The 543,596-nt window shown below is 39.8% G+C and overlaps 25 protein-coding genes, 3 long non-coding RNA genes and 1 pseudogene across 42 annotated transcripts; 10 read left to right on the top strand and 19 right to left on the bottom strand.

Annotated features, from left to right (window-relative positions):
- Positions 1 to 14,305: 14,305 nt before the first annotated feature.
- CLCF1 (cardiotrophin like cytokine factor 1) lies at positions 14,306 to 66,218 on the top strand. 4 transcript variants are annotated; one of them, XM_087881605.1, is made up of 3 exons: positions 14,306 to 14,898; positions 58,887 to 59,023; positions 64,652 to 66,218. In XM_087881605.1, the coding sequence occupies exons 1-3, from the start codon at positions 14,871 to 14,873 to the stop codon at positions 65,132 to 65,134; spliced, it is 648 nt and encodes a 215-aa protein (XP_087737731.1). In that variant the 5' UTR covers positions 14,306 to 14,870; the 3' UTR covers positions 65,135 to 66,218. The 4 variants fall into 4 exon arrangements, with proteins under 4 accessions (XP_087737731.1, XP_034289770.1, XP_087737730.1 ...); XM_034433879.3 differs by having other exon boundaries at positions 14,316 to 14,898; positions 58,912 to 59,078; XM_087881604.1 differs by lacking the exon at positions 14,306 to 14,898 and adding an exon at positions 41,253 to 41,596 and having other exon boundaries at positions 58,912 to 59,023.
- Positions 66,219 to 109,079: 42,861 nt separating this feature from the next.
- On the bottom strand, positions 109,080 to 122,624 carry LOC117656712 (glycine N-acyltransferase-like protein 3). 2 transcript variants are annotated; one of them, XM_087881586.1, is made up of 6 exons: positions 122,512 to 122,624; positions 113,454 to 113,731; positions 112,779 to 112,886; positions 112,410 to 112,536; positions 111,112 to 111,232; positions 109,080 to 110,430 (listed from the first exon to the last, which is right to left on the bottom strand). In XM_087881586.1, the coding sequence occupies exons 2-6, from the start codon at positions 113,529 to 113,531 to the stop codon at positions 109,971 to 109,973; spliced, it is 894 nt and encodes a 297-aa protein (XP_087737712.1). In that variant the 5' UTR covers positions 113,532 to 113,731; positions 122,512 to 122,624; the 3' UTR covers positions 109,080 to 109,970. The 2 variants fall into 2 exon arrangements, with proteins under 2 accessions (XP_087737712.1, XP_087737711.1); XM_087881585.1 differs by lacking the exon at positions 122,512 to 122,624 and adding an exon at positions 113,732 to 113,782 and having other exon boundaries at positions 113,454 to 113,592.
- LOC148116548 (glycine N-acyltransferase-like protein 3) lies at positions 117,046 to 129,067 on the bottom strand. Of its 2 annotated transcripts, none has more exons than XM_087881587.1 (6): positions 128,583 to 129,067; positions 122,237 to 122,373; positions 121,542 to 121,649; positions 121,173 to 121,299; positions 119,817 to 119,937; positions 117,046 to 119,129 (listed from the first exon to the last, which is right to left on the bottom strand). In XM_087881587.1, the coding sequence occupies exons 2-6, from the start codon at positions 122,312 to 122,314 to the stop codon at positions 118,715 to 118,717; spliced, it is 849 nt and encodes a 282-aa protein (XP_087737713.1). In that variant the 5' UTR covers positions 122,315 to 122,373; positions 128,583 to 129,067; the 3' UTR covers positions 117,046 to 118,714. The 2 variants fall into 2 exon arrangements, with proteins under 2 accessions (XP_087737713.1, XP_087737714.1); XM_087881588.1 differs by lacking the exon at positions 128,583 to 129,067 and adding an exon at positions 122,512 to 122,632.
- A 4,316-nt stretch (positions 129,068 to 133,383) lies between these two features.
- Positions 133,384 to 136,310, bottom strand: LOC148116547 (glycine N-acyltransferase-like protein 3). The gene is made up of 5 exons (XM_087881601.1): positions 136,174 to 136,310; positions 135,522 to 135,629; positions 135,154 to 135,280; positions 134,766 to 134,886; positions 133,384 to 133,981 (listed from the first exon to the last, which is right to left on the bottom strand). Exons 1-5 carry the CDS (start codon positions 136,249 to 136,251, stop codon positions 133,567 to 133,569), a joined length of 849 nt encoding a protein of 282 aa, XP_087737727.1. The 5' UTR covers positions 136,252 to 136,310; the 3' UTR covers positions 133,384 to 133,566.
- Positions 136,311 to 139,677: 3,367 nt separating this feature from the next.
- On the bottom strand, positions 139,678 to 147,991 carry LOC117675346 (glycine N-acyltransferase-like protein 3). Of its 2 annotated transcripts, none has more exons than XM_034433880.3 (6): positions 144,254 to 147,991; positions 143,896 to 143,990; positions 143,293 to 143,400; positions 142,250 to 142,376; positions 141,517 to 141,637; positions 139,678 to 140,466 (listed from the first exon to the last, which is right to left on the bottom strand). In XM_034433880.3, the coding sequence occupies exons 2-6, from the start codon at positions 143,971 to 143,973 to the stop codon at positions 140,070 to 140,072; spliced, it is 831 nt and encodes a 276-aa protein (XP_034289771.2). In that variant the 5' UTR covers positions 143,974 to 143,990; positions 144,254 to 147,991; the 3' UTR covers positions 139,678 to 140,069. The 2 variants fall into 2 exon arrangements, with proteins under 2 accessions (XP_034289771.2, XP_087737728.1); XM_087881602.1 differs by having other exon boundaries at positions 141,521 to 141,637.
- A 490-nt stretch (positions 147,992 to 148,481) lies between these two features.
- POLD4 (DNA polymerase delta 4, accessory subunit) lies at positions 148,482 to 164,400 on the top strand. Of its 4 annotated transcripts, none has more exons than XM_060687832.2 (6): positions 148,482 to 148,559; positions 149,495 to 149,622; positions 151,229 to 151,330; positions 152,227 to 152,338; positions 161,264 to 161,308; positions 164,025 to 164,400. In XM_060687832.2, the coding sequence occupies exons 2-6, from the start codon at positions 149,529 to 149,531 to the stop codon at positions 164,176 to 164,178; spliced, it is 507 nt and encodes a 168-aa protein (XP_060543815.2). In that variant the 5' UTR covers positions 148,482 to 148,559; positions 149,495 to 149,528; the 3' UTR covers positions 164,179 to 164,400. The 4 variants fall into 4 exon arrangements, with proteins under 4 accessions (XP_060543815.2, XP_060543816.2, XP_060543818.2 ...); XM_060687833.2 differs by having other exon boundaries at positions 164,078 to 164,274; XM_060687835.2 differs by lacking the exons at positions 161,264 to 161,308; positions 164,025 to 164,400 and adding an exon at positions 153,677 to 154,420.
- Positions 154,717 to 171,628, bottom strand: LOC117667178 (MLX-interacting protein-like). The gene is made up of 17 exons (XM_034420394.3): positions 171,008 to 171,628; positions 168,490 to 168,596; positions 168,127 to 168,209; positions 167,825 to 167,914; positions 167,147 to 167,188; positions 166,829 to 166,982; positions 165,295 to 165,390; positions 163,202 to 163,239; positions 161,750 to 162,179; positions 159,866 to 159,909; positions 159,583 to 159,688; positions 159,370 to 159,446; positions 158,929 to 159,045; positions 158,684 to 158,811; positions 158,465 to 158,588; positions 158,190 to 158,319; positions 154,717 to 157,533 (listed from the first exon to the last, which is right to left on the bottom strand). Exons 1-17 carry the CDS (start codon positions 171,361 to 171,363, stop codon positions 157,415 to 157,417), a joined length of 2,241 nt encoding a protein of 746 aa, XP_034276285.2. The 5' UTR covers positions 171,364 to 171,628; the 3' UTR covers positions 154,717 to 157,414.
- LOC148116546 (uncharacterized) lies at positions 171,041 to 176,344 on the top strand. The gene is made up of 2 exons (XR_015731086.1): positions 171,041 to 171,949; positions 172,739 to 176,344. It is a non-coding gene; the product is annotated as an uncharacterized LOC148116546 (long non-coding RNA).
- Positions 173,578 to 197,516, bottom strand: SSH3 (slingshot protein phosphatase 3). 2 transcript variants are annotated; one of them, XM_034420392.3, is made up of 14 exons: positions 197,230 to 197,516; positions 193,526 to 193,563; positions 190,663 to 190,852; positions 187,611 to 187,729; positions 185,794 to 185,865; positions 183,477 to 183,542; positions 182,859 to 183,053; positions 182,342 to 182,435; positions 181,959 to 182,087; positions 179,125 to 179,171; positions 178,229 to 178,375; positions 177,356 to 177,556; positions 176,438 to 176,873; positions 173,578 to 174,639 (listed from the first exon to the last, which is right to left on the bottom strand). In XM_034420392.3, exons 1-14 carry the CDS (start codon positions 197,293 to 197,295, stop codon positions 174,190 to 174,192), a joined length of 2,250 nt encoding a protein of 749 aa, XP_034276283.1. In that variant the 5' UTR covers positions 197,296 to 197,516; the 3' UTR covers positions 173,578 to 174,189. The 2 variants fall into 2 exon arrangements, with proteins under 2 accessions (XP_034276283.1, XP_034276284.1); XM_034420393.3 differs by having other exon boundaries at positions 173,578 to 174,636; positions 197,230 to 197,513.
- On the top strand, positions 197,382 to 199,973 carry LOC148116545 (uncharacterized). The gene is made up of 2 exons (XR_015731085.1): positions 197,382 to 197,518; positions 198,328 to 199,973. It is a non-coding gene; the product is annotated as an uncharacterized LOC148116545 (long non-coding RNA).
- ANKRD13D (ankyrin repeat domain 13D) lies at positions 198,742 to 223,606 on the bottom strand. The gene is made up of 15 exons (XM_034420396.3): positions 222,776 to 223,606; positions 219,640 to 219,775; positions 218,510 to 218,634; positions 217,345 to 217,390; positions 216,646 to 216,789; positions 216,336 to 216,525; positions 214,626 to 214,692; positions 214,418 to 214,499; positions 211,432 to 211,493; positions 211,092 to 211,222; positions 210,744 to 210,901; positions 210,133 to 210,291; positions 208,359 to 208,522; positions 207,855 to 207,934; positions 198,742 to 201,951 (listed from the first exon to the last, which is right to left on the bottom strand). The coding sequence occupies exons 1-15, from the start codon at positions 222,863 to 222,865 to the stop codon at positions 201,675 to 201,677; spliced, it is 1,911 nt and encodes a 636-aa protein (XP_034276287.2). The 5' UTR covers positions 222,866 to 223,606; the 3' UTR covers positions 198,742 to 201,674.
- A 5,087-nt stretch (positions 223,607 to 228,693) lies between these two features.
- GRK2 (G protein-coupled receptor kinase 2) lies at positions 228,694 to 269,085 on the bottom strand. 2 transcript variants are annotated; one of them, XM_034420391.3, is made up of 21 exons: positions 268,213 to 269,085; positions 258,061 to 258,137; positions 253,765 to 253,838; positions 252,503 to 252,604; positions 250,991 to 251,065; positions 250,138 to 250,199; positions 247,156 to 247,207; positions 246,433 to 246,524; positions 243,814 to 243,913; positions 242,932 to 243,010; positions 242,673 to 242,803; positions 241,608 to 241,702; positions 240,737 to 240,844; positions 240,519 to 240,585; positions 236,691 to 236,791; positions 234,568 to 234,634; positions 234,320 to 234,415; positions 232,662 to 232,824; positions 232,329 to 232,465; positions 231,937 to 232,050; positions 228,694 to 230,659 (listed from the first exon to the last, which is right to left on the bottom strand). In XM_034420391.3, the coding sequence occupies exons 1-21, from the start codon at positions 268,323 to 268,325 to the stop codon at positions 230,489 to 230,491; spliced, it is 2,076 nt and encodes a 691-aa protein (XP_034276282.1). In that variant the 5' UTR covers positions 268,326 to 269,085; the 3' UTR covers positions 228,694 to 230,488. The 2 variants fall into 2 exon arrangements, with proteins under 2 accessions (XP_034276282.1, XP_087737726.1); XM_087881600.1 differs by having other exon boundaries at positions 252,398 to 252,604; positions 268,213 to 269,074.
- A 20,488-nt stretch (positions 269,086 to 289,573) lies between these two features.
- Positions 289,574 to 358,810, bottom strand: KDM2A (lysine demethylase 2A). Of its 3 annotated transcripts, none has more exons than XM_034420390.3 (22): positions 358,324 to 358,810; positions 357,858 to 357,885; positions 355,416 to 355,520; positions 335,183 to 335,321; positions 330,457 to 330,535; positions 323,696 to 323,742; positions 323,235 to 323,413; positions 316,556 to 316,662; positions 315,957 to 316,050; positions 312,996 to 313,149; positions 312,105 to 312,220; positions 310,451 to 310,577; positions 309,636 to 310,033; positions 303,091 to 303,174; positions 302,362 to 302,628; positions 302,050 to 302,181; positions 301,854 to 301,943; positions 295,547 to 296,256; positions 294,034 to 294,197; positions 293,439 to 293,597; positions 293,064 to 293,279; positions 289,574 to 292,094 (listed from the first exon to the last, which is right to left on the bottom strand). In XM_034420390.3, the coding sequence occupies exons 3-22, from the start codon at positions 355,455 to 355,457 to the stop codon at positions 291,913 to 291,915; spliced, it is 3,486 nt and encodes a 1,161-aa protein (XP_034276281.1). In that variant the 5' UTR covers positions 355,458 to 355,520; positions 357,858 to 357,885; positions 358,324 to 358,810; the 3' UTR covers positions 289,574 to 291,912. The 3 variants fall into 3 exon arrangements, with proteins under 3 accessions (XP_034276281.1, XP_034276279.1, XP_087737710.1); XM_034420388.3 differs by having other exon boundaries at positions 358,694 to 358,810; XM_087881584.1 differs by having other exon boundaries at positions 358,743 to 358,778.
- Positions 358,811 to 365,244: 6,434 nt separating this feature from the next.
- On the bottom strand, positions 365,245 to 375,926 carry LOC117667171 (rho-related GTP-binding protein RhoF). Its single transcript, XM_034420386.2, has 5 exons — positions 375,641 to 375,926; positions 370,487 to 370,574; positions 367,812 to 367,921; positions 366,950 to 367,084; positions 365,245 to 365,925 (listed from the first exon to the last, which is right to left on the bottom strand). The coding sequence occupies exons 1-5, from the start codon at positions 375,785 to 375,787 to the stop codon at positions 365,758 to 365,760; spliced, it is 648 nt and encodes a 215-aa protein (XP_034276277.2). The 5' UTR covers positions 375,788 to 375,926; the 3' UTR covers positions 365,245 to 365,757.
- A 10,105-nt stretch (positions 375,927 to 386,031) lies between these two features.
- Positions 386,032 to 511,870, top strand: LOC117667173 (uncharacterized). 2 transcript variants are annotated; one of them, XR_015731084.1, is made up of 4 exons: positions 386,032 to 386,164; positions 416,258 to 416,332; positions 458,160 to 458,261; positions 511,472 to 511,870. It is a non-coding gene; the product is annotated as an uncharacterized LOC117667173 (long non-coding RNA). The 2 variants fall into 2 exon arrangements; XR_004591984.3 differs by lacking the exon at positions 458,160 to 458,261 and having other exon boundaries at positions 386,036 to 386,164.
- Positions 407,353 to 411,080, top strand: LOC117667167 (olfactory receptor 4S2-like). The gene has a single exon (XM_034420383.3). It carries the CDS (start codon positions 409,278 to 409,280, stop codon positions 410,394 to 410,396), a length of 1,119 nt encoding a protein of 372 aa, XP_034276274.2. The 5' UTR covers positions 407,353 to 409,277; the 3' UTR covers positions 410,397 to 411,080.
- Positions 416,434 to 417,496, top strand: LOC117667172 (olfactory receptor 4S2-like). The gene has a single exon (XM_034420387.3). It carries the CDS (start codon positions 416,434 to 416,436, stop codon positions 417,382 to 417,384), a length of 951 nt encoding a protein of 316 aa, XP_034276278.1. The 3' UTR covers positions 417,385 to 417,496.
- LOC117667215 (olfactory receptor-like protein OLF1) lies at positions 424,032 to 424,970 on the top strand. The gene has a single exon (XM_034420425.2). It carries the CDS (start codon positions 424,032 to 424,034, stop codon positions 424,968 to 424,970), a length of 939 nt encoding a protein of 312 aa, XP_034276316.1.
- LOC117667214 (olfactory receptor 5AR1-like) lies at positions 431,419 to 433,960 on the bottom strand. Its single transcript, XM_087892791.1, has one exon. It carries the CDS (start codon positions 432,463 to 432,465, stop codon positions 431,419 to 431,421), a length of 1,047 nt encoding a protein of 348 aa, XP_087748917.1. The 5' UTR covers positions 432,466 to 433,960.
- LOC132710756 (olfactory receptor 5AR1-like) lies at positions 457,130 to 458,152 on the bottom strand. The gene has a single exon (XM_060687831.2). The coding sequence runs from the start codon at positions 458,087 to 458,089 to the stop codon at positions 457,130 to 457,132; it is 960 nt and encodes a 319-aa protein (XP_060543814.2). The 5' UTR covers positions 458,090 to 458,152.
- Positions 482,238 to 484,584, bottom strand: LOC148116544 (olfactory receptor 5AR1-like). The gene has a single exon (XM_087892776.1). It carries the CDS (start codon positions 483,282 to 483,284, stop codon positions 482,238 to 482,240), a length of 1,047 nt encoding a protein of 348 aa, XP_087748902.1. The 5' UTR covers positions 483,285 to 484,584.
- On the bottom strand, positions 487,344 to 488,423 carry LOC117667213 (olfactory receptor 5AR1-like). Its single transcript, XM_060687230.2, has one exon. It carries the CDS (start codon positions 488,352 to 488,354, stop codon positions 487,395 to 487,397), a length of 960 nt encoding a protein of 319 aa, XP_060543213.2. The 5' UTR covers positions 488,355 to 488,423; the 3' UTR covers positions 487,344 to 487,394.
- On the bottom strand, positions 492,362 to 493,758 carry LOC117656729 (olfactory receptor 5AR1-like). The gene is made up of 2 exons (XM_087892773.1): positions 492,662 to 493,758; positions 492,362 to 492,411 (listed from the first exon to the last, which is right to left on the bottom strand). The coding sequence occupies exons 1-2, from the start codon at positions 493,578 to 493,580 to the stop codon at positions 492,362 to 492,364; spliced, it is 969 nt and encodes a 322-aa protein (XP_087748899.1). The 5' UTR covers positions 493,581 to 493,758.
- LOC117667212 (olfactory receptor 5AR1-like) lies at positions 495,033 to 499,148 on the bottom strand (annotated as a pseudogene).
- Positions 499,737 to 501,000, bottom strand: LOC117667211 (olfactory receptor 5AR1-like). The gene has a single exon (XM_034420422.3). The coding sequence runs from the start codon at positions 500,998 to 501,000 to the stop codon at positions 500,041 to 500,043; it is 960 nt and encodes a 319-aa protein (XP_034276313.3). The 3' UTR covers positions 499,737 to 500,040.
- On the bottom strand, positions 507,094 to 508,824 carry LOC117667168 (olfactory receptor 5AR1-like). The gene has a single exon (XM_034420384.2). The coding sequence runs from the start codon at positions 508,764 to 508,766 to the stop codon at positions 507,813 to 507,815; it is 954 nt and encodes a 317-aa protein (XP_034276275.1). The 5' UTR covers positions 508,767 to 508,824; the 3' UTR covers positions 507,094 to 507,812.
- A 9,139-nt stretch (positions 511,871 to 521,009) lies between the features above and the next one.
- On the top strand, positions 521,010 to 522,056 carry LOC117667170 (olfactory receptor 8U9-like). The gene has a single exon (XM_034420385.2). It carries the CDS (start codon positions 521,010 to 521,012, stop codon positions 521,943 to 521,945), a length of 936 nt encoding a protein of 311 aa, XP_034276276.1. The 3' UTR covers positions 521,946 to 522,056.
- A 6,736-nt stretch (positions 522,057 to 528,792) lies between these two features.
- LOC117667210 (olfactory receptor 5AR1-like) lies at positions 528,793 to 529,749 on the bottom strand. Its single transcript, XM_034420421.3, has one exon. It carries the CDS (start codon positions 529,747 to 529,749, stop codon positions 528,793 to 528,795), a length of 957 nt encoding a protein of 318 aa, XP_034276312.3.
- Positions 529,750 to 536,503: 6,754 nt separating this feature from the next.
- On the top strand, positions 536,504 to 537,460 carry LOC117667209 (olfactory receptor 5AR1-like). The gene has a single exon (XM_034420420.2). It carries the CDS (start codon positions 536,504 to 536,506, stop codon positions 537,458 to 537,460), a length of 957 nt encoding a protein of 318 aa, XP_034276311.2.
- Positions 537,461 to 543,596: the final 6,136 nt, after the last annotated feature.

Genomic DNA, 543,596 nt, shown 5'->3' with positions numbered 1-543,596 from the left:
GCAATAAGAAGGTACAAGGCAGGCAGGCAGGCAGATAGAGCTGCTCACCGATGAGCTTGATCGCAGGCAGGGAGATTCAGTTGCTTGCTGATACAATGGATTGCAGGTATTACAGCAAGCGAAGCAAGGCAGGCGTTGCGACCAGCAGCTAAGGTAAGCAAGCTGGAGGCCGGGGGGAGGGGGGAGAGGGATTTTTGCTAGTTAGCAGGCAACTCAGCTGGGATCGTCAGAGCTTGAATCATCAGAGCCATTTAAAGAGGAAAAAAGGTTCTGATGATCGCGCGGCTCAGCTGGGCATAGGGGGGCGGGGGCAGGGATTTTTGCTACCGGTTCTCCGAACTGCCTGCCGCCATTGCTACCTACTCGCCCGAGCTGGTCCGAACCGGGAGCATTTCACCCCTGGTAGAAATTCTGTGCATCTTATACAGCGAATGTTGTCGAAGCCCTGCTCACCTGCCAGCCCCCATCTTTTGGCCATTTTTGGCCTCCGCACGTTGCATTTTTGGCCTCCACATGCCCCGTTCACAGAGGCCAATAACACAATGCATGGAGGCGGCGATCCCTGCAGCCTGGAACAGCTGATTGGCAGTTTTCCGGAAGGCTGATCCAACTGCCAATCAGCTGCTTGTGTTGAATCAGGCTCCGATAACGTGCTGAAGCTGACCAGGCTGTTTGCTGTTTGCTGTTTGCTGCAAGGACGCTAGCCAAATGAATACTGATGGATGCTGGTAGGCAGAGGCAGATTTTTTTCTTGTTTTCCTCCCCAAAAACTAATGTGCGTCTTATACTCCGGAGCGTCTTATACTCTGAAAAATATGGTAATTAGAATGGGCTAAAGATCAAGATTGTTACAAGTAAAAAGAAAGAATATCAAGTTGCTTTCTTTCATCAAGTTTTCAACAGATATGTTTCTAACACTGGTAACCTTTAATTGACTTTTGCTGACATCAGGATTGAAATTACAAAGTTTTATGTACTTGTTTATAGATAAGAGGGGATATGGGAAGAAGAGATCATTTGTTGTATTGTAAGAGAAAAATTGTTTATACTTCTTGTACTGAAGAGGGAAGTCACTTCTTTATATATTTCTTTTTCTTTACTAAATTCTTATTTTTTTTTATTTTCTATTTTTCTTTTTCTTTGTTTTTTCTTTTCTGTACCTTTCTTTTCTTTTCTTTTTGAGTTTGTATTAGTTTTTAATGTTCCAAATCTTTCATAAAGTTATTATTAAAAAAAAAAAGAACAAGAGATTGGGTTTAATGGCCTCAGTACTGCCATCATCTATGATTTTATTCAACTCAATGTCTGAGAATCTCTGAAATTTATCAGATAGTGCCAACTTACACCTGAAATTTGAATAGCTGGTATGTAAAACAGATATGTCTGTGCAGACTGATCCCATCAATTTGCCCAATAGGGATGTGCATAGCCGTGTTTCCAATTTCACCATACTGATCCAGAGAGGCAATTTGGCAGCAAATGAAATACAACCGTTATGTTACAACCCTGTCGCTTCCATCAGCCAATTGCCTTAGGGCTCCAACTGCATCAGCTCCTTTGACACAATGGGTTCTAAGGGCATTGGTTGCCAGGTGTTCTTGTATACATTCATTGAAGACTGTCTCCAACAACTTTAATCACTACTTCAAGTGAGATCCAAGAAAAGTTGAATCACAGGCAAATGTTAACGAAACGAGAATAAAGGCATTGCTTTATTTCTTTAAGAGTAAAAGCAGGTACTACACATATTTCTATCATCATAAGAATTTCTATCATAAGAAAAGATGAGTCCTTGAAGTAATCTATGAGCTACCTCTCCCTATCTTTAGAACTGGATATGCCGAGCTTATTGGCCGATAGGCTGATAGATGGTTTGAAACTGCTGGAGAATTACTTGCTTCCACTTTAGTCCTTGTCTCTAGAATTGTCAGTCTTTGCCATATATTTTCCATGTCATTATTTCCTTCAGGTTTTCTATGTTGCTTTCCATTTTTTTTTGTTTTTTTTTTGTTGGTTTAGATACGGCTAACTGATTTCTATGAGCATGTTTATTTTCCAGTGGGCTTGGGGAACAAGAGACAAATTATTTTTTTCAAGATGCTTTATTAGAAATAGATAACGGGGACAGCAGCAGCACACATTCTGTGTTTTTGTCCTTACTATTTAATAGGACATTTTTATTTTTGTGATAAAAATTAAATGAAAATCGGCAAAAGGAAACCGTTAAAGTTTCTTATTTCTCTGAGCAACATAAATCAACATCCAACACTCGGGAGTAGTTGTTGAAAGGAAAATCTCTGGACACACATACTTCTTGCTGTGAGTCCTGAGCAAGCAAGAACTACAAAGAGGAAACTTAGGCAGCAATCCCATGGCCATTTACCTAGAATTAATTCACAGTGGGACTTTGCCTGTGCTCAGACATGTATAGTGCTGCACTGTCTATTAACATTGATAGGCACCTTTTCTTAATGTACTTGTAAGCACATGTACAGCAGGCCAAATAGATTGACATTGCTGCAGAGCGGAATGCCAATACTAAGGGTTTATATAGAACGCATACAGTACTTTATCTCTGCTTCCAGCCAACTGTGAAAAATAAAACCTCAGTAGTACTGAAAAACTCAAAGTTGGGAGTTCCTTTGGCCTTCCCAAATCTGTAAAGGAAGTCTTGACTGAACCGTTCCTATATAGGAAGTTAATTCATCACTAAATCTGCATGATTAATTTGGCTTTTATATTGATTAAGTGAATTCATGTACTAGTCAGAATTACTTTAGGGGCCAAGCAGTGAGTTCAACATCCAGTTTCCTCAGTTTTTGTCCCGTTGTTGTGCCACATGAAGCACTTTGTGGTGGCATAGTAATTATGGGGGTATTTCAAGCTATGTGCTTTTTGAAGAACCCCACAAATGCTTCATCACAGCCAGGGGTGAAATGCTCCCGGTTCGGACCGGATTGCCCGATCCGGTAGCAATGGAGGCGGGTGGTTCGGAGAACCGGTAGCAAAAATCCCTGCTCCCCCCACATTGCTCAGCTGAGTTGCACAATCATCAGAGGCTTTTTTTTTACTTTTAAAAGGATTTTTTCTACAACCTCTTTGGCCGAAAAATGCTTTTAAAAGTAAAAAAAAAAAAAGCCTCTGATGATCACGCGGCTCAGCTGGGATTGTCAAAGGCTTTTAAAATAACAAAACCCTTTTTTTCTTTTAAATGCCTCTGACGATCCAAGCTGAGTTGCCTGATCGACAGAGTCTTTTTAAAAAACCCTCTGCCGATCAGGCAACTCAGATTGGATCGTTAGAGGCATTTAAAAGCATTTTTTTACAAGCTCTTTGCTGAAGAGGTTGTAGAAAAAATGGTTTTAAAAGTTAAAAAAAAATGGCCACGCCCACCCAGTCACATTACCCCCTAACCAAGCCACGCCCAAAGAACTGGTAATAACAAATTTTAGATTTCACCACTGATCAATCACAGCTGTCATTCTTAGCATAGCTGTTTGAATGTGTGAACTGGCTCATTCCAATGTTGTCAGAGAGGTTGTTTGCTTTATATTAGGTGAGACGATGTGTTCAAATAACTCACCCTGAGGTAGCACCAAAGATATCTTAGAAAGGACTCCACTGAGAATTATTTTAAAGGCCAGGAAAAGACCTGGAGTATCTATAGATACAGGTTTACAGTGTTGGAAAGGACCTTGTAGGTCATCTAGTCCAACCCCCCGCCCAACAGATTTTACATCATTTTTGGCAGATGGCAATCCAGTCCAGAGGTGGGCTTCACATAATTTAACAACCAGTTTGCCTAGTGCAGAACCGAAAATATGAGCGCGTGCGCAGCTCCAAACACACAGTGATTTCATGTGCACGGTTTCCAGCACACCTTCTCAGGCAGCCGCCGTGAGTAGAGCGGCGAGGCATAGAAATCAGCTGGGCTGCATGGGCTGGGCAAGTGAGCCAGAGAGTGAAATATATAGGACAGGATAGCACCGGAGTGGGTAGGTGGGCCCAGCCGGTGATCGGAACTACTGATACGGGCGAACCGGTCTGAACCGGCAGCAGCCCACTTCTGCTCCAGTCTCTTCCTGAAAGCTTCCAGTGATCTGAGATGGATCTTGCCTCTGAGCATCGGTCTCTTTCTGGGAATGAATCTGTCTACCTGGAGTGAAAAATTAAAACTCACTACGTTCACCAATCATGTAATCGATTTGTTAGTTTTTGACTCAATATATTGTGTGAACCTAACCATTGTGATCAGTAAACTGTGGTTTGTTATTTAGCACACAGTGTGAATCTAGTTGGTTCTGTTTTATTGGATGAACTCTGGCTTTACATAGTGTTTCTACCAACATTATTACTTGTGAAAGTAAAAATTCTATAAAATGCCAAGTACATAGAACCCCTCAAGTCTCCCCCACAGAACTAGATGCAGCGACACGAAAATTCTGTTGTGAGCTGCCTGATTTTAAACAGGAGCATTCATCTCCCCTTATCCAGGGATAAAATCCAGGAAGTTCTGACAGGTTCTGGAGAACCAGGAGCGGAAATTTTGAGCAGTTCGGAGAACCGGCAAATACCACCTTTGGCTGGTCCCAAAGTGGGGTGGGAATGGGGATTTTGCAGTATTTTTGCCCTGGAGTGGGGTGGGAATGGAGATTTTGCAGTATCCTTCCCCTGCCATGCCCACCAAGCCACACCACGCCCACCAAGCCACGTCCACAGAACCGGTAGTAAAAAAAATTGGATTTCACCACTGCTCTTATCCCATTCCCAGCCATTAGCCCACACAATCTAGCTTGGAAAGTAATGAGGACTTGCCTGGACTGAAGTTAATTCCAGGCAAATCTTTCTTACCCTCCTTCATCTTCTCACAAGAGGCATGTCCTCCAGTCTGATACCTGGACTAGAGCAGTGGTGTGCTTTCAAAAGATCTCTACAGGCAGGCAGCTGAGACGCCAGAATATTCTTCTGCCACGAGCCTAGTAGGTGAAAAGAAGGCAAAGTGTAATATTATTGGGGGGGGGGAGGAGAGAGAGAGAGACACACACACACACACACAGAGAGAGAGAGAGAGAGGTAGGCAGGCAGGCAGAGGGAGAGAGAGAGAGGGAGAGACAGAACAGAGAGAGAGAGGCAGGCAGACATGCAGACAGAGGGAGAGAGATAGAGGGAGAGTCAGAGAGAGAGAGACAGAGAGAGAGACAAACAGACAGACAGAGACAGAGAGAGACAGAGAGAGAGAGAATGAATTATGGTAGTATCTACTGCCTACAGCAAAGGCTAGAAGAGATCCCCACTTTGATCACATAAATGTTAAGGAAGCTATCCCAAATTAAGTAGATACTTTCTCCATTATAAGTGCCTAATCAAGATGCTGTGAAGATAAAGGAGCTACAAGGAGGCGTTAAATGGGACACCCTAAAGGAAGATGAGTAATTCTTTAGTCAGGGCAGCATTTAATGTTTGCAGTAAACAAAGCTCAAGGCTATACAATGAAGATGAATATAAAGCTGGTAAAGTAGGGAACTTATCAGAATGGAATGAAGTCTTTCAAACAAACCTTTTCTCTCCTCAAATAGCCTTTGGTTAGAAATGAAGCAACCCAGGAGGCAAAGATGGGGGGGGGGGAGATAGATTTTCCTAAACCCATTTGCTTCAGGTGGAACGTAAGTGGATAAACACACTGGAAAATTAAGGCTTTTTTATGCATGTGCTATAAAAAGCAACTCGCATCCAAATTATTATTTGTTTGATTTCTTTTTTTTTTCATTTTCATAATTTGCTTTACCTTTTCAGCTTCTTTAAGCAGCTATTAAAATACAATCTTCTATCTTAAAAGCTTTAATCTTTGGAGATAGAAAAAGTTCACAAATACACAGGGTTTGCTTGTTTGTTTTAGCACCCACCCATAAATAACTGAAAATTTTTTTAATAATCCAAGCAGATATGCTGCATGATCTCAAGGAAGTCAATAAAACTTGAGTTCAGGAAGATGCCAAATGTTTCACTAAAAAAACAAAAAACGGAAACAAACTTGCCACTATGTATGTATACATATGTGTGCATGTATGCTTGTATGTATACATATCCTGCATGGTGTCCCTAACTCTGCTTAGGCCAATAGACAATCTAAAGGCTACCATCACATTAGAATGTGCAAAGATCAATGTTACTGTACTTAGGAATGTTTGAAGGTCATGTATCAAATAAGTATGAAAGAAGAAAGAAATGGCAGCCAATTGGAACATTCAGTTGTAATTTCTATGATTGTCTATGGAGCCTGACTTTGGGTACACATACCCTCTGTGTGTGTGTGTGTGTGTGTGTGTGCTGTATATATTGTATATACCAGTGTGTTGTATATACCGAGTGCTGATATGGGAGCGAGTGCTAGTGCATGCACGTGGGGGAATGCAAAAAACCGGAAGAGCAGCTCGCTTTCAGGCATGTGCGGGAGGAGCGCAGGAAACCAGAAGAGCAGTTCCCTGGCACGCATGCGCACATTGGGAAGCTGACCTTCAAGTTTCCAGCGTGCGCATGGTCTTTCGCAAAGACCAGCTGGCCAGTGCACATGTGTGCACTGGAAACTGGAAGCTCAGCTTCCTGGCGAGCGCATGTGTGCCAGGGAGCTGCTTTCCCAGTTTCCAGTGCTCCCGTGCGCACGAAGACCAGCTGGCCGGCGCACATTTGCGTGCTGGAACCTAGAAGAGCAACGGGCAATGGCTGGCGTGCCCGGAGAGATGGTTCTGTGTGCCACTTCTGGTACGTGTGCCATGGGTTCGCCATCACGGGTATATACTGTATATACATACTTACACAGAATATGTAAACTAAGCACACATATATTATGGAAGGTGGGTGGCTACAAATATAAATGGGTAAGTAAATAAATGAGAGCATATCTGCAACTTGAAGAGCAAGTATAATTGCTCTCCAGGGTCACTGCAATATTATTCTGGCTTGATTTTTAGACACAGACAACCGGTTAAAGGAAAAAGGCTGCAGAATGGTAGAGCAAGCCTGTTCATTGCAAGTCTCTTGAGAACCTGGACCAAGCACCCAAGGATGTTCTCGATTGTTCAGTGGAATGTGCCATATAAAGATGCTGCTCAAGGAGCAGAAATTGGCAGCAATTCTGCCATGTGGGCAGGAGATGTAGAAGTACCTACCGCTGCAGACGCCACAGAAGTAAAAGCAGATGTAACATGAAGTAAAAACGCATATGTAGATGTAACTTTGGTTTTTTCTTTTGTATTTGCACTGCATGGATTTTCCTCTTGTGGTTGCAGAGTGCTCCACAAGTGCCACTATTACGGAGACATCTGGCCTAAGATCAGCCGTGACTCTTCATTGCACAGCGCATCGATCCCCACTACAATAAAAGTTCAGCTTTAAAAACCCAACAATCATTTCCCTTTCACAGAATTCCCTGACTTGCCACTCCCTCGGTGGATGATGAAGAAGAAGTAGTAAAAAGGGAATCTTGGCATGAGGGTTTCGAACTTGAAAAGAGCAGCTGTGGGAATGTCAGCAAGAAGAGAACCTTCGCATGTGGTGCAGGGGGAGGAAGAGATGAGAGACGAAGGAAGATCTGAGCGGAGGGCAGGGAACACTATCTTTCAGTGACAGCAAGCATAAAATTATATCACTGAGAACAGTGTAATCAGACATCTCTCTGGTTTATAGTAACTGATGGCTAGGATTTCAGACCCACTGTCTGTGGGATTCTCCCTGGTGATATCACTGCAGACCGAAAGCAGAGCCAGACCTCTATGTGATTCTCATATCCCACTGCCTTGCCTGCCAGAAGAAGAAAAAAAGAAGAAGAAGGCATCACATGTTGGCAAAGAAGAGGCTGGGAAGAAGCTCTATCAAAGGTCGGAAGTGGGAGGGTTGGCTGGGGCTGGCGCCACTGGAGGGCAAAGGAGCGACTCACCCTTCTCTGGTGAGGTCAGCCACCCACAGCACTTCCTGTGTGCAGAAGGGGAAGGGGGGAGGAAGTGAGAAAGGCAAGGCTGGGGATGGCAGAACTAGGCAGTCAGCCAAGGCTAGGAAGGCCAGCTGGTGACCCATCCAACCATGTATGGAATGGCTCAGCTTTGTACTGGGTTGAAAGTCAAACCAGGACTAACTCTCAGTGAGAAAACCAAAAAGTGCTTGAGTTATAAAGGGAATCTTCAGCCTGCCTAGATATCTGACATTCCATAGCAAAACCGTCTTATTTTCCACGATCAAAAGGTTGGCTGAGGGATTATGGTCATAATGAACCAATACTTTGGAAGAATGTAGCTGGAAGTCAGCTAGAAAAAAAGCAACAGAAATCAAGAAGATGTTATGGTTTCATCTAGAAGCAGAAACTTGATGGTTGACATTTAAAATTTGACAAGGGGAAAAGGCCATTGTTTGCTGTCTGGCTTAAAGACAGATCATGATTCTCTTTTCTTATATATATATATAGACAATTAAAAAAACTTTTATACAAGAAGATTAAAAACTAATGCAAAGTAAGAAAGAAAGAAGCAAGCAAAGAAAAAGCAAAAAGTGCAAGAAAAAGAAAAACGTTAAAAATGGAAAAGAAAAAAAAAGATACAAAGTGGTTTCTGATATTCTTATAACAGCAGGTATAATTAAAAATATAAGTGCAATTATATTTTAACCTCTCTCTCTAAAGCTGCTGCCCAATATACTGCATAGCATGGGAGGATCTAATGCTCTCTAAAATTATATTATAATACAGGTAGTCTTCGATTTCGTTCATTCAGTGATCGTTCAAAGTTACAGCGGCACCGAAAAAAGTGACCTGACTGTTTTTCACACTTACGACCATTGCGGCATCCTCATGATCACATGATTGAAATTCAGACACTTGGCAACAGACTCATATTAATGACGGTTGCAGTGTCCCAGAGTCATGTGATCACCATTTGAGACCTTCTGACAAGCAAAGTCAATGGGGAAGCCAGATTCACTTAACAACCGTGTTACTAACTTAAGAATTGCTGTGATTCACTTAACCACTGTGGCAAGAAAAATCGTAAAATGGGGTAAAGTTCACTTAACAAATGTCTTGCTTAACAACAGAAATTTTGGGCTCAATTGTGGTCGTAAATCAAGGACTGTATCTTCTTTTTTATAATCTGCCTTTCTAATCATCAAAGCCATAAATCAAAAGTTCATTTTGACACAAATGTCCATAAGAGATTTTCAGTCACAAATAAACCAGGGGTAGGTTTCAAAACCCGTCGCTGCCGGTTTGCTCATGGGCCCATGCACGCCCCACACTTGGGGTGGGCGTGGCCTGTGCGTGACGCATCCAGGCTGCAGGCCGCCAGTTTGGCACCCCTGGTGTAGACAGTCTACACTTTTCTCTAATTAAAGAAGTTAGTTTATTTATCTCAGCAAGATCTGTCAATTTCACTAATCATTCCTCCTATTGGGTAGTATCAAATCTTTCCATCCCTGTGCAAGACCAGCCATGATTCTCCTCATTATAAAGAAGGTCTGGGCAAATATACTAGAAATTACTACTTTGATGCTGTGAGGACTGAAAATGGTTCCAATACACAATATATATAACATTAAACACTTCTGGTGGAGATCCTGAGATATATATGCCTTGTTTTTTGACATCTCACACCCATCATAAACGCTACACGTAGATCAGTGTTTCTCAACCTTGGCCGCTGGATGATGTGTGGACTTCAACTCCCAGAATTCCCCAGCCAGCTCTGCTTGAAGAGTTGAAGTCCACACATTGTCCAGTGGCCAAGGTTGAGAAACACTGAGGGAGATGGTAGTAGTGTATAAAATATGTCCGATTCCAAATGATGGAAGATTATCATTTTTGGAGGCAAAAGATCAGCTGTTTGTGTCACAAATATAATCTTGGTTGTCTGTTGTTAGTTGTGGAGCCCATTTCTGCAATAAGTGAACTTAAAACTAAAGTTGAAAAACTAAAAAAAAAACAACAACCCACATGTTAATAAATTACTGACCCACAATTCCAAAAATCTGTCATCACTGGTTATACTGACTGGGATTTTGGAGAATTATAGTTCGGCAATATCTAGAGCAGTGGTTCTCAACCTTCCTAATGCTGCGACCCTTTAATACAGTTCCTCATGTTGTGGTGACCCCCAACAATAAAATTATTCCTAAAACCTTTGAAAATATGTGTTTTCCGATAGTCTTAGGCGACCCCTGTGAAAGGGTCATTCGACCCCCAAAGGGGTCCCGACCCACAGGTTGAGAACCACTGATCTAGAGGTTCCTCACTCATAGCCTAAAGGAAATGAGTCAAGTCGTTTTATGGCAGGGGTCTCCAAACTTTGCAACTTTAAAACTTGTGGACTTCAGCTCCCAGAATTCCCCAGCCAGCATGGGGAAGTCCACAAATCTTAACGTTACCAAGTTTGGAGACCCCTGTTTTAGGGCAAGATAACATGGCCTTTGGGGAGGAGGAGGAGAGCATATTTGTTGCAGTTACCAAAGAGGCCAAGTTATCCTATGGAATTTAAACTCCTTCAGCATTTTCTCTGTCCTAAACATCTTGATATATGTTGGATCAGGATGCACGTAACAAATAGTTTGTTTGAAATAATTATGTTCTTTCACTTTGTACTGTAGTTCCTAAAGCCTAGAAATGCCCTCATATCCACCATCTTTTCAAGAATAAGAAACTATGAATTGGGATCTAGATCCAAGCTTCTAGTTTACCAAGGATTGCCAAAAATCTGTGCTCTAAAGGAATATATAATTTTTGTACCCAGTGCAAAATAAGTGTACTATTGGGAATAGCACTGTTATTTTTGAAATTGTGTGAATTTTTCTGACAGCTTATACATACAGACCATACAAAATCAGTTTTTGCTGTTTGTCACCATACGTATTTTTGCAGATACTCTTTATTTCAAAGATAGTTTCTTGCTCTACAATTTCACAGTCCTCCAGGACAAAACATACATTACACATTTTTCATGTAATAATGTATTTTTAAAAAATCCAGATCTGTCTTTGGTGCTTTCCTCCTAGGAAAGCAAACTTGGGACATTTACAAATAAAAGTATCCATTCTTTAGGTAAAGACTAAAAACTCACAATTGAGGTTTTAGATTAATCCCTATTGACCCCTAATAATCCATTTTAGTTTATTTTATATTTTTGGTGTAATGGGCTGAAAAACAAAGGAGTAGCAAGTGTATTGTTCGAAAATCTCTATATATTTATGAATACATAAAATTGTTTCATGACCAAATAAATAAATAAATAATTAAATAAGCAAAGCTTTGTGCAGCACTCCATTAAGTAGATACATTGAGCAACCACTACTTACCATAAATATATTTTTCTGTGCTTACATCAGCCAAATCAGAGATACATAAATCTTCATGTGATGATGGAACTGTTATTTCAAATAAAAACTAGACTACGGTGAATTTGGGGCACAAAACTTTTTTAAAATCTGAGGACTTTAAGCACAGACTGTATTTGAGATTCATTCTGAATTTTACCTTTTGGAGGCGCAAAATACTTTTTGGGAAAGAAAAAGAAAAAAGAAAAAAAAAGCATTACAATTAGTTGTGTCTGTGAGTTCCTTTGTTTTTACACAAAGCATTACGCAAAAGCCTGCAAGGAGAAAAAAGGAATAGGTTTCCATCCCCCTCCTCCTTAAAGTTCAAAGCCTCATAATAGTTTTTCCATGTAAATAGCGAGACAGGTTTTAACAATGAAAAAACGTATATATTCACAAATGCAATTAATTCTGGATGAAGTGATTGGATTTCCTCAAACAACACAAAACTTTTAAACTTTTTTTTGGCTTGGTAAATATGTAAATATTTAGTAATGAGAATAAACAGAGTTTTGGTATTTTTCCACTTTTGCCATATACCTGGCATGCCAGCTTTAATAACATGTGACAGTTTATTTTAAATATAAAGTTTACTTCTAAAGTCCTCATCTAGTTAGAAAGCTTCCCATCAGCAAAGTCGGTCCTAATCAAAGGAGGGTAATTGAAAACAAACAATTGCTTGACTATTGAAATTCAGAGAAAGGGTTAGAGTAGGCTTTTTTTTTGTTTTTTTGGTCAAATAACTTTTTAGACATAATTAAAGAAAACAAACAAACCATTTCAATGCTGCTCAAAATCCTTGCAAAAAGGAATTCTACTAAAATCTCAAAGTTCAACACTTGAAGATATTTTACTTGGAGAGCATTATGGAAGGAAGAAAACAACGCAGCAAAAGCTTGATGGATCCCAACCACCTATGCTTCTAATTTGTTAATGGAGATGCTGTGAGTGCAAGAACTACAGAATTGGGGACTCTGCAAAACGTTTTGTTTCCACTCAGTTGACAGTATACAAATCCTGTTGAATTCGGCAGGGCTACCTTTTGCTAAAATGGCCATACCCATATAGTGCACATTTTCAAGAATTCAGGGAAGCGCTGTGTATCACCTCAGCAGAGATTGCTATCTCTTTTGTACAGGTTATACTTGCAAGGTAGGGTTTTTGAAGGGGTCCTTCTTTAACATCCATCCATCCATCTATCCATCCATCCGAGTTTCCCTCCCCCCACTTTTCCCCTTCCTATAATTGTCCAAACCTTTAGGCAGCCTCCCCAGATTCCTCCTTCCACCCTTTTCCAAGAAACCCATCCAGTCAGGGAGGTCATCCCCAACGTTGAAGAGCTGAGTCACCCATTGTGAAAGAGGCCTGGAAAAACTTTTGCTGAGTAATGAATTAGTGTTGGATCCCACAGATATGAGACATACCATGAGCGGATGAGAAGAACAACCATGGGTTTGAATGAGAGGGAAGTGGGTACAAAATGCTGTGTGTGTGTGTTGTGTTATTTTGTTTTGTTCTGCCTGGAGGGAGGGGAGGTCACCTCTTGCTCCCAATATTCCTGCAGTCAGAAAGTAGAGGCACACCCTCCTTTCCACAGGATGGGGGGTGTGGAGTTTAGTCACCTGCCAATGACTAAAGGCCACTCAGTTTATGGGAATGGGGCAAGCCCTTGAGGGCAACCCACCAACACGCGATTGTGCTTTGTTTCCTACACAAGGGCAGTAGGGCATCAGGAGGAAGCCCAGTGCCTGGCACTCAGACTGGCATGTGACGGAAGATCCTTTCACAGTCCAGGCCAAAGGTCTGGTCCAAGGGAATCATGGACAGGCAACTCTAGGGCAGAGACTGAGAAGTGCATGGGAGGGAGGGAGGGAGGGTGAAAGAAATGGAGAACAAGAATGGGTCAGTTTCTTTCCTCTATCCCCACCCCTTTTCTCCCTCCATCCCCCTTCCCAAATCTGGCATTTCAGTTTGAGACAGGGTGGGTTCGTACACTCACCTCGCCTTGTCTCTTTGTAGGGGAGAGGAGGCAATCTGCAGGACCTCTCCTCCCCCTATGCCCCCCACATACACTCCCCCCCACCCTCAGGGACTGGGCTTAGCTTTGTGGTTAAAGCTTTACACGTCAGAAAGGAGGGGGGGTTTAGAAGAAAGGTTGCACGAATTATCTTCCCCAAATTAAAACATACACATGCTTACACACACGCACACATCTACGTTTCAAAAAAAAACCCACAACCAAACCCCAGTGAGTGGGATTGGCAAATGGGATTATTAATCCTGGCCCAGAATAAAGGAGGCAGCAGACTCCATGCAGACCCTTCGGCGAAAGGAAGCATCCAGTCACACACCTACCTTCAAGGGCCGCACCGGACTGGGGCTTTAACCAGATGGCGTGGAGAGCAGGTAGGAACCTGTGGTCACTTTTTTCAACCCCCATCCAGAGGGCAACTTGCCCATTCTCTCCTCAACTCAGAAGCTAAAGGAATACCTTGCAACACATTGGATTTTCCAATATTTGCTGGAAATCCCCCCCCACCTTTATTTTTTATTTTTTTTTAAAAAAATACCACTAGCAAAACTTGGCAGCATCCAAAGAGCTAGAGAACAGGGTGGGGAGGAGTATGGTGGGCTGGCATTTCCTCTGGATAGATTTTAGAAAAACAACCCAAGAAAAGTTCCTTCCTTCTTTCCTTTCAGAAGAGTCCTATTGCTAGTAGGACTTTTACCTTTCTCCTGTACCCCTCCTCACTCCAAAGTTTGAAGAGCTAGAAGTGGGGCACCTCAGGCTGAACAGCAAGCAGGAGGGGGAAGAAAATGAATGGGTGCTTGTAGACAGTGGTACCAAATGCATTCTTGAAAGCAACCTGGTTCTGTTTAACACTTTTAAGTTTTTAAAAAGGCAGCTACTTTAAGAAGATTATGCCTTTCTTTCTTTCTTTCTTTCTTTCTTTCTTTCTTTCTTTCTTTCTTTCTTTCTTTCTTCTTTCTTTCTTTCTTTCTTTCTTTCTTTTTCTTTCTTTCTTTTGCTTTTTCCTTCCTTCCTTCCTTTCTCTCTCTTTTCTTTCTTTCTTTCTTTCTTTCTTTCTTTCTTTCTTTCTTTCTTTCTTTCTTTCTTTCTTTCTTTCTTTCTTTCTTTCTCCTACATTCCTGGACACCAATCAAAGAACAAATCACAGGAGGTGGAAGAGGAGAGCGAGAGAGAAAGAGAGAGAGAGTGAGTGAGTGAGTGAGAGAGAGAGAGAGAGAGAGAGAGAGAGAGAGCGTGGTGAAAACTTTGCATACATACAAAACAAAGTACAGACAGCTATTCCCACCTAACACCCAGCAAACAAAAACCAAAACAAATAGGGAAGAGGGGGGAAAAAAGGAAGGAAGAAAGGAAGGAACGGAACCCGGGGCAGAGCCAGCCAGAGAGAAAGGGAAATTTTCACTCCGCGCTGGGATCTGCAGGGATCATTCGGAGCACAACCGTTGGTCTGCTAACCCGCCGTGTCGCCCCCAGCCCACACTCTGAGTCTACTATGCTATGCGTTGCTGGGGAGGGTTCAGGTAAGGGCTCGCATCTCGCTCCGTTTTGAGAAGGGGGGTGGGGTGGGGGTCCTGCCTTGCGCCTTGTCTTTTTTTCCAACCGCTGCTGATTCTAATTTGATTTGATTAAAACGTCTGTCTGGCTTTGGGACTGATTTAAGACTTTCCCTCTACCCCCCTTCTCTCTTTTTCATGTATGTTTGTGATTACCGGGGGTCGGTGGGGGGGGGTGAGAGAGGAGAAGGCAGCTTAGCAAGGAAATATCATCCCAAATTGACAGAGGAAAATCAAAGTCACCAACATTTTAGACAACAGCTAAAAAGCATTTCTCCCCACCCACCCCACTCCTCCGTGGCTTGAGTTTAATGCTTTCCCAAAACAGAAAGAAAGTATGTTTGGTTATTAAAATAAAAAGATAGTTTATTCGTATAGTTTTAAACAAAGGACGGGACAAGAGGAAGAAAAGCCACCCCAAAACACTTTTTTTCCCCCAAAACGAGGAAATGTCCTTTTCTGGGAGGGGATAGAAATGGAGAGGGAGGGGGGGGGAGATCGCAACTTTAGGAAGTGTCTGAATGTTTTCGGAGTGATTTCTGTGAGTGGTTTGGAGTGTTGTTTTTGTTACTTGGGAAAAGTTTTAACATTTTAGCCCGGTTAGCAAAACTTTTCTCACTGTTAACTTTGAGAAGGTTGAAAAGCTGGAAGGGGAGGGGGGGTGGGAGATTACTTAGAAGGAAAGTACTTTTTTCCGGCAGGGTGTAATTTTTATAAGCAATAGGGTTTTTGTGTTTTGCAGACAACACCCCAGGCTTTCTGGGAGAAGGCTCATGTTTAAATAAAATAGAAATGTAAAAAGAAACCTTAAAAGGTCAAAAGTGGTTTGTTTCCCCAACTGACTCTTTTGACAATCTAATCATGCCATTTAGCAACAGGCGACTCTTTTGCTCCCACAGAATTAGTTATTTAAAAAGAGCAAACAAAGCTTTATTTTTTTTAAAGAACACAAAACAAAAATCTTTGGGATATCTCTCCCCCCCTCCTCATTCTGGATGTTGGAAAAGGCTGAGTAAGGAAACTGAAAGGGAAGATGCCGGAAAACGTGAGGCCGGGAGGCCAGCTTTGATTCATTCCTCCAGGAGCAGTCAGGCAAAGAGAGAGACCCAACTCTTACAGCTAGGTGTAGTGGAAATGATGCTGCCCATTGCCTCTTGGGACTCTCTTCAGCCAGAAGGTTCTGATCCTTGGCTGAGCTAGCTAGCAAAATTAAAGAAGGAGAGAAGAAGAGACATCCAACTGATAAACTTTTATTTACGGCTCTAACACTCCCATCCGGCAGCTGCAGAAAGCAACCTGGAGCCAGTTTTCTTGTTTTTTTTTCCCCTCGTAGGATAGAGAAAATTAGGGGGCAATGTTCCTCAACAACATGCCGGCATGGTTAGCCTCTGAGTTACCTAAGCTTTAACCCAGCTTTATACCAACTTGATAGTAATGGAGTAGCAGAACAAAGAGTAAGTGGATCATACTATACGTTGGAGAAACTGCTACAAGGAAAGTTTCATGGAGGATATAGGTGAAAGTCAACCAGGGACGACTCCCACCCTGGTCACCACTTCTTTACCCTCCTACCATCAGGAAGGAGATATAGAAGTATAGCCAGCCGCACAAACAGGCTGAAGAACAGTTTTTATCCGTGGGCTGTCAGATTCCTGACTGAGAAATAACACCATAACTACGTAGTATGATGGACTGCAGGGCCGCCGCAATGTGTAACATGTTCACACTGGTGCAATAGGACTGGGTGTTTTGTTAATACGATTTATTGGGCTAGGGATTTTCTGTCTTCATTGTGACTTGTATTGTGTTGGTGGGGGGGGGGCACTGAGGGAGCTCAGCCAATCTCATGGTACATATGTTGTGCACTGACAATAAAGATTTGAATTGAATTGAATTGAAAGGGACTAGGTCCTAGGAAAGGGCATAATTTTTCATAAGCAACGCTTTCTCTTTACCTGCTTGCAAACATACGTGCAAGATTATTCCAGTGTGCGTGCAGCTATGGTCAGTCAGACAAAAAGACGCCTCTTATTCCTGAAGTCTTCACTTTTTGGCAAGTAGTTTTCCACCCTGTGCGTTAGCACCATAATGTAGCCAACACAAGCTGTTGAGTCCTATATAGAATGTGGAAGAAAAAGTGGGAGCCCTTTGTCCAAAGAGAGAACCTGTAGTTCCATCTAAACCCAAGAGTTTCCCCACAGAGAAATACTATGGTTAGAAATCCAGTGTCCTAACAGAAAGCCAATTCTGTGATACAGGCAGGAATACGAAGGTATCTAGGAAGCAGACACCTAAGCTAAAAGCCTAACTATCTAGCCAAATACTCAGCTTTATATATATGAACATCCTCATCAAGAAAGCTCATATACATGTTCCAAACATGTATATACCACATCAGCATCTCCTTTCTATGCAGCAGTATTTATCTTGCTGATGAGAGATGACAGGGCAAGGAGGTTCCCACCATTGGTTCACGATGATGATGATGATGATGATGATGATGATATCGATGATGATATCCATTCAGTCTTGTCTGACTGTCAGCTGCCACTTTACTTAGAGGTTCAAGCTGACGCAGGTCTGACACTGACTTTTGATGATTCTATGGACCAGGTCTCTTCACATCTTTTGATCTTGCACTATTTCTTTGAGTTTTTCTATGTTCTGGCTGGTGTCAGCTTTGATGGTGACCACCATTAATTTGGCAAACTGAGGACATATCAACACTTTGAATGGATTTGAAGTATAGAGAGAGCTGTTTTAGTGTAAAATACATTTGATGCTATTATCCAATGGTTTGGAGAGATACTGGCATATCTGGACTTCAAAATGAACATGAATGTCATATGTATAAGGAATGGGAATGGTAGCACCAGGCCCTGCTCCAAAGCGAAATGGGGAAAATATCTAAAATGCATGCAGGAATCTGCATAAGATCAGACCTTGTTCATTTCACAGGCATCTCTCTCACCCAGCCTATCTGAGTCTCCACATGACTATTTAAAATGAGTAAAGAGACAGAATGTAAACAATCAGTGTCAGGACAATCAGATACATGACAGGAAGCAGACTAATTCATACAGTCTGTCCTATACAGGGATCTCTGTACAGTTCTTCCAATACTCTGACCCAGATATTGCTTCATATCCCCAAATGAAGGCTGCCAGGACTTAACTGTCTGGAAATTATAGATTTAGCTCTGTGGAGAAGGTATTCCTGCAGGTATTTGTGGGATTCTTTTTCTAACTTGACAACAGGTGTTATGGCATCAAAAAGTCAACTTCAGCTCAGAATATCAAATCTGGTGTGCTGGTGCACCATTAAATATTCATTAATGCCTCTTATTAGAATAAGAGTTAAATCTTGATTTTGGAGCAGTGAGGGTTCAGAGCAAAACTCTGTAAGTAAATTCCCTGTCCCCTTTTCTTACTGCCTTCCATCTCACAAACAGATATATTGAAAGCAGCTGTTCAGATCTGAGAAGTAGATCAACCTCTCCTATACACTCGTATTTTTGCATGCACACATAGATGCACACGCACAGAGGTACACACTTTTTATACACACATTTTTTTTCTAAGGTGTTTTTCACTACTTGCTGATCCAGGTTTGCTGATCCTAAACCCGCAGTCAGGAAATTAAAAAGAAGAAAAGTTGTAGAAACTGTCTTGACAGCTTTGTATTATTGTGCACCTGAACAAGAAAAACAAAATAACCGAGGCTCCATCAAGACATTTCTAATGAGACTTCAGTTTTAAGGGTGCATATTCTCAGGGGCTTCCCACCTGCCTGGTCAAGTACTAAGCTCTTGGGGATCGCTCAATTTCAATATTTTTAATGTTTATATTTCTGCTTTTATCATGTAAGTAATCCAGAGTTGCTTTGGATAGTGAGATGGGCATGTATAAATTTTATAATCAATAAATAAAATAAATAGAAAAATCTATCCTTCAAGCAGCGGTGGAGAAACCATAAGTATAGTCTGATCCATAACCTAGGTGGCCAGGCTTAAGAACAGTATCTCTGCATACCCATCAGCAGGGCATCACAATGAATTGCAAACAAATGTCTAAAAGTGTCTATACTTTGGTATCTCCCAACCTTTGAAAACAAATTTCCTTTGCTTAGATATAAAAATTGGGGCAAAATGTATACCACATGGTTAAAACAGATGAGACTGCCAAAACTTAATAAACTGTTTCATGGGCCAGGTCTGACACATAATTAGGCATGCTCTGGGAAGAGGCCAATGCTTTTTCTATGAAGTACCTCCTGTGCTTTTTATTAATTCCATCAATGGGGTGACTAGCATGAACAGGAATGATGCCATGGCATTTACACAGAGAAAGCCGCTCACCTAGTCTTCAGATTTAGAGATGTCCAGATGTTCTCCTTATACCAGTATTTTCTGGTGCATGTAGGGATTCTGAAGAAATTCTTGACAAAGTCCAATTTGTAAAACCAATCTAGGAAAAATTAAGTTCCCCTTCCAAGACCACAAGAAATGTAACATGTCTACACAATAATTCTGTGGTCACAATTACTTTAGCTTCTTACAACCAAGATCAGGTTAAAGCTTCACTTTTGCTGAAACCCCCTGTATAGCCCAGGCACCTGCTAAATTTGTGAGCAAAGGTCCAGTATAAAAATCCTGATGACTAGTATAACTACTCCCATCAAGCTCACTGTCAGTTTTCTTAATGATAGCCAGAAGAAGCCAGGATTATAAAAAGGCAGTTTCTTACAAGAAGATACTCCCTGGATCCTGAAAGATAAATAATAGTTTGTTCATTCTTGGACAAATGTCAATTGCAACATGTTAGGCCACCTGTGATCTACTTTTGTAGGTGAAATGTGATCCCTAAGATGTCATCAAGGGGAGAAAAAAGATGGATGTCAGGAAGACAAACAGCCTCAGGATGACAACATTGTTAAACCAACACGGGAAAGCTTTTAAAATGCAGAGAGCAGTTCTGGCAAAGCAAGGGAGTCCAAATGATAGGCGTTGCCTAAGTAGGCAAGGATGGGTGGCAGAGACAGAGGGAAGCCCATATCACAGGTAGGAACAGCAAATCTATATTAAGCTGGGTCATAGGCAAGAGGCTGCTTGGATGATAGCCCAGAAGATGTGGAACAATTAGTCATTGGAACTTAGTCAGAGAGAGATGTCTGAGGTCTTGAACAAAAGGCAACATGGTACTTATCCTGACTATATATGGGAAAATCAAGCTCTTTTTTGACCGCATTGAATTGCAGGCAACCGAGGAGGACAATCTCACGAGGCCTTGAGGAGCAGCCAAGAGAACAGAACACAAAGGTGCGGGCAGGGGTGGGGGGAGGACACACAATTGTCTGAATGTAGTAATAGTGACACAGGAGAACAGACAGGGGAGAGGAGATTTCCATAAAAAGGAGATCAATGGGGAACCAAAGGGAGATGAAGGCAGGGAGTTGCTGGTGAGTTTGATATCCAAAAGGAGGATTGAAGGGGTACAATTAGCTGTTTGGAGGAGTACTCTGGAAAGGGGCTGGAACTTCTGCAGGACATCTGCAGAAAAAAGAAAAGCTTAAATGGTTAAATGAGTTTGGGATGCAGAGAAGGAATCAACACAACAGTAGAAGGTAAAGACTCCCTTGCTTTAGACTTTAGTCCTAGTGACTACATAGATAGACCGTGTTGTTTTCCAGGTTGCAATACAATGAGGGTGGTCATTGCTTTCTTTCCATAAGTTTTTCCCCCTCCCCAGACTAGTCTACCGCCTTGAGATTTCCTAGTGGTCTCCATTGAAGAACTAACCAGGTTGGTTTTGGTTAGCTTTTCTGAGATTGGCGATGGTTAGCTAAGTGCTACCACCTGTTGGAATCTACTCTAGTACAGCAAGGGCATTAAAACAACTCATTTTCTTGTGGAAGCAGTCTCAACTCTGTACAGGTAGTCCTCCACTTACAACATTTCATTTAGTGACTGTTCAAAGTTACAATATCACTGAAAAAAGTGACTTACGACCATTTTTCACACCTACAACATCCTCATGGTCACGTGATTTACATTCGGATGCTTGGCAACTGACTCACATTTATGACAATTGCAGTGTCCAGGAGTCATGTGACAAGCAAAGTCAATGGGGAAACCAGATTCACTTAACAATCAGGTTATTAATTTAACAACTGCAGTGATTCACTTAATAAATATGGCAAGAAGTCATAAAATTGGGCAAAACTCACTTAACAAATTTCTCACTCAACAACATAAATTTTGGGCTCAATTGTGGTTGTAAATTGAGGACTACCTGTACTTCCAACTTACAGCAAGGCAATTTCCTGTTTTTTAAAATGCAGTGAAATAAGCGTGTGAAGCTTCCATTGGCATGCTGCACCTATTAAGAAACCCACAGATTTTTAAAAGCAAATCAGAATGAGGTAGAATCCTTAACTGGATGTTACCTCCTCACTTAAAAAAAAAAGAAAAAAAGCCACCTCCCTCAATCTATAGCCTCTTCATCCCATCTGGAAGGACAGTTGCTTTCTATAGAAACTAGAACACAAGATATTTTCACCCCAGTCTAATGTCTAATCCACAGTGTTGGTTTTATTCTTGATATATAACCAGTGTTTCTCATCCTTTAAGGTGTATAGTCTTCGACTTCCGGAATTCGTCAGCCACCATGGGTCACTGGGGAATTCTGGGAGTTGAAGTCCACATCTTAAAGTTGCTAAGGTTGAGAAACAGTGATATAGACAGATCATGAAAAGGCTAGCAATTTCTCATTTAGCTTGTAATAATTGGAGGGTCTATTTATTGCAAGCATGCCTTGTGCATTCTTGTGCTCTGGCATACAACTACTTAGGTCAAGAGATGGTTATGATTTAGAATACAATAGAATAAAAGAGTTGGAAGGGATCTTGGAGGTCTTCTAGTCCAACCCCGATTGGGCAGGAAACCCTACACCACTTCAGACAAATGATTATCCGACATCTTCTTAAAAGCTTCCAGTGTTGGAGCATTCACAACTACTGGAGGCAAGTTGCTCCACTGATTAATTGTTCTGACTGTCAGGAAATTTATCCTTAGTTCTAAGTTGCTTCTCTCCTTGATTAGTTTCCACCCATTGCTTATACCTGTTGGTTCATCTGTTTGTCTGTAATATCTTCTGTGGATCTTCAGAGTTAATCTACAAATCCAGCTCTGAATCCCTGTAAAAGCACTTAGAATACCAGATTTTCTGTGAATGCACTATGCTAGATAGAAAGACCTCTAATGAAGATTTCCCCCAGCATTCTTTGAACAAGGTGATCACAAATTACCCTGCCATTCTTTTCACAAGTACTTTGAAATTCCATGGGAAGTGGCTTCTCATGTGCTCCTGCCAACAGCTTAGTTTCTTTCTCCCAAGGAATTTGCAATAAAGAGAAAGGTCCACAAGCTGAAAGGGGATCAATTTGCCTTAATCTTCCAACTCTTGGAAAGTTTTCAGTCAGAAAAATCCAAAAAGCACCACTGACGTTTCCATGTCAAAGAATCTGCTGCATCCCAAAAGGAAAACATCCAGAGATGCCTTCAGCTCCTTGTATTGACTGCCTGCTTCATAGGCAGATATTTCAACTGGTTAAGTTCATCTGTGCTTGATCTAAGAGAGGCCATTACAGACTCTTGTTTGCACATGTCTCAAGTAACCAAACGGGCAGTAGTATTTAAATGTAGTAATTTCTCTTCTGCTTTGGATTAATAAATAGTGGGTTTGTATCAAATCATATTGTACAAAGGGGCTTCTCCTCAGTGTGGCTTCTGTCCCTCCCCCCCTCCCTCCTGGCTTTGAGAAATTTGGATTTTCCTCTTGCCCCGCCTTCTAGCCTTGATACTCTTGGAAGCTCACATCACCCTGTGGTTTTAGACTAAGCTGGTCAGATTTAGTTTCAGCAGAACTCAGCTCAGTGTTTACTTCAGCTCCGCTGGCTTCTGCATTAAACTATAGAGAAAGGCACTTATGGAGCCTTCCTGCAAGAAAGCCTCTGCAGTCAACTAAACAGGGCCTCAATTTGTTACTGGGGCCGAGGACAGTTTTGAGGCTGTGCAGGCCTCTTCTACTCTGAGTTTACGCAAAGTAAATCCCACTGAGATCAAGAAAGCTTACCTCCAAGCAAGCATGGGAATGAGTTTTATATAAAGCAAAAGCAGCCATCAGAGAAGGCTTCAAAGAAACATCACTGTACTCCCAATTGCTTCCCAATCCCTGAACTGCTCTCTGTCCTTTGTTATCAGTCCGTGCTTCCAATCAATACTTCATTCCTAAGAATGCCTTACTATAAAATCTGGTGCCAAAATCTGGTAACCCTTCACCACATGCAGCAATTGAAATAAAGTGTTTCCTTGCAGCGTTTCAACACATGGCTTGTTCTCTGCATGCTTGAGGTCTTTCATCCAGAACAGTTGCTTTCCTTCAATGGAAATCCATCATATGTCACACTGCAGGAAGCCTCTTGTTATACACAGAATGAGATGCTAAGCACACTGAGTAGAAGTAGGGCTGCAACCCTAGGCTCATTCTTCCCAGATTTAAGTCCCTACGGGGAGACTAACACTCAATAAAATGCAAAACCTTGCAAGATACGTTCCACCGAACTTAGCATAATTTACCACTGAGTAAACACACAATAGGAATAGCCTACAATTTCATGCCCAGTCTTTGGACCATGTGCAAAATGCCTCTTCATGTTCTGCAGGCCTACCATGATGTTCTTATAGTCTCAGCATTTAGTATCTCAAGTGTCCTTTCAGCATGGATCTGGAAGATGCAGAGGGAGTGGGAAAGGTGTTTGGCATTTTGTTTATATTGTAGAACTGGAACTGCCAATCTTTGTGATCCGCATCCATATCTAAAATTATATTTACATTATATAGCAATAGCAATAGCACTTAGACTTATATACCGCTTCACAGTGCTTCACAGCCCTCTCTAAGTGGTTTACAGAGTCAGCCTACTGCTCCCAACAATCTGGGTCCTCATTTTACCGACCTCAGAAGGATGGAAGGCTGAGTCAACCTTGAGCCAGTCAGGATCGAACTGGGAGTTGACAGAATTAGCTTGCAATACTGCATTGTAACCAATGCGCTACCACAGCTCCTATATACTGGTGGTCTAGACATGACCTTGTCAACTGTAATCCAGGGGTACTGAGCACATTTGGTGGCCCTGCTTCACAAGTTTGAAGCTAAGAAATGCTTAGTTTCTTTGCTTTCAGTTGCAGATATGAGTCTAGTCCAAAACAATCTCTTCACAATCTTGTCTAACGTAACTTGTTTTTCACTGTCAAGGAACTATAATGTAGTATCCATGTATTCTGAGGCATGGCACAATATTAAGAGCACACTTGTATAGCTTTAGTGCATCTTGCTTCCCTATTCTTTTCTGCCATTGTCTTTTGCATATTGCTCTGCAAGTAAATTGGTGACGCTCAGCACATAGCTAAACAACTTCAATTTGTATATTCAACTTTGGTGTTATGTCACTTGGATTTGGTCCCTCAGCCTTCCAAGCCTTAGTGCAGTGTTTCTCAACCTTGGCAGCTTGAAGATATGTTGACTGGCTGGGGAATTCTGAGAGTTAAAATACACAACTTTGAGTTGCCAAAGTTGAGAAGCATTGCCTTAGCTTGCAATCTTTTCAGCACCCTTTATTCCTAAGAATGGCTGGCTCGGGAATTCTGGGAGTTGAGGTTCACAGGTTGTAAAGGGCCATAGTTGCCCACCCCTGCTTTTTTCTGACCTTGTTTGTTTTCACATCCTTTGCAACATTTCTCTATTTTGGGCACATTTTCCCTTCCCTGCAGCTGCTGATGTAGGTGGTTATTGATGGTCCTCCATTTGTTCATTGGCTGTAAATATAATATATTCACTAAAGTTGCAACCTTAGACATATTTATCGGGTAGCAGTTACCCTGGAATCAATAACCCTTCATCCCTTATGTGATTAGAAAATCCTAAATTTGATATAGAAGTTTAAAATCTGCTGGAAGATCTAATAAAGTCTTTCTTATTCCTAGCAGCATCCTGGCATATCTTCAATATGTTGTTGTTACATAAACAGTTGGAAATACCTCAGTAGACCATATTAATCTACAGAAATCTTCTGTTCATCTAGGAATTTCCGGACACCTCATTCAGTTTCACACTTTTTCTGTTCCTTGTCACTATCCACTTTACCCACCTCTCCTGGAGGAAAACATCTTACCTCAGAATGGAAAAATCCTTACAAAGCACAGCCTCCGTCTGGTTAATTTCACTGTTTTTTTCTTTCTTCGTATAGCCTTGATTCTGTCACTGATGCAAACAAGCCTGTTGGCTGCTTGGGGCTCCCCAGTATCATCTGCAAACCCCTCATTTGCTCAGCCTGCCACAACTTTGTGGGAACAAAACAGATGTAAGGACAATATGCATCTAACAATAAACCACCTCATTCCAGACCAATAGTTCTTTTTTGGGTTGGCCAAAAATTCACCAAATGAGCGGACAAGTATTTTCTCAGTCTAGGGTCTGCAAAATGAGAATAAATATAGACCATAGTGAAATATAGACCATGGTTGGTTTTGAAAGTGAAACTGGTAATAAAAGTATTTGGCCAAGGCTGCTAATTCCGTGTAAGGGTCCAGATGCTAAAAACAGATGCCATATCATTTGCAGTGTACCATAGACAGATAGGAGACCCCCAAAAGATCCATTAGTAACAATCCATCATAATTTACATATATCTAAGAACATGGCTCATTGGTAAAAGTTTTGGGCACTCCGAGGACTGTGCATGTAACACCTCTGCTGCATGAGATGCATTGGATGATGTTTTGTTTGAAGGACCAATGCAAGGTCGTCTTGGTTATCACCTTTAAAGCCCTTCATGGCATGGAACCAGAGGAACCGTCTTTTCTCAATTATATCAACCCATCCAACCCAGTGGTGGAATTTAAATTTTTTTACTACCGGTTCTATGGCCATGGCTTGGTGGGCGTGGCTTGGTGGGCGTGGCAGGGGAAGGATACTGCAAAATCACCATTCCCTCCCCATTCCTGGGGGGGAAGGATATTGCAAAACCTCCATTCCCTCCCCACTCCTGGGGGAAGGATATTGCAAAATCTCCATTCCCACCCCACTCTGGGGCCATTCAGAGGTGGTGTTTGCCGGTTCTCAGAACTACTGAAAATTTCCGCTACCGGTTCTCCGGAACCTGTCAGAACCTGCTGAATAGCACCCCTGATCCAACCCAATCAGGCAGGGAGGATATATTACAGACTGCATCAGTTATAGAATTTCACCTGGTAATATCTAGGAAAAGAGCCTTCTCAGTTGTTGCCCCGCACTATGGAATATCATATGCCCAGAGGTGAGTTTGGCCCCCCACTCTTTTGGCCTTGTAAGTGTTAAAACCAGAGAGTTTTAAAGACTATCTCTGCCACCTGGCATGGGGGTTGAAGAAGACACAACCCTAGGGCTGGCTGGTGGCTTGAGAGCGCTCCCTCTGAATTTTTAACTTTTTAACTTTTCTTTTAACTTTGCTCTTTTTTCATTCTTTACTCTGTTTTAATTCTGTTTTTATTTCTTTTATATGGTTTTATCGCCTATATCAGAAATTGCCCCAGAATTGCTTGGATAGTGAGATGTGTAGTGTCTACATTTGATAAACAAATAAAAGATTATTCATTACACATATTATAATGATCCTTGATGGCATATTGATCTTTATTCCATCTTCATGAGCTTTTTTAAAGTAACACCAAAATGTTTGCAGAGCTGGCAGCTGAATTTAAGATATGCAGGACAGAATTATTCCCCAACTGGCCAAGGGACATCGGACATTTTATACTACTAGGCTCCTTTTGGCTCTTAGAGAAATCCCTGCATTATACTCTGTACAAACAAGCATATTTCTGAGGTTTCTTTGCAACCACTATATATTAAAAACACACTTTGAATCAAGCAGAGAAGGATAAGGATAAATGACATTGATGAAGTATGTTTTTATTGCTAGCCCTTTGTAAATGAATCTTTTTCTCACCTAAGATTATCCTGGAAACTGGAAAAGTGATAACCTTTCTTTCAGTGTGCCACGCTTGTAGCACATCCTAAATTTTCCAAAATAATCTTTGACCTATTTGGAAAGCTTCAGGCTGGGAAAGGATGTACTGTGTTCTAAATTGGAAGCCTTCTTTATTAAGACATCAGGCCTTCAACGCACAATGCTACAGAAAATAGGATTAGAAAGAAAACTTTTAGCATGTTGTAATGATTTTGTTCAATGAAGATTAAAGAGTGCTAGTAATTTGTCTTGCATCAGTAGAATTTGTTCCAAGAAGTACAATTTCCTTCTAAAAGTTCAGTTCCTGTTATGTCTCTATCTCATATATACTTAGTCCTCACTTAATGACTGGCTGTATTTAGTGGTGGAATTCAATTTTTTTACTACCAGTTCTGTGGGCGTGACTTGGTGGGCGTGGTGTGGCTTGGTGGGCATGGCAGGGGAAGGATACTGCAAAATCCCCATTCCCTCCCCACTCCTGGGGGAAGGATATTGCAAAATCCCCATTCCCTCCCCACTCCTGAGGGAAGGATATTGCAAAATCTCCATTCCCACCCCACTCTGGGGCCAGCCAGAGGTGGTATTTGCTGGTTCTCTGAACTACTCAAAATTTCCGCTACTGGTTCTCCAGAACCTGTCAGAACCTGCTGGATTTCACCCCTGGTTGTATTACAGCAGTTCTAATTTATGACGCCTGCAGGACGGGTGCTTTACAGTCTGTAAAGCCATCCATCATAAACGGTCGTGTCATCCCCCCTCCCCCTGTGGTCATATGACCAAATATTGGGCAGGTCAACTTTATCACCCATTGCAGCAGAATTCCACAGTAATGTGATTGTGAGCCGCAATTGTTTTTTTTCCTGGTTTCTGATCATTTTTGCTGGTTTCTGACAAAAGGGCTCATTCAGATGAACGGGTTTGCTTAATGAGCCTGTGAAAAAGGCCAGAAGTTACTTCTAGTTACATGGGTGCCCTGATTTACAACCATAATGACTTACAACCATAATGCTGGGCTCAAATATGGTACAAAGTCAAGGTCTACCTGCATGAATTGATTGACCCCCCCTCCATTTTAACCTTGCCTCTCCCTTTTCCTTTCCAACTATCTATCTGCAACTGAAACATCCTTCTGATCACTCTGATTATTCTCCAATAAATTTATGTACCCCACTTATGGAACAGGGCTAAACATTTTGAAGGTATGATGTGTCACTTCTCCTTTATAGAAAAATATGTTCCGTTTTGTGGATTATATAACTTCCATATACTGTAACTTTATATATTTTATACAACTTGGTTATATATATTCTTATACACTTTATATAACCCAGTTTTCAATAACTGTGGTTTTATGTTCCCAACATATTGAATGTACCTGCTTTTTACAAAAGACCTTAGGTAAATGTGGTGACTATCAGCTTTAGCCTTGATCAAGTTCAAGCAAGTCAGACTTAATTGATAAATGTTTTGAGGAGCAAGCCGGAGTCAGAGGACAACATGTGAATCCTAGTTCTACCTCTTACTCTCATATTTTATACCCTCTGCATAATGAATTAAATCCATCTCTGCTGAATGGAAAAAGTGCTTAATTGCTATTAATCAGAGTGTGGCAGTTGCCCACTGAATTCGGTCATAGTTCAGGCACAATCTTCTCAGACTAGGCCAACTTTCTCCAACTTGGATATATTTATTCAGTTATGTCACTCTTTACCAACTACAATTCTAACCAGCAAGGCCTGGCTGGTGTAGGTGAACAATCCAATCACAACACCTGTGTCTCATTTTCCCTTGCGTTCTTATTTGACAAACACTTTGTGCAGATGCAAAAATCTTTTTCATTTGGCTACGGAAGGGGGGGAGCATTATCTTCTTGTAGGAGGGTAAAAACATAAACCTGTATCAATGCACTACTGTAAGTGCTCTCTCCAACCTTAATAACACTTCTGTCAGAACATGTAGAGTCGGAGTGGCTAAGATTACACACATGTAGATCCACTCGCTCTTTCTTTCTTTCTTTTTTTTTTTTTACTAGAGCCACCAAATGGAGCCAGGTGCAAAAAACGTTGAATAAAAGGGATTAAATGAACTCCATAAAGCTCCTAGTGCTTCTGTCTATAAATACCCATTCCCAGTTTCCCCAAGCTTTCTTTATTTCAAGGGAAGGGATTTTGCGATTGAAATTGTACAAGAATCAGAAATGCTGCTCATCTACGGTAAAGCTCTCAGATCCAGCTGCACCTTTAGTCTACTGAGACGTAAGATTAAGCTGCTAGCTGTCATCCTAAAAATGGAAAACAACTTACAAAAGAAAATACAAATTTTCTTCTAACTATCCATGCATAGAGTTACATTGTAGAATATTTTTTTCTGTCTCATATATCCATGGACAACCAACACAAACTAAAAACATGCACGTATGTTTAAAGATAATTCCCCTTTGCCTTCCAGCCAACATTAACAGCATCCGCATAAGCAGACAAAGAGTTTGAGAGGCAGCACTGTCCGGTGTATAAGTACTTAGGCTGAAGTCCTATCCATGAAGCGTCTTACATCATAACTGTCATGCAGGCTAGGATTCTGTATTTATGGCAAAGAGGCAGGTAGCATAGTGACATAAGGTTAGGAAAATCAGCAGGAGGAACCACACAAAATGAATCATGCTGCAATTCCTTTGCTTTTGCTATGCTAGAACAGAAAGCAACAATATGTACTCCAGTGGTGGGTTTCAAATTTTTTTACTACCGGTTCTGTGGGTGTAGCTTTTTGGGCATGGCATAGCTTAATGGGCGTGGCTTGGTGGGTGTGGCATGGGAAATATACTGTAAAATCTCCATTCCCTCCCCAATCCAGGGGAATGTTACTGCAAAATCCCAATTTCCTCCCAATCAGCTGGGACTCAGGAGGCAGAGAACAGATGGGGGGCGGGGCCAGTCAAAATTTTTACTACCGGTTCTCCAAACTACTCAACATTTCTGCAACCAGTTCTCCAGAACTGGTCAGAACCTGCTGAAACCCACCTCTTTTTTTTTTTTTATAAATTTTATTTCTTTAAAAAAGTACAAACAGACGATTTATTGACAAACAGATCACGGTGAGAACATTACACAATACATAACATTCAATCTAAATAAACAGATAAAAAATAAAAGCCTAATCTAACATTGTCCTTCTGGACCTGGCTAGTCCAAAGTTGATTGGCCAGTTAATTCTGAGAATTTCATTTAAGCAGAATTGACTAATATAATTGGCATAATTAAATTCGAAAGTGTTGGACGTAACCTTACTGAAACCCACCTCTGATGTACTCCCATACCATTAAACTAAAGTTGTGGGCATGACGTTGACAATTGCTTTCAGTTGATAGTAAGTGTGTTTGAATTCTGTTGGAATGGCTTTACAGTAAACATGTAGAAGATTGGTCTGTAGATTTTACAGAAGAGGCTTGATTTGTTATTCCAAGTGATGTGTTGTTTTCATCCTGCTCGAGTTGCTTGTTTCTTTTCTCATGGAGTTTATTATTTTAAAATCTTTTGGAAGAAGACGCTGGGTTTTCATTCAAGGAGGAGATGCTTTTTGGAACATAGCTAATCTCAGCAAATAATGCAGAGAGTTGAGCAAGTAATGTAAAGTAAAAGTAAAATACTAAACCACCAGTAATTTCAATAGATATATCTGGAAATTTCTTGGCAACAAAATAGAAATGGCTTTCTACTGCTTAGTCATGGAAAGGCCAAGGGGTTTCCTAAGTCTAACCCTGAGATTTCCTAATGGTCTTCAATCCAGGGATTAACTTGGCCCAACCGTGGTTAATATTGTTGAGATTTGATAGCATCACTGGTATTATCAGTTCTGTAGAAAGCCATAACCAGAAATGAAAACTGGTTCTTTCTCAGTCTCATAAATTTCATGCCTGAATCCATTGTTTCTTATTGTCAGTAAAGTAGGTGATATTCAAAAAGACAATGACAAATAGCTGCCAACTAAGGTAACAGTAAACAGCCCAACCCAAGAACCTCCAGGACCACTCGCTGATGGGGCAAGGCACTAGAATATAAACTGAGAGTGAACTCCTCTCTTCACTAGCACTGATGATGTTGCCTAGTTTGTGTAATGAAAATCTGCAAGAAAACTAAGCACTTTTCAAAGGACAACTCATCAGCCACTTTAGAATTGTATCAGCCAGTCCTGCATGCTTGCTTTTCAGGAAGGGAGTCTACAGGCAGGCGATCTTTGCTAGTTAGTCACAATTCTTGTGCAGGTGGCTAATAAACTGTTAATGGGCAAGCTTTAGTGTAGGCAAGAAGCACAAATGGTAAACTCAGGAAAAAGCCCTGGAGATGCATCCTGGCTTAAACCAAGAGTTCAAAAGGTGAAAAACACTGTAGACAGGTTCTCAACTGTAATGCCTCAAATATGTTTTTCACAGCTATTACTGCATGTTGCACTGATACAGGTAGTCCTCATCCATACAACAGCTGATTTAGTGACCGTTCAAAGTTACAACGGCACCGAAAAAAAGCAATTTATGACCATTTTTCACATTGCGACATCCTCATGGTCACATGATCATAATTTGGACACTTGGCCACTGGCTCATATTTATGATGGTTGCAGTATCCCAGGGACATGCAATCACCTTTTGCTACCTTCGGACAAGCAAAGTCAATAGGTAAGCCAGATTCACTGGCTTACTAACTTAACAAATGCACTTAATAACTGTGGCAAGAAATGGGGCAAAACTCACTTAACAACTGTCTCGCTTAGCAGCAGAAATGTTGGGCTCAATTGTGGTCATATATTGAGGACTACCTTTTTAACCTCTTATGTTAAACTCCCTTAAGTGCAAAATGTATATGCCATCGGCTCACATGAAAAACACACTACTAACAGGAAGAGGCAACCACACAGAATGTAATCCCCGTCAAACTTTCTCTCCACCCAGCTCTGCTCTAAAGTGGGTAAGATTATGCATATATTGGAGTGGGATTAGATTGGAATGTAAGGCTTAGAATTTATAAAATGGTATGTGGTTTCAAAGATTGCTAATTGCTATCTTGTGCATTAAATCTTTATTTGATTTTCTTGGGAGTATTTAGGATTCTTTTTGTTGAATTCTCACTAAAAAGGAAGGAACATTCTTCCTAAACTTTGTCTTGCCTTTAATCTATATGAGATCATCTATTGCATACACTGAAGCAAATGGAAACCAAATCTCATCAAGTCCTCAGAGTCAGTTTTTGCCCTGAACTTATCATGACTTTTCCACAGAGCACCCTGAACCCTCAGTAATCACTGCAGGTGGGGACTGAGAAGAAAGGTATTGTTAGACCTTAATCTGACATTACTATCTACCGATAATTCCAAATTTAATGAGTGCCCAATTCTATCCTGTTTGTCCAGTCTGCCCTTCTCTTTCAGCCCCAAATGGTTTTATTTGAGAATGGAAATTTATAACTACTTTTCACTCACTTGGGACCAAGCCAAGCAAAAAAAGGTACACTTTCTTTAGGATAATCATGGTGTGGAACCACAGAATCATGATGATTTTGAAGGCTATTTAATGTAACCTGATTCTCAAACTAGAGCACCTTCATGACTAGTTGCTCTAGCACAAGGGTGTCAAACCCATGACATGTTGTCACGTGACGTATCACAGCTTTCCTCCCCTTCGCTAAAATGGGTGGGTGTGGCCAGCACGTGATGCATCCATCCCATGGGCCACAAGTTTGACACCCCTGCTCTAACATCAGTAGAAGTCTGTCCAGCTTCTGCTTGAAGGGAAAACCTTCTTGTGTATCCTTGTGGAATTGGCTTTGTGTATAGCATTCCCTTGATCTATTAAACCAGGAACTCTGTCAAAAAAATAGATGTGGTTAATTTGGCATAATTTGTTAGTGACAGACCTTGCTGGCTCCTGTTAATTGTAGCATGCTTATCCAAGTGTTGATGAACATGCAGTGCTATTAAAAAAATTTTTGAGGACTTTGCGCAATATACTGTAGGTGTGAAGTCTGTACTTTCCCAAGTCCTCCTTCTTCCCCTTCTTGAAGATGCAGATATTTGCTCTCTTTCATGGGGGACCTTACCAGGATGTCAGGAATTCTCAAAAAATACTGAGAGTGGTTCTGCATTACTTCTGCCAGTTCCTTTGGTACCCTGGGATGTAATCCATCTGGCCCAGGAGTCTTGAATTCATTTAAATTAGGTAAACCTGTTTTACCACTCCAAGTCTATGCTAAGCTGCAATTTCCTTCTCTTCCCCATCTCTTCTCACAGAAGAGTGATCAGCTAGGTGTCCATTTAAAAATCAAACTTGACTTTTTGCTTATTAATGTGAAGGAGTTTCTAAGAATGGATATTGACAAACAGGGAGTTGATGATGATGGTTAGAAGTACAGTAGTGGCCAAAATTGTGGAAACCTTTTGAGAAAACTGTATTTTTGAGGTTTGATGGCTAATAACATCACTTTTTTTTGGAGTTTCAAGATAATCATATTCCACTGCTGGAATGGCCTGGGAATAGTCCAGAACTTAACCCAGTTGAAAATCTATGGAGCTGACTAAAGAAACTTGTTAGTCAGAAGCGACCCAGCAATAAAACCCAGTTAACAGAAGCAATTATTCAACCTTGGTTTCACATTATAACAGCTGCAGAACTAAAAGACTTGGTTCACTCCATGGGAAGACGTTGTAAGGCCATGATTCATGCTAAAGGTTACCCAACTAAGTATTAACTGACGTGATAATTTTTGTATATCTCATTTTTTCTATGTGTTTCATTTTTCTTCTTTATACTGTAACTGCTATTCTAATAGCAAATCCTTCATAAAAATTATTGCATTACATTCTTGATTAAACTATCTTTCCATTGATATATAATTTTATGGTACTACTCCCCCCAGAAAGTGGTGTTATTAGCTAGTTTTAGAAAATACACTTTTCCCAAAAGGTTTCCACAATTTTGGCCACTACTATATGTAGAAGTCCTATGAGGAAAGATTCAAGGAACTAAATATGCTTAACTCAAAGAAGATAAGATGAAGGAAGGGCACAATAATACACAGAATACATGAATGGCCATCACACAGAAGTGGCCAAAATTCCATTTTCAGGAATGGCCCTGCTGTATTGTACAAAAGATCTATATGAGCATTTTGTTTCCATTACCATCCATGTTTACATTTTTGGAAAGTCCAAAGGTCCCAGTGCCTCTGTCAAACTGTGGTCTAGTTCACACAACGTTACCAATTTGATTTAATCATTGTGTACAGTAAATTGTAGACTACATCTTAGTGGATTGTGCACATCCAGCTAATTGTGGAATATTAAAAAAAAAAAACGTTGATTAACCATGACTGTACATGTGAACCTAGTTGTTGATTTCAGCAACCAGCAGTTAGAGACTACATTCAAGATTGGCAACCGGTTTGGAGCAGGGAATGCTTTGAAGGCAAACTGCTGACAGGCCTACTCTGGAGGGTTGAACAGAGCCAAAATGGATAGTGTATAAATATAAAAGTAAATGCAAATAAAGCGAAGGAATGTTTTCCTTCCTTCCAAAACTTCAAATGCAATTTTGCAAAAATGGACGTGAGCAAATTAACTTCGTTTGCTTCTAGGCTTTGTATGTGTAGAGGAATGTTAAGACACTGGTGGTCCAAAACTACATCCTGACCTTGAATTGAGGATTGAAATGCTTCCATGGATCTGGATTAGTGAATTAGGATGACAGACAGTTGCTGGCAGGAACCAGGATCCTGGGAAATCTTAGCTCTGGGAAATGATGGGAATTCCTTCACCATCCCATTCTAGTCCACCCCATTCACATGCATGCGCAGGCCAAAACTTTCCAAGAAATATGTCTGCCAAATCAGAATGTTCTGCCACCAGACATGACCTTTCATAAAAGTTTTGACGTCAGGAACATCCATAGATTTTTTTTGAGTCCAAATAGACCATTATTTTTGCCTGGCTTCCTCTCATTCCCACAAGGAATTAACTCCAGTCAGCCTCTCACTTGAGTCATGATGCCTTCTGCCCATTCCTCAGGACATCTCTTACCCCCAAACTCAGCACTTAAGAGCCCACTCCTCAAGAGCAACTTGAACTTGGAAACATTCTGGAACATAATAACTGGGTGGGCAACGGTGGGTATTTTTTCCCACAAGCTCCCAATTTCACCCAGGTGGCTTCTGCCCTGTCATGGAACCTGGGCCCATATTTTGGAAATGTCATCTCCCTCTCCTCTTTTCAGATATAGATTTGGTAGAACTGGGGGGGGCGGTTATCACTCCCTCCCTGTATGAAGATGTTTAGTCTGCGGCTCTGTAATAACCCTCCTCCTTCAGCACCACTGTAAACATCTGTCAGGGTCAATCTATCCCAGGGCTTAACCAGACACAATCTCTGTTGCCTTCCCCCTCCCCCTCTTCTTCCCGCTATTCCTGTTTATGCAGAGGCTCACCCAAGAAGTTGCAAGAAGTGGGGGGGGGGCTTCACCCACTTGGGGTACAAGTCTTTTTCCTTCTTTTGTTTCCAGGTTGCCCGAACGCACCTTCCAACAATTGGAAAAGTCGCATCAGTAGACTCTTGTTATGCAAACCAGTGACTCATGATGCAGTAATGAGAAATCAAAGCCCTTGAGTGAATGATCCATGCTCCCCCCCACACACTCCCCAGTTAGTTGAAATGCTGGCTGTAGAACATTTTGGCATAGATATACCTTTCCATTGTGCTAATGGCAAATTCTGTATAGCTTAACTCTTGCAAACTCCTCCATTGGCAGAAAAAGATATCACTTTTCTTGCTTTATAATGACAAACTATGTAATTTCCTGCAATCAAAGAGAGCAGATGTTTACACTCAGATATCACTGATCCCTGGCCCCTTCTTTACTATCTCATATCTCTCCTTCAGATACTAATTTTTAAAAACAGATAGACATTAATAAATGTGTTTTAGGTACTTATAAAAAGAGCAGGTGCTACTATCAAGTCAGTAGGAGTGATCCATGTTGTGGCATGGAATGCATACCTTTGTTTTGTAGTCAGGCTGTGGTGGACTAGCAGAGTGGGAAAAGAGAATCGTATTTCACAGAAATATGAAAACACAGAGAATCATATTTCAATACCTTTCTTTTATTCCTGGGAACTGGACAACGTGTGCATTAACAAAGTGAGATTTATAAGCAGGATTTCTTCAAGAAAGAAGAAAGCAATTCTTTCTGACAGATTTCATTTTTGAAATAATAAAGCACTGACATCTCCAAGGCCAGGTTGCAAATTTTTAAATTACGTGAATCTTGCTTGTTCACGGTACTTAAAATCAAACAGAAAATAGGAAGCTGCGGAACATGTCATGGAAAACATTGGCAGAATTCTAGAATCTAGAAAGAGCAGGTTTGCCGTTGTTAAAATACTGGAGCTGTGGGCAGTGCTGTTCTGGGATATTAGAACTGGCATTGTTGGTTGCTGGCCTATACATGAGAAACAGGGGGTGAAGCTGAGTTATTTGCATCTGTAATCCCAGGGACAGGTTTGCAGGAATCATGGGCATAAGCAGAGCTATTTACAGAGAGCTGAGGATTAGAATAGCAGGATGAGGGTGGAATCACAGAATGGAGTCAGAACTATTTTTATGGGGAGCCCTGAACTGGAAAAGGTCAGCAAATTGGGGTGAGGCTGATTTACAGGGAGGTGGTAGAGGATAGAAGCCTTTCACAATGCTAAAGGCAGTCCATTTTCTTTATCACAGAACAACATTATTGGGCGATTACTTAAAGCAGCCATTAACCCTATACTGCCCAATAAGACAGCAAATTGCAGATCACATACTGTAGTTTCCCAACTTGCCTCAAAGCACAGAAGAGCTGTTTTAGACTGAACTTGATGCTGCCCAGCAGGATCAAGTCACAATGCCTGCTGTGCTGGGGAAACCAGCTCAGGCTGGGGAATGTGTGAAAAGAGTTCTGAATGTAAGGTCCCAGAGAACCAAGAACACTGGGGGCTCCCAAAAAAAGTGCTCAGTGCCATTTCAGACCTTCACGCGTAAAGGATGAATCTACAAATTTCTCCCAATTGCATTAAAATTCAGAAATAAGGTGGATGTATCCAGTGGATACATTAGTTATTCTTTGGGAGATGAAATGAAAGATTTTACTGATAGAAATCTTGGCTTTATCCATCATTGTTTTCTTAGAAAATTCTTATGCCACATGCCTTACTGACTTTATCTCACATTCCCTTTTGGCCTGAAGGCCTTTTGTTTAGAATTTAGATTGTAAAATATCTGTAATATTCTCAAGTCTTCTCCATCCTCAAAGTTTAAAAGTGTCAATACTGTTTCTATCCTGATTCTTCAAAATCTAAATTTTACTTCAATAGAGTATAACAGGGAAAACCATTGCTTGCATGATTCTGATCTTAGTAGTTATAAACATATCATGAGATCTTAAGTATTTTTTCCAAGGCCTTTATTACTATTCTACCAATTACTATTCTGTGGTGTATTTCTGGACTATTACTTCCTTTACTGTTGATAGGATTTAAACAGGCAGATACTAAAAAGAAATATGAGGGAAGAGGACAAAGGCATATCAATTTTTAAAATTCATAATACTTAGAATGTCTGGGGCCTGATCAAGCAATACCTCTGTGCGTAAACCTCAGTCTGAGAGAAATAGTGAGGGATTCTGCCACTCTCTAATTCCTGCTATTTCTGTCACTGAAAGATCTTCCTCTACCATTGCTTTCAGACAGGAGTTTTGGGGTACATTAGAAGATTTTTTTTCCATGAGCTGAAGCCCTCATGGTGGGAGGTGCCAGTCACATAGAAGAATTTGTATGGACACAGAGGCTCTGAGATGGAGACCATTGTGTTGCCATAGACGATCAAGTGTTAAGACACCACTGCATATCTGAGAAAGGGAAAGGATTGTTCATTGCTTCACACGTTAAGATTTATGTATTGAACATATTACCTGAGCTGGGTTTGAAATGGAAGCAGAGGAAGAAACTCCATGGTGCTGCAGCAGAACCAACAGGGTACCTCTGTTTTCTATCCCCTCAGTGAGGCTTTCTTCTCTTAATCTTTACTGCTGTTCATTCTCCCTCTGTTTTAATAGTTCACTGTGCAGGGGATCTTCATTCTTAACCCTTTTCAGTGACCTCCCAGTAAGTTTATAACATAATAGGGAATTTGCAGACAGTGAGTGTTTCCAGACAACTTGAACATGCCATTTTCCTGCTTTATTCTCATAATTTTATGGAAGTCTTTCATTTGTAACTCTTTTTTCCACTGCTTCTTCCAAAATTATTTTTGATGGAAAGAATTGCTGCATAATGTCTTCTGACTCTTGCTGTTCATCTGAAATTGTCCCATGCCATCTTTCATTCATCCTTTAAAATCCCATACCTTCCAAGTAGCTAACATCAACCAGAATCACAATCATTTATGTTCCAATAGAAGAGAGGAATATCTGTAGCTCAGGGTGGAACTATGAGATTCTGCTACTCTCCGAGCTTGTTATTTGCTTGCAGATATTTCTCTATCCGGTTAGATAACATCTTCACTGCAAATAAGTGTAGGGTTTGCTGGCTGTTTATATGCCATTGTTTGTCTTGTCAGTTTTGGTAGAGGTGTAGTTTCCTCCTTGTATATACAGGCAGCCATCCCCACTCTAATTCACACTGATGATGTTACCTTGGTGATGACCAATCACCAAGCAAACAACCAAGCTTAGAGAGCACCAAAAACTCTACAGATGTGTTATATACTACACACTACTGTAAAATCAGCATATACCAAAACTAATAAAATCAGCAGAAGAAAATAGAAACTCTGCCAAGATAAAACAAATCAAATAAACTTTCCCCCCCTTGGGACCAAAGGAAGAAATGAATGAATGACCATAGTAGATACATGTCTTTCTAAACATTGGGTCTCCATCAGAAAGTTAGCCATATAATACAATATACTGGTTACAGTGCTTAGCTGAAAATTTTCATACATTAGGATCAGAGTGTGTTGAGACAATAGACTCTTTAGATGCCTTATTTACTTTGGGCTCCAAGTTTTAAAAATCAAAATTGTCATTTCGAATTGAGTTTGGAAATGGGATTTAGTGTTATATTCTGCTCAGAAAGAAATGTATTAATGGCGTGGTTGAAGAAAATAGCTTTGATGTTTACATTCCCAGCTTGAATCTTGTGTTCTGTTGTCTCCTGTGGCATGTTCTTTTCATAGCTATATTTTACAATGACTTGGCTCTTTTATTTCAGGAGGGATAATTCTAAAATGATTCAAATATCCATCCATCAAATTATTGCAGTCCCTTTATTTCTGTAGTAATCTGGGAAAGTGATGATCACATCAGCAGCAATTAAAAAAACAAAACACCCCCCCTCAAATCCCCCCCCCGAGTAATTTCTTATGGGGCAAAATAGATGGGAAGCCATCCCAGTAACTGGCATGGTTTCCCTTCATTTTTGCAAGGAAAATATTTTCTAAAATTAGCAGGAAGCATAAGGATAGTATTGAGACATCTTCATTCTGCCTTTTTGGGGGGGGGGCGGCTTAGGAAGGTTTTTTTTTTTTTTTGAGTTTGAAAGCAGCCACTCCAAACTAGGGGCTGTTTCTGCAATCATACAGAATCTTTCTAAAGAATTCCATTCTGGATATTTCCACAGGCTACCAGGTGAAGCATTCTCCACGAGTATTTTTATAAGTAACATTAATTCTTTCATTTTGGAATCTTCCAGTGTTAGATATTGGTCATGGCATACAAGCATTTTTTATGAATGTCCATATTAGCCAATTCTGATATGGCACATTCATTTTGGCTGCACAGTTGTTCCTCTTAGCACCTGAGCTGTTGTATGATTCACAACTCCCACTTGTAGTTTTATTGATGCTTTTTTTATGTGCTAATTGCCAGCTTGTAGTGTGTTGAAATGTTCAGTGGGACATGTACTCTTGCCAGTGTTCTGAGAATGTGCAGCTTTTGGCCTGCCAATTTGATGGAGGTGAAATCAGGCATCCTGCTGCTTTGCAAATGCTAAGGGAGGAGTGCCCCCCCCTCCGCTTCCAAATTGAGTTTGTTCATAACTTTCACATTGATTCCAACTTCTTGTGCTATAGTGTAAGTCCTGGCAGGCTGATGACTTCCTAAAAATGTTCCACCCCCGAACACCTTGTGACCCAGCATGTGGGAATTGCCATGACTTCAACAATTATTCTGTGTAGGGATCCATCCAAAGCAGCCCATTTTGGCTGGGGATTTTGATTTGCTCATTCCAATGACTCATGCCTTTCTTGTTGGTTTGGCATCTGCAGCCCCTTTCAGTTTTGCAGGTTTGATTTTCAGGTCAGAAGCTGTATGGCTGGGGAACAATACTTGTAGATGATTATAATGTGCGTATAGGGGGAGAGGGGGTTGGGGAAAAAACCCACAAGTGTCTGCACAAGTCTATTACGTTGCTATATGGTGGAAAAAGGTGGGTGGGAAATATAAAAAAATCCCCACATGTTAGACTTACTTGGGCCCCTCAATGTGTGTGTGTGTGTATGTGTGTGTATTTATGTGCGGGGGGGGGGGAATCCAGAAATGCGATGGGAACCGCAACTCACTACTCTCCTTGGCCTCTCCAAGTTAGGCTCTTAAAGGGAAACTCTGCAGTCTCCACATGCCAAGTGACCCAGGTGAAGAAACATGTGACACCTGCTTTAATGGGTTGCCGGTTTCCTCCGCTGAACCGGGGCCAGCTTCACTCCGGCCCCCAGCCAAGCCCGGCAGGAAGGCTCGGCGCGTGGGGCGGGAACAGGCCAGCAGAGCCGCGGCGGGGAAGTTAAGAGGAAGATGGCCGGATAGGAGAAGAGCGTCGGGAAACGATTTAATGGCGAGAAGAAGGGAGACAAAAGCAAACCCCGCCGTCCCGATCCTTGTCCCTCGCCTGCTTCCGACCCAGCCCCGGCAGCTGGACGCGCTCGCTTCCTGAGACGGCAGCTGGCAGGACGAGCTGAGCTCCGCTGCGAAGAGAAGAAAGGCGAGCTCTTTCCCTCGCGCCTTCCTCTCCTGCCGCTCGCGGAACCGATAAATCCCCGCCCGGCCTTTCCACCCTTCCAGATCTCCTATTTAAGGCCCAGGAGTTGGTGACCTCGGCCCTTTCTGAGCTCTCAACGTTGCCGTGTTTTTTTGGGGGGGTGGGGTGGGGGTGGGTGTCCTGGCTGCCTGGCAGAAATTGGCACAAGCGGCCGTTCTGTTGGAAACCCAAGAAAGAAAGAAAGCCAGAGGGAAGATTAGTGTGTAGATAATGCTGCCCATCCTAAAACCTCGATCAAGATTATTTCAGGGAACGTAGCTGCCTAACAAGGAAATCTGCACGTATTCTTGTGATACCCAGTGTGGCTGTACTTGGAGGGGTACCCCACATAAACATATCTTTGCAACAACAGCCACAAGCCTTTCTTCACAGTTGAACAGGGAAGGGCTTGTCCGCCATTCTGGAGTCTGCAAAAAGGCACGCAGCCATGAAGTTGGCGGGTGCCTGCCTCTGTTGCTTCTCTCTCTCCAGTCAGTGCCAAGCACCTGATTTCCCTTCAAGGTAAGGCGTGAGGAAGCTAAGCAGGGTCTGCACACCTTGAGGCTGCCTTAACAAGCAGTGAAATAAGGAAATACTACTTGGGGGGTGAGATTAAGGCAACTTCCTAGGGATACAGCACAAGAGGAATATTACTGTTAATATTATTAAGGTGTGTTACTGCCTTGGTTAAATGTAGGCCTAGAAGGGTTTATAGAACGTTGCACAGGCCTATGGGCACATCCTCATTGACTGGCTTGTCTAACACCAGGGTCAAGATGGGGTTGCCCCAGGGGTGGGTTCTACTTACCTTTACTACCGGTTCGCAACAGGAGCGCGCATGCGCGAGCTTTGCTCACGCTTGCACTTGCGCTTCTGCACATGCGCAGATCGTCAATTATGACGTCTGGGCGGGTAGGTGGAGCCTCCCACCACTTTTACTACCGGTTCTAAAGAACCGGACAGAACCGGGAGCAACCCAGCACTGGGTTGCACAATACTTGCAGGCATAGAATAGATTGATCAAAGCTTCGACAGGAAGTATTGCGTGACTGAGGCTGTTTCTATTTCAGGAATTTATAGTGGTCCTCAACTATTGATTGGTCATTTAGCAACCATTCAAAGTTGGCAATGGATCTCCCCAACTCAGATTCAAAGATAAGACTGCTTCTCCCTGTTACATGATTGCATTTGGGACACTCGGCAACTGACCCACATTTAGGGCTATTTGAAACATGTGGTCACGTGACCATAGCTTATGATTTTTTTGGGTGGAAACTGGTATTCCACTTCCTAGCAAAAAAACCCTCCATTACGAACAATGGATTCACTTAACAACCACTGCATTTGCATAATGACTATGGTGTTGTTTAATGACAGTCCTGTTTGTTTAACAATACTACAAAAAAGTAGTAAAAACAGTCCGGGTCATGTGGTGACCCACTTAACAACCAGCATAATTTATGACCATAGTTGTGGGCCAGTGGTGAAATCCAAATTTTTTTACTACCGGTTCTGTGGGTGTGGCTTGGTGGGCGTGGTGTGATTTGGTGGGTGTGGCTTGGGTATGGCAGGGGAAGGATACTGCAAAATCTCCATTCCCTCCTCACTCCTGAGGGAAGGATATTGCGAAATCTCCATTCCCATCCACTCAGGGGCCAGCCAGAGATAGTATTTGCCGGTTCTCCGAACTACTCAAAATTTCCGCTACCGGTTCTCTAGAATCTGTCAGAACCTGCTGGATTTCACCCCTGTTCTGGGCTCAGTTACAGTTGTAAGTCGAGGACTATCCTGTAATCTCTTACTGTCATTCACCACTGCGTTGCTGTATTACAATTGAAGGCAGGCTTTATTCTGCCATAGCAATGACTATGGCTTAGTGGTGTTTTCAGTTCCTGGGATGAAAATTTATCCTATTAGGATCTTATGCCAATCTATTCTGGCATAAATAGTACTTCGTACTTAACGTGTGACGGCCTTAAATCACAACAGCAAGGACTCCTGTGATTTTAGACAGTCAAATGAAGAGGTGAAGTCTTTCCTGGCAGAGATTCAAATGATGGGGAAGGAGCAGAGAAATAGTTATTCCTGTCAAATCTCTTTATGCCAAAATCATGTTGAAAAATGAAAGTTTTTGTCAGGAAAGATATGTGTACTTATTTTATATGAAGCTAAAATGCTTTCTCTACATAAGCACATTTTAATAGAATGTTAGGGTTGGAAGATTCCATTTTGATGTCAAATCCAACTCCCTGTTCAGTTTAGCAATGCAAATTTGTGCAACCCTGATAGATAGCTCTATTGCTGCTATCTGGCAAAGGGCAGCTGAGTAACACTGTAGGGAAATAGTTTCACTGTTAAAATGTTCTTACTATTAGGAATTTTTCCTAATACCCAATCAAAATTTGCCTTTCTATAACTCAGACTATTATCCTGTGCCCCACACCATGGAGTGATAGAGGTCATAATCACCTTGTATGTAACATCCTTGATAACTGCTATCATATTTCCCCTTCAGTTTCTTTTCTGAAGACAAAATTTGCCCCTTTCTTGCAGTCTCTCCCCACAGGGTAGTCTCCTGTCTCTGATCATCTTCTTTGCCCTTGTTTTTTTCTTTGTCTTTCATTTAGTTTTATCTAAATGCTTCTTAAAGTGCAATGCCCAGAATAGAATCTGACCATTGCAGAATAGAGAGGAAGAATTATTTTTGATTTAGAAGACTTCTTTTTGATCTATCTGGCGCCTTGCAGTGAGGTACTTGGTGGGGGAGGTATATAAAGTTGGTGCATATATATTTCACTGTGATTTATACAGTGGACTTATGGTTTGATTCTGTGTAAATGGACATGCATATGGTTAGTGGTAACAACAAAACAATATAAAATCTGTTCATATAGTGGGCCAGTCAGCTTTGCAACAGATTGTGCAGTAAATCTTTTTGCAATCTCTTTCCAGTATCCTTGCATTGGTAGTTTACTGACCATTAGTTCCCAAAATAAAAAAAAGCACAGTAAAGGTTCAGATGGAAATGGCAATTATTCATGCTAAACCATTAGGGGAAAGATCCTCTTGATATTAACAATAGAGCAGGGGTCAGCAATTATATTTCCCAAGGGGCCACATGGGAGACTGAGACTGTTGTGTGGAGGGCTTCTCTGCCATGGCCACCACCACAGGTTGGACAGGGACAGCCAAAGGGCCAGGTGGGCCATAAAATGCCCAGGTCTGCAATAGAGCATTATCTTGATTAGATCTGTCTAAAATAATCCCATGGTCATGACCAAACATTGTTTTCACTGGGACTTTCTTACAGGCTGAATCTTGAACAAAGCAAGAAAAAAGGGGGAGAAAATACTATATGTTGCCTGTGCAGTATAGTTTGAATGTTAAATAGGGCCTAATTAATATATATATATAAAGTGCAAAGATTTCAGTTTAATTCCAAAAGATAGTAGGGCAAAGGAATAAATTGCTGCTTTTTCCCCAGGAAAAAAAAAACAATCAGTAATAAAAGTCACATTAAAGATGCCCATTTGCTTACCCTGTTATTCCTCACTAATCACAACCTGAAAGCAAGAAGCTTCAGATGTAGGATTCCTGTCCTTTGGCTTTTACCGTGTTTCCCCGAAAATGAGACCCTGACTTATATTTTTTTGAAACCTGAAATAAGCGCTTGGCCTTATTGCCATGCGGTCAAAAGCTTGATTGGGGAAAACAGGGTACCAGAATTGCCACTTCTTCTGGACTTTAATTAAAATTGAAATTAAAATGAAATTAAAATGAAATTAAACCCTATTTGTGAGCTGCATATGCAATTTTATTTACAACAAAACAATTCTGCACCAGTTGCCAATTGCCTGACACATAAGTTAATTTTAATAAATAAATTAAAATACTTGTTATAAAATAATACAATTATGGTTTAATAAATATATAAAATAAATAAATTGAGGAAAAGCAAGACTAAAACATAGTGACATCTCAGAAATCTCCAAATGTTACACTGAATTATAACCTTAGTCCTGGGTATGTAAATAAGATTTTGGGAATTTCATGTTGGTTCTCTGTAAGTGTTTCTGCTTTCCCACTCTGTAGCAAAAGGGTAATGAGAATGGAAGTGGTACAAAAGAAATAAAATAGAAATTGCAGTCTAAATGTTTAGAGCCTGCTGAACAATTAGAGTAAGGAGTATTGGACTATTTTTCAGAGTTGATGAGTATTTAATCATATTTATATAGCACTGAACATAGCAGTGTAGTTGTTTATAGATTTGGGATTATTGCTCTGTATATTACTTATCTCTCATTCCCACCCGCTACTAAGAAGTGGTTTCTTCTGCAGTTCAGTGCCAGGGGCTAAATTTTAGAGAAGAGAGATTGAGTTTGATCATGGCTGCCACTGTGATGGGTACCAGATGTTCAATTTATGAACATATATGCAGAAGTCACTTCCATACCAGTACTGCTCAGGCTGCTATAGACAGGCACGATCAGATAAGGAGCCCTCCTCCCATTTACCATGAGATGATAAAAAGTAGGGAAAATGATCTGGAATACAGGCTTCAACCTTATTTGAGCACAACACCTCTGCTATTTATTAAAGCAGGATGACTTTTTTTAGCCTTTTTCAGAAGTCTGAAAAAAGATGCCACCGTTTTAAGAGTCGCTTGAATTTAAAGCAGTGGTCTCCTTAAAGTGGTGGGATCTTATTTTCAGGTTTGTATAAAAACCTGAAAAAGCCCATTAGCAGGTAGATGCTGTGCAGTGTCTGAAACACTGAAACATACACAGCTCTAGTAAAATCTAATAAATACACTGAACTCTTCTGGACCAGCAGCTAATACATCTATGGTCATCCAGATGTCCTTAAACTTCTATTCCTAACATTTCCCAATACTAGCAATTATTATTATTATTATTATTTATTGAATTTCTATACCGCCCTACTCCCGAAGGACTCAGGGCGGTGCACAGCCATGAAATAAAACACATAAATATACAAAATTTAAAATCGAATAAAATGAATTAAATAAATTTGGCTGAATTAATATCCAATTTAAAATACCCATATTTTAAAATCCATTAAAAATTTAGAATTTACACTTAAAAGGGGGAAGATTTAGGCGAGGCCAGCTTGATGAAACAAAAGCGTCTTCAACTCGCGGCGGAAGGTGCGCAGATCCGGAATCCTCCGTATCTCTGGGGGGAGCTCATTCCAGATCGTCGGTGCCCCCACAGAGAAGGCTCTCCCCCTAGGGGCCGACAGCCGACATTGTTTGGCCGATGGCACCTGGAGGAGCCCCTCTCTGTGGGAGCGTACTGGTCGGTGGGAGGCTGTTGATGGTAGTAGGCGGTCCCGTAAGTAACCAGGTCCCAAGCCATGGAGCGCTTTAAAGGTGGTAACCAGAACCTTGAAGCGCACCCGGAAGACCACCGGGAGCCAGTGCAGCTCGCGCAGGAGAGGTGTTACATGGGAGCTCCATGTTGCTCCCATAACCACCCGCGCGGCCAATTGTTCTCCATATGCTCTACCCCGTACATGTAGAAGTTAAGGCTATTGTGCTTCTTCCCTAATTGTTTCTTCCTACCATCCATTGAAGAATTCCAAGTGACTTTCCATGTAGCTCTTTCTGTTCTTCCAAAGAGATGCTTGAGGACCATTTTAAAAGCCCAGAGAGTAGAAAGGAAATTTCTACTCCCTTCAGTACAGAGGCACATGGATGAGGAATGCAGAGTCATTCTCCCACTTATAGAGCATCTATAAAATAAGACAGTTCCAGGTGCGAATGAAGTACCTCCTACGTAGTTTAAAACTGAAGAAGGTGGAACAATTAAAATGCTAACTGTTTTATGTCAACAAATATCAAACACGACTGGATGACTGAAAAATATATGTGTGTGTGTATACTGAAGTAGAGCAATGCAAAAACATGCAGAATACTGAACAACTTCACTAACTTCTACTTGCAAACAAAATTTTACTTAACATCTTCCTCACAGAGGAAAGAGATGAATAGGCAACTTTCAGAAAAGGCATTTCAGAGAGATATGGGCTATCAGTCACTAACATACAATAGATATTGGAGCAAGCAAATTAAGAAAGAAGTTTATCTTTGCTTTATTTGTATTTGCTTTGCAATACATATGTTTAGATCTACAACATATGGAACATTCTGAGGTTAATTGGGCATGCCAAAATTAACCTGATTATTCTTTATAGTACTCTTTACAATGAAGAAGAAGCAATTGTAGAAACTGAATCTTAGGAAATGGAATTCAAAATAGAGAAGAAAGCAAGATAAAGATGCATGTTAAGCCCATATCTGTTTGTTTGAAACAACAAACATGTTAGTGAATGTCAATATTGGCAGAGTTGACAGCTGGAATCAGATCAGTGGTGAAATCCAAATTTTTTTATTACCGGTTCTGTGGGCATGGCTTGGTGGGCGTGGTGTGGTTTGGTGGTTGTGGCTTGGTGGGCATGGCACGGGAAGGATACTGCAAAATCTCAATTCCCACCCCACTCCTGGGGCCAGCCAGGGGTGGTATTTGCCGGTTCTCCAAACTACTCAAAATTTCCGCTACCGGTTTTCCAGAACCTGTCAGAACCTGTTGGATTTCACCCTTGAATCAGATGGGAGGAGGGTTGAAGCACTAACAGTTGACATATTTGGATGGTACAAATACTATTACTGCTATTTTTTTACAGCTGAAAGACAAGTAGCAAAATACAAATACAATTAAAATTTGATAGAATTTGATAGAAAGTTGAATAGATATATTCTGTGGGAGCCCCAACCCTGTGGAATGAACTGCCCCCGGAAATAAGTAAGATCTCCGACCTCCGGGCGTTCCGCTGCGCACTGAAGACCCTGTTGTTCCGCCAGGCAGGGCTGTCAATATAATAATTTTAAATTGGGGTATTTTAATTTTTGGGGTTTTAAATCGGCCAAATCTATTTAATTATTTTAATTTTTAATTATTGTTGTGTCTTGTGTTTTTAAATTGGCTGTACACCGCCCTGAGTCCTTCGGGAGAAGGGCGGTATAGAAATAAAATTATTATTATTATTATTATTATTATTATTATTATTATTATTATTATTATTATTATTATTATTATTATTATTATTATTATTATTATTATTATATAGAAACTATGTAATACATTTAAAAACATAAACATTAATTTATTAGAAAATACCTTGTTTTTATAGTCACAGTTCAAAATTTGGCTGTTGCCACTATCTACTGTAAATAATACTACTGATTAGCTAAACTCATACTGTAGAAGATTTTAAAAATCTCATTAGAAAATCCAATTGTGGCCAATGGTTAATTTTAAGAAGATAAGGTAGTGCTAGTCAGTATGCTTAGTGAATTTACAATTGACTATGGAAAAGTAGAGGTGGTAGACAATACTGTTTTTTGGGGCTCAAGAATAATGAAAGATGGAGCAGAGTTTAATCCTACGAAGAAACAATGGCAAACTTAATCAAGATGACAGATTCTGGATTTTACCAGTACATACATACTATAGAAATATATACTATATTTCTGCATTCATGAATTTGGTTCAGCTAACATGGATTTGGACTTTTAGTTAGTTCTGCGTTTTATGTAATCTTCATATCTAATTCAGAGAAAACAAATTTGTGAGGGGTAAAATAAAAATATAGTCCACATGTTTTGATTGATGATAAAATGGTATGGGATTATATATAATCTTCTGGGTTACAGATTGATAAATATAAATAAACATAAATATAACTAATGGGTTCCCTGCCTATGGCATCTTCTCGAAGATAAAGCTGCATGTCTACTTCTTGACAGGAAATCATACCAATTCTTTTAAAAAAATTACAATCATTCTATTTCTCATTAAGTCCCATAGCTCAGCAGATGTTGCTTTTGATACCAGCTCTGTAGATGCAGCTTTTAATTAAAGTGTGAGCAGATACAGTCATGCGAGTCTCTGAACTGCCAAATTGACAGAGATTCAATGTGGGCTTCCCTGGCAAATCTTACTGATAATCACAAACAGTTACTGTTGTTTGATGGTTTGTGATTTCAGGTTGCTAAGCAAACCCAAACACACCTTTCCTGCTTTATTACAGATGCAATGGCATTCTCAGGGGTGTAGCATTTCCTACAGAGGATTGGTATGTTTGAGGAAACAGTTTTCCTTCTGCAACATGTTTGCAAAGGGGTGTGTTGCTTCTTAAAAGCTCTATGCAATGGCTCATTTCTCAGCAGCAACAACAACAAAAAAAGAAAAATGCCAGAAAAATCAAGTGCACATTTTTTTCCCTTGCAAAACACACCTAACATGAGTTGCAATGTAGTCTTTGGCATTTGTCCTTTGCCAGTGTAGAACAGACTAGGAAATCTGCAGCTCAGGTTGATTCAACATCTGCCTCACAGTTATGGGCCTTGTGAATCAAGACTTCCAATCTTTATTGCTAATTGTTCCCACCTTCAGTCTCAGGAGGTTGTTGTGAAAGCCAAGAAGATGTTAAAGTGAGGGAAAAGGAAAGATCAAGCAAGTTTAACATATTTTACAGGGTGGGTAGGGAGTGGGTTATACAAAACAATTTCTATACTAATTTCATTTAACTTTCAACTGCTTTCTATTAACCCTTCCTTTTGCTCCTCATGGGCTAGGCCTCTTCCACTTCCTCCCTCTTTTTAAAATTTGACTTTGGAATCTGTTTATCTAAAACAGACCTGGGCTAGCTAATGAATACAGGTAGCGATGTAGCACACCACATACGTTTACCAAATGTATCACGGCATCTGTGTGGAGCCTGACCTCTCTATTTCTTGGCACCTTATAGCTCAGGGGAAGGGAGAAAACTTTAGTGCTCTAAAATTTATTTTATCTGGATGGCTAAAAAATTAAGTTGATTCCAAAAAACTTAATAAGTTACTTAAATGCAACGGTTATACTTTTTGCAGTTACCATACAAAAATGGCTCAGTAATTCATACCATTAGCACATATGTTACAAAACACTGAAATGAACAGTTTTCCAACATTTAAAAACAAGATAAGGCATGAATGAAATTCTGGGAAAATTTGCTTGGAAATTTCGGATATTTTAGAACATCTGAAATACGTTAGAAATCTTGTTAGCCATTTAAACATTAGTTTAAATTTCTTACTGAAGTATTAACAAAAAGAAAAGGAAATTACAGAACAAATGCACTTCCAATTTGGAAGTTTTGATATAGTACATTATGATAAACAATAAGCAAAAGATCTTGAAATGTTCATATAAATTATTTGACTATAAAAATATGGTTATAAAATTCTATGCATTCTGTAACAGATCATAATATGGAAATGGTCAGTTAAATGCAGGAAAAAATTATGTTGCAAGATTACTTATACTTCAAGATCATGGGATTTTTAGGGGAGAAAAGGTCAATGAACCTGTTATTATGAACAAAAATGGAGTACTTTTTAAAGGGCCTCCATGGAAAAATACCTACTGGAAATATTTTTTGTAAGTTGCAGAAATTAATGACCGGTATATAAAATCAGACTTTGTGGTTTTGTTCCTGCAATTACATATATTTAGATTTCTTCTTACTGCTGAGTATACGTTCTGTATTGGGATTCCTTGAACTTCTACTTCAGGACTAAAGAACTTGCCCATTCCAGTTCTCAGATTTTTCAGTCAACTGGAGGATAGGTGGAAAGCACTTTAACTCAGCAATGGTGGGGGTGGCCCAAAGACAGGCTCTCATTTCCTCAGCCCCAGCCACATCCTACCTTAAAGGAGATTGGTGATGGCTTTTCCCTTTGGATTAGGATTGATCTTTTGTGGGAGAGAAAGCAGGAGGGGGGGATCTGTCAGCTACTTTCCTTGCTTGTCCTGCATTAATCTCTAAAGCAGCACCCCTCCCTGCCTTGGTTACTGAAGCAGAACAGGGCTAAGCAATAAGGACCGTGAAGTGCATGCCAACCATCATCTTTTTTTGACACTCCCAGGCCTGGAGGAAAGCCCTTTAATGTGGGTGGCCAGGAGGAAGAGCTCATACATGCTTGTAAATCAAATAGTGATTGAGCTATCATTGTTGCTCCACCCCGTATGATTCAGGTGACTGCTTCCTCAATTATTATTATTCAGGCTGGTCACGCAATCACCCAGATGTTTAGATTCAATTAAGCATTTTTGTCCACCTATTGAATCCTTCCCAAGGATATGGAAAAGGCAGATGTTTAATAATATTAAAATATTTCATCTCAGGATGATGATACATTATTATTGTTAGTCGCCTAGTTAGTTAGATATTTAAGCTAAGTTTGGTGTTTTTATCCACTTATTGAGTCTTTCCCAAGTATCTAGGATAGGCAGATATGGTTGTTTAACAATATTAAAGGTATTGTTGCAGGATATAAGCTGTTTCAAGTAAAGCTGCCTTTTGCAATCGACTGATGTTGATTTTGTCAATGCTGATGGTGCTCAAGTGGTATTCCAGACTTGAACAACTTTTGGAATTTAACACCCAAGACTATTACTATTATTGTTCATTTTACCCCCTCCTTCTCCTCTTGCTGAATCTTCTTGCATTGAACATCACCATCTTTTTAGAAAACATTTTTTTTTAAAGCTGCAAAAATGTTCCAGGCATCAGAGGAAGAAGTTTTCTGGTGACTCATCAGTAGCAGCAAGTCAATATCAGACACTGATGTTGATTCACCCCCTTTCCCCCCTTTCAGCCCCTTTCCACCCCACCCAAAGTTATCCTTCAACAGAAAAGGAATATTTGGACTGAAAACCCACCTGGGCATTTTCACAGCCTTGTGATGTACCAATAAGTTCGCCTTTGCTTAAGGCAGATTTTGATATTCAATGTCTGATGCTGAGGAAGGCTGGAGAAACCTCTGGTTTTTCACAAGCTGTATTTCTTCCTTGTGGCTGTTCTCTGTAAAACCTTGAATCTGCTTTTCTACTGTACATAAGTGTGTACGTGCACACAGACACAAATGTGTATCGATTTCCTTCAAATAAATTCCATATATTTTCCCCAAAGAAATCAAGTCTTAGTTCATAGTCAATTTTTAGAGACTAATTTTATAAGAAAAAAATGGACTTGTGCTTTCTGTCAGAATGGATATAAACTAAATAAAGTAGTTATCGAGTTCTTCCTAAACTGGAGGTGTGAAAAATACATGCAGTTCATTTTGGGAGGGGGGGAGAGTGGGGGAGAAGGGTTAACTTAATAAGAGCCTGGTGGAGCAGTGGAGTAAAGCACTGTTAAATAGCACTTAGCTGCCAGTTGCCTGCAATTACTGCAAGTTTGAATTTCATCAGGCTCAAGGTTGACTCAGCCTTCCATCCTTCTGAGGTAGGTAAAATGAGGACCCGGATTGTGGGGGCAGTAAGCTGACTTTGTATAAAAAAGAACACTGCTTAGGGGGGGGGGGCAAAAGCCCTACTAAGCAGGTATATACAAAAATATGAAGGCTATTGCTTAACGCATTGTAAGCCGCCCTGAGTCTCCGGAGAAGGGCAGCATATAAATCAAACCAATAAATAAATACATAAATAACTATTGATTTTGGTAAATTCTAACAAGCATCTTCATTTTTCAACAAATACTCAAAACTGATTGTGTGAATTCAGTTACTGCAGGGTTTAAAAAGATGTCGAGATCTAAAGTAGGAGAAATGTTTTGAACTTAAACAGGTCTAGTCAACACAATCAGTATCAATGGACTGGGGGAATTATATCCCAAACATCAGGAAGGCCCAGATCTCTAACCTGATTCTAGAAAATGAACCTGAAATGTTGTACAACTTGCTAATGAATTTTGAGAGAGAATGGAATTTTGTTTCCAATTTCTCACATGCTGTCTTGTTGATAATTGTGTGTATGTTTTTGCGTTGATTAAAGCTCACATTGTACTTAAAGTGCTGGATTTGAACTAGTGGTCTTATTCCTGCTTCCTATAAGGGATTATTGTTGCAATGACAAATTGTGGTACAATTATGTGTTAATGTGAAAAAGCTACTATAATCTTTATTTAAACAATGAGATACAGTGTCAGCTTGCTAATGCATTCTGTTTGGGAAAAATAGGAAAAATAGTTTCTCCATTACGTTAAGAATTTGGAGACGGCATCTGATGATCTATATGAAATGTTTCACTATGTCACATTGCATTGCAGAAATACCATTTCACAATGTTCTACATTCAATTGGCTTATTAGGTCAGCCCAAGTATCATGTGTTCACTGCAGCTTCCTACGGATGTTAGCAATTAAACCAATAACCATGAGAAACCCATAAGGCTGTACTTGGTCCCCATATTATTTGAAAGACTCTTCCTCATGGCCATGAAGTGCATGCCTCCAGTTCCTCAGTTGGTTGCAACTAGCATTGTCCTAATCATTTAGAAGCCAGGAGACTGTGAGTTCCAGTTCCAGTCAGTCTCTCTCAACCGAACTCACCTCACACTCACAGGGTTGTTGTGGGGAAAATAGGAGGAGGAAGGAGCATTATGTATGTTTGCCAGTTTAAATTATTTATAAAAATAATAAGGGCAGGATAAAAATCTAATAAATACACAAAAATAAATAAACACTCTGATGTCAGAATCGGGAACGTACATCTGGCAAAACCAGGCTCTTTTTCTTGGTTTAAATTGACTTCCTGCATAGCATAAGACTATCATACTTTCAAAAGAGCAGTGAAGTTATTTTTTTAGCAAGGAAAAAAAATCCAAGTCTAGTGTTCTTTTTAAAAAGCACCTTCACATTAAGACCCAGCAAACACTTTGACAAGTGCTAGTCAGCATTACATGGGCAGAGGACTCTATGAAACCAGATGACCAGCCTCCCTTGTAGCCCAAGCCAAAATCTTTTGGCAGACAGAGACCCCTGAACAAAGTGGAGGGAGCCGGAGAAGCAGAAACCAAAGCCTCAATTGAAGCTGGGCAGATCTGAGCGAGGCCATGTCTTCGGCCCCATCCCTGATGAAATGTTCTAGAACAGGGGTCTCCAACCTTGGCAACTTGCTGGCTGAGGAACTCTGGGCGTTGAAGTCCACAAGTCTTAAAGTTGTCAAGGTTGGAGACCCCTGTTCTAGATTGTGTCCATGACCAAAGTTGTGTCAGAAGATGGGAGGAAACTCTTCTAAATCTGTAACACCTAATATTCCCTTCCACTAAAAGTGTGTTTTGGGAAATGTAAGGAGTGAAAAAGAAAGAGTAATGATTAATAGTATGGCCGGTCTTAGTCATGGGTAGTGGTAGAAATAGTCGATATCATGGGGTTATTTGAGAAAAAAAATACTCTGTCTAAAAAGGAAAAGCAGGAGACAATCTGAGGCTGAATAACTACACTCAATCAAAAGCTGTCAGAAAAGCTATAAGAATAAAGCAGATGAATCATCCATACAGTGCCTGCCAGTTTCTAGTTTGCTGTAGACCACTGGTAATCAGCATGGTGATTAGGATAGCGCTAATTTGGTTTGCAGGTACTAAGTGTTCTGATTCAGAATGGATGGCGCCTACAGTTGAAACTGCCCTTAGAATAGGGATGAGCAAACTTCTAGTGGCTGGTATCCAGGCTGAACACTTTGCAAAACCATATGATGAAGCAAGAGGTGGAAAGCAGTGCATCATGTACAAATGGGCAGGACAAAGTTTTTCTGTTTGGGGCCTGTGAGATTTACTTTCTTTTGAATAGTGCTAAACTTACCTTAGCCTATTTTACATGTTATGCTGCAGTATTTAATTCCTGTCTCAAAAAGATGAGAAACTGCTGAAAACCTTCAGCAAGGCAGATTTTACAAGAGAGGCAAAGAAGTGGTTATTCATCCATCTATTAAATACAGGGGAAACTTTTATCTGGAAAGCAACAAACCTAACAGGAGAACTAAACCAGGTACAACTTTATTTCACAGTGAGCTTCCAGTGAGCTATGGCTCATAATGCTAATGTGAATTGTAGTCACATTCAAACCAAGAGACCTGGCAGGAAATACTGTTCTTTTCCGCTAGTAAAGGCCATTTTTGAATGCTGTCTTTTCTGAGACATCCCATCCCAGAAAAGCAAAATTTGGAAGACAAATAGAGTGGACAGTCAGATTTCAGTGGAATGTAAAATAATGCATTTATTTGTGACAGAATCTATTTTACCTTCACTAATCTAAAAACTACAGCAACATTGTAAGTCCTGGATATTATTTTGATGGGAGACCACAAGCAATGCCAGACTTCAGTATTATTACAAGAAAACAACCTACGTATGTCAAACTCAATTTGAGGGAGACTTCGTTCTTATCTGTTTGGCTTATATAACAGGATATTAAAAAGTAATGTGAATGTGAAGTTTTTTTTACAATGATTAACAATCTCTGTGTGCTGTCAGAAGCACATTGAAATCACTGTTGTAAGATGTAAGTAGATTGAACATCAATTTAGATATATTTCAGAATTCAAGTATTATAAAATATTTTTAATTTTTGTTGGCTTTGTGGGGAAAAATATAGACAAGACATGTCCATCATAGTTTATAGGATAAGTTTTGTATTTTCCCCCTTTATTCATTTAAATATTAAATATTGATTTTGACACTTCTCCTTTTACATCACTAGCATTTTCCAAAAAAACATTGAAGGTCACCAATGTTTATAGGGACTAGTGGTATTTCTCCCCCAGTTCACTACAACAGAAAGTCTCATTGTTATCAGCACATTGAGAATGTTTCCATATGCAGGATTAGTATAATCCTATATAGTTCTCAGCCTTTGTGACCACACAAATTTGCTTCCCTTTTTCTAGGCATCCAATTAACTTCCAGTTCCATCAGTGGTGAAATGTAAAATTTGTTACTACTGGTTCTGTGGGCGTGGCTTAGTGGGGGGGGGTAATGTGACTGGGTGGGCGTGGCCAACTTTTTTTTTTTTTTTACTTTTAAAACCATCTTTTTACAACCTCTTCAGCCGAAGAGGTTATAGAAAAAATGCTTTTAAAAGCCTCTGACGATCCCAGCTGAGTCACACGATCATCAGAGGCTTTTTTTTTTTTTTTACTTTTAAAAGCATTTTTCGGCCGAAGATGTAGAAAAAATGCTTTTAAAAATAAAAAAAAGAGCCTCTGATGATTGTGCGGGTCAGCTGGGCATGGGGTGGAGGGCAGGGATTTTTGCTACCGGTTCTCCGAATCACCCGCCGCCATCGCTACTGGATTGGGTGATCCGGTCCGAACCGGGAGCATTTCACCCCTGAGTTCCATCATGGCACAAAGTGAATGGCAATGAATGCATTTGAGCAATTGAAGGGAGAAACCATGGGGGTGGGCCATCTGGGAACTCCCAATGGTCCGTTACTATTCTCCACCTACCTTATAGAGGCAGGATGCTGGTTGTTGGCCATTGCCATTTCTTGAGCAGTAGTGATGAATACAATCAGTAAGGATGAGGACAATTGTTTTGACAATGTATCTGAGGGCCTAGCAGCTATGTGGAACTTCCCAGAATGAGGACAAGGGTGGGGCACTGAATATTTCCTTGGCAAATGTAATTAGTGATGAAGCAGAATTTCTCATGCTACAGCAAGGGCCTTCCAAAGCCTCCCTCATTCTCTTTAGAAAGAATGATCAAGATCAGGCAAGAGCTACTCTATACCTAACATCCATTTGGAACTAACAATATCCTTTAAACTCCTTTTGTTAAGACACCACCCCTGCCCCGTTCAAAATTACAAAAGGATAGTGATACAGATTCGTATAGAATTTATATAAAAGGCAAGGAAATCTCTGGGTTGCGTGGGAGGGAGAATGGGTGGGCGCTGTCCCTGGTGGACAGAAGAACAGTGGAAGCAGTGAAGTAAGATGGAATCAGTGAGGCTGGGCTGGGCTTGGGTGTGGCATACCCTGAAAAATGTCACGGGATAGTCTTTAATGAAGCGCGAGTGGCTGGGGCGGGCTGCGTACTTCGTAGGTGAATCACCCAAGTGGGAGGCATTGGCATGAGTAATGCGCTAGATTTTTATGGCAGCTTTACAGGCATAACCATATTTCTATCCTTGGTCTGGAAATAAAGATATATTGTAGATATTTCTGTCTCCAACAGAGGAAAACGGAAACACCAAACAAGCTAAATGAAGAATAATTTTTGTGGCATTCCTAACAATGCAGGAATGTGCCTTGGTCTTCCATATAATGTTTCATATTACTTAGAGCTTTTTGGCTGTGTTTATCTTTTCTATTAGCATCCAAAATTTTACTCTCAAAATGCTAAGTTTTATTTTTTTAGAATTACATCATTTATAGTGTGCTAATAAACTTAGGAAATAGGGTTTCTCTTTTGGGCTAAGAGTATTATTTCAGCCAAATAGTTAAATATTTGACAGAAAAACTGTAGTTTAAGGCAGCTGCCCCCAACCTTTTGGGACTCAGGGGCCGGTTCCATGGAGAGCGGGTTTTCTGCGGATGGAGTATGTGTGTTTTGTGTGTGTGTGTGTGATGATTTCTCACACTGCAGGCATCCTGCACACGTGTGGATGGGACTTCTGTGGCTTGTGTGGCCTGGTTCCTGCTGGGCCGTGGACTGGTGCTGGTCCTTGGCCCTGGGATTGGGGTTGGGGTTGGGGACCCATGGTTTATGATGAATGTATTTCAAAAATTCATTATCTATAAAACATACAATGTTTAATGTACATTAATGAACACAAATCACTAACACACAATCTCTGACTAGTCTATTGTATCCTGTCAAGTATTAGATCACTTAAAATTAGTATGCCTTGCTGAAAATAAACCTTTGCCTCAGCTTTGAACATTCACTGGGAATTCAGATGGGATCCCTAAGGAGACATTGTTCTCCTTAACAATAAGAGGGCCAATTTGGTATAATGGCTAAGGCACCAGGCTAGAAACCGGGAGAGTATGAATTCTAATTCTGCTTTAGGCATGCAACCAGCTAGGTGGTTTTATGCCAGTCTCTCTCTGTATACCCCATGAATGAGGCCATGGCAAACCATTTCCAAAAAAGTGTTGCCAAGAAAACTGCAGGGACTAGTCCAGGAAATTGCCAGGAGTCAAAATTGACATACATATTTCCAGAGAGACCTGGAAAACTCCAGAATCTACTAGCACTATATGGGCAAGGAAACAAGAATAGGAGTTTCCAAAAGAGAAAAAGGAAAAAAAAACATTATGTAAGAATCTTTTCATCCTAGAACAATCTTGGTAACCTTTAGGCTACGCTGGATTGGACTTGAGGTGAATCCAAGTAACATGTTTTATAATGAAAACACCTATCTTGGTTTCAGGCAAATAGTACTAGGGATTTTTCTTCTCCCGTCCCTACTGAAACCTACACATGCAGGCACACATCTTCTAAAGTTGCTATTTGCATCTGGGGAAGTCTTAATTGGCCTTGATTGCTTTTAATTGTTGCTATGGGAAACCTTTCCTGTGGGAAAAAAAAAACAGAAAAAATTCTGCTGACATGTCAGATTAGTACAAGAATACATGCAGCCATTTTGCTTGTTTGAAAGAAGGATGGGACAAATAGGGTTGATGGCATTGCTTGACAAAAGGGTTTTCTGGTGAACTCTTCCCCCAGCATCAGAATATCCTGAATCACTCCAAGCTAAAAGAGCTATCTGTTCCCAGGGTCTGAGCCATGCATGTAGATTTGATTTGTGCAATGGGTTTGGGGGAAATATATTCAATGGGAGTGAACAAGACAAGTCCTTTTCTCCTATGGTTTCTCTAGGGAGTGGTGGGGTGTGGAGGAAGGAGGGATGGGGAATGTAGGCTTTGCTCCCCCGGTCACAGTGCTCCCTTTGCCCACAGCTCCTTACAAGTGTGCTCCCTGCAGGAGATTCGTGGGGGATCCTTGCCTTCCTGTGTGCCACGCTTTGGAACCTGCCTGGGGTGCCTGCACTGAACCGCACGGACCAAGTGACCACCAGACAGTCCATCCAGCAGATGTACGACCTTACTCGCTATCTGGAACACCAGCTGCACGCGCTTGCGGCCACTTATGTGAGTGTAGATGCTTTGGGAGAATGGAAGCAGCAGCTGAGCTGAGCAACGGCCTAGAAATTCTTTTCTTGCTTCTTTCCCCTTTCCTCGAACCATCTCCATTTTTTTCCTGCCCAACTGGCCTCCTTGGAAAATTCTGCCTCTGTGTTTCTCTCCATTTGGATATCTCTGCAGCAAAGGAAGGCCAGGTTTCTCTCTGTGTATTCTGGCATGTGGGTTTAATGCACCTCATGGAGGATTCCTCTTGTCACCTTTCCATAGGACTAAGGCAGTTAGTCCTTTTTTTTTTTTTTTTTTTCATTCTGGAAATTAAAATGATGCAAGAAGTGGTAGGGAAAGATATAAGTGCTGTAAACAGAAAACAGTGTCATTTGGAGCTTCATAAAACTGGTGCATATGAAGGGAAAGATTATATAAGCAGATATTGAATCCTGAAAGCCCATTGCAAGAGAAGGATGTTAAAAGGCAACAGACTGATTCGTCACATTATTTGAAAAGGGATTTAGGGATATGGAAATTTTGTGCCTGTGACACTTTGTGCCAGCACCTAAAATTTCCTCCTACCTGGTGAATAGCTGAAATACTGTTCTCTCTCCACAGCTATGGCTCTCACTTGGCAGAATATCTGACATCTTTTCTCCTCCCTGCCTTCAGGCACCGGTGGAGTCTCCCTGTTTACAATCTGTTGTGGATCTCCCGCTGGGGTGAGGTGAGGCCTCGTCTGTCAGAACTTGCCAGGGAAACGCCCGACTGTGCAGAAAGTGGGGGTAGCCCCTCATCAGCTTACATGGCATCCCTGCTCTCTGGCCTACCTGGCATTTCAGGCCCTACCCTTTGGCAGCTTTCCCTGACACTGAGCATCAAATGCTATCAAATCAGGAATTTGCTTGGTTTGGACCATGGAAAATGCAGGAGCCATGTTTTCTAGTATATCAACATTCCAGAAATATTTTTTTAAGGAGGCGGATCAAGAAGGTCAGATTTTCACAGTCTAGAAAACTAAAGAATTGTGCCATTATACATCAGCTAGTGTCCATTCACTGAGTTTGCATGATGTGCACATTTAATGAGAACTTCTGTCCCAGAAATGAACAGATATATATATATATATTAATTTGATTTATATGCCGCCCTTCTCCGGAGACTCAGGGCGGCTTACAATGCGTTAAGCAATAGCCTTCATACTTTTGTATATTTATACAAAGCTTATTGCCACCACAAACTGGGTCCTCAATTTACCTACTTTAGAAAGGATGGAAGGCTGAGTCAACCTTGAGCCTGGTGAGATTCGAACTTAATTGCAGACAGCTGGATGTTAATTACAATGCATTAGTCTGCTGAGCTATCCAGCTTATTATTTTCGTAATAATAAGCTGGAAGAGGCTGATCAACAAAGCAATTTAGCCTAAAGCCAACTCTCTGCACATATTCAGCTTGTGCTGGTTTCCAACACACACACACACACACATATATATATATGCAGAGGTAAAGATAAAGATAGATAGCTGATAGATAGATAGGTAGGTAGGTAGGTAGGTAGGTAGATAGATAGATAGATAGATAGATAGATAGATAGATAGATAGATAGATAGATAGCGCACGAGAGATGTCAAAATGATGATCATGATCTTTTCCTCTTTCTCTGTCAGTGTAGGGATTGAAAAACTACATTCTGGGATGATATGTGCCATTTGTTGATAAAACTGTCCCTAATTAAATATTGATACTATAATACTTATCAAATTACAGTTATTTATCATTATAGCAACTAGAAGGAAGAAAGATACCATACATTGGATTAGTATTTGTATACTGATCCTATATTATAGGCATACTGATGATCAGTATTGGAATTTACTTTGCCAATCCCAGTTAATGGTGCATTCCCATGTTCACATGGAACACAGAAGATTTGAATGTCTTCAAAATATATAGCTGTGTATACAGAGATACACAATTTTCCAAATTCACATGAAAACAGGTATGAAACCTGTTACATTAGATTCACAGAAAGCCAGGTTTCAGTTAACACTTATTTCCAGTGAGTGAAATTATATAAATAAAGATATGGTAATAACAGTTGGTCTCTCAAACTTGTTGTCTATTTATATATATATATATTTTTAAAAATGTATTAGCTAAATTTGTATGGCCTGTCATGCCACAGAAAGTGACTCTGGGTAGCATACAATAATCTGTATAAACTTGTAAATAAATAATAATTATATAATAATTATTAAAATAATTAAAACTTATAAAAGCAAAACTAAAATAGGAAAAGAGAATAATAGATGGAAGAATGTTAATAATAAGGGACCCACCTCATTAGTTCATCTTGAGGGACCTTCAGAAGTTGAGAAGTGATGAAATCCACAATATGGGTGCTACAGCAAAAAAAAGACCCACCGTCTAGGGCCTGCCAAATGTGGGTCTCAAGATATTAGAACCTGTAACGTACTTATTTTATGAGATCTAATGGGACTGGTAAATGAAATTGGAGAAAGGTATTCCCTCAAATAAGCCAGTCCCATGCCGTTAGAGTATTAAAGGTCAATATCATAATGGACTATCTCCCATCCATCGTAATTGTCAAGAAATCAGATCATGATCCAGGCCTCTAGAAATAACCTAGGACAAACAGATTAAGATTTTAGTAAAGCAAACTAAAAATTGTTTCCTGCAACCTGGTAATTTCCAAACCTTTGGGACTGTGATTCTAAGCATCAGACACATAAGTGAATCGATGGCAATATAAACATAATAATAAATAAATATCCCCTCATAACTCATCTAGGGGCTAATGGGACTTACATTCAAACCATCTGGAAAGTGTCAGGTTGGGAAAGGATGTTTAATAAGAAACCAACCTGAAAATGAAACAGGAGAGGTAAGGATAAATGAAATGAAGATAAGGAAAGGCACTGTAGCAATATGAAGGAGATTGCTGAGGCCAATAAGTGTAGCAACTGGGAAATCCGATCCTATAGAAAGGCTATATTGCTCATTGGAAAAACCTAGCACTATTTTTCCTGAGCTTTCCTGTGGAAATGGGGAACACGAGCCAATGCTTACAGCCCATCTACTGAAATGACCTGAACTTGACTTGTGCTAGTACTACCATTCCTCTCATTATGAAAGAAAGAAATTACTGAGAGAGAAAATTCAGGAGATTAACACAAGTGAGGAGGAATTCGGAGAGTGGCGAAGAGATGAGCCTGATGGTCAAGGAAGTTGGGTTGCTGCCTTAGGGTGGGGGGGGGGGTAAGGGGAACCGCCCACAGGCGATCTTAAGTAGGTCAGCATTTACAACGCTTAATGGTTGGCAACCAAACAGAAGGGGAAAACAAAGCAAAACAACACAAAGATAGCTAGGCAAAGTGCCCCATGGTCACCAGAGCTTTGCTCTGAACCTGTCAGGGAAGGAAAACAATTGGGCAGGCCATCCCGCTGGCAGCTTTTGGAGGGATGTTACACACTTTTTCCTAAGTGATTTCCGTAGAAGCAAAACTACTTCCAAAGGCTGCCATAGAAGGTATGGATAGAGAAAGCTTATCAGGCAGCCAGAAGAAATGCAAGGATGTTGACTGGTAACACAAGAATCTTTACTGCATAAGCCTTTTAGAGGCTGTGAAAGTGTTGTTTAAGTGCACCAGATCTCTACTATGGCTTTTCCTTGGTCTTCTGGACTTGTGGGATACGCAAGGAATGGAGTCCGTGGTAAGCATGGGCTTCATTAAGTGTTAAAAGGTAACTGCCTTTCCCTGAGACTTGCTGAAGAAAATTTTTGTCTAGCTAGTTCTCTTTGCAACATCCTTCCAAACACTAAATACTAAATGAGGACTACCTGAATAGCTATCAAAACTAGTGGCCACTGTTTGGCTGATCCTCCAAAACCTATCCAGATCCCTTCTACATGAAATTAGGTCTAATTGCATCTATGCACAGATGTTTTCTTCAGTGTTCTAGATAGAGTTTGGATCCTCCCCATTAAATAAATCCCAAATAAATGATGAAATGTAAAGCAGAGTTTTAATTTTTAAGATTCATACACATTTTCAATCTGAGCATTTTTGTGTGTTCGCAACACACCTTTCTCCCTCTGCCTGAGCCCACAGCCTTGCAGGGAATGAGACAAAAGTTGAGATCAGTGAATGAGGTTAATAGTAGTTGGCTCATTGTCCACTTGTGAAAACTGAAATTATTAGGAAAAGGAAAGCCCCTGACAGATACAGGTTTATATCACTTCATATCTTAAACAAACAATGTATCTTCCAAAAACCTTCCAAGTGCACCATGTTCTCTTCTTTATTCTTTCCCCCCCATGAAGCCCCTATTCTTAAATATAACAGAATTCCTCTTTCTCCTTTCCCTCTTTTCTCCTGCTGGTCTCATGGTGATGGCCACGTCCCAGCCTGCCTGTTAGCTGATCTCTGCTACTGCTATAAAATTGTTTGGGGAGCCTCTACTTGCCCTCGGGCAACAGAGAGGAAATTAATTTGTCTTCTGAGCTTGTCAGGTTCTTCACACAGCCGCAGGGTTTGACACACCTCCCTTCCGCTTGGTGCTTCACCCACCCCACTGCCTGGGCAATCCTGCTGCCTGCGGGACACCACTGTTGGCAGGGGGTGGGGAATCCCAGGAACGCAGCCCAGCAGGGCGGGCAGGCAGGCAGGTGTGAATAAAGCCAGCATGTGCCTGTGTTTGTAGCAGAATGATCAGCCGGGAAGCAAGGATCTTTCAATGATAGAAACTTACTAACTGCAATAGCAGCATAGAAGTGCAAGAAGTGCAACAGATAACAGCGAGGTCTTTGCAAGTCAGTGGACATAGGGACACTTTGCCCAAGCCCAGGGATGGATTGGTCAGCAGGCATAATTGGGCAACAGCGTACAGAAATATGTCCTCTTCCATGTAGCACTGTGTACAGGTAGTTCTTGACGTATAATCATAAACTGTAGCAAAAAGATTATAAAATTGTGCATAAATCACTTAACAATTGTCATGCTTAGCCACAGAAATTCTGGTCCCAATTGTGGTTATCAGGGCTACTTGTACTGCAATTGATCTTTCCCACAACCAAGCTAAGGTCTTATCCGTCCTTCCATCAGCAGAAACTCTACCAGTTGCTCCCACCGCTGTTCTATATTCTGTTTCTCTTATCTATATTCCTGGGCACTACCAAGTCACCTGTTTTCCTTCCAACTCGTGGGTGACAAGACATGACAGCTTTTGCACAGCTTAAGGCTGTTGGAATAAGCAGGACCATTTTAACACAAGAACAGCTTAAAAAATGGCAGCTTTTCCACTGGTGGACTGGAGATCAATGAAGCAACATCAGGGATGGGGGTGGGGGAAAGGAATTAACAACCGAAAAAGAGATTGTTTGTTTTATAGTTAAGTGCAAGTGGACTCATGTCCTGTGATCCCATAAACTTACATCTCCTTGTCTTGCCTGTAAGAGAGAGAGAGAGAGAGAGGACGGAGGCATTCATAGAGGCGGTGGGTGGAAAGCACTGGGAAAGTAGGTATTCCTGTTCAAGTGAGTTTAACACTTTCTTGTCTTTTCTCCTCAGCTCAACTACCTGGGGCCACCTTTCAATGAGCCGGACTTTGACCCTCCCCGGATAATTGGGGTAGAAGCTGTGCCAAGTGCCACTGTAGACATTCAGGAATGGCACAGTTTGAATGACAATGCCCGGCTAGCAGCTAATTACCAGGCCTACAGCCACCTGCTCTGCTATCTGAGGACCATGGATGGCACGGCTCCAACTGCAGTGCCAAGTCTGCACCACAGCCTCGCCCACTTCCGGGCTAGCCTGCAAGGGCTGCTGGGCTCGATCGCAGGCATCATGGCTTCCCTGGGTTATTCACTCCCAACTACAGGGCCCCCTCTAGAGATTACCCCACCCAGCCACTTCCTGCGCAAGATGGACGACTTCTGGCTGCTCAAAGAGCTACAGACCTGGCTGTGGCGCTCAGCCAAAGACTTCAACCGACTGCGCAAAAGGGTGCCTCCTTCCGCTGTTATGCTGCATCTGGAAACCAGAGGCTTTTGATTCCTGCCGTCGCCATTGTCTCTGCCTTCACCTCATTCACTGACATCATTCAGACCTGCCACTCAAGGACTAGCACTTCTGAAAGACTCCAAATCCAATGCCTTCTCCCAGCCCCTTCTCAAAATTGCCCTCTTCCTCTTCCTTGTCCCTTGCTTTTTTGGTGCTGCATTGCTCTCTGCTACTAAGCTGTGCCTCTGGGTGAACAGATACACATCTATACAACCTGTTTCTTTGCATCTCTTCCTTCTCCACCTTGTGTAAAATTAATATCTCCTCCTCCTCCCTCTCCCTCCCTCCCTCTCTTTCTCTCTTCCTCTTCTAGAGGGGCCATTCATTTTCCAGAAGGAGAGGAAGAGTGTTTCCCTTCCCATCTCTAGGATGAACAATTAAGCCCTAGCTGCAGGGCAGCCAACAGCTGCAGCCTCCACCGCTGATGCTCCTGTTGCCTTAAACTTCACTCCCTCCGTAGCTGGATTTCTCTGTATTCTCCCCATTCTGTTTAAGGGGCTGTGCCAATTAGAAGCTTATCAAGGACATTCTATGATCAGGCACTTACATGGGAAGCATCTCTCCAGTCAGGTTGTAAAATATGCCCAAACTGAAAACAGAGATGAGATACTCAGTTTAGCACAAACACGTGTAGGTTTTCAGCTTTCTTTCCCCTCCCTGGTTAGGTAAGATCATTCATTCAATGGTTTTTTCATTCATTCATTCATTCATTCATTCATTCATTCATTCATTCATTCATTCATTCATCCATCATATGTGCAGGCCTACCCTTAGTAGGATAATTGTCTAAGCCAGCTGTAGTGGCCACCGCTTGTCTACACCGTTCACTCCATAAAACAGGATGGATGAAGCTCTGCGGTTTTACACTGTCACCAGCAAAGGAGAAATTTCCCACATGTGGCCCCATCCACCATTCTTTCTCTCCATCTTTGCCCACCCCTCCCTCCCTCCTGTCAGGTTGTTATTCTAAGTTTGTTTATATTAATATTTATTTATTTTCAGATGTTATTTATTAGATTGTATTTATTGCAGAATTTCTATTCTTGTATTAATAAATAAAATGCTTTCTCCAGGAGTGGCATTGGTTTTATTTTCTCTCAACCCAGCATGCTCTGGACTAGTCACTGTCACATTTAGTCTCAAACCTATAATTTGTGTGTATGTGGGTGCTGTATGAAAATGGGGTAATTATGTTGTTTCCTTGCACTAGAGGTTTACAATATTTTTATAATGATTTAAGTTTTTATCAACTAAAACCTAAACCATCCTGATGTTTTCAAAATATTTTGGAGCTATAACTCTAGAATTAAAATATATAAACCCACAATAGTATAAATCAGGCCAAGCTCCAACTTAATCTGGAATTTTGTTTCTCACACAACTGCTTGAGCAGGGCGTTGCACTAGAATACCCCTAAGGCCCCTTCCAACTCTGTCATCCCTCTCTTGCCATGGTTTCTGTAAGTGGTACGTGAAGCAATCTGCCTCCAGTCTGAAGATAGCCAAGAATCTCAAGGCTAATAACTGTCAATAGACCTGACTGCCATGATTTTTTCCAATTCTTTTTTAAAAACTCTCCAAGGTGGGAGCTCTCAACGTACTTTATAGTAATGAATTCCATAGTTCATGAACAGTGTGAAGAAGTGCTTAGTTTTGTCTATAACTTCTTTTCATTCAGCTTTATTAGATGACCCATGTTCCCAAGGTTTTGAGAGAGGGAGAATAATGTTTCCATGTCTATTTTCTCCATATAATGCATTGTTTTCTATATCTCAGTTCTTTCTCCCTTCTTCTTCTTCTTCTTCTTCTTCTTCTTCTTCTTCTTCTTCTTCTTCTTCTTCTTCTTCTTCTTCTTCTTCTTCTTCTTCTTCTTCTTCTTCTTCTTCTTCTTCTCCCCCTCCTCCTCCTCCTCCTCCTCCTCCTCCTCCTCCTCCTCCTCCTCCTCCTCCTCCTCCTTCCTGTTCTAGCACTTTTCCCCATCTCCTTGATTGCCCTTGCATCTTTTCTCCAATGTTGTAAGAACTGAATGCAGTAGTCCAGGTGTGGACATACCATAGATTTTTTTTATGCAGGCATGACAGTGTTGACCATTGTCAATCCCCTTTCCAATGATCCCAAAAAAGAATTTCTTTTTTTCACAGCTGCCACACTTTGAGTTTTCATTCGGTGATTGACATGGCAGAGATTGCCCCTGACCAATTCCTATTAGCCATTTTATACCACTTGGGGCTCACCCTATTCCCTCCAGTCACTGCAAACCTCCCTCTGTGGCCATTTGGAGTTGGACTACAGGAAGGGCTGAACAACTGCCCTTAACAAAGGTATCTCATCTGCCCGCACCATCAGCACTTTCCAAAGCCTTTGTTAGATTTGTACGCTAGCTCTTTTGCACAAGTTTACCATTCATTTCAAAGAGTGCTAGAAAGTTGATTTAAAGCTAGAAAAACAGCCAGATTCTTCCACATGCTTGTAGTTAATTTTGTCACAATTGTGTGCATTGTGCCAATGGGTTTTTTTCATAGCCGTATTTGTTATTTCTTTTAATTATTTCTGAGGATCCAGTGGTAATGAGCTTCTGATTTGATTATCTGGTATCCATGATGTTCATTCATTCAGCAATTTATATAGCTGTCCATCTCTCACCACAGTGACTCTAGTTGGCTTACAAAAAAATTAAAACCAAAAGAACAGAGTATAAACTGTATATAGAGAAACCCTAATATCCCACATGCCTGGAGCCAAAAGAAAAACTATTTCATTTCAGTCACTGAGACAACAACTGACCCAGCCAAAATGCTTGTGGGAACATCCAGGCCTTCAATGGCGTATGGTTTGATGCCAACCAAATCTGAGAGGGAATGCTGTCTCACAGAACAGGCAGAGTGACAGAGAAGCCACAACTCCTAGATCTCATAAGATAGATCTGAAGCATGCAAAGTTTGCAAACTTTGCTAGTCCTGGTAGGGTGAGCAGAAATACCTGGCCCTGTGTCATGGAGAATTATATAGCTGATAGCCCTTGTATTGCATCTAGAAACCTGGTAGGAACTAGCACAGCTTACAGACCAGAGGTTGCACAATCATGTTGTGGATTGTCCCAAACTGTCCTTGATACCATATTCTGGACAAGCCAGGGGTGAAATGCCTGAACCGGTAGCGATAAAAACTACCGGTTCGTCCAAACTGGTATTTCTGACAATCAGCTATGCCGCACGGTTTATATTCGCTAGAAAGCAGGAAATCCTGCTTTCTAGAGAAGCAAAATCACGCAGCACAACTGTTTCCCTCCTCACTGTTCTACTTATCTTCCCAGGCATCCTTTTTCCGTGCAAAATGCGCATTTGGCACGCATCGCACATACACAGGCAGTGAACTGGTGGTAATCCGCGGAGGATTTCACCACTGGGACAAGCCCCAGCTTCCAAATGTTCTTCAAGGGCAGCCCATGTAGTGTGTGTTACAGTAATCCAACCTGGAGTTAACTACAGCATAGATTGCTATGAGTAAGGCCTCCTGGGCCAGAAATGGTGCAATTGGTACACATGGTAAATTTGTGCAAAGGCCCTCCTAGCCATGGTGAGAACACCTTCTCCTTGAGATGTTGAATTAAGCTTTGCTAGTTCATGGACAATCTTGTTTTTGTTCATTTCCTTTGCATGTTTATATCCAATCCCTACTGTTAATATTTATAAACAAGAATATGCACAATTGCACTGGGGAACAAAATATAATCTCAAGATATGCTATGGTAAGACAGTATGGTGTTGTACTGTTTTAATTTTCCACTACCATCTTTTTGTTCGTCCATAAGTGTTCGTTTTTTAGTGTGCAGCAGGGGTGGGTTCTAAAACTTTTTACTACTGGTTCTGTGGGCGTGGCTTATTTTGTGGGCATGGCTTGGTGGGGGGTAATGTGACTGGGCGGGCGTGGCCAACTTTTTTTTTTTTTACTTTTAAAAGCATTTTTTCTAGGTTGCAGAAAACAATGCTTTGAAAAGCCTCTGCCGATCAGGCAACTCAGCTGGGATCATCAGAGGCTTTTCAAAGCATTTTTTTTACCACTTCTTTGGCTGAAGAGGTTGTAGAAAAAATGCTTTGAAAAGCCTCTGACGTTCCCAGCTGAGCCGTGGGATCCTCAGAGGCTTTTTTTTTTTAATTTTTAAAAGCATTTTTTGGCCGAAGAGGTTGTAGAAAAATTGCTTTTAAAAGTTTTTTTTTTAAAAAAAGCCTCTGATGAGGTGAGCGGGGTAAGTGAGTGGCAACTGGGCCAGGGACCAGTTCGGGGGCGTGGCCAGCTAATGTTATTACCGGTTCTCGGAACTACTACAAATTTTTACTACCGGTTCTTATGAACCAGTGCGAATCGGGAGCAACCCACCACTGCTGTGCAGATTATCTTTTCTGCAAGGCCTCTATCTTAAGGAGAATGATGATTGGATGTAGATGCAGATGACAAAAACCCATTTCTTAGTAAGCTAGATGAATTCCAGGGAAGAAAACCAAAACAGTTTATTACTAATAACTTCAGTGTAGAATATTTAGAAACATTCTAAGGAACTCCATGATCTGAAAATTCTCTTTTAGGGCAAAAACCCTTAATATACTATAAAAGAAAAATTCAGGATACAAAGTGTTGCAATATTGTATATGGTAAACTATAACTGTTAGGGATATATTGGAATCCCAGCTAAAATATCGCTGCCAATTTCCTCATATGCTGTCAAGGATCTGAGTGAGAATATAAGGACACAGGCCTCTGCCCTGGATTATATTTTAATCATACTGAATATATTATCAACATATTGGAATATTAGGGTTTGAAGAGATTATTTTATTTAGATCATTAAATCCAACCAGTACGGAAATCGAAATTAAAGCTTCCTTGAGAGATGGCTGCCCAGCTCTTTCTTGAACACCCCCTTCCATATGGGAGCCCATTGACTTTCTTTAGTTTAGTTTAACATCAACTCGCTTAGTAACTGGTTTCACAATCAAAACTTCCCTTATCATTAGGACGTTTTTGTAATACTTCAGTTGGCGCCTGTCTTTTTGTGGCTTAAAACTATTATTCCATGTCCTACATTTTGAGATGATAGAAAATGCTTTGACCTTTTGCATGACATCTCTTCAGTTATTTGGACAGTCTGATCACAGCACTCCCCTTCTCAAGGCAAAGTATTCTCAATTCCTTCAATCTGTTTTCATGAGATTTCATTCTGGGTTCCCTGATCATGCTTGTCATCCTTTGTTGTGGTCCGCCAGCAGCCTGCGGAACTGGCAGCAGAGTCAGACTGTAAGGAGGCTGGGGAGGAACATGGGCCAGTCCTGGAGCCTGAGGAAGGCTCAGACGAGGGCTCTGTGTTAGAGGCAGAGATGAGGCCAGGGCCATCTGGGAGTTATGTGCTACCTCTGCAGCCTCCAGAGTCTGACGTCAGAGAGACAGAGGAACAGGGGGAGTCTGTTCCCAGTGCGCACATGCGCAGAGCTGCCAGAAGGCAAGAACAGTTAAGACAAAAGGGGCGACTCAGGAGTAAGGCTTGGAGATGATTGGCCCCTCCCATAAGACATAAAGGAGGAGCAAAGGAACGTGAGCCTTTGCAGGAAGCAACGTTGTTGATGTTGGTTGGTTTGTATACTGAAGCTCCATTATGACTCTGTGCTCCGTGTGGCCTTGCAAAGCTAATTGCCAATTAGGTCTTTGGCAGCTTGTCAAGGGAGATAAAGGTGGGTGCTTATCAGCCTTATCCTGAAGGACTGTGGCAGACTTCTATCAGACTCTTTACAAACTCTTGGTGATTCAGCACAGGCTGTGAATAAACAGAATTCACAGCCGTTGAAATAAAAAAGGGGGTTTTGGGACTAACTGTGTGCTTCTTACTGTATCAGAAAGCCTAGATCAGAACATTCTTCCCTGTGCATCTTTGAGTCCTTGTGGTGCAGAATTAAGACACACTACTCAAGGTGGAAATTGATCAATGCTGAATTAAGTAAAATTCTTCCTTCCAAGGATATGGAAGTCCAAGTCTCAGATTATCTTGTGGGAAAAACTTTTAAGCACTACAATGTGTGATTCTTTGATGTAAGAATCCCATAGTGCCCAACAATTTCACTTGCTTTTACTATGCCTGGATTTTCAAATGTCTCATTGTTTTCTGGTAAGAAATACTTTTCAAATTTTGTCATCGCAGCATTCATGAAATATTAATATTTCATTGAATTGACATGATGGCTTTGATGATTAGACAGGTTAGATAATAGAAAGAAGAGCACTATTATGTAACTTTGGAGTTAGAGATTAAAATATAATTGTAATATACCTTACAATTATAACTTAGAAATGCTGTGAAGAATATCGGAAGCCACTTTTTGGGATCTTTTTTCTATTTTTTTCCCCTTTCCACCCCTTTCTTGCACTTTTAGCTTTCTCTTTGATTTTTTCTTTTTCTTTTTTTCTTACTTTATAGTAAATTGTATTCGTTTTCATTTTCTTTTTTAAAAATTTCAGCATAAATCATATAAAACATTTCACAATTTGTATATTGACAACTTCTCTAAATCTCAAGTGCATCTTCTCCAGCAACATGTAATAGGAGAGATAATTTCTAACCACATTTGTCCTTGGCCCATACAGCATCAAGTTACACGTCTGCATTTCCTCCAGGAATCTGTAGGAGCCTAAGATTTTGAAGAGAAGGGGGAGTTTCAAAAACTCCTCATTTAACTTGTTCTGTAAAGAAGTGACAGCTCTTATAAACAAGATTTGGGCTTTCCTGTGTAATCCTGGAGCCTTTTCTACTGAATGTGCTGCATTAGGAGGAAGAAGATATATTTTTATCATGCCTCTCCTGCTCTGTGCTGGGACAATATGTATTTGTCCAAGTTTCAGACAATGAAAATCTCAGGAAGGACAAATAAGGGACAGAACATGCCTTTATTTTAAAGGGAATATTTTTCAACAGAGTAAATATACAACCTCCTGCCTTTCCAGAGCTAATCTACAGTATTTCTATTGCTTCTTTCAAGGAAACATCATGAATCATTTATACACTAAGATCTGTTTTAACAGACTAATTGGGAGGGTGGGAGAGCCATTATTCATCAATAGCCATTGAATCAGAAAGTATGTCACAGGGATGGTTTGTTATGCAAATGATGTCATTGTGCCCATTGTGCCATGTCTTCTTTAGGTAAATAACAGAAATGTAATTGACATTTTGTAAAAGACAGAAAGCTGTTGTGTGCATATGTCCGTGCAAAGCCTGTTGCATAGAAGTCGGGTAAATCAAGGTTTCATTGGTTGATTTTTTTATTTTTATTTTTTATTTTACTTCAAATTTATATACCGCCCTTCTCCCTAGGGACTCAGGGCGGTGTACAGCCAAATAAAAACACATAATAAATACATTAAGAACAGATTAAAAGGAAATATCTCAATTTGGCCCAAAATTTAAAAAGACAAACAAATTTAAAATCATTTAAAAAATTTGTTAGGCCAGCCCAGCTTGTTGGAAAAGGTAAGTTTTAAGGGCACGGCGGAAGGCACAGAGGTCTCGGATTCTCCTTATCTCTGGGGGCAGCTGATTCCAGAGGATGGGAGCCCCCACAGAGAAGGCCCTCCCCCTGGGGGTCACCAGCCTGCATTGCTTGGCTGATGGCACCCCAAGGAGGCCCTCTCTGTGGGAGCGCACGGGTCGATGGGAGGTCGTCGGTGGCAGAAGGCGGTCTCGAAGATAACTAGGTCCTATGCCATGGAGCGCTTTAAAGGTGGTAACCAACACCTTGAAGCGCACCCGGAAGACCACTGGGAGCCAGTGCAGCTCGCGCAGGAGCGGTGTTATGCGGGAGCGCCATGCAGCTCCCATAATTACCCGCGCAGCCGCATTCTGGACCAGTTGGAGCCTCCGGGTGCTCCTCAAGGGGAGCCCCATGTAGAGAGCATTGCAGTAGTCCAGGCGAGAGGTGACGAGGGCATGAGTGACTGTGCGCACGGAATACTGATCAAGAAAGGGGCGCAACTGGCGGATCAGGCGAACCTGACAAAAGGTCCCCCTGGCAACAGCCGTCAGATGTTCCTCCAAGGACAGCTGCGTATCCAGGAGGACACCCAGATTGCGCGCCCTCTCCATGGGGGCCAAAGACTTGCCCCCGATAGTCAGCGATGGAGTCAGCTGACTATATCGGGATGCCGGGAACCACAGCCACTCAGTCTTGGAAGGGTTGAGCTTGAGCTTGTTCCTCCCCATCCAGATCCGTACAGCCTCCAGGCACTGGGCCATCACTTCAAGGGCATCGCTGGGGTGGCCTGGGGTGGAGATGTACAGCTGGGTGTCATCAGCGTACTGGTGGTATCTCACCCCAAAGTCACGGATGATCTCGCCCAGCGGCTTCACATAAATGTTGAACAGAAGGGGCGAGAGGACCGACCCTTGTGGCACTCCACAAATGAGAGATCTCGAGGTCGACCTCTGCCCCCCTGTCAACACAAACTGCGACCGGTTGGAGAGAAAGGAGGAGAACCACCGTAACACGGTGCCCCCCATTCCCAACTCTTCCAACCGGTGCAGCATGATACCATGGTCGATGGTATCAAAAGCCGCTGAGAGACCTAATAGGACCAGAACAGCAACCCCTGTCCCGAGTCCTCCAGAGATCATCAACCAACACGACCAATGCCGTTTCCGTGCTGTGCCCAGGCCTGAAACCCAACTGAAATGGATCCAGATAGGACGTTTCCTCCAGGAATTGTGGGAACTGTCGTGCAACCACACTCTCAACAACCTTTGCCATGAAGCGAAGGTTGGAGACAGGACGATAGTTAGCCAATACTGCCGGGTCCAGGGAGGGCTTCTTGAGGAGAGGCCTCACCATCGCCTCTTTCAAGATAAATCCTAATATTAAGAACCATACTGAATGTCCATATGAAATTGCCTTAATATTCGACCATAGACATATCCTGAAACAGTAAATGGATAAATAAAAGGCTGATTGGTTGGCTGGCTCATAGATAGGATCAGTGGTGGGATTCAGCCGGTTCGCACCACTTCGGGAGAACCGGTTGTTAACTTTCTGAGCAGTTTGGCAAACTGGTGGTTGGCAGAAATCATTAGGGCAGAGAACCGGTTGTTAAATTACTTGAATCCCACCACTGGGTAGGATTATAGATTTGCCACTTAGGTGCTCTCCATATTCATTACAAGGATATCATTATACTTTTTCACTTGTTATCAGGACCTTTTCTGATTCCCTCTTTCAGTGTGTACATGCTTGGGAAATGAGATTTCAGAGAAATGAGATATAGAGATCTCGTGGAAATCCTCTTTGTTTCAGAGGATCTGTGACTCCCTCTCTTCATTGCCCAGAGAATGGACTTCCCTCCACTGAGCCTCTTCCCCATTGCTACACACTCGTTGGGACAGATGTAGGGCTCAGTCTGGCTCCTAGAGCACATCTAGCTCTCTTCTCTTAAAAACCTCTAATTAGAATTCTTCATTGGCCAAGTATGATTGGACACACAAGGAATTTGTCTTTGGTGCATAAGCTCTCAGTGTACATATAAGCAATAAGTGATAAATCATGATCATAGTCATCATAAAATACCTTCATCATAAATCATAAGATACAACATTTAGTGATAGTCATAGGATACTAAATAAGCAATCAACATAAATCATACTAGGAAACTAAATAAAACAATGTAAATCATCAAGATACATTATTATATCTAAATAATAATATATTATATTGTTATTAATATATTATTATAATATAGAAATATATATTATTATATATATATATTAGGTATGATTAAATCATAATCACTTTGTATTAAAAAAAAATGTGAGCCTCACTCTTTTTGCAATTCAACCCAAGATAAATTGTTGCATTTTTATTTCAAAGAAAAAGGACTGGAATCTTTTGCATTCATATCTCACACACACACACATATATATATATATTCATATTTCTTGCAACCACTATTCAGTTTCATTTCATACACAATACTAGCCCATTGTACTTTGTTTTTAATTAGTATGTTTCATGAACTCAATCATAATGCTATGTAGACTATAGGCTTAGAATATTATGTAAATTTCACCAATTGTGATTTATTCAAGAAACCACAGTTAAATCATTGCTTGGAACAATGAACATTGCACAGGTAACTTTTTATAGCCGTGATGGCGAACCTATGGCACGCGTGCCAGAGGTGGCACGCAGAGCCATCTCTGTGAGCATGCGCACTGTCACCAGCTGCTCTTCCAGATTCCGTGGTGCACATGCGGGACGGCCAGCGGTTTTCGCTACTTCTCATTCAATTAATAGGCCCCTTTCATTTCCTTACACTGGCCATAATGTGGAGGGCATTTTAGGGCATTATGTGCACAAGACAATGTGTCTGAATATAATTTAGACTTCAGTATTAATCAGCTTTCTAACTGACCAATACTATAAGCTCTGAAATAACAGGCCTTAGCGCGGCAGCCAGCTGCTCTTCCGGGTTCTGGCGTGCACATGTGCGCCGGAACCCAGAAGAAAGCAGCTGGTCGGTGCGCATGCTCATGACAGAACTCAGAAGAGCAGCTGGCCGCCGCACGCATGTGTACCAGCAAGCTGCTTTTTTCCAGGTTCCGGCGCTCCAGCACTCTGGCGCACGCACACACGCTCCAGTTACGGCACTCGGTGCTGAAAAGTTTAGCCATCACTGCTTTATAGCATACTGAGCTGGCTAGAAGTGCAGTACACTGGAGGAATAATCTGTGCTCTGTGGCAGTTTGAGGAAGGTTAATAATACGGAGGAGACATTGTGCACAAAACTGAGGCTTTGTTTTTACTTCCTATTTACTCTGTTTCCAAAGGATTGTTGTGGAATGATGAGACCAAAGCAACATTCCTAGGTCAACCAGAGACAGTTTATTGCGCAATAGGTTCAGAGCCAGTTTTGTACATGAAGCTTTGAACAAGGAGAGAACTCTGTTACAACGGTTTTATACTTCTAAGACAAAGGATTCTGTTAACTCAGCAGTTTATATGGTCATATACATTTGTTATATTTAATTGACATTTCCTAATTACTAAGTTTTATATTATCCTTGCCAAACAATCATAATTCTTCTGTAAATTACTGGAGCATAGATTCAAATTATCTTCTGTTGATAGATGACTTCTAGCTCATGTGAAAACCCTTGACCTAACCAACCTTTAAGCTGTATGTCATTAGAATGTTCCTTTCTTCTGACAACTTAGAGGCCTCCTAAAAGTATCAAAAGGATTTTGGCTGAGTTTGTAATTTTTCCAACCGGATGCATTTTCTGCTTTTTAGAATCGAGTGAATAGAAAGTTATCCAGTGGTCATCTATCAGATCCCTTCATTTACATTAGGATCTTTCAAATTTCTTGAAGACAACAAGTAACCCTGCCAGAAATCTGTAGACTAACATTTCAATTTGCCTATTTCCACATCAACACCCACCCCAAATGTACATACCTCTAATACTAGTAGAACTTAAAGCAAAGCTTGGTTTTTCAACATAATACTTAAAAGAAAGCTAAGATTCACAGGTCCCATACCTGAACACTTGACCTTTGCCTTTTCGTGAATATGATATTCATTACCAAAAGTTAAAAATCTTGAAATGTAAAGCTAAAGTGAAATTTTGCATTTCGACGTAACAGAATCATTGAAGAGAAACTACTGCCAGATACACTAACGATTCTCCTGATAAACGGAATGAAAATATTCATATTTGTTTGCCTCTATTTTTATTCAATGAAATACATTTCCTTTCCTTTCCTGGGCTGCTTCTGTAATTAAAAAAGAACCTAGGCGGTTTTTAAAAATAATTATAAATGTAAAAAAAAAAATCAATAAAATTAAAAAGCCAGCAGGGAGAAAAAGAAATAATTAGAAAAGTTTCACTATAGTTAAATATTCTCAACCTAGAAGTAAGAGTGTGTTTGTGTGTGGGGGGGTGGGGGTGGGGTAATTGTGTTTTGGCAACTTCTGAAGAGAAGTACAATTTCTGGAAGTTTATTCCAGAATGAAGAAGCCTTCTTGTACAAACTGGAAGTGGGAATAATTTAGAAATTGGTTGGCAGATCCCTTTCAAGAAGGTAATGGCTATTTGGGATAGGCTGCCAATGAGATTAAGCCTCCTAATGCTAGTCTGCGGTAGCTCTGGATACACTGGTTTTACCAAATGTTTCATCCTTCGGCTGACCTCTAAGGAAACTAGGAACCAATGACTTGTAGCTCTTGCAGCCCAAAAGCCCAGAAACAGGACTTAACAAACTTCATGCCCTTCTGGACACTCAATAGGTGGATATATATAGTACAGGTAGTCCTCGATTTACCACCACAATTGAGACCAAAATTTCTGTCAAGCGAGACATTTGTTAATTGAATTGAATTATGACCTTTCTTGCCACAGTTGTTAAGTGAATCACTGCAGTTGATAAGTTAGTTACCGGGTTGTTAAGTGAATCTGGCTTCCCCATTGACTTGGCTTATCAGAAGGTGGCAAAAGGGGATCACATGACCTTGGGACAAAGCAAAGGTCATAAATATGAACCAGTTGCCAAGCATCTGAATTTTGATCACATAATCATCGGGATGCTTCACTGGTTATAAGTGTGGAAGATGGTCATAGGTCACCTTTTTCAGTGCCATTGTAACTTTGAATGGTCACTAAAAGAACTGATGTAAGCCGAGGACTACCTGTATTTTACATCAATAAAATTCCTTTCTAAATGCTTAAATGTAAAAAAAAAAAAAATGTTTAAAGGGAAATTAGAAATATGGGGTGGGAGGGGGTGGGAAGGAATAAAAGCAGCAACACCAGACAGAGAATTCTAAATAAAACCAATACATTGTACTTCATGAACTGCTTGCTAAGATGTTGAATTTCAGAATATGTTTGCAAAACATTGCAGAGAAGGTAGTAAGAGAGAATGTATCTGTCCCTTCTGCCTGAATGTTGACAAACAACAAGCCCTCCATGCTGGGTCTAATGCTAGTTTAGAGAAGATTCTCAGCTTTAAGTTCTAAAAAAAATGATATGGATAATTGAAAGCCAGCTTCTTTGGGAAGAGAGGCTATTACTTTTCCCAGTTATGAATAATGATTGATCCCTGGTGTCCTGGGTCTAAAGAGCAAATCAGGAATTATTGACTTAGTTAAGACCTGTCTGGTTTTCATCAGTTGTGCTATTGTATAAATGAAATCACATTGGATAAGTTGTTCTGGTAATCAAAAGATGAGCTCTGTTTATTTGACTGCTCCAGTGCGGCGTGAATTTATCAGATTGTCACCCAAATCTAGGAGTTTTTGCTCCACTTTATTTTCAATTACCAACCATCTCACGAAGGGCCTCAAAAACTATTCATGTTGGAATGACTCATGGGATCTGGTGTTTAGTATGCAATAAAGGATTTTAACGAACTCAAATTTTCCTTACCAGTGAAAGGATATTATAATCAGATGACAAAAAAACTATGCATGCAAATCGGTGATGTTCACATTTACTATGGTTGTGTGAGTTTGAATGGGAAAGAACCGTCTCCGATTCAATCCTACCAACATTAAATGGCTGTGGTTGTTAGGGCTACTTACTTCCTCTTTAATCTTGGATGGGATAACATTTCTGTTGCAATATTTTCAGGATCAGACTCAATAAAGATAATAGGAGTTAGAGCTTTAAATATATTTCTTTTTAATTATGATAGGCATTCTATATTCACTGAATATTCAAGGTAGAAGCAACGAGAATGGTGAGGGTGGCTCCTTATATATACAAGGGGTGGAGCTAGGAATGGGAGTGGTAAGTTATGAATACATTAAAGTCCAAAGAATAAGTTAACCTCTGATGTTCCATATATACATTATTTACACATTGGAGAATAAGGCATTTACATCTGACAAATCCCCCTCTAAATGCCGGTTCGTTACACAACACCAATTACATTCTGATTCAGGACAATATAATACATATAATTTAGAAGTTAAATATTTGTGTTGTTTAGAAGGTAAGGGTTTTGTTAATATGTCAGCTAATTGTTCAGAAGTATCGCAATGTATTGCTTTAATGAATCCGTCTTGAGACAGTTGTCTCACATGCTTAAACTTTATATCAATATGCCTGGACCTTTGTCCAATTGCATCGGATCTGGATATTTCAATGGCCGCTTTATTGTCTTCATGCATAATAAATGGTAAAGTGGGTTTCTTCCAAACATCAGTGATCAGATCATTGAACCATACAAGGTTATTTGCAGCCTTGGACAAACAAACATATTCCGCTTCTGTAGTAGAAGTGGCTACTAGTTCTTGTTTACCAGTATACCAGTAAACTGGACAATCATTCAATAGAAAAACATAACCAGAAGTACTCTTTCTGCATGATGTATCACCAGCCCAATCTGCATCAGCATAACAAGTAATTTTTGGTTCTCTGTCATTATTGGGTTCCAACATTAAACAAAAATCTAATGTACCCTTCAGATATCTTAGAATTCTTTTGACAGCTTCCCAATGATACAAGGTTGGTTTACTAACATATCTTGACAATAGATTGAGAGGTAATGCAATATCTGGCCTAGTCCAATTAGATATATAAAGGAGTGAACCTATAACTGATCTGTAAAATGTGTTGTCTTTAAACTCAGGGGAAGATTCATCAGTGTTTCTAAGAAAATCAGTTTGCATAGGGGTGTCACAGGTTTTGGCATTATTTAAGTTACATTTGTTTAGGAGTTCGATGATTTTATCTTTCTGTGTAAGTTTGAATCCCCTTTTAGTTTTGTTAATTTGCACACCAAGGTATTTATTCACTTTACCCAGAGATTTCAGTGAGAAGTGTTCATTTAACTTATTTACAAAGATTTCCCTGCTCCCTTTATGCTTTCCAATGTATAAAATATCGTCCACGTAAATTAATACAAATTCAATATGATCATTACTCTTTTTTACAAAGAAACAATTATCAGCAGTGGTGGCGTTGAAATCCATGGTCTTAAGTACTTTTACCAAGCAATCGTACCATCTTTTGCCGGATTGCTTTAATCCGTACAGACTCTTATTTAATAACCAAATTTCGTTCTTATTAGTGTATTGACTGTGTGGTGCTCTTACATATATTTCCTTATCTAATTTTGCATGTAAGTATGCGGTCTGTATGTCATATTGGAATACGTCCAGATTGAGTGCAGATGCTACTACAAGGGCTGTTTTGACACTCTCTGTTCTCACTGTGGGTGAATATGTATCAGTATAGTCTTCTGGATATTTTTGTGCATAGCCTTGTGCAACTAGTCTAGCCTTGTATAAGGTATTGCCTCCTTCTAAGTTCTTAATTTTATAAATCCACCTGGTACCTATAATTGTTTTATCCTTAGGTGCGATCGCAGGTGTGAATACATTTAATCCTTGTAAACTTTCCATCTCCTTTTCCATAGCTAGTTCCCATTTTTCTCTTTCTTCATGTGGAAGTTTCAATACTTCTTCATATGTATTAGGTGTTATTTGTTCTCCATTCATATGCATTATGTAATCTTTGTATTTATTTGGTATTTGGTTTCTATTGTTTCTAATAGTTCTTTCAGGCTTGCTATGGTTATCATGCAAATATCTAGCTTCCTTTTTTGTTAATGTGTCTGTCTTTATTTTATGCTGACTATTAGTCCAAGTTTTGGTTTTGTTCTTACTTTTGTTAATATTTTGATTTTCTGTTGTTCCTTCCTCGCAAGATATCGTATCTTTACATTTATTAGGAAATATTTCATTAAGGTGCAATTTTGACCAATTGGCCTGTTCATGGAACACAGCTGTTCTGGATACTATAAATTTGTTATTACTATCAATAAATCTGTACCCTTTGGTTCCAGTTTCGTATCCCATGAATCTTAATCTCCTGGATACGTTTTCTCCCTTTCTCCTCAATTGTTTAGGTATGTGTACGTCTGCAGTGACTCCAAATATGTGCATGTGTGATAATTTGGGTTTTCTATTGTACATCACCTCATATGGTGTCTTATTCACAATACTGGACCAGGTTCTATTTTGAGTGTAATTCGAATAATGTAATGCCTCTGACCAAAATTGTTTGCCTAAACCAGCATCCTCTAATGTGCACCTAATCATGGTTTGTAGTGTGTAATTTTTCCTCTCTGCAACTCCATTTTGAAATGCAGAAAAAGGATTGGACGTGAAATGTAACATTCCTCTATCCTTTAACCATTGGGAGAATTCTTTAGACATGAACTCACATCCCCTATCTGTCATAATTTGCTTTATTCTGATATTATGTTGTGTTTCTATACGTTTGTAGAATTCCTTAAATTTCTGAAATGTTTCATCCTTGTGCTTTAATGTGTAAACAAAACCATATCGGCTGTAGTCATCCACTATTGTTAGGAAGTAACGTTTTCTATAGGTAATTGAGGGACTTAATGGACCAACTAAGTCCATATGTACCAAATCAAAAATATTGTTAGTTGATCTGTTAGATTTTTTTGGTCTGGGACTGGTTTTTAGTTTGGTGGATTTACATACTGAGCATTCCAAATAATTTTCACAATTTTTTATTTTGACACCTTCTGCGTGTTCAGTCATTTTTTGTACTACAGGAAAGCTTGCATGTCCTAACTTCCTGTGTAAGATGTGAGCACACTCATCATGAATTGGTTTACCTATTTTTGGTTTCTTTTCCTTGTATGTATTTTTGTGATCATGAGTTATTCTACACTCATCATTGTCACTGTTACTGACATTTTCATCATCTGCTTCAATACAATCTTCCATATTTGAATCAATGTTATGTAAACATCTTTCTTTAGTTATCAGATAGGGTAGACCTCCTTTTATCATTACAGTACCTACATTTGTTTTGTTCTTTTCTATAGTTGCTTTCCCTTTTGAGAAAACTATATTGATATCAGATTCTCTGCTTAATTTTATGGCACTTAGTATGTTGTGAGGTATTTCTGGGATTAATAATACCCCCTCTATTTTCCCTAGACCAGGCAAGGTCACATTTCCTTTGCCTAGTACTTGAACCTTTTCTTGATTAGCTACCTTTATCACAAACTTATCTTCTATAAATGAAGATAATATACTTTTGTTGTTGGTGGTGTGATTTGTTGCACCAGAATCAATAAGCCAATTGTTATTCTCATCCTGCTGTGTTCTGGTGCTGTCTTGTTTATTTAGCCCATTCAGTGACCCAGATTTCCTCTCTTTTGAATTTTCTCTACCCCCTCTACCTTCTTTGTAATTTGGTGGACTTCTATATTTGTGTCTATCTGTGGAAGATTGTCTGTAATTATATTTGCTCCTATATTCTGGCCTATGTCTCTCTCTTGAGACTTTGGGACAGTCTCTTCTACTATGTTCCCTGGATCCACAATTGTAGCATCTAAAGGCCTCATTATGTTTATCTTGAAAGACTACTTTCCTAAAAGGTTTGTGTTCTGTTTGGTTACTGGATCGATTTTTTCTTGAATTGTCTTCTGCTATCAATTTGTTAGATAGACTTTCTATGGATAAATATCCCAAATTAATGGTATCTAAGTGTGACATAAAGCTATCCCATGATGGATCAAGTGAATTGATAATAACACTTTTCATTGTTTGATCTGAAATCACTTCCCCCCTCAATTGTAGCTCAGCTCTTATTTTGTTTAGATTTATCAAATGCTCACTTATAGAAATCCCTGGTTTTACTCTAGAGGAAAAGAAATCCTTAGACATTCTTGTGGTTGTAGCTACGCTATCGCTGTGAAATAGATTAAACATGCATTGAATTATTTCTGATACAGTTAGGTTTGGTTTGATGCTATGATACATTGCAGGAGACACGCTAGATATTATTATGAAAAATGCTCTATGATGTAAACAATCTATTTTTAAAGTCCAAGGTCTTCTTGGAGGGCTAGTTATAAAGAATAGTAAATTTTCTTTCATGAAAATAACCTGAAGCTGTTGATACCACTCTTGTAAATTAATGCCATCAATTCTAAGTTTTGGGAAGTCACTGGGTAAGTTACCTACATTATTCTGTCCATTACTTACAACCTGGGGCAGTCCGTGATCTCTCAAGTGCAGGAAATTACAGAACGGCATTGGGATGCTTGCAATGAGTCTGCGCGGTTCTCTGGCCAGTTCAAGTCCTTCTGGGTCGTCTACGTAGTTTCGCACATGCGCGTTGCTCATTTCTTCTTTGGTGGCGTCGTGGAAGGTTCTCTCCCTTTCAGCTCTCTCGATCCGCTCCTCCTCAGATGAGTCGGTCTCTGGCTCGGTTTTTGGGGTTCTGGTGGTGGCGACGGTTCTTTTCTTCTTTTTGTGTGCGTTGGTATTCGATCTTGTCTGTGGTGTAGGGCGAAATCGGCATGGCTCTCTGGGCTCGGGCGTCGTCGCTTTCGAAGTCAGGATGGGAGCGTGCAGGTCTTGAGTCGCCGGTTTGATTTCTTGCTTCTTCGTAGATGTCTTGGTAATTTTCAGTCTTGGCCCAAAAGCAGCAAAAAGTGTTTTCATTGCTGATTTTACTTGAGATTTTGTTAAATCGTCTTCACTTTCTGATTTTGGATCATCTGAAGAGTTTGAGACTTCTTTCTCACTTTCTTCGTCTGATAGTGTTTTTCGCGCCAGAAATTTTGAACTGAGCGTTTTGATTGGCTCTGCTCCATTCTCTTTTGAAGTTCGTTGAAACCAAGATGGCTGCCATTCAAAATTTCGCGCGGGATCACATCTTTTCTTTTTAACAACTATTTTCTCAGTAGTCATCTCACTTACGGTTTTTTGATCTTTGGGTTTTTCTTTAATGACGTTTTTCTCTCTCGCTGCTCCGCTGTTCTTCAGCATCTCCTGGAGGTCCGCGATGAGACTTTCATCATTCTTTTGGCTTTTTAGTATCTTTAATATCTCTGACCTGAGTTCGTTATTTTCTATTTCGATTTCTTTCTGGTCATTATTTTCACTCATTAGTTCTTCTTCTTCAGTGGTGTATTCTTCGGATTCTCTCGAAATCGCATTGGTGGATTCGTTGATCATCTCTTGATCAGTTTCTATTTCTTTGCTGTAGGCCCTGGTGTTGGGCCTATCTTTCTTGGACATTTTTAATTACTTATTGAGTCAATTAACCATCCTCTGCTACCATATTGTTGCAATATTTTCAGGATCAGACTCAATAAAGATAATAGGAGTTAGAGCTTTAAATATATTTCTTTTTAATTATGATAGGCATTCTATATTCACTGAATATTCAAGGTAGAAGCAACGAGAATGGTGAGGGTGGCTCCTTATATATACAAGGGGTGGAGCTAGGAATGGGAGTGGTAAGTTATGAATACATTAAAGTCCAAAGAATAAGTTAACCTCTGATGTTCCATATATACATTATTTACACATTGGAGAATAAGGCATTTACATCTGACAATTTCCTCATTCAAATGTATAATTTGGGGTTTTTTTGTGGAATTGGGATCGTAGAAACACCCAGGAGCATAGAAGAGTTCAGAGGCAGATGCATAAATAAATGTCTTAAATGTATTTATTCATATGATAAATCATATTAACTATGTACAACAGAGATCAAGTCTCATGAGGAACAAACATGAAAAGAGAGAGATGGAGAGAGCAAGGTGGAAAAGGTTGGAGGGGGTTTTATACTCAGGGTAAGTCCCTCCTTTCCACATAGGGGTGGAGACACTCTCTGCCTCTGCTGGTGTCTATATGACACACGTGCCAATGGCTTGCAAATACTTGACATTTTTCCTGGAAGATTCCTGTTCAGTAAGCAGGTAGCAACTATGGCCAGTAATAATTTTTGTATAAATTCTTCTGATATACCACTTGCCCCCCTTTCTCAGATCATTAGGTGCTTCAGGCAGTCACTCATGTTCTGATCTCCTTACACTTGACCTCTGCAACACACACTACATGAGGCTGCCCTTAAAAATCAACAGGAACTTCCACTTGGTACAATGTACACTTGGTACAATGGCATGGGTAGTACACTTTGTACAATGTACACTTTGGTATGCCCATGTAAACATTCCTGCTTCATGAGATTCACTGGTTGCCAGATTCAAGGCACTGGTCATTACCTATAAAGCTCTAGGGCCTGGTTATTTGAGGGACCATCTATCTCCCATAGCATCTGCCTGCCAGCTGATTCAATATGGAGGGTTGGCAAACTCTGGGCTTCTTCAATTAAACAATGCCACCTATTGAGTCCTTGGAATTCTCTGTAGCAGCATATTCCCTCTGGAATGAGGTTTTCCCCGGAGAGCCAGATGGCTCCTATTCTGTCATTGTTTAAAATGGCAGTGAAGACCTAGCTCTTCACCAGGTCTTTGGTGAGGGTGAGTGAAGCCCCTTTTAAAATTGTGTGGGCTGGTTTTTGCTCCTGGATAGTTTTGCTATATTGATATCTATTATTCTTATTCATCATTATGTTGTATTGTTTTTAAAATGTTTTTTATTTTGAATCAATCAGAGTCATTGGGAAAGGAAGAGGAGGAGGAGGAGGGAGGAGGAGGAGGAAAAGGAGGAGGAGGAAGAGGTTCCCATCCAAAGTGCTCCTGTAATTGATCTGTAATGCTACATCTGTAAAGTAGATCTTGTCCATCTACTATTATCAAGAGAAGAAGGCTAATTTCTATCAGCTTAAGCCAGAAACTGCTTTTCTATATGAAATATAGACTGAAAACATTACAGCATGCAGTACAAAGAGCCCATAAATAAGGAATTATTATGCCCTCTTTCTTGGATATGAATTGCCTGTTAAAAGAGTCATGACTTCGACTAAGAAGTGGACTGGTTCAAAAAGCTGAAGAATGTGAACAAATATTAGAAACAGTAATTGCAGTTCTGTTTTTCTGAGTCAAGCGCTAAGGATGTGGACTTGGCTTAGTAAAGTGGCTCAGACCCACACTGCTGCTCCATAAAACAAGGCTGAAGCTCAGTCTCATAAAACACATTAGTCACTGTTACGGGGCTAAGAATAAAGGGCAGACGGGAGAAACTGAGGGTGAAATAGGGGTTGAGAGGGCAGTAAGGCTGGTATGCAGAAGAAACATTGAATGTTGTCCAACTTGTTCCATGCTTCTTTCTCTTGGGCCCTGCTTGCTCTTTGTGGGTTGGGGGGAAGAGAATGAGGGGGTGGTGACTCATGTTGCATTGGATTCCTGATCGCAAAGTTCAGTCTGGAGCAGGGTCTGAGGTTGGCGCCTCCTGCCATCTGCCTTTGTCTCATGGACTGTCTTATCCTGGAAACCAGCTGACTTGGTTCTGATTCCCAGCAGGGGACAAGGCCTAGGATGGGGCCATGGCCAAGAATGGGAGGAGAGTATAAAGCAGGCCAGGAAACAACCTTGAATTAACCACTATTGTTTCATCACCACCCTTCATCCTCCGCCATCTGCCCTCTTATTGTTCATAGGCTGGCACACAGCAATGCCAAATCACGGCCATTTAGAGGGCAATTTTCACAGCAGATCTAATGAGACACATTCTGTGTAAGCGTGTCTGTAGGAACGGAAGACTGAGAGAGATTGCTGCATTTGGCTCTCAACCTTTCATTTTCAAAGCCTGAAGAAAAAGAAAAACGCCTGATCTTATTAAGTGGTATGATCTGATAAATCACCCGGCTTCACTTTGGCTTAGAATAAAGGTGAACAATCTGAGGAGGTACACATAACCCTTGATAACCTTGAACAAGGCATTCCAAAATGCCTCATCAAATTGCAGTTTTTGATGGGACAGAAGGAGTAAAGTGCCAAAAACATGCCTGGAGAATTCATCATATCATTGCATTTAATTTTAATTACATTTTTTTTAAAAAAATGAATAAAATGTAGTTTATATCCTCCTGGAATTATCCATCTACCATTGTGGCCTAGAAAGATTGTGCATCCTGCCCTAGAATCAGAACATGGTTTGGGGAGAAGCATTAACATACCGTATTTTTCAGAGTATAAGACACAGCTTAGTTTTTGGGGAGGGAAATAGGGGGAAAAATCTGCCTACCAGGTATTCATCTGGCTAGCATCCTTAGTCTGGTCAGCTTCAGCACATTAGTTCACTGGTTTTGAGTGTGGGTGCTTTTTATCCCCTGCTTGGGGATAAAAAACAGCTTCTAAAGCACAGCTGAGAGGGAGCAGCAATGAGAAAAGCAGGCAAAGCACGGAGATTGCTTCACTCGGCTAGCGCCTTGTTAGGGCTGAAAAAAAGCTTTGAAAAAGCTACATTTGGAATATAAGACACACTCAAATTTTCAGCCTCTTTTAGGCGGGGGGAAAGTGTGTCTTATACTCTGAAAAATATGGTACATCCCTATAGTGTTATGATCCCAACTGGAAACAAGTAAATTTGTCATTTTAAAGTATGAGTTCATAGGTTATTGCTCCAAATCGTATTACACTGTCCTTGAAAGGAGAACAAATATGCACATGGTGTGAGAATTAAAACTGACAAGCTCAAAAGTCAGCAAACCGACCACTAGACTGGATCACTGCAGTAATAAGGAAGAGGTCAAAATCTTTCTTCCCACATACAAGTGGGACACCTTGAATGCATGGCCCTATGAGAGAAAGAGATGCAAAGACTGAATTTTGAATTCACTAGAAAAATGGCTTGCATTTTCTAGTTTGCAGTCATTTCTTAGTGGCTTTCTGAATTTTTGTAATAAAATTATTCGTAGAGGTCTGCACTTTATGACTTCTAAATCTGAAATCAACCAAAAGATGTCTGAGAGACAAATTAGCCATTAATAGCCACATTAACATAGACAATACCTATAGACTATGGAAAAGAGACAATCAACACAGCTGCCTGCAATTTACTGCTGGTTCGAATCTCTCCAAGGCTCAAGGTTGACTCAGCCTTCCATCCTTTCTAAGGTAGGTGAAATGAGGACCCAGTTTGTGGGGGCAATAAGCTGACTTTGTATAAATATACAAAAGTATAAAGGCTATTGCTTAACGCATTGTAAGCCGCCCTGAGTCTCCAGAGAAGGACGGCATATAAATCAAATTAAAAAAAAAAAACAAGCCAAAAAAGGGAAGAAAGAAACCCAAGTACCTCTCCACCAGCAATCAGCACCCAGATCAGCATAGAATAACTCCAAGATTAACATCAGACCAACAATCAAGTAAACAATACTTCAATCAAGAAACTGCCAAAGAAGCTTAACAGCAAACAGCCCAAAGAATCTCTAAGACTACCCCCATCAACACTGACAGGCAAGTCACCAGAATATAAACTGACAGTAAACAGCACTCCTTACTACAAACTGATGATGTTACCTAGTTTGCATAATGAAACATCTGCAAGAAAACAACCAAGGTCAGAGAGCATCAAGTACCCCTGTATTTACAACAGCTGGAATGTCCAGGGTCATGTGTACAACAGAGATGGTATTCACTTACCTTTGCTACCAGTTCGCAAATGTGAGGGTGCGCACGAGTGAGCGTAGCAAGCCTGCACCTCCTCCACGCATGCGCAGAGGGTCAAAAACAGGACATGATGATGTCCGGGAAGGTGGGCAGAGCCTCCTGCCGCCAGCACTACTGGATCGCGTGATCTGGATAGAACGGGCTGAATTTCACCACTAGTGTACACTATTCGTGACCTTCCTAGCCAATTTCCCAAGCAAAGTCAATGGGAGAAGCCAGATTTGCTTAACGACCATGTGATTTATTTAACAACTGCAGTGATTTCCTCAGCAACTGTGGCAAAAAAGGTTGTACAATTGAGCACAACTTAGTTATTGACCGCTTTGCTTAGCAACAGAAGTCCCACTCCCAGTTGTAATCATAAGTTGAGGACTATATCTATGCAACACCAACACATACTGTATATATAAAAAGCAGGACTTGCCTTAAAATGTCCCATTTGCTATCTTCCTGATTTTGACCTCCTCTTCTGGAATACCCCTGGTTATGCTTCATGTGAGTCAGCCCCACTATGTAGACCATACCAAGAAATTAACTCCACATGGTTAAAACTAATGTTATTGATGTTGGCTATAATAACAGAATCTTGCAAGTCTTTACATCACTCCCTAACCCCCTGCCCTTATGTGAATTAGAAGCTGTCTGCCTGAATCTTTCGCAAATGTCTCCTTGTTTTCAATTCAAGCCAAACACTTCCCATGATTCGTATATACTCAGGACACCTTTGCCCTGCAAAACCTGACTTCATTTATTTATTTAATTTATATTCCACCCATCTTACTGTTTTAGTGACTCTGGGCAGCTTACAATATGATTTCATGAGTTGCCTTTCCTCCTTTTGACAATTTGTCACTATCACCCATTTCTACTTTCTGTTTTTATTTGGACTCAGCCCAACAATTATTCCAGATAAGTGAAGTCATTCAGATGAAAATATAATCTATGGCTTTGCATATGGCATATATAATGAATAATTCTATCAGTCAATCAATCAATCAATCAATCAAAGAAAAGAAACTTTAAAGATGAGGGTATCAATACAATCTTTGGTCCACTTAGAGTAGGATTGATTTAGAACTCAATCCTACAGAGTTCAATAAGACTTATTTCAATGAAAGCATCGGTAGGTCTGTATACCTATATTTCTTTATCTCCAACAAGAAGTTATTAAACTGCATCAATTATAAATAATTTGCAATGATTTTATGAACTGTTTCCATGAGTATGTTGATGCAGACAAATTATAGGGTTAACTTCTAACTTTTATAATTTTCAGAATTTCTTCAATAAAGCCAGTCACTAAGTTTTAATGGGAGTAAATGTGACATCTGGTGGTGAGAGGCAGTAGGACTGATATCCTGTGAACGAAAATATTCTTCCTCCTCTTATGATGATTTTGACATTCCTTAAAAGTTCTCTTGACCAATTTCTCTACTTAGTAAAGCTTTTTTAGGATTTTTCAGTCTCTAGTAAACTTACTCAAACTATTTGTCTTGTTGTTACTGGATTGATACTCTTCCTCTTATGGGCTAGCAACTTCTTATTTATAGCGACATTTGTAGTAATATTATAGTAATATTGACTACATTGTGAAGTTTTAAAATGAAATTTCCAGTTTGGACTGAGAGTTGTTGACGCTATACCCAAAAAGGAAGCCATCCATAGAAGGCCACATGGTCACCCATACTGGGAACAGTCAAGATTTTAAATTGTGTAGGTCATGAAGAGTTGTGCAATTGAAAAATCAACGTATGTACCCAAATAGAAACCTAATCCATTTAAAAGACCATTCTTCCTGGGGTTTTTTAAAAAGATGTTTTAATAGTTCTTTTCATGCAGTGGGAATTGCTGTGCTCTAACAATGAAATCTCTTTGCTAATACCTTTTTTGCAGGAGTGATCTGTCACTCTTTCTTTATGGGAAACAGAATGAGTAAGATTTCTTCATTGGTCCAAGTGCTACAGTTTCTCAAGGAACAAAGCAAGTGGAAACAAACCTAGAGAAAGCAGATTTCTGGAAAGAGAGGTCTGCTCTACAAATGCAGCAGAATTAAGCTGTAGAGACTGTGTTACTTCCGAGGACAGTGGGAACAATCACATTTAAAATATGCTCCTAGGTTACCAAGAGCAATAATAGTTCCTCTTGAGGTTTAGTCATACAAAAAAGAAAAGAACAGGATGAGCCTGCTTAATTCTGAATATGTGCTATTTTTCTAATCATAAAGATTTGGCTTTGCATACTACCAGATGTGACAGCATCTAGTTCACCTTGGCTGACCTTAAAAAAAAGCTATGCAAGTCAGGTCAGGTTACTAATACTTAGGTGACTACTAAGAAACCACAGGGCTGTAGGCTAACCCAGAAAATAAAACAATTAAAAATGGAAGAAGGAAATAGCAAGTCACGTCCATGTTGCTACCAAGCAAGTCCCACGGATGTGGATAGGTAGTCTCCAAGAGACAAACTTGAGTTGAGGACACCTTTATGTGTTACTTTTATTTATGACATAGAGAAACTGCCTACCAACGCTCACACTAGCCCAGGGTTTCTCAACCTTGGCAATTTTAAGATCAGTGGTGGGTTGCCCCCAGTTTGGACTGGTTTGCAAGAACTGGTAGTAAAACTGGTGGGAGGCTCCGCCCACTGACCCGGACGTCATCATAGGTGATCTGCGCATGCGGGCGCGATGCGAACCGGTAGTAAAAGTAAGTAGAACCCACCCCTGTTTAAGATGTGTGGGCTTCAACTCCCAGAATTTCCTGGCCACCAACATCCCGGGCTATCTGCCATAAAAGACCATTCCTTCTCTTCCATAGTAGAAGTAGTAGTAGTAGTAGTAAAATGCCTACTTTGAGTTTCTGATTGTTTAAAAACATATGCAGCAGAGAAAGAATATAATATTGACCATTGATTTAAAGTCTTTTTCTTTTAACTGGGAAACTCGTTGAGAATTCTACCAAATTTCCCCTTCTTCTAACCCAAATATAAAACAGTTATTCTACTAGTCCTCAAAAGACCTGCCCATAGAAGGGGAAGCAATTGAGATTGTGGATGAAAAGAAGCAGCCAAATTTTCCAATTGGGGACCAGGTTAACTGCAGTCTGTACAGCACTGGGTTGGGGCCACAGTGGAGGAAGAGGTTGACATCCCAAAAAAGATTTCTTAAACCAGTTTCATTTCCAACTGGTTTACAATGGGAAACAAGCATCTCCTTTCCATGATTGGCACCTGCTCTTGGATCAGGGGGTAGTATTCTAAGGCTTTTTCTGTACTGCAGGCTTTAAACTGCTTGGCTCCTATAGGTATAAACTGCAAACGAAGCCTGCTTGAGAAGTCTCTTTCTCGATTTCAACCCATCCTTCACTTTTTCTATAGTGATGGCCTGATATTCTCTCTGACCCATGATTACCACAGTCCATGACTGGTAGATTTCCCTGGCAACCATGAGAATGTAGGTTTTCAACTAGCTTTTGTAACAGTATAGCTATGCATAGCCATGCCCTCAGGATGGAGGAAGATGAGTTCCATATGTCATACAACTAAGTGAATTGCTAAGCATCCAGGAAACTGGTTGGTCTTCCTTATCCAGGAAGCAAATTTTAGGGTAGTTGTTGATGAGACTGTCAAGAAATCAATGGCTGAAATTGTTTTTTCACTGCTGAAAAATCTCAATTTTCATTTAGAAGAGCAGCATGAGGTGACTTGTGGGTGCCAATTGGTAAGACATCACATTTTATTCTGAAATACAAGAACAAGTAAAGAGAGATGAATAAATGGAAAATCCTGAAAGAAACTTTGGGGTTTGCAGGCATAATTTGGGGGGTGTGACCCACTAGAACCAGAAAGCAGGGTGGTTTTTTTCTTAAAGAGGAAGAAGGGGAAGGAGTTCTGACTTTAAATTACTTCCAGATCTCTCTGGAGAAAATTGTGCAGAAAATGAAGTCATTATTTTATCACACAGCTTGATTGTACAGGGAAATAACTTGTAGTCAAAATATTTGGAAAGGATCCATTTTACCACTTAATTTCCTGATTAATTTTGCAGGTGGAGCAAATCAGGAATAAATCTGACTTATATAAATGACCTATCAAGCTATTACTTACATCACAAGTGGACTCATGATTTGGAACCAGACTTCAGCAAGTCTTCTGCCAGACAGAGGACTCCAAGCATGGACCAGGCATTGCTTCTTTGTTGTCATCTACAAGCAACTGACTTTCCACAGTCTAACTATGCATATATCCAGTACAGTTCTGACCCCAGCACTGAGTGGGTAACTGGGCAAGATCATAATAGATATACTCCAGTAGTGGGTTTAAAAATTTTTTACTACTGGTTCTGTGGGTATGGCTTGATGGGCGTGGCTTGGTGGGCATGGCAGGGGAAGGATACTGTAAAATCTCCATTCCCACCCCACTCCAGGGGAAGGATACTGTAAAATCTCCATTCCCTCGCCACTCCAGGGGAAGGTTACTGCAAAATCCCCATTTCCTCCCAATCAGCTGGGACTTGGGAGGCAGAGAATAGATGGGGATGGGGCCAGTCAGAGGTGGTATTTACTGGTTCTCTGAACTATTCAAAATTTCCGCTACTGGTTCTCCCGAACTGGTCAGAACCTGCTGAAACCCACCTCTGATATACTCTCATTATATCCTTTGTCGTAGATGTTCTTCTATGACTTAATTTTTGTTTTTTTTTAATTCATCATTGAATAATTGCTGAAATAGTTTTTCCCCAGAAAAACATTGTTTCAAATGCTTGAGTTTGTCATATTATTATTTAAAAAGCAGAAATGAAATGTCTATTTCATTGCCACAAGGATGATAAATAAAAAAGCTTTTAAAACCACTCTTACTGTACATTATGATATTGCAGCCTTTCTCACTTTCCATGAAAGAGAAACATCGTAACACCATCATTCTTTTGAGTTAAATTTAATATTTGTATTTTATCTGCATGTAGATTTGCATCTCTACTTTTACTGTATACATATTCTCTTTCATTTAAAGCAGGGATCTCCAATCTTGGCAACTTTAAGCCTGGAGGACTTCAACTCCCAGAATTCTCCAGCCAGCTGGCTGGGGAATTCTGGGAGTTGAAGTTGCCAAGGTTGGAGAACTTTGATCTAAAGAGTTGCCAACTATCACCCATTTACCCATCTGTTGGCCCACTATTGATGTCCAGTAGTATTTTAAAGAATGTATTTTAACTGCACTTTTGATGGGGGCAAGATTGTACCCTTCATAATACCCATGGATAATGACCGCTCACCTGAAATTCAGATTAGGCAAAAGAAGAAGAGAGCAGCCTGCCATGTCACGGAAGTCAGCTTTTAAGGGAGCTACCTTAAGAGACATCTCTGCTGTGTGGCAAAACAGCCTTTTATTTTTGATGAAATGAACCATTAACTGTGTCTTAACTTGGCTTGATTCCCAGAAACTCTGGGAGTTGAAATATGCTTTAAACCTGATGTGACCTGACACCTGGTCATAAGAGCAGAGGTGCAATGTTCACTCAACAAGTCTGGGTTTTTTTCCCCTGCACCCTACAGTTTTAATTTGAATTTGAAGAAATTCCATGAACAAGTCAAAGTGGAAGAAGCAGCCAGTGGAACCAGTTGGATGTCGATAACACCATCTTGCTAAATCACTTCTGCCTGAGGGAACTAATCTTAGGTGACTTTTCAAAACATTTTCCACAGAGAAGGCTGCCAAAGGGCCCAAGGCATTTTTTAAGCCTGGGAAAAGTGAGCATCTATAGCTACCCATATCTTATCAAAATGACTATGAGCAGATTTACATTTAGGCGGGAAAAATCAAAGGTATGTACAGATTAGGTGAGACCTGGCTCAAAAACAGTAACTCTGAGAGGGACTTTGGAGTCCTAGTGGATGATCACTTGAATATGAGCCAGCAGTGCGCAACAGCAACCAAAAAAGCTAATACAATCCTGCGTTGTATAAACAGAGGCATAGAATCAAGATCACGGGAAGTATTTGTACCGTTTTATAAAACCCTAATAAGACCATACCTGGAATACTGTAACCAATGGTCACCATACTACAAAAAAAGATGATCAAAGGTATGGAGACTAAAACATATGAAGAACGGCTGCAGGATTTGGGTTTGGCTAGTCTAAAGAAAAGAAAATTAGGGGTGACATGATAACAGTATTCCAGTATTTGAGAGGGATCAAATTATTCTCCAAAGCACCAGAGGGCAACAAGAAACAATGGTTGGAAAATAATCAAAGAGAGAAGCAACCGGGAATTAAGGAGAAACCTCCTAACAGCAGGTTTCTCCTTAATTCCCTGTTGCTTCTCTCTTTGATTTGTCCTCCAGTGAGGACAAATCTCACTGGAGATTTTTAAGAAGAGACTAGATAGTCACTTATCTAAAACGGTATAAGTTCTGATTGAGCAGGGGGCTGGACTGGAAGACTTCCAAAATCCGTTCCAGCTCTATTCTATTTTAACAGAAGATCAGTTTTAAAATAGGCTGTATCTCTTCATTTCCAAAAACTCCGAACTGGGGAAGTCTTGGTGGACAATCACTTAACTATAAGCCAGCAATGTGCTGCAGCTGCCAAAAAGAGCCAACACAGTCCTGGGCTGTACTAACAGAGAGATAGAAACAAGGTCATGTAAAGTATTAGTATCACTTTATAATGCCTTGGTAAGACCACACTTGGAATACTGCATCCAGTTTTGGTTGCCATGATATAAAAAAGATATTGAAACTTTAGAAAGAGTGCAGAGAAAAGCAACAAAGACAATTAGGGGACTGGAGCCTAAAATATGTGAAGAATGGTTGCAGGCATTGGGTATGTCTAGTTTAATGAAAAGAAGGACTAGGGTGACATGATAGCAGTGTTCCAAAATCTAAGGTGCTGCCACAAAGAAAAGGGGATCAACCTATTTTGCAAAGCACCTGAAGGCAGAACAAGAAACAATGGCTGAAAATTAATCAAGGAGTGAAGCAACATAGAACTAAGGAGAAATATCCTGACAGCGAAAATAATCACTGAATTATTTTCACTGTCAGGATATTTCTCCTTAGTTCTATGTTGCTTCTCTCCTTGATTAATTTTCAGCCATTGCTTCTTGTTCTGCCTTCAGGTGTTTTGCAAAATATGTTGACCCCCATTTCTTTCAATGACCTGTTTGAACTCAGAACCTAAGATCACGGTGTAAAGTTTAATGTACTTTATACTGCTTGTATAATTAAGGGAATCCAAGCTTAACTTTTTTCCAAGATTATGAAACAGACTAAAAGGATTGATAACAGTTCACTATTATAGTTGATTACACAGTTACAAATAGATTTCAAAGTTCCAAAATCACATGACCAAATGACAACAGCAAATGGGGGAAATAGCCTATTCAAACCCCCGTAGAGCTTCAGCTTTGCAAGTTGCCAAACTGAGACTTTTTGACTGCTATAACAGTGGATAAATTCTGGAGGAAAATGGATCCAGTAATTTGAAGGACTTCTGGAAGCAAAAGGCTGGGTATGAAAAGTAGCTTTGGAGAGCTTGGTGTTTGGCCTGGAGTGAAAGCTTTCAGGGTGCTGAGTACCATGGACCTTTGTGAACATCTGTTCTTGGAAAAAACACAGGGTCTTTTCTTTATTGGTTGTTAGGAGATCATTAAAGGAAGTGTTTTTCTGGCATTCTTTTGTCTTTAAAAAAATAAACTCTTTTTTCCAGTAGATTTCTGTTCTTTCAAAACTAAAACATACATTTTAGGAATATGCAAATAAATTCCTTTTTCTTTGCCTTTCTGGAAACAGAATTTTAAACTTAAACATGTCCATTTTACTGTGTAAACTGTAAACTCTTTAGGCAATCATATTAATGGTCCACATGAGTTTTTCCATGTAGAGGCCTCTTCTATTCTTGCCACTATAATCAAATTAGGCACAATTTCCTGTTTTGCCTGTACATCCAAGAAGTAATCTTAATGGTACATTAGGGACAAAGTAGCATGCTGTGATTTTTTTTTTACACTGTCAAGCACCTCCTTCCAATATGCTTGGTTTTTTTTTCACCCACCCATCACATCTGACAATCATCTATTCTTATCCCTATATATTACAAATGGAATTATTTTTTTCTCCTCATGGAGGTATCAAAGATTCCTTGGCTCTCTTACATTCAGTTTGATATCGAACCCATTGGCCTGACTTAGGGGGTAAATGTGGGACCATCTAAGCTTAAAAGGGATGTGAAAACAGATTGTTGTTATACGTCTTTGTTTTTATCAGTATCACAAATGCTTTAAACCCACATTTACTGATGTGGTGCAGGGGTGAAATCCAGCAGGTTCTGACAGGTTCTGGAGAACCGGTAGCGGAAATTTTGAGCAGTTTGAAGAATTGGTAGCGGAACTTTTGAGTAGTTTGGAGAACCAGCAAATACCACCTCTGGCTGGCCCAAGAGTGGGGAGGGAATGGAGATTTTGCAGTATCCTTCCCCTGGAGTGGGGTGGGAATGGAGATTTTGCAGTATCCTTCCCCTGCCATGCCCACCAAACCACGTGCATGCCCACCATGCCACGCCCACAGAACCGGTAGTAAAAAAAATTGAATTTCACCACTGATGTGGTGCAATAACTTCATGAATTGTTAGTTACCCAATCAATTGGAGTAAGTCTTATATACTTCATATAAACCAGCGATTTCAAACTTGGCAACTTTCAGATGTGCTAATTTCAACTCCAGGAATTCCTCAGCCAACATGGTGGCTGGGGAATTCTGGGAGTTGAAGTCTACATATCTTAAAGTAGCCAAGAATGAATAACAATGTCATAAGTTAATGTATTTGGTGTTTGAATTCTTGCAAGCATCTTGGAATATTAAAGCAAGAAAAAATTAGTTATAGCTGTAAATATTTTAAATTGTTTATTCCAAATTTATGTTTGTGTTTGTGCGTGTATGTGTATGTGTATGTGTGCCATCAAGGCAGTCTTTACGCCTTGTGACTACATTAACAAGTCCTTGTAGTTTTCTTGGCATGATTTCAGAAGTGGTTTGCTATTGCTTGCTTCTTAGACTGAGACAGAGTGTCTGGCCTAAGGTCACAAAACTGGCTTCATGCCTAAAACTGGACTAGAACTCATGCTTTTCAGGAGAAAGATAAATGTTATAAAAGTAAATACCACATCAAAGGGCATGTATATATAAGCATACACACTAACATAAATACATATATTCTGGACAGCTGTAAATATCTTTAAAGTATGTATATATGTGTCAATTCTGCCATTCTCGGCTTGATGCCTTGCTGGCATCTTGCCATCAAAGCCTGGGGGGTGAGGGGCACAGAGTGGCAAATGGGCAATAAATATGTATGGGGATGTGATGGGAAATAGGGAGGGAGAATGACAGCTTGATGAAGATCAGGGAAGAGGGAAGCACGGAACCATTTTGTGCCAATACCCATGTATGGAATGTGGATTGCCCCAAACATTTCAGTGATTCCCAAAACACCTATGTGTCTCTTCATTGGCTGAAGATGAACTGGTCATGTGGGGAGAGCTGGAATGAGGGGAAAAATTTGTAACCTTTCATGCAGGAAACTTAATTCTGGCCTGACTTTACAGCAACCTTTAGTAAAAGAACCTATAACTTCACACAAATGGAGTTGAGGGTCTTTCTTTCCTAAGGGACCTGACTGGAACAGGTCTGGCAATATGTATGAATGCATATATTTATTTATTTAACAATTTATACCCCATCTTTGAGCAGCGTGGTAGCCTAGAGGTAGAGCTCTCATCTCAGAAACAGGAGGCTGTGAGTTCAATCTTAGACAGATATTTCTCTCTCTGGGCGCAAAGAGAAAATATCTGCTGCAAACTCCACGTAGGTGTCAGGAAGGGCATCCGGCCAGTAAATGCTCAGGTCCATTCAGTTGCCTTGACTCCACCCCGATGCAAGGGATACAGGGTTGTTAAAAGAAAAAAAAAATACCATCTTGCCTTCATGGTATCATACATAGTGTTCCCTCCTCCTTCTATTTTCTCCACAAGAACAATCTTGTGATTGGGCTGAGAGAGTGATAAGTCCTCAGACTTCCATGCTGAGAATAGAGTTGAACTGGATCTCTTCACAGTACATGGATTGATAAAATGAAGAAATGTTTCAGGACAAGAACAAACTCTTAACTGTCTTGATCTAAATTACAGCTGTCATATGATAATTAGAATTTTAACTTTTCTGAATTTTGGTTTTATTACTTGGCATATATTTTGATTTCTATTTCTCTGTGGAATTCAAACGATCAAATCCAAAACCATGAGGGATACTATATAAAATATATTATGTGATCCCTCTAACATTGTGGCAGAAGTTCTTTTTTTTAGTTATTACATTAGTTTTAATTAGTTTATTACATTAGTATTTCTAGCTTTATGCGTTGTGAAATAATTGCAACATACTCTGAAATAAGTACTATATTGATTCTTATTCTTATTCACAATATGAATAAACCTCCTATAGGCAAATAGCCAGTAAATCATTTTTTTAATTCATAATCTCATAAGTATGTTAATATTTTAGAACATCTTATTTCATTAAAATTTTAAACTACAGTATTTGAATTCTTGCTAAAACCATTTGAATTATCTAAAACTGTAGAAAGGCAATATACGGTATTTAGTTATTTTGATTTCAATCCTAAATCAACACTGTTTTTCTATAGATGATTAAACAATATCATCTATTTGTAAGAATTTTGGAACAAAGAATTGGAATATCCCACAGCAACATACCAATGCTTGAAGATCTTAAAGCATATTAGTGTGTTTGTTATGATTTTAAGATGAACATAACTGAACAGCAAAAATATGTTTATTGGACACTTCTCTGAGCAGTTAAAAAGGCTGACAGTGAACTTCATGATGCTGCAAGCATTAAATAATGGGGGGTTGGAGGATAACTATGTACATTATATGAGAAATGCTTGCACCACAGCAATCTGAATTTTGTTTACGTTTTCTAGTACTGATTTGGGAAGAGATACAGTTTAGAGATGTTAATGATTTTGAATCACTTACCAATTACATAAATGAAGAACTATGAGTTTACTGAGAATGGGTGAACCAGAAGAGATGGAAAGACAATGCAGATCAGGATATATAATCTTAGGTTGATTTTTTGCACTTGTGCCAGAAGCACCAAGACACTTCCAGGTTGAAAGGATAGCCAGTGACATCATCCTTGCCCAATTGGAGGCTCCTTTCATGTCCCTGGCAGGAGCTGGAGGGAAGGATGAGAGCTCATCCCCGTCCCATGACAGATCTTGGGTCTCGAATGCAGACTTGCTAACCTCCAGTCCAATGGTCCCAACCACAAGTTATCACACTCCTCTTGGCTTGGTGACATATATTTACTGTCTACTTACAAACTGGCCCTTATTATCAAGAAGGAAAGATGGATCAATCACCACTACTTTTTGGTCAATATTTAATGCTTGGCTTTAAAAATGTTTAAATATACTTTGTCTCTTTTTTCTTTTCTTTGTTTTCTTTTATTCTGCGTAGCAAGAATCATGATAATAACAACGACAACAAATACTACTACTATTATACTACAACCACCAGATCTGGACTGTAAAATAAAGGCAGTCACTAAGTGACAGGAAAGAGTTAGGTCCTTTGGTATCTGGCTACCACCTAATGTTCACCCTGATTTGTGCAGCTTAGCTTTGGTAGTTGTAAATATTTTTTTTTTGTAATGATGGGGGAGGGTAGGAGAGTTAAGGCTTTATTTATAAAATTATAGGGAAAAAATAGCAAATGGAATAAGAAAGAAAAGGGGAGAAAAGGCTGAACAACACATATATACTAGTGTGTTTCTCATATACATACATACGTACGTACGTATGTACGTACATACATACATACACACTCTATAATTAATTGAGTATAATTGGCTAGAAAAGTCCTTCATCTGGAGCTGGCTGCATCAAAGCAAAACCAATAAAAACTTAACACAATATCATAAAGCTAAGCTATATTTTCATTGCCATTGACAACATTTTCACTAATATTATTGATGAGTGGGCAACTACAGATTTTATCTGGGTTTTTTTTTTCTGCAAATGTTTCAGGGTGTTCTGAAATTGGTTGTTTCTTTAATGAATACAGCATGGGTTGAACAGAGAGAAATATGTTGTACTCCAGTCAAGGATCCATTATGACCAGTGGGGTTTCTATAGTTCATGTTAATTACTGCCCCATGGACTGATCAAGTACTTGGTAGAAACTTATGTATGTTGGCTTTCTGTATATGTATCTGTTTTCTTTGCTTGAAGAATGGTATATAAAGTAGTTTATTATTGGCAAACAATTTCAAAACAATTTCCATAGTGATGGTGTTCAGTGATATTTAGCAGTTGTATTCCCAAAGTCAGGCATGTGTCTTTAATTCACAAAAGCACAGCACAAGACAATCAGATACAGAAGAATTTAACAAAGTGTTATATATGCTATAGATTACATTTCTCGATCCTGAAATCCTGGATCATAACAGCTCTTTGAACCAGAATAATGTTTTAGATATCACTAAAAAAAACATTTGCCTATATGGCATAATGCCTAACATTGACATTTTAATTAGTTTTTCATTGTTCACATTATGGCAGCATGCAAATTGATTGACAGGCAATGCAGATGAGATTATTTCAAGGAGATATATACTGCAACAAGTAAATAAATTTCAGAAGTTGCGGGGATCAGTGAAAGCAGAGAATATGTAACTCTCAACCATATTTCTGGCCAGCAACTTCCATCACTTTAGCAGGAAAATAATGCCCTAATTGACAGGTGCACATAAGAGCAGAGGCAATTCTCAGGCAGACAGTGGGCAAGAAAAGGTGTAGTTTATATTTCTTACATCAGCCATCTACCCATCCCAGTGGCACTCCAGTCATAAGGACAACCACTTTTCCAGACAATGCCCATTTAAACACATCCACTAGAGATTATATAGCAGCTTCTTAGGAATCCAAGTTTGAGAGGAGGATGAGGATGGGATATGCATGGGACCTGCATGCTGGGGCAGTTACCTGTGCCTGTTATAATCTGGTTCTTCACCTTCAGTGAGCTTGGCCATTTCTCTCCAAGTGCTCTAAGAAGCATTGATCCTTCTCTGTTTGCCTTGTTCCACTTATGTAGAATTGTTCTAGCTGGGTTATTAAATCTGGGTGACAAATAGACAGTAGCCTAGAGATACAGAAAACTCTCCAATTCTTTGCTACCATCTCATAAATTTTGCAGCTCAGATGTGGCTACATTATAAACATGGCTGCTCAGCCCATACCTATAACAAATACAGCATTCAAATGTTCTAAGTAGAGAGTACTGGACAGCCATAGCAATGACAATCTTAGAGGATGTATTACAATTAACCCACTAAAGTGAATGCCTGCCCTGTTGTGTTAATGCCTGCAAAATGTCATAAGCTGTTTTCAAATTCTGGACTTTTAACTTTGTTCACCCTACTCGGCCCCGTCTTTATGCATTTGTGCAGATACAGCACATTGGGTACTTATGTGTCTGCTCTACTATGATCTACCTCCTTTAATTCTGCATCATTTTAATTGCAACTCTGTCGTAAGACTTGAAGGTCCCACACCAGCCAGCCCAACATTTAAGGAAGTAAAGGACTGTAAAAGTTCAAATAGAAATGTAAATAAATTCAACAATGGCTAGTCCGAGGCATTGTCTCACAATACACACACATACAAACTCCCTACTGTGTTTATTTCACTCCTCATCTCCTCCTTCCCTATGGCCAGGAACTCACTGGCTTGAAAGCTGAGAGCCGTGGGACAGTCTGGCTCCAGATGGATCATTTGCTTAAGTTGACCATAAAATTGTCTGTTTCAAAGGACGCCATTGTGTCTCTGGAGGCAGCCGAGCCCATTCCAGCTGTTTGGCAAGGGGATGGAAAGGCCATGTGAGATGCCAAGGCAGGCCTCCCCAGAGAGTAACCATGCTTCAAATTCCTCCTTGAAGCCTGTGGCATGGATATGTCCTCTGAAAAGAACAATTGGTATTACCACAGGCTGAGAAAGAGCCCTTACTGCTTTGATAGGATAATCATTTGAATAGTTCCTTCATTCCTGTAGCCAGCTTTGCTCTGCAACGAAGGCTCTGGAAAGATGCCGAGGCCTCCCAGCTTCCTCGGTTGGTGGTTTGGGGCTCAGTCTGTCTGCAGCCAGCCCAGGGCTCTGACCAGAAATGGCTTCCGCCATTTGAAGAGAAGGATAAAGGATTATTATAGTCAGCACTGAGGTGGTCTAGGCTAAATAAGGTAGTGGATGATTCTGCCAATTTGCTCTACTAAGAGAAAGCAAGCAAACCAAGGCAGAGTTCCTGCACAAAAGTTGCTGCGGTCTTGTATACTTCTTTTTATTTTCATCTTTTTATGTTCTTAGAGAACTTGGCTTTGCTTTCATAATGAGTTTGGAAATGATAGGCTTATCACATCTTTAGAGACGTTGTTGTGGTTTCCTGTTACTCTGGTCCTGTCCTGCCTCCCAAGTAGATCCTGTCCTAGTAAAGTGACCCCCTTGTTCACACAGCTACTCTTTTTCTTGGTTACCTAGCATTTCACAACTTTTTTCCTGTCAAAAGTAACTCAGAAGTATTTTTTAGGAACAGTACAGAAATCTTCCTTGATAGGATGCTGCTATCTGTTTTCATTATGAAAGTGAACCAAGGTGAACCAGAAAATATTAATTTTTTTATTGTATCCTTTTGAGTTTGTAGCTTATGGGGGCAATATATTTTATTCTCATCTGGTATCCAGGGATTAAGCCTAAACAGCAGATTAGCCCATATTTTAATTTCAAATATAATTTAGCACTGCTCATGAACCTAGATTTTTTTCTAGATGACTGAGAACTCTGCTACAATGGGTTGTACTATTAAAATATCTTGCAGTTCAGAGCTTTATTAACCCTCACACATACCTTCCACCAAATAAAAAATAAAGAATAGGTTATTTCAATGTATCTCACTCAGCAAACATGTCGTCTCCCCATCCTGCCTTTCTAGGCACCTTTACTGTTTAACAAACCAAAATAGTGTTTTCCAATCTGCCAACTTCTAGCTATGTGAACGTCAATTTTCGGAATTCCCCTGCCAGAAGAACCTTTGCTGAGCATTCTGGGAGTTGGAAGTCCATAATTTGGTCGTTGCTAGAGTTTGGAAAGACGGCCCTAGAGAGGTAGTCTTATATAGGTCCAAACCAAATCAGAAAGCTACATGATGATTTTTGTTCAGCTCATTTTATTTATATAAAAAAAGTAAAGAATGATTTACACCCCATTTCCATGAAAGGCTTCAAAGCCACTTTACAATTTTGATGCAGTCAAAATCATTATCATCACAACACTTCCAAAAAAAGCAAGGCATCAGTTGCATTGACCTATCCTAGCATGGGCAGCAATTGAAAAATGACGTTGCTGATGTGACAGTCTCAACTGAAGCAGTCGGTGTGGTTTATGCCTAGTTTGCACATCTAATATTGCGAACTCTTTAAAGAGAATTAAATAATAAAAGTTTCCCCACAAAAAAACACAACATATTTAAAACTCTTCAGAGTTAAATTGCCATTTGCACAATGCAGTCCTACATTTTGTAGCATTCTTAAACAGAAGTAACACAAGCAGAAGCAGTTTTACAATAGCAACATTTTGCCCATACCCTTAACCATTCCCTAATCATATAATCAAACTCTGATCAGGAAAATCATATTTATAATTTGCATCTAGTGTTGCATCTAGTGACCAAAGATCTAAATTTGCATATAAGTAAATGATTTTTTAAAAAATAAACGGTCACTCAAAATTGTTCCAGGAATAAATCTGGGCTGCAAAGTCCAGGAGGCAAAGAGGTGATTTGGCCATAAACTACAATTAGCCATAAACTGCAATTAACCATGACCAGCTTATCTTTGCTCTTAATTGGCTGCAAGAAGGAGCTGGCTCCTGGCCATAATACAACCATGACCCAAACATAGTACCCAGAAGAAGCCCTCTAGAGGAGACAACCAAGCAAAGTTAAAGGAAAAAGAATATGGAGCTCTTCAAATACAGCACAATTATGATTTTCAGTTGTTTGGGAGTTGAGATTTGCTTTGAGGGCAGGGTTCTCTTGTGGGACTATGATACAAAAATGTGCGGTAGTCTTGGGAAATTTGTAATATTTGGTAGATATGCCAATGCTATCATCTTCCACATCCACCAACCTCTTCCCTTTTCCTTCCTGGCAAGGACAGAAAATTTTAATTCCTGCCCCCACCTCCTTGGAGCAGAGTCAGTGGTAAAATCCAATTTTTTTTACTATCGGTTCTGTGGGTGTGGTGTTGCTTGGTGGGCGTGGCTTGGTGGGCATGGCAGGGGAAGTATACTGCAAAATCTTCATTCCCGCCCCACTCCTGGGGGAAGGATATTGCAAAATCTCCATTCCCACCCCACTCTGGGGCCAGCCAGAGGTGGTATTTGCTGGTTCTCTGAACTACTCAAAATTCCCTCTACCGGTTCTCCAGAACTTGTCAGAACCTGCTGGATTTCACCCTTGGCACTGGTTCTTAATTCAGCTCTTCAGTCAAATCTGTGAAGTTACCTGCAGGGGCAAGAAGATGCTGATCTGGAAATCTTGCTACATCTAAAGCAGTGGTGCATTCAGCAGAGCTATTGGGAATGTTAGATCTAAGTGTACAATTCTAAAAGAAGTCCTCCTCCAGTGTTTCTTCAAACACAACAGAAACATTGATTATTCAGCAACAGGGTTGATTACAGATGTATTTATTTACCAGTACTGCCTTAGTTAAGGAGCTTATGTTGGTGGTTATATATTAATAAAGCAGCAGGCACTTAAACTGAATATATTCCTAGTATTGTGGGCACCCCCTTACCTGGCAGAAAAGACAAGTTAATGTGCATTCAATGGCAATTTGCAGTGGTTTTGCTGCATTTACTCTAATAGTAAGCCATTCCTTCTAGTGTCCATATTTAAGGCTAACAGCTAGGTTACAACAATTCTGACAACCATTAGATAATGCCACAAAGTTATTTTTTATATGTCTTTCCTCTCATCGAGTGGCTCTCTGGATTCTAATAGCCCAGGTTTTGATAGTCCTATCTAAAAGAATCAAAGGGATATCTGACTAATATAAACAGATGTTGAAATTGCGTGAGATTCTTGTATGGTTTGAATAAAATTATGTGAAATGTTTATGTAGTTTTAAGGATCAGGTGCTAATTAGTAATGCCATGTAGGATGTACAAACTTGGCCACCTCCAGAAAAAAAAAAAAAAGATCCAAGGAAGACTGCTCAGGAGGTCCTTGACTTGAAATCAAATCAGAGTACATAAATGGGCAGAAGCATTTTAAAAAAATGATTATCTTTTATGCTCCATCACTAGATGGCAGCAAGAGTACCACTTTCTGAAATAAAAATCATTCTGAGATACTAAAAGTGGATTTGCCTGGTTTTCTTAGTGTATGATGCAGTGGAGAAATCCAAATTTCTCCGGTTCTCCACAAGAACTACTGCAAAAGGTTCTGTGGGTGTGGCTTGGTGGACGTGGCTTGATGGGCGTGGCAGGGAAAGGATACTGCAAAATCTCCATTCCCACTCCACCCCAGGGGAAGGATACAGCAAAATCTCCATTCCCTCCCCACTCCAGGGGAAGGATACTGCAAAATCCCCATTCCCATCCCACTCTGGGGCCAGCCAGAGCTGGTATTTGCCAGTTCTCTGAACTACTCAAAATTTCCACTACCGGTTAGCCAGAACCTGTCAGAACCTGATGGATTTCACCCCTGATATGATGTGATTATGACTGAAGATGGTGAATGTAGCAAACAGATGCATTTTGTCTACTCTTCCAAAAGTTGTTTGGTTTGTCGTGTATTGAACAAATTTTATTGATTTGGTACATTGACAGTTGATTGTAGAGAAAAATTACTAATGAACAATTAACGGCTTGTATTCCCAAATCATGAAAACCAAAATATTCTTGCTACCTTCCTCCCCATCTGTTCAAATGTAATGTTTTAGTGTTATTGTGAGTATTTATTGCTGCAATGTTTTATGGCTTTTAATGTTTGTAGCAGTGGTGGGTTGCTCATGGTTCGGTCCGGTTTTTGTGAACTGGTAATAATGGCGGTGGGAGGCTCTGCCCACCTGCCCAGACGTCATCATGGATGTTCTGAGCATGCGCAGAAGCTTCTGTGCATATGCAGAAGCGTGCACGCTCCCATTGCAAACTGGTAGTAAAGGTAAGTGGAACCCACCCCTGGTTTGTAAGCTGCCAGAGATGCCTCGAGATGAGATGGATAGCAAATAAATCTAATGAATAAATAAATGAAAACTTTACAGATAAAAGTCTGTCTATAGATCCATCTACAACTATTTACTTTCCCTATTTCTGGAGTCAACCATTCCGTTTTTCATGAACTCCACAGTCCTTGACTTTTCTCTACATAATGATGGCCTGCTGAAGCTGGCCTTGCAAGTAATACACTAGAGTTGAGGATTATTTTTCAACTCTGTGACTCTTGAATAAAACTGAGAGGCATCAGCTCCTGGAGTTCAAATGTACCTGGACTTGGTGGTTCTGTTTTTCTTTTATCAATAGATGTTCAACTTCTATTGCCATTTGTCTGGAGAAAGTAAATTTTGCAAGAGGGGAACTCAATATCACTAGCTATTATATTCTTCCTTACTCTCTTTCATGGTATAGGACAGTGATGGCTAACCTTTTTGCCATCGCGTGCCAAAAGCAGGGGGAGTGCGGGGGTCGACGGCGCACGTGCCCACACTCATAATTCACTGTGCCCCACTCCCTGTGCATGCACGTGCGACCCCCCCTGCGCTCCTCCCGCTTTTGGCACGCGATGGCACGGCGGGCCTGGTAGGCCTCTTTTTTGCCCTCCCCACACTCCAGAGGCTTTCTAGGAACCTGGGGAGGGCAAAAATGGCCTTCTCCCCCCCCCACCCACCCCCCAGAGGCCAGAAATGGCCCGTTTCCGATTTCTGGTGGGCCCAAAAGACCCGAAAATCAGCTGGCTGGCATACACAAGCACGCTGGAGCTGAGCTAGGGCAACACTCGCATGCCCACAGATATGGCTCCGCGTGCCACCTGTGGCACATGTGCCATAGGTTCTTTTTTTTAAAAAAATTTTTATTGTATTTTTATTGTTAAAGAATAACAGAAAAAAAAATACAAAAATCAATAGTAAAGAAAGAAAAATTTTCCCCCCACAACGTGCTATACAAATGGAAAGGAAGTTTTAGGAAATGAAAGTCTTCAATTCTTCCAGAAATCTCTTTGATAAGGTACTGGCACTGATTCATCCAATCTCCCAAGTGCAAAGTCCACAAATGGTTGCCAAGTGTTCCAAAAAACATTCTCTTTGTATATACCACTTCTAATTTTAATATCACAAGTCAATTTATCATTTAATGCAATTTTCCATGTTTCATTATACCATTCTTCTAATTTTAAGTCAACATTTAATTTCCAATATCTAGCAATTATAATTCTCCCCATTATAACCAAAATCCTCACCAATTCTCTTTCTCCAGTTGTTAATGTTGTTTCATTCAATATTAATAATAATATTATTAATTATTATCAATAATTTAATTAATTATTATTAATTAAAGACCCAAAAATCAGCTGGCTGGCATACACATGCACGCTGGAGCTGAGCTAGGGCAACACTCGCGTGCCCACAGATATGGCTCCGCGTGCCACCTGTGGCACACGGGCCATAGGTTCGCCATCACAGGTATAGAAGACCTCTTATGATATCTAGCGTGCTTATCCTAATTTGTTGCTGCTTCAGGTTGAACATGGACTACGGCAGGTGTTGTAGATATTTGTGGTAAATTGCTCTTGTTTTGTATGGCTTTGTTCAGTCACCAGAAGTACACGCAACTCATCAGCCTAGTTGACTTTTAAAGTGATAAGCAAATTCTGAGTTGGTACAATATTTCCTGTTTGTGTAAGAATGAAGCTTATCATTAACCAGCTTAAAGAGACAACATCCAACAACATCCACCCACAGAATACAGTAGACAGAAATTCTGATGCCCTATATTGAAAACCAAATTCCCTTTAGGAATAAGAGTGCCTATACTAACGCACTTGTAGATTCCTGTCAAACATTCATTGTTGCATTTTCAGGTGTTGTGCAAGACACTGGTTCCAACAGCAGCACTGAAATAAAAATTCAGAGAAGCACATTACTTCCCAGATGTTTCCCTATGATAACTAGCAAAAACCAAGTATTATTGTCCCAATTTATGTTGAATTAGTCCAGTTTCTTGAAGCTTTCAGAGACATTTCCCAGTTAACAAGACTTGTACCTGGTTTTGTTTTTAATAAGTTGGTCATAATGTAGAAAGAAAGCCCAAATATATAGACATGTTTTACATATGATTCTTAGACATTGAGAACGACAGCACAATTTATTTATTTATTTATTTGTATGCTGCCTCTTTTATTCTTCTACAAATAACTCAAGGTGGTGAACATATCCACCCCTTCCTCTTCTTATTTTCCACACAACAATAATCCTGTGAGGTGGATTAACTTGAGAGACACTGACTGGCCCAAAGTCACCCTGCTGACTTTCATGGCTAAAATGGAACTTGAACTCACAATCTCCCACTTTCTAGCCTGGTACCTTAACCAAGAGACCAAACTGGCTCTCACAATAATTCTCACTAGCAGTCTTCTTTCTTCCTCTAAGAGTGGCAGAATCCTAAAAGATGTTGCTTGGCATATGGAACTAATTGAAGGACATACTTTATACTATCCTATTAGTTAGTTGTCGGAGCAGTAATTGCCGCAGGGACTCATTGGTCTATTCTCAGCCTTTTGAAATTGGCAGAAGTGAAGATGATCACAGGACGGGAGACTCAAAGCAGTGGTGGGGTGGAAGAGCTCTCTTTAAAATAAAAAGGGTGTCATTTAGGGCCAAAGTACTGGATCCAGATTAGTGGTGGGTTGCTCTTGGTTCTGTCCGGTTCTTGAGAACCAGTAGTAAAAGTGGTGGGAGGCTCCGCCTACCTGCCCTGACATCATATTTGGCGAACTGTGAATGCGCAGAAGCGCGAGTGTGTGCACTCCCGTTGCGAACCGGTAATAAAGGTAAGTAGAACTCACCCCTGATCCAGATATGGTGCAAAATGAAAGCCAAGAGATATTTATGGGCTATGCACCATTTAAAGGCCGCAAGGATTTTATTTTAGAATGCACAGTTATTTATTCATAGCTATTCCTGGTTTTTGTAATCCTTTTCCGTCTTAAACTTGAATATATCCAGACACAGTCCCTTACATCTCTGTGTGAACGTTACTTCCAATCTCCCCAACTAATGAAATCTGAATGCTGTCCCTGCAATTTCATGTGATTTGGAATGAAAAAAAGAATATACTTTGTCCAAGGCAAGAGATGAAAACCCTGGCCCCTTAAATATTGCTTGGAGATCTTGTTCTCTGGCCGAACTCTAGTATACAAGGCAAAATCTTTAGCATGCAATTTTCTGGCTAGTGCCTGCATCACTGTTTTCATATGACCCTTTCCCCGGTACTCAGGAAGAGCATAGCCATGAGTCAGACACCCAAGGGCATCACTTAGGCTCCAGACAACCAGCTGCCCTTTCTGATCTAGGAGGCATGCATTTGGGAAGTCCTCAATCAGGTTCCTGAGATAGCGCAGGCTGTGATCATTGCCTCCAAATTCATAAGTGTCATTGAGTAGGGCTGCATGGGATGGGTTGAGCGTCCCCAAGTGGAGGGGGTCACTTCTGAGCCTGAAAGGAAAGAGCAGATGATAGTGAAGGTGGAACAAAAAGAGAGCATCCCACCATGTTGGAAAAAAGCCTGGTAAGATATATCAAGGGAAACCATGATCTCAGAGTTACCCAGTAATGGGAAAACACAAATCCCACTTATTCTGAAATATCTCCTTACAGTCTTTTGAAACTGCAGTAATCAGCTTTAGGGTCTTTTTTGCGTTTTGCTTTATTTTAAAATCTCCTCTAATATTCCCAAAGCCATTTTCTTTTGGAAAAGCCAATGAAGCAGTTACGTTCAGGGAATTCTTCCTACTCTCTATTAACTGTTGTTCATCCCACATCTTCCAAGTTGGCAGTAAAACTGGGACCTTATTTGTAAACCTGTCTCATTTTTACCAATAGGAGAAACAACTTATTCCTAGTTTTCTACAGAGGATAGGATTAGTTATAGAACAGGGGTCTCCAACCTTGGCAACTTTAAGACTTGTGGACTTCAACTCCCAGACTTGTGGACTTCGCTGGCTGAAGAATTCTGGGAGTTGAAGTCCACAAGTCTTAAAGTTGCCAAGGTTGGAGACCCCTGTTATAGAAGAACCAGAGGCCCTTGATTTCATTACTGAATTCCAGATAATTGCATGGGATCAAATTAATAGACCCCCAAAACATTTGCCTTAGAAAGAGAGTACGATCACTCACTGGTTCTGACATAACTTGGCTGCATCTGGGTTCAGCAATGCCTGGTAAAAATGGGGCTCCATGTGGACACTTCTAGTCTCTGCCATAACTTTCACAGTCTGATAAAGCCCATCTTGGAGACCTACATAGAATGGACATGACACAAGAAACAAGCCTGAGGTTCAGAGTGAAATCTTATCTTCTGTCTACTCCTAATACTCTGCAACTGGGTGGCCCAGAGACATTCACCAGCCACAGGGAAATGGTGGTAATGGCTAGAATGGAGTTTTGCATAAGCTTATAGATTTCTCCTCCTTGGCTAGAGATGTATATAATAGAATGGCCACTGCTCTAGTACACCAGGCCAAATGTCATCCATCATAACAAACTCTGGATTGAATTATCTGACAAGAACATAAAATAACAGAGCACAAGGATTTTTCATGATACCAACTTCTTCTGAGTTTAAAGACCAAATGGCAGTCTAATTATATGTGGAAGTTAAAAGGAATATGACATATCCAGGGTTACTAATTCTATGCATCATTTGATTTTCTCCTATGTTGTGCAGTTAGAAAAATAAGATATTGGCCTAAAGAACACCAAGAATAGGGTTTGTATTTCTCATAAGGCAATGTGACTGATGCTTTGATCGGTAATTTCACTTAAATGGTAAAATAGAATGCCTTTTTGCATTGATTTTTGCAAAAATTAAGAAATTAGACATATTTCTAAATGATTTAATCTGTTCAAGTTCTCAACTATTAGCTGAGAAGATTATCTAAAAATTCTGCTTGCACTGACACCATTAAACTCGTTGGACCCCAAAATTCCAGTAGGCAGCTTCAAGGTTCGGTAGCATATAAGCCAAAATGTAAAGAAGTCTGAACATTTTCCTTGTGTGATTCTCCCCATTTACACATTTATTGCAAAGTCAATCTCAATTTAGGATTTTTTGAAATAATAACAGAGGATATTTCCTAAGCCATATATTTAATTGTTCATACTGTGTGTTTATCTATGTGTGCGTGTATATGAATGAGGAGAGAGGGGGTGGAGGGGAGAGATTTGTAGATATTTATTTATTTAATACAGTTTTAAGATTGCCCAATTTCTTCACAAATCTGTGTGGCTTACAAATAAATAAAGAGAAATACCTGACCAGAAAAACAAACACTCTGTGTTAAAATCAAAGTCAACAAAACTAAGCTAACCTATACAGGGCTCCACAATTTAAGAGTTGGGGGAACAACCAGGTTTTTGGCACTTTCCAAAATCTCCTAAGGGTGGAAAAGAAATTGCCAGAGTCCGGGCCTTGCCTTGCAGCTGGAAGGCTTTGTCCCAGTCTACCGCATCTTTGTTTTCCAAGAGGGTTCTGCAGGCATCTTCCTCCCGATAGAAAGCAGCATGCAGGTTGGCATAATAATCCCTCTTGTCCTTCAGCACCTGCAGGAAGTGGCAGCGGGAATAGAACAGATGGCAGAGACCATATGGAGGAGCTGATGAGGCCAGGCTCTCTTGGAAGAGGGATATAGAAAAAGGAGGCAAGGAGAACTGCTATAGCACCCCCGAGGGCCTCCTGAATGGCTTTTGGGCCCCAGATACAGATGTGTCTTGTGTTTTTCCCTCTCCTTTTTCGCCAGGGGGCTGTGGGAAAAACCCATCAACTTTCTGCTGAAATTTCCTACCTCCTTCCGTGGTCGGGTAAGAACAGCTTTAAATTCTGGCCAAGAGTCCACCACGACTTCGTGTTGAGCTGGGTTTCCACGGTTGATGTGCATCACCGCCCCACAGACCTTAAATTAAAAAGAGGTTCAGGAAGACCCAGTGAAGGATTAATTCTGCTTTTACCTCTCTAATTAATCAAAAGGTTGGGGGGTGTATCTCGGTGCAGAAGTGAGTCATCTATGATTGGCTGATTCAGAACCACCCAAGGTCTTTTGAGGGCGAAATGCTACAATGGGTGCAATGTTGGAATTTGCTCTGTCGGTGAAAGCCATCATGGATTGGCTGATTCATTCTGTTGAGAGCCAAATTCTATTGATGGGTGACTTGGAAGAATTCACTGTCTCACTGAAAGGCCAGATGGTTTTTGGATTTTCTGTAGAAGAAGAAATCAGCAAAGATAGGTTCTCTTGTTTGCGCTACTTCAGGTATACCTATATTTTGGACATTATTGGCTTTGCATTTCCAGATGTGATGAAAGGAAAAGTGGATTTGAATGTGAAATGATTCCAAGGCTGCCATCAAACATTATTATACATTTAGAAATTTAACAGGGACAGTTTTCTCCAAATTCTCAGTAAATGGAGAAACATCAGCCCTTATATTTACACCGAGAGGAGCACTAAACAGGTGATTACCAGCAGTGTTTCAGGGAAGCCCTTTCGCAACACACTCTCCAGCAGCTGCAGCTTGGAAGAGCAGGTCAGGATCAGCATGGCTGGCCAGGTCGAGGGTGCCCCCCGCAGGTCCCACGAAGGCGTCTTTTGGCGAGCAAACCTGAAGGGGGCAAAAGAGGTAGAATTTCATCAATTCTTTATGAATCACCTTCCCTGGCTGCTGGAGACCAAGTGGAGATGAAATGGTCTCTGTCAGTGATGCAGATTCTGAACTCTCAAAAAAAGTCTTCCTGATCAACCTTAGATCGAATGGATCCTGAGTCATAGAATTGTACAGTGTGTCAGCTGGAAAGGACTCTGCCCAATCTTCAATCAGAGTATGTGAGAGCCTTGGAGATATTTATAGCTTAGCTCCCTTAATCATTCCCTATAGGAAATGGTTTCAGATCCCTCCCCAGCCTAGGAGCTCTCTTCTGAACCTGGTTCTCCCTCCTCCTTTTCAAAAGCAAGGCCCAGAATCTCTCATGGAACTTCAGTGAAGGATATAACGGGACAACTTCCCTCCTCTGGATTGGGCACATTGGTTCCTTTTTAGGCAGCCCAATCCCCTATTGGCTTTTTTGGATGCTGCATCTCAATTTTTGCTCAGATCCAGCCAGTTTTCTCGTTGGACTCCTAGATGCTTCTCACGAGCTCTGCTGTCATGCCAGGCTTCCCCAATCCTCTTTTCACACCAGAGATAAGACCTTACATTTATCTCTGATGATAACCATCTTCTCAGATTTGGTTAGAATTAGATTGAGAAAAGAGAGGGAGGGAGTGGGGAGGGAGAATAGATAGATATCATAGATAGATATAGATAGACAGGATATTAATAAATTACCAAGTAATACAAATTAATATAAAGAAAGAAAAAAGAAAAAGACATCAAAGAGAAAACTAAAAGTGCAAGAAAGGGAAAAATAAAAGAAAATAGGAAAAGAAAAGAAAAGAAAGGAAAGGAAAGGAAAGGAAAGGAAAGGAAAGGAAAGGAAAGGAAAGGAAAGGAAAGGAAAGGAAATACAAACAAGTAGCTTCCAATTAATGTACTGTAATTTCCCTATTCAATGCAGTCAATTTGGCCATCTCAACAAATTCCATCAGTTTCACCATCCATTTCTCCATTGTGGGTAAAATTGAATCTTTTCAGCTTTGTACATATAACAGTCTTAACACATTTGTATATAAGTACAAAGTTCGATTTTTTTTTCTAGCTGCGTATCCATCAATTTCAAAAGAAATGTCTCTGGTTTCAGTTGTAAATGAGTTTTTAAAATCGTCTATATTATTGTACAATATATAATTGAGTCCAAGTCCAAAATATTTTGGCTTTTTTACATAACCATCAAACATGATAAAATGTCTCTTTGTTGTTTACATTTCCAGCGTACATTTGAAGAACCTTTATACATACCAGCCAATTTTTCTGGTGACATGTACAAAAAAAATACAATATGATACATCATTTTAATAAAAAATTCTCTTTAAGATTATGGAAATCATAAATTTCAATCATTCATTCATTCATTCATTCATTTATTTATAAAATTTATTGGCCATCCATCTTACCATAGGGTAATTCTGGGCAGCTTACACTCATAAAAATATATCTATACATACACATTAAAACATAAATAAACTAAAACCAAACATTAAAATCTAAGGACATGTACGGAAGACAGGGGCAGAGTAGGGGGAGGTGGAATTGTGGTCACTCAATCAACCTCCTCCACCGTGCTGTTCCCCCACTGGGATCCCAAGCGGACTTTCAGAGCCACATCTTTAGACTCTTATGAAAAGATAGGAGGGTTGGGGCCAACCTCACATTCGGGGGGGAGGGAGGGGCACGATGTTCCAAAGAGTAGGAGCGACAGCAGAGCAGGCCCTCCTCCTGGACTCCACCAGCTGGAATAATTGGCCTGACAGGATTATTTCAATCCTTTCAACCCCATATTCCCCCACTGATCCATGTATATATGGATCAGTGGTGAAATCTAAAATTTGTTACTAACGGTTCTGTGGGCGTGGCTTGGTGGGGGGGGTAATGTGACTGGATGGGCATGGCCAATTTTTTTTTTTACTTTTAAAACCATTTTTTCTACAACCTCTTCGGCGAAGAGGTTATAAAAAAATGCTTTCAAAAGGCTCTTTTGGAAAAAAAGGATTTTTTTCTTTTAAATGCCTCTGATGATCCAAGCTGAGTTGCCTGATCGTTAGAGGCATTTAAAAGAAAAAGTCTCTGCCGATCAAGCAACTCATCTTAGATCGTCAGAGGCATTTAAAAGAAAAAAAAGGGGTTTTTTTCTTTTAAAAGCCTTTGATGATCCCAGCTGAGCTGTGTGATCATCAAAGGCTTTTTCTTTTACTTTTAAAAGCATTTTTTCGGCCGAAAAGGTTGTACAAAAAATGCTTTTAAAAGTAAAAAAAAAAAAAAGCCTCTGATGATTGTGCGGCTCAGCTGGGCTTGTGGGGGCAGGGATTTTTGCTACCGGTTCTCCGAACCACCCGCCTCCATCGCTACCGGTTTGGCCGATCCGGTCCGAACCGGAAGCATTTCATCCCTGATATGGATCAATGTTTTTAGCCTATTTTATCATACATTCTTTCACTTATTCTTCTTCTATTTCCTACTCCAGTAAAAATTTATATATTTTAGCAATAACTTGACAGTCATTTGTACATTTTTTTTCCCTTGCCATACAAATTTAGATAAGTGTTTCTGCCATTTTAAAAGGTACATCAGATGTCAGAAGTGATATTATCTGAAATAAAAAATAACATTCCAAGCAAGACGTGTTGAAATCTGAACCAACAATCTCTTCATTAGGAGTCTGTACCCATTTTGCAAAAACTGCGAGAAAGCCCCCATCAGCTTCAGATATGTTTAGGGGGGAAAAAGTAAAATCCCTTTTAGTGAACAAACGATGGGGAGGAAGACGTTGGAACCAGAACTTCTGAATAGACTTAGGCTTGTGTTTTGTTGATCTGCATCTGTATTGCTGCCTTGGCCTGGTGTATCCATTCCCCCCCGCCCCAGTTGATGGAGAATAAGATAGATGACAGAGATTGGGTGTTCGGTACACTGGAATTTCTATGCACAAACTGGGTGTCCGTCAGTTTTTTGTCATTTTGTATGTGTTATATTTCCCCCTTTTCCCTTCCAAATTACTCAGGGATAAAACCTAAGAGCTTTGTTGGACTATTGGCTGCATCTAAGGACTGATCTAGGTATCTGTAGAAGTTGCTAGCTTCATCTAAGAGACAAATTGTTGTGGAGAAAAAATTATGCTAACATTTTTCCTATCAGCCATTTTTAGAAGCATTTGGGGAATGAATAGATATTAGAATTCTGTGCAAGTAAAATAAATAATTAAATTAGAATGTCATGTTGTTTCCCTTGCAATAAAATTACCAGTATTTACTCTCTGCTAACTCAACTTTTTTCCCCGTAGCACTCCAAAAGGCAGATGAAATATTTCAGTTTAAATGTCTTTGAGACAGGGGATCTTTTAATTTTTGTTTTTATTTTCAGAAGGAGTTTCACAAAATGATATCATAGTGATTCTAAGAGCAGTTCGATTTTTAAAAATATTTTAATGATAATTTTTCAATACAGTAACATAGTTAATACTGTGTTTGTTTTCCCCCCTTCACAATGTTTTGTATTTCATCTCCCAGAATTCAAGAATTCTTGCATGCTCATTCAACCCGAGTAAGATTTAAAGTGATGGGCAAATTTATGCAAAATTCCAAACAATTAGTAAAAATTCATTCAATGGGAATAAAACTTGCTATGAATCAGTTTGTAGATATAGTAATTGCATCCTGCAGTATCCACACCACCTGAGGAGAGACTGGATAATCAAATATTTCTTTAACGTGAGATAAGATGCTACTACAGTTGTAGATTTTGATCAAACATTGATAATTGTATTTTCAGATGGTGTGCAAGAAGCCGGTGGGAGCAGTAATTGCTTTAGAGAGTCACTGGTGCATTTTATTCTCTGTCTTTGAAGCAGGCAGAAGTGAAGACGGTTGTAGGATAGGAGACTCAAAGCAGTGGTGAGGTGGAGGAATTCTCTCGCATATAAAAGAGATGCAAGTGCAAAGTGCTGGAGCCTGATATGATGTAAAATGTATGCTAAGGTAAAGCAATGGGAAATGTATCGTTTAAAGAAGTGATGGCAAATCTATGACACACTGTTTTGAGTGGCATGCATTCACCAACACCTGACAACTATTCTTGAAAGCACGATCCCATTTTTATGCAATTTTTGGAAGCTGCAGATGCACCATGAGAATGGGATATGCTCTTGTGAGGTCTCCAAAAATTGAGTGAGAATGGGGCATATACTTTTACATGGTTTGCAGAGGCAGCAGAAGCCATGGAAGTCTATTCTCTGAACCTTCTTCAAGAACGAATGCCTTGTATGACCCACAGCAGCCTCAGATCAGCTGCAAGGGCCTGACAATAGAAAGAGAGCATCGCCTGAAGGTAAAGAGCTGCAGTGGTGCAGAGGTTAGAATGCAGTACTGCAAGCTACTTCTCCTGACTGCCAGCTGCCTGCAATTTGGCAGATTGAATCCCACCAGGCTCAAGGTTGACTCAGCCTTCCATCCTGGATAAAATGAGAACCCAGATTGTTGGAGGCAATAGGCCAACTCTGTAAACTGCTTAGAGATGGCTGTAAAAAGCACTGTGAAGTGGTATATAAGTCTATTGCTATTGCTAAAGGCATATGGCAGATCCAGGAAAGTCCTGGGCCACTAGGGCCTTTGTGCCATTCCCTAAGGCTTGTGAATTGTGGGGAATGATGTAAGGTGACCATTTTCACTGGCAGCAGTGATGCTAGGGTTGAGGTTCAGGCTCAGACTTCTATTTCTTGCCAGCGGCACTGCCACTGAGTGCTGCTGCTCAGGGCCGCCTAGATGGAGGAGAGAATAGAGAATTATTCCTCTTTTGTTTGTGGGGTGGTGACGCACCAGCAGATTTAAGTTAGGCACTTTCTAAATGTTTGACATACTCAGATCAAAAGGTTCGCCATCACTGTTTCCAAGAGTTCCATTTTAGAATGCTCATTTATTGAGAACTATCCTTGGTCCTTGTGATTCTTTTCAGACTTAATCTTGAATATATCCAAAGAGACAGTCCCTTAAATCTAAGGTTCAAATTTATTCCCAACCACTCAGTCTAATGAAGCCAGTAGTGGTGCCACTGATTCTAGGAGGAAAAATCCAGTAGGCTATTTCAGGTGATTTGGAGTGAATAAAAGAACATATTTTATTAAAGGCAAGAGATGAAAGCCCTGACTAATTAAAAATTTCTTGGAGTTCTGGTTCTCTGACAGAACTGACCCATATAAGGCAAAATCTTTAGCCTGCAACTTCCTGCCTAGTGCCCAAAATACTGTTTTCATATAACTCTTTTCCCGGTATTTGGGAAGGGTATAGGCATGTGTCATACACCCAGTGGCATCACTTAGGCACCAGGCAACAGGCTGGTTTTCCTCATCTAAGATACAAGCATTTGGGAAGTCCTCAATCAGGCTCCTGAGGTAGCGCAGGCTCCGATCATTGCTTGCAAAAGCCCAGGTGTCATTGACCAGAGCTGCATCAGATGGGCTGAGTGTCCCCAGGTGGAGGGGCTCACTTCTGAGCCTGAAAGGAAAGAGAAGGCAATAGTGAAGGTTGGTGGAACAAAAAGAGAGCATCCCACCATACTGGGGGGGGGGAATATTTGCTCACACCCAGCAAAACAAAAAGTCTAACTAAATATTTCAAGAGAAACCATAGTCTCAGAGTTATCCAGTATTTGAAATACACACGTCTCAGTTGTTCTGAAATATCAATAAACTTAACATTCTCTTGAAAGGGCAGCAATCTAGTTGGGATTCTTTTTTTGTTTGTTTGTTTAAATCATCGTATCTTTTATGTAATTGCTTTTGGAGAAACCAATGGAGCCATTGTATTCAGTGAATTCTTCCAAGTCTAATCCTGGCTCTTTATTAAACATTGTCATTCCACATCTTCCAAGTTGGCTGTATATGTAAACCTGTTTTTAACATTTTTAACTGGTTTTATTCTTTTTATTGTTTTAAAATGTTTTTTTACATTTTTAATTGTAATATATTTTATAAACTCTAAGCCGCCTAAATTAATTGACTAAGATGGGCTGCCACAGAAATTTAACAAATAAATGAAATAAAACATACTCCTAGATTTCTACAGAGGATATGATTAGTTATCAAACTTTCAGAAGTCCTTAGTTTCATTATTGAATTCCAAATAATTGCATGGAATTGAACCCCAAAACAGTTCCCTCAGAAAGAGAGAACGATCACTCACTGGTTCTGACATAATGTGGCTGCATCTGGGTGCAGCACTGCCTGGTAGAAATAGGGCTCCATGTTGACACGTCTAACTTCTGCCATGACTTTCACAGCCTGATAGAGCCCATCTTGGAGACCTGCGTAGAATGGAAAAATCACAGGAAACCAATCTGAATTTCAGAGTGAAACCTTATTTTGTTTCTGTGCCTAATATTCTGCAGTTGATGCCACGGAGAAATTCTCAGTCATGGGGAAATGGTGTTGATGGCTCGAATTATTTCTCTTCTTTGCCTAGAGGTATAGGGAATGAATGACCACTGCTCTAGCACACCATGACAAATGGCACCCATCAGGAGGAACTGTGGATTGAATTATCTAGCATGAATATAAAATAACAGAGTGTAAGGATTTTTTAAGATATAGAACTTCTCCTGAGTTTAAAGGCTGAATGGCAGTCTTAGAGGTTCCTCTGATGATTTCATGTATCACTTCAGTTTTTTCCTTTGTTCTCCAATGACAAAAAAAAAAAGACCAATAGCTTAGGGTTCAATTGTGGGATCCTTGGTGCTTTCTGAGCTTGGTACTTTTCTTGCAAAGGTTGCATTGTGCACTGATAATATTTCTTAGCTTGGTAATGAAATGTCTGCAAGAAAATCACCAAGCTCAGAGCTCACCAAAGACACCCTCCCCGCCAAAACAGACATCAATTCAAACGTTGGATCTGTCATAAAGCAATGTGATTGATTCTTTGATTAGTACTTGAATGATTGTTCCATAGAAATAGAGTGCCTTTGTATTGATTTTTGCAAAAATAGTGATAAACTAATTAGAGAATTTGATTACTTTCTTAATGATTTAATCTGTTCATGAACTATTAGTTGACAAGAATTATATACTGCACGATTCTGAATTTTATAGTGTTATACTTTATAATTTTATATTGTTATAATTTTATACTGTTAAGCACTATAAGGAACTTTGAACTTCTTCCTTTTGTGATTCTCCTGTTTTAAACATTAATTGCAAAGTTAATCTCAATTTATGGTTATTGTAAATGACGATACAGGGCTATTTCTTAATGCATATTTATTTTTGTATGGTTTTTTTGTGTGTATCTCTCTCTGTGTATTTATTTATTTATCAAATATATATAGCCAACTGCAAAGAGCACTCTGGACAGAGCTCAACTTCCATAAACACCCTATACAAATAAAAAAGAGAAAGAAAGAACAAACACTCGTCTTAAACTCAATAAAACTAAGCTAAGTTATACAGGGCTCCACAACTTAAGAGTTGGGGGAACAACCAGGTTTTTGGCACTTTCCAAAATCTCCTAAGGGTGGAAAAGAAATTGCCAGAGTCCGGGCCTTGCCTTGCAGCTGGAAGGCTTTGTCCCAGTCTATGGCATCTTTGTGTTCTAGGAGGGTTCTGCAGGCATCTTCCTCCCGATAGAAAGCAGCATGCAGGTTGGCATAATAATCCCTGTTGTCCTTCAGCACCTGCAGGAAGTGGCAGCAGGAATAGAACAGATGGCAGAGACCATGTGGAGGAGCTGATGAGGTCAGGCTCTCTTGGAAGAGGGATATAGAAAAAGGAGGCAAGGAGAACTGCTATAGCACCCCCAAGGGCCTCCTGAATGGCTTTTGGGCCCCAGATACAGATGTGTCTTGTGTTTTTCCCTCCCCTTTTTCGCCAGGGGGCTGTGGGAAAAACCCATCAACTTTCTGCTGTAATTTCCTACCTCCTTCCGTGGTCGGGTAAGAACAGCTTTAAATTCTGGCCAAGAGTCCACCACGACTTCGTGTTGAGCTGGGTTTCCACGGTTGATGTGCATCACTGCCCCACAGACCTTAAATTAAAAAGAGGGTCAGGAAGACCTAGTGGAAATAAAATTCTGCTTTTCCTCTCTAATTAATCAAAAGGTTTTGTGTGTGTGTGTGTGTGTGTGTGTGTGTGTGTGTGTGTGTGTGTGTTTATCTGGGTGAAGAAGTGAGCCATCTATGATTGGCTGATTCAGAACCACCCAAGGTCTTTTGAGGGCCAAATGCTACAATGGGTGCAATGTAGGAATTTGCTTGGTCGGTGAAAGGCCAGATGGTTTTGGGATTTTCTGTAGCAGAAGAAATCAGCAAAAGGAGGTCTCACATTCTTTTGCTCCATTCTACTACTGTGTCACCCTTTTCAAATTTTACGCTTCTTTTTTAGAATAGTATGGGCCAAGATACCCCTGTGTTTTGAATTTCATTGGCTTTGCATTTGCAAATGTGGCTAAAGGAAAAGTAGACTTGAATATGAAAAGACTGCATGAATGGCATCAGATTTAATTACTCATTTAGAAATTAAACAGGTGCAGTTTTCTCCAAATTCTCAGTAAATGGGGAAACATCAGCTCTTATATTTACACCGAGAGAAGAGGAGCACTAAACAGGTAATTACCAGCACTGTTTCGGGGAGCCCCTTTCGCAACACACTCTCCAGCAGCTGCAGCTTGGAAGAGCAGGTCAGGATCAGCATGGCTGACCAGGTTGAGGGTGCCCTGCAGGTCCCACGAAGGCGTCTTTTGGCAAGCAAATCTGAAGGGGGCAAAGAGATAGAATTTCCTCAATTCTTTATGAATCACCTTCCCTGCTGCTGGAGACCAAGTGGAGATGAAATGGTCTCTGTCAGTGATGCAAATTCTGAACTCTCAAAAAAAAGTCTTCCTGATCAACCTTAGATCGAATGGATCCTGAGTCATAGTGTCGCAGGAAACTCTTGTTACTGATTCAGGAGACAAGACCACGAAGGTTGGAGAACACAGGTTTATTTGCGCAAAGGTTCAGAGCATTAGCATGGCAGATTCTGAACCCCGGGCTGCTCCCAGGGTTTGTCTTTTATACAGTTTGCAACCCTAGCTTCTCTGAGGCGTTACACTTTGTCACACTTATCTGGATACAGCAGTTCAAAACAGGTTACATCAAAAAGGAGAAATTATCTTGCTATACTTTCTATTTAGGGTATTATCTTACACCATCTGTTACTTACGGTGCCCCATCCTTTACCAGATATTCTGTTACAAAATAAAGTAGTACATAGGTCATCGTTACATTTAGCAAGTTCCTTGTTCCTTCCTAAAGCTTGCAACATATAAGCAACATAACTTCTAATAAAACTTAATGCATCCCTGAATACATTTATTAATATTTTAAGGTATTTTTCCATACTGCCTCATTCCCCCCTTTGAAACTTCACCTAAATCATATGATTACTGTGGAGTTTCATATATCAGGGTGTTGTCTTCCATTGTGCTTAGCTTCTCATACTCCCATAAGGCTGTGGCTCTCTTTTCCACAAAAATAAAGGTATCTTGGAGCCTACCACATTCTGTATGTTATGGATTCCCCCTTTGCGTACTTGAAGGGGCGTCTGGGTTCCTATATTCCCTATTCATTACCTCTGTGTAATTTACAGGGCAATTACTGGGCAATTGACTATCAAGTGCAGCTTGACACCAATCCCTAATGTCATCTTCATTAGGGGTTACTCCCTCATTCCCCCCTACTCCTGAGTCTCCGTCCTCTCCTACAAGGCCTAAAATACATATAGCTACACAGATTCTGTTAAGTTGTTCGGTTGTGGGATCGCAGTTTCCAAGGTAAGTTCCTTTCGTCGCCCGTGCGTTGGGTGTTAGCCTCCGGAGTAACACTTGCAGGGGTTTTCTTCACTTCTCCCGTTCATAGAGGGACAGCTCCCAGAGTGTCACCAGAAAGGGAGAGGTTCCCTCTTGTGCTTTGAAGAGTTAGTTTCAGTGGTTGAGCCGAGTTGCCTCTGACTTTCCACTGGGTAGGGGCAGCCACTTTAACTCGGGACCAATGGATCCATGATTTGATTTCAGCAACCTGTTTGGTTGTTGCAGGCCCCTGTAATATTGTCCTTCCTTTGTTGTGGAAAATAGGGTGGCTTCAGCTTCTTAATGGCCCATTGATAAAGGTGGGGCTGAAACTCTGCCTGAGTTTCTGCTTATTTTCTTTTAGGGGAATTTCCCTGCACTTTTAATATTTTTTTGAGTTTCTTTTCCTTTTTCTAGGAGAGGAGTGAATCATATCTTCCAACAGTGGTAAGGCTAGTCAGTCAGGCTTGGGAAGGTCTGATCCACTCTGGTTGCTGTGATGACCTTTTTTGTGACTGAATCCAAACCCAATTCTCTGGCTCATCAGTATTGCAGTTAAGTGAACTTAAAATGTTTCCTCATAAACTTGGGCTTTTTCTTAAAAGCACAGAGAGGGAAAGAAAAGTTGAACTCTATTCTTCATCCTGTCTAGATGGCCAGACCAGACTGGGCAAAGTAATTTTCCTTCCTCTCAGTGGTTTCAACTCTTTTCTAACAATTTAAAATTCTTATCTCTAGAGATCAGGCATTTAACAATTGCAGTTACCTTGTACACAAGGTACACAAAGACTTAGACATACACACTTGTCATGCTAGGTGCACATCAACAAATAATTTTTAACAGAAATCACATCAAATTAATCAATTCAAATTAACTGAGTCTTCCCATTTGGACATTTTTATTTTTATTACCTGATAAACCCCAGGTGGGAAGAACAATAAACAATTTTCTTCTCTATTCCTAGTTCTTTCAGAGTTCTCTGGCTCTTTTAAGAATGGTCACTGCAGTATTTCTTTTCTCTACTCTGGGGTCCTCCTACCACACATAACAGCATAAACTAACCATATCTTCTTTGGTCAGCCCCAATGTCTGAATCATCTTACTGTATGGTGGGGCTTCCCATCTTCTAAATATTTTTCTCTAAAGGACTAGTCGGGACTTTTTACAGTTTGGGATTCTTCCTAATCATTTTAGTGAACTTCTCACTTTTACTCAAAGTTACATCCATTGTTCTATCTCCTCAAGCACTAGATTGTCTCTGCCCTAGGGATGTTCTGTCTAGCTCTTTCTAGCTTGGATCTCCCAGCCGATGCTGGCCTATTTTTAAAGATCCAAACTCTTCTCCATCTATTTTAGATCTCCCAGCAGGCGCTGGCCTATTTTTAAAGATCCAAAATGTATAGAGACTTTTGTTCACACATCATTTGCACCTTGCCAGGGCTCTCATGAGCAAGTTTGAACTCCACTTTTTCTTTTAAGGACCTTTATTTAGCCAAATTGGTTTTCCTGTGTCATCCCTACTAAAATCTTTCTTGGTCCTTGTTGGTATGCACTCAGGCCATCCAGCGTAGGTGCATATTATAACTAGCATTGCTCTAAATGGACCTGATCGTGGCATATCTGTAAAGTCAATCATCAGGGAATCAAATGGATAATTTCCTCTAGGTTGATGTCCTTGAGGCGGTTGGGGTCCAGATCTCACATATCGCACAGACATTTGCAGCGATACTGTATACTTTGTTGATGTAGACTTCCCTGAGGAGGACATTGACCAATGCAGTCTTTCCCAGGTGTAGTTGCTTGTGGACCTGTTGCACTGCATCCCATGCCATGTGCCCCGGGACAAAAACGCGTTGGTCAGGAAGGATCCACCACCCATCTTCCTGCCTCGCCTCAAGTTCTATTGCTTGTTTCACTTCTTCTTGGGAGTACGTGGGTCTAATCTGTTCTTGGGGGACCCACAAGGTTAGGCAGGTTGCCTTTATGGTTAATGGCTTCTGCGCTGCCCATCGAGCTTCCTGGTCTGCCTTATTATTGCCTTGTTGGGTGTCGGAAATTCCTTTCTGATGCCCTTTACAGTGCATGATGGCTACTTTTCGGGGAGCCCAAACACTGTCCAACAGATGTAATATCTGAGGCCCATACTTAATGTCCTTTCCCCCTGCCGTTATAAGGCCTCTCTCCTTATATAAGGCTCCATGTACCTGCACAGTCAGAAAGGCATATTTTGAATCTGTATCAATATTTACACATTTGCCTTTAGCGAGTTCCAGAGCTCGGGTCAATGCATGTAATTCCGCCAGCTGAGCACTGGTGCCTGGGGGGAGGGGCTCAGCTTCACATACTTCTTCCAGAGTCACTACAGCATATCCAGCTTTCCGTATTCCATCTTGTACAAAACTAGTGCTGTCTGTGTACAATGTGAAGTCGGGGTGGGAGAGTGGAACATCAGTCATGTCTGGGCAGCTGGCATATGTTTCCTCAATAGTCTGAATACATATATCATGTGTGGCTTGCAGGTCTGGTTCAGGCAACAATGTGGCTGGATTTAATGCGGTTGATTATATTAACTTGATCATCGGGTTGTATGTGATCAGACTTTGGTATTTTAACATGCACGGATTGGTCAGCCACAAAGAAAAATGTCCTTTTGTTTCTAAGACAGCTTTGAGGGCATGGGGTATGTGAATATCCAATTCCTGGCCGAAAGTCAATTTACTAGCTTCCTGTGTTAACAATATCGTGCCTGCGAGGGCTTTTAGACAGGCAGGCCAGCCTCTTGCTACATTGTCCAGCTGCTTAGAGAGATAAGCAACAGGGCGATGCCATGTCCCCAGTTTCTGAGTAAGGACCCCCACTGCTACGTTCTGCTTTGTATCTACAAACAGCTGAAATGGCTTCTCTAAGTCAGGCAGTCCTTGACTGGGAGCTTGCATTAAAGCATTTTTTAGGGCTTTGAAACTTTTCTCTTCCTCTTTTTCCCCTCGCAGAGGTTCTTTATCACTTCCTCTCGTCGCCTCATAGAAAGGCTTAGCAGTTAGGCTGAAGTTAGGAATCCAGATACGACAGAAGCCCGCGACCCCTAGAAATCCCCTCAAGTCTTTCCGGTTCGTCGGTGCAGGGAGCTGACAAATGGCCTTCTTTCGCTCGTGACCCAGAGTTCTCTTCCCGTGTTCAACATCAGATCCTAAATATCTCACTTTCGTTAAGACCAATTGTGCCTTTTGTCTGGATGCCTTGTAACCAAGCTCTTGTAGGAGATGGACCAATTCATTAGTATTATGCCAACAATCGCCTTCCGTCTGGCCTGTGACTAATAAATCATCCACATACTGCAACATGACATCTGGGTAGGGGATTTCCAGGGCCATCAAATCTTCTCCCAGTGCAGCCTCGAAAAGAGTTGGGGAGTTCTTGAATCCTTGGGGTACCTGTGTCCAGGCATACTGTTGTTTTCTTCCTGTCACTGGATTTTCCCATTCAAATGCAAATAAGTGCTGACCCTTCTCATGTATAGGTATTACAAATTAAGGGTTCCAGAAATGGTCGCTGTAATATCTTCCCCATCGCTCCTTGGATATTGATGGAGTAGGGGGAGGCTTGGCTCAGAGGCTGTGTTAGGACTGAACGAGTGGCCCCAGTATCCACAAGGAAGGGGATAGGTTTGCCTCCTATTGTTAAACTGACCACAGGTTCCAGGAGGCAGGCTGAATCCGGTCGGTCTCAGTCCCATTACTCCACTTCTGCCAGGCCTATGAGGGGGCTTTTGAAAGTCCTTCTCTTCGTCTTCTTGTCCTTCCTCCTTATCCTTTTCCAAGCATTCACCCTTCCAGTGCCCTTCTTTCTTACATATGGCGCACTGGTTATGTCCTAAACCCATTCCATACCCTTTACCTCTGCCACCTCCCCTTCCTCTTGGTACCCCCATCATAACGACGGCCAGCAATTCAGCTTTCTTTAGCATTTTCTGGTCCTGCTTCCTCTCCTCCACCTTGTCCCTATTTACAAAGGTTTTTCGAGCCACTTCCATCAGTTCATTCATAGGCTTTCCCACGGCTCCTTCCAGTCTTTGTAACTTTTTACGTATATCTGGGGCACTTTGTGATATAAAGATCATGGCAAGCATTCGAGCATTTTCAGGCGCTGTTGGATCAATAGGAGTATACATTTGGTATGCCTCCAGCAACCGAGTATAAAAAGCTTCCAGATTCTCAGTGGCTTCTTGCATCACCAGGGAAGGCTTAGACATGTTAACAGCTGGTTTTCCTGCTGCACGGACTGCCCGCACCACCAATGTTGATAGTCCTGAATTGCCCATAGTTGGCCATATGGACTTTACAAGGGATCCTTTGTAGGGAGGCGTTCCTCGACATATGCTTCAAGAGTGCGACCTTGAGGTAGATCGGGCTTCACTATCTTTGATACTGCAATCCTATTCTATTCCCTTTTGGGGTGGCATGGTGCATGAGACTAGGAACCTACATTGTTCAATTTTGCACTTCTGGATCCAAAGTGGGGTCTTTGGAGTAAGCCTAGCCACACATCAATATAGGGTGCTTGGTCTGGGTGTCCTAATGTGGGGTGGAACACTAACTGGAGTACCTTTAAAGCTATAGAGGGGTCTAATGTTCCCTTACCAGGCCAGGCCATGTTAAAGTCTGGCCAGTCCACCTCACAGAAGACCTGCAACCTCTGCTTGCTCCACTTAATACCATAGTCCTGAGTCATATAGGCGGTGTTAAAATGCTTCAACGTACACTCTAATGGAGTGAGGGGCACACTTCCACCCCTCCCATTATCCTCCCAGGGCACCAGACAAGACAAATGAGGGAAAGGGTATGAGAGGAAGGTAAGGGGTCCGTTCCTCTTGGGATGACATGAAGGACTTTGTTTCACACTTTCACGTCCGACCCAGGGAGCCGGATGAGCACGGTCTCCGATGGGAACTGCGAACGCCACTCACTTTCTACTGGCCCAGGGTGCTGGACACTCACAGTCACCTGTGGGAATCGCAGTAGCCTTTTACACCACACACTTTCAACACTCCTCCCACCTTTTTCCAAAGAGAGGGTGATCAATCCTCTCCTCCATCCCTGTTTACAGGGAGGGATTATTCCACTCCCAATACTTGCCTGCAGGCGTATCCTACGTCCTCCGGCCAGTTGGAGAATTTCCTGGTCTCCTTTCCCTTTATTGGTGGTTCTTGGAGGTGCCGCTGCCGGAGCCTTGCATCACTGGGAAGTCCCTCGGATCGAAGTGTCCGATGGCGCCTGGGATGTTCCCTCTAACTCAACACGGCCCCCGGCAGAGGGGCAACCCTCCAGAGAGTCCCCAGACCTGTTGCCTCCTGGCTGGTTCACCAGAAAATGGTGCAGGAAACTTGTTACCGATTCAGGAGACAAGACCACGAAGGTTGGAGAACACAGGTTTATTTGCGCAAAGGTTCAGAGCATTAGCATGGCAGATTCTGAACCCCGGGCTGCTCCCAGGGTTTGTCTTTTATACAGTTTGCAACCCTAGCTTCTCTGAGGCGTTACACTTTGTCACACTTATCTGGATACAGCAGTTCAAAACAGGTTACATCAAAAAGGAGAAATTATCTTGCTATACTTTCTATTTAGGGTATTATCTTACACCATCTGTTACTTACGGTGCCCTATCCTATACCAGATATTCTGTTACAAAATAAAGTAGTACACAGGTCATTAAGTTCATCGTTACATTTACCAAGTTCCTTGTTCCTTCCTAAAGCTTGCAACATAACTTCTAATAAAACTTAATGCATCTCTGAATACATTTATTAATATTTTAAGGTATTTTTCCATACTGCCTCAATAGAATTATGTCAGCTGGAAAGGACTCTGCCCAGTCTTCAATCAGAGTATGTGAGAGCCTTGGAGATATTTATAGCTTAGCTCCCTTAATCATTCCTCATAGGAAATGGTTTCAGAGCCCTCCCCAGCCTAGGAGCTCTCTTTTGAACCTGGTTCTCCCTCCTCCTTTTCAAAAGCAAGGCCCAGAATCTGTCATGGAACTTCAGTGAAGGATATAATGAGACAATTTCCCTCCTCTGGATTGGGCACATTGGTCCCTTTTTAGGCAGCCCAATCCTGTATTGGCTTTTTTTTTTTTTTGGAGGGTGCTGCATCTCAATCTTGGCTCAGATCTAGCCAGTTTTCTCTTTGGACTCCTAAATGCTCCTCACCAGCTCTGCTGTCATGCTAGGCTTCCATAATCCTCTCCCAATTTATTTCATTTTTTCCTGCCAGAGATAGGACCTTACATTTGTCACTGATGGTAACCATCTTGTTAGATTTGGCAAGGTTAGATGAGAAAGAGTGAGGATGGGATGAGATGGGATGGAATGAAAGGGAGGGGGGAGTGGAGAGGGAGAGAAAGAGACGGACAGACAGGATATTAAGGAAATACAAATTAATATGAGGTAAGAAAAAAAGAAGGAAAAAGAGAAAGGGAAAATGCAAGAAAGGGAAAAATAAAAGAAAGTAGTAAAGAAAAAAGACACAAACAAGTAGCTTCTGATTAATGCTGTTTTCTAATTAATGTGGTCAATTTGGCTATCTCAGAAATTCCAACAGCTTCACCATCCATTCCTCCATTGTGGATAAAGTTGAAACTTTTCACCTTTGTGCAAATAATAGTCTTAATGCAGTCATATGTAAAAACAAAGCTCCATAATTTTTTTGGTAGCTCCATATCCATCAATTTCAAAAGAAAAGCCTCTGGTTTCAATTGTAGATGAATTTTTAAAATCTTCTGTATTATTATATGTAATTGAGTCCATTTTTTTTTGGCTTTTTTACATGATAAATGTCTCTTGTTGTTTACATTTCCAGTGTATGTTTAGCCAATTTTTCTAGTGACATATACCAAAAAATATAAAATGATACATCATTAAGACTATATAAATCATAAATTTCAATACTTTCAACCCATATTCTCCCAGTGATCCATATGTATATTATAACCAACATTTTTAATCCATTTTATTGTACATTCATTCACTTATTTTTCTTCTGTTTCCTACATTTAAAGTTCATACATTTTATCAATAACTTGACTGGCGTCATTTGTACATTTTTCCTTTGCCATTCAAATTTAAGTATGTCTTTCTGCCATTATTTAATTGGTACATCAGATGTCAGAAGTGATATTTTCTGAAATAAAAAATAACATTCCAAGCAAGACGTGCTGAAATCTGAACCAGCAATCTCTTCATTAGGGGTGTGTGCCTATTTTGCAAAAACTGGAGAAAGCTCCCATCAGCTTTGGCTGTGTTTAGGTGGGAAAAGAAAAGTATCCTTTCGTGAACGAAGGGGAAAAGGGAAGACATTGGAATCAGAGCTTTTGAACAGAAGTGTGCTTGTCTTTTGCTGATCCGCATGTTGTACTGCAGCCTTGGTCTGGTGTATCTTTTTTTTTTCTATGTTGAAAGTATATAGAGAATAGGTTAGATGACCTTGACAGATATCAGATATTTGGGAGACTGGAATTTCTATGCACAAACAAAGCATGTTTGTTGGTTTTTTGTCATTTTGTATGTGTTGCATTTTTCCCTTTTCCCTTCAAAGTTAGTTGGGCATAAAATCTAAGAGCTTTTGTTGAACTATTGGCTGATCTAAGGACTTGTCTAGGTATCTGCAGGCACTGCTACCTTCATCTAAGAGACAAGTGGTTGTGTGTGTGTGTTTGGGGGGGGATAGTGCTAACACATACATTTGTCCTACCAGCCACTTTTGGAAGAATTTGGGAATGAATAAATATTAGAATTATGTGTAAGTGAAATGAATAATTAAATTAGAATGTGATGTTGCTTCCCTGCAATAATAATCAATGTTTACTCACCACTAATTCAACTTTTTTAAAAACACTCAGAAAGGCAGGTGAAACTTTTCAGTTTAAATGCCCATGTTCAAAGAATGATTTTTTTAAAAAACAAATGCAGTAGATTCACAAAATGAGATCATAGCGATTCTAGGAAGAGTATTATTTTTTTTTTACTAAAGTGACTTGAAAAAATATTTTAATGGTCATTTTTCAATAAAGCAAAATTGTTATACCATTTTTGGGTTTTTTTGCCTTCATAATATTTTGTATCTGATCTCCCAGAATTCAAGAATTCCTTTAGGTTTATTCAACCTGAGTAACGTTTAAAATGATGGGCAAATTTATGCAAAATTCCAAACAATTGGTTGAATTTGATTCAACTTACTTTCACCATCTTGTAGATACAGTAATTGCATCCTGCACCATGAGATGAGGCATGATAATAAAATCTTTACAGTATTTAACATGACACAATGTCCTAGTAGAATTGTAGATTTCGATCAACACTGATAGTTGTGTTTTCAGAAGCCGGTAGGAATACTAATTGCTTTAGAACTAAATTTTCCAACCTTTCCACCTTTGCAGACTGGCCGGGTAGGGGGGAGGGAAGAAGGGATGATTTTGTGAAAGCGGTGGGCAAGTGTGTGTGGTGGGGTGCAGCTCCATTTGAGTGAGCGGCACTGAAGGTATGCCTGCCACTCGCACAAATGGAGGGCGCACACATGCATTCACCTGCTGCACGCGAAAATGGAAATCTATGCGCACTTGGCCACCACTTCAGTTCCAAACAGCTCAAGGCCCTGTAGTGGGCCATGGCTCGGGAGTTGAGGACCCCTGCTTTAGGAAGTCACTGGCTTATTTTATTCTCTGTCTTTGAAGCAGGCAGAAGTGAAGACGTATTGTAGAATGGGAGGCACAAAACAATGATGGGCTGGAGGAGTTCTCTCACCTATAAAAGAGATTCATGACCAAGGTGCTGGATCCTGATATGGTGTAAAATGTATGCTAAGGCGAAGCTGTGGGAAATGTATCGTTTAAAGAGTGATGGCAAATGTATTACACACAGTTTTGGGTGACATGTATACACAAACACCTGACTACTATTCTTGAATTCACACCATTCTTGTGTAGACACCACATGAGAATGTGGTGAGCTCTTGCAAGGCCTCCAAAAATAGAATGAGAACAGAGTGCACTTTCGTATTATTTTCTGAGGTGGAAGAAGCCATGGAGTGAATTCTCTGAAGTCTCTTCAAGAATGAAGGCCTTGTATAACCCAGAGCAGTCACAGGCCAGCTGCAGGGGCCTGTCAACAGAAAGATAAATGGCTTTTTTTTTTATTTATATGCCGCCCTTCTCCGGAGACTCAGGGTGGCTTACAATGCGTTAAGCAATAGCCTTCATACTTTTGTATATTTATACAAAGTCAGCTTATTGCCCCCACAATCCGGGTCCTCATTTTACCTACCTAAGAAAGGATGGAAGGCTGAGTCAACCTTGAGCCTGGGGAGATTTGAACTTGCAGTAATTGTAGGCAGCTGATGTTAATAACAGTGCTTTAGTCTGCTGCGCCACCAGGGCTCTTTGGCATTGCCATTGAAAATGGTCGCCTCGCACCATTCCCCGAAGTGTGCAAGCCTTAGGGAATGGATAAGATTGCCCCAGTGGGCAATCGTATCCATTCCCTAAGGCTTGCACACTTCGGGGAATGGTGCGAGGCGACCATTTTCAATGGCAGCAGCTGTGCTCGGGTTGAGGTTGAGGCTCATGCCTCTAATCTCTGGCTAGCATCGACACTGCCAGTGAGTTCTGCTTCAGAGTAGTCTGCATGGAGGATGGAATAGAGAATTCCTCCTCTTTTGTTCATGGGGAAATGACCCACCAACAACCTCAAGTTAGGCCAGATGTGGCCCACGGGCCAGATGCATCACGTGCTGGCCACGCCCACCCCTGGGTTAGCAAAGGGGAAAAATGTCCACATATGTCATGTGAAGACGTGACAACATGAATTTGACACCCCTGAGTTAGGCACTTTCTAAATGTTTGACATACTCAGATCAAAAGGTTCGCCATCACTGTTTCCAAGAGTTCTATTTTAGAATGCTCATTTATTGAGAACTATCCTTGGTCCTTGTGATTCTTTTCAGACTTAATCTTGAATATATCCAAAGAGACAGTCCCTTAAATCTAAGGTTCAAATTTATTCCCAACCACTCAGTCTAATGAAGCCAGTAGTGGTGCCACTGATTCTAGGAGGAAAAATCCAGTAGGCTATTTCAGGTGATTTGGAGTGAACAAAAACACATAGTTTGTCAAAGACAAGAGATGAAAGCCTTGACTAATTAAAAGTTTCTTGGAGTTCTGGTTCTCTGGCAGAACTGACCCATATAAGGGAAAATCTTTAGCCTGCAACTTCCTGCCTAGGGCCTGAAATACTGTTTTCATATAACCCTTTTTCTGGTATTTTGGAAGGGTATAGGCATGTGTCATACACCCAATGGCATCACTTAGGCACCAGGCAACAGGCTGGCTTTCCTCATCTAAGATACAAGCATTTGGGAAGTCCTCAATCAGGCTCCTGAGGTAGCGCAGGCTCCGATCATTGCTTGCAAAAGCCCAGGTGTCATTGACCAGAGCTGCATCAGATGGGCTGAGTGTCCCCAGGTGGAGGGGCTCACTTCTGAGCCTGAAAGGAAAGAGAAGGCAATAGTGAAGGTTGGTGGAACAAAAAGAGAGCATCCCACCATACTGGGGGGGGGGGAATATTTGCTCACACCCAGCAAAACAAAAAGTCTAACTAGATATTTCAAGAGAAACCATAGTCTCAGAATTATCCAGTATTTGAAATACACACGTCTCAGTTGTTCTGAAATATCAATAAACTTAATTCTAAACTAAATTCTTAAACTAAATTCTCTTGAAAGGGCAGCAATCTATTTGGGATCCTTTTGTTATTGTTGTTGTTTAAATCATCGTATCTTTTACGTAATTGCTTTTGGACAAACCAATGGAGCCATTGCATTCAGTGAATTCTTCCAAGCCTAATCCTGGCTCCCTATTAAACATTGTCATTCCACATCTTCCAAGTTGGCAGAGAATAAGAAATTCTCCACTATAACCACCGGGGCTGTATATGTAAACCTGTTTTTAACATTTTAACTGGTTTTATTCTTTTTATTGTTTTAAAATGGTTTTTAAAAACATTTTTAATGGTATTATATTTTATAAACGGTAAGCCACTCGGAATCAATGACTGAGATGGGCTGACATAGAAATTGAATAAATTAAAAAAATGAATAAAATAAAAAATACTCCTAGTTTTCTACAGAGGATATGATTGGTTATAAAACTGCCAGAAATCCTTAGTTTCATTATTGAATTCAATATATATTGCATGGAATCAAATCCTCTTAATAAACAGTTAATCCCCCCAAAAACAGTTCCCTCAGAAAGAGAGTACAATCACTCACTGGTTTTGACATAACATGGCTGCATTTGGGTGCAGCACTGCCTGGTAGAAATAGGGCTCCATGTGGACACTTCTAGCTTCTGCCATGACTTTCACAGCCTGATAGAGCCCATCCTGGAGACCTGCGTAGAAAGGAAATATCACAGGAAACCAATCTGAAGTTCAGAGTGAAACCTTATCTTCTCTCTGCTCCTAATTCTCTGCAACTGGGTGGCACAGATACATTTCCCAGCCACATGTGGGATCATAGGTGGTGATGTGTAGAATGGAGAGTGGCATAAGCTTATAGATTTCTCCTCTTTGGCTAGATTTGAGGGAAAAAGCAGGTTTTTGGCATTTTCCAAAATCTCCTAAGGGTGGAAAAGAAATTGCCAGAGCTCAGGCCTTGCCTTGCAGCTGGAAGGCTTTGTCCCAGTCTACTGCATCTTTGTTTTCCAGGAGGGTTCTGCAGGCATCTTCCTCCCGATAGAAAGCAGCATGCAGGTTGGCATAATAATCCCTGTTGTCCTTCACCACCTACAGGAAGTGGTACAAAGACACTCAGAGCAGCAGAAATAGAGCACATGGCAGAGACCAGGTGGAGGAGTTCGTGAGTTGGTGAGGTCAGGCTAATTTGGAAGAGGGATATAAAAAAATAAGGCAAAGTGCTACAGCACCCCTGAATGTATTTTTGTGCCCTAGATATCTATGTTTCATGTGGGTTTTCTTTTTTTTCAAGGGAGCTGTGAGAAAAGCCCATTCTGCTGTAATTTCCTACCTCCTTCCGTGGTCGGGTAAGAACAGCTTTAAATTCTGGCCAAGAGTCCACAACGACTTCGTATTGAGCTGGGTTTCCACGGTTGATGTGCATCACTGCTCCACAGACCTTAAATTAAAAAGAGGGTCAGGAAGACCTACTGCAGGAGAGAGTCTGCTTTTCCTCTCATGTAATTCTTCAAAAGGTTGTTGGCAGGGGGGTGATGGATCTGGGTGCAGAAGTGAGCCATCTCTGATTGGCTGATTCAGAACCACCCAAAGTCTTTTGAGGGCCAAATGCTACAATGGGTGTGATGTAGGAATTTGCTCTGTCGGGTGAAAGCCATCTCTGATTGGCTGATTCAGTCTGTGGAGAGCCAAATGCTATGATGGGTGAGTTGTAGGAAATCTGTAGAAGAAGAAATCAGCAAAGATAGGTTCTCTTGTTTGCAGTATTTCAGGTACACCTATATTTTGGACTTTTCGCTTTGCATTTGCAGATATGGCTAAAGGAAAAGTAGACTTGAATGTGAAATGACTGCATGGCAGGCACCAGATATTATTATGCATTTAGAAATTTAACAGGTGCAGTTTTCTCCAAATTCTCAGTAAATGGGGAAACATCAGCTCTTATATTTACACCGAGAGAAGAGGAGCACTAAACAGGTAATTACCAGCACTGTTTCGGGGAGCCCCTTTCGCAACACACTCTCCAGCAGCTGCAGCTTGGAAGAGCAGGTCAGGATCAGCATGGCTGGCCAGGTCGAGGGTGCCCTGCAGGTCCCACGAAGGCGTCTTTTGGCGAGCAAACCTGAAGGGGGCAAAAGAGGTAGAATTTCATCAATTCTTTATGAATCACCTTCCCTGCCTGCTGGAGACCAAGTGGAGATGAAATGGTCTCTGTCAGTGATGCAGATTCTCAGAAAAAGTCTTTCTGATCAACTATGGATTGAATGGATCCTAAGTCACAGAATTATATAACGTATGAATTGGAGAGGATGCTGTCCTAGCTTTGATCAAAAAAAGATCATACTGTATGTGAAAGCCTTGCAATATTTATAGCTTAGTTCCTTTAATCATTCCTCATAGGTAATGTTTTCTAGACTTCTCACCAGCCTAAGAGTTGTCCTCTGAACTGTCTCCCATTTCTCTCTCCTCCTTTCAAAAAACATTGATCAGAATCTCAAGTGCAGCCTTGTGACTGCAGAATATATGGGATGATTTCCTTCTCTGGGTTGGGCACCTTGGTTCCTTTTTTAGGCAGCTTAATCTTCTATTGGCTTTTCTGGGTGTTGCATCCCAGTGTTTGCTCGTGTCCAGCCAGTTGTCTGTTTGGTACCCTAGATCCTTCTCACGAGCTCTGCTGTCATGCCAGGCTTCGTCAATCCTCGGCTTATGTATTTCATTTTTCCCATTAGAGATACCGTAGGACAATGATGGCGAACCTTTTAGAGACCGAGTGCCCAAACCTCAACCCAAAACCCACTTATTTATCGCAAAGTGCCAACACGGCAATTTAACCTGAATACTGAGGTTTTACTACCTAAAACAATGATAAACAAGGCAGAGTTCAGCTTCAGCTCATTGTTCTAAGAAAAATGTGATAAATGGACTTTTATGCCATTTTGTTTTTTTTTCTGCTTTTGAAATAATTTATTGTTTAGCAACAATAAAAAAGAAAAAAATGTGTAATATCATTTCTTTCCCTCTCTCTCTTTTCCCCCTTTCCCTTTCCCTCCCTCTCTTTATCTGTTTCTTTCTCTTTCCCTCCCTCTCTCTCTTTTCCTCCCTCTTTATGTTTCTCTCCCTCTCTCTCTTTCCCTCCCTCTCTCTCTTTCCCTCTCTTTCCCTGGAGAAACCCAATGGAGCTGGGCTGGGGCGACGGCATGCGTGTCCACAGAGAGGGCTCTGCGTGCCACCTCTGGCACACATGGCATAGGTTCGCCACCAGGGCTGTAGGACGTTACATTTGTCACTGATGAATAACAATCCCCTTAGATTTGACAGGGTTTCAGTTTTTTACTATGTAATATTGAATCATGATGTTTGTCCTATGATTAACTATTGAACCACCTCCTTGTTCATGTCCTTAAAAAAAATCTGACCAACATCTCCCCCTTGCACCCTCTCGATTGTTGATCAATTTGTTAACTAGGGCTGGCTCTGTGAATCCACTTGAAATTTCCTTCAAAGTTAATGCAGATCTTGGGCTGTAATTGCTGTAGCGGTTGCAGATCAAAAATAAAGGAGTTACTCTGGCACTCCTTGTTTTTGACCAATCTATGGTGGTCTGTAAATTTCCTGACTCCTCTGTCTTTTGCTCCTTCAACACTAATTTTGCTGTTTAGCATCTTCCAAGTTTTCTTGTTTGCAGTTATGGGTTTTCTTTGGCCAGCCCCTTTCAACCCTGGGATAATTCACCTGCACTTAGAGATTTAGTTTCAGGTAGCATTTGTGGATCATATTATAGTTTTATCAGCCCTGAACTATATTACCCATGTTTCTTCAATCAGGTTAGGAAGAGCATTATTCTAGCTGAGAAGGCAGGTCAATACTTCTCCTTTCTCCTTCTCCCCTTCCCACCACTATTCTTCCATTTTCTATAGGCAACACCCACAAACTTGCCTTGACTCTGTCTTTTTAATATCAGTGCACCAAATAACACTCTTTCATTGCAGGTGGCATTTCTTCATCAGACTCATCTTATTCTGATTGTAGTTTTCTGATTCTACTCATAGAGATGCAATCTACCACGTTCTATTCACTGTTCTGTTTCTTTTTTTCTGGGTATCTCCTTTTCACTTCTCACTCTATGGGCACACAGTTCAGCCATAGTGATATTGAATGCTTCCCATTTTTAAGGTTTGTGGCTTTCCTTCCAGATTTTGTTTTTCATACCCAAGGCAATCTCTTTGGAGCTTGTTTATTCTTTAGAATTTCAATTCATGGTATGCTGTCCATTTTTAAAAGACTCCATTAACATTTATTTTCCTAAGCTCTAACATTGGTTCCTGGTCACTTATAAGGCAATTTGATTACATTATCTATATGTTTTCATGTATTTTGTACCAGTACTAAAGAATTGGTGCAACAGTAGCTAAGAAGGTTTTGTCTTATCAATATATGAATTTTCTGAAGGAAAGTCTGCAATGAAACATCAATGAAACCTGTAATGCGTACTTGCAAAAGGACACATCTGGCTGAGAGGAGGAAGAAGAGGGGGGCAGAGGAGAAGGCAGACTTGAATTATGAAGGGATTTGGAGGGCACATGACACCATCCTTGCTTCGTTATTCAGTCAATCAACCTTTTATTCCTGAAAAATGAACCATTAACAGGACGGTACCTTTGTCCTCTGTGCTGGAGGCCCAGAAAAAAATAGGCATAATTGAGCTAGCAAATAGTTTTGCCTTGATTCAATCTGGTTATAAACCAAAGAAAAATAGAGCTCAAACACTGTAGCTTATTTTTCGATGACTGACATTCACCACCCATCTTTTCAACTTAGCTTCTACAGGTAGTCCTCAACTTACGACCACAATTGAGCCCAAAATTTATGTTGCTAAGTAAGACGTTTGTTAAGTGAGTTTTGTCCTATTTTACCACCTTTTTTGCCACAGTTGTTAAGCAAATCACTGCAGTTACTAAGTTAGTAACATGGTTGTTAAGTGAATCTGGCTTCCCCATTGGCTTTGCTTGGGAGAAGGTCGCAAAAGGTGATCACATAATCCTGGCACACTGCAACTGTCATAAATATGAGTCAGTTGCCAAGCATCTTAATTTTAATCCATGACCGTGGGATGCTGCAACAGTTGTAAGTGTGAAAAACAGTCATAAGTCACTTTTTTCTGTGCCGTTGTAACTTTGAACGGTCACTAAATGAACTGTGGTAAGTCAAGGACTAATTGTATTCGGTTTTTTTACTATGTTTTTCACAAGTGAGAGTGGCTGGGACTAATTAGTAATTCAGAAAGACGGAAAGGTATTTTGAATAGCAATGTTTAATCATATCTGCTAATGAATTTGGCCCCAATCACTTCTTAGAATATGAGGCATCCAAGATCCATTCCTTGATTCTCAGATACTCTTTTTATACAGAATATATTATGTTTAGATTATAGGTGATTTGACCATTCCTTTCACCATATTTTGGGGATGAGGAAAACCTCTTGGACCAGGTTTCAAGGTAAAAAAATAACACCTTTATTTAGAACAAATGTGATTGAGTGGATCATTCCTTGTGATGTCAATTTTTCAACTAGAGTAGGGTGACTTAAGCATAGTCCCTCAATGCATGTACATTGCCTGGTATAGCAGGGGATTTCGGTCTAGGGTTATAAAATTTAGTATTTTCTCCATTCATAGTGTAACAAAGAAATGTTATATTTGTTGAATTTGTAAACTGCAGAGGAAGCAATTCAAAAGCAACAACTCTTGTCATCATTCTGGCCATTGTCTAGCCATTGCAGGACGAAGGCCTCTTCCTCATGTTTCCAACCAATACGGTCTTGAGCTTTCCTTTATCAGTTGGTTAAATCAAGGAAAATAGCTTCTTTCCTCATTCTGTTCTACTAACTGTGAAAGCACAAGTAGCTCAGCTCAGATAATTTCTGATACCCTCCTTTTTCCAATGCCCTCTGCATATTGTTATTGTTTAGCACAACAAAGCCATATAAAGGATATCCAGCTTTATAGGCCTGCATACCAAGTGCCTTAGCTGTTATAGCTAAATATCCCTTCCCACGGAATGATGGAAGGGTATACCCATGTGCTTGGGCACCAAAAAGATCCATCAACCCCCAGCTGATAAGGTGTCCCTCCTGGTTCAGGATGCCACTACTAGGGAAATGCTGTATCATTTTGGCCAGATACCTGCGGCTTTGTTCATTGCGCCCGTAGGGCCAGGTTTCATTTAGTAGATCAACGTTGGAACTATTCAAGGAGGAAAGTCTGAAGCCGGGCTCTAGCCTGGAAAAGATGAAAGGCAAAAAGAATAAAATCAAAGAGATGAGAACAGAAAATTAAACGGTTAGTTTATCTATTTAGTCTATTTAGGGTTCTGGGAATTGAAGTCCACAAGTCATAAAGTGGCCATTATTTCCCATCTCTGATTTAATCCAACACTGGCCAGTCAGATAAGTGTGAGCTGTTTCCAGAAAGGGCAGCTGCGTATCCAAGGCATGATTTATGATCATTTTGTTTCTGTAAAAGTGCAGAAATGAGGAATCATGAATTGATTCCATTTTTCTTCATCAAAGTACAGAATTCTATTTATTTTTTTTTTGTTACCATGTTGCCTTTTTAAAAAAATGCTATCCATGATGATGGGCACACATTTCCAGTGTCTCATGTATTATAAAGCGATAAAGAATAAAATGCAAATATTCCATTTTTATGAGATGGGAGTTTCAGATAGTCTTTCCTTCCCAGGCCAGACTAACTGAGCTTTGGACAGGCAAAAAATAAATAAATAAAAATGAAATGAAATGAGGAGATGTCATCCCGTATCACGGTCTTTGCTAATGGATAATCTTTCACTTTGTGAAATTTGCAATCAGTCTACAAAACCTACTGATGTTGAATTACAATGCTTGAAACTGCTAATCAGATTTGTTTTAGCATTACTGTATTCCACATCCCATTTTCTCTAATATCCTGCCTTTGGAAAAGCAAGCATTCAGGAAAACCTCAAAGCTTACACTTTTAACAATTAATCATTTTTTCCAAGGACCATCATGCCTATTACTGTTTTCCCCCCTATCTTTTCTAGGCATGCTTTCTGTTACACCTCTCCTCTTGTGTGACTCTGTCTCTCTGTCCCTGGAGGAATCAATGTATCCTATAGCAATACTGTTGTTTTTGGCCGACTGACCCATAAGCAATGTGAATGCAGATTTCAAAGACAGCAGCCATTACTGTGGGAGCCTGATTGTAACAAAATCTTCAGAATGCCTTAAGAGTTCTGCCTCAGGCCTCAACAGTAGAACAGTGGTGATGGCGAACAGGATAGTCACTCACCTACCAGTATGCCATTTATTTGGATCAGAAAGCACATAGAGGGAGTGAGGAGTTACAGTTAAGTTTGTTTGTTTAGCAGCTGCTGCATCCTGGGTAGCTTCAGGTATCCCTTCTTGAGTCCCTGGAAAAAATAATAACATAAACATTCATTTACCAAGAAAAGGCTATATGCACAAGTTGGAAGTACAAAAAGGCAAGACATCTGAGATGTACATGACCCCCGGACACTGCAACTGTCATAAATACGAGTCAGTTGCCAAGCATTTGAATTTTGATCCCGTGACCACAGGGATTCAGCAACGCTTGTAAGTGTGAAAAGTGCACTTAGATTTTCACATATGGCTTCTCCATTTTGGCTTTCTTTTTGTAAAGTAAATGGTGGCATGTTTTAATATCTTACGTGTTGTTGTTCATCTCAGGTTGTACTTACCTACTTTTAAGAACTGCTAAGGACCAGATTATTTTTACTATGCTCTGATATGTAAAACCACACGACTCTAAGAGGGTGTACTTTCTTTTTCACGTGACTTTAGTCTGGATCAATTCAAATTACCATTCCTGCAGTTTAATCTAGATATGGGTCATGTTTAATTTGATAGTCATACAATCTGCTGAGATGGATTCAGTTCACATTGGGAGAGGAATAGGCAAAGAATTAAAATGACATACAGAAAATATTGCCAGAAGCTGACAACATCACTGTACAGGTCACTCCTTCAAAAAAGACCATTACCAAAGAGATGGAAGGTGTGGTCCCAGTTCACAGCATCTGTATCCTTTACAAGCCTCCGATACGCATCCAGATCCTGATAAAATGCTGCATACACATTGGTATACATGTCTGAGGGATCTGTGACAATCTAGAAGAAAGGCATGGAGCTCATATATAACCTCCTGATTCACCTCCTCCTCATATATCTCACATCAACCATTTGCCAAGCATTTTTTTTTCTAATGTGGAGATGAAATTATAGAAATAATCATCATGCACTCATCAGTGCAATGCCTTCCTTTTTTGGAAAGGCCAAAGGCGGCCTCTTCCCAAAAAGCAGCAGTACCTTAGATTAGCAATTGTTAGGATATGGTATAAGTCTAACAAGTTGTCCAGGCAATATATGTGTTTTATCACTTTAAATGTATTCTGTAACTTTAAATGTAATGCAGAGTAATTGTACTGCTGAGTCATTGTAATGACTAATGACTGCTGACTGAATGCTGACTGCAATTATCATAATTGTACTGTTGAGACACTGCACTTATCTTAAGTGGATAATTACTAGTGTAAACTGTATATAAGAAGGAAGCCGAGCTATAGTCATTGTTGGACCTGCTCTCATCATTGCTTGACTTGCTGCTTGACTGGAACTGTTGATTGGAACTGTTACTATCGTGTATGAAGGAGTTCTCATTGTGGATGGATCTGCTACCATCGTGATTTGTTACCAGCGTTGAATTGCTGTTTATTACCAACTGCTGTAAGTAAGAAGATATCTGTAACTTCGGACTGATTTGAATGGCTAAAGACTTGGATTGATTAAAAGACTCTGCAACTGTTTTTCACTACAAAGTAAAAGCTTTGTTAAACCAGTTTGTATGTATTGTATTCATTGCTCTCTGTACCATTTCTCTGTGCACTTACTCTGCTGGTTGGTAACACAACAATATCCTTAACAGCAATACCTTAGATTTCCCTCAGTTTGGCTAAGAACTCCTAGATATTCCTCCCTTCCTTCTTCTCTCCCTCCCTCTCTCAGAATCACCAAGACTGTTTATTACCTCTTTGCATGGTCTGGTAAGGACAACTTTGAACTCTGGCCATGAATCCACAATAACCTCGTGACCAACTGGGTTCCCCCGATTTATGTTCATGACTGCTCCATGCACCTGTCAAGAGTCAAGTGTTAGTGCAGTTACAGGTATCAGCCTGAGATCAATGTGTGGAGAAAAGGAGAGTGGCATTAATTTAGATTTGCTGCGATAACTTTTACCTAATGTTCTATCACTCCCCCTTCCCCACGTGTTGAAGATGTTCCAGAAATACGTCTTTCTGTTGCTGAATAAGATGAAAGAATTTCATCTGTTATGCAGAAAATTGCAGATCTGCCCTTCAACTTCCCATTCACCACGGATCTATGCCCATTAGATGCATCTGGCTGAATGTACTTTTATATCTTTATGATTCTACAGTACGTGTTATGTTACATGGATCATATTTTAGATATAGATACAATTTTCAAGGAATTGTTTCTTGCAATTTTTGGTAAATGTAAGCAAAAAAGGTAATACTTTATTTATCCTGAGTACCAAATGTTACGTTCTAGAAAATGAAGTAATTGTCAAGATTCTACCTCAATGTTCTAGTAAATGTTTCAAAATTACCACAATTGTCTGAGGGAGACTCTTCCTCAGAATTCCCTCCAATAAGCGCAGTTTGTAAGGACAGGAGAGGACCAGCATAGTTTTGGAGCTTGAAGCTGATGGGTAGAACAAAGACATAAAAATACCTGAATGAGAGTTCACTTCTCCATACCTTCCTGTCACTCCCAAACTGGATAGATGCCCTCTATCTCATAAAAACAACAAATTTATTCAAGATCCCTACCAAGGTAAGGCACAAACCAATGCAGCTTCTCTGCTTCCCACTGTAACTTTCCTTCCCTTTCAACTCACATTTGAACATAACCCAGGATTTTCCTTTAGGAATCACCAATATTCTGTCGCAGTGTCTCCTACTCACCTTCAGCAAACCAGTTCTTTGTCAGGGCAGCTCCACAATTTCTCCTCCCTTCTTATGTCAGTCTTCTGTCCAGTCCAATCTCTTTAATGCTTGCTTTGCTATGGAGATCAGTTTTATATTACAGCAGATTAACTATTAACAGATACTGTGTGGATGTAGAGATTCCTTGATGAAGAGGGTGTTAAAAGGTTTTTGGTAATAATTGGCCAAGTCCCTGAACCCCAGGACAGGTTTCTTCATAAATGGGACAATTATGGTATTGAAAGAACAGAAGCTTCTCTCAGGTTACAAATTCAGGTTGCATGAACAGACTAAGCTAGCAGATTTGCTCAAGCTGGAACAGAAAATACAGGCAAAATACTTTGTGTTCAAGTTTCCAGAAATATGCATGTCTCAACATTCATATGAGAAACAGCTACAATGATTCTTCAATAAAAATAAGAAAAAGGACAAGTTATTTTAGAACCTAGGATCATCCATTAAAGATCAACAGAGGGACATGTAGGTTAGATAAAAAGAAGATTGTTTTTTCTGGTTGTCACAGAGGATGTGCTATTGTATAAAGTGATTAGTTAATTGCATTCAAGTGATTTTTATTGTCTAGATATGCATTTATTTGGATACATTTTAGGGTTGTGCAAATCCTTAGAAAGAGGTGCTTTGGAACAAGCAGGAGGCCCAAAGCATTCCTTTTTTATTATAAAAGCTTATTTCTTTCAAGCTTACCTGTCAATGCTGCTCCCAATGCAGCTGTGGTAGTGTATTTGATCACTGCATGCATATGCAAAGACAACAGGGAGCAGCTTCCGAAGCAGCCAAATGAAGCACACCATGACAACAAAGTTCCATGCATTATTTCCCTCAATGAGGGTTCTCCTGGGCATCAGATTTTATTTCTCTTCTCTTCTGTACCTCTGGAATAAGCACAATCTTGAATGTTATAATGCCTTTCTAGAAAGTGACCTGCTTTGAGATGAAGTTAAAGGGGAACAGGAATGTGAAAAATGGATTCTGGTAGAGATCTAGTTCATCTGGAAAGCTCTAATAAGAAGAATTTTGCCATAGAAAACCTGAAAGGGAAACATCCCTTTCAGAGATATTTCCTTAATAAAGAAGTAGAATGACCAGAGGAGAGGGAAAAAGCAGTGGGAACGGGAGCAACTTCTGACTTCCTGCCAGCTTCCCCATTGACTTTGTGGGAAGCTGTCAGGGAGTGTCGGAAATCATGATCATAATTCAGTCATAAGTCAGACCATGGCTGACTGGTGCAAAGCTGCAACAGCCACAGCTTTGCGAATACAACTGGTATGAAAATCCTTGACATTTTAATTACATGAGAGTAATGGATCCCAGATTTTATATGCATTTTGTAGTTTAGCAGATTTGAGGTATCTTAATTCAAAAAGATGAGGTCAAGAAATGGAATTTGGGAGGAAATATTGGACATATGAATTATGTTCTACCATAATGGTTTCGAGGCAGTAAAAACCTATCACTGCCAAGATGAAGCAGCAAACAATTGTAGAGTGCACATTTTTGGAAGTTATAAAAATCTAGGCATTTATTCAAATCTAACTCCATCCTTAGGCATATTTTTACCACACAGCTTTGTGGAGAACAGAACCAGTCATTTTTCATATTAACAAAGCAAAATGTAATTTAGTTTTGTATATTAGGAGTCAAGTAAAAGCCAAAAATAACAATTTATTTAACGACAAAGAGATAACCCCCAGGAAAAGAAGCTGCAACATCAGGAGGTATCAAATCTTATCCATGAGGAATGCCAAAATACTGGGCTCCCTTTGCATTTTAGGAGGAACAAACAAGAGACCACGACTGAAAAGCAGTTCAGTGCTGGAGGTAAGGCAGAAAAGTCAGAAAGTCATTCAAAAGAAGGAAGTGTGATATGGATGGATAATTTTCAGTAATTTTCACATAGTCTGCATACCTAACAAGGACATCATGTTATTTCACCCAGTACATGTGGAGATGGTCTAGTACCATGATGGCGAACCTATGGCATGCGTGCCAGAGGTGGCATGCAGAGCCTTTTCTGCTGGCACATGCGCCATCATCTCAGGTCAGATCTCCGTGGCGTTTCTTTCGTGAGCTTGTTTCCCTGCAAACAATGAAACAGAAGCTCATGAAAGGAAAAGATCTTACTTCTTGCCATGCTACCAGTGTTGGGATGTCCTGCCTCCCGCCGGCCAGCTGGTCTTTGGGTCTCTGCTGCACATGTGCGTGCGCATGTCTGCGCATCCACCACGCATGTGTGTGTTCACGCATGTCCGTGCATGCATGCATTAGTGCATGTCCGCGTGTTGGCACGCATCTTTCCATTTGGGCATGCGCATATGCGCAGTTTGGGCACTCGGTGTCTAAAAGGTTTGCCATCACTGGTCTAATGGGAAAAACTCTAAAACTAAGCATGACTGGGTCTGTTCAGAAAACTCCAGGAGATGTTAATGGTGCCAGGAAGGCAGATGACATGAGTTTACCAGGCTTGAATTTGTACCTTTGAGCTTGGATTATAAAACCTTCAGGGTGTAGGCTTGGTACAGCTAGTTTTAGCCAGAGAAACCCCATTTTGTTGAAAAACCTTCATTTTGCTCCTAGATGTTTTTCTTTTGGGGCCTCTCATTCTTGGGCCTCATATCCTTTCCTAAAATTCCTGGAAAGCTAGTGATATCCTTGATCAAGAAACTGGAAGAAGGCCAACAGCTTATTCAGGGTTAACTTCCCCTTTCCTGTTGCAGATACAACTAAAAAAGTTTGCACACTTAATTACCCACCTTATCAAGTAGGGACAGGGCTGTAACATTTTAGCAATGAACCCAATTTATGGAAAAGTCACTCTCTACGAGGGTTAAGAATACTTTGTCACTTGTTGCTAATGATCATGTGCCTTTGTCTTCCAAAAGTATATAAAAACTATGCTAATTTGGATATAGGAGCTTTTTCCTTTGTGATGTAGTCCCAAGAGCACATCCTTTTACCCTGTACACAATAAACAAAGTCCAGCCTTGTGTGACAATTAGCTACTTCACACCAGGGAAAATACAAATCCGTATTTAGTTGGGCCAATCTATGGTTTGGACAACATTTTTGGAAGTAGCAATATCAAATCAACCTCGGGCCATGAGAGAGTGACTGGCCCAGTGGTGAAATACGATTTTTTTTACTACCGGTTCTGTGGGCATGGCTTGGTGGGCATGGTGTGGCTTGGTGGGCGAGGCAGCGGAAGGATACTGCAAAATCGCCATTCCCATCCCACTCTGGGGCCAGCCGGAAGTGGTATTTGCCAGTTTTCTGAACTACTCAAAATTTCCGCTACTGGAGAAGATACCCACGGATGACGACATTATCAAGAAAATTTTGGAGTGTGCTGAAATGAGTAAATTGACATTTGAAATTAGGGAACAAGAAGATAAACAATATTATTTGATATGGGGTTTATTTTATCAATGGTTGGACAAGAAAGAATGGAAATGAAATATGAAATATGAAATGGATAAGATAATAAAACATATAAAGGGGATTTTTTTTCCCCTTATAGAGGACAATTTACTGTTAAATAATTGGTAAATGAGAATAATAATGTAATAAACTGTTAAATAAGAAAATGTTGGATAGAGGATTAAGCACTAAAGATTTGTAACCGATCAATACACTTTCTGTGATTGTAATGGATGATAATTGTTTTATGTTTTAAGTTTTGTTTAAAAATAAAAAAAAAAATCCCCCCCCCCCCAAAAAAATCCACTACTGGTTCTCCAGAACCTGCTGGATTTCACCCCTGGACTGGCCCATGATCATGGCTTTGCCCCTGAGGCGAAACTAGAATTTACATTTCCCTGTAGCTTGGTGCCTTAACCACTACACCAAAACTGGCTCGGACTAATCATTCTTAATAAAGTTAATTATGGGCGTAAACTTTCAGCGATTCTTGAATTTAATGCCTGAAAGACCGCTAATCTCGCGCAGTAAGTATCCCTTCCCACAGATCTCAGCAGAGCAACGAGTGCCTTTTATAAAAGGATGCTGCGCGAAGGCTCCAGTCGGGACATTTCCCAGCCATCAGCATAGGCCTTCCTTCCCCTTCCCTCCAAGGCAAAACGAAAGCAGCTCCGCCATTGGCTAAGCCAATGCGACAACAACTACACTCCACACGGGCTATTCCGGGTTGTTGGGAAACGAGCTTCGCAGCAGGCCCACCCTCTCCGCTCCTGCGTTCGCACGAGACGTTCCGCGCACTGCTTGGACCCGTGGCGATTCGCGAGGACGGCGCCCGCCGCATTTCTCCTAGGTTGGCTTCTCTTTCTTCAATAGGAGAAAGCGAGGGAGGGGGAAGCTTCTTTCTTCTCGACGTTGCTAAATGTCTATGGAGGTTCTCAGTCATCCAGGTCAAGGTTGTCCCCAAAGGGGCTTTTTTTCAAGAGGCAACTGGACTTTCTGGTTGTTGTTGTTTTTTCTTTGAAGAAGACGTTTCGCTTCTCATCCAAGAAGCTTCTTCAGCTCTGACTGGATGGTGGGGGAATGAAACCCACTCAGAGCTGAAGAAGCTTCTTGGATGAGAAGCGAAACGTCTTCTTCAAAGAAAAAAACAGAAAGTCCAGTTGCCTCTTGAAAAAAGCCCCTTTGGGTTCTCGACGTTGCTTCTCTCTCCCTCGAGGAAGGGAGCGAGCGAGAGGTTGGAACTTGGATGGATCCGTGTCTCTTGGGAATAAAATTTAGACGCGGGTGTTGGCGAAGGAAAGCCTTACTCGGGGCTGGGGGGGGGGGGAGAGCAGCTGATGGGGAGCGAAGACGCGGATGAAGGTCGGGAGGATCGGCCCCTCTGTTTTTTTCCATCCTTCGCGAGGGATTATTAGTATGCTTGGGAATTGAGAGGCGTCCCGTTGGAGAAAATCAACGGGTTGATTTTCTCCCCCGCCCAAGGGAGAAGAGGACTGGGTGCTGTCTACGTCTCCCAGCCTTAATCGGGCAGTGCCAGGGCTTCCTTAAGGTGGTTATAAGGCGAGGGGGGAATGGAGGAGCACAGAAGGTTTTCTTCTTCCCCGCTGAAGAGGTGGGGAGTCGCTCTCGCAGGTGGGAAGGAGACCGAAACCCTCTGCTCGAAAGCGGGCAGCTGAGGGGGTGAATCGCAGCGGCTTCTCGCCTCTACCGGAGCTTCAGGAACTGGAGCCGGAGCCGCTGGTCTAAGCCTCTCTGCTTCTCCTTCTTCCCCTTCACTGGGAGCAGCCTGGAGAGACGCTCGGGGACTTCGCATGGAGCTATGAACAGGAAAGGACTCATCACCGATTCTTTCCAAGTGGTGAAAAAGGAAGGAGGCGGGAAAGAAAGAAAAGAGGCTCAGAGCCCACCTCAGGGTAAGCACCTCTATGGGCTTCCCGCCCCCCCCCCAATCTCACCTTTGTGGGTTCCATCTCCTTCCTCTGTTTTGGCCATTGGAATGGCTTAGTATTGTGGGTGGATTCCTCTGTTTGGTTACTCTTTCCAGAAACAAACACTAGTCGCCTTCTCAGGTGGTTTTGCAAGCAGGGCTATTGCTCACAGAGCTGGAAAGTACTCTAGAGTCAACAATCAAGTCGACCCTTGCTCATAGTAAGCATTTCAATGGTTAGTAGGACTCCTCCATGATCCCACTCCCCAGTTCTTTCTACTTTCTTGATCTCACTGGAGGCAAAAGGGAAAACTAGCAACGCTTCTAACCTCAGCCTTTGCTGAGCTCAAAGAGATGTCTTCTCCTAGCATTCGGCTCTGCCAACCCCATTAGGAGAGCTTCAACAAGTCAGCAATGTTGCAATCCCAAAGTGGGAAGCCTCTGTTCTCTGGTCTATTTTTCTTTTCTTTTGTGCCTGACATCCTGGCAGATGCCTCACCTGGCTAGATTTATTCAATTTCTATAGCTGCCTACCTCAAAAAATAGACTCTGCACAGCAAACGATAATAATTAAAAGCACTCATATAGTACAAAATTAAATGTATATGGCAGCTGAGAAAATGTCAATAAAGTCAGAAAATAGGGCCCTTCACACATTTGGGGGTCTCAGGTACAAAGCCCAGTCTTTGGAGCCTTACTACAGACCAACTGTCAGGGTCATCCTCAATTGTTAAGGAGAGACTATTACAAAGGGCAGGGACTTTGGTAGAGAAGATATGTCTCTTGGTCCCCACCAACTGACATTCCTTGGCTGATAAGGCTCTTAGCAAATTACAACTCCAAGCTACTTCCATTATTAAAAATAGAACTTCAGAACAATGAAAAAGGGAGGAGATGGTGAGAGAGAAAAAGCATTCTTTTCACTAGAAAAGGAGAGCAATGATCTTCTCCTGCAATCACGCCCACATTCCCAGCAGCTTCTGTGGAAACCTAAATTTTTCTAGACTGTAAAGAAAATTGGGTTCTCAGCCACTTCTTGGATAGCTCCCCCCCCCAAAAAAAGTTGCCACAGGTACGTAGTGGGGCAAAAAGAGTTCATGCAGTTTTTGAGGCCATATTTACCTGATTCTTTGTTCTTGGTGGCCTGAAAAATGTCTTGGATGGTGCTTTGAGGGAAGTTTTTGCAAACCAGTTTGTACAATAGAAATGGATACATAAATAAAACCGGAAAGTTATGAAATTCCATCTCCCCATTCTGCTTTACGCAGGCATAATAGGGAGTTCCCATGATTAGCAATAGTTTAATAATACTAATGCAATTCAAATCTTATTTGGGAATTCTCCTTTTGCCCTATGTGAAAGTTGGTGAATTATGAGAATTTACAACCATACATCTTAAAGTTGCCAAATTTGAGAAACACTGGTATAGCTGGAGAGATGCAAACAGCATGGCTGTGGCCATTTAGATTTTGGAATTGGCTAAAGAGGAGGTGGTAACACAATTAATTGGTTAAGTGCCACCCTAAGCCCTTTATGCAAGGAAAAATGCCAGCGCTCCACCTATTAACACTAATGGGTTGATTGCTTCTCAGTTTTAGTTCAAGCAGAATCTGACCTACAAGATACCGCACAACCTGATCAGTTGGAAATACTGAAGCAGTTTGATCTCAGCTGGCAATATGGTCCCTGCACTGGTAAGAATGTCTAGTTATCTATTGAAACAAAGTCCCAAGTATGGTACATATCATGAAAGAAGTAAATGTTTGCCTTTTCTTTGCTGTTGTTTGCTTCCTGCCAAATTTTGAAATATAACCTCATTTTAACAGAAACTTACACGCTGTAAAGAAATGGTTCATAAATGGTGTATCATATTATGTTGCAGATGCATTGAATGTTTGCAGTAGATCAGCAATTATTATTCCCAGTTATTTATTGACACAGTACATCATTAATACTTATTGAAGGAGGAGATAAGTTCACTAAAACTAAATAGCCATTCAATCCAAATTTACATACTTTGCTATCATCCCCAAACCAAATAATTTTATTAATAGTTATTATGCAAATGTACTTAAATTGATGCAATGTCTTTATGTCAGTTGTCCAGACTGCTATAGAAACAACAGTCTAATATTAGGAGGTGAAGAGCAAGTAGAATGCTGTTGTATCCAAAATTTGCTGAATGGTGTTTTGTAAAATTGAGGGTTTAATGTAGCAGCAACAAAAATAACTACCTTACCTACTAAATTTACACTGTATAATTTAAGACCAGTTGGACAAAAAATGATTGGATATTTATCAGAAAGAATTCCATATTCCATTGTGGCCCAGAAAACAAGTTAAAGTCTTCTGTACTTAGCTTTGAATGATGGATCCAAGTACTAAATAGAGCTTGCAAGTCTGAAGTATATACACTTGTACTGTAAAATACCATGCACGATGATAATGCCAGACAAACAACAATAGTAACGTAGAAAAAAGGAACTCATAAATCATCCTCAAGCTCTCATAACCACAGTTGTCTCAGATAAACTGATTAGGAAGCTTCCTGCAGATATTATATTCTTGAATCACTTTCTTCTGCTGACAGGAATCACCCGTATGCAGCGCTGGGAACGAGCCAAATTCTTAGGACTCAATCCCCCTACAACTGTGCAGGATTTGCTTCTGAAATATAATAAGGACCCTTTTGTTATATATAGGTCAGTATATTATGTGTCTACATTTTTCACTCTCTTGTTTGTTTTAAAAAAACTATCCATCAGAAAGGACAAAATTATGAAAAATAGCATGGATTATTGGGTTAAATTCTGGTATTACATTTGTGTGAATAGGCTGTAACTACCTCTTTAAAGAAAAGACACAGATTATAGAACAAGTGAGATATAAGGTAAACCAGAAGAAAATTTCCAGCCATTCACATTCAGAATATAGAATTTATGCAGAAACACAGCCACCATTCTTTCCTTAAAGCTCAAGTATCCGTGGCTTGTATCATAGTAGAATTGTTAGTAACGAAGACGTATGACGACTTTATGAGAAAAATATCACTTAGGATCAGCAAGAAGTCAGAACAAAGGCGGCATGTCAGATATGTCTTTTCTTCAAGACGTCTACCACAAGCAATGTGAAATGTAGTCAAGCAAGGAAGCTTAATTCCTTCTGTATTTATAGCCTTAACATTTATAGTCATGTATTTAGAACAGTGAAGGCAAACCTCTGACACACATGTCAAAGGTGATATGTCACATTTTGGCTGACAAACCAGCATCACCAACAACTGTTCTTGAAAGGATGCCCCATTCTGATACAATTTTTGGAGCTTGTTGAGGCTGCATGAGAATGGATGTGTTCTCACACAGCTGCCGAACTTTTCAAAAATGAGTTCGTTTTAATTGTACCAGTATTTCATTTTTGTAATTAGGGAGTGTTTCTTTGTATAATATATAGCGCCACATGGACTATATTTTTTAAAAATAAATAAATATATAAAGAATTGTTTCTCTTTTGCTTGAGGAGGAGCAATGACAAAGTTATTTTCCAAATTTGTGATACACCAAGCCCAAAACATTCACCATCGCTGCTTTAGAGCTATATGTAACCTTTACAAAGCTAAAGAGAGAGTAATACCGGAGCCTTCCATCCAAATACTGATTGGCGCCTAATTTTTTTAGCTGCTTCAGTGTTATAGGAGTAAGTGCACTGTGAGGACCCAACATTAAGGAGATGATGAGAATTTCAAGAGGTCCCAGATATGGTCTCCCTTTGCCTCCCTTCCATGAATTCATTCCCCTCCTCCTCCGCTTTGGCCAAGAACATGCTAGCTTTGAAAGTTGAGAGCTGTGGGACAAGAACTGACTCCAGATGGAAAATTTGCTTAAGTTGACCATAAAATTGTGTCTGCCACAAAGGATGTTGTTGTGTCACAGAAGACAGCCAAGCCCATTCCAGCTGCTTGGCAAGGAGATGGAGTGGCCATGTGAAAAGTCAACCCAGGCCGCCTCTTGACAGTAACCATGCTCCAAATTTCTTTCTTGTAGCTTGTGGCATGAATATACTCTCTGAAAAGAGCAACTGTTGTTACCTGAGGCTGAGAAAGAGCCCTTGCCATTATATTACCATAATCATATGGATGTTTCCATCATTCCTGAGAATGCTGCTTTGCAGTGGTGGTAAGGTTCTTATAAGGGAGAGAAGGCCTTCTAGTTGATCTCCACTTGGGACTTTGGCCTCAGCTTTTAAAAATCATTAATAAGAACTAGATCAAGAACTGATTTATACCAATAATCACAGCAAGCCAAATTCAATATGGAATTGCAATCTTCTTTGTATTTTTAATGTTTCATTCAATTTTGAACCTGGTTTGATTTTGATAAGTGCTTGTGTACTTTAAGAGGTGCTGAAACAATTGTCATCAGCATTTTTGTCTATGCATTATGAACCACTTTTCTAAAAGAATTTCATGCTGTCTTTAGTAAAAAGTAAAAGCTATTGTATTGGTTCCATAGTTTTAGGGTGTGGAGGACATATTCAGTAAGCATGTGCTGTAGTTAAAGCTAGAGCTACTGAACTAAAGCTACAGAGAACTGAAGGTTCAGCTGGATCAGCATTGCCAAAAAAGGCTAAGATCTGATTATTTGCTCAGATTTCTTAATTATTAATAATTATTCTGCTTTTGGTTTAATGTTGCCTTTTATCATATTGATTGGTTTTATTGATTGTGCATATTGTGATATTTATATATGTATAGAAAACTTTGAAAAATAATAAAATGCACTTTCTTGTACAATTTTTCACTCTTTTTCCTGGGAGTGAGGAGGAGAAACAACAGCTTCAACCTTCCACAGATATTACAATGAGCTGGAATTTCAGCACCACAGCTTTGGGCAAATGTTAAATGCTGAATAGCCTGTAGCATAAGATGTCAAACAGCACTTAATCTGTATCTGCAGAAGCAACAATGGTCTGATACGTTAAAATCAATTTCCCAAAGTACTCTATTCCATCTAAATGTATAAAAAAAACGATTAAAGTAATGGAAGGCACATCTGGTAAGATAAATGAAGACAGGAGCTGAAAATTACAGAAATTACCATGTTTGATAAAATCATGATAAGACATTCGTTTAAAACCTGTAATACAAGTGATAATTTAAAAATGCCTTTAATAATATATAACAATTTGATGCTGATTGTATAGGTATGTATATGTATTTATCGGTATATGGAAACAACAGTAGCAAAATATCAGGAAAATAACAAAAGGAAAAAGGAAAAAACTAAAAATATAAGCTCAGCATCAAAGAAAAATAAATTGCATCCAAGATGTAACTGAGATAAACAAAGATAGCCTCTGAAATTACAAAATAAAATGCAATCATAAGACATCTGTAGTTGTTCATTAAAACTTTGTAAAATTGAATAAATCTTCAACTAGGGAACTCTCAGGGCACTGGAAAAAAATTAAAACCTTGTTTGTAGCCAAGGTAGGCAACAATCTGCCTGCCTGCCTATTTATCATTTGGCAAGAGTTCAGAAGTGGTTTGCCACTTCCTGCTTCCTAGGGCTGAGAGAGAGTGGACTGGCCCAAGGTCAGCCAATTGGTTTTAGACTTAATGCAGAACTAGAACTCGGTCTCCCAGTTTCAAGCCTGATGCCTTAGCCACTACACCAAACTGGCTCTCTGCTAATACGTATTAGCATTTTATTAACATAATTTGTTGGCGGTAACTTTAGATAAAAAAATCCTCCTCCGTACATGAATGAAGGAGGACACAAAAGGATTACAGATTAAATGACAACATGTATTAAAAGAATAAAGGATATTCCAATTTGTAATGAATTTTGCATATTCCTATCTTCCAAGAAAATGTTGGACAATGGAATGTTATATTTTCACTAAATCTCTAAACCAATGGCTGTCTTTTTAAAATCAGTTTTCATTTATTTTAGACCTGCCGTGATCATCACTTTGAGGTGGTGGTAGATGTCCTAATGCCTATAAGCACCACATTGCCAATCCCTGCCCCATGCAATTATGAAATATAGATAGAGAGGGTCCATTTATTGTTCACAGTTTTCACTCTTTATCAGTATCAGAATGTTTGCTTAAAGGCAAGAACAATTATAAGGACATAAGACTAATGTTCATGCTATCAGATAGAATAAATGCCAACAGAATCTGAATACTTTGCTATGCTTGCTCTCTACAAAACCTTTAGACTAAGATATAACTCCCGAGTGAGAAATACTTTAATTAAATGAGTACATTCCTTAAAGAAAATTGTCTCCCATTTGATAATTTCACACAGAGGCAGCAGTATTGTGAAAAGTTGTCCCTGGTAAAAAGTTGTCTCACTATGAATTGGATAGCCAATGTTCGAGAACATTTATTATAGAAGCATTTATAAAAAGAAGCTGTGTTACAAGACGGTATTTTAGAAAAGTTCCCTATGCTTCCAGTGCACTTGAACTGCTTTATGGAAAGCATTAGTTGTATGTAAAAATAATTAGGCAGCACTTGTATTCTCAGAACTAAGCAAAACACTCCTTTGAACAGAGGACATAGGATTGCACTGAAAATAACTCGATCAAATCACTGCTTTATAAGAACCTGCCCATGTTCTTCAGAGTTTAGATATTTAGTTTTTCTCTAAATATCAAGATACAATCTTTAAACATCTGTGCTGGAAACCAGGTTACACCCTCTTGTAGAAATTCAGGACATGTCCAGAAAATGGGCAGCTCTGCATAAGATCTCCAATCAGGAATGTAAGAGAGAATTAAGGCAAAAGTGTGCGTCTATAACCATCCACATGTGAAGCCTGCAATCAGCCTGTAGGACACGCAGTTTTTCAAGGCATGAGCAGACTGATATGCAGTACAGGTAATCCTCGACTTACAACCACAATTGAGTCCATTGCTAAGTGAGACAATTGTTAAGTGAGTTTTGCCCACTTTTATGGCCTTTCTTGGCACAGTTAAGTGAATCACTGCATTGTTAAATTGGCAACATGGTTATTAAGTGAAGCTGACTTCCCCATTAACTTTGCTTGTCAGTAGGTTGCAAAAGGTGATCACATGACCCTGGGACACTGCAACTGCCATAAATACGAGCCAGTTGCCAAGTGGCTGAATTTTGATCACGTGACCATGGGGATGCTGCAATGGCTGGCCATGTGAAAAATGATAATAAATTTCACTATCATTGCAACTTCGTGGGATCACTAAATGAACGGTTGTAAATCAAGGATTACGTGTAATTATGTACTCACACCAGGGACTGCTAGCCATATTTTTTCACCTTCTGTGAGAAACTGAATCATGCTAAGTATCTTTATTGCCCTCTAGTGGGAAAACTCTGGAAATGAAGACTCATACTCTTCCCAGTTCTATAAAAATCTAAAGCATGGGTATCAAACTCGTGTCACGTTGCCGTTTCATGATGTTTTTCCCCTTCGCAGAGCTGGGCATGGCCTGCACGTGACGTATCCGGCCTGCGGGCCCCCAGTTTGACACCCCTGATTTAAAGCCATGCCTGATGACTCCTTTCTACAATTTAAGAGGTACTCCAACTCCGTACCTTGTCCTGTTCCTTCTACTCTTCCACTGTTCTTCCATGATGACCAGCACCAAATGTAGCCCCCAGATTCCCTGCTGTGGAATACCTAGCACCAATATTGTTACAATGTCCTTATTTGCATGATGAAGGGATTTCCTGAGTTAGAAGTTCTTATGGATTCCCAGCAATGTCTGGGGGAAGGAAGACTGATCTTCATCCTAGTTGTTGCTCTTGCACTGCGGAGAAGATACTGCCCGTAGAGCTTGGCCAGGCAGATGGCTTGGTTGAGTCAATATTGATGTGATTTTGCTCAGCTGCAGAAGAGAGCCAGAGATAGCTACAAAAAGAAAAAATAAACAAAATTCCCTATTAATAACAAATTAAGCTATATGCCTCTTCCTGATCTCTAGAAATGATTGAGATAGAACAAAAGCCATAAGTATATACACTATATTTTCCTTGCATAGCCAATATCTTGTGATAATTCTTGCCTTTCCTCTGCTCCAAATCTAGACATGGTTGTGCAGTTTTCATTCTATTTCACACTTAAATTTTGAGTTACATATGCTAGCAAAATCACAATAGGCAAATTATAGAATTAAGATAATTCTTCCAATTCCTCCTTTCATTTTTCTCATATAGAACTTATATAGTTGCCTATCTCACACAATGACCCTAGGTGATCATAACCACCAATAAAAACAATTGGCTGAAATAAAAGCAGAACAAACTTCCCACTAGGGGCCAGAACAAGCAAATATTTGACTGCCTGACTCAACTCCACCCTAGTCCAATGCTTGGGGAAAGAACCACGTCTTCATAGTCTTCTGAAGGCTAAAAGGGCAGGGGTAGTTTCCCAGCACTTAAGATGCTATGTTTATTTCATGATCTGATAGGACCCTGGAATACTTCCAAGGTATTTGAAAAAATCTGCCTGGAAGTTTCAGATTTCTTCACAATTGTAATTTGTCCGACCAAAGTGCCAAACCATACCAGGCCGCAAGATGGGTAATGTGCAGTGCTGCTCCAACCAGTTCATCACCGATTGGCAGAAATCCTTGACGTTGCCCGTGTTCACCATTCTGGTATAGCTCTCAAACAGTGGCTTAATTATAACACTGAACTGCAAGTTGAAAAGAGTTAAGGATTCATTACAATCAACTTTTTCCATTTAAAATTTTGCTGTGGCAATTACAATAAATCAGACTTTATGCCCCCAATTTTAATCCTCTGCAGTAACCAAATAAATCCCAGTTCCTGATGGATACAATCCAAAAACGCCAGTCCTCTAATGTGCGCTGACGTACATATTCTTCATAGAGTTCAGAAGCCTGATTTGATTGTGGAGGTAATACAGGAGCTCCATTAGGTGGAAGTTGGCGCTGGAATTTACTGCAGGAAAAAAAAAAGGTACAACTCAACCATGTAAACTTCCTTTACTCAGATCAAGTGACAGCTCGACCATTCAAACCTACTATTCAACTTACTCAATGGCATTGCTCAACTCTTCAATTTCTCCACGCAGTCTTTCTGCCATTTCCTGATTTTGTCGGCGTTCTTGCTGAAGTCTTCCTACATATGCTACACTCTTCTGCAAGAGCAGTGCTTTACTGAGCTGAGAGCATACAAGATGGAACAGAGGAAGGAAAGACAAACAGTTCCAAGAGGATCAGAGGAGAAATGGGAAAGACAAGATAAATACTAACCTTTCTTACAGGGAAAAGATATGTACCTTAGTGCTGGTTTGGTCAGATCCTGACAGTACTAGACTGGCAAGAGTGTTAAAGCCCGAGCTGATGATCATACGACGGGCACAGTCAGCAGAAGTAAAACTTGATCGGCAGCTTCCCTGCAAGGGACAATTGCATTCTGACAATTCTCAGCTTTGTAGTTCATTCAATTGGGCTACACAAGATAAGGCATTGTTTTTGATCTGCAGAAGACACATGGCATGAGAGGGTGGGGTACATGGGTGGAGTCAGGTGAGATTAATATATTTATTTAATCAAAAAGAAGATGACTCTGAATTTAAGACAATTATCCTCAGCCCAGGTGATTATAAACATAAATAATATTGCCACCTCTACTATCGTATTCTAACTGATTCTGATACTTTTTAGATTTAAAAACAATTTAGGAGAAACATGATCTTCCTTTCAAATAGTGATCTCACCTGAATAGGATTATGTTTGTATTTTTCCTGGTGACTACACAGATTCTTCTCCTTGGCTATCTTCTGAGCTGAGGAACCTGGAACAATTCCCAAAATATAGGGATAAATGGGCTTATATCCTGTTTTCACCTAAATGTGATATATAGACTAAAGTAAAGGAATAGATGAGACAGGATATGTGAAACGACTCCAAACCATGCCTAGCATGTTTACCAGTATCAAGCAAGGCAGCAGCTGAGACAGGAACTGGTGAAAGCTCCTTTGTAATGGAGACTGATCTCAGTAGGACATCAGCAGGGAACTTTGAGGTGCCACAGATCTGTAGGAGATAATAAAAAGAGTTGTCAGATAGGGATTATGAAGAATAAATTGTGCATATCAATCCAAGAAGTCATAAATAAATCTATTTATTGAAAGGCCTCCAGCACAGAAGGTGGCAAAATCAGAGCTGCTCATCTTACCCTTTTCAGAAGATGACAAAAGAGAACATCTTTACCTGTGCAGATTTTGTAGCTGGAGTGAGGGGCAGTGGGACAGGACCTAGAAATGAAAGAAAGAGGTGGGGTTTTTTTACCCATTTCTGTTTTCAGTCTCTATGAACCCCCAGTCATTAGAAATCTTGGTTGGCTAATGAGCCCTACCAGGAAAAGAACACTAAATTTGGCAATTCACCAGTAAACTACATTAGTTAGAGAGCCAGTCTTCTGAAATAAATCCACCTTACCTTATCTAGAAACAAGCCACCAGTTGTTACTTAAAATAATGGGCATCTCACTCAGCACGGCATCTAATATCAAAAATCCAAGTAAACCTGGCCACCTCACAACCATTGTTTTCATCTAAAATTTTGGCTTGTATTACTCAGTTTGAAAACTACTCCTCAGAGTCTATTTATAGCTGTACATTTAAAGTTGCATATGCAAAGAGTAGAAAAAGGAATTCCGGAGTTAAATTTTTGCCTTTGTTATTTTTTTTGATTAGAATATGCACTCTGAATATGAGTATGAGCTTTGCATTTCAATTAGTGCCTTTCAATATTATTTCAATTTGGGAATTAAGGAAATCTTTTAATAAAGTGATTGTGTAGATTTTAAAATTTGTACATGGACTTTAAATGGTTCGTATAAAAATACATTGGAAAAATATAACCAAGAAAAGCAAGTGTTGGACAGCCTGCAGCTGTCATGCTTTTACATAAGTAACTTCTAAAACTGTAATCAAAAACAATAATCTGTTATTTCCTATATAAATTTATATGTATACTGTGTTCTTAAATTTACATTTAAACCAAAATAGAAAAATCAGTAAAGAGCTCTTAACACCCATTACTTATGCCTACAGGCTAACATCCTAAATCTACTGAAGCCACTGCCACCTGAGCTGCAGATTATTAAACAATTTTCAAGAAGTGCAAATACAAAATAACATTTATATACTTCTAAAGTTCTTGTGTCTGTAACATTAACTGGATGAAATGGTGCATCATAGGACAAAACATTTTCAACCAAGGTACCTCAAAAAAGGGCTAACATAGAATGCATTCAAAATCTGGGACCCATGACTCCTGAGAAATTGAAGTTTGGCAAATGTTATGACATAAAAATATTATAAAGTAGTTTTATGACATATTACAAAATATAATAAAATATTTCATGTGGTCAATTGCAAAGGAAATGTTTGCCGTGCTATACAGTTCAACATGGGCTACTTTTGAGGCAGATACATCTCTGAATATCTCCCTGAATTTTTAAGAACTTTTCCAGTACATTAGAAACTCTGCCATTGTTGAAAGCATTGATGAATCTGGTAAGGAAATATTTCTGAAACAATGACCCAAAGGTCATGGATTGTCTACAATTCTATAAATCTATGTTTCATTTTCCTTTTGTTTCAGGTACTTGACAAGAACAAAGCTAACTTCCATAGTTATGGAAATGAGGTACCCAAAATATATAGCTAGAAAGATCTTTTAAAATGTAAACCTTTTTCAAGCTTCACCAATGTTAGCAAAGATGAAGAAGTTCAACTGATAACAGTCTGAAAATCAAATGTCTACCCAGGGGTGTTCACATGTATGTCAAAAAAGGCAAGAATGGCCCTTGTGTCCTTGTGATTGAAGCCCTGCTAGTATTTTACATGCATTGCACTTTGATCTGTTTAAAAGGAGCTAGGGCACCAACTGAATGGTTGCGGCCACTTTTTTGTAGTTGTTGGCTATTTCCCCCCTATACCTGGTGACGGTTGTAAAATTAACTACCATAGGATAAGTGCACAAATCCCTAGTATTACTTAAAAACCAAAAAGCAAAAGTCCAAAGAAAGCTTAACTAGTGCTAAGCCCCATTTCTCCTCTCTATGGAGCCCTGCTTAGCAGTACGTACCAGCTGTAGGTAGTGGAGTGAAGGAGGGCTGGGGCGTTGCTGGCTGATGATGAGTAGAAGGTGCTGGAGCAATCCACTGAAGCTGCCTGACTCCCCCACCCTTGGTTGTGGAACCACAGTTTGGCATAACAAAAGATCCCCCAGGAGGGGATGGCAAGGTCTTTTCCAATCCAGTGTTAGTGACGACAGAAAAGACAAATGTGGTTTGTGGCTGAAGATGCAAGATGGGAGGGGCAGGTGGAGGGCTGATCCTTGGTGGAGAGGTAGGGAAGAATGGCAAGAAGATCTGCTGTCCAGTCAGAGGTGTAGGCAGCTCCACATCCAGAAGTGGGTCTCCCAATGGTGGGAGTTCCTTAGCATGAGGGGCAACCGGAGGCAAATTTGAGGCGTCTTGGTCTAAGGCAGTAGCATCTGGCAGAGGTGCAGGAACCTAGGGAAGGCTAAGGAAATGTCAGCTCTTATACAGATTTTTTTTTAATTCTGTCAGCACTTTCTTACTGTTGCATAAGGAAGGGTGGGAGGGAAAGACTAATTACAGATGGACCTTGCTTAATGACCATTCAAATTAACAACGGCCTTGGAAAAAGTGCTTTACAGCCTGTAAAGCACTTCTGAACTCCCCCCCTCCCCATAGTCATGTGATGACATTATGGGTGCTTGGCAACTTATTCATACTTATCACTGGTTACCCAGTGTCAGCAATCAGAAAATCAATGGGAGAGCCAGCAGGGAAAGTTGGAAGCTGTTGTTGCTACCTGATGAAAGGACTTAAGTGGAATGTTACATGATTGCTTTGCTCAATGAACATGATCCCAATATTGCTTTGCTCAATGAACATGATCCCAATATTGCTTTGCTCAATGAACATGATCCCAATATTCCCAGTTGCAATGGTTAAGTGATCTACTAAGGGAGAGGCAGGGAGACAAGGATTTTAGTACATAAAAGCTCCCTGCCTCCTCTCCCTTAGGAGATCATTTATGATTGCAACTGGGAGTATTGGGATCATGGTCATTGAGCAAAGTAGTCACGTGACATCTCATTTAATGATCTCTTCGCTCAATGTCTGAGTTTCCTTTCCCAATTGTCCTCATTAAGCAACCACTGCCTTTAATTTCTGATTTAAATTCATAACCAGGCACAGCACACTATTTGCAGTAAATGTAAACTAATAGTAAACTAATAGTAAATTATATAGTTCTTTATGTATGATTTAATTCACCTTATATAGGAATATACCAGGGAAATATAATCCAGAAAATCAAATAATGGATTGAAACAATTATCTGAGTATTGGGGTGAGCTGGGCTACACTTTTCAAACTGCAGGTTTCATTCCCTGTAACATAACTTCTAACAGAAAATAATAATCCTCATTTTATATATATGAAACTAAGTACTAGCCTTATTGTGGCTAATGTAATAAATGACTGGACATACTGCTTCTCCTTACCTGGAATATAGGCTGAGAACGACAAGAAGTAATAAATTCTGTGAAAAGAAAAAGGTAGGATAGATGACTTGGAGGAATCAATGAGTAATAAAAATGAGGATTGGCTAATAAACTCTATCAATTAAGCAAATAACCATTAGGATTTTTCTCTGTTAGTGGCATTTAAAAAAAACCATAAACAGGAAGGACAATATGGGACTGGAACCTGAGGAAAGAAAAAGCACCTTATAAATTTTGCCAGACTACATCATATAATAGTTGTCATGGATGGAGAGTATATTTGACAATAACCATATTAGTATTAGTTGCAATCTTTAAATTTTAATAGGAAGAATGGACCAATGTTCATAACTGAAGTTTTATATCGTAATCTGACTCTTTCCAAATCTCCATAAAATACACAATAGTGATTTGCATTAGATTTTAAATTATTGGCAAAAGGTTCTGAATTGTAGATGGAAACAACTCTATTCAGATTTAGGTTTAGGAGATAGGTTCTCCTACTTGAGCAAGGGGCTGGACTAGAAGACCTCCAAGGTCCCTTCCAGCTCTATTCTATTCTATTCTATTCTATTCTATTCTATTCTATTCTATTCTATTCTATTCTATTCTATTCTATTCTATTCTATTCTATTCTATTCTATTCTCTATTCTCTATTCTCTATTCTGTTCTATTCTATTCATTTCAGTCCTCGTGTTAAATCAGAAATCAGACGATCTTTTCTGATACTGTTTGATGAAATAGATAAAAAGTAAAGTCATCCTCATGTTGAGCTTGATTCCGGATGACTACACAGACAGGTCTTTCTTGTTTATTTGGTAGCAATATGGAAATGGTTTCCAGGATGTTTTTCAACCTTCCAGTCTTCTCTACAGCTCCAATATTCCCTGGTGGTCTCCCATCCAAGTACCAATCAAAGAACCAGAACAGAAATGGAGGAAAAAGCATGACTGAATTGACTACAGATCATGAATAATGAAAGGAGATGATGGCCAGGCAACCTTTTAAACAGTCTTGACAAAGATAAGGAAACAAATGAAAGATAAAGAAAGATGGAATGAAAGACCACTTTAGGTTCCAGGACCATCGTACTGGAATACTGTATAGCACATTCACCAGAGAAACAGTGTTGATCAATGGTTAGAATAAGATGGAACATGTATATTAACTAAATAAAAAGGTATAATCCAGGATTCAACTAATGAATATCCAGTGCCTCTTTCTTTTGTGTTTTTTTTTACTTTTCAGTCTGAGTTGACTGATTGAATCATTTTGGTGAATTACAGAAATTACTACTTAATTCCTCTAGTGATTTATTAAGCCTGCTATGAAATAGATGGATCAAGTGGGATTAGATTCAAGTGCTACAATATAAAATATACTAACCTGGGATTCAAACTAGACAATGGTGCTGTTTTCTAGCACAACCCTTTCCATTTCTATTCTCCCTGCTTTCTGCCTATCCACTCAGTCAAGAAACTGATTTTCCTCCACCTTTTATTTATTCTGCAAAACAGTGTTTTGTCATGTCTGTTGATCGTTTAGCCTTGAGCATAAATGCTACATTAATGCTACGTTACTGATTTGCACACTTGTAGACTTGTAGAATCTTAGCAGGTGAGAAGATTTTGCCAGAGCAAAACTATGCTCTTCTTTCTTGTGACTTAGGCTGTCTTGACTTAGGCTGTCTTTGTTCACTAGCTATATCTCTGAGCCAATGTAAGTAATCAAGGACTCAATACTATTTACTGTTGAGGTCAGAAACCAACCTTTCATAATCTGGGGATTAATTTGAGCAGCAATCTCATTTTCTCCCAGATACTTTGCATTTTGAGATTGTGAAAACATTTTCCCACTGAAACATACCGGTACATTAAATAATGGAAACAGATCTAAAGAATCCAGCAACACATTCCCATGCTGTACACTTTCTGGAATTTTCTGGAATGTGAAATTTTTAAAAACACAGCCTTGAATTGACCCTAAGAAACTAGGCAAAGCTCATTTAAAAATATAAATATTTTGTCTATGGAATGCTCCACCAGATCACATAATCCAATTTAGTTATATAAAATTGGGGAATTTTTGTTACCATGAATAGGGTCCAAAGTGTTCACAAATTCTTCTCCAAAATTGGGGTGAAGTTGGGTCAGAGTAGGCTGGATCATGTCAGCATTACCCTGGTGAGCTGAAGACATAAAATAAGGAGTGATATAATTCACTATTCATTTTATTTATTAAATTTATATCACCACCCAACTCACACCATGGTGACGCTGGGTAGCTTACAGCATTAAAAATCCACAATGTAAAACTCTTAAAATGCCACCTTCTCCGCCATACCGACTACCAATGCAATTACTCTAGCCCAGTGATGGTGAACCTTTTAGACACCGAGTGCCCAAACTGTGCACACACATGCATGGACATGCACACACATATGCACAGACATGCACGCATGCTCAGCAGAGACCCGAAGACCAGCTGGCTGGCGGGAGGCAGGGTATCTCAACACCGGCAGCACGGGAAGAGGTAAGATCTTTTTCTTTTGTGAGCTTCTGTTTCGTCGTTTGCAGGGAAACAGAAGCTCACAAAAGAAACGCCACAGAGATCTGATCTGGGGCAACGGCGCGCATGCCAGCAGAGAAGGCTCTGCGTGCCACCTCTGGCACACGTGCCATAAGTTCACCATCATGGCTCTAGCCGCTTGACAATAAAAAGCAAATTGGCAACCAATGCAGATCCTACAAAGGATATGATGCATGAATGAATCTAGGCTTGTGTAAAACTGTATGAGCTGCTACATTTTGAACCAATTGAAGCTTCTGGATACTTTTCAAGAGCAGCTTGAAAGTCCAAACAGGGCTTGGATGACTCTGAGAAAGGCATGTTGGTCCCAGAATGGGTGTAACTGGTGCACAACAAGGAGCAGGCCCTCCTGGCCACGACTGCCACCTCCTCCTTAAGCAGGGATCGTAAATCCAGGAGAACTCCAGATTATGCACCAGGTCTGTTTGGGGCAGTGCCAACTCCATCCTTGACCACAGATAATTCTCCCAAACCCAAGGAGACCCAAACCCATACCATCTTGCCAAGGTTCAATTTTGGCCTGTTGCCTCAATAGCCTCCATGGACCAGGAAAAGGCAGTTGCAGCATTGCTTACTTAACTCAACAGAGATGTATAACTGAGTATTATCATCACATTGATGATATATTTCCCCATGGTGAGGGATGGTCTTCCTCAATAGTTTCATGTAGATGTTAAACAGGAGCAGATGGACTACTCCATCTGCTCTCGCCAGATAACCGATCACATTTGTGTCCCATATCTGGGGCTGAATCTTTATTGAAGAGGTTCCAGATACTGTCTCATTCTGGATCCTCCGGAGATGCCACTTGATCACCTTCTCAACAACTTTCCCCCAAAAGGGAAGGCTGGAGATAGGACAAAAATTCATAGCTAAATTTACAGCTTTCATAGCTAAATAGCATGTGTCATACACAGTCTTTACAAGTCAGCAACTAACTCCTATATGGAAGCCCTTGGAAAGCTGTCTGCACTTGGGCATAAGGAAGAAGTTTCACTACAAAACTATTGTGTAATGGGCATAAAGTGACTTCTCACCAAGACCACGTAAATTGGGACCACCATAAGGGTTGCGGCTGGAGACCATGGTATCCAGAAGTGCATCCAGATCATGTAAGGGATCAAGCTCCATTGGACCTCCACTTGCTGTTTCAATGTTGAGTTCTACCTCTGAAATTGCATCAGACACCTCCTGCACAAAATAGGGTGGGGGGAAACCCATATGTTCCAGCAAAGGAATGGGGAAGTGAGAGCCTGGAATGCTCAATGGTTGTTATTCTAAGTATTCCAGCTTTAGAACTCTGCCACAGAGGGAAGGAAATAGGGAAAGGGAACGTTTGAATATTAAAATAGTACCTGACTAGGATCACAGATCGGTTTGTCAAACTTCTTCTGCTCCTAAATCAAAAAGACAGGTTGGTTTGAATTAGAATACATTTCTAAGAGAATCATTAGCAAAGGAAATTTTAATCTATTCAATTAACAAAACCACAAAGCAGTAGAGAACCCTTATAAGCAACTGTAAATATTAATAAATGATTAGTGGCAAAAAGTCAAAATTATGAATTAACTACGGGTGGAGAAAAGGTCTTTGGTCTGAGGTACCTGATAGACAAAAGGGCCCTTCTCTGAGGAAGATGGATAGCTTAGAAATATGAAATATAAATAAAAATAAAAAGGATAATCATCTGGTAAATCTAATACTAGGTCCCATGATTGGGAACCACAATAATAAAATTTCTCAGTTATAAAAGACTACAAAAATGCTAGCCAAACAGAGGTACTTGCATACAGCCCTTTTTATCTTCATCATGTTTTAAATCTTGTACATGCAGGCTGAATATGTACAGAGGGTTAAATTGTTTTAGGATAGAATTAGACTCTTGGCTACCATTGCAACAACACAGAGGACAACAAGATAAAGAATATCATCTGGCGATGGAAAAACGCAATATAGTGCTATATTCCAGCTATTTTATCACACTGATATCATATGTTATCCAAAAAGCTTTACTTGTTTGAGAAGAAACTTACCCGAATATGGAAGAATGTCCTCCATTTATGATATTCCCTAATAACAACCCCAACCTGGCGTTTCCAATATTTTCCTTCCATAATGACAGCCTAACAAATAAATAAAGATACAGAAGTTAAATAAAGGCAAAGATATAGAATCTGGTATTTATGGAAGAGATGTTGGAATGTAGGGTCTTTGGTGATCTCTGAGCTTGGTGGTTTTCTTGCAGATGTCTCATTACCAAACTAGGTAACATCATCATTGCACTCAGAGAGCATCACACTCTGGTAACTCTTTGTGCCACAAAATCCTTGCTCACCTCAGGTTTGCGATGCTGCTCTATGTCACTACATTCTAGGGGAGTCACAAAACTGCACACAGGATTCTGCCTCTTCTCCACATCTGCATCCAAAATGAAACAAACAGAACTCTAAATGCCATTGCCACTTTCAGAGACAGACAAATGTACTTTTTTACTGACTGAAAGTTCCCCCAAATTGTACATTTACAAACCAAAGAGAACAGACTATTTGATGTTCAGAAGTATATGCTATTGCTTGCAGCTCATTATAATGCACAGAAAATAGTCCTTGGCTACAGAATTCATCAAGAACATGGACTCCTTATGGAAAGGAAGTGCCTTGGGAATAAACTTCTGAATTTACCCTGTTCCAGTACTTACACTGTAGATACCATGCCCTCCAAATAGCATTATTGAGTCGAATCTTGTCACGCTGCAGCAATTTCAGCCCCTTGAAGGTTTTCCATTTGGGAGATACAATTTTCCCACTAAAAATAAAAAAGAATCCAAAGAAACTTCTGTAATATCTGGTATATCTGGATTAAGGAATCAGTAAGTCAAGCCAAAAATCATTAAGAAAGCAAAATGAATAGGAATATTACCTCAAAGACTTGACAATATAGATACAAATATTCTTACACTGTCCCAATAAAAGAAGAAAATAGGTGAATTCAAAATAGAGTAATAAAATGCATGCAATTATTTATCTTTTTGAAAGACTGAGTAATGTGCAAGGTTTCTTTGAAAGTTAGTATCTCATCTCGTTTGCCTTCCCCATTGGATTTTATGGCAAACTGAAGGAGATGAATGAACAGGCACACAACAGCAGATTAACTGATGCAGAAAACATCTGGAGACTATTATAAGTAATACGCTGGTCTCAAGATCGACTTTGTGACTACTGAATTAGAATGATTTGTGATGTGTCATCAGTGTTTTCAAATGAAAAAAAAAGTATTTCCAATAGAAAAAATTCTTAAAGAATAATACGTTGAAAACTTTTCAGCAGTTGGATACTGTAGACTACATTCTGTTTAATCTAATACAATTATGCCATCCAAAAGAATTACTGTTGGAAGGTAATTACAAGTCAATTTTCCCTCAAGAACTGAAAATTTAGCCAGTGGTCTGAATACCATTGACACCACTGACGTATCACGAGCAACAAGACTTGATAGCCTATCTTTCTGAAAGTCATGGGAAGGAACATAAACAACATGGAGATTCATGTAGCCAATGCAACATAGCCTGACCAAAACCACTTCAAGTCTGGCAACTGATTTACTGAGTAATTGTTCCAAAAGCAAAGGACAGATTGCTGTCTTGAGCATTTCCAAATTGAGTTTATGGATGGTTCTTGCCAAAAATCTTCTAAAATTGGTAATCAAAAGATATGTGATAATAACAGAAATGTATTTTTGTTTTTCAACATTTTTTGGTAACAAGTATGAAATGTCAGAGAGACGGGAGATTTAAAAGTGGAAGAGGCTACTGCCTCTCCTTTCCCTATAAAACATTATGAAAGGGATAAAAATGAATGCACAATAGAGGCCTTGTGCTGACGCATTCAGAATTCCCTTTTCTCCTTTGTTCCCCAACAGCTCTTTGAACCAAGTCTACTCTAAGAATGGAGAACTCTGGTCTAAGGCTCAGCTGGCAGATTAATCATGAATAGCTTTCTAATAAATAATACTCTGTTACTACCTGTAACTGTTATAACAGTTACAGGTAGTCTTTGACTTAACCACAGTTCATTTAGTGACATTTCAAATTACAACGGCACTGAAAACAGTGATTTATGACCATTTTTCACATTTATGACCATTGCAACATCCCCATGATCACGTGATTTACATTCGGATGTTTGACAACTGGTTCACTTTTATGACGGTTGCAGTGTCCCAGAGTCATGTGATTACCTTTTGCAACCTTCTGACAAGCAAAATCAATGGGAAAGCAAGATTCACTTAACAACCATGTTACTAACTTAACAACTGCAGTGGTTCATTTAACAAATGTGTAAGAAAAGGCGATCTCATGATCCTGGGAAATCGCAAAGGTCAATAAATATGAATAGAACAGAATAACTTTGTCACCTCGAATGTACAGCAATCGGCATAACATTAAAAATGAAATTTTGTGGCCTACAGCTCTCAAAGTTGAACCAGTTGCCACACATCGAAATGTTCGGCACATGACCATAGGGATGCTTGCAAAGGTTTGTAACTGTGAAAATTGGTCCCAAGTCACTTTTTTCCCCACTGCCGTTGTAACTTTGAATGGTCACTAAATGAGCTGTTGTAAGTCAAGGACCACCTGTACAACGTCAAAGGAAGACTGATTGCTGGAAGCTCTGGAGCAGGGGCAGTGGGGAAATCCAATTTTTTTTACTACCAGTTCTGCGGGTTTGCCTTGGTGGGCATGGTGTGGCTTGGTGGGCGTGGCAGGGGAAGGATACTGCAAAATCCCCATTCCCACCCCACTCCAGGGGAAGGATATTGCAAAATCTCCATTCCCACCCCACTCTGGGGCCAGCCAGAGGTGGTATTTGCCGGTTCTCTGAACTGCTCAAAATTTCCGCTACCGGTTGTCCAGAACCTGTCAGAACCTGCTGGATTTCACCCCTGAGCAGGGGTCTTCAAACTTGGCGGCTTTAAGACTTGTGGACTTCAACTCCCAGAATTCTCCAGCCAGCATAGCTGGCTGGAGACTTCTGGGAGTTGAAGTCCACAAGTCTTAAAGCCGCCAAGTTTGGTGACTCCTGCTCTCGAGCCATCCTCATTGGTTGGCCCGGTCTTCTTGGCCCTTCTCCCTCCTGCGGGTCTTTTATGCGCCAAGAAGCACCAAGCGGGGCCCGCCTCCCTTCGTCCTTTCCTCGCCATCCGGGCGACTTCCTCACCTGTAGGCCAGGGTCATGCATTCGAAGAGCTTCGTGAGGGAGGCGTCGATATTGAGCGCGCCGCTGCTGCGCGGCCCGTAGCGGTAGATCTGACAGGTGCCTTGGTTCACCGTGTCGAAGTCGTAAGGAGCCCCGAAACCCGGCCGGGCCGCACTTTCAGCCTTCCCAGCCGCAGCTTTCCCTAACGCTCCGGCCCCTCTGACTCGCTCGGTCGCGCAGCTTTGCAGGCCTAAACGAACGGCTCGCTCGGCCGAGTTTATGGCCTCTTCGGAACCGAGATCCGGATCGGGGTCCGACTCGGCGTGGGGTTCCGAGACCATGAAGTGGCCACTGTGGATGATTTGGGAACGGGACATCGCTGCTGCTCTGGCTGTCCGTCTCCGTCTCCACTGAGAACATCGCTAGCAAGGGCAAAATAACGGTGCTACCGTCACCATGACAACAAAGGATCTCTCTCTCTCTCTCTCTCTCCCCCCCCCCGAACTGGAACCTGTAATTTCGGCTGCCAGGACGCGGGGGAAGGAAAGGAGAGGGGACCCTACCGGAGGATCGCCCGAAGTCCGGCCCTACCGCAGGCTCCCATAGCAACAAGGAAAAGGCGTTCTGCGCATGTATCCCTCCTCCGTCGCAGAGCATGACGGTTGTTGTAGTTGTTTCAACTTTCCTCCAGAGGGCGTTACCTCGCGGCACGAACGCGAGGTATTCGCGAGGGGGATCAAGCGCTAACTTTAAATTTTTAAAACCCTGATTAAACTTGTTATGCCTCGATTATCAAAATCTCTCCGCATTTGGATAATTGGATTTTTAAAAAATGCATTTATTAATAGAGCCTTGGTAGAACAGTGGTTTAATGCACCGTGTTATTAACACAGCTGCCTGCAATTTCTGCAGGTTCGAATCTCACCAGGCTCAAGATTGACTCAGCCTTCCATCCTTTCTAAGGTAGGTTAAATGAGGACCCAGTTTGTGGGGGCAATAAGCTGACTTTGTATAAATATACAAAAGAATGAAGGCTATTGCTTAACGCATTGTAAGCCGCCCTGAGTCTCCGGAGAAGGGCGGCATATAAATTAAAAAAAAAAAAAAAGTGGATTTAATAATGCAACACTCGTACCCAAAATGAATAAAACACAGAAAACCGGCTGGATAACTTTGACCCAGTCAGTTTCAACCCAATCCACCTCACAGGGCTGTTGTAGGGGAAATAGGTGTATTAAATATGTTAGCTGCCTAAATTCACACATAAACACACACACAATCAATAACTGACTACTGCATCTAGGCAAACAGTGGGATAATCGAAATAGCCTTAATATTTCATCAGGTCAATCATTGGAATTGAAAATTGCCTCTATCCCACTGTAATATGACTGGCAAATTACACCATTAACCACAGGCTGTTAAATGCAAACCCTTTCCCTAAGGGTTTCCAATGATGTGACTATGGAATATATCAACTGATGCTTCTTTTTGCCTCAGAATAAATGCCCTGCCACCATGCCTCCCCTGCTTTCTGTGGGCAGCTAATGTTTTTACTTGGGAGAGTTTTGCTTCTGACTTCTACCAGGAAGTTCCCACTCCAGCAATCAAGTAGATTATTGTACAAATATGTCTGTACTTATCAGTAAGCGTAAAGGCACAACCCAACAATGAACCCAGGACTACAGATTCCAAAGAAAATTGCAACAATGGAACACAGGTATTAACGTATTTACTTTTTTTCCTCCACAGATGTTTTATGTTCATGTTCATTATGGATACAATGAAACCAGTTCTTGAACTCCTCACAACTGATAATGAGGTAAATGGTATTAACAGGTCCAGTTATTGTTAACTGATCACATAATGAACCAAATCTGGACAGCTTTGCTTCATTAATAAACCTGGGCAAGCTTAATCTCATAAACTGCTGTGAAGAACCTATTAGTTGCTTCACAGTATGTTAATTGTGGGTTGCTTTTGTTGCTGTTTGTCCCATGGGTTGTGTTTCTACTTACAGGCTGAATTTTTGCAACATGCCCACCCATGGTGGTTTTAATCATGTGTTCTTGAACAAAGCATAGTTGTGGAATAGTTGGAGGTCACATAGCAAGTGAAGCCAAACCAGACAAAGTGTGGTCTAGCATAGAGTATGAATCCAGTCCCGGCAGGAAAAAAAATGAGAGCAACCCAGTTTTTGTCAATTCGCAGAGCCTTGGGAGTGGAAAGCATTACGTTGAGGCAGTGGTGAAATCCAAATTTTTTTACTACCAGTTCTGTGGGCGTGGTGTTGCTTGGTGGGTGTGGCTTGGTAGCGTGGCAGGGGAAGGGTACTGCAAAATCTCCATTCCCACTCCTGGGGGAAGGATATTGCAAAATCTCCATTCCCACCCCACTCTGGGGCCAGTCAGAGGTGGTATTTGCCGGTTCGCCAAACTACTCAAAATTTCCACTACCAGTTCTCCAGAACCTGTCAGAACCTGCTGGATTTCACCCCTGCCTTGAGGAAGAAAAGCTATTCTCTTTCCCTGTTACTTTGGTTAGGATTAGTAAACAGATGTATGCTTCAAAAGAAGACATAAAACCTGAGATTACCAAGTGGAAAACGAATGAACTTTATTTTCAGGCTGTGTGAAGCTGGCAATGGCACAGTAACTGTAGGTACACAAAAATAAAATGAGTAGTTCATTCCCCACTTGGATCACAGTGAGAGGATTCAATCTTAAACCTTCTCTGTAAAACAACCTTTGGCCCATTTGGAGGCCTCACGTCTGACTACAATTTTCACTATTGTGCTGGGTAAGGATGACCAGAATTCTATTCCCTGGATCTGGCAAATATCAGACTGGGGCAGAACAGAATATGAAGGCAGTCAAAGCAAATTAAAGGACAAACAGCCCTGCCATATGAAACTTAAAACCGTGACATCTTCAGGGCCCTTAGAAGGTCAGTAACACATAAATGGACTAAACCCAAAAGCAACACTGGTGTTTTCCACACCCATGCTGCCATTCCCCATAGAAAGGAGAAAAATGCACTTGGAAAGCAGTTGTGGTCTCTTTTAGGAGTAGAGAAGTTCTCTCCTCCTAGGCAGTGTACAGAAAATGTATTTCCAAATATCACAAATGTGTCTTCAGTCTTGGGATTCCATGAAATCTTTTGCTTACTGACAGTAGAAAGGGGGAAAGGCAGAGAAAAGGTCTTCAGACTGAACTGGGGTCCATGTCAACACTGGCCTGGCGCACAACCCGTCGAGACCTGGAACATGGCAAGGAAGATGGCAATTGGTGCTTCTTGGAAATTTCAGGATTCATCTGTCCCTCAAATTCCTTGGTCCGACTCACCACCAGGGCAGCATCAGCCAGCTGAGCCACTGAGAGGCGATGCTGCAAAGGGGCCCTGCGCCCACACGAGCCAGACCCTTCCATGTGCCGAACAGCTTTATGCACCTTGCCTGGTGCCGGGTGGTATGAGAGCTGTTTGCAAGGCTGAGCATGGACTCTGGAACCTTTGCTCCGTCCCCTACGCCCTGGCCTCCGTCCATATGCCTGCTGGTCTCCTGGAAGAGACAATTTTGCTGTAACTGGCTTTTCATTTTCTTCACTTTGGGATGATAGTTCACAGGTCTTCCTTTCAGCATGAAGAAATACCTGCTGAGAGAGGAAGAACTCATTGAGTTGCACATCACCAACTACATTGGATTCTCTTTGATTTACCTTGGCTTTACTTTGGCCATGTCATGCATGCACATTCATTGGAGAAGTCAATGCTAGGAATGGTTAGTGGATCAAGAAGAAGGGGCAAGCCAGAAACATACTGGTGTGACCCCATCAAAGCTGATACAAAGATGAACATCCAACAACTGAAAGAAGCTATGCATGACAGGAGAGCACTTGCCTATAGTTGTCAAGAGTTGGACATGATTAAATGGTTAAAACCAGCAGTCCACCACCTTTGTGGCTTGGTGGCCTGGCTGGAGGGAGGGGGGAGAGGGGAACTGGGCAACATGGTGCACATGCAGCCCTTGCATGAGTAGCAGGCCGGTGTGCATGTGCAAGTGCCTGCCAGCCCGCTGCTCACACAAGTTGAGCTGCGTGCGCATCTGTGCTCCAGCAACCACTCACATGGCCCAATTCCGAATAGGCCACGGCCCAGTAGTAGCGTATGGCCTGGGGGTTGGGCACCCTTGGTTAAAATTAGTACTTCCTCCGTCACTTTAGTTTCCATATTCCACTGCTCTTGGTTAATATTTCTATGCAACTGGCTTGGAACACCTTCATTTTAGAAACAAAACATTGGGCAGCTACTGCTAAGGCTTGTATGCTTTTATTCTCTCTTAGAAGCATCTAGTTGAATAATTTTACATTAAACTTTTTTAGGTCTGGCTGCTCCATCTCCATTCATTTTACTTTCTCTGACCTGACTTATTAGACTAATACAACTCTCCGTCCCAGAAATGTCACCTATCTTCATTTATGTAATAATTTGGGACTTTTGGGAATCTGGTACAGCAAATCATCATGCACAACCCTTAGTAAGAGAGAGGGTCTTAGAGCCTTCTAGGGTACAATCAATCAAATTCATTATTCAGATTCTAGTTCTAGTTCTGACAGTCCAATCTGTAGCAGAACCTAGGTCCTTCATTTCAGATTTTGGAAGATGAATTTAATTTTAACTCTTGATAAGGTGCTTGCTCAGGTGAGGTCATGTTCATGTTTGCTTTGTTAAAATTGTGTCTCACATTTTACTAGTTTTAATACAAGAGATTACATATTCTTTTTTTAGGAGGAGACTATAGGGTTACTACTCTTGAAAAAAAAACAGACCCAGAAGATCTGTATTTCAATATCAGTACCAACATTACAGGTAGTCCTTGGTTAATGATAGTAATTAGGAATGGAAACTCAGTTATTTTGCAACATTGTCTTAAAGTGCGACATCATGTAACCATGCTGACTTACGACAGCTATTCCGGAAATTCCAGCTGCCATAGTTAGGCAAATCTTCCACGATTGTTAGGCACAATGTCATGGGATTGCCATTTGAAATCTCCAGCCAGCTTCCCTATTAACTTTTGTTTGTTGGAAGCTGGCAGTGAAGGGCGCAAATGGCAATCACAGGCCTCTAGGGATGCTGTGATGGCCACAGCTTTGACGATCAGCTGTAAATCAGCGTTGTAACTTAGAATGGTTGCTGAACAAATGGTCATTAACTAAAGAACATAATCTTAATAGTATGCTTTTATTTATGGGTTTACCCTGCTATTTTTTGATATAATTGTATTTCTAATTGTAAACCACTTCAATATTTCTTTAATTGGAAACCATTACGTTTTAAATAAATAAATATCCGATGTCAGTTTTACTCCCTTCTTGTATTCTAGATTGTAAACAGTCTCTCTTTTCTGCTCCCCATTCACTCCTGCTCAGTTACCTTTACACGATTCCATACCTCTTCCTCAGGTGTGCCCTCCGTCACAGAGATGTGTTCTGGGCTATCCATCTCACTGATGCTGCGCATAATTGCATAGAGATTAATGCGTTCCCGTCGGAGTACGGGTGGCTTCTCAGGTACTTTCATGGTAGCCAGGTGTCTCCGCACCTCCTCAGCTCCTGAATCATCTGATGCCCCAGGTTCTTCTGCTGCCTGAAGACTGAGCCGGGGGCTGCCTATGGGGGGCAGGGGATAACTGGGATTCTCAGAAGGCTCATGTAAAGGACGAAAATAATACTGGGGAGTTGTTACTGGCACTTCTGGTTCTTCATCTGAGCTGCTCAGAGTCTCGTACTCCAGGCTTCCAGAATGATCACTGCTGGCATCGCTTATATCGGAAGAGCCTCCTGAGGGGGGATCTCCCACCTTTTGTTCCCACAGGCTGCTGTGACGGCTGCATAGAAACATGAGAGGGGTATGACATTCTGGGATTTAAAGAGTAACAGGGTTTCTTCCTTTGCTTAGGAGATTGACAATGGCAGGTGAGTAAGGAATTCCTTACTATCTTTCATAAAGAGCTAAATAATTTATGGACCTATAATGAAGTCACAGGAGATAACTATAAAATAAATTTGCCACCGCTTGATTGCTCCTTCCAAAAGTACCTTTTTTAGCTGCTCCCCACTGAAATTTCCACAAAATCCATACAAATTGGAAGGAACAGAATAATTAGCACCCTATTTGTATAGCCCTATTCAGGCAAATTTTCCATTTTCAAAGGCTACCATTGTGCAGATTTGCCTATAAAATGATATAGGACAGGAGAACCGATTTTAGAAGAAAAGATTGGCTCAGGCAACTGGATATCGTTCCACATCCTTTGTCCTTTACATATGTATCAGCCCCATCAATAGTGTCCTCTTCCCTTCCAATTACCTGGCATCCAGCATGCCCTGGTAAAGTTCCAGCTGTCTCATGAAGCCTGGATTGGGGTGAACAATTGGTCGCCGTTCTCGCACGTGACCGAGAGCCCGTTCCAGCGACCAACCATACTCCTTCATGGCATAGGCAATCACTGTGGAGCCAGAACGGCTCACTCCCATTTTGCAGTGCACCAAGACGCGAGAGCCTTGAGTTCTGTGAGGGAGAATCATGGTCATAAACAGGGCTACCGCAATACCCAGAACAGAATTTCCAGGTTCTTGATTGGCTTCTTTAGGCACAGACTGTTATGTTATGATAATGTTCTCAGAAGTGAGCAATGCTTAGAACAGCTTTGGAAAGGAATCTGTTTATTCCAGAATATTGTTTCCACCAAGGATGGTGATCCTGAGTCAGGGATATCCTTCTTGTTTTTTTAAACGAGTGGCTCTGACAAATGAGGCAAGGATAATCTCTCTCTTGTTCCCATACATAATTCCTTGTGGTTTGTGTCAAAAACTGTTTCTGCAAAACTGGGCTCAGAGATTCACAACTAGCTCTTTGCCCGCATCAGTTCTGAATAACACGCGGAGATATGCTCAGCCGCTGCTGAAAAGAAAAGTGAATAAAGAGGCAAAAGAAGAAATTCTTCCCAGTTTTGCAGATCCTCTGCATGTATGCAATATATGCATACATAACATTTCACAGGAAATGATGCTTCTTATAAAACTCTTTCTTAATTGAATCATTCCATACAAACACTAAAACTTGCCGCTGTGGACAGAGTGCTATTAACTGGATTAGGGGAAAATTAAATTAAACTCTTTACAATACATGCCAGTTCAACCATGTTTGTGTATGACAATCATCTTGATGCTCAATTCTCACCGAACATCTGAAATGAAGTTGTGGGTCTCCTTCCAGTATGGCAGTAATTGTGAGGCCTCTTCATCATAAATACGCACATTCATGTAAGTGAAATGCTCTGGGAAGAAGTTGTCAATCTCACGAGTCACATTGAGGATATGGCTGACTCTAAAGATAGGCAAGAAATCAAGCAAGTTTTCCCAATCCACTCTCATAAAAAGACTGTTAACCACTGCTATCTACCTAATTTTAGCAGTTTCTTCTATCCCCATTTACCTAGCCTTTCCCTGTCGCCTAAATTTTCCTCCTACAATTACTTGGCATCTCAGGATGGAACTTAAACCAAGGGTTGAAAATACTTCCAACAAGTCTGACCTGAGAGCAGTGGTGAAATCCAAATTTTTGTACTACCAGTTCTGTGGGCGTGGCTTGGTGGGCGTGGCAGGGGAAGGATACTGCAAAATCCCCATTCCCTCCCCACTCCTGGAGGAAGGATACTGCAAAATCCCCATTCCCACCCCACTCTAGGGGAAAGGATACTGCAAAATCCCCATTCCCGCCCCACTCTAGGGGGAAGGATACTGCAAAATCTCCATTCCCACCCCACTCCAGGGGAAAGGATACTGCAAAATCCACATTCCCACCCCTCTCCAGGAGAAGGGTACTGCAAAATCCCCATTCCCTCCCCACTGCTGGGGGAAGGATACTGCAAAATCTCCATTCCCACCCCACTCTGGGGCCAGCCAGAGGTGGTATTTGCCGGTTCTCCAAACTGCTCAAAATTTCCACTACTGGTTCTCCAGAACTTGTCAGAACCTGCTGGATTTCACCCCTGCCTAAGAGGCATGGTAAATAGCTATCTCAAAGTCCAAGGATGAACGTCTAGCATTCTGAGCAACATCTTAAAGATTACAAACCTGTTCTTTTCGAGCTCCTCAAGGTTGGCTGCATTCCATTCAGAGCCCTGGAGGAACAATACCAGGTACACAACTCACTCTCATGATGTGTAAGCTATTAACAAATTTATGTGCATTATGGATTTCTTATAGCAGTATATTCAGAACCTAACTATACTTTAAGCAAAGTCAGTGGTACAAGCCCTTCTGCTCTGTACATTTCAGAGTAGAAGAAGGTAGAAAGTACTTTTTCATGCTATCCCATGAGAAAATATAGGTTAAAAAAATGTCACAAAGCCCCCTTAAGTTCTATTTAAAGAAAATGTGCAGGGAGTATAAACACTGCATTTTGGAGATCACTTATTCATCAATCATTCACCTAAAATGTGTGAATGCCATTTGTAATGGTAATTTTGCTGAGAATGTGTTTGTGTGTGTGTGCATGCGTGCGCATTTGAAAATGATTTGGAAAACACTTTTTTAAAGCAGAGATAACTTTTTTCAGATTCCGTACAAGCCTGAAAACTTGTTATTTCTTAAAAAAAAAAACACTAAAGGTGCAGTTGTTTTAATACATCAACTTTTATGTGTATTTTGTATTTTTTTCAAGTTAATGTAGAAATCTGAAAGACACAACTGCTTTAAAATGATTCTGCACTCTACTCCCAATGTTCCAAAATAACTCTACTGGTCATTTCTGAAGCATGCACAGGCCTCAACAACATGTAATGAAATAATTATTGCATCTCCCAATGCAATCCTAGGTATATATTCTCAGAAGTGAGCTCCATTGAGTTCATTGAGATGCATACCCAGGGAATGCAAAGTAAGATAATCATACCCAGCTTTTTCCTAAATGAAGCAGTTTCCAATTTCCCCAGAGGCAGCTCCATTGTAGATCAGACAGATCCCAATTATTTTCCCTTTCACTGTCAAATCTTTGGCAGCCCACTCAGCATTATATCTGAGCTTCATTTAATGACATTTATTAAAGAAAATAGGACAAAGTTACAGAAGTTTCAGAAATAGTATAGTGTTCATTTTTAGAACCCAGCTGATCCCTCAGTTAATTAAGGTAGAGATATGTTCAGACTTTTGCTAAGAGTCTTTGTGGAATTGTTGAGGAGGCTATTTAGGGGGCGAGGATCTGAATCTCTTTCAAGATCAGAAATGATTTTCTTGCCATGTACATGTATACATCCGGACTAGACTCTATTGTTTCTCCGTTTCATATAATACATGTGGATAAATGCATAATTTTGTACTTATTTATTTTAGTCATGTTTATATAGTATATATTGGAGGTGGTGACCTTTTGAGAGCTGTATGCAATGAAATTTTATTTTAATGTATGCCGATTAGTATACATTTTAAAGTGACAATAAAGTTATTCTAAGTCTAAGTCTACTACAGCATTCATGTTATTAAAATCCAACTGTCTTCTTCTGTTTCCCAACTTAATACAGTCTTCAGTTTTGCTACAGCAAATAGCAGAGAACAGAACATGCAGAGTTCGGCTGCATACGATGGGGCAGAGGGAAGCTTATTATTTCAAGGCTCAGGGCAGACATAAGATTTGCCTCAATTTCACACCAAAATGGCAGTAAACCTCAGGAAGAAGAAATTGTGCTACTTACACTAACACAAATTTCTACATCGCCACTGAACTAAATGTTAGCAATAGTGAATATAATATCAAATTAGACCTATCTGCAGAAAGTAAATAAAGGAAGCTATAAGTCAAAAATGATTAGGCCAGACTATAGTGAGAGGCATTATTTGGCAAGTCAATAACTCTCATTGACTTTATTGCAGGCTGTTGAATTAAACAGATCATAGGCAGTCTATTTTGTATTCTGTACTTGAGGAACCACTGTCCCTAAAGCAATGTTATTAGCAAAGAGGATGCTATTGCTCCCTTGGAGAAATACCTGAATTTTTATATGCTGTATGGTTTTCATTTGTAAATCACCCTGAGTCATTCAGGTGAGATGAGTGGTATATAAATTTGATTAATTAATTAATTTCCTGGTAGAAAGCTCACTACAGAATCAGATTTTTTCCAGGAAAATTCAACTGTATGTGATAAACTCTCCAATGAGGCCCATTCCAAAATACTAGATTTCCACTTTCAGAATTCCAAATCAAACATTAGCCATGTTAATTAGAATTCCAGGAACTGGAATTCAGTTGGAATGGCTGATTTCTATGATACTACTTTTAACAGAGGCCTGTGAGATACAATAGGGGTCCCCAACCCCCACCCCCTGGGCCACGGACTGACACTGGCCCATGGTAAGCCAGAAATTGGGCCATGCAAACAAGAAAAGTCCTATCTGCACACATGCGAGATGTAGGCAGCACACGAAAGCATGCCCCCTCCAGTCCATGGAAAAACCTCACTCCATGGAACCGGTCCCTGGAGCTCAAAAGGTTGGGGCCACTGGGATAGAAGATACTACTTCTTTGGGGAGTAAGGCTATTAGATGGCAGCAAAATACCTTTCAGTCCTGTAAGGTAGACCAGACTAAGAAATCAATGCCATATGTCTAAAGCTACTTTTATTGGAACAGCTATGGTAACAGAATCTTAAAAATCTGAATGTGCTCCCGTCTTCCCTCACTTTATCTTAATGTGAATTAGGGAAGGGCCTGAGACATTTACTCAGATTAGTTTCTCAGAATGGAGTTAAGATGCACTTGTCTGATCATTACCCTGTAGCTGATTTTCCTCCACTCCTTCAAGGCTGTTCCCTAGTCTCTCTACATCACCAATCAAGAGGCACCAATTGTAATCCTTGGGATCCTTAACCACTGGAAAGCTGACATCAGGGGTCCCCTCTTGTATTTTCTTACCAAGTAGAGGTAGTCAAAGATCTTAGAAGGCCGATCCATCTGTGCCATGATAAGCAACATTTCGTTGTCAATAAACTCCTTGTAATCTTTCAGACTACAGCCAACCCGCCGCTCCAGTTCTGTACGAATCTACGGAAAAAGATGACTGATGTTATCTTCTGCTTGGGCTTTTTCCTAATCACACACATCCTATTCGCTATTCTGCCATATAGATTCTGACTTCCCAGATATTTGCCAATCCTCCCCAATCCTTTTTCTTCCTATTAAGAACTGTCATGTTTCTTGTGCTCATAGTCCCATCTATTCACACACTTTGCCATTCCCGTTTTCCCCCACACTCCCATCACCTCCTATTCCAAGGTCCTCTGGTCCCAACATCCCACCTCCTTGGAGGTGATGCTCTCCAGGTCAGTGGTGCCCATCACCTCACGCAGCTTGGCCCGGATCGTCCGCTCTGTCACGTCCTGTGCTGTCCGCCTGAGGCACAGAGATAAAGGGTCGGCAAAGCTCTCGGCCCACCAGACTCTGTCCCTAACACCATCACCTCAGGTTTCCCACACACCCATCCCCATTCCCCCCAGCTGCAGGGGTATAAATCTAATATTATTCTGAGCCTTAACATTTCCTTACAATAATTTATTCCTTTAGGCCTAAAAAATGCCACAGGATTAATAATGGGATTTGAATAGCATCTCCCATCCCCCATTGCAATTTTTCAGTCTAGGTTATTGGTCTGGACTTCAGAGGCAAGACTCAAGAAGAGGGCATGGTATGCACTAGACTGACTGGGATGGTTGTCCGAAGTTTGCCTGGGTTTGGGATTACTACACTGTGTAAAATCCTTCTAGGAACCCTCACAGGCCTACAATTAGCTCCAGAGGGAAAGGGGGCATCACTGACTGGTCTGAGAAGATGGAGGGAGACGTGGGCCGCACAGATTCCAGGTCAGACATGGCTAGCCACTCATTAATGCAGCTCTGGTCAGAATTCACAGCCTTCTGATACCACTCGGTCCAGTTCAATGCACCCCCTCCAGGAAAATAGTTGTTGGAGACTGCTTCGTTGCATGCTTTGTGCAGCACTTGCAGTGCTGACCTGAGAGCAGAGAGAACAATTAGATCCTGAGAATATGAAGTCATAATTAAAAGTGTTCAGAGCAGGAGAAATCACATCCAAGAGTGATCATAAACTGTAGTGGTTAATCCCATTCTTTCATTTTTCAGATACAGTTAATGAGTACAGGACAACTGAATATATTTGTAATACTTTCTAAGCATCATAAAATTTAAACTTTTTTTTAAAAAATAAATATGATTGACAGCTAAAGAACTCCAAATTTTCCTTTTCCATTTTAAACCCTTTGGAAGATACTGCTATCATTAGAAAAAAGCAAAAAAAAAATTTTTCCTTCACAGCATGAGGGGCAGCAATAATAGTTTCAGTATCTTTCCTGATATTCATTTATTGCCTTCTATGGATATCTTAAATATTGTTCATCCAATCAAGAGCCTTGCTCACCACATTGTCTGGACAGAGATGGGCTTAAAGATCCGTGTTTGTCCCCCAGATGTCACACTGAAGCCCCTAAAAAAGAATAGGAGAGTCAACTCTTAAGTAACTTTGTACTCCAGGAAGATGGCAGATATCTGGAATGTTGTAAAGAAAAATGTAACAGTATGGAGAGTTGTGAAAGATCCCAAAATACTAGATCCCATTGTTAGCTGAAAGAAAAGGACATTCTCCTCAAACACACAAAAAATTAAACTAGGCTGTGTCTGCCTTTTGGAATGACATCAGAATTAATCCACAATTTCTAAAAATAGATTCTACCAGTTAAAGTTATTGTGTCAATCCTACCTCCCTTGCTCTCTAAATCGTGTAGTTGTTTGAAGGGCCAGCCTGGGAAAATCTGGTTTTGAAGAGTGGCACATGAATGCTAAGGATAAATAAATCAATAATAATCCTAGAGAATCTTGGTTTTTATATATAAAAACTTTTTTTTATTGTAAAGGATTTTATAGACGTAAGCAACCAAGAGTAAATTAATGGAATTATATTGGGATGTGGCAAGAATGGGCGGATATATAATTTCATTTTGGGGCATAAAGGGAGAGGGCTCAGTCACAAAGCAACTCCAATGAGGAAGGAAAATATTTAAAGCATCATCTCCACAAAGTGCCTTTACTGTATATTAGCAGCAAGGCTGCTTCCTGGACACAGCTGAATGTGGGAAAGTTTTGGGAAAGCAATTGATGGATTCCCTGCTGTTCTGTTCTCCCCCTTCTTTGCATTGCCACCAATCACTTCTCTGAATGTGGAGCAGCTTTCTAAAAAGTTCTGAACAGGTCAATATTTCTGGACCTAGAATTTTAAAAAGGACATTCTAGGATTTCAAGCTGTCCTACCTACAGCATGAGTGGTGGGACCATTTCTCCCAGTTGTATCAACCTGGCAAGAGAAGCATGTCCTATCCATTAGAAAGTGGACCCTGGAAGTGTAATAGTATGAGCGAATGACCTTGGGAGACAGGAGAGGGAGCCACAGACTGAGCAACCAGCATGTAAAAGATATGTCAGTTCACAGAAGGATTGGAGGGGGCATAGGAAACATTTCAGGAGGGACCCTCCCTAGTTTTCTGGAGAGTAAACGAAAAAGAGGAGAGAAATACTTTCAGTTTTGCAAGGTTCTGTTAATGAAACCTTACAATGAAGATAGAGCTAGTAGTTCTGATTGTATTTCTTGTCTACCTTGCAAGACTTACAAAATGAGAGCCTTTTCTGTTGTGGGGCCCGACTGCTAGAACATCATCCCCCTACAAACCAGATTCACCCAACCCTGCTAGCCTTTTGCAAGGACATAAAGGCTTGATTTTGCCATTGAACCTGGAACTCTGACAGCGTGGGTGAGTCATTTCTTGGTTGGGTTAATTGTTATAATTATTAGTGCTGGTGTGAGTTGTTTTTTTCTTGATTGCCACTTATGTTATTTATGTGATTATATCATTTTTATAGTTTTTAGATATTGTTAGCAGCCCAGAATCAGGTATTGAGCTGAGTGGCCATGTAAAACAATTAAAGAAAACTGCTGCTTTTTATCCTGCCACACTAACACGTATTCTACCTCCACTTATGCTTATTGAGATTTATATACAGGGGTTACTACTGTACTGGATTTTAAACTGTAAATCCATTTGGGGATTTTTTTTAAAATTTATTTTTGAAAGAGCCATGCAAACTGATTTGTGATATATTAGTATTTTGAGAATAGCAACAAATGTAATACAATGCAGGTATAGCAGAAGTAGCTTCTGGAAAGATACAGATATTGGGGGGGGGGAGACAAAATGAGATAACTTGTACTGTAATATTAAAATACAAGCTATGTAACTTATATACTTGCTTCCAGTGTTCTTGATGTAAGAACAAAAGGCCATTGTATTATAACATCACATTTCATCAGTTTTTTTGGAGGGGGGTGTTACTGTGACTTGCAGCAGAAGGGAAGGGTCTTTTAAAAAAAGGAACAGATGGAAAAGAACACAGTACAGAAATGGTCGGTTCCATAAAATAAAAAGGGAAGGATCTAACCCAAAAACAATTGAAATCTCTTAGTGGTTTAGAATATACTTTATGCCACTTCTATTTGTGGAACAGAAGTAGAGAAGGCATCACCTGTTTATTCCACACTTGTAACATAAAAAAAAAATCAGATACACTTTGTATGACCTTTCATTATCCCAGTCTATTTATGTATGCAAAGCAAGCTCCTGATAGAAACTTAAAAGAAACAAAAAACTGCAATTATATGGAATAATATAAAGGAATAGTTGTCTTACCCATCGCCATCAAGGAAAACCTGTGTGTCACTCCAAAGTGGAAGCACCATACCCAGTGTGCAGGTAGCCAAACTATTTGAGAAAGAGAAAAAGAAGGAATTAGAGAGCCTCTGAAACAAGCATTATACTGCATGTTTGCTTTGGAGACTGGTTTCTTTGGCCTTTATCTGGATCCTTTCCTAAACTTGCAATCATTTGATAAATACTATGAAAATAAATATATTATCAGCAAGTTTTCAGTGAAACAGATGTTTCATAGCAGAAAGACGATATTATGCAGGCAGGAAATATTTGTGGTGGCTAAGAAGAAAACACAAAACATTTTTATTTTGCTTCTTGATTTGCAATTCTGCTGTAGCAAAGTTTACTTGCTTCCAGCTGAACTCATAAATGAAAGAACTCACTTTGGGAAAACAGTAGAGAGAAAGAGAAAAAAATCCTCTACGAACTGCCAAACTGGTTTGACCAGGGAATAAAATACATATAGCAGGCTACAAATGCATGAGGCAAGGAACAACTGCAAAACTAAGGTAGTTCTAATGAAGATTTTTCTATGTAACTATTTTTATGAAGAGAACAAACGGATTATGAACAGGAGCACAGATGCATTTGTTTACTTCTAATAATAGCACCAAATTCCAAGTATGACTCCTAGTTGTTTACCCAAAACAGTAAAACACAAAATGAATAAAAGAATTAAACTGCATTACAATAATTATCCCCGGCACCCCTTCACAATCGTGATAATTACAATTACCTATTGAAGTCTCTGTGGAATGGTAATGTTCCTAAATTACATCAGGTGGCTGCCAATTGAACCCCTAGGGGAGGGTACTCCAGAAGGAAAGGTCTGCAACAGAGAAACTTTACCTCCAGGTTTCCCCTCAACAACCTCCTGTACACAGGGGGCCTTGAATATCCTTCCTTGGGATGTGCAATCAGGCTAGGTCAGTTGTAGATTGAAGACCTGATTCTAGAGATATCTAGAAGTCAAGCCACGTAGACCTTTAGAAAAGTCCCCCCCCCCCCAAGATTAGAACGAATGAATAAGGAGAAATCCTCAATATGCTGGAAGTGTGGAGAGACTGTTGGGAATTACTACCACATGTGGTGGGAATGCCCAAAGGTGCAAAAATTTTGGAATTTATTAAACTGGCTGGAACAAATTTTGTCAATAAATATAGAAGTCAAACCAGAATTTTTCTTACTGGGAATTATAGAAAGAAAATATAAAATTTGGCTCTTGCATATGATTTAAAGTAAACACTGAAGAATATTCTCTCTTTTTCTTCCATTTCCCCACAAATCATTATTTAGAAAATGGAATTATGTGGCATGACAGGCTAACAGGTTAAATTGGAATCAATGGGTTGATTTGCAGTACAGGCAAGGGCATCTGGCTCCCAGCTCAATCAAAAAGTTAAGCTCCAGGGTAATTTAGGTATGCAGGTATGGTTAATAGGGTCAAACATATTTTGCTTTCCAGAATATTTTCTTTCATTTCCAGCCATTACTGAAAAACTTATAAAAGGACCTGAGATTAGTGAGAGAACAACCAATGGATTCTCAGGGCAGATAAAACTGCAGCCTCAGTTGTAGGTAGAGCCAAGTTAATCCACTGCATTAGCCAAAGTTCACTGAGAAAACCAGAATGGATGAAAGCCCAGAATGAAGGTTTATAAACCAAGGCTCATCCACATGCTGAGAAAAACTAAAGTAAAGTGTGTTAGTGTGATGTGTGAAACCCGGTCATTCTATCTATTTCTCAGTATAATACCTCTCGGTTTCCTGATGTCACCGCACCCTTGCCATCTCACCTTTCATCAGGGAAGTCCACCCCCAAAAGCACCATCTCGCTCTTGCTCTCCCTCTCCATTGCTGAGACCACCAACAAGTATCGGATTCTATAAACTCGTGCTGACTCCAGTCTCACAGCCTGCAAGGAAGAAAACATACTGCATGTTTGCCTTCTGGTGCCACTTACATCAATACAATCTCCACCATGAAAATGTGTGGTGCTGCCCACAGATCCAGAAGGATTTTGTTCAGAAGCAAATGGAAGCTGTTAGGAGCCATGAATCTTGACCACACTTCATATTTATGCTTACATTAAAACTAATGTGATTTATACTAAATCATGGTTAGCAACACATATGTACAGAATCTAACTAGTCCTAGAAGAAAAGAACGTCATTCCTTCTTGGCAGAAGTGGAACAGTGGAACAAGTTCCAACAGTGGAACTTGAGCAGTGGTTTGAGAACTTTTTTAAAAAAATATTTATCTAGAAAAAGACACATTTGCAAGTAAGCTGAAGTGTGCTTTGCATTGCATTGCATTTGGTGTTTATAAACTAATTTCCAAAAAGTATGAATCTTATCTGTAAAATCATGGTGTATCAAGATTTAAATTTAAAAAGTCAGACTATGGTATAGAACTATAGAAGTTTGTAATTCATCTTAGTTTTCATCCTTAGGAACTTTTGTTGTTTTTTCCTAAGTTAAGATGCCTGAAATTTTAAAGTACATTCACACAATGTACTACACTGATTGTGTATTCACAAGCTAGTTTTTACATTTTACCCCCATTTTGAGTGATTCCTTAACAGCCTTCTGTGGCTAAGCTTCTAAAATGATGAATATCTGCAAGACATTTAATAGTATTAGTACTGCAATAGCTTATTTTAATTGTTAATTGCAGATAGACAAGGAAAGGTGAATTCTTCTATCAACTCCTTAGAGATATTATTTAATTTTTAAATAATATTTATTACTGTATTTTATACTTTTCTCTCCAGTCTGGCTACTGATATCTTGTGCAAATATTGATAATCCGGCAAAAATAACATTCTGCAGTTCTTCCTGGCTACACTTCAAAAATGAATAGGGCCAAGGTCTGCTTGGGCATGGTATCAGAAATCTTAGGGGATGAAATGGGCCCCTTAAGTATCTGCATCTTCAGAAAACAAACACAAAATGAATGTTTTAAAGTCCCCTTTGGGGAATCACTACCAGCGTAATATGAAGTGTGATTCCAGCCTAGATTTTACAAATCCTTTGGTGATGGATTCCACACTAGCAGCTGACATGGAAAACCAGCAGCTTTGCAAAGATTCTTAAGCAAGATGTGGAGGTGTGGACAAAATCCTTGGGGCTCCTGAACTGAGAGGACCCACAATGGATGTTCATTCATATTTGATTCACTTTTCACTAGGCAAGGAGTAGATCGACAATAGAGAACCAACTGATGTTCAGAGTAGTAATGTGTCCGCTATAATTTTTTTCCCTAACTGAACAACCCCTGGCAAGCTTCCAAAAGGAGTTAGGGTCTATCAGAACACAACTTGATAGCCATGGCCTGAAATAAATTGTTCCTGATGCTTGGAGACTGCTATGACTCACTCTCTAGGAAGAAGAAGAAAAAAGGAAAACAAAAGTTATTTAAGCCCATCTGGAAATCTCCCAGCAGAGGCCTCAGAGACAAAATTTGGATCAGGCTCAGCAGAGACGCCAGCTTTGGCTGCTCGCCCAAGAGACGAAGAGCCCCACAGGCCATAAATGGGGAAGTGGCTGAGCTCCTGGCTGAATGTCTAAAATCCAAATTCCAAAAGGGAAAAATTCTTCCCCACCCCACCCGAAGGACAATGAGCGCCCGAAGAGAGAGTCCCAGAAGGTGGACAGGGCTGAGTTCATTTCTCACAAGACTGCCAAGTAGCATCAGTTCTGGTTTTGCTTCACAACAGGAGATAGGAAAAAGCAGGCTATTTCAGGTCATGAACAAGTAGTAATATGAAGAAGGAAGCCACTTGGAAAGTCTGAATCAGCCTGGGAAGCAATCTGGGTTTTCCAGAATTTCTTTTGAGGGAATAAACTTGTGTCTCCTGCAATCTGCAGGAGGCAACTTGCACGATGGACTGGGGGGATTGGCGGGGGGGGGGGGGAGAATACAACAGAGAACATGAGAACAAAACTCTTCTGTATTTTCTAGAGTTAATTTCAGCCACCCCGGAGGTGCATTTAGCTACAGTGTATGAAACCTCACCTGCAATTTGAGTGATATGGTTCAGATCAGTGGTGGGTTTCAAATTTTTTTACTACCAGTTCTGTGGCTGTGGCTTGGTGGGCGTGGCATGGCATGGCTTGGTGGGCATGGCAGGAGAAGGATACTGTAAAATCTCCATTCCCTCCCCACTCCAGGGGAAGGTTACGGCAAAATCCCCATTTCCTCCCAATCAGTTGTGACTCGGGAGGCAGAGAATAGATGGGGATGGGGCCAGTCAGAATTTTTACTACCGGTTCTCCGAATTACTCAAAATTTCCACTACCGGTTGTCCAGAACTGGTCAGAACCTGCTGAAACCCACCTCTGGTTCAGATGCAGGTTTTATTGCATTACGGAAAAGCAGGTAACCACTAGTCTCTTATAAAAAACAAAAAAATGTGTCTGCAGAACAAAGTTGCTCCTTTCACTACTAATAACTAATTGCTGTATTAGCCAGCATGTTGAGGATCAGGGAAATGTTTCTTGCTATGTCATAGAGAAAAGCAGAGCATCCTGGATATTGAAGGGGGCTCAGCAGGAAAGGAACCTTTTTGTTCCTTAAACAAGATAGGTCAGGGCTTATTGGGTTCCTAGTTTAGTCTGATTGGCAAAGTTCTCTGGTCTGCCAGGAATGCCACATCTTAAGAAATCAGACAGCAAATGGGGAATTGGAATCAGAAACATCATTGGAGTATGACGTTGCAGAAAGAAATGTGGGAAGACATTACTGCCTAGACTTCAGGCTTCCTGAGACTCAAGTAGCAATGCCTTTCCAGTCTCTACGTTTTCTCTGTTGTTTGCATCCCTTCTTCCTGTCATTAACAATCTTACCAGCTGGATGGTGTCTTCTGGCCGCAGCAGCTCCACCATTTGCTGTAAGTGCAGTTCTTGCTGCCCAGCAACAGCATCTTCACTTTTAGGTGTTAGGTCTAGGGGAGTTGCTGGACCCTCCTGGACCGCCTCCAACTTGTCTTCTTCTGGCAGGAGTAGAGCAGCTCCCTTGACCATGACAAAGCTGTGGCTGAAGAAGAAGAGGTAATAAAAAAAGAGTTGAAAAACCTGCTTAGGCCGTGCGCTAGTTGGAGAATGGCTGCTTTCAGGGAGAGGGGAAGTTTAGAAATGTGAAAAAATGTAAGGGGAGGGGAGGGGAGGCAGGCAGGCAGGAAGGAAAAAAGAAGGCCTGACATAGCCAACAGCTAATTTGCAAAGGACCAAGCTGGGCATGCCTTTTCAGCAGTGGGATGAACAAAATAGTGAAGGTCAGCTGGCATGGCAGAGTGCAGGACAATAAGGGCGGCTGAAATGGGGCTTTCTGAGACTTCTGGGGTGGGGGGGGACGGGGGCAGCAACTTTGCACCATGTTATTAGAACTTCTTGGGTGTTTGGTGCTTCCCTAGCATGTTTCCCTGTTTTGCTGCACTGTGAAGGCTTCCCAGGCATTGGTGCTACAGTGGGCAGGAGGCTGCTTTTTAGGTGTTCAACGCTTCCTGGGGTGTGGCACCTTTTCACTGCGCTGCTGGGCCAGGCTACAGCAGCTGAGGCTTCCAGAGGTGGCTGTGGCTTCTTTCCCTGCCCTCTTGCACAACACTGCAGCACCCCCAATTCATGCACGGCCTGTGCTTGACCTCCCAGGGCCTCCCACACACACCCCTGAGACACCCCTGTGTTCCTTACCTGGGACTTCATCTGCTTAACAACCTGCAATTCTTACTTAACAATGGCAGCCAGGAATGCCAGGATTTTGGTCACTAAACAAAGTAATGACATGATGCCTCATTTAATGACTGCTTCATTTAGCAACCAAAATGTTTGTGCCAATTATAATCATAAATCAAGGGCTGCTTCTAATCAGCCAGCTATTGTGTACAGAGAGAAATGAATAAAAACTCTGCTGGCTTGAAGCGTTAACCTCCATCACCGAGAATTTAAAAGAACAGTTGGTTTTGAAATTAAAATAAAGCCAAAACAAAATCAATTAGTTTTCCTTCTAAAAAAATATATTAAAAAGTCCAAACATAATTAATAATGAAGACTGAAGGAACCATATTAAATACCTAAGCATTGTTTAGTTTTAGGTTTTATTGTTTCACATTTCTTAAAGTTATCCAAGGGGTTATGGTACAAACCACCCTCACTTTGGGGCACTTATATTTCTATAAAAGTGTGTGGGGAAAGACAAATAAAGAAAAAGGACTAAAGGGCTTCCTACAGTGACACACAGGAACGTGGGCAATTATGCCTTTACATCTTTTAAAAAGCAGAGCTATTTGGAAACAAAATTTAGAATAAAGAAGCAACATTTGGAAACATAAATGGTTTCATTTTTTCACTGATCAACTCCTACAAGAAAAATAGTCTATTTGAAAAATAGTAAATATTGCTTCAGAGGGGGAGAGATAATTTCATTCCATTTTGATTAGGGACCTTTCTGATACTATTAGAAATTAAATATAAATATATTTCCATATCTATAAATTGGGAGGATAACATCCTATTTTCTATACTTGTCTCTAAGAATTTTCTTTCATAGTATATGTTTAAGTAATCAGTATGAAATTATCATACTTCTGCTGTGCAGAGTGAGGAATTTTCCCTCTGAGAAAGATCTTTAGTATGGATCTTATGAAAATCAACCTTCCTAAAAAACCCTTTCTTGGCCACACCTTGTATATAATTCTTTTAAGACCTATTTTTATTACAAAGAAGAAAGGCAAGGGAGCAAGCATATTACATTCAAGGCATTAATCTCCAGTATTATCTTTACATCCAAAAGTTTCTTGGCTCCATTAATACTTTAGAAAAATGTGGGTGAGTGGTGCCCAGTCTCTCTTTGGCAGTGTATTATCTACCCTGAAAAAGAGACAGCTAGTGTGGAAAGGTATAGAATATTAGGAGAGTAAGTTGTACAGATGGCACAGAGTTTTGATAAATGAGTGCTTGTTCATTTGATCAACCAACCAACCAACCAATCAATAAATATGGTTTATGGTTATGTACTCATGGCAGCCATTTTATGAATAGGCAAGCATGTCCCTAGCAGCCATTTTGTCACGGTATCCATTATATGCTCTCAAATATTCAACTGATCATCAATCCAAAAAAGAAAGGGGAGGCCTGTTATAATATTGCATTCCTGATTGGAAAAAAAATATATGATTCTGGCTCCAGTATGCTTATGATCAGAATTTGGACTTTTAATTCCCTAAATGCTATTTGTCTTTAGCAAATTGGATATACCCTTTCCACAGCAATTTGAAACAATCTGTTCTATTTTTTAAAAAATCTCAGATGGTTGCACATTCTTCCAATCTTGCTTTTTTTAGTGCTGGTATATTCCTGACAAAGAATAGCAAAATTACTGAGTTCCTAAACAAGCATTTCAGGAACATTCATACAGTATGTGCATATTTCTTCATCTCTTCACCATGCAACTCATTTCTTCACCATGCAACTTAAGAATTGAAATCATTTCTTTAAAGTTTCAAAAAGAATCCATCTATCTCCATCCTCTGAGGGTATGTGTGTGTTTTGTTTTTTAATACCAAATTCAACTGTTGCTCATTGGAGGCATCACAGTTAAATTTTTATGATTAAAAAAAAGTGTGAAAATTTTCAAGGCCTGGAAAACCTATAACTAACCTACAACCTTTTAAAAATGATTATTTAAAGAATATTAGGAACAATCACTACATACCGTCGCTGCAACTGTCTTCTTCTAGGAATATCTTCATCCTGCAAGGGATTTCCATATTGATTAGCATTTCTCTCCAGATTACAATGCTTAAGGCTGCTTTTTAGGTGATTACAATGTTAAAAGAAGTGGTCACTTATCACATCTACCATAAATATCCCACACTTAGTCCCTTCTCCCAAAACTTTTCAGAGGCTGTGGCAGATCCTCCCAGTTAAGCAGAAGCTCTGAATTCTAATTCAACAATCACAGGAATCGCAAGAGGTTGCCTTTCACTTAAAACTTTAGTAAGTGCTCTTGATCTGGAATGTGGGACATGACTTAAACCCTAACATAAGCTAACACGCAACAAATAAACATGGCTCATTAAACAATTAACTATGCAGTCTCATAAGTTAAACAAGTCATTCCTCATACATAATTGGAATGGTAAGCTCACATGAATCAAAGGCTATTCAACACTGTTGTTAGGTGCTTAAATCAAGGGTCAACACTGAACAGGCATAACTGATAGGATCTATCCCTAGTAGTGGTCTGACAGAATTTTCTTTGTACCAAGAAAACAATGTCCAATCCAAATATGTGGAGTCATCAAGCAACTATTTCTGCCATTGGCCTTGGCATGAGAAAACTTGGCATGACATAATGTTCTTATCTCTAATACCTCTGCGGCAAAAACAGATACTTTTGGGGACTTCTTTTTTCAATTAGAATCCTGAACATTCACAGGACTTCCATTGCAGAACTCTGGCCCCACAATCTATATAGCTGTCTCTTAGATCATTCGCTCTGCTTGTTCAGCTAGACATGGCGGAAGGAGGGAGGGAGGCATGTTGGCTATGGCAGCAACAAATGCCAATCCCTGGGAAATCTTGCTAAGCACCTCTCTCTCTACTATTTCACAGCAACATTAGTATATTCCCAATTTATGCTGACATGAAAAGAGCTAGAAATTTTAAAAAAAACAACAAACCTTAAACCCAACATATCACTTTCCAGTCAGTTCTACACTTTCATGATACAAGGACAGATCCATGGGATATTTCCAAGCTTTCTTAATTAAAGAAATACTGAGCATTTGAAGTAGCTATTTGTATATGGAATGCTTCAAATCCAGCTCATTTTATGGTAAACCAATATGAAAAAAACAACTATGCATTGGAAGCAAGAAACATTGGAAGCAATTGCTGAGCACATTGTAAGCCGCCCTGAGTCTTCGGAGAAGGGCGGCATATAAATCAAATTAAAAAAAAAAACAAAAACCATTTCTTTGAAGGACAGCACACATTTTTAAAGTAAATCTAATAAGACATTTCAAAGGATTGTTTTCCTATCTTGAAATTCTGTCTCCATCTTTAAAAGGAAGGAAGGAAGGATGATTAAATTTCAGTTCAGAGCACAAGACTGCTGTATTCATTTTTGCTTTTGGATCCAAATAAGGGCTCATTTTACAGAAAAGTTACTGTCTTATAATTGTGGCCTTCATAGCTTTGCTAATTCTTAATCTGTATCAATGGCTGGAACACATGCTCTTTTATGAAGTCGCAGGCCAAGGTGCCCGATTCCAGTAATGAGACCTATTTGTTAAGTTGCATGATGTAACAAGACAGAAGTTACCCTTTAGAATTCTAGTAACACTTTCTTCAAATCTAAAGTATTGCATATTTATTATTTTTGCAATTACTACAACAGCCCTATATACAATTATTGCAGATGGTGAGGTTGAGGCTGAATGTCTTGCCCATTTTAAATGCCCAAGGCTAGGCAATAAGATTCCAGCTATGTGACATTACTGGTACAAAAAAACTTTCTGGCTCGTGCTCCTAATGCTATTCTAGTTCTCATTATTCTCTACCAGTCAAATATGTTGTTGCTCTGTGAAGTCAAATACTTCCAATTAGACAGTGTTAGATTTGCATTTAACAACCTTCTTGATTTGTAAGTAGCAAAAACAAATCAAGCACCAGATATGCCCCAATGTCTGGCTAATGCTCTATAACTGCCCTGGCAAGCCCCATGTTGTATACATTTTCTTTCTGTGCCATAGCTTCACAAAAGCAGGAATTCTTCCAAAGACTTGGAAACAGATATGCAGAGGCCAGCTGGGCACTGTTCCCTTGCTTGTCTCTCATCCCTTTTTAGGATTCCTAGATTGGCCTTGAATTCCAGCTCTTGCATAATCTTATCCATGTGCTTCCTATTTTGTTGGCAATTTCCTGTGACATTTCTAAGCACCAGGGAAAAACAGCAAACGAACAGCATTTGTGCCACTTCTTAATTGCCAGTTCTTTGTGCAATGTCTAATTACACTTGAAACTCAAGATCATCCCACAGGCTTGAGAAGTGAGCTCAGGCACAGGTGTTCTGGTACAAGAAGCCCAAGGCTCTATCCCAACATTGGTGTAATGGACTGGAAAGTCTTCCTCTTTAAGGACATTATGCAAGAGATAGTTCTGCAGTACTCCTTGGTCTCTGACGTTGCAATCTGTCAGGAGCTGACAGGAAGTAGTATGTTGTGAAATTTACTGACAAGCAGCTCTTATTGCCTACTTCTCCCACAGAAACTTGGGCTGTTGAAAACTGATTAGAGAAAATAGTATATTAATGGGAATGCAAGGAAAGGCCACAATTTGACAAGTTTCCCAAACTGCTTCCATACAAGGACAGGATAGAAATGCAGCGGTCTAGGAAGAGAAGGGAAGCACCTTTCAACAAACCACTATAATCTGTTGGAAAAGAGATCGATAGACATGTTATAAATTGTATTTTTGCAGCTAAATCACTTCCTTGTTTTTGTTTTGACCCCTGCAATCAAGAGGACTGAAGTGCAAATCAACTGGCTTCCAGCAGCCGGACTGCTCAGGAGGCCTCTCATCTTCTGAGCACCCAGCACAAGGCAGAAGCCAAGGCTACTCCTCCAGCACATGTCCAGACAGTGCCCCTGTGCATCTGATCACCCAGAATAACTTCCAGCCCTCTATTCTGTATTCTATACTATAGACACGGATGGCACAGATCTTTTCCAATGTTATTTTTAACATTTTAAGATGGCATTTTAATGTTAAAGAAACTGAAGCTGTAGCCAAAAATTTATTATAATAATAATTACCCTTTTGCCACTTTTTGGCAATTGTAAAGCAAATGGATGATTGCATCTATCTTCCATACTGTAAGTGGGAGTGTGGATCCACAGGGATCCAGGAGGAAAGACTTTGCCTAGAGTGTGGCAAAGCTCCCCCTCTCCCCATCCACCCAGCACAGCTGCTTCTCTACATGCACATTACCAGAGGGAAAAAAAAGAGAGAGGCCTGCTAAAATCGGATACTCTCTCCCCTGAGCCTTCAAGGTTTTGTTTTCCCTGCCCTTAAGGAAACTGCAAGTACACGGGTTTTTTTTTTCCACGAACAAGATGGTGAACTCTGAGGCCACTCTCTGCAAAACCCTGCTCACAGTTTGCAGTGACCGATAAGACAGATGGAAGCCAAATGCACTCAGGGAAGGGGGCCCCAGGTAGGACAGGCGTCCAAACATCCTCGGTCCCCCATCCCAGAAAGGAGAGACCGCGAATGTCCTCCGAGGAAAGAGCGTCTGAAAGGAGGGTCGGCGGCGGGATCAGAACGGAATGTAGGACTGTATCATCTTCGACAGTCCTGTCCAGCGTGAAAGGCACAGGGCGGGTTTGTTTTTTTGGGGGGGGGGGGGCTCACCTTGCAGCCGGTGGGGGTCGAGTGGCCACTCCCCGATGGGGATCGACAGACGGTAACCAGCGCCATGCGCGGACGAACTCCTGCGCTTTTCCTCCGCTCCGGGGGAGACTGAGACGGCGCCACTCGGAGCCAGCGCAACGCCGCCGCAAACCGTCTGCAGGAGGCGGGAGTAGCGGGCCACTCATTCACTCATCCCAGGGTGGGAGCCTGCCAACCGTAAACTTTCTGCTCCTTCGTCCAGCCACTCCGACGAACAAGCGCACGGATATCGTCTGCAAAGCAATACCGAGTACGTCCTTTCGGGGGTGGCTCTTAAAGGAACAGGCCCGAGTGGCGAAAGACCAGCGGCGGCGGGGGGAGGAGGAGGAGGAGGTGTCAGTCCGCGGCAACTACGGGAACTCGCTTCCCAAGGCAATCCCCTCTCTCTCTGCTGTCCCGTTCTCCTAATCTTGGGCCAGGGCTCAGTAGTCCCGCTTTTACAGAAAGCCGGACCCTTCATACTGGTGGAAGAACTGTAACTGCGGGGCTGGAGGATCTTTCAGGCTGCCCTGTGCCTGGAATATCTAGTTTTCCCCCCATATACCTGGCGTTAGCCACGGGGCTCACGCGAAGCGATCTCCCGCTGGGGGAGGGAAGGGGGTGGTTTCTGTAAATTCACCAGAACCGCTGTACAGATTGGACAAAATTTGCACTGAAAATCTTGTAACAGGCTCTAGCTATTACCAGTCCTGTTTTCAGAGGTTCCACCCCTCCCCCGTCTGGTGGGATTGCTAGGCTTTCGGTATCTAACAGACAGAGGAAGAAACTAGACTGTTCCTTTAATATGAAAAGAGGAAAAGTTCAGTATCTAAACTTGAAGTGGTTGGGGCAGGAGGGGGAGAGCATTTATCCTGCTCCTGGATTTTGAAATTTTATTACTGGCACTTATCCCATGCTTAAAATAGAGAAGTCTCTGGAGTCTGGCTTGTTATAACTATAGCCATCTATGCCTTGCTGCATTGTTCATGTTACTACTACAATGACTCAGCAGGTAATTTTTTTAAAAAAAAGTCTGAGGAGTAGTTTGGAAAAACACAGCATCATCTCTTTTTTTTTCAGCCAGTTAAGACCACTGAATTCAGCTGCTGTTGCCAACTAGGATCTTCCTGAAATTCAGCAGGAAGGCTCAAACTTTCTCACAAGATCCTACTGAGCTATAAACAGTGGCGCCATCAGGACAGAACTCACAGCTTTATCAGGAAATCTTCAAAGGCAGTAGGAGTGGTTTACCAGATTGATATAAAAGAGCACAAATCATTATCAAGGGACTTCCTCTATGATATGGTCAGAGTTGAAAATCACCTAATTGCATCATTGACCACAAACACCAGTGAGACACCAACAAATACTGATATGACATTTTGTGATCAAAGAACAAGTCAAATGCTGGAATTCTCAAGTCCCTTGGCAGTTGTCTGTCCCTTTACAACAGTCCCATGTTTCTGTCTACAATAGTTACCACAACAAATAATGTTAAGGCTCCAAGAGTTAATTTATTGTGATAAGCATATCACGAGCTGATCATCACATCTAATTATTGGGAGTACAATATAGTTTTTTTGTATAGTATAATGCATCAATTCTTGAACATTTTGAAATAACTTGGCTTGCATTCTGACTTGATTTGGGTGTTGGGGCAAATACTGTACTGGTGGTAGGGCCTAGCCAATTGTGGCTGATCTCAAAAACTAAGGAAGGTTGAACTTGGTTACTACTTCTTGGACAGAAAGATAGCAAAAATGCTAAGGCTGGAAACTGAAAAACATCCCAGAAGTTGGCAGTAGGGAAACACCTTTATATTGTGGCCCAAAAACCTACATGGAATAGTCCATAGAATTATTGGGAATTGAGCTTGACTTGGAGATCGTAACAATACTGCATTTTCTCTTATTTCTCTGGACATAGCTTGCTTGAACATGTGGGGAATGAGAGCAGAACGTTTCATACAGTGTATAACATCCTAGCTGCATCTGCACATGGTTTTGAGTCAGAATAGATACAATCTCCAGGTTCAGGTAAGTCTTAATATTTGAACTCTGCTCAGAATCATCCCTTGGTCCTCCAATCCAGTCAGTTATAAACAGTAACAATACATCTCATAACACAGTATTAACCTCTTAAAATTACTGAGGCAAAATAAAGCTACCTTCCATTTAATGTACCAAGTGAGTATTATGACTAGCATTAGTGTTCTAATGTTTCAGAGAAGAACTTGGATTGTCCGGGGATTGTCCATTTTTCAAAATATGCACCTCACATATCTGAACAAAATCAGATGCCCTGGAAACCTTCCATACTTTCCTGAACGAAGGAATATAGAGTAGAAAGGCTATACAAAATGAACACAACTAATTAATGGTTATTGCAATTTTAGTAATATTAGAAGTATTTAAAAAAAACTATTTGACAGGTTTTTATCACATGGCCTCATAAAGCCAGCAAGATTTTGTCACACAAATTACATTTCTGTGAATGACCACTAGGGGGGACATGTAAGGCAGGAAATTAGAGCAACAAAATTGATCTTGTTCTGTACATATTACTGTAGTAGTAATGATTCCAAGAGTTGACCACTGGCCAGATATGAGATTTCAGGATTCTCATTATTCACAGAACATAGTAATTTGTACTTCAAATTAAACCATATATGGCACCCAAGAAGACGACAGGGGAAAGGCTTCAGGAAATACAGAAGCAGACAAAAATGAGCAAGGAAGCAAAAAGAAAAATGCATAGCGAGCAAATATCCAGAGAAAGAGGAACCTGACAAAAGAATTACTGGGGATGGAGGTTTAAGAGGGGGAAAGCACAGGGAATTAAGGCAAAGAAATGTTTAACCCAAATATGAACCATACTCTAGGGCAGCCTTCAACCTATTGCTCCCTAGATGTGCCTCCTGTCCTCCAATGAAAGCAGAGCACAATGGTGGCAGTCTGAAATAAGGGTACAGCAAAAGAAAAATGCAAGGAAGCTGCTCAATAAACAGAGTGGCTAAAACAAATGTAATAAACTAAGGTGTGTCCTGAAAAGCAATGTCCCGAGATAGAAGTGACTGCTAAAATGGAAGAAAATGCAATTTGGAAGAGGGAGGAAAAGAAGAGCTTGGTAAAACTCCTCACAATCTCAGTAGTATGTTGCTAATCCTTGATCTGGAAATTCTGCTATTTATTGCTTCCACTGTCACCATAGCCTTGTAAGTAAAAGGAAGATGGGAGACTAAGAAGGCACATATGCTAAGCATTTCATATAATAATTTAAAATAATCAAATTTATTGACTGCAAGTTTTGATTCTAGAAGTAGGACCATTTCCTCTTGTTTGACGGAGTTCATAAAAATGAAAGGTTATCAAACATATGGAATTCTATGCATTTGGCTTTTGGAAATGTTGCACAGACCTGACTGGTTAAGTAATTCTTTGTGAACAATCCACTAATTCCTTCTTAAGACATGCTACCACAGTATGATCATTCAAACCACAAACTGAGGTTTTTTTTTTAAAGTAAACAAATCAGCTTGTTCAGTAATTTAAACATGATCACAAGTACCACAAACGGAGCCTCACTTTATGTTTGTATGAGAGCCACACAAACTGTGACCAAGATAGTTGAAACTGAAGAAAGCTACCAAAAGCAGATGCTGGTTTCATGTTTTTTATTTAGTATTCCTGCTGCCCAGAGCTCCCCGTGCCTGGTCCTCAGACAGCAGGAGAAAACTGCTCAAGAGTGGACCCAGCTCTTCCCTTTAGACCCACTGGGTTCAGTTTTTAAAAAAGCACACACCTCCGCTCCCTTTCTAGTATATATCTTTAAAGATATAAATTAAATAAATTAAACACGGGAAGAGGGGAGAGCAGCAGCTCATGATGAGGAAGGGGAAAAAAAGACAGGAATGAATATTATTCATCAAGCTGCAGCCTGACTTCAGTCTTACTGCAAATATCAATGCATTGAGCTCCTGGATCCCACCCCCTCTATTGCCCAAATCCCCCAGAGGCAACCCATGCAAAGACAGAAGCTGCAACAGCACACTTCTAGCAACCTCAAAAAAACCTGCAAGCTCATTTGAAAAAGAGAAACATCTTCTTTGATTATTTTTCCATTCTTTTCTATCAGTTTTTGCTCCTTTTCTCTTACTCCCCTTCTCTGTGCTGTAGAAAACAATTCCTCCATGAAGGATAAAGCGGTTAAAAAAAAAATTACAAGAAATAATATTAAAGGACGGAACCAAGTGAACCACAGGAAATGCAGAAGGTTCTGTCTTCTCACTTCCAGCCTGACCCCAACAGAAAAAGGGGCAAAGCATGGAACCCAACCCAACCCAAAATACAATGGCAGCAAGGAGAATTAGGCTGGGTGGTGTGAGGCTTGAGCAAGGCCGAGGGACCCCTTGCTAGCAGGCTGGGATGCTACTTCTCTGTCAGAGAGAGCTGGAGGATTCGTTGCAGCTCCTCATCTTCTTCACGGCGTTGGCGCTCCCGTTCTTCCTGCTCCCTAGACGACAGCTCCATGGCCAAACGCAGCTGCTCATCAAAGCTGGGGTAAGGTGGAGGCAAAGCTGAGGAACCGCTTCCATTGGTGCTGAGTGCTGGGTTGCCCTCCGGAGCAGGCACATCATTCCCACCTCCAGACTCCACAGGAACCAGGCCTGGCCCTGACTGAAGGAACATGCTTTCTTGGATGGCCCTGAGAAGGAAGAGGGAAGTTTGTTGCAATCATGAGAAAGAGACAGAAGTTCCTCTTCTGCTTGTTCAACAGGTATACTTCAGCCTACCGTACTTAAAGGCCTTCACACATATCTTTGCCCATATTCACATGTTAGCATTCTGATTGCCTGGCTCAATCTTGAGTTTCTCCTTGCTCATACAACAATTACAAAAGAGTATCTGGCTGCCAGTAAAAAGCAATGGGTCAGCTTTTGATTCAAGCTGTTTGTACCGATTATAAACTCTGTATGCTAACAACAACCTCCTGAATTTACTACATTTCCTAGGTAATGGTAACAACATTTTGTTGTTGTAATAAACTCATATTCACATAATGGATCACTGCCTGAGGACAGATACACTTTACTACCTCCCATTACACAAGACTCTTTTCGATTTTGTGATTTTTTTTAAAAAATGTCCTACTATTTCCAAATCAGAATGTGACTCATTTAATCAAGCGCTTAAAACATAATAGTAATGGGACATATCACACTGAATTGATTCTATTTATCACAGAATATTTGTAACTTAACAGTCATAGCAACATCTGGATATCCAGAGAAACAATTGTGGACTGGGAAGCAGTTTATTATCATCTGCATTTGCTTATCTGTACCGACCATCTATTCAGATGCTAATGTTGAGACTGCAGCTGCTTTCTCAAATCTCTTGCTTTGCAGATATGTTGCAATTACATTTTTCAGAATTCTTATCATAGGTGAAAGACAGGAGGCTGGGAAGACTGTATAGATAGTCCTCAACTTACAACATCATTCAAAATTAGAACAGCATTGAAAACAGTGACTTATGGCTATTTTTCACATTTACGACCGTTGCAGCATCCTCATGATCAGGTGATCAAAATTCAGGTGCTTGACTCATATTTATGACAGCTGCAGTGTCCTGGGATCATGTGATCACCTTCTGATAAGAAAAGTCAATGAGGAAGCCAGATTTACTTAACAACTGTGTTAGTAACTTAACAACTGCAGCTATTCACTTATCAACTGTGGCAAGAAAGGTCGTAAAATGGATCAAAATTCACAACTGTCTCATTTAGCAACAGAAATTTTGGACTCAATTGTGGTCGTTACTCGAGGACTACCTATATATACCTATATAGGAGAAAAAGTGGGACTTGAAGAATACTTGTGAGCATTAACAATTTTCTACAAAGGTTTTTATAAAATACACTATTTTCTTCCATGCATGGATCTGAAACCTTGAAGTCTCAGTTCAAGAAAACATAGGCTACTCCAAATTAGTGGAACTGTTCATGCACAGAATTTTTGGGCAACACACCAGAAAGGAGCAGCTGAATATAGCGCAACAAAAAACAAACATTCTGGGGAAATTAAAAATTCTCTGGCTTTGAAAAAACACAAACTAATTCAATAGCTAAACCTTCCTAGGAGAGAACACTGAGCTGTTGGCAACATCATTACCGACTAGGCTTTTCCCCAGGTGCTAGCCACCTTATTTTGGAAGGTAGAGCAACCAGAAAATGAGTTTATTCCATGGGCAGGCCCATGCTAGAACAGGTGAACTTCAGGCACAAAAGCTTTATGGATCTTTGTGTTCAGAAGTAAATTGGAAGCCACTTACGTTTTTAATCATTGGCCCAATGTATCCCAGAACCTGGGTCCATTTGGCAGCAGAGCAAGCATTATTTGGAATGAATGGCGGTTTGTGAAACCCTGCCATGTGTAGTACATAAAATACTTACGTTTTACTCCCCTAGGTTGGGACGTTTCCATAAATATACAATGGAAACCATATAGGTCTCCCACAACAATCTGAACTATAGGGGCAATTGCAAATTGAATAATTTGATTCGGAATAGGCTAAACACTGTCTCTAGACATATGAAAGAAGATGTATTTGTTTCTTTTTTTCTGGATGAGATAAAGTGGAGCATTTAAATTATCAAATAAACCGTGTCCATTTCTTTCTATAGCTTTTCATGGGCTTGCTGCAAAACTGTAAGATTCACAATTCTTGGGCTTACCTAAATTGCTATTTAGTGCATTTTTCCCAAGTGCTCCTGGATGCCTTTGGGAGTGTTCATGTCCATTTTCTTAAGCTGCAGTAGTTTGCTGCTGAAGTCTTTTTTAGTCTTTTTTAGTTTTTTAGCTTTTAAATTGTCAATGGGTTTTAATTCGAATTGTTTTAAATTTGGGCCAAAGTTATGTAATTCTTTTAATAATTTTAAATTTTGTATTGGCATGTGTTTTAGTTCTGGCTGTGCACCACCCTGAGTCCACTAGGAGAAGGGCAGTATACAAATTGAATAAAATAAATAAAATAAAATAATAAGTAATTCTCAGAATAATTCCAGGGAGGAATAGCAAAGGATGATGGCTGCTTCTGCTATAAACTTTCACCAGTCATTTAGAGGTTACTAAACTACATGCAGTAATGATAGAAAAAGCCTAAGGCTTCCTATTAAGTGCATTTAAAGCTCAAAACAATTTGGGAGACAGCAATAGGCTTGTGATACTGCTGTGCAGAAACTGCTGTGAAATGAATACTGGACACATCCAGGGTAGATACACATTGTTTTGCCACAAGCAAGATGAACTAGCACAGCAACAGGACTAATGCAAATTAACACCTTTCATTAACAAACCATCTCTTTTGCATTCAAATTCACCGTGTCAAATTTGCTGATGAATTACAAGTCAGTGATTTCGTACTAAATTCTTTTAAATTGGCTTGCTGAAAAATGGTAAATCTGAGATCTGTTAGCTTAACGAGTGGGCTATGCAGTGCATTAAACCATGATTTAAGTTATGATTTACTGAACAAGTCATAATTGTATCATTTGTAAATTAAGCTAAACACTAAACAAAACCAAAAGTGATCAGTGGCCTACAACAAACACTTGTGCTGACAGCCCAAGTTCAAGACCTGAGTGCCATGCAATGGGGTGAGCACCCATTCCTGCCCACCAAGCAGTTCGGAAGCATACAAATACAAATAAGTACTGCTTCAGTGGGAAGGTAACAGCCTTTGGAGTATAGCCATGCTGGCCACATGAACACAGAAAATATCCTTGGACAACGCTGGTTCCCTTGGCCAAAAAACAGATGAGCACCGTGCCCGAGACTTGGATACAACTGACAAGGAAACGTTTTACCTTACTCTAAAAATATGCATATTGGTTAAAACTCATATAATTTTGATTATATTTTAATGTATTTTATTAATCTTCTTATAATGTACAGGTAGTCCTCGACTTATAACTGTTTGTTTAGTGACCGTTCAAAGTTACAATGGCACTGAAAAAAGTGACTTAAGATCATTTTTCACACTTACAACTACTGCAGCATCCCCATGGCCGTGTGATCAAAATTCAGACACTTGGCAACTGACTCATATTTATGACGGTTGCAGATCATCAATGGGGAAGTCAGATTCACTTAACAACCATGTTACTAACTTAACAAATGCAATGATTTAACTTAACTGTGGCAAGAAAAGTCGTACAATGGGGCAAACTCACTTAACAAAAGTTTCACTTAGCAACACACATTTTGTGCTGTTGTGGTCGTAAGTTGAGGATTATCTGTATTTCATTAGCTGAGTTAAGAACATGCATGGGGAAACCCATAGTACTCGTGGATAAGAAAGCACAATTTTTGGGGGGGGGGGGTGTTTTAGCACATGAAATTCTTAGCTTATCCACATGTATGCTGAATATACATGTAAATGAACCACAAATTCAACAAATTAAAAACAATGCAATTCAGAAAAATCAGAAGTGGACATTCAGTCAATGGAGTCCTTTGCTGGCAACTACAATAGGCCAGTGGTGAAATGTAAAATTTGTTACTACCGGCCCTGGGGATGTGGCTTGTTGGGGGGAGGAATGTGACTGGGTGGGCATGGCTAACTTTTTTTTTTTTTTACTTTTAAAAGCATTTTTTCTACAACCTCTTTGGCCAAAGAGGTTGTAAAAAAAATGCTTTTAAAAGCCTCTGACAATCCCAGCTGAGCCGCACAATCATCTGAGGCTTTTTTTTTTTTTACTTTCAAAAGCTTTTTTTCGGCTGAAGAGGTTGTAGAAAAAAATGCTTATAAAAATAAAAAAAAGCCTCTGATGATTGCGCGGCTCAGCTGGGCATGTGGGGGGGCAGGGATTTTTGCTACCGGTTCTCCGAACCACCCGCGCCCTCGCTACTGGATCAGGCGATCCGGTCCGAACTGGGAGCATTTCATCCCTGCAACAGGCCTCACTGCCACCTCTTACTGCATTTGCTTTTGATAAAACGATTCAAATTTCTAAGGGTTAAATAAAGGGAACAGCTTCTAAGTTCATGATCAGTAAATAAACATAATTTTAAGAAGTATTCCAGGGAAAAGCAAGCTGTTCTCCTGTAGAATATGTCTATACTAAGCACAAAAAAGATACAGTAGAAGATTTCATGCTCAACAGACAGGATGACATAACAGAATGACATACAAGGATGACATCCTTGTTTAAATCTGCCAGAAACAAGTCAAATACTAAAATAATAGATTCACACACTCCAATATGTTATATTATTATTTATTAAATTTGTTTGCCACCCATCTCATTGCAAGTTGGCTTAGTTGTGATTTTGCGTGAATCCAGTCATTACTGTATAATCTGTGGTTTATAACAATAGAAGCCAGAAATCTGTTTCAAAATGATATAAATATTGAAGATTTTAAAAACCTGAGGGTATCTTGTGTTAAAAATACAAAACTTTTAAAGATTTTTTCAAAGAAAAACAAAATAATGATTTAAAATAGCAATGTTTCTTATCTCTTTTTCCTAACAGCATTTTTTCTCTTCCCATTGCCCTTTTAAAATTGCTTTTCTATCTGCAAAATTTCAAGCCTATATTAGGTTAAATATAACCTAAAATGTTGGAAATACAGCTTGATGGGGAAGCACTTCTATAGTAAAAGAATGAAGCAACCTTTACTGTTTTCTTGGATCTAAATGTCAACCCACCCACAGCAGTTTCTTTAAAAAGAAAAAAAAAACTTTTCGAAAGGCTATCAGAATTTGGTTATACACATGTGATTGTAAATAACATTTTCCTAATTTAAAATATTTTATTCACATGCCATGAATTCAGACTGTATTGGGCACAGAAAAAAATAGTTCTATTGCCACCAAGTGCAGCATTAAATAGGACAGACACTGAGTAATCAATAATTCAAATATATCCCTAGAATGCAGATAGAAGCAGGCATTTTTTTTTCAAGAAGCAGTCTTTTTAAAGTATTTATATAACCTGACCATGGCAGAGATAGCATGCCTCTTTCTCCTATTCACAGACTAAACGTATTTTTAAGACAATCACTCCTACCATATGTGTAATAACTAAAAGTACGATTCTTATTTCAGGCCTAATAATTTTATCTGTAAGCAAATGTATGAACCATTTAGGGTACAAATTTTCCTTTAAGAAAAAAAAATAGTCACAGTTCTACTGTCAATATCAGATTTCTCTTAAAACCAAACCAAACCAAACTACATAATCATGCTAGTGACATCCCAGAAGCCAGAAATGAGCTAATGAACAAAATCTCTTAATAGCTGGGAAAGAAGTTTCCATGCCCTGCATAGTTCTTGTCCCTTCCCATAACTAGCAGAAGAAACCAAATAAATATATGCATTTTTTTCCCTTTAAACTACATAATTATGAAGGAAAGGTGGAGAACTTAAACTAGGAGGATAGCATGCAATTGTCTTAATTCATGCGATTCCTGGCACCTTCTCACAACCAACTTCTGTTCTTCTAGTAGCAGCCATTGCTTCCCTCACAATAAAAAAGAAACAGTCTGGCAGAATAGCTAGATATGTATGTAAATGGATGGTATGCATTTTACACAAATACTCACCGTTCCAACTGTAGTTCCTCATCATAGGTTGGCGGATTGGATCCTGGTCGTGTGTTGGTCAGAGCTTCCCAGATGGTAACCTAATAAAACATGGAGTGAAGAAATAAAACTAAAAAACAGAGTCAGTATCATCCAGTAGTAGACAGCAATTAGAAACTTGTGGGATAATTAATTATTTAACTAACTAATCCCGTGACTTGTTGGTCTGAGATCATGTTTAGCTTTAGGTCCTCCCATCACTGATCCCTAATAAGCATTAAAAAGCACCAGTAAGACTAAGTTTAAGCCCCCAGTGCTATATCTAAACTTATCAACAAAGAATGATCTCCAGTAAGTGACAACATCTGGGGGTTTATTTGCTATGTTGTCCTCCTACTTTTGTCTCGTACCACACAACCTTCTTAGACCACAGACCCTGTTTTCAAGAACCAGTTAGACATGCTTCTTTGCTAAATGAATACAAAGATTTTCCCACCACAGTCCAGTTGCTGCCCTCCCAATCACCTGATCTGTCTCTGTGCCAGCATCCAGGAGACTCTGTTGAATGGCAAATTGGAGTAGGTCATCGTCCTCATCTCTCATGGGCTCCGTACGGCCTGCACCCAGCATTGTGTAGCCTTGGGGCACCTCAAATACAGATGGATCCACTTCACAGGGGAAAGGGTACACTAGGGGCAAGGAGAATAACATAACATAAGAGCCATGGTGGCGCAGTGGTTAGAATGCAGTACTGCAGGCTACTGCTGCTGCCTGCCGGCTGCCTGCAATTTGACAGTTCAAATTTCACCAGGCTCAAGGTTGACTCAGACTTCCATCTTTCTGAGGTCGGTAAAATGAGAACCCAGATTGTTGTGGGCAATATGCTTTGTAAACTGCTTAGAGAGGGCTGTAAAAGCATTGTGAAGCGGTATATAAGTCTAAGTGCTATTGCTATAACAGTAATTACAACAGGGATTGGGAAATAGCAATAGCTATACTACTAAGGCATATCTAGACAGCATCCTGTTTTGACCATCATCAGTTAGAAGCCACAGGGAGACCTACAAATAGGATGTAAGTACAATGCCTCTCTCTGTTTACTGCCTAGAAAGAAATGCATATTAATATAGAATCACTGTGACTAGTAGTACCATATCCACCATTAAGTTGTCTATATTGTGTTGACATTGTCTAAAATTGTGCTCAAATATAAGAGTTTGAATGGATTTAACTATGTCCTATGTTAATTAAACAGCCAAACACCTAATCTCTGTCTTACTTCCCCATAACAAAAATAAGGTTCTTTTTTTATCAAACCATATACTTTCCAGAATTAAAGCAAATACACTAAATCTTCCCAGGTGAACCAAGACATAACAGGTTGGTAGAAAGCTGGCATAACTCAATTTTCTCAGAACAATAGAGAGGGAAAGCACAAGACTAAATTAGTGAGATCTATTATTATGCCAGAGTAGTAATAACAGCAAAATCTAAAATGAAAACAACAACCGGAAATTGTTTTACTGGCTCCATAAATCAGTCCTGGATAGGCAAAATAAGAGCTTCACATTGCACAGATTGTGAAAAGTTTGAGCAAATTCTGTGTAGAATCCTTTTAGATAGCATTTTCTGAGGTGAAAGGGAGAGAGAATCAAGTGTGAATTAAATATTTACAGTTGCTGTTGTTAGAGCCAGTATGGATCTCTGCTAGGTATACTCCCTAGAGTAAGGTACGTGGATGAAGGAGAGGAGTTATGGACAAGAACAACATGGTCTTAAGAGTCATTCTTTTAACTATCTTTTCCAGAGCAAGCAATCATTCAGCAGCTATTCCATGGTAAATTTATTTTTTGATAGTTTTGGAAAGTAACAGTGATGTAATGTCACCACTCAAGTGGACAAGGCATAGATTTTCAGGAGGTTCCTTTGGGACTTGGGTTGTATTTTAGACAAATAAAGTTTTTTTTGGAAGTTTAAACTTTTTTTAAAAAAAACGAGAGGAACGTTCACACTTTTGTTTGATAAAAAATATTGGCATAATTTCTGAGGTGCTATGGGAGTAACAGAAGCAGGGCCTAAGACCCGTGTGCAGTTTATGGGATGCAGATTGCACAGCCTGTTTTATCCTTTCCTCTATTACTTCTTCAAATAATTCAGTATGCACTGTTGGACATTATCTCTTCCAGCTCCAAAAGCTTCTTTCCTCTTTCTCTTTATCCAGTTTTACATCATAGAAGCCATAGAAGCAGTGGGCATAATTTTGATAAGAGCTGTGCCTCTCTTTGGCCTTTGATCTTACCTTTAGTATTGCTGGCTGCCTCTGCCCCAGCACTTAGTTCCTCACTGCTGCCAGGGGATTGGGTAGGAGTACAGATCCGCACTGAGCTGAGTGGCTCGTCACAGCCACACAAATTACTGAAAGTGATCCTGGCATTGAGCACGTGGAAGAGAGGGATCTCTGAAAATGACAGGGAAAACTTACAGAAAAGGGAAAGAAAAGAATGAAAGGATGGGAACTATTTATTTTCAGGTCTCTTGCTGTTTTCATACAGAGCCCATCAAAACATTATTAATAAGAATATAATGATATAAAGAGTCCTGAAGCTGGACTGGACCAAAAGCCATCTAGAGTAGCCAACATTCTACTACAATGATTAATGAAATGCTTCTATAGATCAGGTATGCAATAGTCCCCTCTGTTTTCTGTTTCTCAGTACCTGGTCTTCAGAAATAAATATCAGCAACCATTGATCTATTGTTACAATCAACTCTGCCATACATCATTCCTGCCATATTCCTGTTGCTACCTGCTCCCTCTGCTGCACTTTGTCTTCTAGTTCCACATTACAATGGTTAGCACCATTACTTGCCACTCCCACTTTCAGCCAGTTTGTTTTGCATCTCTCTCACCGATTTTAACCGGGAAGCCAGGAGGTAACTTGAGGGTGATGAAATCACGTAACTTGGCAAAATGAGCATTGCTGATCGCCATCAGATCAATGATAGGTGTCACCTGCTCCACCAGGGAGAGGGGATGGTCCTCACAGAGCCACAGAGTGGCCTTGAACCTAGCAAATAAAGAACAAGTCAGTTTGTAGAACTTCACTTTCCTCCATCTTAACACACCAAAAAGACTAGCTGTCATGCTCACCCTTATGGATTTTCATTCTTACCCCCCAAAAACATTAATGCTAGCCTTCATGTCTTGCATTTCCCATTGTATATCAATGCTGCACTATCTTTCCCATCTGCACTCACCTCTGAACTTTGTTGGACATCTCAATAGGGCGGCCAATATTACGGGACTCCAAGTTGAAGTTGGGGTCAAAGTATTCCTCAGGGGTAATAGATGTTGGGTTTGTGGGACTGGCTGACTGCAGCACAGGGGCCTGAAAAATGGGGAGCAGGATCTACTCTAAGCAAAGGATTCTAGCAATAATTGTAAATACCATATAAATGCCAATTCTCATTCCCCACCAGTCCCACCAAACTGGTCCAGCATAAGTCTCTTGTTGCTGCCCTCCCTCCCCTTTAGTGCAGATGCCTCAGCTAGCACCCTTTTCCCTTTGCAGGGAAGGAACCTGACCTTGCTACATACCCCATTCTGGGCAGCATGCTGCTGGGCAATTCCTAGGAAGGACTGGAATGGAGTCTTGGAGCCTGTGTAGTGAGGAAAGGACATCCAAAAGATAAGTCCTATGTTTCTTCTCAAAGAAGCCCTTCAGTTATAATTACCTATTTTTATCTTATAATGCTTATAATGTTTCTTTAAAACATTTCTGTCCTATCTGTTTGTTACAGCTTTCAAGGTGGCATACAGCATAGAACTTGTGCTTTTGATATTAAAATAAACATCCTGATGTACTAAACATTTGCAGATAAAACAGTTTTTTAGCAGTAGCAGCCCTTGAAAGAGAACAAAATACTATGGAAAATGTCTCTCTTATTTCTACGAAAATGAGCATCTTCCCAAGTGAACACTTTTTAACATTATAGTGCAACAGTTACATAGGACTGAAAATGAAGTGTAAACCAAGGCTCCTCCAACCTCCAAATATTAGCCTGGCCCCCAGCAACCCTTTCTTTAGAATCTTAGCAGCAGCAGAGCACTGTGGAAAGAAACAAAACCAACAAAGTTTTCATTGGCCTGCCTGGTCTCCAGCTAAGTTGTCCCCTCATGCAAATCTTAAAACTATTCCATTATGTGGAACAACTATTTTCCTTAATTTGTATTTCCCTCATTGAAAAAAGAGATGAGAGATATAAACATAATTAAACATAATAATAATTGCATAATGCATTGAAACCTGGTGTCTTTTCTTCATTGCTGCAGAAATGGGGAAAGCTTCATGTCACAAAATGCTTATGTATGTCTCAGTAATGTATCTGATTGTAATTTGCCCTTTTCTTTTACTAAAACCCCTACTACTACAGATATAAGAGCGGACATTCACTACTCACTTATTTTTTTAAAAAAAAATTAAAAAATAAATTTAGAAGCTTCCCAAGAGACCCAAAATGATTCTGAGCTGCTTACACTTAAAATAAGAAAGCAGTAAAGAAGAACTTAAGCATCTGGATAGATCAAGTAACAACCAATCACCCAGGACACTTCCAACATCCTATTCCAAGAGTAACCAGGTTTTTAACAACTTGTGGAATGACATCAGGGAAGGAGGTAAACAAATCCCTGGGGAGGTATAATTCCAGAAAGCAGACACTTCAATAGAGAAGTCAATGCCTTCGACAAATGGCATTGCTTGATCAAGGGTTCTTGAAGTACATCAACCCTACCAGATCTTACCAGATGAGCAAAACAATAAGTGGTCTTCATAAAGTATGGACCTATGCCTTAAAGGCTTTTTAGGTGACCAATAATCAATATTGCTCTTGAAGCAGTAGTATCACCTGGGCATTTCAAAGCATGCCCAACAACTGTCCGGGAAACCATTTGTAGCTTCCGAGTGCTGTTCAAAGGCAGCCCAAGTAGGGTACATGACAATAGCTCAATATTTACCTGGCCTTTCTAATTATACTCTTTTTTTACAACAACAAGCATCTTACAAAATGTCAAAAGAATTTGTCCCATATTGCCCACTCCTAATATTGGGCAAGACTTTTACTTATTTACTTATCTACCTCACCTTTCCTCCAAGAAGCTAAATGTCCTTGCCCATTTATTTTACACTAATAAGAATCTGGTAGGACTGCTAAGATAGGGAATAGGACAGGTGAGTGCAGGAAAGTAAATACCGTACATAATTGTGGATAAACCTATCTGCAGGTAAGTCAACCCTAAAAATTTCAACCAGAATACATGAAAAGTGTGCCACCTGCAGATAAGCCATCCCTCAATTTTTAAACTGCAACGACAGGCAGGAAACTGCAAATTGTTATGTCATCTTTTATAAAACCATGTGATTTTAAGGCTATTACAGTCTTTAAAAACTCTGAGCCCTGGTCTGCAGAGAAGCCAAAGCTATTTTTTTGGGTATATTTTGGAACCTAACATTCTCAGCTTATCCATGAATATATATTGAATACTTTCTCCAGAGCTGATTGGTATTTTCCCTAATTATAGAAAGGAATGATAAAGTATGCAAATTAGTCATCTCTTTTTACTGATATAATCACTGGTATTCTGGAAGTCCAGCACAAGAAAGCAGAAGCTTCCACAATTGCAAGACTGGATCTGTTTTTCAACATGCATTCACTGCAAATACAGTTTTTATCTCATTAAAAAAAGTCTTTTAAAAAAACTTTTAATATTGCAATCCTGTATTATCTAAATGTGTAAGAGTAAGGCATATTGATAAATTAAATGCATTGTCAGTATAGAATCCTCTTTTTAATTACCTGAGAGTAAATCCCACCAAATTTATTATTTAAAAATGTCAGCAATATTAGCTGGTGTTTCATTTTAAACTCTATACAATAGTTTGATTGTTGTTTTGATACTGTACTGATTTATTTACTACTTTTATGAGATTGCCTGGAGTGAAAAGTACCATATAAATTTCATAAATAAATGAACAAATGAGAAATCAAGAATCACCTTGGAGGCCTCTCTGTGCATTTTACGTAAGAATTCGAAATTTACACTTTGTTTAAAAGACGCTACATCTAGATTTCTAAGTAGGTTTCTTATTATTCCATAAAGACCGGCACTTGTAATCTTGTTATTCAAAAATCTTTCTTCCTATATTGCTTTCTACTTTGCCCCTCCCCCCCTTTACATACTATTTTATCACAAGTAATAGAGTATAAAGTTCATCAGGTTAGTCATTATCTCTCAGTTCAACTTATCTCACAGGGATGGAGAGATAGAACACTGGACATAGCAGTGCTTTATTCAGTGTATTCAATTTCAGGGAAAGATATACACATAATAAGTAAGTAAATGAAATATAAATATTCCACATTGAATTTGCTGAGGACAAGACAACCGAGGTCAAAAGAACAACTACTAGAGAGAGAGAGAGAATGACTAACTGGAACTATCATGAGGACAAATTATTTACAGCATAATAGACTGGTTAAGTCAACATGGGTTCAAAACTGGAAGTAGTACATGTGTGCTCTACCTTTGTTGCGTGTTTTGTCCTGGTCAGACAGGTGCTCGGTACGTGTTTTGGTGATAAGCTCCACATTGCTGGCACTGTAAACCTGGAGAAGCACAAACCCATTTATATTATTTGATTCCCTCAAACCCTGCTGATTAGAAATACATAAGATAAGCTAAATCTTGACATTTATGTTGGACAATTATACAAGGAAGACAGAGAATTGTACCTTGGCTTCGTAACCACTGATTACTTCCATTTTCTCCGAGCGCCAGCCCCAAATTCCAGACTTGTTCCTGAATAGAAATATATTCCTGAGTCAAATATGACAATGGCCCAAATTTGCACATAGAATGGGTTCCTATTTCAGTATAAATTCTCAAACTCTGCTGAAATGATAAATAATTTGGTGTGATCTCCCCACAAGAAATAAAGTTGTTGTACTATGTTCTGACAGGATTCCCACTATCAAACATACCTCCTCTTTTATCTGGAGAAAACTGGCGGTCAGCTTTATTAGGAGAGCAGAAGAGCATTTGGTTAGTACTCTAGCTGCTTGTGTGCAACCCCAGAGTTGCACATCAAAAACTGAATCACTGTCAGAACTCACATGCAAGTCATCTGGGGTTCTGGATACAAGTCACCTTAATTGTGCACACAGCCAGAGCCCTGTCAGACCATGTTCTTGCTCTGTCTTTGGTACATACCTAGCACAGCTGGATTGTTACCAGGATCTTTGTCACTATTCGGCAGTTTTATTCATGGATGAGGTTACATAAAACCTTTCTTTATTTGAACTGCACTTCTTTTCCTGTTTCTAGAGTTTTCTGGTGCCTATCTTTGCTCAGAACCACTGGAGGATCTATGCTACCAGGAGAACTTCTTCTCTGGCATTATTTTTCATGACATTTGGATAGGGATGGCCTTCCTTCGCAGAAGGGAATGTACTGCTTGTCTCCTGGCCAAGTTTTCCAGAATTGCCGAGACATCATTGCTGTTGCATCTCAGCTCTGCCCACTTTTCTCAAATTTCTCTCTCACACCCTGAACAATGGATGTGCAGTGCCAGCAAATTCCAAGTGACATTGGCTTTTTCTTCCACCCTGTTGTTCCCCCTTCCCAATCCAGTCAGGATGGATACATGGAAGCTGCTGGGCAGGAGACCGAACAGGAAAGGCCAGGCTAGAAAACCTGTTGAGAGTTCAGGAAGGATGCCTTGTAGATGGCCAATGAGGACACATAGAAGGGAGCTCTGGAGCAGCAAGATGTGGAAGTAGCAAATCCTGAGGTCACCCTTGATAGCATGAGTTCTATCAGTTATACAATTTTGGTTGTACAAGTCTGGATTACAAACATACAACTGGATCACTGCCAGTCCATTTCTGCCTGGATAAGCAGACAGTCAATTCATAACACCAGGGTGAAACCAAGTAACTCAGGAATGATGTGGCCCATAGTTGGAGAACCCCTCACCTAAAAATATTAATTACATTAAATTCTGTTAATGCACAAATAGACCGCTACCTTTTAAAAGCCTTTATTAAGAAGACAAAGTGGTGTTTCTAGAACGAGTATTTTCTTGTGTAAGGAAACCTGATCTTCCAGTAACCAGACCAAAGGCAAAAGAAGGGTGTTGAACTGTATTTTGTTGTAATAAACTTCAAGCCATTTCCAATGTAAGGCTTCCTGCAAAAACTATTTAGTGCTGAAAGAATCAGAGAGACCTTCTTTCCAACTTGGGTCTCACTTCAATTTTGATCTCCTCGGCTCCCTCTTATGATATAAGAACATCAAGCAGGATCAAAGCAAAATCTTCTGTAGTCTCTCTTGCTCTTGCCCCAACAATTGCCACGCAGGGTCACTATGTTCCTGCTCCTCCCGCACAACCCCCCATATATAGGCACTGAACAATACATTCCCTTCCGTCTGCCAAAACTCACCGCTCGAAGGCAATATTCTTGGTATCAAGGTGGGTGGAGACAATAGGAGACGTGAGGCGGCTGGCAACATGTTCCTCTGAAGGCTGCATGGCAGGCAGCATCAGCTCGGGCTCATGCAAGGCTAGTGACAATGTCTCAGTGTACACAACCTGCTTGTCATGGTCAACTTCCATCACCACAGCATTCTCATCTAAATAACAGGGGGAGGAGAAAGAGGATGAAAATGCAACATTGGAAGAAAAACACTTTCTACCAAAACTACACATGTCACTGAGCACACGCCCATCTCCCAAGAAAGGGATATTCTGACCTTCGCCTTTAAAGATGTAGCTGCGCCGGCCCCGCTGCCAGGTCATGTGCTCAAAGCCCAGTAAGGTAGTGTCCACCCGCAGGTTTTCACCCCGCTTCCATACCCGATACACATCGCTTGGACATATTTTCGAGACAAGAGGCACTGTAGAGACAGAGGAAGAGAATAAACAGAGGCATAAGGATCATTACCTGGAACTATTAAATAATGAGTCACATTTGTACAAGACTGTTCTTCCATGAAGGAATTATAGCCTCTTTAAAAGTAGGATAAGATGAGACAGCACCATGCCTAAGAGTAAACAACAAATTTAATAGGTCCCTGAGGCATCTGCGTGGGACCTTCTTAACCTTCCAAATTATCACTTAAAAACTCTGGAGCACTACTTGTGTTATCACATGTTAAAAACTCCTGGATAGATTGCCCATGGAAGAAGCCACTAAACTGACTGTAGTAGAATTCCTTTCTCACAAAACAAAGACTTAGTTCATGTGCTCCACTAATGATGAACTTTTTGAAAGTTTTTGAAAGTTAGTGGCCAAATCTATTCTGAAAAGTAATGATAATAACCAAACAAGGAAACCTTATTCCTTAGTTCAAATATTTTTCTGCAATCCCATCTTCTCCTGCCATCTTTTCTATCTCATATTCATTTTTTCTCTTTACTCACTGAATTAGACATCTGAAGTACTGACTTACCCCAGCTGGTAAACTCCCACTTCATTTCCACATAGAAGTCAGGGGCCTGAGGAAATGGAAAACTAATTCACTACAAACCAGAAGTGAGATCAGTACAAACAAGAGAAGGGACAGGAAGATACAACCTCTGTATGTTTTTCCTTTGAAATAGACAGGGCTTTAACACCATGACCAATCTTTTGTCAGTGGGAGTGTATTATGCAATTAGGTTTAGCAACTAGCAAGGCCAAGAATATTTCAAAAGACATTGAAGAAGAAAGGATTTAAAAGTTCAGTGCCGATGTTTTCAGCAATGCCCAGTAATTACTTCTGAAATCCTGAAAGTGTGCTGTTCAAACATATTTCCTACAAATTAATATGGCAAAGAAATAGTTGCATCACTGTATATTGTATTACTACACATACTTCAGATAGAAATAAAGGATTTAATGTTGTTAATTGCAAATAGTCCTCAACTTACAAGGGGCTGCTTAACTGACTGTTCAGTTATGATGGTTTCTTACAACTTGTCCTCAACGTTACAACTATCACATCACCTCTGCAGTCACACAATTGCTTTTTGTGCACTAGGCAGTTGGCTCATGTTTATAACCAGAAGCAGCATCCCAGGATCATAGGATTGTTTTATAATGTTTTTTGCCATTTTCCAGCAAAAAGCCCAAACAGTGCCTATTGGATAAGCTGGATTCAGACTTACAACTATGTAATTCGCTTAATGACTGCAATGACGCACATAAAAACAAGTTCAGTCATGTGGTGGTTCAGCTTACAACTGCAACAATTTACAACCAAAATCCCAGGCTCAATTGTGGTCATACATTAAGGACTACTTGTATCTAGACTATTATTTTTTAAACCAAACGCAGCCAGACCTTTGGAAAAACAGAAGAACAATCCACAAGAACAGAGTTCTCTAAACGTATGCTCTTTCAAAGTGCAAGATTACATCTCTCATAATACAAGCCAACATGTTTTCCTGAGAGGCGCCAAATTGAGGAAAGCTGCATAAGAAATTGTTTGACAGGGTTTAATTTCCTCCTCTTTACAACTTTTGGCAAGATATTTGACAAAGCCTGTGAATGGATATCACAAAATAAATATTTGCAGACCCCAAAAGAGAATGGAAAATACTCCAGTTCATCTGGAAGTTTATATTAATACATACTCTGCGTAGTTTGTTGAGTAATTCTGGAATACCAGCCAGTCGTCGTGTGGCACGCTGGTAATCACGGTATTGGAGTACCAACTGTACCATCTCTGGATCTCCAGTGCTTACAGCCTCTTGAAGGACTAGATGCCAGGGAGAGTATAAAGAAACAATCAGTATCTAGCTTCTTGGATTTTCTTTCTGTTTCATCATGCCCTACCTTATCTTTAACTCCAGATGAATTTTACTTCTATTCTCACATCCAATTAGCAGAATCAGATTCAACCTCTTTATCTATTCATATCTATCTACTGATACTGACTCATATTTAGGATGGTTGCAGTGTCCCAGGATCATGTGATCACCTTCTGCAACCTTTGCTTTGCAAACAAAGTCAGTGGGGAAGCCAGATTCACTTAACAAACGTGTTATTAACTTAACAACTACAGTGATTCACTTAACAACTGTGGCAGGAAAGGTCACAAAACGGCAAAATTCACTTAACAATTGTTTCGCTTAACAACAGAAATTTTGGGTTCAACTTTGGTAGTAAGTCAAGGACCACCTGTGGTCTATTGGCAGTCTTAAAACAAATACACAGTAAGAAGCATTTATGGTCACTTTATAGAGACATTTGGACAAGCTTGTCCTTTGCCAGAAACTTTGTGTGAAAGATAAGGAGTTGTCCAGAGGCTTGAAGGAAGTGAGGCTTTACTGCCTCATGAGAAAACAAAACAATGGATTCCATCCTTCACTGTCTATTCCTCACAGCAGACCAGATGTCACAAGCCCTTAATTTTTCAATAATTTTGCCTTCTTCTGTCCAACTTTCAATCCTTTCCAATTTTCTACCTTTCCGTGCCTGCCATATAAGAAATTATTTTATTTTAAAAACGAATCCTGGAGCCCATTTTATCTGTTTGATTCACTCCCATACTCCCCATTTGATAATCTGCCCCAAAATATTTTAAGTGCTCTAGGCTAGGAAATTTGCATACTAACAAGCAAAAAACCTAACTATTTTTCACACTATTAAGCAGTTTTTTTTTCAAATTTGTGCAAACTAACAATTTTTTGCCACAGAAGCCAGGAAGTAAAGGAGGGACACTTAGTTCCTCTAGCAATACAGACTTTCAACTATGTCCTACCTGTCCAGCCATTGGCATTCTCCTGACCCACACTGGCATTGTGTCGCAGCAGCACACGGACAGATTCCAAGTTCCCAAGGGACACTGCCAATTCCAGAGGTGTTCGGCCACGTGGGTCAAGCATTTCAATATCATGCTGCAAAAGAATCAGGGGATTAATAATCTGGATAAGAAATGTTTTGCAGGTAAAACAAGCATGGCGTTTAACTGCAACTGCAAGCTCGATCAATTTTCAGTGCTAGGATTCAGTCTTGAGAATGGCCTTGTCCAAATATCTTCTGTTAAAGAATGCCATTCAGCCAGTATTTGTTCTTAGATACTGCTCTTCTTTATCTCTAAGGCCATCCACAATTAGATATAATTCATATAGTTAACTGAACTGACACAAAGGTCAATAATAGGAATTCTAATATAGTTTTATCCACTAGCTGAAGGACTGAAGAACCAACATTGGTATTTAATGTAAATTAGTGCATACAGTGGTATTTCAGCCCATGAATTATTTTGTAATACAGTACTGGTATTCAGTTCTGACTTCCTGATGAAAGAGTCTTGCAATGTTATCTTCCAGAGTTTCCTTATTATAAAGGTAGCCATTCACACCAACAAACTTTCTTTCCTTCTGACAAAAGGGACCAAGATCAGCCCAATTGGATTTGCTTTTTAATGACAGAAGGTATACACTACAATGCCTACTTACACAGTAAATAAAAAAATAAAAATGAAAAATGAAAGAAAAACATGTTTTTGAGCAGTGTGGTTAAGATTATTTAGAGGAGGTTAATTTAATAAGCATCCATCCTACATAATCTAATAGCTACTAACACTGCAGCAAGGAATTATTGGTTGTTTTTTTAAAAACCAGTTGATTTGTAATTCACTAGTGGGAAATAATATTCCAGCCTTGTTTCAATGAAGGATGCAACTATTGCAACTCTGAGAAACTGTCATCCAGCTCAGCTTAAAAATGAACGTCGAGGGGGCAGAAACTGTTGTTCCATGGTATAAATTTTTCAGAGATATTTGACTCGCTAATGGATGAACCTCAGATTACCAATTAAATTCAAAGGGTATACGTGGGTTGAACCACTAAATACCTCACATCCATTTTACACAGGATGGATGGATAGGAAGGATGGAAGGAAGGAAGGGAAGGGAAGGGAAGGGAAGGGAAGGGAAGGGAAGGGAAGGGAAGAGAAGAGAAGAGAAGAGAAGAGAAGAGAAGAGAAGAGAAGAGAAGAGAAGAGAAGAGAAGAGAAGAGAAGAGAAGAGAAGAGAAGAGAAGAGTAGAGAAGAGAAGACTTGCTCAAAAGGTCTCACACTTCTACCCCAAATCGTTTGCCATTTATAAACTTGTTACCCTGTCCTGATGTAGTATTCCCAATATGGTATGCTATGCTCTCTTACAAGCTCTTCTTCAGAATTTCCACATTTGTAGAGATAGGGAGGAAAAAACAAAGAATAAACAGGACACAGTAATTGCCTTTAGCACCATATTTATAAACTTTCAGAAGTATCTGGATAGTTAGATGACTCAAAATATTATTTTTCCAAAATTCACTTTCCAGATGCTCCAAATAATTTCCTCTTTTTCTTTCAGAAAAACAACACATAGCATTTTTTTTACTTTCTGAAGTTATCACCATTTCATAGCATAGACTTTTGACAACTCAAATGAACTGATCCCCATTTTGTCTCAGTTCCAAAACAATTATCAGGCAAGATTCTCTCTATAATACATAGCCCAGGTGTTCTGGTGGAACTGTTTTCCTCGTTTTAACCTCCAGGTAGAAAAGCAAATATATAAAAGTAGCAGGAATCCAACAAACTACCAATCTGAGACTGTCTACCCTGTTTCCCCCAAAATAAGACATCCCCTGATAATAAGCCCAATCGGGCTTTTCAGCACATAGCAATAAGGCCAAGCGCTTATTTCAGGGTTCAAAAAAATATAAGACAGGGTCTTATTTTCGGGAAAAATATATCATTTTTTTGTAACGTGCCTATCCAATGCATGATGTTAATCTGCAGGACAAACAGGAAGTGAAATCTGCAAAGCATTTTTGATGATGTTAAACAGTGGACTGGAGAAAGCACAAATAGGCACAGGCTCAAATAGCCTATACTAAAAAAGTTGTAAAAGGAAGATTTGCAGCAGTGACTTATAGAATCTTTTAGAGTCATCCATCCATCCCTGGGTAGCGTATATATAATAGTAACGATGACCATAACGGCAACTATGGTTGAATATAAGTCCTAGTGTGAAGTCTTCATTTTATTTGTTTAAGTGTAGAAATGGCCAAAGAAAGAGCCAGAGTCAACTGGGTACACATATGCTTAAGTTTAATAATATTTTATCATTTACCAAAATGGTGGCCATCTATACATTATGTGTCCTGAATAAGAAGCTGAAATGGGAATGAGAATAGGAAAAGCTTGCCCTCCACACCAGAGGATGTTATAATCATTATGTTCGCCAACTACATGGGATCCTTAGCAAGGTTTGCCCTCATATACCCTGTCTGGGGGAAGCTGCAGAGTAAATATGACTGAAGGCATGCTGGACTGTGGGATTTCAAGCTGAGTGCCAAAAAGGAGGAGTGCTCTTTTCTTTGAAGTGCCTATTGTTAAGGTAGGTCTAGTATGCGGGGATTTCCAAATGAAATGTGGCTTGATCTACAGAACTATCCTCCAACTGCTCCTTGGGTTGTAATGGAGAGGAAGGAAAGAGAGTTCTGAGACAGGAGAGAAATAATGGGAGATGCAGCACCAGGGGTTTCTGTTACCCCGAGATTGAGGAAAAGAGTGATCCCAACTAATATCTGGACATATTCGTCGGACATTTTCCCATGCCAGGAAGGAGGAAGAGGGGAATTCATTAGATGCCGGTTCCAAGTGAAATCTAGACCAGAAGTAGCCATCTCGGGGTTAGGGCCAGATCACAGGCCTCGTTCACGGCCCCCTCCCCTTGACAGCCAGAGGATGAAATGGGGAGGCAGAAGCTCGGGACTCTCTCTCCATCACGTCCCCCTCTTCCCTGCGCCCCTCGGCTCGGGCTGAGAGGGAAAGGCAGGCTGGGCTGGGCGGATAGGGCAGAAAAACAGACGTCCCGGGCCGGGGAGGGGGCTCCGCGTACCTGTCCCTTGCGCAGCTCGCTGTCCAGCGCCTGGTGCCGGTTGTGCCAGACGAGCAGGTGCAGAGGGAAGGCGTCTGCGAAGCAGGCCATCCCGTCACCATGTCCCGCGCCTGGCCGGGTCTCCGCTTCGCTCCCTTTCTGCCCGAGGCCTTCCCGGGTGACGGCTACCCAGCCAGCAGCAGGAGCAGCAGCAGCAGTTCCCGTCCTGCTCGCCTCTGCGCTGGGCCCGCTGCGGTGGCGGAGGCGCTGCCGAGAGGAGAGGCGAGGCGAGGCGAGGCGAGGGAGGGGCGCCGCGCGGCCTGGCCGGGGGTGCGCTGCGGCTCCCGAGGTCGACCCAGAGCCAGAGAGCGGCGGGTTGGGAAGAAGGGGCGGGCCTCCGAGGCGCAGGGAGGAGACAGCGGTCGCGGGTAAGGAAACCTGGCCCAGGCTGGGCACTTTTCCGGCCTGGCTCTCAACGCCAGCCCACGCGAGAGGAAGGCGCTCGCTCGGAGGGTTTGGGCGGCAGCGGCACCCCCCCACCCCCGTGCGTCACCGCCGCCTGCAACCGGAGGGACCCGGGCAGCGCATCACGCGAGGCTGGCTAATGCCCCGGGGTGTCCCCGCTTCGCCTCCCTACGCTGGAGAATGAAAAAAGAAACGGCGCTGCGTCGGTGGGTTCGCTTGCTGCGGGGCGGGTGGGCGGCCAGCCAGCCAGCCAGCCCTTTTTTCTTCCTGACTGCAATAATGCACGGATCTCGCAGGGGAGAGAGAAGCGTTGCTTTCTCAGGGTCGTTTCGTTTAGCGCAGCGTTTTCATTCTATGCCACGTTTAGCTCCGGAGGGGAACGGTCTCGTCGAGGCCCAACGAGGGGGGAGGGATCCAGAAAGGGAGGCACTTGAGCGTGTGCAGAATGCCTTTCCTTTGGCACAGAGTACAGTACGGTTTGCAGAGTGTGGGAGCTCTAGCCTGCTGTGTAACTAATGGTCATGTATTCCAACAACGCTAAGTAGATTTTTCTTTTTTCCCCCCTTTTTTTAATTAACGTTTATATTGTTCAAACATCTGGGATGGGGACTCCTCTTACCATGTAATCCTGTCCCTGTTTATTAGATTTGAACAACTTTGCCCTAGCTTAGGGTCATACCTAGGCAAAATGAGCTTGATTGACCTTAGTTAAACTTGAGTAGACACTGTTAGGAATTTCAGGGCAGTCTTCCAAAAATGAATTGCAAAAGTTCTTTCGTTTTACTTCTAAATGGCTTTTCAAGGATCAGTTTTTTTTTATCCAATGCTCCTTCACTCTCTCAACCCCCCCAGGCAGGTCAGATACTGGTACTACAAGGCCTGCCTGAAGGGCTGTCCTGATCCAACTTCATCAAACAGTTGTGTTTATTGATTGAAGGGACAGGAAAATTGGCACCAAGTAAACTCAAAAAGAATTGGCTTCTTCCATTGGGAGCGGCCTCCCATGATTAGGCCTCAAAAAATGTAGCAAAGGAAGTGAAGAGGCGGTACTGTAAAAATAGCCAGGAGAAAATACATTAGGCTAAGAAAGCCTTTTTTCTTTTTTGGTGAGATGACCAGGAATCCTCGCTTAAGCAGATTGTTCTTCAACTAATAAAAAATATACCTCAGGCTTTCTGGGGAACCAAGTTTATCTTTTTCATTTTTTGCAAGGAGTCGCTCTTGCGTTCATTTTAACAGACACTGGTGTTGACTTTCAACTGTGCTTTTACACTGTGGTTCATTTCTGCCTAATTTATATCTGTATTTATCTTCAGTAAGCAAGATCACTTCTGAAGGGTTTTAAGTCTGGTCCAGCCTGAATTCTGTTGTGTTTATTTTTGCCAATTTATGGGACATGGAAAAGCATGTTTTTAGGAAAAGCAACAGCAACAAAAATCTTGGGGTACCTTTACACTTTACTGATTATGGCCTATATTTTCATGAAATGGATTCTACTACATCAGATGCCTGGTGGTGTCTTCTATTGGAGGTATGTGTATCATCCATCTACCCATTCATCCATCCTATAAGTGGCTGAGCCCTGAGATACTGATCATAGTAGCACAGGAACAGGCACAAAACACCAGATCCATAGAAGCAGGGGTCTACCACAGGACCAGAAGTCGAAGTGCAGATTGTGCAGACAGGTCTTGGAGACAGTGCAACGCATACCGCCAGAGTGTAAAATGCCGCCAGAAACAGCATACATGGAATAGCACAACAAGTAACTGACCTTGTGTACAGGAACATCTACATAGTGCATGAGCTACACCCTCCCAAGTCTAAATGGGAGATTCCACTTAAGGTTTTGGAGAATAAGAGGGCTAATATTCTGTAGGATTTACATATCCAGACAAACAGACAGGTTAGGCTATTGGTTTGAGCTCCGAGCTGGGCAATTTGGTTACAAACGTTTCATCACCATTCAAGGAGACATCGGCAGTGTGTACTGAGTTGTGCTCATCTGGCAGAACACAGGTCTTTAAAAATCTTTATGAGATGCAAATTAATCTGAATGTTGTTTGTTCATATCCGAACAAACAACATTCAGACTAATTTGCATCTTATAAAAAGGTATTTAAAGACCTGTGTTCTGACAGATGAGCACAACTCAAAACGCACTGACAATGTTTCCTTGAATGGTGACAAAATGTTTGCAACCAAATTGCCAAGCTCAGCTCAAACCAACAGCCTAACTACCAACCCGAGCTACTAATATTCAAACACATTTCAAACTGACAGGTACTACCCATCAATCAGACACTGGTAGTAGACAAGGACCAGAAGATAGCAGTGGTGATATATTTAAGTGGCAAGTGTCAACATCAGAAAGGAGTATGAGAAGCTGGAGAAGTATTGTGCCCTGAAGGAAGAATTTGAGAGGATGGAGAAAACAAAGACCAAAGTAGTCCCAGTGGTGGTAGGAGTGCTCAGTGCTGTGATTCCTAAACTGGCAGAATAGCTGCAATCGATCCCAGTAACAACATCAGAGCTCTCTGTCCTAAAGAGTACAGTACTAGGAACAGCTAAGATACTATATATAGGAACAAATTCCCAAGTCTCTAGTAAAGGGCCTGAGACTGAAGAGACCACCCTTAGGGGTGAGGATTTTTTTTAAAGGTATGCATGTACACCCACACACACACCCTTGCTCGAAGAAAGTGCAACTTGCAAATATATGTTGATTGCCAAACACCCAAATTTTGATCATGCAACTGTTACATTTTGTAACAGTTTTAACTTCAGATGGTCACTAAATGAAGGGTTGTTAAGGACTGTGTACTGGTATATCTAGATTCTCTGCAAAACCCAAGTATTTGCAAGTTGAGAAGAATTCATTCCAGTAGCAGTTAACAATTTTTGAAATTTACTTATATTACCATTTTAAATTTATACTTCGGGGTTTTGATATGTTCTCTTTTATAAGTTTCTGAGTAGAAATGGAGGAAAATGTAACCAAATTGCATGTTTGCATGAAAGGTAGGATCTTAAGGTAAAGGTTCCCCTCGCACATATGTGCTAGTTGTTTCCGACTCTAGGGGGCGGTGCTCATCTCCGTTTCAAAGCTGAAGAGCTAGTGCTGTCCGGAGAAGTCTCCGTGGTCATGTGGCCGGCATGACTAAACACCAAAGGCACACGGAATCTTGTTACCTTCCCACCAAAGGTAGTCCCTATTTTTCTACGTGCTTTCAAACTGCTAGGTTGGCAGAAGCTGGGACAAGTAATGGGAGCTCACCCCATTATGCAGCACTAGGGATTCGAACCGCTGAACTGCCTACCTTTCGATCGACAAGCTCAGCGTCTTAGCCACTGAGCCACCGCATCCCTGTAGGATCTTACAGGTCCAATAAAGTCCAAATTAAACAGAACTAAATTTACTGATAAATTCTAGTTAATCTATTCCTGGTGAAATATCCTCTGTAAAATGGTTTTCTTGCAGCATAGCAACTTGTCTGTTAGCAGAAGTATTTTGTCACCAGTTTCAGAATATTGCTTTTCTTAATGTAAGAAATTGCATTCATTCTTTTGCACAAGCCTAATTCCTTTGTCCTCTGGGAACAAGCAGAACCTTATTGGCCACAGATGGCATGCAGACGTTGCAATACTGTACAGCATAGGCTCAGCCCTATCATTGTGCAGAGGGAAGCAGCTATTTTGGGTGGTAGGGGCTAGGAAATAACTATGAGAAGAGCCATGATGGCGAACCTATGGCATACGTGCCAGAAGTGGCACACAGAGCCATCTCTCCATGCACGCCAGCCGTCGCCTGTTGCTCTTCTGGGTTTCGGCATGCATGTGCGCTGGTCTTTGCACACGCATGCACGCCAAAAACCAGAAGACCAGGCGACCAGCGCGCATGCGCATGCTGAAAACCGGAAGCTCAGCTTCCCCGCGCGTGCATGAGAGCCAGGGAACTGCTCTTCCGGTTTCCGGCGCTCTTGCACATGTGCGTTGGGCAGCTGCTCTTCTGGTTTCTGCGTGCTCCTGTTTCGGCACTTGGTGCCGAAAAGGTTCGCCAACACTGAGATAGAGGATGGGACTGGCTATCTTGTAACCTACCTTGAATCCCTGGGCTCAGCTATTCTGTGAATTATATTCTACCATCACTGCTGAGATTTGAGGGGCTGTGATATGGAAGAAAGATACACCATTGTGTTTTTTGTCATAGACAAGCTAAAAATTTCTCATGATACAACCACTTGATCAGCAATTAGTTCATTTGCCACTGACAAGTCAAAGAGAAACTAAACTAACAACTTTATTAAAGTTGTATGTCTTTCAGACTCAACAGACTGCAAAAATGGGATGGTTAGACGGCAGTGAAGAGAATCATAAAATTCTTTGTCATCTAATGGTCCAGCAAGACAGGCAAAACATTCTCAGAAGATGAGAACCAAATATGATTTTATTAGTTTTTTTTTAAAGGAATGACTTTATTGCCTGAATAGAAAAATAACTTCAATGATTTCAATATCTGGCTGGTGATTTATTTAAGCAGGCAAATGAACTCCCAATATGCAGTTGATAATATTGGATGCTGACGTTATCTGATGTAAATGAGGACAGAATTGATGTATTTAAGGATGAATGAAGGATTTATATATTCTGATAGGGAGAGCATATGTACGTAGGATTTATAAAAATGAAAGTGGCATACTTTTTCTTCCCAACTGTTATGAACTGAAGTCCTTTGCCTTGGAGGAAGGGCTGGTCTTCCCAGCATAATCCTGAAATTCTTAAGATTCTTAGGACCTTCTATCCAAGAGCTGACCATGGCTACAGTTTTCAAGATCATCCAAGGTCAGGTATTTTATTGGAAGCCCCTTAGAATCACATGATTGAGATAGGTGGCTACATGTATTAAATAATATAAGTAAATAAACAAATTTGCTGTTACTACTTGCTGGGGTGTTCCTGGTATATTTATATTAACACACCCATGCAGATTTTCTTGCACGATATAAAAATGGCTTGCCACTGCCCTTTTCTAAGGTATTTTTTCTCAACTGCTATTTAGTTGGGTGTTAAGGCAGCTGCTTCTTATACTGCAGCTAAAAGGCCACTAGTCTTTTGACTGCAGGGATGAGAAATTATTGCCTTAATTAATATTCCAAAGAGGGCCATCATCTCCCATTATCTACACTATCTTCAAGGCCTCCCTTCCTGTCTAGTAGGGGAGAAGCCTGAAGGGTTAGAAGTAGTAAAAGATAAAGCTTCTCTAAGCAGCATCTGTAATAAGAAGATAAAACTGTCTATTCTTTAGACAAAGCTGAAGATAAAAACTGTCCCTACCAGCCAATGTCCTCTAGAGCAGATTTGGTGACTTCCGGCACTGCAAACCCCAAGCATATGTACCTATATGGTCAGTTCTGGTGATCTGTTTTATCGTTCCAGCAATAGAAGCCACAGAAGAATTCATAAGTATGCACTTGTGGGTTTTGGATTTTTTATTATAAAAACAGTATTTATCCCACTCATTAAAATCACATTCAAAAATCGGCAAAAAATCCATAATAATAACCCAGAGAAACAAACCAGAGATCAATATTTACAGACACTGCAGGGACAGGGGTTTTTATTCCACCTCTTCTTGGAAGGAAGGGGGGAAATCAGATGGCAGAACAGGCAAAATTCATCACATGGGGGGAGGGGGCATGCAGCAGAGGCAATTGCATGCGCTTGGGGCATGAGACCTGACCCCCAACTGAAAGCCGTCCACCCCAACCCCCATTAATTGCAAATGAAAGGAGGAAGGATACAGGGATGATTCAACCTGAGATTTCTCACCATCCTGTGGGAGAAATCGTAACGCTTGGGTGGCAGGGAGCTTGAAAGGGAACACTGTTTTATACAAGGCATACTGGAAGGGGGGAGACGAGCAGGCTTAGCTTTTCAAACCCAACCTGGCCCCTTGGCACAAATTTATTTACAGAATCCTTCAGACACTTGGAAGTTGGCACGAAGCCTTGATCAGGCTGTTTTCAGCTACTGCAGTCCAGCTCCAGCCTCAAGAGGCCCCGAAATGAGGCTCAGGCAGCTCAAAATCACTTTTGGCATGAAAACCACTGCCCCTGCCTCTTTCCACAGCAAAGCAGCATAGGTTTTGGCAGTGGAGACAGCAGAAATAGGGGCAATTCTCACCTGACTTTGAAGAAAAGAGTTGGAGGCATTAATATATTCTGGGCAAGACAAACACAGGGGTCTCTCCAGATCTCTCCTAGGGTCACAGGGAGCACAACTTCATCTTTGCTAGGCTAACAGAAACAGGCACAAAACCATCTTGACATTTGGCACCGTTGATTGAGAATGCCTGTTCAGGCCTAGAATAGCAAAGGATTTCAGTTCCTAAGGCTGCTGCTGAAGAAGCAGCTGCTGTCCTGGGTGGGAAATAACAGATTTGGAATGGCAAATGATAGGATAAGAAGATAATAGTAAGGGTTAAGGACCTGGACAGAGCACTGGGAAAGAACAGGACTACATTTTTATTAGGAATTTCTATTACTGTGTAATTGTTTAAAGGTCAGACCTCATTCCCAGCCTGGAGTGGAACCCCAGCCAATCCTGAAATAGATGCTTAATTGCTTAGCAATGGACACCTACCCAACACTCTTTGGATAGGCGAAAATGCATTCTTCAGATCTCTCCGTCAAGAACTAAGATAGATTTCTTTGGGATCTACCGTAGAACCCTTGTCAGAGTTTGGAAAGGTAAAGGGTCTGAATTTCAGATTGTCTTGTGGATTTCTCATTTCTGCTAGCGTGAAGAGGACTTCTTTTAAGACAATGTACATTCCCAAAATGCCATGTCAACAAGGCTCAAGCTAGCAGGATCTATGGTATTCCTCATGTATACCTTGGCACACATCTGGCACCACAGTGAGAAAGTAGGAAGAAACTGCTCGAGATGCCTGGTATACTTCAGATTTCCTTCTGTTGGTCCTATTTAGGGGCAAGGCCTTAATTTCAGACTTGCTCAGTAAGGAATGAGTAGACTCTTATCCACCTTATCAGTCTCCTACCCCTGGAATGGGTATTGATCCCCATGTGCAGAGGGGATAGGGGAGGAGGGAACCTGTCCCACGCTTTCTGAATACCCCCACCCCCTCATTATATCCCAGGGGGTTGGGTGGACGTCACAATGATCAGCAAGAAGAGACAGGGGAGAGGGTGGGGATGGTGGGCAAATCCAGCTGAATAAATTAAGGATGGGAAATGAAGTCAAGGAAGGTCAGAGGCCATTGGTACTGCTGCTGCTGCGCTGAATCAGTGGGACCTTGCTTAGCTCTACCACTGGAGAGCGTGGCTTATGTTTCATTTTGGGTACCCTCTGCAGCAGCTGTTGAGCTTCTTGATAAGCATCACGCAGCTCCTTCTTCCACTGCACCAGCTCAGGATCGCTCTGAGATAAAAAGAAGATGTATTAATGGAGAAGCACAGGAAAGACATATTCCAAAATAATAGCACTAATTTTACTGAGGGAGAGAGAGAGAAATTACATTACATCATTGGTCTTATTCTTCACCCTGTAAGCAGCACCCTGTCACCCTATGGTGACAATCTGATCCAGAGCCCTTATTACAAATAGATTTGTCTTTTTAAAGAATATTTGCTGTAAGGAGTCAGCAATATGCTCACTAGATATTTTAGACTGCAGCTTCCATTAAACGTGAACAGTGGTTAGGACTCATATTCCAATACCACTTATAATCCATTTAAGTTGAACTCACAAAAAATTACACTTTAACATGCATTAAGACTCTTGAGCTGTTGATCCAAATCAGCAAATACATCTATCCTTTTAAAATTTAGATATAAATGATTAAAGCTTCCAGGGATTCCCTTAGTGCTTAGCACCATGTCTCTACACCAGCTATTACCACCAGTGTTTTCTCCCAGCCGAGGAGAGCAACTGGAGAGAGAAAATTTCAATTTGACCCTATCAGCATAGTTCTGGCCCCTGAGGATCCACTTATTTGCCCTGAATGTTTTTAATGCCCACATACTCTGCAGTGTATGGAACTTGCAAACTGCGAAACCATTTTGGTTACAAACATCTGGGACATTATTTAGCAAGATAAACTCCCTCTAGATATCCATGGAAAGCAACAAGACAGAATTGCTTAGCTTTGTTTCCCTAGCTTGTATTTCTCTAGAGAGAATGTAAATGTGGCTTTTAGTGACTGGGGAATATCTACAACTTATTGCCTCCCAATATTGAAATAGAAGCTACTTCTGATCCTGTGGATTTATAAACTAGACAGTAATTGTGCAAATGCAGTTAAGATCTAGTTGAAAACTTAATAGGCACAGATTATTCTGAGAAGCATTTGCCAAGCATACATGACCACTAAAACAATTCACTGTTCAAGTCACTTTTTCCATAAACTGAAAAGAGTTCCTGCCCTAGTCTCTAAGACAGCAAAAAATGGGGATTTTAAAGAACCACAATTTTTAAAAAGGAACACGGATTAGCCTAGAGTGAAACAGGAAGAACAGGATGCAAGAGAATTTCAAATTAACTAGTTTTGCTCTTTCTATATTTTGTGTGGAATAGAAAATTAACATCTTTCTTAGACAGATACCAAAGTTTAACTTCACAAAAGATTAAATCGACCACCAAGAAAGATTCTTAGGAGAGACTATATGAAAGGTGAAAATCAAAACAAAATAACTTACATCACACTGCAAAACAAATTGCTTGCCTCCCCGGATCTTAAGCAGAATGCATTTTCGATCTTTTACTTGTGTCTCCTCCACTGACTGGATCTCTTCCATAGTGAGCAGGGACTGCTATAATGCCCCCCCAACAAATATTTTATTAATGAAAACAATTTCCAACTTATATCTTAAATATTCATCTTTTATCTCTATCTAAAGAGTCCCCTTCTCCTGGTGCTGTGCTATGGCCTTAAACACATACAAACATGTGCTTTCCTTGGTATGCTATATCTCCCTAAACACAGACAAATGAATATTGAATTCTTCCAGTCATGTATGGCAAGTCTTCATACAACCCCAAGTCTGATATTCTATCTTTCCCACCCTCTGGAAAAAAGCTTGTTCCTTACCGGAGATTCTCCCTCTCCACGCCATTCCAAACGATTTGGGAAGAGGTAGAAGTATCGCCTCTGCCACTGAGTAAGGAAAGGGTTCCCTAGTTTTGACATATAGCCATGCATGATGCAGTCTTTGCCCAAGGCATAATCTGTGCAAAATAAGTGAAGATAACAATATGAAGGCTAGCAAAAAGGTGTTATAGGGAGCAGAATGGGACTAGTACCAGTGAATCCAGACAGTCTTCCCACACTAAGAACAGGGAAGAAATATCAAGTTTCCAAAAAGCACATTCTTGCAGAGTAAGTCTCAGTTTTGGCAAAGGACAGAACAGCAACGAGGCTCACCTTCCTCATGGCCCAACTGCTTGTTCTTTGCTCTTTTGCGGGCCTCCAGCTTGTCAGTCTCAGCATTGACTGTATCAAATACAGTCTCTGTCACCTCTTGCTGCCACCGCTCCGAGATAGTGAGCGGAAAGTTGCGATAGAGCTCCTGGTCACTATCCAATAGCTGGGAGGAGAAACAAATTATGTCACTATGTCTCAAGGATCAGAGGAAAGCGTTCCTCTGGGTTTCAGCTGCTGAAACAGCAGCACAAGAGGCTATCTAATTCTGGATTTCTCACAACAGTCTTACAGTCAGTTTCAACAACATTCTGCTTATGTTCTGTTTGCTCTTTTGGAAAAAGGCCTGTTGTTTTCTCCTGGACAGTATTATTTGCTCCAGCTCTGTCCCTACTATTAGAAATATCTACAGTTCCTTGTAGATGTTTCAGATCCCATCCTTTCTACTACATCCTAATTTCCTCAGCACTTTTCTCAACTAGGAATCTATTCCTTCACAAATCTCTTCTAATTTCAATGAATTACCATGTCACCTGTTCAGAGGTTGACTAGCTCTATTTCCTAAGGCATCCGGCTGGGTACAAAGCGCTGGACTAAATGGTCATTTGCCAGCAGAACAATTCTTAACATTACCTTATGTGCACATCATTCCAAGCCAGAACATTCAGAAAGTATGTATTAGTTCCTGAACTTAATTGCTTTTATTATCTAATAATTGTTGTCTAACAACAGACAAGAATTAGTCACATATTGCTCTTAATTGGAAGACCGCTGAATTGAAGGGAAAAAATCTATGTGGTTTTCTTCTAGGTTATGTCTTCCATAAATAAGAAACCATATTGAGTAATAGAATAATTGATGTATTGGATCTTAATATAATGGACTTCGTACGCAATAGACAACATTTCTGCAAAATTTATGTCACTTGTGTGATGACTTCGTTAAGCAAGTAATATAATTTGTGTCCATTTACTTTATTATCTTAATGAAGATAGTGACATACTCTCTAATTTAATTGACAATCTAGAAGAGTAGGCATCTTGTTTTCCACCCCTGTATTAATTCCACTGTATCCTTTCTCAAAAATCTTTTTAATTTTTAAAAATGAGATACTAGCTGAATCAACAAGGCACTGATGCAACAAGATATTAAACTAATATACAGCTGGAAACTATGATAAACAGTTCTTCAACTATCATGGATGCAAGATAGTGCCAACTGCAGGAGTACAGTTCCAATTGGTGGAAGCAAACAAAGGGAAAACTATAAATATAGTGTTCCACCTTCTAAGCTTCCATGGAACTCTGGCTAATACTAGACACAAAGGCCGAAGCAAAATAATCTGATTCCACAAGTCACTCTGTGCCAGCCCTTTCTCAGCACCAGCCTTCAGCGTAATCAGAATTCCTAGACAGACAGTAGAAGGAGAAGGCTGGTCTGTTATTCCCTGGTGGCAAAACACAGAATTTTCTGTCTCTTGTGCTATTTCATCGTCTACTGCCTGGTCTCATCGTCTTTCCACTATATGTAAATTCAACCTGTTTGAGTTTTATATTCTGAAGAACAATAGAATATCAATTTTAAAATTGAAATTCCCATAACGTAAAACTGCAGCTACTCAGCAGAGGACACCATAATTCTGGGAGAGTCTCCTTATGTACCTTAATTCCTTTGGTGTCTTCTTCATCAAATGAGCCAATGTCAAAAGCATCTGCTGCATTTACCTCCCCTCGTGGTGGAATCAAGGGTGGAGGATACTACAAAGATATGATGAAATAAAGTTAGCAAAGAGCAGAATACCGTATCTTTTCACACACACACAACACACACACACACACACACACCATCATAATGCCCAAATACATATTATTTTCTTTCCCATCGGCCTTTCAACTAGGGCTCCCCTCACCTTCTGAAGAAAAACCATCTGCCAATCCACACCCTGGAAAAATAGATTCTCCTTTATTTCAAGTGACCTAATGAAAATATAGAAGAGAAAATAGTGATCATATTTGACTTTGCAATAGCTGGACCTAAAAGGCAGGGGATAAAAAAATCGAGCTATAATGACCTTTGTGAACAGCAAATATAACTTATTGTGCTTATGTATTTTTATAATCAGTGACTAATTCCATTCCATTTGCAGGACCGCCTTCTGCCGCCAATAGCCTCCCACCAACCAGTACGCTCCCACAGAGAGGGATTCCTCAGGGTGCCATCAGCCAGGCAATGTCAGCTGGTGACCCCCAGGGGGAGGGCCTTCTCTGTGGCAGCTCCTGCCCTCTGGAACGATTTGCCGCCGGAGATACGAAGGATATCGGATCTCCGGGTCTTTCGCCGTGCCCTGAAAACTTTTCTTTTCCATCAAGCAGGACTGGCGTGAACCTCCCCCCCTTTTTTAGTCTTTTTTAGTCTTTTTTAGTTTTTTATTTTTTAAATTGTCATTGGATTTTAATTCAAATTGTTTTAAATTGGGCCACTTATGTAATTCTTTTAATAATTTTAAATTTTGTATTGGCATGTGTTTTAGTTCTGGCTGTGCACCGCCCTGAGTCCACTAGGAGAAGGGCAGTATACAAATTGAATAAAATAAAAATAAATAAATAAATAACATGGAATTTCAAATTTTAATTTAAGCCTTGAGAGAATTCAGAAAAACCTAACTATATCAACATCTGTGGACTATTATCTTCTACTGGAATGCCTGGTTTACTCAGAAAAGTATATGTCTCTACTGCTGCAGTTATAAAACTAAAAATTCTGTATGTGTGCAGAAACAGCACAAATCAGTGTGCAAAATCTATTCCATGAATTTCAAATCTAGTACTGTTGTTTTTCTATTAAAAATATGCTTCTCCTCCAGTTTGAAACTTAAACAATACTGCTTAAAATCTCAGAAACTAGAGAAGTAACTGAATAAGATTTCGAATGGTTTTGGAGGTAGAGGAAGGGAAGTGAACTTATTATTCTGTGAGGTCTTTTTTCCTCCAATGAATAGCAAATACAAAGGAGGGGGCCACAAAATAAAACTCCAAGATAAATTATGCAAACATTCTAAATTTGCATAGTATATGGTAACATTTATTGTTCCAAAATCTGGATGATCAGGCCACAGAAATTATTAGCAGGATATTTAAATATATATCCTGCTACAACAATACGTATACTGTTAATCATAAGAGAGGCATGCACAGAAAAGAGCCCACTTCATCAGATGCATGACACAAATAAAGGTTTGGTTCATCCTTACGGGACATGTACCAAATCTAGGACTCTATGCATTTATCCAGAGACTACATTGTAATTTATAATGGTTAGAGAAGAAAAGAAATAAACTGAATAATGCATTATTTTATGAAAATGAACCATAATATAATGCAAAAACAACATTGCTGGTTGATCTCTCTTACTCGGGAAAAATGTTTTTTAAAACAGCAGAACTTCATGTTTTCAAATTAGCTATTTATTATTGTTCTGAAAATCTTTAGATTTCAACTCCTAATCTATATTCAATGCTAATCAGAAAATAATGAAAATCAAAGCTTTACTTATAACAAAACAATATTTCTGGAGTTTACATAACACTGATGTGTTTTCCTGGTACACCCATGCTACAAGGTCATCTACGCTTATTTACCAGATTGTGGCTTGAATTTGCAACTGAGGAATGGAGAAAATTGGCAGCCTTGAAAACTAAGGCAGCAGTCAGATATACTGGGGAATGTTTTTTATGAAGCTGGTTCTGTTAACATTAACTTCCAAGTTTTGAAGTTTTGTTCATATTGTCTCTACAGTAATAGATTCAGGAAATATGTTTTAATAGCTAAGGATATGAAAAGAATATATTTTTTGCAGGTTTTTTTCTTAAATAAGAAGTGAAGGAATTGTTCTCACCTGACTGCCAAACCCAACTCTATTCTATGTAGAACTTTTTCTGTAACTGAACATGGATGAGTAACCTTAAAACTCTGGCCCATTCTGACATTCCTCTACATCTCGCATTGTCCTTCAGCACCTTGGCAGGACACTCACCCACGACCCATACAGCCCAGCCGACGGTTGACATCTCTCTGTAACAGTCCCTCCAGCAAAGAACGTAGCTCAGGTGAAAAGGAGTCTGGCAGCTCCACAGCCTGTTGAAAAAGGAGGATAGGTTTAATTGAAAGGTGAGAGATTGGAGAGGTCAGAGGAAACCAAGCAGAACCCACCAGGATTCTAAATCCTAATTCCTTCAACCTTTGAAACCATTATTTGTTATTCACTCAGGCTATCAGAAAAGACATTATTCCCCATTCCAGAAGCTGTGGGAGATCCTACAGAAATAGTGAATAACTTGGGTCTGAGAAACAATCCCGTCATAATTGTAGTAGAAGGAAAGGAAGAATGCTAATATGCCACCCCAAAATCACATGCAATCAGTCTCATTTCATTTCACATAGCCCTCAGCGTTATTCTGCTGCTTGAAAACTACAGACTCACTGGGAATTACTTTCACTTCTATCCTGTGCATGTGTTTCTGCAAGAGATAAATGGGTTCAAATGCAATGGAATAATAAAGAGGAAGGAGAGCTGAATAGTTTTGCAGAGTCTATTTATAATTGTGGTTTTGCCCTCTGTCAACAGTGGCCAGAAGGTTGTTTCTGTATCAAGAAATTTTCAGAGGAACAAGGTTCCCTATCTCTGTGTCTAAATCCTCAGATAATTATGATGATAGTAATAAAATACATAAACCATGGACATTGCAAAACCTGGAGACGGCAAAATAGAGAAGGAACTGGAGAAAAATCACAAAGACCTACAAATAGCAGTAGAATAACTGTGGCAAAAGAAAGCAAAGATAGTACTAATAGTAATAGGTGCCTTGGGTGTAATTTCAGATCTGGAGCACCCATTGAACACCATCAGCATTGATAAAATCAGCATTAGTCAATTTCAAAAGGCAGGTTTATTTGGAACAGCTTACACCGTGGGACAATAATTTTAATATTATTAAACAATAACATCAGCCTATCCCAAGTCCTTGCGAAGGACTCGATAACTGGAGGACAATGGCTATGATCCTGGTGCCATCTGGATAGCATCAAGTTGATGAAAATTACCAGTACTCGGCAAGTCAAACTCCAAGGTTAGCTTACAGATCCCAGGCCCCCCTTTTTAGTCCTGGAGCTTCCTAAAACCACTGTGGCTGAGCATGCCCACTTCAGTTAGTCACCTTGTTTTATTTAATAGATCACTTAATTACACAGGTCAATTTAACTGGAGGTTCATCAACACTGAAATCAAAATATAACTTGTCCTCCTGGTTTCATACTTGATGATAAACCATTTCCAAATATCCTGGGTGTATCACATGTATCTTTGAGTTAGTGGGATGCAGGCAACTGTATGTTGGCATTAAAAGAAGTCTTTACATTGGAGAGACCAAACTTTCCCAGCATAGTGAATGAACACATTTAAATTAAAACTGCGTTTTGGTTCTGCTTGTGGCAAAAGATGGGCAAACTAACCAGTACCAGCCTTATTAGCAGGGAATGCTATAAATGACACACGCATAAGACTGGTAACCTACTTTACACATTCCCTATCACACTCAAACATTTTATATGAAAGTCTTAATCGGGTAAAGCCATGATAAGCAATGAAGGTCTGTATGAGCAGGTGAGAGAAAAATGAATTTAAAACAGCTATAAAAATGAGGAAGATTATATAATATGTATAATGGGTTTAAATAGTTAAGATTAAAAGAGACAGAGAAAATGCAATGATTTTGATACAGTAATTTATTATTTGAAGTGATTTGAAATAACCTAAATAACTTATGGGAGCCATTGGTAACTTAGAACACATAACTAATATACACTATTGATTACAGTAGTGAACAAAATTAAAAATAAAACTGATAAAATAATTTGGGTTAAGACTGAAATAAATCAATTCTGTAAAAGTATTCAAAGTTTCCTGTCGTAGATAATGATATGTTGAAAAATGGAATTGGTACAAGTTCTATAAATATTAGTGTCCAAGCAAAACTGATGCATAAGAATTCCTTTGTACTGTGAGAAAGTTGAAAAAGACTGCAGGTGATGTAATTGGAAAAATACTAAAATATGGATGTGGAGTACAGCTTATTTAATGTGTAAGAACTCCATCTGGGCCTGACAATTGAAAAATACTTTTATTATCCTCTACAAAAGAATAGGAAGCAACAATGAATATAAAAAGTACAGAAGGATTAATCTACTGGAAAGATGTTTGGCAGAATTTTTATTGAAGAGGTGTGATAGATGATAATGTTCTTTGTAATGTTCTTTTTTCTTTCTTTCGCTTTCTTGTACTGTTTCTTACTCATTTTCTGCATTTTGTGTAACATTACGAGATGCCAAAAGAAGATAGCATGATACGTGCATATGTTTGTATGTATGGTCTTTCCAATGTCAGCACTTAAAGGTTACCCAATTAAAGTAACAAGCAGTAATTGCTGAAAGTCAATTCTATTTCATCTAGCTAGACAAGGGTTAGATCACCTTCAAAGAGACACATTTAAGAACAAGTCTATTCAATCAAGAGAAATAAAAAAAGAATCTTTAAATTAAAAAAGAGTATAAGTTTAAATACCAATTCCTGAGGAAGAGGGAAACAATATGCAGATTTTCTTCCCTAATCTTTCAGCTTTCTTCTTGGAAACTGGATGCTGGACTAGGTGGGCTTTGGATTATTTCAGAAAAGCTTGCTTTATACACTGAAGACCCTTTGATAATTTTATATTGGGGTTTTTATCAGCATGTTAGTATCAGCTTCCCAAATAGCTTCCAATTCCATTACCATATGAAGTACAAAACATGTAAGAAAAACCACTATTAAAAAAGCCCCATAGCCCTTTAAATTTTTCTGAGATACAGTGAAAGATAAAAGGGAAGTAGCATTCAACTATCAATCTGGCTGAGTCATCTTGTCTTTTTCCTCAAATAGTAAAGTGTCTTGAGGTAGCACTGAGCACCACAACCTTCTTCCTTTCCCCCTATTTCTTATTTTGGGTTTGACTGCTGTTTCTGTATTGACCAAAAAATGGAGGTATTACTAGGCTTAGGGGAATCCCAAAGTCTATGGAATCCAAACTTAAAAAAAAAAAAGTCCAGAAAACAAATCCTATAGTCATGAAATACTGAATAAAGCCAAAAAAAACCCAAGTTGTCATGAAACCAAAGAGGAAACTACAGAATTCAGCCTAGCTGGCTGATTAACAATGAACAACTGCACTCTAGCACACTGAATTCTGTTTGTGGCCCTACTTACACATTGTTTTAATTTTGCTATTTGGATTATTGTTGAAAATCAAGAATGTTTTGTATTCTTGATTCTCAATCATTCTGTGTGATGGGGCCTTCTTATTTCCTGTTTTCTAAGGGACAGTGTAATTATCTACTGAATTTTGAGAGCTACAGCAAGGAGAACTTTTGTTCAGGCTTCGTAGGTCTTAATTACACCTACCTTGTGTAAAACTGAAACTCCCAGACTTGGAAAATGAATTGTGATGAGGTAATGAAAGAATCTTAGGTTAAATGTTTTACCAAAATACTGAGTGGAATTAGCAAAGAACCATTTTCAAACAAATGCCTGGACAAATATTCAAGTGAGCTAGATAAAGCTATCAAGTAGGCACACAGTATAGCAATATGAGAATCCAGTGGTTAACCTCTACAAAGATTCAAATATATCCTTTGAGGTGAGGACTGGTTCAATAAGGAGGATAGAGATCATTTTTATAGAACAAAGGGAAGGAGAAATGCATGTTCTTTGAAGATGGGGAGATTGGAATCAAAGCTTACCCCTTACTAAGTTTAATAAACAAAAGTAACTTACCATAGTGAGTGTCATGCGATCAATCTCATGTTTGTCTTTAGTCTTGTGCTGTCGAAAAGGGCTATGCCTGTGTAAGAACAAGGAGAATGTCAAAGGAAAATTCAGGAAATTTCTCTTTCCTACTTGCCAATTACTCCAATCAACCTGAGTTTCTCCAACCTCATGTGAATGATTATGTTTCCATGTACTACATTTTCTCAGCATATTTGGCCACTTACCCCCTCAGAAGCTTGAAGAGCATGCAGCCTAAAGAAAACCAATCAGCACTGCTGTCATAGGCCACGCCTTTCTGCAAAACCTCTGGTGCCATGTACCCGTGTGTGCCACTGTAGAGGATCACACCAAGAATTAAAAGAAGCAGAGCATCAGGCTAAAGCAGGACATATCAAAGGAAAACAGAATTTATCCTACTTTTCCATCAGAGATTTGCACTGCACTTTTTTTCTATCTTATGTGGTTTGTAAATGGAAGCAATTACTAATTCCTCCTTTCATCACACTTAAAAATTGTAAATATGATATCAGGGAGTGTGTTCCACTACATTCTTAATGGAAGTGGTTTCAACTGGATAATCTGCTAAAACTCCTCAGATATCAATACCAAAATATATAATTACATGTGTAATTATAAAGTCGTTTCCACATAGGTTTAATCACCAACGCCCTGAGAACATCCTTTTACCTGATCATTTATAAGCAGAAAATGCAAAAGGCGGACTCCAAGTATGCAATCAGGAGATTGGAATGTTGTGATCTGTTGATCTGTTATGCACAGTTCATATGTAAATGATGGACACGTTCAGCTAGAAGCATCTTGGAATGATATTATTCCCTATCACAGATGTGATATGATCTTTTTGAGGAAGTGAGGCAAACTGTTTCAAATTTTCCAGATAGTTTGAACTAACCCTAACTAATAAACTAGCAAATGGGGGTGATGGACACTTAAATCTTAAGCATCAGGAAGGCACAATAACTAAGGAATTAAGAGGGTTGGGGATGGAAGCATGCTCCCATATTTATTTCTGTGATAAAATTAGTTGTATCTAGTGCTTCTGGGCAAAAAAGGAGATTTTTTTCAGATACTCACACACTGGCATGAGGCTTCTTTTTGGAGAAGTCACAGGCGAGTCCCAAATCTGAGATGCGGACATGGCCAAATTCATCTAGCAAGATGTTGGCTGGCTGTAGGGACAGAGCACCATTTAACAAAATAAGTGTTTTATTTTTATTTCTTGGACTCCAGACTGCTGCTGTGGAAATGGTGATGAAAGAGGGCAAGCAAGCCCAGCCTGTTGAAACTCTCCTCCCTCATGCTGTGACCCTGAACCTCTGCAACAGCACTTTGGAATCAACCAAATAAAGGTAAATCTCTGCAGGAGAATTGAAGAAGCATTTTCTGAATGATGAATTCAGCTCCCACAGTGGTTAGGTTTACAGAGGAGCACAAGCAAGGTATAATATACAAAACAAGCAACAAAACATGATTCCATCCTATTTTATATGAAGCTGTAGTTCCGATTCAAAGAGTGGATATCAATTATTTTAATAATCAAGGAGAGAAGCAACTTAGAACTAAGGAGAAATTTCCTGACAATTGGAACATTTAATCAGTGGAACAACTTGCCTGCAGAAGTTGTGAATGCTCCAACACTGGAAATTTTTAAGATGATGTTGGATAACCATGTCTGAAGTGGTGTAGGGTTTCCTGCCTGGGCAGGGGGTTGGACTAGAAGACCACGTAGGTCCCTTCCAACTCTGTTATTCTATTCTAATAATTCAAAATACTTAGAACAGGAATGTGAGGTACTATGGAACATTAAGATTTTAGAATATTACTTTAATTTATTCAGTAAAAGAATTCACATAGTAATCAAAACTTCCATTTTCTAAAGGAGACAATAGAGCTTGATTTTAGTGTTCTCTGATCACAAATCCCTTAGCCATATCATGTTGGCTCCTAGATAGGAGATGGAAGAAATCCAAATGCACTGAGAAAACTACATTTTTCTCAGAGAGGAATGAGATATTGAAGCCTCATCATTGAATACCAGCAATCTACTCCTTTTGTGAAATAAAGCCAGTAATGGTGATAGTGATTCTGCTGAACCATTACACAGCAGTGGGATTGGTTAGAAGAGGTAGATGGTCTCACCTTGAGGTCACGATAAACCACAAAGCGATTGTGCATATGTTCCAGACCCAGGATGATCTCTGCTGCATAGAAACGCATCTCTGTCTCCGAGAAGACCCCATGCTGGGAGAGGTGATAATGTAGATCACCCCCTGCAAGGAAGAAAGGAAAGAACTATGTGATGGAACAAGACACAGCCGGGTGTGGAGGAGTCTTTTAGGAAAGCACATGAGGATGGCAGAGAAGAAGGGACTCTTAGAAGCAGGATCCTGGCTCTCACCATTCATGAGGTCCAGGATGAAGCTGAGCTTGTCGGGTGTTTGGAAGGCATATGACATGCACACGATGAAGGGGCAATCCTGGCAGGGATCCAAAGAACAAAGTTACAACAGGAAAAAAAAACGACAAAGAAACTGCATGCATGCACAGACTGTATATTGATCAATACATTTCAGCTCACACCCTCACACAGTTTGCCTCTGGCATCTTTGCTGTACATTCTACAATCTAATACATACTGTGTTCACACTTATTACCCAACTCATTCAACTGCACACACTTACGCTTGCTTCTTACAATCTTGTGACAATGAATTGTGTAATAAATCACTGTTTCTGGCCTCACAAACTAGTGCTACTTCTTGTACTGACCCTATATTCTGCAGTGTGCCCTGCATCAATACCTACATAATACATAGTAACCTTCCTTGCTTTCCCACAACCCCATCCTGTAAACACTTGTAGGTATTTTCCTCCTGTTTTTCTTATATGCTAAGAAACTTCCCTGCCCTTCTTTCTCTCTTCAGTATACTCCATACACAACACATGCTCTCTTCTAATTTTAAGACATGTTGCACTGCACCTCTTATTCTTTCCTTGCATACACATTGCAGCATACACATATGCCATCTTTACTGTTAGGTTACACTCCCAGTATCAACAAATCAACACTTCCTCCTTTACATATCTTCTTCCTTCTCCATTTCAGGTGGGTTCAGCAAAATATCTACCTCATCCATGCCAGCTTTGACTTCAAGTTCCCAAACTGTCACTTGGAACGTTTTTAGATTTTTCCTTCCGCCCACCAAAAACTTATATAGTGTAGGTTCAGAGCTTGTGCATTCTTTCCACTTCTCCCAATTCCTCAGAGTAGCCAAGCTCACCCCAGTGCTGACAAGAGACAGCATGATGCGTTCATTCAGAGCCAATGTCTCCCCCTGCTTCATCTTAATACGCTTCTTATCTAGACACTTCATGGCGTACCTATCAAGAAACAGAAGAGGTCAGAAACTGAATGATCAGAGTGTTAAATATTTGACAAAAGTATCTGATGATGCTCCTGTCTCCCTGCAGATGTCTCTCCAAACATAATCATCCCTGCAGATGTCTCTCCAAACATAACCATGTGACAGTACTTCCGATGAAGCTCATAAGCCTCGGTGGTGCAGCAGACTAAAGTGCTGTTAAGTGCTAGCACTTAGCTGCCAGCTGCCTGCAATTAGTGCAAGCTCGAATCTCACCAGGCTCAAGGTTGACTCAGCCTTCCATCCTTTCGAGGTAGGTAAATTGAGGACCCAGATTGTGGGGGCAATAAGCCAGCTTTGTATAGAACACCACCGCTTAGGGGGGGCCGAAAGCCCTAATAAGCAGGTATATACAAAAAAGTATGCAGGCTATTGCTATAATGCATTGTAAGCTACCCTGAGTCTATAGAGAAGGGCGGCATATGAATTGGACTAATAAATAAATAAATAAATAAATAAATAAATAAATAAATAAATAAATAAATAAATAAATAAATAAATGTATGTATGTATGTATGTATGTATGTATGTATGTATGTATGTATGTATGTCCTTATCATGTTCTTTTTGAAGAGAAACTTGTCCTCCCGTTTAGGAACTTCAGATATTTAAAATGAAAACACATTCTCCCTGATCACAGATGCCACTACATTATCCTATGTTTTCCAAGCTTTCCTTTTATCTCCAAAACAACCCTAAACAATAACTGTCCAGCTTGCCAACAATTGGAAAACTCTTCGGTAATTTTCCTGCTGGCTCACGCTCAGGATGTGGAAGGGAGGGAAAGCAGTTAGTTTCTTTTTGCCTTATATTTGGTCTGGCAGGATAATAACTGAATTAACTTGTTTAGAGGAGGGGCATTTTCCAAGGCAGCAATAAGGAAGCACATGATCAAGTCCACAAGGGATGCATTGTAGAGAAAATGTAAAGGTTTTAAAGGAAGCTGGAATTTTCTTAAATTAGTAATACTTATGCTTCCTTAGACACTGACCAGTTTACACATGCTACTGCATAAATAAGATTACAAAAATATATATTATGTCATCATCAAGTTACTCTTTTGCCACTGAGGAACAATAGAAAGAAATCAATTTTAATAAAGTCCAACTATAAGGAGTAACAGCAATCGTGATGTATCTGCCGAAGGCCTGCTGCAAAACCCTGGAGGGTTGTGGCCATATGGATTTCACCCAAAATAGGCAGATTGGGATGTGCCTTTAATTAAGTTGCTGCATTCTGGATCGGCTGTAGTTTCTGAGGCACCTTCAAAGACAGTACCACAGAGTGCATTACAATAGACTGAGAGATAAACAAGGCAAAAATTACTGTGAGAAGGCAAAACACTTCCTTGAATCCTGCAAGCCAACATAACAGAAGGCAATTATTGTTCATCTTAAAGCTCGCAATCTGCAAATCTGGGACCAGCACATTTCTCTTATCCTGCAGCATTCTCTTTATGGCCATTCAACTTGAAAGGAAATATTGTGTGGCTAATGGATGAGGAGCATAACCTTGGTGGGTAAATGTCTGAAGGATCTCCATCTGAATCTGTTTGGATATTTTTGTTATTCTTCTTTTGTATGTTGTTCAACTGGTTCTGCTGCTTGTCTTCATTTTAATTATAAGATATGTGCATAAAACAGCTGGTCTCCATCTAACCCGAAACACAGATTTTAGAGGTTTGTCTGTTCTACAGACCAAAATGAAGATGTTTTGTCCTAGATATGGCCCAAAATGCACTTGTTGGCAGCAGAAGTGGTTTGGGGAATTAAGCCAAGGAGACTGGCAATGACTGTGGGAGGGAAGATGCTGGGAAGTTGGGAGAGAGGCAGCAAATGAGCAGGCTAATGGAAGGAACTGCACTGGGAGTTGCTGAGGAGAGAGGAGTAAGATGTAGCAGTCCTGCCCTACTTGGTCCAAAATAATCCCCAGGGATCCCTCTACATTTTGTTTCATTTGAAAACTGAAATAATTGGATTTTGCTTCTGATGCTCTGAAATGATTGCTGAACTGCAATGATTTATTCTGGAATTCAACAAAACATTTTATAATAAAATCCGAGAAACTGATTGTATGTATGGATTTTTTGTTTTATTTCAGCAGTTTATCTATACCTTGAAACTCTTGAATTGATGCTGAAAATGTTCTGTGTGTCTCAAAAATAAAAGCAAGCTGGCAAAGTTTCAGAACTGGGTCAAGCAAAGGCTCAATGTAAGTCTTGCTTTGTGGGGAGTAGTAGTCCAGAGCTACCTGAGGACCCACCTCATGACTGTCCATAGTCATAAGATTCAGAGAGGATTTTTTATTTATTTTTTTACATCTAGTGATGCTAATGACAGATAGCTAGCAACAATTGAAATATTTCATAAAAAAGGAATTGGGAACTGCCAGTTGCTGAAGCTGAACTTTTGCGCATCATTTTTTACTTGCTCTCCTACAATTCTCACCACAGCATGACAAGACAATCTCGCATATTACATTTTTCCCGTGTCTGCTTTCCGGCAGCCGTAGACCTCTCCAAATCCACCACGTCCGATGATCCTATGGACACTGAAGTCATTCATGGTCAGCTAGATCCCATAAAACAGCATTTAAAAAAAATAAATAAGAAAAGAGAAAGCAAAACAAGAATGTTAACCTGAAGTGAGCATGATCTTGTTTCCAAAGAGCTGTCTAAGCACATTCATATCCGTAGGTTAATTATCACTGGATTTCAACTACTGTCAACACATACTTTCCTTCATTTTGGTCACCATTGCTTGTGAGTTTTTAGTATTAAAGGAGGTATCGCTGGGTATATAAACTCATATGTTGAAACAGAAACTGATAACCTGTAACTCCCTAGATGTTGATAGATGCCAGCTAGCATTATCAACAAGTTGTAAATCCAGCAACTCCAAAGTAAAAGATTTTCTGTTCCTGTTTTAAGATATTGAGAATGACACTGGATTCATTTCTCTAACTCTCACTGTTATCTAGTTCATTTACCAAATGAATAACAGACATAAATAATCTTGTTTCAGCTACCAAAACGATGAGTTTTTTAGGGAAGGGATCTCCTTTCTCACTACATTACGATTGCTTTGCAAATCTTGTAAATTCTATATGCTATAATAAAATGATCATTAGCAACTCTATACTTAGTGTCTCATGACAGTTTTATCACAACCTCAAAGTGCCCTCCCCACACTAGCCACTTACATGGATGTTCAGCTCCACATTTTTCCATTGGCAGAAGCGTGTGAATTTGTCACTAAAACAGAATGAGAGACATAACTCACAAATATACACAATTTCTCTTGCAGTCGACTCCAGTCCCCAGCCAGTGCATTTTAAGCTAAAATCTCTATTTACAAGATTTCCACTTCAGTATACCAGCAATGAAAGAATATAGGAGGCATTTGAAAGGCAGTCCAACTGGAGGGCATTGTGGCAATGGGAGCTTAAAAGGCAATAATTCAGACATCTTGATGCCATTTCCCCACAGCTAAGGATGTTTACCTCTAGTATCCAGGTGCAGTTAATGAATGCTAGATTGGTTAATGGGAAATGAGGCATAATCATATCAAATTATGGAACAGCATGCCAACTTGGCTCACATCACTAAAATCTGACTGAATGCAGGGGGAGATATTTACCTCTTCCAAACATGTCTACCTGGCTATGTTGTATATGGCAATTTAAGTGGTAAAGATAGTCTTGGTCTATAGACTCTCTCTTTGATCAGTCTAACACTCAGCCAATTTTGACTGCCTACATTATTCTACTTGCCTTCTTGTCTAGGCTGAAGGAGGTGATTTCGAGTACAGGGCTCAAGGCCTGGGGGAAAGGTTAACATTCAAACTGAGACAATGTTGTTGTTGTTGTTGTTGTTGCCCAAGATGGCATGACTACCATGGCAAACATGTTCATGTCTCAAATTATAACATCTGTGATAGAAACACCTTGAATCTTGAATTTTTGTAATGAATAGGAAGAAGTGATCTAGAGGGAGAACATTATGACTAAAGTTATGACTAAAACTCTCAGACCGAAGAGTGCTTCTGGGTTGGAAGGATTTGCCGGTGACAACACCGTTGCCCAGGGGACGCCAGATTGCCAAAGCAATGCAAACTTTGGGGAGGCTCCTTTCATGTCCCTCCTCCCTACATCGTGTGAATGTGGACAACAATCCATCTCATATATGCTACAGTGCATACAATGTTCTTCAACACGTACAGAGGAAGACCTCAAGCTGGTGAGAGAAAATGCTGCTGCCCATGTAGCCCAATACTGGGTGAATGTCATCCAGTTTCAATCCTATCTATTTTACATACTTTTTACATGTGCTATATCTCTGTGACCTATTTTACACTTATTTTACCTGCTCAGTATTGAACGTGCTGCTGACATGAATAAAGAAAAATGACTAAAATTTAAAATAAATGAAATGTCACATAATTAGAATGTGACTGTAAGAAAAATGCAAGCAGAAAATAGTAGGAATGGATATTTGCTTATTGCTGTTACTGAAAACTCAGCCATCACTGCATTTATAGAATGTTGTCCAACAGAGTCTTTTTAGTCATTAAAGGATGTTCTTGTCATAGAGCCAAATTTAAAAGGATTGGGACCTTCAAAGGTCCTCTGAGACCTACTTGATAGCAATTTGTTTTATGGACAAACACTTTGAGTGTTGAAAGCCCAAAAGTGTTTGTCGATAAAACTGCTGGGTCACATTCTCTATAAAAAAAAACCCCACATACAGTATGCTGAGTGGTTCTTAGACTGCATGCTAACTGGAAAATTTAGACAGACAGGTAACAATGGTTTTTATCAATGCACTATAACTAAGATATTTCTGTCGTTAAGTAGCATCTATAACACACCAGTCTTATTATACATTTTATACATTTATACATATATTATTATACATATTATACATTTAAAATGTTGATGTTGGTTCTAAAGCTCTGAATTAAATATAGGCTGTCAAAAATCTCAGCTGTATCCATGCCAATGAATTGACTCTGATATCACATTAGAAGACCCAAGGCATTCTGGAAGCTGGCCCCTGCTATGACTAATGCTTTTGAGATTCCCTCTTAGTAAACGTTCAATTGGGCTCTAAAGACATACCGGTTTATCTTGATCTATAACCATGTTAGGCTTCTATCGGACTATTGTATATGGTAAGATTTATACAGTGTTTACAGTTAATGTAAAGTAATCATAGTTTTTATATATTTTGTGATTTTTACATGTTTTTGTTTACTATTTTAAGATAGTCTAACCTTAAATGATGTTCATATAGATAGATGGATGGGTGCAAAGGTAGATTTAGACAGATAGCTACCTAGCTAGCTAAAGAAATAAAATATGTATGTGTGTGTTTTTGCAATCTACAGTGTACTACACCAAACCGACTGTATTGCACAATGAAACTGTATATATGTATGTATGTACCGGTATGTATATACACATACAGAGAGAAAGAGAAAAAAATACAGAATAGCTTTATGTATATTTATTCCGAAGGCACTTTCACTGTGCTCACTCCTATGTAGATCTGCAAACTTTAAAAGATATCACTGCATTTTTGTAACCAACCGTGTCCCAGTTACGCAACAATGAATAAAAAGGATATTCATCTCTCCATATTGCTTTTAGAACTTATTTCAGTGTAAATTTCCCAATAACTTTCTTTAGGAAAAAGTCTCTAAGCGTCAACTGGGGGTTCTCTCCGTCAACTCTCTTTAAACAAGAATTACCTCAAAAGAAAGCAAGCAACAGACCTATGCTACTTGGAGACAATGGGACGGCAGTCCAAGACGGCAGTCCAAAAGCCCCAAGGGAAGTCATGGACAGTCAAATAGTTGATAATAGTAAATATGGAGCCCAACAGCACGGTTTTATACAAAAGAAGCAACTGACTTGAGGAATTTCCAAGATGTTCAGAAATATTACTTTTAAAAAGCTCCACAGAAAGCTCCTAAAGGGGGAATGTCAGACCAAACCGTAAACAAGCTCAGTGAGGGCCATGTCAATATGTTGAACTGGATTTGAAAGGTGGCTAGCTAAATGCTGGAGGAAGAAAAAGTCTTCAGGAAAAAAAATCAGAGCTACCTGGCTGAAAATCAAAGAAAGTTCACAGCATCCCTTTAATGTAACCTCTAAAAAGAGTTTATATTCCTCAGGACTCACCTCTCAATGAACTTCTGGAAGACTGACCCACGCAGACATTGGCAGATCTCTTCAATGTATGGCTGGCAAAAGAGGAGACAGATTTAAATACCAGCAGCCTACCTATTATCTTTTGTCACTCACTTGTCCCATTTCTCTTCTGAATAGTTCCAGTTGTAGATATTAACATCCCTGGCCAGGGGGATGCAAGAACACTGGCAGCAAACGGTGTACAGGTAGTCCTCAACTTATGGGTGTAATGGAGCTTGGAATTTCCTCGTAAATCATGACAGTAATTGGGACACTCACACGACAGACCCAATTTTATGACCTTTTTTGTGGCAGTTGTTAAGCAATCGTTGTAAAGCAAATCAATATATTCCTATGGGTGGTTTTTTTGTTGAAAATTGGCTCAAAAAGTCAGTTTCTGGCAAAAGCCCCATTGTAAATCTTGTCACATGACCTTATTGCAACTGGCTGTAAAGACAAACCAGTTGCCGAGTGTCTGAAATGCGGACATGTGTCTGTGTATATGTTTGTGCTGTCACAAGTCCAGAATTGGGTGGTAAGTACCTTTGGGGGAAGGGGGTCCATCATATCTTTGAATGGTCACTAAACAACCCATCACAAAGAGAGGACTACCTGTAAAATAGATGGGCCCTACCAGAGTCAAGTTTCTTTACATGTGGCAATATGAGGAAAAGCATGTCACAAGCTATGGTTCAGACTGGGGAGAATCCGGTGCAATGAAATACTATTCATGCTGCAGATCTGTCTCACTCAGCAGTTTGTCCCAGGAAAGGTAGCATGCCTATTCAAGGGCAAATGATGTTTTGGGTGAGCTCAGAGATCTCATCTGTGGAAAGGGACTTACTTGGAACAGGTCAGGCAGCACTTGCTTTTTGCTCAGACGGGTTTGCACGTACTCTGTGGCTGTTTTTGAGAAGGGCTGTAAAGGATACAGAAAAACAAATGAGTCTAATGCATAGGTGATCATTAATTTAGTAGGATGAGCAATAACCTGGTAGGGCAGGTGTCTCTCTGTGTGTTTGTATGTGTTGACCTGTTCAGTTCCAACCTTGTTGTTTGGTATACTTTTGCCAAGGAAACTAAGAGCCCAAAGCATTTTTCCAAAGAAGCTGGTTACAGAGAAATAGGAAGGACTAATGCAGAACAAAAAGTAGCTGGAATCAGACAAATACTGTATATAAGTACTGTCTCTTTATTCCGCATTCAGTCCTGCAGCTTGGCAACCACTTTTACCTACTCTACTTTACTCTTCCGATCCTTGTGTTTAGTTCATCGTGCCTGCAGACTGTCTAGATAAAATTCTCTTATGTTGATAGCTCTCATTTGTTTCCAGTCTTGAAAACGTCTTATTTATGCTCATCCACCCACCTATATGGAAAGGTGTCTTATACCAAATTAGTTTATTTATCCATCTAGCCTAATATTGCTTATTTTGGGCGATGGACAACTCTTCAAAGTCTCTTTCAAAGTCTTCAAAGTTGATAATGAGTCTTCCTCATTATCAACTATTTGACTGTCTTAACTGGAGTTGCCAAGAACTGATCTTGATAATTCCTGAACCCAAAGTTGGTGTTCTACCTACGAGATAGGGCCTTTTAGGAGGAAGAAAAGCATCTTGCAATACTTATTTCCTGACCTCTGACCCCCTAGTGAGAGCACTGATGGATGCTCTCACTAGCATCGTTCAATTGTTTACTCTTGTTTGATTTCAACATTAGGAATCTTGATAATCATAACTGAGCTAGATATTAGAAGAGACCACTATTCTACGATGCTTCCATGCCTCTTCCTCCTTCGTTCAATACAGACACAATGGGATGTGATATCATCACACAATGCATCCCCCCTGCTCCCTCTACAGTCAATGTGGTACGATGAAGACAGGAAACAGACAATTCCATATTGTTTGTATTGGTATACCTGACACAAACAGGAAGAGAGAGCAGAATTAGCTGTCCCAAGTAGAGAGAAAGAAATTGTCTGTCTGCTGCTGCAACAACACTGCATTTCAAAAAGAACTATCTAGGTGGCTGCCTGCAGTTCACTAATACCAAGATCAGCACTGAACAGGAAAAGAGCCACTACTTGTCAGCATCGACCGGGGGGGGGGGGGGGGAGTTCATGGGGAAAGGTTAAGAGCTGAGATAGGCCGTTCCAACAGAACTGTGTGTGCCACTCAGTGACCCACAGAAAGTATTTCGCCTATCATGATGGTGGTCTAGCTCCTCCCACTTAATCTGGGGAGCCTTACATTTTCAAGGATCTCGTTCAAGGCGATTATGAAGCGGCCTTTCCGCCCATTCCCAAGGGCCTTTTCAGACTCTCTCAAATGGCAGCAAGTGTCCGAAGCACTCACATGAGAGCAGGACAACAGTTCCTTCATGATGTACATGTCAAAGATCTGGCGGCTCTTAATTGCTCGATCCTCATCAGAATCCAACTTCTCATATTTTTTGATCTGGAAAGAACAAGCAAGGTAATATTGGATATGTGCTTTTTCACACAAAAGATTCAAGGCCCAGCAGATAAGGCCACGTTTACAGATACCACGGTCTAAATCTGAAAAATTCCGAAGTTTAGCTTAAAAACTAGGCCATCAAGATTCATTTTGTTAGCTTATTTTGCTTGAGTGGAAAGTGCAGGTTACAACAGGGATGGTAGTGATAACAAAAACAGCATGGAAGCAATAATTATATAATAATTATAGAAAGGCAAAAGGACAAGAACTGTGATTAAGAATTTCAACAGTGCACTGAAAAGTAATTACCTCTTCTTCTCTTCCTTGCTTATGATCTATTTTTATTTTTAATTAAGACAAGTGAAGCATATCGGCTTTTCCCAAACTGGAATCTATATGCATTGGTCTATAACTACAAACATTCCCTGTTAACACATCACCAATTCCTTAAAATTAGATACACGTACATAAAATAAATACTTGTACTTTTCTGTATTATATTCTCCAACCAACAAGATCTTAACAGAATGTTATTAATATTAATGATTTATATCCCAGTTTGCTGCTGAGAGGATAACAGTTTTGACAAAGCTACTAGGCTTTGCCAATCTGCTTGTTTATTTAAAATTCTAGCTAAACTGCAGCTGAAGGTCCATGATCTAATGTTCTTTTGGATCCTTCATCTGTTGCATGAACAAAACTCCAGTTATTCGAGAAGGAAAGGCACTTCATCTCCTAATTACCTCCAATATGTAAAAGGGGCTCGGAATCACTTGTTTCTAGGAAGCCGAAGTCTAAAAGCAATATTCTGTGGTATAAAGACAATCAAAGCAAAGGGCTCTGTTCAATAATTTTCAAGTGGGTTTCTACTCCCCACAGCCCCAAATCTAGGTTCCCCTAAGCTTCAGGAGCAGATTTGGGAAGTATGAAGGAAGGGGCGTGCATTAGGATAGAAAAATCTATTCCACTAGCAATGTTGTTTACTGTTTTGGGGAATGCATTTCACCTTGATTTTGCTCTTAATGCTTATACCTTCCTCCTCCCAAGAGGAGTGTATCTCTATCCATTTCAAAACATAATGTATTCTTTGTGTGCTAGGCTAAAGAAGGTAACAATGTTTGAATATTAGAATAATTTTTTGTCCATAGTTATTGCCTCACCTCTTCATAGAACTCCACCAGTGGTTTGGCCTCCTCTACCTGATTCAAGCAGAAATCTCGGAATAGGAGGAACCCTAAAATATACAAAAAGTCAGCAAAATGAAATTCATATGTCACTAACTCCTTCAACATATTTAACAAACTGCTCCTAGTCTCATTTATCATTTCTACTGTAGTAATCCAGGACTCATATGCCATCCTTGACTACTTATACCCTTAATGTATGCAGGGAGAAACTGAATAACACAGAGAATAGGATAGGATGCTGAAAATGGTTATAAAATGATCTACAATTGCCACATTGCCTTAAAAGCAGGGATCTTCTATTGCTGGATGGATCAGAAAGCCCTTCTAGTCTCACAAGATACTTCCAAATTAGGGCAGCCACAAGCCATTAAATAATCAACATCTGTTACAATTGCCATGGCTGAGAAATTAAAACCTGCAGTGGGGCAACTTCTTTTCTTCTCTTATCCAATTAATTGCTATTTTGGAGTAAAGGGTTTCAGTCAATAGCAAAGAATCATGCCATGGAATGCCAGGGCAGAAACTACAATTTCTTTGATTCCTATTTCCTCAGCAGTTCTTTTAAAATGAATACTGAATACTCTGAAGCTACGGCTGATTTTGCAATGATTTTTTGAGTAAGCCACAATTGGTTTATACAAAGTAAAACATAAACAATGGTTTACAAAGGCAAAATTCAGTAACATACGAAACCACATATCATGGATAGTTTCAATTGGCATGAGATATGAATTCAATATCTCTGCGTAGCAATTGACAATCCCAGAAGATGCATGATAGTGATGACTATCCATATGTCTATCAAAGTACTGGTCTACTGTCTCCAAATAAAACAGGTTTCATCTAACCTGCCATTGTTTATCCCTTCCAATATATTTTATCTTCTATGAAAATGCATAAACTTTTTCTGTAAATCAACAGCAATTTTTTTTACAGTTGCCAGAACAGGGCTGCAAAAGTCTGGCTTATATTGTATCCCTATCTTTCCATTTTACAGTCGTTCAGAATATTGGTCTACTACTAGTCTTTTAACAGTAATATAAGAGGAAAAAATTAATGAATTTGGAATCGTTTATGTATCATGCATCAGCCCACTGAAAAAAAAATAATCGGATTGCTGCCAGTAGCAAACAGCCTCTGTTCAGACAAAGCTGAAAACCACAGACATCTTAGTCCCAAGAAAGAAAGAGAGGAGCCTGAGATTTCTAACAAGAAACATTTAGATATTTTTATTTCTATAAAAGGCATATAATTTCAGTTTTATAGGCTACATAAAAACTGTGGAAAATCATGAGATGTCATTAGATTTGCTTGCTTTTTTTTTTTCTTTCCTCAATTATTTCATCTTTATGCCAGGAAAAGATTCCCGTGGTTAGTTTTTGCAGGTCAAATGCAAATATCAGTAAAAAGTCAATGACAGTTCCCAAGCTTGTTGGTCCCTCTTCAATTGTTAGTCATTAGTCACAAATGTTCTAAGATTCCAATAATCAAAAGCACATACCTAGAGCAACTTGGAAAACTATTTATAGCTTCCCAACCTATATAACTGCATCATTTTTGAAAATATTAGAACCTGTGAATAATCCTAATTCATAATTTAATTAATATTCTATATTCAAACGTCACTCTAAACTGTAAATTACTTATGCAGGGAAGGTTCACATAAAATACTGAACAAGAAACTAGTGAGCGTTGCCTACTCTGCTATATAAACCCAATTCATGTTAGTTGACGGTTCAGTATATCATGTGTGACCAGAACATGGAGTGCACTGAGAACTGAACTCATGGCTCTGTTAATTAAGGATGTGTTATTGTGCAAACATAGCCACACCAGCAAGCTACAGTTTTGCCTCATGTGTTGTGTAAAGCCAACCTCATCAAAATACTAATCCAGGAGTCTCACCCTGCCAGTGTTAGAAAGAGAGCAACTGAAACTGGACATTTAAAAACTATTAATCCCTGCATCACTTATTAATGTTTCAAGCATAGCAGGCACCATCTTCTGCTTCTTATTCCCTCCCCTGCTCACTCACTGAGGTGCAGGCTGATCAATTTCAATTTCAGTTTGTGGCTCAACAGCTCCCAGTGACCCTATTGGCCTACACTTCCCCCAAGTGCAAGGGGAGATTGCTGAGGTTTAAAAACTATTGAGAAAGCAACACAACCAGGAGAGAGACAGAGAATAGGCAAAATTGGGATATATCATGCGGAAACCACAAGTGGCCGTGGGTGTGGGAGGAAGCAAGAGCATTTCCTGTTGGGGCGGGGTGTAATAACGGAAAGGGGAAACAGTGCTAGAGTACTTGCTGTTGCCTGGTTGAGCATGGGCAACAGTCCAGTATCACCCAGTGAGTCGTTGACCAATAGCCACTACTCAATCCCAAATTTGTGTTTTCAGTACCTTTTATGAAACTTTATTTTATGTAAATTACAGTCTTCTCTCAGTTATTTATAGCTGGAGCAAATAGATCCTTCCTTTTTCCAGAAGGACAGAAGTATTGGGTGTAATGGTTTCACACTCCCCCCGCCCCTTATTCTGGGCAGGATCCTGTGTCTTCAACATAAGACAAACAGAAATTCAGTAGATAAATTCTCCCCATCAATTTTTCTATAGAGGCAAATATTCCACCTGCTGAAATATTTACTCCTTTCACAGCTGTTGATGGTATAGACATTCTGAAAGAAAAGCTTGACAGTTTTGATTCCTAAAGGTTCTTGCTTCTTTAAGAACTGCAGAAGAGAAATTTCCTCCAGTGCAGATTTTCTGTTGACTGCAGTGAAGAGAAAAATCTGCAGGGAGAAACATTCTGCTTGCTGTGCAACTCTTAAAAGCACAGACACCTATAAAGATTATACTGTGCATAATCTACAGACCTGGAATTCCAAGAGGAAAGGCATGTTCATGTACTTCCAACCCAGATATTTTAAATGCTTTCCCCTTCCAACAGCAGAACATGCATGATTTGACATGCTACACACTATTTGGACTGTTGTAAGAACCCAGAAAACTGGGTGACTTAATCAAGTAAATGATAGTTAACGTAGATAAGCATGTCATGCAAACATCACAAATATTTACCAAGTGAAGCAAGCACTTTTCCAAACTAACGGAAGAGGAAACAGACACCATTGTAATGAAGACAAGAGGAAGCAAGTTTCTTTGCAGACTTCAGCTATTTATTCTCTTCTCCATTTTTTTCCTTTTTAATAGAGGCTTTAAGCTCATCTTGAATTGCCTGGTTTGCTGTGCATCAACATGGAAGGCAATGTTACCAGACTGAATGGATTTCTCTAAGTAAGGCAACATTTTTTTACCTGGTACAGCATTTGTCCGTTTGCAGTTCTATGATGTGATACATTCTTCCATTCAAAAGCCCTTTCTCTCATGCAACTTTCAAGATACAAAACATCAGTTTCCTTTGTCATCTTGGAATAGCCCTACCACTTTTATTAAGACAATGGAAGTTATAATCCTCACCAAAAGGAGCATCAGGATAGGGTAGGCAAAAGACTTGTTACCTCTACATTTAAATGAAGGTGGCCAAGGCTGCTCTAAACTGTAGCAGTGACTTAAAAAACTAAGATTATATCTTCTCCCTGAATCAAAGGATATAACCTTTTTTTCAATTTGCATTATGAGTTTCCCTTTCCCTTTTTATTTTGGTCAGCTATGTGTTTGTTACCATAAAAATTATGTTGAATGAAAACTATGAAATAAAAACTGAGTAAAAAATATGCATAGCTAGATTGATTGATTTCAAGTCAGAAGTTTGATCTCTAACAGCCAAAACCATATGTTGGTTGTGTTTGCCTAACTTGTTTATTCAAGGTAAATTAAGCTGTGATTGCACAATTCAGGCTGTTTGCAAATCATTCTAAACCTGAAATCGTGGTTAGCAAACTGTACTGGATGTATTCACACAATATGTTATGCCAAAACAAAATTACTTTATAGCTTGAGTTGATGATTTGCTTCATGCAACATCCTACCCTATAATGCCATTTATTGATTCAGTTTTAGACTTTGTATGTAGTTCAACTTGTTATGCAAACACAATCACGTATCAATCAACGTATCACAATCAAGTAATCTCACAGTTCACATAATATGTTAAGCTAAAAAGTACCTGGGTAATTTACAGATTATAGTGTCATGCTGCAGCCCCTGAGTAAGCAGCTCTGCAGATTTCCAATTCCATTGAACCTTCCTTGTTTTAGATAATGTATCTAGCTGAACATATAGCCATGCAAAGATTCTAATACTTACCAATCTTTTGAGAAAATATCTTGTCAAAGGTGACTTCACCTCGATCCTCCAAGTATTTCTGCATAACACTGCGGATGCTGCCAAGAGAAGGCACACAAGGAAAGTTAATTATGAAATATCTTTTTAGCTTGGTGTATTCTCTCCAAAGTCTTTTCCCAAAGCATCTTAGAAACTAGCAAATTTAGTATTTCTGATACTGGGAAGACTCTACACAGATTAGGTGTGTCTACCTTGGTGCTAGTTTTATTGAAGAGACTTCTCCAAATATGATTGACAAATTGTCGTCTAGCAATATGCTTGAGTCTAAAATATGTAGAGAGCTCTAGATTAAGGAAAACTTTTTAAATCATCATCTTCAACAGAAAATATTTGACCACTTGTGTACTAGCTATTCTGTTTTAATTTTAAAGAAGAATGCTGTTCCTCTTTTGCGCTATTTCTAACCATAAAAAAGAAGGTACATTTGCAATAGGGATGTACTATACTTCAGATATGAAGCTGAGAAGGTGTCCTGCATTGGACATGAATGTATTAGTAGATCTCTCCTCAAAGTACCTGTATCTTTTCTTGGGTGTACATAGTAACTCTGCAATCCCACAGAAAATGCAGTATTCGTCTCAGGTAAGGAGGCACACAGATGCCTGCTCCAATGTACACTGTCACACCCTTTTAGCATTTAGTCAGTAGATAATTACTATAAAGAAAATGTGGCATTTCTAGAATGGCATTTAGATCTGAGAGATTAATTTTCAATAAAATAAAATATGTAGAGTCACCTCTTTCAAATGTGTAAAAAAGTAAACTGGGGTCATATTCCAGTATTGTACTGAAACAGAGCCATGTTCATTTTTCTAGGTGGTTTATCAAAAGAAATGACCACAGGTATTCCTTGACTTACAACTGCTTAGCAACAGTTTGAAGTTATGACAGTCTTCAAAAAAAGTAACTTACGACCTGTTCTTGAAGTTATAGCCATAGCACCACCCCTGCAATAACATGATTGCAATTCAGGTGATTGGCAACTGGCTTGCATTTATGATGATTGCGGTGTCTTGACATAACGTGATCACAATTTGCAACCTCCCCAATTAATTGGGAAAGCCGGATTCGCTTAAGAACCATATGATTCGCTTAAAGAACCACAGTAAAAAGGATCATAAAATTGGGTCCAGTCACATAATGACTCAATTAATGACTGCATTGTTAGTGGCCAAAATCCCCCTACCTACTTTTGTCTTACATCAAAGATTATCTGTAAGGAAGATGTAAACTGCCAAACATGATATTGGGACAGAGTATCTTTGGGCTGAAAATGAGCCAGAAATTTCAAGTTACAAAGGTACCTCAATGATGAGTTGGCAAGACGTTTAGGTGGCAATGTGGAAAACATACTACTGTATAATAGCTTCTCCACTAGCTAGACATGATAAGTTAATGTATTACAAGGTACCGAAACTCTGATTTTAAACTTTTGCAATCTTTTTGAGATAATCCAAGGCCTTACTTCCTCTGTAAATATCTGCTTCTGTGGTACAATTTTATTTCCCTCACAGAGAACAGCTGGATTTCTGAACTGTGAGAGCTCATTTTTTATTTCCAAAAATTAAAAAAAATCTGCATTGGCATCCTCCTATTACAGTCTTCAGTACAGTTATTCAAAAATTCCTCAATAGCTTCAATGTTACCTACCAATGTTTACCCTAAAACTATGTGATTTCATGACTTTTTGTCTTTGAGAATTATGTATAACCTGAAACTATGTTAGATGGATTTTTTTAATGAAAATAATGTGTCCATCTTAGAAGGTATAACATATTCTAATCTATCACAAATGTGACAAGGCAGCATTCCTAACACCTATAATTCATAACTAAACCTAACTTAACATTCCTTAATAATTATGCCTCTGGTGCTCTGGTCAGATTGTGAACGTACAATCGTTACTCCATTTATGTACAGAAGTTAAACCTTCTTAGCTTCTAGACAGCTAACGTACTTTGTGCTCAAGCTAAGCTGGAAACAGAAACAAGCTTGCCTAATTTCCTGAGGTAAACAAAAGTAAACCAGTGTTTCTCAACCTTAGCAACATTAAGATATGTAGACTTCAACTCCCAGAATTCCCTAGCCAATTGGTCTAGACCAGGGGTGGGCAAATGTGGCTCTTTTACAACCTGTGGACTTCAACTCCCAGAATTCCTGAGACAGCTTAGGTTAGCTGTCTCAGGAATTCTGGGAGTTGAAGTCCACAGGTTATAAAAGAGCCACATTTGCCCACCTCTGGTCTAGACAACCAGAAAAGTTTTAAGGAAGATTACTGGAACCACAAACTGTTAATAAAAATCATGTTAGACGAGAAACTCCTAATTTCTAGTAATTTCACATCAGTGGGAAGACCGGTTATAGTTTTTTCAATGACAACTGTTGAAATGGAAAAGTTGAGCACTTGCTGATAAGGTTTAATAGTAATTATAGAAGGTTTAGGAATCTTATCCTAGGATTGACTCCTTGCCTCAATTTTTTCTTAGTAAAATAAGGCTACACAGCAGAGCAAAAGCTATTGAGAATGTTAGTTCCGTTGAATTCTTCTAGTACAGGCATTTAATGAGAGGTAGTTACTACTAAAAATAATCAGCCAGATGTTGAAAATGCTTTTACTCACATATAGGTCATTGGGAAGGAAATAGGAAATTACTTGCAAATAACCCTGAAAATATCGGAGCTGCTTTTAAAAATATTTTTGGACTGTGAGACTTAAAACACTGGGTTTAACTTCAGTACTGACTCATTAACTCAGGGGCTCTGAAACAGTGGTGGGTTTCTACCGGCTCGCCCCAGTTTGCGGGAACCGGTAGCGGTGGGAGGCTCTACCCACCCGCCCATCATAACGGATGGTCTGCGCATGCGCAGAAGTGGCACGTGTGCGTAAAGCAAGTGCGTGCGAGGGGGTCAAAATTACGAACCGGTAGCGAAGGTAAGTGGAACCCACCACTGCTCTGAAAGTGTAAGTTGTACCTTATGGAAGGATTGTGCAACTTTTCTGAGGTTTGTGTGCAGCCAAACCAGGATTTTTGCCATATGTGTATTTATATACCACCCAGATCTCTGTGTGAGATAGATGAGTGGCTTCTAAATGTGATAAATAAAATTTTGCTATTTTTTTGTCAGGACAAGCCAAGAGCTCTAGCTTTGCAAGAACACTGGTTTGCACATCCAAAGATGGATCTTATCAAAACGTGATCCCATTCATTCTAGACAAACTGGCAGCCAGTTTTTCCAAGGAAATCTGAAGCAAGTTCTGACAAGTTGCCAATTCTGTATTTCTCCAGCTTGCACACTTGAATCTGGATCATTGCTCTGCAATGGGTAAGCCAGCAGCTCCCTCGCTGAACAAGTAGTGGAGAAAGTGCAAGCATACCCCAACAGAACTCAAGCTTTACAGATTTCTCTGTTCTGTATATTAAAAACTGAATCACTCTCAAAAATTTGCTCCTGCTCTGCCAGCGGACACTGGCAGGGAGCTTACTCTTTTGTTAAATTTATACCTCACCATGCCTTCAAGAGCGCCAAATGGCTTATATGGCCATTACATTTCATCGTATCCCTACAATACCACCCCTCTAAAAAAAAAAGTGCATTCAGAGATAATAACTGGCCCAAATTTACCCAATGAGTTTTTAAGGCTAAGAACAGACTTGAACCTGGATCTCTCACATTTTGACCCAAATTATAACGATCACGCCACCAAAACCTGGAGATAATTTTGACACGGTTCCAATTTTAGGTGTGCAACGCTCATGCATACACGCATACATAAAACCGAGCTCAGTCTTGTTCAGCCTTGTTCTGCAAAGTCAGAATTTTCTACAGTTGGTGGAGTAAAGATCAACTATTGATTAAAAATAAACGTGCTACTACAAAGGAAAGTGGCTATATTAAAAATAAAAAACCTCAGAAATTATGCAAAGATCACTCTTATAAAAAATAAGATTGTAAACTGTTATTTGCAATGTAACGTTTTTATTTGATAAAGTGTTATCATTTTCTTTTTTTGATAGATGAAAATGCATTTCTTAAAAATGTATTCATTGCCCAGTCAAGCTGAAAATGATAATTTTATCCCGGGAGGTCACACAAATTCATTTATCATTTAGGGGTCAAAGCACAGCAATGGGTGAGGGCCCCTGCCATGACTAATCACAGAAAAAGGAAATAAATGCATAGAAAATAGCCTGCTTCCCTTAACAGGAAAAAAACAACAACACACTCCAACGCAGTAACAAATAGATATGAAAACTTTTATTACTTGTTTTATAATCTTCTCTTTCAGCATGAAGTGCTAAATTCTGCCCTTTCAAAAATGCTATGCCCATGTTATAGTAACACATTTCTAGCATCTGTGTACAACCTGCAAGACATTGACAAGTGGTTGCCGCAAATAACGGGATCTAGATTGCTACAACTCTTGGTCTGTGTTGCAATTGCTTCTGTTGTAGACGATCCAACGGGTTTAAAACCCGAGAAGGTACCATTTCCTGAAAGCTACAATGATTCGTCAATTCTAGGCAGAAGTGATGCGAAAACGACACTTGAAGTTGCTAAGGTAGGAACTGCAGAATATCAGAATCTACTGAAAGCGGATGAAACTGTTCCATAATTAGAATTATGAAAGACTGCTGTGCCTATTCTGCATTCTGATATAGCCCAACCTTGTCCACTCTTCGTATGTGTTGAACTATAGTTCCCATGACTCCTAATGAGAATGCCCTATAGTCCCAGCTGCTGTAAAGTATGGGAACTGCAATCAAATACATCAATAGGATGTACAATTGGAGAAAGAGTTGTAGTGAAAAGCCCACCACACAAGGTAATTGCTCAAGGGGGACTATTTGCACAATTCTGATTTTCTTGGAATAAAGTAGAATTCAATGCAATCTGTAAAATGTTGATTTTGCTCTCTCAAGAGAACAATATGATTCTGAGCAGTTTTGAACATTATCTCTTGCAATTAGTATGGCAGCAATTTCCTTGTCTAAATTATTAATATTGTGTGATTTATGAGCCAGAGTAATGAGATTAGGTGGTGAGAAATTTGGATTAAACAATCAACTACAAAATCCACGGTGTAGCTGAGGCCATGTCACTGTATCTTGCTCTAAAGTAGCTCAACAGATCCACAGTTCCCAAAGTACCAAGACACTACACGGTAATACTCAATAGTCTGTCAAACGCCATACAAGTTACAAAAAAAATTGAGACATTAAGGCAGGGGTGTCAATCTCAATTTAATTGAAGGCCATATCAGGGTTGTGTTTGACCTTGGGGGCATGGCCAGGGGGCATGGCTAGCTCAACATCACTTGTGTTGGGGGCGCCTGTGCTGCAGTGGTGGGATTAAAAAATTTTTACTACCGGTTCTGTGGACGTGGCATGGCTTGGTGAGCATGGCTTGGTGGGCATGGCAGGGGAAGGATACTGTAAAATCTCCATTCCCACCGCACTCCAGGGGAAGGTTACTGCAAAATCCCCATTTCCTCCCGATCAGCTGGGACTCAGGAGGCAGAGAATAGATGGGGGTGGGGCCAGTCAGAGGTGGTATTTACTGGTTCTCTGAGCTACTCAAAATTTCCGCTACTGGTTCTCCAGAACTGGTCAGAACCTGCTGAATACCACCTCTGCTGTGGTGGCACGAGTGCTCTGCCAGAAAAAACGGGTTCACAAGCTCCGTTTTCGGCTCCTGCAACCCTCAGCCAACTAAAATGGAGCTTGCAAGGGCTATGTGCAGCCCACCTGAGCTCCGTTTTCACTGGCTGAGGGTTGCAGGAGGCTGTTGCAGTGAAAAATGGAGCTTCCAAAGGCCGCGTGCAGCTCTCCCATTTTTGGTGACAGAGGCACCATGGGCTGGTCCTTCACTGTTTCCAGGGTGGTTCTGCAGGCCAGAATTAAGCACCCTGCGGGCCGGATCCGGTCCGCAGGCCTTGAATTTGCCACCCCTGCATTAAGGGTACCATGAACCGAGAAAGACTTCAAATATTTTTAAGAATATCAACAGCATGTGCACCGGGCAGCTACTCTTCCTGTTTCCAGTGTGCGCACATGCACTGGCCAAGTGGTCTTTGCACGCACATGCGCACCAGAACCTGGAAGACCAGGTGGCTCAGAAGATTATCTTCCCGGTGCACACATGCGCACTGGATGGCTGCTCTTCCAGTTTCCCACACGCATTCCCATTTTGGCACTTGGTGCCAAAAAGGTTTGCCAACACTGGTCTACTCTATTCTTTGTCCTCCATCTATTACAGTTAGTCCTCAACATACAACCATTTATGTGGGGGCCATTCAAAGCCATAATAGCACTGAAAAAACTGACTTACAACCAGTTCTCACACATATGACCGTTGGAGCAATCCCCAGTCACATGATCAAAATTGAAAATTGGCATGTATTTCTAATAGGTACAGTATCCCTCGATCATATGATTGCTATTTGCAACTGTCCCAGCTAGATTGCTTAACAACCCTATGATTCATTTAATTGCAGTCATCTGCTTAACAACCGTGGCAAAAAAGATTGTAAAAGGTGCAACTTGCTTAATAACCGTCTTGTTTAGCAAAGACATTCTGATCCCAATTGTTGTCATAAGTTGAGATCTACCTCAATCTTAGGCAGAATTTTTACTTCAGATCAGAATAGAAATACTGTCCCAATATCACATGTGGTGGACATGTAACCGCTCCCCCACCATTAAAAAAGAGGATTGGAAAATATGCACACAATCATTCAGAGAATCTCAGAAATCAAACTCAAAACTAAAACAATTATTTTTATTATGTATAATTTTAGAACATACCAATGAAAAACACCATAATTCATTAAGATATATACTCACGCCTGTGAGTACAAACTGCACAACACTGGAAAAAAGACATAGTACCAAAGATATCTCCTTGGGAACTCAAACTTGGAGAAAACACAGCAATGGCAAAATTAACCATATACATAATAGAAATTTAATAAATATAAGAAAGAATGATTTTCATATATACTATATATCAGGCAGCAACTAAGTACATAGTTTGTAAGTATGTACAAGAATGGTTTCTACAACTATGTTTATAAATACTGTAAATTGTTTAGAGTACAAAGAAGGGGGAATTCAGAAATCAAAGAGTTATCTAAACTATTTTTAGTGGTTTTTCTCTTTTTTAGAGAACAGATTTTATGCACAGATAACACTAAGGGAGAGATTTGGCATTAAGCTCAGTGGTTTATACTTTGTCATATCAAAAAAAACCTCAATGTACTTCATTTGGTATGGTCAACCTTCATTAATGTTATCCTGAGCATTAATTGTTTAACTTCAGTAATTGTCTTGTCCAACTTGTTGACATATCTTTTTGAAGTATCCTTTTGTTTAAAAGAAAAACAGTTCTGACCTAAAATCCAGCACTATTTTTAAAGCAACTGTTTGTTTAACAACAGCAACATTTAAACAAGAGCAAGAGCATATTTTAAAAATTGTATATTTCCATATATTTATTTTAGGTGCAATAAAAATTAAATAAATAATAAACCACAAGATTCTTAGTGCTGTGGCTTTCCAATTGTCACAATGAAAACAACAATTCTCATATTTCACAATACAGATCAAGCAAACAAATAAAGAAAAAATAATGGAAAGCTACTTGGTCATGTATCTATCCACAAAGAAATGTTTGAGACGAGAATGTGCAGGGTCCTCACTGCCAGCGGTTCCCATAAATCATGTGTATCTAGATGCTTGAGAATTAACGTTGTGGCCTTCAGAAATCTGACAGTCAGCTTTGACCGGGATTGCTCTCCCATGCCAAGATCACATCAAGCAAAGCAATCACAAAAATCAATACAGGGGACAACTATTCAGCACATCTTCTAATCTACAATCTCGGTATTTAAGGACTGGTTAAATATCAGAAAAGTTTCTGACATGTTATGCCCTATCCATGATTGCCCAAAGCATAATAAAATATGCATAAAACAATTTTACAAATAAGCTTTCTTCTGCAATGTGATTTAGGCTGAATTATGTCCAAGGCCTACCCCTTTGATGCATTTCCAATATCTGGTTTCAGAAGACATTTAAATTACATCCCTGAATCTGCAAACCTTAGCCCTCATTATTCCATCTGATTGGAATTCTCCAGTAGAGCTCCTGTTCTGACTGTGACAAAACTTCTCTGCAGGCTTCTTCAATTCCTAACCTTCTTTTAGGGCCTTGCTCCACTGATTAGTAATTTGGCCTTTTTTTGGGGGGGGGGAAACAACCTCCTAAAATGAAAATCTTGTTGGTGCCTCCTTCTGTGTTTAGATCTACCCTTAAGATCATCTGTCTCCCATGCTTCTACATCAGGGTGGCTGCAAGACTGAGAAAACTGAAGACCTTTCTAATGAGTTTAGAAGAGAAAGTAAGTGAGAATATGCCACCAGTAATACCATTGGTACAAAGTTTGAATAGAATTGGTACTTAAATGAGGATAAATATAATTCTGCAATTCCTGTTAAATTGTTGTACACTGCCCAGAGTTACTTCCAGTGAGATGGGTGGCTATATAAATTTGATTAATAAATAAATATTCTGTATGCCTGTGATTTAGCCAAGAGAGTTGCCAGAGAAGTGTTACTATCCAAGTTGGGGGCGAAGGGTAAAGGCTGCCGGTTGACTCTCCCTGCTTTAAGATTGTTTCCTTCCAAGACTGTGGAGGAACAGCATCTAAAGTTCCCATGTGGGCAAGTACTTCCATATTGAAACCAGCAGCATGTGAAGAACACAAAGGCTCCTGGGTCTTTCAAGCATTGCCATGGTTACACATCTGCTTCATCTTCTAAAAGAGCAGCTGCCATTTTTTATCTCCAAGGGTGCTTTCTGCTTTATTTCAGAGACCATCCATTCATGCACCCCTCAATGGTAGGGGAGTGGAGGGAAGCTGTGTCTGAGAAGCCATTGGCCTCAGTTGAGAAAGCCCAAGGTTATTGGATGAGGTGGTGTAGAGCAGAATAGGCCAGATGTCACATGGAGGTTGGCAGAAGAAGAGGGAGGTAAGGGGAAGAATAGAAGACAGCCTGCACTTCCCTATGTGCTGTCGGTGCAGAATGCCTGTCAGGCCCAACCCAGTTGCCCTTGGTAACAGCTGCTGGGAAGCGAGTTAAGGATTGGCCAAACTAAATTGTGGCCCTCGGATTTCATGTACCAAGACCATTTTCATGTCACCTGACAGTAAAATCCTTACATATGAAGCAAATCTTCTACCAAACGCATTCCTCCTTACTTATTTTGAGAAAAACTGCACCTTGGTGACCTTGCAAAAGATTTGCAAAGGATTGCAATGTTGTTTGTGCAGCTCTAATTCCCATTTAAGTTTAGAGTGACAACAAGGGGCACGAACGCCTAAATGCAATCCCATTTCCAATCCACAGTGCTAAAGAAATATAGATGTAAACCTTTGTATTTAAGTGTTAGAAGAGATCCTTGTGAGCCAGGCGACAAGGGTCCACTCCCTGAACCGAATACAGCAAAAACATACGGTATATGCAAGTGGCTAGGGCTATCTGAACATAGCTACAGCCTTAATGCATACTCTATGGACACACAGAGGAGCAGATGCCAGATGGCTCAGAAAAATCATCATATAATTTATTACAGCCTGCCTCTCCTCTGCAGAGATTAATAACCGCTTGTTACACATACATGAGAAACAAAAGGGGGAACTGTGACGTGCAGATAAGGAAAACAGCAGTACCGTGGAAGAGGCTTATTCCTCTATGAAGGTGGCCCAGGAGTCTGCTGTTGTAAGGAATAATGCACCCCCCCCCAAAAAAATGGGTCGAATGAAGAACGGGGACACGTGACACCCCTTCCTATTGCCCACGGTTGTAACCCAAAAGATACAACAGGACAGATGCCATTCTTTCCCCCACCGTTTCCTCGGAGGACAAGACGTCTTTCAGAAGGGGCGAGGGAGGCTGGCACGTAGTTCGTTTCAAGAGCGCTCTCAAGACAGATGGAGGTTCATACACGCGCCCGCGCACTCACACGGGCAGGCAGGCACCCGGGGCCAACTCCACGGCGCTGGGTTTTCACACCTGCCCTCCCACACTCCCTCCCCCCCCCCACCGCTCACCTCGGCTCAGGTAGGATGATCTTCTTGCTGGCTCGAGCCGCCGGAGTCGATTTACTTTTCTCCATAGCCATTAAGTAGCTCACATCGGCGAGCACAGCCTCCAAGTCGGCCATCTTGCCAGGAAATATTTTCTTCTTCTGCTTTCCTTTTTTTTTTTTCTTTTTTCTTTTTCACAATCAATTCTCCGATTATTCCCCGCGGCCTCCGGGGCTCGCCTCGTTCTCTCCTTCTGCCTTGCCGGAGCGGGTGCCGCTGCGCGTGCCGAGGGAGGGGGACCGGGGCGGAGGAGCGGGGATCGGTTCCCCCCCCCCCCAACCCCTCTTACCAACAGACCCACATGATGCCTGTGCGGGAAGCCGCGCGTCCACCTAGTTTCTGCACCGACGCCGCTGGCTCCTTCGCCTGCTTCGCCGCCGCCTTGCTTTCTTTTGGGGCTAGGCGCGCGGTTATGTGTGTACGTACAAGAGGGAGGGCTGCGCTTTCGCTGCCTGTCAAACGCGGAGAGGGAGCGGGGCGCCGCTTTGGAACTCGAGCGCTGGGTCCGTCGGGGTTTCTCTCCCCCGAGGCGGAGCGCAAGCCCGGCCTGGAGGAAAAGGCGCCGTCAAAGCAGCCCCGCGCGGAAGGGAAGGCAGACTCGGTTCACGCCCGGGCGGGGATTGAAGTTTAGGAGCGGAGCCGGGCTTCCTCCTCCTCCTCCTCGCCCGCGGGATTCCTTCCCCCCTCCCCACCCAGCCCCGCGGGAGCAAAGGTCTCTCTGGGCGCAGCGCTCCGGATCCTTTGGGGGGCAACTTCAACAGCACCCGCGCTGCTGGCGGGCAATAAGAAGAGGTTGCTTTGGACGCCGAAGGAAGTTCGTCGGCCCCAGTGCTGCCCTCCAGAGACTGCGGGCGGCCTTGCAACGTGCTTGCTCGACGCCAGCTTTAGCCTCTCCCCCGCCCCACCACTTCCCGCCCCAAGCAATTTCCATCTCGATGCGAGCACAGCCCGAGGCAGCTCATTGCAATGGGGAAGTGGGGTGGGGGGGGGCACCGCTCCAATCGAGAAACGCTCCGAGGCCTAACGGGGCCGATTCGTACTGTCCTCGGTTGCTGCATAGGCATGCGCAACAAGCTCTTTGCCTAGCATCCTCCTTCAGAGAGGAAAGTTATGAGGCAAAGAAAATAGGTACTGTACAAAGACATTCACGCAAGTGTGAGGAAGAAGGGAGCCAGCTATGTTCACGCATTGGAGGCAGGAGAAGTGGGGCTGACTGATGAGTGTGAGAAGTACCGCATTGAGGCCAAGAAAACAGAAATGGGTCATCAAATCAGCCCAGGGTTCTTACACAAGGGACAAGCGATCAGGCTCAAGTGGTCTTACTTTGAACTCATTAAAAAATAAATAAACTTTATTGTCATTATTATGTGAAGATCCAGCTTTTTGGAGAAGACTTATTCTGGGAAAGAATTACAAGAGGAGGATAACTTGATAGGAAGGTGGAATGGACTCAGTTACAGTGGTGATGAGTACACTGGTGGGAGATCTGAAGGACCAGGTTAAGGGCAGAGAGCAACTTTTTCGGGTTCTTTCAAATAAGTAATGGAAAAGCCCGATGACTGATTCAGGCGTTTGATATTGTGTGCTCTCTGAAATTATGCCAAGAACAATTTATGACATTTATCTGTGTACAATTTGGATATTCCTTCGGATCAAGATAGGGAGAATTAAGCTGACTGTAATCAAGGAAGAAATCCTTTCTCTGGTTTCAACACACGCACACTACCATAATGACTGCAAAAGCCGGTATTGAGCTTCCTGTAGAAATGGACTATCATCACAGGTGTAATGTTACAAGCAGAGTTTTTGTATACTTGTTTCTAGAAATTCAGTTATTTTTTTCTCAATCCATACAGTAAAGAAGCATCCATCCAATGTAACAGAATCAGCTGATAAAGACACAAATCAACTGTACCAATCATATTTCTTTTTCTTTTTTGCTTGTGATCATATGGATCCTTTGCATCCCTTAAACTATAGTTAGTCATGCCGAAAAGTTGTTAATCCGGTTTTTCAGTATGAACTGGTCGTCACTATGACTAATATGAAATTCAAACCGGATATTTTTTTAAGGAATCTATCACATAGGTTGTGAAGTAACTTCCTTAAACAATCCTGCCTCTCTACTATTTATTTGCATTTTGCATACCCAGAGTGACCACCATTATTCTATAGATACAGCACATACCCATACAGCTGAGATCAAATATGTGCCCTTCTGAAAGTTGGAAAACTGAAAATGCAGTTGATATTTTCTTTCATCTGAAAAATACAGTTTATTTTTTTCTTAAATTAAAACAGCTTCCTAGTTAAATATTTCAAAGCTTTTTTAGGACTTTGGAAGAGCAATCCAATTCTACATGAGCTTCAAATGAATTGATTCTGCATCAGTTGAGTAAATAGTGACATGGAACAGGTCTAGAATATGAAACAGGATATGTGGAGCATAGCACTTCGCCTTTTCTTTGGACTAAACAACTAAGTACATGTAAACAACAGGTATAAATCATTTGCCAATATAATAGCTTTTATAGTGATTAGGAAATATTTCCTTAGGCATCTGGTTAGCCACAGTGGGAAATATTGCTGTAGTCTAGCTAGGCCCTTTGATCTAACCCAGCAAGACTCTTTTTGTACATTTCTAAATATAGCTTGTTAGGCACCTGACTATAACTGACTGTGAAAGTGGGTCAACTTAAGTCTTTTTTTTTTTTTTTTTGCATTGTAAATCACATTGGGCTGGATCGGGTGAAATCCAGCAGGTTCTGGAGAACTGGTAGCGGAAATTTTGAGTAGTTCAGAGAACCGATAAATACCACCTCTGGCTGGCCCCAGAGTGGGGTGAGAATGTAGATTTTGCAATATCCTTCCCCTAGGAGTGGGGAAGGAATGGGGATTTTGCAGTATCCTTCCCCTGGAATGGGATGGGAATGGAGATTTTGCAGTATCCTCCGGGAATAGGGTGGAAATAAGAGATTTTGCAGTATCCTTCCCCTGCCATGCCCATCAAGCCATGCCCACCAAGCCACACAAAGCCACATCACGCCCACCAAGCCACGCCCACAGTAGTAAAAAAATTTGGATTTCACCACTGGGCTGGATAGCATGTTAAAATTATGTGAACAATATAAAATCTGGTCTGGGCACTACTATAACAATGGATAGAGTAACTTGACAAGTTGCCAGTTTTATATTAATTGTAGCTCAGGTTTGCTTTTAATGTCAACCAGAACAATAAAAAATATAAAAATAATTCTGCTTTCTATAAAGCTTCGGCCAAAATGCTACCAGCATGCAGCCAAAAGATTCTTGGCATCTCTTACTGATAATGTACCAATATACAGTAGAACCTCTGGTCACAACCATAATTTGTTCCATAACTTTGGTTGCAAACCAATTTGTGACCTGAATCTAATTTTGGAAATTAGGAAGGGGAAATCGGCCGCTGGGAAAAAAAATGTTAATTTTTTGGTCAGAAGCGTTTGTGACCAGAGATTCCACTTTACCTTTACATGGCATGCATAATAGTTCATAGTTCTAAATAGTTCATAAAACTTTCCTAATCGTTTTTTAACATAAGAAAATGTACAAAATACTTATACGAAAATCTATTTTCTGTGTTTTAGATCCAGTAAAATAAATGAAACTTAAGCTTGTAATAATTATTGCTCAGGGATTGCAATAGATCTGTTCTATGTATGGATGAGTCCAATCCAATAGACATCTCTTCTTGCCAATGTGAATGGAAGGAAATAAAAACTCCACTTTTCTCAGAGATTATATGGTAATAAAATGACATACAGCTATGACCGCCCAACTTCAATTTCCCTTTATATTCTTATTTCTTGTAAGAATAACCTTTATATAAAATTTCAAATTTTTGTTTGAATTTCTGCTGTGGGCTGAAAATACAGTGTACTTATAAAGGTCCAGAAATAGGGGTGGAGTTTTTTTACATTTTGATATGTATCACAATACTTCTTTATTAATTACATTGTTTTTAAATTTTGGAACACTATATATATAGTAACAAAAGTTTCTTTCACTGTGGTTTAATAAACATGCCTTTGTTTCCAGTGTTCGGTACTCAAGCACAAGAGAGATAATCATTATAACAACCACTTCTTTACAAGCTCTCTTCCCATATCACTGACTGATTTACTCTTGATGATATAACCGATTTGTACTAACAGGTCTCAGAAGAATATACAAATGGACTAACTATTACATTGAAAGTGAATATAAGTGGATTAATCTTAGTTTTTTGTTGTCATAGATTATTAGGTAGCATCTCCAGTTGATGTTACAGTACTCCAAATCCAAGGTTATTACAACGACAAGATTCTATATTCTGCTCTTGTTTTAATAATGACCAGTGCAATTTTTTTTTAATAAATTGACTTTTTTGAGTTGAGAAAATACTTTATCTCTGTTGATTAGTGACTGGAAGCCATTTATTTATTTATTTATTTTTACCCCACCTTTATTATTTTTAAAAATAACTCAAGACCACAAACATATCCAACACACCCTCCTCCTATTTTCCCCACAACAACCCTGTGAGGTAAATTGAGCACTGAGAGAGTGACTGACCCAAAGTAATCCAGCTGGCTTTTATCAGTAAAGCAGAACTTGAACTCAAAGTCTCCTTCTTTTTAGCCTGGTCTCTTAACCATTACACCATAAATAAAAAATAAAAAAGTGAATTTGTGATTTATGGTTTTGATAATTAGACAAAATAGATTATAGAAAAAAGTAATATGATGTAGCTTCAGAGAGAAAAATTAAAATATATTTATGTTAATTAGACAAAATAGATTATAGAAAAAAGTAATATGATGTAGCTTCAGAGAGAAAAATTAAAATATATTTATGTGTATAACTCCTGTGAAGAATATTGGAAACCTCTTCTTTATATCTTTTTTTTCTTTTGTATTTTTTATTCTACTTTTTTTTTCTTTTGCACTTTTGGATTTTTGTTTTTGTTTTCTTTTTCCTTCCTTAGTTGTAGTAGGTAGTTTTACTACAATTACTTTGTGTTAGTTTTGAATCATCTTGTTTAAAAGTTTTAACAGAAATTATACACAGTATAAATGAATTTTATTTTTGAAGATTCCACTAAACTCAGGTTTTCATTAGGTTTTCTACCATGAATTCATGATCACTTGTTTATCATCCATAAAGACTATCATTAGCAATGTGAAATTATAATTTTTTCTCCAATGTATTTCACATTTATTGAATTTCATTTGTCATACTTTGGCTTTTGCTCTAATTTTTGAGAAATGTTTGAATTTTTGAACATTGCTTGGCTGTAATTTATAAATCTGACAGTTGTTTCTCAGCCATAGTTCCATTTTATGTTGCAATAGGTTACAATATTAATCCAGGGTGGGTAGTGTTATTTTTTTCATTACAAGAACAATCTATTAATTTTATCCTATGGTTTATATTTTTAAAAATTTATATTACCAATACAGGAGTAAATCCAGTCTTTTTTGTCATGATTTTATAAAGAATTGTTCATGAAATATTTCCTTAAACACGATTTTGGAAATCAACTTTACAATATGCCTTTACCCCTATCTGTTACTGTCATTCATAAAGATCACTAAAAATTAAACAGAAAAGCCATGCTTTTAGTCCAAAATGTCTATGGTTGTATTTAATGAATGCCTTCAATTGATTTAAGTGAAATAGATTATTAATCTAATGGTATTACCATTTTTGTTCTTATTTGGGTTGTTATACTCAACAGAATATACATCTGCATTATGATATTCAAACATTTGGCTAAAATGAGTTTCATAGAACAAAGGCAGATAAATGGTGTTACTTCCTTGTAATTAAAAGCAAGAAGGATATAATTTATTTATTTATTTATTTATTTAATTTGTATACTGCCCTTCTCCCAGAGGGGACTCAGGGTGGTGAACAGCCAAAATTAAAAAACATACAAATACAAAAGTTAAGATAATGAACAATTAGGAAGCTATTTAAACTTTATAGGAAGAGATAAATATGTGGTGATAATGTCCATAATACTTTGGAAGAGTTAATTGTATATGCAGGAAAAGTTATACAAGACAAGTTTTTAAAGAAAAAAAATACAGCAAGGGGAAATGGCAATAAAACCTTCAGAAAATTGCTGGTTTCCTTAAAAATTTGAAGAGTCTAATGTTTTACTTGACAACTCTTCAAGCACTTCAAAGGAAAGAGAATCCTGGGCCATCAGAGTAAATCTCAGTGGGGCTTACTTTAAAGTAATCAAGCAGAGATTGTGCAGATTGTTGGAGCAGCATGAATTCTGGGAAAATAGTACTTGAATATTTCATCAGATACGTTGGGTTTGCTTAGCTTCCAAAAGCTCCTGCAGCAATAAACTCTCTTCCAAGTTGCCTTGGGATTCTTTGCTGCAACAGCGCAAAAAGATGCTTGCCTTTTCTTCCTTAATTTCTGTCTGCACTAGAACATTTAAAATGTAGGAATTAATATTTTAAAACCATTCCTCACGATCAGAGCAGCAGCAACCTTCTCTGCAAATACATTTGGAAGAATCCCAGTAAAATCATCCATGTCATCTTTTCCTCGGGAGAATTTAGTGAGGCATCTACATTCCAACCTTGGAATTATCCACAGCTCTCCTCCTTGCTCCTGCAGTTCTGTTTCTCATCATCTGTCAACATAATATAGTAAGTAGGTGTTACTGCAGCAGGGAAATCTAAAAATAATCTTACGTTTGCAACTAACATGAAATCATTCTATGTGAATGTGAGAGGGTAAATCAATGTTTGAGGAACCCACACTAACCCCATAGTAGGTTCCACATTAAACAGTTTCCTTTACTCATCTAATGGTTTTCTCCACTCTAAGTGCTCTCGACACATCCTTGAATCCGCAGAGAACTACCTGTGTGACATTTAGCTCACATTTTAGTAAGATAATGCTCAAGATTTTGCAGTCTAGATCTCAACAGCCCATGGAATGAGAAATGTCAGGTGTACAAACTGGATTCAAAAGAATCAGATACCTGAGATTGCATTGTTAACATATAGTGGATAATGGGGAAAAAAGGAAGTTTCAGAAAGAAATCTATGTTTGCTTTATGCAAGATACAAAGCTTTTGAGGGTGTAACCACAATAAATTGGTCAAATTATGTTCATTTGATTATAAAAAGTTGGAAGGGACTGAACAATAACAATTCCTGTGTACATTGCCTCTGTTCCCAGCCACTGCTAATCCCCCACATTCATCCAAGGTGATAATGGACAAAAAGTAGTATTTTTTATTCACTCCCTTGAGTTAGAATGGGGGGAGAATATTAGCACTAATACAGCTAAGGGCAACCTAAGATTGGCTTCCTGGTCTAAGGTCAAGATAAAGCAACATTATGGGGCAAGGCAGAAACAAATACATTGTGGGGCATACCTTCATTAAGATATAAGTGTACGAAGGCCCTCATCCAGAATGCAGTTTGTCCATATTGGAAAGAGGAGCAAGTGCCACTTACAATGGTCAGCCCAAATTACGTCAACCCTACCTTACAACTGATACCATCCTATGACATTAGCAGGTTGAAATAGGTATCATAGCTTGGCCAGGAAATTATAATTATAATTAATTAAAATTATAATGAATGCTTTAATAGACTCTAAGGTAGAATATTGTTCTTCCACCTTCCTACTTTAATTTTCAAGATCAGCTTTCCTGACAAGGAATTCAACTTGTAATGGAAAGCGAGCAGGTGGTAAAGAATAGGAAATCAGGAGGAGGTATTCTCTTTTTAGAATAAGAGAAGTCATACCTTCTAAAAGATAATCTAACTAGTTACCAGCCAGCAAACCACATCCCGATAATGCCTTTTAGGTGAAAACTTTCCCAGCATTGCTGCCTAATTGTCCCTTAAAATGCTTTTTAAAAATTATTTGATAGTTTTCCTCCTAATTCTTCATCATTGCAAATCTTAAATTTTAGTTTCTATTTCACTTGCTTTTCTTCTTTTTCTGATCTTGCCACAGAGAATATTTCTAAAAATCCTATTTGAATATTATTGATCTAAACATTTGATTATCCAACTGGTTGGAAGTAAGGATTGCTTTGCTATACATAAATTACATAGAAGTTATTGTTAAACAGAAATAAAGTTAATAAGTGTAATATTTTAAACAAATTTAATAATTAAATTGCAGTATTCTAATGGTCACCATTAGAATGTCACAATCATGTGATCTCAATTTCCAGTGTTCCCTGCCATCTTTTCACAAGCAAAGCCATTGGGAAGCTGGCAGGAAGTTGGAAGTTGCTATAATGTGAGTTTGTCTTAATAATTTGCTTCTTGATGGCAACCGAGACTGCCAAAATTGCTGTTGCTAAGTGATGTGATTACATAATGTTACACTTTATAACTACATAATTTAGTGATGAAAATTCTGGTCTCAATTGCCGTTGTAACACAAGGACTATTTGTATGTTTAAATATCATTATAGTCTATCGAAAAAAGTAAGTTTCTTTCAAACAAAGAGGCATTTTGGAGTATAGGTAGTCCTCGACTTACAACAGTTCATTTAATGACCGTTCAAAGTTACAATGGCACTGAAAAAATTGACTTATGACCATTTTTCACAGTTACGAACTTTGCAGCATCCCCATAATCATGTGATCAAAATTTGGATGCTTGGCAACTGGCTCATACTTATGACCATTGCTGTGTCCCAAAGTCATATGATTGCCTTTTGTGATCTTTTGACAAGCAAAGTCAATGGCGAAGTCAGATTCACTTAACAACTGGGTTACGAACTTATCAACTGCAGTAATTCACTTAACAACTGTGACAAGAAAGGTCGTAAAATGGTGCAAAACTCACTTAACAAATGTCTCCCTTAACAGCAGAAACGTTGGGCTCCATTGTGGTCATAAGTCGAGAAGTACCTGTATTTTAAGTAACTCTCATGCAACACTCAGTTCCCCTTTGTTAACTACCTTGCTATGATGTGTAATTTCTATGGATGCTGTAATGCCAATATTAATTATGAGGGCACAGAATCTATAACACTGTGAAGTGTTTAACAAGACACTGGTGCAACCTCAAGTTTAAAGCAAGGTTGGCTATGTGATATTGTGCTATTTTTAACATGTATATTTGTATTTAATCTTGCTTTCAGAGACGCCCTCTTGACAATTAATTAACTGAGCAACTGTTGAAGCTCTATCCTCTCAGGTTTAGCTGTGACTCTAGAGACAGAGTGTGCTGTTAATTCAATTAAATTTGATGGAATAGGATAAGCTTGTCAGGGATATCACAGCTAGAAAGACCTATTTAACTGGCAATAGATACACCCATTGGCGGGACACAAGGTAAGTCCTTAAAACATATAAAAATAAGAGAACCTTTATAAACATTAAAATGTACTTAGAGAATTATACAGGATATACGTGAGAGAGGAGGTCTTAAAATGCCTAATTTAAGATTGTATTATGAAGCAGCTGCTTTATCACAAATTAGTGATTGGTTTAACTTAACTGAAGAAAGAATGTTAAACATAGAAGGTTATGATTTGTTATATGGATGGCATGCTTATTTGTTATATGAAAAAAAAAGTGGATGAAGTGTTTAAGGGTCATATACTCAGAAATGCATTGTTGAGAGTTTGGAAAAAGTACCAATACAAGCTGAACTATAAGATACCCATATGGGCAAACCCCAGACATGCAATAGAAAATATAAGTATAGAGCAAAAAACAGAGGTGATTACTTATAAAGAGCTTCTTTTTTTTTGGAAGGGGGTAAGATGCAATTGAAATCTTTAGATGAATTAAAAGAAGAAGGGATAATTTATACTTGGTTTCAGTATGGTCAGCTTCAAGCTAGATGGAGGGAAGATCAAAAATTTGGTGTTATGCAAAATGAGGAAAATTTGGTGAAACAGATAGAGATCAAAGCCAGATGCATATTAAAAGGTTGTATAATGTATTATTGGAAATAGATTCAGAAACGGAATTGGTTAAGGATTGTATGATAAAATGGGCACAAAACTTTCAGGAACCAGTGATGATGGAAATGTGGGAAAAGATTTGGGTCAGAAATGTTAAATTTACGCAAGCACAAAATTTGAGAGAGAATTTTTATAAAATGTTTTATAGATGACACTTAGATCCTAAAAAATTATCATGTATGTACCCTAATCTGCAAGCTAAATGTTGGAGATGTGAATGTAATGATGCGACCTATTATCATATATGGTGGACCTGTAAGAAAATCAAGGCATTTTGGATAAAAATTTGGTGGGTGATGCAGAATATTTTGAAAAGAAGGTTGAAATTTACTCCTCAATTGTTTCTACTGGGTATAACTACGGACTGTACAGTATTAGAGACTAAATTGATTTTGAATCTAATATCAGCAGCTAGGTTGTTGGTAGTGCAATACTGGAAGAAGGACTCTTTGCCTACTATTGAAGAGTGGATACTGAAAGTAACGAATCTAGCAGAAATGGCGAAAATCTCAGCGTACTTGAAGGACTATACACAAGAAAGATATACTTCGAAATGGAGAAGATGGATTGACTATATTCAATTTGTTTCTGAAAATAACCTACCCCACACAATGTTTTAATGTAATGGCACAACACCTCCCTTTGATGTTCGATGTACTCGGTGAATGACCTTCGTGCCCTGCGAGATTCCCCCCTCTCGCAGGTTTGGCCCTCTTCGTTATCGAGGGCCTATCTTGATGACGGGCGTTGGAGCCCCGAGAGATGGCATGCGGCAAAGAAGAGTTTGAGGGGTTTTTTAAGTGGGTTTTTTAGTGGGTTTTTAACAAAAATTTTAAGGGGTTCGGGGGGGATTAGGGTGGGTTCTGGGGGAAATCCACTGGGTTCAAGACCAGCCTTAGCGAAGGGCTGCGACATTAGGGACGTAGAACCGGAGGTCGGGGAGGGGGTTGGAGTTCGATTTGAAGAGGGCTGTTCCATCAACACAGTGAGTGGGAGGGGCAGATATGGCGGAAGCTGGGGACCATATCATGTTCGGGGAATGCGCACTCGCTACCTTAGAGCGATTGCGCACTCCGGTCCCCAATGCTTTTCTTGTTCCCCAGGTTGTCCAGATTCTCAGGGCCAGAGCCTCCGGCTGATGTTATGCAACGCCAGGTCCGTTGTTAATAAAGCCCCCCTCATCCATGATCTTATTCAGGAGGGGGAGGTGGACCTGGCGGGCATTACGGAGACCTGGTTGGGCCAGGAGGGGGGAGTCCCCCTTGTGGATATATGCCCACCAGGCTTCCATGCATTTCATCAGCCGAGGGCTCAGGACAGGGGCGGGGGGGTGGCGGTTATTATAAAGGAAGGTCTGGATCCAAGGGAGACCACTGTTCCACAGATAGCCGGATGTGAGTCCCTCTTTGTGAAGTGGGGTCGTGGAGTACAGATGGGCTTGTTGGTCACATACCTGGCTCCCTGCCACGTGGCAACGGCCCTGCCTGAGCTGCTTAACGTTATAGCCGAGGTGGCGGTGGACACCCCCAGACTTGTCATCATGGGGGATTTCAACCTGCCATCTATCGGTGAAACATCTGAAGTGGCTCGAGAGTTCATGGCTTCCATGACAGCCATGGACCTTACTCAGTTAATTCATGACCCCACTCACACAGGGGGACACACTCTGGACTTAGTTTTTGTCTCTGGTCAGTGGTTGAGTGGCCTTGATATAGGGGATATAGCCATCGAACCCTTGTCATGGACTGACCACTCGCTCCTTCGACTAGACTTTCTAACCGCTGCACCCCGCCGCAGGGAGGCGGGACCGACCAGGTGGTTCCGCCCCAGGCGCCTGATGGACCCTGATAGGTTCCAGATGGAGCTTGGGCCATTTCCTGAGATTCTGGCTCATGACTCGGCTGAGGACCTGGTGGCCGCATGGAATAGTGCGGCTGCCGGGGCCTTGGACCGAGTCGTGCCTTTGCGGCCTCTGACCCGGCACCGAACTCACCTAGCTCCTTGGTTCACCGAGGAGCTTAGGGAGATGAAGCGCCGGAAAAGACGCCTGGAGAGTAGTTGGAGGACCAGCCGCTCCGAATCTGACCGAACACTGGTGAGGTCTCATATTAAGACCTACCTAGTGGCGATAAAAGCGGCGAAAACTAGCTATTTTGCCGCTCTTATCGCGTCATCAGATAATCGCCCGGCTGCCCTGTTTAGGGTGACCCGCTCCCTCCTCCATCTGGAGGTGCGGGATGACCCCTTGCAGGGTCGAGCTGAGGATTTTGTGCAGTATCTGTATGACAAAATTGCTCAGATTCGGGCTGGCCTCTGACTGGGTATGTCCGGACGGGATGACTGAGGCAGGTCTTGAGAGCGTTATCTGGGGGGAGTTCGATCCTGTGGCTCCCGAGGACATGGACAGGGTCCTGGGACGGCTGAACGTGACCACATGTTTATTGGACCCGTGTCCCTCCTGGTTGGTACTGGCTTCCCGGGAGGTGACACGAGGCTGGCTCCAGAAGATTGTTAACGCTTCTTTGAGTGAGGGGGTCCTGCCGGCCGCTTTGAAAGAAGTGGTTGTGAGGCCCCTCGTCAAGAAGCCCTCTCTGGATCCGGCTGTTTTGGCTAACTATCGTCCAGTCTCCAACCTTCGCTTCGTTGCGAAGGTTGTTGAGAGTGTGGTGGCGCAACAGCTTCCCCGGTACCTGGATGAAGCTGTCTATCTAGACCCGCTCCAGTCCGGCTTCCGGCCTGGGCACAGCACGGAAACGGCATTGGTCACATTGGTGGATGATCTCTGGAGGGCCCGGGATAGGGGTTGCTCCTCTATCCTGGTCCTGTTAGACCTCTCAGCGGCTTTTGATACCATCGACCATGGTATCATGTTGCACCGGTTGGCGGGGTTGGGGGTGGGAGGCACCGTTCTGCGGTGGTTTTCCTCCTACCTCTCTGACCGGTCGCAATCTGTGTTGACAGGGGGGCAGCGGTCGACCCCGAGGCACCTTGCTTGTGGGGTGCCACAAGGGTCGGTCCTCTCGCCCCTTCTGTTCAACATTTATGTAAAGCCGCTGGGTGAGATCATCCGTGGCTTCGGGGTGGAGTTCCATCAGTACGCTGATGACACCCAGCTGTACATCTCCACCCCAGGCCACCCCAATGATGCCCTTGAAGTGATGTCCCAGTGCCTGGAGGCCGTGCGGGCCTGGATGGGGAGAAACAGGCTCCGACTCAACCCCTCCAAGACCGAGTGGCTGTGGCTTCCGGCGTCCCGATATAGCCAGCTGATGCCATCGCTGGCTATTGGGGGTGAATCACTCGCCCCCACGGAGAGGGCTCGTAACTTGGGCGTCCTCCTGGATGCACGGCTGTCTTTGGAAGATCATTTGACGGCCGTGGCCAGGGGGGCTTTCTATCAGGTTCGCCTGATACGCCAGTTGCGCCCCTTTCTAGATTGGGACTCCCTACGCACAGTCACTCAGGCACTCGTCACTTCCTGCCTGGACTACTGCAACGCTCTCTACATGGGGCTCCCCCTGGGGTGCACCCAGAGGCTCCAGCTGGTCCAGAACGCGGCCGCGCGGGGGATTATGGGGGCGACGAGGCGCTCCCATGTGACACCTCTCCTGCGCGAGCTGCACTGGCTCCCGGTGGTCTTCCGGGTGCGCTTCAAGGTGTTGGTGACCACCTTTAAAGCGCTCCATGGCTTAGGGCCGGGGTACTTACGAGACCGTCTTCTGCCACCAATAGCCTCCCACCGGCCAGTGCGCTCACACAGAGTGGGCCTCCTCAGGGTGCCGTCCGCCAGACAATGTCGGCTGGCGACCCCCAGGGGGAGAGCCTTCTCTGTGGTGGCGCCCACCCTCTGGAACAACCTCCCCCCAGAGTTACGTACAATAACAGACCTCCGGATTTTTCGTCGGGCCCTGAAAACCCATTTATTTCAACTAGCTGGGCTGGCTTGAGTCAAATTTTAAACTGATTTTAAATTGGAATTGTTTTAATTACGGCCAAAAGATTTAATTATTTTAATCAGTTTTTAGATTTTGTATGTTTTGTATGTATGTCTTGTTTTTATTTTGGCTGTTCACCGCCCTGAGTCCTATATTGGAGAAGGGTGGTATAGAAATTTAAACAAATAAATAAATAAAATAAACTGGTGCACAGTAGCTGGTGCTTTTGTCATGGATTTGCAGCAGTGTTTCCCAACATTTTCGGATGGCCATTGCTTAAAATTCTGGAAGTGGAACTCTATACATCTATAAATGACCATGATTGGGAAACACTGAATTACAAAGTCATTAGGAAGGTATAATCTGCTGTTACACAATTTTTAAATTTACTGGTTAGCCCCATGATGTCAAAAATGAAGTAATTTACTTGATTGGACAAAGCAGGAATATTGCCCTAAGATATTTGTTTTTAGTTATTCTAAAATGATGTTAGAAACTCAAGCAGAAAGGTCAACACCATTCATTATAAGTCCTGAAACTCAATATTCAAGCAGATAATAAATAATTATTGACTAATAATTATTGACTAATAATTATTAGTCCTTTTTCCTAATAAACATATTTTTCTACCTAAATTTCCAGCTTCATTCCATCTCCCCTCAAAAAACATTCCACTTGCATGGTTGCACCAATTTCCTTTGTGTATGGCAAAAGGCTAATTAAATTCTGTAATTCTGAGTTTAGGCAGGATTACATAAAGTTGGGCTGAAGGTTGTATTTATCTATTAAAAAAAATGTGCATGAGTAGTCCTTGACTTACTACTTACTTACTACTTGACTTACTAACTAAATTGGGACTAGTTTTTCTGTTGCCAAATAAGGAGGTTAAGTGAGATGTGCTGGATTTTATGACTGTTTTTTTGCCTTAATTGTTAAGTGAATCACACTGTCAACTGAATTTGCTGCCCTCCATTGACTTTGGTTGTTGGAAATTGGCAAGGTTTGCAAATGGCAATCACATGACCCTGGATACCGGAACTGTCAGAAATATTTGCCAGGGGCCTGAATTTTGAGCATGTGACTGTGCCAATGCTGTGATGGTCATTAAGTGTGAAGACCGGTCATAAGTCATGTTTTTCAATGGTATAATTAGAAGACTATATGCAGTTTTTTTGCTAGCAGTACAGCCAGTGCTTCCATTAGCTGTTTAAACTATCCAGCCTTATCTACACCCCTAGTATCCCCTAGAGCAAGGCTGTCAAACTCCCGGCCCGTCACTTGCTGGCCATGCCCACACCCGATTTAGTGAAGGGGAAAAAAGTCCCGATATGTCATGTGACGACGTGAGTTCAACACCCCTGCCTTAGAGATTTACCATCCAAATATTAATGAGCTTCCAAATTGCTTAGATTCTGACCAGGTATGTCATGCAACCGACTTCAAATTATTTAGGATGGATAAAACAGGAGAAAGAACTTGAAAATAATCTCTATGCTTTGGGGAATAAGCATTTTTAGAAAATCCAAACATCATGATCTTCCCTGATGGGGCCCAAATAGCTGGTGATTCACTAAGAAAGGAATCACAGGACGACTGTGGGTAGGTTTTATGAATGTGTTGGCTTTGTGTTTGTATCTTTTTTTTAAAAAAAGCCAAATCTGTTGAAATAATTACCAAGTGGCTACAAAATAAATGTACATTATCATTCTCCTGTTTGCTTTTACACAATTCTGGGTAAAACACGCAGAATACTGATCAAAACTCTCCCCACCCCCAAAGGATAAATAAATAAGCTCAGTTGTGGCTAGTTTGGTGTGGTGGTGAAGGTGATGGCCTAGAAATTAGAAGACACTTCTAGTCTCACTTTAGGAATAAAAACTGGCTTGAGTGACTTTGGGCCAGTCACTCTCTCAGCCCAACCTACCTCATAGGGTTGTTGTGGGGAAAACAAGAGGCAGGAGTATTAGGTGTTTGTCCCCTTGAGTTAACACTCATTCTTTCTCCCAGGTCCTTGGGAAAGACCTGATAGGTGAATACGAATGCCAAAACTAACATCTTGCCGTATGACCAACCATAATAATAATAATAATTAGAAGTATGGGCCACTTAATGCATTTGAATGATTCAAGCTTCAAGACCAGTGGGGATAGCTTCACATTGTACTGCACTATACAGTAAAATTTGCCATCACAATATGCTATGTTATCACCACAGGCTTAAAGAGTGGAGTAGACACATTAATGGAAGATATAACTATCAATGACTAATAGCTGTAATTATCTATAACCATCAGTATTGGAGGTGGAATGTCACTCAGTACTGGTTGCTAAGAGAGAAAGCTTATTGCCTTCAAGACTTGCTTGTGGATTCCCAAGGTACTAACAGCTTTGAGAACAGAATCATTAACTAAATAAGCACTTAGTCAGTGGCTTTTTTTATTGACAAGAAGAACATATACTTAAGTCTGGAAAAATGGAGATTCTGTAAAACTAGCCCCTTTGGACGATAATATGCAGTTAGTTCTAGATGAATTGCATTCCTCTTGAAGGATCAACAGTTTGTGTGCACATCCTGATAAGGTAGCAGCAGGAGCCGTAAGCAATATTTACAAGCCCTGGCTTGTAATTATCATTTTGTAGCATTTTAATAACCATTTTAATTTTAAACAAGGCATCAGTATGGCTTGAAAAATCAACCATGAGTCACAAAATGGCACGGCACAGCAATCACACCCAATTAAAAATTAAAAGGACAAATAAACCCAAAATCCACCACTTATAATGGTGACAGTGATGGTTACTTGGAGTACTTGTACTTGGATATGGTAACAATTATCCATGCTCTAGATAGCTCCAAGCTAGTTCTACTGTAAAATGCAAATGAAATGAAATGCAAATACTCAGTCCTGATGGGAGTGATTGACTTGATGGAATAGTAAGATGTACTCAAATAATCATGTTAGTGTTCTAGCTACCAGTCCATTGTCAAGCCTAACTAGACTTATATACTGCTTTACAGTCCTCTCTTAAGCGGTTTTAGTCAGCATATTGCTCCCAACAATCTGGGTTCTCATTTTAACCACCTCGGAAGGATGGAAGGCTGAGTCAACCTTGAGCTTGAACTGCCAAATTGCAGGCAGCTGATAAGTCAGCAGAAGTGGCCTCCAGTACTGCACTCTAACCACTGTGTCACTGTGGCTCATACTTAGGACCTGGTTGTCTATAAGATTTTAATCCATTCGGTTATTTAAACTTACTAGAGAACTTGTTCTCAAATGCATATCCTTAAAATTGGATGTGTATCTACGAATCCAATTTCTAGTGGTTCAAGTGCTAAATAATCTACCAGTTACATGGGAAGAATAATTTACTGCCATTTTCTTGGTCTGCTATCCACGATTCATCTTAATTTCTGAGAAGCTCCAACCCGAGATTCTCATAATGCAGGAAAGTCTCTAGAAATTCTGTTCTGTACAAGGAAGCATGGGTTTAGATCAAAGATTTATGCTTTCAATATCTAATTCTTCTAATCAGGAAATGGACTCCCCATGGCTCTCTTCTTGCTTTCATTTGTTGAAGAACAAATGTTGGCAAAGAATGCTTCTGCTAGTTTTTCTTCAGTAATTTATAAAAAAGTAATACATGTGAAATATCCCCAATAAATAAAAAAATAAAATAAAATTGTTTCTCCTTTGAATGTTAAAAGGGCTTGGACTTTTTAAAGAGCAGTGCTGTACAGATTAAACATTTAGTATGGTAAATTTGAATTTGAAAATTTTTTTTCTTACAAAAGCTTAATATTTTAAAGCCTTTAGGTTTTTATCAATAACATGACTATTTAAAAAAAAATCGGATAGAAGTATAGATTTATTTAGCATGGCTAAGCATATAACCAATGAACCAGACTGGATTTCCATACAGCAAGATCAGATACTGGAAAAATCCACCCTGGCTAAAAAGAGCATGATAAAAATAGAAACTTCAGCCTGTGAGCTTGAGAAATAAGTTAGGCCTATAATCTCCTAAAGCAGTAGTTCTCAACCTTTCCTATCTTCCCATCATTCATTCTAACAAATAACTTGGGTTCCACTATAAATAAACAGGCATTTTTCCCAAGGATGGAAGGATGAATGGACGAATGAATGAATCTCCAGATATCTGTATCTATCTCTATATAGATAAATAAAGACACACGCAGGCATTCCATGTTACTATCGTCTGAGGTAAAGTGTCAAGTCCTTCAAATTTAAATGGCTAATTCTTTATCTGTCCCATCTGATGTCTGCATACTACTGACTGAGAAAACTTGTAAACTACGAATAGTGTGCTTTTAAAGTATTCTTTCTGGAGTAACTTTTTCACAGACACTGGTAATTTCCTAAAATTAGCACACTAAAAAGTATATGCAAGCATTACAATCCCGTTGTTAGTTTTCCAGACTACTTGTTGGATGTCATAATGCAGCTTCTCCTGTTGTTCAGCAAAGTTCTTCTGACTTCCCATGCAATCTGGTGCGTATCCTTTTAGATGCAGTTCTCATTTAATTCAGTGGAACTTACTTACAGACATGTAGACATTAAATTTTACACTTAAGTATCTGTCCCCGGCCATTTTTAGTATTGCTGTCTTTATTGAAGTGAGAGACCCAAACCTTCCCCCAAGAGAAGAATTAGTTATAAAACCTGATGAGATTTGCAGTATGCTAGTTTTGATGGCTGGAGTGTACTAACCCATAAACCATGGCTTCCAAATCATGTAACATGCATAGCTCAAACCAAACAAAGCATATTACCTAGGACATTGTTCAACCTAGGACAGTCATTCCTGCTTGATATTGTAATATATAAAAATGACACTGCCTTCAAATATTTCACCCCTGAATGAGAATAAAAAGTTCTGAATGTAGACAACTGGATTCTGGAGTGATATTTAAGGGATTGCCAAGAGATAGGAAAGAATTTGTAAATGTTGCTTAGAGAAGAAACTTAAGTTATGGTAGAATGGATATGTTTTTGGAGGGTAGAGAAGAAAGAATGGGGGGAAGAGAGCAATAGAAATATTAATTAGGATAAAAGATAGCAGTGGCTTATTAGGAAGAGGAAGACTCTCAAAGTGCTTTCATATACACAGAAAATATACCAACAGCTTTTTAAAGAACAGAAATGCAGAATTCAATTAGTCAACCACCTAAAGATTACATACAGGAGAAAATAGCAGGAATTGAGATAGTGCTTTTAAAGCTGCAAAAGATGCAGAGTATGTACTGTACATCCATACATACTGCCTTTGATGGACTAAGGTTACTAGACCATATAGTCCACAACTGATGATTTCCCAGCTGAAGAAAACTTCAGGTTTTGGTTTTATACCCAGGCCTCCCCTTATTTCAAAATAACTTTACATATTTGTGCATTTACTTTGTTCTTTGTATTGTTCTAAAAACTTATTGGTTTTGAAACTTACTAAATAGAATGCTAAATAAAATGCTTTTCTGGGTCTTGAGACCATATCCTATTGTTCTTATTTTTATTTATTTGGTGCCTTTGAGTCATTGCTGACTCCAGGCGACTGCCTAACAAGTCTGTGCAGTTTTCTTGGCAAGTTGTTTCAAAAATCATTTTGCCATTGGCTTCTTGCTAGTGTTGAAAGGGACTGGTCCAACTCAAGTCTCCTACTAGTTTCTAGTCTGATTCCTTAACCACTGCACCAAACTGGTTCTTCTTGCTCTTGGCTTATTTATATGGCATTTCCTGAAACTATTCCCAAGGTTTGTGTCTAATGATAATCAGAGCCATCTACAAACATTCCAAGAGTTTTCTGTGCAACTCTTTTGTCATTTTAATGCCACAGAGATCCATTTATATTTAATGCTCAATGAGAGCCCTGTTAAGAGATATTTTCAACCATTAGGTTTCATTCCCTTAATATGTTAAGATTTGTATTTGCTGGCAGCAACATCCACCAACATTCTTCCCCAGATTTTATTGACAGATTTTGCTGTTTTATTCTTTATTTTTGCTTACTGCACTGATTGTATTCCCAGGATAGCTTTAAAGTAAATTTAAATATCAAATCATAGCTGTTTGCTTAATCCTGGTTTTGTAGTAGGTTTTGAAGAGAACTAATATGCTATTTTTGTACTGGCAGGTTGTAGCTTTTGATGCACAAAAGATCAGGTAGATATAGGTTGATAGGAATAAACACCATGAATTAAAACAAATCAGCATGAATAATCTATATGTGTGGACTACATGCAGGTGTTACATCCCACCAGAATACATGTTAAATATTTATAAATTAAATTCCTATTAATTAGCACCTTATATCCAGAAGACATCAAGATCCCAGTATTACTTGTACAATATATTATGTTTACTCTTTTGTATAAAATAAACAGATTGTAGTTCATATAGAATCTCAAGAATTCAGAGAGATTAAAAAGCAAGAAGGAAATAAAGGCTCTAAACATTCTTTATAATCTTAAACGTCAAAAGATACTAAATACGGATAGAAATTTTTAGAATATGGCCATATTCCACTGCTTTTATAACATTTCAGAATAAACTCCTCTAGTTCATGCAGCATATTTATTCCAAGAAATGTGCTCCATATATGTTCAACTGCCATCAATGTACTGTAAAAACAAAATCACAGGTATTGGCCTAGAATACTGAGCTTAGAGTTCCTAAATTTGGATAACCTCGAATGTACTTTAAAGTATCAAAATAGCATTTGCTTCAATTTTGGAAGCTGGAATTGGCCAGTCAAAATAAATGGTTGAAAAGATGGTTTCAGTGCTCTGTGTATGTAGCTTACTGCCCTTTGATAGAACTGTTAATTTTGAATGCACTATAAGATTACTAAGATTTGCAAAAGTTATGCAGATAGAGCAAATGCCACTACTGATACATATTAAATTTTTTTCTGGCTAAAGTATTGCTAGCATATATCATTTTAATAGTGCAGAATTCATAAGATAGTAAATGTGGGAAGGAAAAATGCATAGTGGATTAGATAACTGAGTTTTCTCATTCATGCTGTTACAATGCTGCTCAAATCAAGGGTAATCAATATGCAGACCCCACATATTTTTTTCTTGAAATGTTTATTCCAAAATCCACCCCATTGAAACAAAGTCTCCCTTCAGAGGCTGGTATCTTTTCTTCCCCCTTTCACTTGTGCCTCAGATCTGTGGTAATATGTTTGAGGAAAGATTCTCTAAAACCGTTGTTGGCAAATGATTAGAAAATGAAAAATCCCAACTAGCTTCCCTCCCCTTTAACCCCAAATATTCCCCAACCCTAAACATGTCAACCGTGAGAGCGCAAGACTTGGTTTCTTTTATCCTTAATGCTTACATTTAATTTTGAAGCACAACATTGGAGATTGACTCTAAGTTAGCAACAAAAAATATATATTTACAATTTCTTCAAACAAACAAACAAACCAAAGAAAAGAAAAACACAAAATAACAACCAAACCCTTTTAGACAATAGTGACTTTCTTAGGGAGTTTTATTTAGGGAGCATGTTTTGTCTTCTTTTGTTTCTTTTTTAAATCACCAAGTGATTTTATATATAATTTTTCTTTCCTTTGTGTCACCACTTGCCCTCTGAAGTGATGATCAGTTTAGGCAATGAAGTTTCACAATTACTTTAAGTCTCTTAAGCCACAGTCATTTGAGGGCCATTTCTGAGAAGGCTGTAGGATAATAAAGCCTAAACTCACAAAAATACCCTCCCCGATCAGTCTGCTGATGCTTTTTCATCCCTCTTGCCGCAGGACGAGATTCCTCCCAGACTAATGCTCCTGTCATGCCAACTTGCTGCAGTTCAGCACTTCTCAGGCTGATCAATGCACATGGAGAGTTATGAAGGTGCTCCCACTTTTGAGAAAACAAAAACACAAAATACCCAGAGTGTAGAAAACTCAATGTGGGAGTTATCTGGGCAGATGTACTTGAATCTCCTATTTATGGCTATTCTCACCTTCCTCTTGGAAACAAACAAACAAAAAGAAGCACAAAAAGATTGGTTCTACAATTTTTTTTTTCCACAGGAGCCAATACAACAAGGCAGAAAGTTTCCACTTCTAGGAGATCAGTGGGCATTTTTGCAGAAAAAATTCAATTTGCAGCAAAGCTCCTGTATATTGAGGCACTCTGGAACTCATCACACTAGCATTGTCCTCTTGGCAAAGAAGCCTGCTCCTCATATGGAAGTGAGGGGGGAACCATTGGATTTCAGTAGATCTAAATGTGTCTCCCTCACCCCATCCCCAATAGTGCAGGGGAAGTCAGTCTTCCCCAAGGCTCAGTTGCCACAGCGTTCAATGCAATTAGGCTGGGCAATTTGGAGAGTTATGGGTGGATTCCTCCCCCTCCCTTATTGCTTCAGAAGCAGCAGCAAGGGTGCATTGGGTCTTCCTCCAATTCTGCAACCACTCTCCTCTTTTCCCTTGCTGCACAGACACTGGAGAGCTGCTTTTTTTTTTTGCCATTTGAAGATCAGAGGGGGAGGCAAGGGGGAAGGGCAGTCCAATTTGTGCTATCACTATGGGGAAGAGAGCAGAGTGCAAAGTGTGCATTCAAACCCTGACAAACTCAGACAGCTGGAAGGAGTGTCCAGTCACTCAAGCAGGGGGAAATAAAATAGGGATCCAAAATATTACCTTTCTTTCTAAAGTGCAAAAAGCTCTCTGCTGCCCAAGAGAGAAGTTCTTTGGACCGGCCATTCATTGCAAAGGAAGAGAGGCAGCTAATGGAGCATTAACCCGTCTCCCAGCTCAAGAGCCAACAGCTATTCACCCCCCCAGGATGTAGGCATTTGTTCTAGCCAGCATCTCTAAGGATGCTAATTTCAGCAGACATACGGAACAATAGAGACCATTTCTGCTGGTGTTAGAAATCCCAAAAGATGCCCCTGAAGTCTTCAAGCTATACTGCAGCTTTTTCTCTACACAAATGCTGCTATCTTTTCATAGCAGGAAAGGTAGAACATGCTTGTCTGACACCCTCTCCCTTTTCTGGGATAATCTAGGATAAGAACATGGCTCCCTTATTCTGAAAGTTCCGCCATCCCCTCACTAGCCTTACATTGGGAGATGCCTGCAAGCTGAACCGAGGGCACATGGAGAGACCCTCACCACAAAGCAGGCATCACTACTGCGGACACTGCAGCTCTGAGTAATCGGCACAATGCAGTAGCTGCCCATTCAGCTGCTGGTGAGTGAAAAAAGGAAGCTTAGCAGAATGTGGTGGGCAAGAGCAGTTACTCTCAAGTCTTAGTAAATCTGAAGACTTAGTAACAAATTGCATACCAAGACAGTAAAGAAACAGGGAGCAGAAATGCACCTGTTTTATACTATCCAGGTCACGTTTCCCATAATCTGATGAGGAAGTATAATCTGTTTTCACAGGATTTATGAGAAGGGAAAAAGGTGGAGAGAAAAGGTCATGTTCCCCCTGAAAAAGCGACTACAAAAAATTAAGAGCATGTAGCTGATGAGCAAGCACCCCAACAAGAGCAATTGTCCATCTCTTCTTGCTGCCACTTACTCAACTGCCTGGTGGGATTTTCTGGTTTACAGAAGTCCCAAGTAGAGGAGGGTCATTACAATCACAATCAGGCTGGCATCTCTCCTGACTGTAGAGATGGCGTAAACTGAGGGAGGATCTGCTCTCCAAGAGGGGTTGTCTGGGATCTTTCCTTCTCTTCAGTCTTTCTGTGGCAAATTTCTAGCTGATTTTTTGGATCAGCTTTTCATCTGACAGGCAAAAGAGGCTGTTGATTGACAGGTCTGAAATGAAGTGCTCGCAGGCTTTGCGGGTGATCTGTTTGCAGCCACGCAGATCTATCAGAGTGACGTTAGAGATGCGTCGCAGGTACAGCAGGGACTGGTCTGTGAGCTTATTGCAACCTATGGAAAGTAAGGCAGTATGATACACATAATATTCATTTCTTTGTTTTTATCCTGCCTTTATTATTTTATAAGTAACTTAAGGTACAAACACACATAATACTCCTTTTACACCATCTTTTTCCTCCAGAACAATCCTGTGAGCTGAGGTGAGTTAACAGAGTGACTGGCCCAAAGTCACCCAGCTGGCTTTCATGCCTATTTTGGGACTAGAACTCACAGTCTCCTGGTTTCTAGGTCAGCACCCTCACCACTACACCAAACTGGCTCTCACACTCACTTCTTCAATGTGTAAAAATATTAGAGAAGAAGAGAGATAAATGCACAAGAATACTGAAGCACACATTTAAAGGATAACTCTCCATTAGCGGTTCTTAATCTTTTATACAGTCTGATCCCCTGATCAGTTAAGCATGTAACAGAACAGTTCTTCAAGCTGACACAATTAACAATTAGACGAGCTGTTATGGAATAAGACAAGTACTACTGAACTCTGACCATTTTCTGAAGGATTATTTTCCTTCTGGTGTATATGTCAATTTTTATTGAATGTGGATGTGCAACAATCAATAAAATGCTTGTACTATATATAGGATTTAATTTTAACATACTTCAAATGCATTTCTTAAAAAATATTTATAATGGAATACTATCCAAGTTCAAATACATGCAAGGTAATTTTTACGTCTGGTGACTGCTTTGCTCTATCCACATTTAATAATGCTGGAGGAAAAGTTTTTTGCCATATGAAATATGGAAGATAAGCACCTCGATGTTTCATAGGACTTTGGGTTCAGAAAGATACCATGTTTGTGACTTGGGAGTAAAAGAGGTCACTATCTACTTAAAACTGCCCTCTTCTGCAACCACAGGGCAACAAACCAGAGGTCATGCAGGTCAGTGGTTCTTGCCAGGGTAGAATGCAGAGATGTATTTTTTTAAAAAAAAGAACAATGCAAGTGCACATACCTGCCATATTAATTTCAGTGAGTGAGTTTCGTGTGGAAGATCCCACAGCTGTTAACAGGTTGGCTGACTGGTCTGTAAGGTGATTGCAGTGACTAAGATCAAGTCGTGAGAGCGCAGGCATGTGGCGAATGATGAGCCGGAGTGTGGCATCAGTAATATCCAGCCCAGCCAATCGGAAGTCTATCATGTTACGGAGTTTGCTGCGATTGTCTTGACCTATTGTATGATACACAATAACATTGAAAGGGCACAAAAAACAACTATTGTATATTTCAGCTCCAAACTTCCCTTTTTAATTCTACTCATTATCAATCTGTCTGCCTCCCACAAGTGCTCCAGAAATTCTTGCTTTATGCAAATGGAAAACAAACATACTGGGTTTATCTGATGGAGGTGTCAGCAAGTCCCGAATCTGAGGATCCTTGATTCCTACTGCCCACCGAAGATCGAGGGTCCTGAGAAGGGGGCAGGTAGAGGTACTGAGAGCAGATACTGCTGACCAGGAGCAGCCTGCTAAGATGAGGTCTTTGAGGCCTGTTGAATGATAGACAGATGTGAAAATCTTTTAAATAATTTTCTGTATATATTTCCAGGACCCTGGCTACTGGACTTCTACTTTGAACCTTCATTCCAAATTATAAGTGTGAGGCAATAGTTGACCATTGCTGAGGTCCACAGTATAAGAACAATATCCATAGTATAAGAACAATGCTTCTTTGATAACCCATTAACATTTGCCTCATAGCATGTTAAGAGTTAGGCCAAGTAACAAAACTAATCTAGGGTTATCTTTGGGAAAGCAAAGGAATACCATATTATTATAATCAGAATCCTAAACTGTATTCACAAACAATCTTAGTGATCAACTATCACAGGAGATTAATCTGTTCAATGGGAAACCTTTAATGTGAGGTTTTAATGTCATAATGCTATGACAGAAAGATGCATCCAACCCGATAAAGGTACATACCTGGTAATCTGTTGATGAGCCAGGTAAGCTGTTTTCTAGAAATATTGGTCCAGCTGAGGTCAAGGCTGACTGGTTGCCTCCTGATTACACCACCAAGAGCCATGGGTGTGATGGACTTATATCTGCTTAAGTCAATCTTCGTCCACAATCTTCTATCACCGCACCTATCAAATATATTGATTTAGATAGAGAACATACTTTCCTACATCACTTATATATACTTAAACAGTTCCTGACAAGTCTCTCACAGCTATCTTTTGGGGCAAGACTAAGGTTATTATAGTGTAGTGAATCAGTATATACTCTGAAACAAAGTCTAGACAGGAAAGTTATAGCTTGAGATATCACATGGGTATAAGTAGCTTATTTTTTCTGTCTTGGCCATAGTTACCTTCCAATTCTTCACCACATATATATCTTTATGCTTTTATTTTTTAGATGAAAGTTAACTTTTTCTATTTACAAAGGTAAGTTTGGACATGGCTTTTTACAGTAGTTAGATCACTGCTGTACAATAATCTTTCAAACAGTGCATTTGGATCTATGAAACTTTGCAATGATTAGAGCAATTTTTCTGGATAATCATTGACACATTTACTCCCTCCCAATTCCTATAGATAGATGATGTTCACTACATATGAAAATATCTCATTCAAAGCACAAAGACAGAGAACTAGAAAAAAAATCCAAATGATGGTTCATGCTTGCTATTTGACTTCAACCATAAACCAGTTCCTATGGCAGGCCGAGGTAGGATTTTTTTCCACAACAAAGAGACTGAAGAGGCAGGTATGAAACTTATGCAGAGACCAAAGAATTGCGTAACAATACACACAGATTGAATATTTCAGTTGCAGAGATTTGTAATGTGAACTCATACATATTCTCAGTGTATACCTACATATTCCAATATTAAGTGCTGTACACTTAAAAGCTCATAGTCTTTTGCACTGAAAGAAGATATGAACAAAGAATCAAAGCAAAGTGCTTTAAATATAATTTACTGATAGAACAGATCTTTACTTTGATATATAAATGCTTGAACATAAAACTCAGAATGCAGCGATTTTAAAATGCACCAGATGGCAGTTCTCTTTAGAATATTGTAACATACTTAAGTCATGCCCAGATTGTGGTGTGTAAAATATTACACCAGATCAATCCAGAATATATGCTTCCAATGAACATGATTCCATATTTAGCTATTACTAGCAAAACACTTGCTTATAATCTGTACATTTATTATTTTTCTCAAATTGTCACTTGAGCATGGAGCCAATATCTACACGCTAGACATTCTGTATAGACAAATATTGTTGCATAAATATATTTATTCCTTTTTTGTATCCCCATTTTTGCTTATTCATAAATCTGTCAGTTGAGGTCCAGCAAATACAACCTGATCTAAGTTTTTTGGGTGGTATGTAAGGATTGTGTAAGACACTGTGAAAAATAAAGGTATTGTAGAAATGAGCTGTAAAAACTGCTCTGGCAGTAATTTCTGTACACTTACCATTTGTACCAGGTTTTGCATACACGCATACATTCACAAAGCTCCTTGCGAGTAAGGTATCGGAAGACAGACATCCATACTTCCTTTTGCATCCAGATTTCCTCACCATCTGATGCCCTGCCCCCCTGTCCATTTAGCCTGGCTGCCCCATTTTCCTCAGCACTCTCTTCTTCATCATCTGCACTTTCCTCTTCCTCTTCCTCCTCTGCTACTTCTTCATCTCCACCCCGCTGGGGTGTCCTGGCTGAACTTTGGCGCATGACCACACGGGGGGAGTGTCTCAGATTAGTGGAGGCAGTGATTGCCTGCAACTTGGGTACAATTGAAGTGCCATGCACGTCTTTGGTAGGTCTTTGCAATGTGACTGTGAGATATGAACCATGAAGCTTGGCTTTTTCTACCTCTGAAAGCTCTTTCTTGCCACTAGGGTTGTTTTCCTTTTCCCGCACAACTGTACGTTCTGTGCCCTGCAGTCGAAGCATCTGTCGTCTCTTAAAGCGTTCATCCCGACTGGCACCATGATGGTCACTAGGACCTGCCCCTGGAGAGGACCGCGTCACTATACTTCGAGGTGACACGGGATCATGGATCAGCTGCAGCATTGGGGTAGGGGAGTGGGGTGGTGGAGTCAGAGGTTCCTCACAGCTACGCAAGGGACGTAGGACTTTGGCTTGAACTGTGTCATCATCACCATCATCCATTTTCCGTTTCTAAAAAAGTGAACGATATTAAGTTACCATTTAAATATCAAATAGCAGGAGTTTGGGCCTTGGAATGAATACCATAGATCAGGGATAAATATGATACTCGAAAGCTCTCTCTTTTTCTCTCTATGGTTGCCAAGCAGAAGCCTACATTTTTTTCAACTAGAAAAATAATTGAGAATGGGAAATATACTCTGATTTACTACATTAAAAGGCTGACAGTCGGAACTTCCGGTGGCTCCGCGTTCCCCGAATGGACGCTCCTTTAGGAGCTCCAGCCCCGTGATTACGTTTGCCGCTAGAACAGCGAAAATCAGCTGTCTAGCGGCTCGAAACTCTCCCCCAGGGAAAAAGGGAGAGAGAAGAGCAGAAGGGTCTGGGTAGAGCTCCCCTAGACCCCCAGGTTTGTTTTTTTTTTAGCCTGGGGTTTGTAGGGTGAGAGCTCCCTGAAAGCCCTTCAGTGCTCCGGATCTGGGACGATTCTGCTTTATGCAGAACAAGGGGTCGCGACCACACCAGCAATGTAATTTTAAGGACTATGAGAAAATTTGACCCTGGATGCTGGCAAAGTAAAATCAGGAGAACAAAAAATGCAAGTACTGAACTTTAACTCCGTTTAAAAGAAAAAGAAAAAAGATGGCGCTTAAGGGCATTAAAACGAAACTTATTACTAGTGAAAGTGATCGTTAAAGTTAGCAACATTATTAAAGCTACTGGATTACACAAAAAGATTTAAAGTGGTAGTGTAATGGAAAAGACTATGGTATTGACTTCAACTAATTTATACTTCTAAATTGTGTGGAAAATAATTGGACTTATTGACCTGATAGCTGAATAAATTTAAAGTGAAAATTGAAATATGGCTGACATCAAGGATGGAGGATCATTATTATATGAGCCAGCAAATTCACAAGTTGTGACTGTAAAGGTTTTACAAGAACTTTTAAATTTTCATACTTCTGTTATATTAGAATCAATTAAAAGGACTGTTCAAAATCAAAATCTGGAGAACAACAATGATTTGCTGGCTGGAAAAGAGGAAGAAATTAATCAAGCTGATGTAACTTTGGAGCAGAGAAAAGACGCTGTCAGGATCAAGATAGAAGTTAGCACACTGGACACAGAGGTTTTGGCAGAGGCTTCTATGCAGTTAATTGAAAAGCAGCAAATAGACTCTTTCCTGCAGACTGATAAACTTTACCGTGACAATTTTTGGCTTTACAGTCAGAATCAATTTTTAAAGAATGAAGTGACTGATTATATAAGCAGGAAGAGTCGAAATGGAGGTTTCAAATTAAAGGAGATAACTCTCAGAAGAGAACGAATTCCGAAGATGCATCAGCCTCAAATCCATATTCAAAAATTTTCAAAAATAAAAGCAGGGGAAGGAGCAATGCTGAAGAAGGAAGTATTATTGAAGAAGAAGGACTGGAAAAATATAGAAAGAAAGGAAGAATTGAAGATTAATTTCTTTTGGGGAGGATCTTAATAATAAATTTGAAAAGCTTACTGAAATTATTATTTTTTAAGTTTAAGTAAAAATGTTTAACTAAAAATGGATAGCTTTTTAAAAATTATCGAGGTATTAAAATGGTTAACTTCAAAGTTAATGGATAGCTTCCTGAAAGTTTTGAAATTGATATTTTGAAGAATGAACTCAAGAGTTAGAAATAATTTAACTCAATGGATTAATAGTATCTTTAAGGTTATATTCTGAAGAATGTTTTATTGAAGTGTTTTTTAAAACTTATTGAAGTATTAAAATGGTTAATTTAAAATTGAATAGATAGCCTTTAAAAAAAAAAAGGTTTGAAACTTATATCTTGAAGAATGTTTTATTGAAGGTATTAAGAAATTTTAAAAAGTTTAACCTAAAATAATATTTTTTTTCTAAAAAAGATATGCTTTAAAGAAAGTTTTAAAATGTTTAATTTAGAATTTTAAAAGGGGAGGCTGATGAATAATTTTTAAAAGAGCAGTTAAAGAGTGTGAGGGAGTTTTGAATCTTGTAGTAAGTTAGTATATTTTAGCTTATGCTTGTTTAATGTTACACCCTGTTTTTGCTCTGAGAAGTCGGGGGTGGGGGTGGGGAGGGGGGGTTGAAGGTTGTTGAGGATAAAATTATTGTCTAATTTTTAATAAAATTAAAAGATAGATAAATGTATTAATAGAGAAGTAAGAAAAGTGGGGGAAATGTTATAATAAAGGAAATGATAATATTAAGATATGATAAATATTGGAGGAGTAAAAAGAAGACACAAAAGATGTATTCAAAAGATATATTGAATGATTATGTATTGTTTGCTTGTTTATAAAATAAAATAAACTTTTTAAAAGAAAAAAAAAAGGTTGACAGTCGGAGGTCCCTGTGCAACACTTAGTGTACTAACATCTCAGCAGAGATTGAGAACTCCTCTTTGCACTCTTGATACTTTCAAATTAAGAAAAACATAAAACGTGTCTTTTCCCTTAGGGAAAGTGCAAGCATAGCAGCATCATGTGAGATATTGAGAGCAAAAGGAGAAAAGACAGGCTGTGTCATCACTCTTCACTTCCTGTGTGGCATAGAAAGGAAGCAGAGATGAAGTTATGTGGATGGAACATGAAGAAAAGGAAGCACAAAGGAAAGAGGGCACACTACAGCATTTAAGAGGCCGGTACTGCCTCAGTGGAAAGAGTTGCCAGTTTCTTAGCAGAAACAATCTGCTAAATTACTAGTTATGCAAACATAGCTGCTATAGAATTTTTAGATTTTTGAGAATGCTTGATTATAAGTACAGAAGAAAGGGTCTGTATTTTTTGTTGAGAACATTATTTTTATCCCTTTTATTTCTTAATTTTTTCCCATTGTTCCTCCTTATCTCCACAGCTTTCTACTGCAGTACTTTTTTATTTCCCTCCTCATCACTCCCCCCACCCCTGGCCTTTTTGTCTGGGTTTTTCCTCCCTTCCCTTCCTGCTATTCCCAGACAAGAAGTTAGAGTGCAAAGCACAAAATTATTTCCTTCCTTCTTCTTTTGTAACTGGTAATATTCATGAAAGTGATTCAAGTTGCTCCTTTACTGCTTTGACCCTCTGAAATATATGTTTAATGCATTATTAAAATTGCTGTTCTTCACAAAGTTTGCCTTTCTAGCTTATATAATTTTCCTTTGTGAAATAAAATGGAAACAAATTGGACTTCCAACCTGGACTATTGATTAAGCATCAGGATGTATAGATATAATGCAAATTATGTTATTTCTGTTTCATATTAAAATTTGGCATTTAGTTCTATGGGGAGAAGCTCAGAGAAACACATTGAGATCTATATTACTGCAGTCATAATTTATTTAAAACACTTCTATAGCTACCCATCTTTCAGCCAACTCTGGGTGGCTCCCGATCAAAAATTAAAAGGCATATAAAATCACTTTATAAACTATAAAAAAAACCAACAACCAGTCAATACATAAAACATCACAACAAGAAAAATCTGATACCAATCCCTGTTAATGTGCCATTATCTAATCCTCTCCCTACACTTGGGGGAAAAGCCTTACAGAAGGCTAAAAACATGGAAGCCTGTGAAACTTCAGGGGACAAGATTCCCATAGGGCAGTGATGGTGAACCTTTTTGGCACTGAGTGCCGAAAAGGGAACGTGCACGCTCATTTGGGTCAGTTTCCGGCACACGCATGCACACCGGACAGCTAGTCTTCTGGCTTTCTGACATGCATGCACGCTTGACTGCTCACGCAGGAAAAGGGAAGACCAGCTCTTCCAGTTTCCTGCACTGCCACATGCACGAAGGCCAGCTGATCATTGTGCGCGCATGTGCGCAAAAAACCTGGAAGAGGAACGGATGACGTCACATATGTTAGGCAACATGGCTCTGTGTGCCACTTTGGGCATGGGTGCCATCACAGCCATAGGGTAAGGGCTGCCATGGGAAAGACATGCTTCCTAGCTCCTATTAAATAGTATTTAGGGGAGCTTCCTGACCTATCTGACCTGGTCTGACTGGTAAATATCCTTAGGGAAAAGTGGTCCCTGCAGATAACTTGGCTTCATGCCATCTGGGGCTTTCAAGATGATGACCAGTACCTTTATTTCCACCTGCAAATGAACTGGAAGTCAGTGCAGCTTGCACAATAGAAGTGTTATGTTGGCAAACCTATGAACCCCCATTACTATCCACACTGCCACATTCTGGACCAGTTGAAACATTGTGGTAATCTAGATGGGAAGTGACCAAGGCAGAGTGACTGTAAGCAAAGCCTCTAGGACTAGAAAAGGTTGCAATTGGCTTGATCATGTAGCAGGTAGCAGTACCTGTCATCTGGGATGTGGTTCTCCCTCTGAGATTCAAACAGCCCTCACTCTACTGATATTTCAAAGGGCCCCCAACATATGGCCCATTGCTCAGATCTTTGGAAAGATGGCTGGTGCTCCTTTCATTCCTTTTCCTTGTTCCCATCCAAGTTTTTCTCTGCTATCTTTCTTTTCTTTTGTGTTTCTTGTTTTGTTACTTTTAAAATGTTTTTAACAATTTGTTAATCATCCGGTTGCTGGGAGTTGAGTGTCCTATAAATTTAACTGACTGTAACCAGAATAATCTTTCTTCCACAAACCCTTTAATCCATTTGAATGCAATATATTTTCTTCTTCCAATTGGCCTCAAATTATCTGTACCGATTGTACAAATGTGTATTTTACCATTTTAAACCAAAGTTTAAAGCAATATATGCTCAAGACTATCTATGCCAAGGTACAAAATATAACTAGGAAGTTTTAATAGCGTATCGCATACATGTACCAGAAGAAGCAGATGAGTGGATGTGAAAAGTAAGCTAATTATTCTTCCAGACTGAAATAAAACACAGCTTCTTTGAGTTGCTAATTTAAAATACAGATTAGGAAGATGCTACTTTTTTGGCAAGATTTAATTCTCCAGCAAGTATTCAGGTTATGAGTCAAGTTCTTCCCTTGCTGAACAATATTTCACATATAGTACGTCATAATCAATGGCTCATACAAGGACTCCTTACTACTATGATCTGAGTTACTTAGGACTAGAATGAAGTATCAAAGGGCCACCCAGAGGGCAAATATTCTCCCATTTGGAAATAGCTCTTGCAATGCTCAGAAAGGGATTACCACCTTGGATAGTTTTCACTAGAAAGATCTTTGTTGGGGTAGCAGGCCCAACAGCCCAACTTTGCAGCTTTCGCACTGTCATGTAGTCACCATTTAATAGCTGGAGGCTGATCTCCCCCCTGGCAAAATGTCATAATTTAATAGATTCCAGAAAGGTCATAAGACCCAACTGTGAAGCAATCTGCTTATTATGAACAATGCACAGTCTCTCTTATGCTCATTAAAAGATGCAGGTATTTTCCGCAACAACACCCAAAGCTCACTAACTAGAACTGCTGATGCACTTTCTGCAAATTGTTCTCAATACACATAAACAAATCAAGAAACTGAGATGCTGCACCAATCTCACCTTCCCAGTCATAAAAGCTACATGAAATATTGAGCCCCTCCGCAAACAAGAGTTTGTCTCGTTACTCAAGAGCAGAATACTATGCACAACCAATAAAAAAATATCACTTCTTTACCTGGCCTTTCTCTGCTTCATCTCCCTTGTAACACTTTGGACATTCCCAGCAATTTGGCAATTCTTCATTCAGTAGCCCTTCCCCATCCATCTGCAGAAGAGAGAAACTCAGCAATAATTTCCAATGAGACTAATGTTGGTGTCATTTTTATAGCAAAGTAAATCAAGGTGTCTGTATGGAATTTAAATCTCCTCACCTGTAAACAGCCAGGATGAACAATTTCATTGCAGATGCAGCACTCCATTAGTTTCTTGTCAAAGTCCTGGGAATCTTCGTTCTTATCTACCTCGCCACAAAGTGCGCATGTGACAGAATGGGGCAGTCTGGGCTACAAAGTTAAAACAAGAAATCATATCAGAAATTTCTATCTGGACTTCAAGTATAGCTTTGGGTTTGGATTCAGGGATATTTTCAAAAAGAATCACAGGCTTCATCCCTTTCATTTGCACAAATCAAAGTTTATTTCTTTTGTGAACACAACTGGTTTTTCTCCTGTAGCATCACTTACCGCCAAACATTGCCTTAAAATACAAGACTGTTTCATGCGACCAGGCCCTCCAAATTTCTTCATATCCTTGCAGTAATGACACAAGCCACATTCACCCTGCAGGCAGGCCTTGCATTTACGACATCGCACCCGCCTCCTTCGTGCACCAGATACTATAGGAGAGACTGTGGGTCTCACAGTTGCAGGTCGTGGAGCTGGTTTCATGGTATGGGGCTTGGTGATAGGGATGGCAGGTAATCTTAACTTTGGCCGAGTCTGAAACTTGAGCTGTCAGTGGAGGGGAAAAAATGGTATTAAATCTAGAGATTCATAGAATACCAAAGATTCTTTTTTCAAAAGACCACAATGCAATAATAAGACATTCAATCGCAGAAAAGCTCTAAATATAAGAACAGAAAAAAATTATGCATGGAAAGGGAAAAGAGTTAGGAGTTTGCTCCCAAAGAGAAGATGTCTAAATAACAGGATTTTATCATTAACTAATTCTGAGTTTGGGCAATGATAATTCCTAGAAATCAGCACTTTAAAAATACTGCTATGTACATTATCCTTAATTAACTTTCTGCAATGCATTTCCACAGTCGTACATTTGTAGGAATAAAAGCAGTAGCAAGAGTCTGTTTCTTGGTTCTTTAGTTGAAATAAAGAAGCTGGATTTAACACAGTGGATTTGTATTTTCAGCACAAATTTTCCAGTTATTAGAACAAACACAGAGAACCATTATTTACCTTATCCCTCTTCGGCCACTGGACAATAGGGATTCCAGTAAGTGCCAGTTTGGGATCACTGTTTGAATACTCTTCAAGCAATAGCTATAGCAGAACAGAGAAAATAAAAATATACCTTTAAACTTCATATAGAAATTTAAAATTATTCAATACATTTTTAATCATCCTTACAGTAATTTTCTGTAAAAATAGTCCCATTTATTAATGAAGATTTTGCATATTGCTACCCGTAATCTACTTCAACTACCAAAAGCATATACCATCTTCAATTAAAAAAACAAAAACAAAAATTTGTGCAGATATATGGACTTTCTTTACAATTCAATTTTTATTGTTTCCATACAATTACAATATCCAACTCATACAGAAAGGAATGCATCAGTGCTGAACTATGGTGATTAGACTTACTTTTAACCTTAAAGCAGACAATTTGGTCCTAAAATTCAACAGCGGGGTATTAAGGCTATTTTTTTTCTAATAATGTTGCTTTAATGTTCATGTCTTTCTTTCTCATATACTGTAGCACTAAATAACCTGAGTCACCAGTCTGTTGCTCAGTGTTAGCAGCACGTGGCTAAAATCATAGGTGATTTTGCATCTCTTCCTAAATGTTTTTCCTCCTTGTTTCTGATGCTCCTGCTGTCCACCCCACAACCACCCACTCTTGATTGCCGTTTCAGATGTGCTTTATTTACTTGGGGTTACTATGGTTACATTACTGGCATTGCCTTGTGCAGGGAGTGCAGTGTTTCTTGCTGCCAAGATGGAAAGAACACTGCATGGGCTGGGCTTGCTCTTGCTGGCACTTACCAATGCAAGGAATTCATATTCTCATATGAAGCTTCTGCTGTGAAATGTCTATTAGTACGAGAGACTTTAAAATTGCCAAAAATTAGGGGAAACCAACATTGAGGATCTAAACCAAATATAAAAGTATCTATCTAATTTATCTGATTAATAAGATTGCTCTAAGTAATGAACATATATGCAACAAAAGAAACTGAATTCTCCTACTCTTGAATCTGTAATCATGCAGATTATCATCTTTACACAATGACAAATACAAATCTATTCAAAGAAAGAATTTTAATAGCACATTTTATTTACAGATGTAGAAATAAGCAACAATTTAAGTGATGTTTAAATGCGAAGATGGAACTTCCAAAAGCAAAAACTAGAAACCAATCAGACAGAGTTATTTTCCTATAACACAGAAACTGTACATACAGTACTGTTTTGATTTAGCCCAAACCAGTAATTCTTAAGCAGGTCACTTTCCACCTAATAAAGTAGAAGACAGGAAAAAGAAATGTTCCTTTTCACCCTTGGTTGACTAGTCAAGGGGAAGAAACCTCTATCTTTTAAAAATTTTGGAAGCTCCTCATATAGAAAATTAAACATACAAGTGAAGAGCTTCAAAATTAAAATAAAATTGCACTTCAGCAACAACACAGGAACAGCAATAAAATCTGCCAATCAGATAAATAAGCATGGTGGTAGTTATCTGCTTCAAAGATGTATAAAGTATTCTTGCAACATGCATGTATTAAAATCATATGTGTATGTCAGAATAAAGTTGTATCACTTGGATTGCCACACTGATAACACCATTTTACTAGTGCACATCCCAGATAGCAATTAAAGGTCAAGAATCACTACCCACTTCAACATTTGTAATTTAAATAACAGAATTGCAGCCTTTTATGAGAGTTTTATGAGACCTACAATTTTACTTTGGGTTTATTTTAGGAAGTTACAATGCAGTTGACAAGAATGCTTTATAGAATTCCTTTTAAAAGCGAAGGTAAACTTCAATATAGATCAAGCGCCCATTCAAAAAAAAAAAAAAGAAGATCTGCGTGTTTTAACAAAGCTTAATTGGGTTTAATTTTTTTAACGGATTTTTAATCCACCCTGCTTTGCAGCTGTTTCCCCACCCTTCAAGAAGAAAAAAAAAAAAAACCGTGGGTGGAAGGAAGTGACTGTCGCGGCTAGCCCAGCAGAACGTGCAGTCTCCAAGCCCCGCCCTCTTCCTTACGGCACATATTTAAGAGGAAAGGTCGGCATTTGAGGGCATGAACACACATGCTGCTCAGGGCAAAAAAAAAAAAAAAAGGGGGGGGGGGGACGGATACGCAAACTCCTTCAGTCAGAGGCACTTTCGGGGGAGCCGCAGAGGCGTGTAAGCTCCGAGGACGACAACACCCAGTTCCACCAATTCCCATTCGGGGAACCCATTCGGGGGCAGAAAAAGACTGTACTCGCGGAACTACTCTGAGAACATGCTACTTTTTCAAATACCCAACAGATCGCAGGCAAACTTGTTTAGAAGTAGAGTGGAGGGTCTTGCTGCCTTCTAAAGCCAAGCTAAGCGGCCTTGCATTTCCCCTTCAATCAAACACCCCCCCCTCCTCCTCCTCTCCAAATGCAGACAAGCACCGTGAAAGGAAATGCCGCCGGTAAACCCCGATCAAACGCTCTCCAAGGGAACGCAAGGATCCGCTCATTCAGCATAAATCCACTTCCCGATCCTGAACCCAGCCCCACAGTTCCGGATTTGCCTGACCTTGCGCGCTCCCGTTCCACCGAAGCAGCCGAGAGTCTCGCAAGGAAGTTTCCTACTAGTCTCTTTGTTTTCTGTTCTGCCCGGTTACCGCTTCGGTTTCGATCTTTTCCCCAAGGTGTACAAGTTTGCTCCCATCCAATCCTTCGTTCTCCCAGGCGAGAATTTCGGTGAAACGGGGCCACTTTTTACAACTCTTGTCAGCCCGAGCAGCTGCCTCGCCGGAGCATGCTCCTTCCAGAACCCTTCAGCGGAAGCTTCCTCTGCCTGCAAACAATGCTGCTGCGTCACCCACATGCAGTTCCCAGCAATGCTTTGCAACGGAAGATGGCAGGAGAGAAAGGAGGCCGAGCGAGCGAGCGAGCGAAGAACAGAACGGAAAGCCGTTCTGCTGCAGAGTCGGGAGGAGGGGAGAGGGAGGGGGGGGGCTGGACTAAGCGGTTGGCTGCTTGCTAATTGGTCGAAACGGCCGCCTAAGCTGACGCCCTCCCCCCTCCCCCACCACTGCAATTGGAGAATCCAGGGCCAGCAGCCCCAAGGGCTGAGAGACTCTGGCAGACTTTAGAGACCAGAACAGGAAAGCTTTATTAACCCGTTCTCGGGGGTTGCTGCAGCTACGGCTCTTTTCTCCTCCTCCCCCCCCCACCACCACCGCCCGCCCTTGCATCACTATTTTTTGATCACAAGCGGATTCCTCTCAATAAGGGTGCCTTTGAACAGTAACAATGGCTTTTTTTTTCCTTTTCTTCTTTTAACCGCCTAGATTAGAACATGAAAAAAAAAAGGTCTTGAAACGGCCGAGAGGTACAGCTAGTTTCTTAATGCCGTCAGCTGCCCATCCGCTTTCTATTTAAAATGTGAGTTTAAAAGACTGCACGGGAAGCTCGTTGTAAAAGTGAAACTTGTACCTGATGTTTTTTTTCCCCCCTCGGTGTTGTATAATCTTGCTCATGAATCACCGTTTTCGGAATTCAGCCCAAACTTGCGATACAGAATATCAGAGACAAGTTGGTGCTGTGTGTGCTAACCAAACAGGTATTGCTGGATGCTACTCTTGTATTACTGGTTCCCTGATCTAGGCGTTTAAAATGTTTGCTGATATATATAGAAGGCTGCAACGGATAAAAGTGATTTAACAAACATTAAAGATAAGGGCTTATAAAGTTTCTATCACAACCGATAGCTCTGAAATGCCTATGTTGCAGGGGCTGATGTTCAAAATATGCAACTACGGTAACTATTGTAGTACAACAGATATTTGGTGTATTTTACATACATAAATGTTTTAGTTTGCATGTATATGAACTATTAACAGATGACTGCATTCAAACTTACTAATATTTTAAACAGCCTTAAGCAGAATTGTGGATATATCACATAACTTGCTGAATACAAGAGAGCAACCTACAGATGCTGTAAAAAAAAAAAAGAGAAAATGCCTGCAGACTGTAATGCAAATTTTCCCATTTCAAAGAGTATATTTACACAATTGTTTACAGGTATATTGGAACAAGCCACAGCATTTTAATTAACACATAAAACATTAGGGGAATAATGTTTTAACAGTTTCATACTTTTTTTTTTTACTATGAATTGTTTGTGGGTTCCACCAACAACATTACCTGGAATCATATAACTAAGCAGTATTTCTAACTGAATGCTCACTCTATTTTTATCAGACTACACAATGTAATTGGACACTACCATTTCTATGGAAACTTCTGAATTTGTCACAATTTTTCAGTAGACGATCAAATGACATGCAGTACCCATAAAACACCAACTGAACAAATGGCAGCTGTTATCTCTAGGAGACATAATGGCTTGTGGTTCTATATACACATACACATGCATACTTCTAATAACCCTCCAATAAGGAAACATTTTTCAGTCTTCTCTTTCAAGTTGGATGTTGTGGCTTTGCTGATCATTTGGATTAAATAAATCCTTTCCCCCTTCAAATAACCACAAGAGGAAAAAAAAATCCAGAGAGAGAGGAGCAAAAATACAGAAATCAAGTTATTGTGCTTTGATTCATATAATGCACTATACCATAATGTGATTTGACTGGGTTTGACTTCTATTATCTGAATCCAGATACTGGTTTGTAAATTAGGATTTATGGTTTAGTATATGAGGCAAATCCAGACAATTCAGCAAACTTTTCATAAGCAAGTTACAGTCTTAACAGATGGTGAATCCAGTCTTAAGAGGTTATCAGAAGTTAATGGAGCAGTGAATACTCTACTATGTTCTGCTTTCTTAAAAACTTAATTGGCTTTCAGGCAAATGACAAATTACTAATTTGTAGTAATACTTCACACTGTTTTATGTCCATATGATATTTGTGCTTATGTGCTGGCTGGCTGGGAGCATATATTTAGTATTATTGAACCTAACAATGGCAACTTTTAGCATAAATAAAGGTATTTTTTATCAAGGATTCTGTTCCAACAAATCCTTCCAGAGATATACTCAAATTATTCAGGGACTCTAAATGACAAATATACGGAAGATACATAGTTGCCTTACTATAGGAAGTATTTCATACTGATAAAATTCAGGAACTTCCTTGTTTCATTTCCATGAAACAACTTTGTAACAGTAAGTATCATATACGAAACACTATCAATACATGTTATAAAACAGGGTTGTCAAACTCTCCGCCCATGGGCTGGATGCGTCATGTGCTGGCCACGCCCACGCCCGGTTTAAGGAAGGGGAAAAAAGTCCCGATATGTCATGTGATGCCACTGTGATGACATGAGTTTGACATCTCTGTTATAAAATATTACCAAAATGTAGGTTGGTGGTAACTGTGCCCGTATTAGGGATGTGTAAAATTTTTTGAATCTCCTCTTGGGATGCAAATTAAATGGTATGGGATATACCTTGTTTCCCTGAAAACAAGACCAATCCTGAAGATAAGCCGTAGCATGTTTTTTTATGCCTGTGCCTAATATAAACCCTATCCTCAAAATAAGCCCTACTTAACAGCCTGTGCAGCTGACCACCCACCCATTCTGTCTGGTTGTTCGTGGTGCCGCGGTCACGAGGGGGTGCAGCTGCACCATGTGCCCCGCACTAGTTTACCTCAGTCCCTGCAGCCAGGTCATCCACGTCCCGACACCTGCCTTGTGGTGGCAGCACTAGCAGCCATGTGCAGCAGGACCCTGTGTGGCCACTGGCTCACTATTGCTTGCTCACGGCCGCAACGGAATAGGAGGCCAAGCGGTACGGTGGTGCCGTGGCCACAAGGTGAGGCAAGTGTCAGGGCATGGATGGCCTGGCTGCGGGGGCCCTGAGGTAAGCTGGTGAGGGGAGCATGCGGTAGCTCCACCCGCCTCACTTTGTGGCCATGGCATTGGTGCGTTGCTTGGCCTCTGTTGCAGCCATGAGCAAGCAGAAGAAGTGGGCGGGCAGCCATGCAGGGTCCTGCTGGATAGGGCTGTTGGTGCCCTGGCCGCAAGGTGAAGCAGGTGTCAGGGCATGGGTGGCTTGGCTGCGGGAGCCCTGAGATAAACAGGTGCATGGGGCAGCTGTGTGGTGGCGCTGATGTGCCACACAGCCTCCTGCCCTGCTGCGAGCAAGCAGAAGTGGGCTTTCCATACATGGAAGAAAATAATACGCCCCCCAAAATAAGCCCTAGTTCTTATTTTAGGACCCAAAAGAAAATAAGACTCAGTCTTATTTTTGGGGAAACACGGGTATTATTCTCAGACTGACAAATCTGCATTATTTCTAGTTAGTACTGCAGGGAAGGCAGAAACATTTTCAAAGACAAATTGAATAATGTTAGGAATTTTGATAAGTACAAAATAAAATAGCTATTTTGATTCCACTGTTAAACCAGCTTGCAGTAGTGCAGCACAGTTGGCTATAATCATCCAGTCTTGGTTAAATACTTCAATTTGATTATTACTGTTCCTTGATGTTCGTTAACTTGGCGGTGCTATAGAAAAAGACAATATTTCCATCTTACCTTAACATCTGCAATAAGAGCATCCTCATCTTCTATGCCTGTGGGTACACACTTCTTGTGTAGAGGCAAAGATTCCAGCTTGTCTACAAGACAACGCAGACCTTCAAGCTCAAACTGTGTTAGGTGCACCTTCTTGTCTTTAAGTGAACAATTGCTGTGAGAATCCCATGCTTGGCCATTTTGGGAACCTCGACTGGATTCAGAATCCATGGAGAGAGTTCTTTTAAGACTTGGCAAACTTCGACAGCCTCTACTTATTTCATCATAGTCTAGATTAGCACCATTAGCTACTGGGCTGGTAAGGATTGACCTTCTGGTGACTGGGCGACGTGATTCCTTTTCACCCATAGCATCGTCTTCATCCACATTTCCTGACTCTGAGTTGCACAGTTCCATATCTGCATACAGAGGAAGGAATAATCATTATCAGATTAAATGTTTGATTTTTTTTTTTTGGACACATTAAATAAATAAAGGTGAACGTATAGCTAGGTTTAAGTCATACTATAATCTCTTAGATCACTTGGTGATTGGATGTGTGACTCTTTTCTGGTTATGGCATTACCTTCAAGGGTTATCTGTTAAAATCAGAAGAGTGTGTGTGTGTGTGTGTGTGTGTGTGTGTGTGTGTGTGTGTGTGTATAAAATATAATATAATATAATATAATAATAATAATATAATATAATATAATATAATATAATATAATATAATATAATATAATATAATATAATATAATATAATATAATAATATAATATAATATAATATAATAATATAATAATCAGAAAAATAAAAAGCTAAAATAGCAGCTCTTACCCATGTTAAGTGATTCCTTCTGAAAGTCCTTGGTCAAATGGGAACGGTTAGTGATGCAGTAGACATAGCGTTCTAGTACATACCAGCACATTTCATAATAAAAGGGATAACGAAATTTAATTGGGACCTGTAAAGGGGCAAGATACAAGAAAACAGCATTTCTTAGACTATTAGTTATGCAATTTTCTTAATAACCCCACCTTTTTCTCACTTAGCCCTATAGGGAAATCAAAATGCCCCAGTATGTAGAAAATTGCTGTCTTGTAGCTCTCTCAATATTAATTCACTCATACTTTACAATTCAGTGTGGGGCCAGTGGCATTTTTTCCAGATCCTTAATTAAAATATAAACTTATTAAAATTAGCTTTCTTATTGAGGACTTCAAAAGAGCCTATATAATCTTTAAAAAAGATCTAGGTCATCTTAACTTCTGTCCCATATAAACTAAAGAACTCTATTAAGGATAGCTCAATGTGCATAAAAGTTAAACATTAAAGAGTGATGAAGATTTTTGATCTGAAGAGCAACCAGAGTATCGGGGGGGGGGGGGGGGGAAATCCCCAGCATGGCTTTTATAAAGGAAAGGCCTTGTTTCATTAGCTTTTTAGAATTTATGCAATTGCTGAGTCTTTATACATGGAGACACCCTTTCTACAAATAACATTGCTCTTTCATGTTCACAGGAGGCCTTCGATCCAACAGTGTTGATAGAAGGTGAACTATTTTTTGTTACTTGCCCTTGTTATAATTTCACACTCTTCTGAAAGGCTTCTCAAACATCATGAACAAATGAGATGGAAAGGGATTGTAAAACCTGTCCTTTTCTGTGTGAAAGAAGATCTTATGGATAAAACTGCCCTCGCCAGTAGAAATTATCTAAGCTTGTTAACTTGGTTGTGTTTAGACATAAAAGTTTTCTACAGACTTCAGAAATGGCATGCTAGCTTATAGACTGGTAAGTTATTGAATGGATAACAGAATCTACTAAACTACACAATGAAAAGTAATTTATCTGAAAGGATTTGTCTTGAAGTCAGTGATTATTATAAATAATTTGGAATCAAAGACAGTCACTGAGATAACTAACTTGAAGTGAGCCTAGATTACTTAGCACAATAAAGCCTAAGCAGAAACATCAATTCGTGGCATAATACAGCAGTGAAAAATAAGGGAAAGATTTAAAAAAATCATATGGTGAGTATCAGAATTCAGTTAAACATAGACAAAGTAATTTGAACTCTGTATTTCAGATCAGTACTAGACACTGGATAATAATCAACAAAAGCTGATTACAATAATGCTTCATTTCTGACCTTTTAGGACTAGCTGATATGATAAAAACTGATTTGGGGATTACATGACATCTTGATTTAATCCAGTTAAGTGGATCATCTGTGCCTGGCCATTATGGGCATTGTAAATAAAAATTAGAAAAGTATTAAAAATATTAGAAAATAATGTAACTACCTATTGTAGACATCTATACTGCTGTTTCTCTGATTAAGTCAGTCTTTGTCCTACCCTTGAAATTTTAGGGTTTATTGGTTTGCCTAGTGCTTTTGTGATTGAAAAACTGAATTTTAATAGGGGTAGTAATATTCTATAGTATGTTAAGTTATACAATTTTGAAAAATGCTTCTGAAAACCTCTTACCCGTGTACGGTCTTCAATACTATAAATCCGTAGCTGCATAGGGATATTGAAGCTGTGTAGAAAGTTTCCTCCAAAAACTAGGGTATCCATAGGAGTATACACAGCATGGATCCAACCTAAGGACCAAAGCCCATCTTTAGATAACCTGAGTCTCCATAGCTGAAAATCTTGTGTTTTTAAATTTGTAATTTACATATGTTTACATTTCCAAGAGTTGTATTTATTGAACCAAATCTTCTCAGAAAAAAATGTATTCTTAATTCCAATTTATCCTAGGATTACAGAAAGGTACAAGATCCAACCTGGCTTAAGCAACATATGTCATGCAGTTTATAAAGATGCAATGACATTTTTCACCTGCAATTGGAGGAAGGGAAGGTTTGGTATTTTCTGGTTTCTTAGAATAACTGCCTATTGCCCTTCCTTTATTATTTTCTACAAGATTTGCCAACAATGCAGATTGCCCTGTTGACCTAAATGGGTAAATACTGTCTAGGTCAGAATCATGTTTAGGCCTCTGAAGCAAAGGGGATAAACGGCTTACATTACCAGAGAGATATCACCAGAGACTTATGAGGCTATTTTAAACTTAATTTTATTTCCAACATCTCAGAAAATCCAAAAAGATAAATGTCAAAGGCTATGCTACTAAAAATTGGGGATTCGCTGACTGCTAAAGCAAAGTAGATGGGTTGTAGTTAAATCCAAGAATTGTCCATTCAGGTTTAAGCATATCCCAGGCTTAATCAAACCGTAAGAAGTACTGTATTATTCTAATACTTCAACAGACATATACTTTTTTAGCAATTAAAAAAAAAAGTTTGAGAATCTGCTGTTTAGAACCATTTCTTAGTGGCTGTGTTTTATCTATGCAACACTGTTTCTATATACCTGAGGGAATAACAAAGGTATAGCCTTGCTTTAGTTCAATACGCTGACAATCTGATACCCTGTCACCAAGGAAGATGTCTCCTTGTTTCCCTGATAGTAGCCAGTTTTCATATAATTCTAAATTCTGTGGAGTGGGTGGGATTAGCCAGAAGACCTGCAAATAAAAAAAAAAGAAGAATTAAAGAAGGTATCCTTCAGAAAAATCAACTATTAAATCCAGATTAGTATTCTAAATTATGCAACACCTTGCTGAAAATTGGTGACCTACATATTCTACCTATCAGCTTCCCAGCTAAAAATTATTTCACACTGTATGTATCACTTCTGATAATATTCATACATGCAACAGTAAATGGATTAAGTGCGGAGAAGAAGAAACAAGACTCTACTGCATGTTCGAGAGTTTGATAATTTATTCTAATTGTGGATGTTTAGTGGATATTCAACTTTTAGGAGAGATCACCCATCTAAACTACAATGATGCTCAAGAATTAGAGATAAATACAGTAAAAAAAAAAAAAAGGTAACTGAAACCACCTAGCATTTGTTCCAAGGTCTGAACTTACATGTTGCTTACCACATTCCACTAATCTGTCCATCTCTTTTCTTCAAGTACTACCCCCCCCCCCGCATACCGGATTCTCAGGGTAGAGCTTTTCTTTCCAGATAATTATTCTGAAATATTATTTATCAGCATTTCATCTGCAGCCTGGTCCTGCCCTAGCTACCCAGGGCGATACACAAATCTTTTAGTTTATAATTTTCTCTTTTACATGTTACTAGATACCAATAATCACTGCCAGCAGTTTGAATTATATGGAGATTGCAATTTGTATGATTGTTATTATATTACAAATAATCCTCAATTTATGACCATAATTGGTACTACAACTTCCATTGCTAAGTAAAGCAGTTGTTACGTGAGTTGCATGAGTTGTGCCTGTTTTTACAACCCTGACTCATGACTCATGCAGTTGTTAAACAAATATGGCTTCCTCCACTGACTTTGTCAGAAATAAAGGTCATAAACAGTGATCACATGACTCTGGGATGCTGCAACCATCGTAAATACATGCCAGTTGGCGAGCGCCTGAATTTTGATCATGTGACTGTTGGAATTCTGCAACAGTCGTAAGTACAAGGACTCCTTTTTTCAATACTGCTGCAATTTCAAACGGTCACTAAATGAGTTGTCATAATTGAGGACTACTTGTATATTATATTTAATAACCAAAACAAAACATCACATTGCATATGCAATGAAAAGCCAGTAGCTCTCAAAGATTCAATGTAGCAAAAAGATATTCTAAACCGGGCAGAGCAAACTAACTGCTTTTTTTTGGGGGGGGGGGGGTAGAGTAGATTAATCTTTGTGTCCTCCATTTTGTAATAGTGCTCTCTGTGTTGTATATATTATTTATTTCAGTTTTAGACTGGCATAGAAAACTAACCATTTGGATTTTACTCATTTATGTATATTGTAGGAGTTCAATGAAGTATTGAAGAATCCTTATACATTCCTTAATTTCTAGTTAATGCAACTAATCCAGTTAACTTAAATGGGAGAGATCATTTAGTGCACTTTCTCCTCATTCAGCAACTGTGTTCCATTCTAATAACTTGGTTGTGAAGTAAAATAATTGCTAAGTGAATACATGATTGAAAGAGATAGAGAGAGGTATGAAGATCACTGGTTCCTTCTTTCCTAAGGTCCTGTGCCTGATCTATTTTGGTTCCTTTACAGGTTGGAGAAATTGCTTAATTGCTTAAATAAGCTTTCTTCCTGGGCTGCTTTTCTCCACACAGCAGTGTTTCCCTAAAAACTGTAACAAGCTCAATTCTGTAATCTTAATTAGTTACTTAGCACTCTTAGCTGCCTAAAAGTAACATGACTTTAACCAATTTCACTCTGAAGGCTTCTATTGTCAGGCCCAAATGCATGGATTGGTTGGAAAATGAATTTTTAATCACCATTTATTATTATTGTAGTAGTTATGAATGGTCACTAACTGAGGTAGTCAGTAAATGAGTAATGGCTGTACAATTAGCAAAGCAAATTAAAACAAGAGAATGAAAGGAAAGTTTTGCAGCAGGATAAAACAGATATCTCAATTTTTAAATTTTCTTAAAAATAGAATATTAAATGATTCAAGAACTAGGCATATAAAAGTCCTCAAATCAGCCTAAAAACTCCTGGAAATTTCTGCTTTTTTAATAAGACCAGGTAAAAATTCTAGTAACCTCTCTGTCCCAAACAGGTAATAAAATAATGCTGTTGAATAGCATGAGCAGATGTGTAAAGTGTTATTTTTCTGATCTTGAACATTTATACCTGAAAGCAAATTCTTTAGAAAAAATGGTAACAATTTAAAAAGAATTAAGTAGATTCACTGATTTTGTAGATCAGGGGTGTCAAACTCGTGGACCACAGACTAGATGTGTCAGGTGCTGGCCACGCCCACACCTGGTTTACTGAAGGGAGAAAAAAGTCGCAATACATCACGTGACGACGCAAGATTTTCTCCCCTGTTGTAGATTGATATTTTCAATCTACTTTAAAAAAAAAAACAATTTACTGCATATATCCTATTTTCCAATATAAGTTATTACAATCAACTGGCTCAGGTATATAATTAATAAAACACAGTTATTTCATTAACTATTCCTCATTGTTAAAATTAGCTCTCATGTGCTATTAATTACATACTGTGTAATATAATATATATATAACAGTTATATAGTGTAAATTACTAGTGACACTAAGGAATCCTGTTAAAACACCCCAATAAATTTGATTCTAGAGTGAGGTGTCCAAATGAGTTGCAAGTGACTCCTCGAGTGAAATGAATATCTGCAGGTAGCCCTCATTTAGCAACTGCTGTGCACAGTGACCATTTGCAGTTATAACCTCTTTACTCAAAACTTCTCACAAAAAGCATGTTGCTGGAAATTCCACGGTACCTTTCCCCCTCTGTGGATGTGATACCATACTGATGTGCCACCAAAATCTACATGGAAATCTGTGTAGCATCCTTTAACACTCATCAGGCAATATCTGAAATAAAACCAGAAATTATGTAAACATAAATTTCATTGAATTAAGTTGCAACACTCTGTAGATGGAATAAATGCTTATTGTTAGTATTTAGTATGCCACTGACACATTGAATGATAGTATTAATTACCAGAATCTATGTACTAAGAGTACTCTCTACTGTTGAAAGAAAAGGGGACAATAAGATTAGTACCTGATTGTTTGGTTTTTATTGTGTCAGAAAGCCAGTAATAGGAATCTATATCCCTAAGCAGGAAGTTCTTCCTGCTGCAATTCCTGCTGTTTAAAACAAATCTATTTTGCCATTCAACAATACAATGTTAATAGATGTTATCCATCCAATTAGCATTGTTGGAGGACTTAGGTAGGAATGATGTTAGCCTGGCCCAGACTGCTGACCTTTGACAATCAATACAAACATAGAAGGACAGGTAGCAGTATAGAAACATCTTCCTTAAAACTCACATCAATGAAAAGAAAGATCTATATACAAATTTTTACTTACTTTTGCACTTTTGGATACTGCATATCCAAAATAGCATTTGTTGATTCTGTCTGGCTTTCCTTCAGATGCCTTGGCCACATATTGTCAACCCAATCAATTAAATCCACCTGGAAATATGTATTAAATCAAGATTTATGTTTGTCACAAACAAATGTTCAATCCTTCTGCCAAACAACCCAATTCCAAAACATTAAATAAGTATCAAAGATTATACCTTGAGGTTCAAGATACAGGATATTTCACTAAGTATCAGTTAGTGAGGCTCTACTCACTCTTTCAACTAACGATCTAGTATTATTACACTGATATATTCTGTATTCATGAAGAATTATCTATGAAATAAGATATACAATAATATCTTAGAAATTAAACGCACAAATAACAGAATCACAACAAATGTCACAAAACAAAACTGGTTAGTCAGGAATAAATATCTCTCACCTATACCGGTTTAGTTTAGTTTAGTTTATTTTGGATTTATATACCGCCCTTCTCCCGAAGGACTCAGGGCGGTGAACAGCCAAAGATAAAACACATACAATATAAATTTTAAAAAAAAACAATTAAAAACATATTAAACAAATTTGGCCCATACTAATTAAAACATCCCTTTTTAAAAAGCAAATTAAAATTGAACAATTAAAAAGGGTTAGGCCATCCCAGCTTGCTGAAATAAAAAAGTTTTGAGGGCACGGCGGAAAGTGCATAAATCCGGGATCCTCCATATCACCGGGAGGAGCTTGTTCCAAAGGGCAGGTGCCCCCACAGAGAAGGCTCTCCCCCTGGGGGCCGCCAGTCGACACTGTTTGACCAATGGCACCCTGAGGAGCTCCTCTGTGGGAGCGTACTGGCCGGTGAGAGGCTACCGGTGGCAGAAGGCGGTCTCGTAGATACCCAGGTCCTAAGCCATGGAGCGCTCTAAAGGTGGTAACCAATACCTTGAAGCACACCCGGAAGACCACCGGGAGCCAGTGCAGCTCGCGCAGGAGAGGTGTTACATGGGAGCGCCATGTCGCTCCCATAACCACCCGCGCGGCCGCATTCTGGACCAGTTGGAGTCTCCGGGTGCTCCTCAAGGGGAGCCCCATGTAGAGAGCATTACAGTAGTCCAGGCGGGAGGTGACGAGGGCATGAGTGACCGTGCATAAGGAGTCCCGATCCAGAAAGGGACACAACTGGCGAATCTGATAGAAAGTCCTCCTGGCCACAGCCGTCAGATGTTCTTCTAAAGACAGCTGTGTATCCAGGAGGACACCCAAGTTGCGAGCCCTCTCCGTGGGGGCCAGTGATTCGCCCCCAATAGTCAGTGATGGCACCAACTGGCTATATTGGGACGCCGGAAACCACAGCCACTCGGTCTTGGACGGGTTGAGCCTGAGTCTGTTTCTCCCCATCCAGATCCGCACAGCCTCCAGGCACCGGGACATCACTTCAAGGGCATCATTGGGGTGGCCCGAAGTGGAGATGTACAGCTGAGTGTCGTCAGCGTACTGGTGGTACTTCACCCCGAAACCACGGATGATCTCGCCCAGCAGCTTCACATAAATGTTGAACAGAAGGGGTGACAGGACCGACCCTTGTGGCACCCCACACACAAGGCACCTCGGGGTTGACCTCTGCCCCCCTGCCAACACAGACTGCGACCGGTCAGAGAGAAAGGAGAACCACCGCAACACGGTGCCCCCCATCCCCAGCTCTTCTAACCGGTGCAGCATGATACCATGGTCGATGGTATCAAAAGCCGCTGAGAGGTCTAATAGGACCAGGACAGAGGAACAACCCCTGTCCCGAGCCCTCCAGAGATCATCAACCAACGCGACCAATGCTGTTTCTGTGCTGTACCCAGGTCTGAAACCCGACTGGAATGGATCTAGATAAACCGTTTCATCCAGGTACTGGGGAAGCTATCGCGCCACCACACTCTCAACAACCTTCTCCACAAAGCGGAGGTTGGAGACTGGACAATAATTTACTAATGCTGCCAGGTCCAGGGAAAGCTTCTTAAGGAGAGGCCTCACCACCGCCTCTTTCAAGGCAGCGGGAAAGTCACCCTCACTCAATGAAGCATTAATAATCCCCTGGAGCCAGCCTCGTGTACCCTCCCGAGAAGCCAGCACCAACCAGGAGGGACATGGGTCCAATAAACATGTGGCTGCGCTAAGTCTACCCAGAATCCTGTCCACGTCTTCGGGAGTCACAGGGTCAAACTCCTCCCATATAACATTCTCAAGACCAGCCTCCATCACCCCTCCCGAATCTACCCAGTCAGAGTCCAGGTCTTCCCGAATTTGAGCAATTTTGTCATACAGATACTGCACAAAGTCCTCGGCTCTACCCTCCAAGGAGTCTTCCCGCACTCCCAAATGGAGCAGGGAGCAGGTCACCCTAAACAGGGCGGCCGGGCGGTTATCTGATGACGCAATAAGAGCAGAAAAATAGTTAAATTTTGCCGCTTTTATCGCCACTAGGTAGGTCTTATTATTACCGGTGAAATATTACCAAAAGGAAGATCATCACTTTACATGTAGTCCTCACATAAAGATCCTAATTGGAATTGGAATTTCTGTTGCTAAGTGATGCAGTCATTAAGGGAAACATCACATGACTGCACTACTTAGTGTTGGCAGTTTTGGTAGTCCCATTGCGGTCTTTATTCCAGAATTGCACTGTCATTAGAAGATTTCACACTTTTCCTTCACTGTAGCACTCAGCTCTGCTTTACTCCTTCCACCTATTTATCTCCCCCCCACATTTTTGCCCTTTTATCCATCCTGCACTCTGCCACCCCTGCTGCCTTGCACTTCCCTGTCCCTGCCACTCCAATGGCAAAAGTCAGCTTGGGTTGGCAGGGATGCAGGATGAAGCACGGGGGATGAGTGGGATGGCAGAGTGCAGTCTCTTCACCTCCCAGCATAGTTCAGTTCCTCTTTATGGGAGTGTTGTCAATATAAAAGGCAAATTCTTTGACTGGATTTACTCCAGTTTCAATTGGCTCTCTTGTAAACATGCAGTAAGGCCTAATGACCAGTCACGAGATGACTTTACCGTAGGGCGTGATGGTGAACCTATGGCATGTGTGCGAAAGGTGGCACGCGGAGCCCGCTCTGTAGGCACGTGCACCGTCGCCAGCTGCTCTTCTGGTTTTCAGCTACCTGGTCTTTGTGCGCACCGGAGCGCCAGGAACCGGAAGATGCGCCAGCCACCTAGTCTTCCGGTTTCTGGTGCATGTTCTGGTTTGGGCACTCGGTGCCGAAAAGGTTCGCCATCACTGCCATAGGGCCTTCATTTGGGGTAACTGAGCCATTGTCTAAAGAAGAGTCAGGTGAGAGTCTTGTTGGAGGGAAAAAAAGTAATCTTGGCTTGGCTTTCGCCCTCTTTATAATCTTATATTACTCCAGTCTCTAATCCTAGTCAACAATAACAATCTCTTGTGAGGGCCATTTTAAGTATTTAAATAATAATAACAACAGCCTTCCTACCCATGTTTGTAACCATACTTCCATCCTCCTACAGTTAGTACTCTCAGCTTTACTAACTGGCTGCCTGTATTGCAGTTGGGAGAAGTGAAATGAATTTTGTGAGATAAGATACTTGGAGTTCCATCATTAGTTTATGTTTTTTGTTACTGGTGTGCTGTAGTAAATTTAGCTTGTTGTGGTCAAACCACAGCTGATACTGAGGCTGTGTGCGTCAATTAAAAAAAAAACCCTACCCTATATTTATGGAATAAAATTTAAAATTATCATTTGGAGCTCACGTACGTGCAGTCTCATACATCACCATCTCACTGGAAGTCGAATGGACTTAAATATACTTTAGTATTTCTAATGAAAGGATCACTTTTTTTTTTTTTTTTTTTGCTTCCAAGCATTTTTCCTGCAGGTACAGCATCCACTTTTTCAGACCAACCAAATGCTGACCCATTGGCTGCAACAGGAATTGACTGATTGGCTTGTTGCCTGATGTTGTGGGCTGAGAGGGAATCACTGGTCCAAAGTCATCCAGCAACATATGGATGCCTAAGGCAGGACTAGAACTCAGAGTCTCCTCGTTTCTAACCTGGAACCTTAACAATTAGACCAAATTGTTGGCTTGCTGAAGGAATCAGAATTAATACTTAAGTACAGATTGATTTCTCATACACATAAATGTAATTAATGCCACATATACTGCAAGCTTTCAGTCACAACTTATCATAGGTTTTATTTTACAATGAATAATTTCCTCTAGGGACAATATATTGTTCTTTATACAGTGAGGGTTTTTTGTTTTAAGAATTATAATTACAGTAATGCCTAGAAATACATTTTTAGTTCGCTCCCAGTTTTCTTCTGGATGCAATTAATGGTGCTAGTTATCATCTTTAACACCCTACATGGCATGGGATCTGGTTATCTGGGACTGCCTAAGACTATCCACCCATTCCACAAGATCAGAGAGAATGAGCATGCTCCAAGTCCCCTCCTTAAAATTTTGCCATCTAACAGGACTTTGGAAGCATGACTTTTCCATGGCTGCTCTACCTTGTGGAACACTGTCCCACAGAGGTTTGCCAGGTCTCCACCCTTCAAACTGTTTGAAAGGCTGCTAAGACTTGGCTTTTCACTGGGGTGATGGGATTGTATGGGTAGAAGGCATGGAAGGAGGGTAGTTGATCCTGCTGTGGGGCATCCCAATGGGAATTACTATGGCACAGGGTATTGTTTTATTGTTTTCTGTTTATGATTATTTACCGGTTTTATGGTTGTTGTAAGTCACCCAGAGTTGCTTAAGATGGATGGCCATATAAATCTTTTAAATAAATAAAAAATCTATTGTATATAAACAGGGAGCAAACACTATACTCCCTAGCACTGATGATGTTACCTAGTCAGATAATAAAACATTTGCAAGCAAACAACTAAACTCAGCAAGCAAGATTTGAGATATCATACTATCAGCTACTCTATAAAATCAGCAAATGTTAAGACATAAAACACATTAAAAACCCCAGAAAAATACAGCCAAAATAAAGCACACCAATATGAAGAATAATTGCTAAGAAATTATAAAGGGGAACCATCATTTTTACCACTGTTTTTTCCAAAAGCCAAATGGAATAGAAGGCCTTAACTAATTTCTTAAATGACAGAAAGGAGAAGGTCATGCTAACCTCAGGGGAAAAGAGAAGCCGATAGGATCACACAACCATGTAAAAGGCTCCTCTTCACGCTCTTGTTCCCCAAACTCAAGCTTAAACTGAGACTGTACTCAAAGCAGATGCAGCCAGGCAGAAACACTTCCCATTCCACTTCCATCATGCATTTATTCACTCACAACTTTACTCACAAGCATCTATGCGAGCGTATTCCAGCTGCCTGTAATAACTGAGCCACACCCTGTTGTTTTCAAGGATGTCCTAACTTCCAGAGGCAGCCGTACCCCACCCAGGCTCTTGGCTTACAAAAGAAAATGCTACAACAAAGGGAAGTGATGTGCAGGAAAACGGGATAAGTTAACGACAAGCTGAAGCAGACAGGGAAGCTGAAGCAGACAGGGAAGCTGGAGATAGGTAGCTCTTCCAGGCAGTCATGAGGACTACCAGTCAATTGCTCTTGTCAAGATAAGAGCCTTGGTAGTACAGTGCTTTAAAGCACCCTGTTATTAACACAGCTGCCTGCAATTACTGCAGGTTCGAATCTCACCAGGCTCAAGGTTGACTCAGCCTTCCATCCTTTCTAAGGTAGGTTAAATGAGGACCCAGTTTGTGGGGGCAATAAGCTGACTTTGTATAAATATACAAAAGTATGAAGGCTATTGCTTAACGCATTGTAAGCCGCCCTGAGTCTCCGGAGAAGGGCGGCATATAAATCAAATTAAAAAAAAAAAATTACTAGGACAACAAGCTAAGGTGAGCCATGTATCCTAGCAGAATTCCTGCCTGGATCCTGGAGCTTTCCTGGGAGCCTGATAGCAACCAGAAAAGCAGCAACCATACTGAGGCAGCATTAATGGCAATTAACGTAAGAACTTTTGGAAGAAGGCAAAGGCTGTATGGCACTTTAAAGACTTTGGAACTTTTACTTTGACTAAGTATTAAATATTAGAGGACTGAGTATTAAATAGATACTTACATGGAAATATGTTACATGGAAACATCACCTTATAAAATCTTTAAGGGTGGGGAGCAATTGCGTATTGTTGGGAAAGGTGTGTACTGCAATAAAGCATTGTATACAGATCTGCTCTGCTGTGATGTGTCCAGACCTTATAAGGCAAAGAACCCTCACCTAGGGGTAACCCTCCATTCTTGAGTCCAAGATTTCCAGCAATCTGGAAATTCAGGATCATAGGTAGGACACTATGATCACAAATAGAGAGAAAAGCACATTATCCTCCTCCCTTCCCTTACAATGACAAATTTGATAGTTCCCATCAGCATTTCTCTCTTTTTATTGCTATTATAGTTTAAGTACAAAATTAAAAATGCATGTATGCTGGATGATGAACCTTCAGCAATAATAATATCAATTGATATTGTTGCTTTTGGCAGCACAGTGTAAGTTATTCAGATTCTGAATCCATGACTTAAACCATGACCCAAGTTAATACTATGGACTCCTTAATTCGTTTAAATGACCTTCAAAATAAAATTTTAAAAAATGATACTATCAATGGAAAGAAGAAATATCAAACTAACCGTATTTGGCCTTTGCACCAGATTCTCAAGCCGGGTATGGCTGAATTCTAAGCTGATAACATTGTATAGCTTCTCTCGGTCTTCCTCTGGTGTTTCATAGTAGCGTGCCCACTGAGCCATGGTCATCTCAATATCCCTTTGTGTGTTTACATCCATGACATCCACCATCCTACGACTTCCTACCGGTTGACAAGATAAATAGATAATTAATTAATTTCCTGTAATAAATCTAGCCCAAGAGAGGCAGGATAACACATAAAACATGGTTTTTAAAAAGGGGTGGGGGGAGATTAAGGGCATATAAAGGACAAGGTGCTTAATCTTTAAAACAAAATTTTTTCATTTTTTTCTCTTCAAGACCAGGGACTACTTTACAATTAAAATTAAATTCTACACGTAAATTACATACCAGTTTTTATCTTGACATGCCTGTTTAATTCAGAAGAAAAATGCATAATTACCTACATATTGTCGTACATCACTCACACTAAAGTCTGGCTCTGGCATCCTGAAACAGAAAAAAAATGTGTAGCAGTCACACTATCAGTATTCCCTGTGCACAGTTTAATGCTGTGAATCTTTTATCTATCTCTCTTACAAGTCTGCTTCAAAACTATCCATCATGTAAAACTAGAGATATAACCAAGCCCAATTTCTTACTTTTCTTTGAAGCCTCCAATACAATTTACTATTTTATTTCTCTGAACAAACTGAGTAAAGATGCACTTGAACTGTGGATAAGTGATTTCATACTTCGCTGCAGCAGCTCTTGCTGAATTTTGAACAATTCTGAAATATTTATACTACCAAGCCCTGTAAAATTTCACATTATCTTATTTATTGATTGAGCACTGACAACATGAAACTTCTGCTTTATGTCACTTAGGAATGTGAAATGAGATGCTCTTCAAATCAAGTGAAGTAGTGAAATTTTTTTAACATTCAGACAAGATTCATAGGTGGTTCTTTTTGTCAGGAAGTGGAATTCAACTATTCAGGATCTGAACGCAAATCCTGTTAAAATGCATATGCAATCTTTACCCAATACACACCTCACAGACAGATTCAGCATATATCTAATCTACTTGTTGCCACTGAATTTTACCTCTACTTCTTAGTTTTGCTCTTCTAACTGTGTTATACGAAAGTGAAGCCTTTTCTTCCCTGTCTACTAGGGAAGAAAATCTCATTGTAAGGCAAGTGCATGAATATGGAAAAAGTATTTTGAGTGTTGAGTAACTGAAAGAGGAAAAAAATGGATTGAGGAAGCATTTGAGAGTATGTTGCTGTTTCCTAAAGAGGAACAAAAAATATAACCTCTGGGATGATGATAAATGCAGCGGAGAGAAGGATTTCCTATTCATTTTTTATTTTGATATTGGCCAGTTTTGGATTTGCTCTAACCATGCCCACTGTGTACCTTCCAATAACTTTACTCTGATGGACTGCGAAATGAACCATGAAATGTTGTCCATTCTTCACTTAGAAAATCACTTTAGCTCCTAAAAATCAGATTTCTTGTTTGATATTGTTATTCTCAACAGATAAACTAGACGTATCTCTTGTTGCTTTCTCCTGTTTAGACAGAGACAGTATGGCTTCAGTTCCCATTTATAGCTATCCTCCAAATTAGCTTACTGGAATCCGTTGCATGTGGCAGCCTGGGATGACTGTCTACTCACTTCAGTTAGTTCAGAACATAGCTAGTTAGCTTTTTGGTATGCACTAATCAGATAATGTACCCTTCACAAGGATGACAATATTCTCACTAATTATCAGTCCATTTGTAATAGAGATAGCTGTATATATAATCTTTTACAAGATGGTAATGCAGTGATTAGATTGCAGTATTGCAGGCTAATTCTGCCAACTGCCTGCAGTTCAATTCTCACCGGCTCAAGTTTGACTCAGCCTTCCATCCTTCCAAGGTGGGTAAAATGAGGACCCAGATTGTTGGGGGCAATATGCTGACTCTGTAAACCGCTTAGAGGGCTGTAAAGCACTGTGAAGCGGTATTTAAGTCTAAGTGCTAGAGCTATTTTATAGTCCAATGTGACTGAAGCCCCAATGCCCAAAGGAGTTACTGCTTTCATACTAGTTCCATGTTGTAAAATCTGGATACTTTTTCTGGATATTTTTACAAGCAAAATGGATGGTGTCTGGAAAGAGGAATTCTCATGTATGGAATTCTAACTGTAGAATTCTTTTCTCAGGGAGGCTGGCATGATGCTGCTCTCTGTTCTTTAAATACTAGGTGTATATTTAAAAACATCCCAGGCTTTTAATTTGCAAAACAATCATTGCTGTGGCTCTCATTGCTTAGTTTTTACTTTCTTCAGTATTGCATTATTTAACTCTTTGCTGTTATCCAGCTTCAGAATGTTAGACTGAAGAGTGTTATTTTAAAGTAATATAGTGTACTTTAGGAAAACCTTATGGAAGCCTTGGGGTTAAAAGCAACTTACTTTGTTCTGTTTACAGACAAGTAGTTGGAGAGGCTAGGTGGGGAGCAATATCACAGGTTGCAATTTGGCCAATGCAGGTAACAGAGAATAGGCTCAGTGGTGAAATGTAAAATTTGTTACTATCGGTTCTGTGGGCGTGGCTTGGTGGTGGGGTTTTTAATGTGACTGGGTGGGCGTGGCCAACTTTTTTTTTCTTTTAAAAAACATTTTTTCTACAACCTCTTCGGCTGAAGAGGTTGTAAAAAAAATGCTTTTAAAAGCCTCTGATGATCCCAGTTGAGTTGCCTGATCGTCAGAGGCTTTTTTTTCTTTTAAAAACATTTTTTCGGCCAAAGAGGTTGTAGAAAAAATGCTTTTAAAAATAAAAAAGCCTCTGATGATTGCGCGGCTCAGCTGGGCATGGGGGGGGGGGGGGCAGGGATTTTTGCTACCGGTTCTCCGAACCACCCGCCGCCATCGCTACCGGATCAGGTAATCCGGTCCGAACCGGAAGCATTTCACCTCTGGATAGGCTGCTGTCTGGCCTTCCTTCTTTTCAGATTGCAGTCTAACTAAGGCAAGCAAATTGACAGGAGTCTTCCAACCTGAAGATCCTACTCTTCAATGCCAGATCATTTATTGGTAAACTTTGTTATCCAGGATTTAATTATGGATGAAAGTACTGGTCTGGGATATAACATGAAGAACTGCGGGTGGAGAGCTCTATCTTCTAGGGCTGTTCAATAATATACTACGCTAGGATTAGATGTGGGATGGTTGTGATTTATAGAACTCTTACTAATTATCTAGATATTCCTTTTGTCAGCCAATTTTGAGTGGATATGAATGGCCAGGATAGCATAGAGATGCTAACTGTATACTTTACATCCCACTATCTTAAAATCCTCCTATTAAGGTAATCAAAATGAATGAGCTTTCATTTCATTTCTTAAAATTCTTGTCCTGAGGATTTCAATGAATTACTGAGGCAGCCATGTTAGAAATTGCTCACAATTGTGTGTCTTCCAGGATAATAATAATAAAAAATCTTTCCAAACTGATATTTGGCCCCATGTTGAATGCTATATGCTGGATTTCGTATTCTGCTTGGGTGGAGCTAATGATCTGAAAGTGAGCAAAGTCTATGTATCTTGGTTGCCAGGGACATCACTCTCTAGCCAGTTTTACATCAGTGACCTGAATAAAACCTTAGCAGGGTGAACAACTGGATAAAATGGTCCAATTCTGCCATCTGCTGGTTCCTAATAGTTTCTTGTAGCAAAATCCAATTAATGGCTACTATAATTTACTTTATTTCTATCCTGCCTTTATTATTTATATGAAGATGCTCAGAACAATCTTCACAAACTTCTAATAATCCAATTTCAAGAAAGTAATATATATCCTCAAACATTATCTAAGCTGAATGGGTTGAATAAAGGAGAAAGTTAAAATTCAATCCAGGCAAAATGGGAGTCCTATTGACAGATACAAAACTACACTTAGGGAATTGAAGTTCAGTCTTAGTTTGGAAGAAGTTGCACTCACTTTTAAAACAGATCCCTAATCTGCTCTTTGATCCTCAATGATAACAGAAGTCAATTACAGCCAAGAGCCATTTGACAACTACAGTTATTGCATTAGCAAAAGCTCTTCCTTAGCCACAATCAGATATGGCAGTATTTATTCATGCATTGCTTACATTCTCTTGAAACTATTGCAATGCATTCAATGGAGAAATTATCCTTGAAAAATGTCTAGAAAAAGCAACAGATACACAGCGCAGCACTAAATTAACAAATACCAAGAAGAGGGGTCTACTTGAAACAACTCAATTGAATCAACAGCACGGATTCTCAAACATGCCTGCCCAATTAAGAAAGGAAAAAATAACTGCCTCAGTGATTAACAAAATGGGTTTTGATGGGATCAAAACAATGAATTATAATTGAAAATGCATGCTTTTATGGGAAAATTGTTTACTTTAGCAAGAAAAATAGTCTATTATTAAAAAAATGAAATCATAGAATGTAAGACTTGGAAGGATCTTTGTCAATCTAGTTCAAGCCCTTTTCTGGAATCAACTTCTTCACTGGCAGTTTTCTTCACTGTTGAACAATTCTTATCATTAGGATATCTTAGCTTCCTGACCAATCCTGTCTTCTTACAGCCTTCTCTTCTTTTTTTAAAAAAACAATTTTTATTGAATATTTTACATTTTTGAAACCAAAAACATAATAGAAAAAGATAAAAAAAAACATACACATACACCAAACAATAAAATACAAAACATAATTTCAAGAACCGTTAGAACAATTGTTATTAGAAACATATAATGAAGTACTGGGAAAGTCCAAGATACCAGAATCCTGGATGGAAGCTTTAATAACTCTCAACCCCAAAAACAATAACGTACAACAGAAGATTCAGAATTATAGGCCAATCTCGTTGCTAAATGCTGGCTACAAAATATTTATGGCTATAATAGCAGATTGAATCAAAATTCAAAATCAAACTAAACAAAATTATACATTTGGATCAAAATGGATTCCTACCCAACAGACATATTAAAAAAAAACATACAAATTATCATCAACGCCTTAGAATTCTATGAAGCTCACCCTGAAAAACAGGTAGCTGTGATATTTTTGGATGTACAAAAGGCTTTCAACAACTTAAATTGGGACTTTATGATAAATCAATTGATAAAAATGAATTTTGGAGAAAAATTTACAAAAATGATTAGAGCCATATACACTACACAGAGGGCAAAAATAATAATAAATGGGGAACAAACAGAAAGCTTTGAGATAGCTAAAGGAGTAAGACAAGGTTGCCCCCTATCACCTCTGTTATTCATTCTGTCTGTGGAGACATTAATGTCACAAATTAGAGACAATTCAGAAATAAAGGGACTAAAAATTAAATCACAAGAATATAAGGTCCAAGCATTCGCAGATAATTTGGCATTCATTATTGAGAAACCATTAGAATCTGGCCCTACTTTATTACAAGATATAAACCAATTTGGCATGGTAGCAGGATTTAAAATGAAAAAAGACAAAACTAAAATTCTGACTAAGAATTTAATCAACAGACAGAATAAAGAACTAGAAGAGAAGCTGGGAATCTTGAGAGCAAAGAAAATTAAATATTTAGGAATTTGGCTATCGGAAAAATGTACCACGATAAAGAGGGATAATTATGATACACTTATATTACAAATACAAAAAGATTTGGACAATTGACCTAAATTACCAATATCATTAATTGGCAGAATTTTGACAATCAAAATAAACATATTATCCAAGTTACTTTATCTATTTCAAACAGTACCAATAAAATTAGGGAAAAAATTCTTTGAACAATTATATAAAATGACATCAAAATTTATATGGTCAGGGAAAAAACTGTGTATTAAATTCAAATTACTGCAAGATAGCAGGAAAAAAGGAGGTTTCGGTTTACCAGAATGGGAACTTTACTATCAAGCAGCATCCCTAACATGTCTTAAAGATTGGATACAACTAAAAAATAAAGGAATACTAACGCTAGAAGGCCATGATCTCCAGTTTGGTTGGCATGGCTTTCTTTGGGATGGGAAAAATAAATCACATACCTATTTTCTAAGACACATGTTAAGAGATGCCCTACTGAAAGTTTGGGAAAAGATCAAAAAGAATCACTATAGGAGGGTCCCAATTTGGTTGTCTACAATGGAAGCAATGATACACCCAAATACCAGATTTAGACAAAATGGTGAGATATATAGAATTACTAGATACAAAAGGAGAATTAAAATCAGTACAAGACCTGAAAAAACAAGGAATAAATCTGGAATGGTGGCCATATTTACAAATCAATAGAATAGATTCTATACGTGGCTAGAAATTAGAAATCAAAACAAGAAATAAGAATGTAAATCAAAATTTGACCAACTGGAATCTAAGAGTATTGAATACTAGTAAGGATAAAATATTGACTATGTTAATAAATAGGATGTAAGTATATATAACAATTTAGTTTATAAGAATGTTCAATATGGTTATAGAAGAATAAGAGAATGATTAGGATGACTGAATTTAAAAGTAAAGGTAACAGAAAGTTGTAAAATATTATATAATATTGTTATTTATGTTTTGTAGCCTTCTCTTCTTTATGCTAAATACACAAAGTTCTCTCTGTTCTTGGTAAGTTTTTTCTTGCAAATATCTTATAGAAATGCCAAACTTTAAAAAAAATATTTAGGTTATTTGTTAAAATTTCTTTCTCATCATCTGACTGAATGGCAAATGCAGTGTTGAGTCCAAAATACTGTGTGCTGAACACTGGTCTAGAGATAATTGGCTTCTTCCAAATTAAGACAGATAGTTGTATTACCTGTGTTATCTATCACATTGTTCCAAAATTCATGACAGGATGACATTTGTCCAACATCTTCAGACCCAGGGAAGGCATTTTAAGGACCGGATTGTACCCTTATTTCTATAGTAACTAAAAGTGAACTCACAACTTACGATCAGTAACCTTAAAATCTCTATAGATCTTATACTAAATATTGCATCTAATACATGCAATTATCTTCAACTTCAATATAATGTACATTAAAATAAGCTTTAGAATAATCAGTTGAGTCTCTTCCTACATTAGTCCCATCTCCAGTCATTGTCAGAAACTTGGGAAAGCACAAACAAAGCATTCTGGCTCAGTAACACATTATCTTATAGGGGAAATAGTGACCTTGTCTAATATCAAATTGTTATTTTTCCACCACTCACTTTATTCCAAGACCATCGCAATTCTTGAAGATCAAAGGATCTCGTAAGCCACCACGTTGAATGTACTCCACATTGAAGTCTGTTCAAGAAAAAAAATGGTTTGTTAGCGAAAACTAGCAACCAAGTGAGAACCCCAAAAGACAGCTGGAATGAAAAAATAAGAGTGAAAAATAAAATGATTTTTCCTACTTAATTACTTCCCTATTGGAAAAAAATGTTATTGGCACAAATAATGAAATATAACTTTACTGATAATATACTAATGAAGAACTGGCTTATTTATTAAACATATCTGCTGTGTGCTATCCAGAACTGTTTTGAAAAAATAGGTAGGATATAAATATTTTTAAGTGAATAATTGAGCTGGACAAAGAGACTTATGAAAATTCTTAACCACGTTATCCACTATAACAGATATATATATATAACCTGGGGCACCAGAGCTATGTAAAAGTCCCAAAAGCTCGTGAGACCTAAATTTCTGTCAAAATTATAACTTTTATTACAACAGAAGGAAAAATTATTTAATAATAAAATAATAATAATAAATAATAATAAAAATGAACTGTTCATTACAGTTTTCAAATAGAACTTTAAACTACTATATGGTCTGGACTTATGGCTCCTGCTCAAAGAGCAGGTGGCAGATGTGGCTAGGAGGGCCTTTGCATATCTTCAATGGGCCAATTGTGTCCATACTTGGACCAAGAGGACCTGTGCACAGTAACTCACCCCCTTATAACCTCTAGGATAGACTACTGTAACATGCTCTACATGGGGCTGCTCTGAAGACCATTCAAAAACTTCAACTAGTGCAGAATACGCCATGTGTGCATGGTAAATGTGCCACATACAAGGTATCACTTCTGTGGATTGGTTGCCCAGTGTGTTTCTGGGTGCAATTCAAGGTGCTGGTCATTATCTTTAAAGATCTAGATGACTTGAGATTGGCGTACTGAAGAGATCTCCTCTTTTCAAGAGTCTCTACTCGTTCAACTAATTTAGCAGAATGGACTTGCAGATCCCATTAGTCAAAGAGTGCCCAAGTAGCAGGGATCAGAAGATGAGCTTTTTCCACAGGGCCCCTGTTCTATGGAACATCCTCCCTTTGGAGGGTTGAATGACTCCAACCCTACTAGGCTTTCCTAAGGCCCTAAAAACTTATATGATACCATGCTTGGAGTACTGAACGGGTTAAGGGTCCTGTTTCCTGGCTGTATTGTTAACTGGCCAAATATCTTGTTCCTATGTATAATTAATCTGTATGCTTTTAGTACTTTTTGAATTGTAAGCCACCAAGAATCATTGACTTTGATGGGTGGCTATAGAAATTGAATGGATGAATGAATGGATAAATAGGAGATTCAAACAATAAAACGAAATACCATTAGTATTCCAATCTCCTCTACTTAATTAATTATGTCCTAATAATTTTTGCCCCAGGAGTACTAAATACTAGAAGAAACTATTTCTTCTATTGGAAAGGCTGCTGTAGTTACTTATGCCATGCTTGCACAGATGAAGCGAACAGGAATGTTTGAATACTGATCATAAAATGCATCACCATAAGGGGGTTACACCACCACTGCCTTGTTAGGAAGCCCTTTACAATATATTCTTCTGATATCTATACCACAATTGTTTTAAAAAATAAATTGTTACACTTAAGCTAAAAATACCAGGGCTATGCATACTTCAAGAATTATTCAGAAGTGCTTTGGAATTCATGCATGCATTGTACCTCTTGGCTATCTATTAAAGCAGTTCTTTTTCGGATTCCTGTGCTTTTGAATAATTTTCAAGGCATGCAAAGCCTTAGAAAATAAATAGAACAACAACAAAAACACTAAAATTGTCAAATAAGGCACAAGTAGGGGGCCAAGGAAGAATCAGTCAGGGAGTTTAACAATTACTACCGTAAATACTATATGGCTGTCAAAATCTGGACTTTGCAAAGAGTTCCACAATCAGTTAACTTTCAATCAATTGTCTGGAGCACTAATATAACTGCCTCATTTGTCAGTAAGTGACACATTATTTACTTATTTATACCATTTATATGGCTGCTCAAGTTATCCAACATTACTCTGGGCAGTGCATAAAATTCAACAAAACCTAACAAAAGGAATACAAAATAGTGCCCCATAGTGCTTTACAGCACTCTTGAGTGGTTTACAGAGTCAGCATATTGCACCCAACTATTTGGGTCCTTGTTTTACCGACCTTGGAAGGATGGAAGCCTAAGTCAACCTTGAGCCAGTCAAGATCAAACTCCTGGTTATGGGCAGAGTTAGCCTGCAATACTGTATTCTAACCACTGTGCTACCATTGCAAAGCATAATTAAACAATAAAACGGCAATCATAGTCCAGCATACCAAAAGCCAAGGATCATCTCTTGATAGCCTTTTTCAAAGGTCAGCATTTATTGGCTAGTTTATAAACATGATATTACCATCCAGCTTTAGCCTCTGAAAAAGTGACATTAATAATTCCATCATAGATTGATGTTGCCCAAAGGAACTAGTACAACCTGACATGTGAAGTTTGTCAGCATAAATTTCCCAATTTCAATGATGGATACAGTATATACTAAGAAAGTACTAATTTCTCCTTATTACATTCTAATTTAATAGATTTATTAAAGGAGATTTCAAAACTACTTGCAATCTATATAGAAATGGTGCACATATATATTGAAAGGAACTTACTTTTTTTCAGAATATACCAAAGTCAAAATTTATTCATTTATAGTTTGATCTCTGTATTTGCAGGGGTTATATATCAACATTGTTGTGCAAAAATTCTGAAATTCTGTGACAATCTGTCCTCTGCATTATATAGCCAGCTTTCTGCGCCAGCTAAGGAAGCTCAAACTGCCCAAGGAGCTGCTGATACAATTCTACAGAGGAATTATTGAGTCTGTCATCTGCACCTCTTGTTCAGTTCTGGTTCAGTTCTGCAACCCAACAAGACAGACACAGACTTCAGAGGATACTGAGAACTGCAGAAAAAAACAATTGCTACCAACCTGCCTTCCATTGAGGACCTGTGTACTGCACGAGTCAAAAAGAGGGCTGTGAAAATATTTACAGACCCCTCACATCCTGGACATAAACTGTTTCAACTCCTACCCTCAAAACGACGCTATAGAGCACTCCACACCAGAACAACTAGACACAAGAACAGTTTTTCCCGAATGCCATCACTCTGCTAAACAAATAATTCCCTCAACACTGTCAAACTATTTACTAAATCTGCACTACTATTAATCTTTTCATCGTTCCTATCACTCATCTCCTCCCACTTATGAGTGTAACCTTGTTGCCGGTATCCTTATGATTTATATTGATTTTTTTTCCTGATTGCTTATTTGTACCTTATGATTCTTGATGAATGTATCTTGTCTTTTTAAGTGTTGTACCTTATGATTCTTGATGAATGTATCTTGTCTTTTTATGTACACTGAGAGCATATGCACCAAAGACAAATTCCTTGTGTGTCCAATCACACTTGGCCAATAAAGAATTCTATTCTATAAAGAATTCTATATAGCCTTAGATGTTTTCTACACATGCTAAAGCACTTATACATGCACCTTATGTCAAGTTAAGAGTATCTAACACAGACACCTATAACGCAAAGGTTACAACCCATCCTATTTACTATGTATAGAAGATGCATATGCCTCACCATCATTCAGGGTGAATGCTGTGAGTGGCAGCCAGAATTTTAGTATGATAAATTTCATATTGCCACAGCAAAAACAGAATGTATGGCGAGGATGGAAACCCAACAACATTACATTTTCAGGCCATCCAACTCTTGAAATTATTCTTTACCAAATTAGACTTTACCAAATTAGAACAACAACATTATATAAAACTACAACTATATATAAAACAACAACTCTCTGAAAGAATAGAACCATCCTCCCGCATACTCCTTCAGCTTAAAGTGGTCTCTATCCTAACTCAAGGTCTGGGAAAAAAGCCAAATTTTTAAAGAATGGTTGAAGGTGGGTAAGATGGTGGCCCTATAAATCCCTGGAAGATAATATTCCAAAGAGAAAATGTAGTAACAAAGAAGGCCTGCCTTTGGGTTCCTCCTACATGGTTTGTTTAATCAATGGGACTGGAAGCAAGAGCACAAAAGACAACTAGTCCCTCAAAAGGACTAAAAAAAGCAAAGTGCAGTATTTTATCTTCCATCCCAATGCTGAGATGAGGAAAGGAGGAACTACATGCTCCTGTATGATAAATTATTCTTGCTTTTCTGACATTACATTAAAAGTTTATGTATAATATTTTGAATACAGCTTACATAGCAGAATCATAAACTAGTATGGGGAGAAGGAAGATAGCGTTTTATTAAAGATTGCCTATCCCATTATGTTATGTCAGTACTTTATATTTATTTAGGAAATTCTAAACTACCAAAAATATATATACTCTTATAGATGAAAAACTTGTGTTTTTTTCATTTATTTGTGATTTTGTATCATTTTTGCTATAATTTTAATTTTAATTTTCAAATGCTCTAGTATTATAAGAAACACCAATTAAGTTTCTAAGAAAGGGGCTGAATTTTTTTTTAGAATTTTAACATTTATTGAGCCCAATAGCATCAGAGAGAATAATAACCAAAATTGCTTTGTCACAGCAGTTAGGTGAAATGCTCATATGTATCCTCACCTTGGAAAGCCAGCATGGTAGAAAGGACACTCACCTTTGCCTTCCATGAACACTACAAAGTTGGCATTATATTTGTTGGTAGAAAGTTTTTCTTCAAGGTCAAATGTTCGCTTGCCTTCAATTTCATCATCTGAGATGCCATCATCCTCATAGCGTCGTCTCATAGCACCACGCTGTAGAAGCAATTGAAAAACATAAGAATAGGATGAACCATAGGGAAGAATCTAGCAGCCAGGTAGTTCCCAAAATAAGCTATACACATTTTAATTACAGTATTTGTTTTAAAATAGACACAGATAAAACAATATAGAAAACAAATAAAATAATTAATGTCAAATAAATTACCGGATATTTATGCAGTTGCAGTATCAAAACACAAAATAAAATAAACATTTGAACAGAAAACTCCTTAAAATTAATAAGCTAAATGTATATAAATCAATTAAATATAGTATATATTCATTTAACTACAATTTATCAAATTAAGCATTAAAATAAGTATTTTCTTGTAAAATATTATGAAATATAGGTCAAACATATTGTATCAGTTCTTGATTACTAAAAACCTCCAGTTATATAAAAAATTATGTAAATTTTATTCCAGTCTGTAATATTCAAGGTAATACTTTCCAATCTTATAGTACAGGTAGTCCTTAACAAATAACCATTTGTTTAGTGACTATTTGAAGTTACAATGGCACTGAAAAAAATGACTTATGACCAGTTTTCACACTTAAAACTGTTGTAGCATCCCATGGCCATGTAATCAACATTCAGGCACTTGGCAACTGGATATATTTATGACAGTTGCACTGTCCCAGAGTCATTTGACGATCATTTCTAACCTTCCCAGCCAACTTCCAAGAAGCACAGTCAATGAGGGTAGCCAGATTTGCTTAATGACAGCATGGTTCACTTAACAACTGCAGTGATTCTCTTAACAACTGTGGCAAAAAGATGTAAAATGGGGCAAACTCACTTAACAACTGCCTTGTTTAGCAACAGAAATTTTGGACTCAATTGTGGTCGTGAGTTGAGGACTACTTGTATCCAGTGGTGAAACCTGAACCAGTTTACTACCGGTTTGCTGGCCGCGCATGCGCGCTATACGCCAAACGTTAGCGCGCATGCACAGTGCACACCTTGAGCTTGTTTGGAAGTTCTAGCAGAGGAGCGCAGCTATCGTATACCCTTGACCGAAGATCGGTACACTCCTTCCATCTGGGATGGTCGTCCTCTTCCACTGAGTGTGCAACTTCGGGAGGGACGCACATGGAGCGGTGAGGGGACACCCGCCTAGCCAGCCAGATCAGCCGAATCAACCCTGGCGATCAATGGGGTGACAGATGTCGCAGCCAGATCACCCTCACATCCACAGTGCACACCAAACATGAGCTGTGCGCGCACACGTGCAGTGCGTGCCAAAGGGAGGCTTGGGAAGGTAAGTAGAACAGCTGTTGTGACTCCGACCCCCGAGCCTGTCTTATCAAAGGGAGAAGACTCCGAAAGTGAAGGAGAGGAGTTGGCAAGGCCTCCCTCTCCAGGACCCTCCTCTCTGGCAATGCCTCAGGTGTCCTCCGAAGGCCAAGAGATAGGCCAGGGGCCAGGCATTTCGGAGCAGCCGCAGTTGGACAGCGATGGAGATGAGTCTTGGCTGGACCCCCGACAGCGTCGCAGAGATAAGTGCGCGCAGCAGAGGAAGAGGAGTGCCAGAGATTAAGCTGAGTCACTGGACCACACCCCACAGGTGATAAAAGGGTGTGTGGTGGCCAGTCAAGCCTTGTGACGAACAAAACTGAAAGCTAGCAAGTCATTCTGCATTTCTGGAACTTTGTTATATGCTCTGCTTGGATTGATTTTTTGGACTGGACTTGACTATTCTTTGGCTTTTGTGGACTTACTTTGATGTTTTGGACGGAGGAGAAAAACCTCCCTTTGTAAGTAAAAACTTTTGGCAAGCAGCCACTGGCTTGCTGCCAATTCTGTTATCAAAGGAAATTCTTATCTGCTGGTTTATTTTAACTCTTGGTCGACTGCTGGTGTGCGTATGTGAGACGGGGACAGAACAACAGCGCTGGAGGTGTGTGTGATCAGCTGTGGCGCACATGGGAACCTTTTAAAAAACTTTTTAAAAGCATTTTCTACTACCGGCTTGGGCGAATAGGCAGTAAAAAATGCTTTAAAAAAGTAAAAAAACCCGGTTCCGACGATCGCGCAGCACAGCTGTGATCGTCGGAGCCTCTTTTTTTTTAAAAAAAACTTTTTAAAAGCACTTTTTTACTACCTATTCGCCTGAACCGGTAGTAAAAAAATGCCTAAAAAATAAATTAATTAATTAAAAAAAATCAGACGATCAGGACTTTTTTTTTTAAAATAAACTTTTTAAAGCATTTTTAACTGCCTGTTCCAAAGAACCGGTAGTAAAAAAATGTTAAAAAGTAAAAAAAAAAAAAAAAAAAAAGTTCTGACATAGTGCATTGCTCAGCTGATCGTCGGAACTTTTTTTTTAAACATGTTTTTTACTACCGATTTGGGGAAGCAGTAGCATTTTTTACTACCAATTCGGGCGAATCGGCCCGAACCAGTAGCATTTCACCCCTGCTCATATCCAAGTTATTCCTCATTCCCATCCCATAATCAATATTCCTCAAAAGGTCAGATTCCACAATTTTATTTTTTAATAATACTTATATGGATACCCATCTTATATACAACAACCTTGTTTAATTCACAGCAAAATTGACATAGAAAATATTGCCGCCAACAATCTGGGTCCTCATTTTACCCATCTCGGAAGGATGGAAGGCTGAATCAACTTTGAGCCTGATGAGATTCGATCTGCCAAACTGCTGGCAGCCGGTGATCAGCAGAAGTACCCTGCAGTACTGCACTCTAACCACTCCGCCACCGCAGCTCTTATAATAGTTTCAGCGTGAAACTAATTCCTTAAAACAATGCAATCTCCATTGTGCTATTACTTAGTCCGTGAATGTGTATTGACACGTGCATAGATACATGAAGCAAATTGAACAGAGATTAAAATATTTGAGATAGAGGAATAATAATAATAAATAACAACAACAATAATACCAAGGGTGGTGTAAAAGGGTGGTAAAGTATTATATATTGTGATATTAATTTGGATTTCATCTTGTAGAAGCCATGGAGGGAGGGGAGGGGAGGGGGGTTAGGGAGCGGGGGGGGGGAAAGGGGGAAAAAATTTGTATTTGAAAAACTTTTTCAATTAAAAAAAAAATAATACCAAGGAGCATTCAAAGGCTGTGGAATGTTGCAAGCACTTTAGGGAGCTGAAGAAGAAAAAACAGCATTGGAAGAATATCTGAAGGATACTGAAGAAGATGCACTGAAACTAAAACACCATGAAGGCTTATTAAATACCAAAGAGACCAAACTATAAGAAAGCCCAAATGAAATGTATCACCATTAATCAACTGGAAAAGGAACAGCTTTACATGGAACAGCGTATAAACTGTACCTTTATTATTAAATAGCATTTGCCTATCCCAGGTCTTTTGGAAGGACTTGATAGGTGAACAAAAATGCCAAATCTAATCTAAACGTCTGGCTGACTGTGTATCTAACCATAATACCGAATCAGATGACAACATTTAAGGCAAGGAACTGGAGCATGTCCACTTTATCTAACTTGGTGGGAATGGGCAGATATACCAGTTCTGCAAACAGCTTGGTCCTGTGACATTCATGTTTTTAAAAGAAATAACTAGCAAGTTGAATTGCACATAAAAATAAACTGACAGTCACCAGCTCTTGCAATAGCAGCAGGATCCCTAAAATTGCCTGTACTGCTGCATTCTGGACCACTTATAACTTTTAATGATCTTCAAAGGCAGTCCCATGAAGAGCATTCTGCAATAAACCAGTACGCTCCCATAGAGAGGGGCTCCTCCGGGTGCTGTCGGCCAAACAATGTTGACTGGCAGCCCCCAGGGGGAGAGCCTTCTCTGTGGGGGCACCTACTATCTGGAACGAGCTCCCCCCGGAGATACGGAGGATCCCGGATCTGCGTACCTTCTGTCACGCGCTCAAGACTTTCCTATTTCATCAAGCTGGCCTGACCTAAGTCTTTCCCCTTTTTAAATGGAAATTTTAAATTTGGTTTTAAATTATTGGGGTTTTAAATTTGTTCACCCAAATTATTTAATTCGTTTTAGTTATTTTAAATTTTGTATCTATATGTTTTATTCTATGGCTGTTCACCGCCCTGAGTCCTTCAGGAGTAGGGCGGTATACAAATTCAATAAAATAAATAAAATAAATAAATAAATAAACTAATCAGGAAGTTATCAGGGCATGAGTAAATGGGTGCCTCCAAGAACGGGTGCCTCCAAGAATGATGCAATTGGCACAAAAGATGAATTTGTTCAAAGGCATTTCTCCTTCAGCAAGAGCCACAAGTCTAGAATGAAATCCAAATAGTGCACTAACTCTGTCTGGAAGATAATTACACCATCTAAAATTAAAAAAATAATAGCTCTCCAGAAACTGTGACCAATAAGAAGCCTCTGCAGTCATATGACCTGGATTTGATCCCTCTAAAATGGCAGCCATTTTTAGTTTTGCGACCTCCCTTTGGGACCCAGAAACTGCTTGGAGTTAGAACAGGCAACTTCTGAGGCCCATATGGTCATGCAGTTTTTTTCATTTGGTCATATGACCAATCAAAATCCAGGGATTTGCAGCCAGTGTACTTTTTTTTCCCCTTCCTCACTGCTGCCAAATGGAGGACAAGAGGAGTAAATCTCTTGTTGCTTCTTTCATTGCTGTTGCCTTGAGGACTGGAGTAGTGTACTTGCCTTTGTATGTACTTTAAAATATTTTTTTCATTAAAGTACTGTGCTTGTTTCTAAGTACTTTCTAAAGATAAAAGTATTTTTCATTACAGGTAGTCCTTGATCTACAACAGTTCATTTAGTGACCGTTCAAAGTTACAATGGCACTGAAAAAAGGGACTTATGACCGTTTTTCACACTTACGACTGTTGCAGCATCCACATGGTCATGTGATCAAAATTCAGATGCTTGGCAACTGGTTCATATTTATGACTATTGCTGTGTCTCAAGGTCATGTGATCACCTTTTGCAGCCTTCTGACAAGCAAAGTCAAAGGGAAAGCCACGTTCATTTAACAACCATGCCACTAATTTAACTGCAGTCATTCACTTAACAACTGGGATAAGAAAGATCGTAAAATGGGGCAAAACTTATTTAACAAATGTCTCACTTAATAACAGAAATGTTGGGCTCAATTGTGGCTATGAGTCGAGGACTACCTGTACTGTGCTTGTTTGTATTTATCTTGAAATTGCTTGCAGAAATACTAGCCAGCCCCTACTGAAAGCAAATTTAGTACTGTAAAGTTCCTTTGCATTATACTGTATTGTGTTTGTTTGCACGTGTTTGAGATTGCTGCACAAATACTAGACAACATCTACAGAAAGCAAAGATATGGTGAAGTTCTTTATTGCTCTACAGTACTCTGCTTTTGCTTTGAGGGTTAGTACCTGCTATAGATTGCTTGTAGAACAGCTGACGGGAGGGCAACAGGCAGGAGAGCCCTTCAAATCTCAAGCTCTTGCTTTACTTAACAAGGTCATTTAATAAAGAAGCAAACAGCAAGCCTGATCTTCGTTCACTTAATGACCTGGTTGATTTGCTTAACAAGCATAGTAAAAAAAATGTCACACAAATGAACCCAATTCATTTTATGACAGTTTTGACATATGGTCCATTAGGGTCACACTTTGAGGACTACCTGTATGCAGGATTCATTACTTTAGGCCAATGTTTCTTAAACTTTATATTCTCAGAATCCCTTCCCGTTTTTATAATGTAAGAAGGAGCTTTTGTTTGTATGGGTTATATTTAATGATATTTACTGCATTAAAAATTAAAATTCATCTATTCAAGGAATATTTTATTGTAAAATAATACAATTAAACCCATTGGATATTAACATAAATAAAATATTTATGAAAAACATTTTAATGAATAAAAAATAATGAGAAGAGTTACACTGTTTTGTATTTTTACAAGTATCTTCAAAATCTGGCTGATAAGATTTTTTCAGATACCTAAGGGTCCTCACACCATACTTTAAGAAACAATGACCTAGGCAAAAGGGGTTGAAATATTTTCTTAAGTCCAGAGCAATGAGATAACATTGCTTAAACTCTTCCCAGATAACCAAACTAGTATGTGCCTCAGTCAGTTCCATAGGATCTGCACAGCTGGAGTCCAACTCTGCTCGAATAGACTTCACAGGAACTCTGCAAGGGCTCTCTCTGCCCCTCCTTATGCAAGAGTGACCTGGTAACCCAAAACAGGGTCCACTGGCTAGCTATCTGCAGATACAATAAGAGCAGCAGAGTGAACTTACTCTAGTCTAGTGAAAAGAAAGACTACGGGTGACGTAATAGCAGTGTTCCAATATTTGAGGGGCTGCCACAAAGAAGGAGGGGATCAACCTATTTTCCAAAGCACCTGAAGGCAGGACAAGAAACAATGGATAGAAACTAATCAAGGAGAGAAACAACCTAGAACTAAGGAGAAATTTCCTAACAGTGAGAACAATGAAACAGTGATGCCTACGGAAGTTGTGGGTATTCCACCACTGGAGGTTTTTAAGAAGAGATTGAACAACCACTTGTCTGAAATGATGTAAGGTTTCCTGCCTGAGCAGGGGGTTCACCTTTCATCTTTCTCTAGTGGGCTATAAGTGTCTCTTAGGTCTGTTCATCTCACAGAACTCCTATATAGACCAGGATACTTTGCAGGATACATGATTGCAAAGTTCATAGAGGCAGAATTATTGGAATATGCTCATTCCAAGCTGTGATTAAGGCCTTGGCTAACCATGAAGTAGAGCTTGAGGAATAACTCCAGGTTTTCTCGGAAACTCTATTAGGTTCATCAGTAGCCTGGGATAGGACAATCAAGAAGTCTAGGTGTCCTAGAACTCCAGGATTAGAAAGGCATAAGCTGTCTATGGCACTGGACTAATGCTAACATCCCTGAACCTCAGACCATGATGTTACTGTGGTTTAGCTTAAGCAGTAAGAGAAGCAGTATAGTACATACCCAAAGATTAATCAACAATCATTCCATAATTCTAATTCGGCTTTTACATATGAATGAAGCAAATCACAGAACAGTTCAGAACACAGCTCAAGAGATTGCCAATTTTGCGGTGAACATTTTCCTATTTCCATAGCATTTTCTATTTTTCCTTATCTGTTTAATATTTTTATTAAATGTAATAAATTTTAATAATTTTATTTATAAAAACTAAACTGTGTTAGTTAATTAGTTAAGATGATTTATTTCCTATAGGCAGCTTTGCCTATATGACAAGGTTAAAATATGTTCATTCTACCCATTAATGGCCCAGTTCTTCAGCAAAATGTACTGTATACACTAAACTGTATATAAAAGTAAACAACAAAACCAGTGCAGCAATAAAATATATGATATTGTATATACCTGATAATGTACATTTTATGGATTATTAAGGTATAAGAGGACATGTTATAGCCCTCTTTCCAAACCTCAGCGCTTAATGCACACAAGGTTTTATTGAAACCAACAGACTCAACGATACTATAGGCAGAACTGGTATCCCCCTGTCCCATCACTTTCAACTTGAGAATGCACAGCCTGAATATCAGCAGAGAGGTACAATGAGCCAAGTTATTATGGCTCATGTATCCTTTAATGCAAAGAACACATTATTAGTCTACAGAAATAGGACCCCAAGTTATTTAATTCACAATTTTGAGGTTGTCTTGTTTGTTGGGATCTTCCAGATTCCCTAGAGATTTAGAGCATCCCTAGATAGACTGTTTTATTTGCATTATGTTGCTGTAGAAACATAAGTGGATGTAAACAAGATACATTATCTCTAACTAAGCTCTGCTTTCAAAATCACATCTGAAAAAGCCTCAGCACCCAGCTCAAAAGACAGAAGACTATTTGGCTTTACTCAGCCTATGCTTAGACTGTTCCCTATATCAAAAATCTCTGGACTCCACATATAGTCCAACATGGTCCTAATATATAGTTTAGCCTATGTTTGAGTCTGTTTTATGTCCTTGTGTTGAGGAAATCAACAAATATTTTTGATCTTAAATATTTTGTCAGTAATAGCGTGTTTATTTTCTCTACCACTAGCAAGCTTTGTAAAATAAATGCATCTATTCAGCCAATATTTAATCTCAGATTACAGTTTTGCCCACTGATAAAGGGGAGTAAACATCAAAAAGAGCTGGGATTGGGAACTCTCAAAAGTCCCTATTCTATTGGTCACACAGGCAGTATAGATGTCAGAGTAAAAAAGATGAAATGAGTCATCTAGCAATACTAGCATTTCTGACCAATGCTACCAATTTTACATTTGGAAACAATGGCTGTTCTGCGCTTGCTTTAAATAGCGACTATCAGTTATTATACAAAAGGAAGGTATTAGAGGACCCCCTTTTTATTTTATTTTCACAAAAGGGGCTAAAATCTAGCAGTGTGTGTCATGGAAATGATAATAAAGTTTTACTCATTGTTTCTGTTGCTCCCCATGCAACCTTTCTCTCTCTCTCCTCCCCCCTCTCTATCCCACAGATTTGGTTGTGTTATGGAATTGAAAATGTCCTTGAAGTTACTGAATTGAAGATTTATAAGGGACAGAACAAGACTAAGAGTGAATGGTGAAAAGCCTAGTGGAACTGTTGAGTGCAAATGAAAAAAATGGAACTGATCTATCCAAACACCAGAAATGGGCCAATAAACAGCATTGTAACCCCTGCCCTTTGGAATACCCACCTCCCAGAAATTACATTGGCCTGGGACCTGCTGGCCTTTCCCAAGGTCTTAAAAGACATAGTTTTGTCACTGGGTGTTGCCATCTCGATGTGTGGCAGAGCCTATGCAATGGTTATGTTGATTTACTGCTGTTGATTCTATTTGTCTTTTTTACTCCGGCTGCTAATCATGTGTGTTGTTTTTAGTGTTATGTGATTTATGATGTTTTTAATGGTTATTAGCCATCCAGAGTCATGAATTTGAGAGAGGCAGCCATATAAATTGAAATAATAATAATTAATTAAAAATGGATATCTAGCAATGGGTTGATCACATGGAGGGGAAGAACTTGAGGAAAAGCCAGATAGTTTCAAACAACAAAGGAAGGGAAAAATTCTTCTCAGTAATGATACTCAACAAGATGAGCCTTGACACAAATTGCTTTTTAAAAAGAGGCACTGAGTAGTTTGCAGTTTCTGAAGAAAAAGAAGTTGTAGGATAGTTAAGAGATGTCTGACTACAGATACAGGTGGTAATTACAGATAAATTTGAAGAGTTACATTTCAGAAAGAAATGTTGTTTTTTGAAGCAAATCTAACCAGGGAGAGGTTAGGCTAAGTCTTAATGGCAGTTGAGATAAAAAGGCAGCACTCCATTAGTCCTCACCATCATGCTGAAAGTAGAGTTGAAAAGTAGCATTCCAAGTATTATGAAGTTACAAAACTGTCAAGTTCAGGCTGTAGCAGAAGGGAGGGGAGGGTTAATTCATTTTGTGCCCTCCTCAGTCAAAAAGCCAATTATAAATCTTATGTGGGATTAGTCTGTGCTAATTTCTCCAGGCTTCAGGCAGACTGTGTAAGATACATAGAGTGAGGAATATCATAAATTTGTTATTACTCCCATAATAGTCAAAAAAAGAAGTGGGATGCTAGTGCTTAAGAACTGTTGCTTCTGCAGCTTCTTTAGCAGCTGATCCTGAGCTGAGGGCAGGAGTGGCAGGCTGGGACATATTCTTACCCATCTGCTCTGACTGATTAATCAATTAAGTCCACCACAACTGCCACCTATTCCTAATATTGTATCACTTGATTCTGATACTCGAGCAGGATATTAGCAACTTGATCCATTGTCAGCCAATCTACCAAAGGATCACACATGATAGTCTAGGAAGTCTGAAGTCATTTTTTTTCTCCATTGAAGCAAGAGCAATTGAACCTGGTACCATGGGCTGCCTCAGGCTAATGAAATAAATACTTTCTTAAGGAACTTGGTGCTCTTATGAGAAATCAAATGTTTCATATCAGTATGTTTCGTATCACTTCTTTATACAAAATATAAGATTGCTTACAATGAATAATCAGTTTTATATATCATAAAGATCAACCTGTATTGGCTAGAATCTGTATGTATGCATGTTCAAAGATTACTGGTAAATCTTGAGTTTCTTTCTCTCACTCTCAATAGTTGTTGTTGTTGTTATTGGATTACCTGCTGCAATTTCTTATGCTACTTTACAAATTACAGGTAGTCCCAGGGTTTTGATTTTGTCTCTTTCCAGCCCTTGCAACTCACAACTTCAATTTCAACCCTACCATTAAATATGTGATTGGCTAATATAAATTTCTGAAAACAATTTAACTAGAAATTGAATGGTTCTCTTTTTGCCTCTGTACAAGTAGTCCTCGACTTATAAGTTTGTTTAGTGACCGTTCAAAGTTACAACAGCACTGAAAAAAGTGACTTATGACCATTTGTCACACTTATGACCATTGAAGCATCCCCATGGTCACATGATTTATATTCGGATGCTAGACAACTGTCTCATGTTTATGATGGTTGCAGTTTCTTGGGGTAATGTGATCACCTTCTGCAACCTTCTGACAAGCAAAGTCAATGAGGAAACCCAATTCACTTAAGAACTGTGTTACTAATTTAACAACTGCAGTGATTCATTTAACAAATGTGGCAAGAAAAGTTGTAAAATGGGGCAAAACTCAACACATTTCTCATTTAGCAACATATACTTTGGGCTCAATTGTGGTCGTAAGTTGAGGACTACCTGTAGTTGAAACAGATTTTTGTCTTATTTTCTTTTGACCCCCCGAAAAAATGTTGACCTGCAGGAGCTAGATAAAATTCTGATGGGTCAGGAAAAGGGTGTGTGTGGTGTCTTAATTCCCCCCCCCCAATGTACCAGTATGAGGCGGGGGAAGCGAGCTGGGCAAAGTGTGTGGCAGTTCAAGCGATCAAATGTCTTTCGGGGTGTGTGTGTGTGTGTGTGTGTGTGTGTGTGTGTGTGTGTGTGAGAGAGAGAGAGAGAGAGAGAGAGAGAGAGAGAGGGAGAGGGAGAGAGAGAGAGGGAGAGAGAGAGAGAGAGAGAAACAGCAGAGGGGAACCAGGTCAGGGGACCGAGCCTTCCCCGCCCAGAAGCAATGTGCAACCTCTCACAGTAACGAGAATTGCAGGCAATTCTGGAAGATTGTGGGCAGCATTTGTGCCTGCAATTCTCGTTACTGTGACGGGCTGCATGTTGTAAAGAAAAACGAAGCGAGGCGGGGGGGGGGGGAGGACGAAGCAAGGCAGGGGGTGCAGACCTGCCCCATGCACCAGCTTACCTGAAGGTCCTTCAGCCAGGCCACCCATGCCAAACCCTCACCCCCCCCCCCCCAAGGCAGCCACCAGCCTTCATTAACCTGCTTTCCAGCTCTGTTTTCTGCTGTGCGTGCAGGGCAAGAAAAGTAGTTTGTGGGACTATGGTTACAAAAAATAGTTCAGACCTTCCAACTTCTCCCCCCCCCCCCCAAAAAAAAAAGATCTTGTGAAGTTGGAAGGTCTGAACTACTGTATTTTTTTCAAACTACAAAATGGCCCATCCTGAGACAGGGAAGTGATTCCTGTCTTTTACAGTCAAACTAAAAATATTTGTTTCATCAACCTTTTAAAACAGTGATTTCCTGCTTTAAGATACACTATAAGTCTTCAACCTCTGGAGCCCAATGGATACATTTGGAAATTTGACAACATGTGAAAAAGTTATCAGATTTCTAAGTGAGAGCTGTATGTGGAAATCTCACAAAGTGCTGTAATTTTTAATACATATATTTTTTTCAATTATATTTTTTTATGCTAGCAGAACATGGTTTCAGAAGAGAGGACACAGATCATATGAATACAAATTAAAACTTAAAATAGATATCCTATTCTAATACCCTCATTATGCCCTAAAATATTAATAGGCTATTTTCAACAATTTTTAGAACTGAAAATTCAAAGGCAGAGAAAAATGTGAATTATATAGACCTCTACAGAGATATAGCAAGAAAGATGTCTGCCCCTGGGAGAAAACTGTCTAAGAAAACCTTATACACAGAACAATAATATTAAACAGTCCTCAAAACAGGCAAAGTTGGACTTGACTAAAACAGCATTGCAAAACAAATCAGACCCAAGCTTATTTTCAGTGTAAGTTTCATTCCTGGAGCAAACAAACAAAAGATATGCCTTCCTGCTCACTATTCTACACCAATAACCAGCTGCATTTTGCAAAAACAGAAGAAATTAGGAGAAATTTCTCTTAAGAAAATATAATCTTCAGACAGCTGCAAAGTGTAACAATTCTCATAGTACTATAAAACAAATATGTAATGTATTTTAATGAGTTTAAGAATCTATATTTTACTTATAATTAAAAATAAAAGGCTTGTTTTACAGTCAATTGTTCTATTGTGCTCTTCAAAATACAAATGTTTGCGTGACGAATGGAAAATTGTACATATATACATTATTGATAAGTAGAAATTATGCATGTAGTCCACTATGATTTATAACACAAACTAGTAAAAGCCCTACTTAAGAATCTTTCTTGAACGTACATTCCCATACTTCCAAGATACTTCTCACCTACAATCCCTGTTTTTAATTTACAGTGGACAAAGATATAAACAGTTTTTTCTCTTATTCCCAAAATTTTATACAGTATTGACTTCCTCATTCTTCTTCTCCTTAAGAAATTTTAGTCTTAAAGTATTCCAACAGCCAATATCATTCTGATTGTTTTGTTACAGATCTTTACCTAGCAGCATCATTAGTATTATTTGTCATAATTTCCTAGGCAAAAGGTATGATTTCTTTTATATGCTACCTTTATTATTTTATAAATAACTCAAGGCAGCAAACATATTGATTTATCCTATTTTTCCCACCATAATAACCCTATGAGGTGAGTTGGGCTGAGAGAGAGTGACTGGTCCAAAGTCACCCAGCCAGCTTTCATGCCTAAAGCGGGATTAGAACCCAGTTTCCTGGATTGTAGCTTGGTGTTAAAAATTTAGGATAACCGATATATAGTTTATATGTATAGTTTAATATAGTTTAAAAGTATTTATGTAACATTTAAACTAATTCCTGTTTCAAGATATAATGTATGTATCTACCTGACTTTTCCACCAAGCCCTCTAACATGCACCAAAATAAAGCACAGTGTCTGATTTTTGGCTTTCTGCAAGACAAATACATTATTATTTTTAATACTGAAAGAGGTTTACTTTCAAAATAGCAACAAAAATGCACAATTAAAATAATAAGGTATCTAGCATGTTTCAGTGAAGAAATTCTTCAGGGCTACTAGAATATTGTTTTCCTCATACTGCATCTTGAGAGACCACACTATCAAGCTATTATGAAATAACCAGACTAACAGATCATAGTAGTCTACACTGATATTTTCAAAATAGAATAGTGCAGGTCACTCAGTAATAACACTTAAAATGCCTGAAAGAAATCAAGGACACCAGTAAGTGAATAAAAAAACTGAATTAGCTGTATTTAAACCAACAAAAGCAGTTCTGGAAGAGGTATGCATTTTTTCTAAGCAATTACATATAATTTAAGTTAAAAGCATCCTGAATTGATATAACATTCATAACAAAGAAAATTTTGTGAATTACAAGTATGGTAAGTAAGTATTAGATGTATAAACAATTTTCAATGTAGTTGTAAAGGAAATACAAAGGAATAAATTCCATCTGTTTCTTCTATTCTATACAAAAGTCTACTAGACTTCTTTTAATTTGATAGTTATCATGCTTTATTGGAAATTGAGTCTCAAATCCATATTTGCACAAAACTGGAGCTTAACTGTTAATATGCACAAAAACATTTACTGGGAATACTAGTTTCCAAATATGAGGACTCTCAGGGACTTAATAGTTGATCCTTAATCTCTATCTTAATGAGCCCAAATGATAGAAAGACAGCATCCATCCATCCATTGCATGCATGAATGCATGCAAGCATCCAATGTCTGGACAAAAGAGAATGTCCTGTTTTATAGACTAGGTTCAAAAACTTGCTAACTCAAAATGATATATTTATTATGGCTTAGGTATGTTGTGAACCTATCCACTCTGGTCCTTAAACATGACTTGTGGTTATGTTGTACAAACTCAATCAAGTCAATATATATGTTTTTCAATTCATAGTTAAGAAAAGCTTTATTATTTTTTACTTTAGAGTTGCTGTTGCTGCTGGACAACAATATGCACAGATTTATTTTTCTTTTTATGACCCTGTAATCCCTTTTATTAGGGCGGAGTCAGGACAACTGAATGAAGCTGAGCTTTTACTGGCCGGATGCCCTTCCTTTCTACATGGAGTTCACAGCAGATAGATTCTCTTTGCGCTATGACAGAGAAACATGTTGGGCTGCCTAGGATTGAACTCTCAACCTTTGAGTGGCAGAAGAGCATCTTCACCTCTAGGCCACTGAGCTGCTCTAGCCATATACACTGAAAAAGCAAAACAGTTAACAAAAAAACAAAATCCCAGTTAAACTGGCCAGGTTTAAAGTTAAGTACTTCTTTTTCCATTTTTCAGGTGAAGCATATGAAAACATATTTTTACACATAGGACCCCATATACTAAAACAGTACTTTAATTATAACTGAATAAGAGACAAGACAATTTTCTATTGAAAACTGCTTATAACTTGATACTTTCTTTTTTAAAAAATCATTTTTGCCTTAAAAAAAGAAGTTTTATGCCACCACTGTTTTTGGAAACTTGTGTATTTCTGTTGAATCAACAAAATCTGTTGTCTCTCAGACAGTATTCTCTAAAATTTTGCAGTGATTCCAATGAGTGAGCAGTGTGAGGCCTGTAGGCTTCATAATACCTTGGTAACCATTCTTTAATCCCCAATTGCACCATCAAAGTTCAACAATGTGCTTTTTCATTTTTGTTTTTCTTTGAAAACATGTAAATTAAGAAGTCTTAACAAATGAATTTAGCACTCAAATGCCTCCTCCCCCAGGAAACAGATCAAATATTTTCAGATATGACATTATTATCAATTTATTCCTCCTTCCAGAAGACCACAATAATCAAAAAGAGATATAATGCAGTCTTTTTGTACAAAATATTGTTCCCTCCTGTTGTAAAGGATTATTTAATAAAATTACTAATCTGTCTCTAGTTATCAATAAATATAGTTCTTTGGGATACAACTTTCATTATTTGCAGTTACTATGACATAAGTTGTATACATCTGAGGAGTACTATATTGTAAAAGTCAGCTCTAGCAAACAGCCAAAAAAGTAATGTCAAACTCTGTCAGCCAAGCAGTGTCAACTGGCGGCCCCCAGGGGGAGAGCACCCACTATCTGGAACGAGCTCCCCCCCGGAGATACGGAGGATCCCGGATCTGCGCACTTTCCACCGTGCTCTTAAGACCCTCCTATTCCAGCAAGCTGGCCTGGCCTAATTTTCTCCCCTTTCTTTTAAATTTTTAAACTGAAATTTTAATTTGTTTTAAATTATTGGGATTTTTAATTGTCTTGGGCTAAATTATTTAATTTAGTTTTAAATTGTTTCTAACTTTTGTATTTCTGTATTTTATTCTGTGCCTGTTCACCGCCCTGAGTCCTTCAGGAGTAGAGCGGTATACAAATTTAATAAAATAAACAAACAAACAAACTCATAATAGGTTACAGTTTCTGTGAATACAGTTAATGAGAGAAATCATGCCATGTGAATTATACAAGTATTTCAACATTAGAGCCTCTTTAAATATTTATGATCTCTTCCTCTTCATGCTCTTTATATTGTACTTACTACTTAAATAATGGTTATGTTCACATAATGAACTAATGTATGATTTGTTTATATGTTTGCTGAATAAGCAATAAGCCAGAAACTTTATGGCTCAGAGCAGAGTTTGTAGCCATTCACAATTATGTGTTTGCAGTGTAAGTGTGCAGGTAAGGAATTATTATATTAAAAATGAGTCTGCTCATTTGCAGTATAAAAAAATGTACATGCATAATAAAATCTTAATTTTACAGAATTTCATTCAGTAGAAATCAGATGCAACAGATAAAATTTGATTTCAGTCATTCCCCCAGGGAGAATTCCATTTTTTGGCTAAGTAATTTACATAAATTTATATATGATTCGATACATTTTAAGCACACTCAGATTTAACATTAGAAATTTTACTACATTCTCTGATCTTGTTTGAATTGGCTCTATTTTAGATACATACATGCATACATGCATACATACATACATATTATTTGTTGAGTTGCTTGCCTTGTGATTATATATTTTCTATAAGGTTCTCCCCACCCCAGTCCACTACTATATTAGATATTACATCTGTAGTAATATCTTAACTTGTTTTAAAGTTAGTGCTAATAATGCAATGAATTTCATTGGCAGGCCTGAAGCCCAATACAAAAGATGGCTTCCAGGTTGGGGGTGTTACTTGGAACCCTGACATTCTTGTTTAAACACATAAACTATAGCAAATTGTACAACAAACAAATCATTTTGAAGAAAAGGTTTTCTGTAACTAGTTTCCGTACCAATGGTCTACATTTACCCTTTTCAATCATGAGCTCTATCTGCAGACATTGTTCTCAACTTTTTCACATTAAAATAAAATCTGCTCCCTAAACTCAATCCATACAATATACCCCTCCTATCTTAAACTTACTTTCTCCAAACTTCTGAAACCTAGTGAATTTTAAATTAAGGTTGGGCACCAAAAGTTTTGTTGTTCCCATTAGATATAGGCGATTTAATACAATAGCAGAGTTAGAAGGGATCTTAGAGGTCTTCTAGTCCAAACCTCTGCTCAATACCATTTCAGACAAATGGCTGCCCAATCTCTTCTTAAAAACCTCCAGTGATGGAGCACCCATTACTTCTGATGGCATGATATGCTATCTATGAAAAAAAAATACAGGTGGGATAAAAAGTCTAAAACAAAAAGTATATCATAAGGCCCCAGGTAGAACAGGAGGAAAAATTACCAAAGATGGAATTGCTGCTTTATCTTAAGCTCTGCCAGACTTCTTGTGACAGAGAAAGGAAGAACTGAGATTTTACTATTCCTTTTCCAATATTCCTCTCCAACTGCAATCGGTGAGAGGAGAATTAGCCACACTAGCTACAGGGCTTTGGTCATGCATGGGAATTGGGAAGGGCAAATGAAGTTGGATAATCTCCAAGAACAGACCTTGCTCTCTTGCTGTCCTCACATGGGGAGATCTAAGATATCCTAACATTTCTGAGATATGGTCTCAGGGACACAGAGCTACAGCCAAAGGATGCTTTTTAACTATTTTTGGAATTCCAGTTCTTTATACTTCAGTAGTAACTGATATTGCTTCCTCAAAAAACCAATTATTTTCAGTAGCAAATATTCTTTCTTCCCCTTTATATTTTTTTCTTCATTCTACAAAGCTCGAGGATGAATTTTGACAGCATATAATAGAATGTATGAAGTTTGATAAAATAATTATAATATAAACAATTCTCCTTCTGTGGGAATAGAAATAGTTCTTGAGTATTACAAAATTCACACAGAACTGGAGGGCTAATTTCCTATCTCTTGGTGCTTCAATAGTCCAGATGTATTTAATTATTTAATATTCCAGATGTATTTAATATTCCACTATGTATAAATGACATAACATATAATCAAGATACAGTAATACTTCAAAGTCTTGAGTAGGTCCTTTAAATGCCAGTTCAAAAGTTGTAAAACTGTTTTTAAAAATAATTAGAATTCACATTTTAATAAAAAATGTGCAATACACAAATGTGAATTCTTATTATGTTTGTTTAAATCAAGCTTTCAATTCAAACTAATTGCTGATAGGTAACTCCCAGCACACCAAAGTCCAAATATATATTTATTTTCAGCTCACCTACTCATTATAATAATTTATGTGTGAACCAGTCCAGTGTTATTAGCTTAAAAACAATTCTAAAAATCTTAACTTGTATCTGTATACATGCAATAAATATAAATATATATATTAAAATTAGTGAGAAAACCTGTAGTAAAAGGTTATTAGAAAATACAATCACAACATAGTGTTGTTTTAAACTTTAATCTTCTATCTTTAGTACCTACAAGAAAAGTCAAGATTCCTACAAATTTTAAAATGTGATGATGCTGACAATAGCAGCCAAACAGGGCCAGCATACTTAACACTAACTGATATACATTTTTTAGGAAGAGAATGACAATTATTTATTGTTCAGTATGTAAGTTATTCAAAATTACCAGCATGTAACAAACTATACTTTTCTGAAATTTGGCAACCCTCATCTTAACCTTTAAGTACATACACCTACTTTGTTGGAAGCTCAAGTTGAACACGTATCTTAAAATATGCACTCCAACTTTGCTTTAAGATTATTTGCTTATAACTGCAAATTACCATGCAGTGACAAATACAAATAATAAAAATGGAAGAATAGTAAACTCTCCTTCACAACAGAGTGCAGTGCCATTTACTGGGATGCTGTTGTCACATTTTCCTTTACCAGACAGAGGATTGCTCTAGATAACCTGTAGGGAACCTTATGGCTTACGGTCTACAGTTCTCTACATGACTACTCTAAAATAAATTATTTATGAGTAAACTTTTACAGCCCTTGTGGCTAGATTGGGATTACTTTTCTTCTGCAAAGTAGTGAATAAACCTTAGGGATTCTTAACAAAGATTCAGGAAAAGGCATATAAAGGTTGCCTCACAGATAGAGGCATAATTACAATGAATTGCATATTATTTTTGATAAATAATTTCCATTACAACCACTTTATCGATTAACCTCTTATCTGAAAATATAGTCATATTCAGTTTGAAGTATACAATGCATACTTTCACTTTTCTCCCAAAATAACACAAACTTAATAGGACAAGCAATAATCACAGTTCCATATGGTATTTCATTTGTTTCCTGAACTTATATTCAGGAATATAAGTTCTCTTATTAAGGTGTTACACCAGTACTCTTATCCCAAAAACTCAGATGAATTAACATCTAATTCTTAATTAATTATACATTGGAAATGCTTTATTAGAATGTAGATTATTCTATCCTTTTGTAACTCTAGCACTCACAGCCTTTCTGCTTTTAAAGGATGTAAACTGGACCTGAACTTTGATTAATCTCCAATTAAAAGTCATTTCACAGATACTGGAGTATCCATCAAGCATGTGTTTGGGGTCTGTAAAAGTATAATCATAAGAAGTCTTTTGAATTATTATAACAAGTAGAATGCAGAGGAAAAGTGCATGATTTTTAGAGTTTAAAGCATCATATTACAATATTCCTAGAAGGTAATGGAGCCACTTAAGTACAGCATGCTCTCTGCAACACATTCAACTCAAGAAAATAAAATGCTGCATATCAAATCAGTTGGAAAGTTTCAGTTTCAAAAGCATAGTAGTCTAGCACAGCTGGACAGTAATCAAATCATAAGTGAAGAGTGGGGACACAGATACAGCACCTTTTGACAGCTCCTTAAATCAACTGTGTCTTTCTTTAGGACTGTAAAGAAAAGACACAATTTCTTAAAGAGTTACCATGAAGTGTTATGTGAACACGATACATCCTTCCAATCACCTTTTCTCCTTTGATTCCAGATCACTGCACACTCAAAGTATAGCATCAAGACTCATCAGATGGAATCAAATCATTCTGAACACAAATACAATCAACTTCTAAGGAAAGCTTTTTTGACTTCTCAGTCTAAAACCCTGAGCTTTCCTGGTAGTTTCTTTTTGAAGTATGAACCAACATAACCATGCTTAATATTTTTCCAAGATAAGTTAACATACCTTTTATTACAACTTTTTCAAAGGTCTGAAAAGTGTGAGTATTTTAAATTGAGAAAAGTAAGCATCATGCATTGCTATAGTTTTATTTTATTCCTCATACTCTACCAAACACTGTGACATCAACTTTCCCAGTATTCTTCAAAAGGTACACCTAAACCATTTATTTTGGTAAGTAGAGTGCAAGTTATGTTAAAGTGATCTGACTAATCTCTAGCAACTATAAAGCCACCACATTTGAAAATGAATGTATGAACATCATAGTATATATGTGTAAATAAACATAAAAAGAGCGCACACTTACCAGTCGTTTGCTATAACGGATCCGTTCTTCTTCAGGCTCCATCTCAGACTCTTCTGATGAGAGTGAGAAGGATATATCAGAACTACTATCTTCTTCCTCTTCCTCCTTGAGATAAGAGAAAGGAAACAGAATATCAGAGATTCCCCTTCAATACTTTCCTTAGGCCTTCCAAAACATGTCACACCTTCAGACGTTTTGAATTTTCGTTTCCATTACCCATATTGATCGGAAAATATTTTAATAGATTTCATTCAGATAACTACAGCATTTGCAATCTAGGTATGATCTGGCAGTTGCATAACAGAAGCATATCAATGTATTTATTACATTTGTAAGGCCATGCAATTATATCATGACTCTGGATGGTATAGTTTATACCACTAAAATGGCATAAACAATAAAAACAATACTGTCTAGTCATAGCAACAAAACATATCAATCTATCATACAGGTCCACCACCTACCATAGTCTAAGGCCTGAGAGAATAGCCATGTTTAAATCACCTGGAATCTCTGGGAATCTGGCGGCATATAATTTTAATAAATAAAAACAGTCATTTTTTAAAAAGGTAGGATAAGGGCTGTATGAATTCATATAGCATGTACTCTGACAGAGAAGACCTCCTTTCCATCAGGTGACACTGATCAATGGGAACTCAGAGCATGTCAACTATGTCCACTTGCACAAGAGGGGCAGAAATGGCTGAAGAAGATGGTTCTCAGATTACCAAGTCCGATACCATGAAGACTTTATAAGTGCCATCAACACTTTGAGTTGCATCTAGAAGCTTTCTGAAAACCAGTACAGCTTATGAAACAGACATTTCATTCTGCCTGTGCTACTGCATTCTAAATCAGCTGCTTCTGTGAGGTCTTCTATAATTTGTCCAGTGCTAATGCACAGATGTATGTTGATCTGTGGCATACAATAAGTTCTGTTTTGTAAATGTGTTGAAAAATCAATTTAAGAATACGCCCAATTTAATTCAAAAATATTTTCATTTATTTATAGAAAGCATTTCAAAATACCAATACTATGATAGTTCTTATAATTACCATGCTACCTGTAAAACAATTCCAATTTGACTTATAATGTATTGTAATGATTTAATACTAGGAGAGTAACTTTTTTCAGCTTGAGGAATATTTAATAAAGCAATTTTTAATATTACATCAAGTGTCGTCAAACTGTGAGTCAGGATCACCAAGAGAATCAGAAGCAACTTAGAGGGGTGTCTTGGTCTTTAAAAAACTTCATCAGGCTTGCTCAGGCAAAGGAGAACACTGTAAAAACTTGTTCTGGGCTTTGCTCCTAATTTTGTCTATACAAGCTCACAGTGGGAAGCTGCAGTAACTGCAAAGTATGAGAACCCCTACAATAATGGATTAAAGCAATGAGTAAAAGCAATACATTTATTTCGTGTCCAACCCTAACATCACTGTAATTATTTTTACCCATGAGGACAAAATTGCACAAATTCACATATTCTGATGGGGGTTGCTATCATGCAAAGCTTGTGATCCATTGACTTATATTGTTCTATAAACCGAAAGTGAGCCGCCTGTTGCCCTTCTACTCTTTAAAGCATAACTAAGGTGAGGAATCTTAGGAGTTATATTTCGGAGAGCCACATGTTATCTAACCATGATTTAAATCCATATTGCTGTAATATATTTAGAAGATAGTTACAGTCAAAACAACAACAGCAACAACAAAATTCTTTTTAGTACTTTAAGATATATCAGACTAGTCACAATTTATGATTTCAACCATTATACGTGTTGCCAATTTGATGTTTCTTTACAGCACTATTGTGAAGCCTATGTACCATAATCATAATTTTGCTGCATAATTATAAAATGACTCCTGTAATTAAAAGTTTATACAGCTGGATAAAGCTGATATTACAACTGCCTGACACTAAAAGCCTAGGTAAGAATAATAATGTATAAGCCACAAAACTGATGAATGAAGAGAGGATTCATTATCGTGTAAGTAACACAGGAATCCGTCTTTGGAAACTCTATAATAGTAACTTATATAAAAATTGCTTAAATAAAAATACACATTAAGACAAACTGCCTAACTTGTTTTAGTCACAGTTTGAAATCTAACAAGAATTAAATTCTGCCTTGGTGATTTGAAGTATAAATAGCAAGAAGGAATCGGGTGGAGTAAGGGAAATTCGGAGATGTCTACTTGCTCCCAACACCAATCTCACTTGTTGTCCCAAGGTCCCAGAGCCAATAAAATAGTTCAGAATAATACTGCTAAAAGGAGTCAAAAATTAGGGAGAATAATTATCTGGATTTTAAGCATATTACATAATTTGCACTGACACAAATGCAGAGAGACACCTTGGTTTTCACCATGGAGAAAAGGAAGTATTAAATACAACATTGTTTACAAAACTACAGAATATAAATAAAGTTAGATCTTACCAGGTCTCTGATTTTCCTTTGCCCCTTTCTAGGGCACGAAAAAAAGAAAAGAAAAGAAAGAAAACCAGTAAATTCCCGATCGTCTTCACAAGCTGGAGAACTTTCGTATCCAGAAAGGGCAGGAAGCCTTCAAATACAAAGAGTAACCAACTTCCTTCTGGGGAGTGGGGGTTTCCAGGGGGATCCTGGACGGCATACTATACCCGGGCTCCTCTCCACAAGGCCGGGCTTAGAGGGGGAGGATGTCCCGAGAACTGTAACCTCTCTTCACCTTAGCGCCCAAAACGATAAACTCGACGCAGGGAAGAAGGGGGAAAAAAAAAAAAAACTCCCACAAAGTCCCTGGCTCGACATTAAACTCTCTCCCAGGTCCGACTGATAATAAGATAAATAGGCTTTCCCCTATCGATCTGGCCCCACAATCCCTGGAAATCCCCCATTCAAGACCAGTCTCGCCCACACGCACCTTCAGCTTTCCCAGTCTCTCAACTTGCCTCTCGAGCCTCTGCCCATCCCTCCGATCCTCACCTCAGTAGCCTTGGCTCATCTCAAATGGCTCCAGCGAGCTTAACCCGGACCCCTACCCCCGTGACTATCGGCCCCATCCTGGGCATTTCAGGGTGGCCCCGAACTCGCACCCAAACCTCAAGCCTTGTCGCTTCCACTTCTATCACCCCCCCCTCCCCGGGACACAGCCACAGCCTCCCACTACAAAAGGCCACTAGGCACCCTCGCGTCGGTTCTCGAGGCCTGGTAGCGCCCCACCGGTCAATCACTCAACCCCACCGTCATTCGCCCTCCTTCCCTTCCCGCCGCCCCCAGATTCTTTCCCTCACATAGAAGCAGGCGCCGCCGCCATTTTGAACCCGTCAGACTCTCACATACACACATACTCGGCCGCCATACTGCGCCTGCGCGGCATACCCTTCCCTCTCTGACCCCTCCCAACAAGCAAGGCCTCCCCAATGCGCACGCGCGCTTTTCTCCACCTGGAGTTGAACCCTTTTTAACTGCGCACGCGTATTAGCGGAATCTACTTTTGGCCTAGACTTGACCAGTGGATACGCATGCGTAGTATCTATCTCTCTATCTCTCTATCTTTCTATTTTATTTATCCCTTCCTCGCTCTATTCTCTCGTCCTCTGATTTGGCCGGAGCTTTACGTAAAATTGGGGTTTTCTGTTGCGCCACCTAGCGGAATATTACGATTTCCGAGGCATGCGCAATGATCGTCTCCTGGCTTCACGGAGGGAAGAAGTGCTGTGAGGCGAACGTTCGATCTGGTGTTTATACTGCATAAGAGTTATTGATCTCCGTGGAACTGATCCGGAATAGGGAAATTAAGGATTCTGTTTTACCTGTTACGCCCGCAGGCTAATTCTCTCGCACTTTATGTTAACTCAGAGAAGCTTTATCTGACACGGTTACCAAGTGAAGTACGATGAGGGGCATTAAACTCATTACTAGGCCTATTTAGCAAAAAATGTGCTTGGAGTTGTATCCTATTAAGAGCAGCCCTTAGTGTCTTTTTCCTCATCTTTACCGAAGAGTCGAGCGGGAGGGCGGGACAGCCGCTCTCTCCAACTTTTGCTTTTCTTTCAGTAACTGACAAATAACTGATTCTACCGCATCGTTTTAAGTTCTAGGAGACAATTTGAAAATTGCTACACTAAATAAAGAAGAAGAAAAAAAATGCTCTGGCTGGTTTGCATTCGCTACCCGTTCTCTTGCCCAACAATCCTGATCGGGCATAGCCGTTTTTTTGTCACAATTCTGGATCGCAAATGAGCGTAATGAGAGGACCTTTGCTTTGGAGTCGGCTTTCAGAAAGTGCTACAAGAAAAAAAAATGCATCACGTTTCAAAATCTCTACATAAAGCGTTTTAAAGAAGGGGGGGTTATATAGACTGACACCTATTTAACAAAGCTAATTAGATTTTGCTGATAGCTGTTATTGCATAATTGCTTTAGAATCAATGTTTTGCCTTTCACAAAAAAGAGATGTTACCCTAATATTTTTTGAGGCAGAGTTGAGAAAATCTGACTGAGCAATATTTCAGTTGTAGATAGTCCACTACTTATGACACATTTGAGCCCAAAATTTCTGCTGCTAAGCAAGACGGAAAAAGTGAGTTTTGCCGCATTTTATACCGTTCTTGCCACAGTGAACCACTGCAGTTATGAAGTTAGTAACACAGTTGTTCGGTGAATCTGACTTCCCTATTGACTTTGCTTGTCAGAAGATAGCCAAAGGTGATCACATGACCTCAGACACTTCAACTGTTATAAATAAATTCTATTTGCAAAATATCTGAATTTTGTTCATGTGACCGGGGATGCTGCAACAGTCGTCAAGCGTGAAAATCATAGGTTACTTTTTTCAGGGCTGTTGTAACGTCGAATAAACGTTATTTATTCGTTTGGTCACTAAACAAATATTTGTAAGTTGAGGACTACTTGACAAAGTTAATTTCAAAAAGTTTTTAATACTGTCCAAATTTGAAATGAATTATGTATTAATAGAGCTTGGTAGTAAAAGCAAAGATTGCTTAACTATTTTTTTATGAGCAGACTAATTGTATGTTTCTCCAATCAGAAATACTTTTCAATAGCCCTAGATGCAGATAAATATGCATGAAATTGGATTGTCAGTATATTATTTATTTTAAAAATCTGAGTAAGATGCATGGGGCTGAAAAGCAATATGCTTACCGTGAACAATTTCACTGTAATGAATGAAACTTAATCATTGTAGAAAGTATATTTCTGCTAAGGTTGAAATGATTAATGAAACATGCAATCATACAAAATTATTACTTCCATTTTTAATCCCAATTAGAAGAACCAGTTTGGTCTAATAGTTAGGTTAGAAACCAGGAGACAATGAATTCTAGTCCTACTTTAGGTATGGAAGCCAACTGGGTGAGTTTGAACCAGTCACTCTCTCTCAGTCCAAGGCATCAGGCTTTGATGACAAGCTTGTCTGTCAATTCCTGTTTTAATCAAATGGATCAACATCAGTTAAACTGGAAAAAGTGGACCTTGCATTTCTGGGAAAATAACAGGAAGAAAAAAAATCAATGAACAGTTTATGTTGAAAGAAAGTGATATGAATATAGGATCAGTATTTAAATAACTGAACACGATTGATGCCTAGAAAACCAGGATTCCCATTCATTGTACAGTAATATTGTTTTAGATAACTTTAACCAGAAATGTATAGTCATCTTTAAAAGAACATTTTTGTATTTAAATCATTTTTAAAATCATAGTTTCTTATTTAGAAGTCTGTTGGGGCTTAGCAGCATGCTGTGGTTTCTCAGCATTAGGATGTTTTCTGCTTAATTGCTCATTTTGCAGAATAGATATCTAAAAGAAGGACATTTTTACTTTTGCCTCATTTCTTTTGAGTTTTCTACTTAATGAACGTGCCTCAAATTAAAGAGGGACAGAACTAAAAGGTATTTGTCACCCAGTAAAGCACTTGATTCAAATCATGCACAACAGACTTACAACAGAGTTGGCACCATTCCAACCATCAAGAAGCTTCCAATCACCAATGAATTCCAGATAATTCAAATTTGACATAGGGTATAACACTTTTGAAGGATTGCACCAAGTGTTGCTGAACTGCAAAATGAAATGTCTGCAAAAAATGTGATCTCTGCTTTAGTATTTATCTCCCTAAGTCTAGAGAACTCTGACAAAAGTTATAGACAACCAACATGGGCTACCATTTTTCCAAAATTTGATTATATGTCATCAAATGGTTGCTGATTCTTAGTGACCATATACAGTGTAGATTAATTTTCAAGATGATCTGACCTTAACCTAGTCCTTCAGCAATTCCATAGTCCACTCATCGCTACTGTAAGCACCACCTTGCTGCCAGAGAATGCATAATGTGTCCAAAGTAGGATAACTTATACTACAATAACTAGAATTTCAAAGTGCTCTACCAACATTTTTTTGTTTCGTTTATTTTTGTTTTCAGATTTCGCTTTTCTTGGTTGCATTTGAAATCCCAAGCCATTGGTGTAGACAGCCAAATCCACGATGCATGATACGATAGATATGATATTTTTTTCTGGTATATTCAACAACTGGGTCAGCCCAGCTTCTTCAGCCTGGCACCTTCTAGATGTTTTCAGTTTCGACTTAGAGTAGACACAAGCAATATGAAGAAAGGCATCAGGTTAGAAGAACAGAAGAATCACATTCATTTTTATGAGTCTCTTCTCTGACCTCAAATTGTAATAACTAGTGCTTGAAGAAAAATATTGTGAAGGTTACTGACATCATACACATTGTGTTTTAAGTTTTTAAAGGATAGAAAAGAAAAAAAAAACATACTAGAATTTAAAGGTCACTATTAGCACTTTCTGACTTTGAAGATTTCCCTTTTTATCCTACGAGTCAGGACTGCCTGTGAAAAATTGGGCATGCTACCCTTACTGAGATACACTAAACGGCTATCCCCTTCCCCCAAGTCCTGCTCTGATGCCTCATCACGGTGGAAGATAGGGATGATGTTTCTAGGAGGGGTGAGTGAAGAATGCCAGGAATATATGCCACATAGTCCCAGCAGGACCATTCAAGATGTAAAAGTCCATCTGCCTAGCTAAAGCAACTAGGCTTTATGATATCAGAAGATGCTGAAAGTGAATGATAGCTTTAATGGCAAAGGCATCATTTCATATTGAATGGGAGAATGAAATGGTAAACCACACCTTTTTCAAATAATTTCTGTCTGTCTGGAACATTTGGTCTGAGGGGTATGCGCCAGGTCCCCTCAATGAAACGATGTCATTGTGTGGGATTGAGGAAGCATGCCTGCTCTATTGCTGCTCCTGACCTCTGTACACGCAGTGTCCACTCTCCTGTGGTTCCAGAAGGCACTGGAGATATACATGTGTTCCCAGGCCTGGGATTAAGGTGTTTATGGCCCCAGTCATGTTTTATTGTTATGTTTGTTATTAGTCTGGACTAACATGTAATTTATATTTTTAATTGTTTTAATTATATGGATGTTGTAAGCCACCCAGAGTCCATTGAAGAAGTCATCATAAATGTAAACAATAAGGAAGCTAAAGAAACAATGGACCACCGAGTTAGCTGCTGCAAGCAAATTGCAAAGACTGATTACAAACAACGGCTTCACAAAGTACCGTGGTAACAATGTGTTGGAATACCTGCAAGAAATAGTGTTTGCCTGCAAGCCAAAAGTGTTGGGACCATAAAATAGACAAAGTAATAGAAAATGAAAAGGCTAAGATGCTCTGGGACATTAAGATTAGCAGAGTTTATTGGAAGAAAAACTTGTGTAAGTCCTGAGGAAGGTTAAGGAGAAGATAGGAAGCAGGCTATTTTGGAAATAGGGTTTCTTGGCTGGAATCCTTAACATCTCCTATCCAATTGTTTTACATGTTTTATGATACACCGTATTGGAAAAATAAAACTTTATGATTCAGCCAAAGCTCAGAATGAGTCCTCCACTGTGTCACAGTTTTTCTCCTAGCAATGAAATTATTTGTTAAGCAAAGTTCTGATGGTGAGATTCCTTCTTTCTCTGTTAATTTTTTCAATTTCCCCACAGCACCTCAATTTCCCTCTTCAATAACTGAAGAGATAGAAATTCCAGATTTTGGCATTCTTTGCACTGGTTGGTAGTAGTGGTCATGGCGCTGAAAAATACAATTTGTGTTATTTCTAGTTCTGCATAGAAAATAAATCTTGATTTGTGGTGATGAGTTGTGACATTGTCCTATGACAGTCTTCCCTAATCTAATGGCCTGTAGATAAACTGAATTATATATGCAACACAATACTTCCTTTTTCTTTGTTAATACATGTCTGTGAAAAAATAACATATTCAGGCACATCCAAAACACGTTCTCTGAGAATTTATTGTATCTTAAAGACTAATTTAAGACTAATTAATTTGAAAATGCTGTACAAAGGTACAGCTAGATAATTTTAAATCATGTGTTTCAAGGCTTTTTAAAAAACTTTTCAACATCTTTTAAAAAAATAAGCAGCACATTTAAAAGTCACAGGAATAAAGCAGGCTTCTAGCATGATGTACTGTATACCCAGTTGCCCCAGGATTAGGTGTGCAGCTGGGATGGAAAAGTACTCAACTTGAAGAACCATGTTTGCAGGCTGGGAGGGTCCCTCCTTCTGGCTTTGCTCCTAGATTATCAGATGTAGTCTGGTTGCATTTGCTGTTCTTTTCTTTAGAAAAAGCAAATCTAGTTCCCTCATATCTTTCTTTTAGTCATAGGTAAATTTAACTAAACAACAACAATTCCCCCCTTTTTTTTACAACTCTGTAATCCCTTAATTTGGGGGTAGAGTCGGGGCAACTGGGTGGAACTGAGCGTTTACTGGCCAGATGCCCTTCCTGGCACCACACAGAGTTTGCAGCATATATTTTTTCTTTGCGATTTAGGAGAGAAACATTTGCCACTATCTAGGATTGAATTATTTCTGAGTGGGAGGCGAGTGTTTTTAACACTAGACTACAATGCTGCTCTAACAACAACAATACATACAAATAGCATTTTGGGCAGCCATTCAATTTACAAATGTGGGTAAAATTACCTATTTCTAGCAAATTGCTCTATTTGTAAAAGATTGAGCCATCATATACTGCTCAAAAAAATAAAGGGAACACAAGCAGAAGACATCCGAGATCTAAATGAATGAAATAGCCTTATTAAATACTTTGTTCTTTACATACAGCAGTTTATACACTGCTCAAACAACTAAAGGGAACACAAAACTACTGTATGTAACGAACAAAGTATTTAATAAGGCTATTTCATTCATTCAGATCTCCGATGTCTTCTGCTTGTGTTCCCTTTATTTTTTTGAGCATTTTAAGTGTATATACAACACTTAACAGCCAAATAAGATTAATAAGCCAGTCTGTGATGCAACTGTTGTGAATATGAAATCATAATTATATATATTGCCTATATATCAATATACCACTTGGGTGAATGCCATTAGAACATGTTAACTATATATATTGAATACGTGGAAATGAAGATCCAATATAAATGCCTCCAGCATAATTTCTTGCTGCAGGATAATACCACTATTCTTCTTTTCTTTGATAGATTCCTTTACTTTTCTATTCATTTCATCCAAAACACATGGTTTTGGAATTTTCCTTTTGTGTGCTATTGAACATTCCAAACATTGGAATAATGGTAATAATGCTTTTAGGAGCCACCTTAAATATTGGAACAAAATAATATTTCAGAAATACATTAGAATTACATTGAGCAATTCATTTCTATTTGCAGCTTCTTAGGAAACACTTTAAATAAGCATAGTGTGGATGACCAGCGAGTAAGACATTATGGGCAAACAACTTGAACAGGTCTAACACTGAAAAAAATGTTTATTTTCTGAAACTAACCACTACAGTGAATTGCCAGGTACTTAATAAATACTATTTTTCCAGTCTTAGTTAGCAAAATAATAGAGTACTATTGAGCTCTGATATGTAGCATTAAGCATTGTCAATATTACATGGGGTAGGCCTAGTCTAGTGTAATCAGTGTTTGAATATCTGATGAGTTTTCTACATGGTCATTGACAGTATTCCATTTTGATTTAAATATCAGAATGATCTTCTGATCTTCTTTACTATTGAAGGTGAACTGCTGTGCAATAGTTGGAATATTGAACCACTAGATCCAGGAAGCTTGATAAGATTGCTTGATATGCAATCTTGATCTATCTGTTTGCATATTGGTCCATCTCAGTTGGGGAAGTCTCCCAACATCTTTATTTTTTATTTATTTTTTGCACAACTTATTCTAAGAGATTTCGTCTCTCCGGGCAGATAGGAAGTTTTGCAAATTTTCTGGAGTCACTCAAAGGATGTTTAGGTAAGGAGACAGGTCCTTTTGAGTCTTTGACTTTGCTGTTCTTTCTTCATCCTACTCAAAGCTGCTCTTGAAGCCTCTGTGAATATGTCAGTAATATTTTCATGATAAAGGGCTGAACACTCAAAATATGCAACTGCATGGAGATTCCGAGCCAAGGCCTCTCCCTACAACAAAAAGAAGATGGAGGGGAAAAAAAGAACAACATTGACATATCTTCTTAAAATTAGGGCAGGATCAGAGGTGGGTTTCAGCAGGTTCTGACCAGTTCTGGAGAACTGGTAGCGGAAATTTTGAGTAGTTCAGAGAACCGGTAATAAAAATTCTGACTGGCCCCACCCCCATCTATTCTCTGCCTCCCAAGCCCCAGCTGATTGGGAGAAAATGGGGATTTTGCAGTAACTTTCCCCTGGATTGGGAGGAAATGGGGATTTTGCAGTAACCTTCCCCTGCCACGCCCACTAAGACATGCCACACCCACAGAACCAGTAGTAAAAAAATTTGAAACCCACCACTGGGCAGGATAGACCATTTGTGGCTTTCTACGCCTTAGATTGCAACCCTATCATCTTGTACCACTGGCCATTCTGTTCACAGGTAATGAGAGATGGAATTCAACAACTGCTGCTTGTTCCTGATTTAAGGAATGGGTAGAACCGGTAAAGGGCAACATACTTGCAATACTGAGCAACAACAAAGCACAGATGGTATTTCAAGGTGAGGATGAAATGGTAACCATTTGTCTATGTAATTTCCAGCTATCAAGCCCAACTTGATGGGATTTGGCTGAATATTAGAATAAGGAAGTGTTTTAAATTTGGTTCCAAAAATGTGCTTCAAAGCACGGAGGGCCGTAAATCTACAATTCTTCGAAGTAGCTGCATCGTTTCCGGGGATCACATGGCAGCTGCAGATAGCATAACATGCAGTCAAGGGAAAAGACGAAGCAGCCCTAAGTAGTTGTAGACATGTTCTTTTGTACTTTCATATATTCCAAAGCATATGTTCTTTATTATTTCTGAAGTATTGTTCAGCTCTCCTATTATCAATACTTTTTGTTAGCTTTGATGAAACTAAATGTAGGCAGAAAGTCACCTCATATATTATGTTTTTTTGGAGGCAGAGCTTGTGGTTGGATAGCGCAACATGATAACACACCCACACAGAACAGTGGGTGTCTGATTGTACTACCTTCTGGTATGTGATGGGTTCCAGTTGGTTTTGATGTAACTTCCTTAGTAGAACTTTGTCCTTCCTTAGGTCAGTTTTGCAACCAACAAGCAAAATTGGAATCCCTTGGCAGAAATGGTTTGCTTCAGGATACCACTAAAATGAGAGACAGATGGGGTTAAAAAAACATCAAAGGTAGACAGTTTTCAGGTATATAGAATCTGTTTTATTTTTTTTTACTACATCTCTGAAAACTAGTAAAAAGCCTTCTATAAAAGATGCATATCTAGAATGAATGAGTTTTTACTCAAGGAATTTGTTTCCATCAATGGTCTTTCAGTGGGAACATACAGCTGTGAAAGCTGGACACAGAGAAAGAACAAGAGAAAGAAACAGACACTTTCAGATTCTGGATTTGGAGATGGTTGCCAAGAGTACCATGGATTGCAAGAATAACTAATCAGTCTGTTCTAGCATTCAACAAACAAGGACTTAATACTTTGGGCATGTGCTAAAACCAGATGATGGATTAAAATAAAATGATTATGCAGGTCAAAATGGAGTGAAATACCGTGTTTCCCCAAAAATAAAACCCTGTCTTATATTTTTTTAGAACCTTGAAATAAGCACTTGGCCTTATTGCCATGCGCTCAAAAGCCCGATTGGGCTTATTATCAGGGGATTATTTGGGGGGAAACAGGGTAGAAGAAAAGGAAGCAAACCCAAAAGCTGCCTGGGTATCTTTGGAAGAGCTGTGAGTTTTTCTTGTATAACAATTTGACTTTTATTTACTGTACGATATTACACCTTTTCAATAAATGCCAGACCAAGCAATTTTCATTGAGTTCACATATTACTTTGAGGTACCTGTTGGTCTTGTTACCTTTGTGAGGATGTTGTTGAAGCTGATGGGATTGGTGACATCATAGCATATGATAATTGCATGGGCCCCGTTATAGGAGAGAGGGCGGAGTCTGTCATAATCTTCCTGTCCTGTACGGAATAATGTTACATATATTTGCATTGACCAATATATATAAGCATCATTTACAATATATGCATAAGTGTTTATTCAAGGGCTTCCTCCCAGTCTCTCAGCACATTTCAGTTCCCATAATAGGCACAAATAGCCATATTAATATAACGTGATATACCTCCATCCTATATAATCCCTAAGTAGTTTAAAGTACATGAAAGCCAAGCTGGATGACTTTGGACCAGTCGCCTTCCCTCAGCCCAACCCACTCACAAGGTTGTTACTGTGGGAAAAACATGAGGAGGAACTGGAAGGAGTATTAGGTACCTTTGCCACCTTGTATTATTTATGAAAACAATAAAGGCAGGGTAAAAACCTAATACATTAAATAAATAGTACAGTCTAATATACATTTTCTTCTCAATCCATTCAGTGGAGTTTGTTTCTGGTTAAATGTGTGAAAGATGTTAATTTTATATACTTGTTGATCACAGTGTAATTCCAAAAACCAATCAGGAGATGAACTGGCCTCCTGTTATCTTCAAATCATTATAGCCAGTTGATCATATGAGCATATGTCCATGCTTGAGTTGACCGCTAGGCTGAAACCCTAGGTGACAGTATACCTTTACGAGGCCTTTACTTAGATTTCTTTTTTAGAAATTCAAAACTGGCAGAAAAATCACTTGTTCTCTTATTTCTTCTCCTGTAATCTATGAGAAACACAACTGCAACTGTTGACATGTACTGTGCAGTCTTTTGTTTTCTCTATTACATAATCTCCAGGATTCAAGGTGTGGAAGTGGTAGATATTTTTTCTAGAGATGAAAGAAACACTGTTCTTTCAGCTCTGTTGAAAATATTTCTTTCATCTCTAGAAAATAGCATCCTGTATCTTTGGACTGATATTCTAGGGAAATTTCAAGGTTCTAGAAATGGCCACTTTGAACTCTTGAGAGATTGTCTGAGATTCTCCATAAGGGTGGTTTTGACATTTTCTCCTTCTCCACCTTTGTTCATTTTTATATATTTTAATGAAAGGAAGCATTGAAAGGGGCTTTTTGTTATAGGAGCATACTTGTCTGCTTCTGAAATACAGTTTCTGCAGTGAGATCTCAACGCTGTCAATAGATGGGGCAGCAGGGGAAGTGGGGCAACCAAGACTGTAACATGTATAAAAGTGGGGGCAGCAAGTTGTAAGATGTAATAAAAGTGACTTGCTTGTTATGCAGTGACCTTGGAAGGGAAGGTTACAGGATATCCTGACTGACCTACCTTATTTGTAAGAGCCAAAATGTTTGTTTCACCGATATAGAGGAACTTGTGGGCAGTCTGTCTCAACAGAAGTGTAGGCTCACTCTCATCATCTCTACTCAGCATGTAGGAAGTGAAGCCCAATACATTTGAGGGACTCCAGCTTTTATAAGGCAAGGTGTTCATTGTATGGTACATCATCACAGGTTTTACAGTTTTCCCTCTTGGCAAAACATTGTGATGCATAAAGAGATCAGGGGATACTACTTTCCCAAAGGAGCAGAAAGCTTTTTTGCTTTATTGCCTATTTCTGTCCATATGTGGATCAAAGATTGTGATGTGTTTTACATACTTCCTAAAGAGAGTAACTATATTTGAATATGGTTCTATGTTAAAATAAGCTAATGCAGTAGCGAAAGATAATTCTGTGGGATATTTTATTGGAAGAAATGTCCATCTGGGTTCAGTTCCAAGTGGGGAGAAAGACACTGGAAACATGGAGACTGCTTGGAAAGATGGTTTAATGATGGACAGGACCACATGGGTTTTTTGGGTCCTGGGCAAAATGAGCGCATGGGTGAGAGAAGGAGAGAGATTTATACCCTCTCTTGGGCCCCGCCTTGGAGCTTCCTGTTCCTGTGGCAAGCCATTGGTTGCTATAGGGGTCATAGTTCACCTTGTAGGTTTTCTGAGTCTGGTTGAACTGTTGGTTGAACTGTGCTGGGTGATGATGTAATGAAGGGGCTTGGGGCAATTCCTATTATGGCTTAATGGCTTTGTCCTGGTTTGGATTTTGAGTGAGGGCTAATCCTATCATGTCCTGAGGGTCATCTCTTTTGTGTTAAAGATAAGCTGGCCTAGCTTTTGCCTTGTAGATAGGTTGACACCAAAATATCTGCTGGGGGGGCAGGGAACTGAGGCTCTGAGTTTGTCTTTAGAAACATGTTTCTCCTTTAGGGAAAATATAATATTCTGCTTTTTAAACATTTCCTAGAATATTTCATTTTCCTAGGAGAGGGGTGGGTGCTAACTTCCCACAATTTCTTCCAACAATTTTTTAAATTAAATTCATATCATCACCCCCACATAGCTATGTTTTAGGTTGCTTTTTTTCAAGCAAATAATTCTGCCTGACTAGCTGGTGTTCAATCAGTCGCCAAAAATCGTTGGCAAACTGCAGCTGCATTTAACTTCTTTCTGGAAAATGATGTCTCTATACAGTCAAAATCATGTTCATTCCTCAACTAACGGAATCTTACAGGAAAGAATTTCATTTTGCTAATGCATCTGTCCATAGAATAATTCTGCCGTTTTGACCTAGGCCTTACCTGCTGTGTCCCAAAGACTGATATGGACTTGCTTGTCACTGATGCGAAAGGGAGCAAAGTATTTCTCAAAAACTGTTGGGACATAAACCTAGAAGATGAAGAAAGTTACATTTTTGCTTAACTGAACATCTCTTGAAGGATTGATTGATCTGATACCATTCCTGCAGAGCTTTTTCTTCCACAGCATCTATTTCTTTTCAGGTTATTTGTTTAAGAATATGTAGGCTGCTTTTCCAAACAAATCTTTTCCTACAAAGTCTTCAAAACATTTTGAAGAACGATATCTAACCCCTCTGAAAAAAATTTTTCTAGCATTAATTAACAGCTTCAGAAAACCAATCCCCCAAACAGCTAATAAATACACAACACATCTACTGAAACAATATGTTGACTAATTAAAACAGCCAGTAGCCAACACAAACAAATCAGTTTAAAAGCTCCATTGGAGTGTGACAAAAAAATTAGCATTAGAAAGTCTGGAGAAGTAAAAGCGTATTTTCCTATATTAAAAAAATGTAATAAATACATAGCAAGGAAATTTGAGTACAGGCAACAATGAAAAGGCCCATTCTCAGTTGGCCCAACCTGATTAATATCTCACTCTGGGAGGGTGCCTTCAGGAGCACCTTTAAGTGGTCCATATCCCAGTTATTTTCTCAGCCATGGCTTCCCTGCCACTAGAAAAGCTCAATCCTTGAGGGAGAAAGCATATTATCCACTTCTGCTGAATTAATATGAAAAATCTGGAGCTAATCTTCATCTGACTATAGGTTACATTTGGTAAAGCAAAATCTTCAGAGATATAGAGGCAGATATTTCCAGATATTCTTTCATTTCACAAAGCTATAGGAAAGTCATTTCTTTGTTTTGTCTTCTTTTCTATCTCTGCCACATTTCGCCAATCCACATTGACTTATTTTTGCCATAAAAATGATTCAGTTGTCAATGCGACTTATAGATAAAAGTAACCAAGATAGGATCATTTCAGCTTATACATACAGATGCTGATTTGTGGAGTCCTTGGTGTTCTCTGAACTTGATTGCTTGCATTACTCAACTAGATAACAACATCAGTACACTGATGAGATGTCTACAAGCAAACAACCAAGCTCAGAGTGTACCAAGGACTTCACAATTCCACCCTTACCTACATATATTCTCTTCTATTGGAGACCTAATTTTTTGGTGGTTATTTTTAAACAAATAATTTTCAAGGGAGACTCCAATATGAAACTGTCACCTACCATCTCTGTAATAATAAATAATAAACTATTCCATTGATGCAGACTATATAATTTAATATTGATAGTTTATAATGTGCAAAAAATGTATTGCTAATAGCTAATTGAATGATAATGTACATATATTAATGCCAAGGATATTAAATTCAGTCCTGTGGATCAAATCTGACTTCCAAGTTATTCCACTTGGCTGGCAGGTTCTGAAATAAGGCACTGCATGCCCCGCCCCCCATGAGTGCATCACTCCCCCTAGAGAAAACCTTCACCATAATAAAAAAGGGCCAATTAGAGAACACCCACAGAACCGCCAATAACATTTTTAAAGGAATCCAGTTTACAAGAGAAGAAGAAGAAAACAACAACTAGACCCTTCCTGTACATCTTGATCAGCAGAGACCACAATGGCAAACTAGAAATGCAAATCTACAGAAAAACCATCCATACTAACCAGGTGCTCTCCTACCTAACCTCCCACAAGAGAAGCTACATAAGGACTTTATTTAGAAAAGACCAAACACACTGCAGTAACCTGGAACAGCAGAAAAAGAAAATAGAGTATCTATACCAATGATGGTGAACCTTTTCGGCACCGAGTGCCCAAACCGGAATGCATGTGCATGTGCGTGCATGTGTGCGCGCTGGAGCGCTGGAAACTCAAAGACCAGCTGGCGTGCCAGCCAGCTGGTCTTCAGGTTTCCGGCAAGTGCATGAGTGTCGGCCAGCTAGTCTTCGCACACGTTGGAGCACCAGAAACCCGAAGACCAACTGGCCGACATGCACAGTTGGTCTTCAGCCGGCATGCACAGTTTTGGGGCCATTTTTGGCTATTTTCTGGCCACTTTTGCACTGTTTTTGGCTCAAAAACAGCCTGAAAACAGCCCCCAAATGGCCTGTTTTCAGGCTGTTTTTTGGGCCATTTCAGGCTGTTTATTGAACTGTTTTCAGGCCATTTTTCTGGCCATTTTCAGGCCATTTTTGTGCCATTTTTTGTGCTGGTTTCAGGACAGTTTCTGGCGCTCCGGAAACCAGAAGAGCAGCTGGCGATGGCGCACCTGCCCACAGAGAGGGCTCTGTGTGCCACCTCTAGCACGCATGCCATAGGTTCGTCATCACTGATCTATACAATGTATTCCAACAAAATGGATATCCACACAACTTTATCAAAAAGTCCCTGACCATTCAGCCCAACACAGCACAACCAATACAAACCCTAAAAAGAATTACACTGCCATATATCAAGAATATCTCAGAAACCACCAACAGACTACTACAACCACATGGAATCAGCATAGCACACAAGCCAACTAAAGCCCTTCAAAACATCCTAAGCAGACCAAAAGACCTAACAACCCCAAAAGAAAAAACAGGAGACATCTACAACATACAATGTAAAGGGTTGCAACAACCACTATGTAGGACAAACAGGCAGAAGACTGGCAGAATGCATCCACAAACACCAACTAGCAGTCAGAAGACATGATGAAAATTCTTTAATTTCACAACATATAGACAGATTTAACCATAGTTTCAATTGAGAAAATGTGACCATCCTACATGAGCCAAGTCCAAAAACACCAGGGAATTTCTAGAAGCCTGGCACTCTGGCATATCAGCCATCAGTAGACACATAGACATTAACAACATCTATAGACAATGCAAAAGAGATGATCGTCTAGCCCAGTGATGGCTAACCTTTTTGCCATCGCATGCCAAAAGCGGGGGGAGCGCGGTGGGGTCACATGCACACACACACACACATGCCCACAATCATAATTCTATGCAACCCCCCCATGCTCCCCCCGCTTTTGGCACATGATGGCCCGGTGGGCCCAGTAGGCCCGTTTTTTGCTCTCCCCAAGCTCCAGAGCCTTTCTAGGAGCCTGGGGAGGGCAAAAATGGCTTTCCCCACCCTCACAGAGGCCCTCCGGAGGCCAGAAACAGTGTGTTTCCCGACTTCTGGTGGGCCCAGAAGGCCCGAAAATCAGCTGGCTGGAGCATGCATGCATGCCGGAGCTGAGCTTGTGTGCTCACCGATATGGCTCCATGTGCCACCTGTGGCACCCGTGCCATAGGTTCACCATCATGGGCCTAGCCCAAAAATCAGTGGTAGTATTCAGCCGGTTCTATCAGATTCATGTGAACTGGTAGCAACGGCTGCAGGAGGCTCCGCCCACCCACCCAGACATCATCACGTCCCATTTTTGACCTTCTGCACATGCGCGGAAAACACACGTGCACTCACATTTGCGAATCGGTAGTGAAGGTAAGTGAATACCACCCCTGCCAAAAAGGAACAAAAAGACCCAAGCACTTCTCCACCAGCAATCAGCACCAAGATCAGCATAGATTAACTCCAAGGTTAACATCAGACCAACAATCAAATAAACAATACCCAAATCAAGAAACTCTCAAAGAAGCCAACAGCAAATAGTCCACTCAAAGAATCTCTAAGATCACCCTCCTCAACACTCGATAGGGAAGCCACTAGAATATAAACTGACAGCAAACAGCACTCCTTACTAGCACCGATGATGTTACCTAGTTTGGGTAATGAAACATCTGCAAGGAAACAAGCAAGCTCGGAGAGCACCAAGGACCCTTCATGTCAACCCTGAGCTACAAATATTCTCCTTTATTAGTATCACCCGCCTCTGTTCACTAAATATGAAGCTACATGGCTTTAAAGGGTTTCTGCAAGGCTTCACTTGCTCTATAGTTTTGCCCTTTGAGAAGTTTAATGATATGTGAAACAAGAGGAAATTGGCTCCTAATTGCCCGAACCTAGAAAGCATTGGCTTTGGCCACTTTTTAACAGGTGAAAGGTAGGTATCTGGATGGGCAATAAAAAGAGCCATCAGTTGTAAAGCTGGACATGTTTTTAAGTATAGCTTGCTGGACATCCTCCTGCCCTGCCTCTGTTTTCTTTGGGGTGGGTAAAACTAGATGCCAGAGAGAGCCACTTTAACCTGCTTCTGACAACTGGAAGCCACTGTGTCTCAGAGTCAGATAATATTTGTAACGAGATATGGACTAAGTGCTTACCATTTTCTCATCACATATACATGTAGCGTATATGTCAATGAGCCTAATGAAATAGTTTTTACTCCATAAAACTTTATATTGTAACAAATGAACTAATGTTGAAATCTCACAAGATTCTTATTTCTTTGATGTAAGCAATGCAAAGTCTAACTTTAAATATTACAGGTTAATCTATTTGCCCAAAGGTTCTAAGTCCATTCTTAAATAAAATAAAGGCAACTTGATTGACTTTCTTTCTTTCTCTTTTCTTTCTACAATAACCAAATCTGTTTGTACGTGTCAAAATAATTTTATGTCAGGATGTTTTCAGTCAAATATTTCATTTTCCATCCAAATCTTGTTCTGCTGTACTTAGCATATCACTGGCAATTACCATGTTTCCCCAAAAATAAGAGCCTGTCTTATATTTTTTTGAACCCTGAAATAAGCGCTTGGCCTTATTCCCATGCACTCAAAAGCCCGATTGGGCTTATTATCAGCGGATGTCTTATTTTGGGGGAAACAGGGTAGATAAATACTGTAGTTAAGTAAAGTGAATTTAGTAGTATTATTAGTACACTAGGTTAGATATCTACAGAATCTATATCTACAGGGTCTATATCTACAGAAAAACTCCAGAAAGATTTGCTATCACAATGCTTCAGTTATTCTTCCATGACAAAAGAAGAAGAAAATTTCTAGTATATCTGTTATGAGAATTTAAAACATGGGTAAATTTCAAATGTAAGAAAAATAGCACCAGAGACTTGATAGGGTCTATTCTATAGAAACTATATTTGAATAGTTTGTCTTGAGTAGGAAAGATCTTGACAAAAGGAAGGATCTGGCAGTAGGAAGGGTGAGATTGATATTATGGTTAAAAGAAACTTACCTTAGGGAATTCTCCTTTTGCAAAGACTATGAGCATGGATGTTTTCCCACAACCTCCGTCTCCTATTACCACCAGCTTGATCTCAGTAATTCCTCTGGTCTCTTGTTTGGACCCTGACTGCCCTGGAGCCTCTTGACTTCTTTGCATGTCGACCAATTCTCAGGACAGTACAACAAGGTCTTTTTGAATGATCTAAGAAAATGAGCCCTAAAGATGCCTTTTCTTTCTGAGTAGTTTTCTACTCTCACATTTGTGCTTATTTCCTGTCCGTCTACAGCTGAAAATCAAAGTCTTCAGCATAGCAACTATAGGTCATAGAGGCCTAAGATTAGGTGTGGTTGGAATGTGAAAAGAGTGGCTGACACAAGGAAGAAAAAGCAAATAGGAAGGCTGTTACAGGAGCAACCACCCATTGTGTGACAAAGCATGGATAACAAAGGATAAAAATGTGCTATAAGATAAGAACTCATAATGCTGCCTTGAATTTCCCCCACATTTTAAGTCACTTTAAAATGTTAAAAAGGTCATTCGAATGCAAATAAGATATACTAATATTCGCATGTTACCATGTGAATACATGCTACCATGTGAATGTAAATAACATGCACACAGCTATACTGTGTCTTGGGGGACATGTGTAATTTATGAAATAGTACTTCCCATCTGGTCATTTGTAATTATTTACACCATAAGAAGCATTTCTAATTTATATATGTATCACATATTTGTGATTACCCATAAGTGCCACTACAATACTCAGTGGAATAAGAAATGAAGCATGGATAAGAAATATTCAATGTATGTACAGAGACCTCACTGAAGTGGGAGTGGCGTACATTGAAAAGAGACGCCAAAGGGAAACAGTACATGTGCAAAATATTATACAGTATTTAGAGATCTATGCATGTACATGATATTAATCCTATGTTCAAATTTACATTTGCTCATAGTTCTTCAATCTTTTGATCCAAAATTTATTTTTTGAGAAGAACTGATTGCTTCAATATTCCCTGACAGGGTGGACAGAAGCTTGTTGACTTTGCAGACCAATGCTCTGGGCAGCTATTCCAGATACAAAGAGATACCAGGTCAAAGGTGGTTTAGCCTTCCTTGATCTCAGTGCTTTGTTTGATGAGGACCTGTAGACCAGAGGAGGTTGATCCAGGAGAATTTAGTCCATTTCTGTTCTTTCTCTTGCATTCTTCTTTTGAGTTCAGCAAAAATGCCCTGCTCTGTTAATCTTAATGGGCCATTAATCTCGCCCCCAAGGCAAGAAGTTTGCTGTTATCACAACCACACAGGATACTCTGATCCTCAAAACCAGTCTTAAAAAAAAAAGGCTTGCTGAATGGAAGAGGCAGAAGGCAATGTAAAATTAAACTTTTAATTTACACATTTTAAAAACTATAAGGGCACCTTTTCTGCTATAAGAAACTCAATAACTGAAATGCATCTAAAACAAAAATTAAATAAGTATATTGGGTAGCAAATAATATTGTTCAGAAAGCAGCCTCTCTAGTGAAATGCTATACGTTGTCTGATTACAATTGGTCACACATTCAGGAAGAAGTTTAGATTCGATCTGGCATTTTTATCCACCTATGAAGTCCTTCTCAAGAACCTAGGATGTTGTTTGATGGTACTTACATCTCAGGATGTAAACTACTCTGAGTAAAACTATCTTTTACAATTGACTAATGGTGATTTTATCAATGCTAATTATTTCCAAGGTATTCCACAGGATAGAACTGATTTGTTTTGTAAAGTGCCTTTTATCTTGTCTCTTTAATATAGCAGAGAGGAACCTCACTAGTCCAACTTCTACTAGTTTTATTTGTGGAGAAAGTTTTATTTATAACACAGCTGTATGGCTAATAGCATTTAATATGCATTTTTTACAATCAGATCTGTAAGAACTGACAAAGAAGGAGACTGAGTACACAAGCCTTTGACATGGTATATCCACAACATGATGATTATTAAAATAACGCATGGTACGGACCAAGTAGAAATGAAAATGCATCTCTCATTCTCATAAACTTGAGCCTTTTATTCAATTGAAACTACACAGTAGAAGACAGGCAAAAGAAAAATATCCCTTTTCTCTTTCAACTCACGGCAAGACTGGAACCTGTTGTCAGAAAATATGGTGAGGGCTACCGAAGAGGAACAATCAAATTAAAAACAAAACCAACAACGCCAAGGCATTTTGATTTCATGAATTCCAAGAATTAAAATCAACACAGGGCTGGGATACAATCAACAATTAATTTTCAAGGAGACTACTTATTAATATATAGTCATGATCAGGGATGAAATGTAAAATTTCTTACTACCGGTTCTATGGGCGTGGCTTGGTGGTGGAAATGTGACTGGGTGGGCATTTTTTCTAATGCTTTGAAAAGCCTCTGCCGATCAGGCAACTCAGCTGGAATCATCAGAGACTTTTCAAAGCATTTTTTAAACCACCTCTTCGGCCAAGAGGTTGCAAAAAAAAAAATGCTTTGAAAAGCCTCTGACGATCCCAGCTGAGCCGCGTGATCATCAGAGGCTTTTTTTTTACTTTTAAAAGCATTTTTTCGTCGGAAGAGATTGTAGAAAAAATGCTTTTAAAAGTAAAAAAAAAAAAAGCCTCTGATGATCGTGCGGCTCAGCTGGGCATGTGGGGGGGGCAGGGATTTTTGCTACCGGTTCTCTGAACCACCCGCCACCATCGCTACTGGATCGGGCGATCCGGTCCGAACCGAGAGCATTTCACCCCTGGTCAAGGTCTAGAATAGCATAGCACAGCACAGCACAGCACAGCACAGCACAGCACAGCACAGCACAGCACAGCACAGCACAGCACAGCACAAAATAACAGAGTTAGAAGGAACCTTGGAGGTCTTCTAGTCCAACCCCCTGCTTAGGCAGAAAGAAAACCCTATACCATTTCAGACAAATGTTGTCCAGTCTCTTTTTAAAAAGGTTCAGTGTTGGAGTATGTTCACCTAGACATACAGTAATTTACAATGCAGATGCAGTTCCTTTGGGCATAGGCAATAGTGACTAAACTAGAATTGTCAGTTTGTAGCCTTGCATTTCATTTCCCTTTGAAAATTATGAGGTAGCAGGAGAATTTACAGTAGCTTGTGCTGCTTGGGAACTCCAATCAAGTAGTCACTTATCCTCTTCCTTGTCTTACTGTAAAGCAGAACTGGAGCCTACAGCAAATTAGATCAAGATGGTGGGAAAGGAAAAAAAAAACATACTCTCTATCAGGGTTGCCATGTATAAAAGGCAGCACAATTTTTCTGAGTTGCAACCAGCCATAGAATCTATAATCACCAAAACAACAAAGTTAAAGGTGGAACTTGTAGTGTCATGACTCATAGCACAACATAGCTTATCAGATGGAAGATTCTGGATCATACCTTGGTCCCTCCCAGTACATAAATTGCAGGGTTGATTTATCATTCATCAGCATGGCCAATCCCAGATGAAATTATTTACATTTTTTTTCTGCTTCCCTCCCTTCTACCTTGTGTCATGTTTCAAACCTCCAAGGTTAATTGGTTTTTATGTTGCAGTTGTAATAAATTTGAAGGATCTAAGACGTATGGTTTGGATTTGCTTTTTCACTGTTTCATTTTGATTTAATATTTCTATTTTTATTAATAGGATATTGAGAAGTGAATTTAAGATGCGAAGGTAATGTTAAATTATGTATCAGTATTTTGGAGTCTGTTGATCTGTGATGGAACTTTGGGTATATCAATTTTAGGGTACATCAAAGAAAATAATAATGTGCAGATAAAAAGAAGCTACAATGCTAGATATAAAATTTCAGATTAAAGAAATACATTCATTATCAGCCTTTGAACTGGCCTTGTAGAGATGCAGCAAAAGACTGATTGATATGCAGTACCTTGTTGAATTTTACAGTAATATGTTGTTCAAAAAAAGACCTACTTTCTAATGTTACTATCTTCAAGGTGTGCAGATTTCAGTTCCCAGAATTCCCAGGAATCATGCTGTCTGGGAATAATGGAAATTGAAATTCACACACCTTAAAATTGCCAAGTTTGGAAAATCCTGCAATAGGGAGAATCCTGTTCTGACCTAGGCTTCCCCAGCAGCACAAGCCTCGTCCCGATAAACCCCTTTTATTTAATTTACGGTGAATTCCTCTCCAGCAAAGCCTTTCCTCTCCCACAGTCTTTCAAGATAGTTCACAATTACCGACCGTTATCAGGCTTGGAGAGTGGCTAGGCCGATATCTTTCAGACGCTGCAATACTTGGCAAGAATGCAGGTATGAACTCATTGTCTCCTGCAAATTCTACTCCCCTTTCGCTCCTCTTTTATTCCTTCTGAGAGGGGCCATTCATCGTCCACCTGTAGCCTTACTCCCAAGTCAACCATTGTTCTTTAGCTGTTCCCTTCATCTGACAACTCTGCACATGCGCACACTGGGAACAGGCTCCAGCTGTTCGTCTGCCTCACTGATGTCTGACTCCAAAGCAGCTGATAATTGGCATATGGCTCTGGCCCCCTCTCTGCCTTTGATGCAGAGCCCTCACCAGAGCCTTCCCTAGACTCCAGGACTGACCCTGTTCCTCCCCAACCTCCTCACTGTCCGAATCTGCTGCCAGATCCGCTGGCGGGCCACAATAAATCTAGACTTCTTGTTCTGACCCAGCTCTGAAACACGACAAGCCCTTTGTAGTTCACAAAATGTTCCCTTTATTAGGAATGCCAGCAGCCGCTCTCTCACAGCAGGCTACAAAGTCTCTAAATCCTGTGGAAAGTGATGCTCACTCCCTTTCCCCCTGAACTGGCCCACACACCAGGAGTCTCTCTCTCTCTCTCTCTCTACCCACACTTGCAAAGGAAATCCTGGATGGTGCTCTCGCTTTCTTCCAGCAGCAGACACACACACACACTCAGAAGGTGCTGCAGATTTGAAGAAGAATTCTGATAATTTCCAGACAGGATTCAGAAGTTCAGGCTATCAGTGGCTGACTGGCAGGGAGATGAATAGTTGTCTGCCACACCTATTCATCTACACCCCCTGCCTTTTATTCCCAGAGCTAGGGTGGGGCTTCACTAGCAGTGGTGGCTCTTCTATCCCAAGGACTGGCCCATAGATTTCCACTGCTCTCCTCTTCTCTGCCTTCTACGCATCAGGGCACTGGACCCAGTTATTCCTCCTCTTCCTCATCAGCCACCTCCAGACCTGGGAGCTGTTGAGTCTCCATTTGAGGGCTGATGGACGACCCAGGCTCTGCTCTGTCCCTATCTCTGCCAGCTCCATTTCCTCTTCCCCTTCGGAGCTCTCAGATTGCCTTGTTGCTGGCCCTGACTCCCCCACTGATTTGGCTGCCAAGGGGGCTGGCCACAACACTTGTAGGTACCCAGGCCCCAAGCCATATAGAACCTTATAGGTTAAGTCAACCCTTAGAATTGCACATGGAAACCTTGTTGGTTAGTGGCGTAGGGCCAAAAACACAAATGTAGTATGACTGGGACAGTGTTCGCATACCAACATGTGGATTGCTGCATTTAGGGCCAATTGTAGATCTTCCTAGGCAGCCCCATGTAGTCTGTTTTACAGTAGTCCAGTTAGGAGGTAACAAGGGCATGAGGCACTACCCTAGTTACCTCTATCTATACTTGATCAGTAATGCTTAACATCTTAAATGTTATATTTTTATACATTAACATTTGTGAATAGATAATATAGTTTTGCAGGAAGATCTGTCAGAGCAATCCTTTGTATGACTCTTTTTTGAGTTTAAAATGTATGGGGGGGGGCTCTCACTCATGCATATGAAGGACAGAAAACTCCTGTAAACTCCAACTTTATTTATCTTTAAGGCATTGTATAACTATTGTTAATTGCAATTCTGAAAAGAGAAATTCCTGCTTTGGAATTAAGTCGATGTCCACATGATGGCAGCAAAGCCTTGAATATTGGTCATACCATCACTATGAAAGGCTTACTACAGGTTAGTTTTCTTCCTTCTGCTGAGAGCTTCCCAGATGTTGCTGTTAAGTTAAGATGTTGCAATAGTGTCAGATATTTGCTGATGGGATCTAACACCTGAGAGTAGCAGTTTCATGAAGGAGAATTACTCTATTTTTCCAGCAGTGAAACTGAAATATTTCAAAATGATGCGTGTACTCTACTGTAGCAGTAAGAATGATATGTCCCCATGCATCAAAATTTGCACATTAAAAAAAGCTGAATTCTATTTCTAATGAAGAAATTAAGAAAATTGAAATAGATTCCATTTTTTTTCATGTAAGTAAGTAGACAGCTGACTAGTACAGTGACCATATTTACTTTATTATAAAGGATAGTCCTTTATTTCGGAAAGCTGTCCTTTAGATTTATGTCATTTCATTATTCATTTTGAATTTTCCCTTGTAAAGCAAAGTTATAAACAATTACTTTTTTAATAACCCTTTTGAACATCTTTCAGATTTGCCCCTTTTTCAAGTTTGTCATTTATTTTTTCCAAAAAAAGTTGCTCTACTTATTAGCAACTGCCCTGTTTAGGAAGAATTTGTTTCCACAAATAAAAATGTTCAAATATTGACACTCAGGACTTCAGAAGGGAGGGCAAAAGAATTATGGAATGGCTGCTTAATTGAACTCCTGCTTCTTTCTTACACATAAAAGGGCTGGGGCTTATCGTGGCTGCCATCTTCACTTTCCATCTTTTGTTTTTACAGATATCTTTATTATATTTCATTAACAAACATTAAATTAAAAACTAACATAAAGGAGAAAAGGGAGGGGGGAATAACAGGACAGATTAAAAAGTGATAACAAAAATCAAACAATTATAAAACAAAAGTGACCTCCAATTTTTTTCAGTACAAAGATAATAATATAACAACCTCCCTCTAATTTAAATGAATATTCAATATTTAAACTATAAAACACTTTAATAACCCAATATTCATATTCTAACCCTCACAATATTTCTCTAGTCAGATCAGATTTAATTCTGAAATCCCAAAATCAAAAGTTGATTTCTCTCTTTATCTTGTAAGAAAGCTAACAGTGATCTCCAAATCGTAAAATTCACATTATTTAGGGCTTCTCTCCCTTCTTCTCTATCCTTGATTTACATACAGTACTGACTTCAACTACTGTATGCTTAGTGGGAACTAAGTATATCTTAGTATACTGGAGGGAATTAGATTGGGGAGGATGCTTTAAATAAGCACCAAATATATCGGAAAAGTAGATTTTGCCATATGAATATGTATGGAAATATTTTCTGTGATTTTCTCCTGGTACGAGAGAAGGTCTTCAGCTACAGTTTGGTTTCTTATTTATTTAATTCAGTTTGCTTCCTGTCTTTACTGCAGTTTAATAATGAAGATGGCTAACAACACAAATCTGCATAAATATAAGTAGTATAAGAAATGCATCTTAATTGCTCTTCTAGAAGTGGAGGAAGCACTTATATTATATTAAGCAGAGGGTTCAACCTGGCTGCTTTAAAGAAATCCTGCTAAGATTTTTACAATGTAAACCCCATGGGTTTTCTATAATATAATAGGTATAATGATTTTAGAAAGGTATAATAATAGATGAAGGTGACTGCATAATTCACCCAGTGTTATTTGGGTTGTAAAAACCTACACAACTGTCAGTGAATGCTAAGATAGAGTCACTTTGCTGCCATTTTGGATTTTGTGATCCAGATTTAATACTGTAGCCTTAAAGGAACTTTATAACTCTGAAGGATTTTTTTTTCGATGTGCTTTGCAAAGTATTCAGGGTTGCTCGCTACTATAGAACAGATTTTTTTGGAACAAATTCCCTGTCATCCACATTTCTGAATAAGTGAGATTAAAATTTGGCCTGTACGGGAAGATCATCCAGAAGACACAGGCTCAATAAACCACCAAAGTTTTATGGTCTGTTAGCAAAAATAGTTAAAGTTGACTCCTTTTAGTTTTAATGGCATTGGTTGCCATTGTCCTCCTGGGAGATGTCTTCTTGACCTCCCAGCCTAACCTGCAGCTTTAGTATCACTTAATTGAATCCCATTCCAGGACTAACCAGACTTTATCTTGCTTAGCTTTTGAGCCCAGAAATGAATCAACTTTATGCTGCTGACTTGCCAAACAAAACTAACATTCATAGCTCAGGTGCTGCTACCTGTTGAGACGTAACGTAACAGAACAGAATATCAGAGTTGGAAGGGACTTTGGAGATCTTCTAGTCCAATCCCTTGATCAAACAGGAGACCCTATACCAGCAATGGTGATCCTTTTCGGCACCGAATGCCAAAAAGGTCACGTGGAAACATTGTGCTCGCACTTGCTTGTCACAACCACACTCCAGAAAAGACAAACTTCGGGTTCATGCATGCCTGATGATCAGCTGGCCGGCGTGCATACACATACCAGTTTTTGGCACTGTTGCAAGCGCAAAGGACAGCTGATTGTTGTGCACGCATGCATGCCCACCTGGCTTAGGACAGCCCCCGACCTCCTCTCCTTCCGCCGCGAACTGAAGACGTGGCTCTTTCATCAATTGGACTGACCGTCTACGGGCTTTTACATTGTAATAATTTTAATTAATTTTAAATGGATTTTAATTTACATTTAAATTTAAATTGTTGAATTTTATTCTTTGTAAGCCACCCTGAGTCCTTCGGGAGAAGGGCGGCATATAAATTACATAAAATAATAATAAAATAATAATAAATGCCAGAAGCCCAGAAGACAAACAGGCAAGGCCGAATGTGCCAGCGACATGGCTTCGTGTGACACTTTGGGCACGCATGCTTTAGGTTCGGCATCACGGCCCTATACTATACTATTCAGACAAATGGTTGTCCAATCTCTTCATTAAAAACCTCCAGTGATGGAGCACCCACAACTTCTGAAGGCGAGTTGTTCCACTGATTAAGTGTTCTAACTGTCAGGGTCTTCCTCCTCAGTTCCAGGTTAAATCTCTCTTTGATAAGTTTCCATCCATTGCTTCTTGTCCTGCCTTCAGATACTTTGGAGAATAAGTTGACCCAATCTTCTTCCTTAGATATTGGGAGAATACTATCATGTTCTTTTCTTCATTAAACTAAATATACCCAGTTCCTGCAACCATTCTTCTGCAACCATAAGTTTTACTTTCCAGTCATCAAATAATTTTTGTTGCATTTCTTCACTCTTTCTAGAGTCTTAATATCTTTTTTTGTATTTTAGTGACCAAAACCAGATTCAGTATTGCAGGTGTGGTTCATATAATCTTGATTCTATTCCTATCCAGCCTAGGACTGTTTTGGCTTTTTTGGTGGTTGCAGCACACTGATGGCTCATATTTAAGTGGTCATCTACAAGAACTCCTAGATCCCTCTTGCAGTTTCTGCTATTGAGCCAGGTACCACCTATTTTATACCTGTGCATTTGGTTTTTCTTGCCTAAGTGTAAAAATCATACTTTCCCCACCATTGAATTTCATGTTATTTATCTTGGTATCTAGGTATAAATGAAATTCCCTTCCGTTTACCTTTACCCTCTGATTGGGTTTAGATAAGTATGGTTCTTATATGACAGTAACTATATATATCTAACAGTAGATATCTAGATATATATCTAGATATATATTTAAGAGTAACTTTAGATATATGAAGAGGTATTGTATCTACAGTTTCTGTTATTTTAGATACAAAATGAAATATTAGATAAATAAAATATCCTATTAGTGCCATAAACCAGCATAGCAGAGAATGCCTGAAAATCCAGACATAGTTGAGAGATTTTATTTTCAAAGCACTCTGGCATAGACCAAGAAATCAAATGGAAAATGAAAAAAAGAAAAGAAATAAGGAAGATAATATTCAGCATAAATATATGTCAAAATCAAATTCGTTTATTCTTTTGGCCAGTATGCACACTTCCTTGTTGAATGATATTAAATATATACAAGTAGATTTTCCTACTAGAAATTTATCTATTTATACCTCACCTTTATTATTTTTATAAATAACTCAGAGTGGCAATGTTACTAATACACCTTCCTCCTCCTATTTTCCCCACAACAACAATCCTGTGAAGTGGATTAGTCTGAGAGAGAATGACTGGCCCAAATTTACCCAGCTATTTTTCATGCCCAAGGCAGGACTAGAACTCACAATCTCCTGGGGAATGAACACACATTGTCCTTTTAAATTTTTTCAGTGGCCTTCCATACAATTAATCATGATATCTTTCTGGATTGATTAGGATAGTAGGAGGAATTGTGAACTTCGTATTGCAGGGCTCCATCTCTTTCTGAGGAGGCAATCCCAGTTAGTAGTTGGAAAGAGGTTGGTTGGAAACAGTTGACTGGAAGCAGCTGGTAGGAAACAGTTGGTAGGCTGTTGGGTGGAAGCAGTTGGAACAGTTAGAATCAGTTGGTTGGAAGCAGTTGGAAACAGAAACAGTTGGAAGCAGTTGGTTATTAGTGAGATGTCAGACTTCATCTTTCTCTTTTCTGCTGCTCAGCATCTACATGACACCTCTGATTCAAGGCAAGGTATTGTTTGATCCCAGAAGACTATAAAGAACTCGATGAGAAGGAACAAATTGTGTACAAAAAGCTATATTTCTGCAAAGTGCAGTTGTTATTTCTCCAGAAACCATCTGGCTCTATAGGGCTTTCATGACTCTGGATGTAGGGACAGTCCCTCAGTAGGAATAAGCCCATGAGTTCCTGTCCGATTTCAACTTGTATTCCAGTTGTGGCCCATCCTGGAGTGGGAGGCTCTGGTAACAATACCTTACACGAGGGGTGGGTTCTAAAATTTTTTACTACCGGTTCTGTGGGCGTGGCTTATTTTATGGGCATGGTTTGATGGTCATGTGACAAACAATTCTTTAGGATTTAGCAGAGGTACTGGTCTACCAGGCTTTTAACTTCTTGCAGAGCCATACTGGTCTACCCATTTGTTTTTGGAGCACACCAGTCTACCTATTTGTTTTTGGAGCACACTGGTCTACCACCATGCTGCCTTTTGCCACTGATCAGCTGTAGGGCAGCCCTTTGAAGCGCCGCGGCAAGAGTTTAAACAATTTGTTGCCGCTCTGCCACCATCGAGAGCATCAGAAACCGCTTTCAGGCAGCTTGGCCTCAATTGCCAATCTACAACCACTGAGCGGTTTACAAGGAGCAGATCGGTTCTAGCCGATCACTTGGGAGGCTTCTTGGCTTCTCAATTTAAAGCTAAGGTGTCTTGCTTTTTTCCCCTCTTCTCTGTCAAGTGAGCCCTGATTTTTTCCTTCTAGCCAATCAGCTGGGACTCGGGAGGCAGCGTATAGATTGGGGGCGGGGCCAGGCAGAGGTGGTATTTACCGGTTCGCCGAACTACTCAAAATTTCCACTACTGGTTCGCAAGAACTGGGGAGAACCGGTAGCAACCCACCACTGCCTTACACCCGTGATGGCTAACCTATGGCACACATGCCAGAGGTGGCACGTAGCGCCCTGTCTGTGGGCATGCGAGTCCTCATCCCAGTTCAGCTCTGCTATGCATGCACACATGCCTCCTGCCGGCCAGCTGTTCTTCATGTCTCTGCTTCGCGGGGGGCAGGGCGCATGCAGAGGGCGCACACAGCCACATGCATTGCAATTTTAGGGGTTGGAGTGCGCATGCTTACGCTTTGGGCACTTGGTCCAGAAAAGGTTACCATCACTGCCTTAAACCCTATTCACTTATAGGATGTTGTACTGCACTGCACTCTGCTTGATATTTTCTTTAAAGGCTCTCTGAAAATTACAATTGATGTTAAAAAAAGCAATCAGTTTGCTGATGACTTGAAGCCCTTGCAGCCACATAACACTAATTCTTTAGGTATTGCACTGGCTACTAGTAGGCTTTTGAGTACAATCCAAAGTAACTTGTACATGTTTTGTGACATGTTGCCTGAATGCTTCTATCTACTTCAAATAGAACAGATCCTTCTGGTGTATTTGACTCAAATATGGATGTTGGAAGTTTCCCTCTTTCTGCGATGTTCAAAACAAGGGTGCTTTTTTATTATTTTTCCGTCCCTGAAATCTCAAAGGCACTCTTCCTGATGGCATTTAGAAAGGCAGTTAAGGCAGTGGTGAAATGTAAAATTTGTTACTTCCGGTTCTGTGGGCGTGGCTTGGTGGGGTGTGTGTAATGTGACTGGGTGGGCATGGCCAACTTTTTTTTTTAACTTTTAAAACCATTTTTTCTACAACCTCTTCGGCTGTAGAGGTTGTAAAAAAATGCTTTTAAAAGCCTCTGCTGATCAGGCAACTCAGCTGGAATCATCAGAGGCTTTTAAAAGCATTTTTTCTACAACCTCTTCGGACAAAGAGGTTGTAGAAAAAATGCTTTTAAAAGCCTCTGATGATCCCAGCTGAGCCGCACGATCATCAGAGGCTTTTAAAAAACTTTTTAAAAGCATTTTTTCGGCCGAAGAGGTTGTAGAAAAAATGCTTTTAAAAATAATTAAAAAAAGCCTCTGATGATTGCGTAGCTCAGCTGGGCATGGGGAAGGGCAGGGACTTTTGCTACCGGTTCTCTGAACCACCCAGCTCCATCACTACTGGATCGGGTGATCCGGTCTAAACCAGGAGCATTTCACCCCTGAGTTAAGGCAGAGCTGTTTCACAGAGCTTTTAATCTATAGCTTTAACCCTAAAGTTGCTGCTAATCAGGGGACACAGCAGGTAGACAGTTTATGGATTTTACAATATGTAACAGCCTTTATGATTTTGATCAGATATATTGTAAGTGACTGATAGTCTTTTGAGGAGCCTGGCGGCAAATAAATGCCACAAACAAAAAGCAAACTGGTTTTCTGTGGCCTCTAAATCAACTAAAATGGATTGTACAACATGTTCATTTATAATTGATCTTTTTTATGTTGGTTTCAAGAGCATCCCTAGCAGAAATAAATCATTTCACTTGAAAGCTGTCTCTTGATGAAAGCATTTCATCAGCATTAAGTGCATGAGTTGTTTTTCCTTATCATTTTCTTTTTAGCCACATACTGTAATTTATATTTAGGAATTTTTGTTTTGCTACCAGTTCGTTTATGTCAAGGCTTTCTTGAATTTCTTTCAATAAGTGAATAAAATATAAAAACTTGAGCATATATCAAGGACTATCTCTAAATTGTGCAGGGCCTTGCTAGTTTAATGAAATTTATCTAACTGTTCTAGAAATAAACACTAATTCCATGATTTTATCCTGAAAAATTCCAGTCTATCTCTTTGTATCTATTAACATTGGTATGTTGAAGAACATCAATACCTGAACCATACTTCTCTGATGTGATTGAAGTTAAGTTTGCATGCACTCTTTTTTTTAGTTTACTGTAGAATTTAGTCCCAAAAATACTTGAACATTTTATAGAGGCAGAAAATAATGTTTTTGTTTCTGTTTCTCTCTCTCTCTCTCTATATTGCACAATAGATCTACTTTCTACTTTTACTTTATTGATTAGCTCTTGGGCCATATCAAAGTTCAGGGTTCCAGACACAAATTATTACTAAAATCTGATAAAGGCAATTTAAAATGGAATTGGATAAAATACAATTTAAAATGAAATTTGAATAAAATACAGTTTGAAATGATAGCTTTGATTAGCCTATAGGCCATATCAAAGCACAAGGTGCAAACATATATTGCCAATAAAATCTTATACAAACAATTTAAAATAAGAGTAAGGTAAAATACAATAGTTATAGGATAAGATATAATATAATTTAATACATAAATATACAAAATAGAATAAAATGACATAAAATTATATTTTGGTGTCACCCTTTCAATCTACCCTAATCAGTCCTACATATGCAGATCTCAACCGAACCATTTTGTTTCAGTACTGTGCTGAGTTAAATGTTATTTTCAGGTTCTGGCTGCACATAAAGTAAGTTGTTTTGATATGGGGATCCAAATGGGTCATTCATTTGGTATATGGACCAAGGTACCTGTCTCTCACCCCCTTATACACGCAACAGTCAAATAGGGTGTGAGCCAGGTCTTCTACCTCTGCCGCTCTGCAGATGCAGAGATGCTCATTGTAGGGTATAGAATGGAATCTCCCAGCTTGACCATTGTGTCAAGCTGCTCAAATCTCGCTCGCGTAAATATCTCTCTAAGATATTTTGGCAGTTGTAACTTCAAATCAATGGTGGGATGCTACAGGTTCACCCCGGATCAGGCGAACCGGTAGCGGTGGTGGCTGGAGGCTCCGCCCACCCTCCCGGATATCTTTGCGTATGCGCAGAAGCGTTGCGCATGCACGCAAGCGCAAGCGTGCCCACGAGCGAACCGGTAGTGGCCGAAATTTAAACCCACTACTGCTTCAAATAGCTGTCTGCTATCATTTTGTGCTTCTATATCCTTAATTCTTTGGGCAGCTCTTTTTTTGAATTGTTCTCCTGTTACGCAAGAGACAAGAAGGCCACAGCTTCTTACAAAATATGTTAGTTTGGTGATCCAGGAGATTTGTGATTGTAATTTTATTTGCTCTAGTAGACATAACTTGGGGAATCTATCAGTCTTCATTTCATTGACTTTGCACCAGTAATTATATGCTCTAATTTTGGATAGTGCATGAATTGTATGAATTCCCAGTTCAGCTCTAACTGCTGCAGCAGATGTTCTTGGATCTACACCCAAAATACGTCTACAATGCTGGGACTGTGGTTGTTCTGGAACTGTGGTTGAATATAGACTCCAAATCTCTGCTCCATACAAGAGCATAGGGGTAACCTTAGCTTTGTATACTCTAATTAATGGGGCTAGGGACCCTGGGTAACTACGGTTCTTTAGTTTAAGCAGTAAATTCAAATGGGTGTTTGCTCTGAGTGTACTCCATTGATGATGGCAAGCCCAAGATCCAGTCTTGGAAAAGCTTACACCTAAATATACAAAGGTGTTAACCTGTTCAATTGGTTCACCGTCTAATTGCCACCTATGTCTCTGATGCTGTTTTCCAAACACCATTATCTTTGATTTAGATTTACTAATGATTATTAGTAAATAATCATTATTATTTACTAGCAAAATAACATTTTTCTGTGCCTAGGCAGCAATCTACTACAGTGTGGCTAAATATTTTTTTTTTTTTTTTAAATTTGATTTATATGCCGCCCTTCTCCGGAGACTCAGGGCGGCTTACAGTGCGTTAAGCAATAGCCTTCATACTTTTGTATATTTATACAAAGTCAGCTTATTGCCCCCACAAACTGGGTCCTCATTTAACCTACCTTAGAAAGGATGGAAGGCTGAGTCAACCTTGAGCCTTGGAGAGATTCGAACCAGCAGTAAATTGCAGGCAGCTGTGTTAATAACAGGGTGCTTTAAACCACTGTAGTACCAAGGCTCTAATTTAATGAATATCCAGCACATGATGTGTGATTCAGTGGTGGGTTGACCCCGGTTCGGACCGGTTTTCAAGAATCGGTAGGAAAACTGGTGGGAGGCCCCACCCACCACCCCAGATGTCATCATTAGCGATCTGTGCATGCAAAGTGAGTGCGCGCGCACAATCCTGATGCAAACCGGTAGTAAAGGTAACTAGAACCCACCCCTGGTGTGATTGTATGTATATTTGTATGTGTATGCATGCATGTATGGATAGATATTTTTTTCCTGGAAGTTTTTTTTTTTATTTATTTATTGAAAAAGTTTTCAATTACAAATTTTTCCCCCTTTCCCCCCCCTCTCCTCCCTAACCCCCCCTCACCACCCCATCCCCCCTGTGACTTTTTCAAAATAAAAACCTAGTACATAACAGATTATATAATATTTTACCATCCCCTTACTCCCCCCTCCAAATACTGACCCTTACTTCTAGTGATATTATTAATATTATTACTTCCCCCTCTTACCAAACACTTCAAAATAACATTCCATTATAACACTATATGATAACTTCTGATTTAACACAGTAATATTATTATAACTCCCAATTTATCGATAGTCTGCCCTTTTCCCCCCCTTCCCCATACTTATGTCTATATATTAATATAACATTTCAAAACAACCTTCCACTTTAAAACTATATAATAAATCCTACTTTAACATTTAATCTTTTGCGTATATTAATATAACATTTCAAAGCAGCCTTCCCCATGAATTCTAGTTTTACATTTATTCTACTCTATCCATTTCCTCCACTCCCATATGTATGTCTCTTAAGCATCCCGTTTTTTAATCTATACAATCAATACACTAACCTGTCTCCACCCACTTTCCTACAAGATTACCATGCACAACAATTCTTAATATCTTTATTCTTCTGCCCATCCTACTAAAAAAATATTCCCTTATATAAACAAAATCAATGACTTTAAATTTATAATCCATATAATATCTTCTTTGATGTCTTTCCACTGGATTGTTGATTCCATCATCCGGATTGGGGTAACATAACATCCCAGTTGCAACAGAGTATTCAAAATCCTGTTATCATCTGCCCCCATCAGTAATGAATATCTTCACATATATATAAAAAAAAGAAAACAACCACCCGAGTGACTTTATAATTGTAATCCATATCTGTAATAGTGGCTTTCTTCAGGATTATTAATTCCCATTCTCATAATGGGGTAACATCCAGATCTTCTGCATGCCCCAGCATAACTCTCTTGCCTTATAACTCAGCATAAATATAATACGTTAATCAATAAAAAAAAACCCCAAAATAGATAATTCCAATCCAACAATTCATAGGCCCTTTTCACATCCCAAAATTACAGCATTGCAGAGGTCTGTCACTCTCCTCAGGATGATATCAACCACTACTTCGCCTCATCCATCTTTTCATATATCCAGTCATGTATTTTTTCAAAGTAACTGGCTTTACTGTTGCTTAGTTTAGAAATTTTTATTTTTGTGAGACCTGTTTCTTTTTTTCCTTTCTTTTTGTGGGTTGGTTCTCCATCCTGATTTCCTTCCTGCCAGTTGTGTATCCACTGGTCGATTTTCATTCTGTTTTATAACTTGATCCTGTTGGTTTTGTTTTTGTGAATCATATTTCTTTTCTGTAAGTTGTATATCAATTGGTTGATTTCCATGGTTATCTGTAACTTGGTGAGTCATCACGTTAGAATCCGATGCCACTTCTCTCTTATTTATAAATAATCCATCTGAGGTATCTGAAGAATCCAAAGGCAATTCATCTGCAAGGGCCTCTGTAACTCGATATTTTTCCTTTATTTCTAGCTCCTTCTGCTTGTCTTGTGTTGTGCATAAAGATGTTAAGTTCATTTTTAAAATTTTTTGATAAAATTCTTCCGCTTTTTCAACAGTATTTAATTGATATCTTTCTCCTTGATATCTCAATATTATACCAACTGGAATATTCCATCTGAATAAGATATTTCTCTTTTTAAGCTCAGCCACCAAGAAGCCAAATTTCTTTCTTTCCAATAATATCTTAGGCGGGAGCTCTTTATAAATCCAAATCTTTCTTCCAAAAAATTGCAAAGTAGACTTAAAGGATTTCTGCACAATATTATTTCTTATATCTTTATCTGTAAAATAAATCACCACATCTCTAGGCAATTGCCTTTGCTTTGCAATCCAGGAGTTTATTCTATAAACTCTATCGATCCTACAAAGTACCTCCTCAGGTTGAGCCTTTAAAATCCCAGCCAGAACTTCAGAAGATATTTTTCTTAAATCCTCTCTGTTATTTTCGTGTAATCCTCTCAGTCTGATCACATATTCAGTAAAATTATATTGCATCAATAAAACTTCCTTTTCAATACGTTGCTGTATATTTTCTACATTACAATCAGCTTCCATTTCAGGTTTTTCTTCTAAACTATTGTCTTGAGTATTTATCAAATCATTCTCAATTTTTTCTATTTTATTTTCCAAATTGTCTTCAATTTCCTCCACTTTGGACTCTAATAGATTAGTATTTGTATCCAGCCTGATCATAAATTCTGAGAAACCATTAGCCATTTTTAAAATCTTTCGATGCAAAATATCAAACTTTAATTGCACCAATTCTTTAGTTTCCTGCTTAAATTTCTCAAAGTTCTGATTCATAATCTCATCCCTTCTTACAATCTCCTCCAAAAGAAATTCAATTATATTAAAATCAGTTTTCTGAGACTGTAAGTTAAGAACTTGTTCATATAATTTGTGGATGGGGGAATCCCCCCCCTGCTTGTTTGTCCAGCTTTATAAGCCTAAACGCCATATTTCCACACAGGCAAACTTTTTAGAAAAGAAAAAAAAAACCCAAGCCTCTTTCCAAACAGGATCAGTATCAAATCAAATCTCCAGGAAGGAGAAAACACAAAAGTGTAGCTTTTTCTTCAAATGTAGCCAGGAGCATTTATTCCGCTACTTTGTGGCTTAATAAGAAACGGAAGGACTTTCCCTTTTCAGCTTCCCTGCTCCAGTTTCGGCAGTCGCCATTTTAAAAGACCTTTTTTACTTTATTGAATATCCTTTGCAAAATAAGTATTAATACTTGCAATTTAGGGTCCAGGTCCAGATCCAGATCTCATCCTCTTTGATTAATCTATTAGTTATCTTGGAAAGCTTGTCTTCATAGCCTTGCTCTGCAAAAAGCAGAGGTCTCCCAACGCCCGGAGCAAACGGCGAGTGCTATAGGGAGCATCATCCGCTCGCCCCCAGGAGTAAAAAAAAAACTCTGGGGGCTACGGAGAGCTCTACCTACACTCACCTGTTCTGTCTCACATTTCCTCCTGGAAATGGAGTTTTTCGAGCCGCCTTTCCATTGTACAGGCGGCTCTTTACAGGCGAAGGGGCTGGCGGTCCCGAGGGACCGTCTAGTGGCTACGAAGAGCAAACCGGAAGTCCCTGTTCCTGGAAGTTTTTGATGCATGGCTTTAAATCTTTTTGCCGTTTTAGCAGCATTATCACAGGACACCTCTCTGCATTTATTGAAGTCACTAACACTTCTGACTCTACTTTTCCTTAATTTTGTTGAATGAAATTGTCTCCAAACAGAACCTAATTTGGTTTGTGAATGCCTATTTTGATTTTCCAAATGAACCCTTCCATTGTTGACTCTCCAGGAGACCTTTCTGCATTCAAAATGAAATACCTTCTTTGCTCGAGATACTCTACAAATGTATAATCACTTCTGTATAATATATATTACAAGGAAAAGTAAATGTCTGTAGCTGCTGTGAAACTCATCAGCTAAGAGTATTAGGTATCTTCCTTTTCACTGTAGTGACATGATTATTAATACTCAGAACTTTTCCTCTTTAAACTGATGCTTCAGTGTTTTAATGCAGTGTTTCAATACTACCAGGTAATTTACACAGGCAGAATGCAACTATAATTGAATGCTGGTGGGTGAGATATGTGTTCCTGGAATTATGATCTCTCCACTTCTTAGAAATTGCCTTCATTTCTCTTCCCTACTATATTTCTGGGTCAATGGCAAGCTGTTGGTTTGTTGACGAGAGCGCAGCATATTTATATTATTTGCATAGGATTCAAGAGGCAAAAGGGCATGTCAAGAATGTCCACACCCAAATGAATATGAATTGGGGGGGGGGAGGAAATGGACGTTGGTCTTACCTAATACGTCCATTCTCTGATGAGAGGAAACGGCAGTCAGGCTGGGGGAAGTCGCTCTGTCTAATGCATGGGACTGAGTCTGCTGATCAAATTGGCTCCGCCCTCTTCTCCAGTTGTTCGGCGAGGGCGACCTGCAGACTACTGGACATGTCTTCCTGGAATGATAAATAATTAGCGTACCATCCACCTCCATGAACCTCCAGATCTGGAGGAAGAAGGGTGGGGCTGACTGCCATTTCCTCTCATCAGAGAACGGACGTATCAGGTAAGACCAATGTCCATTCTCCCGAGAGGAGGGAAACGGCAGTCCGGCTGGGGACATACCAAAGCCTCATGTCATCCAGGGAGGGAGACTCCGGATCCGGGCGGCCGCTAAGAGTGGTGTACCGCCTGCAGAACTCGTCGACCGAAGGATGCTTCAGCCGAGGCGAAGGAATCCACCTTATAGTGGCGAATGAAGGGACTGATGGTGGTCCATGTGGTGGCGCAGCAGACCTCTTCCAGGGAAGCCTGAGTGGACCAAGCCGCAGATGCAGCGCTCCTGGTTGAGTGGGCCATGATGCGTCCTGGCACAGGAATGCCCAGATGATGGTAAGCCATGGCGATAGTGGCTCTCAGCCACCGGCCCAAAGCGGGACCCGAGACTCGGGAACCAATGTTCGAAGGTTGGAAAGCTGCAAAGAGTGCTTCTGTCTTGTGATATGAGCCGTCCGGGAGATGTAGATCTTCAAAGCCCGACGAATGTCCAAGGTATGCCAGGAACGTTCGAGTCGATGTAAAGGATTCGGGCAGAAATTAGGAAGAACCAGCTCTTGGGAGTGGTGAAAGGTAGAGTTCACCTTCGGGAGGAAGGTGGGGTCGAGGTGGAGAACAATTCTGTCCTTGTGAAAAATGCATAGGTCCCCCCGGATGGAGAGGGCCGCCAGATCGGAAATACGCCGAGCTGACGTGATCGCCACCAGAAACAGAACCTTGAAGGAAAGAAGACGAAGAGAAACCTCACGAAGAGGCTCGAAAGGAGGAGCCGTCACAACGTTGAGAACTTTGTTAAGACTCCAGGTAGGAAACCGGTGGATAACTGGAGGGCGCAGATTGGCCGCCCCCCAAAGAAAGTTCTGGATAACAGGATGCCGAGACAGGGATTTGGTGGAACCAAAGGCCAGAACAGACGCCAGGGCTGCTACCTGCCACCGAAGGGTATTAGGTGCGAGACCCTTCTTGAGACCGTCCTGGAGGAAGGATAACATGTGAGCAATGGTGGCAGCGGTGGGAGACAGAGAAGCTCTGGTGCTCCAAGAGGAAAATGAACGCCAAGTGGCCTCGTATATACGAGTTGTGGAGGAACGGCGAGCAGCCTGGATGGTGGCAATGATGATTGGCAGCCGTCAAGATGAGCCACTCAACCGCCAGGCGGTCAAGCGAAGCCATGTTGGATCCGGGTGATGTAGAGACCCCTGGGTTAGATCCATCCTGGAATCCGGTAGGTGCCAAGGAGGAGCCACAGAGCGGGACATTAAATCCGCATACCAAGGCCGCCGAGGCCAGTAAGGGGCAAGGAGAATGAGCTCTGCCCTGGTTTCCAGGAGCTTCCGGATTACCTTGGGGATCACCAGTATGGGAGGGAATGCGTATAGCAGTCCCACTGGCCATGGGCTGCGGAGCGCGTTCGTGGCTTTGGCCCTTGGATTCAGGTACCTGGAGAAGTACCGGGGAACCTGGTGGTTCATCAATGAGGCGAAGAGATCCACCAGCGGAGTCCCAAATCTGGCTGTTATGTCGAGAAATAGATCCAACAGAATGCTCCACTCCCCGTGATCTACAAGGTTCCGGCTGAGGGCGTCCACCTGGACGTTTGCTGACCCCAAAATGTGATCTGCCTTGATGAAGTTCAGGTTTTCCTCGGCCCACAGGCCCAGTTGAAGAGCTTCTGCCATGAGGGACCGGGACCGAGTGCCCCCCCATCCTGTTGATGTGAGCCTTGGTGGTAGTGTTGTCCGTGAGGACTAAGATGTCTTTATCCGCTAGATGACTGTGAAAGTGATTGAGGGCGAGACGAACGGCTTTCAACTCCAGTAAATTGATATTGAGGAGTCTCTCCCTCTCAGACCACTGACCTTGCACCATGAGATGAAGAAGATGGGCGCCCCAACCCATGAGGCTGGCATCGGTGGTAAACTGAACACGCTGAGGTTCCCTGTAATAAGATGATAATAATAATAATAATAATAATAATAATAATAATAATAATAATAATAATAATAATAATAATAATAATAATTTTATTTCTATACCGCCCTTCTCCCGAAGGACTCAGGGCGATGTACAGCCTAATTAAAAAACAGAATAAACATCAATTTAAAATAATTTAAAAATATTAAATAAATTTGGCTTAATTTAAAACCCCAAAAATTTAAAACATCCAATTTAAAATTATATTGCTAACCCAGCCTGGCGGAACAATAGGGTCTTGAGTGCGCAGCGAAATACCCGGAGGTCAGAAATCTTACGAATTTCCGGGGGCAGTTCATTCCACAGGGCTGGGGCTCCCACAGAGATGGTGTCGGAGGTCCACCACTGAAGGGATTGCAGGACTGGCTCCGGCAACTGCAGTCGCGAGAGTGACGTGTCGCGTTGGGCCTTCTGGTATGGAAGGAGAAGCCACTGCAGTTCCCTGCTATGTAAGCGAGACCACGGGGTAATTCCAAACGTGGACACCATCTTGCCCAATAGGCAAGACAGCTCACGCATGGAAACTGAAGTAGAAGAAATGCATTTGTGTGCCAAGGCCCTAAGACTATCCTGCCTATCGGGCGATAAAGAAACATGAGAAAGTTCGGTGTCAATGATTGCCCTCAGGTGGCGTATGCGGGTAGAGGGGGTGAGGTGGCTTTTGGCCCTATTGATAGAAAACCCGTGCTGCTGTAAGGTAGAGAGAACCCTGGAAAGGTCTCTGTGAGCCTCGGGGAGAGACGAAGAGGGAATGAGAATATCGTCCAAATAGAATTGGATGCGGATAGAGTGAGAATGAACATGGCCAATAAGGGCAGCCATAATCTTCCTAAACACTCTAGGGGCCGAGGAGAGGCCGAATGGAAGGGCCTTATATTGGTAGTGGTGTCCGAGAAAACAAAAATGAAGAAATTGGCGGTGGGCGGGAACAATGGGTACATGGAGATAGGCCTCCGTCAAGTCGATGGAGGACAGAAAATCTCGGGGTCAGACAGATTCCAGAATAGTAAAGAGGGATTGCATCTTGAACCGGTGATAAATTATATACCGGTTCAAGGATTTTAGGTCTAAGATAGCTCTCCACCCGCCTGAGGACTTCTTGATGAGAAAAAGGTGGGAGTAATACCCTTGACCACGTTGGGAATGTGGGACCTCTTGAATGGCTTCAATGAGAAGCAGGTGGGCAATAGCAGCGGAAAGCAGATCCCGCTTGGCTCTATCGTGTGAACGAGGGCAAGAAAGAAACCGGGGGGGGGGGGAGGAGGAGAAATAAATTCTAAGGAAAGACCAAGGGAAATGGTGTGGAGCACCCAGGAGTCAGAAGTGAAAGACTCCCATTGCTCAGAAAATAGGGCCAGCCAGCCCCCAATGGGAGGAGAGGGGAATGCAACCCTGAAGTTGCTTCAGTCACAGGAGAGCAGCCCTGTTGAAGAATGAAGCCGAGGTGGATGCTTTGATGGACCAGGCCTTGGCCAAATGACCTTTTAGTAAGGTTTTCTCAGCTCGCTTGTCCTCTGGGTGAAGCGAGTCCTCGGTGGGGCCCATAGGATGCGAGGCATTGGTGAGGGCCACTACGGGCGGATCCACCGCAGGCGGTTGGAGAAGATCGGACAATGGAGAAGCAGTGTTGTAAAGGCATTTGTCTAAGCCGTTCGGGCTCGGTCCTGCCCCAGGAAGAGACCACTGGCGTTGAATCACATCCGTAAACAGTTTAGGAGCTGGAATAGTCTCTGGATCAAGAGTGGGTTCGGCAAACATAGCTGCCACGGCGTCAGAGGAAACAGAGGCCAAGGCTGAAGAAGGAGGGTTGCCTAATCGAGTAGTGGCGATGGCCTTGAATAAGAGAGATCAGAAAAGCTGACGTCAGAAAAGGCCAATAAAGGAAGGCTGGTCCGGGCCAAGGCCATCATCATCAGATAAGGCCTGATCTTAGAAATCCTCGACATCAGAGGCTGAAGCCTGGTCCCCAGAATAGTGGGATTCAGCACGCTCCTGCTCAGATAACGAATCCTCCGCCTCCGGTTGGACTTGCTGAGGAGCAGCTGCAGGAGCAGGGGCCGAGGCCTGTTGTAAACACTGAGCGAGGCTCTGTCGAATCGCCTTTGATATTATATCCTCCAACGAGTTTGCCAAAACTGGGGGATGGAGCGCCCGAGGCGACGGAGGCACTGAGGCAGGAGCCTATGCAAGAACCTGCTCCCCCTCTGAGGGGGCCTCCTTAGGCATGGTCTGAAACATGAGCTGGCTATCTGAAGTAGGAGCAACAGAGGCAGCTGTGGAGATGTCAGGGGATAATTCCCTCAATGACCTAGGAGCACCTGAGGCTGGATTACTGGCAACAGAAGGAGCCCTGGAGTTGCAGCCAGGATCACTGGTTGCTGCTTGGGCTTGAGCCTTAAGGAAGGCCTTCTCAATGGCTTTATGCCTCCTTTGTTCCTCCTTAGAGGAAGAGGCAGAAGGGAGCGCTGGGGCGGTCTTCTTCCCCCTGGTCTGTTTAGGAGGAGGAGTCAGAGTCAAGGAGGAAAACCCTTCAAGAGGGTCACTGTGGTGCCGGCGTCTGCCCGAAGCCTTCTGCCCTGCTAAATCAGTCGAGTGCATGGCGGCTGCCATTTTGAATTGCCCGAAAGCTCCATGCGGCGATCGAAAAAGCAAATAATAAAGCACTTACGGAGACCCCCTGGAATGATGCCGGACCCAATCAGCACTGATGAAGAGGGGCGCGGGTCTGGAAAGTCGCTATCCCTCCGGCTATTAGTGCGATGTATGGCGCTCGGCGAGACTCCGCTCGAGCCGAGGCAGGCTGCTGGGCAAAGGCCGTTAAAACGCAGCAATAAACTCCCCCGATCTTCTGGGGAGCTGAAACGACAGGCTAGCCAGTTTAATGTATCTGCCAGCCGGCAGATACAAGTAATAAGGCAGTTGTTGAGAGAAAAAGTCCTGATGAGGAGAAAAAATTCGGAGAGGTTGGAAGACACGACCGTCTAGCAAAGACCGAGTAGAACAACTGGAGAAGGCCAGGAGGGCGGAGCCAATTTGATCAGCAAACTCGGTCCCATGCATTAGACGGAGCGACTTCCCCCAGCCTGACTGCCGTTTCCCTCCTCTCAGGAGAATATCAAGTGCAGGCCCGTATCCATTTCCCCAAGGGTCACTTCAACTTTGCTATGTCCGTTGAGGTTCATAGAATTTCAATACTGTACTCCACAACATATTTGTATTTTAATTGTGTTGTTTTATAAATACTTTATTAAAATTACAATAACTAAACTGTTCAGACTTCTCTTTAACCAACTGGTTGAGCATCCCCCCCCCGCCCCCCCGTTGGTATGCTGGCCTTTGCCTGGGCTCTTTTTCCCCTAACTATAATATTATCTCTTAAAACAGTAATGTTTTTAACTGTTTACATTACAGCCTCTTGAATTTTCATCATTCTGGGAAGCAACAAATTGATTGGAAAAAAATAAAAGGAAAAGAAGAAATGCCATGTGCTAATATGTTTTCTCACCTCAGCTTTACTCTATGATTATTTTTAAGTAAAGTAATGTTGTTCTCAGTGAAGAGACATGCCTCCTCACTGGTACATTGAAAGTTTGTGCAAAAGAAACAGAAAACCTTTGCCCTAATGTACACAGACAAGTGAAAATAATTCCATTGTAGAAATTCTTGCATGCCTACTCTTTTATCTCAATAAAACTTTATAAAGAGAACTTTGTGATATTTGGAAAAGGTAGTGCCAGTCTTAAAACACCAACAATACCATGAGACAAGCAGGGCTTCCTTTCAGAGGAGAATAGAGGACAGAATAGAAACCTGGGGACAAATGCTGTCACTCTATAGGGGAAAGGAGAAAAAGAACCAACGAGGATTGGTGAGGGAAGTCCCATCACTGGAATAAGAGACTGGCCACAGGTTAAACAAAACTGCGGGGCTCCAAAAGGAAACTCCATTTTAAATAAACTATCAAAACTCATGTGTTAACATTTTTATTTCTCTAATACACTTTCTTGGAATACTTATGATCCTTAGTAATTTTCAAAATAAACAAAATACATTGTTTTTCTCTGAACAACTTGACCTAGGTGGAAAAATAAGTCCAACAGGTCCCATAGTAACAATTCTGATAAAGAATTAATGGTTTACTTTGTTGCTTAACCATGGAATCCCCTGATCCTCAGAAATCAGTCCAAATTGGGATTTTGGGAAGAAGTGTATTGTTAGACATATAATCTGATATTCTCAAGTTCTTGACTTGCAGGAAGAACCTATTTGTAGAAAGCCACTAAGCTGCACTGAGTCTTTTTCTCTAGACAAGCGCCCTGCCCATCCCTTTGTTGGGTCCAGCTTTGGTGGTGGTGGTGGTGGTGGTGGTGAAACTGAGGACAGTCTCTTTTTTCCTGTCTTTTGTGGAGGTGCATTCTTTCATATGATGTCTTGTTTCCCTGAAGTCCACGTATGAAATATTTGAAAGGAAAATCCAAAAGTTATATCTTCTTCCTAGGGTTTCTTCACCGAGGGGAGAAAAACTCAGAAGCAATCACCTCCTAGAGGATCAGTGTCTCCTACATGTGGGAATATGCTGGTTCAATGTTGGAACAAGACTTCACTTGCTTCTGCTCTTGAAGTCAGTGTGGAAACTGCTATAATTGTTTCAGCCTCTCCCAGATAGCCAGCTTGTTGAAGATAACTGTAGCTCCCATTAGAGAGGGAGCAGAACACTGTGACAGTGACTTTGATGATGACCACCACCTTCTCCCCACATCTATTGGGTCACCACCTTCTCCCCACATCTATTGGATAGAACCTTTTCTATCTGCCTGAGTGACGTCTACTAACTGGCTAGAGGAAGGTGGACCCAAGGAGAAGTGGAACGGCACTTACCTGCCTTCATTCTTGAGATCTTTGCCAACCTGGCCCACTCTCACAGAAGGCCTCCAGCTTTTTTGGAAGAGAAAGTTGCAAATGTGGCATTGGGGATGAGGAAGCAAGCCTCAACTGTTAGATGTATGGTGGCATGAACAAATTTTTATTTCACTTTACTCTAAGGAGCTCAAGGTGGTTCCTTCTCCTACTTTCCCGCACAATAATAACCTTCTGTGATAGATTGGGCTGAGAGGGAGTCCCTGAACTCTGTAACTGAGGAAAGACTTAAATCTGGGTCTTCCTGTTCCTAATCCCTCAAGTATAGCTGGAGCCTTTTCAGACCATGCTCTGCTCTGTCTGATCAAATACTTGTCTAAGCTGAATGGGAAGACATTTTGGTAGTGTTCCTGTTTTACCTGTGCAAGCTTGAACAATTTCCATCCCTCTTAGAATTGCTTATCACTCCCAGGAGGTCATGCTTCATAACCTGAGAAGCTGTGACTAACGTTTTTAGTTTAGCAGTGTCTGATTTTGCTCATTTGCTTGGCTGTCAGTTTATCATCACAGTTTTTGCCACTATTTTGTCAGCTATCACTTTCTATAGCAGTTTCAAGTAGAACTGTTTTTATATTGCCTTAGCACACACTTTCTAGCAGTGTTCATGCTGTGCCCTTTGCTCATCCTGATACCTTTCTCAGCATTTCTAGCAGCCACCAAGTGTTGCCTCAGCATTGTTGCAGACCTTTGCTCCCCTTCTTTCTGAATTCAATTACTCTTTAAAGAAAAAAAGAGAACATAAAAATACAGATAAAGCAACTGCTGTTGTAAATCTTGTGACCTTTGCTCCATCATGATTCTGTCCAGTTTAATCCTGTTCATAAAGGTAAAATACTATAGAACACCTCTATTTTCTAGGCTCTTTTTTGTATTGTTGGTTGCTTTACTTCAAAACAGATGATTAAAGGCCTGGAGGCTAAAACATATGAAGAACAGTTGCAGCATTTGGGTTTGGCTTGTTTAGAGATAAGGACTAGGGGTGACATGATAACAGTATTCCAGTATCTGAGGGGCTACCACAGACAAGAGGGAGTCAATTTATTCTCCAAAGCACCTGAGGGCAGGACAAGAAACAGTGGATGGAAACTAATCAAGGAGAGAAGTGACCTGGAATTAAGGAGGAATTTCCTTACAGGGAGAACAATTAACCAGAGGAACAGCTTGCCTTCAGAAATTGTGGGCGCTTCATCACTGGAGGTTTTTTTAAGATGAGACTAGACAGCCACTTATCTGAAATGGTATAGGTTCTCCTGCTTGAGCAGAGGACTGGACTAGAAGACCTCCAAGGTCCCTTCCAGCTCTATTCCTACTCTACTCTACTCTACTCTACTCTACTCTACTCTACTCTACTCTACTCTACTCTACTCTACTCTACTCTTATTCAAAGATAAATGTGATTTACACAGCTACTGATTTTCTAGGAGACTATGGGAGTCAGAAGAGTCACAAGTGTGAAATGGGCAATTTTAAATAAATAAATAGGCTTTACTTTGAACGGATTCTTCTGTACATTCAATTGCTTATATAAATACACCCCCCCCCAAAAAAAGCTGGCTTAAATAGTTGCTCAAAGAAGATAGCAAATGGGTCCTTTGCAAAGAATAGTTCAGATTTCTCAGCAAGGATTTTGGGAGAATCTCGGGTAGGAGATTCCCTATGTCCCTCTCACTGGCAATAAAATGGTGATGATGATGATGATGATTGGTTGCACCATCAGCCAGATGTTTGGATGGGATTGAGTGCTTTTGTCCACTTACTGAGTCTTTCCCAAGGACCTCAAATGGGCAGATATTTGTCCTACGATGTAAACTGTTCCAGGCAAAGCTGTCATTTGCAATTGACTGATAGTGATTTTGTCAGTACTGATGGCGATCAAGTGGTGCTCCAGATGTTTTGGGATTGCACCCAAGGTCCCTATTACCATTAATACTATTTTTTCTTTCTTGTGTTACAGTTGTTTTATCTGCAGATATAATAAATCAACACTGATCTGCTAGCCTCTGTTCTCTTATTATTGTGCCCTTCCCTGGAACTACAAATCAGATGCCTCAGGCAACTATATTATTTTGTTTAATGCATGCTCTGTTGCACTGAACTGGATTCATTCATGTCACACGCTTTCTTCTCTTCTCCTGACACACTTTGCAAATGAAAATTGAAATATATTTTGTGAAGCTGTTGTGAATGTTCTGCTATATTTAACATGTTATTTTATTAATGTGTGATTCCAGCATGGATAAAATATCCATAAATAAAGGAGGATTTTCCCCTGCAATTTTTCAAATGGAGATATTCTATCATGAGTCTGAGATCTATATGATTCTTAATGTGAAATGGTTGTGGAAAAATACCAAAATATGTATTGTTTATAAGCTGGACTTAGAATCATCTTCCCTTTTTCATACTAATTTATTTCATCTATAAATATCTGTAAATTCAGACTTGAACACTTGAAAACTAGTATTAATACTATATGAAGAAGCAATATAGATCACCAACTGGATGTGTCACTGGTTGGACACTTTAATTACTTTAATTTAATTTGGATAGAATCAATGTTCCTTCAAACCAGCAGATTTTCTATTTAGTGTAACAATTTCTAGATCTTTCACACTTTTGTGATGTGCTACCTTGCCCATGATGATTGTTCACTGCAGTGGTTCAATTAGTAATACAATTGTTAAGTGAATCTTGCTACTCTATTGACTTTGCTTCAGTGGTGGGTTGCTCCTGGTTCTTGTGAACTGGTAGTAAAAGTAGCGGGAGGCTCTGCTGTCATAATGAACAATCTGTGCATGTGCAGAAGTCTGTGCACACGTGAGCAAAGTGAGCGCGTGCATATGCTCCCGTTGCGAACCGGTAGTAAAGGTAAATAGAACCCACCCCTGCTTTGCTTGTCAAAAGGTCATAAAAGGTGATCGCATAACCCCAGGACACTACATAAATATGAGTCACTTGCCAAGTGTCTGAATGTTGATCATGTGACCATGGGATACTCCAACGGTTATAAGTGTGAAAAATGGTCATAAGTCACTTTTTTTCAATGCCATTGTAACTTTGAATGGTCACTAAATGAACTGCTGTAAATTGAAGACTACCGGTAGCAATCTATAGGATTAATGAAGAATAATATATTACTGCCTCTTGAGTGGCACTAGACAGATTCTCTAACTTTTTCATTAACAATTTGGTTATTCATCCCTTCCTCTTTTGACATCAAACACAGGCATCTGACTCTGCACCTTCTGCTTAAATATACTATAGTATTGTCATCAACTCAACTGCTGGTGATTTCATGAACATGATGACTTGGGACTTTTGTGTCTTAATGTATTCTTCAGCACTATGCTTACTAGTATTTATGGTATGTTTCATGCATTCACATTAACTATCATAAGGTCAAAAGAATTTCAGGAGCTTTTATGTCGACAATGTAGTGTCAGTGTTAGTCTATAGCATGTACAAAATGCAGCTGCTCATTTTCTAACTATTCAAAACTTGTATAGCAAAATAACACCAATATTGCAGGAGATGCAGTAATTGCCAGTTGGTTTCTGAGTTCATCTTAAAATAGTGGTTATTACTTATAAAGCTCTTTGCTAGCTTTGAACTGTATGATTTTATTCATTTATTAAATTTATCTGCCACCCATCTCACCTTCAAAAGCAACTAGAATCTTTCTGCCTTCTACACCTTGGCTGTTAAGTCATGGGCGCAAGAAAGGACAGGACACGTAGTAAACTCCAATACCTTTATTAGCTCCGTAAATCGCAATGGCAATCCTAGCCGTGGCAGCTCCTTTTATAGCTAGGAGCTGTCCGCGGCTTCAGCCACTGACGGTCCTACGAATTTCCCGCTTGTGTCCCTGATTGGTCCATTCAAATCTGCCATTCAATACTCAACATTGGCCAAGAGAGCAAAATTTCTCTCATTATGATCAGATAAAATTGTTAATGATTTGTTAAGAAAATTTCTATTACAGGAGGGGAAAAGAAAGGAACGAGACAACTTTTTAATTTTCATATGAAAAGATGAAAAGTAACTCCCTGCCTCCCTCAGTAGTGCAACACTGCAAGCGTCTTAAATGATTCTCTTTCCAGAAACATAAACATAAAGATGAAGCTAGGATGCTAAAAGAAATCTTTAAACAAACTACCAGTACTTATTTGAATGTAATATAAAATTTAGCTCCTTCATTGGCTCCTCCCCTTGCTGCCCTTCATTTTGTTCCTGGGCTCTTATTATCTTGGTTTATGATTTTGTATTAGTCCCTGACTCATATGTCTGTTCAAACTCTGCAAAAAGAATAATAGTGAGATATTCCAGATCCACCACTCACCTCCCTAAGGATTCTATCAATGGACAAGTTTCATTCAGTAATGACCAAAGTTAATAACATTTTCCAAAACCAGAAATTTTAAAAATACTCTGTTTTCTGAGAACACTCCAAGAAAGTTAACAACTTAAGGGACATTGATTGTATGTATCCCACTGGCATTTAACTTATGAGTCATTATATTAATAGGACAGACATTTCCTGGAGCAGCAGAATACTGGTAAACTGCTTTTTTGAAGGAGGTGGTGCCAGCAAATATTTAAGGTATAATTTAGAGATTATTCATCCAGTAGCATAAAATATAGGGCTTTGTCTAAGCCTCCTTAGTTTTTATGTGCGTTTTGCTTTTCAACAATAATATCAGATATCAGGGCATAAAAAATTAATAATAAACATGGTATGCTATTCTGGAATGCATTTCTTTTTAAAAGATATATTGTGTCTTGACGTATGTGTCAATTACTTCCTTTCCTTTTAAAATAAAAACAAACAGGTTTCCAAATAATTCCACTGTAATCAGTAAAATCTAAATGTGCTTTTTGTCCACTGATTTAAAACTGCATGAAAGCAATATATGTTCGTGTCTATTTGTTAGTAATCTTACTATTGGTCTCAGTGTTTTCTTTTTAAATAAAATTACCCGATGCATAGTAGAGATATTGTTTAGCCAGATTACATAAAATGCAGAAAGATTTGCTTTACAGATTATTACAATAATAAAATAAGAAGCCTACTTATTATGAACTTTTCAGGATTAGTTGATTTAAGTGATGAAGATCTGTAACATGTCTCTCCTAACCCCTTGTTTGTTCCATGTAATCTACAAATATGTTGGAAACTTATTTCTGCATTTATTAGACTATAAGAATTCTTATATACTTCCTCTGAAAAATATCTCTGCTTACTGAAGTGGCGGGCAACATTTTGGCAATCAGAAGCTGAACATATTTAGCAAGGTACTCATATAAAAATGTCAACGTAAAGAGCAGGAGCAGAATTTTGAATACTTTTTTCTCTTAGGGGAATGAAAATCTTACCCATCTCCTTCTCCCACACCTGAAAATCAGTAAGAAATATTCACTGAGAAATGCACAAGTATGAGAATGAAAGTTTATTGTACACTAGTTGATTTAAAGAAAACATTCAATAAAGTCTTGAATTAGGGAATGTTTGACATTAACATGGAGCTAAAGGATGGTTCTGAATGTGATAAGAGCAGTATATGAGGGAAATCAAGCATGTATGAGAATAAATCAAATATATCACAGTTCAACACTGAGGAGGTATAATGTCCCTTAGTTTTTAATGTGCATATGGATGCATGTATAAGGAATGCTTGTAGTAATGTTAGAGGCATCTGACTGAGGATGTGAATAAGGAGGAGGATGAATGAGGATGCAGTTTTGTGTGCAGACAATATCATATTGTTTCTGTGGATTATATTACTAAATGTAAGATAAATTGTATGATAAAATGAGAAGTAGGGATCTTATAAAGCTGTATATCAAGAATCAAGATATTTAATTTGTAAGTGGCAGAAAAACTGGGTGAATGCTTGCAGAATGTTATACATAAATGGAAGAAAAATACAGCAAGCTGATGAATTTGTGTCCCTTGGTAGAATGGTTTACTAAAGAGGAGAAAACAACTGAAAATTTTATGAGCTACAAACATTGGTGTAAACATGGTGGGAGGTATGTGGTTTGTTGCAAGGAAGGAATATTTGTCGTCAGAAGCAACAACACTTATGTGTGAGAGTGTGCTTTTCCCCACTCTGATATATAGAAGTGCGAGTTGGGTGTATTAGGAAAGACATGAGAGTAAATTGAATGCAATAGGAACAGAGCCCTTAATATTGGAAGTGTATTTGCAATAAAAGAAGAAGATAGGATCAAGAATAGATGAGTGTTGAATGAATATGGATGGAAAACAAACATGAATGATTAGTATGGAAGAAGTACATTGAGGAGATTTAGTCATATAGAGATAACTTAAGAGACTGAATCATATCACAAACTTATAAAGGAGCAAGGTCAAGAGAAAGGAAAGATGAGAAAGTTATAGTTGGATGAAGTTGATTCTCAGAAAAAGGTGAAGAGAACAAAACAGATTATGTGTGAATATAGATGTGTTTGAAGCAGAGAATGTTTTGCAAGAATGGAAAGATTATGGAGAAGAACAATGCATGTTGTTGCTATAAACTGATTAAACTATCTTCTCTCCCCTTCCTTCCCCTGTCCTCATTCCTTCAGTTTCTTTGGCTTACTATTTCTGACTCTCTTTCTTTGCTTTCCATAATACTATTTACTTTGAATGGGAATAGCACGATAGGGATAGATATAGTGGATTGGTGGATGGAGTAGATAGGGTGGATGGATGGATAGAATTCTGAAGTGGTACCAAAAGAAGCTCTGGAATTTCTGCTTATCAATTTCTATTTTAATATTCCCATGTTTGTTTATTTTGTAAGAAAAAAAAAAGGTAATAGCAACTGGAAAATAAAACAGCATGAAGTACTTTCCCCTGATGCACCACTGTTTTTAAAAATGTTATGAGAACATTTATTGATTTATGCATAGACTCTCAATCAAGAATTCAAGTATATGATCCCAGGTCTGCCATCTGAAATGATTAATATGTACTCTGTATCTTTGGACATCTATCACAATTCTTTTAGGCATGTTAGATCAGACATAAATAATCAGAAATATATGTTAATAAAATATGTCAGTCAATATTTATGCTGTTTTGCAGATCGTCTAGGTATGGACTTCCCATCCATGACATTCCACACAAACAATGTGACTGAATTTATCCTCTTTGGCCTCACGCAAAATGAAGAAACCCAGAAAATATGCTTTGTCCTGTTTCTGTCCTTCTATTTAATCATTGTGCTGGGCAACCTTCTTATAGTAATCACTATAATCTTCAGCACCCACTTGACATCTCCCATGTATTACTTCCTCAGTTACTTATCCTTTGTGGACATCTGCTATTCATCAGTCACAGCTCCCAAAATGATTGCAGATTTTCTTCTGGAAAGAAAAACCATCTCATTTATTGGCTGCATAGCTCAGCTCTTTGGAGTCCATTTCCTTGGCTGTACAGAGATCTTCATTCTTACAGTGATGGCGTATGACCGGTACATTGCGATTTGCAAACCACTCCACTATACCACCATCATGACTAGGCGAATCTGTGGGCAGATGGTAGCAGCTTCTTGGGTTGGAGGATTTCTGCACTCCTTGGTGCAAACTCTTCTCACCACCCAGCTTCCTTTTTGTGGCCCCAATGAAATTGACCATTATTTTTGTGATGTCCACCCTCTACTGAAATTGGCCTGTACAGATACCTATATAGTTGGTGTCATAGTAGTTGCGAACAGTGGGATGATTGCTTTAAGCTGCTTCCTCATTTTAGTGGTGTCATATATTGTAATCTTGGCCTCCTTGAGATCTCATTCTTCTGAAGGACGTCGTAAGGCTCTTTCTACTTGTGCTTCCCATGTCACAGTAGTGATTTTATTTTTTGGGCCATGTACCTTTACCTATATACGCCCTTCTAGCAACTTCTCAGAAGATAAGACAGTAGCTTTGTTTTATACGGTTATCACTCCGATGCTGAACCCATTAATCTATACATTAAGAAATTCAGAGATGAAGAATGCCATTAAAAAATTATGGAGCAGAAAAATGTTTTCAACTGAAAAAACAAATATGTAAACAGAGCATGCACAGAAATAGTTAAAACATCTTTTTGTGAAGATTTTATTTTACTTCTGTCAATAAATTATGCTGCTTTTAATATAGTTATTCCATTGACACTTTGCATTTTACTTTGTTATACTTTGTTGTAAATCATTTGATGATTTGATTATAGAACAATATAACACTGGATTGAACTTCACTTGGTAGCAGGGAATAAGTTAACAAATAAATCAAATTTGGTTTGACAAAGCATTCAAGATTTCCCATTGGGATATTATTATTTTATACAGTTTCTCTTTGTTAACTTTATTTAGATATATGCACAGGTTCTAGCAGGTATGTGAAACTGCAAATTGATTTTGACCATACAACATTGGACATCACCTTTTGGAAGTTCAAATCCAGGTCAGAAAATGTTCTAGCTACAAAACCATCACACACTGATACAGAAATGCATAGCAAGGCAATCAAGAGGAATGCTGCACATTCCAACATAAAAATGCAGAGGACTAGACAGTTGCCACTAGCTCAGCAAAAATATCCTGTGATATATTACACTAAAGAGATCACAGTTTTGAATCATCCCCACCCCACAACAAATTATTGTATTTTTCCTTACCATAATAGCAACAGGTCTATGAATCTAAATCCATGCAGGGATTCTCCTACCTTAGTGTAAAAAAAAAAAAAAAAAAAAAAAAAAAGGCTGGGCTGAGGAGGAAACTGCATACAATTTCTCTAACTCTCGCATAGATATTCCCATTTACTGAAAAAGATAGCATTTTCTGAGAGGACTAGCTCAAATATATCCAGGAAACATGTCACCCACTACACAAAAGGTAGAGCTGGGTTTGGGACAGAATTTACAACAATTACAAGTTAGGTTGGAATTTGGGTTGTAAGTCATTTTGATTGTTAAGTGGATCACCATGTGACCTGACTTGAGTAATGATGATTGTTAACTGAATTGTCCACTTAATGGGCAAAAAATGTCAGAAACCAACAACCAAAGTAACATGACTGTGGTCTGATTGTGAATGCTGATTGTAAATGTAAACCAGTTGTCATGTACCTGAAATGTGATCATGTGTTCATTGGGGGAAGCGGTGGTCGTAACTTTGAGGACAGGCCATTGTAGGCTGTCTCATAATTTTGAATTGTTGTTTAGCAACTGGTAGTTAAACAAGGACTACCTGTATCCTTGAAGCCCCATTAATTGCTGAAAAGAGGATTTTCCACAATATAGCCAAACTGGACAGAGTGTTGTAGTTTGCAGATACAAAATCAGTTATACAATATTACCATAATGGTATGTGAGAATGACATTGGAAGACAAGGCAAAGAGACACGACCAAGGGAATGATCAAATAAAAGGCAGCTGAGCCTGCAGCAAGAATGTGGGTGGACCAGAGGGTCAGAAGAGACGTGCCCTAGTTTGGGAGCTGTTAAGGGGATGAGGGTACAGAAGTACTTTCAGACTTACAAGATCCTGTTAATGTAGCTTTTCAACAAAGTCGAATTAGGTCATCTCATTGTGTTTTCTGTCTGGTGTTCCTCATAAGGCTGACATCAATCTTCCAAGACTCATGCTCACTTTCAAAGAGAGGACTTTTAGGAATGACCTCCAATTCCCAGAGGATTCAACTATCCACCGAGGATCTATAGCAACTGATGAGCAAGGGCCATGTCTACATTGTTTCCTAACCTATGCTGCAGATAACTAGATCTGAGATCCTGGGAGTGATATTAGGCTTTTGAAAATAATTGGATGTTTTGTGCTATTCTTCTGGCTCTCTGCTGTGCAGTAACATCTGTGCTGGAGCTGCCTAATACTGCTTTCCTTCACAAGAACCTTGAGCTAAGGTGGGGTGTGTGTCACTATTAGATTAGCATATGCCTGACATATATTTTCCCTCTTTTATTTATTGGCTTTTATATTGGACTGTTGTTTGGAACTTGGTATGCCATCCAGAGTCATTGATGAGTTGGATGCTTTAGGAAGCTTGGTTACTTAAAGAAATAGTTAATTCTTGGTTATTACTAGAGTGGAAGCATGAAATTGAAGTAGATGGGGATGAGGCAGACGGTGCAGCTGTAGGGATTAGATCATTGGACCAGCCAGACCTAAAAAGATTCAAATACACTGATAGCAGACATGCTATCAAATTGCTTTGTAGACATGTTCACATTGCTGCTATGCAAGGGCTTGTATTAACAATACTGATTATATTAAAGAACAGCTAATCCGTGGTGACTAAGAGAACTTGGATAAATCCTCAAGATATTTTAAAATAATGAAAGCTGCCCTGGGGTGGGAACACAATCAAACTTGTAATCAAATTTGTGGGAGGACAGACTGCCTGAGTAGTTTATAGGGACCAGTGCTGCTTCCTTCTCATCCCTGTTTGTTCAGTTTCCATACCAGGATGATCCATCTGCCAATCAATTTGCAACTGCCAATCAAAAAAGCAGTTTGAAAAGATGCAGGCAGGAGGCAAGATGGCTTCCCGGGTGCTGTTATGCCACAGAACTTGTGAGAAAGAGGCTGACTATACAGACTCCAAGCCCAGGAGTCTAACTAAAGAAGCAAATTAAGGCGGCTCTGAAGAGAAGAGGCAATCAGAAAGTAGGCAGCAGCTAAGGAAAATGGGAGAGAGGGGCATTTATTTCCTTTCTTCAGACTAAAGAAAGGAAAAAGTTCATTGAGCTGTTTCCCTCAGATGGTGCAAAGATTGGGAAGAGAAGAAAACACAAGAAGCCCAGCCAGGAACGAACAAGCAGAAAAGGTAAAGAAAAAGTAAAGGCTTTGGCAGAACATAAATAGAAGGCAGAAGCTAAATATAGTACTAAGAGTCCAGAAGTAAAAAAAACCACTGGCATATTATTGTCTCTCTCTCCTACTAGTGGCTGTATCATCAAGGAGTGCCCAGTCATGATAATCTGCTTATCTTTGGCCATGACAGTAGGCAACTTTTGAATAATAGTGGGTACATTCAGCCCCTAAACTCTCTGGAAGGCTTCAGTATATCATCCAATGAAGAGGTGATATAACTCCTTGGGGATCAAAGTTTTCTTCTTTTTCTTCTAGAAAGCTTTAAGGACAAGAATATGACTGGGAGACAGACCATTTCCATTTCCAAAATGAACCTCAAAGAAATACCCCAAATCATTATTTTTAGACTCATTTGTGGCCATTTGCAGGATTTTGATTGAGAATCTATTTGGTTCTATGTAAATTCCACTTCTTTCTAAGTTTCAACAGACACACTGGGAAGAAATAATTAAAGGAAAAAGAGAAAGGAGAAGAGTTGGATCAATCAATAAAAATCTGTTTGTCACATGACTTGCAACCATCATTTCTACCTGATTGTATCTGCCATGCTCACCTGCAGTTTTTTTCCCCCTGCAAGATTCCTTGGGGGAAAGTTGGGTGCATTTTTCAGAGCAGGGTGAAAGTGACAAAGGTCCTTCAATCACCCAGATTTGTTTTCTTTTACAACACTTTGGCTTACAGGTATGGGTGAATCCTTGAAATTGGCTTGCCTTGATGTACACTGCAAGATTAAAGATTGTGGGAGTAGAATTTTAGATCCTGGAATTATTCCCACTAAATTCCAGTGTTCCTCTTCCTTTTTCTTGCATCCCCTTTAATTACTTTCTTTGTTTCTTATCATGTACATATTTTTGCACATTTCCATGGATGCCTGTAAGGACTGGGTTTTTTTCATTTTGGCCAGAAGATGTGTTAGAACAGAGGTCTTCAAACTTGGCAGAAGACTGCTATAAGACTTCACTTTAAATAGGTGCTAATTAACTACTACAAAATAAATTGGATTGAGTTGTATGGTTAAAAAGAGCTCATAGTTTAGCATTTATTTTCTTTTGAGAAAGATTGAAATTCTTCTGGGAGGTTGTTAACTGGATCGGTGATGTAATGGTAGAACTTATTTAAACATTTCATTTCATAGTTCTTAATAAGGCAAGAGAAATAATCTGTAAAAACAAGTTATTTTGATGGAGAGAGAAAGCTGCTATACCATTGGTTTCATTTGGGCTCTTCTTAGACAGTGGGCAGCTGAAGAAAGGATACCCTGGCTTACAGAACTGGAAAAGATGTAGGTAGGCAGAATTACAGAGCGTTCAAAGTCTTATTTATTGAAGAGCTTCATGGAAACTCTTCTGGTTGATAGATAGATAGATATATAGAGAGAGTAAGCAAAAATCTGAGGGCATCTTTGGTAGAGCTGGAAGATCCTGTAGACTAGAGTGGCCTCAACCAATCGGGTAATAAAGGAGATTAGCTATAACTGACTATAAGTGCGCAGAAGTGAGTTACTGTATTCCATAAAGATGTAAGTTCTACCTGGTTTCAAAGTTTTGTTTAAGACTTACTCTGGCATATATATGCTATTGAGAAATACTCTTGTTCTGCAATTATTTCCAATATGTTTCTGAAATCTAAATTTAAAATAGTCATAATTTATCATGTACAATTTGGTTTTTCTTCCCCAAAGCACTAGGATATATCCTAGATATTATCCTAGATAATTAATATATTCTATTAATTACCAAATAAATGTGGTAAAATTCCTAGCTGAATGAAAACATTAGGGAGGAAGCTAACCAACGGGAAGGGAAAGAGTGAACATAACTACCATACTGGCCTGCACAAATATGAATTACTATTAGGTAACATTTTCTATGTATGTGTCTTTAGTGTCCTGAGCTTGGTTGTTTGCTTGTAGACATTTCATTGTTCAGTGCTACTGAAGATGGATGGTGACAAAATGTCTACAAGCAAATAACTAGGATCAGACAGCACCAAGGATTCCACAGTTCAACTCTGAGCTATATATATATTTTCTTTTATTGGTGCCTTTTTTAAACATGAAGCATCCAGGTTAGCCATTGAAGGAGGCTTTGAAAACAAGGGAAAACATGCTGGTTATATATAATAATTTTTCAGTTCTTATACCATATTCTTATACCATCTATAACACAAATGCTGTTTATCTGAACTCTGTTTGTTTTGATTTTGATTTTACAGTAGTAGAACAAGCTCATTTAAGTTGCAGAGCCTAAGTTGCATGTATGCCAATACAGTATTTAAACTTCTACTGTCTTAGAAAATTCAGAGAAGGAATGTAGAAATCCATATGATCATTACATAGCAACAATTTTAATGCCATTCAGTGCTTGTCTAAATGTTTACATCCCAGTCACAGTGTGACTTACTGTTTCATTTAAGCCAGTGGGCATTAAATTGCAGTCTTAATTATTTGGACTTCATCCAGTTGAAAAGAACAAAAAGGGCAGCAAGAGACGGTATTCCAATATTTGAATGCCTTCCTATCTAGCAGTATATTACAACTCAATTCTCTGCAAGAGATTCTGAAAACCCCGTGTATAAAAAGGGAAAACAGGATTTGAAAAATTTATTCTTGTCACGGGTCTTTCTTACTGCTAGATGACTAAATCAGGACATTGGCTATGGTTTACATTTACATCCAACAGAACAAAACAACACCAATGGCATTCAGGGATGCTTTTCTATAAAACCAGTAGCTGATTTTGGAGCATCTATGAAATGTGAAGATTTTGATAGGGTTGTTTGTATGACTGAATGAAACCATGATTGGTCAACATGATGTTTGAATAAACATTGAAAAAAATGCATTTGATGTTTAAACATTTCACTTTACAAATTTCTGATTTGACTTTACAAGTTTGTATAAGTTACAAACTTTTTTTAAACAAATGTTTCTCCAATGTCCTATATTAATATTGCTTTGATTCAGTACTTCCTAAAGTGACTTCTCTGATTTGCTGAATGCACATTAAATTTCTGACAACTGTTTATCTTCATTTAATTTTAGGGTAAACATTCCTTGCATGTGAAGGAATCAGGACCTTGAGAACATCCAATTCAAGATTTTTTTCAGTCTGTGTTGGTGTGTATACATTTTTTTTGTAAGAAAAACACTAAACCTTTAATCATCAATATTCCTAATTTTAAATGATATGTTGTAATGCGTTATCTAAGTTTAAGAATATGAAGAACCAAAATAATGTATCTGAATTCATCTTGCTGGGGCTTACTCAGGATCAAGAGTTGCAGAAAATCTGCTTTGGTCTGTTTTTGATCTTCTACATGGCAATTCTGCTGGGGAATCTACTGATCATAGTCACAATCAAGAGCAGTCGCCACCTGATTTCTCCAATGTATTTCTTTCTCAGTTACATTTCTTTCATAGATATCTGTTATTCCTCTGTCACTGCTCCCAAACTGATAGCGGACTTCCTTGTGAAGAAGAAAACCATCTCTTTTGTTGGTTGCATAGCACAGCTTTTTGGGGTTCACTTTTTCGGTTGTACTGAAATTTTTCTTCTCACAGTGATGGCTTATGACCGATACATTGCAATCTCCAAGCCTCTCCATTATAGCACTGTTATGAACAAGAGGGTCTGCAGTTGGATGGTGTTTATGTCATGGCTGGGTGGCTTTGTACATTCAATGGTACAGACACTCCTTACTACACAGCTGCCCTTCTGCGGGCCTAATGAAATTGATCACTATTTTTGTGATGTTCACCCTTTATTGAAATTAGCCTGTGCTGATACCTACATTATTGGACTTATTGTCATTGCCAACAGTGGCATGATTTCCCTCAGTTGTTTTCTTGTGCTGACTTTTTCTTACATTGTTATCCTACTCACAATCAGAACTCGTTCTTCTGAAGGCCGCCTCAAGGCTCTTTCCACTTGTGGCTCTCACATCACAGTTGTGATTCTGTTTTTTGGCCCCTGCATCTTCCTTTACATGAGGCCTTCAACCACATTCTCAGAGGACAAAAGTGTGGCTGTTTTCTATACTATTATAACTCCTATGCTCAATCCTTTAATTTACACTTTGAGAAATGAGGAGGTAAAGAATGCCATGAGAAAATTATGGAGCAAAAATGTAATTTTGTCTAGGAAATTAAAAGTGGATTTAAAAATATAACCTTGGTTTAGTCACATGTCACATCAATGGTTCAAAAAAGTGTATTAGTATCAGAACTGAGGCTGTTGGAAAAGAGATTTTTCTATCTTTAAGCAAGGTTTAAATAAAAATGCATCTTTTCTTCTTGAAATAATAAGTGAAATGTCTAATTAGTATGCCTTAAGTTTTAATGTAAAGGTAAAGGTTCCCCTTGCACATATGTGCTAGTTGTTCCCGACTCTCGGACACAGTAGGATTTGTGGGAGCAGAAGGTAGGCAGTTCAGTGGTTCGAATCCCTAGTGCTGCATAACAGAGTGAGCTCCCATTACTTGTCCCAGCTTCTGCCAACCTAGCAGTTCGAAAGCACATAAAAATGCAAGTAGAGAAATAGGGATCACTTTGGTGGGAATGTAACAGTGCTCTGTGTGCCTTTGGTGTTTAATCATGCCAGCCACGACCATGGAGATGTCTTTGGATAGCGCTGGCTCTCCGGCTTTCAAATGGAGATAAGCACCGCCCCCTAGAGTCGGGAATGACTAGCATGCATGTGCAGGGGTACCTTTACCTTTAAGTTTTAATGCAATGTATAAAGGATGTTTTTCCCTAAGATTCACGGTTATGGAAAGATTTAATTTCTTGTCCTGGTAAACACTGAAAACCGTAACTGTTACATCTTGAGATTTAATATTTAGTTAAAAATAAATATTGTTGTTACAACTCATGTTGCTATTTACCTGTGGTCAACACAGAGGGAAAAAATGTTTCACTTATTTTTTGTAAAGCTCATATAATGTCATTATCTGTGTTTCTGGAAGGTTAATTTATTTTTCCCCTGCTGTGATAGTTCTATTCTGGTAATTCAAAGAGCACTTTTGTGTGTTAACTACTTGAGAGGTACCAGGAAGTTGTATAAGTCTTAACTCTATTTAGTCACATTTGAATGCAATTACTGTTTAGAATCATTTGCATCTGATGAAATCCATGCAGAAAATTAATTTTAAAAACACACAGCTTACCTGCCTAGCAGGAGATAGTCAAAGATTATATCTGAATCCTGTTGGCAATATATCTGTGTTCTCAAGCTTCAAAAGAAACACTAAAAAGGGCCACATTATCCTTTCTAGTTTCCTGATGTTTTTGCTTTGCAAAAAAAAATATGGTGTCTATGTTTGGATAAGTTGGAGAATTCCAAAGACTTTTAAGATGGCTTTTAAAAAAAAGATGGCTTCATTGTATGACTTTAGAGATGAGAGGGAGTGTGTACATCATAAGATACCAAGATGCAGATGCATAATTGTGGTGTTTAGTGATGACATCATCGGTTGCATGCTGTTATATTGGTGTCATTGGGATTTATTATGCATGTTGTTGCTTATCATCCATACTGAAAAAATTGAATTAAAATTAACGTACAGAAGACCAGACTAATAATAACAGGTAGAACAACCACCCTTAGAACTGACAATAAAGACGTCCAAATGGTGATAACTTCTGCCTTTTATGATATACCATCAATAGTAAAGGAACAAGCAGTCAAGGAATATATTGCAGACTAGCACTCAGTAGAACAACCATGAAGGCCTTGGAGAGTGTATTCAGATAAAGTGATGGGTCTACACCTATAAAAATCAGGATTGTGCAAGCCATGATATTCTCTATGATCTTCTATGGAAGCAAGACAAAAATTATTTATACCTGCCTAGTCTTTATCATTTTTATAAATAATTCAGGTGACAAACATAGCTAATACTTGGTCCTCCTCAGTGGTGGGTTCCTCCTGGTTCCACCCAGTTCTGCCGAGCCAGTAGAGGTAACAATATGACATCACCAAACCGGTTCTGCCCCCCCGCGTTATTCTTACCTTTTATTTGGTCCCACCCCCAATCTATTGCTGCCTCCTGAATCCCAGCTGATGGGCTATAAGGAAAAACTGTTTAAACTCTTGCCGTGGGGCTTCAAAGGGCCGCCCTACAGCTGATCAGTGGTAAAGGAAGTTTGGTGGTAGACCGGTACCTCCAAAAACAAATGAGTAGACCGGTGCCTGCAAAAATAAATGGGTAGACCAGTGCCTGCAAAAATACATGAGTAGATCAGTGCCTGCAAAAAATAAATGGGTAGATTGGTATAGCTCTGCTAGCAGTTAAAAGCCTGGTAGACCAGTACCTCTGCTAAATCCTAAAGAATTGTCACATGACCATCAAGCCACACTCACAAAATAAGCCACGCCCACAGAACCGGTAGTAAAAAAATTTAGAACCCACCCCTGGTCCTCCTCCTCCTATTGTGATTTCCTGTGCACATGGAGAATCAGTGGATAAGAGTTTTGGCAACACAGAACTTTTTGGCAGAGAGAAGCCCAGCTCAAGAAACTGTGCAGTCCTGAGCTGGATGGAGGAAAGGGAAAGAAGTTCACAGTAGCCACATCATAGAATCTCCCAGGATATATCTAGTAAATCAGAAGGTTATAATGTAGTTCAGTCCATTATGTATATGAAAATAAAGGATTGGACTGGTAGGTAGGGTACATAGCAGCTGCAAGACACAGATAAGTTCCCTCCCAGAGCCACAGAACTGCTCCCACTCTCATTTCCACTTCAAGGATGTGGAATGGATGTCAAGTAATAAGTGCCAGTCTGAGAATAGGCTTTCCATGGCTGTTGTTGCCACTATAATTCACTAAAAGCTGTGTGACTTGTGCAGACCCCAAAACCAAGGAAGGCTGGCATAACAGCCAGAATAGAAAATGCAGCCATACTGACTATCAGAAAGATCTGTCTTCTAGCTTCATGTTCCTCCAACCAGAGGTACTGTGCCAATAACTACCTTATTAGCCAACTTCTGATCAATGGTGCACTCCATCTGCCACACTGCCATTGGAATGCTAGGAAGCCTCCATCAGTTGCCCGACTGGGAAGGCATTAAAAGAAATAATTAGTGCCATGAGATATAAGGAAGTTAAAAAAATGGTGTGCCAGTTTTGGGCCATAACTGGTAGTCAAAAACAGATGGATTAAAACCTCTTGCAGAAGGAGGTTCAATTAGATGGAGAGAAGGAAGAGAGAAGGCAATTGCGTTTAGACAGTTTTGGGCCAACGAAGGATGTTTGAATTATGGACCAACAGATAAGACAGGGATTGTGCCAAGGACTAAAGAGGCAAAAATAAAACCCAGAAGTGTTAGGAAAGGTGTAAAAGACCATGGAGGTACAAGATGGACAGGAGATATCTGGAGGTATTGAGGAGAGGGGAGGAGAAAAAGAGCAGAACCTGTGGTACAACATAGTTGTTCCCTTCGGCACTTTTCAAGAGAGGAAGAGTATCAATCTATGGAAATAAATACTTGGAAGAGGTATTGAAAGGAATGACTATTATACTAGTTCCATAATTACAGTATTATTCTGTAAAATGACTGGTGTGTTACTTTAAACAGAAGCAACCATTTATATAGAACAAAGTAAAGGAGCGTGCATTCAATCAATTCTGCTCCCTAGACTTACAGAGACATAAAAATAATAATTAGTATTGGTGGCTTATTTTTGTTTTCTTCAAAGATTAACAATATTTGGATTTTTAAACACGCAGCTAAGGCTACAGTACTTTATAAGTTGCCTTAGCATTATGTAAGACAAATCATTTATTTGAAACACCCCCATGAAATAATATTCCATGTCATATTTATTGTAGACTTCATTAAATTATCACAAGTTTAATATAAAATGTTACTGTGGCCAGGGGGGCTTTTTATCAGGTTCACCTGATTTCCCAGTTGCACCCCTTTCTGGATCGGGACGCCTTGCGCACTGTCACTCATGCCCTCGTCACTTCCCGTCTGGACTATTGTAACGCTCTCTACATGGGGCTCCCCTTGAGGAGCATCCGGAGGCTCCAACTGGTCCAGAATGTGGCCACGCGAGTAATAATGGGGGCGACCCGTCGCTCCCATGTAACGCCCCTCTTGCACGAGCTGCACTGGCTCCTGGTGGTCTTCTGGGTGCGCTTCAAGGTGTTGGTTACCACCTTTAAAGCACTCCATGGCTTAGGACCTGGTTATCTACAAGACTGCATTCTGCCACTGATTGCCTCCCACCGATCGGTACGCTCACGCAGAGAGGGCCTCCTCAGGGTGCCGTCAGCCAAACAATGTAGACTGGCGATCCCCAGGGAGAGAGCCTTCTCTGTGGGGGCCCCTGCCCTCTGGAATGAATTACCCCTGGACATACGAAGGATCCCCGACCTCTACGCCTTCCGTCGTGCAGTGAAGACCCTGTTATTCCAGCAAGCCGCTCTGATGGGATAAATGATTTTAATTTGGTTTTAATGGGGTTTTAAAAATTGGTTTTAAAAGGAGAGTTTTAAATTCAGCCTATGATTTAATTATTTTAATCTGCTTTTAAATTCTATTTTTGTACATTGTTTTTATTATGGCTGTTCACCGCCCTGAGTCCTTCGGGAGAAGGGCGGTATATAAATAAAATAAAATAAAATAAATAAATAAATACTGTTCAAGGAAGAATGAACATATATTCCTATGGGCATAGTGAAGAAAAAGCTTGGTGTTCACACAAACCATAGAGGAATTGCCTGTTATTTAAATGATTTTCTACTTAAGGAGAAAAAAAAACCATTTCACTGCACACTTCTTCCCTTTCTGAGCAAAGCTTCCTTTATAACCTCAGGGTCCAAGGACTTAAGCTAGACACTAAACCACCTTTTATTACTGCAGTAGTGGGAAAGCATCGAGAGTCCGTTAAGGCAATGCATTTTTACAAGAGGTAAATCTTGTAATTTTGAGTTAGGATCGGAAATGAGATCATCTGTCAATTAGAACAATAAAGGATTCTAAGTTACTTTTGCATTGGGCTAGGAAGCCCCGCTGAATGCTCAAAATGCCTAAAAATATCAAATGGAAAGTATAGAAATAATTTTCTTTAATCTAATTTATAATTAGCATTACTTTCTAAAACATTCTGGTAAAGAGTTAACAAGTTAATTACATTATTTTTCAATATTTATGGCTGCAAACCCAATTCAAACATGTTTGTTTAGGCCACTTTTTATAGATCCAGACAAAAAGAACATGAAAAGAAAAACCTTGTAATTATTATTTTTGTTTTGTTTCTATTTGTTGTCTATCTCATTTTTCCTCCAAGGGGAAACAATGGGTGAGCAGAAGGATTTATTTCTTCTTTTTCAAAGGAAGGGATGCTCAAAGTGAATATCAATGAAAAAAATTAAGTCAACATACTAACTTGTATTTCAGCTAGTATGATAGAAATGTAGAAAAACACCAGGTGTCTTTCAATTAGCATTTCTCAAACTAGCCTACTTTCAAGAAGTGGCTTTTGTGGAGAAAAATTGGAGTGACTTGCCATACAGGTTTTTGCTCTTGAAGGACAGGCAGAGGATATATTAAAGAAAAGCATTTAAAACAGTGCTTCCAATTTTTTTCCCTTCATTACCCAAAACGGCTTATCAGAAAGTCCTTATTATCCAATGTGAGTCAATTAAAATGTCCCTATTGTGACTGGGTAATGAATTTGTGTGGTTATCCAGAGCAAACTATTTTTTCCAACCTTTGGGTAATTTACCAGGTTTGGGAAGCACTGATTTAAAACATATGAGTAGATTTAAAAGTAAACAGTATCTACAACATACTGTGGGATTGTGAACTTGTCTTTCAAAGTCCAGGAAAACCTGAGTAGAAGCATCTTTCAGACCTTTTACATCAAGGTAGGAAGATTGGTATCTGCATATTATTTCCCAGGAGTTTGCAATTATTTAGGTAGCTTCATAATGACGAGTAAAATCAGAAGTTATGTTCAAATCTGCATAGCTCCTAAAGGGTTGCTCAAAGCAGGTTAAGTAGTAGAGTATTAAAGTATGAACTTCAATAAGCAAAGATTTTGCTTAAATATAAGAAAAAAATCGTCCTGACAATAAGAACAGTGGAAGTTGTGAGTTTTCTATCTCTGAAAGCTTTTAAGAAGAAGCTGGTCAGTTACCTGTTACAGATGGCGTAACAGGATTTCCTGCATATTGCAGAATTGGACTAGATGGCCCTTGTAGACATTTCTAATTTTATAGTTATGTGATTCTATGAAGATGTGAGGAGAATGAGCTTTCTTTAATTTTAATTTTTTCATATTTTTCTCTATAGTTGCAAATAGCTTACTGTGTATGTTACAATCCCTTACACATACTACCCACAGAGAAATTCTTAGCAATTACCATGTGCATTACAGATCATATGAGAGCATATTGTGACATTCATTGTAAACTTATTTAAATGTGGTATATATACATTGGTTAGTCATTTGTTTCCTTCCTTTATTGCAATCAGTTGATGCTTGCATGTAAATAAAATTAGTATCTAGAATAACTCAGTTGGCTTGAATGTCCTTTGGATGACGAAATGCAAACACTTTGCACTATGAATTAATCACAGTCCATTCCTTATAGTCAGGAAACTGTCTTTCCCTTCATAAACAATTAATCATTAATTCCTGTGCCTTCCAGGAAGTTCAAGATTTCACACTTTGGAGCAACTAACACCATCCCCAAGAAGATCTCAGACACATCCAATTCTTTATTGTAAGGGAGTCACAAGATGATAATATGCTAAATCAGTACCCTCCCAACCCCACAAAAATATATGTTTTTTTAAAGAAATGATGGAGATAAATAGCACTGCTGTGACAGAATTCATTCTGCAAGGATTCACAGAGTACCCAAAGCTACAGAACAGTCTCTTCCTGATATTTCTTGTAATCTACCTTTGGATCTTGTTAGGGAATCTGGGAATGGTTGTGTTGATCAGGAGTAGTCCTCAGCTTGAGACCCCTATGTATTTCTTCTTGCAACATTTTTCATTAATGGATGCCTGTATAGCCTCAACCGTTGCTCCTAAGATGTTGCTGAACTTCCTGGCAAAGAGAAAGACCATCACCTATGGGGGCTGCATTGTCCAATTTTTCCTTTTTTGCACTTTTACAGATGTGGAAGCCTTCCTTCTGGCTGCCATGGCAATTGACCGCTATGTAGCTGTTTGCAAACCCTTGTCTTACACAGTTATCATGTCTAGATCCTTCTGTCTCTGGCTGCTTTGGGGAGCATATGCTGGGGGTGTCTTGAGTTCTCTCATTCATACCTGTGCATCTCTAAGGCTCTCTTATTGTGGAAGGAATTCCATTAACCATTTCTTTTGTGACCTGGCTGCTCTGATGGCCCTTGCCTGTTCAGATACTTCCCTCAACGAGCTGCTGCTCTTCACCTTTGGCATATTGGTTGAAGGCTTCAACACTGTGACTATTGCTGTCTCCTATAGCTTCATCATCATAGCAGTTGTCAAGATGCCCTCCTCAGGAGGCAGGCTGAAAACCTTCTCAACCTGTGCTTCCCACCTGACAACTTTTGCTTTGTTCCATGGCACCATCCTCTTTATGTACTTCCGACCCAAATCCAGCTTCTTCATGTACACTGACAAAAAAGTCTCTGTGTTTTACACTCTGATCATCCCCATGTTGAATCCTCTAATTTACAGTTTGAGAAATGCCGATGTAAAGGGGGCCCTCAAAAGATTGCTAAGGAAGGCAATAAACCCTCATTGATGCTCTTATTTTGGATAGCTGCTTCCCATCTTTCTCCCAAGGTGGTGTATATTCTTGCCTCCCAGCATGGTTTCATCTTCACAATAGTATTGGGAGGGAAGTTTGAAGAAGAAGGCTCCTGAGTAAGCTCTGACCCTGATCTCCCAATGCTAACTCAGCAAACTAATCACTTCATTATGTAGTGATCTGTAGACTTGTGACCAACAAAATACTTTTACATAAATAGGGGTGTTGATCCAGAGGCTGAAGGAAAGATCTAAGGATATAACTATTTATTTAGCTTAAACGGTTTGGAAGCATTACTACTTCAGACAGGAAGGCGGTGCAGAGAATGGTGAAGATTGCAGAAAAGATTGTTGATAATTCACTTCCTTCTATCCAGGACATCGCATATAAGGAATACTTGAGCAAGGTACACAGGATTGTCTGGGATGCTACACATCCTCTTCATGACCTGTTTTCCTTGTTACCTTCTGGGAGGAGGCTTTGTGGTATCTGAAGCAGAAGATACAGATTCACTTACAGTTTTGTTCCATACAGTATCAACTTTGTGAACTCTCAAGCTTCCTCTTTCCACTATGTATTCAAAATGGACAGTGATTTATATATATGGATAGATATATACTTTCTTTTGAGAGCAGGCAACAGAATTTCATTTTTAATGCATGTCAGTGTGCTCACAGTAAAAATGACAATAAAGGTTATCTTATCTTATCTGCAAATTTCTCTTTCAGTTTATGTTGTGGCAAAAGGAACAAAACCTGCATTGAGAACAAATTTTGCCCTTCATCTTCAAAGTTATCCTGCCTTAATTCATAGCTGGTGTTGATTTTTTTTAAAAATTAATCACTGATCCAAGATAATGATTTCTAACTAAATGACTAGTCTTCTTTGTAGGGAATTGGAAGTTTATAAAGACAAATGTAATAGAATAGCATTTCACCAAATGCGAAAGAATGTTTGTCATCCCTCAGAATACAGATTTGATTTTCAAAAGAGAAAGTAATAGAAGGAAGAACCTTTTATCATTGTCTTGTTTCCAGAAAAATCTCAATTATCCAAAGATTAGAACTATTACAGCTTTATATTAAAAAAAATCCTACACTATTCTACCTACAGACAAACTGCAGGTTGGTAATACATCTCGTGTGCTGTAGTTCAGCCCATTTTCATTGATTGAGCTGGATCATATGAAGCATCTTCCTACCTCTCCTGTTCAAATACAGTCCATGTGTAACTTATGGAAGGACTGCCTTCCCAACCTAGAAATTAGCAATAGATCAGGGGTGTAAAAACTTGATTTCATTGAGGGCCACATTAGGGTAGTGTTTGACCTCGGGGGCCTGGGGTAGGCCTGGCCAGGCTAGGCATGGCTGGGTTGGACATGGCCATCTTGACATCACTTGTGTCGGGGGTACCTGTGGTGGCCAACTGCTAAGGCAGGACTTCCCTCAGACCCTCCTTCACTCTCATTATAATATTCCTTCCTTCCTTCCTTCCTTCCTTCCTTCCTTCCTTCCTTCCTTCCTTCCTTCCTTCCTTCCTTCCTTCCTTCCTTTTCTTTTTCTTACCCTCTTCATTCTCCTTTCCTCTTCCTTCCCCTCTTTCCTTATTTTTCCTTCCTTGCTCTCTTCCCATCTTCCCTTCTTTTTCTTTCCTCTTTCCTCTTTCCCTTTCTCCTTTCCTGTCCCTTCTTGCATGCTGTTTCCAAGGTGGCCCCGTGGGCCAGATCTAAGCACTGCACAGCCCAGATTTGGCCTGCAGGCCTTGAGTTTGAGACTCCTGCAATAGATGAGTGATCAAATATAATTTGTTATATTTTAGATAGGAATGAACTGATGAATCAACTGAAGATGATCATATATCCCGTAACATAGATGTTACATGGTTGTCCAGAAGGGCTAAGATGGAACTTGTTTGTTAAGAAAATGTGTGATCTTATACAGAGCAAGAATATTTCCCAAATTTATCATTCACCCTAGAATCAGTAATATTCTAGGGTGTTGTCTGAATTCAACCAATTCTCCCACATTCAATTCTTTATATTTCAGAGGAAGGCAATTTTGATCTTGCAAGAAAGGAAAAGCATGATTAAAAAAAACTAATTCAATGTTAATTAGACAAAATTAGTCTGGCAAGTGATATTGCAAAAGGTTGACACCAAAGCTTCCCTCCTCCCTAATTCCAACGCTCCACGATCAGTGATGTAAAAATCCATTGAAAGATATAAGACTATAAACAGGGTTCTACTTTCCCTATGTTTCTGCTAGTATAGATAACCCATCAGGGTAAGCAAAACTTCTGTACTACATTTGGGCCTGATCCATGGCTGGGTTGGATCAAGATAATTTATTGTAACTAATAGCTCCTGAAGTTATTATCCCCCTCAACTTGGTTAAATATCAAATGCTGTGTCTGAGACTGTTGCTTCAGAAAGAATCTCACCACCACCAAAGTGGCAGGGGAGCTCACTTGAATAAAAAGTGATATTAATGATCTGAGTGATCAGGATTAAGTGCAAATTAAACTGGGGAGAGAATTAATATGCAAACAAATCAAAAGAGAGGGAGATATGCTTTCTAAAGAGACAAGCAACAAAACTTACTCAGAGAAACTTATTAGATATTATGAGGGATAATCTGTCCATTGCCTAAAGAGTTGTCAGGTCTATAATTAATTGGAGTTTTCTTGTCTACAAAAAATAATCAAGTGTTCATGATGGAATTCAGAGGCTGTTCAGGTACTAGAGGGAAACCCTGGAAGCTGGTCTTTCATGTGTGAGTCCTGAGACCTTTGAACAATTGTTCGGAGAGGCAATCAGGGAGAGTGCTCACCCCTTGTTTAATTGCTGCAACATAGGCTTCACATGCTATCATGCCTGATTTGATACTAGCTCCAGTCATTTGCCATCATCTTGTGCTTCATATACCATGGAATACCATGAGCTCCCACATGTAAAAGAGCGCTATGTCATAATATGATGACACACACAAACAAATCTTGATGGGTATTATGATGTACAGACTGGCTCTGAAGCAGGCCAGGGTTTGCTCAGTGGTGGGATTCAAATAATTTAACAACTGGTTTGCCCAGGTCAGGTTGGCTATTGTGGGAGGAGTCACCCATCCCTATCCTCCAGCTCTGCTGCACATGTGCGAAAGAGCCTCCCGCGACGACCAACCTGACCCTGGACAAACCAGTTGTTAAATTACCTCCCCTATCAAAGTCAATCCTGGGTGCTGCGCTGTGCTGCAATGGAGAAATGGACAACAGAGTGGCCGGCACGAGGAAAGGAGGAGGGAAAGCGGCCTTCTCCTTCTCTTGCGCTGGCTGCTCCATTGTGCGTTTCTCCATTGCAGCGCAGCGCATCACCCAGGATCCACTTTGATAGCAGGGGGTGGGTAATTTAACAATCAGTTTGCCTTAACCGGTGTGAACCAGCTGAATCCCACCACTGGGCTTGTTCCTGAGAAAAATAGTGTTACTGTTGGTAATACTATTTTCACCATTAATAATGGGTTATGTTGGGCAGGAGGGTTGGATTAGAAGACCGGTAAGGTCCCCACCCTATGATTCTATAATTCTATGGTCCAAAGCGGCAATTTCCTGCCATTAGTCTGCTTAAAGTCCTAATTCTGTTTCTAGTAAAAATGTTGCTGCTGCTGCTATTAAGACTTATATGGCAATCAAAACAGAAAGACTCCATTATGTCAACATATAATAAGTCAGGATAGGGTAAAGAAGAAGGCATATTCAATTCAAAAGGCTGGGAAAAAAAGGGTGGCTCTCATTCAGTCTTGAGGCAAGAACTTAGCAATATTCCTGATGCCCTAAACATTGTTTCATATGGAAACAGCAGACTTAATTGATTTCTCTTTTATTATGGAGCAATCGACACTTCCAGTGACCGATGGATTTTTTTCTGTTTTTTGTTTTTTTTTACATTTTTGTAATGCAATTATCTTGGAGCCATGTTTATACTTAAATATGCAGAATGGGAACTACCGTTTGGATATTTATTAATTTGAGCTTTCACTCCAGATGAAATTCTTTTGTACCTTAACATTTTAACATTGCTACATCTTTTTCTTGGGGTATTTTTACTCAGTGCTCTTCGGTTTCAGTTGATTCCAGACAATTTTGGAATAAGAGATTCTAGATGAATCACATCCAGTGGTGGGATTCAGCCAGTTCGCACCACTTCGGGAGAACCGGTTGTTAACTTTCTGAGCAGTTTGGCAAAGTGGTTGTTGGAGGAAATCATTAGGGCAGAGAACCAGTTGTTAAATTACTTGGATCCCACCACCGATCACATCCATCCTTTACATAAAATTAATAGGGTTTAGATTAGGGGTGTCAAACTCGATTTCATTGAGGGCACATCAGGGTGGTGTTTGACCTCAGGGAGCCGAGGTGGGTGTGGCCAGGGTGGGCGTGGCCAGCTTGACATCACTTGTGTCGGGGGCACCAGTGGTGGCCAAGTGCTAAGGCAGGCTCCCAAGCTCCGTTTTCGGCTGCAATGACCTCCTGAAGCCCTCTGCCAGCGAAAACGGAGCTTAGGGGGGCTGCGTGAGCTCTGTTTTCACTGGCAGAGGCACTGGGAGCCAGTCCTTTGTTGTTTCCATGGTGGCCCCATGGGACAGATCTAAGCACCCTGTGGGCCTTGAGTTTGACACCCCTGGTTTAGATAGCATGAAAATCCAATGTAATCTCTCAAAACGTTCTTGACAGTGCTCTGTTTTTTCCTTATTACAAAAGCTGAATCTGAAGTTCATTTGATGTCACCAAGTACCCCAGTGTTCATGAATTTGTATAATCTTTATACAACATATTGATTTTGGAATAGACAAATTCTATATTGTGTGAGAACCTCTTCTTTTTACATATACTGAATTTATCATCACACAGTTTCACTGACTGATGGGAAAAATGCACTCTGAGTTATATATTTCTAAGTAAAAAAATAGGATTGAAATAAAATATAAACATTGTCAGTTTCTGCTGGTTGCAAAGTTCCATATTAATTTAATCAGAAGTTGTCTTTATCCCTTTTTGGGCAATTTTCCGATGAAGAAGAATATTCATTCAGAACTAACCCTAAAGAAATAGAGAAATCATTCCAGTCAAAGTTGTTAAAAGATTTTTGTTTAAAGGATAATGGAATAATGTCTAGCATACTGTATTTTTTTTTCATTCTGGTTCCTTTCTGGATATGATGAATTCCAGCTCCAATAAACCCAAGCGTTCATGGCAATAGATTAGATAAACCTAGCTGAATAATGTGGAAATAGCTATTATTAACATTGCAAATGTGATTATTTTGAATCAAAAAACCATCTGGAAAAATACCAGGCTTATGATACAATAGTATGATTGTTTACAATATTAACCTGCACTGCACCCAATTAATATATGATAATCCTCAAAAGGATGATAACATAGAAGCCCAGCTTTAGAAAAGCTGTACAAATATATTGATTTTCACTAATATTCTTCTTCTTTAGAAACAACAATTATGAAACAAAGCCATTTATTACCAAGTGTTTTTTCTCAGGGCATTTATGAGCTCTTTAATATTCCAAATCACGTAAATCCTAGTATTGCAATATTACTCTAGTTTGGCAAGGCTAATTCAACAGGTGATCACATTTTCCACAAAACTAAATTGGATTTGGATATTTTTAAGTGTATAAAGATAATAGCTAAAGCTATATATATATCACAGAAATATAAGCATTTTTGTTGCACTGTGAACTATTATAATATTTATAGTTAGATTATATAATAATGTATCGTGGTGGTTCTCAACCTGTGGTCTGCAGACCCCTGGGGGGCCATGATGTCATCACAGGGGGTCTCTTGAAGGCAGGAAAAATGTTATGGTTTAAATCTTGAGCTAAGTGTTGGGGGTCTTGGAGGTCTGTGGCCCTTGATTTAAAGTGGGTCAATGGTGAAGAAAAGGCTGAGAACCACTGGTGTATCATATTTACAAATTTCTGATTTTTACTATCCATAGTGATAAAGGTTATTGATCCTGTGATGCGGAAAAACCATAATTTTGATTTAAGGTTACCAGGAACCAGGAGTGGTATTCAGTAGGTTCTGACAGGTTCTGGAGAACCAGTGGCGAAAATTTTGAGTAGTTCGGAGAACCGGCAAATACCACCTCTGGCTGGCCCCAGGAGTGTGGAGGGAATGGGGATTTTGCAGTATCCTTCCCCTGGAGTGGGGTGGGAATGGAGATTTTGCAGTATCCTTCCCCTGCCACGCCCACAAAGCCACACCATGCCCACCATGCCATGCGCACAGAACCGGTAGTAAAAAAAATTGAATTCCACCACTGTCAGGAACCTTCTCTTTGTTGATTGCTACCAAGTACACTCTTTTTCTCATTGATGGTTTTCCTCTTCCTGTTTGGAAATGGCAGTGTTTGTAATGAAGTTGTCCATTAAATGTATCTAGGATTATTCCCTTTAAAAATCCCTATGTTGCCCACTGATTTGGTTGCAGCATCTTTCACTTCCTTGTTCCTCAGGCTGTAGATCAAAGGGTTGAGCATGGGGATCACGACCATGTAGAACAATGAGGCCCATTTGTCTTGGTCTATGGAGTAGCTGGAGGTGGGCCGAATGTATATGAAGAGTACTGTCCCGTGGTATATCCCAACAGCAGTCAGGTGAGAAGCACAGGTGGAAAATGCTTTGTGCCTACCCTCAGCAGAGCGCATTCTCAAGATTGTAGCCGAAATATAAACATAGGATACAAGAATCATAGTTATTCCGCATGCTTCAATAAAGCTAGCAATGACAATTATCGCTATTTCACTGATGTATGTATCTGAGCAGGAGATCATTAAGAGTGGAGGTATGTCACAGAAGAAATGATTAATAACATTTGACCGGCAGAATATCAGTCGAAATGTTGAGGAAGTGAATACTATTGTATCCATTAGGCCTATGCAATATGCAACTGCAATCATTTGCTGGCAGACCTTTTTGGACATTATGGCTGGATAGAGGAGTGGATTGCAGATGGCCACATACCTGTCATAGGCCATCATGGCCAACAAAACACATCCTGTATCTCCAAATATAGCAGCCAGAAAGAGCTGTGTAGCACAGGCACCCAATGAAATTCTTTTTCCTTCAACCAACATGTCAATCAGCATTTTTGGAGAAATGGTTGAAGAGCAGCAGAGATCAACAAAGGAAAGGTTGCACAGGAAGTAATACATGGGTTTGTGAAGTTGGGGTTTAGTGGAAATCAACAGAATCACGCCCAGATTCCCTAAGACAGTGATGGCATAAACCAGGAGGAAAATCGTAAAAAGTATAAACTGCATTTGGGGATTTCCTCTGAATCCCTGAAGAATGAATTCAGTAATGACAGATTCATTTTTGTTATCCATGATTTTTCTCTGTGGGCACTGGGTTCCAAATATTAGCTGATCCTGAAATGCCTTTCTGATCCTTTGTAACGGCAAAGAAACTTGCATTATTCAGGGCTTCGTTTATGTGCCTCTCTTCCTAAAACAACTGGATACTTTTTCAAGAGGATTTTATCATATCTACTACAGTATATCACATATATCATATGCTATCAAGAGAACTTTTTTTATATAGAGTAATACAATTTTTTTTAAAAAACCTAGTTAATGAAAATTCATCATGAAGCATGTTATATACAAACTGATTTACACACTGCTGTGTAAGTGAAGGCTTCAGAATAATGTACCACAATATTGCTATAGTATAGTAATCTCAACTATACTGTTTGGGGAAGGTGCAGGGCCGGATTTAGATGAAAAGAGGCCCTAGGCTATTCCACTTATGAGGCCCTTTCACCTATAGTGAAAGTGTAATTTTAATTTTGCTAATAATTTGAATGTAGGCCCCTCTTGATCTTGAGGCCCCCTCTTGATCTTGAGGCCCTAGGCTGAAGCTTAGTTAGCCTATAGGAAAATCCGGCCCTGGGAAGGTGGTATGAATGGATGAATGATAAAATAAAAGAAGGAGAAAAAGGTGTGCCTAATAAAAGGAATAAGTAACTTAAGAAACACCAGGTATATATCTTGTATATATGTATAAACACTGCACATCCGATATAAATAGAAATGATATTTAATGTATTTTCACAAACTTAATAAAATATTGAAAAAAAAAATGTATCACAATATTGCTATATCTGTTGCTGTAAACTATATGTTGGACCATAATGTATGTTTAGCTGCTGGCATCTCTATTCTACCCTCTCCAATTTAGAAACCATCCATTATATTCTGGAAAAGGGGACTTAATGCTAGATTCCTGTTTATTTCACCTCCTTTTTCAATAGAGTAGGAGTTGACCGGAAATACAGCAGGCGAATTTCCCACCCAATTCATTTTTCCCTTTTATTTGTTCAGGGTCCAAATTTTAAATTTATTTAGCCCTTGTAAGAGTCGGTGAATGCTATAAAAAGCTACTGAAAGATGTTAGGCATAGCATTTTTCCTATGTGTCTGCTAATATGATTGTCCACGAAGGATAGCAAAGCTTCTTTGCACAAGATCTGAGCCTGATCCCAGATAGAGAAGGATCATGATAATGCTTTTTTAAAAAAACAAAAAACTGAAATAATTTACTTCTTGAATGTTTTAGTGGCACACAATATAGAATTTGAAGTCTATTAAAATATATTATATATGAAGTATATGGACTGATACTGTTACTATAAATATGCAGTGTGTAATGGCAAAAAGTCTAGGGAGAGGCTATTTGGTCTAGTGGTTAAACGCATCAGGCTAAAAACTAGGAGTCTCTGATTTCTAGTCCTGCCTTAGGCATGAAAGCTGGCTGGGTCATTTTGAGTTATTCATTCACTCAATGCACTCCCATTGTGCATTGGGCACAAGCTGATGGGTCAGTTCTTGTTCTAATCAATGGATCAAAGCACTCAATTGATCTGAAAAAAAGCACAGACTGTACTTGCAGGAAAAAACATTAGGAAGAAAAAAAAGGAAAGAATGGCAAAGTTTAACACTAATATAAATCTTTTTCTAAATTAACATACCTGGAATTAAGTCAGTGGCTTCTTTGCTTTTACAACACCAGTAAATGGGGGCAGAGATCTTAAATGTCTTTTCAACCCATCTGGGATAATATCCCTCATGCATTTCAATACCCCAGATCCTGCAGATAAGTGGTTGCATTTTCATACTTTCTTGTCATAGTTTTAATTGGAGGAATCTTAGAGTAAAAAATAAAGTCATGTTGAAGTTTCTTTAATTCATGTTGAGTTAAATTCAACTGTTTAGCTCTAATGTTATTTGTACATATATCATATCTCCATGATCCCACTAATTGGCAGAGGTAGTTCTCGAGTTATGACTGGTCACTTAAAAGCCATTCCAAGTTCCAACAGATCTATCTTAGGAGTTTCTGATGGTCACCCCTCCCTCTGCAATCACCTGATTGTACTTTGGGCACTTGGCAAATGGGCTATATTTACAGCTGTTTGCAGTGTTCTGCAGCCATATGACACATTTTACAACCATTTTGCTGTGAAACTGGCATTTATTTCCAGTTTTTGGCCAAACTGCACCCTTAGTGAACTATTGTAGTGAGTTACTTAATGAGTGCTGCAAAAAAGGAGGCAAAATCAATTTGGTCACATGGATGTAACAGCCAGAAAGTAGAGGTGCTAAATCTCTGAAGTCCAACATCAAACATTGGAACTGAGCATGGGGGGCAGGAGACGGGGCTGGAACATGGAATTGGCAACCAACATATGTGACTTATTTTCCAAACAATGCATACAGATCCATATCAAAAAACAGAAGAGGATATGTGTAATCAGGGAGTGGAGAGCCTTTACTTGGTATTTTCTTATAACGTGAAAGTGAGTCTGGATCTATATGTCAGGAACCATAATTGATGGTGCCCCAAAGGTGCTTTTTCAAGAGGAAACTGGACTTTTTAAAATCTTTCTTTGAAGACATTTCATTTCTCATCCAAGAAGCTTTTTCAGCTCTGAGTGGATGGTGGGGAATGGAAGGATTTATACTCCTTTCAGACAACTGGTCATTTGCATTCTTTCAGGGAGTTGTTGAGACCACGTGGAGATTTATCTGTGCCCTCAGGGTCATCTGAGTAGTGCAAATGGGTGTGAAGCCTTCTTGGAACTATTGAAAGGACCGTGTTGTAGACTGGAGATAGATAATGTCGTATCACTCCTCCTCTGTTGAAAGAGGGCTCCAGTCTAAAAACAGTCATTCTCCTGCCTGGCTGTCACGGCAGTCAGTCATGGGTGGTGGACTGGGAGCTGACCAATGGGACCGAGTCTACTGGATGCTTAAGCTCCACCTCTTCCTGCTTAGCTCCAGTTTTTCGACTTGGTCTGCCAGGACAGCCGTGTCTATAGAGTTTTCCTGCTTACTTTCGAAAATTAACAGTTAATAGACCTCGGAACGAACTAGACTACGAACTATTCTTTCTCCCTCTAACTGTGGCCGCCCCTACCATCAACGCGGCCGTTCGTTTGATCCTGAGCCGCTGGCTAGCGGCCTCGCTGGCGCGCGCATGGGTTCGCCCTGCCGCGTCTCCCGGCTTTCCCGCCTTCGGCGGACGAAGCTTCTGTCAGCCCTCGGAATTTCGGAGCTTCAGGGCTATTACTGGGCCATCCCGCCTTCACTATAGGCGGCGAACGCTGCGCTAGGAGGCTTTTTTGCTGAGCAGCTCTGCCTTGCGCTAAACTCTCCCATGGCCTTTTTTTACGAGCGGTTTGAGGAACTTCTTCTCTGGACGTTGTCTTCGAAGCGCAAGTATCGTTTTCCTATCTCCTTCAGGCCATTTTACTGCCCCTGGGCTCATCGCAGTACTGCGCAAAATGGCGGACGCTCCCCATTCGCGCCATTCCCGCCAAGCCCATGCCAAGGCAAAACGTCCTCATGGGGACGATCCTGGGGAAGGATCTTCCAAGGGGATTCCCCCTAAGACCAGAAAGGGGTCAGTTCCCCCTTCCTCTCTCCCCCCCATTCGCAAACCATCCAGGGAGGAGGAGAGATGGCACAAAGCCATGGAGAGGGCCTTCCAGAAGGCCCAGGCATCTTCCAGCACTGGTACTATTACCAATCCTCAAGAAGCTGTGGGCAACTTAACTTCTTCTCCTGGGGATGTTACTCTAAGGCCTTCCCCGGCCTTGTCCCCGGATAGGTCTGTCCATGAGGGCTCCTCCTTTAACGCGGAGGTCGAATCAGTTTTCCCAGCGGCTGCTGAGGTCTCTAATCCTCCTCATACAGATCAACCTTTTAACTCTAGCCCTCCAACTCCACTGCCTGATCCAACCCTTCAGGCATTCTCGAATATTCCACCTGCCTTAGCATGTTTGATTTCAGAGGCCATTCGCCAGGGCATTTCACAGGGCCTACAGCAGAGGGCCCCATCTGAGGTTTCAGCCCAGGTTGCCAACAATCCTTCATATAGAAATCCTTCCTGTCAAGACACTGGAGACGTAGTATCAGAAGCAGGGGACTTGGTGGACTCTGCTAGCCATGATTCCCTCTCTGAGGTGAACTAGTTGCAGACCATGATCTCTCGGATGATGAGGGATTAGAACCGGACCAACCTGCTTTCATTGGTCTTTTCTGGCCTCACATGTTTCGCTCCTTACTCTTCAAGGCCCAAAACATCACCCGCCTAGGGAATCCTGCTTCGTTGCCGGACGCTGCTTCAACCTCAGCAGACCCCACCTCTGCTCTTTTTCAAGAACCTTCGATTACTAAGGAAGTGGTCCCTGCCCCTAAATTATTTTCTGATGTGGTTCTCCACCAGTGGTCTTTCCCAAGCTCAGGCCCGGTCCCAAACAATTTGGACAAAAAAGTTTATAATATGGCCCCTGAATTTTCCCAGCTGCTCCAGGTTCCATCTGTCGACCCGCCCGTGCTGGCTCTTTCCTCTCCATCTCCTCTTGCAGGTCCACTGGAGGAGTGCTTGCGTCCTGAGGAAAAGAAGGCGGAAAGGACCTTGATTAAGGGACATCAGGCTTTGGCCTGGTCAGTGCAGGCTTCATCTGCAGCCTCTTTTTTCAATAGGGCCACCATTCTCTGGCTGAGACAATTGCAAGCCCGTTTGCCTCCGTCTGATCACCGCTCTCATCAAGACCTGAACAAGATTATGGCTGCGGTGGAGTTTTCAGCGGATGCCACCTTGAATGCGGCCCGCTTTTCCACCAAGGCGATTGGTACCTCCATCACCTCCCGTCACCTCCTGTGGCTTCGCAACTGGCAAGCAGACATCAGAAGTAAGTGGTGCCTCGCCTCCTCACCCTTCTCCGGCGAGAAACTATTCGGTGCTCAACTTGACCCGCTCCTGGTGGAAACAAAAGATCACCGCAAGGTGTTGCCTGCTCTCAACCGGCGCCCTGATTACAGATCTTCTTTTTCTTCCTTTCGTTCTCCTTCCTACCGGAACACGGAGTCATACTTACCTCAACGCTCTCAACGTCCCTTCCCCTCCAGAGGCCCAGCTCCCTCGGATCACCAGGTCAGACCCAATCCCCGGGTTGGGTTCAGGTGGCCCTTTCGGGGGGGTAGGGGCCATCCCTTTAGGAGGTCCCGTTAATTCTACCCCTCCTCAGGCTATAGGAGGCCGTTTGCCCCAATTTATTGCCCAATGGGACTCCACGGTATCAGATGCCTGGGTAAGATCCACCATTCGTTTTGGCCTTTCTCTCGAGTTCCTTTCCATCCCTCCGGAGTTTTTTCTCCCTTGTTCTCCTTCCTGGGATCCCATCAAGAATGCTAGGATGGACTCCGCCATCCAACATCTCTTAGATATTGGGGCCATCCAACCCATTCCCCTCTCCCAGAGGGGGCAGGGCTTCTATTCCTGGCTCTTCCTGGTCCCCAAGGCTTCGGGGGGGTGGAGGGCTATCCTCGATCTAAAGTCCTTAAACCGGCACATTGTATACCGCTGGTTTAAGATGCACTCCCTTCAAACTATCCTCCTAGGCATTCGCCAGGGGGACTATTTGACATCAATTGACTTAACTGAAGCTTACCTCCACGTCCCAATTCGGCCTGCCCACCGCAAATTCCTTCGTTTTTGTTATAATGGGCGTCATTTTCAGTATAGTGCCCTCCCTTTTGGTTTATCCTCAGCCCCCAGAGTCTTTACCAAGATAATGGCGGCCCTTATGGCCCATATCTCCGCTACCCCAATTAGAGCCATGTTCTACTTGGATGATATCCTCATCCTTTCTCGGTCCTCGGACCAAGCCCTGAGGGACTTACACCACACGCTCACCTCCTTACAAGAGCATGGTTTTTCCATAAATTGGGCTAAAAGCCATTTAGTCCCATCCAATCGAATCCTGCACCTTGGGTCCCTTATCGATACCACTACAATGGAGGTTTCCTTATCCCGAGACCGAGTGGTGAGCCTCTCTTCCCTAGCCTGCCATTTCCGACGGGCTCGTTCTGCATCTTTATCCGACTTCTCCACCTTGCTAGGCAAAATGGTGTCAGCCTACGGGATTGTCCCGTGGTCCCGGCTCCATAGCAGGGATCTCCAATGGCTCCTACTCCCATTTCAAAAATCGGCTTCTTCCACCTCCTCCAGGAAAATTCGGCTTCCCACGGAGGTACTAAAGTCTCTTCGCTGGTGGTCCTCCCCGGCTCTGTCGCAGGGAACCAAGTTCCTGGAAATGCAGCGTGTCGTCATCACAACCGACGCGAGTCTCCAAGGATGGGGGGGCCCACCTGAACTCCATCTCAGCTCAAGGCCTCTGGTCGTTACAGGAACAATCCCTCAGCATCAACGTCCTCGAGCTGCGGGCCGTCTATCTTGCACTCCTCCACTTCGAGCCCCACATCACCGGTCGGGATGTCTTGGTCCTGACGGACAACATCTCGACCAAGGCTCATGTCAACCGAATGGGGGGGACACACTCCAGGCCTCTCATGGAGGAAACTCGACGTCTCGGTCTTTGGGCCGAGTCCCACCTTCTTTCCCTCCGGGCCGATTATATAGCGGGGAAGGACAACGTTTGAGCCGACGCCCTCAGCCGCACCCCGCTGGACCCCACGGAATGGAGTCTACCTCCCGACCTCTTCAAATTGCTGACGGCTCGTTTTGGCCTACCCCAGGTGGACCTGTTTGCCTCCAGCGTCAATCACCAGCTGCCTTGCTTTTTCTCTCGGTTCCAAACTCCAGAAGCGGAGGCAGTGGACGCATTCCGCAGCCCCTGGCCGCAAGGGATTCTCCTTTATGCTTTCCCCCCCCTTCCTCTGATCGCCAAGGTAATTCGCAAACTCCTACTAGAAAGGGCGGAGCTTCTCCTTCTAGCACCCTATTGGACTCGCAGACCTTGGTTTGCAGACTTAGTGGATCTCTCCGTGTCCCCTCCGTGGCGGATTCCAGACAATCTAATCCAGCTGCAGCAGGGCGATCTTCTTCACCCAGACCCTCAATCCCTCCACTTGACCGCTTGGAGGTTGAGCGGCTCCGTCTGACAGCAGCCAGGGTCCCGCCAGCAGCCATTCCCATCATCATGGCAGCTCGCCGTCCCTCCACGGTCCGTATTTACGATTCCACATGGAAGGCCTTCCTACGCTGGTGCTCCAGACACAACTTGGATCCCTCTACAGATGTCGTGGTCCATCTGTTGGGTTTTCTTCAAGAAGGCTTTGCCTCCGGCCTCGCCCCCAATACCCTACGCCGTCAGGTCGCCGCCTTGTCCTCGGTCTTACAATCCAGATCACTAACTCCTCTCTCCAAGGACCCTCTTATCCGGAACTTTTTGAGAGGCACCTCCAATTTGCGCCCTCTGGTTGTTCACAGGTTCCCTACGTGGGACCTCAACAAGGTTCTTACTGCCCTTACTGCTTCTCCCTTTGAGCTGCTCCGTGAAATCAACTTGAAGTTCCTATCCTTCAAGGTATCGTTTTTAGTGGCAATCACCTCTGCTCGTCACATATCTGAACTCGCCTCCCTTTCTGTTCGATCTGATCTCTGCATATTCCACAAGGACAGGGTTGTGCTTCGTTTGGACCCTGCCTTCATACCCAAAATTAATTCCACCTTCCATAGGTCGCAAGAGCTTGTGCTCCCAAATTTTTGCCCTTCTCCTCAGCACCACCTGGAAAGATGTTGGCACACCCTCGATGTCCACAGGGCCCTGAAAATATATCTGTCCCGCACTTCTTCCTTCCGGAGAACGGAAGCCCTCTTCATCTCCTTCCAACCTTCCTCTATGGGATCAAAGGTTTCCTCTCACACGGTTGGCCGATGGCTGCGGGCCACTATTTCTACAGCTTACGACGTTCATTCCTTGCCGGCTCCACGCCGGATCACGGCACACTCTACCAGAAGCGCTGCCACGTCTGCGGCTTGGGCTACTCAAGCCCCGTGGGAAGAAATCTGCAGGGCGGCCACTTGGTCTTCGGTGACTCCTTTTATCAGGCATTACCGTCTGGACACCTACGCTTCTGCTGATGCCGCCTTCGGGAGACGAGTACTGCAGAGAGTCCGACCTGATCCCTCCCTATAGGACATGAAGCTTTGGTATGTCCCATGACTGACTGCCGTGACAGCCAGGCAGGAGAATGGGCGTTGTACTTACCTGATACGCCCCTTCTCTGCACGCTGTCACGGCAGTCAGCCCCACCCTGGTCGATATCCTGGGTCACTATGGGGAGGGGGTAAATCTCACTTTCTCTCTGTTTCCTCTATAGACACTTCAGTCTGCTGGAGCCCTTCGCCTCAAAACTGGAGCTAAGCAGGAAGAGGCGGAGCTTAAGCATCCAGTAGACTCGGTCCCATTGGTCAGCTCCCAGTCCACCACCCATGACTGACTGCCGTGATAGCGTGCAGAGAAGGGGCATATCAGGTAAGTACAACGCCCATTTTGACAATTACAATTTCCTCAATTAACTTATAAAAGTTTTTTTTATGTTTTAAAACAAACACATAATACATAAATCCTTCGGTGTGTCTTCTCGGTGTTTCTTCCATGACTACTACTTCTTTTTATTACTCCTCCTATCTTCATTTCTCCTTGATAATTTCCATTTCTCTGTTGTGCTATTTCCCCCAAATTACAATACATTTAATATAACATTCTCCTTACTTAATTATCACAATCTTTATCTATATCTCTTTTTTAACCAATCATAAATTTCCCCCCATATCTTATAATAGTCCGTATCCTCTCTCTCTTTAAACATCAAAGTTAATCTGTTTATTTCTGCAGTCTAAGATTTTTTTAATTACTTCCCCTTCCAAAGGGATTTTCTCTCCTTTCCATCTTTGCACAAATACTATCCTAGCTGCAGTTATTATATGTATAATCAAGTATATATTTTCTTTACTAATTTTCTCTGGTAGTATACCCAATATGAACAGCTCAGGTTTTAAATCAATATGTTGTTGGATCATTTCTTCTAACCATGTCTTAATTCTGCTCCAATAATGTTATGTCCTTATAAGGACACCCGCCGGGGATTGGCTAATCCTCCGGTGGGAAATTCAAAATGCTGTCTCTGGGCAGTGCGACTACTGGGAGCGCTTAAAAGGAGAGCTCCGGCAGCGCAGCCGCCAGTCTTATTCTCACTCCAATAAAGTGCTGAATGGACCATGCTGGTCATGTCTTCTTTTCCTGTGCCTGATCTAACACTGGCGATGAAGGATTCAAAGAACTGCAGTGACAACCTTGTGGCATACCGCCACCCAATTAAGAGCTGAACTCGAGCTGAAGTCACAAAGACAAAGCCACTGAAGCCATGGCGACATCACAAGCCGCACTTATTTCACTAGCAGCTTTCAACCCCGGGAAGGAGAAGTGGAGGTCCTACATGGTCCGGTTTTGCCAGTTCCTGAGGGGAAACAACTATCAGGACCTTAATGATGACCGAAAAAGAGCCCTCTTCCTGGCGCATTGTGGATCCGAAGTGCTGGAGATGGCCATCGACCTCGTGGCACCAAGGGACATCGAGGAGATGTCTTGGACCGATCTCCAGGAGGTGCTACAAGAACACTACGCACCAACAAGAACTCTGGTCGCCAACCGATTCACCTTCCATCAGAGGGACCAAAGGGAAGGTGAATCAATCAAAGACTTTGTGGCCGCCCTGTGCCAAATCGCTGCCAATTGCGAGTTTGATAATGTGGACAATGTCATCAGTGACCGCATTGTATTCGGCATGAGGGACAGGGCTCTCCAAAAAAAGTTCTTAAGCAGAAAGAAGTTATTGCTTAAGGACGTCTTGGAGGAAGCCACAGCTGCCAAGACGTCTGAAAAAGCGGCAGCCGCGATGCTGAAAGCTAAAGTGGTCCACAAAATTCAGAAGACTCCCCAAAGTTCCATGGATGAATCCACAGCTGCATCCGAGTCCGAGGAGGAAATGGCCATCCACAAGGTCTCCAGACCGCCGAGGTGGGAAACCGTGCAAAATGGCGACTGAGGAGAGCGCTGAGGCAGCTGCAGAGGCGACCATGCAAGGGCCGATGGAGAGATGCCACCTGCAGACGCTGCCTGAAGAGAGGGCACATCGCTGAGGCCTGCAGAGCCACAGACCTGGCCCCAGAACTGCCCAAGCACAGAAACTGCGAAATCCGGAAAGAGTACCAGAGATCACCCAAACGGTCCTCTTTCCAATCCAGATGCAGACGAGGAAGAATTCTCCAGGAGTGGGGCAGTCCAACAAACGACCATTGCCCACACCAATGCTGACGACACCACCAAATTCCATGTGACCGCCCACGTGGAGGGGACGCCATGTTCAATGGAGGTAGACTCGGGATCGATCTACTCCATAATGGACTGGCACCAGCTGAAGCGACTGAAACCCGGCTTCAGCAAGAAGGACCTGAAACCCCTGCACTTGAGGCTCGTGGATTTTGGAGGGAACCCTATCGGACTCCTAGGAAGAACCTCCCTGCAGATATCCTACCACAAGTTCCATGGGAACCTGCCCATCACCATCGTGAAGCACAGCCGCCTGAACCTGTTAGGAGTGAGACCATGTCCAGCACGGAAAGGAACTACAGCCAACTGGACAAGGAAGCCTTGGCCATTGTCATAGGCACCAAGCGCTTCCACGAGTACCTCTATGGCAGAAGCTTCAGGAACATCACAGACCACAAGCCTCTGCTGGGACTACTCGCAGGTGACAAATGTACCCCAACATTCATGTCACCCAGAATGACGAGATGGGCAATCTTCCTAGCTGGGTATTCCTACAGACTGGTCCACAAACCTGGCAAATCCATAGGAAACGCAGACGCGCTAAGCAGATGCCCATCCAAAGACCCAGTGGAAGACCCAGCCCCCACACTCAGGCTCTTCCACATTGACATTGACAAAAACTGCCCAGTCACATCTGCAGATGTGGCAGCCCATACTCAAAAGGACCCAATACTCAAACAAATCATATCATGGGTCCTGCGAGGCTGGCCAACGGAGAAGACGGCAGAGAAATTCAGCCCATTCGCACGGAAGCAGTAGGAGCTGTTTACGATGAAAGGCTGCCTCCTATGGGGAGACCGAGTGCTGATTCCCAGTGCCCTGCAACAGAAGACGCTGGAAACCCTCCACAATGGGCACCCAGGCATCATGCAAATGAAGGGGCTGGCACGTAGTTACGTCTGGTGGCCATCCCTGGACAAAGACATTGAAGAATGGGTCTCCAGATGTGACCCGTGCCAAGAGGTATGCCCCGCTCCCCCCATGCCCAACCGTCGGAGTGGGAGACAGCAAGTAGCCCCTGGGCGAGAGTACACATTGACTTAGCGGGCCCGATGCAAGGGAAGTACCTCTTGATAGTCGTGGACGCTTTCTTAAAGTGGCTAGAGTTCGTCCCCATGGCATCTACCACATCTGAAGCAACCATCAGGGCACTCTGGTGCCTATTCACAACATACAGGCTGCCGGATGTCTTAGTTTCTGACAACGGGCCCCAACTTATGTCCAAACCCATGGAGGAGTTCCTGGCTGGGCTGGGCATCCGTCATGCCCTCTCAGAACCCTACAGACCAGCTGGGAATGGTCAGGTAGAGAGAATGGTGAGGCTCACCAAGGAGGCACTCATCAAGATGGGCACGGGCGACTTCCGGGTTTGTCTGCCACCGGCGAAGACGGTCGCTTCTGAAGGACCGCCAGCCCAGCCGTCTGTAGAGCCGCTCCGAGTGAGGGGAGCGGCTTGAAAACTCCTAAATCCTGAGGATTCGTGGAGAAGAGGGAAGCAAGAGGCAGGTCGAGCCCCTGTGAGCCCCCAGAAGTTTGCTACTGGGGAGGAAACGGGCGCGGCTCCCTTTCAACTTGCGGAGACTCCGGACGGCGTGGGACGACTCTGCTTGTCAGAGCAAGCCGGCTGCAGCAAACATTCAAATCGATGAAAAATAATTTTACTACAAAACAACCTCAACCCCCAAACCAAGAAACTGCAAGTAACTTTTTGTTTCTGAACTTTTGATTTGGGAAAAGGCTAGAGTGAGCGGAACGGCTTGAAAAAAAAAAATGGCGCCGTTCCAGCGTTAACGAGCTGAAAGGGAGAGTGATCTTGCAAAGCTATTTGAACAAGCTACATTGTAGCACTGCTTGTAGCAAGTGAACAGAGAAGAGTGGAAGAAAAAATTCCTTTTAACATAAACCTGAGCTTGCTTCAGCTTACTTAACTTCTAATTTGGTTAAATCTGGGGGACTTTTTCAAAGGACTTTGTGGAGGAGCAAAGGAAAAAAGACTTCCTTTTTTTTAGAAAAGTTAATTTACGTGGCAGAATGGCTTCAAAGAAACAGGAAGGAAAGGCTGCAGGGGAGGGATCTCCCACTCATAAGCCGGAACAGCAGCCCCCTCCCAGCCAGCAGGGTGAGGGAAAGGACTTTGATGTTCAAAATTTGAAGGACTTTATTACCCAGGCTCTGGATGATAAATTTCAAAAATCACAACAGGAAATGAAGAAAGAAATTAATGAATTCAAAGAGGCAATGAAAGAGAATTATGACAAGGTGTCTGACAAATTGACAAATGTGGTTTCTGATCTGGCAGAAACCATCAGCAAAGTGGATTCCAAACTGGAAGAATTTAAATCAGAAGTAAATGTTAAAATGAAGGATACTGATTCTAAAATTGTTGATGTGGATAATAAAGTGCAGAGAGTTGAAAATGAGATTACAATGTTACAGTTTCGATCCATGGAATTTGCTATTAGGCTTCGAGGAATAAAAGAAAATGATAGGCAAGATTTGAGACAGATTTGTTCAGATGCCTTGGCTGTATTGTTAAAAATTGATCCAGCAGACGTGGTCTATAAAATAGATAAAATTTATAGAGTAAATTCATGGGTGGCTAGACAAAGAAAATTACCCAGAGATGTGGTGATATATTTTACAGACAGAAGAATAAGAAATGATATTTTGCAAAGATCCTTTCTTTCCTCTGTGCAAGTGGAGGGAGCTCAAATTGGAGTCTATAAGGAACTGCCACCTAAGATGTTAAAAGATCGAAAAGAATATAGGTTTCTAGTGAATGAATTGCAAAAACAAGAAATACCATTCCGGTGGGATGCCCCAACTGGTATAATTCTGAAATACAATGGAGAAGGACACCGATTGAATACTTTTCAGAAGGCGGAATATTTTTACTATAATATTCTTAAAGAAAGATCATCATCCCCACGTACATCTACAATGCTGGAGATAAAAAGTGATAAGGAAAAGCAATTTCAGCATGAGCGGGAACAACAGTCCAAGCAGATGGAATTAGTGGAAATGCAGGGAGCTGTAGGAGGAGGAGGCCTTATGGAGGAATCCCTGCTAGAATCTTCACCAATTTTGTCAACAAGAGATGTTGCTTTGGATCCAGCTCGGATACCTGAAGTTAAGGACCAACGTATAACTCGCGCAGTCTCCAAGCAAATAAAAGAAAAACAACAACAAGCAAGCCAACATAAAGGGGGAGCCAAAAGCACCACACAAAGTGAAGCTATGGGGGGAGCAAAGCCGAAGACCTCAGAAGAAGCGAGGCAAGGCAGCTCATCGCTTCAGAAAGGTCAAGATGACAATTAGGCTTTTATCTTGGAATGTTAACGGATTAAACTCACCACAAAAAAGGAACAAGTTATTTACATATCTGAGACAATTTAATAATGACATAATTTGTCTACAAGAAACTCATATTCGAACTCAAGATCACAAATACCTGATAAACTCTAAATTAGGAACACATTTTATAGCTTCAAACTCGGAAAAAAAGAATGGTGTGGTTATTTATGTAAATAAAAGATTGTCTGCTAAAATTATAGAAGCAGATGAAGGTGGTAGGTTTATTGCAATTGAATTGTATACAGCAATTGGCCAAATTCTTTTGATTGGAATTTATGCTCCGAACCAACAACAGGATCATTTTTATAAGACTTTACATAATAAAATATTGCAATGGGATTATAGATCTATTTTAATAATGGGAGATTGGAATGGAGTAATTGATTCTAAACTAGATAAAAAGAGTTTGGCGAAAGTAAGGATCAGACTACCACAGACTTTTTTTGATATGAAAGAAGATTTGGAATTAAAAGATATCTGGAGAATTTACAACCCAAAAGAATTGGACTATACTTTTTTCTCTGACAGACATAGATCTTTTTCCAGGATTGACTTTATCTTGTTATCAGATGATTTACTTGTTAAAACAAAAAGAACAAAGATATTTCCAAGAACTTTAACTGATCATAGTTCTGTATGGATAGAAATTGAGATGGGAAAAACTGAGAGAAGGTCATGGAGATTAAATGAAAATTTGTTTAGATATGAAAAAAATATAACAGAACTTAAAAAACAGATGAAAGAATTTTTTGAGATGAACTTGAATAAGGGTACCCCAATCGAAATTGTATGGGATGCGAGTAAAGCGTATATGAGAGGGGTACTCATTTATATGAATTCTAAACATAAACAGAATCGACAAAAGAAAAGACTTGAATTGGAAGTAGAAATAAAGAATAAGGAACAGCTACTCATTAAAAACCCAACAGATGAAAGAATATCTGGTGCTATAAAACTTTTGAAAGATCAATTTCAAATGCTCTTGGCGGAGCAAGCTGCAACAAATTTACAATATGCGAAGCATAATACGTTTTGTAATGCTAATAAACCGGGAAGATGGTTGGCCTATACCTTAAGGAAGAAGCAGAGTATACGGACTATTGAGAGTATTGACATTGGAGGGAAAGAAATTTCTCAACAAAAATTGATTAAAGAAGTCTTTGTAGAATATTATACTAAATTATATGCCAAAGATGATATACAGAATGGACTTATAGAAAAATATCTAGAAGAGAAAAGAGTCTCAAAAATTACTAGTCAACAAAAAGAAAGAATGAACTATCCTATAACAGTTGAGGAAATAATTGCAGCAATTAAACAATTGAAAACAGCTAAAGCTCCTGGAACAGATGGATTGACTGCAGTGTATTATAAAACTTTACAAGCAGAAATGGTGGAACAACTTAGAGACTTATTTTGCAATATACAACAAGGGGGTAAAATACCCCCATCATGGAAATCAGCATATATTACTTTGATACCAAAAGAACATGTAGGTCCTAAAAAACCGGAAAATTATAGACCAATATCTCTTTTAAATAATGACTATAAAATTTACGCAAAAGTATTAGCCAACAGATTGATGCCAGTAATTCAAGAGGTGATTCATGATGATCAAGCGGGATTTATCGAGGGCAGATATATGAAGGATAATGTAAGGCAAGTAATAAATTTACTGGAATATCTTGAGAAGAATAAACAGATCCCTGCAGTGCTGGTTTTTTTGGATGCAGAGAAGGCCTTTGATAGAGTGGATTGGAATTTTCTAGTAAAAACTTTGAAAAAGATGGACTTTGGGGACCAATTTATACAGGCGATCTCGGCAATTTATCAAGAGCAAAAGGCACAGATTATTATTAATGGAAGTTTGACAACAGAGTTTAAAATTGAAAAAGGAACAAGACAGGGATGTCCGTTGTCCCCACTTTTATTTATCTTAACACTAGAAGTCTTGTTAAATACAATACGGGACTCTAATATCTTGAAAGGTATAAAGATTAGGCAAGAGGATTACAGAATAAAGGCATTTGCAGATGATCTGGTTGTTACCCTATCACAACCAATGGAATCAATAATCTTGATGAAGGACATTATACAAGATTATGGTAAAGTTTCAGGTTTCAGATTGAATCCAAAAAAGACTAAAATGATAGTTAAAAACATGACACAAGATCGCAAACATGAGCTTGAAAGGAGGGCAGGTTTTGAGATTGTACCTAAGGTAAAATATCTAGGAGTTCAGGTTGCAGAATCAAACATGAAATTGTTTCAAAATAATTATGAGGTGTTGTGGCGAGAGGTGCAGAAAGATATGGAGACTTGGAAAAAACTGCAGCTGTCTCTACTTGGAAGAATAGCAGCAGTTAAGATGAATATTTTGCCAAGATTTCTTTTTTTGTTTCAAATGATTCCGGTGCTCAAAAGTGATAAACAATTGAAAGTTTGGCAATTTGGAGTGAATAAGTTTGTCTGGAACGAGAAGAAGCCGAGAGTGAAATTGAAAATTATGCAAGATGTTCCAGAAAGAGGAGGTCTTAAACTTCCAAACCTACAGTTATATTATGATGCAGCAGCTTTAACTTTAACAAGTGATTGGTTTGGAAGTAAAAAGGCTGGAATATTGAATGCAGAAAGTTTTGATCTTGAATTTGGATGGCACGCTTACTTATTTTATGATGACAAAGTTGATAAAATATTTAAAAGTCATATACTTAGAGACTCTTTGATGAGAGTTTGGAAGAAGCACCGACTCAAATGGGATTATAAAATACCGCTATGGTTGGATCTTGGTCATACTTTGTGGAATACAAATATAATGTCACTCGGGGGGTTTTTATACAAAGAGGTTCTTTTTACAGATGCGGGCAGATGGCAGTTGAAGAATTTGCAGACACTGTTGGACGAAGGGATTAATTTAACTTGGTTACAATATAATCAATTACAATTGAGATGGAAAGAGGACCAAAAAATTGGTATTATGTTGCATGAGGAAGAATTGGTTAGACATATAAGAGAGAAAGGTCCAATGCATATTAAAAGGCTTTATAATGTTTTGCTAGAAAGGGATTCAGAAACTGAATTAGTTAAAGACTGTATGATTAAGTGGGCACAAAATTTTGAAGAACCAGTGAAGTTGGAAACATGGGAAAAAATTTGGGTCCAGAATGTTAAATTTACACAGTCGCAGAATTTGAGGGAAAATTTTTACAAAATGTTTTATAGATGGCATCTAGACCCTAAGAAATTGTCGTGTATGTATCCTAATGTCCAGCCAAAATGTTGGAGGTGTGATTGTACAGATGCTACATATTTTCATATTTGGTGGACCTGTAAGAAAGTTAAGGCTTTTTGGATAAAAATTTGGTGGGTTATGCAGAATGTTTTGAAGAAAAAAATTCAATTTTCTCCACAATTGTTTTTATTGGGTATAGCTAAGGGTTTTACAGTGGATGAAACAAAGTTGATTTTGTATATGATTACAGCAGCGAGATTGTTGATAGGTAAATATTGGAAAAATGCAGCTTTGCCCACCGTTCAAGAATGGACTTTGAAGATGGCCAGTTTCGCTGAGATGGCGAAGATTTCAGCATATTTAAAAGACCGCTCACAAGAGACTTATGAATGTGAATGGAAAAAATGGATAGATTATGTGCAGAACAAATATCAAACTAGGAAGTATCAAATAGCTTTTTATTGATAGTATTATATTACATTAAGATAGAAATATTTGAACTATGTGAAGATGAAAAATGATATGGGGGTTGGGGGGGTTTAAAGTTCAAGGGGTTTTTTTTTTATATAAAGGGGATAATGATGGGGAATACTCTATGGAAGTCCGGGGGGGAGGGGAGGGATAGGGGGGGTTAGGGAGGATGGGATGGGGAGTTTGGGGTGGGTTAGGGGGGTGAAAACGGGGTGAAAATGTAATTGTAAAACTTTTACAATAAAAAAAAAAAAAAAAAAAAAAAAAAAAAAAAGATGGGCACGGGCGACTGGCAAGAAAGGATTGATAACTTCCTCCTCACCCAGCACATCACGCCACACGCCACCACCCGCAAGAGCCCAGCTGAACTCTTGATGGGCAGAAGGCTAAGGTCACCCCTGGACCGACTGCACCCCCAGTACAACCCAGAGATGCCAGCAACCGCCAGCCGCCTGCTTCGTGCCTTCGCCACAGGAGATCCGGTATTTGCACTCAATTTTCACGGCTCTCCAAAGTGGCTGAAGGGGAAGATAGAAAGCATAACCGGCCCAAAGTTCTACAGAGTGGAGCTGGAAGATGCACAGGTCTGTAGACGTCACATCAACCAGCTCCGGAAAAGGTGGAGGGAAGTAGGATAGAACCAACCCGACGAGATGGACCTGCAACACCCTGGCAAGGTAGACCTGCAACACCACAGCGAGGTAGGTCTGCAACACCCCGTCGAGATAGGCCTGCAACACCCCGACGAGGTAGGCCTGCAACACCCCACCGAGGCAGGACTGCAGCACCCTGTCGAGGTGGGCCAGCAACAATCCAGTCAACCCAGTCGGCGGCGTTCTCAAGGAGTAGACCGGTGACTTCCTGAAGGGGATGACCCTCAACATCCCAGCGAGACCGGCCGGCAAGCCCACAGCGAGGAAGACCACCATCGCAACAAGGCAGTAGACCAGGAACACCCGGAAGAGGGAGTCCTGCAACGCTCCGGCGAGGTCGGCCTGTGCCACCCTGGCGAGGGAGAACCTCCACCACTCTGTTGAGGCAGTCCCGTGGCACCCTGACAGGGGCAGTCACCACCATCCCAGCAAGGTAGATCGACACGACCCTGGCGAGGAGGGCCTCCACCACCCAGGCGAGGGAGGCCTGCACCACCCTGGCGAGGTCGACCAACACCAACAACAGCAACATCAACGACAGCAGTCATCCAAGACCCAAGGTCACCAACAGGACTCACAACAACGGCAATGAGAACCGGACACCCAACCGGACTACACAACCCCAATGGCCAGAAAAGAAAAAAGGAACACCTTAGACTTACTGGAATTCAGCAGTTCCCCACCGATCTGTGCCGAATGGCCGCAGCGAGAAACCCGACATCCAGGGCAGGAAGAAGACCAGCATCACCAGCGGACAGAAGTCCAAGACCCGGCCGGAAGTGCTGGGGCGAACCCCACACACTCGACGGCCGAGCCCAGTTTGGTTCCAGGGAGGGAGCCGGGAGACACAGGAGCCCCGCCTATCTGGGTCGGCGGCAAACCTCAAGTGAGATTGTGCAGGTCAACTAGGATGTCCAGACGCCCAGCGTACCTGCGTGACTACGTGACTCTGATTAACTTTGACGGCAGTTTACTAACTAGGAGGGGGGGGTGTTATGTCCTTATAAGGACACCCGCCGGGGATTGGCTAATCTTCCGGCGGGAAATTCAAAATGCTGTCTCTGGGCGGTGCGACTGCTGGGAGTGCTTAAAAGGAGAGCTCCGGCAGCACAGCCGCCAGTCTTATTCTCTCTCCAATAAAGTGCTGAATGGACCACGCTGGTTGTGTCTTCTTTTCCTGTGCCTGATCTAACAAATAATATCTAGCTTCTGGGCTTGTCCACCACATATGATAATAAGATCCTGGTATTTGATGGCATTTCCAACATTTAGCTGATTTGCCTTTAAACATTTTTTCTGGAAGCATATGACATTTATAAAACATTTTATATTGAGTCTCTTTATATGCAGTGGACATTGTTAGTTTATAGTTCCTTTCCCATAACCATTGCCATCTATCGAGCTCAATTGCATATTCACAATTTTTTTGCCCAAGCAATCATTGTTTCCTTTACTTGTTCTTCCTCTAATTCCATACTAAGCATAAAGCTACAGATTTTTAAAATTATTTCATCCTCTGTTCCCATGAGTATCTTATCCAAATCTGTCATTTCTAAATAAAACCATATAATTTTGCGTCTTTTTCACACCTTGCTTGTATTTGCATATGTGTGTACCAGTCTATCACAATCCCTTGTTCCAGGGATGGGTTCTATTTTTTTTACTACCGGTTCTGTGGGCGTGGCTTATTTTGTGGGTGTGGCTTGGAGGTCATATGACTAGGTGGGTGTGGCTAGTTGGTCAGAGTCATTTCTGGAAGGTCCTCGCACTTACGACCAGTCCTCGCACTTATGACCCGACTAATTTGTTTGCTTTTTAACACTGATCAGCTGTAGGACGGCCCTTTGAAGCTCCACGGCAAGAGTTTAAACACTTTTTTCCCCCTCTAGTCATCAGCTGGGACTCAGGAGGCAGCAATAGATTGGGGGTGGGACCAAATTAAAGGTAAGAATAATGTGGGTGGGTGGAGGGGTGGGAGGGCGGGGGGGGAGAACCGGTTCGGTGACATCATATCGTCACCACTACCGGCTCGGCCGAACCGGACCTAACCGGGAGGAACCCACCACTGCCTTGTTCTTTCATTTCTTGTTTCCCTTTCAATTCCCCTTGTCTGTAAGTAAGTCTTTATATCTAAAAATATTTCTAAAATTAACCATATTTGGGTGTATCAATGCTCCCATTGTGGATAACCATATTGGAATTTTCAAATAGTATTTATCTCTAACCTTTTCCCACACTAATAACAATGCATTTCTTACATAGTGTCTATGAAAATATGTATGTATCTTACTTCTACCATACCATAAAGCATGTCCTTCCAAAGTTAGTAATCTTATATTTCTTAATTCGATCCATTCTTTCATCCATGTCAATTCTATTGCCTAGTAGTATAATTCCCAATTTGGCAGTCCAAATCCTCCCATATTCTTGCATTTTTTTAAAGTGGTAGGGATTATTATTAAGTTGCCTATTAAATTTGTCTAGGGCCATACCCTTTAAAAATGCACATATCCTTGACTTCCGGTTGACTCTGTGTGCCTTGTAGACGCTCCTCCGTGAGCGCCTGATCCCTGGCACCATAAAAGCCTCCAGAACAGCAGAAAAACAGCTGTCTGGAGGCTTGAAACCCTTCCCCCCGGGCAAAGGGGAGAGAGGAGAGCCGACAGGTGGAGGTAGAGCCCCCCCAAGTGCCCTAGGAGAAATTCTGGGGCGCGAAGGGCGACAGCTCCCTAGAAGCCTGTCAATCTGCTCCGGACCTGGGACGACTCTGCTAATTAGCAGAGCAAGAAGCCACGACCAATTCTGCCAATAACAAATGAGGGGATTTCCAACATCCTAAATTGCTGCAGGCAGAACAAGCCAGGAGAAGTCAGACTGCAAGTATTCAAACTTAACTCCAATGTTTATTGCCTCCTTCGGAAGTAACAATTTAGTAAATTTGCATCAAAATGGTGATTGAGGCTGGAAAGGGCGTGGAAAGTGAAAGTTAAAGGGAAGTTTCACTGGTAGCCTCTTGCCTGAAAAGAACTTTTGTAATGAGAGAAAGAGGATTTTAAGGCATCAATTTAAGACTGGGGAAAATCTTTGACTTTGATGGACTTTTCCTTTTGGCTTCTGATTAAAATATAAAGATTAATTCAAACTGAAAATGGCCTCAAAACCTGTAAAGACTGTTTCTATTAAAGGAACTGGGAGCGCTGGAAGCTCCCCAGCTCACACTTTTAAAAAGCAAGCCTCTGCCCCCCCCAACAGATCCACAGACCTTAACGTTTGAAATGATACAAGAAGCCCTAATAGCCACGCAGAATAAACTCACCACTGTGATTAATGAAAAAATTAATGAAACTAATGAAAAAATTAATGAAACTAATGAAAAAATTAATGAAACTAATGAAAAAATACAAGCTGTTTCAGAGGAGATTTTAGTTCGGAATCAGCAAATTAGGGAAGACATATTACTTGCATTTAAAGGTCTGGCAGATAATATTGAAATATTGGATGATAAAGTTGAAGAAATTAAACAATCTACGGAAATTCTGGATAATAAATTAGGAGAGACTCAGAATAAAATTGAGAGGACTGAAGCTGATGTAACAATGATTCAATACAGAGATATGGAATTTGCATTAAGAATAAGAGGGATGAAGGAGAACAAACAAGATAATTTGAAAGAAATGATGTCAGAGGCATTGGCCCAGATGTTGGGGGGGGGGATGAAAGTGGAGTCCTTTTGTGCATATGGACTACTCAGAGGGCTGAAAAAGTTATTTTTGACTGGTCCTTGCACTTTTGACCAGTCCTCGAACTTACGACTGTCCTCACATTTTATGTTTTTGCCCTATCTTGTCACCATGGTGAAGAGAAGCAGTTGTGAAATGAGTGACATGGTTGTTAAGAATGCTGCACGGGCATAAATGTGAGGATGGTCATAAGTGTGAGGACCAGTCAAAAGTGCGAGGACCTGTCAGAAATGACTTTTTTCAGCCCTCTGAGTAGTCCCTATACACATAGCCATGGCCACCCGGTCACATGACCAGCTAGCCACGCCCACCCAGTCACATGACCTCCAAGCCATGCCCACAAAATAAGCCACGCCCACAGAACCCGTAATAAAAAAATTTAGAACCCACCCCTGGTTGGGGGTCACCACAACATGAGGAACTGTATTAAAGGGTCGCGGCATTAAGAAGGTTGAGAACCACTGCTTTATGGCAAAAAATACAGAAAGAGATGGAAAATTGGAAAAAATTATAACTGTCTTTGCTGGGAAGGATAGCCGTAGTAAAAATGAATGTTTTACCAAGGTTTTTATTTCTATTTCAAATGATACCTACACTTAAAAAAGATGAAAATTTGGAGGAATGGCAGAAGGGCATAAATAAATTTGTTTGGGCAGGAAAGAAACCGTGAGTAAATCAAAAGATAATGCAAGATACACGAGAAAGAGGAGGTCTTAAAATGCCCAATTTAAGATTGTACTACGAAGCCGCTGCCCTCTCAGCAATTACTGACTGGATTAACTTAACGGAGGAAAGGATATTAAATATTGAAGGATATGGTCTGGTCTATGGCTGGCATGCCTATTTATTGTATGATAAGAAAGTAGATAAGATGTTTAAAAGTCATACATTAAGAAATGCCCTATTGCGTGTCTGGAAAAAGTATCAATACAAATTAAACGATAAGTTACCAATATGGACAGTACCCAGACACGCGATAGAAAATATAAATTTGGAGCAAAAGCAGGATAAGACTACATACAAGGAACTCCTTTATAAAGAAGGAGTTAGACTACAATTAAAATCTATGGAGCAATTAAGAGAAGAAGGAATAATTAGAACTTGGTTTCAGTATGGGCAGCTGCAGGCCAGATGGAGAGAAGATCAAAAAAATGGGTATTATGCAGCAGGATGAGAATTTGATAAAACAAATAAGAGACAAAAGTCAAATGCATATAAAAAGGTTGTATAATGTGTTAGTGGAAATAGACTCAGAAACAGAGCTAGTCAAGGACTGTATGATAAAATGGGCACAAAATATTGGAGAACCTATAATGATGGAAACATGGGAAAAGATATGGGTTAGAAATGTAAGATTTACACAAGCCCAAAACTTAAGAGAGAACTTTTATAAAATGGTTTATAGATGGCATTTAGATCCAAAAAACCTAGCCTGTATGTATTCAAACTTACAACCTAAGTGTTGGCGATGTGAGTGTGAAGATGCTACGTATTTTCATATATGGTGGACATGTAAAAAAATTAAGGCTTTTTGGATAAAAATATTATTATTTTTTATTATTATTTATTGGTTAATCTTTAGTGAGATTCACAGCCTTTGAGGCTGGTTAATAGCTCAGCAGCTCGAGTCCTAACCAAGGACCTAGGAACTGTTAAGGTATCGTCGGAGGATGTAAGCTGTTCCGAGTAAGGTGGTTTTTTGTAGAGTCAAAATGTTCAAGTCCGGCAAATTTAGGATTTCTAAATAGCGGGGTAGCCCTTTGGGTATTGCTCCGAGGGCTCCAATTACAATCGGGACAACACACGATTTCTTTTTCCACAGTCGCTCAACTTCAATTTGTAAGTCCCGGTACTTTGTGATTTTTTCTTGCTGCTTATCTTCAATTCGTGCATCACCAGGTATTGCAATGTTGTTGTTGTTGTTGTTGTTGTTGTTGTTGTTGTTGTTGTTATTATTATTATTATTATTATTATTATTATTTATTTATTTATTTATTTATTTATTTATTTATTTATTTGATTTGTATACCACCCTACTCCCGAAGGACTCAGGGCGGTGAACAGCCAAACAATAAAATACATAAATACAAAAAATTTAAAAACCAGATAAAATCGAATTAAACAATTTTGGCCCAGACAAATTAAAACACCCCAATAATTTAAAAACAGATTAAAATTTACATATTAAAAAGAGGGAAAAGATTAGGCCAAGCCCGCCTGGTGGAATAAAAAAGTCTTCACAGCGCAGCGGAAGGTGCGCAGATCTGGGATCCTCCGTATCTCCGGGGAGAGCTTATTCCAGACAGTATATGGTGTGGTGGATTATTCAAAATATTTTAAAGAAAAAGATTAAATTTACACCACAGTTTTTTTTGTTGGGAATAGTTACGGATTGTACTGTAATAGAGACTAAGTTGGTTTTGAATTTAATAACTGCTGCCTGGTTACTGGTGGCACAATATTGGAAGAAGGAAGATCCACCTACTATTGAGGAATGGACACTAAAAGTCGTGCATTTGGCAGAGATGGCAAAATTTCATCATATCTTAAAGACCATTCAAATGAAAGATATATATATCGGAATGGAGAAGATGGATCGACTATATTCAAAACAAGTATCAGACTAAGAAGATTTATTTAGCTTATGAATGAAACATTTTCAATCTTTAGTTTATGTTTATAGGGTTTTGAGCTATAAGGAGTTAAAGACCTAGAGAGAATTTGAAGTCAATAATTTGTTAGCATAATTTAGTTTTATGTTTGTGAATGCTATACCCTGTGCTTGTTCTGGGAAGTCTGGGGGGGGGGATGGGTGGGAGGGTAAGGGGGGAGGGAGGGGGTGAGGGGGGAAGGGGGGGAGAAAATGTTTGTATTTCCTATAAAACTTTTCAATAAAAAAAAAATGCACATATCCCCAATCAGATTTTGCCATGCCTTCTAGATAGATCTTCTGTATGAACCCCCATCAAATGGCCACCCTTTGAAGTCATTGTAAAACAAAGTTTCTCTCTTTCCAAACCCATATATGGCCAAGAGATTTTGACATAGCATCTTTCACCTCCTTGTTCCTCAGGCTGTAGATCAGAGGGTTGAGCATGGGGATCACGACTGTGTAGAACATAGAAGCCCATTTGTCTTGATCCATGGAGTAGCTGGAGCTGGGCCGAAAGTACATGAAGAGTATTGTCCCGTGGTATAGCCCAACAGCTGTCAGGTGAGAAGCACAGGTGGAAAATGCTTTGTGCTTACCCTCAGCAGAATGCATTCTTAAGATTGTAGCCAAAATGTAAAAATAGGATACAAGAATCATCCCAATGCAACTTGCTTCAACAAAACCAAAAAAGGTAAATAACACAATCTCACTAATATGTGTGTCGGAACAGGAGAGCATTAGGAGTGGAGGCTCATCACAGAAGAAATGATTGATAACGTTGGAGCTACAGAAAGATAGCCGGAATGTGGACGAAGTTTGTATCATTGAATCTAGCAGGCCTGTAAAGTACGCAATAGTGATCATTTGTTGGCAGGCCTTTTTGGACATTACAGTTGGATAGAGGAGTGGATTGCAGATGGCCACATACCTGTCATAGGCCATCAGAGCCAACAAAAGGCACTCTGCATCTGCAAAGATATCAAATACAAAGAGCTGTGTAACACAGCCACTGTAAGAAATCCTTTTACTTTCACTTAATAAGTCAATTAGCATTTTAAGAGCAATGGTTGAGGCACAGCAGAGATCAACAAAGGAGAGGTTGGCCAGGAAGTAATACATGGGTTTGTGAAGCTGGGGTTTAGTGCAAATCAAGAGAATCATCCCCAGATTCCCTAATACAGTGATGATATAAACAAATAGGAAGACCGTAAAAAGAACAAGCTGCATTTTCGGATTGTCTGTGAATCCCTGAAGTATGAATTCAGAAAAGGCAGAACCATTTCCTTTATCCATGATTTCCTGAGTAGATGGATTGGTTCAGGTGATTTGCTGATCCTGAAATGTCTTTCTGATCTCTTGTTAGGAAAAAGAAAATTATATTACTTCATCCTTGTTCCTTTCTTCATGCAACAAGAATTTGGATTTTTTTCAAGAGGGATTGGGACGACACTACTAACTTAATTCAGTATACAACATATTTGCTAGATGGAATTTGCTTATTGTGCAAAAATGTAGTCTTTGAATATATGTATAAGATTCTAATATACCTGCTTCATTTCCTCTTTTCAGTTAAGGGAAGAATGCAGATTAATATATTGCTAGAGTAATATGTTGCTATATAAGTATGTTTCAAATATTTATGAATTTATGTTCTGCTAGCAGCCATAATCCTCCTCTTACTCACATTCCAAAATCGGGCAATATATTCTAGAAAGGGGGATGATTTGAGAGCTCTAGATCTCCTGTTTTGAGAATATATAGAAAATTGTAGTATATTTACTTCATCTGCTGTTTCAATTAAGGATGCAGATTAATATATTGCTACAGTAGGTACAGTATGTTGCTGTAAAAGTATGTGTCAAATTTTAATTATTCGCTGGCAATCATAATTCTCCCTCTTCCACCTGTTTGGAAACTGTGCAATATATTCTAGAATGGATTTGATTTGTAAGCTCCAGATTTCTTGTTTCAGGTTCCATTTGTGCCAATTCTACCTTCAGATGGTAGATAGTTAGTTGGCAGTAGTAGAGTACATGACATTCCCAAACCATTCATTTATCAGTTTTGTTTGTTTGGGTTCTAGATTTCAAGTTCAACTAGCCATACATTCTTGATTTCCATTATTCTCAGTATTCTAGCAATATGGAATTTCATGTCCTTTTATGGTGAAAAAGCCCATGTCTTTGCTTTTACATAATTTTTTCTCCACATTTCCCAGCTTTATGTACCTAGGGTGTCTCTTGCCTTTTTTCTGATACTAGTCAGGAAGTATCAGAAATTGATTTGCATTAATTCTTATTTTTTGAGGCTTTCTCTACATCATGGGACTCTGTTGAAGGGATCCTTGCAACCAATGCATTTTTACTTTTCTTACAGCAAAATGATTCATCTGGAATCAAGTCTTAAGAAGGCTTTAATATCTAAAAAATACAAACCATTATAAATCCATTGAAATTCTAAAACTAAGATTGTCTCTGATTTTATTATGGTTTAGAAATTTCTCAGTAACATTTTCCATGTGGATTATTATTATTATAATTAATATAAACATGCTGTTTGTAAAGACTAAGTTCAACACTAATATAAATCTTTTTGTGAATTAGCAAACATACCTGGAATTGAGTCAGTGGCTTCTTTGCTATGATAAAACTGGTAAACAGGGACAGAGTTCTTAAATGTCTTTTCATATCACTTGGGATATTGTCTCTTATGTACTTCAGTACCCCAGATCCTGGAGATAAGTGGTTGCGTTTTCATGCTTTTTTGCAATAGTTTTAATTGGAGACTATCATTAAGTAAATAACACCTTGAGTCCCAATCCACAACTCAACAATGTTCAGATCCAGCCCAAGAACGACACTGAACAATCCAACCAAAATTCATTTTTTTATTTGCTGACATCACATAGACAGAATCTTTTTTTATTAAAAAGTTTTACAAAGAAAATCCCCCCCAATATTCCCCCCACCCTTTTTCCCTCCCAACCACCCCTACATCCCTTCCCCCCTTCCCATCCCAGCCCCCCCCCCCGACTTCCCAGAGCAAAATACAGGGTATTTCAATTAACAATCATAAACTAAATTAACCTAACTATTCTTAAATTACCAAATCCCCCCCGAAACCTTAACTCCACTATGGATAACATAATACTTCTAGAGTTTAACATTCATTCATAAGCTATTTGATATTGTCTTGTCTGATACTTATTTTGAATATAATCAATTCATCTTCTCCATTCCGATATGTATTTTTCTTGTGTATAGTCCTTCAAATACGCTGAAATTTTCGCCATTTCCGCTAAATTCACTACTTTCAATGTCCATTCTTCAATAGTAGGCAAAGAGTCCTTCTTCCAGTATTGCACTACCAACAGCCTAGCTGCTGATATTAAGTTTAAAATCAGTTTAGTCTCTAATCTGTACAATCCGTAGTTATACCCAATAAAAACAATTGAGGAGTAAATTTCAACCTTTTTTTTCAGGATGTTCTGCATCACCCACCAAATTTTTATCCAAAATGCCTTGATCTTCTTACAAGTCCACCATATATGATAATAAGTTGCATCATCACATTCACATCTCCAACATTTAGCTTGCAAATTCGGGTACATACATGATAATTTTTTAGATCTAAATGCCATCTATAAAACATTTTATAAAAATTTTCTCTCAGGTTTTGTGCTTATGTAAATTTAACATTTCTGACCCAAATCTTTTCCCATGTTTCTATCATCACTGGTTCCTGAAAGTTTTGTGCCCATTTTATTATGCAATCCTTAACCAATTCCGTTTCTGAATCTATTTCCAGTAGTGCATTATACAACCTTTTAATATGCATTTGACTTTGATCTCTAACCTGTTTTACCAGGTTTTCCTCATTTTGCATAACACCAATTTTTTGATCTTCCCTCCATCTAGCTTGAAGCTGACCATACTGAAACCAAGTATAGATTATCCCTTCTTCTTTCAATACATTTAAATTTGCAATTTTTACAATTTACCCCTTTCCATAAAAAGAAGCTCTTTATAAGTAATCACTTCCTGTTTCTGTTCTATACTTATATTTTCTATTGCACGTCTGGGGTTTACCCATATAGGTATCTTGTAATTTAACTTATATTGGTACTTTTTCCAAACCCACAGCAAAGCATTTCTAAGTATGTGGCCCCTAAACACCTTATCCACTTTTTTTTCATATAACAAGTAAGCATGCCATCCATATAACAAATCATAACCTTCTATGTTTAACATTCTCTCTTCAGTTAAATTAAACTAGTCACTAATTTGCGATAAAACAGCTGCTTCATAGTACAATCTTAAATTAGGCATTTTAAGACCTCCTCTCTCACGTACGTCCTGTATAATTTTCAATTTCACTCTTGGTTTCTTCCCACCCCAAATAAAAGTATTAACTCCTTTCTGCCACTCCCTCAAATTTCCATCTTTCTTAAGCACTGATATCATTTGAAACAAAAATAGGAACCTGGGCAATACATTCATTTTTATTACTGCTATTCTTCCCAGTAGAGATAGTTGTAACTTTTTCCAATTTTCCATTTCTTTCTGCACTTTTTGCCAAAGAACTTCATAATTGTTCTTGAATAATTTCATATTTGAGGCTGCAATATATACTCCTAGATATTTAACCTTTTTAACTATTTCAAACCCCATTATTCTTCCTAAGTCTTCTCTTTGAGATATGGACATATTTTTAGTTATCATCTTTGTCTTATGTTGATTTACTTTAAATCCAAATACCTTACCATATTGACCTATTATGTCCAACATATGTGGAGCCGATTCTATAGGTTGAGATAAAGTAACAACCAAGTCTTCTGCAAACGCTCTTAATCTATAATCTTGCTGTCTAATTACAATTCCTTTTATTTTATCAGAATCACGTATCTTATTCAACAAAACTTCTAAAGTTAAAATAAACAGCAATGGAGACAAAGGGCAACCCTGCCTTGTTCCTTTCTCAATTTTAAAAGCTTCTGTTAAACTTCCATTAACTATTATTTGTGCTGTTTGTTCCTGATATATTGCTCTAATTGATTGTGTAAAATACTGTCCGAAATGCATTTTTTCTATTATCTTAAACAAAAATTGCCAATTCAATTGATCAAATGCCTTCTCTGCATCCAAAAATATGAACGCTGCAGGGACTTGGTTGTTTTTTTCCAAATATTCCAATAGATTTACAATTTGTCTAACATTATATTTCATTTGCCTCCCTTTTATAAGCCCTGATTGTTCATTATGAATTGTTTGTTGCATAACTGGCATTAATCTATTCGCTAATATCTTGGCAAAGACTTTGTAATCAGTGTTCAAAAGTGATATTGACCTAAAATTTTCAGGTTTGGCACAGTTTTGATCTTCTTTCGGGATCAATGAAACAAAACCTGTTCTCCAAGAGGGTGGGACTCCTCCCCCTGATTGAATTTTACAAAATAAAACTCTAAGCGGTTCTACCATTTCAGACTGTAAATTCTTGTAATAAACAGCTGTTAATCCATCTGTTCCCGGAGCTTTACCTATTTTTAACTGTTTAATTGCTGCAATAATCTCAGAGGTTATTGGCTGATTCAATTCTTCCCTCTGTTCTAACATTAATTCAGGAATATTCTCTTCTTTTAGGTATCTATCTATATCTATACCTTGTATTGAATCACTGGCCCCCTCAGAGAGGGCCCGCAATCTGGGTGTCCTTCTGGATACGCAGCTGTCCTTGGAGGAACATCTGACGGCTGTTGCCAGGGGGACTTTTGGTCAGGTTCACCTGATACGCCAGTTGCGGCCCTTTCTTGATCGGGATGCCCTGCGCATAGTCACTCATGCCCTTGTCACCTCTTGCCTGGACTACTGTAACACTCTCTACATGGGGCTCCCCTTGAGGGGCACCCGGAGGCTCCAACTGGTCCAGAATGCGGCCGCACGGGTAGTTACGGGAGCTGCATGGCACTCCCATACAACACCTCTCCTGCGTGAGCTGCACTGGCTCCCAGTGGTCTACCGGGTGCGCATCAAGGTGTTGGTTATCACCTTTAAAGCGCTCCATGGCATAGGACCTAGATATCTTCGAGGCCACCTGCTGCTACCGACGGCCTCCCATTGACCTGTGCGCTCCCACAGAGAGGGCCTCCTTGTGGTGCCATCAGCCAAACAATGTAGGCTGGTGACTCCCAGGGGGAGGGCCTTCTCTGTGGGGGCACCCACCCTCTGGAACCAACTGCCCCCAGAGATAAGGAGAATCCAAGACCTCGATGCCTTCCGCCGTGCCCTTAAAACTTTCTTTTTTCAGCAAGCCGGGCTGGCTTAACTCTTTTAAATGTTTTTAATTGGTTTGTTATTGTTTTAATTATGGGGCCAAATTTATATATATCCTTTTAATAGTTTTTAATATTTGTAGTTTATGTTTTTATTTGGCTGTACACTGCCCTGAGTCCTCAGGGAGAAGGGCGGTATATAAATCGGATATAAAATAAAATAAATAAAAAATAAATATAGCTTTGTGTAAAATTCTAAAAAAGCTTTTTTGATCATATTCTGTTGATAAACTTCCTTACCTCTAAATTCTATCTTACCAATAACTCGTGATTTCTGTTTTTTCCTCAACACATAAGCCAACCACCTGCCTGGTTTATTAGCATTACAGAATGTATTGTGTTTAGTATATTGTAAACTAGTTGCCACTTGATCAGCCATTAACATATTGAATTGCTCTCGTAATATATTTATTGTTTCTTTTAATTTCTTATCTCCTGGATTAATTATAAGTAATTGTTCTTTCTTTTTTATTTCTTCCTCTATCTCTTTCTGCTTCTTTTGTTGTTTTAATCTATGTTTATTATTCATATGTATTAAAGCTCCCCTCATGTAGGCCTTACTTGCATCCCATACCATTTCCATAGAAGTACCCTTATGCTTGTTAATAGCAAAAAATTCTTTCATTTGTTTTTTAAGCTCATTCACATTTTCTTCATATCTAAATAAATTTTCATTTAACCTCCAAGACCTCCTTTCCCCCCTCTCCTGTTCCAATTCCACCCAGACCAGACTATGATCAGTTAAAATTCTTGGACATATCTTCGTCTTCTTCACCCTAGAAAAAAAATCATTTGTGATTAGTATAAAATCAATCCTGGAAAAGGATTGATGTCTATTGAAAAAAATGTAAACTCTCTTTCCTCAGCATTCCGTTCTCTCCAAATATATCTCAGTTCCATATTTTCCATCATATCAAAAAAAAATTTAGGACTTCCGGTTTGCTGCTGGCCGCCGCCAGATGCTCCTTCGGGATCGTCAGCTTCCACTGCCTGTTAGAGCCGCCTTCACAACGGAATGGCGGCTCGAAAAAACTCTGTTTCCATGAGGAAACGGAGATAGAGCTGGCTGGGGTGGGTAGAACTCTCTGCATAGTCCCAAAAGTTTTTCTTTTACTTTTGGGACGGAGCGGATGAGCTTCCCCATATCCCCAGCCGCTGCTCCGGGCTTTGGGAGACCTCTGCTATATGCAGAGCCAGGCGACAAGAGCAAGCCTGCGAATTTAACAGATTGATTAAAGAAAATGTGAGCTGGACCTGTGATACAGAATCGCAAGTATTTTACTTATTTTATAAAAACTATTCAAGAGAAAAGGGGAAAGGAAAGAGGAAAAAAAAAAGGACTTTTAAAATGGCGTCTGCCGAGGCTTGAGAAGAGGCTGAAAGGGAAAGTCCTTCCGTTCTCTATTATTACAATGTAGCGGAATAAATACCACTGGCTACAATTGTAGACAAAACTTCGCTCCCGTGTTCTTTTTCTCTCTTTTTTTTTCCTGGGGATCGGATATTGCTTCTGGTTGGAAAGAAGTCTTTTTTTTTTTTTTTTTACAAAGCTTGCCTGGGCGGAAACATGGCACTGAGACTTATAAAGTCAGACAAACAAGTAGTGGGGGGGGGGATTCCCCCACTAACAAGCTAAAGGAACAAGTTTTAAGTCTCCAGTCTCAGAAACCTGATTTTAATATAATAGAATTTCTCTTAGAGGAGATTGTAAGAAGGGATGAGATTGTGAATCAGCACCTTGAAAAATGTAAGCAGGAAATTAAAGAATTGGTGAAATCTAAGTTTGATTTTTTGGAGCGAAAAATTTTAAAAATGGCTAATGGCTTTTCAGAATTTATGATACAGTTGGATGCAAATACTAAGTTACTAGAGTCTAAAATGGAAGAAACTCAAGATAATTTGGACAATAGAATTCAAAAAATTGAAAATGATTTGATAAATATTCAAGATAATAGCTCAGAAGAAAAACCTAAAATGGAGGCTGATCAAAAGACTGGCAATGTAGAAAATTTGCAACAGAGGATTGAAAGAGAGGTTTTAATGGTACAATATAATTTCACTGAATATGCGATAAGACTGAGAGGTTTGCAGGAAAATAACAGAGATGATTTAAGGAAAACATCTTCTGAAATTCTAGCTGGGATTTTAAAGGTTCAACCTGAGGAAGTGTTTTGTAGGATTGACAGAGTTTACAGAATAAACTCCTGGATTGCAAAGCAAAGGCAATTGCCTAGAGATGTGGTGATTTATTTTACAGATAAAGAAATTAGGAATAACATTGTGCAAAATTCCTTCAATTCTAATTTGCAATTGTATGGAAGAAAGATTTGGATTTACAAAGAACTCCCACCTAAGATATTAACGGAAAGGAAGAAATTTGGTTTTTTGGTGACTGAGTTAAAAAAAAGAAATATTCCATTTAGGTGGGACGTCCCAGTTGGTATTATATTGAGATATCAAGGAGAAAGATACCAGTTAAATACTGTTGAAAGAGCGGAAGAATTTTATCAAAACATTTTGAAAATGAATTTAACATCTTTAGGTACAATACAGGATAAGCAGAAGGAGTTGGAAATAAAGGGAAAATATCGAATTACAGAGACTGTACCAGATAAATTGCCTTTGGATGTTTTAGATACCCCAGCCGGATTATTTACAAATTTGAGAGAAGTGCCATCTGACTCTAACGTGATGACTTATCAAGTCAAAGACAAGTATGGATACCAACCAGATGATATACAAGGGGCAAAAAAGAAACACGAGATACAAAAACAAAACCAACAAGATCAACCTATAAAGCAGAATGAAAACCGATTAGTTGATATACAATCTGTAGAAAGGAAACCAGGATGGAAATTAAACCCACAAAAAGAAAAGAAAAAAAGAAATAGGTCGTACAAAAATAGAAATTTCTAAACCAAGCAACAGTGAAGCCAGTGACTTTAAAAAATGTATGAATATGTGAAAAGATAGTGGAGGCGAAGTATTGGTTAATATTATCCTGAGGACAGTGACAGACCTCTGCATTGCCGTAATTTTGGGATGTGAAAAGAGCCTTAAACTGTTGGACATGAATCATCTACTTTGGATTTTTTTTTTTGTACTGATAAATATATTATAACTATCTTGAGTTACAAGGCAAGAGAGTTACGTTGGGGCATGCAGAAGATCTGGTTGTTACCCACTAGGATGATGGGAATCAATAATCCTGATGAAAGCCACAATTACAACTATATTGAATATAACTATAATATCACTCGGGTGGTTGCTTTTACTTTTATATATATATGAGGATATTTACTACTGATGGGGGCAGATATGATTGAAGATTTTGAACAAACTGTTGCATCAGGAAGCTATGTTACCCTATTATGGATGATGGTCTTAATAATCCAGCGGAAAGACTTCAAAGAAGATATTATATGGACTATAAACTTAAAGTCATTGTCTTTTCTTTTCTATTTAGATATATTGGAATATATACGTATATATATATTTAAGCAGAGTGGGTAGTGATTCAAGATATTAAGAATTGTTGTGTATGGCAATTTTGTAGGAAAGTGGGTGAATAAGCTAGTTTACAGACTGATTAGTTTAAGAAAAGGGATGTTTAAGTGATATATTTAGGGGAGTGGAGGAAATGGACAGAGTTGAATAAATGTTAAATTAGGATTTATGGGGCGGGCCGCTTTAAAATGTTATATTAATATACACAAAAGATTAAATGTTAAAGCAGGATTTACTATATATTTTTAAAGCGGAAGGTGGTTTTGAAATGTTGTAAAATAATATATAGATAAAAGTTTGAAAGAGGAGAAAAAGGGCAGATTATTGTTAAATTGGGGGTTATAAAAATATGTTAAATTAGAAGTCATCATATAATGTCATAGTAGAATCTTTTCTCTTTCTCTTTTTTTTCTTTTTTTTCCTCTTTTTTGAAATGTATGGTTAAAAGGGGATGTTATAATATCAATAATATTTCTAGTAAGTAAAGGTCAGTATTTAGAGGATAATATCCCTCATGCATTTCAATACCCCAGATCCTGCAGATAAGTGGTTGCATTTTCATCCTTTCTTGTGATAGTTTTAATTGGAGGAATCTTAGAGTAAAAAGTTAATTCACTATTAAACCAGTTGGAACATCCCATCTGTACTGCACTTGTTGGTTTCTCAGTTCATTTACCAAAAAGCCAAAGTCCTTTCTGCTTCTTAACATTTTGGGGGGGATCTCTTTCAAAACCACCACTTCTTGTCCAGTCACTTGAACCTTATTCTTGTAGGAAGCTTGTAAGATATCATTTCTGATCCTCCTGGTTGTAAAATAGATCACCACATCTCTTGGTAACTGCCTTTGTCTTGCCACCCAAGAGTTAACCCTGTAGATTTTATCAATTCGGATTGCCACATCTTCTGGACTTTCTTGGATTAACCCTGCCATAGCTTCTGCACAAATATCCTTTAAATTTTCCCGGCTATTCTCTTTCAGCCCTCTCAGTCTCAAGGCAAATTCCATAGATCTATATTGTAACATAACCAATTCATCATCCACCTTCTCTGTTTTAGTCATAATGTCTCCTACTTTATTTTCCAAATTCAGATTGGCTTCATTGATTTCTTCTACTCTCTCATCCAGCTGAAAAGGGAGTTTTGCCAATTCTGAGACTGCTAGAACAATGTCATCTCTTACTTCATCATGCTTTTCTTCAACAACATCTTTAATTGACTTTATATCCTCCTTGTATTTGAAAACTTTTTCAATAAAAATTTTTTTTAGATAATTTCGCACGTATTGAGGTCTTTGATAAACTTTTTTTTATCTTTCTGTGTATCTATTACTCCATTCCAGTCACCCATTAGTATAAAGGATTTATAATCCCATTGTATTATTTTAGTGTGTAGAAATTTATAAAATTTGTCCTGTTGTTGATTAGGTGCATATATTCCAATTAAAAGCATCTTTCCACTCTGAGTTAGTAATTCAATTGCAATATATCTTCCTTGAGTATCTGCCTCAATTAAATTAGCTGGTAGTCCTTTCTTTACATATATAACTAGCCCATTTTTCTTCTCTGGTGCTGATGCCACAAAATGTGTACCTAATCTTGAATTTATCAAATATTTTTGATCTAATAATCTAATAATCTTCTCTTGCAAAAGATCATTCTTAAATTGTTTCAAGTAGTGAAATACTTTCTTTGTTTTTTGTGGTGAATTTAAACCATTAACATTCCAGGATAGGAATTTAGTTGCCATCTTTGTCCCTTCGAAGCTTCAAAAGCATCAGCTGAATATCCTCCTCCATCTTACTCTTCAGCCTTGCCCCTCCCACTGCTTCTGTTTTTTTAACTTCTTGAGATGAGTGTTGAGATTGTTGCACTTTTAATTGTTGTTCTTGACGTTTGTAGGTTGCTCGTGTCAGTTGTTGTTCTCTTGGTTCCTCTGTCTTCTTGAGTGGTTCCAAAGTTGGGGGTGGGCCCCCCAATTGCTCTAAATCTTCTTCCATGATAATTCCTCCAGCTGCAGCTTCAGCATAATTTTGTATCTGCTTTCCATCTTTCTCTTGTTGTAACATCTCCATTTTCTTTCTGCCCCACCCCCCGTGAAGGTGGATGTCCAGCCTTTAAAACATTAACATAGAAATCTTTTGCCGTCCAAACTGTGTTTTTTAATTTCCCTTCCATAATTATTGTTTGGTTATTCATAGCTGCAGTTTGATTATTCATGGCTTCTTTTATAAATTCTTTAAGTTCATTAAAAGAAGCCTCCTGGCTCTGTGAATCAGCCAGAAGTTGTGCTTTCTGTGTCACTACTGACATTACTGGAGAACCTCCTCCACTTTTAGAAACTCCTGGCTTAACTTGTTTAGAAGCCATCTTTATTTTAAAAGTCTTTTTTCCTTTCACAGCCGCAAAATCCCTTGAACAATTTTCAAAAGTTTGTAATTTATAGTTTGTCAAGTAAAATAGTCTTTTCTCCACAAGCTCTCAATTCCCAGCAGCTTAAATCCACTCTCAGAGTGCAAAGTTCTCAATAAGCACTTTCGTTTCTAACTTTCACTTTCACACCCACAACAAAGGTGCCATCTTCTAGTTTTCAAGCCGCCAGACAGCCGCTTAATGCTGTCAAAGTGGCTTTAACGAGATTGCAGGGCTGGCGGTCTGGAGAGACCATCCACAACACCGGCGGTGCCAACCGGAAGTCCCTACAGAATCTTGTCAATCTAATCCAATCCTACTCTAACCCTAACCCTAATGAAGATCAGGCAACCCAAACATATAGTTTTATGAATCATGGAGGTGAAAAGGGTTTCTACTGAAATTACATCTACAAGAATTTGCATATTTTCTTTTCTAATTATTTCTACATATTTCACTTTCTAATTACTTTTAAAAGTTGCTTGTTCACTGCTTTTCACCTATTGCGAATATTTTGGATCAACACATTTTACAGAACCATATGAATTTTTCTCAGTCATTAGTGATAGAAGTTTTAAATACAAGTGTTATGAGCCACAATTCAGAACATGACTCTGACCTGCAGTCTGACAATGTTCTTGCAGATGACCCTGTATTTTAGGACTGTCAGCCTCAGGATCCAATAAGCTAGTGTTCAATTAAGACTGATCAACCACAGGCATATCCTGTGTAGCTGGAACAGTCAGATGATGAGTCACAATCCCCAAGCTCCTAGTCTAGACATCTACAGAGGTGAGCAGAATTCTGATCCTCAGTGAGACTCCACACTTGTCAAAGGCATGAGTGATTACAGCCAGTTGTCAAAAGACACATTAGGTAGCAGCTTTGTTTGTAGTTTTTGTTAGAGACGACTGTTGGCTTTCCAACTTGTGACTCTTATTCCTGCTTCTTCCTTGATTTTGGAATATTACTAATGGACTAAGGATCCAGATGGATTTGAAACAAGACTTTGGAATTAATTATAAGACCCTTTCCTATGGGAAAATAATTTTGAAATCTTTTGAAAAGGTGATAGGGTGGGGCTGTCATATATGCCATCTTCAGCTCTGTGCTTTGCCAGCATCCTATCATACAGTAAATGGAAGGGGGCAATCGGAATGTAGAGAGTAGAGAGGGGGGGGGGATTGGTAGGTTTGATGGAAACAAGAAGTGTGAGAAACAGCCTGTTTTGGTATTCAAGGACACCTAACCTGGGAAAAAAATGTGAAATTGCACCAAGTGGCACCAAACATCCAAGGTGTTCCCCAAAGATCGAAACAGCATCACTGGACAGAGGTCAAGGGCAGAGGGCTGGGGAAAGAGGGGAAAATGTAACATTTTGTGTGGGAATCTCAGATCTAGCCTTGCTTTTGCTGCAACAACTAATCCTTAAGAACCTATCACTTCAACCAAATTGAGTCGAAGGTCTTTCTTTCCTAGGGACCTTGCTGGGGCAGGCCTGACAGGAGGGCCTTTGAATGTTGGATATTAGAGAGACCCAGGTTGGATTAAAAATTACAATCAAAGGAGAATTAAGTATTAAGTATTTAAGTATGACATGATGTGGTGAAATATAATCAGGAGTTCCAAGAAGGAGGGCTCTTTCATAGAGAGCAAAGAGATAGTGGAACCTGGAATGTCCGGTAGGCAGGATGAGAGCAAATTTGGACCCTCCTTAGTAATTTACAGAGTATGTCTATAGTTATTGAAGATAATTTAATCTGGCGATATTCTCATTTTTTACCTCCTTCTTCCTCAGACTGTAGATCAGAGATTAACCATGGGGATCATGACCATGTAAAACATAGAAGCCCTTTTGTTTTGGTTATTGAATAGCTGGAAGTGGACTGGAGGTACATGGACATAGAACATAGAATAATAGAGTTGGAAGGGACTTGGAAGTCTTCTAGTCCAACCCCTTCTTTAGCAGGAGACCCAATACAATTTTAGACAAATGGCTGCCTAGGCCTTTTTGAAAGTCTCTAGTGATGGAGCACACATATCTTGTGAATGGAAGCTATTCCATGGATTGATTGTTCTCACTATTAGGAAATTTCTTCATAGTTCTTAATTGCTTCTCTCCTTGGTTACTTTTCATCCATGGTTTCTTGTCTTGCCTTTTGATGTTTTGGAAAATAGTTACACATGAAGACTATTGTTCCATGGATAATCTGAAAAGCTATCAAATCAGAAGCACAGGCCTATCCAACAAAATTATTCTATGAGGAATCTACCTGCCTCAGAGTTTTGTTTGCTGTGGGTATGTTACCTAGAACCCTGACATCTAGACAAAGGTCTGGACTTAAGTAAAACTTATTAGCACAGTAAAAACACAACCAGAGGTAGTCAACTTCAATCAGAATAGAGCTGGAAGGGACTTTGGAGATCTTCTAGTCCAACCTCCTGCTCAAGCAGGAGACCCTATACCAATCACTTCCTAAAAACTTCCAGTGATGTGCACCTACAACTTCTGTAGGCAAGTTGTTCCACTGGTTAATTGTCCTCACTGTTAGGAGGTTTTTCCTCCTCGTTGTTCCGACACTCAACTCATTGGGATTTCCTCTTCGCCATTAGCCAGACTGAGTGCCAATCAAATTTTCCTCCACAGCTTGGTTCCGTCTCCTCCTTCTGCGCATGGTCAGTCTTTTCACTCAGTCGCTGGTGACTAGACTTGAGTGCTTTGTGTCTTGTATAATTTAGCGACTATTTAGTTAAAATTGTTAATTTTAAGGAGTGGTAGGCTGAGGGCTACGATCTGTGCTTTAATTGAAGAGGCGCGAACAGGCGTTTCCCGGCTGGGACGCTGGCCGCGGCATTTAACAGATTGAATTAGCGCCTTTAAGGAAATGGCGTTTCCTCCTTACAGCTGATTGACACGATTGAGGAGCTGGTTATCCAGTACACCAGTAGAACCGCCCTCGATCGAGTAACCCTTATTACAGCAGTGGCTTGTGAGTTCCTGCCTTGCTGGCATACTCTTGAGACAGGAGGATATTTTAAAGTTAAGAATTAAAGCGGCGATTTAAAGCGCATTACACTCAGCGCTTACAGGCAGCTCAGATGGAGAGATTCTGAAGCTATTTATAGCGCCGCCATTTTCAACCGTTGAGCCAACTGCCATTCTGAGTCAAACGGCAGTTAATTCTGATTGTTGCCTTCTACCTTTACCCACCAAGCCCTCACACAGTGGCTGAGGCTAGTGGAGGAGAAGTGACAGTTGCCAACAGAGGGTTGCTGATGTCCTGCCTCCTGTCTATTGCCTGTTATATAACAAAGTATCGAGGTCAGGAAAGTATCAAATTTTATTTAACTGTTTCATTAAAGGGGGTTACTGTATTTATAATGGCAGAGGAACCATAACCTTCAGATATTGAACAGACTTATTCCCCTTCCAGGGCCCCATCCCCTAAGCCACAGAGGGCTAGGAAGGGTAAAACCAAAGCTATAGTTCATGCTCACCATCCTGAATCCATTCAAAAAGAAAGGTCTGCCAAAGTGTCCAAGCTGGATCAACGCAGACATAATGCACTGGAGCGACAATTCGATAAGGCTAAGCGCACAGTGCAAACATTAAACCAGATTGAGGAAGATGAGATAAGTGTGGTTCAATTTCAGCCACTATATGATCATAGGGAAAATAATTCACAAACCTCGGGAGAACTAAGGTTAATAGAACAGAATTTTGAGGAATTTAATTTGCAAAGAAATGTTCCCTCTGTTTCTGTATCTCATAGCTTGCCTCAAACAATTCCAGAGGCTACATTCACACCAACCTCAGCTGGTATTAGGGGGGAGGAAAATCCCTTATCTGGACAAAACATGGAATTTCAGGCCTTTTTGGCACAGACCTTTAACAAAATATTTCAGGCGGGTCTACAACATACGACTCTACCTTTACCAAATGCTGTTAGGACAGCAAATGCTAATATACAGAGTCAAACAGTTAGACCTGAGTATCAATTTCCCATACATACGGAGGGTCATACTGACATGATAGATTCAGGAGAAGATTACCTGGATGATTTTGATTTATCTGATGATGAAGGGGAAGAGGTAGAAAAACCAGCCTTTCAAGGCCTTTTTAAACATACAATGTTTAAGTCACTTCTTTGAAAGGCCAAGGTGGCTACTAATATGGACCAAGGTCTTAACCAGTCCACTACTTCTCGTAATCCAGCTGAGTTGGTTAGTAATCTTTTTCCAATACCCACAGCTGAGTGTGATTACGTTCCGTACCTTGATTTATTTGCTCAAGTGGTACAGAAACCTTGGGAACGCCCAGGATCACTCTCAGCTCCCAACAACTTTGATAAAAAACTTTATATTTTATGAAAAACTTTTTCAATAATAAAAAAAAAACTTTATTGTGCTGCTCAAGAATTAGATACTATTCTTCAATTACCATCAGTAGATGAACCTATAGCCAGTCTCACTTCATCATCAGTATTAGTTGGAGATGCGGGTGATGGATTAAAGCAGGAAGATAAAAGAGCTGAACTAACAATGAAGAAAACTCACCAAGCGGCTGCCTGGGCTATACGGGCAGCTACTTCTGCTTCATTTTTTAATCGTGCTTCACTTGTATGGCTAAGACAACTCAAAGACAGAGTTCCACCACAAGATAGCCATCTTCATCAGGATATGGCTAAATTGATTGCGGCGAGTATTCTGCAGATGCGTCACTTGACGCTGCTAAGTTTGCGTCTAGAGCGCTCGCTTCTGCAGTAACATCTCGACAACTACTATGGCTATGCCAATGGCGTGCAGATATGAAATCGAAATGGCATCTGACAACAACCCCATATCAAGGACAAATGCCTTTTGGCAAGTCTTTGGATTCAATTTTAGTGGAAGGAAAAGATAAAAAGAAGGTTCTTCCTTCTTCTTATAGACGTGCAGATCGTCGTTTTTCTCCATTTCCTAGACAGCCATTTTGACCTGAGCAGGGGACAGGAGGCCCCTATTATTCAAGATTTTCATCTCAACAGTTTAACTATTCGTCGGACAGATCCGCCTTTCGAGATAGAGGGAGGCGTCAGACAGGAGGCAGATGACCTTTCAGGGGAATAAGTTACCACTCGTTCTGTCGGGGAAAATGATTCTGCAAGGAGTTCTCCCAAAGGTGGAAAGATCCAACTATTTTACCACCAGTGGGAGATGTCAACGACAGACAATTGGATTGTACGAACTGTGACAGATGGTCTTCAGTTGGAGTTCATTTCCAATCCCCCTTATTGTTATCTACAATGCCCTTACCCATCCCTCCCATCCAAAAGACTTCTTATGGATTTAGAGATACAACATCTCCTAGAAATAGAAGCCATAGAGGCAGTACCACTAGATCAGGTGGGCAGAGGATTTTATTCGATCTTATTTCTTGGGCCCAAAAGCTCGGGTGGATGGCACGGAATTCTAAATCTAAAACAGCTAAACCTGCATGTGAAGTACCGACGTTTCAAGATGCATTCTCTAAGGACTATCCTGGGATGTGTACGTTCCAACGATTTAATGCAGTCCATCGATCTGAAGGAAGCATACCTGCATATTCCAATCCACCCGGAACACAGACAATTTCTCAGATTTGTTTACGTGAACCAACATTTCCAATATCGGGCGATGCCTTTTGGACTATTGTCGGCACCCCGTACCTTTACGAAAATAATGGCTGCTGTGGTGGCTACACTCAGAGAAAAGTCGGTGAGAATTGTCTGCTATTTAGATGACATTCTGATCCTGTCATCTACTCTAGAACAGGCACATTTAGACAGAGGGTGATACAATCTCTTCAGGATCACGGACTTACGATCAATTGGGACAAGAGTCACTTAACACCAACAAAGAAAATACTAATTTTGAATTAATCTAATCTTGTGAATCTAATCTTGATGGCACCATATTGGCCACGTCGGGAGTGGTTTGCAGACCTGAGAGATCGATCAATAGAAACACCATGGAAATTGCCAGTCAACAGCAAATTTCTAAGTCAAGGAGCCGTATTTCATCCAAATCCAGAATGGTTCCAGTTGACCGCCTGGCGCTTGAACGGATACGTCTCATGAAAGATCAATTACCAAATGATGTCATTGATACTATTCAAGCTGCCAGGCGACCAGCAACAATACGTATTTACAACGCAACTTGGAAAAAGTTTGCTCAGTGGTGCATACAGATCCAACGTCTGCAACCATTCAAGACATTCTCAAATTCTTACAATTAGGTTTCAGTAAGGGTCTAGCTACAGCGACTCTGAGACAACAGGTGGCAGCATTAGCAACAGTAATTTCTACAAATGAAGGTCATCCTTTATCACAGGATGGCAGAATCAGATCATTTTTACTGGGTGCTGGAAATTTAAGACCGCCAGTGGTGCACAGATTTCCAACTTGGGATCTAAATTTTGTTTTACAATCACTAACATCAGGTCCTTATGAACCTATACAGGAATCTTCATTACGTCATCTAACAGTAAAAATGGCGTTTTTGATAGCTATTACGTCAGCACGTAGAGTTTCAGAATTGGCAGCCTTGTCAGTTAGAAAAGATTTGTGTGTGTTTTTCCCAGATAGAGTAGTCATGAGACTGGATCCAGTATTTATACCAAAAATTAATACACTATTTCATCGTACTCAAGAAATTATATTACCAAATTTCTGTCTGGATCCGAAACATCCGAGGGAGAGAAAGTGGCATACATTAGACGTACGTCGAACCCTAAAATGTTACATACAAAGAATGTCATCATTCAGAAAGTCTGAAGCTTTACTAGTATCCTTTTTACCATCAACAATGGGACAAAAGGTATCATCAGTAATGATTGGTAGATGGATAAAATTATGCATTTCGTTTGCCTACAAATTAAAAGGTTTACAGGTCCCGGGGGGTATAGTTCCACACTCCACATGAAGTGCGGCTACTTCAGTGGCTTGGGCCACACAGGCATCAATAGATGAGATTTGCAGAGCGGCCACATGGTCATCTATATCATCATTTATACGACATTATAGGTTAGATACATTTGCATCAGTGGAAGCTGCCTTTGGTAGAAGGGTTCTACAGGCAATAATTCCCAGCAGGGCACAGCAGGTGGAAGAAGTTCCCTCCCAAAATTAAATAGGCTTGGGTATGGCCCAATGAGTGGAGTGTTGGAACAACGAGGAGGAAAAAGGGACGTTGTCTTACCTGAACATCCGTTTTGTCCTCGTTGTTCCGACCCTCCCTGTAATACATAATCTTGCCCGGCTTGGGAGTTTGTATTTTTTGTTTATATCCTCTACAGCGAAGGAGAATTAATAAAATTAAGAAGTAAAAGAAACAGAAGTAAGATGGTTCAGAAGTTCAAAGAAGTTGCAGGAAGTTAGTCACAGACAAATAGAGACTTCGCGAAAAGACTGACCATGCGCAGAAGGAGGAGGAGGAACCAAGCTGTGGAGGAAAATTTGATTGGCACTCAGTCTGGCTAATGGCGAAGAGGAAATCCCAATGAGTGGAGTGTCGGAACAACGAGGACAAAACGGACGTTCAGGTAAGACAACGTCCCTTTCAAAGTTATCCTGCCTGAATTCATAGCTGGTGTTGATTTTTTAAAAAAATTAATCACTGATCCAAGATAATGATATCTAACTAAATGACTAGTCTTCTTTGTAGGGAATTGGAAGTTTATAAAGACAAATGTAATAGAATAGCATTTCACCAAATGCGAAAGAATGTTTGTCATTCCTCAGAATACAGATTCGATTTTCAAAAGAGAAAGTAATAGAAGGAAGAACCTTTTATCATTGTCTTGTTTCCAGAAAAATCTCAATTAACCAAAGATTAGAACTATTACAGCTTTATATTAAAAAATCCTACACTATTCTACCTACAGACAAACTGCAGGTTGGTAATACATCTTGTGTGCTGTAGTTCAGCCCATTTTCATTGATTGAAGCATCTTCCTACCTTTGCTGTTCAAATACAGTCCATGTGTAACTTATGGAAGGACTGCCTTCCCAACCTAGAAATTAACAATAGATCAGGGGTGTAAAAACTTGATTTCATTGAGGGCCGCATTAGGGTAGTGTTTGACCTCGGGGGCCTGGGGTAGGCCTGGTCAGGGTAGGCATGGCCAAGCTAGGCATGGCCGGGTTGGACATGGCCATCTTGACATCACTTGTGTCGGGGGTACCTGTGGTGGCCAACTGCTAAGGCAGGACTTCCCTCAGACCCTCCCTCACTTTCATTATAATATTCCTTCCTTCCTTCCTTCCTTCCTTCCTTCCTTCCTTCCTTCCTTCCTTCCTTCCTTCCTTCCTTCCTTCCTTCCTTCCTTTTCTTTTTCTTACCCTCTTCATTCTCCTTTCCTCTTCCTTCCCCTCTTTCCTTATTTTTCCTTCCTTGCTCTCTTCCCATCTTCCCTTCTTTTTCTTTTTCTTTTTCTTTCCTCTTTCCTCTTTCCCTTTCTCCTTTCCTGTCCCTTCTTGCATGCTGTTTCCAAGGTGGCCCCGTGGGCCAGATCTAAGCACTGCACAGCCCAGATTTGGCCTGCAGGCCTTGAGTTTGAGACTCCTGCAATAGATGAGTGATCAAATATAATTTGTTATATTTTAGATAGGAATGAACTGATGAATCAACTGAAGATGATCATATATCCCGTAACATAGATGTTACATGGTTGTCCAGAAGGGCTAAGATGGAACTTGTTTGTTAAGAAAATGTGTGATCTTATACAGAGCAAGAATATTTCCCAAATTTGTCATTCACCCTAGAATCAGTAATATTCTAGGGTGTTGTCTGAATTCAACCAATTCTCCCACATTCAATTCTTTATATTTCAGAGGAAGGCAATTTTGATCTTGCAAGAAAGGAAAAGCATGATTAAAAAAACCTAATTCAATGTTAATTAGACAAAATTAGTCTAGCAAGTGATATTGCAAAAGTTTGACACCAAAGCTTCCCTCCTCCCTAATTCCAATGCTCCACGATCAGTGATGTAAAAATCCATTGAAAGATATAAGACTATAAACAGGGTTCTACTTTCCCTATGTCTCTGCTAGTATAGATAACCCATCAGGGTAAGCAAAACTTCTGTACTACATTTGGGCCTGATCCATGGCTGGGTTGGATCAAGATAATTTATTGTAACTAATAGCTCCTGAAGTCATTATCCCCCTCAACTTGGTTAAATATCAAATGCTGTGTCTGAGACTGTTGCTTCAGAAAGAATCTCACCACCACCAAAGTGGCAGGGGAGCTCACTTGAATAAAAAGTGATATTAATGATCTGAGTGATCGTTGGCAGGATGAAGTGCAAATTAAACTGGGGAGAGAACTAATATGCAAAAAAATCAAAAGAGAGGGAGACATGCTTTCTAAAGAGACAAGCAACAAAACTTACTCAGAGAAACTTATTAGATATTATGAGGGATAATCTGTCCATTGCCTAAAGAGATGTCAGGTCTATAATTAATTGGAGTTTTCTTGTCTACAAAAAATAATCAAGTGTTCATGATGGAATTCAGAGGCTGTTCAGGTACTAGAGGGAAACCCTGGAAGCTGGTCTTTCATGTGTGAGTCCTGAGACCTTTGAACAATTGTTCGGAGAGGCAATCAGGGAGAGTGCTCACCCCTTGTTTAATTGCTGCAACATAGGCTTCACATGCTATCATGCCTGATTTGATACTAGCTCCAGTCATTTGCCTCATATACCATGGAATACCATGAGCTCCCACATGTAAAAGAGCGCTATGTCATAATATGATGACACACACAAACAAATCTTGATGGGTATTATGATGTACAGACTGGCTCTGAAGCAGGCCAGGGTTTGCTCAGTGGTGGGGTTCAAATAATTTAACAACAGGTTTGCCCAGGTCAGGTTGGCTATTGTGGGAGGAGTCACCCATCCCTATCCTCCAGCTCTGCTGCACATGTGCGAAAGAGCCTCCCGCGACGACCAACCTGACCCTGGACAAACCAGTTGTTAAATTACCTCCCCTATCAAAGTCAATCCTGGGTGCTGCGCTGTGCTGCAATGGAGAAATGGACAACAGAGTGGCCGGCACGAGGAAAGGAGGAGGGAAAGCGGCCTTCTCCTTCTCTTGCGCTGGCTGCTCCATTGTGCGTTTCTCCATTGCAGCGCAGCGCAGCACCCAGGATCCACTTTGATAGCAGGGGGTGGGTAATTTAACAATCAGTTTGCCTTAACCGGTGTGAACCAGCTGAATCCCACCACTGGGCTTGTTCCTGAGAAAAATAGTGTTACTGTTGGTAATACTATTTTCACCATTAATAATGGGTTATGTTGGGCAGGAGGGTTGGATTAGAAGACCGGTAAGGTCCCCACCCTATGATTCTATAATTCTATGGTCCAAAGCGGCAATTTCCTGCCATTAGTCTGCTTAAAGTCCTAATTCTGTTTCTAGTAAAAATGTTGCTGCTGCTGCTATTAAGACTTATATGGCAATCAAAACAGAAAGACTCCATTATGTCAACATATAATAAGTCAGGATAGGGTAAAGAAGAAGGCATATTCAATTCAAAAGGCTGGGAAAAAAAGGGTGGCTCTCATTCAGTCTTGAGGCAAGAACTTAGCAATATTCCTGATGCCCTAAACATTGTTTCATATGGAAACAGCAGACTTAATTGATTTCTCTTTTATTATGGAGCAATCGACACTTCCAGTGACCGATGGATTTTTTTCTGTTTTTTTTTTTTTACATTTTTGTAATGCAATTATCTTGGAGCCATGTTTATATTTAAATATGCAGAATGGGAACTACCGTTTGGATATTTATTAATTTGAGCTTTCACTCCAGATGAAATTCTTTTGTACCTTAACATTTTAACATTGCTACATCTTTTTCTTGGGGTATTTTTACTCAGTGCTCTTCGGTTTCAGTTGATTCCAGACAATTTTGGAATAAGAGATTCTAGATGAATCACATCCAGTGGTGGGATTCAGCCAGTTCGCACCACTTCGGGAGAACCGGTTGTTAACTTTCTGAGCAGTTTGGCAAAGTGGTTGTTGGAGGAAATCATTAGGGCAGAGAACCAGTTGTTAAATTACTTGGATCCCACCACCGATCACATCCATCCTTTACATAAAATTAATAGGGTTTAGATTAGGGGTGTCAAACTCGATTTCATTGAGGGCACATCAGGGTGGTGTTTGACCTCAGGGAGCCGAGGTGGGTGTGGCCAGGGTGGGCGTGGCCATCTTGACATCACTTGTGTCGGGGGCACCAGTGGTGGCCAAGTGCTAAGGCAGGCTCCCAAGCTCCGTTTTCGGCTGCAATGACCTCCTGAAGCCCTCTGCCAGCGAAAACGGAGCTTAGGGGGGCTGCGTGAGCTCTGTTTTCACTGGCAGAGGCACTGGGAGCCAGTCCTTTGTTGTTTCCATGGTGGCCCCGTGGGACAGATCTAAGCACCCTGTGGGCCTTGAGTTTGACACCCCTGGTTTAGATAGCATGAAAATCCAATGTAATCTCTCAAAACGTTCTTGACAGTGCTCTGTTTTTTCCTTATTACAAAAGCTGAATCTGAAGTTCATTTGATGTCACCAAGTACCCCAGTGTTCAGGAATTTGTATAATCTTTATACAACATATTGGTTTTGGAATGGACAAATTCTATATTGTGTGAGAACCTCTTCTTTTTACATATACTGAATTTATCATCACACAGTTTCACTGACTGATGGGAAAAATGCACTGAGTTATATATTCTAAGTAAAAAAAATAGGATTCATGAATAGACTGAAATAAAATATAAACATTGTCAGTTTCTGCTGGTTGCAAAGTTCCATATTAATTTAATCAGAAGTTGTCTTTGTCCCTTTTTGGGCAATTTTCCGATGAAGAAGAATATTCATTCAGAACTAACTCTAAAGAAATAGAGAAATCATTCCAGTCAAAGTTGTTAAAAGATTTTTGTTTGGAATAATGTCTAGCATACTGTATTTTTTTTTCATTCTGGTTCCTTTCTGGATATGATGAATTCCAGCTCCAATAAACCCAAGCGTTCATGGCAATAGATTAGATAAACCTAGCTGAATAATGTAGAAATAGCTATTATTAACATTGCAAATGTGATTATTTTGAATCAAAAAACCATCTGGAAAAATACCAGGTTTATGATACAATAGTATGATTGTTTACAATATTAATCTGCACTGCACCCAATTAATATATGATAATCCTCAAAAGGATGATAACATAGAAGCCCAGCTTTAGAAAAGCTGTACAAATATATTGATTTTCACTAATATTCTTTTTCTTTAGAAACAACAATTATGAAACAAAGCCATTTATTACCAAGTGTTTTTTCTCAGGGCATTTATGAGCTCTTTAATATTCCAAATCACGTAAATCCTAGTATTGCAATATTACTCTAGTTTGGCAAGGCTAATTCAACAGGTGATCACATTTTCCACAAAACTAAATTGGATTTGGATATTTTTAAGTGTATAAAGATAATAGCTAAAGCTATATATATATCACAGAAATATAAGCATTTTTGTTGCACTATGAACTATTATAATATTTATAGTTAGATTATATAATAATGTATCATAGTGGTTCTCAACCTGTGGTCTGCAGACCCCTGGGGGGCCATGATGTCATCACAGGGGGTCTCTTGAAGGCAGGAAAAATGTTATGGTTTAAATCTTGAGCTAAGTGTTGGGGGTCTTGGAGGTCTGTGGCCCTTGATTTAAAGTGGGTCAATGGTGAAGAAAAGGCTGAGAACCACTGGTGTATCATATTTACAAATTTCTGATTTTTACTATCCATAGTGATAAAGGTTATTGATCCTGTGATGCGGAAAAACCATAATTTTGATTTAAGGTTACCAGGAACCAGGAGTGGTATTCAGCAGGTTCTGACAGGTTCTGGAGAACCGGTGGCGAAAATTTTGAGTAGTTCGGAGAACCGGCAAATACCACCTCTGGCTGGCCCCAGGAGTGTGGAGGGAATGGGGATTTTGCAGTATCCTTCCCCTACCACGCCCACAAAGCCACACCATGCCCATCATGCCATGCCCACAGAACCGGTAGTAAAAAAAATTGAATTCCACCACTGTCAGGAACCTTCTCTTTGTTGATTGCTACCAAGTACACTCTTTTTCTCATTGATGGTCTTCCTCTTCCTGTTTGGAAATGGCAGTGTTTGTAACGAAGTTGTCCATTAAATGTATCTAGGATTATTCCCTTTAAAAATCCATATGTTGCCCACTGATTTGGTTGCAGCATCTTTCACTTCCTTGTTCCTCAGGCTGTAGATCAAAGGGTTGAGCATGGGGATCACGACCGTGTAGAACAATGAGGCCCATTTGTCTTGGTCTATGGAATCGCTGGAGCTGGGCTGAACGTATATGAAGAGTACTGTCCCGTGGTATATCCCAACAGCAGTCAGGTGAGAAGCACAGGTAGAAAATGCTTTGTGCCTGCCCTCAGCAGAGCGCATTCTCAAGATTGTAGCCAAAATATAAACATAGGATACAAGAATCATAGTTATGCTGCATGCTTCAATAAAGCTAGCAATGACAATTATCGCTATTTCAGTGATGTATGTATCTGAGCAGGAGATCATTAAGAGTGGAGGTATGTCACAGAAGAAATGATTAATAACATTTGACCGGCAGAATATCAGTCGAAATATTGAGGAAGTGTATACTATTGTATCTATTAGGCCTATGCAATATGCAACTGCAATCATTTGCTGGCAGACCTTTTTGGACATTATGGCTGGATAGAGGAGTGGATTGCAGATGGCCACATACCTGTCATAGGCCATCATGGCCAACAAAACACATCCTGTATCTCCAAATATAGCTACCAGAAAGAGCTGTGTAGCACAGGCACCCAATGAAATTCTTTTTCCTTCAACCAACATGTCAATCAGAATTTTTGGAGAAATGGTTGAAGAGCAGCAGAGATCAACAAAGGAAAGGTTGCACAGGAAGTAATACATGGGTTTGTGAAGTTGGGGTTTAGTGGAAATCAACAGAATCACGCCCAGATTCCCTAAGACAGTGATGGCATAAACCAGGAGGAAAATCGTAAAAAGTATAAACTGCATTTGGGGATTTCCTCTGAATCCCTGAAGAATGAATTCAGTAATGACAGATTCATTTTTGTTATCCATGATTTTTCTCTGTGGGCACTGGGTTCCAAATATTAGCTGATCCTGAAATGCCTTTCTGATCCTTTGTAACGGCAAAGAAACTTGCATTATTCAGGGCTTCGTTCATGTGTCTCTCTTCCTAAAACAACTGGATACTTTTTCAAGAGGATTTTATCATATCTACTACAGTATATCACATATATCATATGCTATCAAGAGAACTTTTATTATATAGAGTAATACAATTTTTTAAAAAAAACCTAGTTAATGAAAATTCATCATGAAGCATGTTATATACAAACTCATTTACACACTGCTGTGTAAGTGAAGGCTACAAAATAATGTACCACAATATTGCTATAGTATAGTAATCTGAACTATACTGTTTGGGGAAGGTGGTATGAATGGATGAATGATAAAATAAAAGAAGGAGAAAAAGGTGTGCCTAATAAAAGGAATAAGTAGCTTAAGAAACACCAGGTATATATCTTGTATATATGTATAAACACTGCACATCCAATGTAAATAGAAATGATATTTAATGTATTTTCACAAACTTAATAAAATATTGAAAAAAAACATGTACCACAATATTGCTATATCTGTTGCTGTAAACTATATGTTGGACCATAATGTATTTTTAGCTGCTGGCATCTCTATTCTACCCTCTCCAATTTAGAAACCTTCCATTATATTCTGGAAAAGGGGACTTAATGCTAGATTCCTGTTTATTTCACCTCCTTTTTCAATAGAGTAGGAGTTGACCGGAAATACAGCAGGTGAATTTCCCACCCAATTCATTTTTCCCTTTTATTTGTTAGGGTCCAAATTTTAAATTTATTTAGCCCTTGTAAGAGTCGGTGAATGCTATAAAAAGCTACTGAAAGATGTTAGGCATAGCATTTTTCCTATGTGTCTGCTAATATGATTGTCCACGAAGGATAGCAAAGCTTCTTTGCACAAGATCTGAGCCTGATCCCAGATAGAGAAGGATCATAATGCTTTTTTAAAAAAAAACAAAAAACTGAAATAATTTACTTCTTGAATGTTTTAGTGGCACACAATATAGAATTTGAAGTCTATTAAAATATATTATATATGAAATATATGGACTGATACTGTTACTATAAATATGCAGTGTGTAATGGCAAAAAGTCTAGGGAGAAGCTATTTGGTCTAGTGGTTAAATGCATCAGGCTAAAAACTAGGAGTCTCTGATTTCTAGTCCTGCCTTAGGCATGAAAGCTGGCTGGGTCATTTTGAGTTATTCATTCACTCAATGCACTCCCATTGTGCATTGGGCACAAGCTGATGGGTCAGTTCTTGTTCTAATCAATGGATCAAAGCACTCAATTGATCTGAAAAAAAGCATAGACTGTACTTGCAGGAAAAAACATTAGGAAGAAAAAAAAAAGGAAAGAATGGCAAAGTTTAACACTAACATAAGTCTTTTTCTAAATTAACATACCTGGAATTAAGTCAGTGGCTTCTTTGCTTTTACAACAGCATTTACAGTTTTACAGTAAATGGGGGCAGAGATCTTAAATGTCTTTTCAACCCATCCGGGATAATATCCCTCATGCATTTCAATACCCCAGATCCTGCAGATAAGTGGTTGCATTTTCATCCTTTCTTGTGATAGTTTTAATTGGAGGAATCTTAGAGTAAAAAGTTAAGTCATGTTGAAGTTTCTTTAATTCATGTTGAGTTAAATTCAACTGTTTAGCTCTAATGTTATTTGTACATATATCATATCTCCATGATCCCACTAATTGGCAGAGGTAGTCCTTGAGTTATGACTGGTCACTTAAAAGCCATTCCAAGTTCCAACAGATCTATTTTAGGAGTTTCTGATGGTCACCCCTCCCTCTGCAATCACCTGACTGTACTTTGGGCACTTGGCAAACGGGCTATATTTACAACTGTTTGCAATGTCCTGAAGCCATATGACACATTTACAACCATTTTGCTGTGAAACTGGCATTTATTTCCAGTTTTTGGCCAAACTGCACCCTTAGTGAACTATTGTAGTGAGTTACTTAATGAGTGCTGCAAAAAAGGAGGCAAAATCAATTTGGTCACATGGATGTAACAGCCAGAAAGTAGAGGTGCTAAATCTCTGAAGTCCAACATCAAACATTGGAACTGAGCATGGGGGGCAGGAGACGGGGCTGGAACATGGAATTGGCAACCAACGTATGTGACTTATTTTCCAAACAATGCATACAGATCCATATCAAAAAACAGAAGAGGATATGTGTAATCAGGGAGTGGAGAGCCTTTACTTGGTATTTTCTTATAAGGTGAAAGTGAGTCTGGATCTATATGTCAGGAACCATGATTGATGGGTGCCCCAAAGGTGCTTTTTCAAGAGGAAACTGGACTTTTTAAAAATCTTTTTTTGAAGACATTTCATTTCTCATCCAAGAAGCTTTTTCAGCTCTGAGTGGATGGTGGGGAATGGAAGGATTTATACTCCTTTCAGACAACTGGTCATTTGCATTCTTTCAGGGAGTTGTTGAGACCACCTGGAGATTTATCTGTGCCCTCAGGGTCATCTGAGTAGTGCAAATGGGTGTGAAGCCTTCTTGGAACTATTGAAAGGACCGTGTTGTAGACTGGAGATAGATGATGTCGTATCACTCCTCCTCTGTTGAAAGAGGGCTCCAGTCTAAAAACAGTCATTTTGACAATTACAATTTCCTCAATTAACTTATAAAAGTTTTTTTTATGTTTTAAAACAAACAAACACATAATACATAAATCCTTCAGTGTGTCTTCTCGGTGTTTCTTCCGTGACTACTACTTCTTTTTATTACTCCTCCTATCTTCATTTCTCCTTGATAATTTCCATTTCTCTGTTGTCCTATTTCCTCCAAATTACAATATATTTAATATAACATTCTCCTTACTTAATTATCACAATCTTTATCTATATCTCTTTTTTAACCAATCATAAATTTCCCCCCATATCTTATAATAGTCCGTATCCTCTCTCTCTTTAAACATCAAAGTTAATCTGTTTATTTCTGCACAGTCTAAGATTTTTTTAATTACTTCCCCTTCCAAAGGGATTTTCTCTGCTTTCCATCTTTGCACAAATACTATCCTCGCTGCAGTTATTATATGTAAAATCAAGTATATATTTTCTTTACTAATTTTCTCTGGTAGTATACCCAATATGAACAGCTCAGGTTTTAAATCAGTATGTTGTTGGATCATTTCTTCTAACCATGTCTTAATTCTGCTCCAATAATATCTAGCTTCTGGGCTTGTCCACCACATATGATAATAAGATCCTGGTATTTGATGGCATTTCCAACATTTAGCTGATTTGTCTTTAAACATTTTTTTCTGGAAGCATATGCCATTTATAAAACATTTTATATTGAGTCTCTTTATATGCAGTGGACATTGTTAGTTTATAGTTCCTTTCCCATAACCGTTGCCATCTATCGAGCTCAATTTTTTTGCCCAAGCAATCATTGTTTCCTTTTCTTGTTCTTCCTCTAATTCCATACTAAGCATAAAGCTACAGATTTTTAAAATTATTTTATCCTCTGTTCCCATGAGTATCTTATCCAAATCTGTCATTTCTAAATAAAACCATATAATTTTGCTTGCTTTTTCATACCTTGCTTGTATTTGCATATGCGTGTACCAGTCTATCACAATCCCTTGTTCTTCCATTTCTTTTTTCCCTTTCAATTCCCCCTTGTCTGTAAGTAAGTCTTTATATCTAAAAATATTTCTAAAATTAACCATATTTGGGTGTATCAATGCTTCCATTCTTGATAACCATATTGGAATTTTCACATAGTATTTATCTCTAACCTTCTCCCACACTAATAACAATGCATTTCTTACATAGTGTCTATGAAAATATGTATATATCTTACTTCTACCATACCATAAAAATGCATGCCATCCCAATTGCAAAGCATGTCCTTCCAAAGTTAGTAATCTTATATTTCTTAATTCGATCCATTCTTTCATCCATGTCAATTCTGTTGCCTAGTAATATAATTCCCAATTTGGCAGTCCAAATCCTCCCATATTCTTGCATTTTTTTAAAGTAGTAGAGATTATTATTAAGTTGCCTATTAAATTTGTTGAGGGCCATACCCTTTAAAAATGCACATATCCCCAATCTGATTTTGCCATGCCTTCTAGATAGATCTTCTGTATGTACCCCCATCAAATGGCCACCCTTTCAAGTCATTGTAAAACAAAGTTTCTCTCTTTCCAAACCCATATATGGCCAAGAGATTTTGACATAGCATCTTTCACCTCCTTGTTCCTCAGGCTGTAGATCAGAGGGTTGAGCATGGGGATCACGACTGTGTAGAACATAGAAGCCCATTTGTCTTGATCCATGGAGTAGCTGGAGCTGGGCCGAAAGTACATGAAGAGTATTGTCCCGTGGTATATCCCAACAGCTGTCAGGTGAGAAGCACAGGTGGAAAATGCTTTGTGCCTACCCTCAGCAGAGTGCATTCTCAAGATTGTAGCCAAAATATAAACATAGGATACAAGAATCATCCCAATGCTGCTTGCTTCAACAAAACCAACAAAGGTAAATAACACAATCTCACTAATATATGTGTCGGAACAGGAGAGCATTAGGAGTGGAGGCTCATCACAGAAGAAGTGATTGATAACATTGGAGCTACAGAAAGATAGCCGGAATGTGGAGGAAGTTTGTATCATTGAATCTAGCAGGCCTGTAAAGTACGCAATAGTGATCATTTGTTGGCAGGCCTTTTTGGACATTACAGTTGGATAAAGGAGTGGATTGCAGATGGCCACATACCTGTCATAGGCCATCAGAGCCAACAAAAGGCACTCTGCATCTGCAAGGATATCAAATACAAAGAGCTGTGTAACACAGCCAGTGTAAGAAATCCTTTTACTTTCACTTAATAAGTCAATTAGCATTTTAGGAGCAATGGTTGAGGCACAGCAGAGATCAACAAAGGAGAGGTTGCCCAGGAAGTAATACATGGGTTTGTGAAGTTGGGGTTTAGTGCAAATCAAGAGAATCATCCCCAGATTCCCTAATACAGTGATGACATAAACCAAGAAGAAGACCGTAAAAAGAACAAGCTGCATTTTCGGATTGTCTGTGAATCCCTGAAGTATGAATTCAGAAAAGGCAGAACCATTTCCTTTAGCCATGATTTCCAGAGTAGATGGATTGGTTCAGGTGATTTGCTGATCCTGAAATGTCTTTCTGAACTCTTGTTAGGAAAAAGAAAATTATATTACTTCATCCTTGTTCCTTTTTTCATGCAACAAGAATCTGGATTTTTTTCAAGAGGGATTGGGGCGACACTACTAACTTAATTCAGTATGTTGTATACTGAATACAACATATTTGCTAGATGGAATTTGCTTATTGTGCAAAAATGTAGTCTTTGAATATATGTATAAGATTCTAATATACCTGCTTCATTTCCTCTTTTCAGTTAAGGGAAGAATGCAGATTAATATATTGCTAGAGTAATATGTTGCTATATAAGTATGTTTCAAATATTTATGAATTTATGTTCTGCTAGCAGCCATAATCCCCCTCTTACTCACATTCCAAAATCGGGATTATATATTCTAGAAAGGGGGATGATTTGAGAGCTCCAGATCTCCTATTTTGAGAATATATAGAAAATTGTAGTATATTTACTTCATCTGCTGTTTCAATTAAGGATGCAGATTAATATATTGCTACAGTAGATACAGTATGTTGCTGTAAAAGTATGTGTCAAATTTTAATGGATTTATATTCGCTGGCAATCATAATTCTCCCTCTTCCACCTGTCTGGAAACTGTGCAATATGTTCTAGAATGGATTTGATTTGTAAGCTCCAGATCTCTTGTTTCAGGTTCCATTTGTGCCAATTCTACCTTCCGATGGTAGATAGTTAGTTGGCAGTAGTAGAGTACATGACATTCCCAAACCATTCATTTATCAGTTTTGTTTGTTTGGGTTCTAGATTTCAAGTTCAACTAGCCATACATTCTTGATTTCCATTATTCTCAGTATTCTAGCAATATGGAATTTCATGTCCTTTTATGGTGAAAAAGCCCATGTCTTTGCTTTTACATAATTTTTTCTCCACATTTCCCAGCTTTATGTACCTAGGGTGTCTCTTGCCTTTTTTCTGATACTAGTCAGAAAGTATCAGAAATTGATTTGCATTCTTATTTTTTGAGGCTTTCTCTACATCATGGGACTCTGTTGAAGGGATCCTTGCAACCAATGCATTTTTACTTTTCTTACAGCAAAATGATTCATCTGGAATCAAGTCTTAAGAAGGCTTTAATATCTAAAAAATACAAACCATTATAAATCCATTGAAATTCTAAAACTAAGACTGTCTCTGATTTTATTATGGTTTAGAAATTTCTCAGTAACATTTTCCATGTGGATTATTATTATTATAATTAATATAAACATGCTGTTTGTAAAGACTAAGTTCAACACTAATATAAATCTTTTTGTGAATTAGCAAACATACCTGGAATTAAGTCAGTGGCTTCTTTGCTATTATAAAACTGGTAAATAGGGACAGAGTTCTTAAATGTCTTTTCATATCACTTGGGATATTGTCTCTTATGTATTTCAGTACCCCAGATCCTGGAGATAAGTGGTTGTGTTTTCATGCTTTTTTGCAATAGTTTTAACTGGAGACTATCATTAAGTAAATAACATCTTGAGTCCCAATCCACAACTCAACAATGTTCAGATCCAGCCCAAGAACGACACTGAGCAATCCAACCAAAATTCATTTTTTTATTTGCTGACATCACATAGACAGAATCTTGTCAGTCTAATCCAATCCTACTCTAACCCTAACCCTAATGAAGATCAGGCAAGCAGTCTCGCTATTTGATAATTCCTCTCTGGACAAGGGGAGAAGCTGAGATGAACCTCAAGTGCTCTAGATAGTTGCTCCTCACAAGGACACCACAAGACAACTGTCACTATCAGCTTTAGAGCTCTGGGAGATGAAGGAAAACTATCTTCACTCATACTGAAGTCAACATCTACAAGAATTTGCATATTTTCTTTTCTAATTATTTCTACATATTTCACTTTCTAATTACTTTTAAAAGTTGCTTGTTCACTGCTTTTCACCTATTGCGAACATTTTGGATCAACACATTTTACAGAACCATATGAATTTTTCTCAGTCATTAGTGATAGAAGTTTTAAATACAAGTGTTATGAGCCACAATTCAGAACATGACTCTGACCTGCAGTCTGACAATGTTCTTGCAGATGACCCTGTATTTTAGGACTGTCAGCCTCAGGATCCAATAAGCTAGTGTTCAATTAAGACTGATCAACCACAGGCATATCCTGTGTAGCTGGAACAGTCAGATGATGAGTCACAATCCCCAAGCTCCTAGTCTAGACATCTACAGAGGTGAGCAGAATTCTGATCCTCAGTGAGACTCCACACTTGTCAAAGGCATGAGTGATTACAGCCAGTTGTCAAAAGACACATTAGGTAGCAGCTTTGTTTGTAGTTTTTGTTAGAGACGACTGTTGGCTTTCCAACTTGTGACTCTTATTCCTGCTTCTTCCTTGATTTTGGAATATTACTAATGGACTAAGGATCCAGATGGATTTGAAACAAGACTTTGGAATTAATTATAAGACCATTTCCTATGGGAAAATAATTTTGAAATCTTTTGAAAAGGTGATAGGGTGGGGCTGTCATATATGCCATCTTCAGCTCTGTGCTTTGCCAGCATCCTGTCATACAGTAAATGGAAGGGAGCAATCGGAATGTAGAGAGTAGAGAAGAGGGGGGGGGATTGGTAGGTTTGATGGAAACAAGAAGTGTGAGAAACAGCCTGTTTTGGTCTTCAAGGACACCTAACTTGGGAAAAAAATGTGAAATTGCACCAAGTGGCACCAAACATCCAAGGTGTTTCCCAAAGATCGAGACAGCATGCCACTGGACAGAGGTCAAGGGCAGAGTGCTGGGGAAAGAGGGGAAAATGTAACATTTTGTGTGGGAATCTCAGATCTAGCCTTGCTTTTGCTGCAACAACTAATCCTTAAGAACCTATCACTTCAACCAATTTGAGTCAAAGGTCTTTCTTTCCTAGGGACCTTGCTGACCTTATTTTATGAGGAATCTACCTGCCTCAGAGTTTTGTTTGCTGTGGGTATGTTACCTAGAACCCTGACATCTAGACAAAGGTCTGGAGTTAAGTAAAATTTATTAGCACAGTAAAAACACACCCAGAGGTAGTCAACTTCAATCAGAATAGAGCTGGAAGGGACTTTGGAGATCTTCTAGTCCAACCTCCTGCTCAAGCAGGAGACCCTATGCCAATCACTTCTTAAAAACTTCCAGTGATGAGCACCTACAACTTCTGAAGGCAAGTTGTTCCACTGGTTAATTGTCCTCACTGTTAGGAGGTTTCTCCTTAATTTCTCCTTGATTAGTTTCCACCCATTGCTTCTTGTCCTGCCCTCTGGTGCTTTGGATAATAAATTCACCCTCTCCTCTTTGTGGCAATTTATATGAGAATGAAGTAGAATTAAAAAAAATCTTTCTTTGATCCTGTGTGAGCATTGGCTTCTTCATACTGGATTTCCGCACCTTCTGGCTGACCCTGTGCTAATACACCTTCTTTTCCCTTCTTTCTTGAGAAGTCTCTGAATTAAAAAAAAAATCTCCTAATTCGCCTTCCTTTACAACTGTGGGGACTCCTGCAACTCCCACCCTAGCCATGGGCTGGAAGACATTGGCCAGCTAAGCCTTGCAGCTTGTGTAATTATGGCTAAATAAAAATATCTGAAATACTTGGTTTGCCCCTTACTGAACTGCTTATGACTTGACAAATTCAGAACCAACAACAGTATTTAATTTACAGATGTGGAATGATGTAATATTATATATGCGTCTAGTCTTTTGATTTCTAAAGCCCATAGTTACAAACGTGTTTTGATTCTGTGCTTTCTACAATAAATGATTTTGATTTATGACTGCCAGGAATCTGTTTTTTTCCTGACAGACTGCTGTCAAACTACCATTTTTTAAATGGACGAATATCGTGGGAAAGGGCTAAAAAGATTGAACCAGTTGGAAGTGCCAGGTTTCTCTGATTAAACTGAAATAGTGGCCTATGGCAGAAGTGGAGACTTGTATTGGTGTACTATATTATATTTAAATAACATGTTTTACATTGAGATAATATTCAGAGGATTGTGCAATTCCGTGTATACACAGTTGAAAAAACAAGAGAACACAATGTATATTCTTTTTTTCACTTGAATTTTTTTTCTCCAAAAGTGGTAGCGATTATTATTGTCTATTAAATTTGTCTAGGGCCACATCCTTTAAAAATTCACATAGCCCAACTGATTTTATTATGCCTCCTAGATAGATCTTCTGTATGTACCCTCCCTCAAATGGTGACCCTTGCAAGTTATTGTAAACATTTTCCCCCAATCCAAATCCATACATGGCCAAGAGATTTTGGCACAGCATCTTTCACCTCCTTATTCCTGAGGCTGTAGATCAAAGGGTTGAGCATGGGAATCATAACTGTGTAGAACATAGAGGCCCATTTGTCTTGGTCCATGGAGTAACTAGAATTTGGTCGGAAGTACATGAAGAGTAGTGTCCCGTGGTATATCCCAACAGTTGTCAAGTGAGAAGCACAGGTGGAAAATGCTTTATGCCTACCCTCAGCGGAGCGCATTCTCAAGATTGTAGCCAAAATATAAACATAGGATACAAGAATCATCCCAATGCTGCTTGCTTCACCAAAGCCAACAATAGTAAATAGCACAAGCTCAGTAATATATGTATCAGAACAGGAGATCATAAGGAGTGGAGGCTCATCACAGAAGAAGTGATTGATAATGTTGGAGCTACAGAAAGATAGTTGGAATGTACAGGAAGTTTGTATCATTGAATCTAGCAGGACTGTAAAGTATACAATAGAGATTATTTTCTGGCAGGCCTTTTTGGACATTACAGTTGGATAGAGGAGTGGATTGCAGATGGCCACATACCTGTCATAGGCCATCACAGCCAACAAAAGGCACTCTGCATCTGCAAGGATAGCAAATACAAAGAGCTGTGTAACACAGCCACTGTAAGAAATCCTTTTACTTTCACTTAATAAGTCAATTAGCATTTTAGGAGCAATGGTTGAGGCACAGCAGAGATCAACAAAGGAGAGGTTGGCCAGGAAGTAATACATGGGTTTGTGAAGTTGGGGTTTAGTGCAAATCAAGAGAATCATCCCCAGATTCCCTAATACAGTGATGATATAAACAAATAGGAAGACCGTAAAAAGGACAAGTTGCATTTTGGGATTGTCTGTCAATCCTTGAAGAATGAATTCAGAAAAGGCAGAACCATTTCCTTTAGCCATGATTTCCAGAGTAGATGGATTGGTTCAGGTGATTTGCAGATCCTGAAATGTCTTTCTGATCCCTTGTTAGGAAAAAGAAAATTATATTACTTCATCCTTGTTCCTTTCTTCATGCAACAAGAATCTGGATTTTTTTTCAAGAGGGATTGGGACCACACTACTAACTTAATTCAGTATACAGCATATTAGCTAGGTGGAATCTACAGTATTTATTATGCAAAAATATAGTCTTTGAATATAAGATTCTAATATACCTGCTTCATTTCCTGTTTCAGTTAAGGGAAGAATGCAGATTAATATATTGCTAGTGTAATATGTTGCTATATAAGTATGTTTCAAATATAAATGAATTTATGTCTGCTAGCAGCCATAATCCCCCTCTTACTCACATTCCAAAATCAGGCAATATATTCTAGAAAGAGGGATGATTTGAAAGCTCCAGATCTCCTATTTTAGGTTTTATTTATCTGAATATTCCCTTCCAATTATAGAAGGTAAATTGGCAGTGGCAGAATATATGAAATTCCCACACCATTCATTTTACAATTTTGTTTCTTTGGGTTCCAAATTTCCAGTTCAACTAGCCATTAAAACATTCTTGATTTCTATTGCTCTCAATATTCCAGCAACATAATTTCATGCCCTTTTATGGTGCAATAAAACATTTGTTTGCTTTTCCATAATTTTTTCCTCCATATTTCCCAAGTGATATACCTTCCTGTACTTAGGGTATCTCTTGACTTTGTTCATAGGTGAACCTCTTTTTAAGTGGTGCCAAAAATATAGTAGTAGAAATATTCAGTTAATCTGTTTATTTACCTTTATTTACTTCGGATGAGTCACTCTTTCTCAGCCCTACTCACAGCCATACAGAGAGTTGTTGTGAAGAAAATACAAGGAGGAAGATGGATATATTCACCGCCTTGAGCTATTGATAAAAATAATAAAGGCAGTATATACATAAACAAACAAACAAACAAACAAATTTTAGACCAATATTTCAATCATAACAAATTGAAATATGAATATCATTTCTAGCTGCATTTTAAAAGGCAGGAGTTCAACTTTTGCAAAGCGATGTCTCCAAATGTTCATTGCTAATGCTCCATTAATCAATGATGTAAAAACACAATAAAAGAAGTAGGTGCACCTACATTCTCCTGACGTTTCTGCTAGTATAAATCATTCATCATGATAACCAAAGGCTCTGTATGTCAAATCTGTGCCTGATGCCTGTTCAAGATTATTTGTTTAATTTATGAAGCCTTGAAACTGTAGGATCAAATCTGTCAATTTGGTTAAATTTCAAATATTTGGCTGAGATTATTCTTAATTCAGAACCTCACAACACCTCCTCTAAAAAAGCAGAGTGAAAACCAGGTATTAATGATCTGACTGACTGTTGTCAAGGAGAAGTCCTTAGACATCCTAATAAACCAAGTTGGAAGAGGATCAAATCTTATGCCCTTTCTGAGAAGACAAGAAATCACACTTATTGAAACAGATAGCAAAATGGATACGCTAGGTCTATGATGGCGAACCTATGGCACGCATGCCAAAGGTGGCACGCAGAGCCCTCTCTGTGGGCACGCATGCCGTCACTCCAGCTCAGCCAGCTGGGCTGGTCATCGGGTTTCCAACGCGCACATGCATGCCGGCCAGCTGGTCATCAAGTTTCTGGTGCTCTGGAGCGTGAATGAGCACACCTTCCAGTTTGTGCACTCTGTGCCTAAAAGGTTCACCATCACTGCCCCTAGGTGTAATATTCCTTCAAAAGACATCCTGCCTGTCACAAATATATGTTTTTTTCTCCACAAAGAATGGAGTTTAGATGGTGTTTGGAAGATAAGACACAGGCCGCGGAGGCTAGTCTTCAAATGGGAAATCCTGAAAAGCTCCCTTGGACAATTCACCCCATAGATAGCAAGGCAGGAAGCATATCTCTTCCCATTTTCATGACAATGGTCCAAGCAATTTCCTGCCATTCTTTGATACATATTCCTAATTCTGTTTCTAGGAGATGTCTTATTCTTATTTAGATTTACATGGCTCTCAAATTGGAAAGATACAACTTAATTACATTAAATTTAGTAATGCTTAAATCAGACATTAAGGAAGAAATAATTCCTTAAGGTGAGGATGAGTCAGTCTTGTTAAACAAATCTTTCTGATACTAGTCATTTGATCTGCATTAATTCTTATTTATGCATTTTCTCTCTTCTTATAGCAAAATAATCCAGCTGGAATCAAGTCTTAAGAGAGTTTTAATATTTGAAAAGTACAAAGCATTATAAATCAATTGAACTCTAAAACTAAGATTGCCTCTGATTTTAGTACAGTTCAAAAACTTCTCAGTAATATTTCCCATAAGGATTGTTATAAATATTCAGTGTATAAAGGATAATCTCAACATTTAAATAACTCTTATTGTGAATTAGCAAACATACCTAGAGTAGAATCAGTTGCTTTTTTGCTCTTACAAAACTTGTAAATAAGGGCAGAGATCTTAAATCTCTTTTCATATCACTTGGGATATTATCCCTTATGTACTTCAATACCTCAGATCCTGGAGATAAGTGATTGCATTTTCATACTTTGTGATAGTTTTAATTGGAGACTATAGTTAAGTAAATAATACCTTGAATCCCAAGCTACAACTCAACAATTCTCAGGTCCAGCCAATGAGCAACATTGAACAATCCAGACAAAATTCAGTTCTTTATTTGCTGAAACCATTATAGACAGAATCTAGTTAGTCTGACAATCCCACTCTAATCCTTACCTATATACCCTGGGAAATTCTAGGGGTGGCTATCCTAATTATCTTCCTCTTTTCTGATTTAACTCCAGGCTGTGTTTCTCTTGTCTCAATCCTTCTCCTTGGAATGTGCTTTCCTAATCATGGGAAAACTGTGGCTTTGCTATAGTCCACCACACCACCTCCTATTTCATAGACACAATCCATCACATCATTAGACAACTCAAACATGTTTGACTCAGAGGTGAAATCCAATTTTTTTTACTACCAGTTCTGTGGGCGCGGCTCTGTGGGTGTGGTGTGGCTCTGTGGGTGTGGCTTTGTGGGAGTGGTGTGGCTTGGTGGGCATGGCTTGGTGGGCATGGCAGGGGAAGGATACTGCAAAATCTCCATTCCCTTCCCACTCCTGGGGGAAGGATATTGCAAAATCTCCATTCCCACCCCACTCTGGGGCCAGCCAGAGGTGCCATTTGCCAGTTCTCTGAACTACTCAAAATTCTCCAGAACCTGTCAGAACCTGCTGGATTTCACCCCTGGTTTGACTGCTCATAAACTTATGAACAAAATAACCTGCATAATATGTCTTGAGCAGGGGTGGGTTCTAAATTTTTTTTACTACCGGTTCTGTGGGCGTAGCTTATTTCGTGGGCATGGTTTTTGGGGGGCGGGGGTAATGTGACTCGGTGGGCATGGCCAACTTTTTTTTTTTACTTTTAAAAGCATTTTTTCTACAACCTTAAGAGGTTTTCCTCTATTAGGAATCTTTGGACCAACACGTTTTACAGCACTGTGTGAATTTTATTCAGTCCTTAATGAAAGAAGTTTTAAATATTACTGTTATGAGCCACAATTCAGAGGATGACTCTGACCTTGACTCTGACAATGTTGCTGCAGCTGATTCTGTGTCACCCTCAGGATCCAGTAAACTAATATTCAGCTGACTCTCTCTGATTAACTGCAGGCATCTTCGGTCTTGTAATCTCCTTATGAGGAGCAACTAACTGGAGAACTTGTGGGTGATCTCAAGTTCTCTCCGTGTTACGAGCAATCAGGTGATGAGGCACAATCCCCAAGCTCTAGATCTAGACATCTATAGAGGCAAGCAGAACTATAGCTCTCAATGAGACTCCTCATTTGACAAAGCATGAGTGATTACAGCCAGTTGTCAAAAGACAGATTTCAGTAGCTGCATTGGTTGCAGTCTTTGTTAGAGACAACCATTTGGCTTCCCAACTTGTGATTCTTCTTCCTTGATTTTGGAATATTACAAATGGACTAACGATGCAGATGGATTTGAAATAAGACTTAGGAATTAATTATAAGACTCTTTCCCATGGAAACATGGTTTTGTTTTGAGATCTTTTTTAAAAAAATGATAGGATGGGGCCTTGAATGTTGGATATTAGGGGGAGATAGAAGGAATTAAAAATTACAATCAAAGGAGAATTAAGTATTAAGTAATTAAGTATGTCTGATGTGATGAAATGTAGTCAGAAAGGAGGGCTCTTTCACAGAGAGCAAAGAGATAGTGGAATTTGGGATGTCTGGTAGGCAGAATGAGAGCAAGGTTGGATCTTTCTTTGTAATGTATAGAGTATGTCTATAGTTATTGTAGTTAATTGTTTAAGTCTGTTGATATTCTCATTTTTCACCTCCTCAGGATTGTAGACCAGACAGTTAAGCATGGGGTTCACAATCAGAACATAAAAGGACATTTGTCTTGGTTCATTCAGAGGTGGGTTTCAGCAGGTTCTGACCAGTTCTGGAGAACCACTAGCAGAAATTTTGAGTAGTTCGAAGAACTGGTAAATACCACCTCTGACTGGCCCCTCCCACATCTATTCTCTGCCTCCCGAGTCCCAGCTGATCAGGAGGAAATGAGGATTTTGCAGTAACCTTCCTCTGGAGTGGGGTGGGAATGGAGATGTTATAGTATCCTTCTCCTGCCACACCCACTAAGCCACGCCCACCAAGCCATGCCACGCCCACCAAGCCATGCCCATAGAACCAGTAGTAAACAATTTTGAATCCCACCACTGGATTCATTGAATAGCTGGATGAGGGCTGGAGGTACATGAAGGCTATGGTTCTGTGAAATATCTGAAAAGCTGTCAAATGAAAAGCACAGGCGAGAAAGGCCTTATGCCTGCCCTCAGCAGGGCACATTCTCAGAATTGTACCCCAAATATAAACAGCATAGAAGAATCATAGCTATCCTGCTCACTTCAAAGAAGTGAACATAGGTAAATAGTACAACATGATTAACATATGTGTCAGAGAAGGAGATCGTTAAGTGTGGAAATATGTTTCAGAACAAGTGATTGATAGGATTTGATGTGCAGAATGGTAATCAGAATGTAGAGGAAATGTCTACTATCATATTCATAAGGCTTATACCGTATGCAACAGCAATTATTTGCTGGCAGAGGTTTTTTTGGATTTTATAGATGAATAGAAAAATGGATTATAGATGGCCAATATCTGTCACAGGCCACCAGAGTCAATAAAAGGCACTGTATGTCTACAAGCATGGCATACAAAAACAGCTCTAAAGCACAGGCACTGTAAGAAATCCTTTTAGTTTCAACTAATGAATCAATCAGAATTTTAGGAACAATGGCTGAAGAACAGCAAAGATCAACAATGGAGAGGTTGCCCAGGAAGTAATACATGGGTTTGTGAAGTTGGGATTTAATGCAAATCAATAGAATCATTCCAACGTTCTCTAATACCCAGTGACACAAATTGAGAGGACAATCATAAAAAGATTGTCAAAAGATTGTCTTTGATAAAAGATCATCAAAGGAAGGAAGAATATTTTCATTCTTTAGAGTTCCACCTTTTTTGGCTTTTCAATAATCCAGAGGACCAGGGCCACATTTTTATTGCATTAATCTAAATCAGGGGTGTCAAACTCATGTCATCATGGTGGCATCACACAACGTATTGGGACTTTTCCCCCTTTCGCTAAACCAAACATGAGCATGGCCAGCGCGTGATGCATCTGGCCCATGGGCTGGGAGTTTGACAGCCCTGATCTTAATGATTGATTAATCTGCATTAAGCAAAAATACAAAGTAGGACAGTGTGTAGATGTGTTCTAATATTTACTTCTTTTGTTGAGGCATTGCATGTGAGAACTAATATTAATGCTTTGTGCTAGTGGAGTGATCATTTCTACAAAAATCTATGTTGGAATTAATGTTAAAAATATTATGTAAATTTTGAGCCACTGTCGAATGGATGTAAATGCTTGGTTCTTATCGCTCCAGCTGGAGGGCCTGGTGGCTTAATAGTTTATTAATAAGTACTTAGAGAATTTTTTGCTACGAATTAATTTTAGCCAGAGGCATTAGCTTATTTGGGCTTTTGCCTGCTAGAAGTAGCATTTCTTTAACACCTATCAGCAAGAGCTAGAGGGGTCCACCACAAACTTTCCCAAGGTTGACTACTAATGTTTTCTACATGAACTAGCTAACAGGTTGTGGCTTTCACACTTGGCTAAGACACTTTATACCTGTATTGTTATTTCCACTGAATTTCCTCTGTTTTTTAAAAGCGGTAGACATTATTATTAAGTTGCCTATTAAATTTTCTAGGGCCACATCCTTTAAAAATTCACATATCCCCAATCTGATTTTGCCATGCCTTCTAGATAGATCTTCTGTATCTACCCTCCCCCTCAATGGCCACCATTTTAAATCATTGTAAAACAAAGCTTTTCCCTTTCCAAACCCATATATGGCCAAGAGATTTTGACATAGCATTTTTCACCTCCTTGTTCCTCAGGCTGTAGATCAGAGGGTTGAGCATGGGGATCACGACTGTGTAGAACATAGAAGCCCATTTGTCTTGGTCCATGGAGTAGCTGGAGCTGGGCCGAAAGTACATGAAGAGTATTGTCCCGTGGTATATCCCAACAACTGTCAGGTGAGAAGCACAGGTGGAAAATGCTTTGTGCCTACCCTCACTGGAATGCATTCTCAAGATTGTAGCCAAAATATAAACATAGGATACAAAAATCATCCCAATGCTGCTTGCTTCAACAAAACCAACAAAGGTAAATAACACAATCTCACTAATATATGTGTCGGAACAGGAGAGCATTAGGAGTGGAGGCTCATCACAGAAGAAGTGATTGATAACGTTGGAGCTACAGAAAGATAGCCGGAATGTGGAGGAAGTTTGTATCATTGAATCTAGCAGGCCTGTAAGGTACGCAATAGTGATCATTTGTTGGCAGGCCTTTTTGGACATTAGAGTTGGATAGAGGAGTGGATTGCAGATGGCCACATACCTGTCATAGGCCATCACAGCCAGCAAAAGGCACTCTGCATCTGCAAGGATAGCAAATACAAAGAGCTGTGTAACACAGCCACTGTAAGAAATCCTTTTACTTTCACTTAATAAGTCAATTAGCATTTTAGGAGCAATGGTTGAGGCACAGCAGAGATCAACAAAGGAGAGGTTGGCCAGGAAGTAATACATGGGTTTGTGAAGTTGGGGTTTAGTACAAATCAACAGAATCATCCCCAGATTCCCTAATACAGTGATGACATAAACCAAGAAGAAGACCGTAAAAAGAACAAGCTGCATTTTCGGATTGTCTGTGAATCCCTGAAGTATGAATTCAGTAAAGGCAGAACCATTTCTTTTATCCATGATTTCCTGAGTAGATGGATTGGTTCAGGTGATTTGCTGATCTTGAAATGTCTTTCTGATTCCTTGTTAGGAAGAAGAAAATTATATTACTTAGAGCTTCATCCTTGTTCCTATCTTCATGCAAGAAGAATCTGGATTTTTTTTCAAGAGGGATTGGGACCACATCGCTAACTTAATTCAGTATACAACATATTTGCTAGGTGGAATCTACAGTATTTATTATGCAAAAATGTAGTCTTTGAAAATATGTATTTCCAAATTTCAGGTTTCACCAGCCGTTAAAATAGTCTTGGTTTCCGCTGCTCTCAGCATTCTATCAACATGGAATTTCATGTCCTTTTATGGTGCAATAAAACATTTGTTTGTTTTTCCATAATTTTTTCCTTCATATTTCCCAGGTGATATATTTCGCTGTACTTAGGTTGTCTCTTCCTTGTGTTCATAGCTGATCCTCTTTTTATGTGGAGCCAAATAATATAGGAGGTAGAGATATTCAATTAAGCTGCCTCAAAGGTGCTTTTTTCAAAAGGAAACTGGACTACTTTTTTCTTGAAGAAGAAGGCGTTTCACTTCTCATCCAAGAACCTTATCAGTTCTGAAAAGATTCTGGGAGGGGGGGCAGATGGAAGGATCATATTGTTATCATAGGTGGTGTCATATCCATCTGTTGAGAGAGAGAGGTGTTCAGTTTTAACATATATGGCCTCTTTTACCCCTTTTTCAAACCAATGATCCTCTCTATCCAGAACATGGATATGGAGGACTATTGTAGTAGACAGGAGATAGGACACCACCTTTCTCCTGTCTACAACACAGTCCTTTCAGCAATTCTAAAAAGATTCCACCCCATTTGCATTCTGACCTTGAGGGGCACAGATAAATCCCCAAGAGGCTCAATGGCTCTCAGTAAGAATGCTAATGACCAGATGGCTGCAAAGAAATATGATTTTTCCATTCCTCACCCCATCTTGTCAGAACTAATCCTATCATCCGCCCCACCATCCTGTCAGAATTGATGAAGCTTTTTGGATGAGATGCGAAACATTCCTTCCTCAAGCAAAAACATAGTCCAGTTGCCTTTTGAAAAAAGCACCTTTGAGATAACCATGGCCTGGATGACTGAGAATCTCCATAGACAATTAACTGTTTATTAACCTTTGTCCAGTCAGTCTTTCTCTGCCCTACTCATCTCACACGGTTGTTTTTGTAGGGAAAATAGGAAGAGGATGGTGTGTTGGATATGTTAGCCACATTGAGTTATTGGTAAAAATAATAAAGGCAGGATATAAATATACAAATAAATAAATAAATAAATTTTAGACCAGTATTTCAAGGATATCAACTTGAAATATCAATCAATATTTCAAGTTTGGCAATATCATTTCTAGAGACATCTTAAAAGGCAGGAGTTCAACTTTTGCAAAGTGATGCCTCCAAATATTCACTGACATCTCTCCATGATCAACGATATAAAAAGACAGTGAAAGAGCAGACGCGCCAAGAGGGCTGCATTCTCCTGAAGTCTCTGCTAGTATGAATCATCCATCATAATAACCAACGGCTCTATGTGTCAAATACTGTATGTGCATGATGCCCATTCAAAATAATTGTTTGTATTTATGAAGCCTTGAAGCCATAGGAGCAATAAAACCCCCTCTATCAGTTTGGTTAAATATCAAATACTTTGGCTGAGATTATTCTTAATGAAGAACCTCACAACACCTCCTCTAAAGAAGCAAGGTGAAAAGAAAGGTATTGGTGGTCTGATTGATTGTTGTCAAGCAGAAGCTCTTAGACATTCTTATAAACCAAGCTGCAGGAAGATAAAATCTTACGCGCTTTCTGAGGAGTAAAGTAATCACACTTATTGAAACAGATAGCAAAATGGATACCTTAGGTGTAATGTTCCCTCCAAAGACATCATGTCTGTCATGAATATGAGTTTTCTTCTCCACAAAGAATCTCCAAAGTTCTGATGATGGAGTTTAGATGGTCTGGATGGACTGAAGCCCTGGAGGCTGATGTTCTACTGGGAAATCCTATAGAGCTCCCAATTTACTCCATAGACAACAAGGCAGAAAGCATATCTCTTCCATTTTTCATGACAATGGTCCAAGCAATTTCCTGCCATTCTTTGATACATTTTCCTAATTTTACTTTTAATTGATGCCTTATTCTTATTTATGTGGATCTTAAATTAGAAAGATCCAAATTAATTAGATCAAATTAAACTTAGTAAAGCTTGGATCAAACATTCAAGAAGAAAGAATTTCTTAAGATGAAGATGTGACAGTCTTGTTAAAAGAATCTTTCTGATACTAGTCATTTGATCTGTATTCTAATTTTTTCAAGTTTTCTCTACATTAGGGGACTCTATTGAAGGATCCTTGCAATGGTTGCATTTCCTCTCTTCCTACAGCAAAATGATCTATCTGCGATTAAGTCTTAAGAAGGATTTAACATCTTAAAAGTACAAATCATTCTAAATCCATTGAAACTCTAACATTCAGTTTGTCTCTGGCTTTAGTACAGTTTAAAAGCTTCTCAGTAATATTTCCTATATGGATTGTTATTAATATAATCTCAACATTTGTATAAATCTTATTGTGAATTAGCAAATGTACCTGGACTTGAATCAATGGCTTCTTTGCTCTTGCAAAGCTGTAAATAGGGGCAGAGATCTTAAATCTCTTTTCATATCACTTGGGATATTATCCCTTATGTACTTCAATAACCCAGATCCTGGAGATAAGTGGTTGCATTTTCATTCTTTGTTGTGATAGTTTTAATTGGACACTATTGTTACCTAAATAACATCTTGAGTCCCAAGCTACAACTCAATAATTTTCAGGCCCAGCCCAAGAGCAACATTGAACAATTCAGCCAAATGTCAGTTCTTTATTTGCTGAAACCATATAGATAGAATCTTGAGAGTGTAACCCTATCCCACTCTAACTCTAACCGATATACCCTGAGAAATTTTTTAACCAATATACCCTGGCATATTTCCTTTTCTAATTACTTTTGGAAATTCTATGGAATGGCTATCATAATTCTTTTTCTCGTTCTCTGATCTAGCTTTAGGCTGTGTTGACTCTTGTCTCATCCCCACCATGTGTTTTTGAGAAACTGGGCTTTCCTGTGGTCCATTACACTACCTCCCCCTTCGTAGATACAATACATCACACCAATATACAACTCAAACATGTTTGGCTGCTCATAAACACAGGAACAACATACCCTGCCTACTAAACACTGGGAACAAAATACCTTGTCTGCTGCTATATATCTCGAGCCTAGCACTTGTTAGGATTGTAGTGGTCTTCCAGGGAAGAAATGTGACCCATTAGCAGAGCTGATAACTGTGCGGAATGAAGAGGAGGCAAGCAATCCAGTTGTTTGATAGTTTCCCTATGGACAAGTGGAGAACTTGAGATCATCCACATATGCTCCAGATAGTTGCTCCTCACAAGGATAACAGTCACCCTCACCCTCAGCTTTAGACTTCTGGGAGATGAGAGAAATCCATCTTCACTCAAACTGAGGCCTACACCTACATGGACTTGCATACTTTCTTTTCTAATTACTTTTGCAATTTCCTTTCCTTGTTAATTGCTTTTCAGCTATTAGGACTCTTTGGATCAACAAATTTTATGGCACTGTGTGAATTTTGTTCGGCCTTTGGTGAAGTTTTAAATGCAAGTGTTATGAACCACAATTCAGAATGTGACTCCAACCTTGAATCTGACAGTGTTGCTACAGCTGATCCTGTGTTTTAGGATCAGCCTCAAGAAGATTCAAGATTGTATCATTGAGATGCAATGACTAAAATATAAGAACTAACCTTATTAGTTTCTGCTAATTGTAGAGATCTATAGCTGGATAGATGTATAAATTAACTGGATGCTCGGTGGTTGATATAGCTTGGGGGTATGTATGTTGTATCTTGCAAAAACTTGTGAGACTCACTAGAACCATTTTTCAAAGAATTAAACCCAGGTCTATCTCAAGAAGTGAAAGATGGTGCAAGTTATTCCTAGCTTTGTGTGACCTGTTGAAGGAGACACAGCAAAGGTATCAAGGCAGCATGTGCTTTTTAGGGCTTACTAGATTGGCTGAGAATGGAGGATACAAGAGTTCCCTCCAGTGGAGATCTGCTGAGTTCTAGTGTTTTCTAGTTAATTTATAAGGTCTCCCCCCACCCCTCTCATGTCACCATTAGACCAGAGGGATGTGCATTCAGCCCTAGAGTGATAGAGCCTAGGTATAAAAAACTCCCAAACAAAGTTTCCCATGTGAAGAGATTAGAATCAGTTTATAAACATACAAAGTATTGGTTCAGAAAGTATACAATTTTATTAATCAGGAACTGATACAGTTTTCTTCTACCTAGAGGAACATATGTAAACTTTATATTTCCAAAGATGGTTAGGAAAGTTCTCCTGTGAAATTTTGAAAAAAAAGAAAGAAAAAAAAGCACCCCTGGTCCAATTAGACAGCACAGAAGTAGATGAATCTCTCTTGTCCCTTGGCATAAGACCAATGGAACGGGCAGATTGCATCCTAAATGAAGAGGCCAGTTACAATATATTAACATACTTTTATTAGTTTTATTGACCACGTTGCATCACATTAAGTTATAGAAATATAATGATGATGATGATGATGATAACCACCCATATACTAAAGATAGTAGTATTATTGGTCTTTATGGGAAAAAAACAGTGAGCTCATTAGCACTGCCACTTTTGAATGGAAGTGTGTCAAGTGCCTTCCTGAATCTATTTCCAATGTTTCTATAAGATATTTCTCTCTCATTAACATCTCCTTGATGTACTTTGTCCTTGTCATGGCCATTGTGGCTTAAATCTGAGTGCCATTCTTTCTGGCTATTTTGAAACTCCATTCTTGCCTAAGATCACTGGTCAGGACTGCTGGTTGCTTCTAACTAAAAATAGAGTTCCCAGAAGTTGTAGGACAGGGGTGTCAAAGTCGATTTCATTGAGGGCTGCATCACGGTTCTGTTTGACCTTGGGGGGCCAGGGTGGGCATGATCAGGGTGGGCATGGCCAGCTCGACATCACTTGTGGCGGGGGGGCCTGTGATGGCTCAAGCAGTCTGCCAGTGAAAACGGGCTTCCAAGCTCTGTTTTCAGCTCTGATGGCCTCCTGCAACCCTCTGCCAGCAAAAACAGAGCTTGAGAGGGCCATTGACAGCCCTCCCAAACTCCGTTTTTACTGGCAGAGGCACTGCGGGCCTTCACTGTTTCCAGGACGGCCCCATGGGCCAGATCGAAGCACCCCACAGGCCGGAACTGACCCTTGGGCCTTGAGTTTGACACCCCTGTCAAACTCAAGGTTCTGAAGTGAAATAATGAAGAGATCTGTAATAATTCTAGTAAGAGATTTATTTCTAATTCATTAATTATTTTATTTAAATTTATTGGCTACCCAGCTCTAGTGGAGATCTGAATAAAGCAAACATAACAAAGACTGATCATAATAAGACCATGAGAAGATCAAATATCTGTAACTTTTCAGTGCAGTCAAACAGAAGGAGATTATATGCAGCATAAGAAAAAAATTGTATTATGGTCTTCATCAGAAGATGTTGAGGCTTATTCGGAGTGGGTGGGTGGGTGGTGGGCAGGGCTAAAATTCTCAAATAACTGTTCTTAGCCCTATCCTCTATTAATTTATATAATCTTCAGTACTTTTGGTGGAAATTAATTACATAATTTATAGGAGTAGTTTCACTGATCTGTCTAAAAGCTCTTACTACTGAAGGATCATCGGTTCTGGTGTTACGAAAAAGAGTGAAAATTGTTTCTCTGCCAAAGTTCCCAAAACCCTTTTGTGACCCTGTCTCCTTGGTTTCTTTTTCCAATGTAAAATGCTCCAATCTTTTTGTTGCCTTGAATATTTAATATGTTTTTCCTATTTGTGTCTCAGTTTTTAATACAGCCCTATCAACTGCTGCAACTTGTAGGGTTGTATAGCAATTTTATAGAAATCAATTCATTATTCCAGCTCAGGATTTCTTATACTTTGTAAATTATCAAAATTATCCTACATTAAGGGGGAGAAACTCAGATTTAAAAAAAAATATTTGCTTTTGTTTATTTTGATTGGATATGCCTTAATACAACTCTTCAGATCGGTATCCTTTCCTATATGTTAGACTCCAAATCCCATGCCTTGTTATCAATATTGCCGTAGACTGGACAAGGCTAACTGAACAGATAGTCTTTTTTTTCCACAGAAAGAATATGAGTATTTTAAACATAAAGATGAAAAGTATGATTAAATGTAAAATCGGACTGAAATATTTGGTTTATTACATGTTAAACTACTTGCAACATGACAAATTCAGAACTAATAACTTTTAATTTACTTGCATAGAACTCTGAATGCTTATATAGGCTTTCAGCCTTGGGCTTTCTACAATCAAAAATTATGCAGGGTTTTAATCCTGTGATTCATACAGTTAGCCATCTTGCTTTATGAAACTAGAAACCCTCATTTTGTGGTCTTTTGTTATGCTACCATTGTTGGTGGCTGAAGAGCCTGGGAAGCGGCTAAGAGCCAGAAGTGCAAAGTTTATCTGATTAAACTGAAAAAGTGGTTCAGCAGGATTGAGACTATTGTTAGTGAAGTCTACTATGTTAAGTAAGTTATGATTGTTATTGAGATAATATTCAGAAGTATAAAAGGTCACAGAACATTACAATACAATGTATTTCTTTTACCCAGTGACATTATTCCTCTTTAGAAGGGTCAGAGGTTATTACTGAATGAAATTGTTCCCTACATTTATTTGGGTTTCCTGCCTTTAAAAGTCCATACATTGCCGACTGATTTTATCACAGCATCTTTCACCTCCTTGTTCCTCAGGCTGTAGATCAAAGGGTTGAGCATGGGGATCACGACTGTGTAGAACATAGAGGCCCATTTGTCTTGGTCCATGGAGTAGCTGGAGGTGGGCCGGATGTACATGAAGACTATGGTCCCGTGGAATATCCCAACAGCTGTCAGGTGAGAAGCACAGGTGGAAAATGCCTTGCGCCTGCCCTCAGCGGAGTGCATTCTTAGGATTGTAACCACAATATAAACATAGGATATAAGACTCATACAAATGCTGCATGCTTCAATGAAGCCATCAATGATAAGCAGCACAAGCTCATTAACATAGGTGTCAGAACAGGAGAGTACAAATAGTGGAGGCATATCACAAAAGAAATGATTAATAACATTTGACCTGCAGAATGTGAGTAGGAATGTAGAGGTAGTGTATACTATTGTATCCATTAAGCCTATGCAATATGCAAAAGCAATCAATTGTTGGCAGAGCGTTTTGGACATTGCCGCTGAATAGAGAAGTGGATTACAGATGGCCACATACCTGTCATAGGCCATCACAGCCAACAAAACACATTCTATGTCTACAAAAAACACATAGAAAAAGAGCTGTGTAGCACAGGCATTGTAGGAAATCCTTTTACTTTCACTTAATAAATCAATCAGCATTCTAGGAGCAACGGTTGTGGAACAGCAGAGATCAACAAAGGAGAGGTTGCCCAGAAAGTAATACATGGGTTTATGAAGTTGGGTGTTAGTGCATATCAGTAGAATCATCCCAAGATTCCCTAACAGCGCAATGAGATAAATTGAGAGGAAGATAAAAAAAAGAACAAGTTGCATTTTGGGATTGTCTGTGAATCCCTGAAGAATGAATTCGGTAATAACAGAATCATTTCCTTTATCCATGATCTTTCACAATGGGTGCTGGGTTCTGAATATTAGCTGAATGTGAAATGTCTTTTTTAAAAAATCTATCAAAGGAAGGAAAGAAGATTTGCTTTCTTTAGAGTTCCATCTATTTTGGTTTCTCTATAAAAAATAACCACGAGGACCAGGATCACATTTCCACTGTATTCATCTAAATCAGGCTTTCCAACCTGGGGCCCAGGGGCCGCATGTGGCCCTGGACAGCTAGTAATGCAGCCCTACAAAACCCCCCAAATAAAGGAGGTTTGTTATTTATATACATTAACTACTACATTATACATCTTATATGCAGCTCAAGACAATTCCTCTTCATTCAGTATGGCCCAGACAAGCTAAAATATTGGACACATCTAAATGTTTGTTAAATTTGCATTAAACAAAAATACAAATCAGGGCAGTGTGTATAGCTATTCTAATATTTATTTCATTTGCTGGCGCATTGTACGTGAGAATTCATATTAATGCTCTGTGCTAGTTGTGTGACTATTTTTATAAAAATCTATGATGGAATGAATGTTAAAAATATTGTATAAATTTTGAATTGCTGATAAACCTTCTTTCCCCTTCTTTCTTGAGAAGCCTCTGAATTAAAAAAATAAAATAAAGTCACCTGCTTTCAGGGTACTGGTAGATTCCAAGTCATATTTCTTGTTTCACTTAATGCATTTGACTGTCATATTTTATAGATTATGTGTTTTAAAAGCTATTTTCATTGACTATCATTGCTTCTGATTCCGGAGTATCTTCTGCATATGTTGAAAGCAATACTGATTTTTATATGGTCCCAAGTATGGATGGAAATAATTTCATCTGAAAACATCTAAATTGAGTGCAATAACTTCTAATCTGATATAGTTGTCTATACAGTGCTGTATATTAATTCTTTCCTACAAAAGTAGCCCACAAATATTTTAATATACAAATTACTAAAACCTCTTATTTGAAGTTCTTCATTCTGGCTCAAATCCAGAGTCAAATAAGAGGTTTTAGTAACCCATGTATTAAAATATTGGTAGGTCAGTTTTCATTCATGAGATCGGTAAGAAAGCACCCAAAAGTAACAGAACTGCTTAGATAATTGTAAATGATTAAGAGCAAAAAGGGGGAGTTGCCTACACCCCCTGCTTAAAAGATAAGAATAATGCAGTAACTGGTTGAGATGTTAAACTATCTCATAGTAGTTTAGCAATTCTAAACAGATGCCATAGAAAAATCTCCAGTTAGAAAGTGGGAATAACTTGTCACCATTTTTTTCTTTCCCCCAACTTGTGAAAGATAAAATGAAAAGCACAAGACCACTGCAACTGTGACAGTTCCTTGCTTTCCAATGACTGGACACACCATAGCATAGAAGAGAACCATACACAATTTTTCAACACAGCACACACCTCACTTTATCTCTCTAACATAGGGTCCCCCCTTCATTAAGGCACTCTTTGTTGAAGGGGTCTTTACAATTGATTCATCTCTCTCTCTCTCTCTCTCATATATTACTAGAAAACCATCCTTTTTAGCATAATACAGCAGAATACATCTGTTAATGTTCAATAATTTGTTGTTTTAATATCTTAACATGAGTTCAGAAGAAATCTTGATCTTAATGGTTCAATCCAGGATTCTCAAATTTGCAGAATCGCAAATGCACATTGTGGACAGTATCTGTGATGTACAGATTAAAATTCAGTTATTAAAAGTAGTTGCTGTATTTAGTTCTTTCCAACCTTGACATTAATGAAATCATTAGTTTTATTCATGGTGTGGTGACAAACAAACTTCAGAACTACTGATTTAATCATTAATTAGTATCTTAAAAATGTATATTTTGCTCTGGTATCTAAGGCATGGGTTAAAAAAGCAGAACATTGGTATACTGTGCTAAGATCAATGGAAGATAAATTTGGTATCTCTTGTATTTTTACAAATCTATATTATAATTAAATAATTATAAACAATTGCTATTTATAGCTATTGCATCTTCTTAGAAAGAAATTGGAAGGATTGTTATTGTGGGGGAAAATAGAAAGAAGGAGCATTAAGTATGTTCACTATCTTATCTTATCTTATCTTATCTTATCTTATCTTATCTTATCTTATCTTATCTTATCTTAACTATAAAATAATAAAGGCAGGATAAAAATACACAAAAGCATACATATATACAATATCTACATTATACTGAACTGGGCTGTACTATAGTTTATATTATAGACACATATATTTATATCTTCAGTAATCAAGTTATTCTGAGAACAATGTGAATTAGAACCTTGTCAATATATGAAATCCACATGCATTGGTATGGCTTATACATATGAAAACTATAAATGCAAGACATGAAAGTCTGCCTTTAGCACCAGTACATGTATTAAAAAATCCTTCCCTGAGATAACAAACATACCTGAAGTTGATGGAGTTTTCTTTCTTACAGACTCTGTAAGTAGGCAAAAAGATCTTATGTCTTTTGAGACCATCTGGGACATGTTCCCTGATGGACTTCAAGATACCTTTTGGATACAAACAGTTTTAAGTACCAATAATTAACTTTCTTGCTTTGTTGTGATTTAATTTTTTAATTGCAGTTTAGTTGCAAGTGAATAACATTTAGGGAATTGGTTTTTTTTCTGAAAGTTGTATTGTCAAATTGAAATAACTAGTTCTAAATGTTTGTCTCCCTTTTTTTTCAGTGGTAATGGCCATTCTATCAATGAATGTCCGGATTTCTATCAAAATGGCACAGTCTGCAATCTTATCCCCTGATAGAAGATTACCATACACATTGTCCTCTTTTTTCCTTTCTCAAGAAAACAGTGGGCATTTCAGGTAACAGATGAAGAAGGTCATCTGCATTCACGTACATCCTAACATACAAGATGCTGGTATTAAGTTAAGACAGTAGGCCTTAATACAGACTACGTAAGAACAAATGTTAAAAGCAAGAAAGCAAAAAAGAAATAGCCAATGACTATTGATTGATTGAATTTATTTGCTGCCATCTCATAACAAACAACTCTGGACATCTTTCAGCATTAAAACGTATACCTATCTTTAAAAGAATAAAAAATAGAAACACAATCAAAATAAAATATAGTTAAAAGATGGGGAAGGAGGGAACAGGATGTGTGTGTGTGATGGGGAGGTGAGATTCAACAACCACCTCCAATGTGATGCTCCTCTGTTAGGCCCCAAGCCTGTGGTGAAATTCAAATTTTTTCCCCTACTGGTTCTGTGGGCGTGGCTTGGTGGTCATGTGACTGGGTGGGCGTGCTGGTTGGTCATGTGACTGGGTGGTCATGGCCAACTCAATGTCACTCACATCAAGGGGTGCCTCGCCTGGCCCTTCCCCTCCCAGCCATTCCTTGTCACACCCAGCCTCAATATATCTATAGTTCTGTAAAAATGTTGTTCACTTTTTTTCGATTTTATTTCTACATACTATAGATGTAGTTTCATGGACCACTGAAAGGAGGAAATGGCTCACATGCTTTGCCCAAGAGTGTGATAGGCAACAGGCTTTTAAGGGGCTGCCACAAAGAAGGGGGGGAGGGCAATGTATTTTCCAAAGAAGCAGAAGGCAAAACAAGAAGCAATGCATGCAAACTGAAGAAACAGAGAAGCAACCTAAAACTAAGGAGAAACTTCCTGACAGTGAGAACAATTAACCAGTGGAACTGCTTATCTCCAGAAGTTCTAGGTGCTTGATCACTGGAGGTTTTTAAGAAAAGACTGGACAGCAATTTCTCTGAAATGGTATAGAGTCCCCTTCAAAGTCCCTTCTAAGTGTTATTCTGACACCTTTCCCAGGCCCTCCCCTCAGATCCAAAATGTGGCTGTGATAGTTGATTAGAGCTCCTCTGTTTTTTGTGTGCAACAGCTTTAGCATTTAGGATCAGAGCTAAATTAGTTGCTTTTCTATTAATACATAATCCTTAAAAGGGCTCTCCTGTAGGGACCCTGATGGTCTAATTCAGAGGTCCCCAACCTTTCTGGCACCAGGGTCTGGTTTCATGGAAGACAGTTTTACCATGGACCTGTGTATGTGTGTGTGTGTGTGTGAGTGAGTGAGAGAGAGAGAGAGAGAGAGAGAGAGAGAGAGAGAGAGAGAGAGAGAGAGAGAGAGAGGGTGGGAGACAAGTATACAGTTTGGGAAAGAGGCACAGACAGAAGTGGTAAATTACATAATGGGTGGGCTACGCATGGAGTAAAATAAGTGTGGGATTGTTACTTAAGGCCTGCCACCAGATGATTTTGCTCCAGTCCAGATGAAAATCAGAATAAACACACAGGGAAGACTTCACTAGAAAGGGCTTTCTTTTGCTCTAGGAAAAAATCAGAATAAAGAACTGGAAAAGCCTTCACAGGAAGATGCTTTTTTGTTCTGCTCTGGAAGAAAATTAGAAAACACAGAGAAATCTTCACTGGAATTTCTGCTTTTGCTCCAGAGGAAACCCCCAATCAAAGACCCGGAGAAACAGAAAGAGGTTGAATGACCACCACCTGCACTTTTCAATGGTTCAGCATAGTGATTCCCTTCCAGATTAGCCCTGTGACTTTCTGCAACATTTTAACAAGGTGATAATTGCTCTGGGCCGAACACCCAGATATCTCATTTAAGCTACTTAAAGCTAGTATTCCTTTCCCTGCTGGGGAGGGGGGGGGAGAAGGGGGGAAAAGGAAAAAAGCGGCAAAAATTGACAGTTTATTATTCACTCTGAGGGCAAATGAAATTAAGACTCATTTGCTGTTTCTTAGCTCAGCTGAGGCGGCAATCCGTTCTACCGCACGAGTCAGCTGACCTAATAAACAACAGAATATAGGAGAGGTGAGAGGAAGGGGAGGGCAAGTGGGAAGGGCCAATCAAAATTTTCCCTACCGGTTCTCTGAACCAGTCAAAATTTTCCCTACCCAGACACCAGAACCAGTGTCAACTGGCTGCATTTCACCCGTACCCCAAGCCATCTCTTCAGCCTCCTGTGGAAGGACAGAAGGGCGGGAGCCAACCTCACCTCTGGGGTAAGATGTTCCAAAGGGCCTATGATGTATCAATAAATAAACCTAAAAACATTTCTACATAGTAGTACGAATCTCCATGTCTCCTGTACTGAACCTGAAGCTGGCTTGAGAAATTGCTGTATTAATTCCAATTTTTTTGGCAGTGGTGCCAATCAGGATTTAGTCTGGACTATGGCTTCTATAAGACTCAGCTGATTGATTCCCTTCATATGTGCTCTATCCATCTTGTACAGAAGATATGGAGGCCTTCTGGAGGCTGGAAACAGCCCGTTTGCCGACTTCCAGTGGGACCAGAAGGCCTGTTTTTCACTGTCCCCAGGCTCCAGAACCTTTCTAGGAGCCTGGGGAGGGCAAAAATGGCCTTCCCCACTCCCCCGGAGGCTGGAAATGGCCCGTTTGCCAACTTCTGGTAGCCCAGAAGGCCTGAAAATCAGCTGGTCGGCAAGAGCATGCACGCTGGAGCTGAGCTCACATGCCCATTGATATGGCTCCGTGTGCCACCTGTGGCACGCGTGACATAGGTTCGCCATCATGGCTCTATCATGCCACATAATATTATTGAGTGGCAATAATATACTGTAGAATCAATGACAATGTGCTTTTCAAATTTCACCATGGAAACATATGACAAGTCATGTGATCTACAGACTACAGCAATTATAGATTTGAAGGATCTGGATTCAAGGCGACTGCTGGTATAAGGAAACATATAACATAAATCTAGGCTATTGAGTTTGTCAATGGACGAAGTAAACAAAAAAGCAAACAATCCACAAGATCACAATACATGAAAGTTGCAATGACTACTCTTGTGAAAGCAGCCCACTAAAAAAAAATACACTCTAAAAGCTTGGCAATATTTGATTTTAAGGCTATGCCTGTCAGATAGAGGAATAAAGAGGACTAGATGTCTGATAATCCTACTAAAAGTGAAGGCAGCCAGGGACAGAGGGAGATGCATCACCACATATAATTTATACATAGAGGAAAGGCTGTTGAGATCTGAAATAACCTAACAACAGTAAACCAACCATTTCCCACCTGTCTATCTGTCTGTCTGGGTCTCTGGAAAATGCTATGTGGAAGGGCGGAGAAGAAAGAGGGAAGTTGGTAGTTAAGCAACTAAGTGGGTGTTTGCTAATACTGTACATAGCTCTGGGAGAGAGGCAGAGAAAATGAGGAACCGGAAAGTTTGGCCCCGTGATGTAAATAGTTCTGTTATTCCTTAGTTTATGTAAATATACCTGTACACAGTATCTATTATAAACATCTCCACTGTCTCTGTCTCTATGAAGCAATTGTTTGCTTTAAAGACACACACACACACACACAGAAATCTGAAATAACTGCCAGCCATGCAATGACATATCCCCAAGAGAAAAATAAAAGACAATAGCAGTTGATAATAAATGCATTTGAATAGATCTACAATATAAAAAAAAGGCAGCAGTAATATTTATAGATATAGAAAAGATTTTTGATGATTTGGAATGACCTATTTTATCAGCAGTTTTAAGCAACATCAATCTAGAATTTAGAAGTTGAGTGGGGAGCACATATCAATGGCAAACAACAAGTGGACACTCTCCACAGGTTTTTCAATAAGCAAAGTATAATGGTCTGTGAGGAATGCTGTTGAGAGACAGGAGGAAGAGGAGCTGCAAACTAGGCAACAGCCAGATAAGAGGCAGCTTAACCCAGAGGAGCAATTGGGAGCAGGGCAAACATGTTTCTTGGACTGTAAAGGCAGAGGGGAAGACATGTATTTTCAGATATGTAAAATTTTGTTACATGTAGCTCTCAATTTACGACCAGTTGCATAGTAACAGACCTTCATTACGATGGACCAACCTAGGGAATACATATGACCCAGTGGTGGGTTCCTCCCGGTTCTGCCAAGATGGTAGCAATGACAATATGACGTCACCGAACCGGTTCTGCCCCCCTGCCCCCTGGTGTTATTCTTACCTTTTATTTGGCCCCACCCCCAATCTATTGCTGCCTCCTGAGTCCCAGCTGATTGGCTAGAAGGAAAAAACTGTTTAAACTCTTGCTGCGGGGTTTCAAAGGGTCGCCCTACAGCTGATCAGTGTTAAAAGGCAGTGTGCTGGTAGACCGGTGCCTCCAAAAACAAATGAGTAGACCGGTGCCTGCAAAAATAAATGGGTAGACCAGTGCCTGCAAAAACAAATGGGTAGACCAGTACAGCTCTGCAAGCAGTTAAAAGCCTGGTAGACCAGTACCTCTGCTAAATCCTAAAGAATTGTCACATGACCATCAAGCCACGCCCACAAAATAAGCTATGCCCACAGAACCGGTAGTAAAAATTTTTAGAACCCACCCCTGTTATGACCCAGATACAAAGTTCCAACGGTCAGGTCATGTGACTGAACTTCAGGCGGTCAGCAACCAGGCCACATTTACATTTGTTTGCAGCATCCTGTTGTCATATGATCATGTTCATGATTGCTTTGGCAAAAACCAACATTTACTTCTGGTTTTCAGTAAAACTGTGCCCATATTGAACCTTTGCCACAAAAAGGTTGGGTTGGCTCACCTGACTGATATGTTTTATAACTGTCATGACTTATGACTGTGAAGGGCAAGCTCCACTATAGTTGTAAGTTGAGGACCACCTGTACTTCAACTTTAGAATAAAGTTAGTGTTAGTAGGCATGGTTGGTGCTTCTTGCCTGGAGTACCTGAAAGGACTGACACAAAGGTGCTAAGGAGGTGCTGCCCACGTTCTTCCTTATTATTTGCAATAGCTTTAGAAGTTTTGGTAGACAAGGTGCAGATAGACAAATTGGCAGGAGTGCTATTCAGCAGGTTCTGACAGATTCTGGAGAACCGGTAGTGGAAATTTTGAGTAGTTCAGAGAAACAGCAAATACCACCTCTGGCTGGCCCCAGAGTGGGGTGGGAATGGAAATTTTGCAATGTCCTTCCACCAGGAGTGGGGAGGGAATGGGGATTTTGCAGCATCCTTCCTCTGGAGTGGTGTGGGAATGGAGATTTTGCAATATCCTTCCCCTGCCATGCCCACCAAGCCACACCCACCCACAGAACTGGTAGTAAAAAAATTTGAATTCCACCACTGCAAACTGGTATCTGTTGTGGTCCACCAGCAGCCTGCAGAGCTGGCAACAGAGTCGGACAGTGAGGAGGCTGGGGAGGACAATGGGCCAGTCCTGGAGTCAGGGGAAGGCCTGGACAAGGGCTCTGCGTCGGAGACAGAGTTGGGGCCAGGGCCATCTGGAGTGATGCGTGGACTCCGAAGCCTCCAGAGGCAGATAGCAGAGAGGCAGAGGAACAGGAGAAGCCTGTTCCTAGTGCACACATGTGAAGAGCTGCCAGAAGGCAAGAGCAGCTAAAGCAAAAAGGACGACTCAGGAGTAAGGCTAGGAGATGATTGGCCCCTCCCAGAAGGCTTAAAAGAGCAGCAACGACTCTTGGGATCTTTGTAGGAAAACAACATTGCTACATTTTGTTTCTTGTCAGCGTCTCTTGCTTCTGAACTTCATGGGGTTTTGCCAAGAAAAGCCTTTTGCAGGATGCCAAAGAAGACAAAGGTTGGTGATAAGGCTGAAGGACTGTTTATGAAGAATTTGTTTTGGAATTAATTTGGACTAAGCTGAGAATGAAGTAATTCTCAGCTGTTCTAATAAAATATGTTTGTTTAAGACTGATTGTGTCTGGTAATAACTATTTGGGCCTAGGTCACAACAATATCTGTGATTAAAATTCAGAGAAAGAAATACAAGTTGAAATGCTATGCTGAGGATATAGCACTACTTGTTATGCAACCACAAAATGCTATAAGATAAGATAAGATAAGATAAGATAAGATAAGATAAGATAAGATAAGATAAGATGATGAAAATGAAGACAAGCAGGCAAGTGGGTGACCGGGTGATTGGGTGGGCATGGGGGGGGGGGGAAAGGGATTTTTGCTACTGGTTCTCCGAACTACCTGCCTCCATCGTTAATGGATCAGCCGGTCCGGTCTGAACCAGGAGCATTTCACCCCTGCGCACACCCCTCAAACGATCAAAACAATTAAACACAAAACCCTTAAAATCAGTGGTGGGATTCAAATAATTTAACAACCGGTTCTCTGCCCTAATGATTTCTTCCAACAACCAGTTCACCAAACTGCTCAGAAAGTTAACAACCGGTTCTCCCAAAGTGGTGCGAACTGGCTGAATCCCACCACTGCTTAAAATGCACTAACAAATATTAAAAACTATAATAACAAAACCAGAGGAGAATGCATTCCAGTTTATACATAGTATAACCATTTCACGGGTGCCACACTTACATGGGGTTCCTGGGCCCAATGACAAGACAAGTTCACAGGGCCTTCTGGAGGGCCAATATGGTTGGGTTCAATCTCACTTTGGGGGGTGGGGTGGGGAGGACATTCTAAAGCAGGGCTGTCAAACTCCCAGCCCGTGGCTGGATGCATCACATGCTGGCCATGCCCATGCCCAATTTAGTGAAGGGGAAAGTCCCGATACGTCCCATGACGCTGCCGTGATGATGTGAGTTTGACACCCCTGTTCTAAAAGGCTTGTCATGCCTGTGAAGCTCCCTGGCTGATGGGACCCCCTCCTGCCGGGCCTGATGGGTAAATGTAAATGGGAAGAGGCAATCCCTCAAATCACTTGTTCCCATGCTATGCAGGACTTTAAAGGTTATGATCAGCTGGAACTGGATTCAGAAGCAAACTGGCAATCAGTTCATATTGTGGAGCCATGATATAACACGTGCAATTCTAGAAACAAGTCTAACTACCCTCACCAATGCATTTTGCTTCAGTTGAAGCTTCTGGATACGCTCCAAGAGCAGCCACATATAGAGCACATTACAGAATCCATTGGGGCAGTGAGCAGGACATGAGTGACTGAGAGTATGCCCATATAGTTCATCCCATCTCAGAAAAAGACAACAGACACAGCAAGAACTGCTTAATGAAGGTAGAAATTTTTCCAGTGCCTTGGGAAAGCCAACTTTTGAAGAGCGACATAACATTTAAAAAATAAATTAGTACAATTGATGACCCAGGTTAATTCTCTATTGGTATTTAGGGAAAATGCTGAATCTGCAGCTACCGCTTGTTATAATGTTATAGCATCTCTGAATTAAATGAAACCCCTTCTGGGGTTTCAGTGAGCTGCAGGTTTTTAAAAAGAACATATAAACCTCGAAAATGGCTGTAGGTTAGAATTGGGCAGAGAAGCAGATCGACAATGTGGCATCTTATGGTTTTAGCTATAAAGAAAACAAAATCAACTTCTTTTATTATAGTTTGATGGCAATGTATAAGTTTTGCTATTATTATTATCATTTAATAATGAAGAATACTTGCTCTTTTGGAGGATTTGGGAAGGAGCAAATCATTTTCCTTTATCAGAAATGACTCCCAGCATTGTGTAATGATATGCTTTATTGATGTGATTTTTCAATTCGTGGAAAACTGAATTGCAATTCAGCATCCCGATCATCCTCAAATCAAATTCTTTTGGTATGTTCTATTGCTTTCTTCATGGAAATCAATGGCAGATACTTATACTGATATAGGTATCTTATATTAGCTCCTTACTGTCAGGTAAAGTTTTAAGATGTTTTTCCTCTCTAATGAGCTTATGCCTCGTACTGTGTACTTTTAGCAACAAAACTGAAAAACTGAGCTTCCATATTTCTTGAAAAATCCCATTTTTAGATCCCAATCGATCTTTGAATATATATATTTGGTAACATATGGTAATGTATTTGGTAACATATATCAAAACCTTTTATTTTTCTGCAGAAAAATATATGAATTTATGAAATATATGAATATATGAAAAGCAGAAAAATTACACATTTGCACAAAGCTGTTTCTCTCCCTCAGACATAATTGGGTTTCCGAGATTCTAATAAGTCCTGCTTCTTTTCAAGGAAAATGGATGATATTTCAGTTATTGAAACTTTATTTAGAATGTATGCAGAAACTGAGTAGAAAATGTGCATCCAGTCTCTGGTCCTCAGTTCATTATTTATGCCTTTTTGAATTACTGAAACACCACAATGAATATTTCCTACCTTCTGGTAAGTTTTAAAAGAAGAACTGTTTAAGGGTTTGGTCAGGGAAGTTAAAGGATTTGAATACAGGATTAAAAAAGAGTTAGCATTCCTAATGTTCAATGAAGCCTGTGTGTGTGTGTGTGTGAAAGAGAGAGATTTACTTTTTACAATTTTAAAACTCTTAGTATACTTCTACTAGTTCAAAAATCTAGCAGAAGAAAATAGACTTGATACATTCAAGATATAGTTAGGTTAAATTACATACAAGTATGTATATATATTTAGAAAACCACTGAAACTTAATAATGCTTGGAGATTCAATTAAGTTTAAATAGGAAGCAGATTCAAGCAATAATTTTTAAAGACTGGGATTCACACAACCCTGAGGAAGTTATTTTGTTGGTTTTTGGTGTCACTACCTTGTAATGTTAAGCTTGGCCTCACTAAAAAATGGATTGTGCAGTTAATTAGTGCAGGCTCCAATTTTCTTGTGGTTGTATTTAAACATTCATATTTAACTATGTATAATGAGGATTTTTTTGAATAGGCACTACAGTGGTGTGTCACTCAAATGGAAATTCATTTTTTCTTAGTATTTTCAATGCAAATTTCCTTGGAATGTTTTCATTCACTGTTCTGCTGGTTCAGCTGATTCCAGATGAATCACATGGTTCCTTTACATAATAGCATAATACACTATAACAATCTTGAGTGTTAAGCAGAATGAGAAATAAATATTGTCATTCACTTCTGAGGATTTGATCCAATATCTTCCCAATTTTAATTCAGAATATTGATCTACTATATTATATGAAATTTGCTCCCTCCCTCCCTCCCTCCCACCCTTCCCACTCACTAAATCAATATTATATTTTGTCACAGTATACATTCTGTTTGTTATGTTGTCTTTTGTTTAATTTTGTGATATTTCATTTCAGAAATAAATTAACATTTTATAGTTTATGAACTTAGATGTCTGTCTGTCTGTCCATATCTACAGATATACAAAGACACACAAATCCCTAGGTATGTTGGTCAGGAGCAGCAAAGGACACAGTGGGGATTACCATATCAATTTTATAATATCTATCATTTCTTTTCAGATTTGCTAAAGAGGGTAGACCACACACTATCAAGCAACACAATGGTAGGAGAAAATAATAGTATAGTAACAGAATTCATTCTGGTAGGACTCACAGACAATCCTAACTTGGCCCCCATTTGTTTTGTCATTTTTCTTCTGATGTATCTTATCACCTGTGTGGGAAATCTTGGGATGATTACCTTGATCCAGATTGATTCTCGACTCCATACTCCCATGTATTATTTCCTCAAAAATTTGGCTTTTATAGATTTCTGCTATTCCTCCACAATAACTCCTAAAACACTATCAAACTTCTTAAGTTATGATAAATCAATTTCTTTTGTTGGTTGCATAGCACAATTGTTCAGCTTTGTCCTTACAGCCAGTGTTGAATGCCTTCTGCTAGCTGTTATGGCCTATGACCGTTATGTGGCAATTTGTAACCCACTGCTCTATACAATCATTATGACTGAGAACGTTTGCATCCAACTAGTAGGAGTGACTTACATAATGGCCTTCATTCATGCTTTTGCACAAACGATCTCAACTTTTAGACTCTCTTTCTGTCACTCCAATGTTATAAATCATTATTTCTGTGATATTCCTCCACTGTTAAAACTCTCTTGCAGTAGAACATTCAGCAATGAGATAGTGCTTTATACGTTTGGTACATTTCAGGGTATTTTCACCACAGTGCAGATCTTCATCTCATATATATACATCGTAGCCTCCATTCTGAGGATCCGCTCTTCTGAAGGCAGGCATAAGGCCTTCTCCACATGTGCCTCCCATTTGACCGCTGTCTTGCTCTTCTATGGCACCACTGTTTTCATCTATGTCCGACCCATTTCCAGCTACTCACTTGGTCGAGATAAAGTTATTTCTGTCTTCTACACTATGGTGATTCCCATGCTGAATCCTCTGATCTATAGTCTGAGGAATCGGGAGGTGAAGGACGCATTGAAGCGAGTATTAAACCGAATAAGGTTACCTTGAGAAACACCTGTAATCCATGTTTGTGCAAATTGGAATTGTAATTTTGTGCATGATATTCCCAATTGTTCAGGAATTCTAATTAAAAAGAAATACTAATTAAAACTTTCAAAATATTTGTCATTTTTGTTATGTAGAGGTTTACAGGCTTCAGTGAACTAAAAACTGTCCACTTATTCTTGCTCCTCCTATGAGCAAAGTGATTACTCCTAGCCTAGCCTGAGGAAGATTACTGTCATTCCTTGTACCCAGAGAAATTTTCCTTAAGATATCCATATGCTAAAGAAAAAAAAGAGGAAGGGAGGATCGCTTCCCTTCCTTCGTTCCTTGAGTTCCTTGGCAAAAAAAAAAAGATTGCTATGAAAATCAGAAGACAGATAATATATTTACCCACATAAACAGCTTTAATTAATCTCTCCTAGATTGTCCTAATACAAAGGAATCCTCTCAATTCAAAGATATAATTCTTCAAATTATATTAAATGTGAAAAAAAATAAACTGCTATACCTCAATTTTAAAGAGGTACTGGTATTCACAGATGAAACACAATGTGATTGAGCTGGGCACGTCAGAGACACTATTATTGATTAACTCTAAACTAGAATAGATGAAAAATGAAAAAGGGATGCAGTGGCTCAGTGGCTAAGATGCTGAGCTTGTCGATCGAAAGGTTGGCAGTTCAGTGGTTCAAATCTCTAGTGCCGTGTAATGGGGTGAGCTACTTGTCTCAGCTTCTGCCAACCTAGCAGTTCGAAAGCACGTAAAAAATGCAAGTAAAAAAATAGGGACCACCTTTGGTGGGAAGGTAACAGTGTTCCGTGGGCCTTTGGTGTTGAATCATGCTGGTCACCTGACCACGGAGACGTCTTTGGACAGCGCTGGCTCTTCGGTTTTGAAACAGAGATGAACACTGCCCCCTAGAGTCGAGAACAACCAGCACATATGTGCAAGGGGAACCTTTACCTTTTAGAATAGATGAGGATGACAATAAAGATCATTACAACAATTATAGTAATAATAATTATTAATGCAACACCAGTATATCTCAGAATAAAGAGTTTTACAATCTCTTCATAATTATTACGTTAACAGAAAGATAAAATCAAAGTATCATGAAAGCAGAAATTATAGGCATCAGAACTCCACTTCAGGAAGGAACAGCAAGCAGCATTCCATCAAAAGGACCTAATTTATTTTGGAAAATTTTAAATAGAAGTGATCACTGGGATGAAGCTCATTTATTTACCTAGAGGGGAAAAAAAGCCTCTAAAATGAGTTGTAAAACAGGATATTTTTTATTCTGGGAACATTTTTAAGAATTGAAGTGGACAATAATTTATTCTTTCAGTATACTTGCTAGCCAAGTAAGAAATATGATTTATGGCAGCATGTAAGCAGTGGTGATTTTTTAAAAAAAGTATTAAGTATATTTTGATGTTTGAAATCTAATCCCTAGAGAATCCATTCTGTTCCTTATTTTCTTTCTTAGAAGGGTAAGATAATCTTTGAATTAGTACTGTCTGCTTCCAGTCTTGGTTTATCATGTCATTAATGATATATGTATATTATACTATGGTAATTTGTTTAGATCAGTGGTCACCAACTAGTGGTCTGTGGACCACTGGTGGTCCGTGAGAAAATTTTGGTGATCCGCAGCGCACCCAGGTGGAGGACCTGCTCCGGGATGAGCAATGACCAGTCCTGTGAAATATGGGACTGGCCAGGCAGCTCATGGTGGGGCTGTAAATCTCCACTGTAGAGGGAGGTTCGTGGAACTTGCAATTTTGCAGTGCAGCCCTCGCTGGCCAGAATGAGGTAATGGTGCAAGGGGGGTGGGGTGGGGTGGCGGTGCAGGCGGGCCAAAGCAATGGGTGGTGGAAACCCCGGGCTGTTTCTTCCCCCTGCTGTAGCTTCCTGTCAGCTGAACCCACCAGTGGCTGTCCCCGCCCCTCGCCCTCCCTTCCCAGTGACTCCTCACCTGGCCTGTGAAGGGAAGGGTGGGGGATGGAGATTCGCTCCATATTCCAGAGCAGGAGAGAATCTTCATCTCTTGCTGGATCTCCTGGGCGTTTCTTCTGGCCCTTGTTGGTGCTCCGCGCACCTCGGTCTCTCGGGGAGATGCTTGACTTTGGCTGGCCCATGATATGAGAGAGAGAAAGAGAATGAGAGAGAGAATGAAAGAGAGAGAGAGAATGAGAGTGGGAGAGAGAGAGAAAGAAAGAGGGGGAGAGAGATGAGAGAGAGAAAGAGAGGGGGGAGAGAAAGAGAATGAGACAGAGAATGAAAGAGAGAGAGAGAGAATGAGAGAAAGTGGGAGAGAGAGAATGAGAGAGAGAATGAGAGAGAGAATGAATGAGGGAGTATCAGAATGAGACACACAGAGAGAAAGAGACAGAGAATGAAAGAGAGAGAAAGAGACCGAGAAAGAGACAGAATGAAAAAGAGAGAGAGAATGAGAGAAAGAGAGAGAAAGAAAGACACAGAGAGAATCAGAGAGAATGAGAGAGTGAAAGAGAATTAGAATGAGAGAGAATGAGAGAGAGAAAGAGACAGAATGAAAGAGAGAGAATCAGAGAGAGAATGAGTGGGAGAGAGAGAGAAAGAGAGAGAGAGAAAGAGATGAGAGAGAGACGGGGAGAGAGATGAGAAAGAGAGCGAATGAAAGAGAAAATCAGAGAATCAGCGAGAATGAGAGAGAGAGAGAGAGAAAGAGACAGAGAATGAAAGAGAGAAAGAAAGAGACAATGAAAGAGAGAGAGAATGAGAGAGAGAGAAAGAAAGAAACAGAATGAGAGAGAAAGAGACAGAGAATGAAAGAGAGAATCACAGAGAGAGAATCAGAATGAGAGAGAGAGAGAGAGTGGGGGGGGGGAGAGAGAAAGAGAGATATGAGAGAGAATGATAGAGAATGAGTGGGAGAGAGAGAGAAAGAGAGAGGGGAGAGAGAGAGAGAGAAAGAGAGGCGGGTGAGTGCCTGAAGTACCCCATCCCGTCACTGAGAGTCCAGGCGCTTCAGCAAGCGGCGTGTTGGATTCATATTAGTGGTCCGTGGGATTTAAAATTATGAACTTGGTGGTCCCTGAGGTCTAAAATGTTGGGGACCCCTGGTTTAGATGATAGTTTGATATACATCAACAAGACTATGCGGACAGGTCCAGAGTTCTATAGTCATACTTGCCCTATTTCTGTGTTGGGATTGTCATTGATGGTGATGTGTTGGAAAGGGAGTATAGTGAAGCTGGAAAGCTCAGCCAAACACTTTGTTTCTCATACATTACACATGCATAATAAAGAATTTACCATCCAACAGTGGAGTTAGAACAGAGTCAATAGAAGGATGATAAGGATTGGCTGGGGTTGGGGTATCTAGCTTACTAGTTTTGGAACAGTTTTTGTTAGTAGATGATCTTCTCCAATTAACTTCTCCCAATGTTGCCAAATTTCTCTCTCTGAAATTATAAATGGAACTTATCTTATGAATGTATTTTATATTTATTGCAATAGCTGAGCTGCGGCCAAAAGGAATCTCCCAAAGGAATATTTATGCAACATTTAAAAACTGAATACAAGAAATGTATCTACAATCTAAAGATGAAGCAATAACATTAGTTGCTTAATAGTTTGTTAACCAGCTTAAAGTTCTGTGTTTTGACCTGGGCTCACTGGAAACACAGGTACCTCCCGTGAGAAGGCATTCTAAGGAAATCAGCACAAAAATGCTCTTTAGCAAATCTATCCATTTCTCTTACTGAGGAGGATAGACAGAGACTTCCTCTGGTGATATTCACATAAGGCTTTTTTGGATTGATAAAGTAGAGAAATTAGACCCATATAATTCTTCCGCTTTTCCTTTTTCTTCCAGGGACCTTCTCCAGGGCTCCTATTACCACTTTGTTCCTCAGGCTGTAGATCATGGGATTCAGCATTGGTGTGAAAACACAGTAGAACAATGAGATGGGTTTTCCCCTTTGCTTGGATGAATTAATTTTATTTATTTATTTATTTTATGCAATTTATATGCCACCCTATCTCCGAGGACTGAGGGCGGCTCACAACGGTAAAATGCATAATTCCTGCCAATATAAAATTAAAATCCCAATTTAAAACAATTTAAAAATTCATTAACCCCCCCCCCCCCATCAGTCCAGGCTGCGCAACAACCAGGTCTTCAAATCGTGGCGGAACGAGCGAAGGTCAGGGGCCATCCGGAGCTCCAAAGGAAGCTGGTTCCAGAGGGTGGGTGCACCCACAGAGAAAGCTCTCCCCCTAGGGGTGGTCAGCTGACACTGTCTGGCCGACGGCACCCTGAGGAGGCCCTGCACTGGGTGATTAGGGATTGTCGCTGGCTACAGGGGGTCCGACAAATATCCCGGGCCTAGGCCATGAAGGGCTTTGTAGGTAATAACCAGCACCTTGAACCTCACCCGAAGGGCAACCGGTAACCAATGCAAGTCGCGTAGGAGGGGTGTAACATGAGAGTGTCGGGACGCTCCCATCACAACCCGCGTGGCCGCATTCTGCACCAGCTGAAGCCTTAGAGTGGTTTTCAAGGGCAGCCCTAGGTAGAGAGCGTTGCAGTAGTCAAGACGGGAGGTGACCAGCGCATGAGTAACAGTAGGAGCTGGGATGCAAGTAGGCAAAGATGGTTGTTCCATAGCACAGGATCACCACAGCTAAGTGGGCCTGAGAGATATTGAATTACAACACCTATCCCATTGTAATTCTATGTCTCCATACATCTCTCCCATTGAAACCATATGGTTCCATATAATGATGATTTTGACCTCTGTAGATGCCATATCAGGGGTGGGTTCTACTTGCCTTTACTACCGTTTTGCAACAGGATCACTTCGCTCGCACGTGGGCCTTGCTTCTGTGCATGCGCAGATCGCTGATGATGACATCCAGGATGGTGGGCGGGGCCTCCCTCCAGTTTTACTACCAGTTCTTGCGGTAGTAAGATATGTGCCTTATGCTAAATAAATAAATAATGTGGGCTAAGCAGGTGGAGAAATCTTTGTGCCTTCCATCTGCCAAATGAATATGAAGAATGGTTGAAAAAAATGGACATGAAAGACACCAGCATCAGGAAAAAGGGGTGAGCAGAATGAGGATACCTGCTCCTAGCATCAAAGCATCCCTACTGAAGGTGTTTGAACAAGCCAACTGCTGAACAACTAACAATTCACAACCAAAAATGGTTCATTATCTCTGCCCCCCCTCCACAAAATGGCAATTGCAGAGTGAACGCTGACTGCACCAGGCCACAGAGCCAACATCCAAGTGCCATCTATACACAGAACTATTGTCTCATAACAACATTTAATCACAAGGGATAGCAAATGGTCATGTGCTGGTCGTATGCTATGAAAGCCAACAGGATGAATTTGGTACCTACAAGAGAAATGAACATCTGCACAACACAACTGCCAAGGAGATGGTTTTGTCATTTGTCAGTACAGCATTTGAGGGATGATTATGGGATATAACACATGTCCAGGAAACACAGGTGGCTCAGGAAATAATACATGAAATGTAGAGAAATGCAGTTTTGTGTTGATTTGCATTAGGAAGTATTAGCAAATGGAAAGACCGGTAATCTGGCAGAGTTCTGAATGCCACATGTTTTTGGAATGCTTCATTGTATCACATGTAATGAAAAGGATCTTAGCTGGGGAAGAGTGGGCAGAATCTAACTCAGTGATAGGCAATCTATGAACTATATAGAACAGGGGTGTCCAACTCAAGGCCCTCCCGAGCTCTGTTTTTGCTGGCAGAGGGTTGCAGGAAGCTGTCACAGCTGAAAACAGAGCTTGGGAGCCTGTTTTTGCTGGCAGAGTGCTCGGGGTCCCACAGGAGCCCCTGACATGAGTGATGTTGAGGTGTCCATGCCCACCATGGCCACACCCACCCCAGCCCTCCGAGGTCAAACACAACCCTGATGTAGCTCTCAATGAAATTGAGTTTGACACCCCTTGATATAGAATCTCTTTGATCAGTACACTTCATTCTTCCTTCTCTCTTTCTCCCACAGTACCTGTGTTTCCTAGCTAAAATTTAATCAAATCAAATTATAGATTGCAGGAACTATGAACCTTGCTTCTGCATTTATAAATTATGATTTATATCTTAGAGGATTGTGTAAAGTCATTCTCATTAATTAAATAAATCATAATTAAGGAAAGCCTGTGTCCCTGTGTTGTGTGAATCTAGACAAATTGAGAATTAAATTCTTATTTGGATAATATTTTAATAGGGATATTTCATGCAATGAATATATGATTACTTAAGGACCTTCAGATGGACCATTAATTATGACCACTTAGTTGTTCATATTACTTTTTATGGATCAGTTTGGCTATATTTTCTGATTTCACAGATAAATAAGGTGTTTTTGGAATCACATAAGATATATGTATAAAATTTTGGAGAGATTATAAAATCCCAATAATAAATGCATAGACATCGAAGCTTGCCAATTAGAAAAGAATTAAAGAAGTACACAAAAACAAGATCCATGTATACAGAGTTCTATTAATTTTGGCAAACTAAAGGACGCTCTTCAAAATAGATTACCAGATAATATAAAGGTAAATTAAATATTGTTTGTTTAATTGCTTGTTTAATTCTTTGAGAATTTAATTAAAATATTTGATATGTCTTTAGCTAGATTTAAAAAAAAATAATATATATATTAAAAACAAATGATGTACACATTTTGAGATGGACTCCCATTTCTTGGTCTCTTTAGTCACCTGCCACTAGTGGTGTATCATCTGTAACATACAGTGGGATATCTAGCTAAACCTTTTGTATATCATTTTCCTAAATGGACACACTTTCCAATTATTATAAAACAATATTTCTTCCTTTCCAAATCCGTATACGGCCAAGTGATTTTGACACAGCATCTTTCACCTCCTTGTTCCTCAGGCTGTAGATCAGAGGGTTGAGCATGGGGATTACAACCGTGTAGAACAATGAGGCCCATTTGTCTTGGTCCATGGAATAGCTGGAGCTGGGCCGAAAGTACATGAAGAGTATTGTCCCGTGGTATATCCCAACAGCTGTCAGGTGAGAGGCGCAGGTGGAAAATGCTTTATACCTACCCTCAGCAGAGTGCATTCTCAGGACTGTACCCAAAATATAAGCATAGGATACAAGAATCATTCCAATGCTGATTCCTTCAATGCAGCCAACAAAGGCAAATATCACTATCTCACTGATGTAGGTATCAGAGCAGGAGAGAATGAGCAGTGGAGGTTCATCACAGAAGAAATGATTGATAATGTTAGATCTGCAGAATGACAGTCGAAATGTACAAGAAGTATTTATCGTTGCATTTACTACCCCTATAAAGTATGCAACGGTCATCAGTTCTTGACAGGTCCTTTTGGACATAATGATTGAATAGAGAAGTGGATTGCAAATGGCCACATACCTATCATAGGCCATTAAAGCCAACAAAAGACACTCGACATTTGCAAACAAGGCAAATACAAGCAGTTGCATAATGCAACCATTGTATGAAATCTTTTTAGTTTCAGCGTAGAAATCAAGCAGCATTTTAGGAGCAATGGCTGAGGAGTTACAGAGGTCAGCAAAGGAGAGGTTACCCAGGAAAAAATACATGGGGTTGTGAAGATGGGGCTCAGCACAGATCAACAAAATCATCCCAAGATTCCCAATTATTGTAACAAGATAAACTAAGAAGAAGATGATAAAAAGAGTGAACTGCATTTTAGGATTATCTGTGAATCCCATAAGAATGAATTCCGTTATGACAGTCTGATTTCCTTTATCCATGATCTTTCACAATGGAGGCTGGATCCAGGATGAGAGATAAATCCAGAATTCCCTTCTGTTTATATCCTGGGAAAGAAAGCAGCACGTTGAAAGTATTTCATCAGTATAGCTTTTATTTGAAAACAATTCTGAAACTGAAATATTGTTACTATAAACTCTGTACTAGCTATTATAATGCCAATCAATAAGATTTCTTCAATACAAATCATTTAAAAAATTCTGCCTATACAGTTTACAATATTCAAACACAAAATTAGATCTTTAAAATGATTACTATTTGCAGGAAATTTTATTCTCATAACAACGTTCTTTAAGTTTGAACTTCTAAATATCAAACTGAAGATAAGTTTTCCTTTAGCTGAGATGGAAAGCAAGAGTTCTGGATATTAAAGTTATGAATGTTGTTAAGTCAATCACATTTGCTGTGAAAGTTGTATCACACAAAAATATGTAAGTGTGGAATTAAGTCCCAATAAATATTTCAATATTTCAGTATTATGAATGAATCTGACTTTGGCAAGCCTCAGTAGCCAATTGGCGTATAGTCAAAGCATTCTAAGTTATTTTTTAGTGTCAAATTCTTATACAAATTCAATACAAAAAGTCCTATATGATGGTAAAACATTTATTTTTTTATTTTTAACTTTAGTTTGTATTGTTATTAATAAATAACTTACCAGGAATATTTCAAATGTTTCTTTCCTTACTTTCAGATTCTACAAGCAGAAGGAGAAAGCTTAAATGCTATTTAATGCCATCTGGGATATTATCCCCTGATATTCTCAGCTGCCAAGTTCTTGGGAATTGTTGTATCTGCTAATAAATGTGAGTGTGTGTGTGTGTTTATTTGTTTGTATGTATGCACCCATCATTCTATTCCCTTTTGGAGTCAGTAGTGCTATACAAAAGGAATAAGAAATGGTACGCTAAATGATTTGAAGAGATGAAATAAGAAGTAGAAAAGAAAATCTAGTTTACACCAATATCATCCATTGCACCTCTGCACACCTTTCTTTCCCTGAAAATCATTCTTATTTCCATCATATGATTCTTCTATTTCACATATTATATTTTGTTTTTTACATTTATCTTCTCCCTGTTTTGAGGATTGTATCGACTCTAATGATGATTATCTTGGTATTCCTCCAGTGGTGGGTTGCCTCCAGTTTGCACCGGTTCTATAGAACCGGTAGTAAAACTGGCGGGAGGCTCCGCCTACTAACCCTGATGTCATCAAAACGCTTCTGCGCATGCGCAGAGGCTTCTGCGCTTGCACGCAGCCCCGCTGCAAACTGGTAGTAAAGGTAATGTCTTCCTCTCATTCCCAACCATTTTACCCTTTCTTATATATATGTTTTGCAATCTGACCTTTATTCATTTTTTCAAGAGGACCAGACCACCTCATTTACGTCTTTTATACTGGTCACTCGCTCATATTATTTAGCACTCATTTATTTCTGACAGTTGCTTCTTGTTTTATCACCCGTTAAGTATCCCATTCTCATTGCATTCAACTTCCTTCTATGTCTCTCCTGAGATACCCAACTCTCACTTCCAAATTAAAAAAAAGTGGGCAAAAGCACATCATGCACTCATCCATTAACATATCTTTCAATAAATATTCATTCCTTGTAAAGGACCATATGCCACCTACTATCTTTCTGCTATCATTTTCATAGCCATCCACTTTCTCTTGCTTGGTAAAAAGGCTCCCAATTTCTTTCCTATAAATTCATCTGCTTCCTTGCGGTTTTCACCGTGCATGCATAATGTGCCATCAATCACTCCTTTTACCCAAATGTGCACAAACATTTTTTCATACTGCTCATTGCATCGTGCAGTTTGCTGCAATAATTCAATCTCTCAGTCAGCAATATGGCATCATCTGCATTCACATACATTTATGGGCCCATCTTAAATATATCATAGCAGTGTTGCTTATACATTTATGTATAAATACATTGAACAAGTAAGAGAACATCACACGTTTTTGTCCTAGTTTCTATTTTCTTCTTCCTAGTATTTTCTTGCAAGTGCATGGTCCTTTATTATGATTATTATTTGGATCAACCAAGTGTTGATTCATTGATTGTGACAGGAATTGACTGACCAGCTTGTTACCCAAGGCTGACTTTGTGGGCTATGAGAAAAGGTGATCGGCCCAAGGTCACCCACCCAGTTTTCATGCCTAGGGCTGTTGAATCACCTATTAAGATATTTATTTATCTTATTCTAACTTATTTATCTTTTTTTCTAACTTATTCTAACAATTTCTGACCTCCTATTCTCATATTCAGGAAAACTTTCCCATAAATCAAGCTTAACCACTTCATCATAAACTTTCTCTAAAGTTTTCTGCACAAAAAATTTTCTGTTTTGTATTTTTGTATTTATGTTTTTGTTTTTTGGTTGTTTAAAAATTAATAAAATATGAATAAAAAAAACTTTCTCTAAATTGATAATATTTCTCAATGGCCTGCTGAAGAGCAAAAATCTGGTTTGCACATCCCCTGCCTGGTATTAAATATTCTATTTCTCAAATGTTGCTCATTGTCACCTTGATTATCCTTTCAGTCAAAATCCTGACAAACAGTTACAGTTTCACCTGGGTAAAGGTACACCCTACAGCAGAAATATCTTCTGTGACGAGCCTGCCTGATGCATACCTCTGAAAATATCAGGGATGTGTGCTCCTTCCCAGGGTGAAAAGTACAAGTACAGACTGTCTCACTATATTTATTATTGATAGTGGTCAATACTTTCACAGGTGTGGCTGGCCAATACAGCATTATGTCTGTTTTGCTGTTAAGACAGGAAGGGCAATTTTTAAAAATATAAACCATCTACAAAGGAATGTCTTATAAACCAGTTGCAGAAGAATGTTTTGCATAAAGCTTGTGTACAAAGCACTCCTTCAAAGCTTTGCATTGCCCTCATTCTTCTCTCCATTTCATCTGCCTCACCGAACACCAGTCCTGTGATCAGGCTAAGAGTAAAGACTGACTCAGTATCACCTGGTGAATATATTTATTCAATTATAGTCTAAAACCTTAATCACATGCTGGATCTTATTCAGCTATTTCTTAGAGAAATAGCTATGGTTTTAGGTCCTCAATTACAGGGTTTAACTGCATATATAGGCTGTACACCGCCCTGAGTCCTTCGGGAGAAGGGCGGTATAGAAATAAAATTATTATTATTATTATTATTATTATTATTATTATTATTATTATTATTATTATTATTATTATTATTATTATTATTATTATTATTATTATTATATATTGTTTATAATGAATAAGTACATATTTATACATCATCAGAGAGAATGGAAATTTGCATAAAATATGGTTATGTTCATTTAATTTGGGAGAGAGCAAGATAAAATTTAATTTGGAAACAATTCTTCTAATTTAAATTGAAATATAATAATCTCATGATAATGAGAATTCTGTTCTCAGGGAAGTTGTATATCTACTCAGTGTACTATCCAGGCACAAATTATTGATAGGGAACTTCATGGAAACCAGCTACTTTATATGTTTTTTCAGCCTCAAACCTGGCCTGGGAAGTTTTTCAAATACCAGATGCTATCAAATACAGGTAGGATCCCTGACAGGTAGAACTCATGGGCAATCTGTATTAAATACATGGAGGCTACAGGTGAGATCATCCTGTGTAATTTCACTTCACTGCCATGTTTTCTTTTTTTTTGGAAGTGTTATTTGTAATTTAGTTATAATGCAACAGCAGGTTTCCAGTTGACCAGAAGAAGATAGACTTATTTTTCCAACATCAATGTTGAAAGACAATGTTGAAAGACAACTTGTATTAAGTTGATGAGATTGCTCTGATAGCTGAAGCTGCAAATGGTTAATCTGCAAGCTAAAATAAAAGTTAAGAAGCACCGTGAAAAAAAATGGGACTAAGATTAAAGATAAAGAAGAACAAACTAATGACATTGGGTACAGTAAAACTTAGGCTTGACAATAAAGATATTGAATTAATTGATAGCTTCTGTCTTTTAGGATTTACCATCAATAATAAAAGAACCATCAATAATAAAAGAGAAATATGTCACAAACTAGCACTATGTAGGGTAGCAAGGAAGGCCTTGGAAACATTCTTCAGTATGTTTATACCTACAAAGATAAGAATCATGCATTTAATATTTTTTTGTGACACTTTATGGAGGTGAAGGTTGAACTTTGAAGACATAGCATACAAGGAATGTTTCTACTTTTGAATTTTGGTTTTGGAGAAGATTCCTGAGAATACCATGGATAGATAAGAAAACAAACAAATGGATAATGCAACAAATCAATCCAGAGGTTTGGAAAACATGGAAGGAAAGGAAAGAAGGAAATGAGCCAAGTGGATCGATTTGATTACACTAGTGATAGATGTACTACTGGAAAACCTAAACCTAAAAACTAAGTCAGGACTGATCATCCTGGAGAAGGTTCATCTATGTGCTTGCTAAGAGTTGTCACTGACTTATGACACGTAATCAAACAATCAATCAATGAAGAGTCAATGAAGTCTTTAAAGCAGTTGTGGATGTTATCTCTGTCCTGTAAACTTAATAGACTCCCACACACACAGAGGAACACAAGCAATTAGGAAAATAATTTTCCTGTTCCTTTGAAAATTCATTTAGTAACAGTAGAAGTAGCATATTACCCTTGATAATAAACTTAAAAAAATAGTTGAGGTTTACCACCAGGGAATCAGTTGTTTGGATCATAAGGATCTTCTATAAAAAAGACTATCTCAATGACCCACTAAACTAATCTAACTATCCAAGATGTTTGCTACATTTCAGAATATTTCTACCATTATTTCGTTTGGACAAGAAGACCTGTCTCCAGATAATGTCAGCAAATAGTGTAATCATATGTTCAGGTATCTGAAAATACTTTCAATCTTTTCAATTCCTAGCTTGTAAATCAGAATGTCATGGAATGTTTTGCCATTTTTGTTGTTGAAATTATGATATATCTACTACACAATTTGCCAAGGAAAGTACTGGTTCAAAATTGATACGTTAGAATAGACTTGTTAGATATTTGGGAATATGGTTAATGGCAAAATGCACTATGATAAAAGAAGATAACTACAACAGTTTGAAAGGTTTGCTATACATAGGTCTGTTTCATCATTATGTGCCTAGGAAGCCACACTACAAGCAGAAGCAAAATGGATTGTATATTGATGAAGTGTAAGAATTCCCTATCTGAAAGAACTTGCCCAAAATTCTATAGAAAAGAATGCATGCACAGGACTGCTAGAGAAGAGATGATCATCAGTTGTTATAAAATTCAGTACCAATAATATGCTTCTGATTATCAGTTGCTACAGTCCTCATAATCTGAGTATCACACTAGTATCTGTTTGACTACTGTAAAAACAGAATGATATGCTAAATAGGTTTTAAACACTCATTCAGCAAGAGCTTTTTGACCTTCATTGCTACATTAATGCAGAAATGGAAATGTAGAAAAATTGTATAGATATGTACCAGTATAAATGATTTAAGACTGAGATACTGCTAAATGACTTCTCATGTCAAGTTTCTTCTGTCCTTAAATATTACTTAGGGCCTTTCCATGCTGCCTAGTTAAAATGCTGTCTGCTAGACCTTGAACCCTCAGTACTGCTCCCAATCCTGCCTCTGTAAACACTGTTCTGGGTTGCCACTAAATAACGGTGTCTTCATTTTATGCAACAATTGTTCAGGAAATTAACTGGTAGATTCCCCTGGCTTTGTTTCCCATCCTTCCTGCCAAGCACCATGAATCATAATCTTTACAAGGATTGAGGCTGTACTGGGGAGGAATTGAGGTTTGACAGATAACTTGAATGGCAGGTTGAACCATCTGTCAAAATTCACTTTGGCTTGCAAGTGTTTTGGGTCGGTACATTGGAAATGAGTTTGGCTAACAGCTGAGCAGTTGTCTTCCATTGCCACTGCCAGTTAGCTATTATCAGGTTTATTTTGAAGCTAAGTTAGGGTATGTGTCACAGAGCATTAAAAGTGTGCTCAAAATAAACCTCACAGCAGATCATCGCTGTGGATGACACAGCAGAAACAAAGCTGGTTTCACTTCTCAGGCTTCCCCCAGTGATGGACCCTCTTTCAAAGCCAAGACTTCTGGTTCAGTTTGGGGAGAGTGCAGTTTGAAAGAACCACAAACTCCTTCTTCCCCAATCAAAAAGTCCTTGGAGAATAGTATCCAGGGACTGGCAGGAGAATGGTATGAGTGTATCAACCTAGAATGATCAATAGGTGTTTAGGAACCTCACCTGCCAAGTGTGGATCCATTTTCCAAGAGTTATTTGGCTTCACCACCCGTTGAATGATCAATGAAGTGTCTTAGATTGTATCCATAGTAAAATTATCATGCTTCCTGCTTCAGAGGAAAATACTATTTTTAAGAGCAGAAAATCTAAGGCTGGGTTAATGCTGCCTGTGATATCGGTTGGAGATAAGATAAAAACAGTATCATGGGGAATATATCAGAAAAAGGATTGTTGAGGAATATTTTCCTCATGATTAAGTCTAAAGGTCTTTGCTCTGATTCATTATACATCCTGATGTTTTGCGTTATCAGTGACAGCTAAGAAGCTTTATCTGCAGAGCCTTGGACAAGATACGGATCCTTATAAAATATCCTTTTTTATATATTACAGATCTGATGCCACTGAAGAAACAGATACTAGCCTTTCAACAGTTTTTAATTACTGAAGAGAAATGATTGAAGAAAACCACACAAAGGTGACTGAATTTGTTTTTGTAGGTTTAGTGGATAGTCCAAAGATGGAGCTACTCTCTTTTATTGTGATACTAATTATCTATTTAATTACACTGACTGGCAATCTGGGGATGATCATATTAATCAGGATAAGCTCTCAGCTCCAGAGCCCTATGTATTTCTTCCTCAGTCATTTGTCTTTCTTAGATTTTGGATATTCTTCAGCCATTGCCCCTAAAATGCTAGCTAACATACTGGCAGACAAGAAAAGCATTTCATATGCTAATTGTGCCGCACAGATGTATTTTTTCATTTTCTGTGCAAGTACTGAGTGTATCCTCCTGGCAGCGATGGCGTATGATCGGTACATGGCTATCTGTAATCCTCTCCTCTATGTGGTTACCATGTCTCCCAAAGTGTGCACTGTGCTGGTGGCTGGATCTTATCTCATTGGCTTGGTGAATGCAGTGACACAAACAGCTTCTACCTTTCAGCTCTCTTTTTGTGGCTCCAATGTCATCAACCATTTTTTCTGTGATGTTCCCCCATTGCTGTCTCTTTCTTGTACTGACACAAGCATCAACGAAATGGTGCTCTTCATTTTTGCAACAATCCTGGGTATATTTACTTCAACAGAAATTATGGTGTCATATGCATTCATCTTGACAGCAATCCTGCGGATTAATTCATCTGAGGGGAAACAAAAGGCTTTTTCAACATGTGCCTCCCACCTGGCAGCTGTAACCATCTTCTATGGAACAACTGTCTTTATGTACCTGCGCCCAAGTTCCAGCTATGTTCTGGATCAGGATAAATGGGCCTCCGTCTTCTATACCATAGTGATTCCAATGCTGAATCCTTTGATCTATAGCCTGAGGAACAAGGAAGTAAAAAATGCCGTGAGAAGAAGGCAGGCACTGGAGATGGCTTTCTTAAAGGGCATGAGATGTTTATGAAGGCTGACAAATGGAAGCATTTTATCTAAGCGTATGATCTAATGTGCCACTCTGTTTAAAGTGAATTTGTCTATATGGAAGGTATTCTTCAAAGCAGGAAACTAATTTGAGCAGGCTTTTTATTTTAACAGCAGCAACAACAACAAAAAATATATGAGGACGTACAGCATAAGGGAAAAAGATCTAACTTTTTCTAGCTCTACATCCTATCAGTATAGCCAAGAATGTATGCATCTAGACAGAGGGACAAAAGCAGGAAAAAACTCTTGAGATTACCAACCTCATAAACAAAAGCAGAGGGAATGAAAGTCAAGTTCACAACAAATCCTTAACTACCTGCACTCCACCTCCTGCTTTTCGTGGCCTCCTATGCTGATTCACAACTCCCATAATCTCTTGAAGAACACTCTGTCAATCTGTAGGCAAAGACTTCGTGAGTCCATCTGCCAATTTTTCTTCTTATGGGCAGTACCTGTTTAACAAATCCCTTTTCTTAAAGCAACTCCCACAAAGTCATACTTAATGTAGCTGCACTTGGGTTTAGTATTCTCATTCGGGACACTTGATTATTCATTGATAGTTCTCAAACAAGAGTGTTGGGTTTGGCTCCTCTTTCCCAAAGTTCATGTCACATGGTTTCTTGGCACACTTATGGAGGTGCATACTTTGCTTTTTGCTCATCCAGTTGATTGCTCTATCTCCAGGTAGATGCATTATCCACAAGTAGAATGACATCTTTTGCTCAGTCTGCACCAGGGGTGGGTTCTACTTACCTTTACTACTGGTTTGCAACAGGATTGCGTGCGCACGCTCGCGCCTTGCTTCTGCGCATGCCCAGAAGCTTCTGCACATGCGCAGATCACCAATGATGACATCTGGGATGGTGGGTGGGGCCTCAGACCAGTTTTACTACCGACGGTTCTTGCGTCCGAACCAGGGGCAACCCACCAGTGGCCTGCACCCATGTAGTCAAGAAATGAATGCTTGAATTTCTGAAAAGAAAGACAGAATGTTGTGGCTCTGAAGTTAGCAGACAGAATGAAAAGCAAAGGGGAAACCCTCAACTTTCTATCTATGCCCCATTACTCCCTATAGGCAACTGCCAAAGAAGCAGTTCCATTGAAATCACATTTACAAGACTTAATTAATTGTAAATTGAAATGAAATGGAATTAAATGAATTTGCTTGAATTTGCAATTGCACCAAAACCATATGACTGAATAAACTAGGCTGTTTTTTAAAATTATATATTAGAGAGTGGCAAAAATTATGATTTTGTTTTGTAGTACCTCTCGCCAAAACCTGTCCTTATGCAGAATGAAGGAAAAAAAGATAGTTATTTTGCATATTCTGTTTAGTGGACTGAATTTAGTTTCTTGAACAGAGATTTCATTGGCAAATAAGATTATAATACATATTAATTTATGCACTGCTCAGATTCATTTTTGATGAGATGGGCAGCTGTACACATTTGATAAACAAAGAAACAAATCTTTGTGCTAGAATTAAAAAATAATTGGCTAGCAATCATATTCACTTACTAATGGAGAACTATATCTCATCTTCATGGTTTTAATAATGGGATAACAGAACATATTGGATAGAATATCATCTATTACTCTGGATTCTATGAACTCTGAACAGGAACCTATTTAAGGAGCAGTGATGTTCTTTTTCTTGTTCTCAGTGCAGTCTAGAACACAGGTCCCAACCTTGGCAACTTTAAGACTTGTGGACTTCAACTCCCAGAAGCAAAGCTGGCTGAGGAACTCTGGGAGTTGAAGTCCACAAGTCTTAAAGTTGTCAAGGTTGGAGACCCCTAGTCTAGAATGTTTCTCAAAAGCTGGTTTTTCAGAGGTCAGGACGATGGAATTTGATTTGTGTTGTGGGTAAGCATTTCAGAGAAATTATCAACTTTTTAAGCTCAATTATAAACCTATTTCCATTCATTAAGGGCACTGTTTGATTCAAGCCTACATCTTTTGTTACAAAGAACACTATGGTAATGTTCATCCAATGCAGCAGAAGATATATGCAAAGATGTATGTTTCATAGGAACAATGACAAGTTACCATTGTAAAACGCAGCTGCTTTAGAATTAGCTGTTAAAGATATATTCTTTTTTTTTTTAAAAAATCTTCCTTTCTAAGACATATTAAATTTTAAGTGGCTAGGAATTATGTTATAAATAATTCTATGATGCCAAAATTGCCTTTCCTTCTTCTTTTACTAAAATCCAAGCCTACTACAGAACAAAGTAAGCAATTTTACTATCAAATTATTATTTAAAGAAACCGGCATAATAAAATATACATGAACCATTAATTACACAAGCTTAAGATAATGGTAAAAATGATTGTTTACCCATCTATCAAAGCAAACAAGAGAGAGATTTAAGGACCAAGTCTGAAATGGAGTTCAAAAAGTTGGGGGTGGGGGGCGGTGGGTGGGCGGTGGTTATGATTGTTTATATTCACCCAGTAATTTACATTTCTTGCTGGGTGGTCAATATAGCAGAATATTAAAATATTCTCAATTTTAATTCTTGATAATATTGTCAGAATATCAAAAGCCCAGTTTTACAGCTCCTTTTTCAGAGCATCTTACTCTTTTGACAAATATGTCACTTCATCCATACTATTGATTCTATTTACTACTTCCCAAAATAAATTATATTTCTTTGTGGAATTCTTGCTTGTCATTTTTCCTTGGAGCGTTGTTATGATTTCGATTATGAGGGTGTTTCAGCCTTGTCCATTTTAAGATGCATAGATTTCAGCTCCCAAAATTCTGCAGCCAAAACATTGGGTCACTACAGGGGCAAAAATGTCCTCATCTCCTAAAGAGATTAGAAGAGAGGAAATCCTATTCTGTACCAATCAAAGAGAATATTTGTAGCTCAGGCTTGAATTGTAGAGTCCTTGGTGCCTTCTGGTTGGTTTTTTTGTAGATGTTTCATTACCCAGTTATGTAATATCAAGAATTCCACAATCCTATTCTGTGTTTAAAAGAATGGAAGAACATTTATTTCCAACTCATTTCATTTGGGCTACGGGAAAGGAACAGCAAGCCATCAAGCTATCATTTCCCTTATAGACCTGGAAGCTTAAGAACTAGAAAGCAGAAGGCCAAAAGATCTGCACAATAAGGAAATGTAGAAGAAAGGAAGAAAGAAAGAAAGAAAGAAAGAAAGAAAGAAAGAAAGAAAGAAAGAAAGAAAGAAAGAAAGAAAAAAGAAAGAAAAAAAGTTTTGCAGCAATTTCAATAATGAGCTTAAATTTTTGTGTGCATATAAGTATGGATGATAAGCCACAGACCCTTTGAATTCCTGGGAGGGGGCACAGCCCACAGGCTAAGACCCCATTCTAGACTGATGTCATCACACTCTTACAAGCACCAACACGACAGAGCATATTTAATATTGTTGAGGCACCCTAAATTTCATTCAGAGTATCTTCCAGTTCTCCATATTGCACTAAAAATGACTAAAACTTCATTTCTATGGTTTTTGCCTGCTATTTGAGTTATTTACTTCTAGTTTGGAGTCACATGCTATGTTTTCTTGTTGATTAGAGTGACTGAGTGTTGAAAATGCTTTAATGTTTCATTTTTGAGCTACCTAAAATCTACTGCGAGTCACTTACACATATACTTACAGACACACTTGTACACCCTACCAATAAACAGTACTGACCATTCTCTATCCATTTGTTGAACCACATCAGAACATCTGCCTTCCTTTCCCATATGTCAGAAGAAGCAGATTAAAAAAAATCGGGATGAAATGGATTAAATGGTAGCTCCACTGGAAAGAGAAGGCTTCAGGTGAGGGGGATAAAGGATAAATTTTTAGTGAAGCAGCCTCTCCCAAACTGACTTTCAAAGGCACCCAGCCCTTTGCCCCTCCTGCCTATATAGTAAGTAATTCCTTTGTTTTCAACAGCTTGTGTTCTTATCAGCTAATAGAAGATTCCATTTGCAAGTAATTATTAGGAGAAAATTAAACCTCCTATGGAAAATAGGAAAGTGATGAAATATTTCCATATTACTTTAGATCCATTTAGATTTGAAAATACTTGAAAAGCAGGAGAGGTATGCTGCAGGTCCCTTCTGCTAAGGAATGTCATTTTGTGGGATCCAGAAGTTGTGCTTTTTCTGCTGTGGCTCACGTACTCTACAACATCATTCCTCCCCCCAAGGTGAGGTTGGCCCCATCCCTGTTATCCTTCCAGAAAGCCCTTAAAAACGTGGTCTTTGCACAAGAAGCCTGCAAGGTGGTTTTACACAGTTAAATGATTGTTATTCTCCTGTGATCTTGGCTTTTTTTGTGTTTTTATTTTGATCATTTTATTTTGGTGTTTTAAGATTAATTATGTTGTTTTAATTGTTGCTGTGTTTGGATGCTGTGCAGACTCACATTATGTGAGTGGCCATATAAATTTAAACAAACAGATAAATAAAATTGTTATTAACTCAAGATGGGGGGGCATCCTCCTCTCTCCCTTCCTTATATTTGTGCACTGCCATACCTAAGCAGACTTGTGGAAATTTATAGACTAATAATTAAATCATTCACAAATTAATAAAATATATTCAGGAAGATATGTATAAATAAAGCATTCACAGTAAAACACACCCATGAAAATAAGAATGATCAATTATCAATTAAAATCCACACTGACGCTCTGATACAACTATGATATTACCTAAATCGCCCTTTATTAATATTACTCCCAGCACATAGTGTTTTCATTATTCACAAAACAAGGGGGAATGTGGGATTATTTTTTTTAAAAAAAGCAGTAAAAATGAAACATTCTGAATGAATGTTTTTTTCTCCTTCAGACAGACATACTGATTCCTCCAGTTCATAGATTACAACTGGTATTCATAGTCACCGTTACTGCAAAGCGAAGTACCCCAAAGTAAAGAGAAAGGCAATTTATTCCTGAGGAAACTTAGGCCCCCTCATGAAGCTCATACAGAAATGTTGGTTCAGATTTCTTCTCATAGCTGTCCTTGCAGAGTTGTTATCGCAAGGATGAAATGGGGGGGGGGGGGGAGCATGAAGGATGATTGGCGTAGGAATGAGGTATTTATAATCTGCTTGTGGACTCCCTAGAGATCTCTAATAGACAGTGTGGGAGCTGAATGCTAAGAGTGGTAGACTTGTAAATTGATGTTTAGGTACTCTTGACTTCTTAACCCAGAAAGCTACTTCATACATGTGTCAACATCTTGTTCAAAAGATGTAGCATAAATACACTAAAGTAAACCAAAAAGGCAAAGACAGCCATTGATTTGGTGTTTTTTGAATAACAAAACTTATGATCCCATCTGACTGATTAATGTAGATATTAAAATCTTATCTGCTGTTTTAGCCAATAGGGTCTAGAAAGTGACTTCTTCCATGGTTAAGAATAATGAAATTGACTTTATTACAACTAGACATGGATCAGATAATATTTGACTTGTGGTGGGATTTATTTATTTAATACAAAAGCAAAAAGCGAATCCCGCTGGTTGAAATACTGTCATTTGATATGGAAAATTGATTGTAATGAAATATCTCTCTCTCCCCCCAAAAATTTTACAAAATTCCTTTGTTAAAGGTTGCCTATTTATAAATTAATTCAATATAAAAATTCAAAACACAGAATGGAAAAAGGAATTGGAGGCGTCCATTTTGTCTAAACAATGGGAGGCTGTACTATCTTCCCTCATCCCTCCATTCAATCTACCACCCTAGATCACAGCTTATTGCAAAATGTATTATTTTTGATTTACTGTACCACGTTGTATTTGAAAAAGGATGAATAAATCACTGTTTTGCAGAAAATGAAATAAAAATAATGCTTCATTGAGACACATATTTTTGTGATGTCCTTATATTATGGAAAGATGTTCTTTCATATCCCGACTTTGAAACAGGTTTTAATATTATGCCCATATTCTCCTAAATTGCATATCTATACATAATAGATGACAGCTGCACAATGGATTTTGCATGCTATTTTTATTGTCAAGAGTCGTGTTCGTCAGCATTGGAAAGAGCAATTTATAGTCTCAATTGCTCAGTGAATTTAACACTTGATATTACTTACAATTTATGAATAAGATTAGATATGAACCATTA

The sequence above is a fragment of the Pantherophis guttatus genome, chromosome 1, assembly GCF_059756535.1.
Source record: "Pantherophis guttatus breed Tessera chromosome 1, ASM5975653v1, whole genome shotgun sequence".
In the NCBI taxonomy this organism is placed as follows: Eukaryota; Metazoa; Chordata; class Lepidosauria; order Squamata; family Colubridae; genus Pantherophis; species Pantherophis guttatus.
Note: the sequence above shows the minus strand (reverse complement) of the source record. Positions and strands in the feature narration are given on the sequence as shown.

Excerpts from the sequence above, each read along its gene's own strand:
- POLD4 (XM_060687832.2), top strand. The coding sequence starts at position 149,529 with ATGAACAGGAAAGGACTCATCACCGATTCTTTCCAAGTGGTGAAAAAG. Across the intron at positions 149,623-151,228 it reads GGCTCAGAGCCCACCTCAGG|TTTTAGTTCAAGCAGAATCT; the intron begins GTAAGCACCTCT and ends ATTGCTTCTCAG. Across the intron at positions 161,309-164,024 it reads TCCATAGTTATGGAAATGAG|CAATATGGAAATGGTTTCCA; the intron begins GTACCCAAAATA and ends TTTATTTGGTAG.
- LOC117667168 (XM_034420384.2), bottom strand. The coding sequence starts at position 508,766 with ATGGATAAAGGAAATGATTCTGTTATTACCGAATTCATTCTTCAGGGA.
- LOC117667215 (XM_034420425.2), top strand. The coding sequence starts at position 424,032 with ATGATGGAGATAAATAGCACTGCTGTGACAGAATTCATTCTGCAAGGA.
- LOC148116548 (XM_087881587.1), bottom strand. The coding sequence starts at position 122,314 with ATGCTGATCCTGACCTGCTCTTCCAAGCTGCAGCTGCTGGAGAGTGTG. Across the intron at positions 121,300-121,541 it reads TTACCCGACCACGGAAGGAG|GTGCTGAAGGACAACAGGGA; the intron begins GTAGGAAATTAC and ends CACTTCCTGCAG. Across the intron at positions 119,130-119,816 it reads GCCACATTATGTCAGAACCA|GCTCAGAAGTGAGCCCCTCC; the intron begins GTGAGTGATCGT and ends CTTTCCTTTCAG.
- ANKRD13D (XM_034420396.3), bottom strand. The coding sequence starts at position 222,865 with ATGGCCTGCTTCGCAGACGCCTTCCCTCTGCACCTGCTCGTCTGGCAC. Across the intron at positions 216,790-217,344 it reads GTGGGAGTTTACCAGCTGGG|TGCCTCTTGTCTCGAAAATA; the intron begins GTAAGTCAGTAC and ends CTGTCTCTACAG. Across the intron at positions 201,952-207,854 it reads GAGGAACTACAGTTGGAACG|GGCCATCCAAGAAAGCATGT; the intron begins GTGAGTATTTGT and ends CTTCCTTCTCAG.
- LOC117667167 (XM_034420383.3), top strand. The coding sequence starts at position 409,278 with ATGATCCCAGGTCTGCCATCTGAAATGATTAATATGTACTCTGTATCT.
- LOC117667211 (XM_034420422.3), bottom strand. The coding sequence starts at position 501,000 with ATGGATAAAAGAAATGGTTCTGCCTTTACTGAATTCATACTTCAGGGA.
- LOC117667178 (XM_034420394.3), bottom strand. The coding sequence starts at position 171,363 with ATGTCCCGTTCCCAAATCATCCACAGTGGCCACTTCATGGTCTCGGAA. Across the intron at positions 159,910-161,749 it reads CACTCCACTACCTACAGCTG|GTCCTGTCCCACTGCCCCTC; the intron begins GTACGTACTGCT and ends TTTCATTTCTAG. Across the intron at positions 159,689-159,865 it reads CAGCTACAAAATCTGCACAG|ATCTGTGGCACCTCAAAGTT; the intron begins GTAAAGATGTTC and ends TATCTCCTACAG.
- LOC117667213 (XM_060687230.2), bottom strand. The coding sequence starts at position 488,354 with ATGGCTAAAGGAAATGGTTCTGCCTTTTCTGAATTCATACTTCAGGGA.
- CLCF1 (XM_034433879.3), top strand. The coding sequence starts at position 14,871 with ATGCTATGCGTTGCTGGGGAGGGTTCAG. Across the intron at positions 14,899-58,911 it reads CGTTGCTGGGGAGGGTTCAG|GAGATTCGTGGGGGATCCTT; the intron begins GTAAGGGCTCGC and ends TGCTCCCTGCAG. Across the intron at positions 59,079-64,651 it reads ACGCGCTTGCGGCCACTTAT|CTCAACTACCTGGGGCCACC; the intron begins GTGAGTGTAGAT and ends TTTTCTCCTCAG.
- LOC117667209 (XM_034420420.2), top strand. The coding sequence starts at position 536,504 with ATGATTGAAGAAAACCACACAAAGGTGACTGAATTTGTTTTTGTAGGT.
- LOC117667214 (XM_087892791.1), bottom strand. The coding sequence starts at position 432,465 with ATGCAAGTTTCTTTGCCGTTACAAAGGATCAGAAAGGCATTTCAGGAT.
- LOC117667172 (XM_034420387.3), top strand. The coding sequence starts at position 416,434 with ATGAAGAACCAAAATAATGTATCTGAATTCATCTTGCTGGGGCTTACT.
- LOC148116547 (XM_087881601.1), bottom strand. The coding sequence starts at position 136,251 with ATGCTGATCCTGACCTGCTCTTCCAAGCTGCAGCTGCTGGAGAGTGTG. Across the intron at positions 135,630-136,173 it reads GGCTCCCCGAAACAGTGCTG|GTCTGTGGAGCAGTGATGCA; the intron begins GTAATTACCTGT and ends TTTTAATTTAAG. Across the intron at positions 133,982-134,765 it reads GCCATGTTATGTCAAAACCA|GCTCAGAAGTGAGCCCCTCC; the intron begins GTGAGTGATTGT and ends CTTTCCTTTCAG.
- LOC117656729 (XM_087892773.1), bottom strand. The coding sequence starts at position 493,580 with ATGGCTAAAGGAAATGGTTCTGCCTTTTCTGAATTCATTCTTCAAGGA. Across the intron at positions 492,412-492,661 it reads TGTGCCAAAATCTCTTGGCC|GAATTGCACAATCCTCTGAA; the intron begins ATGTATGGATTT and ends TGTGTATACACG.
- GRK2 (XM_087881600.1), bottom strand. The coding sequence starts at position 268,325 with ATGGCCGACTTGGAGGCTGTGCTCGCCGATGTGAGCTACTTAATGGCT. Across the intron at positions 250,200-250,990 it reads TGCTGCCTGACCTGTTCCAA|CCATACATTGAAGAGATCTG; the intron begins GTAAGTCCCTTT and ends CTCTTTTGCCAG. Across the intron at positions 232,051-232,328 it reads GTGGAGAGGGAGAATCTCCG|CAGTCCCTGCTCACTATGGA; the intron begins GTAAGGAACAAG and ends GGGGCATTATAG.
- LOC132710756 (XM_060687831.2), bottom strand. The coding sequence starts at position 458,089 with ATGGATAAAGGAAATGGTTCTGCCTTTTCTGAATTCATACTTCAGGGA.
- LOC148116544 (XM_087892776.1), bottom strand. The coding sequence starts at position 483,284 with ATGCAAGTTTCTTTGCCGTTACAAAGGATCAGAAAGGCATTTCAGGAT.
- SSH3 (XM_034420392.3), bottom strand. The coding sequence starts at position 197,295 with ATGGCGCTGGTTACCGTCTGTCGATCCCCATCGGGGAGTGGCCACTCG. Across the intron at positions 193,564-197,229 it reads CGACCCCCACCGGCTGCAAG|GATGAAGATATTCCTAGAAG; the intron begins GTGAGCCCCCCC and ends AATCCCTTGCAG. Across the intron at positions 187,730-190,662 it reads CAGAAGACACCATCCAGCTG|GCTGTGAGACTGGAGTCAGC; the intron begins GTAAGATTGTTA and ends TCTTCCTTGCAG.
- KDM2A (XM_034420388.3), bottom strand. The coding sequence starts at position 358,716 with ATGGCGGCGGCGCCTGCTTCTAT. Across the intron at positions 316,663-323,234 it reads TGGTGCAAAGGCCAAATACG|GTGGATTTAATTGATTGGGT; the intron begins GTTAGTTTGATA and ends ACATATTTCCAG. Across the intron at positions 302,182-302,361 it reads TTTTAAGGCAATGTTTGGCG|CCCAGACTGCCCCATTCTGT; the intron begins GTAAGTGATGCT and ends TTAACTTTGTAG.
- LOC117667210 (XM_034420421.3), bottom strand. The coding sequence starts at position 529,749 with ATGGATAAAGGAAATCAGACTGTCATAACGGAATTCATTCTTATGGGA.
- LOC117656712 (XM_087881585.1), bottom strand. The coding sequence starts at position 113,757 with ATGACTCAGGATCCATTCGATCTAAG. Across the intron at positions 113,593-113,731 it reads CAGGATCCATTCGATCTAAG|GTTTGCTCGCCAAAAGACGC; the intron begins GTTGATCAGGAA and ends TGCCCCCTTCAG. Across the intron at positions 111,233-112,409 it reads CAAAGCCTTCCAGCTGCAAG|GTCTCCAAGATGGGCTTTAT; the intron begins GCAAGGCCCGGA and ends CATTCTATGTAG.
- LOC117675346 (XM_034433880.3), bottom strand. The coding sequence starts at position 143,973 with ATGCTGGTCCTCTCCTGTCCTTACAAACTGCGCTTATTGGAGGGAATT. Across the intron at positions 143,401-143,895 it reads GTCTCCCTCAGACAATTGTG|GTGCATGGAGCAGTCATGAA; the intron begins GTAATTTTGAAA and ends GACTCTTGACAG. Across the intron at positions 140,467-141,516 it reads AATAAATGGCATACTGGTAG|GCTAGAGCCCGGCTTCAGAC; the intron begins GTGAGTGACTAT and ends CATCTTTTCCAG.
- LOC117667170 (XM_034420385.2), top strand. The coding sequence starts at position 521,010 with ATGGTAGGAGAAAATAATAGTATAGTAACAGAATTCATTCTGGTAGGA.
- LOC117667171 (XM_034420386.2), bottom strand. The coding sequence starts at position 375,787 with ATGCAAAGAAGTCAAGAGGCTCCAGGGCAGTCAGGGTCCAAACAAGAG. Across the intron at positions 367,922-370,486 it reads CAGTCTTTGGGACACAGCAG|GACAGGAAGATTATGACAGA; the intron begins GTAAGGCCTAGG and ends TATTCCGTACAG. Across the intron at positions 367,085-367,811 it reads TCAACAACATCCTCACAAAG|TGGTATCCTGAAGCAAACCA; the intron begins GTAACAAGACCA and ends CTCTCATTTTAG.